The 559450-nt window shown below is 46.0% G+C and overlaps 13 protein-coding genes and 1 long non-coding RNA gene across 18 annotated transcripts; 8 read left to right on the plus strand and 6 right to left on the minus strand.

Annotated features, from left to right (window-relative positions):
* The first annotated feature begins 11263 nt into the window (after window positions 1-11263).
* Window positions 11264-69552, plus strand: LHFPL4 (LHFPL tetraspan subfamily member 4). The gene is made up of 4 exons (XM_063122121.1): window positions 11264-11702; window positions 60150-60386; window positions 65883-65899; window positions 67349-69552. Exons 1-4 carry the CDS (start codon window positions 11297-11299, stop codon window positions 67355-67357), a joined length of 669 nt encoding a protein of 222 aa, XP_062978191.1. The 5' UTR covers window positions 11264-11296; the 3' UTR covers window positions 67358-69552.
* Window positions 69553-80664: 11112 nt separating this feature from the next.
* SETD5 (SET domain containing 5) lies at window positions 80665-148411 on the minus strand. 2 transcript variants are annotated; one of them, XM_063122119.1, is made up of 24 exons: window positions 148250-148411; window positions 122369-122543; window positions 119396-119501; window positions 118168-118379; window positions 116718-116776; window positions 116181-116368; window positions 113897-113935; window positions 112917-113159; window positions 110892-111040; window positions 110506-110623; window positions 109597-109706; window positions 109179-109419; window positions 106561-106641; window positions 104073-104336; window positions 103037-103357; window positions 101373-101615; window positions 99001-99130; window positions 95292-95545; window positions 90676-90732; window positions 86807-87262; window positions 85902-86176; window positions 82381-82514; window positions 81700-81785; window positions 80665-81556 (listed from the first exon to the last, which is right to left on the minus strand). In XM_063122119.1, the coding sequence occupies exons 2-24, from the start codon at window positions 122437-122439 to the stop codon at window positions 80996-80998; spliced, it is 4398 nt and encodes a 1465-aa protein (XP_062978189.1). In that variant the 5' UTR covers window positions 122440-122543; window positions 148250-148411; the 3' UTR covers window positions 80665-80995. The 2 variants fall into 2 exon arrangements, with proteins under 2 accessions (XP_062978189.1, XP_062978190.1); XM_063122120.1 differs by lacking the exon at window positions 90676-90732.
* A 5258-nt stretch (window positions 148412-153669) lies between these two features.
* Window positions 153670-164645, minus strand: LOC134395896 (probable peptidyl-tRNA hydrolase 2). Its single transcript, XM_063122122.1, has 6 exons — window positions 164536-164645; window positions 164326-164400; window positions 162793-162873; window positions 162279-162376; window positions 160132-160246; window positions 153670-158140 (listed from the first exon to the last, which is right to left on the minus strand). The coding sequence occupies exons 1-6, from the start codon at window positions 164629-164631 to the stop codon at window positions 158051-158053; spliced, it is 555 nt and encodes a 184-aa protein (XP_062978192.1). The 5' UTR covers window positions 164632-164645; the 3' UTR covers window positions 153670-158050.
* Window positions 164646-169478: 4833 nt separating this feature from the next.
* Window positions 169479-185433, minus strand: LOC134396861 (SRSF protein kinase 3-like). The gene is made up of 12 exons (XM_063123454.1): window positions 185342-185433; window positions 182073-182189; window positions 179582-179690; window positions 178302-178389; window positions 177679-177766; window positions 176251-176357; window positions 175540-175702; window positions 174311-174396; window positions 172186-172293; window positions 170429-170498; window positions 170242-170334; window positions 169479-169671 (listed from the first exon to the last, which is right to left on the minus strand). The coding sequence occupies exons 2-12, from the start codon at window positions 182119-182121 to the stop codon at window positions 169487-169489; spliced, it is 1146 nt and encodes a 381-aa protein (XP_062979524.1). The 5' UTR covers window positions 182122-182189; window positions 185342-185433; the 3' UTR covers window positions 169479-169486.
* A 7154-nt stretch (window positions 185434-192587) lies between these two features.
* On the minus strand, window positions 192588-202594 carry LOC134396862 (poly [ADP-ribose] polymerase tankyrase-2-like). The gene is made up of 5 exons (XM_063123455.1): window positions 202250-202594; window positions 197727-197999; window positions 195559-195752; window positions 194049-194177; window positions 192588-192856 (listed from the first exon to the last, which is right to left on the minus strand). Exons 2-5 carry the CDS (start codon window positions 197941-197943, stop codon window positions 192635-192637), a joined length of 762 nt encoding a protein of 253 aa, XP_062979525.1. The 5' UTR covers window positions 197944-197999; window positions 202250-202594; the 3' UTR covers window positions 192588-192634.
* Window positions 202595-207327: 4733 nt separating this feature from the next.
* PLXNB1 (plexin B1) lies at window positions 207328-353393 on the minus strand. Its single transcript, XM_063122145.1, has 39 exons — window positions 353342-353393; window positions 325462-325511; window positions 322872-322996; window positions 283944-285069; window positions 275368-275550; window positions 270295-270423; window positions 265333-265433; window positions 263295-263427; window positions 261304-261460; window positions 260176-260284; window positions 259945-260053; window positions 256885-257754; window positions 256237-256362; window positions 254710-254832; window positions 253961-254054; window positions 251143-251309; window positions 248424-248575; window positions 247485-247590; window positions 246263-246399; window positions 244434-244607; window positions 241540-241708; window positions 239851-240093; window positions 238443-238619; window positions 235504-235652; window positions 230539-230639; window positions 228957-229174; window positions 226923-227101; window positions 224858-224924; window positions 223529-223675; window positions 222122-222302; window positions 221624-221727; window positions 219330-219414; window positions 217771-217937; window positions 216238-216398; window positions 214927-215074; window positions 211940-212004; window positions 211762-211837; window positions 211268-211342; window positions 207328-207908 (listed from the first exon to the last, which is right to left on the minus strand). The coding sequence occupies exons 4-39, from the start codon at window positions 285066-285068 to the stop codon at window positions 207804-207806; spliced, it is 6612 nt and encodes a 2203-aa protein (XP_062978215.1). The 5' UTR covers window position 285069; window positions 322872-322996; window positions 325462-325511; window positions 353342-353393; the 3' UTR covers window positions 207328-207803.
* A 34671-nt stretch (window positions 353394-388064) lies between these two features.
* CCDC51 (coiled-coil domain containing 51) lies at window positions 388065-407709 on the minus strand. The gene is made up of 4 exons (XM_063123456.1): window positions 407621-407709; window positions 403586-403921; window positions 402111-402275; window positions 388065-389603 (listed from the first exon to the last, which is right to left on the minus strand). Exons 2-4 carry the CDS (start codon window positions 403865-403867, stop codon window positions 388824-388826), a joined length of 1227 nt encoding a protein of 408 aa, XP_062979526.1. The 5' UTR covers window positions 403868-403921; window positions 407621-407709; the 3' UTR covers window positions 388065-388823.
* A 1142-nt stretch (window positions 407710-408851) lies between these two features.
* LOC134396864 (uncharacterized) lies at window positions 408852-416935 on the plus strand. Its single transcript, XR_010025296.1, has 4 exons — window positions 408852-408979; window positions 409395-409450; window positions 409789-409876; window positions 416747-416935. It is a non-coding gene; the product is annotated as an uncharacterized LOC134396864 (long non-coding RNA).
* A 4208-nt stretch (window positions 416936-421143) lies between these two features.
* LOC134395897 (zinc finger protein 501-like) lies at window positions 421144-431916 on the plus strand. 3 transcript variants are annotated; one of them, XM_063122123.1, is made up of 2 exons: window positions 421144-421366; window positions 430080-431916. In XM_063122123.1, the coding sequence occupies exon 2, from the start codon at window positions 430159-430161 to the stop codon at window positions 431101-431103; it is 945 nt and encodes a 314-aa protein (XP_062978193.1). In that variant the 5' UTR covers window positions 421144-421366; window positions 430080-430158; the 3' UTR covers window positions 431104-431916. The 3 variants fall into 3 exon arrangements, with proteins under 3 accessions (XP_062978193.1, XP_062978194.1, XP_062978195.1); XM_063122124.1 differs by lacking the exon at window positions 421144-421366 and adding an exon at window positions 426460-426714; XM_063122125.1 differs by lacking the exon at window positions 421144-421366 and adding an exon at window positions 426782-426843.
* Window positions 431917-438103: 6187 nt separating this feature from the next.
* LOC134395898 (zinc finger protein 84-like) lies at window positions 438104-445014 on the plus strand. 2 transcript variants are annotated; one of them, XM_063122127.1, is made up of 2 exons: window positions 438104-438500; window positions 440424-445014. In XM_063122127.1, exons 1-2 carry the CDS (start codon window positions 438474-438476, stop codon window positions 441453-441455), a joined length of 1059 nt encoding a protein of 352 aa, XP_062978197.1. In that variant the 5' UTR covers window positions 438104-438473; the 3' UTR covers window positions 441456-445014. The 2 variants fall into 2 exon arrangements, with proteins under 2 accessions (XP_062978197.1, XP_062978198.1); XM_063122128.1 differs by lacking the exon at window positions 438104-438500 and adding an exon at window positions 439025-439041.
* Window positions 445015-456040: 11026 nt separating this feature from the next.
* Window positions 456041-466874, plus strand: LOC134395467 (zinc finger protein 271-like). The gene is made up of 3 exons (XM_063121630.1): window positions 456041-457031; window positions 462684-462697; window positions 465343-466874. Exons 1-3 carry the CDS (start codon window positions 456041-456043, stop codon window positions 466396-466398), a joined length of 2061 nt encoding a protein of 686 aa, XP_062977700.1. The 3' UTR covers window positions 466399-466874.
* Window positions 466875-488353: 21479 nt separating this feature from the next.
* Window positions 488354-515566, plus strand: LOC134395468 (kyphoscoliosis peptidase-like). Its single transcript, XM_063121631.1, has 10 exons — window positions 488354-488420; window positions 490540-490581; window positions 492928-492999; window positions 494251-494307; window positions 501192-501274; window positions 504541-504649; window positions 506390-506507; window positions 509525-509713; window positions 510860-511050; window positions 514662-515566. The coding sequence occupies exons 1-10, from the start codon at window positions 488354-488356 to the stop codon at window positions 515564-515566; spliced, it is 1833 nt and encodes a 610-aa protein (XP_062977701.1).
* Window positions 515567-529298: 13732 nt separating this feature from the next.
* On the plus strand, window positions 529299-539323 carry LOC134395469 (zinc finger protein 11-like). Its single transcript, XM_063121632.1, has 4 exons — window positions 529299-529322; window positions 529965-530046; window positions 534076-534282; window positions 536196-539323. Exons 1-4 carry the CDS (start codon window positions 529299-529301, stop codon window positions 539321-539323), a joined length of 3441 nt encoding a protein of 1146 aa, XP_062977702.1.
* A 7622-nt stretch (window positions 539324-546945) lies between these two features.
* Window positions 546946-558914, plus strand: LOC134395470 (zinc finger protein 528-like). The gene is made up of 6 exons (XM_063121633.1): window positions 546946-546978; window positions 548686-548812; window positions 550415-550618; window positions 554942-557061; window positions 557812-558600; window positions 558909-558914. Exons 1-6 carry the CDS (start codon window positions 546946-546948, stop codon window positions 558912-558914), a joined length of 3279 nt encoding a protein of 1092 aa, XP_062977703.1.
* Window positions 558915-559450: the final 536 nt, after the last annotated feature.

Here is a 559450-nt window from a genome sequence, read left to right on the forward strand (position 1 = left end):
TTAGGGGCTGGAGGTTGAGGCACTGCTCCCTTTTCAAAGCAGCTCCTCAGGGAAACTAGTTCCTGAGCATGGTTGTAAAGGGAATGGAGGCTGGGTTTGCCTGTGGCATGGCGAATGCAAGAGTTCGATTGCAAAGAGACAATGGAAACCTATTCTGTTGGAGATGGGCAAGTTTTGAAGTAGGGTTGCTAACTAGCTGGGGAAATACAACTTGGCTTGCTTCAAACTGCAGCCACCAGATGGTGCTAGAACCCTGCTTTCTTCTCCCTCCATTTGTCTCCCTCAGTCGCCCCAGTTTTGAAAAGGCAGACATGGAGGCAGCTTGCTTTATTACCTGGTGCAGCTCTGTAAATAGTCCATGGAGCACCGGCTATATATGAGAACTGACAAAGCATACAGAATGAGATGGAATATCCCTGGGTCAAACCTCACCGGCAAAGCCACTATTTGGTTGACCTTAGGTTACCGCCGTCTGCAACAGAGGGGTTAGCAACGCCAGCCTCCTTTACAAGGCTGTTACGAGGATTATTGAGGTCATTTACATGAAGTGCGCTAAACGACACTTGAAATGTGCTGTCTAAATGCCAAGTGGTGGTATCATTACTTTCTCCAACTGAAAGGCAAGCACTTGTGCTTAGAGATGGCTAATCAGTGCCATCTGATTGCTACGGATTGTATCCAAGGATGGCTTGGCACTAGCAAAAACATTTCTGCTTGCATAAGGCAAGGCACCCGATTTTCACCAAACTTCGCTACCCACTACAGCCCCATGTGCCTCCCAAAGAGTTGGGGATCTTCTGGAACCGTCTGGGCTATGGCACAGAGAAGGCCGCAGTATGGGTACGGGGGTGGGGATGTTGAATGAAAATCAAATGTTCTGCTTTGCATAAGCATAGCCACTTTCTACTAGTCCACCATGGGATACCACCCAATGAGGCTACTGCAATTCACACATCAACGATGGCTGGAGATAGAAGGTCGTTTAAGGAAATGGTAGGATACTGTACATACATCAGCATTTCCTTTGGTATAACATGCTTACATGTCTTTTGTCCTGCTTTTTACCCTCTGGCCAAACAGGCATTGCAGGTTTTAGAAGCCCCTATAAAACCTGCACAACCTTATTTACTAGAACTGATAGTGCGATGAGAGAGCTTCGGCTATTGGGCGGTATAAAAATGTAATAAATAAATAATAAATAAATAAAATGTGCCTGTGCACAGCATGGAACAGTGAAACTTCCTCCCACCTTCAGTGTTCTGAAAATACTGTGTTATCTGCCTCTCTCACCTGCATAATGCCCAAAATGTGCTAGCCACGGGAATCCTCAGAAGTAGGGGAAATCATCGTGTTTCTGTCTTATTAAAGCAGCAGCACGGATGGAAGCAGGTTAGAAAGAATCACGTGTGTGGGAGCAGCTCAGGAATGCAGGGCAGCAGGCGCCTCCTCCTTTTCCTTCTCCTGCCATTATTCAGCAGCCTCCGGACTCCCCACTCCAGCCCAGCCCCCTCTCGCCTTCCCCTCTTTGCCTGCAGCTCCAGGACCAGCATTTGGCGTCGCAAAGGTGGACTCCCCTCTCTCCTACCTACACCCCCCTCCGAGAGTACCGTGCCACGAGCATCATGACGCAATGGGATTGGCTGCCGAGGATACACCGATACGTCTCCTCTGCGGCGATTGGTTAACGTGCTAGGGAGGTCCTAGCTGGTTCTGTTGCAAAGGCGAATGCCCGGCTGCCTCGCGCAAGCAGGAGACGGGAGAAAGGACGAATTCGCCAGGGAATCGCTCGTGCGGCTTTCCCTGTATAAATAGCTGCCCCGCAAGCCGGCGCTATCAGAACAAAAAGAGTAGGGCCTCGCTCGTATTGGGCCCTGACAGAGCCCAGGGAGAAAGCACGGGGGCAGCCCTTGTAGCCAAAGCCTTGTGTCACCGGCTGCCCTCGGCCGCCAGCAGGGATTTTCCGACTCATACTAAAACGAATGATGGAGAAGAGCTTTTGGAATGCAAATAGACATCTTTCCCCGTGGCTGAAGGAACACACTGAGCTACGGCTAGAATGTGTTGGTTTACCTAAGGGCGAGAGTAATTAAAAACAAGCAAAGACAGATGTTCTGGTCCATGAGATTTTGTTTCTTTTAAAATCTAGGGGAAGAGGGATCCAAAATCAACAGTTAAGCAAGAGCTTTCTTAGGACCAACCGAAATGCCACAAAAGATTGTGCCAGCTTTCTAGATCTGCAGAACTCTTCATCAGGGGAGGTGGCCCAAAAATCAGGGGATGGGGAAAGAAATGGAAGAGTTCAAATATTTAGGTTAGACCTTTGAGCCATGAGGTCTGCCGTACAGTTTCAAAATGGTGATTGCCACCCAAATGAGGTGTTGCAGGCTTCAGCCCAGAGCCTTCTGGGACAAAGATTTGCACAGTGCCATTTTTTAGGGGCCACCGTCAATCAGCCAAACAGAAACATGTTGCCCCTCTAAATGGCTGTTGCAATGCATTGGCCATGGGACAGACATTGATCATGCGGGATGAGGACAGTGGGAGTTGTAGTCCAACACATCTCAGGGTGCAGATTGCTTTTTTTTTTTTTAATTGTATGTATCTGTATCTGATGATGTGGTTACTTTAGAGTCGATGGCAAAGGTGTGTTGGCAAGTTGTGGCTGTGGGGATTTCGGATTGTATTCAAAGCCTGTGGTCTAGTAGAAATATACATAGACTACTAAAGTAACACATCATAAGAACCCAAGAGCCCTGCTGGATCATGTAGTCCAGCACTCTGTTCACACAGTGGCCAACCACCTACTCAAGAGAAACCCACAAGCAGGACATGAGTGTAACAACACCCTTCAGCCCATGTTCCCCAGCAATTGGTGTATCTAGATTTATTGCCTCTGATACTAGAGGTAGCACATAGCCATCAGGACTAGTCACCATTGAAACTGTTAACATCTGCTTATGACTTAAAAGGGTGGTCTAAAGCACTTTGCAAAGCGGGGAGAGAGAGGGAGGTGTATAAGGTTTATCTTAAATTTAAAGATAAAGCCCATTGCATCCTGGCAAGCAATGCAACATCAATTGAGAAGACCATGTCTACCAACTGAGGGATGTGTGTAAGCTTTATCTTTGTGTTTATTATCTGCATCCATTTTCTGTCAATAAATTATCATTCTTTCACTCAACAGGACATAAATCACATGGTACCTTCAAATCTGTTTAGTGTGGGTCCTGGCTGGATTAGGGCCCAGGTTTAAGATGCTCCCCAGAAAGTGATATTCCATGGCATACTGGCTCTCAACATGGGAGATTTCATTTAGCCATCTTGGCTAATAGATGGTGCTAGAACTGTTCTCTATGAGTTTGTCTAATTCCCTTGAGAAGCCATCTAAGCTAATGGCCATTCCCACATATCATGTGGCAGTGAGTTTGTTGTGAGAAGAAGAGGTACTTTCTTTGGTCTGTCCCAAATCTCCTACCAAGCAATTTCATGGGATGACCCCCAGTTCTGGTATTATGAAAGGGATAAGAACTTCTCTTTACACCATGCATAAATTTATCAACCTCTATTGGGTCCCCACCCCAGTCGTATTTTGGGCATTTCCTCAACCAGTGCTGTGTATACTTGGTGCAATAAAAGAATTAACAATCAAAATTATACATCATCAAAATCCGAATTCTGGGTCAAGAAGAGCCAGATGATGATGATGATGATGATGATGATGATGATAATAATTTATTTCTTACTCGCCTCTCCACTTGGATTGAGGCAGGCAACAACAGTAATATAAAACACATTAAAAACTGATTAAAACATAGCATACATGATTAAAACATCCTAAAAACATTCTAAAACTATCTCGTAATCAATATAAACCACACACATTAAAGACATTAGTGTTAAAAGTACTGCAGTTTTCTAACATTTAACTGTTACCCTGGACACTGTATTTGAGTCACCAAACCTTTCTGTTTCTCAAAGAGTATCTCTTTCTGTATTTTTTCATTTTACATAATTTATTCTGCTTCTGCTAGTTAAGGAGACGGGTCATTTGAAGACACTGAAGCACAACCCCCTGAGTTCTGAAAATCTACTCAGCCTGCCTTCTCCTCTGGTTTCTGAGATCTTGCAGTGCAATAATTGCTCTCCTAATTTCAAACCTATCTTTCCAGTCTTAAGAGCTAGAAATGTGGGTTGTTGCTTTTTAACAGAGAGCTGAGATTCTCAGGAGCTGATGCTAACATGGTGCGATTGAGCCACCATTGCACGGCCTTCCTATGCCTGAAAATGCAACATGGAAATGAGTAAAGTGCACATCTATTGCTCATGAAAACACAGCGTGGCCTTCAGACTTGCACACCTCCCTTGCACACCTTTTCTCCATCAAGAACAAATGTGTGTTCGCCTCATCACATTCTGTTTCCTCACATCTTAAGATCCAGGGTATCTCTTCTAAAGATCCTATTTGAAGCAAGCAAAATATAGATACAACTGCTAAGAAAAAGATCCCTGTGCTGCACTATCAAGAGTGGATTCACGCAGCTGTTTACAGTGAATGATCAATTTTGAAGTGCAAGTCTTCATCATGATCTTCCCCATAGCTCCCAAGGAGAGTCCAAAAACTCAGGATTTCACAAACTCATTCTAGCAGTTCTCATCACAACCAGGAGCAGGACTTTCGTAAAGCTAACGGGGTCTTCATTGCCCATTCAAGATCAAGCCGCCCCAACATTTCAGTGTAAGCAAACGTAAAGTGATGCATGTTGGGACAAAAAAAAACTCAACTTCAAGTGCAACCTGATTGGTTCTGAACTGGCAGTGACTGACCAAGAAAGAGAGCTTGGGTTGTGATGGACAGCTCAATGAAAATGTCAGTGTGCGGGCACTGTAAAGAAGATGAACTCCCTGTTAGGCATTATTAGAAAAGGAATTGTGAATAAAATGGCCAGTATCATACTGCCTTTATACAAGGCAGTGCGACCACATTTAGAATACTGTGTACAGTTAAGAACATAAGAGCCATGCTGGATCAGACCATGGGCCCATGTAATCCAGCACTCTGTTCACACAGTGGCCAAGCAGCTGTGGACCAGAAACCTACAAGCAGGACACAAGTGCAACAGCACCTTCCCACTCATGTTCCCTATAACTGGTGTATATAGGGTATATACACTGATGCATATAGGCTCACAGTTCTGGTCACTGCACCTAAAAAAAGATATTGTAGAGCTGGAAAAAGTGCAGAAAAGGGCAACTAAAATGATCAAGGGGTTGGAGCATCTCCCCTATGAGGGAAGGTTACAACAGCTGGGATTGTTCAGCTTGGAAAAAAGGAGGCTAAAGAGGAGACATGAGAGAGGTGTACAAAATAGTGTGGAGAATGTGGATAGGGAGACATTTTTCTCCCTCTCCCGTAATACTAAAGCTTGGGATCATCCCACGAAGCTGATTGGTGGGAGATTCAGGACAGATAAAAGGAAGGACTTCTTCACACAGCAGGTAGTCAAACTACGGAATTCACTTGCACAAGATGGCCACCAATCTCGATGGCTTTAAAAGGGGTTTGGATAAATTCTTGGAGATGACTATCAATGGCTCCTAGTCCTGATGGCTAAGTGCAACCTCCAGTATTAGAGGCAGTAAGCCTATATACATCAGTGGCTGGGGAACATGGGTGGGAGGGTGCTGTGGCACTGTGTCCTGCTTATGGGTTTCTGATCAACAGCTGGTGTGGCCACTGTGTGAACAGAGTGTGGACTAGATGGACCTTTGGACTGGTCCAGCATTTTCTTAACATACTTTGCTTTACAACAGGGAACAATATATCCTTGCTGGGAAAATTCATTTCCCCCCAGTTATTGTGAAGATTGCAGCTAAGCTCAAAGGGGGCAGGGAATTTGGGATTGCAGTGGTGGTGCATCGTGGCTGATCGCCCCGCACCCATGCATGCCACACGCACATTTCTCACTTGCATTATTGCAGCACAGCTTGGCGTATCGTCCAAAACTGGTGGGTGGCATGGTAGAGCTGTGTGTGCGTTGTACCTACCCTACAACCTAGGTGCACTAGACGTTGTAGGGTGGGTACAAACCACCACCACCACCCACCGTCCCATGTGCTGGGATTGCAACTCGCCCTGCTGCATGGAGAATAATGGTGGTCACACGGGAGCGGTGGTCACAATGGCTTCTTCCCCCACTACAATTGTCCAGATGCACCCAGTGATGCTTGGCCCTCATTCAGGTGGATCCAAGTTAGGTTGACCATGTGTCCTACTTTACAGAGGGCAGCTTTCAATTTGATGGGCTGTCAGATCTCTATTTGATTGTGTCTTCTATTTCAAGGGTTGCATAGAGGTAAAAGCAATAGTTCTGAAGCAACAGGCATTTCCCCTTTTATTTACAGACTAGTGCAAAGCCCTTGTCATCATGGACACTAGTAGTCTGTTTGCTTTCTTGCTTCTTTGCTGGCCATGGCTCATGGGAGTTTCAATCCGACAGCATTTGGAGGGTCACACGTTCTCCTCCTCTGCTTTAGGAGAAATGGATCACTGAGTGATTGTGGATCACACAGTCCAGGTTCAGGTCTGTCTGTCTTTCCAACAGATTTCTGGACTCCTGAAAGTCTGGCTTTTTATTGGGTATAGCACTGAAATCGCACTTAGGGTTTTGATCCTTGATCTGTGTGGAGAGATGCAAATGTACCCCATTTATCCTTTCAGAAATGATTGGTAGCCTTCAACACTGTCAATCATTTGCAATCCTAGATGGGCCTATTCAGAAAGATGTTTCATCGAGTTCAATGGGTTTTACTTTCAGATAAGTGTGTATAACTTGGGTGCAGAACCTCCTTTCAGTGAAAGAGCAGAATTCCATTTCAGAAATAAGAGTGCTTTCAGACAGGGGGAAATCGCATTTCCTTACTGTCGCTCTGCTTCCTGCTTCTCTTCCGCATTTGAAACCTGCTGAATTACATGGGAAGAGAGCAATGACCACATGGCCTGTAATTTAAAACCTCCCAACCCATATCGTTCAATGGGACAGCGCCCTCTAGTGGGTAATGTATAGCACAATTTCGTCTGCGCACGGCAGGAAATCCTGAAATATTTCAGAAGAGTCGGGTTTTCCAAGGTTTATTTTTAAACAAATTAACTGGGAAAAGGAATGGTAGATATGTAGGACATGCATGACATCATCAAGATGACCAGTGAACCTGTGTAAGTGGCCAGTTAGGAGCGTTCTATAAATCGCTCATTTAAAGACGCACAAAAACTCTCGCAGGGGATGGAAGCAAAGGCAAAAGGATAAGGGCAAAATACCCAAAATACCAGCATAGTTTATTTTAGGGGGCAATCTGTCTAAATGCATGTTTAGACAGAAAAATGTCTTAAAATTTCCAGCCTGGCTGGGGAATGCTGGGAGTTTTAAGGCTTTTTTTCTGTCTAAACATGCATAGGATTGCACTCTTAAAGCTGTTACTGCTTAGGAGGCAGATTTTTTTTTATTTATTTTTTGTAGAATAGGGGGAAAAACTGCACAAAATCTGGGAAACCACCAAATGATCAGTGGATGGGGGTGGGGAGATGGGGACAGGGGAAGGGGTTGTGGCCATGCCGAGAACCCCAGGGAGCTAGATTGATTCAGATTGGTTCTGGACCCTTGTGTGTGTAGGATTGTAACCTAAAGGTGGTTAACATAAGTCTGGGGTATGGCAGATATTCATAGATATGCTCTCAGGAGGAGTCCTGTGCTGGTGGGTCCAGTTTTGGTGGGTCTGTGATTCCATTCTGGGTTTCAGTCAGACCCAGCCAGAACTCTAATGGAGCTATCCAAGGTGATGAGCCTATTTGGGGGCTAGGGTTTATCACCCTGGATAGCTCCTTTAGTGTTTTGAATGGATTCACAGCCCACCGAAAGTGGAGAAACCAGCATCCACTGCATATAGGAGCCTCCTAACTGGGTGTTGGTTTTGCCCAGGGGCAGGGTGTTGTGCTAAATCAACTTTCCCCAGCACGGTGCCCTCCAGATGTTTTAGGCATCAACTCCCATCAGCCAGAACAGCCAATGCTCAAGAATTCTTTGAGTTGTAGTCCCAAACATCTGGAACGTTCCAGGTTGTAGAAGACTGAGCGAAATAAATAAATGTCAGAATGAGCAATCTGGCCCCATCCACTGACCAGAGAATGAAAGGCTGAAATGGGTTGGCATCCCTGCTCCGTGCCAGAAACAATCTGCTACCACTGCCAGATGTCCAGGGATGGCAGAGGCAAAGGGGAAGACACTCTTGGGTCAGAGGATGAAGGACCACTAGATAGCTGTACTGAAGCAAGATCAGCCTGGCTTCAACTGGGCATGAATAAGCTGTTGGCACTCAACACCAGAATTTGCTATTAGAAGGAGTGACAATAACAATTATTTTTATTTTAAATCCCCACTCAGCTGGGAAGCTCACCGAGTGATCTTAGTCAAGTCACTTTTTCTCCAAACCTCATTCTTTCTCTAATCAACCTCACAAGGTTGTTCTGAGGAGACAATGGTGGTAGAGAACCTTGTAAGTGGGCCTGAGCTCCTTGGTGGAAGGGTGGGGTTAAAAGGTAATAAATACGTTGTAAATGTCAGATGATAACAACTCACCTCTTTATTCTGGCATTGTCAAACTGATCTCTCTCTCTGTCTTTTAATCCCACTCCTCTTTCCTTATGTATCCTGTCATTTAGTTTGTACATCTGAGGGCACGGCCTTTTTCACCCTCAATTATGTACAACATCTGCTGCAAGCATTGTGTATTTTCTTTTATTTTTATTTATTGCATTTATAGCTCACTTCTTTTCCTCCAAGGAACTCAAGGTTTGACATAATTTTCCTCCTCTCCATTTTTATCCTCACAACAACAACAACCCTGTGAGGTGGGTTGGGTTGAGAGTCTGCGACTGGCCAAAGTTATCCAGTGAGCTTCCATGGCCGAGTGGGGACTAGAACCTGGATCTCCTGGCTCCCAGTCCAACACTCTCACCACTGCAACGCACCGGCTCTCAATTATTGAATTTTAATTGCTGTGAGCCACTTTGGGAGGCATTTTTTCCCCTCTGGAAAGCAGGATAAAAACTTACAATTGATTAATAAATTAAATTGTCTTTTGTTCTTTTCCTATGTACATATGTTAATCCCGACCCATCTTATCTTTTCCTCTCAGAATATAAGAAGATGGAAATGGCTAATTTAGAGATTAAAATTGCCTTCTTCTTCTTCTTCTTCTTCTTCTTCTTCTTCTTCTTCTTCTTCTTCTTTAAAGAAAAGAACATTCTACTAAAGCTCAAGAACATGAACTGTATTGAGGGTTCTGGCTGAAGACCCACTGATAGCACAACGCTATGTATGTTCACTCAGAAGTCAGTTCAGTTGCTACCATGTTCAACAAGACTTAGACGGGGCCGTAGCACAGTTTGCATGCAGAAAGTCCCAAGTTCCACCCTTAGCATTACCAGCTGAAAGGATCAGCTAGCATTAATGTGAAAGACATCTTGAGTAGACTTTTGAGTTTGGTGAGCACTTCTAGAATTTTGAGTGTCTTGGGAGGGAGGTTACCTATTCATAAAATGGCTACCATGGTGGGAATAGCTGGATACAAAACATCCCTTTCTCAAATGTCAAACTAGCGAGACTAGAAGAAAAGTAACTTGTTCAAGAACAAACCTGAGGGAGTTGTTGGGAGGGAGGGCACCACACAATTAACTTTGGGTTGTATCCAATGTTAGACAAACTTAAGTCCCATTGATTTCAATGGTTCTACTCTGAGTAGGACTAACATTGGATACAACCCATTGTAAAATGCTTTTGGCATTAGAAGTGCTGCAAATGATGTTGTAGTAGTAGTAGGCCATGGTGGCTATCCACTAAGGAGAGAAAGAGAGCGGCAGCCTATATATCCACCTTCCCCAACCTGGTGCCCTCCAGATGTTTTGGACTGCAACTCCCAGCATTCCTGACAATTGGTCAGGCTGACTAGGGCTGATGGAAACACTTCAAGAAGGATGCAGACAAGTTGGGGCATGTTCAGAGGAGGGCTATGAGGATGATCAGGGGTCTGGAAACAAAGCCCTATGAAGAGAGTCTGAAAGAACTGGGCATGTTTAGTTTGGAGAAGAGAAGGCTGAGGGGAGACATGACAGCACTTTTCAAATACTTGAAAGGTTGTCACACAGTGGAGGGCCAGGGTCTCTTCTCGATCCTTCCAGAGTGCAGGACACGGAATAATGGGTTCAAGTTACAGGAAGCCAGATTCTGGCTGGACATCGGGAAAAGCTTCCTGACTGTTAGAGCAGTATGACAATGGAACCAATGACTTAGGGAGGTCTTGGGCTCTCCCACAGTAGAGGCCTTCAAAGAGGCAGCTCAACAGCTTTCTGTCAGGGATGCTTTTAGGTAGATTCCTGCAATGAGCAGGGGGTTGGACTCGACGGCCTTATAGGCCCCTTCCAACTCTACTCTTCTATGATTCCAAGTCCACCACCCCTGGAGGGCACCAGGTTGGGGAATCCTATTATACCTGGCATGAGAATGATCTTTACCGCAGCTTTGCATCTTGTGGGACTGAACTTCTGGAACAGGTTTGAGCCTCCGCCTCCTCCTCCTCCGCCTCCTCTTGGGGATGATGAGTCGTTAAGCTCCTTCCCGGGGAGGCAAGAGAGGGAGGGGAAGGGAACACACGTGCCTCCTCCGCCTTGCTCCCAGTTCCACCGCTCGGGCGCATGCGGGCAAGCGCTTGCCCCCGCCCCTCCGGTGACCCGCTTGCCTGGGCGCATGTGCGCAGCGAGTCCCGCTCCTCCCTCCCTCCCTCCCTCCGTAGGCTGCTTGGGCGAAGCTTCCTCCTCCTCCTTTTCTTGCCTCCCGCTCCTGCTGCTCGGCATTCGCTCGCGCACGCGCTTTCCGCCGCGAGCGCGAGCTTGGGCCAAGCGAGCAAGGAGGCAGGCGAGCGAGCGAGCGAGCGAGCGGACAGGAGCAAAGAGGCGGCGGCAGCGGCGGCAGCCAAGATGGAGTCGCGGCTGGAGCTGCAGCGAGCGAGCCGGCGCGTCTTCTAGGGCCCCCTGCCCGCCGCCTCCCCCCCCTGCCCGTGTGCCCCATGGCCTGGCCTCCCGCCGGGGCCCCCTTGGGTTTACCCTCGGCCGGCGCCGGCGCCGCGGGGCTCCCGGGGCCCTTCGCCCCGCGCCAGTGAGGAGCAGGCGCCGGTGCCGCCGCCCGCGCCGGGGCGCCGCTCTCCGTGTGTCTCGGCCGGGGCCCCGCGCTCGGAGCCGCCCGGCAGGATGCTCCCGTCGCAGGAGGCCTCCAAGCTGTACCATGACAACTACATGCGGAACTCGCGGGCCATCGGCGTGCTCTGGGCCATCTTCACCATCTGCTTCGCCATCATCAACGTGGTGGTCTTCATCCAGCCCTACTGGATCGGCGACAGCGTCAGCACGCCCAAGCCGGGCTACTTCGGCCTCTTCCACTACTGCGTGGGCAACGAGGGCAACAACCGCGAGCTCACCTGCCACGGCTCCTTCGCCGACTTCCGCAGCATCCCCTCGGGCGCCTTCAAGGCGGCCTCCTTCTTCGTGCTGCTCTCCATGGTGCTGATCCTGGGCTGCATCACTTGCTTCGCCCTCTTCTTCTTTTGCAACACAGCCACGGTCTACAAGATCTGTGCCTGGATGCAGCTACTGGCAGGTAGGAGGACCGGCCAGATTCCTCTGCCCATAACTCTCCCCTCTCCACAAAGCCAAGTATCCCCTCACCTTCCCACCTACCCTCCCCAAAAGCAACTACAGGAAAGGGAGGAGGTAAAATGGGAAAGAGCCGAAATGGGGAGCAAAATGCAGAAGGGTTGCATAGGAGCCAAGAGAGATGGGCTTGGTTAGCCAGGAGTTTGTATTGATCGGGCTATTCGCTAAAGGAGGAAGGTCTTGGGTAACATGGACATTCAGCTGTATGGGGGTGAGGGAGAAGGGAAGGCACTCCCCTACACACAGGGGACTAAACTATTTTGGAGGGTTTGATCATTGCATTTTCATGTAACAGGGGTACCAAATTCTCTGGAGCAGGAGGAGGCCTAACAGGGGAAGCAGGTTCAAAAGCCTTTCTTGACTGGGGCCATGTATATAGTGTGTCTCTCAGGGTACCAAATATGGAAGGTTTAATGGGAGCTCTTAAGGTAACAACCACAAGGAACTGCCCACTGGATTAAATCCTCTAGATATAGATAGACCGTTTCTCTGAAAAAATGAAGAGTGACCGCTCCAGTTTGGCCTGGTCTAAGTAGTAAGTATTGGAGCAAAATTGGCTGACTAGACTGGAGGATGTCTTGGGTAGGGGTGTGTGTGTGCACATGCACACACGATGGGGTGGAACATTACCTACCTTTTGGTGGTTCTCAGTCTGCTATAGGAATTTGAGTGTAGTTTCATCTGAGGATGGGGAGGGGGCAGGGAGTGAGGGAGGAAGGAAGTCAATACCTCTCCCCAGGGCTCAAATAAATTACTGAGAACTGTCTTCAGCTTAAATAGAAAATTCCTTTGACTTTAATTTTAAATGCTTCCAAGATTTAACGATTTAAAATGAGCTCAGAGACCAAATCCTCACCACAAGGGCCCGGACACATAATCCTGGGGACTGGTCAAACAGCCTACTGCCTCTATGTCTCTCTGTCCATGGTGCTGAAGGGGCTAAACTGAACACAGCGGACAGGACTGTGCATAGTGTTGATTGGTTGCAATGCCTGGGAAGGAGAAGCCAGCATCCTAACAAAAAGACATGGACTCACTTTTTCTGGGTGGATAGGGCAGACCTGGGGTTAGGTGTTAGGAGCATGAAAATGGTAGCACTTGAAAATTGCTGTCCTGAACCAGGAGGGATTTTGGTAGGTATAGAATGAAAATGGGGACAAGAAAGGTATCTCCCCTTCAAAATGGAGGTAGGAAGGCTGTCCCCTCCTCATACAAACTCTGGGCTCAGGTCCAGCTGCTGGACCCAGCCTAAGGAGGAAAGACTTGAATCTCAAATGAGCCAAGCTGCCTAGCTCAGCACTGAGGGAAGAGGTGGTGATTTAATGTATGTTTAGCAGAAAGGAGGCTGTTCAAAGAGAGCCATTGAGTCTGTTGGGGTTAAAAATTATGGCTTTGTTAAATCTGGCAATGGGCCAATGGTGGCCAGGGCTTGTCTCCTTATGATGGAGAGAGGCGTTTTCTCCGGCGTCTCCAGCCAAGCACAGTGATCCTGGTGTGTATTCCTTGTACGGTAGACCTTCTATCCCATGAAGGAGTTGTGGACAGGTACAATGCACAGTCAGAGAAGACAGGACCATGAATGTATCAGAGGTTAGCTGCTGCTGCTGCTGCTAGAGTTCCTCAAAGGGCCATAAAGCTAGGCTTAGCCCTGCTTGGATAGGGCACATGTGGAGAAGCAGTTGATCATCTGCCTTCCCATCTGTGCTAAATGTGGGGAGGTGTTGGAGGTATTATAACTTAAAGAGGCTGATGGAACAATTCGACCTCTTCCAGGAACAGAGGGGGGATCCAAGGCTCTTGCACAATGGCCCTTCCTATCTGTACTCCTCTCTGAACTTGGAGTGAACTTGGTTACAGATTCATAAACCAGAATCCCAGCACTACAGCCTCCATGTACCCTACTTAGGGCCAAATTATCTGATGTGATAGGAGGCTTAGGATGGCAGTGAGGTTGGAGGTCCTGTAAGCTCTTAGAAGAAAAATCACCTGGGTTGGTGCTTTCTACATGGCAACACAGCTGAAGTGATTTTTTAAATATTTTTTTTTCAAAAATGGGGGATTAAAGTTTTCTGCCTTTCTTGCTCCCAGCAGTCCTAGGACAACTCCAGGTGAAACCTGAAACCATCACATCACCTTCTAGAGCAGGGGGATTGAACATCTTTCAGCCTGAAAGCCAAATTTCCATTTTGGAAAAGCTCTCTGCAGGGGTGGGGTGAGAGCTGCTGTCCAGTGGTCGGTGGGGCAAAGGCAAAATGGGTGGAAACAAAGGCAAAAACAGCAGGGCCAAAATATCCCAAATATCAACCTGTTTTGCTTAAAGATTTTCCTGCCAGTAACTAAAGGCATTTCAAACTTTTAGAATGGGGAAAAACACACCAAAACCACGAAACCATCAGTGATTGGAGGAAATGGATGGGACTAGAAGAAGGGCCATTTTGGTGTGTGTGTGTGGGGGGGGGGAATCATGGAGGGCTGGACTGGGATCCCATGAGGGCTAGATTTGGTCTCCACACCTGCACCTCTGTGCTACAGCCTAATTTGAATGTCTGCAGACCCCCTCCTTTCCCAATCCATCTTGACACTGGGATCATGCAGACAACATGACTTCAACATCAAGTCAGCCTCTTCCTTATTTCCTCCTCCATCTGCTCCTTCCAATATCTTGCCTGGTGAAGGAATCTGGCAATCTTGAAAGCTTTAGTAAGTCCAATAAAGGTATTACACTGATAAGGACTTTGTAATTTTTCTAATGGCCAATGTGGCTAGCTTTTTTTTTGTAATGATGTTCCAGTTGCCCTTGGTGGGCAAGAAGAAGTCATGGCTGGAATTAGAGCACCGAAAGGCTTCCAGATGAGTGCATTGTACTCAGAAGCAGCTTCTGACATGGCAGATAGAGGTGTAATCTACACCAAGCAGGACATTGTACTATGAAAATGGTCTGAAAGCAGTATATAAAAGGCAGGAGCCACACCAAGCAGGATATTGCACTATGAAAGCGGTATATGGTATGTGTCTTATGGTCTACAACAGTTGTCAGTGCACTTCAATACCGCTATAAAACAGTAGTGTGGCTCCTGCCTCTTATATACTGCTTTCATACCACTTTCATAGTGCAATATCCTGCTTGGTGTAGATTAAGCCAGAATATGTCTCTTGGTGGATTGTTGCCTGATTCCTCTAATAAACTAAACCCCCAAACCAACTCTATTCTTCCAAGCCACTATAGTGCAGAATAAAACTCAGAAATGAAAATTACTCAATTCAGCTGCTAAAGAATTAGCTTAGCAGGGAAGGGGCAAAAGGCTGGAACTTGTTAAGGGCACAGATCAAAGAAGCCCTGAAAAATCCTGGCATGCCAGAAGTAAAATTGTCAGCAGATAAGGGCTCTTTTTAGCCCATTAACTGTCTTGTTCTAACCAATTAAGAGATTAATGAGCCAATGACAGTTAATAAAACAGTTCTACAATGGAGGCGATATTTTCAGGATATTTACCAAAGGTGGCCATTTATCTTGGCTAAATAGCATGGTCACACTATTTGATTTTGATTTTTGATTTTTTTGAGGAAAGAAAATGTCATCTTGAGTGCATTACATGAACTGCGATATGCTTACACAGACAGTTTGCAATTGATGCCACTGGCACCAAAGAATCATTTCACAAAGCTCTGTCTTATTTCGGATAAATTACTCAACTAAACATGCCGATTTAACTGATTTATGAGGTAACTATCCAGCTCATCAGAAGGTAAACACAGCCTGAGCATTTTGGTAGTTGAGAAGCTCTGAAGCCCCTTTTAGCACAGGCATGAATGAAGATAGGGCTGGTGCAGGGCAAAATGACTGTGGAGAACACAGCATGAAGCGAAAGTCCTGGAACAAGTTGAGTCAAACCTGGGATGATCACCAGAGACAAAATGTTCATCCTTTTCATCTTCTGCCTTAGACATCCACATTCTATTCCAAGGCAACACAGACATTATCCTCAAAGTAAAATATACAGATAAAAATGCAGGAAAAATTAGGAATTGGGATCTCCTCACTCTCAAAGGGTGCTACCTCTCTCTCTCTCCCCCCCCCCCAAATTACCTAGAGTCAAAGGAGGAGGGCAAAGGGAGTTAGAGATAAGGGGTCTGAAGTTTTAGCCTGCCATCCTTTGCTTCTTTCCCAAATTGGCCCTCCCAAAAACCCTGGTTGTTCACCACAGACGTCCATTTTTATTCCGGGCTCAGTATTTGAGATACTACAGAATCTAGAATAACTAATTTAAAGGATATGTTGCCATGGGTGCTAGTAGTCCTGCTCCATTCCTGCTTTTTTACTCCTCAGTCCCCTCACCTCAGAGGGGCTTATGGACAATGCAAACGTGGCTCATGATACAGTGAATCTCCCCTCCGAAAGTTGCGTGTAGCATGGGTCCACCACCACCCCATGTGCATCCTGTTTTGCCACCTCTGTCACCTTCACCTTCCCCACTTCAGTATAAAACAAAAATGAGCAAAATCTATCTCGTAGATATCGAGTAATAAGCCCTACACTACTATATTCTTATACAGATTTTCCCTGCGCATAATGCAAAAACAGTTATATGGGTAAATGAAAAATAGCAGACAGAGGGAAGAACAGAGGTCATATCTGATGGGCCAGCTTTACCATTACACATAGACTTGGTTTACATGATAATTTTCAGCCACGGTGGGTTATATAAGCCACTCTATAACCTATTCCATAACCCAACTCTTGCTCGTAGGTTGATGTGTTGTCCAAACGTGGTGATGGTGGGTTGTTGGTGTGGTTAACAAATCACCCACAAACCTAAAATGAGCCATGTCTTCTGGGTGGTTTGTTAACCACACCAACAATCCACCCTTGCCAGGTTTGGACGACTCAACAACCTACAAGCTGGGGCTGGGTTATGAAATGGGTCCTTATGGGTGCTTATTTATTTATTTATTTATTTATTACATGTATATACTGCCCCACAGCTGAAGCTCTCTGGGCGGTTCACAAAAGTTAAAACAGTAAACATTAAAAAGTATACAAAATTTAAAAAACCATCAGAAACATAAAAACAACAGTATAAAAACACAGTATCCATTTATAAAACAACAGTTCTGGGGTCCGTTAAAAAACAAACTTAGCGTTGTTAAATGCTGTTAAATGCCTGGGAGAAGAGAAAAGTCTTGACCTGGCGCCTGAAAGATAACAGTGTTGGTGCCAGGCGAGCTTCATCGGGGAGATAATTCCACAGTCGGGGGGCCATCACTGAAAAGGCCCTCTCCCTTGTTGCCATCCTCCAAGCTTCCCTCGGAGTAGGCACTGGGAGGAGGATTTTAGACGTTGAGCGCAGTGTACGGGTAGGTTCATGTCGAGAGAAGCGTTCCATCAGGTATTGCGGACCCAAGCCATGTGGTGCAAACCACAGTGGCTTATTTAAGCCACCGTGGCTGAAAATGTGCATGTGAACTCACCCAGGGTGAGGTGGCTGCCTCAGACTCATGAAAGAGCAGCAAATCTTTAGTTATTTAATGTATTGTTGTTGTTGTATTTTTGCTGCCATGGGGGGTGCTTGTGGGATTTTTTGCATCAGATCCCAAAATAATGTGACCAATCTTGAATAATGTGTTTCTTTATTTGCGGGTGGGGTCATTTTCTGCCTTACCTCAAGCAGCAAAATGGCTTGGGCTAGTCCTGACTTGTAGGTAATCACTCCAAGAAAATTCTATCCACCCCTCCTAAACACCTGTACTAGGGTGACCATATGAAAAGGAGGACAGGGCTCCTGTATCTTTAACAGTTGCATAGAAAAGGGAATTTCAGCAGGTGTCATTTGTACATATGGAGAACCTGGTGAAATTCCCTGTTCATCACAAAACTTAAAGCTGCAGGCGCTATACAAGAGTGACCAGATTTAAAAGAGGGCAGGGCACCTGCAGCTTTAACTGTTGTGATGAAGAGGGAATTTCACCAGGTGCTGCATGCATACAAATAGCACCTGCTGAAATTCCCTTTTCAATACAACTGTTAAAGATACAGGAGCCCTGTCCTCCTTTCCACATGGTCACCCTAAATATAAGAAATTAAGTGTGTCTGTGCATGATGGGGAGAGGAAAAGGAAGGGTGGCATTTGCAGAACACTTCCAGTTTCACATTCTCACCTCTTGCATTTTGAGTTGCTCTTGCCGTTGCTTCCCTAGTTAGTTGATTCCTCCTGTGCATTTTTAACCAAAGCCAATTGTGGAACCTGTCTTTTTAAAAAGGAAAAAAAGGCTGCAATCAGTATCATGATGTCCGCAGAGAGATGCACAGCTTTGCCTTATTCACCAGTATTAAAGAGGTTTCACCGTATAGCTCAGCAGCAGTTGGTGGCAGAAGCCTAAAAGCTGGGAGTGTCAGTTGCTGGAGGGGAAAGCAAGGGAGCATCTTTATTTACTTATTCAATTTAGATCCCATCTTTCCACCCAAAATGGCACTTGAATAACAATAATCAATACTACAGATTCAAATTATTATTCCTGCAGTTCCCAACTTTGAGTCCCCAAATGTTGTTAGATTACAACTGACATCACCCCTGCTCATGGACTGTGCTGGTTGGGCTGATGGGAGTTGTAATCCAACAACATCTGGGTACACAAGGTTGGGAACCACTAGTTGACTTTACCCTTCTTGCTCTCTAACCTTTCTGCTGCTTAAGTCTGCTGAGCTCTGCAAAATCCCTACCCAATGATAAAGAATTTTGACATGGAAATGCAGCCCAAAAACAACAATCCAAAACTGGGCAACACAGATCCTTGGGAAGGGATCCAGCTGCTGTGAGTAGCAAAAGCATAAAGACCTGTAGCAATTTAGGTTAAAGCAGGGCTTGTGTTACCCTCTGAGGTTTCCAGGGATAGACAAGAAGGATGCTTGTGTTTGAATAACTAATACTTATAGCACTTGCACTTTATAGTACTTTTCTCACTTTAAAGCACTTGGATTTTAAGATCTGGATGGTTTAATTCTTTTTTTCTCATTTAACTATTATTCGTGCCAGCTTTGGAGGTATAGGCAAAGGCTCTGTTGGTTTTTTGGTTGACTGGTTGTGTGTTGATGGTTTTATTGTATTCAATTATATATTCATGATTGAGTCATGTTAGTAATGTCATATATGTGGCGGTGGCTCCAATTTTACTGGGGCTGTGAATCCATTCTGGGTTTTACTCTGAATCAGCGAAAACTCAAAAGCAGCTATCCAAGGTGCTGGTCCTAATTTGGGGCTAGAGTTTGGCACCCTGGATAGCTGTTTTAGAGTTCTGCCTGAAACCCAGAATGGATCCACAGCCCCACTGCAATCGGAGCCTCCTGGTACTATGTTTTATATAGGTTGTTAACCTGCCCCTGGGCTCTTTGTGAGGAAGGTGGGATATAAATCATAGAATCATAGTATCGTAGAGTTGGAAGGGGCCTATAAGGCCATTGAGTCCAACTCCCTGCTCAATACAGGAATCCACTTTAAAGCATCCCTGACAGATGGTTGTGCAGCTGCCTCTGGAATAAATAAAGACTTCTGTCCTTGGATGGCAAAGAGAAAGAAAGGGCCCCATGCCTCCATACATGTCTTTGTTTAGAAACATAGTTCCAGCAGCGGGGTGGGGGGGACATAGCAGCATTTTGAAGGCATGAAATGGGATTCAAGGCTGTTTCACACTGGGGCCGGGAACAGCATTCCAGGCTGGAGAGCAGCTTCAATCCAAGTCCACGCTGTCTCTGTTTGAAAACACTTTAAGTCTTTGATGTCTAATTAGTGGCTAACAAATCAGGGAAGGCTCTAATTAGGGCTTCCCAGAAAACTCCAGCTGAAGAAGCAGTGCCTCCCCCACCCCACCCCCAAAGGAAGCCGGTTCTAATTAAGAGGAAAGAAGCTCCTGCATTCCAGGTCGGGGGCGAAAGGCAGCCAGCTGCCCTCTCCCAAACACTCCGAACGGGGGATTCTTTTCCTTCACAAGATCCTCCCTGTTATGAAACTGGGCCCTGTAACACCCTCATCGTCAGGTGGACGGCCGGATCTCAGGCTTTCTCCCAAACCTGATCCTTCCAGAGCAGGGGTGGGCCTTTCAGCTGCAACCTCCATCAGGCATTGCCAACATGGCCACAGATGGGAGACGGAGTCCAGCGACGTCTGAAGGGCTAGAGACTCCCCACCCCTGTCCCAGAGTGAGCAGATGGGAAATGCGAGGCGAGGGTCCGGCCTTCTTCCTCCGCAGAAGACACTTGTCATTTTTAGTTGTGGGCCAGCAGGGACAAACACACAGAGGCAGAAGTAGCAGCTCGAGGAGATGCAGGAGGAGCAGTGAAGAGACCCCCGGCATATGCGCCTTTCGTATCCTATATCTTGGTGCGTTGATGAAGGGCGGCGGCCGCATTTCTCGCTAAACAGCTGTGAAACTACCTCAGTGCTGCTTGAGGCCCAGCTTGCTCAGGAATCACAGCCTTTGGTCTGCAAGGCATCCTGCCCAATGCCAGGCTGCTTGTTCAGGTCACTGGGGAATGGAGGAAAGGCACATAAGTATACAAAGGTTCTGCCAAGGGCCGCGTTCCCTCAGAGCAGCCTTCCTCAACCTGGGGCGCTCCAGATGTGTTGGACTGCATCTCCCAGAATGCCCCAGCCAGCTGGCTGGGGCATTCTGGGAGTTGTAGTCCAACACATCTGGAGCGCCCCAGGTTGAGGAAGGCTGCCTCAGAGTAATCTGAGGTCTGTGGTGGGAAGTGCCAAGGCCAGTGGTGGGCAGGGCCAGAACCCAAAGTGGGTTTGTCACCCCTTTTCCCTCTCTTTCTCCCACCCCACTGTTTTCGTCTCCCTCTTCCGTCCCACTCAACAGGCTGCCAGGGGAGGGCGGATCGCTCTTATCAGAAATCTGAATTGATTGCACACAGAAGACTTTTGAAATTAGGCAGAGAGCCGTATGCGGCCTTAAGCTTAATTTCATGCAGCCCTAAGGCCACAGGTTGCCCAGCCCTGATACAAATAAATGCATTTAAAAAAAATACATTTGGCAGAAGCTGTAGCCCAGTGTTGGGTCATGTGCTTTGCCTGCCTTGGACTCAGACTTTGGGGAGCCCAATGGCACAATTGGGGGAGACACGTAGACAGCGCAAGACCACAGCCACTCAGAATAAATGCGGACTTGGAGGAGTGAATGATCTGACCCAGTGCAAGGCAGTTTTTGGAAAAGCTATACACTCTGATCCAGAAGGAGCTCAGTGGTCTAGCACATGCCTCTCGCCACGGAGTTAATTATTATTGTTTTATTTATAATAGTATTTATTATTAACACCTTCCCATTTGAGAAGGCTGTGAGAATTTCGATTTACAGGGGTGGGGGAATCTGTGGCTCCTCAGATGTCGTGGGACTCTAACTCCCATCAGCCCAGCTAGCATGGCCAATGAGACAGGATGATGGGAGTTCGAGGGCCACAAACGCCCCACCCGTGCAGTTTAGGGGCTGGATTCAACCTGTCCTGACTATAATCGGTGTGTAAACCTTCTGTCTCTCTGATTTTTTAGTTGCTTTTATTTGCCGGCTGGCTATTCCTGTTCCCCCACCCCACCCCGATCTTGTGTTGCGTTTTTATCGTATTTTATTCTTTCTGTTGTTGTCCCCCTTGAACTGTACAAAGGAAAATGGGGTGTAGCCCTTTTAACAAAGAGAGCAAGCCAACCAATCTGCTTTGCATGCTCAATGTTCCCAGGTTCCGGGGACAGGTATGGTTGGAAAGGACTTCTCAGCCTGAGACTCCAGAGCAGCCTTTTCCCCAACCCGGCGCCCTCTATAGCTGCTGGACTGCAGTCCAGCAGCTATGGAGGACGCTGCGTTGGGAGAAAGGCTGCTCTGGAGTGTGGCTGCCAGTCCGAGCAGATAGCACTGGTTTTGATGGGTAAATAGCCTGACGGTATAAAGCAGCTGCAGAGGAATCCCCTTTTCCCTCTTCTCTGAAGGAAGACCCTTAGGCAGTGTGTCAGCTCAAAGAGCAGAAGAATGACTCCAATACTGTGAGCCAGGCCTCAGGGAGGAAAGCTTAGTTTTGAACATCTGTAGTATGGAAGGCTTGAATGGGACAGCAACCCAGAGGGACTGAGTTTTCTAACTTCTTGATGGAAGCAGGGTATTACGTGGTGCTCCGGCTCTCTGATTTGTGGCATGCTGACTCCTCCTGGGTATTGTGAATTGAGCTGTAGGGGCCTGAGGAAGGTCCTGCTTTGTTCCTTCCCACCCCCCATCCACCCCAATACTCCCATGGCCACCCAGGCTGAATTAAAAGCAATGTACATGTGTGTTCTTATTTTGCATGAAATTGGCTAAATCCTGCTGCTTCCTGCCTCTTGCAAACCCCCCCCCCATTAGCTTTTGATTGAGCTCCCCAAAGAGGTTCACCTGGCTCCACCCACTTTGACATAAGGAAAAGCCTGTTGTGTTCACCCAGAATTTAAAAATAATTCATGTAGTCTTGGCCTCCAACTATTTAAATCTGAATTTTAATTCTGGGGTTGCTGCATGTTTTTAAGTGTGTTTATGCTACCTTTAATTTTAAGGTCATGTTTTATTTTGTATTTGAAATGTTCTAATGTTTTTTTATTGTATGACACCCAGAGATCTGTACATTATGGGGCATATAAATGTTTGTAATGAAAAAACATAAGAACAACACAAATTATTATTGTGGTTGTTAGTTAAGCTACTTTTTAACATGCGGGGCTCTGCATTTTTAACTGCTGCTGTTTTATTGTCATAATGTTGCAATATTTTTAGTTTCAGGCTGTGTTTTTTATTTGGTGTTTTTTTGTTTGATGATCTATTTTCAGCCTTCCCCAACCTGCTACTTCCCAGATCTGTTGGACTACAGCTCCCATAATCCCCAGCAGTGTGCCCCATGGCTGTGCTGTTGTGGACGATGGAAGTTGTAGTCCAATGTGCCTGGAGCGTGCCAGGTTATTTGAGCTATATGTTACGATTTTGATGTGAAATATATTAGCATATATCAGTCTTTGAAATAAAGACAGTAGTTCAGCCAAGAGATCCAAAGGGTGACGCTCTGAAAGTCCTGGGTTGGACCCCAGCCTTTGACCCTCTGTTTATTCTGGGTAATGACGCCCAGTCTGCGTTTTGTGGGGCTCTTTTAGTAAATACATTTGTTTCTTGACAACCCATCCACCCAGTAAAAATAATAATCCATACATCTAAGCACATAGTGTCCCAAAGCCTATGAAACCCTTTCTGCTTGGGGGAAGCCACCTTTGAGTGCATCCAGGTAGAGGGCTCCTAGTGCTACCGGTCAAAAGGCATTGGCTGAGTTTGGATGACATGCTAATCAACGGTTGTTTCCCATTCTGTTCCTATTACACAGACACACACACACCCAGTTGATTAGCGTGTCATCCGAACCCAGCCATTGGGTGCAGCTCTTCCATCTTTCTCTCTTTAACAGATTTTTTCTGGGCAGGATCTACACTACTGCTTTATAATGGTTTTGACAACAGTTCAGACGGAGGACACATTATGAGCTTCAGCCCACATACCTGCTTCCCTCGGATTATCTCCGTAGTGCTAAGCTTTTGCCATTGTTGTTGTTTTTGCTACCTGGTATGCGATCCTTTGCATACCAAGAAGTGAGTTTAAGGGAGGAAATGTAAAAAAAAAAAATCATTAAAAATCAATGGATGACCCAATTCAATTCAAATTTGGTATGCTTAAAGCTCTCCCTAATATCTATTACTGTGCCAATTTTGGTGTCTTTATCTTTAAAGCTTACACAGATGTAAGCATTTCTTTAAAATCCTGCTCCTGTGCCCCAGCGACAGCTCGGAAGATACGCTCAAAAAGTAGGGGCTAAATACGGGGAATCTTTTGGCTTTATTACACAATTAAGGCAGGAGGCCTGGGAGTACTTCACAATCAAAGCAGATTATAAAGTGGAAAACTTCTGAGTCCTTTGCATGCAATTCGCAGTGATTGCACAGTATAACGCTGGTGTGATAAAGCTCTACATATACCATTTTCAAACCGTTTTCAAAGTGTTATATCCTGCTTGGTGTAGATCTGGCCCTGGTAAGAAAAAAGAGGGAAGAAGTGTTGGAAAAATATGGGTTACTGATGGCAGGCGACAACATCTGCCCCCCACCCCCTGTAAAATTTCGTGTTTGAGGCAAGGCGCTTGCATGATGAGAGCGTCATCTGGAAGCACTCTTTCTTGGAGAATTTTTCAGTGGGGGGACATCTCATATTGCTCTGGCGCCCAGAGTAGCATGTGGAGAACATGGTGTCCTTCGATGAATCAGAAGTTGGCCTTCTCCTCCTTAGTCAGAAGCTACTTTTTTCACTAGGACCATCTTTTGAATTGTCCCAAAGCTGTAGGCTCAGCAGTTTGAGCTTTTATTTATTTATTCCTTTATTTTATTTTATTTTACTTCTAGGCTGCCTTTAAGGATGGAACCGTCTCATTTGCATTACATTTCTATCCCCCCCCCTCCAATTACTTATCCCCGTTCAAGCAGAGACAGGCAAAAGGCTCTTTAACCCTTTCTCGTGAGGTTGCTAGAACTGGGCCAGAGGGTTAAAGGCATAAGAACTGTCTTGCTGGAGCAGGCCAAAGGTAGTGTGACCATATGGAAAGGAGGACAGGGCTCCTGTATCTTTAACGGTTGTATTGAAATGGGAATTTCAGCAGGTGTTATTTGTGTGCGTGCTGCACCTGGTGAAATTCCCTCTTCATCACAACACTTAAAGCTGCAGGAGCCCTGCCCTCTTGAGCAGATACAAAAGAAGGCAGGGCTCTTCCAACTTTAACTCCATTTAACTGTTGTGATGAAGAGGGAATTTCACAAGGTGCTGCGTGCATACAAATGCCACCTGCTGAAATCCCCTTCTCTATAAGCTGTTAAAGATACAGGAGCCCTGTCCTCCTTTCCAATATGGTCATCCTAGCCAAAAGTCCACTTAGTTCAGAATGGCCTGACCAGGGTCGCCTGCAAAGCTCTCCAGTGGGACAAGATGGAGGAAGCCATCCATAGGAACATGGGAAGCTGCCATATATCAGCAAACCATGTGTCCCTCTAACTCAGTGCTGTCTACACCAGGAATGCAGAATCTCACACCATCTTGGGTTCACCAAATGGCCACACTCCCTTTTTTGACCCCACCCCTTTTCCCCCAGACATCAATCATTTGATAGTTTCCTGGCTTTTTGTGCAGAACGCAGGTGGTTCCAATGTCAGTGAGACAATGAATCCTTTCCCGGCTTCAGTCAGAACTCCAAAGGAGCTACCCAAGGTGCACCTGGAGTGGATTCACCACCCTACAGACATCAGAGCCATCAGCTTCTCTTGCTTTGGGGCAGTTTCCCCCCATTCTAAAAGGCAGAAATATTGTTCCTAACAGTTACTGGCCGGAAGAGGTTTGAGCTGGTATTTCGGCCCTGTCTATGTCGTTCTTGGTCCAGCCCTTTTTTGCCTTGGCTGGGCAATGTGGCCCTGAAAGCTTCTCTGAAATGGATTTCGGCCCTGGGGCTAAAAGAGATTCAACATCCCTGGAGTAGATGAGGGCAGAAGGCCAGGCAAGATCTTCCGATAGATCTCGGGATGATTTGAAGTGAGGTTTCTGACTCCCAGTTGTTTCACAATAGTAACAACAAAATGACTTCCCCCACCTAAGTTCGGCTGCTGAAATGAAGAGAGGTTGGGATAACCAGGAGTGGACTTTGGTGTGTGAAACATCTGTGAGCTCAGTTCAGTTCTGGCCCTAGAAACAAATTCCGGGGCAGGCTCAGGGTGTGCTGAGAGATACCCTATCCTGTGCTGCTAAATGCAGGCCCTTTTCACCTGGCTCTGCACCAGCCTTTTCCAACCCGGTGCCCTCCAGATGTGTTGGCTGAAGGTAATGGGAGTTGTAGTCCAACACAACCAGAGGGCACCAGGTTGGTGGAGGCTGATTTACATCAATTGGCAGCGGGTCTCTGATTTTGCGTCTTTCCCCATCCAACCTGGAGATGCCGGGGACTGAACCTGGGACGTTTGGCATGCAAACCAGGTGCTCAGCAGCTGAGCTGCAGCCCATTCTTGCTTGTCCCCAGCACTTGGTAATTAGAGAGAATCTGCTGGCTTTAAGCATGTTAGGAACAGCAGGTGAGTCATATCAGCCCCTTTGCTGGAGGCTTCCCTTTGTTGTCCTGTTAGTATTCCCCCCACCCCAGGGCTGCTTCATTGCAGGTATGTAGAGCGGTCAGGCAGCTCTTTCTCCAGCAGCAGCAGCAGAAGCTGAAAAGCCTTGCATGAATACAGCGGGTGACTGAACCTCAGAGGAGGAAACGGGGAGATGCAGGAAAGATGAAGCAAAGATGTTTTAGCCCGGATTTCGAGCGGCTGGTTTTGCTGTCATCCTGCTGCACTCTAAGACCGGCTGTATTTCATGCTGTGGCTGGCTTTGGAGTCAGAGCCCTGCTCCTCAAACTCACATGAGCTCAGACACACACAGTTCCAGAAAATGGATCATCGTAACCTCGCTGGAGAAAGGTTTGGGGTGGGAGGAAGCAGCAACAGCAGCAGTGCGCACAGGAACCAGCCCCACAATCCACTGCCAAACACAATAAAAACTGGATCAGCAAAAAGCCTTCATCAGCCTTTGCTTGTGCTTTAGTCTCAGCAGCCGCTCTGACAAGGAGATGCTGTGTGTGTGTGTGTGTGTGTGTGTGTGTGTGTGTGTACGCACGCGCGCGCACAAGGGGGGGAATAGATACACATGCTCCCTGGGGACCCAGCAGGAGTGCTGGCAGAGCAGGGAAGCTGCAGCAAGAATGGGAGGGGGGGAAGGAGAAAGAAGGCTGGAGTGGGTGTGGGGGGAGAACCATTGCCTGGAAATGTTGTGTTGCAGATTTTTCTCAGATTTCAAAGCTACGGTTTGTTTATGATCCGGTCTCAACTCACCCAGAGAGATCTAATGCCTTTGGTAAGGTAAGGGAGTGCCAAATTCCTCTTCAGATCTCAGACTTCGACATAATGAGCGGTAGCACTAGCAATATTTATTATAGCTATTTATTATTGTTGTTGTAAACTGCCCAGAGAGCTTTGGCTACTGACGATATAGCTATGAAATCATCATCATCATCATCATCCACATCATTGCGACCCCTTGCTTGATTGACAGGCAGAGAGCTCCTCCCCCTCCTCCCCACCTCTGTTGTCTGGGCCAGAGGGAGAGGCAAGTGAATAAGCTGGTTGCCATGGTGAAGAGGAGGAGCAACTCCTGGAGGCTCTTGTTCAGTGGCCCCCTGCTGGGAAGTGGGCCCTCAGCGGGTGCCCAACCCTACCTACCCTAGGTACCAGCCCTTCCTGTCTTGTAGATGAGGGGCTGAAACTGAGAGGAGTCACAAGAAGACTCAGTCAGGTCATAGAGGGGGCGGAATTTCATTGGTTTATGAAAGCTGAACCCTTTCTCAGCTTGTGCCTTTAACCACTCCATTACACCTGCTTTTGGGTAGAATTTTTATTTTTTACCAATGAAGCCCAGAGGCTGAGCAATAGGAGCATGGGTAAAGGAATGCCGTGAGACCATGGCTGGAGTGGAATTCCAGTCCAGGGTGCTGAGATCCAAAGACTCATCTTCAACTGCTGTGTTTTATGAGTACCTCCCCAATAACCCATCAGACTCAACAATCTCAATCTGATAAATCATGTTTTTATTAGACAGAGATACTGGTTTGGAGCAGCCTAGGGCATCAAGTTGGTGAAGGATGCTGTACAAGATCCCCCTAGAAACTCTGTCCAACCCATTTCTGTTCTCTTCAAAAGATTACAATTATTTATACAGTCGGTCGAATGTACAAAAGCCTGATTTTTAGCATTTTAAAAAACGTGTTCCATTTTTATCCCACCCTTTCTCCAGAGAGCATAGAATGATAAATGGTCCCATACATTTTTCATCACAACAAGGTTCTTCTCCAGGTGCCTACTCCGAAGCAAGCTCGGAGGATGGCAACAAGGGAGAGGGCCTTCTCAGTAGTGGCCCCCCAATTATGGAATGATTTCCCTTCTGAGGCCTGCCTGGCGCCAACATTGTTATCTTTTCAGTGCCAGGTCAAGACCTTTCTCTTCTCCCAGGCATTTAACAGCACTAGTTGAGTTTTTAATTGACCCCCTGGTTGAGAGTTCAAAGTTGTTTTTACATGTATATTGTCTTTGTATGGTGTCTGTTTTATGCTTTTATGGTTGTAAATTTTGTATATTGATTTTTAATGTTTAATGTTTTAATCTTTGTAAACTGCCCAGAGAGCTTTGGCTATGGGGCGGTATAGAAATGTAAATATTAATAATAATAATAATAACAACAACAATAACAACAACAACAACAACAACAAGAAGAAGCCTGTGAGGTAGGCTAGGTTGGCAGACAGTGACTGGTTCTCGGTCACCTAGTAAGCTTTGTAGCTGAGTGGGGATTTGAACCTGGGTCTGTCTGGTCATAGCCCAACACTCTAACCATTAGGCCACATGGCTTCTCTTGTGAAGCTTATCATAATTCCAGATTTTGCAGCTAGACCACATAAATTCCGCATATAGGAATGCCAACCGTTTTCTGGCAGGGCTTTTTTTATTATCGTTGGCCTCTGTAGGCCAACACCAGGCTCAGATACAGAAATCAACAAGTGAGGCTTTTCAGACATGGAATGTAACATTCCCACTTGCTCATTGCTGCCGATCAATCTGCACAGCCACAGGGGCTGGTTCAGGAGCCGGCAGCTGTACTCCTGTGCCTTTAACAGTTACCCAGCTGGCAGAAATTGAACAGGTGCAGCATAGATAGGCAGTGCTTCTTTACCTGTTGAATTTCTACCTGGCATGCATCTGTTAAAAGGCAAAGGAGACCTACAAGAGAAAAAGCTGGCAGCCCCATCCATATGGCAGAGCCTTTAGCCTGCTGCATCCCCCAGGTTGTCTCTTAATTATACTAGTAATTATACATGAGGACATGTATGCAACCCTAATACAGGTGCTGTTGACCCTACAATCTTAATTGTGTGTAGGTATCTGTTTGATAGTACTTTCTCCCAGGAGGTTCTAACTGGAGCTTTAAATGACCATGGAATTCATTTCATGCATTACTATTAAACGAACAAAAGCCATACCTTTGAAATGGTTCTGAATACTCATTTGGAGCCTTTTTATCTTCCAGTTTTCTCCTAGTGGTCCATCAGAATAGGTCAGAGGGAGTAGAGAGGGAGAGCAGAAAAAGGGAGATTGGCACCGTAAACTGCCCAGTCTTTAATTCAAACCCATTTTAGCAAAGGCATCCAATGTTCTGAGAAGGTTTCTTTGCACACAGAATCCACAAATCACAGGGGCAAGGGGGTGGGACTCGTGGGAGTCTATTAAAAGCAAGACTCAAGCCCCCTTCAGCATCCCGGCTCTCAGGGCAAGGGAGGAGGAGGAGGAGGAGAAGACAAAGACGAAGTTGTTTTGGCCTGGTGATTTCTTTCTCTTTGGGGACTTGGCATTTGCAGTTTCTGTGTTCTCTGCTTTGTGGAAAAGTAAGTCCTACTCATCTCTTAGAGTTCCTTTAAGGATTTTCAATCCATTTCACAATGTGTTTCCCTAACCTTCCCATTTTCTTGTAGATAATATTAGTTAATAGTTAACTATTAGTTAATATTAGTTAATATTAGTTAATATTAGTTAATAGTCTGATCTCTGTAAGTTTTGCCAGTGTACATTCTTCATTCATTTATATGCAGACTTCCTGGGGGGGGGGGGGGGGAAGCACAGGAAGACTTACTTTTGAGTAATCATAGAATCATAGAAAGCAGAGTTGGAAGGGACCTACAAGGCCATCGAGTCCAACCCCCTGCTCAATGCAGGAATTCACCCTAAAGCATCCCTGACAGATGGCTGTCCAGCTGCCTCTTGAAGGCCTCTAGTGTGGGAGAGCCCACAACCTCACCAGGCAACTGATTCCATTGTCGTACTGCTCTAACAGTCAGGAAGTTCTTCCTGATGTCCAGCTGGAATCTGGCTTCCTTTAACTTGAGCCTGTTATTCCGTGTCCTGCACTCTGGGAGGATCGAGAAGAGATCCTGGCCCTCCTCTGTGTGACAACCTTTTAAGTATTTGAAGAGTGCTATCCTGTCTCCCCTCAATCTTCTCTTCTCCAGGCTAAACATGCCCAGTTCTTTCAGTCTCTCTTCATAGGGCTTTGTTTCCAGACCCCTGATCATCCTGGTGTCCTCCTCTGAACACGCTCCAGCTTGTCTGCGTCCTTCTTGAATTGTGGAGCCCAGAACTGGACGCAATACTCTAGATGAGGCCTAACCAGGGCTGAATAGAGAGGAACCAGTACCTCACGTGATTTGGAAGCTATACTTCTATTAATGCAGCCCAAAATAGCATTGGCCTTTCTTGCAGCCATATCACACTGTTGGCTCATATTCAGCTTGCAATCTACAACAATTCCAAGATCCTTCTCGTTTGTAGTATTGCTGAGCCAAGTATCCCCCATCTTGTAACTGTGCCTTTGGTTTCTATTTCCTAAATGTAGAACTTGGCATTTATCCCTATTAAATTTCATCCTGTTATTTTCAGCCCAGCACTCCAGCCTATCAAGATCACTTTGAAGTTTGTTTCTGTCTTCCAGGGTATTAGCTATCCCACCCAATTTTGTGTCATCTGCAAATTTGATAAGCGTTCCCTGCACCTCTTCGTCCAAAACATTAATAAAAATGTTGAAGAGCACTGGGTCCAGGACTGAGCCCTGCGGTACCCCACTCGTTGAGAAGGTTCCATTGATAAGTACTCTTTGAGTCCGATGCATAGGATTGTGTCCCATGCATAGGATTGTGTTGTTAAATTTATGATCTATCTGTGTGCACGTTTGAATTTGATTGCCTACTTAATCTGCCGACTCAGGGACCCTTTTTCCTATCTGTCTGAAATTTGGCCAGTCTGTTCCTATTGGGGGTTGCAGAATGCCTGGGAATTTTGCACCCATTGGGTAGAAAACACAGATGTTACAGGCAGCAGAAGAGCAGCTGGGTCCCGCCCCCACCCGCCGGCCGTTGAAAGCAGTGGGAAACTGAAATGAATGGGAATAATGAAAATGAATAAAATAATAATGAAAATGACTGTGAATTTAACAAATGAATAATGAAAATGAACGAGGTTTTCAATAATGAAAATGAGTGGAATAATTAACCCACCCACCCATTATTTCTCTCATATCCCTGGAAACAGCTGCTGCTTTCATGATTCCACAGTGAAGTACACAGTGGGGTTTTTGAAGTGGGGAACAGAGCATAAGTCAGTGCTTAAAGGATCTTCAGGCATTAGATCAGTTCTAGTGTAGCTGCATTGTACTGTATACTCACTAGTGTAAAGCCCATGTCGCCATGGGCACTAATAGTCTGAGAATGATTGGATGAAAATATGTTTGGCCGTTGCCCTTATGACTGGAACAACTTTACACAGGATTGATGTATTTTTTAAAAAAATGATTTATTAAACTTAAAACAAATCTACTGAAATACTTCTGGGAAGGGGTAAATGTGAAGCCATTATTACGCTGGCCTTGGTGTTTGGTGTCGATAACTTGAACTACAATATCAGAGAGGCAACAGACAAACGCTTGAGAAAGCGACATATAATTGTCCGTGACTGAAAACAGGAGCTGATAAGGAAAGGCCAATTTTCTCCAAGGTCGGTCCCTTGCCCAGGTCCATCTCCAGACATCCCCCCATTTTCTTGGAGGGACTGCTTGCTCCCCAACCCTTTTGCAAGGTAGGGCAGAGAGGAAACATTCAAATTAACCCTACAAATGTCCACACACACACATACACCCCCCTCCCTGCCAGGTTCACCTCCATTTTCCCCATAACCCTTATTGTGGGGGAGGGGTGCGCCTTCCTCCTCTCATCTCTGCTAGGGTGAGGTGGGGAAGCTGAGGTACAAATCGAGCCCTCCCTCCATTTAAAACTCCCTCAACATACCCCCGTCCTTCTCTCCCCCTATTTTGACCCTTTCTTTTTCTGAGGGGCTCTCCCCACTCCTGCCCCCTTCCTCCCCTGGGGTACACTGCTCCCTTCAAGGCCAAGCCTGGCATTTGCACCACACTTGCTCCCCCTTCTGCAGCCCTCACCACAAGGCAGGAGCTGCTTCCGTGACTGCTGAGGCGGTTGCAGTGACTGGTCCCCAGGTCTAAAGAGATGGAGGAGGCAGAATAGCAGCCTCAGCCAGCACTGCCCCCTGCCGCCGCCGCTGCCTCCCGTGAGGCTCTCCCTGCTGAGGACAATATGGTGCTGTTTGGTGTGGAGCGCATAAACCAGCACTGAACTGTAGAGCAAAAGGAGACTGTCGGGCACTTAGCCAAGAAACATATGGTTTCGCTACTAAAGTTCGAGCTTTTAACTTTTTTGAAGTTTCAGAATTTTCTGCGCGACTATACTGCTCAGGCTTCAGTTTAAAATAAAAATGAGCAAAATCGGTCTGGTCGGTCTCGGGTAATAAGCTTTACATCACCGTGTTCTTATATACAGTAGATATAGATTAGCCAGCCTTTGCTCCAAGGAACTCACAATAGCATACACAGGCTAGGCTGAGAGATGTGTGCGAGACCAGCTAGGGAAGCCGTTGAACCATTGGATGACAATGGAATTAAGGTAGTATTAAAGGAGGACGGAGAAATTGCAGAGAAGCTGAATGAATTCTTTGCATCGGTGTTCACTGCAGAGGATTCAGGACAGATGCCTGTGCCTAAACTGATGTTTTCAGGTAGGGAGTCGGAGGAATGGGGCAAATAGTGGTGACAAAAGATGAAGTTCTCAACCTTATTGACAACTTGAAAGCAAATGAATCACCAGGCCCGGAGAGCATCCATCCTAGAGTTCTCAAAGAACTCAAATATGACACTGAGGACCTCCTCACAAAAATAGGCATCATGTCTACAGAGCTCAGCCTCTGTACCAGAGGACTGGAAGATGGCCAATGTAACATCAATTTTCAAAAATGGGATCCAAGTTGGATCCAGGAAATTACAGACTGGTTAGCTTGACATCTGTTCCAGGTAAATTTTATTTAAAACAAAAATACTAAGCATATAGAAGGGCATGTTCTGCTGAAGAAGAATCAACATGGCTTCTGCAAAGGCAAGTCCTGTCTCACTAATCTACTAGAATTCTTTGAAAGTGTCAACAAACATGTAGAGCTTTATCACACCAGCGTTATACTGTGCAATCACTGCGAATTGCATGCAAAGGACTCAGAAGTTTTCCACCTTCTAATCTGCTTTGATTGTGAAGTACTCCCATGCATCCTGCCTTAATTGTGCAACAAAGCAAAAGGATTCGCTGTATTTAGCCCCTACTTTTTGAGTGTATCTTCCAAGCCGCCGCTGGGGCGCAGCAGCAGGATTTTAAAGAAATGCTTACATCTGCATAAGCTTTAAAGATAAAGACACCAAAATTATCACAGCAATAGATATTAGGGAGAGCTTTAAGCATACCAAATTTGAATTGAATTGGGTCAGCCATTGATTTTTTATGATTTTTTACATTTCCCCCTTTAAACTCCCTTCTTGGTATGCAAAGGATCGCTGTCGCCTGGTAGCAAAAACAACAACAATGGCGAAAGCTTAGCGCTACGGGGATAATCCGAGGGAAGCAGGTACGTGGGATGAAGCTTGTAGACAGGGGTTATCTGGTTTAGTTAGACTTCCAAAAGGCTTTTGATAAAGTCCCCCACCAAAGACTCCTGAACAAACTTAGCAGTCATGGAATGTGAACCACCCAGAGAGCTCTGGCTATGGGGCGGTATAGAAATGTAATAAATAAATAATTAAATAAATAAATGGAATAAGAGGAGAGGTCCTCTTATGGATCAATAACTAGTTAGAGAACAGAAAGCAGAGAGTAGGAATAAATGGTTGATTCTCCCAATGGAAAGAAGTAAATAGTGGGGTCCCACAGGGATCAGTATTGGGACCAATTCTTTTCAACCTGTTCATAAATGATCTGGAATTAGAAGTGAGCAGTGAAGTGGCCAAGTTTGCCGACGACACCAAATTATTTAAGGTTGTTAAAACACAAAAGCATTGTATAGGTCTCCAAAGGGATCTCTCCAAGCTGGGAGACTGGGCATCCAAATGGCAGATGCGGTTCAATGTAAGCAAGTGTAAAGTGATGCACATTGGGGCAAAAAATCCTAACTTCAAGTATATCCTAATGGGATCTGAGTTGGTGGAAGAGATCTTGGGATTGTGGTGGACACAGCTCGTGAAAATGTCCACCCAGTGTGCGGCCGCTGTAAAGAAGGCAAACTCCATGTTAGGCATTATAAGAAAAGTAATTGAGAATAAAACTGCTAGTATCATGCTGCCTTTATACAAATCTATGGTGCGACCACACTTAGAATACTGTGTACAGTTGTGGTCAGCACACCTAAAAAAATATATTGTAGAGCTGGGAAAAGTGCAGAAAAGGGCAACTAAAATGATTAAAGGGCTGGAGCATCATGGAGCATCTCTCCTATGAGAGAAGGTTACATCAACTGGGATTGTTTAGCCTGGAAAAAAGGAGGCTAAGGGGAGACATGATAGAGGTGTACAAAATTATGCATGGTATGGAGAATGTGGACAAGGAGACATTTTTCTCCCTCTCTCAAAATACTAGAATCCGGGGTCACCCCATTGATGCTGATTGGTGGGAGATCCAGCACAAATAAGAGGAAGTACTTCTTCACACACTACCACAAGATGTAGTGATGGCCACCAATCTGGATGGCTTCAAAAGGGGGTTGGATAAATTCCTGGAGGCAAAGGCTATCAATGGCTACTAGCCCTGATGGTTGTGTGTTATCTCCAGTATTCGAGGTAGTAAGCCTGTGTGCACCAATTGCTGGGGAACATGGGTGGGAGGGTGCTGTTGCACCATGTCCTGCTTTGTTGGTCCCTAGCCAATGGCTGGTTGGCCACTGTGTGAACAGAGTGCTGGACTAGATGGGCCCTTGGTCAGATCCAGCAGGGCGCTTCTGATGTTCTTATAGTAATGTGTGTGTGTGTGTTTTAGTATCAATAACTGAGTTGTTAAATTTTCTGTCATTGTAAGAATGACAGAAATGAAAGAGAAGGGTTATAACAAAAGTCGAACAACAACTTTGAAAGACAAAACACAACACAACAGTATGGCTGCTGTCGAATGAAGCCAGGGCCAAAAAACCCGGATGTCTTCCTGCCGTATGGCTACTAATAGCCTGGAAGCCGCTTTGGAATCTGCAACTGGGGACGCTAAACAGAAGGCTGCACACACCTGGCAGCAGTGTGGCCACTTGCTACCTTCTGACGTTCTTTTGGAGAATGTTCCGCATTTGCCCTCTGGGCCCTCGAGGCTTACTGCTTGCTTATTTCTCATTTGTTCAGCATCGGCTCTGACACTCAGCTCTGTGACAGCGCCCTCTCTTTAACAGGCAAACCACATTCCCACCCTCACCCCCCTCTGGTGTCCTCTGTGGCTCAAGGCAAAGTAATCATTTCAAGTGTATACACATCTCCCCTTAATTGGTCCCTTCATGTCCTGGTGACCCAGCGCTGATGGATTGATTCACTTCTAGAAATCCTGCTCTTCTCTCTTTCTCTCTCTCTCTCTCTTTCCTTATGCTGATTTGATGGTCTGTAGTTGAACACCCCATCTTTATTCACTCTGCATCAGCTCTCCACGGTTTGTCAGTGAGGGGATTCCTTGAACCCCTATTGGCCCACTTAACTGCATCCCACCTTTCGTCCAAAGGAACTCAAAGTGGTGTCCATGGGTCTCCCTGCCTTCCCATTTTGTCCTCACAACAACCCTGAGAGGTAGGTTAGCAGAAGAGATAGTGACTGGCCAAAGGTCACCCAGGATGCTTCATAGCAGCATGAGGATTTGAACATGGTTCCTCGCAGTCCTGGCCTGAGGACGCCTCTCTTGGTGCCTGACGGAGTCCCTGCCCCTCCTGATTTTTATTTGAGAGTGCCTACAACACGCTCTCCAAATCCCAAATGTGCCCACTGAACAAAAAAGTTTGGGGACCCAGGCATTAGCCCATCCTTCCCCAACCTGGTACCCTGCAGATGTGTTGGACTGCAATTCCCATCACTCCCAGCCAGCTAGTCCCAGTCCAACTCATCTGGAGGGCACCAGGATGGAGAAGGCTGCTCTAACCACTGGACCAGGCTGTTTGTAGGATTGCTGCATCTGATTGGGGTCCTGTGCCTCCTCCTATCGCAATGAGCACAAGCTTTCACAGATCTGTTGGGACAGTGCGGTTAAAAGCATGAACAATCAGCTGGAAAAATCAATCATTCAAATCTCAGCAATTAACTTTCTGGGCCCAAGCAAGACACTGAGCTCCATTAGATGAGTGTTTTATTGCATGCTCATTACAGGACACTCATAGATTTTTGTGGGTCCTTCTCACGATGATGTCTACCTCCTGTGCACCTCCCACCCCTTCTAGCCTTCCTCACACCACACAAAAAACCTCAGTAAGTCCAACTTATTTTTAAAGGCAGAAGTTACTGCTATCTCCTGCTGTGTGCTGGAGAAGCAGCGTGATCCAAACGCCCACTGAATGGGCGACATGCACGTTATTTACTTTCTCTTTCAAAAGAAGAAGTAATGAGGGACAAACGTGTGAGCGGAGAAGCAACGGTAAGCAAACGCGATTTCCCCCCCTGTGTGATGACACTTAGTATCTCTCTGTCTACCATTTGTAACATGGGGACAATCATGCTGGCCAACCCTACAGGTGAGGCTTTGCTGATAGGTGAGGGGGAAGTCAGGGGGCTTGGGCAGGAGGTAGGGGGATTCAAGGAGGGGGTGGGGGCTTGACAGGCTGAGTTTCTTCCACAGGTGGGTGCCTGGAACAGGGCTTTGGTGTGCAGGCGGGAGGTTCAGCAGCAGCGGCAGTGGCAGTGACTCTATCAGGGAGATGGAGATGGGGCAGGTTTGGTGGTGGCAGCGGCAGCAGGCTTTGGTGGCGGCTAGAGAGTGGCAGGGGGTCACCCATCAGCAGCACTGTGCTGAGGGCACAATGGATTCTGGCACCAGCCCTGCCTCTACAAACCCTGAAGGGAGGGAAAGGGGGGGGACTCTGCTTCCAAAACAGGAGGAATTGGATCCAGGATCTGCCTTCCAGGAGAGAAAGGGATCCACTCACAGAAGGTGTCTCCACCATATTTTTTGGGATCCCCTCCATTTGGTAAGGTTTCCTGTCTATCGGTGTAACATTTTCAGGGGGCTGGAAGGGCCACGTCTGCCAGCACAGTTGATCCAGCTTAGATCTGGATCCAGCCCAAGATGCCTGGGGTGTGTCCTATATGCGTTCTTAGTCCTGATTAGACATGCCTAGGATTGTACTGCCAGTCTAGGTCTGGAGAGTATGTGGCAAGGACAGTTGGCTAGTGATAGCCTTGATTTGATTGGAATTGGAGTTGATTTGGATTAGTAGGGGCTGGGCTAGACCGGATTGCATTTGGTACTGCCTCTGTGCTTATTTCAGCATCCCGATGATATCTGCTCAATCTATACATGAATAGATTGTTAGAGCTTTCTCCAACCCAGTACCCCCAGATGTGTTGGACTACAGCTCCCATCACCCTCAAGCCATTGGCCAACTGGAGGGTGCTGGGATGGGGGAAAGCTGGGTTATTACAGTGACACCCAAAGTAACCAGTTCCCCTGCTCTCCAAAGAAATCCTGTGTCAAAAGGCCACCCTGAACTTCCCACACCTTCTCGGTGGCAGAAGTTAAAGACATGACACAGTAGCAGCAGATGCATTCTTCTTGCCAATGGGTAGGGGTGGCCTTTGGGGATGTCAGGGGGGGAACCCCACTTGTGCTTATTCCTCAAGAGAACCTTCGTCTCCATTTATGCTGACGTCTAAAAAGTAACCATAACATGCTCTTAGAATAGTCGGCATCTTGCCCTTTAATCTTGATGTCGTTCAAAGAACAGGTCTCTGTGGGTCTCTTCTATCTTCCATGAAATCTCTTCTCCCCCCTCACCCCAGGAAAAAACAGCAGTCTTCTTAGACAAAGCATGTGTGAGCTTGAGGAGCAGGCATAAGCCGTTGGGGAGGGGAAAAAAGACATTCCGCGGGAGAAAGTGACTTTTAGATTCCAGATGTTGTTATGTGCAGAATTAAGAGATGTGTCATTAAAAGGTCTAAAACCTCCACGTGACGCATTTTAACCCCATCCTAATAGAGCGAGGATTAAAAGGTCAGTTTGGCAATATGTACAGAGGGCAGAGGAGGGCGGGGGCAGGACGAATATCATGTGAAGAGGAAACAACCCAGCTTGCTAAGATTCTGGAGGTGCTTGGAGAAGGCGCTGACGTGACCTTCCTTTAGTAATAACCACAGCATCTTTCTTCACTGGTGGAGCCCAGGACTGTTGCAAAGCACACTATTCTACCAGCATGAACAGGGCTTGCTTCATAGTACTGGAGCGGGCTCTTTACTGCTGGCTCTCTTATTTTGGGCACAAGTTGCTGATGTGCATTGGAATGTGACCTCAGAAGAGGGTCGGGGAGGACAGAAAGGGATGGCATGGTGGGCAGGAAGGAGAGAGGAGAGAAGTCGATCCACTGGATCCTCAAACCTCTCCATCATTGCCAGTCCCCAAGCACAGCCAGGTAAGCCAGGTGAAAATGCTTTTAAGGTGGAACTGGAGGTGAAAACACCATTCCACCCGCCCTGCTTGGATCATCCAGCAGCACTTCAGAGGACCACAATGTCTAAAGAGTGTCTGTCCTTTAGGTCTGTGCTCTAAGAGATTTTAACTTCAAAGGCAGTAAGGAGACCCCTGCCCCCACCCCACCCCCAGCAATGAGGAATTACTTGAGAGCATAAAGCAAAACCCTAAACAGAATACAAAAAAGGGGTCAATGGAAAGGAACAGAGACACGTTAATTCTTTCTTTCTTTTATTTATTTTATTTGTTGCATTTGCATCCCGCCTTTTTTCCTCCAAGGAACCCCAAGGCAGTGTGCATAATCCTCCTCCTGTCCATTTTATCCTCACAACAACAACCCTGTGAGGTAGGTAGGGCTGAGAGTCTGTGACTGGCCCAAAGTCACCCAGTGAGTTTCCATGGCCAAGTGGGGATTAGAACCCGGATCTCCCAACTCCCAGTCCGACACTTTAGCCACTACACCACACTTTTAATGCACAGATGTATTCCAAAAGCCTAATGTATGTTGTGCAACAAACGGCCCTTCATCAGGGGAACGGAATATATTTAGAATGTTTCTATAGAAGGTTTCTGATGCGATTTTCATAATTCATGGCTTGGAACATGTTTAGTCTTTTTACACTTCAAATAGATCTGCTTTCTTTTCCTTTTCTGCACTTTCTTTCCTTCCTTCTTTCTTTCTTTCTTTCCTTCCTTCCTTCTTCTACATCGCACTCATTTGGGGAGCTTCTGTTTTGTCTACTCAGAGCACAGTGCCACGGACTTTGATGGGATGTACTTCCTGATCAAAGCTATCCTAAACTGCAGTGTGTGACTCCTTTAACCCCTGCCTTATCGTATCGTCGGAGCGGAGGCTGTGCACATCCCTCTTAGCTCTCCTGGGATACCAGGCAGCCACCTCAGTTGCCAGATGCTTTTGTGCCACCCCTGCGGTGCACCCCTGCCAGTTCTGTGCAGCTGCTTCTTGGCTCTGGCATCCTGGTGCGATTCCCCGAACACCACACCAGCAGGCTCCGGAGATATTCCAAATTAGTAAAGTGCACCTTCTGCCACAGGGATTGGCGGCTCGTCACAAAGAACCTCCCCGTTTTAATTTGCAGAAATCCGGCTTCCATTGTTTGCGCCTGACTCATAAAATATGCGATCCCCTCCTATTAATTTATTTTGTGAAGCAGGATAAGAAAAGCCAGAGAGAGAGAGAGAGAGAGAGAGAGAGAGAGAGAGAGAGAGAGAGAGAGAGAGAGAGAGGTGCACTTCTTTCTCATTTGCCAAGATTGCCGGAGAAGGTGGAAGAAAAGGAGCTGGGAAGATGGGAAAGACAGCTAAGAGAGAGCTCTTCCCGCGCTAATGCAGCCTTAAGAGATTCCAAAATAGAAACAGCAGTGCACCGAGTGCGACCTGGAGAAGCCGCTCTCCCTTTGCTCCCCAGATCTCAAAGCCCGCTTCCTCCCCCCTCAAGGCCTGTCTGAGACAGCTGTGGCATCATCACCTTTTCCGCATCCTGCTGGTGGTGGTGTGGAAGCTTGTGAGTTATGGCTGGGAGGGAGAAAAGCCGGGCTCCTAGCCTTGCCATAAATTCTTTCTATACAGCAATTAAAGTTAACAAGAGTTGGACGCTGGGTTCTAGGTTGCACTGGTTGGTCTTGGGGACTGGAGGTAGGGGGTGAGTAATCGGGGCCAGCATCAGTACCTGGTATCCTTAGGCGTTTGCTAGGGCCCTGGTGGGGCCCACTCTTGATGGCTCCCTGTGCCCTCCTTAATTTTTTTCCACCCAGCATTCCTAGCAGGGCTGGGTGGGTGGATCTAGCTACACTTTTAATTTCCCACAATTCCCCGACCTAGACATTTTCTGGATGATGAGTATGGGACATGTGGGATATGATTGCCCTTAGTGGTTCCTTCCCCCTTCGTTACTGCAGCCTGAGGAAGACCCAAAGGTAACGTACTAGCATTTCCTTCTCGTTGTGTTCACGCATGATAGCAGCCGAGGGGCCAAATCACTGCCATTGAAGCAACAGGTGCTGGGGTTTATTTCCTTTGCAATTGCACAGTGCCCGCAATACTGTACTTTTGCCTGAGTGCTCCAAGGAAGGGTTCAAGCCTTCTTGATAAACACAGTTCTGATTTCCTGCATGGAGCAGGGGGTTGGACTCGATGGCCTTATAGGCCCCTTCCAACTCTACTATTCTATGATTCTATGATTGTGGGCAATTTAAAGGATGGAGAGATCCAGCCACCTGGTCCTGCTTTGAGCACCACGGCCAGATAAGCCCATCAAGATCCACTTACAGATAAGGGGACCATCAGAGGAGCCTTTGCCCAGGGAATGCAATGAAACCTGGAACCGCCGCTGGGGTGTGGGCATGACTCTGCCCTCAGCAGGATGAGGCTAGGACCTTGCGTACGCTTCTGTCAAAGATAAAAATCTTCTTTGGTTTTACTGTAACTCTGTTTTATTGAGCGTAATACAGCTGCATGGAGAAAGTCCTACAGACAAAGAACCTCTCAACTGGCAGTGTGAAAAGCAGGTATATTTATACATAGTAGCATCTCAACCAATTAGCAGTTAGCAAAGTTCTAAAGCAAAACAAAGACAGATCAAAGAAAACTTTCTCATTATACTTCATCAACAGATGGCCCATAACTCTTCCGGCAATGTCAGATTGATCTGGATGGTCCGTCCACCTTATCAAGCTAGCTTATTTGTCTTCTACTATATCAAGAGGTCTTGACAGTTAGAAATTGCAATTAAGCATTTCCTTCCAACTGAGCAGTTTCCACATCCAGCGCATTCAGGCACATACATCATTCCAATCCCATCATGCAGTTCACTTGCAAGAACCAAACTACATACAGAGGCCTACATACAGTGCGACACTTCAATCAACATGCTTGATAAATTAGTGGAAAGGGAAATCGTGTGAAGGCGGCATTCACTTTCCCCACATCGCAAATTGCTAGGAACAGCCTTACAACTAGGCAGAGTGAGGCAACCACAGATGCTGGGGGGTGGGCCGTGGTGGCAGCCTCACCGCTGTCCTACTGAGCCCTGGCTGTTCCCTCACACAGGGCATACAAGTTCTCCTAGGCTGCTGCCTCAGATGCAGTGGAGTATACTATTCCATTGCCAGTGTTGAGAGATGGAGTGAGAGATGCCATCTTGTCTTTTTCTTTAGGCAGCAAAAGGCCTTGGGCTAGACATGCATATTACCATTTAGTCCAGGCGGGTGGGTGAGAATATCAGGAGCGTTGTTATGGAGGTTTGGTGGGTGGTGAGCCGAGACAGGGCTTTTTCAGTGGTGGCACCCTGCCTGCAGAATGTCCTCCTGAGAGAGGCTCACTGGTTTCTGACTTTTCTGCTCTAGGGGGAAAGCTTTTTATTTGCCCGTTTCTTTTAGAGCAGCCTTCCTCAACCTGGGGCGCTCCAGATGTGTTGGACTGCATCTCCCAGAATGCCCCAGCCAGCTGCATTCTGGGAGTTGTAGTCCAACACATCTGGAGCGCCCCAGGTTGAGGAAGGCTGTTTTAGATGATGTTAGATATTGTTATTTCATCTTACTGGCTCTGGTTTTATGTAGTTGTAACACCTACCTCAGTTTGTTATGTTCTTCTGTTTTAATCATTCCTTCCATTTCCGATGTGCAGGCAGTGCGTGCTGTTGCTTATGCAGCCAAAATGGCACTACCCATGCACAAGAGAGGCAGGCATCAGCAGGCTTGAGGGACTCCTGAGGGATTCCTAAAGTGCAAAAAATCTTTAGGAGGAAAAAAAAAACCCTCTACGTGGGAAGACCTGAAAAACAGCACAGAGAGGACTGAGAATGCTCATTGTACATGGAATGCTCGTGGTTGGGCTGGAACAGAGCGAGTGCAATCCTAAATAGGAGAATTGCACAGTGCAACCTTTTCTTGCAAATCTCACTTGTATTTGACTGTTGAAGATTGGCCATTTTAAATTGTTTAATTGTTATCTATTTAAATGGTTAGCCACTTGGGGAACCCTGGAATATAAATGTATCTGTAACTTTGGCTATGGGGCGGTATATAAATGATGATGATGATGATGATGATGATGATGATGATGATGATGATGATACATTTAAAAAATCTAGTTTAAAAAAACTTGCTGCAAGTCTAGTAAACAACATACACACACCACTTGCTGTTAGTCTAGCACAAATACTCCACACCTGTCTTCCCCATTCTCATATGCCCCAGATGTGCTGGAGTACAACTCCCATTGTCCATGCTGTTTGGGGGGATGCTGGGAGTTATAGTCCAAGACATCTGGAGGGCATCAGGTTGGGGAAGGCTGCTCCGCACAGTCACGCAGAGATAAACCACAGATAATTTTTTGTGAACTGCCCAGAGAGCTTCGGCTATTTGGCGGTATAAAAATGTAATAAATACATAAACTCCAGAATCCAATACTCGGCAGTACCTTGATTAGGGATCAAGCCCCATGTGGCCTTTGGGGCTTTGAAAGTGGGTTTTGGGGCCAGAAAAGCCGCTGCTGATCCTCAGCGGGAGGGTTTCCCTCTGGATGCTGTGAACTCTATGAAGCCACTGGGGCCTGATGCCGGCTCTTTGTTTTTCCAGCTGCCCAAACCTCATTGTGTGGTTCCTCCCGCGCCTCTTCAGAGGCAGCTGTCACTGTGCTTGGCGGCGTTGGCCCGGAGAGTTGCCATTGTGGGCTGTGGCAGCGAGGCATCGGAGAACCCTAAAGGGTAAGGGGGAGGGTGTCGCCCTACTGGGGCTCAGCTGGCTTTTCTCAGTCCTCGGTCTTTTCTTCTCTCCGAATGGCTGAACTGAGCATCTCGGATTGGACCTCTTGCCTACGCGCAAAGCTGGTTTCTCTCTCTTGGAAAAGGAAACAGCCTCCCGTCTCTTCTCTTTTATGGATGGCAATAAGACGATTTAGGAGAGACCAAAGTCAGGTGACCATATGGAAGGGAGGACAGGGCTCCTGTATGTTTAACAGGTGTACAGAAAAGAGCATTTCAGCAGGTGCCATTTGTATGCATGCAGCACCTGGTGAAATTCCCTCTTCAGCACCACAGTTAAAGCTGCAGAAGCCCTGTCCTCTTGACCAGATTTAAAAGAGGGCAGGGCTCCTGCAGCTTTCACTGCTGTGATGAAGAGGGAATTTCATCAGGTGTTGCATCCATGCAAATGACTCCTGCTGGGATTCCCTTTTCTATGCAACTGTTAAAGATACAGGAGTCCTGTCCTCCTTTCCTAATTGTGTGCAAACCTGGCAAGCGTGCGTTATGCGAAAGTTAAACAACCCTCGCAGAATCCATGGTCTGTCCTAGGCTTATGTGTATGTTATTTAACCCTCAGATAACCCATGCTTGTTGGTTCGTGCAACATGACAACTCAAGTGGGGGTTGGCTATGCAAAATGGTGTCCACACACACGTCAGCGACACTGGGTTAAATAATTTTAAACCATGGACTTCATGGTCTTATGTCCCTCCCTTTAGGTGGCCCCTGTGTAGAACTTTGGTTGTGAAGCCCAGAACTCACATTCCTCTCCTCTCCCCTACCCCCATTCCATACTTTACAACTGTTTCTACATTCATGATACTAAAAGCAATTGCTTTTTGGTTTTTAAAGAGATACTCTGAGCAGATGCAGCTTTGCATTTTAAACACAAGACTGTGAAGGACAGGGGTGCAAATCTCTACCTTTAACTTGCTGTTGCTATGGGGTTGTAAGATCTGCCCCTAGGTATGCTCTATGGTCTGTTGTTCAAACTGGCTGTGCCAGGCTTGCTTTGGTGGCTGCCAGCCAAGGTCATCCCTGCCTCTGGCCAGTCCAACTCCCACCAGCAGTGGACAAACTAACGGGATTCAGCTGGGGGGAAAAGAGGGGGCCTGGCCCCTATGGGAGGGGGGTGGGCTACAGCCCGGGAAGGGCACTGGTTGGTCTACCCAGGTCATGGGACAGGGGGTCCCAAAAAGAGATAAAAGCTCTATGAAGAAGATCCTCCATCTTCCTTGGAGGGTGCATGCGTATGTCAAGTGGGAAGGTCAGGTCCGTGGCAACCACGGAGGTTGTTTTTATGTTTTTTATGTTTTAACGTGTGTGGGTGTTCTGGAGAAGGCCAGCCAGATTTTGGCTGGGTATGGGGTCATATGAATGCTTCTTGGGGGTAACGACTAAGTATTAGAGCTTTCCTTCACTTTCTTTCCTCACTCCTCCTTTTCCACATTCCCTCTTCCTCCCCCTTCCCCCATTCTCCCCCTTCCTATTTTAAAAGGAATTCCTGCATTGAGCAGGGGGTTGGACTCGATGGCCTTGTAGGCCCCTTCCAACTCTGCTATTCTATGATTCTAAAAGGGGCTGTTTTACAAGCAAGGCCTTACGTGTTCGTTTTAGTGATTGCAATAAAGTTGCTTTGGTCCCTAAATGTGTGTCTGTGGTTTATTCCCATGAATATCTGGCTCGTCCCGGTTGTGGACAAGGCAAGGAGGTGGGTTATTTGGGAGTTTAGGACGTTTGGTCCGAGCCTACCTTGCAGGGTTGTCAGGTGGACCCTGACGTCCTTTACAAAGACTACCGGAATAAACGGCACTTGCTTCTTCTGCTGGAATGCTAAACACGTTTACTCGGGAGTAAGCACCAATTTGTTGTTTAAAAAAAGATCCTATATTTTTAAAGTAAAAATAATCAAATGGGCATCTGTAACTCACAGCCTCCATCACCTGCAAATGTCTGGGTGATTGTTTGGGGTGTGGGGGGGGGCTCCTGGGCTGTGAGGCCCTGGACATCAGCCCCATGTCCAGGCCTTGGTGCTTCATTTGGGTCTGACCATGATGCCAGGAGACTGGAGAGCAAGAGAGGGCATAGTAGTACGAGGAAGGGAGGAGCGAGGCTACACCATGCTGAAGCAGTGATGCTGCCTGCATGCCGTTGCCATGGAGAATGGGATGTAGAAGAAGCATTTTGCCGGGAGAGAGGGGGCCTTTCCAGTGACCCAAACTCTTTCTCTCCCCTCCCCTTTTCGGATCAGGATGGCGAGGCCACATTTTGCAAGCAGGGATCACGGGGGAGGGGGAGCGGGCTCTCCTGGGTTTGCACCTGGCTCTGCCCATCCCCCCACTGGTTTTGCCATTGCTGTTTTTTAAACCCAGGCTTTGGAGCTCACTGATTATTTAGCTCAGACAACTCATGCAAATGAATCCAAATAGGCAAACAGGCAGCGTCTCCGTCCCCCGCCCCCCCCCCGCCTGTGGGAGGCAGAGCTCTCCCGTGCTCTCCCAGATGTCACTTCTGAGATCCAATTCTTTCCTTTGGTGCCTCTTACAGGCAGTAACATGCTCACACATCCTGGGTTGTACTGTCCGAAATCTACAAGAACTCACACGGAAGTAAATTAGGCTGATTGGCATTGAGCTTAGGGTAGGACGACCTTTCCATATTGTATAGAAAAGGGCATTTCAGCAGGTGTTATTTATATGCATGCAGCACCTGCTGAAACACCCTCTTCATTACCACAGTTAAAGCTGCAGGAGCCCTGCCCTCTTTTGTATCTGGTTACGCTAGGCAGGGCTCCTGCAGCTTTAACTGTGGTGATGAAGAGGGAATTTCACCAGGTGCTGCAGGCATACAAATGACACCTGCTGAAATGCCCTTTTCTACACAACTGTTAAAGATACAGGAGCCCTGTCCTCCCTTCCTCCCTTCCTACTCTTACAGGCAGTAACAGGCTCACACATCCTGGGTTGTACTGTCTGAAATCTACAAGAACTCACACGGAAGTAAATTAGGCTGATTGGCATTGAGCTTAGGGTAGGACGACCATATGGAAAGGAGGACAGGGCTCCTTTCCATATTGTATAGAAAAGGGCATTTCAGCAGGTGTTATTTATATGCATGCAGCACCTGGTGAAACACCCTCTTCATCACCACAGTTAAAGTTGTAGGAGCCCTGCCTAGCGTAACCAGATACAAAAGAGGGCAGGGCTCCTGCAGATTTAACTGTGGTGATGAAGAGGGAATTTCACCAGGTGCTGCAGGCATACAAATGACACCTGCTGAAATGCCCTTTTCTATACAACTGTTAAAGATACAGGAGCCCTGTCCTCCCTTCCATATGGTCGCCCTACAGTTTCTGATTAAAAAAAATAGTGGAAGTGTGAACAGCACCGACCCAAGACATTTTGCCACCTGAAGCTAAGGACAAGGGAGCAATGCCCCCCAAAAGCTGACAAGAGTAGCACTGGAATCTTCAACAGCGGCAGCACCGGAGGGCTTGCTCAATGGATGCCAGCAGGCTGCGCAGCAGCACACCCAGCTCTCTTGTCCAAGATCTTGCTGCTGCTGCCGCTGCCGCCCTTCTCCTCCCCCCAGCATCTGCTGGACTAGATGGACCCTTGGTGTCATCCTTCAAGGCGCTGCTTATGTAAGTAACACACTCTATATGGAACTGCCTTTAAAGAGTGTTTTGAAACTTCAGCTGGTTCAAAAAGCTGCAGCCAGAGTGTTGACCAGGGCTGGTTACAGGGAGCACACAACTCCCTTGTTAAAACAGCTCCACTGGCTTCCAGCCTGTTTCCGGGCACAATTCAAAGTGCTGGTTATGACCTATAAAGCCCTATATGGCTTGTGTCCAGGTTACCTGAAAGACCGTATTCTCCCTTATGAGCCTGCCCGTGCTTTGAGATCTTCTGGTGAAGCAATTCTTTCAGTCCCACCATCAGCACAGGCACGCCTGGTGGGGACATGGGAGAGGGCCTTCTCGGTGGCTGCTCCGGTGCTCTGGAACTCTCTTCCCCGGGGAAGCTAGGCTGGCTCCTTTCTTGAAGTGCTTTCAGAAGCAGGCAAAAACTTCTTTGTTCCAGCAGGCCTTTGGCAAACAATCTGGGTCTCCATCTATGCTTAAGGACTTTTTAAAATGTCATGTATTTTAAATGTTTAATGTTTTATATTGTGATCTATTTAATATATTTTTAACTTTTGTATATTTCTTTTCATAGCTTTTAAAATGTCTGTTTTTTAAATTTTGTAAGGCCGCCTTGAGGCCCAGTATTGGGCAAAAGGCAGGATAATAATAATAATAATAATAATAATAATAATAATAATAATAATAATAAAAAAAAAAAATAATAGGCTGCCTCACTCTGCCTGATGTAGGGTGACCATATGGAAAAGAGGACAGGGCTCCTGTATCTTTAACAGCTGTTTTGAAGTGTGTATATGTGTGTGTGTGTGAGAGAGAGAATATGAGGAAAGATCCCTCACATTTCATGCCTCCCCTCTCTCCATATCATTAACCATTCCAAACATTCCTGAGCAGAGAGGTCCCCACCTGCATCAGGGACGCCTCAACCTTGGTGTGTCAGGCAATTTGAATGTAAATTAGTTTATGTGTGGGAGTGGGGTTTTTTGCAGCTTCAAGAGCAGAACAAAACCCTGAGAGAGAATGTAAGGCAGACAGGAGGAGGCAAAGAAAGGCTTGTGCTAGGATGGCCATATGGAAAGGAGGACAGGGCTCCTGTATCTTTAACAGCTGTAGTGAAATGGGAATTCCAGCAGGTGTCATTTTATGCATGCAGCACCTGGTGAAATTCCCTCTTCATCACAACAGTTAAAGCTGCAGGAGCTATGCCAGAATGACCAGATACAATAGAGGGCAGGTCTCATGTCCACTCAGAAGAAAACCCCACTGAGTTCAATGGGACTTACTCCCAGGTGTTTCTAGGATTGCAGCCTAAATAAATAATACATGGTTGAGGAATTTGATTGTTATGAATTCCTGTATGAAACAACCTGATCAGCACCTCTCAGACTTATGAGCAAATTCCACTTTTTGGACGAATGGGCAGATGCTTCGGAATGTCATAACTCGGTTCTTCGTTGACTGAATGTACAGAAATATGCATTTGAATGTGTGTTTTGAGAAAAGATACACATCTCTTTTAAACATGTATTCTGTGCGATGTTACACAGAATATACATTCTCTAAATGCTACTTTGAGAGGAATTAGAAATGGCAGATTAATGTGGAAAAAAAACAGAATGATGGGCTAAACTGTTAGAATGCCACATGGACAGGAAATAGATATACTGGGCCTGTTCAGATGACCCTTCAGGCTCTGTGGTTAGCGAAACTGTGGTTCTCTGGGGTTAGCACTAACCACAAGTTGTGCTCTCGCACACACTTTAAGCCACAGTTAGAGCCGCTGACCCTGCTGCAGACAGTCCGACTGTGGTTAGTGAGTGAGCAGCAAAAACACATCGCACATACAGGGCTCCTGTATCTTTAACAATTTTATAGAAAAGGGAATTTCAGCAGGTGTCATTTGTATGCATGCAGCACCTGGTGAAATTCCCTCTTCATCACAAGAGGGCAGGGCTCCTGCAGCTTTAACTGTTGTGATGAAGAGGGAATTTCACCAGGTGCTGCATGCATACAAATGACACCTGCTGAAATTCCCTTTCCTATGCAACTGTTAAAGATACAGGAGCCCTGTCCTCCTTTCCATGTGGTCACCCAAAGCCAGGCTCATCTTGAGACTTGTGTACTGCAAGTCTTTGAGCAAGGGCAACATTTTGGGAAATCTCTTAGGATCACCTGCAGGAAGAAGTGATTGGAAAGGATATACCATGTCTATCAACATAGGATTCTTTCCTGAAGTCCATCTTTTCCCTCAAGGATCCTGGTCACTAATCCCTTTTGTATTTTTGGACCTTATTTATTTATTAATCTACAGCACCTGAAATTCACTAGTTGCTGTGCAAAAATAAACAAAAAGACTATCCCTCTCACAGCATGCAAATCTAAATGAGGCAGACACACACAGGAGAAGACTGGGATGGGTGCATGGAGCAGGAAGGGACTGGAATAACTTGTGATTTAACAGGCGTAACACTTTTAACCAGGACTCGGCAGCCTTTGGGGGCCCATGGGTGCATTTGAGAATTGGGCACCCCCACAAATTGGTTGCCATGGGAGGCATGGCAAAGTAACCTGCCCCAAAGTGCAAGGCAGAGGTGAGGGTCTGAGCCCCAAGACCCTAAGCAACTCCTTTGACCCCACAATTTTCAGCAGCAACAGGAAACTATTTCGCAATTTAACATTAAAAGTGGGAAGGAGAGGGCATCTTAGCAGGCACCCAGAAAGGCATCTGGGGGCACATTGGTGACCATGGGTATCACTTTTGCCTGCCGCTGTTTTAATTTTGAGATGTATTTTTTTTATAAACCTGGTAGCCTTGCACTTTAGGGTTCCACGAAAGATTGCTCTTGTTGAACAGTGATCGGTGGCCATCTCAGCAGCAGCAGCAGCAGCTTCTATAGCTGTTGAATTTTTAGTCTCCCATATGCTCATTGAAGGAGGTGGAGGGGAGGAGGGCGGCCAAGGCACGCGGGCACAGCTCCCTCCCTCCCTCCCTCCCTACACCCCCTCCTGAGCGCAGCTGCCGTCTCCCAGCCACCTATGCCAAGGGCAGCCAATGGCTCCCCATCACTTCTGTTCTTCTCTGTATGTAAATGTCACTCGTTACTGCAGGGAACTGGGAAAGTGTTTTCCAGGACACCATACTGGCTACAGCCAGTCTGGGCGCATAGAATTCATTTTGTCTCTCCCCGCCCCCTCCAACTGAGGACCAAGCTTGAGAAGAAAGAAAATCCAGGGAACTACAAAAGAGAAGCACATTTGGGAGGAAAAATAACCCCCATGTGATGCTTGTAGTGCTGGATTCTAAATTGGCTACCACCATTCAAAGAAAAAGTGTGTGTGTGTGTGTGTGTGTGTGTGTAGTGAGGTGGTGGTGGATCTATTTAGTCACTTGTTAGCAGCTCTCCGCAAACAGCTCATCATCCAGAAGTCAAGCCAAAAGTGTTGATGAGGGCTGTTCAAAAAAAGGATCGCCGCGCCTTGTCATCCAGAGAACTCGCAGGATCAGTAAAACAAATCCTTTGTCACAACGGGCCACAGTTCATAACAACACAATATGTGACCTTTCTCTTTGAAAACGACTGCACCTCGCGCCTGAAGGGAACTCACAGTTGTGTGTTTTGCATGAATGGCCCACGTTTGCCTCCTTCGTGTCTAGTGATGGATGGACAATGGGTGGCGTGGTAACGGGAGAAGAGGCCAGGCTGATGGAGGGTGGGAGGCAGAGCTCCCCGAGGGACCACATGCTTTGCATGCAGAAGGCCCCATGTTCCATCCGTGGTGTCTTCAACTAACATGTGATCTTGGGCAGCGGGGGCTGCTGGGGAAGGACCTTTGCTGCAGAGCCATGACTGGTCAGTGCAGAAAGAACGCTGGGTTAAACTAATGGTCTGACTCAGTCAGTGTAAAACAGGGGTACCCAATCTTTTTGGCCCTGATGACCACTGGTGATGCTGGCTTGGAGCTTGGGGGCTCCATGCATCCTCCCATCCCAGTGACACTAAATCAGATCACTCTTTCCTTGCAGTGGGGAAAGAGCGGTTTGTATGAGGATCACTGGGGGGAGGGAATGTGGCTGTAATTAAGGCCTGGGGGGGGGCACATGCAGCCTGTGAGTTTTGCACCCCTGGCATAAAAGAAGCATCATGTATTCTTTTGAATCAGACAAGTATTCTTTTTCAGGCTGGGCGTTATTAGGTTTTTATTAGAAGGAGGAGGTGGATATGGAAATAGATGGTTTTGAGTGAGGGCACATGGTGTCTGCAGCTTGTTTCTGTTGATGGTTAAGTTCTTGCAGACGACTGCAAAGTCAGCTGTGACTGGGTTGGAGTTTTGCAGGAGCAAGTGAAAGGAGGGAATGGAATTGCTAATGGGACAACTTAACCTGCCTGAGATACAGTACCTGCACATCTATGAGCAGACGGGGAGGGGTGGAATACAGCAACTCGGGCTTAACTTTAGCTGAGATGCATCAGGGCTTGTTTCATTGCTACCGCTCAGCCCTACAACATATGAAATTAAAAAAAATAAAAGGGGGCCTTTGAGCATGAGCAGAGTGCATTTCATTCCCCACTGTGCAAGCCTTAACTTTACTGTACAGTTTTTGTATTAGGAGGCAGCACTTCCAGAGAGAGCTTGAGCTTCAGTCAAGCTTTAGACCTTTAGTAGAAGCCTTGCACTAAGAGAGTGGAGGACTTCATGGGATGTGGGGAGCCAAGGCATAGTCAGAAGGAGAGACAAGCTCTGGTGCTAGTAAAAACAATATTTTCTTTTTTTAAAAAAAAGTCTTCTTTAATTAGCTCGACGCTTTTCGGATAAAATCCTTCATCATGAGCTAAAAACACAGCATAAATATGAATTAGAGGCGACATCTTCTAGTTGGAAGGACCAGGCAACCTTGCTGAAGCTAAGCAGGTCTGGGTTGGGTCAGTGCATAAATGGAAGACCCCATGTACTGCCTCTTGAGTTCCACCATGAAAGGAAGGCATAAATGTAACAAATAAGACACTTTTGGGAGTGTGTGCAAGGACAATGCATGGCTGTATTTTAAAAACTCTGAATGCTTGATATGGGGATGGAGGAAAGAAAGTGAGCATGGAAACCTCAGAAGGCGTCCTTGAAAAGCTGAAAGAGAAGTGAATCCCATACAAAACCAAATGGATTGTCTTTGGTATGACGAGAGGCTGAAAAGACTAAGAGTCCAACTGTTGAATGCTGGTGCAACAGTACAATATATTTGGGCACTGCTACCTGCTCCTGGGATTCTCCCTTCTGTCCTCCTATCCACCCATTCATTAGTTCATCCAAGCACAAAAATCTTCTGAAAGGCAATGTAGGTTAGATTGGCCTTCCCCAACCGGGTGCCCTCCAGGTGTGTTGGAGTACAACTCCCATCGTTCTCATCCAGCATGGCCATTAGAGAAGCACCAGGTCCAGGAATGCTGAGTTAGATTAAGGACCGGCATAGAGAGCTTCGAAAACAGCACAACCAGCAGAACTTCAACAGGTGTCGTTCTCCAATCACTGCAGGCCCATCCATGCCAAGAAAAGATGCACCAGTTGGGTTTCTGCAAATCCTGCAGCTTTGAAAGGTGTGGAAACTCTCTTGAGAAAAGGAAGGGGGACTGGGATAACCCTCCCTGTGCATAGGGATAAGTAGTGCCTTTATTTTTGATATCCTGAATGTCTGTAATCTTGTTGTTTTTATAAATCCTGGAGCCATCTCCAGGCTGGCATGAAAGGCAGAGCCACTGAAAGGTTGCTAATGTTCTGCTATGGCATCGCCTGAAATACACAGTCCGGAACTGGAGGGCTGTAAGAGCCTCTCCGGATAAGCCCTGAGATTGATATTATGGCTCAGCTGAGCTGTACATAATACGATTAGGAGATGAACTCAGGCCGTTGTGCCAACAAGATCAGCACCTGCCGGGACATTGGGTCGGTGGGAGACGGGGCAGCGGCTGACTCTAGCATGTTATAGATCATGTTGGTTCCCTCTGAGGAGCAGCAACTGGCCCTAGAGAAGCAGGGGGCTGTGGGGGAGGTTGAGGGTGGCCATGTGCCCTCTTTTACAGAGGACTGCCCTCTGCTTGAAGGGTTGTCTTGGCCAATCCAGGGTCAAAGCTAAAGAACCCTAAAAATGGCTGCCTATTGTCATTTAGCAGCTGGACAGTGGACTGAATAGGCGGGCACACAACTCTCTCACTCTTCCACACTAGGGTGAGATGTATGGCATTTCTAGGTGAACTATAATTATGTCTAAATTCGTGCTGCCTATATCAATTAGCATATGCTAGCATAATACAAATCGCTGTCCTCTCTTTTTGGGGTTGGGGTGAGGGGCGGACAATGCATTTCCTCTGTTTTGGCAATTCAGAAGTGGCCGCCCTAACTCAGAATCATCCTCATCTATCTAATACAGACCCATGCTGGAGCTGAAATTAATATTTGGATGGGGGTTGGGGAAGAAGAGGAAATTCACAGGTCTGTTCTTCTAAACTTAACGTCCTTACAAAAATTTGGATGTATACTGATTTGGATTTATGTATTTATTAAACAGTCTTTGCCATTTTTAGTCTTTCTTTGGCTTAGAGATGTGTTGTTGTTTTTAACATCAAGAGCCAACAACAAACCAGAGTATATTGAATTTTTCAAGTCCCTGCTTTGTAATGATTGCCTTCAGGTTTATCAACAGGGCATAATCAATTGAAATGTTCAGATCTAAGATCATTACCAACAGGCAAAGATAGAGGTGTGGGCTGCTTACTTTATGTGCATGTGCATGGGGTGAGGAGGGGGATGTACAAGAACTGAACTGAAGTTGTGGGCATATTTGAAATGTGTCCATTTGAATCTGAATCTCTAATGTTGAATTGTTTAAAATGTTTTTTTGTAGGATACTTTTTCCTCTACAGAGCAAGGTATCAGTAATTAGTTACTGTTTCCTGTTTATTGAGGGCTTTCAAATTTCTCTTGTCTTGTTCTGAATAGGGTACATGGATATATGGGGAGGACAGATAGAGCGGTGTGTACTGGCCCCACACCCAATCTTCTTGCTTGCCCCTCACCCCTCAAAGTTCCCAACCTCCCCATTTTGAGCTGGGAACGCTGCAGCTACTTACATTCACTGGAATGTGGGTAGAGCCCTTTGCACAGTCAGCAACCCTGATAAAACAGGGGTTCTGGTTGTGTAAAGTCTTCTTGAGGACACTGAATAATGGGTTCAAATTACAGGAAGCCAGATTCCGGCTGGACATCAGGAAAAACTTCCTGACTGTTAGAGCAATGTGACAATGGAATCAGTTACCTAGGGAGGTTGTGGGCTCTCCCGCACTAGAGGCGTTCAAGAGGCAGCTGGACAACCATCTGTCAATGATGCATTGAGCAGGGGGCTGGACTCAATGGCTTTATAGGCCCCTTCCAACACTGCTATGATTTTATGATTCTAGTTGTGTTCAAACGAACATAAGTCCCCTGCAGACTTCCCCAATCAACACTGGGAAAGTCAAGGGTGTTGAGGGGTAGCATGATATGTAAGAAAACCAGGGTGCACTTAAAAAATGTTTGAGTACATGTATGTATATTTGTTTTCAATCTGTTAATATTTTACATATAAAATAAGGGAAAACAGTTTGAAAGCCTAACTAATAACTGTTTGTTTGCCTATTTTAAAAAAGTCTCCTTCAAAAATCAAATTTTAAAACAATTTAACATTTCAGATTTAAATATCAAACAGGCATGTTTTAATTGCATTTTATGGGCAGATACCCTGCTTTTCAAAATGTAGGGTGACCATATGAGAGGAAAAACCTGGATTTGTTAGGGTTTTTGGTAACAAATCTGGGAAGGGGGGAATTATGAAATTTGAAGAAAAATCCAGATTTCCCCCCATCCTCCCCACCCAAAGGACAGCTCTACTTTAATGGGAATTAACAAAAATGCTTACAGCATTGTTTTTAAAGATAAAGAGATGAAACATGGCACCATGATAGCTCTTAAGTAGGTCTTTAGCCGTGCCAAATTTGAAGCAGATCCATTCATCCGTTGAATTTTAGGATTTTTTAAAATTTGAGGTTTTAAAATTATAATTTTTAAAAAATGTCATTTTGAAAGATAAAAAGATGAAACTTATGATAGCTCTTAACTAGGGCTTTAGCCATGCCAAGTTTGAAGTAAATCTATTCATCCATTGATTTATAGGCTTTTTTTTTAGTTCGAGGTTTTAAAATATATATATTCAAAAACTGCTAGAGCCATTTCCTTCAAACTCAAGTTGTCAAACCTCCTTTCTGGGTTCTTGCACCTTAAGCAGTTTCTGCCCTTGGCATCAAGGGGATCTCCAGTTGTTAGCTAAGATGTGCTGGGTGAGCAGGGCACCTTTCCTGTTGTAGATTTGGTGGGCAGTCAGGCACCTGGAGCTCAACAGAGGCGAGGTATCCACAGATCAAAATGTGGGAAAGGAGAAGTCAGTCAAAGCAGCCCACAGGTCAAAACAGAATGAGCCAGAGGCCTTTTTCTCAGAGTTCGACATTATGGACAATGAAGGGTCATCCTTAGAGAAAAACTCTCTCGACCAAGAGTGAGGTGCGAGAGAGAGAGGCTGTCATCTTTGCGGATGTCCTGTTGCTGTGGATGTTGGAACCTGGCATGTTGTTGCGTTGCTTCGCTACCCTTTCCGTTCCACTTCACTTTATTCACTTGGGAGCTAGGCTCTGTCTGCACTGCTGGCATGCAGTGCAGAATGTCTGAAGGGCGTATCAGAGAAAAATAGATTTGCGGCTTTGGCTGGCTAGCATATTTCTTAAAGATAGAGTTAGACTGAAGACACAACTCAGAGATGGCTGTAGCTGTGCCCTGAGAGGCTGGTGTGCAACACAGAGCCTTTCAAGAGCAATTTAGAATCCAGTGTTGGTGCAGGCATTGGCTGGCTGGAGGCTTTGGCTGGCATCAGTTTCAGACAGAGTCACAACTCAGGGACGGCTGTAGCTGAGCCCTGAGAGGCTGGCATGTCACTCAGAGCCTTTTAAGAGTGTCTCAGAGTCCAGTGTTGGTGCATGAAGAGGCGGCTGGTGGCAGAATTTTTTTAAAGTAAGAGTCACCAGATGCGACCAAGCTATAAGCTGGCACCCTACTACAGGCTACAAGTGCACAGTCTGGCTGGACCATTGGCAGAGTGGGGGGGATTGTTTGAGGCTGGAGATGTTGGTTGGCTGGCTTAAGGCAGAGAGAGGCTGAAGGCAACCTATATGCACCTGTAGCTTGGCCCTGAGAGGCTGGCCTGCCACCCAGAGTGTTTTAAGAGTGCTTTAGAGTCTAGCAGTTGTGCGGGAGGAGAGGACGTGGAGGCAGCTGGCGGTGGAGTTTTTTTTAAGTAGGAGATTGTTTGAGGCTGGAGGCTTTGCTTTGGTTGCAATGACTTAGAGAGACAACAGAGGCTGCACAGACAACCCAGAGACACCAGTTGTAACGTAGCCCCACGGTGCTGCCATGCAATGCAGGGCATTAGAAAGAGAGTCTCAGAGTCCCGTGTTTGTGCAGGAAGTAGACAGGAGTTCAAAGTCTGGATGTGCAAAGTGGTGTGAACACACAAGCCTTGAGAAGCTAATGTATATAAGTGAGAAGTGTGAATGGGCAAAGTAGTGTCCGCCGCCCACAACACCCACCCTAATGTTAAATTAGAGAAACTTGTGACAATCATACACAAGTTTCCAAAACAAATTGAAATTTAAAAATAAAAAAGCCAGCCAGCCAGCCAGCTGGCAGCAAGCCCTGTTAGCAGCAGCAGCTTGCAGCGAACTGAAGATACAGTCAGAAAAGCTATTTGAGGGAAGGGGAGACTGTATCACACAGAGTACAGCAAAAGCTTCAAAGTACAACAAAAACTACAAAAGTAGGAGTAAGTGAAGTTAATTTCAGATACTTTGAATCTCTCACTTGTTCTTTATTTCAGTGATTTTAACATTAAGATGTTATGTAGAACAGATTTGTTTTAACTGTGTGCTGTAAAATCAGATATGTGACCAAGGCTATGTTCGGGTGGGTACACCCCCTTCGTACTGGACACCCCCCCCCCTGGGGCTGGGCATGTCAGTGGCACTCCCCCTTGGGGGCCAGACATGTTGTCCTTCTTTTTGGTTTCCAAAATATGGTCACCTTACAGAACAGAAATCCTTCTCAAAGCAGCTTACAATATCAAACTGGTATGAATACAGTTTAAAACAATAAGAATGAAATATAATATAATGCAATAAAAACAGCTGCAACTTAAAATAGGAGCCTAAAAAAAGGGAAAGAAAGAGTTAAAAGGCCCTGTGAAACAGGAAGGCCTTCAGAGCAGACCAAAAACCATATGGGAGGGGGCTCGACAAGTCTTCATAGGGAGGGAGTTCCCCTAGTGAGGAAACACCACTGAGAAGGCCTTGTCTCTAGCCCTTCAATCAGATGGCATGGCTGAGAGTAAGGCCTCAGATGCTGATATCAAAGTAGGTTCAGGGAGGCTCATAAAGGTATAGTGTCCTGATCCCTAGTTAAATATGCAAATAAAAATAGGCTAGTATAATTAATATTCTGGCGGTTTCCCCATAATTCCATGGCCCCTCAAGCCTCCTCCTCATGACATTTCTGGCAACAATATTTCTGAACAGGTACAAGAGCATGGCAATACTGAGCTTACTGTGTGGCTGGCAGCTATAAAAGACTGCTTTTTCCACATGGTTAGAGCAAACACACACTCATTTGTTAAGGGGCCACGGTGCAGTTAGCAGCCATCTGAATCCACTGAGAGGGCACATGGGGTGCGGCAGGAGGGAAGGGAGGATGCAGGAAGTCCCATTTTGCAAGCGGTAGCTTTCTGCATGCAGGACATTTCTGAATCCGACCCAACAACAAGAAGCAAAGAACAACTGCTGCCTCTTCTTGTATTTTTATTTATTTTACTGAGGTAATTTAGACCCCCACACACGACCCCTATCTTCTACTGCAATTGAAATACGCATTAAAATTACTCCCAAAATACTTACTGTCAGTTAAACACAACAGTAAAGATACAGATATGTGCAGCAGAGAAAAGCATTGTGAATCCCAGGTAGTCCACTTTGCACAAGGAAGAAGTGGAACAGACCATTTGCTGTTGCTGATGTTGTCTGTGGCGGAAAAACTCAGACGATCTAAAAAAGAACCGAGAGCTGCAGCAAAGGATAAAAGAAATCAAACTCTGGCTGTCATCTTGTCTTCAACGCCTCCGCCCAGTCCTCCTTGGCAGAGATTTTAAGAGAGATTTCCCCCCCCTCCCTTCACTGTGTTGTACCTGAGTGTGTGTGTACGCGCATCTGCTCAAGGTAAGAATAGCTGGGATGACTCACAGACCTGTCTGGTTCTAACTAATGAGCATTTCCCCCCCTTAATGCAGATTTAATATGCCCCCAGCCAGCCCTGTTCCTCCTTCCTCATTCAGGTCAGGCAGGGATTCCACAGCTAATGTTGTGTTGCAAACAGAGGGTGGTAGACAGAGCAAGTACGTGGCCAAAACCTCACAATGCATCAGTGATACATATTCCGGTGTTAAAAAGAAGTCATGAGGCAGCAACCTCAGGGGAACACCTACAGAGTCCTCGCTTCTCCATGATGTCGTTGGATTGATGGCTGAGAATGAGCCAGAGGTATGCAAGGAGTCAATCAAGCACCTTGATACTAATGAACGAAAAAGGCCTCTTTCGGATGCTGTCACACAAAGCCTCAGGCTGTAGGATCATGTGCAGTGGGAAAGGGATACAGCGGATCATTAGTCAAAAGCATCGTCCGGACAGAGCCTGATGACAGAATGCCTTGTACCAAACGCAAAGCTGAGGAACCTGGGACCCTCCAGATGTCGCTGGACTCTAACTCCCATCAGCCCCAGCCAGCATGGCCAATGATGAAGGATGGTGGGACTTGTAGAGCAACATCTACAGGGCCCCAAGTTCCCCATCCCTTTTTTAAATATTAGAAAATGGTCAGCATAATGTGACTTGCCTAACAGCTAAATAATAAACAGTGAAACACACCTATTTCTGCCTTTTATCATACATTTTGCCATTTAGATTAAGTATTTGGTTTGTATTCCACAGCACATATAGCATACTGAGAGGCTCAACTTCCATCTTTTCTTTTTTTAAGTTTCTAGACCCTATGCATTTATTTATTTATTTATTTATTTATTTCATTTCATTTCATTTCATTTCATTTCATTTCTATACCTCCCAATAGCTGGAGCTCTCTGGGCGGTTCACAAAATGCAAAGATAAAACCTGAAAACATGAAAGCTATGCCTGAGTACGCAGGATAGGAGCTGAGCAGGGCTCCTAGTGATTAAGAGGTAGTGAGATGGGAATGTTCTGCAAAGTTCCTTGCCTTTCCCTTAGCATGGGCAGAATCAACATGCACGTACACAGCAAATCGATTCCTTGTACATAATTTGGACTTGGGTGGGAGCCCGTCTCTTTTTCAGGATAGAATTTGGGTTACTTTTGGATATTTTGGGTTTTATTTAGAAAAGGGTTTTCCGCATTCTAAAAGGTTAAAATGGCTGCCCTAATGCTTAACTACTAAGCAGTAAGAGCTTTAAACTGAAATATGCTGGGGGGGGGGGGTAGGGGGGTTTCCAGCCCTTTGCCTTTGGCCCTGACCACCACTGGAACGTGAGACAGGGCTGGATTAAGACATGCTAAGATCCCAAGCCATTTTAAGATTCAGAGGTCCCATGCTATAAAAATAAAGAAAAAACGGTGTATTATATAGGAAAGGTAATTAAAGGGTACCACCCAGTTAAGGGGTGCTTGCAGTTAACAGTACTAGATAGCCTTTTCTGAAGATGTGTATAAAAGGATAAAGTAACTTGATTTGAACTTCTTTTAAACTGGTTTTAGCATGTTTATTGCCTCCAATGCTAAAAGCTGTGTTGCTACGCTTTCTCAATATAAGGCAACTCTGCTGTAAGTCACACCAGACCTTCCAACATATTTAAACTAAAGTGATTTCATTTTAGTTATCTTACAACTTCGTTCTCTCCAGCACATTTAGAAGCCCTTCATAGTGTGAAGCCCTAAGCCACGGTTTATTTGGCTTGTTCCTAAATCCGGCACTGCCCTGAGAGCTTCTCCAAACGGAAATTTGGCTTGCAGTCCGAAAAAGGTTCCCCAACCCTGGTGTAGAACAACTGTTCTCAACCCTGCTGTGTTAACCACCTGCCTTCTTCCCCATTTCTCTGTCCGTCCAGCTCTCTGCCTGGTGCTGGGCTGCATGATATTCCCAGATGGTTGGGATTCAGAGACCGTCAGGGACATGTGTGGGGAGAAGACGGGGAAATACTCGCTGGGCGACTGCTCTGTGCGCTGGGCTTACATCCTAGCCATCATCGGCATCTTGAATGCCCTCATCCTCTCCTTCCTGGCCTTTGTCCTCGGCAACCGGCAGAACGACCTGCTTCACGAGGAGCTGAAAACAGAGAACAAAGGTGAGTGCTGCCCCCCCCATCCCCACAAACATTGACGTGACAGAGCCTCCGGCTGCCCTCCCCACATGCTCCTCAGAGGCGGTTAATGAGCTATCAGGGCTCCATAGGTTAGAAAGAGTAGGCTTCCAGAGAAATAACCACTCTAGGCTGCCTTTATGCTCTCCTGAACACAGAATCCATGCTTTGATGTGAGGCGGTCTAGAAAACCGCATGATGCGTTTCAGCATTTAACACACAACTGGGGAGCTGTCATAGAACCCTGGGGAATGGGACTTCCTTGTGGGTAAAAGAATGAGTTTCTAATCCTCATGGTTAGGGGGCTGCCAGCAGTAGCCACCTGGATAAGCAGACACGGCGTTTTTGCTGTGCCGGGGTGGCGGTGGCGAATTTTGATGCAGCAGCAAAAGCACAGGGTTCCCGGCGGCTAGGCCTGCTCCCTGCCCTGTGCCCGGGTGGATGGCGACCAAACAGAGGTCGCCATCCACCTGGCCACGCCTCCGCTGTGGCTCCGGAACTAGGACAGATGGCAGATGCGCCACACTTGCCTCGCTCCGGAGAAAAAGGTCAGGGTAAGTCCCTGACTGTTTTGCTTGGCAGTTTTGTGGGAAAGCCCTGCGATGGCTGCGAGGTGGCTGCTGCTTCATATAATCGATGTGGCGTCACTGTGCAACAACACCCCCCCATGGCTTTCAGTACATATAGACAGCCCCTAGGACTGAGGAGCCTCGTGTGGCGCAGAGCGGTAAAGCAGCAGTTTCTGCAGCTGAAACTCTCCCCACGGCCTGAGTTCGATCCCAGCGGAAGCTGGTTTCAGGCAGCCGGCTCGGGTCGACTCAGCCTTCCATCCTCCCGAGGTCGGTAAAATGTGTACCCAGTTAGCTGGGGGGAAAGGGAATAACGGCCGGGGAAGGCAACGGCAAACCAGCCCGCTATAAGGCCTGCCAAGAAAACGTCAGCGAAAGCTGGCGTCCCTCCAAGAGTCAGTGATGACTCAGTGCTTGCACGAGAGGTTCCTTTCCCTTCCTTTTCTAGGACTGAGGCTTAGGCTGCATTGTTTCAACATAGTTGGAAACTAGAGGGACTTTGGGTGGAGCTTTCCTCCCCATAGGACCCCAGTCGTGAGGCTGCACCTGCTGCCTGAGGCAGTGGCTTCACTCTGCCTAACGCTACAGAAGTTTGTGCTTTTAATTTATTTGTTTTTATATTGTGTCTAATTAAGTATGTTTTTTGTTTTTAATCTGTGTTTTACTCTTAGCTACATTGAGCGGCATTTTCAACCAGAAAGGCAGGATATAAAATAAATATATACATGCATGCAGAAAGGTAGGGCCAGCCCTGCTGTAGGCCTAAGACAGGGATGGGCAAGTCATGGTCCTCCAGATGTTGCTGGAGTGCAGCTCCCTTTATCCCTCACCAGAAGGCTGACTTGACGGCACAGCACTGGTGCCGCGTCCCCTCAAAACCCTGCGCTTTCGCTCCACTGGGGTTGCGCTGGGTAAACCGTGGTATAGAAATGCAATACATACATACATAAATAAATAATAAATAGTCCTCATGGCAAGGAGAGAGCACAGGGCATATGCCCCCCCATCCCTCCCTGGCTTCCCCCCTTATCCCCTGTAAAACACAAAGGGCTCCTCTTCGAAGAGAAACCTTTCTCCCCATGCCGGAGGCAGTACGGGGCATTCTCATGGCCATTCGGCTTGTCAGCCCTCCCCCTCCTCCTCCCCCGGCTTCCGATGATCAATAGGAGGCTGCCTTCCGCCCAGGAACGCCCTCAGAGTGGCTCTGAGTGAGGACAGACCAGCAGAAGAGCCAGGCTGACCCCGCTCTGGCTGGAAAAGTCAGTGTAAGTTCTCGACTTTTCAGCTGCGCATCTTTGCCTCTTTGCCCCGGAGTGGCTTCGATTCTGCGGCTGTGTCATATAACTGACGCAGCACGGATTTGGAGCTGCCTTGGGGCAAAGACAACATCAAGACAGCCCCCAGGATAGCCAATGGTGAGGAATTGTGGGAGTTGCAATCCAACAACCTCTGGAGGGCTACAAATTGGCCACCCCCTGTTCTAAGAGCACCTTCCTCACCCTGTCCATGACCAATCTTGTAAAGATTAGCACTCATCAGGATTACCAATCCACCCCATGAGACTGACAGAAGTTTTTGTGTATGAAAGGTGTTTTGTTAAACTGATTACAAAATGGTAATAGAATCACAGAATAGTAGAGTTGGAAGGGGCCTAGAAGGTTGTATATATTCCACACATCCCAAAGGTTGCTGCACAAGTTGGGAAATTGATATCTGGCACAAAATTCACCATGCTGAGAAATGCTTTCCTTTTTTTTCCTTTTCTTTCCTTTTGTTTTCAAACACAAACTTTTCTGCCTCTTGTGGCTGTAGGGAACCTTGAAAACCTATAGGCAGTGGCTGATGACATCTCAGAAGACTGCAGTGAGTGTGAAGAAGTCCCCCCCCACCTCACTCATACACACACTCACACCCAACATGAAACCATCTACACAGCATTCTACCTATAAAAAGCAGAAGGAGATTGATGCAAAATAAGCAAGCAGAGGCATGTTTGTTTAATCTGTATGCTCTATTCAGATCACAGAACTGGCCTTTTTCTAGTGCGGTGGGGATGTAGACTTTTTATTGTTGGGTGCAGAGCATATACACCTTAGCCTTCAAAAAGTGAAGCACCGAATTCCTCAAATAGAAACAGATTGCATGTCAGTTTCATCAGACACTTCTCCCACCCTGGAGTGGGGGAATATCTCCTGCAAGGAACTTGCGGGGAGGAAGAAGTTGCCCCATTATAGCTTTGTGCCATCCCAGAACTGTAGTGATGAAGGTGCGTGTGTCCTCTTCTCACACACCTGCTGCAGCTAGAAAGACAAATACCGTATTTCTTTGATTGTAAGACACACACTAATTTCAGTACCACCAACAGAAAAAAAAAACCCTAAGACACACCCGCGATTCTAAGATGCACCCCATTTTTAGAGATGTTTATATAGGGGGAAAAGTGTGTCTTAGAATCGAAGAAATAGGGTAGATGCATCTTTCTATGGAGGATAAGGCTGTCAATGGCTACTAGTCATGATGGTTATGCTCTGCTTCCAGGACTCCAGGTAACAGTCCTCTGAACGCCAGTCGTTGGAGAACATGAGCAGAAGGGTGCTGTTGCAGTCATGGGCTGCTTGTGGAACCTGGTTGGCCACAGCGGGAGCAGAATGCTGGGTTAGATTGACCCTTGGTCTGATCTAGCATGGCCCTTCTTATGTTTTCATACATGCAGGAGGACGGTAGGGGGCTGGAACAGCTCTGCATTGGTGCAGGAGCAGGGCCCTCCACAGAGCACGCACACAGCCCAGTGTTGAACCTCTTTCAGCCCAAGGGCTGAGCTCCATTTCGGAAAAGCTCTCAGGGGCCATCTTCCAGTGGTGGGTGTGGCCAAAGGCAAAAGGGGGCGGGCCTAAAATACCAGCATATTGCAGCTTGAAGTTCTTACTGCCAGGAAATAAGCCTCAGAAGGGGGTAGGTCAACCTTTTAGACTGGGGGAGGGGGAACTGCCCCATAGTCCTGGAAATCACCAGACAACCAGCAGTCAGGGGAATGGGGGTGGCATTCTGGGGAATCCCACCGGGAAAGGTGGGGACCCCAAACAGGCCAGATTGGCCCGTGGGCCGAAGGCTCTGCACACCTGCTCTTAAAGGAGAGGAGTTCAAATCTAAACCAGGTGATGGGAAAGTTTGCATCAGCCTGCACATGTATTTATGTATGACATTGCCACAGGGTCTCCCTGACAAGACCAAGAGTGGCTTTCAGCAAGGGTGCGGCCTCTTGTGGCGTAGTGGTGAGCATGTCAGCTTAGGGTCGGGGAGACCCAGGTTCAACTCTCCACACAGGCGTGAAGCTCACTGGGTGACTATCGGTCAGGCATCGTCTCTCAGCCTCAGAGGGGGAAATGGAGCCACGTCCTGCCTTTGCTTATGCTGCTGCCCCTGGCCTTGATGAGACTTGAATAGAAGCCAAGGAAGCCGAAGGTGCCTAATTGGAAATGTAATTAATCAGAATAAATCTCCTGGCCTCTGGGTTTTGTCCATCTGTTTAAATTAAGAAAAGGCAGCCACGCCAGCAAGAACCCAAATGCTGGAGCAGCAGGAAACGATGTTGGGAGAGAACCAAGAGCCAAGCAAATCCCTCCCCCACACCTCTTGTTGAAGTGCAGAGAAAAACACAGATTCCTTTCTCAGCCTATCTGGAGCTGAAGGAACGTGCCTGTCCTCACCTATAACTCACCTATCCTCTTCCCAGGTTGGCTGCAGGAAGAAAGATTTTGGTCGTCATTTGGATAACCTGATAGCCCGTAGAAGTAAGAACCTTACCAGGCCTCATCCAAATCATTAAGCCATACTCAGCCACATGTTAGGTTTTTGAAATTCCCATGAACCCTTTCTCCCCACCCCCAAACAAAATAGCACAAAATCCAGTCTTACTGTTGCCAGTTTTTTTGACCAGTGCCTCCCGCCATGCCTTCAATGGCAGTTCAATTTGCAGTGATTAGTTGGAGATAATGCTTTGCAAAGCTTCAGCTCCCAACTCCTGCAGATCCAGTTGTTATTAAAGTAAGAATTACACAAGCTGGTTGAAGAGTTGGCAGCCTCATCCATTCTACTTGTAACGGATTTTAGGCAGCAGTGGAGAGAGTCGTCTTGCCACTGATAGGGTGAGCATATGGAAAGGAGGACAGGACTCCTGTATCTTTAACGGTTGTATAGAAAAGGGTATTTCAGCAGGTAGGCATGCGGCACCTGGTGGAATTCCCTCTTCGTCACAACAGTTAAAACTACAGGAGCCCTGCCCTCTTTTGTATCTGGTCATGCTAGGCAGGGCTCCTGCAGCTTCAACTGTTGTGATGAAGAGGGAATTCCACCAGGTGCTGCATGCATAGAAATGGCACCTGCTGAAATTCCCTTTTCTGTACAACTGTTAAAGATACAGGAGCCCTGTTCTCCTTACCATATGGTTACCCTAGCCACTGGGCTCCCTTAAAGGCAACCCAGCAGATATGCACTCCAGTGCTAGAAGGAGAGACAGAATTTTTTAAAAAAAACACTAAATAGCATTAAATAAGAGAGAAGAAAATGCATAATGAAACAATGACACACTGCTGAAATGAATGGCAGGGATTGCTTTGCTGCTGTTGCTCCCTTTTTTCAAAGGGCTTGATGCCCACCCCCGTTCTGGAGTTGTAGAACAAAGGAGGTCCTCAACCATAAAGTATTAAAAGGCCCCTAAATGAAAACAAGGATTGCCGTTCATGTCATAGGCAGCATCCAAGGAGTACCTGGAACATGTGCTCAGTCATGTTCCACATGGCCATCAGAATTAGCAAGGAAGCTATTGAGTGGGGGAAGTACATCCACAGCCTCAACACAATGCTAGGGAACCAGAGTTTAATCCTGATTTTTCTCTTTTTTATATTTTCAACAGATTTTGTTGGCACTGCGGTAAGTTCTTTGTGTTTGTGTGGCCTAGTCTGTCCTACCCCTGTTAGTGGAGACCTAGTCTAGTTCTGTCATGTCCCTGTTCACATGTGCATATTGTGTTTGTTAGGAAGACATTCTGTTCCTGTTTGTCTAGTTCTTCTTAGAGAGAAAGAGAGAGAATGTGAGAGTGCGTGTGAGAGAGAGCATGCGAGTGTGATTAGTCCTGTCATGTCCTTATTTACATGTGTGCATTTGTGTTAGGACATAATGCTAGCATTTGTCTAGTCCTGAGAGAGAGAGAGAGAGAGAGAGAGAGAGAGAGAGAGAGAGAGAGAGAGAGAGAGAGAGAGAGAGTACATACCTATATGCATCTATGTCTCAGGCCTTCTCAACTCCTGCCTGCCCATCTCCTCTGTCTGGGGAAATGGCAAGTTTTTTGAACAGTGTTTGAAACCCTTGTTTCCCTTGGTCACTCATGCTCAGCCAACACTAATTAACTAATCTAGCCCAGGGACCATCATCCAACATAGTTGCAGTTTACAGGTCCCAGTGCCTCCTATTCAGACATCCAAGTAATCAGGGGCCAGTCCCTGGCTTTTACAGCATGGAGAAGCTAGACTAGTCCTTCCCCAACCTGGTGCCCCCCAGATGTTCTGGACTGCCCTCAACATCCAGCTGTCCTCTGCCCCCGTCGAAATGTCCATACATTTGGTGGAATGTTGGAAAGGGGATCCTATGCGTATATAGCTGAACACACTTAAGCTCTCCACGTAACCAGAAACATCGTGCATGTTGCATCTCTTTCTGACATTCTACCAAGTGCAATTTGGAGGGGCAGGTCTGGCGGGAATGATCCTGTTCCCACCTCTAGACCTACGGTATGGGGGGATAGGGAGGGCATAGTTGTTTTGTCTTTCAAGAGGGCACGATTAGGGTGAGGATGCAGAACTGGCCCCCGTCAAGGGAATCAGATGGGCTAGCTCAGGATAAGTTAGTCCTCAGCGGGAGGTAACAGGCTGGTAGAATGGCCGATGTGCTTAGGTGGCCAAGCACTGAGGTGGCATCCCATAGGAAAAGGGGACAATCTCACACTCTGAACAGTCCAAACAGGAAAAACCTGACAGGGGCCTTCCTGATGTTTTGGACTTCAGTTCCTATCAGCCCCAGCTGGCACAGCCAATTGTCAGGGATGATGAGAGGAGGGCATTGTATTGGGGAGGCTGCCCTAGCCTCTTCATGTGACTGGCAGAAGATCACATAAAATTAGCAAATATGAACATGCACAAATGTGCTGTCCACAGATTTCAGATTTTCTTGATGCAGAATGGGTTATATGGATGCAGAATTTTCGCTGTTCACCCCACCTCACCCCTGTGCAGTGTATACACAGCACTGCCTATCCCCAACGGTTGTGCAATCTTGTCTAGAGCACTCATACATTGCTGACACTATCCATTTTCTTCTCCACAGAGGATATAATGTAGAAGAGGCAGGTGGGCCCCACTCTAAATTGGTACCTGGACTGGACTCTCTCATCCTGCCCTGCCCACCTCCCTCACTGCCTTTCCTTTTCTGCTGCCAACCGGGGAAAACCACCTGACCCCAAAGTTGCAGAATTTGCGGACCTTACCTGCGCGCCACTTCCGGAGACGCATCCATCCCTCATGATTCGCCGGCTTTGGCTCCTGCCCCCTCTGCTGACTGATGGACAGAAGATTGACGCAGATAATCCTACCCACCTTAAACGTACCGCTATGGGGGAAAGGAAACATGCACACTCCTGTTTTGCGCTGAAAAGGAACGACATCCCTGGAATTTTAAACATGTTCTTTCCAACGGGATTCCAAGCTTTCCAGGAAAAGCTTCCAGTATTCCCCACCTCCCACCCTTCTTCCCAAGAGCTGGTGCCCAAATGCTACTGCTGCCACAGACTATGCCAGGGCCATCTCTTTGCCGCCTCTTTCCCCATTTTTAACCTTTCAGCAACTTTGACCATCCTTCTGCCCATCCAGGGCTACCCAGCACCTGAGACTGGCCCATTTGATACTTTTGTGTGTAAATTAAATCGTCTCTGAACAGGGTACGGTGAGCCCGAATCCCCTTCCCCGTGGGGATTTCAGCCACCAGAACTTTGCATTCTCCACTCATTCTGCCCAGGTAATGGAGCCGTACCTTGAAGCATCCAGAGAAAGGGAAGGGGGAGGGCCCCGGCCATGTGGCTTTTCTCTGCTCGCCGTTGGGGTGCTACACAATCTCAGCCTGCAGGGTGATTCCTCTAACACTGAATGTAAGCCTCGGCCAGGCCCCACGAGTGTGACGAGAGCAAGCAGAGGAAGGAGCCCGGCCTGAGGCAATGGTGGGAGCCAGACCTTCTTCTGGCCTGCTGGCGGGGCTAATGCCGTGCTAGGCCGTGGCCACAGCTCAGTTCCGAGGCTCGTGCCAAAAACCATTTCCCTCAGATGTGTGGTGCTTCTTCTCCTTGAGCGGAAGCAACATTGCAACATGGGGAAACATGGGTGAAGGCAGGAAACAGGACAGAATAGGATTCACCTCCACTTCTTGGGATACAGCCTTCTAGGCAAGCAAGGGGATGTGGGCCTTGTGGGTGCCCTCCCTCCTTCTGCCAGAATTTGCTTTCTTGGTATCCTGAGTTGTGGGCTAAGTGTCATGAGAGACAAATGTCAGCAAAGGACCTATTCCGCCCCCCCCCCGAACTGTCCCTCCACCCCCATTCGCACTCCCACACTCTCAATAAGCCTGAGAACTGGGGCAGAAAGGCGTTGTCCCAAACGTTTGGACAAGTGGGCCCCCTCCAGACAGCACTGCAGCAGCTATGCCAGCCCCCACAGTTTGATCAGATTATGGAGACAGTTCCACAGGGGCAACCATTTTGCCTCGCCCAGTACAACTATCCAAGGCTAGAAATGCGTCGCTGCCACCGCCACTTAAATCAAAACTAGGCTTCAGGCCAGAAGTAGGCTTCAAGCCACCTACCAGTTGAATCGGAAGTAGGCTTTGTACCAGAGAGTTTCAGACTGAACAAAGTGGTGTAACGTGGCACGGTGGATACAGACACCAGTTCAGCCTGTGCAAAGCCAACCCCCTCTTCCTTTCTCACAGCTCCCACCAGCAGCAGCTATTGACATTATAAAGCCAGGGTGACCATAAAGCAAGCAACAGCCCCAGGAACACCTTTCCTCTCAGCTGAAGAGGACCAAGGGCCTGAAAACGCAGAGAGAATCTACTTCAGAGACAGGCGTAGCCAGAAAGGGGTGGTGGAGGAGGAGGAGGAGGAGGAGAAGAAAGGGAGGCCAGATAACAGAAAGAGAAGCCAGAAGGGAAAGCAGAGACAGCCTAAGACATTTTGGTGCCGGAGACAGAAAATCCAAATGGCATCCTGCATGGTAGTAAAAATATAAACTGAATAGTTGACAATTACCTGCCCTTTAACGGGACTCCAAAATCCATTGCTTGAGGGTGCTTGCCCCATCCTTCCTAACGGTAGGGCTGATCTTGAGAACTGGGCCAAAAGCCTGAACCGCCAAATGAGGGGAGTCCATGGGCCAAACCAACAAGGCATACTTTAGCATTAAGGGCCAAAAACCATACTATAGCATTAAGGACTGGGGGTTACAACAGAAGGCAGAGATCACCCACCATATAGTAGTAGCTGAATGGGGTGGGTGGGTGGGGTGGATTTGAATCAGGACTGACTCTGTGGGTGGGTTTACCTGATGAAGGTGCTACTTGCCCCACAACGGGAAATGATCTCCCACAGGGTAAATAGCAAGGAAATGATAGGTGGAATCCTGGCTGGATTCTTTCACATACACACAGCTGCTCTTAAAACTGTTTAAAGATCCAGTTAAGAACACATTTAGTTTGTCCCAGAAGGAAGCCCGTTAAGGATTGATAAAATAGAGTGCTTCATCAGTGTGGGAGGCCTAGCACACCACAGTGATTGTAGCACAGTCACTTCACGATATTTGCCAAACTGAAACACTAAGGGGCCACCCAGAAGTTGCCAATGAGTCTGAGGGTTGCACGACTGTGTCTCTTGAAGTTCAAGTCCACTGACAACCCACTGCCAAGTGCGGTGGTGCAACTCAAAGGTGCCAAGGGAATTTGGTAGTTCACTGAGGTACTGAAAGCCTCTGTGGGGAGGAAACCTCCCACCTCCTTAAAATCGCAGCCAATTTATGAGAAGTGAAGAAAGACCAAAAAATAAATGCAATCTCAACTGCAGAGCCCACTCAGGAGGGCCCTCCAAATGCAGCAGGACTGGGTTACCGCACTTTGAAGTGAAGTAAAATAATACTACCATCTAAAGAGGGGCCCACCCCGCAAGACTGTGAAATCTAGTCTAAAATGATGTGATTGTACCACCGGCCACAGCTTTGATATATTTTCTTGGGAGTCGTTTACATTAAACCTAGTGAGACTAACTTCAGAGTGAACACAGACAGGATTACGCTCTAAAGCTCTGTAACATCAGGGAATCATTATCAAGAGAAAAATAAAAATAAAATTAGCCAAATTAGATCAAAGCTTTCCCACCATGTAGGCCCGGGCACAACCCTGAAGCATTCACAGATCTCAGTGCCACCTTCCTGTCAGTCATTCTAGGAAAGTCCCAAATATCTTGGTAAAGGATTAAGCAGCTTGGAATGAAGGAATAAAACTAGCCTGCAACTCCACCAGCCAACAGGGCTCTTCAATTTACCGTGAGCCACTGGAGCAAGATTACCCTGCATTTGTTGGTAGCCGGGGGACGGGGGGGTGGAGTACGTGTACATGTGAAGCAACATGTTCTGGAGAAATGGCATTGCTCTTGATGGAAATGGCAAGACTGATGGGGAAGGGAATACAGTAGCTGTAATATATATCTGTATTTTAGTACAAAAAAAAAAAAAAGTTTGATACAGTGTTTCACAAAACCTTAACTGGAAAACATAAAATTCAAGATGGATTGGATTGGACCTGAACCCTGTCGCATCAATGGAAAGGAATGGATGTGTTCTGCCTTGGGATTTGGGAATAGGAAGTGTTGGTATTAACTGCTTACTAGCCTTTGCAAGCACCTCTTTAATCCCATGGATTTGGGAGGGGAGGGGGACATTTGGAAATATGTCAAATTCGTGTGTGTGTGTGTGTGCGTGTGGGTCAGAGAGAATATATGCATGTGAGTGAGTGGGAGTGAAAATGAATATATGCTTGATCAGAGCTGGCAGCATAATGCCTCTTGAAGGGGGCTGCATGAGGAAATCCCTCGGCCCCCACAGGGACATTTTAGGAGGATGACACAACTGGTACATTGTGTCCTGATTTAATTGAGTATATCACTGAGCCTACAACTTTAGAGTGCATTTATTAATTGCCACCACTCAACCGGGTTTCACCAATATCGTAGCAACAGTCAAAATGGAATTTGAGATGTAACCACTTCAGAAACTGGTTATTTCACCATGCACATAGATCCACACAGCCTACATTCTTGCTATGGCTATTGACAATAATTGGCATTGTGTAAATTGGCATTTAAGGCAGGGATTGTAAAAACATGCATCTGTAAGTATTTTCAGTTCTCCATAGGTTTTATTGTGATACTGATGAAATTTACATGATGAGTAAGGAGGGGAAATATTGTTAGGAATCCTGGAGGTGCAATATATCTCTGGGCACAGATTACATATTGCTCCTCTCTATAGAGTCTTGTGGATGGAGTACAGGTCCACTATGTTAGCTTAACATCTGTTCTGGATGAATTACTAGAAAGCATCATTAAAGATAAAATTATCAAGCATATAGAGCAGGGGTGGGCAACCTGTAGCCCTCCAGGTGTTTTGACCTACAATTCTCACCATTGGCTATGCCGGCTAGACCTGATGGGAGTTGTAAGCCAAAACATCTGGAGGGCCACAAATTGCCCCATGCCAGATATAGAGGAATAGAGGAACTAAACTGATTAAGCATAGCTTCTGCCTCACCGACAGAGTATTTTTGGGGAAATGTGAACAAACACGGATACGGGTGATCTGGTAAACATTGTATACATGGACATTCAAAAATACTTTGTATAAAGTACCTCAACAAAGAATCTGGAGCCAGCTTAGCAGTCATGGGATAGAAGCAGACATTCTTTTGTACATCAGTACCTGACTAGAACAGGAAGCAGAGAGTGGACACAAAAAATGGACAGTTCTTGCAATGGAGGCATGTAAGAAGTGGCTTCCCACAAGGATCTGTACTGGGATCTCTACTTTTAAACATGTCGACAAATGATCTGGAATTAGGAGTGAGCAGACAGGTGGCCGGAAGTGCAGATGATACTAAATTATTCAGAATGGTTAAAACTGAAGCGGACTGCAAAGATCTTCAAACAGATCTCTCTAAACTGGATAAATGGGCAATGAAATGAAAAACCCACATCAAATACAGGGCCATGGAGGTTTCTATCTAGTCTGTGGAGTCCCAAAGAGCTCCAAGCCCTGTTCAGTGATCACATTTAACAGCAGAAATTCCCCTATAGGCTACCTCTGTCCTCCAGGGGCGAATTGACATCAGGGGCTCTGGCCCTGCCCTCTGATGCCATGTGGAGCGCCTGGTTGGGTGCCGTCCAGCTCCTCACCTATAAACAATTTCCTACCTCTTCAGAAAAGGAATCAGCCATCTGGTTTTGATTCAACAATACTTCCTAGTGTCTACTAGCTTTGCTCAACCTGGTGCTCTCCAGATGTTTTGAATTACAAGTCTCAGCATCACTGGCCATTGACCATGCTGGCTAGAGGTGATAGGAGTTGAAATCTAAAACATTTGGAGAGCAGTGGGTTGGGGAAAGTTGATGTATTCTGTGCTTTTGCCCACCCTTCACTGGTCTACACATGGGAAGAGAAGGCATCAAGTGCAGTCCACACAGGGCTAGGGCAGGAGACAGAATGTGTGCCATTGACAAGATATGAAGGTGTATAGCAGCCATTGCCAACCCAGTGCCCTCCAAATAGTTTGTACTTCAGCTGCCCCAGCCAACATGCTGGGAGTTGTAATCCAAAACATCTGGAGGACATGAAGAATTGGTCACCTACACACACATCCAGTGAATCTTGGTTTCTTATGCTCAAGAGGGAGATGATGCCTTTCTATGTATTTTGCACCTCTCTTTTCTCTCCCTGTTTTGGCTAAAAAATAGTTTTAACTGGGATTTGTCACACCAAATTTCATTCCAGTTCTATTCATCTCTCAGCCTTTAAGAAAGGTACCAAATGAAGGATGCCAAGCAGGCAAAGTGAAACTAAAGGTGCTTTGCACTGGACAGAAACTCTAGCCTGGAAAAAAAAAATCAGATGAGTTGACCATCCGTTTACTTGGGCTTGGCGTGGAATCAAAGCTGCACCTTCCAAACACAGGTAGGTGCTTAAGGGTGGGGGGGGGGACAGTCTTGGGAAGGAATCCGGGGATTGCAGAGTGGTCACCATGCTGCAGGGTGCAATCCTCAAGGCCTGTTTGATGCCACGTTAATCCGTCTGCCACTACATGCCCATTGCGTAGCATTTGGACTCTACTCTCAGTTAAGAAACGAGTTCAGTGCAATGGCTAAAAGGCCAAACTGGGGATCAAAGCCTTTGGTTCAAACACGGCCAGTGTCACGGGTAGGCCTGGTTGGGCACCTGTGAAAGACCCACCCTAGCGGGGGACCACTGACAAGCGTGGATCCTCCTCCTCACCATGGCAACCTGTTTGTTCACCAGCCCCTTGTTCTGGCCCAGGCAATAGTGGTGGTGAGAAAGAGGGGCGGGAGATGCTTGCTCCCTGGCGCTCTGCCTGCCAAGCAAGCAAATGGCGGCAGCGATGAGAAAGTGGATGAGGAGCAAGAGCGGCTGTTGACCATGGCAGCGCAGAGTCAGGCTCACTGAGGAAAGGAGCCCATGCAGGGTGTCTTGCCCAAGGGCCCACAAAAACCTGGAGCCCACACTGGGCTCAAATTGTCCACCATCCATGAACAAATCGAGTGGCCTCAAGCAAGCCTCAGTCTCCACTCCACAGTGGGTAAAATACCAACCTTACTGGTTTGCTGCAAGAATGACAGGATAGTGCGTTGTGGAACATTTTGAGCACCCCAAAGGTCTATGCAGAACTTAAGCATCAGCATCAGAAGCAGCCCTTTATGGGGCGTTCGCATGTGTCATGTCATGTGCGAATCCAACACTTGGAAACCACGCTTGTTAGTTTTTGAGGGGAGGCAGGATTGGGTCATCTCCTATGAAACTGTGTCGATAAATGTAAAAACACAAAGCCACGAGAAGGCATTGTTATAAGCCTTTAGAGCTTCGTCTCCTTAAAGAAAAGTAGTTCCAGAGCTCCCCAACCACGGCTGAAAATGCGTTATGGCAGAAGACGCAGTATTTTTCAGCTACACAAATAGATGTAACAGGGCATCTTCAGATCATCAGTCGTGAGGCATGCATGGAGAGAGAGAGAGAGAGGTTAAATAGCCGTCCCTAACCTGGCACCGTCCCAGTATGTTGACTACAACTCCCATCATCCCCATCCAGCATGGTCATCACATTTCACATGGCCATCAAAACTACCAAGGAAGCTTTTAAGTGGGGAAATACATCCACAGCCCCAAGTCAATGTTTAGGAACCTCTGGAAACCGGAGCTCAATCCAGATTTCCATGTTTTATATTTTCAGGTTTTGTTGGCAGAAAAAGGGGGCTGGGGATGATAGTTGTTGTAGGCTAAGACATCTGGAACCTCTACCGCTGAATGCTACGTTTCATAGTAAACATCTCCCCGCTGCATAGCATAGCTCAACCCATTTTCCTGCCCTTGTTGGGGGAGGATTGCAGCAGCCTTTGCATGCTAGGAATCCGCTCCAGACTGTTTCAGAGGATTCCAGCCTGCACGGGCAGAGCTCACTGCAAGAGCAAGACTCTTGCCCTAGTCGGAGCTGCACACGTGTCCAGTTTCAAAGCCAAGCTGCACCTTCAGCAGCATGGAGTGGTAGTTGGAGCAGGAACGGTATTCTGGACAGTGCCACTTCCGATTGAAAAGGGGGAGGGGGTGCATCATGTTTTTGAAGGTGCCTCTACTAAACAACACTGTCATGAATTAGCATATCAGGGAGAAAGCATTAATATCGCCAGGGCTGGCCAAGAGGCTTTACTGCTCAAAGTGAAGAGTAAGATGGTTTCCCACCCGCCTCTCTGTCTCATGTATGGAAGATGACAGGACTGGTAGTGGAACCTTACTTCAACACAGGGAATAAGGCAGATGTGAGGATGGCAGGCTACCGTGGAGGACACAGGGCACACTGCGTGGCCCACCCAGCTCTATCCCAGGGCCGCACCTCCCCAGCCCTGAGCATCTGCTGCCTGAGATGGCCGCCTCACTCTGCTTCATAGTAGGGCCGGCCCTGAATGCAGCCCTCTTCTTAATGTGCTGATTTAACTATGTGTAGGGAGCTTTTGCATACATAAATGTGCCTCTGAAAAAATGTGAGCCTCCCCTGTCTGTTGTCTGAAGTGATACAACCACCTGTCATGCGCAGAATACATATTCTGGCATCATGGGACGGCCTTTGAATTTGGCTGTCTCTGGCTGTCTGTCCCTGGCCATCAATGCACAGGTAAGGAGAAATCACTGCTCACCAAAGCTCCCTCAAGGGATTTCCTTCTGGGCCCTATGCTTAGAATGAGAGCTGATCAGGTCATGGAACTTCACAGTTGTGTCCCCTTCTGCTCTAAAATGTGAAGAAAACCTTACATTTTAGATCAGCCAGCCTCTATTTCCATCAAGAATCAAACCAGTTTAGCTACCAAACACGTTCCATTTTTCTTCCTCAGGATGCTTCTGCTCACCATGGTGACTCACTGCTACACCTTGAGCTGGTGCCTGCCGCTGGCTTTCTCCAGCTGTCTCCATGGCAACCTTGCCAACGTAACTATGGAGATTGTTGATCACGATGTTGCTGGTGCCAAGGACACACACTAGTAGCAAGCACAGGGCATCAGGTGTAGGATATTCTGGACATGACTTCCAAGGTACAATCAATCAGACACTGTGCTTCCTCGCAGAGTGGTAATAAGCCATCTATCCTCCTGAGCCAAGAGAGACATTTCACTTACAACTAGGAAAGCTGACAGTAAGAACTGGAGGCCGCATGGAGGCTAAAAGCTGGCAGGTATGCACACTGCAACTCAGGTCAAGTGGGAACTGCAACAAAATATTGCAGTGCATCATCCCAAGAGGACTATACTTTTATTCAGGGTTCCACGTCTACCTCTAGAGTAGTCCAATCCTATATAACCCAGCTAGCTATATCACAGAATCATAGAATAGCAGAGTTGGAAGGTGCCTACAAGGCCATCAAGTCCAACCCCCTGCTCAATGCAGGAATCCACCCTAAAGCATCCCTGACAGATGGCTGTCCAGCTGCCTCTTGAATGCCTCTAGTGTGGGAGAGCCCACAACCTCTCTAGGTAACTGATTCCATTGTCACACTGCTCTAACAGTCAGGAATTTTTTCCTGATGTCCAGCCGGAATCTGGCTTCCTTTAACTTGAGCCCGTTATTCCGTGTCCTGCACTCTGGGAGGATTGAGAAGAGATCCTGGCCCTCCTCTGTGTGAAGGCTCTGTGAGAAGGCATCCAGCGTTCTCCCTGTCAATATGTGGGCAGTAACCTCATCCTATGACCGGGAGTTAAGAATGACCTGGGATTCCCTGATCAAACAGGTGCAAGAAAAGCGCAGATGCTTCATCATCATCCTGATGGTCCTTGTCAACTGGGCAAAGGGGAGGTAAGGATGCCAGGCCAGAGGACAGCAAATATTTACTGGGTTTTCCTACAGTTGCAAAGAGGACGCCTGTCTATTTGCACACAGAGAGAACCTGTCCTTCATTATAGCTTTAACATCAGCCACAAGCACATCACTTGATACAACACTTCAGCCTGGACAGTCAACTTACCCATCCACACAGCATTAGTTCAAGCGGCAATGGTCACGGAGGCAACATTTGAAGCTACCTTTTATCAAGCCAGAGTGCTGCTCCATCTAGCCCAGCAATGGATATGCAGCCTGGCAGTGTCTGGCTAAGGTCTCCATCAGGGGCGATCCTTTTAGATGGAAATGCTAGGTTTGAACCTGGGACCACCTACGTTTAAAGCATCTGCTATGGTCCCTTCCAATATTTTATTAAAGCCCAACTTTGCCATTATCGAGCATTGTTGCTGCGTTTACTAGATTTGAGTCCCTCTGTGTTCAACGATGCTTACTCTCAGAAGTGTGCATAGGATTGCAGCTCATATAATAGCTGTTCCTACAGCCCAATTTAAGTATAGAAATTGTCCTTGGGCAATAACCACACACACCCCGCAAAGATAAGGCCATTTTTTTAAGCAAAAGATACAAAGCGATGGTTCCCGCCCCACTCTTTCAGAAATGCAGAACAGCAACTGTTGCTCAGCGAAGAAAGAAATCCTGGCCATTCCCCTCTGGCACCCCCTAGTGCAGCCAAAAAAAGGATCTCCAAATATCAACAGTTGGAACAGATACACACATTTGCCGTTTCAGCGTTAGAATCCCTACTCCAGTCCAAATTCTTCGAAGAGTAAGGCTATCTGAGACAAAGAACCTCCTTTAGGACAATTAGGTGTGGTAAAATTAGCTTCTCAGCTAAAAACAGTGGGGCTCAAAACATGAAAAGCGTTTCACATTTTAAACATTGGATTTTGAGCTTGCCTCTCAAAATTCATGGCATCAAGTATGAACTCAGAGCACTTAAAATTAATCAAAGCAATGCCAGCCCTAATGTGAATTTTGCTGCCTCTTTGTCCACATTCTCCACACCAAGGTCCCAGAGGGTGGTGATGGGTAATTGCTCATCAGCTCCACTGGATGTTTCCAGAGATTCCACGGGGTGCGTCGTCTCCACTCCTGTTCAGTACATATACAAGGCTGCTAAGTGAGGTTGTATGAAGACGGCATCTGATGCCATCTGCTTGCTGACAACATCTAGCTCTCTTGACCCTGTTCATCTGGCAGTTTCAGTGCTCTCCCAATGTCTGGGCATAGATGGAGGCTATTGTAAATATTGTTATACTGCCCTTCAATCATTTGAGAGAGCCAGTGTGGTATAGTGGCTAAGGTGTTGGACTGGGAGTCGGGAGATCCGGGTTCTAGTCCCCCCTCAGCCATGGAAACCCACTGGGTGACTTAGGGCCAGTCACAGACTCTCAGCCCAACCTACCTCACAGGTAGGTTGTTGTGAGGATAAAATGGAGAGGATTATGCATGACAACTCGGGGTCCTTCGAGGAAAAAAGGCAGGATATAAATGCAAAAATAAATGAAAATAAATAAAATAAATTTACCCAGGGTGGCTTACAAACAGAATGATTGAAATGTAAATAAAGAATATAATCAACTAAAAGACGGAAAACAATAAAAACAGCAGTAGTATCTAAAGTAGTACTAATAGCACTGGCACTGCAACAATAAGGGAGGTGGCCAGGCAATCCTCTCTAGGGAGAGCTGCCCACAACTGGGGTGACACCACCAAGAAGGCCCTCTTTGGTTGTCTCTCGAAGTGCCCTAAGCTGTTGTGCGGTAACAAAGGGCCAACCGAGTCACACACAAAAAACCAGTTACCCCTTCCCTCAAGACATTGGAAGCTGCCTTAAATCAATTCAGATCATTGCCCCATCTAGCTCAGTATCGCCTACACTGACTGGCAGTGGCTCTCCAGGGTTTGAAAGAGAAGCCTTTCCCAGTCCTACCTGGAGATGCCAGGGATTGAACTGGGGGCCTTTTGCATGCAAATGCATATGCTCTACAATCCTGCCTCTAAACAACTTCATGCCGAGAGTAAAAATCTGGTCTCTGGGTTTGCAGAGTTGGTGCGGACCCCAAAATTTGCTTTGGGACTCATGTGAACTGTGGGGGATAAGCATGGGACAAAAAATGCCTGCACCTGTTGTGTACAGGGAGAGAACCACCCCCTAAATCTTAGTCCATGCCAGGAAGACCTAAGGCAGGAAAGTCAAAACAGATGAAGGGCTATTGTCTAATGCAGAAAATGGATATGTACGAGTGTGTGTGTACGTATAAAACAAATTCCACATTAAAGGGGGTGGTAAAAGTGCTACACAAGCTAGGTAAAGTATTTCTGCCTAATTCAGAAGAGCAGAATAGTACAAAAGGAAAATGAACAGAATACATGTGATAATGATTAGTATTATGTAGACACAAGAACTATGCAGAAAACCACTGGAAGCCTTTTCAAGCCCCCTTTGGCAAGCCTCAGAGCCTTTGGCATAGACATCCTTCGTTTTAAAAATATTGTCTCCAACGATGGCAGGAATATGACACCTCACGCCCTGCGTGGTTGCGCAGTGCCAGTCCAGTGTTCTTGGAGCTTTCACTTTGATTTTACGCAAAACAAGCTGCATTTCGCCACCCAAGAACTCCGCAAAAGCGTACTTAACATGGTGATTTTTCAAGTTAAGTATTTTATTATCAAAATTATTACATCTCTTGTGAAAGTTCAAATGTTACAGCACAGTGTACAACTCCACTTGAGGACAGTGCTGCAGCCCCCCCACCCCACTTCAGTGGTGGCTCCTTCTCGGCCCCCTGCGCACCCCCACCGCGGAGGGCTTCGTCTTGGCCTGCCGCTCTCCGGAATCATCTCCTGCGATGCTCCCGCCCCCCGCCCCCGCCCCCATGAGGCATGCTCAGCATGACGGAAAGGGAGGCTGCAAAGCCCAGTGAAGCTGACACCCTTTTATACAGTATATAGGGACACCCGCTTTCCGGGTGACAAGTTCCATCCCCAACACTCTCACAGCCAGACACTTTGAGGAAAAGTTTCTTCTTCTTCTCTGCTTTGATAATTTTTAAAAGTCTCCCCTAAGTTGAATGAACACCTGATTTCAGTGAATTAGAGAAACTTGTAACAGTCCTAATTAAAAACCAAAAAAGAAAAAAAGAAAAGGAAAAAAAAAAACCCGAAAAGAGAGACTGTGCATCTGAGAAACGAGGGAAGACATGCTCACAGCATTATCTTGTCCAGGAGGGGTGAGGGAAGGTCCATGGCAGCACTGTGGTTAGACCTGCCTGATATTTGCTAACCTACTATGGTTATAACTGAATATAAAATTAGATAAATAAAAACACACGCTTGATAGTAAACAAGTGAGAAAAGCTGGCAATGGTATGGAATTGGACAGAGCTTCCAGCGGGCCTGGCTGGCACCCGCCGCTCTTGGACCTGGGGGTGGGGGTGGGGCGGTAGCAGGTGTCTCTCCTGCACCCGATGATACTCTTGATGACAACAGCAGCAGCAGCAGCAGCATCGGCGCTTCTTCTCTCATCACCTGCAGACCACACAGACTCCAGGACAGGCGCATCCGTCAAGCCATCCCCTGTGACAAGCCACCGTGTTCCCAAAATCCCAGCGCTGCCCTCTTGAATGCTTTCATCACACCCTCCTTGGCAGCGTCATGGCGTACTGGTTGCTCAAGGGCTTCTTCGGTGACATGGCACAGGGACTGTCTGCAGCCACACCTGCTTGCACACCCTGCCCACGCACGCCGCTACCAGCCCCCATCCTGTGGCTCTCTGCCCAGAGCCTGGACACCATAAATGCTCTTTGCTTGCAACTGGAATGATCAGAATGGACTACACCCCACACCCACCCTCCCTGACCCAGGACATTCTGGGACCCCCAACCCTGCAGAGAGCACTTTGGGATTTAGAGTAATGCCCCCCTCCCCCCCATTTCCCCCGCCCCGATTTTTCTGATTTGCACTGGTTTCATAATCAAGCTTTCCTACCTGCCCAGGTGACTACAGCTAAGGGCACAGATAGGAGACCCAGGCCATGCCGCTCAGCACCATTTGCTTTCTACAACGTACCCAGGCGGTCAGGGAGATGCTTTGCTACAGGCTCTGCAGCCGCCGCCACCTCTTGCTGCCTTCTCTCCCCAAAGCCAGGGGTGGCTGGCAGCGCTCTCACATGCTCGCACATCCCAGAGCCCCGGCCTCTCGCCTTTCGCCGTTCCAGCACCACTCCCCCATGAGCTGCTGCCGGAAGGAACCGTGGGCAATTCTGTCCTGCCCTAAGAAAGGCCTGTCTGAGTCTTTACGCCCGACCCTGGAAGCGGCTGCAGTCTGTACTGGTGGATGCTGCCGCCTCCTCCCCCTCGGTGAGGGTAGTGCTGCGAGTTGGAAAGTGCTGCGGCTCTGGAGCTCTGGTAGGGAGCGGGTTGCCCAGAGGCGGGAGGGTGGGTAGTCCGCAAGTCTGACTGCGAGGGCCTGGAGGAAGAAGACGTGCAGCCGGCGGTCCCCGGGCAGGGATGAGGCCCTGATTCGGAAGAGGGCGCACAGTCTGCGGCTGCTGTCTGGGCAGGACTGGGGGCAGCGGTTGCGGGGCAGCTCTTCTTCAGCACACCACTGCCGTAATACCCAGAGTTCCCTGCAAAGAGAGCGGAGGAGTCCGTGGAGGCCGAGGGGGCGGAGGACACAGAGGATTCCGGGGAACTGAGAGGCGGGCGGTGCCCGGTCCTCTGGGATTGGGGCCGGTAGCTGTATCCCGGTGATGGGATGGGGTGCCCTCGGTATGGGGAGGAACTCTGAAGGAGGGTCTGCGACTCTGCCCTTGGGCTGTCGGACTGCAAGGCCTGAAAAGGAAGGAACAGAAGCAGTCAACGATATATCACGCCCAGCTCTGCCCCAGTTGTCCCACCTCCCTACTTAAGAAAGGCCAGAATGTGTCAGAGCCAGAGAGTTTACCGCACAGAGACCATGACATTGCCTCCTATACCTGGTAGCTGTATCGAGAAGGACTGTAAACGGCTGGTCCCTTGAGGGAAGAGCTGAGGGGGTCTGTCGAGTCTCCTTCCAGAGCATCTAAGAGGCAGAGCAGACAGGGGTCAGTACTAGAAATGCATGTTCCTGGAGCAGGAGAGCAAGTGAGACAAACTCTGTAGCAGAGATCGGGTGAGAAAGGCACCCCAAAGAGCCCCAAACCTAAGAAATCTGAAGCCCCGGCAAACAGAAAAAAAGAGTGAGAAAACCTCAAAAACTGGAAGAGAAAATTTCAGGGGGAAACGGCCTTTCATAGAAACAGAGTTGGAAGGGACCTCGCAGGCCATTTAGTCCAACCTTTCCTTGCGCTAAGCTGGGAATGCAGAGGAAAAGCCTCCTCAACAGCTGGCTGTCCATCCTTCCACTTGAAGGCCTCCTTTTAATGAGAAAAATCATAAGCACTTGTGGAAATTATTCAGAGTAGCAACACTTCGGTCCCTATGCTTAAAACAAACCTAGTAGGAGAGCCTTCGCGTGTCTGAAGGGGTGGTAGCCCGCATGAAGCGGGGTGGAAATCCCGCACGGCCATTGTCCCCGGCCATCACGCCACAAGTGGCGCCGTGCCTGGGGCATCCGCCTTCCCAAAGAGGTTCAGTCCCACTCGCCACAGTGCCAAGGGCGACGCTCGCTCACTCACCTGCTTCTCTCTCCCCTACGCTGTCCCGCGTGGGCGAGGGCTCTCCTCTCTGGCATATTTTAGCGCTGCTGCGCAAAACCTTCTCCAGAATGCCGCAGCCTTCTCGGAGCCGTTCCACCGAGGTGGGCACCATCCTGCAGCAGGACACAAAGGAGCGAGAATGGGAATTCCAACCGTTTGGGACCAAAGTGGGGCTGTTGAGGCTTTGATCACATTTTAAAGATTTCTTGAAGCGCTTGAGGAAAGGCACGAAAAAAGTATTTTAAATATTGAAAAAAGCTAAGCCAGGAAGCTCCTGGGGGGATGGACGGGGGACGGACCTTGCCTTCTCACAACAGTACGCAGTTTGAACAACACACCCCTTAAGGCTTGTGCACATTGTAATGGTTAAATTCACCAAGTTTGCACATTGTTTTAACTGTTTTGTTTTTTATTGCTTTTAAATTATATACTGGTTTTAACTCGATTCATGGTTTAATTTGTTTTTAGCTGTGTGTATCTACTGTTTTATATTGTATATTTTTATCTGTATACCACCCTGAGATCCTAGTGACATAGGGCGGGATACAAATGTTTTAAATAAATAAATAATAAATACTTTATATGCTGAGCCAAGTGCCATTTTTCCTTCTAGGGCTGAGTGAGGCCTGTTTCACAATGGCTAGAGAGTATTCATTAGAGATGAACAAATAATTAATACAGTGGTAACACTGCAGACTACTTCTAGTGTTACTCAAGAAAACAGATGACAACCCTGGTAAGAGTCCCAAGGACATGAATATCTTAACAGTTGCTACTCAGGACTTATATTAGGCCTGTCCAACGAAATCATTCCCTTTTTTCCTGAAAGGATTATGGGTGCAGTGTGAATTAGGCTTGTTTGCTCTGGATCAGCAAATATAAATATAGGCAGTGTATGGAAGTGGGTTTTTTTGTCACTCTAGAATCAGAGAGTTTCCTGTACAAGTTGTGTTGGATTGCAGAAAACAAAAGGGTCTCTTTCACCATGATCTGTTTGCTGTGGTCTTTTAAAATGGGGAAATGTTCATTTCTAACAGAACAGTTACAGATTTTCCCACATAGAAACCTTTTTAAGCCAGTAAGAAGTGGACTCACTGAGATGGCTCCGGGTGGGTCTTTCAGTTTCTTTTCACTATCAGTAAAATGGGACCGTCTGTGACTTGACCTCATTTCACAGGGTGATTACAAGTGGCAGTTTGGAAAGCATTTTATACACTGAAAGTGCAAGATTATTTTTACTCTGTACAGCACCATGTACATTGATGGTGCTATATAAATTAATAATAATAATAATAATAATAATAATAATAATAATAATGACGGCCACAAGTTGATCCCTCTGGAAATTTTAGCACAGTTTCATAATTATGTTTGTAAGCAAATTTTAAAAATGTATTCCTGACTGATACCTCCAAACCCAACATTAGCGTCCTGTGTTATCGGCAACTTTACATACTGCTATTCCTCCCAATGAAGCTGAACTCCCCATGCCTTCTATTTTAGTTCTTAAAAAAAACTAGTAGTTCTTAAAAAACTAAAGTTTAGTTCCCCCAAATCCTATGAAGGGGAAAAAAGCAGAGAAGTTCACACCTCACAGACATCAGGGATGAATTCACACCTTCACTGCTGCTATTGATTGGCTGGATAGTTTCGTCGCAAGGCAGAGTTAACAGAGCAGCAGCAAATCTGCGAAAATTGTACTGGCAGCCATTTTGGCAGCTGAAGGAGGTAGAATTTAAAATGAAAACTGCGTGTAGTTACTGTAGAAGACAGCAAAGGTAGTGCAGGCTTTCGTGTAAATGTGCCAATGTGATCTGAAGTCACCCCCTGTCCCCCACGTACAGTGTCTGAAGCAGAAAGATCAGCTAGTTCAGCCTTCCTCAATCTGTGGCGCTCCAGATGTGTTGGACTACAACTCCCAGAATGCCCCAGCCAGCTCTGCTGGCTGGGGCATTCTGGGAGATGCAGTCCAACACATCTGGAGCGCCCCAGGTTGAGGAAGGCTGAGCTAGTTGTAGGCGAGTGCAGAGGGAGGCCCTCAGGATGAAACCAACAAGCTGGAGTGTTCAGGACTCCAAACCCCCAAAACAGCTCTGCCCCAGGACTGCCCACTAGAGCTGAGAGGGAAATAATAATAAAAAAGCCAACCAACACTGAGCACATAGATGCCAAAACAGTATTTTTTTTAATTTGCAAAGAGCACAGCACCAGGAATCCTTGAACGACGATACTGCTCACACCACTTATGGCAGCAATATCACTATACAGCAACTAAAAACAAAAAAATGTCATTTCACAGCTTGGACAGCCAAGTTCTGCAAGTCCTTTGAAAGTAGGATTATGGCCATTAGCTAGGATAATTAAACAGAACCCCCCACGTTCAATATCCGTTTAACCATGAACACCCAGGGCTTTGGAAACGCAAGAGGGAGGGGCCGTTGCTTTACGCCCCAATTCAGACTTCCCAGAATTTTCTGGCTGGCGCTGCTGGAAACAGAATGCTAAACTAGATGGATTTGATCTAGTCCAGGAGTTGATCTAGCCCAGCAGTATTATTCCAAGCATAATTTGTGGAAGTTGCTTTAGATCAAACTGGGTTAAGACTATTCAGTACCAGAAGTAATCATCAATTAACTTGAGAGCATCACCCACTTAAAGTTATTTAGACACTCTACCACTTGTATGTTTGATAGCATACCGGAAGGTAGTTACGGCATTCATATACGCAAAATGTGGAATGGAGCAAGTAGGGACCCACAGAAACAGAGTTGTAAGAAGTGTTCTCTCTGCCCTCTACGTCCCTTATCAAGATCCCTTGGGTAATCCTTGATATGACTTTCCTCTTTAAACTGCTGTATGCTTAAAAGGGCAACTAAAACGAACAAGGGGCTGGAACAGTGGAACAACTCACTCCAAAGTTGGGGTTCAAATGTGGCAAGAGTCAGCTGCTAGTGAAGGAACTTTCTGCTGGGATGGGATTTCCAGGTAGAAGGCAACCGCTCTGGGTCTAGGACAAGTCTGAGAGTCCTAGACTCTTTGCGTGATCCTCTGGCAATGTTTCCCAAAGCCAGAAGATCACTACTGTAAAATTCCAGTATTTCTACCCCCAAGACTCCCCATTCACCTTTAAAGTTCCCATTACAGCCACAGAGATTAAAAACAACAACACCCTGTTGATAGAAATTAACAGGTTTCTGCCTGAGTAATTTTCTCAAGTGTGAGCACAAAAGAGTAACCTGGAGAGAGAGAGAGAGATGACACTTGTTTACCTAGCATATTTATCTTCCTGCTCTATAAGCAGCCAAGACTGGAAGTTTGGGGCCCAGACCACAAACATTATCTTTTCTCATCTTGTTAGGGTGGTACACTTGGCACAAGTGCTGTGCTCCCCGCCTGCAGGTCAAGAAACCCCAAGGCAGACCTTTCCGGAAACTCCAAGAAAGAGGACGCGACTTTCGCACATTTCCTTTCCTGAGACTCAACAGCAGGCCAACACTCACCACCTACTGCTGATGCTATCCTGGGATTTGCAGTGTGTGGTCCCTCTTGGTTCGGGTGGGCTGACTTCCTCGAGATGAGACAGGGAGGAATGCGAGGGGGAGAAGCCATGTTGTGGGGAGGACAGTGTGCGCCCCCCCGGGCCCGGCACAACACCAGCATCCATATCTGCTCCAGAGCAGCCGCCACTCAGTCGGGTAGGGGTCCCTGTGCATCGAGCAGAATCCCCGCCCTCCTTGGCTTCTTGCTTTCGTTTCCGGTACTCCAGCAGAGAGACCTATGGGAGAAAGACTATGTTCAGCCTAGGTGTGTTTGAGTGAAGAATACAGGGCAAGTCGGGAAACAGGGCAGGAACTCTTTTGACAACACGTCACTCACAGCCAGGGAACAGCCAGTTACTGATAATTGGACTGCGATGTGGCTTTGAGCTCATGCGTGTAAAGATATGCCTAGCAATGCCTTGGGTACAAGGAATCTGCTCTCCAGCCTATGGACAGTTAGCAGCCCCAGAACCAGATCTAGTGTTTGCCTAGCAGCCTATCACTTGCTTTTAGGCTCCAGGTTTGCATGGATCAAAAGTGCACCTGAACCAGCGATGCTCCCTCGGATGACAGGACGCCCAAGAGCCAAGCACCACCCAAAACAGAGCGAAAATATCCCTTTCAGAACAGGCACCGCACACCGTTACTACGTCTCCTCTGAACCTCAAGGCAACAGTCTACCTACTTTCATACAGTCCCCACTTCTGACAGCGGCCTCAAGCTGTTCTTCCTATCCAGTGTGAGAAGCCTGCATTTTTCTCTGCCCCCTTCCTCACCCTCAACCCCCTTCAGGGCTCCCCTTTCCTCGGTAGTGACTGCCTCACCCTCAACCCACCCTGCTTACTTCCTTCCCATCAGGTACTTGCCTTTTTCCTCTGCGGAGGGTTCTGGGGGATGGATTTCACTCCTTCACAAGGCCTCTCGCCACAGAGGGCCAGGGATCCATGGGCAGCTTCTTTCAGAAGTGCCTGCTCATGCCTGCCAAAATATCCCTCCGCAGGAGAACTGCAGCAGCCCCTGTCCGGATTCAGAAGCTTCCCATCGGCCATCTGAGGAGATTCCCGTAACAATCCATCCACTCGAGGCATCGCATTCAGAGGGGAGAAGGCATACATTAAGTTAAACTCTGTCCGAAAAGCCTGCTCAGAGCTTCTTAGCAGCGTCTGCGCTTCCCCGCTCTTTCCTGGAAAGCTGGTCTCCAAGGGCTGGGATGCTGGGTCAGAGTGCCCCAAAGTGAGCAACGCCGGTCTCTCTAGGCAGCTGTTAGCGCTGGCGTCCAGGAAGCCTGCCTTCGGCATGTCAAGGTCCGTCCTGAGGCAGAGCTAGAATAGCCAACGTGCAGGTATGGGAGGGTGAGGAGGGAGAGGATATGGAGCAGGGTAGAGAGCCAGGAGAAAGGGGCAGACAGAGAGGAAGACGTTAAGTCAGGAAAGGCTCCCCCATCCTACGGACTGCACATACCGCTCTCCCAACTCCTCCTTCTCCACCCACTGCGTCCCCTTTCTGTCCTGCTTTGCTCTCCTTTCTGCCTGTTCTTCTAGCTGCACAGTCAACTCTCTTCCTCCAGGCAGATGACTTTCTGGAGGCAAATTAAATTTGCAGGATCCCTCCCCATTCTTGGATGGAGATGCTGGTGCTCAAACGAGCCTTGGTGTATTTTCAAGGCCACCACGTAACATATGAAGTCACCACCATTTCAATGAAAGGTGAAGAATCAACAAAAAAAGTCGAGGCAAGCAGGTACACCACACACAAGGGTTACTCTTATCAATCAGCCTCTTCATAGGAAAGCTATCACAACCACACGTTGCAGGCACACTTCATAACATCCAGAGATCTCCTCTTCTCCAACAGCTGATCTGGTCTTTATGAGTGCAGAATTTGGCCTTTATAGGATGGAATGTAAGCCTTGGGCAGGATCCTGGATTCTTTGGCTGTATTTGGCTATTGTAAGCTGCCTTGTGAGGGCCTCTGCCCTGAAAGGCGGCCAAGAAATGTTTTAAATAAATAAATAAATTTAACTGATTGCTAGCTCTCATTATTGCAAGAGGAAGCTTTCAAAACATGTGACTAGTCACGATTAAACTAAAGAGAGGAGGAGCTGGTCAGGGTTTTCTATTCAACCAAGATGGGCCTTTTGCACCCTGCACTGCTTCCTAACTTTTCAACTGCCCCTAACTCCCGTCTCTTAATCCACACTGCCATTCCTGTCCAAGCTGTCAATTTTACAGAGAACCCAAATTCTCTTATCTGAATGAGACAAGTAGTCAGAAGTTAATTCCACAACCCATTCACACTGTGTAACTTAAAAAACCAAACAAACATTTAAGACTCCAAAACCAATCTTCTCCAACCTGGCGCTCTCCTAATATGTTGAACTACAACCCCCATCATCCCCATCAAGTTGGGGAAGATTGCTCTAAACTGTTGGGAGTGCACTGCAGCATCAAGCTCACCCATCTCCTTTAAAGATAACCCCCATTATTAGGATTTATCTCTAGTAGTCACCTGTAGCTCTGCCCCTTTTGCGCTTACCTAGAAGTTTTGGCACGGTAGCCAACTAAAAAGGCAAGTGTCCCAAATGACCCTGTGTGATATATATCTCAGACACACACAGGTATCTGGTGAAAAGCCTCTCTGTCACACCCTATGTATAAAATAGGGCTGGGGTATTGCAGGAGGCTGCTTGACACCGGCACATTTTATTCTTTCTGCTGAGCCAGAGCGGCGAGGGAAATTAAGGAACTGAGCAAGATTGCGTGCCGTTTTCATATCTGGTTCCTTATTTGGAGCCCTTAGAAAGCGCCGCTTCTATGTGTTGCCTTTCCTCTTGACACAGTGCAGGAGGTGGGTTAAAAACGAAGCTTACTGCCTTGCTCCCCCCAGAGCTGCGGCCGATTATGCCAACGCACAACACGGACAGTGCATGTAGCCCTCCTGATCTGAAATGGGGGCAGGCGTAAGGGCGCTTCCATACTATTCTATGGTAGTTTTTCATCGTATTTAGAGGACCACCCATCAGCATATGATCTCTGGGCGGCTTACATAAGAATAACGTTTAAAATACCGACAGTAAAATGCAGCCAACTACCCCAATCCCATCCCCTTCCTTCTTTGACAGAAGAAAAAAAGGCTAGTCAAAACATACCCCCACCCCCACCCCCACCCAGGCCCGGTGGTTTAAAAGGCCTGAGTGAATAGCAAGGGCTTCACCTAGTACTGGAAAGACCACTGAGAAGGTGTCAGGCAAGCTTCTCTGGGGTTGCTACTCCATAGCTGGGGTGCCATTGCTAAGGCAATCCCCTTCCCAGTAGCCACCTGCCTCTGGACAGGATTTTTAGGTTTGGGTAGGTATATATATGCAAGAAGGCAACCTTTCAGGCAAGCTTTCCCCAAGCCATTAAGGGCTTTAAGATTTAAAAGCAGTGTGTTAAATTGGGCTTGGAAATGGCCTGGGAGCCAGAGAAGATGATGATAAAGCACTGGCATCATAGGATCAAGATGCCCATTCCCACTTAATAATAATAATCCTGCAGCCCTATAATAAATGCCAGTTTCTGGGCCATTTTGAAAGGCAGCCCCACGGACAACACATTGGACCAGTCTAGCCTCTCTAGGCAAAGATGTATGAGTGAGTGAACGAGTGGGGTGTGCGGGTGTGGCCATGTCATGTACAAATTGCAGCACGGGTGCTTTCCCCCACTGTAAATACATACAGGCAAGGTAGGTGTGGCAGCTGCGATTGCACTACTTTCCTGTTTGGTACTTGTTTGACATGTTCAGACTCTGGGCTGTTTGTATTTGCAGTTCCCAACTGAATGTGGTGCCTGGCAAGCTATTTTAACTGAATTTCTGGGAAGCCTGACTTAAGTTTCTAGCCCTCTGGACTAAGAAGCCTCATGATGTTCAAGCAGTTTCTCGGGGTGGGGGGTGGGAATCCCAGTGCTTCAGCACCCTGAATGGCTACTTATCCCTCCCTTCCTCTTGGCCTTTTTGCCCCATTACCTAGATGACTATTTGATAAAACCCTTACGCTGCTTTCCGATGGAGACTGTGACTACCATGATTTACTAGAAAGCAATAAAGAGCCGATGTGCAAAAGCAGACGAATACCCAACGCTATAATAAACTGCCCCCTGCATCTGTAATACATCCCCAACCACTTAGCCCTCTCTTTATCCTCCTATCTAAAGCAATATTGTTCCTTGCCTCAGACTGCAAACTCCAGCAAACATTCCATCACTTGCATTATGTGCTTATTGATTAGCACGATTAATCTGAGCACAGAATTTGTATCTTGAAGACACGGAGCAGAATCAGGACTGCCTATGCTGCAATGGAACAAGGAGATGAGTTTGACAGAATATATAGCATGTGGCAAGGTACCGCCCAGCCACCAGCAATTAAGAGGCTGCACTTTGGTGACTGAGCTCATGCGGCTTCAGTTTCTCCTCTTCCTCCCCTCCCTCCTTCCAGCCGCCAGGGAAATGCTACTTCAGAAGGATTAACTGGCAGGAGCGCCACATTTTCCCTCAATTTCCCATCCAGATCTGTTCAACCTCAGCTACAAAGGAATTTATCTGGGCTAGCCTAGCCCCCTTCCTCCCCATCCATTTGCTGCTCTCCTCCACAGTCCCCCCACCCCCACCCCTCCTCCCTCCAAGCACACACGCTCGCTCACCACAGACAAACTACACACACTCTCCGCCTCCAATTGAGATGGTGTGATAACTACCTCGGGCGACAGGGACTCGGGCCTATGCGCAGGGGAACTCTCAGGGGAGGATACGTTCTAGGAGGGAAAAGCATCTTGTTATTCATCTAATTTTACAAGTCAAGAAGCAAAATAAAATAAAGTAAAAAAAAAAAAAACAAGCATAGAGGTTAGCCACAGCTATTCTGGAAAAACAAAAAACAGAGAGACTACCCTGAGGATGGCCTCAGCAGTTAGGGGAGCTAAATATGTGATATGAATTTTAGAGGCTGACAAAAGTAGAAAGGTAAGATGTGGTTACTACTGCATCTCATGCTACAACTTTAGGATTCAAGTCAGAGGCAGCACAGAAATGAGAGAACAGTCTCTATTTCTTCATGCTCCAGATCAGATGAAAGGCCTGTCTAGTCCGGCATCCTGTTCCCACACTGGCCAATGGGAAGCTCACAAGCAGGACACGGAACAGTATCCTCCCACTTATGTTCCCAAGCGACTGGTATTGGGAGGCATTCTGACACTGGAGGTTAACATCTGTATCCATCACGACTATGCAGAAAACGGTCAGCTAGTAGCTCTTTCAGGTGGGCAACTATAGTGGATATGAAGTTAGGGGTACTCACTTCATGAGGGAAGATGGGCCTGAAGCACAGGAGATGTCTCCCTATCTTAAGCGTGATGCCACAGATGCCGCACTCTTCTCCTCCTCCACAAATATAGGATTTTCCCAGGTACACAGTGCTGGGGACAGTTTTTCTAGCTACCAGATACAGGTGGTGGAAGGGGGCCTTGCCTTCAGAACCAGCAGAAACATGGTGGTCACTGGCTCTGCTTTAGATGTAGCACCTGTCTGTCCGGCAGCCGTGAGAAGATACTGGCTGCTTGAGAGGGGCAAAAGGAGCAGTACAGTGGCACTATACGGCTTGGGACCACAATTCCTGACGGAATGCCTCTCCCGACATGAACCTACTCATATACTGTGCTCAACATCTAAGGTCCTCCTCCGAGGGAAGCTCGGAGGATGGCAACAAGGGAGAGGGCCTTTTTGGTGGTGGCCTCCCAATTATGGATGATCTCCCCGATGAGGCTCGCCTGGCGCCAACATTGTTATCTTTTTGGCGCCAGGTCAAGACCTTTCTCTTCTCCCAGGCATTTAACAGCATTTAACAACGCTAAGTTTGTTTTTTAACGGACCCCCAGAGCTGTTGTTTTAAATGGATACCGTTGTTTTTATACGGTTTTTATGTTTTTGATGGTTTTAAATTTTGTATACTTTTTAATGTTCACTGTTTCTAACTTTTGTAAACCACCCAGAGAGCTTTGGCTATGGGGCAGTATATAAATGTAATAAATAAATAAATATTATTTATTTATTTATTTATTACATTTTTATACCGCCCCAGAGCCGAAGCTCTCTGGGCAGTTCACAAAAATAAATAAATATATCCCTTTGGCCATGCTATAAGGGACATGACTAGCTCCTACTTTCCTTAGAACAAGAACATCCCAACTGATATGCTTGTACCAGCTTACTCATGAGTTCATACATTCTTATGAAGTCCATTCTGTTAGGTAAGAAGAGCCAGGCTGGATCATACCAAAGGCCTTTCTAGTCCAGCATTCTATTGACACAGTGACCAACTAGGTAATCACGAGAAGCCCACAAACAGGACATGAGTGCAATAGCACCCTCCCACTTGTGTTCCCCAGCAATTAGTGTTCAGAGGCATACTGGAGGTAATGTAGAGCCATGATGACTAGTAGCCACTGATAGCCTTATACGTCATGTTCCAACATGTTCCTCCCTCCCCAGGCCTACAACAAAATCCCTAATGGAGCAACATTTCTTTCTGGACACTCATTCTCCAGGATGGCCCAGGTGGCCTACACAAAGACAGGGGTGGTTTGTGTGCAACCACAACTTATCAGTTGTCGTTACGTGTGAACGTTCTTGTCTAAGCGGATGTCACCATGCCCCAATATACTTTTACAAAGAAAGTTACTTTGGAAGTCTCTCTCAAGATCTGGTTAAATAATGAACTAGATTTCTCAGCACCTCCAAGTTAGGATAACTTAAGATCACTAAGTAAAGGAGCTCATGAAACAGGTCTTTCCAAGGGCCACTAGTGCTGAGGCTAAAATATACGGCACAGTGAAATATGTTCTTGAACTTCCAACATGGCAGCTGAACGGGACACTAACTTTGGGCACCAGGCGAAGGCCTTTCCATTCAGCTGATTGGGTCTATATTAGCTAGTTTTGTGGGGTTACTGTTTTTTGTAGATTATTTATAATTTCATAGTGGGGGTGTTGTTTTTTGCTTGGCTTAACAGCTGCTTAAACTGCTTTGGACTGATTTTATCTGCCATTTAGTAATACACTCATATTGTTTTACCTGCTGTTTTATTGATACTGTATTTTTTTTAGACTTGTTTAACAATTCTTTGTTAAGCCACCTTGTCAACCATTTTCTGGTAGAAAGGCAGCAAAGAAATAGTTTAAATAGAATAAAATAAAATAATCATTAATGAGTGGAATGGCATGAACAAGAAAAGCCTCCATGCAGAAGACGGGAAAGGCACAGGGAGAGGGGATTTAATACTTTGTAAGTCTTCTTCCCTGTACACAAAGAAGATGGGGTGGGTGTGGATAGGCAAGAGACTCAGTCACACACAGTAGCAGCATGAGTTCACTTTCTTATAAGGAACAGAAGCCTTTGAAGTCTAATGTTTGTTATGGCAAAACACTCCTTAAATGCTACTTCAAATTAGGAGCACAAATTGGGACCAACAGCCAATTTCAAGATACAAATTCCTAGTAATATCTCATGCCACACCTCTATACGACTGGTGTGGTTAAGGGCACCCGCTTTCCACAGCCTCTGGTGACAATGACCTGACCTTTCCTTGGCCCAATGAATCAGGTCTCTATCTCCACTTGGGTGTTGACTGGAGATGGCAAAGACCGTGAGAGTGGAATCCACAGGCATTGGGGATGTAGTCAAGGATTCTAGCTACCTGGATAGTAAGCCAACATAGAATCATAAGATAGCAGAGTTGGAAGGGCCATCGAGTCTAACCCCCTGCTCAATGCAGGAATCCACCCTAAAGCATATCTGACAGATGGTTGTCCAGCTGCCTCTTGAATGCCTCTAGTGTGGGAGAGCCCACAACCTCCCTAGGTAACTGGTTCCATTGTCATACTGCTCTCAGGAAGTAACTTCAGCCCGTTATTCCATGTCCTGCACTCTGGGATGATCGAGAAGAGATCTTGGCCCTCCTCTGTGTGACAATCTTTTAAGTATTTGAAGAGTACATTGTTGTTCAGAGTTCAACCCACCTGAGCTTAAGCAATAGGTCCTAATAAGGGCAGCGGAAATACAACAATTCTAGAGGAGTGTAGAAAAGGCATGGGATACAATATTGGCTACAGAATTCAGCTTCAGGATTATTTCTCCCACCCCCTTAAACAACAAGGAACAATTTTATCTCTTTCTCTCATGGTTGTGAAGGTTTGCTTGAGATTACGTTGGCAATGCCTAATGGGACCTCAAAAGCCAGAATAACTGGTAAGACCTTCAGTGGCATCCGGTCCCTCCCCATCGCTAGCAGCACTGGCAAAAAACAGTAGAAATTGCAGAATTCTGCGAAGTATGAAAAATCATGAAAATATTTGTAACTTGCATAATTGAAAGATTGCAGAATTTAGATTCGGTTGTCATTTTGGGTTGTTTGGGTGCAGAATTTTTAAGTATACAGAATGCATAGCCCAGGCTTGAATTCCAAACCCCAGCAATGAACAGACCCAACTGGATCATAAGCTGATACAGCTACAGTGAAGATCTCAAACAGGATCAAAACTCCAGAATCCCCAAGCATAGTTGACCTGACTATCTTCAAAATAAGCATTTCTACAGACCACTGCTAAACGCAGCAGCAGATCTAAAGAGTTTAGTGGCCCGTACTTTCCAGTACTGAAACACCAAATTGAAAACTGTCCCACCCGAAGCACACAGATGGGACACAGTAAGGTAATATAATGGGATGCTTCAAAATGTAGGCATTGACATCCATGTGTCTTATGGGAAATTGCAAAAATTGAGACTATCACCACAGCTCACACCTGCCTTGCATTCTAAAGTTTCACAAAAGTTTTGAAGAAGGGAGGCAAAACAGCTGTAAGAGGAACGAGAAACAGTCAAATGAAGCTAGCGTCATGCAGATGGGGAAATTTAGGGATGCACTACGGGTGAAAATCTCCAAAGTTTAGGGTTTGCTAGGAGGTGCATGCAGGGGAGAAGCAGCCCTGAAGTATCTTTGGATGCTACGGAGGCCAGAGGCTGGGGCAGGGCTGGGGGAGTGGAGAAGAGAGTACAAGTCACAGTTAAGACAACAGGAAGGAGCAGTAGTGCCTCCACAATCACCTGTGACCCTTTGTACACGCTAGTATCCATCTACTCTGTACAAGAATAAAGGAGAACGGGGACTTCAATCTATTGGGCGCCTGATTCTCTGAATACTGGACATTCTCTTAAAACAAAACAAAACCATCCACACATCTCTTAAGACTAATTGCTCCCCTCCGAGCAGTTCTGATGCACACGCCTTAGGTCTGCAGGCAGAGCTCCTGCCCCAACTTACCTCAAACTGTAGTGGCGTATTGCAACGACTAGCAGCCAAAGAGGGAATCGGCGAGAAGATCACCCCGCAACCACTGCGGCATTCCTCCTCTCCCGGCACAGATGAGGAGGACGTGGTGAGGTGTGGGCTCAGCGAGTCTGGAATCAAGGGGTCAGGCAGCGGGGGAGTGACCGGAGACAGCGGCCTCAATAACTTGGTAATGCTCTGCTCCATCAAATAGCGAGACTTCCACTTCTTCAGAGGACTCAGTAAGTCTGAAATGTAAGACACAGTCCAGATGGTGACGCTACCATTATAAACCCCTAATCTACACTCAAGGTCTGTTCCTTTTACATTTAGGGGGGCACAATCATTCTGGCCCAAAGGGCTGCATCTGGGGTCAGCTGAGACACCAGGGGCTGTCAATGTGTGCACAGGCGGGCATCCACACACATGAATTCATTCTCATTCACACACACACACACACACACACACACACACACACACACACACACACAACGAAGGGAGGTTTCAACTTCTCCTCCCTGCCCACTGAGATCTGGGGGTTGTGAAGTGAAAGTCTCGCCCATCCCCCAGCAATCAACACCAAGGCAGCTGTTTTCCAAGGTAGCAGCGGGAAAGCAGCAAGCTCAGGAGCGGGACCACTGTCCTGGCGTTGCCAATAGCAGGGCTGGAGCAGTGTGCTCCCCCACCCCCTCCACGCAGTCTGGTGGATCAGCTCAGCTACAAGGAAAAGTGAATGGGAACCCACCAGCTTTGCGGGCCACACTGGAAGTGACCAAGGGCTGTGGGTTGTGCACCCCCACCCTACACGTACCCTCAACATTTCTAACTGTAATGAAAATCTTCTAGAAGTGGGGGCGTGATATCAAAGCAGGGCAAAGTAACAAACATCTTAGCCAGTCTCAAAACAAGGACAATTTCAGGGCTCCAAAGGAGATGCAGGAGCAACAAAAGGGCTCAGACCAAGAAAAAACTCCGGCATGGTTGTAGTTATAAAATAGTCCAAAATCCAGCGCTCTCTGCATCACTTGCACATCTTCACCAATGCAGCAGTAGGAGCTGCGTACACCTTGCCAAAAGACAGGGTTGTGGGCCAAGAGAGCAACACCCCAAGCCTTGCATGACCAGTCTCTCCCTATCCCATACGACTTCATTTTTGTGTGCCATTTGCCTTGGTTTACCTGCCTTCCTGAGCTAGGAGTGCTGCACTTTCCTCGCACTCATTTGGCAGATGGAAAATCTGGCAAGGATACAAATCAAGATTGAAGAACTGACAACTAATCCAGCATGATCCCTCTAGCAGCTCCTGCATTAATGCTCACAAGCTCTCTAATAAGTTTCCTTGCAGCCAAGTTCCTGCTGACAACATCCAGGCCTCCTTTTTGCACTCTTTTCTGCCCCCAATGATTTTGGATAGATCTTCAGTGTTTTTTTTTCCATTTTACTACACTTATATCCTGCCTTTTTTCCTCCTCAAGGAAACCAAGGCAGCATACACAATCCTCCTCCTCTCCATTTTATCCTCACAACAACACCCCTATGAGGTAGGTTGGGCTGAGAGCCTGTGACTGGCCCAAAGTCATCCAGTGGGGGCTTGGTGGGATCTCCCAACTCCCAGTCCAACACCACATTGGCACTCCAGTGTAAAAAGGGCTTTCTTTTTTGCTCTGTCCTGCCCATCCCGAAACTACAAGCACACTTCACTGATGAGCCCCCAGAACTTCCATTATTTCAGATTCCAGGGAACTAGTAAGACTCCTGGCAGAGAAAAGGCCAGTTCTTGATAACAAAATCAAGGACTTAAATGGACTTAGAATTCCCCACTTTCCTTCCACTGAAGGCCTCTGCCTCTGTGCACCCAACAATCTAACCTCTTTCACTAGTCCAAGCCTTCTTAGAACAGTGCACATGTTCACAGTAGTTTTAGGAGTCCCTTTACGATCAAGATACTCTATTCCTTCTGGGATACTTTAGATCCATGCGATCAGCACTCTCCCCCACCCACCTCACATAGGGCTGGATTGTTGGTAACATTTTCTTAGCTCTGCAGGAGGCTGCTCACCAGCTCCCACACTGTCAGGAGAACATCTAAAGGGAAACTCAAATAGCCCACATCCCATGGACAGTCATAATTCCCCATTTGCCAAAGAATACAGCTGTCCTCTGACCAGAGAGCCAGTCATTCCAGTAGAGGTTGCACTGCTCCAGTATTTGCTATCTTTTTACTGGGGGGAAAAAAGGATTCTCACCCCTTTCCCCACAATCCAAACTCTTGGCCAACAGCAGCCGCAGGATAGCTGCGCATGGCTAGTGGGAGGTTATTTGGCATGTCATCACCAGCAGCATATCTCCCAGTCAGATTTTGAAACCCATTACTGCCCATTTCACCCACTGCTGCAAGTACTCTGAGCTGTCCCCCCTAAGATGTCGACTTCGTTCTATGAACTGGACAATGTGCCCTGCACAAGCATCTTGTACAAAGTCACCCACTTCCCCTTTTGTTTTAGACCATGACAGCCTCTTCTCTTCTCTCCCACCACCCTATTAGCGGAAGAGTTGCATATGCTCCCCTTCCCAGCTCTTCAACACACCCTGCAACAGAATTTAATCTGGCGCAAAAGGAAACCCCGAAAGCCAAATTTTTGTAGTCTTTTGAAATGCCACCAGACAACTTTAGTGGACCTCAAAGAACCCGCACCAATTTCACAGAAGCCTCTTAAAAGGAACATCAGAGGGCCTTCTACATTTTTTTTGTGTGTTTGCTCTCACTCACTCAAAATTGTAAATTTGCCCAGAACTAGTGCTTTGTCCGCTTCAGATGCCTCTAACCTTTGTGCAACAAACAGTTATCTGTACACTGCCTAGGGCCTCGTCTGGCGTCCTTGGAAAACTGATCCCTGACTTGGGTAGATCGCCACCCTCTTCCTCTGCAAAGACAGATGCAAAGTTACTATTTTTAAAACTCGGCTTTTTGCTTTGCTCACAGATGTAAGCTCCGGTGCTGCAGAGTGGCTGCTCTGTAACTCTTTAAACAAGTGTTCCCCCAGCATGTTTCAGATGGAAGAAAGCTGCCAAGCGAAAGGCACTGTGTTTCTTGCAGTGCACTTCCGGCTTTGGGGGCAACGTGGACGTTGATTTCCTGAGGAACCCCAAAGAGGGGTCGGTTCTCTGCTTTTTATTCTTGGTGGAAAAGAGGGCCCCTGTCCTCAGGTGTCTTCTTTAACTAAGGCTTGTTAATTTCCCCCTAAGGGAGATGTCAGAAGGAGCAGCCACCCAGCAAAAGGAACGCCACTCATGCAGCTTGTAATTCTGCTGTTTATTTCTCTTGCATTCATCCACAGCAGATGAACAGGTGAACCGAGATATGCAAAGCTGCTACAGCACCGTACCATGAAGGTCAGGATGTATACAATGGGGCTGGTGGCACTCCTAAGCTCTCACCTACCACAAAACCTGTGTCAACAGGTAACAGCACATAGTGCACATCTATGTTCATTAACTGTAGCCATTACCGGCCGTTAACCTCCAATACAGGTGGGCAAGACCCTTTTTTTGAGTTAGCATATGGTGGCCAGAGTTAGATATGGGAGTCTATTTACTATAGGCTACTTTTGTATTCTTTTTTAACATGCCCTTCAAGGCTGAAACTGAAACAACCCGCCGCCCGCCCAATGAATCACTGAGGTGCAAAGGCATCTCCACCAACCTGTGTTCTCCTTGCAGATGCCAGAAGTGCTACTGCTCTCATTGCTTTGGTATAGACACTGGGCTCGGTTCTCTGGAGAAGCAGCTGAGGTCTGAGTCATCCCTTCTTCCAGAGCTTGCTTCATCCAACGCTGTAAAGACAAACGTTGCTCAATGCACAGGCTCCTTTCCAGGGTTTTCACAGACTTGCAACAGACCTTTCCACCTGTATTCGTCAATGGCGACTTAAATTCTGTCAGGCTTTTATGCAAATCATCTGAGTTTGCACGAGGTTCCTCAGTTTACATGCTTTAGGCTGAAGCCATATTCGAATTGGTATGTGATGGTGTGATAGGAGGAAAGTAAAGCAGAAGGCATTGAGGGAAGCAGGGGCTGGTATAGCGCTAGGATGCATGAAAATGGGAGAACCCAGGTAGGGTGCATGGAAAAGGGAAAGGTAAACATGTGTAGGCCAGGAGAGGCTACGTCCCCCTGAACATTGAGCCATTAACATAATATGTTTTCAAATGCATCTAACGTTTTAGCACATGGAAATACAAAAACAAAATAAAATTAAAAGATTATCACCCCTTATCTGAAGCTCACAAGCCAGTTGGCGTGCTGGGTATGCACATGGTAAAAACCAGAACCAGAATTTACCCTTACTAGTTCTTACTAGAATTTACCCTTACTAGATCATTAATGTAAAATGAAACCAGGAAAGCAAAACTGAATTTTGGCCTTTTGTTCAAAACCAACAGGAGCTCATTTGGAGGAGTCTAATTTAGGACCAAATTAGTAGAGGGAATGCTCCAATTACCACTTCCCCTGCTGTGTCAGAGCCAGATATGTGCCAGGCAGCTGCTTACTAGTCTAAAAGGAAATGGCTGGAACTTGTTCAGACTGATATCTGACAAAAAAAAAAATGTTGGTAGTTTGATTTCTCCACTTTTTAAAGGAAGTTTCTAATCCTCATGGATGCTCAGAACATTTCGAAAATACAGTAGTTCTACTGAAGACTGAGAAGTCAATGCAGGCTTTTAACAGGAATTCCAATGGACAAAAGCCGGAACTGCTGCTTATCCCTTCCTTGTAGCTCTTTTTTCGGTCCTAATGCCTGTTCCCCTCTTCCTCCATCTTGCTCTTGTTCCTTGCCAGCATACAAAGGTACACAAATACTAGTTCTATTAAAAAGCTGTTGTCATATCTCAAGAGATCTACTTTCATCACTTAAACATTCCAAATTAGTCACAATCTATAGATCTGCCTAAGGGGTTATGTTCCCACCAGGTGAGTTTTTTTTTCTTTCTTTCTTTCCTTTTTTCTTTTTACAGCCAGGTGACTTTGAAAGCCTACGAAACTGCTTATAAGGCATTCCTGAACCTACAGACAATGCTTTGCAGCTGAAAGCCCTCTGGACACTCAGCTGCCAAACCTGCATATAAAACTCCTTGTAACATATGAAACCAAGCTGCTTTAGGCAGTCTCACCACAGCAGGTATTGTCTCTCAGGGCAAAATACATTTAAATAAATGTTTGAGAGACACAAACAGTCTAGAAAATAAAGAAAAGCATAAAATGAACACCTTAAACATATGTAGTAAGGTCTAGAGAAGTCTGATTTCAATCTAGAACAGAGGTTTTCCTGTCTGTGAGAGATCACAATTTGCACATTGTGGTGAATGTCTGAACATCAAATACTGGGTCATGCAAAGCCCCCCCCTGGAAGAGATTCCCATGGCTTCCCCCATTTCCTTAGTCTACCTGTAGGGGGTGTGGAGAAGGAAAACAGGTGTGAAACACTCTTTCCTTTTCACTCTGTTAACCAGGAGACTTCAAAGGTAGTGGGTATCAGCTTTTAATGATAAAATGTAAGATTTCTAGAGTGCACCCTAACTTAAATCCTTAGCACCAAAAGCCTAGCTTCAACAACTATTTAGATGTGTCTATGATTGCAATTGCATTTAGTCTTTCGGAGATATCCTATTGAGAGCTTGTGTCAATGGGCACACCACAGTTCACATTTAACAATAATACGTTGAATCCATTGTGTATTCACATCTAGGAATGGCAAGTGAACCGATGGATGAAGGGAATGTATTTTTCAGCCAAAAGAAGTTTTTTTTTGTTTGTTTTTCAAAGTGACGTGAGGCAATGTTGAAAGGAGGGATAAATTCTTCACCGTTGTCCACTGAAAACGCAACAAGCAGCAAAACCATTTGAAATTGGAACTCTCTTTTCTTAAAGGTTTTCAAGAAAACAAACCTGGAAAAGAATCAGCCCCCACCCCCTCCAAACTCATTCATCCTGCATTATTTATTCTGAGCGACAATGTGCATTGACAATTTCAAGTTTAAAATTTCATCTGGACCCCAGCAGAGAGAGCAGACATACCTTTTTACATGAGCTGTAGTTCCCATCTGGCTGCAGTGGCCGTCTTCGCCTTTCTGGGGTGAAGGGGGAGCCAAAACGGATGTAGTGTTTGGGCATGGTACAAATGAGCGGGGAGTGGATAAGGCCTGGCAACATATTGAGGGTGGTAGCCAGCACGGTTGGGTCAGTGGTGATACGCAAAGGACACTCGATGGGACACTCCTGCTTCTCTGCCTTGTCATTCAGCCACTCTGTAACTAGATACTAGAAGCAGAAATAACAGGTGCATCTTACTATGCTAGGAGCTGATAAGGATACAAAAATATTATAAGCAAGGGGAAGAGGTAAGAACACAAGCCATTGAACACTGGAAGTTGTTTGACATGAATTAGGCTACTGAGCCATCGAGCTAAGTATTGTCCCCTCCAGGACTACGACTCCTATCAGCCCCAACCAACATGGCCAACAGATTATGGGGATTGTAGGCCAAAAACATCCGGAGGATACCAGGTTGCTTACCCCCTGGTCTACTCTGATAGGAGCATTGGCAAAGACTCAGGCATGGGACTGTTTAAGGCCTGCAAGCCAAGATCCTTTTTTTAAGCTGGAAGTGACAGCGATTAAACCCACGTTATGCTGAATGCAAAGTAAATGCTCTACCTATGGCCCCATCATGTGATGATGACACACTGAGAAGCGTCAAACACATGGAACTGTATCAAAATTAAGGTTCTTTATTGCCTGTGAGAGATCCTGATTACAAAGCAAAACCCAGTCAGAAGAGAAAGAAAATGTTTATTACAGAGAGGAGAGAGAGAAAAAAATGAAAACGTATGGGGAGGTTTCAAGAGGAAAGGAAAGGGGAGGCCTTTTCCCCTTCCCACTCTCCATAGAACAAAATCTCTCTACCTCCCGGGGGGAGGGGGATGAGGTTTAAAAGCTCTCCTTTCTATACTATTTGGGGAGATATTTGGGATCAGGAAAGAAACAATATCTTTCCTTTTTCTCCTGAAATCTCCTTTGTACCCCCATACACTGTATAGTACTAAAGCACTCAGGTTTGTGGTTCCGAGCTACAAGCTTGGATCTTTTTCAGTGTTACATATTTATTTATTACATTTTCATACCGCCCAATAGCTGAAGCTCTCTGGGCGGTTCACAAAAATAGCGCAGCAGGGGAAGATTTCAGGAGGACTGGATTATTTTATTTTAAGTCCTTTCATCCCTTCCTGAAACCACCTCCCTTTGTGAGCCCTGAACAACTCTGTAAGGCCCCTGTTCCAGGCTGGTTGAAACCCTGAACAGGAATGCCCCTGTTAGGGACTGCAAACACACTTGTTTTTATTATTATTATTTTAAAAAACCACCTATTGCTCTTAATCTGTACACAAAAGAACTGTTTGGGGAATTTGGAGAGAAAGCTCCAAAGTTATTAGCATATTGGCTGAGAAAACGTTAAATACACACAAGCGAACTATTGAGAGATTAATGAGGAACTGTTTAAATGAAACAAAGATATATTGTTACAGCTTTTAGGAGATTGGGTTTTACCAGTCTGATAACAGTCAATCCCAGAAAGAAACAGATTCATATTTTTCAAAAGGTAAAAGCCTACTTCTTTTCAGAGAAGGATGTACCTATCTTATCATCTCCCATGAAATGCCCATCCCTCACGCTCCATTTACCTTTTTTGTTTTGGGGTACTTGAGTGTAGCCCGGGTGACCTGTGATCCTGCAACTGCAGCCACTGCTGGGTCAGAACCCATCAACTGCTTCCCTTCTCCTGGACCCTCTATGCTGCTGACTTCTGCTGCCGTTACTGTGCTCGCGCCATTTCCTTCCTCCGGAGTTGCTTGAGAGAGTTCGGCCTGTTGGGAACTCGCTTGCCTTTGCCTTCTCAGTCGCTGCGCTGAACTGCTCCGATAACGGGAAAAGCGGCTTTTGGGCCGCGGTCTAGTTGGTTTTGATGGAGCAGTTTTAGAGGTTGGTTTATCTGCCACTGCCTCCTGCAATGCAAACCCCCAGTGTTAAGTTATGGAATGCTTTTTTTAAACTGCTCCTCTCCTTTACCCTTGGCAAAGAAGAACAACCTGGTGAGAGCTGGCTATGCAGGTTTGGTTCCAGGAATGGAAAAGGAGCGTCTCTAACTCTAGGATCCTGTGGGGGAGAACAAGTTCTACTTGCATCTTAAAGAAATGCTTTTTCCAAAATATTACTCCCCTTTTAAAGCACTTGCAGGCCAACTGGCATATTATGAGTCCAAGGGCACCAGGACACAACTTTGCCTGTGTTGTATGATGATTCCTGGTCTATGCAGGCAGCAATTCAATCTTACAACATGGCACATCTTCTCTGACTGTATCGACATGCCAACTGAAACAAGGAGCCTTTCCTATCCAGCACAGGTCTGGTAACAATGAATATATCTCCATTACTGCAGCACCCAGCTTGGGGGGGTGGGACTCATATCAAATTGCACTGCTGGCTTATGCCAACGGTCTACCTATCTTCCAGTGGACTTCTAATGCAACAGGAAAGCTCACAAGCACGACGTGATAGCGATAGCTACCCATGCCATCTGGTACCCAGAAGTGTTTCCTTTCTGAGCATTTCGCTACACTTCTGGCTGCTAGGGTTAATCGACCATCCGAGCCGCAGCAATCTCCTCTAACTCCCAAAGGGACTGGGATGGAACCTCAGCAGTGCTAGCACTCCCCTTACCCCAGCCTGTGAAGACCGCCGTGTGTTCACTCCAATGCTGCTGGTACTGGTGGGGGCACTTGGCACAGGAGCATTTAAAGCCAAACTACTATCTTCATTTTCAGTTGGCTCAGGCTTTGCTTCCTCCGGTTCGGGAGTCTCTGCAGTAACCACCACTTCAGCCTCGGTGCTGCTCCGATCAGATGGTAGATCTCTCCTCCTCTTTCTTTTTTCCAGGTTCTCGAAGACGTGCATGATGGCTTCTACTTTCCTATCTTCTCGAGTCTGGCACACACAAACAGAAATCAAGGTCAGCATTACAGGCACAAAGGGGCAGAAAATGGGTCCTATTTGCTTAAGGCAGACCCAACAACATGGAGAGAAGGAAGGAAGTCCTAGGATTTTAATGGTAAACTAGCTGATTGCCCAGACTTTCATTCCTTGTTGATCAACCTGTTAGAGCAGTTGATGAATAGTTAACTCTCCAATACACAGATACAAAATTAAAGGTGGCTAAACTAGTATATGCTGCCAGAGGGGGGAGATGGAACTGGTCATGTCACTTAAAATTAATATGACCGTATGAAAATAGTAAGTACTACTGATTAAAATGCTTATGCTACTCATGCACACACATTTAAGGGCACAATCCTACGTACGTTTAGACAGAAAGAAGGGCCTACAACTCCCAGCATGCTCCAGCCAGCATGGCTAGCTGGGGCATGCTGGGAGTTGTAAGACTTTTTTTGTGCCTAAACATGCATAGGATTGTGCCCTTAAGTGAATTCTATCTTGACTATTTAAGGGCCTTTCTCTCACAGCTAAATCATGAAATCATTAGCAGATATCAGCACAATCCTATGTTTACCGAGAACTCACACGGAGTTCAAAGGGCTTACTCCCAGGTAAGTGGGAACAGGATTGCAACTTAAGTCATTAACTACAACTTCTCCCTGTCCCTCTTCAAGTCATCCCCAACTATATCTTTAGTCAGGATATTCTGTTTGGATTTTACCTTTTGAATGTACAAGTCTGGTTATCATCTAACGAATACTCTACACCTCTGTATATTTTAGTTTAAAACAAAAGAGCTGGTTTTAAGATTGACATGAAAACACCCAATTTCCAAGCCCACAAAGGATCCAAAGTGGAAGTGTGCTTTGCACATGTATGTTTCAGAAAGGGTAAAGAGGCAGCAGGTAATTGAATGAGAGTACCTTAAATTTATTTTGTATCAAACATGGAGAGGAAGGAGGAATTTTATCTCCTCTGAGAGAAGCAGGATAAATATAATAGACCAGGAAAAAAGTTCCTGCCAACAGAACCTTTTAGGATAAAGGCAACTGTCAGAAGTGCATTGATAATTATGCGCCATCACAGGCTCTTCATACAAAAAGCTGGCTATCCAGGCATCTTCTCCAATCCAAGAGAGTAGAGTTTTCACATGAATATTCTCAGTGGATATAGACTGATGACACAAGCAAGTGTGCTCATGCGGTTTCTAGGAAAGTTACAAGCTCTTTCTCCCCACCTATCCCGTCCTATATCCGGCACGCATGCATTGATAGGGCCATGCCATTTTCATGTTTGGCACGGATGGAGATGGCTTCAACCTCTTTTCAACGCACTTCAATTTCCTGTACCAGAAAGGTATCCCTTGAAGTTTCTCCTTGTGGTCCCAGCTCCCCCCTTTGCTAGTCTGCCTGTTCTTATAGTCTTAGGTTTAGCATGAAAGGTAGTCGCTGCTATTTAACCTTCCCGCTTTAACTTATTTATTTATTTATTTCATTTTTATGCCGCCCAATAGCCGAAGCTCTCTGGGCGTTGCACACTTCACTTTCAATAGCCATAAGGGAGCTGGACAGCAATGCTATTGGTGACTTTAAAGTCCCTGGTTACTCAACAGTGTTTCAGGTTCAACATACTGAGCCTCTGATTCTTCCCAACCATCATTACCATTGCTTCTGCATCTTTCCATTGCTTCTACTTATCAACAGTTTCCCAATGAGAAGAACAGAGACAGTGGTGGACAAGCTTCGGTGAAAGACAGCATGCTTGCTACTCCTGATCTTCCCTGTAAATGCACAGCCATGTGGAGCATTGGTTGCACACTAGAGCATAATCTCAGTTCAAACAGAACCATGTAAGGCCAAAAAGATCTGGTAAGTGCCCTGATTTGAGCTGGGGGCATACCCTATTCCCCAGACCCCTCTGCTCTGCAATGTGGAGGCATTCTGTGGCACGTCAAAGTTGAAATGCATAGGTTTCCCTGGATGTGGGCAATTTGAAAACCACCACTTAAAACCAAAGAATCAGGCTGTATAGAAAAAACAGCATCTGGGACAGTGAAAACAGCACTGAGCATGAGGAACAGAAAAACAGTGATGGCGTCGGGGTAGCAGATGTGACAAGAACTGAGAAATGCTGTATGAGAAAGTGGCAAAAAATCCACCGCCTAGTGGGATTATCCATCACAAAAACAAGTTGTAAAGGAGGAAAAGATACTTGCCCGTCTGCTATGAGTGAGGCCTCCCTGATCATCTACAGCAGCTTCTTTCTCCTCTTCTTGCTTCTCTTCTTTGTCTGCAGTCTGAAAGATGACAGCACAGATCTCAACAGCAGTTACTAGTACAAGATAATATGCGGGCATTTACTGGAAACATTCAGCATTTCACTGGGGCAGTTGTGGTTCTTTTTGCCTAGAGAAGTCATTGACCTGGTTTGCATGAAAACCCACCACAGGTGATCACCGATGGTGGCTTGCTGTGACGTCTGAACCCAGCACGGATTCTGAAGGGTGGCTTTTTCCCCACTAACAAGCTACAAATGGGTTGTTGTTGGGTTGTTTAGAGAGGATTGTTTTCAAGGTGGCTTGTCGTGAAGTCCAAACCTGGCAGGGTGAGTTCATTGCGGGTTGTTGGGAAAGACTAGAGAGACGCCAACAAGAGCAGTGAAATCCCTGCTGCTCCTTGCAATATTGCTAGTGCTGCCGCCATCCTCCCTCACCCCTTCTCACTGTCCTCTGCCCCATGTTCCTAAAAATTAAAAAGAAAGGACACTGGAGAGTGTCCCAAACGTGTTCACAACCATATGATCTTGCGCAAGTGAGCACATTTGAAAGTCCAGAGCTATGAAATCTGCATCATTTTCTCCTCTGCTTTACTGCTCTGCCATATTTGCATATTTTTTCCGATCCCACTCACTGCTCTGCCTTGAAATATGTGTTTACCAATCTCTCTCACTTGCCTGCCTTAAAACTTGCATATCTTTGCCATTTCCCATCTCTCTCTGCTCTGCCTTGAAACGTGTGTATCTTGACCAATTCACCACCACCACCTCCCTGCTCTGCCTTGAGATTTGCGTATCTTTTCCGACCCCCCCCCACTCCCTGTTCTGCCTTGAAATGTATATCTCTTTACCAATCCTGTCACTGCTCTTTAATCCATATGCATATTTAACAGCTAACAATGGAGAGCAGTGGAGGGAAGCGACAAGCAGCAAGTGGGGGAAGCAGAAAGCAGCTGGTGGCTGCAGGAGAAGGAGCTTTTCGGGTGGTGTAATTGGTAGTACGTGAAGCAGCCTTTTTTAAAAATGGTGTTCACTAGGCAAGGCAAGCATAGAAGTCGAGGATGAAATTGACAAGAGGGGGGATAATAGGTATGCTGGGCTAAATAGTGCACTTGCACAAGACCTATTATTATTATTATAATAATAATAGGAGACCTGAGAGAGCGCCTTCTCCCTTACCAACCTGCCCGGTCACTGAGGTCATCCGAGGGCCTGCTCCTGGTGGTTCCACATAGATCCACCCTCCGATTGGAATCCACCAGGGGAAGAGCCTTCAGCGTGGCGGCGCCCCTCCTGTGGAATTCCCTGCCCCTGGAGGTCAGACAGGCTCCAACCTTGTACTCCTTTCGGTGCCTCCTGAAAACATCTTTATTCCAAGAAGCCTTTCTTTAACATGCAGCCTTGGATTTCTGTTTTTGCTTCTTTTAAATTTTGTTTTAACTGTTTTTATTCTGTTTTTATTTTCATTTTACCTTGTACACCGCTCCGAAATTTTTCAATGGGGAGCGATATATAAGCATTCTAAATAAATAAATAAATAAATTATTATTATTATTATTATTATTATTATTATTATTATTATTATTATTTTAAAGTCTGCAAATGTATTATTGCGTTCATGAAGGCTCAGGAAAATTAATCCCATTTGGTGATCTGATGCGGGAGGGGGAAGTTTCCCTTGTTAGCTGGAAACCCCAATGGGGCAATTGCAGAAAGGGTGCTGACAGAGGCAGTGATGCGGTTGAGGCCGGAGTGGGTTTCATTTTTGGCTTTTGGGGGGGTGTTTCCACGGCCCGCAAAGCCTTGTCCCAGAGAAGTGAGCATAGACGATCTGTGTGATGTTTTCTCGTTTGTCTGGTGAAAGCCATGCAATGGTGGCAGGTGTCCACAATATGGCCTTCACCAAGGCATAAAACACATAAAGAGTGTCCGTCGGAAGGGGGGAGTTTACTCCCGCAACGAACACATTTACGGAAGGGTGCCTTCACGGCCATGCGTGAGGGCACCACGATCCAAGATCGCAAAAAAAAATTTCTGAGTAAACAAAACGCAAATAAAAAGGAAGAAATATAAGAAGATAGAAAGAATAGAATAAAATATTTCAACTCTAAGCGCTGGTAAGCAGAGAAGTTCCTAAGTTGAGTTACCACAATGGCGGTCAACGAAGTACTGAGGGATTAGGGCAGGACCCCGTAGTATATATATAGGAGGGGGAGGGGTTCCCGCCAAAACTCTAGGCTATGGAAGTTTCCCGGTTGGGTCTCCGCGCAGGCGCAGAGACCATCAGTGTGATGCACAGAGACCACGAAGAAGAAACAAGGAGTTTTGCTGTAAAGGTACCTGGCTGGAATACGGGCTAAAGTCAGCAGGCGGACTGAAGGGGGAAACAAGCAAAGAAAAGTGCAGAGTGCACGGCCATCTGCCGGCTTAGTGAGAGAACAACCAGCCCATGGTGGGTTATTCGCAGGATGGTTTAGCGTGACATGGGAACTCGCCCGTTCCCTCGGAGAACAAGTTCCTCTATAATGCACACTTGTTGCTCTAGAATGTGGACGTTACCTCATTATCACTGGTTGCGGCAAGTCCCTCAGGGACTTCCTCTGCCTGTAGATTGCTGTTCTCATCTGATGCAGCGCCCCGCTGTTCCAGCTCCTTCCGACGGGCTTTCCGACGCCTAGTCTCTGCTCCAATCAGAGTGTCTAGAATAGGTGGAGGTAGCTGTTCTACAGTGTTTGGGGTCCGTTTCTGCACAGGGCAATTCCGGTTTCCCTTGTGACAGGCACAATCCACTTTATAGTTGCTGCCCCACCACAAAAGACACAGAATATATAAGTATCATTACTTGATGTTTTGAGAAGCAACATGTATGCATACTTTGGCTAAGTGTCTAGGAAAGAGCACCAATGAAGAAGCAGAAAGGGGCAATACCAAGGGAAGGGCTTGTCTCCAATAAGCAAGTAGCGTAAAGAAGACTCACCAGACATTGTACTCATAGTCAAAGGCAATGGTAACTTCTGCATCCTTGGCAATGGATGTAACAGCATATATGCACAGGTGAATCATCCCATCTGCAATCACGTGACGAACCTTCAACACACAAACAGAATTGCTTATAAAAATCAGGTCACACTGCAAAAGGCGAATGTTTTCCATGAAAGAGGCCAAGCTAGATCCTGAAACAAATGTTGGTTCTCTGATCATGCAATCTTTGGCCCTCGTACATTTGTAAAAGCCTTTGGTATGCAATCAATTCAGACCTCTGGCAAGAGTCACATGATCGTTCCCAGTAGCCAGCTTGTCAGGAAGAAAGAGGTAGAGGCAGAAAAGGGCTTGGCAGAAACAAAGAGAAAAGGACATGGCAGGAACTAAGAGGAAAGGGATGACTTGCCTACTTTGGGCACTGCCCACCCTTTGCTTTGGCCTCACCCATCACTGTCATTCAGCCCCCAGCAGACTATCTGCGAGGGAATGTGGCCTTCAACAGAAAAAAGGTGCCCACCCGTGCTACGGTCTAGATCAAGACCCCCTTGTTACATTGGATGTATACATTTGAGGGTGAAACATTCTGCTTTACATGGAACTTAAGAGTTTTGTTGTTAAGAACTGGGATACTGCTGGCGAACGCAGGGGACACGCTGAGGAATATAACGGGGAGTAGGTTGGCCAAAATTCAACCTATTAATGACCACAAGGTCCTAGTGTTTGTCTTTCTGGGGCTACTGATGGAATTGCTGCAGCTGTTCTATGAAATTAACTTCTTCTGTAGCATGTGCATTAAAAAATTCAAAGGGCCTTGGTCTGAGACCTCTATACTTTCATTTGGAGCACACTCCACAAACTAAACCAAACTGTCGCACACAAAATGCCACATACCACCATCATTTACCTCAGCATTTGGTGTACAGGAGCGCCGGATGAATCTGGCATCATTACCAAAAGTGCGAGCATCCACACACATCTCGACGCTGTTAAACTTGGAGTAGAATAGCACAAAGGGATACGGTCTGAGGAAGCAAGAGCAACACTTGTAATCCTCATGACAAAGCCAACCTGGGGCTGCTTCCATGGGCTACTGGAAGCATCACTGCATAAGTTATCTTCCATTTAAACACAGCTTCCCATGCCAAATACAATGGGCCACCTCAAGAAATAACTCCAGAAAAGCACAAAGCCTTGGGGAGTGCCCCGCATTTGTGTTTTTAAACCAGCAATTGTGGGAACCCCCCACCCACACCAGCAGCATAAAATGCCTCTATCCTGTGGTGTTCTTACTTTTTGAAGAAATGCCCATTGACCTCGAATTGCTGTCGCAACATCACTTTCCCACGATACTCAATTATAAGGGTATCCACAGCCAGATCTCTGGCTGCCCTCAAGATCTTCCGGTGCTTCTGAACCCGTGTTACTCTCCCCAGCTGTAGCTGCAAAGTTGAAAGTGAGAAGTTAGAACCCATTGCATGCAGAACAACCCTGCGAGTTGGGCTGTATTTGAATAAAAGGGCCTGACTTGAATAGAACATGTACTGTAGAACATCAATCCAAGTTTAAAAATAGAAGTATGGTTGCAGCTTTAGTGACTGTTTCCATGGATAAACAGGTTTTAGATTTCTGGATATTGATAAAACATATTCTCATAATTGGCTTGATTATAACATGTTATTATTGAGGAAGGAGCAGGATGGGTTTTTAGAACTGGGTACAGCTAGCCCTAAAGAGTTAAATTCTAACTTTGATTTGGCCTCCTTTCTTTGAGTATGTTTCAAAGACTGCACATTTGTTGATGATTTTGCTCTCCCTCTTTTATTTGTTCCCCTCTGTGAGATTTACAAGTTTGTAAGTTATAGAAACAGTGTTTGGCTGTTTATAAGACATTGTTTGTGTTTATCTCTTTATTGTACAGATGGTCTCCACCTGATGTTAGAGCCAGTGCGTCACTGACCATGCCTCTACGGGACTTACGATGATGTTTCTTAAGGGAGTTTGTACCTTTAAGGGAATAGTTCATAAAAACTGTTCCATTTGCAGGAGAGGCACTCACCCACCAAGGTTAAAGAGAAGCCAGGAGACATCAGTTGGTTATCTACAGGCTTTAAGGTAAGGCTATTTGTTTCATACAAACTTACATGGGTCTCTACCTCAACACACGGCAACACTCATCCTATGACTACTGCCTTATGTTTGGTCTTTAAAGCATTAGTTCCTGGAGAGAACTAAGAGACTTTTGTTAGTTTTTTAGATGGTTGCTGTTATAATATGTGAATCCTACATGGGGGCATGCTTTCATTGTTCATACTTTTATGAATTTGTTTGGGGATTGTTTGAACCCTTATATAGGGATATGTTTTTATGATTTGCAGTATATAAAGAATTTTGGTTATTCCATGACAGCTTCTGATGAAGGTGAACAGAACGGGGGTATTTCATTTCATTTTCACTTGCCTGTATAATGGACAATATCCACTGGGGCACAACACCTAATGTAAATTACACTGTGCACATATAAACTACTCCAGCACAACACCAATAAGCATTAACTGGAGTGCCGATTTCCCAGGGACACTGCTTTCTGCTTCCCTTGTTAAATGAGTAACTTTTTAAAAAAATGTTTAACTATTTAGGAACTTAGAACTTGGTTCTGTTTTCTGCTTCAATGTGTGATTTCCTTAAAAATATACACATCCTGATTTAAAAAATTGGAACTGTTCGCCTTTATTCCAACATTAGCTGTGCATTTCAGTTGCTGGATCTCTCGCTGGGGCTGACTGTTTGCCTTCAGGCATTGCATATTTGGGTTTTATTCCATGCAATTCACATAATTGTAATAAAATGTATATATGACTTGCACATAAACATTAGAGCCTAATGTTTAGGCTCTAAACATCACTTCTGGTTTTTTTTTTTAGTACTTTAGGATTGTTGCATCTGTTTTCTATTATGTATGTATGTATGTTCTATACCACCCCATACCCAAAGGTCTCTGGGTGGTTTAAAAAACATGAACTATCAGAATGCATGAACTGAAGGGGCAAGTAGAACATGCTCAAGGTGGCACTGATAGTCAGACAAGAAAATTTTTATACCCGAAAAGAATTTTATCTAATGAGCCAGGTACGTAGGGTTGGGGGAAGGGCTGTCACTTCATACTTCCCTGAGTTCCACCTTATCTGTTCTCCCCTGTGTATAAGCTTGCTTGCAGCCAGGAGCAACATGGTATCTTTCAAGCCTGGACCTGATCAATCACCCCATCCTAGCACACAGCTGGCTGGGTTACCACTACTTTGGGATCTCCTTCTTTACCTGCATCTGGGATCCAATCACCGTGTTGTTACAGGCCAGCTCTGTCTTATTGATTGTGTCCAGCACAGCAGCCTTGCCCACAAATTCTTTATTGGCATTTAGATGATGTTCCAGGAGATTCTGCACATCAGCACTGTACTGGTTAGTGAAGGCTTCTTCATACTGATCGGTCCAGAGCCTTATGCGGTTTTCCCACCCCTCTGCCGTATTCTCATCCAGGGCGTGGGCTTCTGAAGGAGAGTTCTGTACAAAACACGAATCAACTCAATTGCTAAAGGCTTAGGCCTCTGTGAAAGCTACTGAGACTGCTTGTGATAGAAAAGCCTAGAACTAGAAAAAATAATCCAACATCTTAACCTAAGTGAGCCTTGGCCTCAAACAGCTTCTTGGTTGGCAGCTTCAAGAGAAGTGACAGAACACCTGCTTTGCATGCAGAAGGTACCAGGTTCCATCCCCAGCACCTCTAGGTAAGGCTAAGAAAAAAATCCTGCCTGGAAAGCCTCTGCCAACCGGTGTCAACAATATTGGGCTTAGATGGACAAACAGTCTGACCCAGGAGAAGGCAGCTTCCCATGTTCCTAAGGTCCTCCTACCCCTGATGTCCATTCATCAAGCTTCATGTAACTGGCAATTGTTACACAGTGTCTGTAAGTCCATTTCGAACATATCTTGCAGGAGACTAAATGCCATGTCACCCACCATCTCTGATATGCACATCCATGCTCTTTAAATGTGTCCCTCTCTCAAAAATATTGCCACAACTACAACTGTCTTGGACGAGGTCAAAGAGCAACCATGGGGTGTCATATATGTCAGGGTTTCACACATCGAGCAAGCAGGGCTCATTAGCCCTTGGGAGTGAAAGCTATATATTGCAGGCCAAGTTTTTTAGAATGGCTATACTATTCAGATCGGTGATCCCTCTCTAAAGCATGTTTGGAATGGAGTTGCACCGGGGTTATGTACATAGTTCTACTCACCTTCATCCGCAAAGACTTCCGTGAACCTTCTCTAAAAGCCTGTCAGCAGAGCAAGACAAATGGCCATCAGTATTTATGCCCTACATATTTGAGCTCGTGTTCAATAAAGACTGCAGCTTCAAAACTGCAAAGGGGAAGGACCAAGAAATTTACAACACATAAGGTGAGAAGAGAAACTGAACCCAGTGTACTTTCAATAGCAGACACCCGTGTCCCCCGAAGACCACCTTTTCCAGGACTTCTTCAGCCCACATGCATTGATTGCTTCCATTTCACTTGTACTGAACCTCAGCCAAATAACCCTCATACCAAGCAAAAATCAATCAGGCAAGGAGTGCTTGAAAGAAAAGCAAGGAATCTACAACACAACACAATTATTCCACTCCAATAAAAGCAAGTAGCAGAATGAAATACTCTGAAAAGCTTTTATTTGGGTATCAAAAGCCCCTCCCAAGTCTGGGAAGAACTGTTGCATGAGTAACAAAAATAAGCTACATTGAGCAATTGAGAATCTGTAACATTGCATTAATTTTATAGCAACAACTTCACTAACTTGTGTATGTAACAACAATCTCAGGAGTATATAGACCTACTAGATTTTGCTGTATCTAAGCCCAAGCTATAGGCTGGGTTTGCATGACACATTCATCCATGATGGGTTTTTTTTTTTAATTAACCACAATGGTTTATTATGTCGTCTGTGGATAGTTTTCCCCAACCACAGTGGCTTATTTAGCCAAAATAAGCCACCCTGATAAGCCACGGTCTGCAGTGAGGTTTAGTTTAGCCATCGTGGCTTATCGTGTTGTGTGGCACCCCAGCATGGATAAAGGGCATCCATCAGTCAGCGAGCTGCTTGGCAAGAGCAGTGGAAACTTCTACCCCGTTGCCCAATGGGGTTGCAATTGCCATTCATGATCATGCCCAAACCATTGCCCATGCAAGAGCACTTTGCAAAATGTAATAGGAGGTCTATGAGCAACAAGCTGCACTGACTTCTATTAGATTTTCAAAGTGCTCCTGATGAAAATTAGGGGCGGTGGAATCCCCCTTCCCCCACCACACACTAAGGTCCTTGGAGCAACAGAACACTCAGTGGGGTGGCGGTGGTTCACACACATCCCATACCCCATTTTTTTTAAAAAAAATCCCCAGTCTTGTTATGTGGAAAACAGGGCTAGGGAGAATAAAAGAAAAATCTGAAAATCAGTGCTTGGGGGCAAAATCCAATCCCTCGCCAAGGACTGGGTTGACCCACTGTCCTTGGTGGAGAGATTGGATTTCAGTCCACCTGCTTTCCCAATTTTAACTCCCTAATGCAAGTCAATGGAGGCGATCTCCATAGGCTCGCATGGGGATTCAAAGCATTCCATCTGCAAAAAGATAAAGCTATTTTTATGGCAAGGAGGGGTGGGGTGCTAGGATGGGGAGTAGTGTGCCATATGGGAGAAATGCACAGGGAAGTGGGTAACTGTATCCCTTTCCCCCCTTCGCCACCCACTTTAAAATCACTCACTGCCGTGTCGATTTCCCATTCGTGCAGGAATGGGGATGGCCATTGGGGCTTCCCTGGGTTGTTTGTTTCCTTTCTCCTTCACCCATTTCCCCCCAGTCTCCCAAATGCCTTTGCAGTACTTTAGAGCGGCTCGTGCCAGTCACTTCTGCAGCATGGCAAACAACCAATGAACAACGCATGGTTCTGGTTTCACATGTAATGACAATCCATCATTTTAACAACTCAGAGTTCATAATCCAATAACAAACCATGGGTTCTCTTTCTGGGTTGTTCACGGCTAACAAACCATGGTTTGTTAGTGTGGCTGGGTTTGTACATCATGACAACCCAGAATTCAACAACCCATTGGGTTAAAACTGTTCTTGTGCATATCATCTGTAGAACAGGAGTGGGCAAGCTTCAGGCTTGTAGGAACTACTTTGGTTTTTTACTAGAACTCTGAGATCCATCAGCTGGAACCTGGTGTAAAGGAGAATTAAAGAATTCTGAGCCCAGGATTTTGTTTTGAGTACCAGAACTGAATGGTACTCAACAGGGGAGGGGCTGTAGGTCAGTGATAGCCCACAGAAAGTCCCATGTTTCATCGCAGGCATCTCCAGGAAGATCTGGAAAAACCCTTTCTGGAGAGCCACTGCCAGTCTGTGCTGACAATACTGGGTGGAATGACTTGGTATAAGGCACTTTCCCTGTTCCTATGAGCTTACTGTGCATCCACACAATTATTGGTTACTACTCTTGGGTTGCTGTCAGCCATCTCTGTCCACATACCTTGATTTTTTTTGCCTTTGGTGCAGTACGAGCTCTCTCTGTATTCCTTTTCCTCTTTTTGGGTTTGGTTCTGCAGACCCGATTGACTGTCAGAGTGATGCTTGTAGGGGTGTGCTGTGTAGCAGTGTACAACACCGTGGAGGGAGAGAGCTCCTCGTCCCAGCTCTCAGTTGCGCTGCTGTCTCCACCTACAGTGAGGAACATCACATTGGCAGCTTTTCCTTTGTCCTGAAAAATCTTGTACTTGCCCTCATAGTGAGTTGACACTGCACTCCTCTCCTGGGAAGGAGAGGCCATGCAGACCCAACACCTTTCTCTCATAATGACAGCTTGCTCTACATTTGCTCCCTCAGCATTTCTGATATATCTCCCCTCACCTTTGAGGTGTGAAGCAGACTAGGAAAGAGCAAGTAGTGTTCATCATGGAAATGAGTTATTAGAGGCAATGAGGCATAACAAAGAGTACGTCTGCATCAGGACAAACTGCTCATTCATAAACCCCAGGAGTCTGGTGGCAATTGCCAGTTCTGAACACACCTGACACGTTGTCCTGCTTCCGGCGGTGGAGCCTGATCACTTTCCCCCTGCTGATTCCCCTGCAAAAGAACAATAGAAACCTGAAGCTGGCACTGTTAAGGGCAACGCTGGTTGAAATAAAACTGAGCTATGGGTCTTCAGTGCAATACCAGGTGATCTTGAAGAATGACATGCAACTGAAATTAATTTAATGGTGACTTCAACTTCATCTATCTATATCCATGAGCATTTCTTCAGCAAGTAATGGATTTTGCAACCAGTACAATGTTCATATTCCCCAGGAGTCCTATCTTTCTGTTTTAGAAAGAGCACATTCCTAGCTCTTATAACTGTGCAAAAAAGTTGAAAGAGTGTTGAAATGCAATGTCATTTAAATGCTCGTGTCTAAGGATGGTCTGGAAGGCTCAAGAAACTTTTAGCACATCTGCTCTTCCCTATGAAGCCCAGTCCCATTCTCACTCCTGCTTGGCAATCGCTGACTAGATGCCTTCTCACTTTTGCTATTTTACCACTGCACTAAGAGAGCATACCCAACGCTACAGAGAGGCGCAGTTTCAGATGCTCCTATCTGATGCTCAGAGTGTTAATTGGTAACCACATTTGGCCGATTCAAGTAAGCCACATTTAGACCATTGGTGCAGAGTCGAAGCCTGAGGGCCGAATTCCATTCCAGAGCTTTCGAGGACTGCATTCTCGTGATGGGCAGGGCAAAAGGGGCCGGGCAAAAAACAAACACCCACCCACCCACCCCACCATCAAGCACATCAGCATATTTTAGCTTAAGGTTTTACTGCCAGCAACTAGGCCTTAAGAGAGTCATTTCAACCTTTTAGAATTGGGGAGGGCGGGGAACTGCACAAGAGCTATGAAACCACCAAATTCTAGGTGGCTTGGGGAAAGGAGGAGGGGCCAGGGAAAGGGACCTCCTGGGGACTCTTGGGAGGGCCAGATTTGGCCACCAAGCTTAAGGTTCTGCACTCAATTTAGCAAATCTGATATTTACATAATTTATTGCAGGATTTGGCTTTTGGTGTGAATTTCTCGATGCACTTTCTTTACTACATACCATACTAATAAAACAAAGATTGGGAGCAATAGAAGGTTAAGAGGAAGGTCTACCACAAGATGTAGTGATGGCCACCAATTTGAATGGCTTTAAAAGGGGGTTGGATAAATTCCTGGAGAACGCTATCAATGGCTACTAGCCCTGATGTCTATGTGCTACCTCCAGTATCTGAGGCAGTAAGCCTGTGCGCACCAGTTGCTGGGGAACATGGGTGGGAGGGTGCTGCTGCACCATGTCCTGCTTTGTTGGTTCCTGGTCAACAGAGTGCCGGACCAGTTGGACCCTCGGTCTGATCCAGCGTTGCACTTCTTGTGTTCTTATGTCCACTAAGCAAACAAGAAATCTCTTTCACACACTCTTCCCCACCTATAGGCAAGACCTTACCTGCACTTCTCACATTTGAGGAGGAAGCCATCTTGGGAGAGACTACAGTGACACCAGCTGGGAATAGATTCTGCCTCTGAAGAGCTCTCTGTGTCACCAGAATTCTCCTCATCGTGAGAGTGTAGGCCATTCAGTTCTGCACGAGGGATGATGGTCTGGACAGGGGGAGAAGCAGGAGGGGTCGGAGGAGGAGGGGCTCCATAATTATGATCCTGAAAACAAACATGGGCATCAGTGCGATTTCAAATGTGGGATAAAAAAAGGAAGAGGTATGACTTTCCACAATTTGTGAGCTCAAATACACACTACAAAGCCTATCCAGCACACAGAGATTTGAGGAGTGACCTAAACTCAGGCTAACAGAGCAAGGAACCACAAGATGTACTTAACCTGGGACTCACTCCAGGACTTTGGAGTGATTGTTTTCTCCATCCACTCCTAAGATCTGAATCCAATTGTCTCGCAAAGTATCACAGATACTAATAGTAAATACATTCTTCAAGTGCCTATCCTTACGAAGCGAAAGCATCACCATCCTCCACAAGAGAGGGAGAAGCCAAGGTTTGCAGGAGACAAAAATCTTTAAGGGGAGAACCTAACGAAGCGGGGTGGGTGGGTGGACAAGCACCAAACATAGCCCAATGAAGACTAAGCCTACACTGTGGGCACAGAATGCTATCAGAGGGGGAAGGATGGAAAGCAAAGAAAAAAGAGGAGTTAGAATGGAATAGAATAGCTGAAAACATGACCTGGAGCACTCCACACTGCAACATTTTGTTGCAAGTCCCATTGAGTCTCTTAAGGCAGAATTGTATGTGACTGCAAACATTCAGCACAGGAAGCCTGCAAACAAAGTCAGACGACCCCCTCCACCCCTGGATCCTGAAATCTATTTTTACTTTTTGAATATTGGGGCTCATGATACCTACAAACATCATTAGAAAAATAAAACTGCTATAAGGCAGTTCTACTGAAGAACTTTCCATCAGAAGCACTGCCGACACCAAAAAATGCCCCCTCAACTCCTAGTCCCATGCTACATTTTGCAATGAACTTTCTGAAACACACACAACACCCCCCATCGCAATACTTAGAAACTCATGTGTCACTTGGCAATTCTACCATCTTCCAAGGAAATATGCAGCTGAATCATGCACAAGCCAGGGGGGGAGAAGAGAGGGAATGGGTATAATACAAGTCTACTGCAGATAACAAAGATGGTACTCACTGCATAAGGCAACCCTCGGTAGCTATGCCTCTGAGAGGCCCCGTAGCCATGACTTGCGTAAACATTTTTCTCACCAACAGCTGGGCTAGCTTCCACAGACTCTGGGCTGCAGAAAGGGCCAAAAGCAGAACCAATCAGTAGAGGAAATGGTTCTTTTCAAATACTTAGCCAGGTCTCAACGCTTTCTCTCATGCCATACAGATATCCAGCCAAGAATGGACATATCTTGTGGGGGAAAAGTGAGGTATGGAATCCACGAAGGCCAGATTGTGAAAGAAACAGGGAGAAGAGGCAAGCGACTATCAATTGCCTCCAAACGGGGCACCTTGGGTAAGGAGTGTTAACAACCTTGCTACAGCCAAAAAAAAAAAAAAAAAAAAAAAACAGTAATGAAAAAGCTGCTGACAATGCTGATCTTTAAACTATCTTTCTAGCTACCCATTCATTTCATTCGTTTGTGGATTAAAAACTCTTCATAGATCTGCCCTTCCACCTGACCCCTTTTGTTACCACTACAACTCAGTCTAAGAAGTTTAAGATCTCCCTGTCCACAATCTGATTTCAGATGAAAATACCTTCCAGACCACAATGTCTGCTTACAGCTTCTCCAACTGTTATGAGTTACCTAATACAGGCATGACCCTGGATACAGTTTCCAAGTCACGGAAGCGCTTGAGTTAACTTGGCAAGGATAGGCCATTCATACTTCATGCCATTGAAGAGCTTCAGAAATATCTATGACCTGGGTAGACAGCAACTCTGAGCAAACCACAATATGCAGGGTTTCTTGCTTCCTTAAAGGCCTATAAAGGGAATGGCCCATCTAAGCTGCTACTAACTGAATGAAACTGCATTTTCCCACCACAAGGTGGCAGAAAAAATCAGCTCAAAATGTGGTACAAAATGGGCAATTAGTGAAAGGCTGTGGGAGTCCTCGTTACAGAAAAGGAAACAGGAAAAGCTGTAGGTGATGAAGCCAAAGCCTGGATGCCATAAGGAGAAACTGCTCTCTTTCTGGGGAGCGGGAGGGCAAGACTAAAAGGAGGAGGAACCACCACTGCAGGCACGTATTGGGAATATGTTTCAGGAAATGTCTTTTCCTTTGCTACTGCAGTCAACTTTCAAAGGCTATAGCCGGGAAGAAGACTGACCACACATGCTTACTTGAAATCCTGTCTCTGTAAGATCTTCCACACTTCTCATGCCTAACTATCGCTCTGTTGTAGTAAATTAAGACAGTCAACTCTTCAAAGGCAGTGGGATGGATAAAACCAACACCTTGCTGTACTTATAAAAGTTTTGTCTTGAAACTATCTGTACTTTCCTGCAGTACTTTTGGCAAAAGCAGCTCCCCAACTCTCCAATGCACTGGGGAAATCATATAACTCAAGCAGAAACCCTTCTCTAAACTGTGGCGTTTGTTTGGCTGTGAAAAGTGGGTGGATCATGATAGCAAGGCAAACACTGAGTGGTGGACCGTTTACCTACAGAAATGTTACGTCTACTGCTACAACCCAATATCCTCATAGGTATCATTGGTAGCCTCAGCTGCTCCTACCTCCACGCTCCCAAGGAGGGCAAGGACAGGAGGCACAGCAGCCAACAGCCTTCTCAGGCCTCTCTATGCCAGATGACAAACTGCAAGGCCAGTGCAACCTGACAATATCATAGAATGTGGCCCTGAAGGTTCCTGGGCAGCCCGGGATAAAAACACAGCCAAGTGAAATGAAACACAGTGTAAAGACTCTTATCAAAACCACAAGATCTGACTGGAATAAGCTGCGAAGAGAGATGTATATCCAGGACAGATCTGACATTAGACAGGAAACAGGGTAAAGGACATTGGCTTTGCAGGAAGCTTCTTTGCCAGGCAAACTCCAGCTGCATAGGATGGAAGCAGCGTTGGCTGGGCAGGTGCTTGTGTCTCAATGAAACCTAGCAGGTGTGTGCAATGAATGAAATAAAACCAGAAGCACTATACTACACCAACCTGATCCAACCTGCAGCCCTCCAGATGCTTTGGACTTCAACTCCCTGCAGCCCTAGTCAGCACAGCCAATGGTCAGGAATCCTGAGAAATGTAGTCCACAAAATCTGGAGGGCACCAAGTTGGGGAAGGCTGTTTCTACACCATGTATCCAGATAAGAAAAAGATGCAAGGAAAAGGAATGGCTTATGTATGGCAGAGCTTCATAAAAGCCCAGCAAAGAGAGGCCAGATACACACAGGGATTAGTTCCTCTTGAGTATAGACTGTAAAGCAGGTGACTCAAACAGTGCATCTGGCCCTCTACGTCACAAGTACTTCATTCTTGGGAAAGCTGCTCAAGACCAGAGCAGAAACACAGAACACCAGGAAGGCATGGTCCTCCTTCTATGCCTGACTAAGCTCAATGAGCAATTCAGCTCTGGGAATCTTCCTCTCTGTGGACAGTCCATTTGGGGTGTTGTGCTATGGGTCATAATGTCTCTATCACAGGAAGTTTCTCGCAAGCTACCTCAGGAAAAGAGAGCTATACTAAAGGGGTAAAAATCCACATAACAGTTTGAGATAGGCAAGAGGCCCGATGCCTGAAAGATCCTCCTTACCCACATCACACAGCCATCTGTATCAGCAGCACCATGCAACTTAGGCTACAGGAGAGGAAAAGAAGAGTACTGTCAGGGCTCATATCTTGTGAGACACCTATCAACCAAGGTATTACACAACAGATGTGAATTAAAGATCTTTGGGAAAGCAGTATTCTAGTCAAAGTGCTTCTTCTTGGATGCAGTTTAGGGGAAAGGGGCAAAGCTTCTCTTTGGTGTTGCATCTTGATCTAACAAGTACCAGATACAGCCTCACAGAATTCTGGCTCATCTGCTGCAAAGCTAGCTACTCTCTTCTACCCCAGGCTCACCAGGATAGCTGAGGTCTGAAGACCGAGGTCTGAGTCCATGCCCTCCACACACTAACAAGCCAGGCAGCACTTACTCAGATCCAGCAGCCATATCTGAATAAGATGTATCTGGTGTGGTGACTCCCAGAGGGATTGCAATGCTCATGACGTTTGTCAGGGATCACGGAGTCCAAAGGGTAGCGACTGGCAGCTCCAAGGGCGGGGAGCAGCCGCAAAGCCTCGGCCAACACGTCACGGACATGGGGAAACCTGCCAAGGGGAAAGAAACAATGCATTGCCTTTTTTATTTATTATTGCCACAGATATACTGTTCACCTGCAAACCATGAGAGCTCAAGAAGGGAATGAGTAACTTCACATAATGCATGTTGTCTCTTGCCTGTGTGTTACTTCTACATAATCTTCTCTCAAATATGGCCACCCGGCTCACATGCAGAGATTTTCTTGTGTCACAGAAGAGACTGGTGAGCACAGGTAAGAGGTCTGCAGGACTGTCTTGCAAGAGACAGTTAAGTGGGCAGAAATACCATTAGGGGAGGCAAGAGCTCAGAACTGCTGGGGGGTGAGGAAAGAAGTAGGGGAGACCAAGTATGGAATTTGGGGGGGGAGCAGAGGGGGGAGGCAGACAATCCCAGAGCAGCCAATGAGAGAAGACATAAGAAACAGCACAGAAGGTATTTAATATACAGCATTTTATATAAGAATTATCCTTTGACAATCGTGTTGGCCATAGTCAGTCACTGAGCTTCACTGCTATACAGAAGACTGCAATTCATTTTCCAAATTCTACACACTCACTTGGGACAAGGGGAACGAGGAACAAAAAAAGAGTATATGAGAGTGGTGAGAGCAAATTGAAGGGACCAGTAAGAGAAAACAAAGGTGGCACCGCCATGAACGTTTTGTACTCTGGTACCAGAATGCAACATGCATGTGTCTCATGCTAGTTCCGAATACAAAATAAACGTTTAAACCACTGCTATACTTGAAAAAATTCAAGAGCAGTGATCAGGGAAGGAGTGGACCCCCACTTCCATACATTTTGCTAAGAAAAGCAGTGCCTTAAACACACGTGCACCATTCAAATCTGACACTGTTTACTGGTATCTACAGCTAAGTACAGAATGTCAAGTGAGAAGCATGGACACAGAGGCCAACTGAGAAACAGAAGCACAGGTAAAAAGGGGGCATGAAGTAAATATGCTGTCGATGGTGTGGCTTGAATTCAATGCTGCTCATGCCCGCCTCTACAGAACTTAGAGGCCTTCTGCTAAAGGAGGGCTATCCTGTTTGTGCCTTGCAGGTGCATCCAAGGATGGGCAAGGAGACTCTGTCCTATTGGAACAGCTTTGCGACTGAAGACTTGTGGGAGGGGCTTGCCCCCAAGCTGTGAGGGGGCAGCAGGAGCTTGTGGATTAAAGCAGATGGGGAACTCTCACCGGTTAAGCCATGCTGGCTCCACAAACTGTTTTGCCGAACCAATGGTTCTTTTCCCGAGCTGAACATACTACTAATTAACAATCCGCTCCAACTGCATAGAATTTGGAACAGCTGCTGCCCACCTCAATAGCCTTTCAAGAACGTCCCTACCTCCACAAATTACCCATATGCAAGGGTGAGATTTGTGCCGTAACTGTGGGGAAAGGGAGAGCAAACAGATGTTGCCCTTTCATTCTGGCTAGACCCTTGAATTTTCTTCCAGTTCTTCAGGTGAGCCATGCCACCAGTACAACTCTTTGTGTAAGAAACAAGCCTTCAGAAGTCTGTAGTAATTACTAGCACAGCTTAGAATAAACGGCAAAGGGCTGCAACTTCAACTCCCATCTCTCAGCAAGCAAGACACGTCAGAGATCACATCGCTTCTCTGATAGGTCAGCCTAGAAAAGGCTGTTACTTGTTCTGCTCTGAAAGAGGGCGGAGAAAGGGGGATCACATCATCCTGCTGGGAGGGGCTGGGAATTCTCTTCAGGATGTTCCTGCACGGTCAAGAGAGCTGTCTGCAGCCATAAAAGGCACACTCATGCTCAGAGGCAGCATTTCATGCACTGAACATTTCTGGAAATGAGGAAGTTAACAGGGATGTTAGAGGTGTGTGTGTGTGTGTGTATATATATATATATATATATATATATATATATGTGTGTGTGTGTGTGTGTGTGTGTGTGTATATATGTATATGAAAATATACAACTGCAGATTCTCTTTGAAGGCTCCCATTCTCTACTGAAATTCTCACTACTGTGTTCAGCTGTGAATGTGAGCTGCACTAGCACTCTGAGAAAAATTGTGCTTTATATATTCATAGGCAAGGGCATGGCAATCCTAAGGATTCCTTTCAAGTTTGCAAAACAGTCCAAATATGGGTTTGCCTTGATTGAATGGCAGCTTAGAAATGCTACCACAGAGAATGGTTAGCACCCTTCCAGTTCCTTCCGAGGGCTGTCCACACAGTGAAAGGCCTGCTGTTTTAGCCCAACAGCCCCAAGCTTGATTCAAAGGGAATTAGGAAGGAAATGGGGAGGGGCGAAGGAGAAAAGAAATCTATTTAATTATGGACAGTATCTTGTAGAACACACTTCAGTAATGGAAAGAGATAGGAGTAAGATACCAGAACTAGGTAACTTTCATCCCCAGCACTACTCCTACTACTTAACATTGGTACACCAACAGTGTACTAGACACTGAATCGAACACCAAGGTAATGTGACCCATGAACCGAGAGCTCACAAAATAGGAATGACAGAAAGGACAAAGGTGAAAGGAGCAAAGAGTACTCAATAAACGAATAGCAGTGGCGTTTTCTGTGCCTTGCAGGTAGAATTCTGCAGAGCTCTTATTTGAAGCAGCCAATGTTAGGCTGGGTGATGTCGCCTTGCTCACATTCAGCAGAAAGCCTCACCCCTGCAGCAAAATCAAGTTTCAAATAGTGTGGGCAGGGGTACAGCCAGGCTGCCATTGTACAGGAAATTGAGACGATTTGACGGCTAGATCTGGAGATACAGCTCCAGGCAGGGAGGGGCGCGTAACTATTTTCCCAAGTGGTGTTATATGGTAGTTGACCAAATAGACTAAGAAAGCAAATATGCCATCTGTAAAGCAAGTCTGCCACTATCAAATCTGAATCTACCTCAACATTCAAGATACAAGAGCAACAGAATAGTGTGATCTTTGTTTCAACCATCTCCTTGTATTCCCCACTCCCATCTGACTGATGCGGCTGAGACTTTGGGAGCAAGACGAAGAGCCGGCTGGAACGTTTTGTCTATAAAAACAATAAGACAATGAGGCTGGGTGCCCCCTCCCCTGGACTAGGCTGGGTTCAAACCAAAAGGGCTGCTCTGTGGGGGCTTAATCCTTTTCTGCTGAATCTCACGAGCTGTGTCTCTGAATTCTCAAAAAGAAGGGGGCAGGGTTTCCAGCTTAGTTTGAGCCCCAGACAGGGCAACAGAAGGATGCCCAGTCATTAGAATTCTCTCTGGCCTACATAATGCATCAAATACAAAGCACCAAACATTCTTGGAAATGTTTAATGCCCAACAATGGTGATAACCTCCATCTTTCTTTTAAAGACCGAAAAGGGCATCTGTCCTTCGAAAACTGCACTGCCAATCAAAAAAGGGAGAGCTGAGTAGGAATCAAGATAGACCTCTCCCCCAAGTAACAAAATGATTTGGAAAAAGTAAGTTTTCATCAGCTTATATAAGGTCTCCTGTACTGATCTCTCTGCCTTATTGGACCTGGCGTAGGGTAGATTCAGAGGACTTCAAGAGTCATGTAATGATGGGGTAAAATTATCTCACAGTGAGATTCAAATTGAGGGAAACCTTGAGAAATCCATGTGTAGCACTTGTATTGTCATCCTCAAAACACAGATCTCACCACAAAGCAATTACTAACTTTCTTTCATGGCAGGAAGAACAGAACCGAGTCCACTCAAGATTTCTGGTCAAGGAAAATGCATTCTGATACCTGATGTATTGGATGAACTAAGAAAACAGCAGAAGCCAACTGAGGGTGCATTCACATATCAGACTTTAGTTAGTAAGTTATTCACCCACGTGCTGTACAGACAACACTGTAAATCATGAACCAGAAATCTTATCTAGTCCCTATGCAGTGAATATCGTTCCGAACAACAAACATTCCCCCAAATTATCTGCAGCTTTAACTATGTGCTCGAAGACAATACATGAAATGTAGACATTTTATTTAGGTATTTATACCCTTCCCTTCTATGATAAAATCAAACTTAAGTCAGCTTACCAATAAAAACTCATATTATTTGAAAATAATTACAAACCTAAGATGTCTGCCAGCCAATATCAACTTGTCACCTAGGAAGAGGCACATAGCATTCAATTTCAGCAGTCAAGAATAAAACTAGTGACCTTAAATGCAAACTTGGAAAAAGGGAAATATTTCATTACAGTAGCAATGGCTCTGGTGTCCTTCAAAGGCAATATGGAAATTGGAACAAAAGAATGGCTTGGAGTTCAATGAGTCTGACTTTATGGTACAATGTGACCAACAGTGATCTGCTGGTCATCCTTCTATCATATTCTGAAAATAAGAAAGCATAGTGTTGAGACCCTGTATATCTGGCTTCAGATTCCAATTTTCTTTATTCGGCCACGCCTTTCAGGTCATCAGCATCCAGCTCATCTTTATGCCTTATGAAAGTATCCCAACCCAGGTCTTCATCCTTAGTTTCTTTCCCCCTCAGGCTTCTGCCATCCATAGTTTCCTTGATGTTCTTGCTGTCCAGTCCACTATGTCCCTTTCTTCAACTATTCTTATTTCCTCTACTTCCTGACCCCCTTTCCCATTTAGCTTCGCAAAAGCTCTCCTTGCTTCTTGTCAATCCTACATAGTTCCTCCTCCTTCCTTGGTTCTGTGTGAAGTTTTACTGCCATCCAACCTGACCTTCAACTCCAAAAATTTAGTCCTACAGGTATTTCGCTGACAAGACGTCAAGGAAAAACTGGGTGGAGCAAACCCTTAAAGTGGGATTATTCAGGGGCCAAGTTGGCCAGAAAAGATAGTTTCACCAATTCTACTTTCTGTAAGGAAACCTAGGGAAAGTAGAAGCCTTGTTTTGTACCAACACAAGCTGAATGCAGTCTAAATAATGAAAATGTTTCAGAACATCCAGCTAGCAATTTATAGCTGAAATTCTCAGTTATACAACAAACCAGATCAAGTGACAGGGGAAAAACAATTAAACAGACAAATGCCAGTATTTAAGCATGCAGGTTCATTAATTTCAGCTTAAACAAAACAGTAAAATATACTGTAACACCCTTGGTTTATTCATGAAATTTGGTCTTAAGTTTAAGTTAGGAGGCTGTGGCCCTCCAGATGCTGCTGGACTGTAACTCCTATCACGACTGACCATGCTAACAAGGGCCACAGGTTCACCATCCCTGAATAAACACTGAAGAAAACTAAGGAAGACCACTGCTCCTACCAGAAGGACTGGATTCATGCACAATCCCCTATATTACTTGATGACTCTCAAAGCAGGAAGCCTTCTCCTATAGTCCAAAGAAAAATCGACATTGTAGGGTCTTTATGACTTCAAATTTCTCAACATGTTAACAGGGATAAAGATCTTTAAGTCTGAAGAACTACATCAATGCTACTATTTTAACACATCTTCACTGGATTACCTAACCACACTGGCTAAACACTAAGAACTGCAGGGTTCAATATAAGATAAACTCCTCTGAATTTTTAACAGAACAAATGATTTGCTCAGTCAAATTGTCAATATTCTTGAAGACACGTATTTTCAATTATTTAGAATTTGAGAATGCAGTGCTCCCCAGGACAGTCCCAAACAGCACAGATACTTAGTTGGAATTTACTAAAATTAAGATATTGAGCCCCACCCAGTCTACTCACATCAAATGTTCACGTTAGAGAATATTTACCATGTAGAGACAAATACACACACTTCATATATACTAGCATAACAAAAATGTATTTCAAATCATTTTGAACTTAAGAGCCAGAAATATCTTGGCTCCACTTCAGAATGCAGGTCTAGAATCCCAACTGAATGTTCCTTCATGTTATCTTTCCCTTCAAGGCTTCTTCCCATGCACCTAGTGAACTGGGTATCCAACTTTGGGAGACAAGATTGGATCCAACACTTCAATCCATGAATTCATTTCTCCAGCTCTGACTAAACATTTTTCAGACATGTGGGATTTTTCAAGTCCTACAACTGTACTGAAGTTTAATGAACTCAAAAAGAGTCACCTCCAGACAAAATCTCCATTAGTACCAATTTATTTATTTATTACATTTTTATACTGCCCAATAGCCAAAGCTCTCTGGGCGGTTCACAAAGACTACCTTCTTTTAAACTAAATTTTAAATTATATTTTGAAGGCACATTCATTTATAGGTTTAATCCATTTTGGCAAATTACTGAAATTAAAAAATCAAACCCTTTCCCATTTTGCCCCAAGAGCTCAATGTCATAGAATAGAATCATAAAATAGCAGAGTTGGAAGGGGCCTAGAAGGTCATCGAGTCCAACCCCCTGCTCAATGCAGGAATCCACCCTAAAGTATACCTGACAGCCTCTTGAAGGCCTCTAGTGTGGGAGAGCCCACAACCTCCCTAGGTAACTGGTTCCACTGTCGTACTGCTCTAACAGTCAGGAAGTTTTTCCTGATGTCCAGCTGGCTTCTTGTAACTTGAGCCCGTTATTCCGTGTCCTGCACTCTGGGAGGATCGAGAAGAGATCCTGGCCCTCCTCTGTGTGACAACCTTTCAAGGATTTATTTATTTATTACACTTATATGCCGCTCCCATAGCCAGGGCTCTCTGGGCAGTTTACAGAAATTCTAAAATTGAGGTAAAAACAAGTATACAAAATTTAAAACTCTAAAACACAGAACATACACACATAAAGCATTAAAAACCGATTAAAAACTAAACATGTGGGTAATTAGGATGTGCCGCCATATGCCCGGGCAAAGAGGAAAGTCTTAACCTGGCGCCGGAAAGATAGCAGCGTTGGTGCCAGGCGAGCCTCATCTGGGAGATCATTCCACAGTCTGGGGGCCACCACCGAAAAGGCCCTATCCCTTGTTGCCACACTCCGAGCCTCTCTCGGAGTAGGCACCCGGAAGAGGACCTTAGATGTTGAACGTAGTGACCGGGTATAATTGAAGAGTGCTATCATGTTTCCCCTCAATCTTCTCTTCTCCAGGCTAAACATGCCCAGTTGTTTCAATCTCTCTTCATAGCGCTTTGTTTCCATACCCCTGATCATCCTGGTCAATATCCTCTTACATTTTTACCCTATGAAGTAAATTTGAGCAAGTCCGCTCTGAGCCTAAGTCACCAACTAGTGCCATGGCTAAACAGGGATTTGAACCTGACTCTCCCACTGCCAAACTCAATTATCAACCATGATCACTTACAGTACTGGGGTAATGACTATAAAAGATAGGTGGAAGTATTACTAATCATATGCATTGTCCTTCCTAAACGGCATATCTTGCAAAATGCTCTTGCAGTTTTGATAGCTCTGCAAAATCAACAGGAAAAGCAGCAGCCACAGAGTTTTTAAAGTGTATGATTCTTCATCCAGCTAGCTCTGAAAATGAGGTTCTGATGGCCCTAGAAACTGGCTGAAGGCACACAAAATTGCACTGAAATTGACAAAGAGGAAAATAGTGGAGATCAGAAGAACTAGTATTGGGTCAATGACCCAAACAGAAGGAAAATACATATGCAGCTGATACTGAAGTAGAATTAATGAGAATGAAATCAGAGGGATCCAGCAATTTTACACACACACACAAACACCAAACAAGAAAATGCAGCCAACACTTCTGGATTCATTTTCCCAGACCACACTCAGAGGGAAAACAGCTGAGGCGGAGGCCAGCACAAGGCACATTAGATCTTAGCTTGATATCAACTATAGCAACAAAGCAGCTGGGGTGGTTTTGGAACAGCACGAAGACAGGCATTATGTCACATAAGAGGCCCTTGTATTCACTTACAGCATGTGAACATACGGAACAGTACATCTGACAAGCACTCAATAGCAGGAAGGAGATGCAGAGAACAGCCCCATATCTAATGCTACATTATTTCTGGTACCTTTGACACTACTAAATTCTTTTACCTCCAATCATTAAGCTAGTCTTATGCTGCTTCTCATATCCAGTTTCTTACTCACAGGCGTGCACTTGATGCATGAGGACACAAGTCTTTTGTAATGAAGAAAAGACTCCCCAAGTGGCTTTTCCGTGTAATGCTTACACCTAGACTGGCTTTTAGACACAGGTAACAGGTCAAATGTTGGCACTGGTACAAAACATACATGCTGATATATGCAACTTGGCTTATATACAGAAAAAATATATGATAAGCCATTCAAATTTTAAAAATGCTTTGTAGTTATGGTGCTTGAAATGAGGGACACACCAGACAGTGATATTGTGAAGTCTGCCATAGATAAAAACCTTTATCTCGAAACTCTGGCCTTGCATCCTGTGCCCTATGCTTCACAAAGAAAAATCTTATAAAAACACAATCCAGCCTTCTTTAAGGCAACAAGCATAAATAATTAAAATAGGAAGAAAGGATTCAAGCTGGCTACAATCTGGAGGAGCTGACCAATAAGTATACAATAAGCTGAATGAATTAGAAGTTCAGATGAAGCATATAAAAGGTGGGTGAACAACTTCAGCATTGAAGGCTGGGCTGGAAATAGATTACAAGCTAGAGGACTGCAGCTGATTTGCATATTTTAGTTGCACATTGCCAAATGTACTGCATTTATCCTACAGGATCCTCAGCACTGTAATCGGCTGTCTTGAAATGTAAAACCAACAAACTATCCCTTTAAAATTGTCGACATCTGAGAATTCTGATAGGTAAATCAATTTCTGCTGCTTTGCTTCCTCATTCCTAATAAAACAGCATCTGCATACTTTTGTAGCCACAAGAGCAAACTCTACATTTACAAAAATGAGATTAGGATTCTCTAAATTGCAAAAGCCCTCACCTCTCCAACAAAAACACAAGTCAGGGACCAGTATAAAGCACTTTCATAACAAATGTGACTAATGGACCATCTAGCCTAGTAGTTAACTCTTACTGGCAGCAGGTTTCAATGCATCTGTCTGACAGCCTTGGGATCAGAGATTTAATTGGGGACATAACAGTAAGGAAAACTAGAACCCTCACAAACAAGGTCCATGCACTGAGCTTTGTCCATCTGTGTTTTCATGAAATGTTTTTCATGGTAACTCATGAAGTAATAACTCAGTAGATAGATTAATAAGCAGTAACACTCAAGTCTTTTGAGGTTCACTGTTAAAAGGGACCAAAACAGCAAGCCAAGCAAAGTACTCCTAATAATCTGCTTCTCCATATACTATTGAAATCCAAATAGGAAAAGAAACATAACAAGCTGAAAATAAAATACTGTACTGGGAAAAGTTATTGCAGTTCTTTGCTTTTCAAAATATTTAAACAAATGTGAATCCCTACAAAACCCTATCAGTAAAATATTACTCCCACTGTATATAGAAAATGTTTGAGAGAAATATCGTACAATCCACTGGGTCATAGCAAAAAGATGTAGTAAAGCAGCTGGACTGGAATTCAAGTTCATTTCAACACCACAAAAATTCCCAGGACAATTCACAGAGGCCACAACAAATTACTGGTTACAAATGCCAGCAATTGTAGTGTGCACATACTATATGTCTGCTACCAACAGAAGGGAGGCCCCAGAATTTTTATTTATTTATTTTTTGCCAGGAACTGATTGCTAAATTGGAAAGGAGAAATCTCTGTATCTGCAAGTCTGGCTGTACTTTTCTTATATTCAAGGACACCATGTGACAGGCACACTCTGCTTGCTTGGCCACTCCCAGAAAAGGCAAACAAAACAGTTCCAGAGTGAATTCCAGCAGGGATTTCAAAGGCAGACATTGCATCAGCCAGGTGTACAGGAAGCAGCTGGGATTCAGAGTCCAAAGGGCAGCTGACCTACTGAGAGGCTCTCAGAGCAAGCTCTCTTTCTGGAATCCTGTGGGAAGGATGAACAGGAAGGAGGAGGAATGCTTCAGAGACAGAACAGGCCGCATCTGCTTCACAAAGTCTTTGTACTAATGCTCCGGACCTGGCTGCTCTCCCAGAGATGATGCAATCCCGAGGAACAAGGTCTGCGCCAGAGAGAAGTATTCACAGCCTATGCAGATGGCAAGTCAGCCAAGGATCTCTGATGAAAACATGCCTGAGCCAATCCAAAGGCAGCAGCCTCCCTTCCCCACAGCTACCCCACCCCACCATTTGGTAGAGGAAGGAATCCCACATTTCATGTCATCATCCTGTGACTGAGGGACGACAGAGAGGGAAGAAGTAAAATTTACTCTGTCTTATAATGTTCCCCACCTCAGTTTGTTGGAGAAAGAGGGGAAGGAACAGAAACATATGCAGTTTGAGGTGGGAAATACCCAACTCCTGTCCCAACACCCTAACCACAGGCCCTCTTTAATCACTTCCTTGCCAGTACAAGTCTAAACTCTCCAGACACGTACACAGCAGCTCTGCTGTGACTGGCTGCTTTGGCCCCACTCTCAGAAACCATGCAGAGACACAGGCACTGGGAACCATGGCAACACGACACAGTGCAGCAATTATGGAGCAGTGGCAGCTACTCCATACTTAAAGTTCAGCCCCTGCTTCCATTATAAACCTGATTTTTAACAATCCCTCCTCTTAAAAGTTAGCAGTAAATGATACTTCAAACTGACCCTGTATGTTTTGCAGACTGTTGACAAATTGATATGGGGGGAGGGGTGGAAACTCTAGGAGAGAAAGAAAAGTCTAACTAAACACACCCCTCTACCTTTCTCCCTCCCTGGGTCTCACATGCTTTTTTGAAGTCTTCAAAATGGAATTTAAACTGGATGATGTTGGTATGTTTCAGGATATACAGACTGGACAACAAAAAAGCAACAGCTGGAGGACTGTTCCATAAATTTCTGACAGATAATTAAGGTGCCAGATATGCATTTTACTCCAGATCCTTCTAAATATGCATTTATAAAACCATCTTGAATGAAGCTGAGTTCAATGTAGGCCTCTTAAGGAGTCCTCTTTATACCATCAATGTGGAAAACACAAGGCAATGGCACAAATGGGCTGTGAATGGTCAGCCACATTCACTACAGGCAAATTTGGAATTAATGTTGCCATGCTACTTGGCTGCTAAACTGTGCTTATTGCAAATACATGCAGTCATTTATGTTCCTCACAGACAACGCGGTGCTGCACCCTCCCTTCCTTGGAAATGAATGTAATAGTTTCTGGGAGCAATTTAAACCTAAATGGGCACCATTTTAAGTTGCTTAGTTTATACTTGAATACTAAGTAACACTAATGTGATGTGTTCCAAACCCTGCTTAACTGGACCCCAGGATTTTCACCCATAAGCTACAGGATCTGTTTGACCATCCATGCACAGGTAAGCCAAATTCTAAAACTCCAGGGAGTGGTGCATGCCACGTGTGGGAAAAACAGAAGGATGAGTCCTTAAACTGGTTTAATGTAAAGTAGTAACAAGCTGAGACCTGCCCAAAAGTTATGTCTCCAGACACAGCTCCCCTTAAACAGAGCTGTGCAAACTACTGAATTTTCCCAAGGCTTTGAAAGCACTGACGTCCTGGCCATTTACTGCATTCAAAAACAAGAGGCTTAATGAAAACAAAAACTTTACTAGCCAAAGCAGAGATGGACATCAAAGGAGGAAGACGTGTAAGTGCCCTTGAAAACACAGTGTATGTTCTACAACTAAGTGACCCGCTGACTACAGATGAGCTTGCTATGGTGCCACTTTTGTGGCCTGGCTTAGAGTCGACCTTAGCCAACTTACATCCCCTCTCTCACATTACCAGCCTCTTAGGCTGTGTATAGATGTCAGCGTTTCAGGGAGTTGGAGACTATGTGGTCAATGGATGCACCCTCCACTTTGGTCAAACCATATTTGAAGGGTTCATAGAGCTCTGCCCTTCACCTCTCCACCGTGCCTGGGTCCAGGTCCAGCTCCAGCTGAGAGCCCCCTCCCTCCTGCTGTCAACTGTAACTGCTGAACTTTCCAACTAAGATTGTAGTGCCTGAATTTGCTTTCCTTTCCCCCCCTCCTCCCTCCCAATCCCCTTTCCTTTTGTGTCATGTCTTTTAGATTGTAAGCCTGTGGGCAGGGACTGTCAAGAAATACTTTTGTAAGCCGCCATGAGAGCCTTTTTTGGCTGAATGGCGGCATAAAAATCCTTAAATAAATAAATAAATAAAAAAGCCAGAACACATTCTAAGTACAACTAAAGCTGTGAAAGTTGTTCACTGTTTAGTGCAACTGTTGCAAACACCTATTGTATAGTGACCATGACAAATCAACATTCTCAACCAGTACAGCTGCCAGTGGCTGAGGCAATTCTGGAACTATTTTTCAAATATCTTTTAAACTTGAAAATGCAATTTGGAGCACATAAAATGATGGGTTCCTATCTAGATGTACACATTAGAATACCCGTTCAAAAGGTGCAAAGCTTCCTGCTCCTCTCAGCAACGCTCTCATCCAAGATGATACCCTGAAGGAATCACAAAAAGGACTTTAAATGCCAAGAATTCACAAGATTGAGGCTAGAATCTAACTTGTTAGGGATTAAGCTTCACTGAAGATTGTGGGATTTACTTCTGAGTAAACTGCATAGGATTGTGCTGCACACATGAAGCACCAAGCTCGATTCATGTAAACAGGAAGGAAGGCAGGTACAGCATAAGGGGACCCAAAGGCATCATTTTAAAGGGAAACTTTGGTAATTTACCACCTCTCCGTCTCAGTACTCTCTAAAATGCGAACACCTACAGACTAACCTGCAGTGCAGATTAAGTGCACATACAGAAACTGCTTAAAGGACAATTCTTGACATGACTATTGCAGCCTCTCATCACAACAGTGATCCACGTAGAGAATTTACCTTAACATAATGTAAAAGCAATCTTGCTTGATCAGACCAAAGGCCTATATAACCCAGCTAGCTATATCACAGAATCATAGAACAGCAGAGTTGGAAGGGGCCTACAAGGCCATTGAGTCCAACCCCTGCTCAATGCAGGAATCCACCCTAAAGCATCCCTGACAGATGGTTGTCCAGCTGCCTCTTGAAGGCCTCTAGTGTGGGAGAGCCCACAACCTCCCTGGGTAACTGGTTCCATTGTCATACTGCTCTAACAGTCAGGAAGTTTTTCCTGATGTCCAGCCGGAATCTGGCTTCCTGTAACTTCAGCCCGTTATTCTGTGTCCTGCACTCTGGGAGGATCGAGAAGAGATCCTGGCCCTCCTCTGTGTGACAACCTTTTAAGTATTTGAAGAGTGCTATCATGTCTCCCCTCAGTCTTCTCTTCTCCAGGCTAAACATGCCCAGCTGCTTCACCCTCTCTTCATAGGGCTGTTTCCTCCATCAAGCCCAGTACTGTTGACATTAACAGGCACCAGATCTCCAGGATTCTTTCCTAGCCCTATCCAGAGATGCCAGGAATTAAACTAGAAGGCTTCTGCATGCAAAGCATGTGTTCTACCACTGATCTAGACCCCTCTCCTCTCCAAATAAATAGCACCAATCAATTAACCCTCCCGCCCACTTCAGCAACAGACTAGCTCATATGCCAAAGGCCTGCCTGCTGTTGAATGGACAAGAGTGGTGGGGGGAGCAACCTAGCCCCCTTGACACAGACTTCCAGAGCCTTGGAGTGGTCACTGAGAAAACGCTCTCCACATCCCCACCAAACCTGTTTCTGATGTTGGCCGTGCTGAGAGAAGGGCCTCCCCCTTCTAACCCTGACATAACTGTATGGGAGAACGTGGCCTTTCATGTAGCCTGGTTGCAAGCTACATGGGGTTTTTAAGGTCATAAGCACCACTTTGAATTGTGCCCCGAAACAGTAATAACCAGTGAAACTGTTGTAACAAGAGTCATGTGCTCCCTGATCAGTCACCTATGGAAGCCCATAAGAAGGATGCAAGGGCAATAGCCCTTTCCCACTGTTGTTTACCAGTGACTGGTATTCAGAGACATGCTTCCTCAGATCCTGGAGGTAGCATATAACCATTATGACTTTCAGCCATTGATGGAATTATCCTCCATTAATTTTTCTAATCTCCTTTTAAAATCATCTAAGTTTGTGGCCATCGCCACATCTTGAGAAAGCAAATGCCATAGTTTAAGTATGCACCGCGTGAAGGACTTCCTTTTGTCTGTCCTGAATGTCCCATCATTCAGCTTTACAGGAGGACCCTCGGTCCTAATATTATTAGAGAGGAAGAATTTAAAGCTCGTATTTTAAAGTGCACAGACATATATTTCTGACAGTCCCTGTTCTTTACACCTTTAAGAGGGATATGTGCCTTATTAAACATTGAAGATCAGGAATTTCAGACATCCAGAATCTAAATGTTGAATTGCATTTGACTTCAGCCCCCATGCTTATCCTATCTTGGAGAGCCACAGCAACATCATGAAACTCCTCCAGCAAACTAGAGCATTCACTTTACAACTGACTTCACAGGTCATGGACTTGACAGACTGAAGTTCTTGTTCTGCATGCTAAACTTTATTCTTGGTGTTAATCCTTGTAATGACTTACTATTTTAAAAATGACCAACCCATGATGACCATAAATATCATAATGAAGAATTGGAGTAGTGATGCACCTTCTCTGTAGACTCCATTCAGAAAAGGGTAGATTTACATTCTTTAGCTTTCAGTTAGTGAGGATCTTGTCCAAATACTTATACTTCACCAATGATTAATTCTGGAGTATGGGAAGATTTATCCCATGCATTGCCTTACTTTCTGAAAAGCAATTTCTTACATCTATGTATTCCCATATGTGGTTTAAGGAAGGCACTCTCCCAAGTATTTTTAATTAGCTCTGTTCTTTCTAAATTGCAAATGAAACAGCTCAATTGTGAACAAACAAACTGAAGAAAAGCTAAGCCAGAAAAAACGGTTTTTGAATTTGCATTCATTCTTAACTATATTTGGTATTAGGAAACTACAGCCATCACATTAGTAACTGCTCCCTTTCTGCCAACTTCTTCTGCACCTGACATCTCGAACACAATGCATTCACTTGCATGTCCTACAACACATACACCCAAATCCCTACATAAAACATTATCTTTGAGCATTTTAATGCTGATTTAGCTGTTTCCCTGTCTTGCTTTAAAGCTTTAGGAAGGAGGTAGAATAATTCAGAGTATTCAGCATCACTTTCTACATTGCACTAGCAACAGACTCTCTTATCCATGTTACTAGCCCAGCTGACCAACAGCTAGTAGGATTAGGAACCCAGATCTTGTGAGTGATGTCATATGATTAATTAGGTAATGATGAAAGCAAAAGGCTGAACTCACTTCCTAAGAAGAAAAGCTAACTTCTACAAGCTTAGGTAAAAAAAACCCAGCAAAGAGTCTTGAAGCACCTTATAGGCTAACAAATTAATTATAGCATAAGCTTTTGTGGACCCAGTCAACTTCGTTAGATGCATATTTTATCATAACAGGTCTTTGCTGCATTCTAAAGGGAGACATTTTGCTGGTGAGAATTAGTGCTTTCTTCCTAGAGAGAAAGAGAACTGCAACACTGCCAGACAGAGTTCAGCTGCTGCAACACAACTGCAGCTTGTAGAAAAGGCAATAAATATTTTCCTAAGGCTCCCAAACCAGCACTTCTTAATCTGTTTCCCCACCTTCTCAGGCACGGCCTTATTAACTATTTCCTCATCTAGCCACAATACTCAAGAGAATTTCTGAACTTTCAATAACTGAAGTTTTTAGCCTGCACAGAAGGCAAGCATCCCAGTTCAGTATAGCCACTGCAGAAAACTGAAGGATTCAGAGCACAATTTTTACCAGGAGCAAGGTTTTATGCAAGGTTGGGAGAGCCAAAGAGGGCCTCAATGTTGACCTCCAGGACAATATGTAACAGACATTCCAATAGCTTTGTGCTAATAATTATCTGCTCTGTTCTAAGGGTCTGTGACATCATCAATATAGTAAGCAAAAAGCGTAGCTATTTGGTTCACTAATTATAACCATATCAATCCACATGCACTTTCAAAATCCTCACGAAAATATCATGATGTTTTTTTGACAAAGATTTCAGCATTTATGGGGTTGAAAGGAAACAGACCCAAGAGATATAAATGAAGCAAGCATATGCAGCACTTTTAAATGCAATTCCTAAAAGCAAATGGATAACAGACGTAGCTCAGAGATTCATACTGACAAGGCTGTCTATACTGGATGTAAGTAATAAAACTCCCTAGGCCAGGTCAACATGACACCTTAATACCAACATACACTGCTGTGCAACAACCAGAAAACCTACTTTAAGACATTAGATAGTGGCAGTTGTGCTCACATTGTAAATTTCTAACTTTTTAAAATAAGACCTGGGCACAGAGAGTTATACAGCTTGCACCCAGCATAGACATATTATCAGTTTTAACTACAAATAAAAGTGATGTACTGTAAAATATAAATTTGTTTGTAAAATTGGTTTTCCCTTCCCGGGAATGTTTGTGTATAGATAGATGTCCCCATCCTACAGCTCCACAATCCAAACGTTGATAGCGAAATAGACCCTTGTGCACAAAAGCCTTTGTTGGACCAAATTAGTTGGTCTTTAAGGCACCACAGGATAACCTTCTTTGCTATAACAGATACTGCTCAAAAGACAAGTTATGTCTCACACTAGCTTTTGAAAGAGAGCACGTTTAAGATTTTACAGGTTACAACTAAAGCCTAGAAATGGCTTGATTGCGGTACAGTGCTATTAATCAAGTTGTTAGTTTTACTTGGGAACAGTGAAGCCTACAAGTCCCAGCATGCAAAAAGCTTTAAGGTGGAGTGCAGCATGTTGGGATTTGTAGTGTACACTAGCCAGAAATGCACTGCAAACAAGCTGCAACAGATCTGCCTCTGACAGGTTTCCAGTGCAACTACCTATTTGATTGGACTTTGCTAAAATTGATCCAGCATTAGAAATATTTCATTTTCTTTTTAAAATCTCTTACTATAGAGCAATCACTGTTGGAACCTCAAGCTCTCCCCACTTTTGTAAAGTGTTGTTTCCTCCATGCATTTATGTACAGACAAATCAGCCATTGTATGACTGATCTACAGAATTTGTTAGTAAGCAACTGAAACAGTACACCACATAATTAAATTCTTTTCGTAATATTCACTTTAGTGTTGTATTTTTTTTTGCAGTGAACAGATTCCAAATCATATTTTAATTTTACTTTAATGGTTTTGCACACATATAGCAAGAGAAAGACTGAGCCCAGCCAAAGTGGATAAGGAGAGACTATTAAGTAAGTGAAGGAAGGGAAAATATAATTTGCGTTTTACAGAAACAAAGAAGTCTTGTTCACCCAGAGAGTCAAAGAGGACAAAGTTCAACATTCACCCAGGTTTACTAAAAGTTTAACAGGAAGACCTCACCTTTAAATAAGTTTTGGGTGCTGAAATGTTGCAGTTTCATAGCTATTTTGGTTTAAAAACTGTTGACTATCAACTAATGTAGCTCAACTAATATGAACCTTTGCGTGAAGGCTTATTTATGTTTTATCAAACCTATTTCAGTCGTAACGTAAGTCAATTAGGAACAGATTTAGGCTAATCTGAAATAAGCTGTCCTTAAGACAAAAGTAAGTGTCCAGACAAGTGTCCAGGCATCAGCTAAAACCAGTTCACTAAACCAATACAAATCACAATACTAAGAGCCTAAGATGCGAAGTTCAGTGTCAGGGACTGAGACCCATCATTGCTGCCCAGTCCCTGATAGTCTTCTAACAATCATAACTGTTGCTGTAATGCAACTGTCATGAAAGTATCAGAAGCATGAAGATGGCAATTCTTATGGGAACCCAATTTACAGGTTTTCAACATATATAAATGTTTGTCTTCAGGTTGTAACCTGTGTAACCCTGACCTGGATTGCAACATATAAATGGCAAAAGTGTGAAAGTGCCCTAGGAGTCACAAATTCTTTTAAGACACATTCTGCCTACTGGTGGGTTCCTATAATCTTCCACTTTGCTCCATTCAATATTTTAAAAAATGAACAAATGAACTGTAAAATTAAGCATGGAAGCAATCAGTTTGAGTTCATTCTATAGAATGTATTAAATGCCAACAATTGTATAAGTAGTGCAGTCCAGTTTATGACTTCAGATCTACACACTTTGGTCCAAATCCTGTATCAGTCACAGGTCCTCAAGTAACCTTCAGTATCACTTTTCCCCTACTTTATATTCCAATTTTAGCATGAGAATTATTAATTATACCACAGGGTTGGAGGGGCAACCTAAAACCTGGCAGTGTACATAGGGGTCATTCAAGAAATATATTTAAACTTCTAGGGAAGCCTTCCCCAACCTGAAGCCCTCCAGCTGTTTTGGACAACAACTCCCAGCATTCCTGACCATTGGGGCTGATGACCTTCCATTTAACTTACAAATAATAAACAAAGATATAATACACATACACTACGTTCAACATCCAAGGCCCTTCTCCGGATGCCTACTCCAAGGGAAGCTCAGAGGATGGCAACAAGGGAGAGGGACTTTTCTGTAGTGGCCCCCAATTATGGAATGACCTCAACGAGGCCCACCTGGCACCAACATTGATATCTTTTCGGCACCAGGTTAAAACATTTCTCTTTTCCCAGGCATTTAGCAATATGTGATGAGCTTTACTGATCCTAGATTTGTTTTTAAAGCTGTTTATTTAAATGTATGTTTCCGTGTATGTTATGTTTTTGTAGTTTTAAATTTTGTATATTGTTTTTAAGTTTTAACCTTATGTAAACCACCCAGAGCACTTCGGCTATGGGGCAGTATACAAATGTAAATCATCATAATCCAAAATCTACTTTGTAAGAGTAAAACTTTGACAATGGAGGGGGTCTTAATGGTGTCTGGAATTTTTTTTAAGGATTACTTGCTTTCTGTATAGTCTCATGGCCTATCCTACCACCACAGCATAGGTACAAATCTAATAAAATATGGTTTCCTAAATGTTATCAAATTAGGTCAACTAGAATATAAATGAGTGAATAATATTGATCCCATAAATCATGAACCCATTATCCAATTTCACATATTCTTTTGACCTGCATCTCAGGGTTGATCAGCATGGCAGGGAGGATTGTTCATGCCAAAGTGAGTGTGTGATCTATGCCTGGAAACAGCCCTATTCTAGCCTGAGTTTTGCTGACAATTTTGTCAAGACACAGGATGCAACAGAATCTAGCTCACACACCTTGAGGTTCATGAGCCCTGAAGGACTAACAGGAGTAAACTTGTTTGCATCAAACAGCAGTTACAGCTTAAATGAAGTGTCATTCTTGTACAATTCCTTGCAATCATATTCAGCTAGTAAGTTTTCAGTGCTTTGGTTAGTTTCTTTCTTTCAATCCATAGTTTTAAAAAAAGTTAGATTAACTTTCTCAGATCTTGGCTCATTTAAGCTATAAAGTTTCTAATTTTTAAAAAGCTTTCACAGTAAGAAATGGTAGAGCAGAAAGCTATGCTCTTCTGAAAATTTCATTTCTGGAGCTATAGCCTCAATGCACAAAACCCCTCCAGTACAATTATGCAATACTTGCAAAAGGAAGACAATCCCTTTTAATCTTAAACAAGTTCATTTGAGTATTAGGAACTGTTTGAGCATACTCTAAAAGCATATGCTAAGATTCCTAGCAACTTACACAAGTCCTACCCTAGGGGGAGTCTAGTAGGACAAAAATTACTGCTAAATGTTGTCAATGGGGAAAGAGAAGGGAATCCTTCACAGCAGAATAGTGTCAAGCTTTCACTTTATTTCTATAACCTGAAGCTTATTCATCTATTAATAGGCTTAGAAAACCTTAAAAGGTGTGATCATGTGCAGTTGAGCACAAATAAGTCCTTCTGCTTTTGATCCACTTCTATGTACAAGAATCAACTCTCCAGCCTCTGCAGATAAAGAAGATCAGATTTAGTGAAGCGGCATTAAGTTATTTCCAAATTTTCCTCACCGTGATGTCTTGTAAGCGCTCACTAACCATATTCTATCCATATGGTAGAAGCAACTGCTACAGAACACAGAATAAAAGATTGTTATTCCTTTGGGAGATTGAAATATCTTGGGAACAGACAGAGGAAGTCCTGCTCTATTAAGGTTCTTATGAACAAGCACTAAAGCAGAAGGATATACATTTTTTCTCTGAGGACACCCTTGCTTCCTCACCACTGCAGAACACCAATTCTGTTCTCTCCTAATGCATTTACTAAGTCATAGTTGTCAACAAATATCAAGTATTTGAGGTTGGGTTTTTAATTTAAAGATGTTAAGATGTATCCGACTTTTTAAAAAGATACAAAGTTAGGCAGTATAAGTTTTTATATTTCCACTACACTCATCCATCTTTTGTGTGAACCTGGGTTACCAAAGGTGTTGCCAGTTATTTATGCCAAATAAATGATATGGGGTGAAAAAAAGAAAGTGCAGTCCTCCTTTATTAATGGTTTGGGGGCAACACTGGGAACATTCACATTTAGCCAAAGTCTTTAATAGATACCAGAGATTTTCCTTTACAATATCCTGAATTATATTTTTAATTTGTATAAACATGGTGTTTCCCTAGCATATTATTTAAATTAAATGTACAGACATGAGGCTATAAGCAAGTCTCCAGAACTGCCATGGTGGTCAACAGAGATACTCCAAAAATAAATGAATTCCAGAACTGCAGCCTAAGGAATTCATTCAAGCACCTCTTTTACACTAGTATAATCCCACTGCCTTCAACTGGATATCAGAGAAAATTGTTCCAGAATTGTCTCTAACACGAATAAAATGTGCCAGGGCAGTGAAGCAGAACTAACTTTTCTATTTCCCAAACCCTGTGCATTTATTTTCAATGGTCTTTTAGACCCTATGGTGCTAAAGGCAACAGTATCAGAACAAAAATACTTCAAAGCCAGTTCCTTATCATTTCTGTTAGCCATTATTCAAACTGAGAATTTAGAAGCTACTCAGTCTTTATCAATTTAATTCAGTTCCTCATTCTTCTATATTTGAAGAGAAGCTCATTGTTATTATCATTCTATTGAAAGTCATTTGTTCAACGTTGATTTCTACCATTCTTATGTTTTCTAGATACATATGTATAAAGATCAGCCAACTCCCCACAACATTGTGAGGATCATTGCATTATGATGCAGGTATTTCAATTTGGCTTCAAAAACCATGGGGTACTCAAAACATGTGTACTACAGGGGCAGCAAACTCAAGAGGGCTGAAGCCCTAAATTCGGTATCTAGCAGACACTCAGTAACCACATCCATAATCCCACCCCCAATCCACCTGAACTGAACAGTCACCATTACATCCATTCATACATCAGCCATATTTTTTGAAACCTGCCTTCTAATTTAGAGGGAATGGGGCATGGGGGAGGGGGGAGCAGACTGATTATAAGGCATTCTAGCTGACCTGTTCTGTGGAATGCAGAATAGGTGTTGCAGGCCAAGTTGAAGATGCCTAAAGGCCAGGCCCTTGCTTTTGACACCTCTCATTTACAGTAATCATTGAACATTATTAGATATTTTAAGTGTGCTAAAATCAAGATGCTAGCTGTGATGGCAGAACTAAATATTAAGTTATGCTACAATTAATTCTGTTAACACCTTGAATAGAATGTGAAGCTATTCACTCCATTTCAGTGGTATTCAGAAATAAAACACGAGTGCCAAAATACATGGCACTGCATAGTGTCACGCTGGAGGGCCTATACCAGTTCTAGCTAAATTTAACAGAAAAACATTATAAAGATATATATATATATATATGGCACTAAGCCAAACCAACCTTGGTAAAAGAAAACAGTAGTCATTTTCTTAAAACTTACTAGTACCCTTAAAATCCAAAATGCAGATATATCAAGCAACATTATCCAGGCTTCCTGTACTGTGCAATCATAAGAACTGGAAAAACCCAGGTGTCTGGTTGCTAGGGCTGCTTTGATGCTGGTTTCTAAAAATGTAATTTTGGAGCTTAGGAATTGCAACTACTTTCCAGTCTTACAATCCGTATTTCTAAGTTCAGATACACAAAAAATGTTCCTTCAAAATACAGCGTAAGGTACATTTGTATCCAGCTACTCCAATACAATGTCTAGTAAAGCAATACAAATGCCTTTCCTCATAGCCAAAGAGAAAACTGCTAAAACTAGTTAAAATCCACTCCAATGTTTCTGTGAACAGTACTGCAGAGGTAAAAAGAGCATTTTTATCTGGAATCCTGCAGATTGTTGTTGCACTAGTGCCATATTAGGGAAACCAATTAAAAGTGTCAATTATCAGTGTAAACCACCACCACCCTTAATGTAGGTAGATGTCAGGTTCTTCTGGAATATTTATCAAACGTTTTCATGGGGGTATAACGACATTTACTTTAGGGGTTGTCAAATCCACTCTTATGAACCTTCCACAAGATCAACAGTGCAATCCTGTTTATCCACCCAGAAATAAGACTCACTGTGTTCCATAGGGCTTACTCCCAGGAAACTGCGTAGGATTGCAGCTTAGCTAACAGATTGGGCAAGCAGCAGCATTCCAGCTGAGGAAAGGTAGACCAAAGGGTGGTTTGGGGGGAGGTGAGGTGCACATGAATTTGAAAACATGCCTAAAGGTGCCTGCACAAAAAGCACCAATTCCTTCACTCTACCCCAATATTATCAGTGATGGACATCAAGAAACTGCTAGTGCTTTTTCAAACAGAAGAAGGTACCTCAGCACTCTGCCTCCTAACATCAAGCACATAAGAGTGTGTCAAGAATGGCTCGGACCTCCCCTAGAAACTCATGGTACCTCCTTAGGAAAGTCTGCATTACAGAGTTTAACTACAGGCTTAGACTAGGGTAACTATCAGGTTTCAAGAACTATGAGTAGAAAAGCCCTACAAGATTTGGGCAGGGGACAGTCATTTATAAGCATTAGAAAGATTACCACTGTACTGTATTTATAGAATGAGGGAGTGTGTATTTGGTATAAACCTGCCCTACTCAATTCAATGTACACTCTGCCAAGGTATCTAGCTAGAAGGGGCAATTCCTTAAAATGTACTCTGCTGCCACTTGTAATAGCAAAATGTGCCATATTTTGACTGCACTATAGTCCATGACTGGAAAATCCTCTCAGCGCTAGGAGACTGGTGTCTGCTGTACACACCCATTGCACAAAGCAGAAATTCCTGTCAATAAGGCAAGTGGGGCCCAGGCAATGGAAGGGGAGGAAAGAGACCTACAAACAATAAGGAAAGCATCTGGCTCTCTGATTTACTGGAAGAGAGGCTGAAGTCAGACAGAGACTGCAGTCACAAATCCGAGGTTACATCTCTCCCACTTCAGAAACATTTGATCAATTCTCAGTGTATTGGATTTGCAAAGGCTGCATACAAGACAAACGTCACATCTCTGGATTTTCAGGCTACATCCTAATGCATGCCCAAAGAGTGAAGGGGGTGGGGGTGGAGAAAAAGAACAGACTGCAGTTTTAACTAGCTGGGCTAAATTCACATCCTTCTGGTTCAAGGCTTTCATGCCCCAGAAAGAAGAGTCCTTTCTTAGTGTGTGAACCAGCCATCTCCTAAGTGCAGCACTAATGGAGGTTGTGCTGCTGTCCTTCCCTGGAGACAGCAGCCAACACTACTGAAGCTTCTCACGTAGCAACCAGAGCTCCAGAGCCAACATTAGCTGCTTGTCACCGCCTTGAACGCTCACCCACAGGATCTAAGGCAAAGCAACACCCTCAGTCACCTCTGTGCTGCAGCTAGCAAAACCGACTTCCTGGGCCAGCTGTAAGGGGGGAAAGTGTCTGATGTCACCTTCATAGGTGAAAAGGGAGAGTCCTGTACGCCATTAAGGAAGTAGAATGTCTTTGTCTTGCCTGTAACCCATATTCCAAGTCTCCACAGAAAGCTCATTTGGAAAATATTTTTGCAATCCAGGATATGTATCTGCTGCCAAAAACCATGGTTTTTGAGGCCATGGCCCCATCCCCCTACAAGACAAAATCAATTCATTCTGCTGCCCACAGCCTCTGCCTCTGAACCTTAAATACTCCAATTACATAATGGGCCACGGAGGGAAACTGCAGGAGGCCACCCTGCAAGAGCCATTATCTCCTTAAAGTAACACCAGTATCAGCAAAAGGAATCTCAATAGAATATTTTGTTACATTCTACAAAGATCTCCATAAACATGGGGGCTGCTGCTTGAAGCAAAGCAATCTCCCAGTTAACTGCAAAACCTAAAGCCTCTCAAAACTACATTATTCCCAAGGAAGCAACTACTGACATTCTTTGTGGGGGTCACAAAGCTTCCACCCTATCCCCACCCTGATTACCAAACAAACCACTCCTCTAAAATTATAAAAATGACACGTTTCACAACACAAGAGAGCTCTGTTTCAAGAAGCAGGCCACTAGAACCCCAAGGACAAACTGTTGGAGACAGGGTTTGACAATCCTGCCACAGCACTATTGTTGTGTTTACAAGAAACTGTGTTGCCAGTTAAGGTGCTGGGACCAAGACAGGGAAACTAAAATGCACCCTGATAAAACACACACACACACACACACACATCAGACAATAAAAAGGAGAGGAAAATCCATGCTGCAGCCTCCAACAGCAGGCAGGCAGAAGAGGATGATTAAAGTGCACCACCAACGCCATACAAGCACCATGAGAAAGCAGAAAATGCAGGTCAAACACCTCCTCCCCCATTGCCTGAAGGAGCCAGCAAGTCAGAAGCAGACAGCCGAGGAAAGGGAGGGGGCAGGAAGGAAAGGAGCAGCCCAGGGGAAGCTGCTTCAGCACATGGAGGAGGAGGAGGGATGGAAAGAGAAGAGAGGCAATGGTGAACTCACACAGAAGCACAGACGCTCTCTCTCCCTCCTGGCAAACAGTTGCTTTGAAGTGGAAGCCATCGTCCCAGAAAGGGGTTTTCCCACATTCCCACTGTAGGTCTTCCAGAAAGGACGTAACTGGCTCTTTACCACCCCCACCTCACACTGCATGGAGAGAACCCTGCCTGAGAACCCGAATGCAATGAAATAATAAGGTTCTCTTAAAATCCGCTTTCCTTTTTCCTCTCCTCCCCACAACACACACACCCTCCCACCACCCCTGGCTAACCCCATCCCCCAAGATCAGGAGAAGGATCACCATGACGCCCCCGCTCCCTTCCAGCGCCTGGCACTGGCCAGGCTGATCCCCACCCCCACCCCAAGCAGGGTGGGGGATGGGTGGGAGCGAAACGAAAAGCGGCCCCACCGCCCCCTCCCCACCCCCTCCCCGGCTTCCCTATGAGCACAACTCGACGGGAATTCCCCAGTCTTGTAACACCCCCACACACCCCAATCCCTTTCCTTACACACACACACACACACACCTCTCTTTACAGCCAGACGCCTTCAAGGCTGCAGAGAAACCGAGGATGTCAGACACAGGGAAGAGGAGAGTATGACCTCTTTCTTTCTCCACAAAATGCGAGAGGCTCCATCACCATCACCCCTCCGGAAGAACCAGTCCCAGCACTTCTCTCCCCGTCTTGCCATGCACATAACCCCCCAAGCAGAACGGATATACGGAGAGAGTTCCAGAGTTGGGGGCCAGCTGGATAACTGAGGAGGACGTGGAAGCTCAGGAGAAGGTGACGGGGAGCCGAAGCAGAGGAAAGGCCCCAGAGAAAACCCCTCTAAGTTTCCCACCCCTCCCCCTCCATAGGCGCCCTTCTCAAAGAGGGGCCCCTTCGCCCCACACACCCCCTTCCTCTTCCTTATTTGCCTTGGCTGACCTTTCCGGCCCGCTGCCCGGGCCCCCGGCACTAGGCCCTGCTCGACGCCACGGCGTTTCCTAGACGGCAGGCGGGACCGAGCGCCCAGCTCCACAGAGCAGCAGCCACGGCCCCTCCCCCTCCGCGGCAACAGTGAGCGGCCAACAGCTCCTCCTCAGCAGGCCGGGCGGAAACGGCACTGAGCGTACGGGGATTCCCAGCGCTGGCGCCAGGGGCGCCCCAGCCACGCCCACCGACCCTAGGCATTGGCTGGGCTGTCCGCGCGATCTCCACCCTCTTCCTTCGCTCCGCGATACCTCCTGACTCTTCCCCGCCTCCTATTGGCCGCGCTTGGCTCCCTTACTCTAAGAGAGCAGTCACACCCACCCCTCTGCCTGTAACCTGAGCGCCACAACTTCTATCCCCCCTCCCCGCCTACAGGGCCTGCCGTTTTATTGGTTACTGAGGATGCCACTCTAGCTGCGTCACGCACAGCCGGGCTATAAAACTAAAGCGCGGCACCCCGGTAGCTCAGAGTGATCGAGGGGAGCGCATAGTTTGTTAGAGGAGGAGGTGGCGGCTCTCTGAGCGGAGTTTGGGTGTCTGTCCGCGCCTTTGCGCACGTGGGTCTGCTGTTCTACGTGCTCAAGGGCGAGGCTACCTTCTGATTGGCTGGTCTTGGCCAGTCCCACGTGGGGATAAGTGCTGCTTTGGGACACGTGGCATCGGAAAAAGAAGGGGCGGGGGGTTGGGTTTAGTGTTGGCGCTGGAAAGTCCTCCGGGGTCTGGAAGGATGGGCAGGGCGCACGCGGCGCATGCGCCAGTTTGGGTGGCTATGCTGGAGGCGGCGAAAGGGAGGGTGTTTGTCGGGGGAGCTGGCTGCGGGGGAGTTTCGCGCCAGGAGAGGGTGTGCGTGCTTGGCTGGGAGCGTTTTCGCTCCTTGGGACAGGTTAGAGCTCGTACGGCTGCTGGATATAATGCGGGCTTTTCCAAGAACGCTGTAGTCCCCACCCCTCGCTCGGCTCTTGCGCCTGCCGCGAATCGCACCGCCCTCCCCGGGCGCGCAGCCTTTGCAGCCCGTTCTAGCCATAAACATGTTGACTGGGAGCCCAGCCCCACGGAATTCACTGGGACTTGTTCCCGTCTGCCTGCCCAGGGCGGCAGGCCGCCCTCGTGATCTGTTCTTCCCCTGCTTGTGCCTGCCTCGCTGTCCTTCTGTTGTCCCCCCGGTGATTCGGTGTAAGCTCCTTTGGGGGGCGGCGGCGGTGGGTGGGGGAGGGCGACCAGCTTGCTCTTGGGGTGCTTCCCAAGGGAGGCCTCCTAGTGCTACTCATCAAAAGGCACTATGCAGCTATTGCTTAAGGGACTTTTTGGGGTGGTGGGGGAAAAAACAGCGATAGGAAAAGGTAAGATGGTCAGAAAGGACGACGACGACGTCTGAATGCTTCCCCCCCCCAAAAAAAAAATCCCGTGAATGAGATTGCACAATAAATAAACCCTCGTCGGGAAGTACCCCAGCAAAAGCGGCTCACACATGTCCTCGTAGGGTCTATTTGGGCGTACACCTCTACTTTCTCTCTCCACCTCCCCCCCCCCCCGTCTGCACAAAGCTTTCGATCTCTATGCATTAAAATGAAGAGCGACACCTTGAAAGAAATGGACGGCGGAGAAAGGAGATTTAATCCAGTCTCGTATGAAAAATGGAAGAAAGTGGGAGAGCCTCTCCACTCATGGTGCAATGACCTTGGGGTAATAGTTGCTCACTGCGAGCTTTGAATACAATGCTGAACTTGGTTACTACTTCCCAATGAAAGAAAACTCAGTAAATTGAATAAGGATGTACTGTTTAAATAACCCTGCAACCCAACCTAAGGTTACGGCTACCTCAAGTCATAGATGTGTTCGGGAGACTGACCCCTTCAAGATAAACAGCAATGATCTCCAATCAAAACAATTGTTTTGTGTTATTACTCCAGATAACAATGAGAAATTCAAGGAAGTCCAATACAAGAAGGGCAGGTGCCAATGCATAAGAACAGCATAGATGGATGTCGGCCTGCCTGTGAGAGCCCCTGAGCTGTATACCTTGTGTGTGTCAGTTTCCACCATCTCTTCTTAATCAAGGTGGCCTGTTTCAGGAGGATCTTGAATGCAGGCATTTGGGGTTTCAGCCAAGAGTCAGAGCCTGTTCTGTATCTGCTTGGCTTCGAAATAAACTTTGTCCTAAACACAGACCTGTGTCTGCTGCAGTGGGGGAGGGAGGAGGCTGTGCCTAAGCCCACTGAAATTAAGCATAAGCACACCTAACTGCAGTTATATTTTCATCCCCCTTAGACAAGGATTGCCTCCCCCAAAACGTCTCAGAACCATTTACAATACTGGTGGTGGGCCCTATACATAAATGAAATGTAAGACAGCTTTGCAAATTGAAAGTTAAAACATGGGAATGGTGGTAGTGGAGAACAGGCATCACTTGGCCAGAACAAAGGGCCATGTGTATCCATCTGGGGCTATGCTGATCCCCTCTTGTTTGTGTTCGTGCTGGGATGGAGGTGGTGTAACTGCCCAGTGGCCTTTGATTGGCTGGGCCTTACCCTTGTTTCTGCAGACACAGGGAAACAAGTCACAGAGCAGACTTTTGCAGTTTAAAGTTTCCAAAGGCAAGGAATCAAGAATAAGTCCCAACCCATAGTTATAGACCACTCTTGATGGCCACTCAGTCATCCCCCAGCAACTAGTCTTTCCCCTTTCAGATGTCCCAAAGCAATATTGGTAGTGCAGCCTTCCCAACCTGGTACCCTCTAGAGGTTTTAGGCTTCAACTCCCATGGTCAAGAATTTATTTGTTACATTTATATCTCGGGTTTCCTCCAAGGGGTCCAATGTACATGATCCTCCATTTTCTCCTTATAACAACCCTGTGAGGTAAGTTAGACTGAGTCAGTGACTGGCTCCAGTCTAGTGACTAGCTCCAATCAACCAGTGAGCTTCATGGTGGGTGGAGACTAGAACCCAGGTCTCCTGCATCCTTGTCCAATACTCTAAACACACCACCACACTGGCTTTCCACTGAAATCCTGCTGGCAGTAGTCCAAGACATCAGGGGGGGGGGGGGTCGGAGGGTTACCAGGTTGGGAAAAGCTGAAGTATTGTCATAGTGTAGTGTTAGCCTAGGCAAACAACAGACAGTGCACAAGACATTTCAGTTGCTTTTAATTGTTCATATAGCTTAAAACTGAAACTTCCTGGATAGCTCACTTGAGCGCATGCGAGTGAATGCATTTACGGCTTGACCACATTTACATCTTTGCTTGGAAGTAAATTCCACAGAAGTCAATGGGATTAAAACAAGTAGGGCTGGGCTGCAATCCTAAACAGACATATTATGTAGCAAGAGTAATTGAACCCACTGGAATTTATTTCCACATACACACAAACAGAATTGTAAGCTTATATGCAGGGGACTTGCTTCTGGATAGAAGGACCCACAGTAATTAGAACTGTGGCTTTTACAGGAAGCCCAGAACAGAATCAAGCAACTGTTTTCATACAAACATATTTTGAAATCTTAAACTTTGGAAACAAATGTAACACAGAAAACATTTTGTTTTGTTCTTAGAAACAGATAGAGAAATTCTAAATTAGTGCCAGCAAGTTTACAAAAACATGGAGAAACAAGTGGGACGAGCATAAAATGTTGCAGTGTATAATGCTCCTCTTCAGGGTGCCAGCCATGTTCTTTTCCAGGGCACTCCATTTCTCCTCCCTCCTGCCCCTCTCGTCTGCATTCTTCACCCACTGAGCATGCTCAGTTTGACCCCCCTTCTTTTCCCCAACGGTTTTTTTTTTTTTTTTGGAGGGGGAGGGGGGGCTTCTGCAAACCTTGGGTTTTCCCCGAGCATATTAAATATCTCCTCGTCATTCCAGCTGCAGAAGCCCTGCCAACCTTACCTGTAAGCCACATGAAAGTACAGCAAGCCTTATTTTTAATACCTTATTGAGGCCTCTCAAAACAGCAGCTCCCTTCCAGGCTTAGCATTCACTGTGCAAGCTGGAGGATGTACTGCTCTGAATGTCAGCGGAGGCAACATAATGCTGCCTTCCGGTAGGGTGAGATTCTGGAGTCCCATCCCCCTTCGCTCGCTCTCTCATCTTTCCCTTTAAAAAAAAACCAACAAGCCACCGCAGCCCTGTTCCTATCCTATCAGGCCCACAATGCAACAGTCCAGCCTCGCTCCTCCACCAGGATGTGGAGAACAGGAAACTGGCACAGCTGTTACCCATGGCTGCGGTGAAGCAGGCGCGGGAGACCTCTGGTGGCAGCAATGCCACAGTACACCAGGGGAGACAAACAGCTTTTGAAGTCATTTTGGAAGTGCCTTGGACAAGGCGTCTGTGTGAGCAGAAAACGCTCCTCCACCCTCCTTTCATTAAATCGGTTTCCTGCATCTGTCAGTGTTTACATTCATGAATAGGGGCCCTTCTGGTCACAGGGACATCAAGGGAAGCTGCCTCATGTACCAGGTCATCATATTATCTTAACCCAATCTTCCCCAACCTTGGGCTACACGTCTCATAATCCCCTGCCAGGTTGGCCATGCTAGATGGGAGTTGTAGGCCAGCACGCCTGGAGGGCACCAAGTTGAGGAAGGCTGGTCTACTTTGGCACGCCTAAACGTTTGGGGGTGGGGTTGCTGCCAAAAATGTAGAGGGGGCAGATCACCTGGTTTGCAGGCCTTTTAAGGGCAAAATTTTAAACGGTTTTTAAATTTGTAAAAAAAAAAAAAGGGGGGGGGGGACAGCAGAGAAAATTTAAGGGGGCCTGCCCTCCTAAAGCAAGGTCTTTCACAGATTTTTTTAAAAAACTGCAGATGCCAGGGACTGAAAATGTGCTCTACCACCAGAGCTATGGATCCCTCCCCTCCCACATAGCATAGGGACTGCCTCACTCCAACATACACAGTTCCCAATCTGTTTTTTAAATGTTAAATTGGTCCCATAGTGTGCTATAAGGGCACACGATGCAGCTACCTGATACCAAGCAGATCTGTGTCTGCTCAGTGCGTGGATAGGAGACCACATGGGCACCTCACGTAAGCCACCTTAAGCTCCATCATGGACGGAAGGATCCTTCATCCTGCCCATCACTGGTGGTGAGTCTATTGGTTCTCAGTGCTGCTGTGAAAAAGGTTGTGGCCTGTTTTATCTCACGGTGGATCTTCTTGCAAAACCTTGATCCTAAAACTATTTCCTCTGAAGTCCCCCTGGTTTCAGAAAAACATCTGCACTTAATTGTATGCCTAGGGCTGTGGCCTAAATGTCCTTGATCCCAAGTCTGTTGCATGGCTTTCTAGAAACCATGTCACGACCTATCAGCTCCAATGGCCTTTAATTTTTTGTTTCATTTTTCTAGCACTCGTGGTTATAAAACAGTAACTCCTGGAAGCTTGCATACATTTTAATTATTATTTATACAGCACTATCAATGTACAAGGACCCCTTACAGAGTTTGGTAAGAAAAAAAAATACAGGTTGTTGCCCTCCATCCCATGAAGCTGCAGTCTAAATTTTGACAGTGTGAGAGCATCAGCAGATGTGAGATGAAGGTAAAAACACGGAGGGGAAGAGTGGGAGAGGCAAGGATAAGGAGGGGTGGGCGGGCAAATGTAACTAAACACACTTAGGCCTCCCCCCTTTTTTTGCAATTGTGGGTATAGAATAAATCAGGAGTGGGGAACTTCTTTCTGCCCAAGGGCCAACTTCCATTTGAAGAGGCTTGGGGGTGACATTCCAGAAGTGGGTGAGGCAAGAGGCAAAAGGGGCATCGCCAAAATGCCAGCACATTGTAGCTTAAAGTTCTTACTGCCAGCCATTAAGCCTTAGGAGAGGTAAGAACATCAGAAGTGCCCTGCTGGATCAGACCAAGGGCCCATCTAGTCCAGCACTCTGTTCACCCAGTGGCCAACCAGCCATCGGCCAGGGATCAACAAGCAGGACATGGTGCAACAGCACCCTCCCACCCATGTTCCCCAGGAACTGGTGCACACAGGCTTACTGTCTCGAATACTGGAGATAGCACACAACCATCAGGGTTAGTAGCCATTGATAGCCTTCGCCTCCAGGAATTTATCCAACCCCGCCTTTAAAGCCATCCAAATGGGTGGCCATCACTACATCTTGTGGTAGTGAGTTCCATAATTTAACTATGCGCTGTGTGAAGAAGTCCTTCCTTTTATTTGTCCTGGTATTTGACCTTTTAGAATGGGGAAGGGGTATGTCCATCTGGGGAACCCCAGAGGGCTGGACTGGGACCCCAGGAGGTCCTGAGGCTCCCGACCCCCAGACTAAACAGTTAGGCCAAGGACTTCAACAAGAAAAGTCAAGCAAACATTGGGGAAAATACATGGTCCCATGGCCCAAATTCACACTGACTTACGAGTCAGACCACAATCCACAGTGCCAGCCACCTGATCTACGACTTGCTTGCACCCACAGGCATCGCAAGGTCATGATAACATCAACATCCCCCTTAGTGAACCCCAAATTGATATCATCAGGCCAAATCTATCCCCCAATTACCAATCTAGTGCCGAAACAGAGACAGGCAAGGAGCAGCGGTGGTGGTTGTGGCAATACAACCACTGTTACATGCCACAGAGGGGTTAAAGGCACAGGAGCTGTGCAAAAAAAAACAAAAAAGCCTAGCTGAGTGGAAAGTTGAACTACCCTGGTAGGAAGAGACTGGACAAAGGTGCCCAGAGAGGGCACGGGGAGGGGTGGTCCTAAACACTGGATTAAGGGGACAATCCTGTTTACACTTATATGGGAGTATGTCCCATGTAGCTGAATGGGACATACTTCCACGTAAGGAGGAATAGGATCAGGCTGCACAATGCTCGAACCCTGCTCCGCAACGGGAGCTGTAGCACAACTGGGAAAACAACCCCCAAAGAGCTGCAAAGTCTCATCTTAACACTACCACACTTTCCCCATGCTCCTTGGCACAACTCTTGCCCTCTCCTGCCTGCCAGCTCGCTTTCACACACCATTAATGCTTGATAACCTGTAGCGGCTTTCCCCAACCCAGGGCCCTCCAGAGGTCCTGGACTACAACAACTATCATCCCCAGCCAACAGGCACTGTAAACCGTGGGAGACGGTAACGGCCCATTCTGTGACTGCTCAAGGTCCACTAGCTCTAAATACCCAAAGGCAATTTGTTTCTTTGCTTTGCTGCTACATAAAACTTCACAAATTGTACACCGACCAGCAGGACCCTGTATTACAAGTCACTCCAAACCATCAGGGGGTTTATGACTCAGCTGTAAACATCATGTTGCCTTTTATTCCAAGAGGCTCTTAAACCCAGTTGAAAGGTGGAGCGGGGGGGATTTCACATCCATCGGCAAGAAGGGCTTCTGCCAGCAATTTGTCTCATTGTGTGGTGAAATACTTTGCCTAACTGGCAGGGTTAGAGGGAGTCTAACAAAGGCTTTTATTGGATGACAAAAAAGAAGGCCCAGAGGCTCTGCTCATGACCTGCTAAACAGGGCCAGGATTTTGGGCCAAGTCAGAGTTCTGTGCCATGTATTGCTGGAGGGAGTTTGATGGCAGCAGAGATAGGCCTTATCTGCACTGGGATATTGTGTAGCTCCCTGAATGCCGGTTTGCAACACCTGTAAGCTGCAGGTAGCCTTTCCTGAAAAAATTATCTGATCTTAAAGGTACACACCACATTTATTGATACAGAATAATCAAAATCCCATGTATATGGGCACAGGTTGGCAAGCTGGTGCCCGCCGGATGTTTTGGACTACAGCTCCCTTATGCCCCAGCCAGCATGGCCCATGTTCATGGATGATGGAGGTTGTAATCCAAAACGTCTGGAGAGCACTAGGTTGCCTATACTTACATTTGGGATTCTACCACCAGTCCACAGGGGAATTTCAGATACTGACTGAAGCTATGCCTATTCAAACAGAGCTCGGTCTGAAATTCAAAGGGATCACACCACATTTTCTGTACCACTTTTGCAGTAAGACTTTGCAGAGTTATCAGTGTGCACTGAAAACTGAAGTGAGACAAGATTTTATCACAAAATAGGACAGGGTGTGTGTTGCAGGTGGCATCTAGAGCTGCCTGTGTTTTTAATAATTGCATTAAAAGAACATGGGAAAGCAAACGCTTTTTCTCATCACTGCATCTGCATGCTGGGAAAAACTGCACCTAGTGCATCTCTGGCAGTTGTTAGAAGGTGCAGGAGCCCTGCCCCCACCCACCCCAAAAGTTGAGAACTTTGTTGAATCCATCATATCAGGATCACCAGCTTTGCTCATTTTCACTTGCAAACAAAGATGAACCTTATACAAACTAGTCAGAGTGTCCAGTGACCCACTTTACACCCTAAGCCTTGATCAACCAAGCCTTTTTAATCTGGACGACGTAGTCCTAGGATTTTTGCAAGACTACAGGCTGGCCCAAATTTAGGCCATCAGAAGAAATTGAAAATGGCTGCCATTGGGAGCCTTTGCAACAACTACCACTAAGGAAGCAGAGAAGATGGGTTGCAATTTGGATTAAAGGCAAGTCTTAGAAACCCCGATGGCTACCAGTTGAGTGGATACAAAGATAGGTCCAACAAGAGACCCAGATGAACATCAGTGGAGGCTGGTGGCTCCAATGTCAATGGGGCGGTGAATCCGCTCTGGGTTTCAGTCAAAACTCTAAAAGAGCTATCTGCACCTTAGATAGTTCCTTTAGCATTCTGACGGAAACCCAGAGCGGATCCACCATGCCAGTGACATCAGAGCCACCGGCCACCGCTGTGTGCATGTGTGTGCGGCTGAAGGAACAGCCGTGGACATGTAATGGCTAGTAACAGTGAAACAGAGATCATAAGCAAACTCCCCCCAACCCTTTCCCTTTTCGTGCCTTTTCTTAAGAGGCATTGTCTCATTTATTTAAGGAGTTGAATCCGTGGCCGAATGCTCCCATTTGTCCCTCCGTCGCTTGAAGTTCTCCCCACCCAGCCCGCCAGCTCCCAATCTCTGCTAACAGCACATCATTGGCTGGAGTTAGCACAGCAACTTTCTAGTTCAACCCCCGCCCCATCCACAGGCTGGAGACGGGACAGTACGGTGCTAGTGCAGCTTTAAAAATCCAGCTCCTTAGAGCCATTTGGAACGGATAACTAAAAGGATGTCTTAAGAAGGGAAACAATCCACCGGCAGGGAAAGATATGAGGGGTTCCAACTACTACAAGGCAGACTTTGGGCTAAACAGGGAAGTTACAGCTTCCTATAGCAGACACGGCAGTTCAGCGGTAGAATAAGCTGTCTAGAGAGGCTACAGCCTTCTTTCCCTCCCCTTAAAATACCCCCAACACAAGACAGACAATTTTGGGGGAAGCTTTAGGTACAAGATATCCTCCTGCAGGGAGGGGTTACAATAGATTACATACACCCCCGACAGTGCTCCTTCCATGGCTTCCCCATGGTGCAAAACGGAAGCCCCCGGCAACACCTGCCCAGAATCCCCCCTCGTTCGGACATGGTGCAGAGAATACAGACCCCGTCTTCTTACCGAGCCCACCTGGGAGCACCCTAAAAATCCAACCGCCACAGATCTGTACAGCCTCCACTTTATAAAAAAGAAAAGAAAAGAAAGAGCGCTCCTCTTTTAAACGAGAGCTGCCCTGTTGTTTTCCATGCTGCCCAGACGGGCCTTGAGTTGCTCTCTCTTCTCCCCACCCGCTGAGAAGGGCACGCGCACCCAAGGGTCACCCGGAAACGCCAAGGCGGGCGAGCCAAGCTGCGAAGGACTTCTCAGTTCAGCAGTTTGAGCTGCCCCGTCACCTGATTCACCATCTCTTCTTCCCCCATAATGGCAAGGACTGTGTGCGACCCAGCTGGAATCTGAAACAGGAAGGACACGGCACAGTTGGGACAAGCACCACCGCCAGGGAGAGCAGGCGGAGGGGTTCCGGTTGCGCCCGGAAGCTCTCTGCTCTAGCTCAGTGCTCATGAGCTCGGCACTGTGGATCCGCCAGTACAGCCTTCCCCCAGCCGGGTGCCCTCTTCGTGTCTGCGGGTACGACTCCCAGCATTCCTGGTCACTGGCCAGGCTGGTTGGGGATGATGGGAGTCAGAGTCCAAAACATCAGAAGGGGGCAAGGCTGGGGAAAGCCGCCTTGGTACATGCTACTGGCCGTGTTCAGAAGACACCTTAAACCATTGTGAATAAGGCTTTTTTGCTTTATTCACCATAGTTAAAGCCATGGAATAATAATAATAACAACAACAACAACCCGCCTCTCCCTCTGGATCAAGGCAGGATACAACACAAATGCAAACACCATAAAATACATATAATTGATTAAAACATTTTAAACTAATACATTATTTAAAAGCAGCACATTATTAAAAGGCATCTAAAAATTCAACTGGGTAAGGTGTCTTCTGAACAGGGCCTGGCTTTCTGGCTTAACCACCATGGTTAAAGCCATGGTTTAAGGGGCCTTCTGAACGAGCCTCCTGTTTTCAAGTTCTCCCTAGCTACCAGGAGATTATTATTTTCCTGAGCTATCGGTATGCACTATTGCAGGGGTGCTGAAGCTCAGGCCCTCAGGTGGCCCCTTCCCCTTCCCCTTCCCCTTGGCCACCAATCATTTGGTAGCTTCCCACTTTTGTGCAGTTCCCCTTAAGAACATAAGAAGAGCCCTGCTGGATCAGGCCAAGGGTCCATCTAGTCCAGCACTCTCCCAGCCCCGGTATTCTAAAAGGTCAAAATGCCTCTCCTAAGGCTGCATGACTGGCAGCAAGATTTAACCCATAAATATGCAAGTATTTTTTGATATTTTGGCCCCGCCCCTTTTACCTTTGGCCTGGCCTCTCCCTGGAATGTGGTCCCCAGAACAGCCTCTGAAATGGAATTCAGCCTTCAAGCTGAAAAAGGTTCAACACTCCTGTACGAGAGCGTAATCAATAAACACGATTCTATAGCTGCTGAAATAGTCTTGCAAAAAGCCTGAACCACATTTTCCATTTTTCCTTCCCCCCCAACCCTCTTTTTTTAAAAACATTCCCGTTATGAGAATGCTGAATGCTGAAGCCAGTAAGAGAATTCTCATCATGACCACCTTAAGCATTTGCCTCCATAGACTTGACAGGTCAACAGCCTCTCCAGTTAAACTCGGAAATCAAAATTCGAAATGTAGTAAAACCGGGTTTGAATTTGGAAGACCTGATCAAATTGTAAACTGTCCTCATTCGTAGCTTGGCCCTCGGGGGCTTAGGATTTGCAAGGTTGAAAACATGTAGCTAGTTGAAAGACACAGCATTCCATATCCACTGGCAGAAACCTTTCAGAAAAATTAAAATGTGGTTGGCTGGATATGAGGGGGTTTCAATCCAACACATCTGGAGGATACCAGGTTGGGGAAGGCTGAACTATAGTCTATGGAAATCACTATACTGCTAGAATCCTTTTTATCCTAGCTCCATATTTCCTAAAAAGGGAGATCTTTAAACACACTCACACACCCTTACAATACTTTCTAGAAGTAACATTCTGAGACTCAAATGACAGAACCTCCACATACAGTACAAATCTTCAGCAATTGTACATCTATTGTCCTGATCTATGAATCCTCTCACAATACAGGACCTTATAAGAAAGCAAACAGAATATCCCATGTTTTGTTCCCCCATAAGTTCTGAAACTAGAAGTAGACATGTATCAGCCAACATACTCAATTTCCAAAATTCATGCCCACTGGAGAATTCACCACCACCACCACCACCCTCTGTCCTTGCATACCTACCAGTTGTTGTTCCCTCAGCAAGAACCAGATTCATAAACTCGGTTCAAAGTGGCCCACCTAGGGAAGGAGTATCTGGCCGTTTACCTGGGTCCGCCCTGCATCTTGCACTAGGTATGTTGGCAGTTCCAGGCTCAGGGCTAAGGCATGCAGCTCCAGCAACTGGTCCGTGTTGGATCCCTGAAGGACAACTTTCTTGGCCCTGAAAAAGGCAAAACAAACTTGGATGCAAGACCAGCACCTGCCCCCAACACAGCACTTTTCCCCTGCGGCCAAGATTCTGCCAGAAGCAAAGGACAGAGACCGCTGGACACAAGGTTCAAGGGCCTGCAGGCCTATTTCACAGGTGAGCAAAAAGAAGCTTAAATAAGAGGAGCACAGCAGTGGAGGCTGGGTTTCTAACTAGGCTTCTGCAACTGGGAGATCTCCTTCCATTCACAGATGGAACCAAGACCCAGCAGAAGATCTCGCCAGCGGAAAGTAGGGGAGGCTATTTTTACCGATTCCCCTCACCTCTCCAGCATCCCCACCGCCCCTTGTTCTACAGGGTTCCCCAGGGTTCGGGAGCAGAATTTTAGAGGGGGTGGGCACACGGGGCTGTAGGGGGAATCTGTGAAAGGCGCCTGACCTCACATCTGCTGGCAGGAGCACCCCATCAGCAGAACTCCACTCAAGATGCTTCTATTAGCATCAGAATCCAGCCACAGAACTGAAAAATACTTGACAATGTTCCTGAAGACCGAGTTTGAGGCTGGACACCTGGAAAGCCGGATGCCTAGAGCAAGGGTACAGAACCTCTTTCAGCCCTGAGGGCCAAATTCCATTTCAGAGAAGCTTTTGGGGGGGCCGCATTCCAACGGTGGGTGGGACTGAAGGCAAAAGGGGTGGGGTCAACATCAAAGGCGGGGGGCCAGACCCAAATACCCAAAAATGCCAGCACAATTTAGCTTAAAGCTCTTACAGCCAGTAACTAAGCCTTAGGAGAAGGATTTCAATCTTTTAGAATGGGAGAAAATTTGCACAAAAGCGGGAGACAACCAAACCACCGATGGCTGGGATGGGTGGGGGGAGAACAGAGGGCTGGACTTGGACCCCAAGAAGGCCGGATTTGGCCTCTGGTCCTGCAGTTCTGCACCCCTGGCCTAGTGCTCTGGTACTGTTGATTAAAAATCTGAAAATATTCTCAGAGTAGGACTGGCACTCCAAGCTGATATTGACACTTAGGATCCATGGTCATGCAAGCCCGGCCACCGCAGTCTGGCCTTGTGACTCCAAAAAATCAGTGCATGCTAGATTGAAGTGTCACCAGCATGTCTGGTGGCATGCAGATGCTGTTGTCCAGCACCACGTTAAGAAGGGCTGGTGCTGCCGTGGAGGCAGGTTCATCATGGGCACAGCTAGCTAGGATCAGAATAGCAGAGCCACTTCGCCATGCCATCAGTCGGCTCCAAGGGGGAGCCAGAAGAACGATCTATGCTCCTGGCTTAGACCGAGAGGCTAAAAAGCAGAGTGGTTTCCTGCTTGCCTTTTCCAGCAAGCTAAGCTGAGAATGGATGGTGAACCCAAGCTGGTGAACTTGAAGCCTTCATATAATTGCCGTGGTGGAATTTAAAGGTTATATCCAAAGCTAGGCTGACACTAGTCAGCATAGATCCACTGAAATAAATGGGACTTTGGGTTGTTATCCAATGTTAATATAAAGGGGTCTCTTGTTCATCTCCATGATCATGACAAGATACTTTGGGGAAGGTTTATTTATTTATTTTGATAGGCTTTATATACCACTTTGAATCGAATAAGATTCCCAAGTGGTGAACAATAAAAAGAACGGAAGGATTAAAAATGCAGAATTAAATTATTTAAAATCAAATAACGCCAATAAAAAAAAAACATGGCTGGTCAAATCAGGAAAGTCTTCTTTAAATAAAATTGTCTTTAGCAGGAAGATGTTGAAGTTGTACCCCAAACTGTACGCAGTGAAGACTAGTGGCTCTGATGTCAGTGGAGCGGTGAATCTACTCTGGGTTTCAGTCAGAACTCTGGCTTCGCACCTTGGAGAGCTCCGTCAGAGTTCTGATTGAAACCCAGAGCGGATCCACCGCCGTACTGACATTGGAGCCACCAGCTTCCACCGACTGTACTCATCCAGTGGTTGAACAGCCTTTCCAGTCCACCCCATCCAGTTTCAAGAGCAGGATGCCTGCCCGTGGCCTAATCCCCTCTTGCTTTCTTACCCATGTTCATCCCATTGGTTAATGATGTCCCTGTGAGTAGGCCGCTCCTGCATCAGCTGGAACAGGCCAATTGCTGCATGCCCCACCTGGGCGGCAATCTGCAATGAGACAGCAAATCAAGAAAACTCGTTTCCCCTACATGGCTTCTGCCAAAAGAAACATGCAGTTCTGCAGCAACAGAGGTGCAGCTACAGGAGGAAGCAGCCATCTTGCCATCACCAGCCAGGGTAGAGGTTAACAACCAGTTAGAAATCATAATCAAATTATTATCAAATTCAGCTTGTATGGATGGACCAGCAAGAGTAGGAGGCCGTTTTTCAGTAACAGCTGAGTCTGTATTGTTACTGTACCACAATCAAGAGCCCCTGATTATTCAAAGGCTGACTAGCTCACCTTCATTTCCCTTCAGCCTCAGATAAGCCGTTCAATTATGTAAGCAGATCAGCAACTGAAGCCACTTTAAAAGGTTTACTCCCTATGGGAAACAAAGATAACAACCCTTGAGGAGTTTTACCTTTCCAGCTCCCATAGAGAGCTCCATATTCACCACGAAGACCATTTTATAGTAACCACTGCCTTGAGCATCCTCTTCCTCCTGGAAAGAAAGTTTGACAGTAAGTCCCTTCCATTGTAGCGTGTTCAGTTTTATGAACCAGTGTGGTATAGCAGTTAAAGTGTCGGACTAGGACTGAGGAGACCTGGGTTCAAATCCCCACTCATTCAGGAAGCTCAGTGGGTGAGCTTGGGCCAACCACCAATTCTTGGGCTGAGCTTACATCTGGATATGTATGAGTGATGATACACTCTGTTAGTGAAAAAGCCTAAAATGTGTTGCATTCTTACCCCAGGCTTTTAAAAGCAGGGACAAAATTTGAGTCTATAAGGATAAGGGTGGGAGTGGAAATGTACATTTCGCACCATTTGCTGCTAACATCCAAGAAACATACACATTTCCATTTATGGGAAATAGAACTTTTGCCCATATAAAGAACAAAAGAAAATCAGTTTCTCCCTTCATTCCCAACTGAAACTTTCGCTATTGCACTTGCTAACATTCTTCCATTTAATTCTTGCCCCTCCCTCTATTATCTTCCGGCACTGAGTTAGCAAAACATCCTGAGGGCAGGATCCTGTCTTTTGGGCTTACGAAACACTGTAAACCACCAGATAAACATTAGCTTGTGCATATTACAAATGCATGCCATAGATCAGCTGCTCAGGGAGCTTCTTGTATACACCAGCCTTCCCCAACCTGACACCTTCCAAATGAAGTTGTAGTCCAACACATGGAAGCACCTCTCTCTTCTGCTTAGTTCCAGCATCATGTCCTCCGTGCTCACTACACATGCCTAGTTACTAAATGCTCTTAGGTTTTCTGGTTATCTATAACATTTAGTATAAACCAGTGAAGCTGCAGATGCGGAGGCTGAGAATACTATTGTAGGTACACATTGTGTGCATGTGCGCGTGTCACATGGGTTGGAATAGTACAACCTTTCACAATGTGATCCCCTTCAGCATCACCCAATTATAGTGCAAAAGATCTGGAGGGCACTAGGTTGGCCAAAGTTGGAGCATCATAATGGAGAATCAAGAGTGAAGTTTCAGCAGCATGCTTTTATGCATTTTTAGCACGTCTTATATTTTGGTTATTTCAGGCGTGGCTATTCACAGCCCCTGCAAAAGATCAGGCGCAGGTTACAGAAACATGCCTATGAAGAGGCCCTGGTGGCCAGTTTCTAATAATAATAAGTTAGAGCTGCTCGGACTGGAGATCCTCTCAGAAAGCCACACCCTCTAACATGGACGCTCTGCTCCCGAATTTCAGAATGTGTGAGGTGGGGAGAGAACTCTGTACATGCCCCAAAACACTCTCAACGGCAGAAGGGTTTGCAAAATCGCCATCCCAAGCCGCAGCTAGCTAGAAGGTTTTGTAGGCTATGAGACGCGAGGATGAGAAACGGGGGGCAGCAGGGAGAGGATTAGGCCACAAACTGAGTCCTGACAGGCTCGGAAGGGAGCCGAGCTCAGGGAGCCGGGAAGGTACCTGAGAATCGAGGCCGCTACTGAAGTACAGCTGCGCCGCCGCCTCAGCAGAGCGGCCCCCGGTGAGCGCCAGAGCCTGTGGGGGGAAAGAGGACGGCAAGGGATGAGCGCCAGCGGGTGGGATCCCGACCCAGACCCAGAACCAGACCCAGGCGTCCCTTCCTCCACCCGCCCCCCGGTCCCCGGAACCCCGTGCGCAACCCCGGCCCACCCGCCGCGCCGCGGCCTCCGGGATGCCCAGCTCCAGCAGCGGCGCAACGAGGGACTCGTCCACGCCCGAGTCCGAATCGAGAGGTTGCGACTCCATTCTTTCCAGCTGCCGGCGCTCTGCCCTCCGATTGGCTTCTGCTGCCGCCTCCCGGCTAATCAGAGCTTACCCGCCCACCTCGTCATTGCGCGGCGTGGCCAATCCCTCTGCCCGCGTCGGGTGAGGGCAACCAGTCATCTGCGGCCGCCGAGGCTGAGATCCGCCCTTCGCAGCGTTCTGCTTCCACGTCCATCGCCGGGTGCAGGGATGCGGCGGCTTGGTTTGGGCGGGCGCGTCCCCGCGTCGTCGCGCGCCTGGCAGGCTGAGCGCGCTCGTGCCTCTGCCCGGGTCTGCTGGCGGGCCTGGCATGGGGGCGCTGCGGCGGCGGCGGCGGCCCAGGCGGCTTCAAGCGGGCCTTGCTTGGGTGGCATCGCGGGCGGCGCACAAACTCAAGGGTGGGCTGGAGTGGCTGTTTGACGTACAAAGGCCGCTCTTCCTGGGCAGCAGCCGACTGGGTCATTCCCTTCGCGCGAGTGACGGTGCGATAGCGGAAAGTCGGTTCTGAACTCTGCGCAAGGGAGGAATCCCGCTGAAGTTGCGTTTGCCTAAGCGGTTGCGCAACCCCTTGTGTAGACAATTGTGTATAACTCTTGAGCAACCCATGCACATTCCGTTTACGCAGTCGGTTGCACAATTCCTTGCACAAGTGTAATGGGCAACCTCTGCCACAACGGAAAGGGTGCATGTACATTGATGGTGCTATATAAATAAATAAAAAATAATAATAACGGAAAGGTTCAACAGATTTCTGCTACCGCTACTTATTTTATTACATTTATATTCTGCCTTTTGTCCTCCAGGGAACCCAAGGCAGCATACATAATCCTCCTCCTTTCCATGTTATCCTCACAACAACAACCCTGTGAAGTATGATGGGCTGAGAGTCTGTGACTGGCCCAAAGTCACCCAATGGGTTTCCATGGCCGAGTGGAGACTAGAACCTAGATCTCTCAACTCCCGGTCCAACACCTTTGCCACTACACCACACTGGCTCTCTTGAGTTTGTGGAATGACACCATTGGGATCCTGCCCTCTGCCTTTTATTCAAACATCACACAATGGGTTAGATCAAGATTTAAGCTGGATCCACTGCGCTGGCAGAAGTGGGACTTCCCCACCCCTCCTTCCCACATCAACCTCTCCACCCCTCTGAAAATGCTGCACAGAGAGCCAGGACACACTTCTGAATAGGATGAGTTGTGATGTGTGTGGGGGTGGGTGGCAGGGTACCCCAAAATCAGGCAGAGGGACGTTCTGCAAGTGAAGCTCTTCCTCTCTCAAAGGTCCTTTCTTCCCAAAAGTAAATCCATCCCTGTAGCATTAGGGATGTGGCAGAAGACAGCCATTTGTAGAATGTGCATTCTAGCTAGAGATGGCGGTTTGAAAATCCAAATGGCCATCACCAACATAATATTCAAGGAACTGGTTAGTCCCTTGCAGGCTTACTCACAAGTAAGTCCTACAGAGTTTAATACAGCTGCCACCCTGTCCCTTGACCAGGTTATTCTGCACCCTTCCTAAAAACCCCAAATGCTTTCCAATTGAGCCTCTATTGACTTTTTACCTAGTGCACCACCATCTAAAAATTAATCTCAAGCTTAATTTTTGAACATTGATGTTCCTACTTGGAGGAGCCAGTGGGGTTTTTTTTCTGCTGTAGGCCACGCTCGGTTTGCCTCAATTTCCCTCCTTTTGCCAGTCAAATATATCTGTCTCGAAAACTAGTATTTATTTCGACCCACGCCCAAGCCCCCATTTCAGGCAAAGTGTCAGTTTTAAAAAACAGAAGCCACCTGACATTGTCTGGTTAACTGCTTGTTTATTTAATTTCTACACCGCCCAACAGCCAAAGCTTTCTGGGCAGTTCATAAGCACTTAAAATACAAGAACTGTCCATCAGCGTGTGGTTGTTGTTCCTTTTAAGCTTGTAACATAACCCTGGCAGTGGTGGGAAAGTGGCTCTGTGATTTTCATATGGGCCAGCCAATCAGCCTGCACAGCCGGCTTTTGTAGAAAACAGGAAGTCCTGGTTGCTTGCTCCTGAGCTCAGTTTCCTGAGAAGCTTGGATGCCCAGCCAAGAAGGGGGCTGAGCGCAGATCCACAATGGCCTCAAAATTATGTACATCTGTACACAGCCTCATAATAAGCTACAATGCTGCTCCTTAGATCCTTTTTCCTTAACCTGCTATCTTCTAGATATGTCAGACAGCAATTCCTATAATTCCCAGTGTACATGGCCATACTTGCTGAGAATTATGGGAGCTGCAGTCTGACACATCTGGAAGGCACCATCTTGGGGAAGGCCACCTTAGGGCTTCCCAGGCAATTCAAGCAAAGTGCTTGCCCAGGCTGTGAACCAGGACACGCAAGGGCTCAGCCCTGTAACCTGGATTTAGCACCACAGTCTAGTTCTGGCACGGGATGCCTTTACTTCAAGCACCAAATAACCAACTTCCCTTCGTTTGCCTTCAAATACACACACACGCACACACATCTGTAAGGTGGGAAGAGGATGTCCAAGGGACCTTGAATTTTGTCACCTCTCATTTTAAGAATTAAATACCAGGCTTGTCTTTCCAATCACCTCCGTGACACATGCTGGTTTGAAAGGTTGGGCACAGATAGATCAACCTGCAAAGGGCCCGGGGTATGCTTGTACCCCTTAGTACTCAAGGGATGATTGGGGATGGAGAGGGAAGTGAGCAGAGCCGTGGGAGGCTAGTGGGAGAGAGAAGGGATATAGGGAATTGCTAGTAGTAGCAAGAACTTTGTCTCTCCACCACAGGGAGATTTTTGCATGTAACTCCAGTTTAAGAACTTCGGCCAATTTTGCTAAAGAGAAAGGGCGTGGAACAAGATTTATGTCTATACCAATACATCTTTTCTTACAGTTCATTACATTTTATTTTGCTTCAGCTGCCATCATCTTCCTATGTCCACATGCTGTTCATTTCTTGTCACCTGTACATCTTGTGTACACACAGAGAGACTTTTCCCTCTTCTGTGGATTAGTGGAGTATTCTTTGTGGTTGTAGTCTCTCTTTTTCTCTCTTTTAAAAAAGATATAATCAAGTTAGATGTATGCCCCTACAGCTGTTTTCCCCATCCTGATGCCGTTGTTTTTGGACTTCACCTCCCATGGAATGCTGGGAGTTGTAGTCCAAAACATCTGGAAGGTACCAGGTTGGGGAAGGCTGCCCTACAGACACTGACAAAATATCTTCGCTGAGGAGGTCTGTCAAAATCACAGTTAAGTTAAGGGTTCTTAAGACATCTTTGTGGGATTGTGAAAGAAACCAAGGATTCTATAAGGGCAGAAACAAATGAATGTATCTATTGGGGAGGTGTGTTGATGAATCTAGAGGGACATACTCACAAAAATATACCCAAAAAACGTAAAGGCGGCGGCGAAAGAGCTTTGAATGTAGCATGGGAAAATGACTCGGATGAAACATTTGTCCGGACAAATGTAAGGAACATCAAGGTAAGTTTAGTACCTTTTTCATGAGATATTATCACATGCAGAAAGCTGGAACGGGAGCGCTTGTTGGGTCAGGGCGTTTGATGAGGTATGAAGTGTGCAAAGCTATCAGAATTTATGGTGGAAATCATGCAAAAATGATCGGGTACAGAAGTGCCCTAGGAGGATTGTGGGTGAAGACAGCTGTAACATTTCTAGAAGAGTGGGGGCCGCTCTGCAAGCATCCTCACGGTGTTCCACACAAAAGTATTCCCTCCAGGGTGGAGCTCTGGGGGGGGGGGGAATGGCTCTGAAAGTTTGAAGCAGAAGGCCCCTCTGCATGGTGGTAATTGGCTGCCCGCTCCCCATGATGTCATAAGATGCCTTCTGGCATTGTGCAGAGCAATTCTGCATTTTTAAAAACAACTGGCAACAAATGAATGCATAAATGCCCAAACATTCCTGCATCATTTTTTTTAATTTCCTGAAAGATGTGGGAAGGGTCAAGCTAATAGCAGAGCCAGCTTTCGGTCTTCTAGTATGCACATTGGTTATTTCAGTTGGGAAGCCAGGAACTACACTCTATGGCTGAGGTATGTGCATTCTTCTTATGTTACACCTGTCTTCACTCCACGTGGGGTTAGTGGAGAGAAACCCCACGGAACTGTGTTGCAGGGCACGGGGAGAAGAGGTAGAGTCAGTATTAAAGCACCACTCTGGCTCGTGTGAAGAGAAGTCCCAACAGTCTGCTGTAGCCCCATCCCTCACGGATGAAGGCCCAAACTAGCCATGAGGTTTATTACATGAATGCATTTAACGGTGCATGTTTGGTTATATAAATAGCAGCCAGGGGGAGCCTGAGTTTCTAAGGGTATTGTGCAGGATAGGAAGGGGGGGAGTTTAACTCTCTCTCTGCCATTGCTCCAACAAAAATCGCCTCTCCAGAATTGATGTATGCATTTCAAGGGAAGCTGCCATTAGTTCCAATGGGAGCTTCCTCTGAAATAAAGTGCCAGGAGCAGTTTTGGAGAGGTAACTTCTCTCGAGACCTGGGCTGGGCAACCCAGCACCCTCCATTTGTTTTTGACTACAATTGCTATCATTCCTGATCACTGCTTATGCTGGCTTAGGCTGATGGGGGTTGTATTCAAACACATCCAGAGGACACCAAGTTGCCATCCCCTACTTAAGAGAGAAAAGTTATTTTCCCCATGGTCCTGGGCTGCTCAGACTTCACTGTGGCAGCAATACCCATTAAGAAAAAATGTGTACATGTTAACCAAATTCAATGTCACAGCTAGTTTGGCCCTAAGAAATTTCTTTCGTGAGCACGGTCTACTTCTGGTTCCCCACTGGGGCTGGCAGAGAACAGGAGAATCAAGCCAAGCTGGTTCCTAGGTACTGAGCCAGGGATGCTGAAGGCATTTCTCAGCCGCTGCCCTTCTTTCTGGGGCATACTCCAGCATTGGCAGGAGAAAACTGGCCATAGGGGCTGCCTGATGCTTTGGCCAGCTGTATTTATCCGTGAGGACATGGTAGAGGTCATAGGAGGAGATCCAGGACATCCTCAGGAGAGCACCTGCCAAAGAAGAGCAGAAAAGCACAGCTGCCACATGAGCTGGAAACTTAAGAACATCAGAAGTGCCCTGCTGGATCAGACCAAGGGTCCATCTAGTCCAGCACTCGGTTCACACAGTGGCCAACCAGCCATCGGCCAGGGATCAACAAGCAGGGCATGGTGCAACAGCACCCTCCCACCCATGTTCCCCAGCAACTGGCGCACACAGGCTTACTGCCTCGAATACTGGAGATGGCACACAACCGTCAGGGCTAGTAGCCATTGATGGCCTTCGCCTCCAGGGATTGATCCAACCCCCTTTTAAAGCCATCCAGATTGGTGGCCATCACCACATCCTGTGGTAATGAATTCCATTACTTAACTACGCGCTGTGTGAACTTCATAAATTCTTCCCATTTACAAGGTTTGACATATGGGTGCTTCCACCATTGCACCAGGCAGTATAATATTGCCTCGAATGCAGTACCCAGGGCACATTGTGTGGCCCTCTCCATTTGCCAATGCCGGGGGCGGGGGATTAGCAGGATGGATTAGCAGCACTGCCTCCTCCCTCCACCCTCACATTCTCACCTTTCCTGCTGAAGAAACATGATGCCTGCTTCCAGTGCAAAGCAATTTTGGGTGGAATTCTGCCCAGGAGTTCGATTATACGAGCCACATGATCTGAAATGGGTGGAAAGCAAGGTTAGGGGTTTAAATTGCAAACATTTCTCCTATAAAATGGACTCAGAGGAGTCAATGCCTATTCCAACATTACCGTCATCTCTGGAAAAGTACTGTCCAGCCTGGGGATCAAAGAGACGCTCTCCAGTTGCCAGTTCAAAAGCCTATGACACGGAAGAGCCCTGAGTCAGTCAGTCAACCGTGGGGCAGTTCAGATATTACATCCAACACAGCATGCGGAAATAGAAGTGTCATCTGAACCGCAAGAAAAGTATTGCCTGAGAAGTGGGGAATAGAATGCATGAGGCCCTTGAGTTCCCCCAAGTCCAGGGTGTGTGTGTGTGTGTGTGTGTGTGTGTGTGTGTGTGTGGAGAGTCTTAAAACTGGCCCTCTTGGACTGCATACCCAAGTTTTGTGTCAGCTAGGGTTGTTTCATACATTTTATGGACAAGGATCTCAAGACCTGTGATTTAGTACTATGCCATAGGAGGGAGGCCTCTAGCTCATGGAGATTCCACCCAGCCTCCTTATTACTCCAGGGGGCGGGGCTTGGAATCCCCACTGTTATCTCTGATCTCAGATTGGAGATAACAGCAAGGATGTGGACAGGAGACCTAGCCAGCACTGGGAGGAGCAGCTGCTTGGAAGTCTGTAAGGGAGCACTCCTAGGCATGCTTAGACAGAAAAAAAAGTCCTACAACACTCAGCATGCTGGCTTGGGAATACTAGGTGATGCAGGACTTATTTCTGCCTAAACATGCATAGGACTACACCCTAAGACAGGCTGGCTGGGGTATGCTGGGGATTGTTGGACATTTCCTTGTCTAAACATGAGTAGAATTGTGCCCTTGTTTTACGGTTCAGCCTTAAAATGTGGCAACATGATGGATTACAGTAAACGTTTTTGCTTTTAACATACATTTAGCAATCGATATTGGTTCGATGGAGGTGATTGTGGCCGTCCAAATATGCCTAACTTTGTTACACTAAAGAGTGGAACTCTGAATGTGCTATATAAATAAATAATAATAATAATAATAATAATAATAATAATAATAATAATAACTATCCTGTTGGGACTATTCTGCAATACCGTTGCATCCCAGGGTATGAAAATATACCGGGAACAACTCCTTCTATTCGATGTCTTGATGATTCAACATGGTCAGAAGTTCCTACATTTTGTCGAGGAAGGAAATGCTGTCCTCCATCTCTAGAAAATGGCAGAATAATATCCACAGGTGACCTGGAGCTTGGTGAGGAAATAATCTTCGCCTGTGATAATGGGTACAGATTGATAGGCCAAAACAAAACTCGTTGTATTGTGTCAGACAACGTGGTTAACTGGAATAGAGATCCTCCATATTGCCAACAAATCCTTTGTTTTCCGCCACCTCCAGTTGACAATGGCGGACATACTGGTGATGATAGAGATGAATATACGCATGGCACTGCAGTAACATACAAGTGTGATGCTGGTTTCTCCCTTATTGGAAGTGCAAGTATTGCATGTACATTTAGCAATCTGGTAAGAATGAATATAGATACAAAAATATCTGCTCTGCTTTTCTTGTATGTTTCATGATGCATAAAGTAACAGGGACAAAATGGTGGGGACATCAAAATCAAGGCAGGTGAAATGCTTCAACCTCCCGGCAAGTATTTGTGTCCAGGGTCAAAGCTCCGTTGGGCAACTATGGTGAGGCTAAGAGAGCACAATCAGGTGACAGGCAGTCAATTCATAACTTTGGCAGAGCCATATCTTTCAGGTTCTACAGTAAACAGATGGTTGAAATTCCAAAGTGGCATCGTCACATTTACACTGCAGTTGCTGGCAGACCATGTCCCTACCAAGCACGCTGCGCTCCAGATGTCAGCTGGGGTGCTGTAGTCTAACCCGAGAAGGACCTCCAGAGCTCTGTAGGGCTGAGTCTGGATCTTTTTTGAGAAAGGCTTGTACTGGAAGAGAAGAAAGTAAGAAACGATAAGACCGAGGGTGGAGTCCTGCATGTGTTTTAGGCGTGGGGATGCACAGATGGCCAAGCTGTGGCATCTATTGGGGGCGCATGGAAAAGGATCAGCTCAGCTAAGGGATATTCAAAGGGCAACCAAAATGAGAACCTTCCAGATGAGGAAAGGCTAAAGTGGGGCCTGGGGAATCTGTGTCTCTCCAGATGTTGTTGGACTTTAACTCCGAAGACTGCGGAACGGCCTGCCAGAGGAGACTCGTCAGTTTAACAGTCTTTTAGCATTTAAGAAAGCTATAAAGACTGATCTCTTCCGGCAGGCCTATCCAGTGGAATTTTAGCATGTTTTTAGGCTGTTTTAATAATGTATACTATGCTTTTAATTCAGTTTTATGTATTTTATACTTGTTGTTGTTCCCCGCCTCGATCCAGATGGAGAGGCGGGTAAGAAATAAAATTATTATTATTATTATTATTATTATTATTATTGTTGTTGTTGTTGTTGTTCCTTGGATGGGACTGATGGGAGTTGAGAGGTCAACCTCATCTGGAGGGCTGGAGGTTCTCCATTCCTGGGCTAAAGTGTTTGGGGCATCTTAGTTCAGAAGAAAAGATGATCAAGGCTCAAACCCTAAACACACTTACTAGGAAGAAAACCCATGGAACCCAATGGGTCTTCCTTCCGAGTAAACATGCCCGGTGGTGCATAATGGGACTGGCGGGGTAGTGGTCAGGCCAAGTAATGGTAGACAGAACCAACAAGTTGCAGTAGGCGGAGTCAAGGGGTCACCTTTATCCACAGCAGCAGCCAGCTGTACAGAAAAGGAAAACTGAGGTACTGTAGATTAGCTTTGAGATCATGCCTGCAAAGCGGAGGAATGCATAGGGGGAGACCCACACAGCAACAGAGAAGCACTTCTTTAGACCCACCATCTCTCTGTTTTAGCAAAAACACTTGTTGCTCAACAAAAAGAAACAAGACAAGTAACATCAAGACTACCTGTGCAAAGTGTATGTGTGTGTGTGATCCCTCCTTTACACACAAACAAGATATATAATTTTATACTCCGTTTCTTACTTTTAGCAGACGTGGCCCAATCCAGATTGGGGCTGCCCACCTGCACAAAACAATGAGCTGTGCCTAAACATGTCTAAGATTGCGCTGTAAGCAGGGACATGACAGAGGTTTTTAAAATTAAGTAAAGGGTGGTGAAAGTGGATAGAAAGAAATCCAGGCCCTTTCTACACCTAAGGATTATCCCAGGAAAATGAAGGGATTGTCCATACCTGCTCCCGGGATCCCCTGTGTGTCATTTGGACATACAGGGATGATCCCGGGGGGGAAAGGCAGGTGTAGAAACAGCCCCACTCTCCTAGTAATACTAGAACTCATGGCTGTTCAATGAAATTGATAAGTAGTAGACTTAGGACAGAAAAAAGGAAGTACTTCTTCACACACTGGAGTTGTTACAGAATTAGAAGTGACATTATGGAACTCAGTGACCCAAATATGTTGGCTGATGCCCAACTTAGATGGCTTTATTAGACCAATTCGTGGAGGATAGGCTATCAGTGGTTTTAGTCAGGATGGCTATACATGACCTCCTATGATTCCTTGCCACTGGCTACACTGTCTAGGGCTGACGGAAGTTGCTGGTCAAAACATGTGGAGCGCCACAATTTGCCTCCCCTGCAAAAGGGCTTTGCTTATGTTCTGAACGATGAACGCCTGCTTATCTTTCAAGAAGCACATCGCTGCTCCCTCGGCACAATAGTCTAGATGTAGAACTATACCGAAATATGGGCTCCTTGCACAGGTTCTGTGCCCTTCAATGGAAGGCCACACTCTCCGTTTGGATTTGGTCCGTTGGGCTCTTGCCTGAACAGTCAGCCCCCTCTCTATGGCGCACTTCCCTGGAGAGCTCTGTACTAACAGATTGGCAGTGCAGGAGCAGGAAAGGAGAATCAGGAAAGCTGCTCAAAAGGGCAAAAAGTTGGCATAGACTCACAGTCCAGCATGCGCTTCCCAGGTCTGCGATTTTCACTCCCATTTTCATTAGGTTGCAACAATCCAAGAGAGCAGACATGTCAGCCCCTGGATGGGACAAAGATGAGGAAATCAGCTCTGGACCTTTCCCCAGCGGTAGAAAACGAATCCCGAAAGAAAAGCTGTAGCGTGAGATCCCATCCTGATGTAAACCAGTTCAAAATCAGCTTAGGGGTGTAGTGTGAATGTTGCCTGTTGTAGTTGTGATCTACTGAGAGCAAAAATATGTGTCTTGCAGAATTTAGCCATTCAAGAGTGGGTTCCTAGATGATTTTCCATCACTTATAGATGGGAATTTCCTTTTGACAGTTAAATTCCTTCCAGCCATTAGGTAATGCTATTCAATTTGGCTTGTATCAACTTTCTTTTTAACCTAGCGCATCACCTAAGCTTCAGCTCTGATAATATATCAAAAATGATAATATATGTCTTCTCTTCTGTCCTCTGTCTTGCAAGGAACATGCATGTTTCCTTTCAGGCTGGAAACAGATCCCGTAATTGGTGGATTTTACAACTTTAAAAAGGGCATTAGTATTATTTGTTTCTTCGTCACAGCATTCGTAGGCGCAACATGAAATCTGCATAGCCCCTAGTAAATCCAATTAAGGCCACAATCTTATGTGTGTTAGAGAGGGGAAAAAGTCCTACAACTCCTGGAAGTTGTAGGACATTTTTCTGTCTCAACATGCATAGGACTGAACCCTAAATGTGCTATTTCTTCCAGCACTTCTTAAAACAATGTCTACATGCACAGCTTGTGGCTTCACCTGAACTCATCTTTTCCTGTCCAAGCCTCCTCATTTTACTTATCATCCAGCATGATGAAGAGTTCTGCAGAACACGAAAACTTGCTCATTACTTTGATTGGTCCTAATAAAAGTAATGCTTAACTAATTGTAGATTCCACAATATGTGGGAGCCCCCTTCCTAGCATAATGGATCCTGGGATCCCCACATCTGGTCACCACAGCAGACTGGATCTTACTGCCTAAAGCACTGGTGGGGAAACCTATGACCCTCCAACTCCCATCAGCCCCAGCCAGCATAGCCAGTGGTCAGGGATTATGGGAACTGGAGTCCAAAACCCGTGGCTTAAAGGGACTGAACAGAGAATCCATGGAGCTCCTGGGTAAACATGCTCTCATTTCAAACAAACCAAAATTCCGCCAGCTTTTCTCCTGAGAAGTGTACCTGGTCTCTTTGGCTTGACTCCTGCACTTTGCTCCAAGGAAACCATGTTGTGAAGAAGGGTCTGCAGACTCTCTTCTGTGACATAAAGCAGGATGTTCTCCGGTTTGATGTCTGCATGGATGATGCGACATCCCTTGTGCAGGAAATGCAGGCCTTGGAGTACCTGCGTGAAGGACAAATGCCAAGGTCTGAGTCTTAAAAAATCTATTACGGACCCAGGATTTTGGTGCTAGTGGTAGGCACATTTAGAATTTTGGGAGAGCGTAATGGACATTCTCACCAGATAGCTGCCATGGGGATGGGGGCTTCCCCATTTATAAAATGGCTGCCATGGTGAGCATGGGTGGACATAATGCAGTCATTTCTCAGAAGTCAAACTACTGCAGCCACCAGGCTCCCCACTCACTCACAGGCTTAACAGCAGCAGTGCTGCAATGGACCAGGAGCCAAGAGGGAGTGTGAGGCTAACAGTAGCAGCAGTGCCACTGCTGAGGGGCCAAGTGATGGTGGGTCCTGGGTGTAGGGCAGGCAAGGCAAGGCACCAGCACTAGTGGGCCCTACCAGAGCGCATGGTCCCCAACAAATGCCCCTGATAACATTGAACAGATGGTTGGATTCGATGGCCTTATAGGCCCCTTCCAACTCAACTGTTCTATGATTCTATGAACCCTGGTGCCCTCTGGCTCAGCTCTCCTGAATTATTATACTCACCTGCTGTGTAGCTTTCTTCACAAAGGGTAATGGAAGGCCCTGGGCACCCTGGCTGTTCAGCAAGGACTGCAGTGAGGGTCCAAGCAGCTCAGACACTAAGCACACATGTGGGATTGAGTCAGGGAGCCATTAATGGAGATAATTCCTGATCTCAGAGCTTCTCTACATGAGTGATTTATTGCATGCTCATGACTGGCCACTCAGGGAAGTTTGAGGCTCTTTTACAGGATATTGTCAACCTCCAGGACATCTCCCGTGCTTTCCCCCAGTAATCGTGCTTTTTTTAAAAATGGAGATAAAGCAGTATTTAAATTATGCAAGATTTCCTCAGTGTGTAAAGCCGTCATAGTGCTATAATTCTGCCACTAGATGGTGCTGTTCCATTTAACAGAATAGCATTGCCGAGAGGGGAAGTTTTCAATTCGAAATCACATGGTCACTGTCTAAAGGAGCCAGTCACAAGCACTGAAAGTTTCCAGAAGAAGAAACCCCAGTAAGATTGTGATTCCCCACCCCCATTAATGTAGAGGCATCCTCATTCTTTCTCTGGCGGCGGCAGCGGCAACAACAGGAAGGCTCTTTCCCAGTCTTGGTCACCATAAAAAGTGAACAGAAGAAGTCAAGGACTGGACCCAAGATCCAATCAGTGCAAGTCATGTGCTCTTCTACTGCGCCATGCCTCTCCCCAGTCCAGATGCACATGGGACCTCATGGGTTCCCCGGCTGTCTACACAGCAGACAGTGACAATCAGTAAACCAAGGTCAGCCTGGGCTCCACTGTTGGGAATGTACCATCCTTCTGCAGGGACCTTGTCTCAAACCTCTGATGCGGCATTAAAGAGAAACTGCAGCCGCGCCCTCAGAGAGCAATGGCTACTGATGCTCCTTTCCCACATCCTCTTCCTTCTTTTTGCTGCCAGCTGCTAACTTGATGCCCCAGGATGATCCATGTCCTAGCCTCCAGCTTGGCTATGCTCAGCCTTCCCCAGCCTGGGCCAGATCTACACTTCATGTCCTATCAACACGATCCCATCATGGTGACGCTACATCCCTCTTGCTCATCGATACCTTGTAGCACGCACATCTGTTGCGGTATTTTGGATAATACGGAATAAAAAGTGGGAAGTAATGCTAGAAAAGCAGAAGACGGAACGTCCCCCAACAGTGAGCAGTGCACTTCAATCCCGATAAAAAGCGGTAGTGTAGATACAGCCCTGGTTCCCATCAGCCCATGACAGGATGGTCAGGAATGCTGGGAGTTGTGGTTCAAAGCATCGGGAGGGCATCAGGTTGGGGAAGGCTGCCTTAGCTGTTCCCACTGCTGTCCTGGGGTAGCACATTTTCAGTGGTAACAGTCTGCCTGAAGGCAGTGGCCCACGTCCAGCTCCTGTGCCTTGGTGGCCCATTTTCTACCCAACCAAAGGATATGGAAGCCGTTCTCTCCAATCATTTTGAAATCATCCAGGAATCGGATGACGTGATCACCGGCACGATCTTTCCTCCTCTTGCTGTTCACCTACAACAACAACATGAAGAACTCCTTCTACAAGTTCCTTACTTTTACGTGGCCTTGAAAAAACAAACCCAGATGCTTTGCAGTTAGGGGAGATTTAGCCAACTGTATCAGGATGGAATTGGAGGAGAGCCAGTTTGCTCTTTGCAAAGTGTGTGTGTGTGTGTGTGTGTGTGTGTGTGTGTGTGTGCATGCGACCTTTCTTCTGTTCCCTTGTGGGGTTGCACTCTTGGTGGTGGGCAGGGCCAGAGACAAAGGGCACCCCTTTTCTCTCCCTGCCATCCCCTTTTTCTCTCCCTGCCGCCCCTTTTTTCTCTCCCTGCCACCCCCTTTTCTCTTTCCCCCTTTTCCTTCCCACCCAATGGGCTGCCAACGAAGAGACAGATTGCTCTTCCCAGAGGGCTGATCTGATTGCATGCAGAGTAGGTTGGGAATTAGGTCGAGGGCTGCCTGCAGCTCTTGGGCCGCATGCTGCCCACCCCTGTAAAGTCCCAGGGATGCAGTGGGAGGTGGAGGGGATCCTTTCAGAGTTACATACATAGCGAAGGAGCGTGACTTCGTCCAGGGCTGCCTCGGCAAAATCCTCCCCTCCCTTGGGCACCTTCACTGCCACACACCTCTTCTTCCTGAAAGAAGAATCCTTCCATGGATTGATAGCACAAGCAAAGCAGAAGCTTTCCTGGGCCATGCAAAGGTCTGCATTCCCTGTAACAGCTATTTCAGAGATGAGTTCGAATCTTCCCTCCCAGCCGTGGAAACTCAGTGGGTGATCTTGGGCCAGACACTGTATTACAGGGTAGCCTACCACACAAGGTTGTTGTGAGGATAAAATGGCCATGGTGGTGATGGGACCAATGGCTGCTGCCCTGAGCTTCTTTGATGGTCAAGTTACTGTGTGTGTGTGTGTGTGTGTGTGTGTGTGTGTGTGTGTGTGTGTGTGTGTAATATATTAATACGCACACATATAAACAAAGTTGGCTGACAGGTTGTGCTTCCATTTGAAGGGGACTCCATATCATTTGTGATGGGATCTGTCTGCCCATCTCAAGAAGCAGCTACTAATGCACCCCTCTTGCAGAGAGTTCTGTGGGAGAAGAGGAGGAAGTAGTACAGCCCCTGTACTTCCCCTGTTCTCTGCTCCCAAGAAGATTTCCTCAGCAGCATCCTCAGATGACTGCTTCCCACAAACCTCCTCAGTGGTGGGCAGAGACAGCAGGAGATGTAAACTCCTCAAAAACACAGTGCCAGTCCTGCTCTCTTGCATGGAGGTTAGGCCTGGATCACAAAGTTCACTGAAGCCTTAGTTTACCCCCCAGGCCAGCGCTAGAGAAACTACTCCTGGTTACCTGCTCTCTGGCCTAGACCTCTGCTGGTTAGAGGTCTAGGCCAGAGAGCAGCTCCCACCATCCTGGGGTCTGATGCTGGATTCACAGTGTACATGTGCCTCAGTGATGTGTGTCTGCCAAGTTTCCATTGCAACCCAAGGAAGGCCAGGCCTGCAGGTCCTCTGAAGGCTTTCAGATGAGAACAGGAGGCCCATTCAAGTCTGTCATAGCAAGATAGGATGCTACCTTACACTGAGTCAAACCATTGGTCCTTGTGGCTCGGTATTGTCTGCACAACGACTGGCAGTGGCTCTTCACAGTCTCAGCCTTTCCCAGCCCTCCCTGGAGATGCCCGGGATCGAACCTGGGACCTTCTGCATGCAAAGCAGGTGCTCAGCTCTACCGCTGAGCTACGGCCCTCCCCCCACCCGCCACGAGTAACAGGATGCATTTCTGTTGTACCACTTCACAGCCCCAGTGTGAGTTCACTCACTCCACATCTTGACAAAGCCAGACTGTTGAAAAGTAGCCACGCCCCAGATTCTGCACCACGTGGTATCGTCCGTTGAATGTCTCTCCTTTCCTCACTGGGTAGTAGCCTTCTGCATTAAGGGCGAGCGGGGAGATCGATAGACATTAATAAGAGACAATGAAGTTAAAGTATTTTTTGGCAGGTCTTCTCAATGCTATAAGCCTTCCAGGACTAAACAGTTGAAACTGCTGCTGCTGTGAGATTAGCATCGTGATGATGATGATGATGATGATGATGATGATGATGATACCAGTAATAATTGGATAGAACCGTACAGTTCTGTTGACAGATGCATAGTTTGACCTACTTCTCATGTAACAAGCAACCACTACGGGAGCATTTCTAGGGTGACCATATTGGAAAAGAGGATAGGGCTCCTGTATTTTTAACAGTTGTACAGAACAGGGAATTTCCGCAGGTGTCCATTGTATGCATGCAGCACCTGGTGAAATTCCCTCTTCATCGCAACAGTTAAAGCTGCAGGAGCCCTGCCCTCTTTTGTATCTGGTCAATTTCACCAGGCGCTGAATGCATACAAAGGACACTTGCTGACATTCCCTTTTCTATACAACTGTTAAAAATACAGGAGCCCTGTCCTCCTTCCCAATATGGTCACCCTATTCCCCCGTGGGTTTTTCCATTGCGCTAGCACAGCCGTTTTGAATATTTAAGTTGCTGCTGGGGCATGCTGTAGCTTGTTCTTTCATGTGAATCCAGCAAGGGTGGATTGATGGGTAGAGTGGCCGTAAGAAAGGAGGACAGGGCTCCTGTATCTTTAACAGTTGCATAGAAAAGGAAATTTCAGCAGGTGTCATTTGTATGCAAGCAGCACATGGTGAAATGCCCTCTTCATCACAACAGTTCAAGCTGCAGTTGTTATACTAGAGTGACCAGATGCAAAAGAGGGCAGGGCTCCTGCAGCTTGAACTGTTGTGATGCAGAGGGAATTTCAATAGGTGCTGCATGCATACAAATGACACATACTGAAGTTTGCTTTTCTATGCAACTGTTAAAGATACAGGAGCCCTGTCCTCCTTTCCATATGGTCACCCTATGTTGGGGGGCTTGACAAGCCACCCACAACCCGGCTTGTTACCTATAGCAACAAGCCACCCTGGCTAGGTTTGCACTACACAACAAAATGTACAGCTGAGGGTAAATCCTCCAAGCAAGAGACCGGCACATGCACAGGGGTGAGGGAATAAGCCACCATGGCTTATTTCCCCCTCTGTGATTGCGCAAACCCGGTCAAAGGAACAGCCATTTTTTTGTCTGCTCCCACCCACTGCCCCAACATTGGGACGAGGCCACGGATGGCCAGCAGCCCTGGTAATGCAACGTGTAAAATGCCTGCACTGGAAATTGCTTTCCTGACAGCTGCTTGGTTTTAATTAATAGTTCAACTGGGGTGTGTGGGTAGGGGAATTGTCTCTCTGACTCTGACTCTGGCCTGGTTTACATGTAGCGAGAAGCCGCCATGGGGGAATTTCCCCACTGGGCTTTTCATTGCAGTGGGGGCTGCCATTTTGAATGTCTGGAGCATGCCATAGTTCGCTGTTAGATGTGAGCCTGTCAAGGGTTAGGGCTGGTGGGATGCTTGACAAGTCACCCACAACCCTAAAACAGCTCAGGGGCTTTGGGTGGCTTATCAAGCACCCTGCCTCAATCCCCACTGGCCGGGTTCAGAAGCCGCCATGGCGCAGGCTTGGATTGGCAACCTGGTGCCCTCAGGCACTACAACCTACTGTGGCTAATAAGCCATGGTGGGCTACGGTCGTCTTACGAATCAGATCAGAATGTGTTTGACAAGAAAACCCCCCACCACAAGTTAGTTCGGTGGAACAGCTGACTTTCTAAAATTGTAACTGGTTGATGTTTCTGCTAGGAGAGTTGACTGGCGCGGTGTTTTGTAGCCGTTCTCAACACCACCAGCCAGGGCTTACAATACTTAAAATACTTTTTTGGTGTTTATTTTTTAAAATAAAATGAAAGCCAAAGCTAAATTCTACACACCCTGACTTCTCTTGGCCCATTTGCCAACTTGACCAGCAGCTAGAAATCCCCACACAGCCCAAAGCTTAATGGGGAACACTAATGGGGTGGCCACCACCTCTCAGCCTAACCTACCTCACAAGTTATTCCCAGGATAGAAGCGGAGAGGGGTGGGGCTGAAGCTCCGTTTGAGGGATAATACATGCAGTGAAGGCTGATGGCTCCCATGCCAGTGGGGTGGTGAATCCACTCCGGGTTTTAGTCAGGACTCTAAAGGAGCTATCCAAGGTTCATTAGTACCTTGGATAGCTCCTTTAGAGTTCTGACTGAAACCCAGAGTGGATTTACTGCACACACACCCGACATCGGAGCCGCCAGCTTCCACAGAACAAATGTCGTAAAGAAACAAAGGAATAAGGAAGGTGGTTCCACCCATGCCTGCAACTCGCCCGCAACGCACCTGCACAGGATGCCGAGGGAGTCTCCTCCTGACACCCGCACTCGTCCATGGCAGGGATGCAGCTCTCTGCAGATGGCCAGATACTTGGAATGGTCCAAATTGTGGAGACTTTTACATCTAAGGTCAGAAACATTTTATGCCCATCAGTTGCAGGTTAGCCATGTACGAATTGCCGAAAAAGAGGATGAATTTGCATAAAAGTTGCATGCGTTAGCATATGCCGAGATGCACATTTGGAAAGAATGGCTACAATTTAAATAGAAAGGCAAGAGAGCTCCCCATCGTGGGGAAGACTCTGGCCAGCTGACCTGTGTGCCTGTCTGCTCAGCCTGATGTCCAGGTGCTCACGGCTTAGGGCTTACTTCAAGGCTCCGGCTGCTCTTACTTCTTTTATGGTTCTTTGACTCTGTTCAGACAATGCACTAAGCTATGGTGGTTAAGCATTTAGAGCTAAACATTATGTCATGTGAACCATTCCTAACCATGGTGGCTACATAACCACGGTTTAAACATGTTCACTAAGTATTTGCTGCAAAAGGGTTAGAGGCCTAACCATGGCTTAGTGTGACATGTGAAGCATTGCTAACCATGGTGGCTACATAACCATGGTTTAAACATGCTCATTAAGCATTTGCTGCAAAGGGGTTAGTGGCCTAACCATGGCTTAGCATGACATGTGAAGCATTGCTAACCATGGTGGCTACATAACCATGGTTTAAACATGCTCATTAAGCATTTGCTACAAAAGTGTTAGTGGCCTAACCATGGCTTAGCGTGACATGTGAAGCATTGCTAACCATGGTGGCTACATAACCATGGCTTAAACATGCTCATTAAGCATTTGCTGCAAAGGGGTTAGCAGCCTAGCCATGGCTTAGCATGTCATGTGAACCATTCCTAACCATGGTGGCTACATAACCACAGTTTAAACATGCTCACTAAGCATTTGCTACAAAGCGGCCTAACCATGGCTTAGCGTGTCGTCTGAACAGGGTCAGTATGCTTGACCCATGCTCAGACTGGACAGCCCTTCAAATAGAGGTCACCTTCAAATTGAAGATTGAGCCTTGCCCAACTCAGTGCCCTCCAGATGTGTTGGGCCAGAAATGATGGGTGTTGTAGTCCACCACATCTAGAAGGTGCCAGGGCGAGGAAAGCTGGAATGTATCACAGTTATTTATTATTGTTAGCCTGAAGACTGTCATGTCTGCCTGTCCTTTGACACCAGGATGCTCTCCCAGTAATGACTTCCCTTCTGGGCTGCCTCAATGCTCCCCACCCCCTGTTTCCTTGAATTCTGCAGCTAGGCTGGCAGGAGGATTCCTAGCATTTCCGAAGGGGTCACGGCAGAGATTATTTCAGGGGTTTATGTGGGTGGGGGCTTTTCAAACAACAGCAGTCCGGCCAGTGCCGCTCCGTGCTGCAAAGGGCTGGAAAGACGCCAGGCTGAACTCTCAGGTTCCTTCCTGGCTGCCCTTGCTTGGGTTTTCAGATGGATTAGAAAGGATTGCAAGGAAAGGCCCCCGGCATCCCTGTGAGAAGGCGAGGCTCGCCTGGCCTTCCACAGAGAGAGCTCAGATGGCTCAACCTTCGCCCAGCAGGCAGAAAGAAGGGACTGGGCTCCCACGTGCCCTGTTTTGACACGTTCCAGGCACACAGTTCAAGTATTTCAGGGTCTTTAGAGGGTGGGCCAGGGTGGGCCCATTCGGCTAGAAAACCCTGCAACTCTTTTATGTAGAAAACCCCAAAGAAACATCTGAAAAGGGACATAGTTCTGGCTAAATTTGTGTGTTGAAATTATCGTAAAAGGGTGCAATTATTATTATTATTATTATTATTATTATTATTATTATTATTATCATTTTTATACCGCCCAATAGCCGAAGCTCGCTGGGCAGTTCACAAAATAGTTATGTGAAAATCCAGACTTCGTAATACTCACTCTACTAGGAGAATTGGGGTGGGGGGGCAGCAATTCAGAAGATGCAGAGGGCTGGATCTAGGATCTGCTTTGCGCAAGAGGAAGGGCTCTGCTTGTAGAAGGTCCCCCCCACATATTTTGGAGGGCTTCCCCTCCCCCAATAAGCCTCCTGCTTTCAGTAGAGTCTCCAGGGTCTCTGTGCGGCATTTTCAGGGGTTTGTAGGAGCTGCCATGGGAAGGAGAGGGCAGGGAAGTCCACTTCCACTGGAGCAGTTGATCCAGCTTACATCTGGAGCTAACCCAGAGTATTTCCCCCCAATGCAGGTCACTAAATGCAACGATCAAATCAGCCACATAACTGCCTTTGTGATGAGCTCAGGTCCAGGGGTGGGCAATCTGGATGTCTTGTACAACAACCCCCATCAACCCTAGCCAACATGGCCATTAAGGATTATGGAAGGTGTAGTCCAAAACACTTGGAGGGCAGCAGCTGTCCCCAAATGGGACCGGCCCACCAGCCTTGCGAGATGCAAAAAACATGTTTCTGTCCTGATCTGCCTCAAAATTCTATAGTTTATTAAAAACAAATGACAGCTTTTGAGCCAATAACGTGAAAGTAGGCATCCATGATCTACCCTATGAGGCCTATAATTGTGCAAAAAGTAACATCGATCCGCTAAAACTTGCCCCAAGAACAAGTGCTGAAAATGAATTCACCCTATTTACTCCACTTTGAAGCATGGCATATCATGCATTTGCTTCAAATTTTGCTGACGTGCTTTGCTGTTGCTTGCCGAGGAGGGCTGAAGTTCTGGGCAGCGGTTCAAAATATTCTTTTATGGAAAGACATCCACGTATCTCATCATTTTATTACCTAGCAGTAGAAGAAAATGTCTAGGAATCTAAAAGCACCCCCCCACCCCAAGTTACTTTAAAACCGACTAGATAGTGACCTAGGAGTTGCTTTGGGTCTCCACCTTGAAGGCACCTCCCCCCCCCCCACATTTCTTCCTGGCACTTCATGAGAGGTATGGAGCCAAGTAACATTTTATTTATTTATTATTGCATTTGTATCCCGCCTTTTTTCCTGCAAGGAACCCAAGGCGGCGTACATAATCCTCCTCCTCTCCGTTTTATCCTCACAACAACCACCCTGTGAGGTGGGTTGGGCTGAGAGTCTGTGACTAGCCCGAAGTCACCCAGTGGGTTTCCATGACCGAGTGGGGACAAGAACCCGGATCTCCCAACTCCCAGCCCAACACTTTAGCCACTACACCACACTGGCTCTCCTGGCCACAACATCCAGGTGTGCTATTCCTATAAAATGTAGTAAATGCTTGATACTCACCTTGACTATGTCTCGCGCCTTTAAGCAGCCCAGCTCATTCTGGACTCTCACTATAAGCAGCCTGGGGCTTGTAGACCTGCCAGGCTGCTGAACTCTGGGGAGTGTTGTCCAAGGAGCGCCCACTGCTTCCCTTTTTAGTCCTTGTTGGCTGGAAAGGGGGCGGAGGGAGGGGGCGTCCCGAGTCCCCCAGCATAGCTGTGGTCAGGAGAGCGGCTAGGGATTGGGTTTCCCTGGAAACACGGCACCAACTTCGGAACAGTTCAGGGACCCCAGACAGCTGGGGAGGTCTCATTTCACCATCCCCTTTCACCCTGCACCTGTTGGAACAGCTTCCTGCCTTTACTCTCTAATACTTTCCTGGCTCCATCTCTGTCCTGCTACCAAAGCAAAATCTGGAAACTCCAGGGAGGGCATTTATTTATAGATCAGCATTTGCAGATTGCCAAGATGGAAATGCAAACTTTGGCATTGTACAGTCGGCTTCCTCTGCTGCTTCTCGCACGAAGGCTGCATTCCTGCCCTGCAGACTTACCTGGGAGGAACTTCCATAGAACCCAGCGGGACTGGCTTCTGATTTGACAGGCACAGGAGCGTGCTGTAAGCCGCTTAGCATCGTGCAATCTCTGTAGCAAGTTTTAAACCAAAAAGATTTACTTTCTCATGTTTGGATTACATTAAAAAAATCCTTTTGATATTTCAAGCACCAGAGCTTCTTACTCACAGAGTTTTAGTGGTGCTTCCCCCGCCCTTTTTTCGCCCCTACAAGTTAAGAACTGAGACAACCATTCACTTTGATGACAAAATTGGGTTGCCAAGCCAAGGTAGATTTAAAAAGAAAAAGAAAAAAAGGCGTCAATGACTACACTTGTAAACACGCAGGGTGCATTCACACATACCTATCAACTTCAGACATATCTAGCACTCTTCAAATACTTAAAAAGTTGTCAACACAGAGGAGGGCCAGGATCTCTTCTCGATCCTCCCAGAGTGCAGGACACGGAATAACGGACTCAAGTTAAAGGAAGCCAGATTCCGGCTGGACATCAGGAAAAACTTCCTGACTGTTAGAGCAGTGCGACAATGGAATCAGTTACCCAGGGAGGTTGTGGGCTCTCCCACACTAGAGGCCTTCAAGAGGCAGCTGGACAAGCATCTGTCAGGGATGCTTTAGGGTGGATTCCTGCATTGAGCAGGGGGTTGGACTTGATGGCCTTGTAGGCCCCTTCCAACTCTGCTATTCTATGATTCTATGAACAGCAGCCACTTCAGTTTTTGTCTGCTGGGGGGAGATCTTTGCTTCATAGGAACACCGGGAGGAGCTGCCTTATATTGAATCAGACCATTGGTCCATCTAGCCCAGTATAATTGACACTGATATGGCTTGCATTATGCGACAACTCACCCATGGGTAATCACCCATGGTGGGCTGTTGTGACCTCTAAAGCCGGCAGTTTCTGCAAAGTAGCTTATTTTTCATGAACAAGCCACCCTGAGAACCCATGGCTTGTTGTTGGGTTGTTCAGGATGGCTTCTCATGACATCTGAACAAGGCACAGTGCCTTTTACATAGCTTGTTGGCAAGGGCTACTGAGGTGCTTGGCAGAAGTGGCAAAAAATCCTCATGATCTCTGTAGTGTTGCTGCCCTCTACCCGGTACTCCTAGACGTTGAAAAGAAATGACGCCAGTGTCCCGAATGCACTCACAACTTCTCCCCTCAGACTTGTGCACGTGCGTAGATGCAAAAACCCACCGCTTTGAAATTTACTTAATTTCCCCCTTAGCTTTACTGCTCTACCACGAAATGTACAGATTTTTAGTGATCTCCCTCACTGCTCCGCCATGAAATTGGTCCCAGAGTGCAGGACACGGAGAAGGATCTTGGAATTGTTGTAGATCGCAAGCTGAATATGAGCCAACAGTGCGATATGGCTGCAAGAAAGGCCAATGCTATTTTGGGCTGCATTAATAGAAGTATAGCTTCCAAATCATGTGAGGTACTGGTTCCTTTCTATTCGGCCCTGGTTAGGCCTCATCTAGAGTATTGTGTCCAGTTCTGGGCTCCACAATTCAAGAAGGATGCAGACAAGCTGGAGCGTGTTCAGAGGAGGGCAACCAGGATGATCAGGGGTCTGGAAACAAAGCCCTATGAAGAGAGACTGAAAGAACTGGGCACGTTTAGCCTGGAGAAAAGAAGATTGAGGGGAGACAGGATAGCACTCTTCAAATACTTAAAAGATTGTCACACAGAGGAGGCCCAGGATCTCTTCTCGATCCTCCCAGAGTGCAGGACACGGAATAACAGGCTCAAGTTACAGGAAGCCAGATTCCGGCTGGACATCAGGAAAAACTTCCTGACTGTTAGAGCAGTATGACAATGGAATCAGTTACCTAGGGAGGTGGTGGGCTCTCCCACACTAGAGGCCTTCAAGAGGCAGCTGGACAAGCATCTGTCAGGGATGCTTTAGGGTGGATTCCTGCATTGAGCAGGGGGTTGGACTCGATGGCCTTATAGGCCCCTTCCAACTCTATGATTCTGTGATTCTAATTTCCCCGTCAGCTTTACTGCTCTACCATGAAATTTGCGTACTTTTCTTCTCAGCTTTACTGCTCTGCCACAAAAATTGCATACTTTTTAGCAATGGGGCTCACTGCTCTGTAACCCACCTGCATATGTGACAGCTAACAACGGAGAGAAAGGGGTTGGGGGGAGCCAAAAGCAGCCAGTGGCTTCACAAGGTTTTTTTTGGGGTGTGTGTATAATTACTGCAGGAGTATTTGAAGCACCCTTTGGGGGGGAAAGGATGTTTGCTAGCAAGGGAGGTGACGAAGTAGAGGATGATCCCCGTCCTCTAACAACACATGAACCTGGCTCAAAATCCAGAGCTGTTCTTTGCCCCCGCCTCATACAATGGCCTCCAACTTGGATTAGATAAATCCATGGATAAGGCTATTATTCCAAAGTAAATTCAGTGGGGATTAGTCTCAGGTAAATGGGTAAAGGTGCAAAAGAAAAACAAGCAATCACTGTAGTCTTTTGAAGCCTATGGCATCAACATTGTAAAATTGTATTTTCAGTAGTTTACAGCAGTAAAGGAAACATGGACCACATTTTCTTTTTCTTTGAACTGATTGTGACGTTGCCCTGACCCAGAGATGGCATTTCATCTGGTCCCTGGAGGCCCTACCAAATTTTAATGTAGGCGTGGTAAAAAGACTGATAGCAATTTCATTCGTAAGGAAGAGACAAAATGCGTCCTAGCTGCAAGGCATCAATAGTCCCTATTTTAATAAAGCCTCTCTCTTTGAGGTTTTGTATGAAAATGGGCATGTATGTACTGTGGAAATGGTCAGCATGAGCTCCGTAACGCTGAAGCGTTGACTGCTGGATGTCAAATACTTTATTATTGTCGAGTTTGAACACCTCCAACCTCAGATCACTATCTGGAGAACCAATCCCCCACCCCCCAAGAATTCAGAAGCTAGGAGACCCTATCCTCAGCCATTCCCCCATTCATTCCTCTGTTCTTTGTATGGGTGGAGCAGGTGGCGAGAACGCAAAGAACAAGGAGGGGTAAAAAGGTGATGGCATCCCCTCTTTTTCTAATTCAGAAAAGCAAATACACCTCTCAGAAATCAGTGGTAGCTAATGGGACGTCCTCCTTCTAGGCCAGCCCTCCAGATGTCTTGGACTTCGACTCTCATTGAGCCCAGCAAGCCTGGTCAATGGCCAAAATTGCTGGAAGCTGTAGTACCAAACATCTGGAGAAGACCAGGTTGATGCAGGCTGGCCTAGGAGAGAATCCTGTTGGAAAGGGCTGTGCTGAATCTTGACCCCACCATGTTGTTTCCATATGTTCTCAGCCTTCCTGGAGACGCCGTTGGCTCCAGAAGGTGATGAGTTTGGGGTTTATTTTTGCCAGCCCTGTCCAAAGGGCTCACTACTCCAACAGTGCTGCCCTTCTTGTTTTTTCACAGGGAAGAAGTTGGACATTGCTTGGAGGATGGAGCTACGGTCTCCTTGATTGATTGATTGATTGATTGATTGCATTTATACCCCGCCCTTTTTCCTCCAAGGAACTCAAGGCGGCATTCAAAACCCTCTTCGGCCACAGCTAGACCCAAGGTTTATCCTGGGATCATCCAGGGTTCGCCCCTGCCTGAGCACTGGATCCCCTGTGTGTCACCTAGATGAACAGGTTTGACCCCTGGACGATCCAGGGATAAACCTTAGGTCTAGCTATGGCCTTCCTCTCCATTTCTATCCCCACAACAACCCTGTGAGGTGAGTTGGGCTGAGAGTTTGTAACTGGCCCAAAGTCACCCAGTGGGTTTCCATGGCTGAGTGGGGACTAGAACCCGGATCTCCTGACTCCCGGTTCAACACTCTAGCCACTACACTACACTGGCTCTTCCCTTCTGCTCTATAAATTAAGGATAGCCAAAGACGAAGACCAGCATGTGATGGTGGCTGTTTCTCATACTGGGCGGTGGTGGCTGGGAACTCTGTATGGAGCACATGTAACCTCCTCAGGAGCCAGTCAGCCAGCCAGGGCTCAAAGGCTAGGGCCAAGCATGCAGCGGCCAAGAAAGCGGGCTGACCACTGGGGCGGGTTGTGAGGTTTTGGACATGGTGGAACACAAAGAGTTGCACACTGTTTGCCATCCTCAGTGCTCAAGGTTACAGTGTGTTGCTGTCACTTCATTTTCACCCCCCTCCTTGCTGTACATCAAGGACGAGGACCACAACTCCCATCATTGACCATGCTTGCTAGGGCTGATGGGGGTTGCAGTCCATCTGGAGAAACTCATGTCCCCTGCCCCTGCTGTACATCTAGAAGCATGGACATTCCTTGACATACACAAGGAATTTGTGCCACCCACCCTGCTGTCTCTCCCAGTTTCACCACCTGTTCTAAGGTGTCTGTGTAATCCTCATGCCCCACCCCACCCTAGGATGTCTAGCAGTCCGTCACCGCACAAACGAATTCTGTTACTCACCACTTCCTTAAACTTGAAAGCTGACAGTCCTGTCCTTCTCAAACACCAGTTTGGTTCCCTCCCACCATCTCCAATGGGCTTCCTAAGCCCTTTTCCCAGTGTCAAGGAACATAGGAAGCTGCTTTATACAGACCACGGGTCCATCTAGCCCAGGATTGTCAACACTGACTGGCAGCAGCAGCTCTTCAGGGTTTCAGGCAGGATTCCATCCCAGCTCTACCTGGAGATGCCAGGGATTGAACCTGGGACCTCCTGCGTACACAGCAGGCCCTCTACCAACTGAGCTACGGCCCCTTCCCGTTTGCCACTGGACGTATGCTATGTACTTGTGCATCCATTCCATTGCCCTCCAAGTTGGAGGGCCCCCAAGTTGGAGCATAGGGGTCTCTAGTGGAAACCCACCTCCTATGGCAGCAGGAAGCCTCTCTTAGCCTACTTATTTCCAGCTGGATGTGAGGGAGGGTGGATTAGCCTTGCCACTGGAGGAGGACTGAGGCAGGAGTCTTCCTTTAATGCAGGGGTGCGCAGCATGTGGCCTGCATGCCCCGCCCTGCCCACCTTTTCTGTGCCCCACCCCCCCGTTGAATTTGCCACTAGAATTTGATGGCACAGCAGCAAAAAAGGGGGAAAAGGGCACTAACTTCCCCATTTGACATCTTTTGGAGAAAAATCTGGTATAGGTAAGGACCTATGGATTACAGCTCAAAATCCCTAAAATTCTAAAAATGCAAATTAGCTTACGAAATGTTTTTTGTAGATTCAACGATGTATGCTTTACAAATGTGCGCTTTCACGAACAGTCATAGTGACAAATCAACAATTACACTATCAGAAGTACAAAATCAAAGTTCCAGCTGCGCTAACAAATCAAGCAATAACAAATCAAGAGGGTAATTCCGGATTATACATTCCGTTTCCAGAATGTATAATTCCGTATAATCCGGAATAACCGTCTTGATTTGTTATTGCTTGATTTGTTAGCGCAGTTGGAACTTTGATTTTGTACTTCTGATAGTGTAATTGTTGATTTGTCACTATGACTGTTTGTGAAAGCGCACATTTGTAAAGCGTACATCGTTGAATCTATAAAAAACGTTTCGTGAGATAATTTGCGTTTTTAGAATTTCAGGGATTTTGAGCTGTATTCCAAAGGTCCTTTCCTATACCTGCTTATCGCGAGGGCCACTCTTTTCTTCTTTCTTAGGGAAAAATCTGGCATTTCCCCCCTGCCGTGTCGCAGGTGGTGGCAGGGATTTGCGCCCCTCCCCAGTGGGTTCCAGGGAAGGGTAACTGCCCCCTGGACTCCCAGAATTTGTCTACCCCCATGCTAATGAATGCTGGTTGCCAACATGAGCAATTATAGTGGCGGCTTCCCAGGACTGATGGAAAATATTCCAGAAAAAGGGGGCCGGGGCAGCAGCAGCAGCAGCATCTGCAAGGGTGGCCCCTCGGCTTTTGCCCCAGCATGCCATGCGCTGGCGCCAGGCTCGTCCTGTCATAGAAGCCAGTCAACTGTCTTGCTGTTTCGGTCCATCACTGGCACTTTGTTCTGAAGGCTCGTCTTCGTGGAGGAAAACACAGACATGGTGGAACGGGAGGAGGGAAGGGCGTCCTCGAACACAGGCTGCACTTCCCGTGCGGAGCCATCTCCCTTCCTGTTCCCGGTTACAGAGAAGCCTTGGGACCCTCCAGCTGGGATGACAACTTCTCCCCAAAGAACGAAATCAGGGGTGGGTGCCTTGTAAGCTGAAACTTCTGGAGGCCACAACTCCCACCAGCCCTTACTACTGGTTATGCTGGCTGGGGCTGAAGGGAGTTGTAGGCTAAAACATCTGGAAGGCCACACGTTGTCCACCCCTACGCTGAATAAAACCTCCATAGCCAAAGGCAGTATATCTCCAAGAACAGGATACTGGGGCAAACACTGGGCGTAGCCTCTTTGCCCTGCCCGTACGTTTCCAAGCAGTGTCAGGCTGGCTGATGTTAGGAACAGAATTCGGGACACACGATCACCCCCTAGTCGGATCCAGGCAGGACACTCTTCCGTCCATCCAAACACCCCAGAGGCAGGCAGAAGCCACGGACTGTTGCCGACAGGGACGCACGAGGGCTGCATCTTCGGCCTGAAGAACTCAACTCTCCCCGCCGTGTGGGATGGCGCTGCCGCCCCCATCGGAAGGCACAGGCCGGCTGCCGACCAGGAACAAGGCCGCACAGGCGTAGCACCCTTCCAGCTGCAGCGGGAGATGGCCAATAGAAACGTCCGGCCGCCGCCCCGGCTGCGCAGCTCCAGGCTACGGCCAGTCTGCCAGAGTCAGGTCCTCAAACATCAGGTACTGCTTCAGCAGCGGGGGAAGGTCGAAGTCCGCGATGGCTCGGAGCCGCCGGTGGCCGAGAGCCCTCCGGACAGACAGGCGGCTGAGGTGCTTGAGGGACGGGGGCTGCCGACGGCACGCCTCCATCCAGGAGATCAGGGCCGGCTGCGAGACGAGGCGCTTGGGCGGGGCTCCGGTTCTCTGTGGCAGGAAGACAGAAACAGGCTTTCCTCTGGAGGCTGGAGGGAGCGGAGGCGGAAGTTGGGCTGCCCCCCCAACACACACACACACACACACACACACACACACACACGGGGCGGGGGGGGCCCATCCGCCTTGACACGGGGATGGGGCACAGCGGGGGCAGGGAACCCATGTCGCCTTGAGGGCTGAATTCCATTACAGAGAAGCTCTGGGGTGGGGTGAGGCTCCTGAGGAGGGCGGGGCTAAAGGCCAATGTGGGCGGGGCCAAAGGACCACCATAGTTTAGCTGAACACTCTTCATGCCAATAACGAACTATGGAGAGGTGGAGAACCTCTTTCACCCCGAGGGCCAACCCATTCCAGAGAAGCTCTGGGGGGTGGGGGTGGGAATGCTGTTCAGTCGTGGGAGGGGCCAAAGGCAAAAGGGGCGGGGCTGAAATGCCAAAAAAGCTAAGCTTTAAGTGTATGGTAGCTTAAAGCTCTTACCGCCAGTAACTAAAGCCTCAGGAGCAGTTTTTCAACCTTTGAGAATGGGGGGGGGGGGGGGGGGGGGAAATGGCACAAATGCTGGGAAAACACTAAAAAGATCGTGGTCAGGGGGAAAAGGGGAGGGGCCACCTGGGGAAGCCCGCAGGGTCGTACTGATATCCCAGGTGGGGCAGATCTGTTTCCTGGGCCTGAGAAACAGAACCCCGGGTGGGCTGAGCTAGAACCAAATATGGGCAGGATTTGCAACACTGCAGGGTTGTGTAGCGCTCTGTGTGTGTGACCCTATTCCTCTCTCTCTCTGCCACGCCATCTCTCTGCAGGACACATGAATCTAGGCTGAGGGCCACATGTGGGCCTTGAGCTACAGGTTCCTCTCCCTGAGTCATAAGGAAGGATTTGTGAAAGATGGATTAGCAGATGGGAGGTCAGTGGAGAGGAAAAGTTCATTACATTTATAGCCTGCCCTCAAAACAACAACCCTGTGAGATAGGTTGGGCTGAGAGTCAGTGACTGGCCCAAAGTCACCCAGTGAGCTTCCCTGGCTGAGTAGGGACTAGAACCTGGATCTCCAGACTCCCAGTCCAACACTCTAGCCACTACACTATTGGGAATGCACTACTGTGGATGATGGAGCTTGTAGTCCGATATGACTGGAGGACAGCAGTTGGGGAAGGCCAGCGGGCTTTCGCAAAGGGGTTACCTTGTTTCTGTAGCAGATGCAGGCCCCTGCCTGTACCAGCAAACGGATACACTCTGTCTGTCCACTGCACGCGGCCAGGTACATGGGGGTCACTCCCCAGTTGTCCTGCAGGTTCACATCTGCACCGTGCTGAGGAGGAAAGTGACTCATTAGCCCAGAGGTGATGAACCACTTTCAGGCCGAGGACCGGACTGCACTTCGGAGACACTCTCAGCGGCCATGATCCAGTGTCAGGTGAAGCCAAAGGCAAAAGGGGCGGGGCCAAATATACCAGCATACTGTGGCCCCGTTCAGAAGACACGTTAAACCACGGTGGTTAAGCTAGAAAGCCGGGCTGTGGTCAGAAGACACCTTAAACCAAGGCTTTAACCATGGTGAATAAAGCAAAAAGGCTCATTCACCGTGGTTCAAGCCGTGGTTTAAGGTGTCTTCTGAATGGGCCTTCTAGCTCAACGGTCTTCAACCTAAATGGTTCATAGCAAAGGTGTTGCTGCCATTTTGGGCAGTCGTGAAAGTGGGCCCCATGTTGCAGGTTGGCGGTCCGAGATGGGTCTTGGGTCTGGACCAATTGAGGACCCCTGCTGTAGCTGAAAGCTCTTATTGCCAGTAATTCAGCCTTTGGAGAGGCATTTCATCCTTTCTGAACAGGGCGGAGGGGGCTGGGAACTGCACAAATGCTGGGAAACCACCGAATCATTGGTGGCTGAGTGAAAGGGGGTGGGGCCAAGGGAAGAGGTGGGGCTATTTGTGGAACCACCCATGTCGTAGTGCCTCAGGACTGCGGGCCTCAAGTCCCCTCCCCACAATCCCAGCTGGCTGAAGTGCTATCATGCGAACCAAGTCCATGAGTCAACACCGGATGTCTTCAGGGCTACAATCTATAGGACAGGCGCCTGGTCCCAGTCCTCCACGCCCTCCCACTCCACTCCACCCCACCTCACGATAAAAGAGCAGCTGTGTGTATTTGTGAGAGCAATTTGCATTGGGAAAAGTCATGGTTTAAGCCTTCCCCACCCCCCAATGCCACAATCCCGGTCAGATTTGCCCTCCCCTCCTGCAGCAGCTTATTATATGCCGCTCCCAGTTTGTGGAATGGCTTGCCGGGAGAGATTCGTCAACTTAACAGTCTTCCGGAATTTAAGAAAGCCACAAAGACTGATCTCTTCCGGCAGGCCTACCCAGTTGAATTTTAAGATGCCTTTTTCATCATGTGCTGCTTTTAATAATGTATTCGTTTAAAATGTTTTAATCAGTTATATGCATTTTATGGTGTTTGCATTTGTGTTGAACCCTGCCTTGATCCAGAGGGAGAGGCAGGTAACAAATAAATAAATTATTTTATTTATTGCATTTCTATACCGCCCAATAGCCGAAGCTCTCTGGGCGGTTTACTATTATTATTAGAAACATTTCACTATCTAGCTACAGGCCCTTGGGAAGACGGCCACGGCTTGCGAGGCGGGAAGCCGGCACAGCCAGCAACAGAACAAGGAGGCCGGAAGGGCAATACCTGGATCAGCAGCAGGGTGCAGTCTGGGAAGAGGCCGATGGCGGCGTGGAGAGGGGTCCCTCCGTGTTTACAGCAGGAGTTGACGTCGGCGCCGTGCTGCAGCAGCAGCTCCACCGAGCGCCTCTGCCCCTTGTAGGCGGCCCAGTAGAGCGGCGTCTTGCCGTAATAATCTTTCCTGTCCACCAACTCCCTGCCTGAAACCAAAAGGCAGTGAGCAGCACGGAAACCAGCCGTTCATAATGGATTACGTATTTTTAATTATTTATATTTTAATTATGATATTTTTAATTATTCATATTTTAAATGTTTTTAAATGTTTTAATATTGTAGCTTGTTTAATTATTTTTTTAAATTATTGTATCTCTCTCTTTGCTTTAACTGTACATGTTTTAATTTGTAAAGCCGCCTTGAGTTCCAGTTTGGGAAAAAGGAAGGATATAAATTATAGGGTGACCCTATGAAAAGGAGGACAGGGCTCCTGTACCTTTAACAGTTGTATTGAAGAGGGAATTTCAGCAGGTGTCATTTGTATATATGGAGAACCTGGTGAAATTCCCTCTTCATCACAACAGTTAAAGCTGCAGGTGCCCTGCCCTCTTTTGTATCTGGTCACTCTAGTATAGCTCCTGCAGCTTTAACTGTTGTGATGAAGAGGGAATTTCACCAGGTTCTCCATATATACAAATGTCACCTGTTGAAATTCCCACTTCTATGCAAATATTAAAGATACAGGAGCCCTGTCCTCCTTTTCATATGGTCACCCTACATATAAATAAATATAACAACAACAGCAGCATGTTTGCTGGAAGCTGGAGGCCTGGTCTGCAGCACATACAGTAATGCAGAAGTGTGGAACCTCTTTCAGCCCGAGGGCCACATTCCATTCAAAGAAGTTCTTGGGGGGCTGCATTCCAGTGGTGGGCGTGGCAAAAGGGGCGGGGCCAAAATACTTGCATATTGTAGCTGAGGTAAGCCTCAGGAGAGGCATGTCAACTTTTCCGAATGAGAAAAATAATGAGCCATGGCTGGGGGAAAGGAAGTGTGGGCAGGGGCTGTGGGCGTGGCTGTATGTGGAACCCCGGAGGGCCAGGTTGGAACTGCGCCAGGCTGGGGAAGGCTGCCATAAGGTATGGGAAGAAGGGGATTGTGGGAAAAGCTGGATTTTGAGGAGGGATGTGAAAGAAGTCAATGAGGTGGCATCACACATATGTTCTGAGAGGCAACACCTCTGCAAGCATACAGGGCAGCAAGGGAAGGGAGGAGACCTTTGGGCAGTGGTGCTAGATCATGGGCAGGTATGCCATGTGAAGAGAGATGGGAATGGGGGTGGGGAGGCTATGGGGGGATAAGAGCAAGGCGCTTGTGCTGGATCCAGGCATGGCCATGAAGCCAGGGGAGGGATTTTCAGAGGGGCATCCCAGGACCAGAGGAACAAGAGAGGTGAATGGTTGGGCAGCAGAGTGCTGGGCGGGAGGGGGCAAAGGAGACTGCACTAGTCCAGGAGAGAGATGGCCAGTTTTTGCTGAGAGGGCCAGAGAGGAAGGGCCATATTTTGGCCCCTGGGGGGCCAACTGTTTGGGCCTGCAACTCCTTCCAGGTGTTTGGGCCTACAACTCCCATTAGCCCTAGCCAGTATAGCCAATGGTGAGGCATGATGGGACTTATAGTTCAAAAGAGCTGGAGGGCCACAAGTTGCCCACCTTTGTTGCAAACAGGGCAGCAACACCATAGCTACAGTCTGAGTGCGGAGAAGGAAGGGAGACGTCAAAGAGAAACCCAAGGCTACCCGCAGCCTGTTCGACAGGGTGCTAGGAAGAGGGGTGGAAATGTCTGCTGTATTTTCAAAAGCTGGAGGCAGGGCTGAAAAGGTGACTGGGGCAGAGCCTGGCTGGATCTGACCAAAGGCCCACCGAGCTAAGTGTCTTGTTCCCAATAATAGTCAGCCAGGTGTCTTCATTGTCCCTCTCTGTGTTTTGCAAAACCCAAATTAGGCAACATAAGAGAGTTCAAATCAACATGCTCAATTTGCATACTCAATACAGGTTTCAAAATTCAGCTACACACTCACACACACTGGTTTTCTGGGACGCGACATTTCGATTGCCTGGGCACAGGACTGTACTGGTTCCTGATTAAAGTGGTTCAGCGGTCCTACGTGCAACACCCACCTGAGGTCACCAGGAGTTGCTTCAACTTCTCCACGTTGCCGCGGCTGGCCTCGTAGTGCAACTCCGTCCACCTGTAGTTGTAGCTGGGCGCTGCCTGGTAACGCTTGGCCGGGGGGCGCGAGGACTCTGGGGCGGCCTGGTTGCCGTAGGGCGCTCTGGAGAGGGAACTGATGTAGAAGCCCATCTTGCCAATGGAACAGACTCCCTCCGTCCACATGGATCGGCCGGCACAGGAGGGGCGTGGGCAGCATAGGGCTCTGGGCTGACGCAACGCTGAGAAAGAAACAGGGATAAGGTTCAGAGGTTAGGACCCCTGGCAGGGCACGGCAGCAGGGTGAGCCCCGCTTTCCTCTGGGTTTGTTCCACAGCACACCTCCATGGTTGTGGGCTGCTAAATCAGGGCTGGGCCAATGGATGTGGAGCACCATGGCCATTTTTGTGCTCCCCTCTGCCCCCCACCCAGTATCGTACTGCCCTTATACAAATCTATGGTGCAACCACATTAGAATACCGTGTACAGTGCTTGTCACCACACCTAAAAAAGGATATGATAGAGCTGGAAAAAGTGCAGAAAAGGGCAACTAAAATGATCAAGGGGCTGGAGCATCTCCCCTGTGAGGGAAGGTTACGTCAACTGGGATTGTTTAGCTTGGAAAAAAGGAGGCTAAGAGGAGACCTGATAAGAGGTATGGTATGGAGAATGTGGACAGGGAGACATTTTTCTCCCTCTCTCAAAATACTAGAACCCGGGATCATCCCATGAAGCTGATTGGTGGGAGATCCAGGACAAATTATTATTATTATTATTATTATTATTATTATTATTATTATTAATTTATTTATATAGCACCATCAATGTACATGGTGCTGTACAGAGTAAAATAGTAAATAGCAAGACCCTGCCGCATAGGCTTACTATCTAATAAAACCACAATAAAACAATAAGGAGGGGAAGAGAAAGCAAACAGGCACTGGGTAGGGTAAACAGGCACAGGGTAGGGTAAAACTAACAGTATAAACTCAGAACAAAATCAAGTTTTAAAAGCTTTAGGAAAAAGAAAAGTTTTTAGCTGAGCTTTAAAAGCTGCGGTTGAACTTGTAGTTCTCAAATGTTCTGGAAGAGCATTCCAGGCATAAGGGGCTGCAGAAGAAAATGGACGAAGTACTTCTTCACACAGTGCATAGTTAAATTATGGAATTCACAACCACAATATGTGGTGATGGCCACCAGCTTGGATGGCTTTAAAAGGGGGTTGGATAAATTCCTGGAGGCAAAGGTTATCAATGGCTACTAGCCCTGATAGTTGTGTGCTACCTCCAGTATTCGAGGCAGTAAGCCTGTGTGCACCAGTTGCTGGGGAACATGGGCGGGAGGGTGCTGTTGCACCATGTCCTGCTTCTTCAACCTTGGCTGATGGCTGGTTGGCCACTGTGTGAACAGAGTGCTGGACTAGATGGACCCTTGGTCTGATCCAGCAGGGCGCTTCTGACGTTTTTATCCGTGTTCCCCTGCCGCCACTGAATTTGCTGTCATGGTGGCTGTAGCACAAAAATTAGCAGGGGAAGCGCCTGCCTTGTTTCCAAACAGGATTCTGGGAGGTTTCCGGGAGTGCAATTCCAGTTGGAAACAAGGAGCACGCTCACAACACGCCTCATTTCCCTGCTGTGGCAAACTCAGCAGCACGTTTGGTGATGGCAGGAGCAAAGTACGCCCTATGGTGGGTTCCAGTGGGGCCACTGCAGCCTCTGCGACCCACAGAGTCACTGTACCTGCAACAGGAGGAGGAAACAACAGCTCGTCATCAATGGGAATTGAAGTAGGGGTTCGGATGGGGACCATCAGCTGCAGTCACACCAGTTGCCTATGAGCTTCTCTACATTAAGCAAAAATCCCGCATCCTTACCAGACTTTCTTCCGGAGTCTTTCCAGGTTTACAACTGGCTCCTTTAGATGGCAACCATGTGATTTAGAATTGAAAACTTCCCTTCTTGGCAGTGCCCTATATATCCAATGAAACATCACCATGTAGTGGCAGAATTATGTGCTAGGTTGGCATTGCACAGTGCCGATATCTGGGTCAGTTTTTATTTCAGCTTATCTCCAAACTTTTTGAAAGCGGGATAAAGGGGAAAGCACGGGAGAAGTCCTGGAGGTTGATGACATCATGTAGTGGACTCGCAAACTTCCTTGAGTGATCAATCACGAGCACACAATAATCACTTGTGCAAAGAAGCTCTATGACATGCCAAACATTCACACAACCATCATGGCAACTTCACCACTGTTTCACACTCCTGAGCAATGGGGTGTTCCTGGGCAGCCTTTCACAGGCTCAGCGTCCTTTCAAAGACAGGGACAGCACTGGCAACTAACCATGGAACGGGCCTTTGGACCCTGCCTGTGTGCTTCCAGGAAGCATCTGGATGGGCCGTTGGTCTGATCTGGTCAGCAGGGTTCTCCTTCAATCTTATGGAGCTTTATTGTAGTATCTATTTGTTTACAAATGTACATGTTGATCAAGAAAGTGGGGAGCGGGCATGAACTCAAACAGCACTAGTCCCCAAAAGTCGCATTCATCCCCCATGACTACTTTTTGCCAGCAAGCTGGGGTGGTGGTGGAAGAGCTCTCTTTTGTAATCTCTGTCTACTTTCAAACCTATCTGTCCCCCCCACATTTCCTTTCACACACATTCAGGAAAACAGTTTTAGCCCCTCTCTGGCAGGTTGATGCAACCAACATTCTTAGCTGACCTAGACTGCCTGTCTTCAATTAGTGCCTTTTCACACACGATGAAGGCAAACCAGAATTGTCACTAAAGGTATGCGAGACAGAGAGACTCAGCCCCACTTTACTCTCTCCTGAACTGCTGTGGCACACGTTTGCAAACACAAATGGATCTCCACTTCTTGTTTGGTCACCCTTTTATACGTTCAAGTTTACACAAAATGCCTTAGATGTACACCTAAAAAAAAGGAATGGGTGAGATCAGGCCTCCTTTTGCAATGCTGCTTGCAGGATAGTTCTACAGCTCATCCTAACACTAGCTAAATCTTGTCGTTTTTTCCTGTATAATATTGCCAGGATTCGATCATTTTTGTCTGTCTCTTCTGCCAAGACGCTTGTTCATGCGCTGGTCATTTCACGGTTGGACTACTGCAACCTTCTTTTCTCTGGCCTTCCTTCTTCTCACATCAGTCCGTTGGTTTCTGTTCACCACTCTGCCTCAAAGATCATCTTCTTGGCTCACCACTCTGACCATGTTACTCCGCTTCTGAAATCTCTTCATTGGCTTCCAATTCACTTCAGAATCCAATATAAACTTCTCCTGTTAACCATCAAAGCTTTTCACTATCTAGCTCCTTCCTATCTCTCCTCTCTCATCTCACACTATTGCCCCGCTCGTGCTCTTTGCTCCTCTGATGCCATGTTTCTCGCCTGCCCAAGGGCCTCTACTTCCCTTGCTCGGCTTCGTCCATTTTCTTCTGCTGCCCCTTACGCCTGGAACACTCTTCCAGAACATTTGAGAACTACAAGTTCAATCGCAGCTTTTAAAGCTCAACTAAAAACTTTTCTTTTTCCTAAAGCTTTTAAAACTTGATGTTGTGCGGACTTTATACTGTTAGTTTTACCCTACCCTGTGCCTGCTTACCCTACCCTGTGCCTGTTTGCATTCTCTTCCCCTCCTTATTGTTTTACTATGATTTTATTAGATTGTAAGCCTATGCGGCAGGGTCTTGCTATTTACTGTTTTACTCTGTACAGCACCATGTACATTGATGGTGCTATATAAATAAATAAATAATAATAATAATAATAATAATAATAATAATAATAATAATAGCTTGGTGCAGTTGCAACACAGCTCCATTGGATATCCCCCACCCCTTTCAGTTTCTGAGCCAATCTAACTGTTCCAATCCACACCTTTCAGCATTTTTGCTAACCATGGTTAGCTCAAACAACAGACAAACCAATTTTTATCTCTCCCACCTCCCCACCCCAACACACACAGAAGTTAGCAGGCTTACAACCTGCCAGGGCTTGGAACTCGAAATATGTGATGCATCATGAAATTTCATGAAATCTCTGGTGAATCTCTCTGAGTCACTATTGTTCCGCTTAAGTAGCACTAGGACTCAGCCTTGACGCATGCAAAGTAATAATCAAGAAGTGCTCTTAAGCATGCACAGAGTGCATCTTCCTCCCAACTAAATACACTCTCGCTCCTGCAAAAATAAATCTGGAGTAAGAGGATTTGGTTTCAAGGCAAGTCTTGAGCCACACCCCACCTGGCTTCTCAAGGGGTCTGCTAGCCCAGGACCACTTGGAGCCCTAGCCTACAAACGCCATCAGATCCACCACCTTGCTTTCACCACCTGCAGCAGAAGCAGAGAATGACCCCAAGGGTGCAGGAGTTTAATACCCAGGCAGCACAGCCCTGGACATCTGTCGGGTGCACTTCTACACTTGATATTAGCCAAAAGGCCGGAACACATGCAGAGTGCAGTTGTCCCAACTCACCGTTATTAATGGTTGACGCTTGACCACACGTCCATCTGAACTCAGGCAGGTGTGGAATAGAGGCTTTCAAACCAGATGAACCCCGACCACTCTCCTTGAGAAAAATCTGGGGTGGGGGGAACCCATGGCGACAGCAATCGGTAAAGAGCACGTCTGTCCTATTCTAGTGGAGAGAAACAGCTGTCCTAGGCAGCCATCATCGAGGATCCCCTGGGGCGTAAAGCTGGGCCTCGCGCCCTGAATCGATTCAGAGTTCGTGCACCGCCACACGTCCTCTCCCTTCCTCGCAATCCGGAGCGGTGCAGGGCGCGCGGATCCGAATTAACTCCCGCTCTGACCTCGTCGCCATTGTTTTTGCAAATCGTGCCAGGACGGATCGTGGTGGGAGTAGCCGGATCCTCCCTCCGCGGCTTTGGACGCCCGCGGGCCTCCCCTTCCTATTCGATGCTCGCCGCCAGTCCCACCCGCCGCCGGACACCTGCCATCCGCATGCAGGCGCTTACCTCCGGCCTGAGCTGCGCCGTCCCAAGCCTGCTCCTTCCTCAGTGAGAGGCGGCGGCCATCTCCGAAGGATCCGCGGGCTGGCAGGGCTGCTGGGAGTTGTAGTCCCTTGTCAGCACAAGTGATGGCGTGGGAAACCTACGCCACGTCTCGCCTCCTCCTCCCTCCGAAGCACCCCCGAGTGGATCGCAGGCCCGGAGGATGAGGGAGCCCCTTCCTCTCTCTCTCTTTCTCTCTCTCTCGCTCTGTGTGTGTGTGTGTGTGTGTCACAGGATGGCGCTGATTATGGAGGTGCCACCGTTTTTCCGATGTTTGTGGGGCCCCGTTAATGTGCCTTTAATGGCGACGTCATGGCAAACAGAAATTCAACAGCTGCTAAGTTTCCCCTCTCCCCCGCCCCCAGCAGGTAGGGAGCGCACTAATCCTAAATAACAGCCGCATTGCGTGAAAATCAGCCCCCAAATGCCAACATCTTATCTGGAGGCATCTCCATCTAGGGTTATCGTCTTCCTGGCTGGTTTTGCTCCAGTGCCGAGAATCATACAGCTGGAAGGAACCCCTAAAACTCATCTAGTTCAACCCCTCTGCCAATGCAGAAAATCCACTACTGCAGCATCCAAGATAGAAGTTTTTCAGCAGAGGCCACCTAAGGAGTCCGCCCCCTTCTAAGGCAGTCTGTTCACTGTCAAAACAAGTCATAAAGTCAGGAAGTTCGTCCTTATGTTTTGTCTAAATCCCTTTTCTTGTAATTTGAAGCTCTGGTTTGGGTCATACCCTGTGAAGCAACTGAAAACAAATTTGCTCCATCATCCATGCAATAACCCTTCAAATATTTGTAGATGGCTTTCGTATCACCGTCTCTTCTTCAGGACAAACATACCAGTCCCTTCAACCTTTCGTCTTAAAACCTGGTGTCCCCAGGCCTCTCCCAACTTTGTTGTCTTTCTCTACACACATTCCAGTTTATGAATATCCTTCAGCTGCGGTGGCCAGCTTCTTAACAGCAGACTCACACAAAGAAATTAAGCGGGTGAAACTTTCCCTGGCATGGAGAGAATTTCTATGAAAAGCTTCACCTGCTAACTCTGTATCAGTTTGCGCTGTTAAACACAAAAGTAGAGGCGGGGTGGATGGAGGGGAATGAACAACCAAGCTTCCCACATATCTCGCTGATGGCTCTTAATTCATCATTAAGGAAGCCACTGACATAAGAAACCAGGAGCCGGAGCCCTGTTCTGTGTTGTATATTAAAGTTTATTGAATTACCGTGTAAGAATTTTGCTCTGTAATAAAGTCATCTGGGATCTAAACTGATTATTTACAGACAAAACTTCTCATTTCATGATAAAATTCCTACTTTGCTGAGAACAATATCTACAATAACATTATTACACTACAGAACAAAACGAAACGGGCTGGTTTGTTTGTCAAGCTTTCCAGATTAATAATAATTGATTCTCCAGTCGGTTGAGAGAGCACATTTGGGCAACTGGACCGGAATGCAAAAAGGGAAAGTGGGATAGTGACTTGGGATGCAAGAAACCAGAAAAGAAACACACACACCCCCCACAAAGTCCAGTAAGGGGCTGCAGCCCATCCCCAATAGCGGTCATGAGCAGATTCTTTCAACAAAATTAAGCCCCCCTTCGAGGATGTTCCTTCCAGCATTTATGGTGAACTGAAAGATCTATTGAGCATATAAGGCAGACTCCCCCAACCTGGTGCCCTCCAGATGTTGTTGCACTTCAGCTCCCATCAGCCCCTACCAGCATGGCCAATAGGCAGAAATGCTGGGAGTTGTTCAAAACACCCGGGAGGGAAGGACCAGGTTGTGGGGAAGCTGATATAGGATTACTGAGATGTTAGCAGGACAAGTATCCTCTCTTTAACAGTCTCATAACTCTGGTAGTGGAAGTAGCCACAGCCTTGCCATAAGGTTGCCAGCTGACCAGAACAAAAGCCCTGTTCTGCTCAAGTGTATTTCAACAGCATATTTGATCTGTAGAAATCAGAAGAGGCTTATTTTCACAGCATGGCAACACACGCATTATCCACCTGTTGGTGTCTGGAGATCTTCTCAGGCCTCTAAATGCCAAGAACCAATTTGCTAGAGACTGGTGAGATTGGGGGGCAACTGCAATGTACCTCTAGCATAAATATGAGGGCAGCTGCCATCCTGTTCTGTAAAACATACCGTGTGTCCAAGAGCCATCCATGCAGGACTTTCACAGTACAAGAAGGACAATCATCCAGCTGTACAGAACTCAAGACTAAAGTTCTCCTCAGAGGCAAGACTTAACTTAAACCAGGACTTTTGACTTGCAATCAGGTTTTCAATTATAAAGCCAGTCTTGGAATGGGGGAATAGTAAAGGCAAGAGGCGTCCCGATCTTGTACAAAGTGACTTTCCTTCAGCACTAAGCAGGGAAGAACTTCCAGGTCAAAGGGCATGGCTTCCAAGCTGGCTCAATATAACAGGCAGAAGAAATATATGAAGGCAGGATTGAGAGCTTCAAGGATTATACCAAAGGGATAAGCAGTTGTGTTACCATGAGAGTTGTGTTCCAGAGCACAAGAGACACAAAATAGGTTAAGGCGACATTATACTATTGTAGGTGAGGCTCCACATAGGAGGGGTTGGATGAGGCATGTGGCTAGGGGAGTTTTAGGATTTCCATAGCCCTCCCCTGAGAGTCTCACATGCGTAATCTCAGTAATCTTTACAACTACTACGTAACTAGTACCCTTATCAGCATTCCCCAAATGATAAACTGGAGGTTGTGGCTGAAGGCACCGAGGGAGGTTATGGCTAGGCTGAGATCTGACCCAGGAACTTTCAAGTGGATGATGGATGCTCGTCCTAAGCAGCAGACACCAGCATTTGAATTTCTTTGGCAAACTAGGCATGGCCCAGGAGATTCATGAAAAGGGTCTCTTGCATTATTGTTAAAAGACAGCACGATTTGAATTGGAACTGTGATCTTGGGGAGTGGGATAAATCTTTCTCCACTGGTGCCATTTTCTTGATTTAAGTCCCTCTGAAGCTGGTGTTTGCCCCAGAGGGGAAAACATGCAAGAAGCCACATGGTAGCTGTAGGTTCTACCGCACAAGAAAAGTAGTTTCAGGGAGTTTTAATTCAGGAAAATGGCACAGAGAAATCCCCCAACACCATGACAGCTCCTAACAGCTGCAGTTAAATAAATAAGCAAAAGAAAAACTTGCAGATATCCTTCGCACGGATTTGCCACATCATATCTAGTTTGGGCCTTACCTGATCAACCTATTTTGGTCCATAAATGTGTAGATTGTTAAGTTACACAAAACTCTTCATAGGAACGAGTGAAGAGTTCTGAGGAACTTGAAAGCTTGCATGTGCTTATCACAACAGAGACGGTCCAATAAAAACTTCTCATCTCTTCTGTTTTGCAGTCTGGGGGTACACCAATGAGAAAACCTGCCAGTCAGGCAAAACCCTGACAAAAAAGATGGCATTACTACCGGAGGGCTTGCAAAAAAAGAGCGATCCCTGCTACTGGATCTATTTGCGAAGAAGGGTCCCAATCTGCCACTTGATATAGCTGACCGGAGCACAAGTGCTGCTTTGGGTTTGGACTGGAAATATACCAAGAGCAGCACTGAAGCCTCCTGGGTCAAGAAGGGGCAAAGGGACAAGGTATTGGGAGTGCTGGTGTGGACACACCTCATCTGGGTTTATCGTAACAGAAAAGAATGGGGAACACATTTCAGCTGAGCTACAAGATAGGGTTGCTGACGGACCAGAAATGAACACCATCTGGTTGTTCCTGAGCCTTTTAAGCCGGAACTAAGAAACCGGCAAGTGATGCTTTTCATGACAGGGACAGAAATATTATCACCTGCTAATAAGGCCTGCAGATCAAGCTGCTCCCGAAGGCACAGGGGGATGGCAACCCCAGCCCGAGAAGCAACGAAAGCTGCCGCTTGGGGACTTCGGCCTCAGACCTCAGAAGGCGTCAGAGATGCAAGCGATGGCTTCTGTAAAGAAGCTGAGCAGCCCCCTGGCAGAGCTAAGAAAGCCTCATGGAGCTCAGGGCAAAAGGAGGCGTGGGAGGAAGAGGCTGTCCACTCAAGGAGGAAGCGCTAAGACAAAGGGGGAAGGAGTTAACGTCTTGAAAGCTCTGAAAATATTCCCACCACCACCACCAACTACCGTGCGATCTACGGATCCTACTCAAAAACAGCGGCAAGCGGGAGTGCAAGGCAGCCGGAGGGAAGCAGGACTTCCTTTGTGCTTTCTGGAGAGCGTGGCGAGGCGTGGGGGGGTCTTGCGCCTGAAGAAGCGGCTGCGGAAACGCTTCGTGGACCGCCTCGACTGGCCGTGGCTAAGCAAGACGGAGGTGGCTCCTCCACGCTCCAGGGATCTGGGCAGGCTTCCAGCTACCTGCGAGCCCCGGCGCTTCCAAGTCCTAGGCCTCTGGCGCGCCCTTCCTCAGCCAGTTCCTCTGTGCTTGTCCTAGCCTGCTTCGGAAAGGAAGTGCCGCTGGATGAAACAGGAGAGACCCGGAGGGCGGGGCAGGGCGGCTCTCCCCTTGCTTAGCCAGGAGGATGTCCTCTCTCGGGGCCCAAGGGAGTCTGTAGACGCTCACGCAGCTTCAGGGCCCCTGCCTGAGCTGTCCTTTGCAGTGTCTTCAGGCTGCAGAGGGGAGAGGCAAAGATCCGGCGTCCCCCCGCCCCGGCGTCCCACACCTAGTCTCTCACCCCCTTGGCACATTCACGACAACAGGCCTCCTGGCCGCTTGGCTCAGCCCATCTGGAGGAACCCAGGTTCTGTTTAGGGAGGATTTCCCTAGCGTTCATTATTATCATCACCATCATCATTATTTTTATTATTATTATTTTTAAAAAGTCTGTATAAAAAACAAAGTCCGCTGGCACCCTCGGCCCCTCTCGCTGGGCCTTTCCTGATCTGCGGCTGCTTCCTCTGTCCACCTCCACGTGGAGTGTCTGGTCCTGACTGCAACGGGTGCCGCCTGCTCCCCCCCCCGTCTCGGCCTGACTGTCCCTCTGTGCACGTCACAAGTCTGTGACTTTGTTCTCCACTGCTGCGGCGATCTGCTGCAGGCGGTATCCCAGCTGCATCTTCTGTGCCGTCGGGTCCTCCTCCAAGGCAGTGATGATCTGCAGGGAGACTCAGAGCCGTTAGCCAAGGGTGGCGGGGGTGGGGTACGGATGGACCTTCAGCCTCAAGGCTGGGCTTTTGAAGAGGATGCTGCGAATGCTGTTAGCCAAAGGCTCCAATCCCCAGTGATAGCTAATGTAGACACCCCCATCCCCCAGGCCTTAAGGTATTTGGAAGGGGCCCTGCTCAGGGTGCCTTCCTTGCTGGAATAGGGCTGGTATCCATTAGAAGCAGGGCCTTTTTGATAGTGGCGCCCCAACTGCAGAATGCTCTTTCCCCGGAAGTCTGCAGAACTCAATTCCTTTCTTCCTCCAATTGAATTCCTATTTCTTTTCTCCCTGCAATCCTTTCAATGGCCAAGGGGTGAGTGCTAAAACAATCCTTTGGTAGGGGTCACGGGGGGGGGGGGGGAGTAGGAGGGAGGAGAATTGGTCTGGGAGGATACTTGTGCCCTCCCAGTAGCCATATCCCTTCCCTGAGATCCTCAGTCTGCCCAGGCACACCTTTAAGCTCAGGCTGATGGAAAGCAAGTGGCAAGCTTCCCTTCAGCCATCCATGCTCCCAGTGGCCAGGGGAGCTCACACCTGGCTACACTGCTCTCTGCTGCTAGGGGCATTTCCGTAGCACTATACAGGCTCAATCCGCCAATTTGTGGAGTTTGGGGAAAGGCACAGGGTTGTTTTGACTCTCCACAATTTTTCTGCAAGGGAAGGCACTGGAGCATGGGTTCTCAACAAGGGGGGAATTCCCCCCCCCGGGGGGGGATTTTAGGGTTCCAGGGGGGGAATTGGGGCCACTATTCAGCAAAGTATGATGTCCTGTAGATTATGTCTTCCTACACATGTTATTCAAAACGTCCCAGAAAAGTGTCATGTTGTCCGCAAAAGCCAGGCCTTTGCTCTCTTTTCTCTCCCTCCCTCGCAATCCTAGAAGTTTCAAGCTTCCTTTTAAAGGGGCAACGCAAAGCATGTGAGCTGAGAATGTAAAAGGGGCCATGCTTTGCGTTGCCCCTTTAAGTGGGACTAATCTAGAAAAATAAATAAAAGATTTTCAATATTATATGCATATTATTTGGAATGCACCTTTTGAGTTAGACTGTCTTGGGAAGGGGGTAACTATATTCTGAACAATGGTGAAAGGAGGGAATGGAGCAAAAATGGTTGAGAACCACTGCACTAGAGACCATCTCGCCTCTTGCCTTCTCCCATCCCTTCCCATTCAGACTTCCCCTTGCAGCCATTTGAAAGGGCCCATCCTGCTCCAGCTGCTTCGGCCACCAGGCCAGAAGAGAGCGAGAGAGAACTTTTGCCCTTTGCCGCCCAGGCCAGCAAATGCCCCCGCCCCCCTGCAACCCACAGATATTGAACCTTTTCCAGCTGAGGGGCTGAATCTGGCTCTCAGGGCCGCATTCCAGTGGCATGTTTTAGCTGAAAGTCCGTATCGACAGTAGCTAAGCCTCTAGAGGGGCATTTTAACCTTTCAGAATGGGCCTGGGGGAAATATACAAAAGCTGGGAAACTCTGTATTGGATCTGGTTTTGGAAGGATGGAGAGGAGTCAGATGTGAACTTACCCAGAGTCATATGCAGTGTTTAGTAGCATATGCGTACTTATTTAGTAGAGTAAGTTGGCAATAATTACGAAGTTCTCATAGCTGTATAGTGACGGTCAGGTTTTTTTGCTGCTTAACACCAAGCAGACAGCCATTCATTGCACTTCATACTTTATGAAGATAAGATTTGTTTTTCCTTCTTTCCTGCCAAGAAATTAAACCCCGCCTTCTTTCTACTTCTTCATGAAGAGAGGTGTGTGTGTGTGTGTGTGTGTGTGTGTGTGTGTGTGTGTGGGCTGACCATTTCTGGAACTTAGGAGTGACACTTATAAAATCCAAACACACTGGCTTGGCTCTTGGTTCTGACTTCGGGAGGAGGAAGGGTGCCTGCCTGCCCGGAGACCCGAGGCCTGTGGGATGACACCCCGTTGCATCCAAGGAACCAATGCAACACCTAGTAAAGGGATCGTGATCTGCCAGTTGAGGGTGCGTATAAGGTTTCCTTTGTCTTTATTATCTGAATCCATTTTCTATCAACAAACCAGATCATTCTTTCATACAAGTGAACTTGAGTCATATTGGTACCCTCAAATCTGTTTAATGGGGGTCCTTGGCTGGATCAGGATTAAGATCAACACCAAACCACCAAAGAACAGCGGAAGGTGTGTGGGGGGGGGCAGATTTGGCCCACAGGGCTGAGGTTCCCCACCCCTGCTGTAACCCATTGGGATGGCGGGAGGGCCCTGCCTCCCCTGGCAGCCTTTTCAGAGGGCTCCTTCAGCCTATTGACACTTCCTAGGTCAGAGGGTGTCTTACACTCTTCCTATGAGTAAGGAATTATGACCGAATCATTTTAGTACTGAGGAGGTTTTATTAGGTATCTATTCTGAAGCTCTTTTGAACTATCTTGTTAGCAGAGGTCTCTCCATTTTTAACAGGAAACTGTAAAGTAGCCATCATATTGCAGGCAAAATGTCATCATGTCCTGTATGCGAGAATGTCTCCTTGAGTGCATCCTTCTTATCTAACATAAACAAGAGCTCCGGCTCCAGTGCTGCTGTGTCAAAGTTAACCTTTTGTAACTTATTGTAAGGCCAAAGGTATTGTTTATAGAACAGAGAGGATTGTTTAGCATAATTAGCTATGCCCCAGTGTTATGCTCTGATTGGTTTATGCTGCTACTGGGCCCTGCCCCTTGCAAGCTCAAATACTGTACTGTATTCCCTATGTCTTTTGTCTGATTGCTCCCTTTGAAGAGGCCAGGCCTTGATTACTAATCAATAAAGCGCTTTCGAACCCTCTGTCACTGGAATGGTGGAGTCGTGCTTAAGGGCTGTTTGGATTTCGTCCCTGGGTGAAAAGAACATTGATCTAACAATCTTTTATAGAGAAAAGCTACGGATAATGTATTCATATTTTGGTTCATTGTTTTTTTCTCACTTTGAGTAACGGGTGACACCCACACCCCGCCCCCAATGCGCACAAATTCTTATGAATTATTTTGAATCATCCCCCTTAAGGAAGGTTGGGGATCATATTGTAATGCAGTTAGGACACAATGCAGCCCCAGATGTGGTTCAGACGTTCTTGCGGTAAGTCGGGGTGTGTGGGAGGGGGTTGGAATTAAATTATACATTTAAGGAGGGTTTTGGAAGACAGCAGTCTATGATATTGCCACCCATGTTTTATACACAGCATTCATTGGGAAAGGAGGTAGGGTGGAACTACTAGATAAACCACTGTTTCCCCAAGGCTAATGGGGTTCCTCAGTCGCCCTGCTGGAACAGTGCCTGTGAACCGCCCTCACCTGGTCATAGTACTTGTTGATGTACTTGTAGAGTTCGTGCAGCGCCACCAAGGAATTGAGTTCACCTGAGTAATTCTGCAAGCAAGAGATAACTGCTGTCAGTGACCGAGGGAGCCAAAGCTCCCCTTTATTCATCCCACTTCAACAGCTCTGGGGTGTGTGTGTGTCAGGGGTCGAGTTGCAAATTAGGCAGGCAACATGGTGAAGGAACCACAGGGGCTTAAGTGTCATAAAGATTTATGAAGCTCCGGCACCCAGGCTGCTGTTTTATACCAGGCCAGAGGATTTGTCCATCGGCAGCGTCTCAGGCCTCATCATCTTTTCCATCACTACCATCCAACCCTTTTAACTCACATGGACTTATACAAAACACCCGCAGAAGTCTGGGGATCCCCTTGCCTGGCAGTAGCAGGGGAATCCCTCGTTTATCTCTCATCAGACAGGAAGGGGATCCTGTCCTTATCAGAGGTAAGGGAGGGACAGGCGCTACTTACCCGTGATAGTTCAGCCAGGGCGGAATTCATCTCCTGGTCGCTGGCAGAGATGGTCTGGCGAATATCTGCATAGTACCTGCAAAGGTCGAAATACTTAGGATCCATTTCTCCACTCGAGTCGTTTGCCTTTCTTCCTCCCTCCACGTACCCAGCTTGCCCCTCCGATCCCCTTTCTTACCTTTCCACCATCTGCTTATAGCGTGGAATGTCACGGGCGTAGAGCAGCTTGTTAATGGGGGAATCCTGGAAAGGCCACAATGGGAGCAAGAATTTAGTGACAAGGCCCAGAAAACGGCAAATGTAAGGATTACAAAAACACCCTACCAAGGGGATGGGGAGGAAAGAAAGGAGAGGAATCACTGCAGAGAGATGTGAAGGGTACAAACCTCCCGCATCCCTTAATCCAAGGAATCCAGTCCTCAGCCTTGTCTGGTAATTGGCCACACGGGTCAGAGTTGTACTGCATGATAATGAGGTTGAGCAACTTGCTATGTTCAGTGCCAGTTTTTGGGAAACTGATAGATGTGTGCAGTACGCAACCCCAGCCCTAGCACTAACATAGCTGAACCATTTTGCCCCCTTTGAGATGTATTATTAGCCCCCAGCAGCTTAGAATCATAGAATAGTAGAGTTGGAAGGGGCCTACAAGGCCATCTAGTCCAACCCCCTGCCCATTGCAGGAATCTACCTTAAACCATTCCTGACAGATGGTTGTCCAGCTTCACAGGGGCCACATCACAACTCAGTTGCGAAACAACGGCAGCAACTAGACCATAAGAACCCACCTGCTGGATCAGACCAAAGGTCCATCTAGTCCCGCCTCCTGCTTCCCACTATGGCTAACAAGATACCTGCGTCATATAACCAACCCAATGTGGATTTGGAGCCACCCCAGAGCAAATACGACATCAAGATAGCCCCTTGTTGCCATGATGCATGTACAGCTCACTGGACAGAGACAACCATCTGTCAGGGATGCTTTAGGGTGGATTCCTGCATTGAGCAGGGAATTGGGCTCAATGGCCTTGTAGGCCCCTTCCAACTCTGCTCTTCTGATTCTATGAAACTCTGGCTGGGGCACATGGTGGCTGACAGGTCCCCTGCTGAATATGCACTAGAACAGGGGTGTTGAACCTCTGTCCCGTGGGCCAAATCTGCTCCTCTGGGGGTTCCCCAAATGGCCATTCCCCCCCACATCACCAAGTGGTTCCTATTTCCCACCCCCAACTCCACACAGTGCATAGTTAAATTATGGAACTCACTACCACAATATGTAGTGATGGCCACCAATCTGGATTTATTTCTTTATTTTATGTATTTAAGGATTTTTATGCCGCCATTCAGCCAAAAAAGGCTCTCATGGCAGCTTACAAAAGTATTTCTTGACAGTCCCTGCCCACAGGCTTACAATCTAAAAGACATGACACAAAAGGAAAGGGGATTGGGAGGGAGGAGGAGGAGGAGGGGGGAAAGGAAAGCAAATTCAGACACTACAATCTTAGTTGGAAAGTTCAGCAGTTACAGTTGACAGCAGGAGGGAGGGGGCTCTCAGCTGGAGCTGGACCCAGGCACGGTGGAGAGGTGCCTGGCTGCTGCTTCCTCCCTCACTGGTGGCCTCCGCAGAGACATGGATGGCTTCAAAAGGGGGTTGGATAAATTCCTGGAGGCAAAGGTTATCAATGGCTACCAGCCCCGATGGTTGTGTGCTATCTCCAGTATTTGAGGCAATAAGCCTGTGTGCACCAGTTGCTGGGGAACATGGGCGGGAGGGTGCTGTTGCACCATGTCCTGCTTGTTCATCCCTGGCTGATGGCTGGTTGGCCACTGGGTGAACAGAGTGCTGGACTAGATGGACCCTTGGTCTGATCCAGCAGGGCTCTTCTGATGTTCTGATGTTCTAATTGTTTGGTGGTTTCCTGGGATCCCCCCACCAAACACCCATTCGAAAAGGTTGAAATGCCTCTCCTAAGGCTTAGTTACTGGCAGGAAGAACTGTAAGCTAAAATGTGCTGGTATTTTGGGTATTTTGATCCTTCCTTCCTTTGCTTTTGGCCTCACCCACCCCCATCGGCATGCGCAGCACATTCCATTAGGGTGTGCACGCAAGGAATTTTTTTTTTTAAAGGCAAACATTTACTGAATACTCAATCATAAAGGACATTATTTTCATTCGTTTATTTATTAAGCACTGTAGACACTGATGCCCTACTCTGTGTTCAGCTTGCTTGACTGGGGAGGGCTGTTGCAGGTGGGGCATTGGTGGGGCTTTGTGGTGACACTGGCCAGAGGAGGGGCTTTCGAGGTGATATAAGCCTTCGAGGCCCCTCCTCCTGGCCTCTTGGAAGTGTGGCTCCCAGCAGAGCGATTCCTTTTCACTCCTGCTGCTGGGAGCAATAGCGCACTGGCTGGTGGTAGCGGCAGCGAAGCAGCCAGAGGGCAGCCAGAGAACTGTTCCCCCTCTGGATCCCTACTCAATGGCCTCCTCAATTCGGTGCTTATTGCTTGAGGCATTAGGGTGTGCCTGGGGACACCCAGCACACCCCTTGTGCACGCCTATGCCCACCCTTGAATGGGATCCCCCCCCAAAGAGCTTCCCCGAAATTGAGTTGAGGTTCAACACCCTTGCACTAGAAGGTGAACAGTTGATCTGGGCAGCCCCACTGGCTCCAAAGGGCAAGGGGGAACCACCATACGAGAGCAGAGAGGAACAGCCAGAGGTTGAGAACAACCAGAGTGCGGCTCAGATTTCAACCAAGGGTTCAAAAAAACGTTCTGGATGAGAGCTCTGCACTTAACGCCGTAGTGAATTATGGCAAAGACAATACAACAAAAATGGCTTGGATGTCCCTTGCTGTCTGTCACATCTCCGGTACTAGCGTCCACGATAGTTGTGCAACTGCGTCCCACATGACAAGTCACATTCGTGCTGACAGAACAGCATTTTCCCAGTGAGAAAACATCACGGGCCGTGCATAAGGGAAAGGGACCCACAGTGGCAGGTGCAACCTTGAGAAAAATGCCTGGATGCCCTGCAACGAATGGGAACATCTGCCGGACATTTATTGCTTTAGGAAATGCTGGTCTAGAAAGCAGACGGCTTCTGGATTTGTCGACCGGCGGCTGAACATAAATGGGAGGCTTCTGCCCAGGCCTTCCCTGACTTACCCGACCCAGCTTGTGGTCGGCGAGTGTGCAGGAGTCCATGAAGGTCTGAGCAATGACCAGGAGCACGGCTTCCACGTTATCCGACGTCTGCACGTCAAAGACGAACTCGGGGTTCTTGATAATGTTGATCCAGAACCTCAGGGGCAGGCTGTAGTGAGAAGAAGAAATATTCAACAGACCTGCACTTGCTGGGAGCTCCCAGATAAGGTAAGGCCCAGCACTGGACAACAGGTGGGACATAATTGTATTTATTTATTTATTTATTTATTTATTTATTACATTTCTATACCACCCAATAGCCGAAGCTCTCTGGGCGGTTCACAAAAATTAAAATCATAGTAAGACAATCAACAGGTTAAAGGCACAAATACACAACACAATATAAAAAGCACAACCAGAATAAAAACCACGTAGCAAAATTGATATAAAATTAAAATACAGAGTTAAAACAGTAAAATTTAAATTTAAGTTAAAATTAAGTGTTAAAATACTGGGAGAATAAAAAGGTCTTCAGCTGGTGATGAAAGGAGTACAGTGTAGGCGCCAGGCGGACCTCTCTGGGGAGCTCGTTCCACAACCGGGGTGCCACAGCAGAGAAAGCCCTCCTAGTAGCCACCTGCCTCACTTCCTTCGGCAGGGGCTCACAGAGAAGGGCCCCTGTAGATGATCTTAAGGTCCGGGCAGGTACATATGGGAGGAGGCGTTCCTTCAAATAACCTGGCCCCAAACCGTTTAGGGCTTTAAATGTCAATACCAGCATATATAATAATAATAATAATAATAATAATAATAATAATAATAATAATAATGCTGCTGCAAAAACTACAGCAGGTTAGTCCAGTGAATTAGAACCAAACCAGATAACGTGATACCAAATATGTCATTAGAAAGCAAATTCAAGATTCATATCTATATCACTGTAGGCCCGGGGGTGTGGGTTGATTTTTGTTGGGACTGCAACACACAGGGAGGGGAGGTTTGACAAACTGGGGCAGCATTTCGCGCTACTTCTGGTTTGGCCCTTAGATCGTTTGGTTTGGATCTAGGAAACCTGCACAGCCATCAATGTATCAGAATGCTTTGGGCAGGTTACATTCCCTGTGCCTCAATCACCCAAGCTGTAAAATGGGGATACTAAGAGCCTAGCCCACACGGCTGGTGTGACAATGAGGACTAGATAACACAGGAGGGGCAGCAGGAATGGGCGTGGCCCATTTCTGCCAGAGTATTGTCTTCTGTTGGGCAAAGGAGAACACGGCGTCTGAAGATTTCATTGGGATATTCTGCTAGGCATCAGCTCCGGCTGCATACCTGTTTGTCTTCCAGATGTGGATGGTCTCTGGGTCTGTGATCCCGTGATTCAGTGCTTGCTCATCCAGCAGATCAAAGAAATACTTCACAGCCATCGGGACGGGGCGGCTGGTACTGAGGATCACTTGGAACAAGTCGTCCACAAACTTTTGCAGTGTCCCCTGCAGGCAGAAATCAGGACAATGGGCATTTGCCCAGCTCAGTTTGGGGGCAAGTGAATGGAAGAATGATGATGGCTATGAAGAAAAAACTACATCCGTCTTCCAGTGCCAAGGCAGCCACAGCCTGACGGCAGAATGACATATTACCCGGGGTTCCATAATTGTTTTTTGGGGGGGACTTTCTCCCCTTTACACCAGATGTGGGGAATCTTTTTTGGCCTTAGGATCACATTTCCTATGGGAAATCTTTTGGGGGCTGCATGCCAGCAGTGAGTGGGGATGGACGCACCCCACACTCTCTCTCAAACATACTCCCCATCCATCTATTCAATTCTATTACTCTGCTCCCTTCTTTCTCTCCCTCCACCCCACCCCACCCCACCCCACCCCACCATACCCCTGCTTTACACAACAAGGCTGCCAAGGCTCTTTCCCCACTGTGTATCCTCCAAAGTCCTTTCCCCAAAACTTAGAAGAAAAGAAGAGCCATGTTGGATCAGGCCAAAGGCCTATCTAGTTCAGCATTTGTTCTTGCAGTGGCCAACCAGACGACCCAACAGGAAGTCCACAAATAGGACAATGTGCAACAGCACCCTCCTTCCCATGTTCCCCAGCAACTGGTGTACATAGGCATATTGCCTCCGATATTGGAGGTAGCACATAGCCATCAGGGCTAGTAGCCTTCGATAGCCTTCTCCTCCAGGAACTCGTCCAATCCTCTTTTAAAGCCATCCAAACTGGAGGCCATCACTCCATCTTGTGGTAGTGAATTCCATAATTTAACTATACGCTGTGTGAAGAAGGACTCTCTTTGATCCGTCTTGAATCTCCCAGTCAGCTTCAAGGGATGACTCCAGGTTCCACTGTTATGAGAGATCTCCACTTTCTTCACCCCATACATAATTTTGTACACCTCTATAATGTTTGCCTTCACTCGTCTTTTCTCTAAGCCAAGCAGTGCCAGGGATGTTAGAACCTTTCCTCACATAGGGGCCTCGCTCCAGCCTCTTGATCATTTCAGTTGTCCATCTTTTCTTCGCTTCTTCCAGCTCTACAACATCTTTTTAAAGGTGCGGTGACCTGAACTGTACAAATCCATGAAGTAGTCACGCCATAGATTTGTATAAGGGAAGTACGATACTGGCAGTTATATTTTTGATTCTCATGACGTAACTTTGCGGATGAGATGAAGTCACAAAACCTAGACTGACAGTGCAGTTCTATGCATGTTTACTCAGAAGTAACCCTTGCTGTTTCCAGTGGGGCCTGTTCCCGGGGAAATGTCCATAGAATTGAAGCCTGAGAAGATATGGGGAAAGAAAAAAGAAAAGAAAATGAGGACACCAGGGCTGGGGGGGTGCTCCTTCTTCACCTTCATGGAGAGGAGGCGGGTGAGATAGATCTCAGGAATGGCCTTGGCTCTCTCTCGCTCCCGCAGGCTCCCTCGACGATGTTTCGGCAGCTCAGGCTCCTCGGTCGGTTTCACCAGGTGCCATGGCTTCATCCCGCCCTCATCGGCATCCTCTAGCATTGGGGTCTCTACAACACAGAAAGCAATACGTGCCAAAAACAGTTTTGGAACTAGTGGAGGCTGGTGGCTCCGATGTCAATGGGGCGGTGAATCCACCCTGGGTTTCAGTCAGAACTATAGAAAGGAGCTATCCAAGGTTCTATGGAGAGCTCCTTCGGCGTTCTGAGTGGTTCTGACTGAAACCCAGAGCAGATTCACCGCCCCATTGACATCGGAGTCACCAGCCTCCATGGTTTGGAACTTGCTTCTGGATCAGCCTTCTCTTCCTTGATTACATTTGCATCCCCCATCTTTTCTCCAAAGAGTTCAAGAAGGCATTTATGGGCTCCCTCCACGTATTTACTTTCACAACAATTCTGTGAGGACCAAACTAAACATTCTCCTAATCACACACAGTGTTGGCTATGCATCATTGTCTCCCCTACTCTCGTGTACGTGTGTGTGGTCCACGGCACTTCTGGATGCTCCCTGGTTGGCCTCAGGCCTGTCTACTGTTCTCACCCTCCCTCCCTAACCAACTCAGGGACAAACGAAACGTTTTCCTAGTCACACCTAGTATAGCTATGCCTGGTTGTTTTCCATACTCTCGTGTAAGCGTGCATGGCCTTGATTCAGATCAGGGCCATGCCACTTTGTGAGGGGGTTAAGCCTTCTGCCCTCCACCACCCATTTTTCCTTGAAATTCCATCCAGCCTTTTTCTTTTTTTTTAACCCACTCCCTTCCCCACTCCCACTCCCCCGATAGGAAGATGGAATTGTGTGGGGAAAGGGTGAGTGGGTTGAACATCCCCCTTTCCCCACACAATTCCATCTTCCTATAGGGGGGGAGTGGGTAAGGGAGGTTTTTTTTAAAAAAAAGGCTGGATGGAATTTCAAGGAAAAATGGGTGGTGGAGGGCAGAAGGGTTAACCCCCTCACAAAGTGGCATGGCCCTGATCTGAATCAAGGCCATGCACGCTTACACGAGAGTATGGAAAACAACCAGGCATAGCTATACTACGTGTGACTAGGAAAATGTTTCGTTTGTCCCTGAGTTGGTTAGGGAGGGAGGGTGAGAACAGTAGACAGGCCTGAGGCCAACCAGGGAGTTTTAAGGGAGAGTGGGGATTTGAACCTGTGTCTTTCAGTTCTAGTCTGACACTCTTAACCAGTACATCACTAAAAGCCCTGACCTTCTCCCCCTGGAGTGCTGTAATCCACCCAAACTGGCACTGATATCTCCCCCTGCCCCCCCCCCCCACATTTATCTCCAACAATCAGTTCAGTCCCAGCTTTAACAAGAGTTGAGAACCGCCCAGAGAGCTCCCGCTATTGGGCGGTATAGAAATGTAATAAATAAATAAAATAAATAAATAAATAAATAAATAAATAAATAAATAAATAAATTGAGAGTGACTCACTCTCTCCAGCGATGTAATCCTGATTCTCCCTGGGGAGGTGCTTGGTCATACGAGGAACAAGAGCAACCGTGGCTCCATCAGGGACCTGAGCATGAACAAAAAAAACCACCTTTGGGTTAGACCGTATCCTCTGCTCCTCGTTTCAACACTACCTTGTTTTTACGTGTGACTGGAAAAACACGGGCGCATGCATTTTGGACCACTCTCACATACAGTCCAAGACATGTCCAACTCCACACATGCCAACACCCCTGGCTTTTGACCCAGTACAAGCCAGTTTGAAGCCCCCCCTCCCCCAAGTCATTGTCCTAAAGGTTAAGGCTTTTTAGCAAAGCCTTTGATAGCTAAATCCACCAGCCTGCACACTGCCTTGTTTTCATTGGATTTTACTGTTTTAAAATTTCATACTGGTTTTAACATGTTAATGGATTAATTTGTTTTAGAATTGTATATTTATTGTTCTATTTTATATATATATATGGTTTTATCTGTACGCCAACCTGAGATCCTTGTGATATAGGGCGGGATGTAAATGTTTTAATTAATAAATAAATAAATTATAAATGTGTGGGGATGCTCAAAAGAGATGATACTCAAAGGCAGCCTCCTCCAACCTGGCGACCTCTGGATGTGTTGGGGTTGATGGGAGTTGTAATCTGACATGTCTGGAGGTCATGAGGTTGGGGGAGGCGCATCTGCACATTATAAGCTTGAGGCAGCCTATGGCACATGCTCATTGCCATGTGCCTGTGTGTTTATTGTCTATGAAAAGTCACAGACAAATTTTTGTAACTTGACTTTTTATCTGGTGCTGGTCTATTTTTTGTTGTTGTCGTAAAAGCAGTGTTGGAGGTGGCTGACATCATTTTAAAAACAAAACCAACAATATTCAATGGAACAACTTAAAACCAACAGTAAAAAACAAAAGCAAACAGAACCAGGCAAGTGGAAGGCTTGTCTGAACAGAAAAAGTCTTTACCAGGTGGCAGAAAGATAGAGAAAGGGCTACATGCTGTATCCCAGATGGGTAAATATCTAGGGAATAGCCGTAGCTCAGTGTGATAGAGCACCAGCTTTGCGTACAGAAGGTCCCAGGTTCAATCCTTGCCATCTCCATTCTCTGCTGTGGCACCCCGGCTGTGGAATGAGCTCCTAAGGAGGTTCGCTTGGCACCTACATTATATGCTTTTAGACGCCAGGTGAAGACCTTTTTATTCTCCCAGTATTTTAACAATCTATAAATACATTTTAACATGGTGTTTTAAATTTGTAATTTTGCATTGCTGCTGTTTTTATCTGGTTGAGCTTTTTAATTGTATTTTATATTATGGTTTTATACTGTTGTTTTATATTATGAATGGTTTTAATTTCTGTGAACCGCCCAGAGAGCTCCGGCTATTGGGTGGTATAGAAATGTAATAAATAAATAAATAAATAAATAAATAAATCTCCAGGCAGGGCTGGAAAAATTCCTGCCTGAAACCCTGTGGGGAGCCATTGCTGCTACTCAGTGTCGACCATACTGACTTAGATGAACCAAGAGTCTGACCCAGCAGAAGGCAGGGAGCTTCCGATGTAACTTCACTTATATCCCAAATGAGTATATTTTTTTCCTTAGAATCCTGAATCAGAAACACCAAAAGGCTCTCTGCTCCAACTCCCTTGCCACAAAATAGGGCCTTCCCTTCACTGGAGCCCATGGGTCGGGAAGAGACCACAAGATGTGGTATCCAGAGAATCAGGAGCCCAGCAACGTGTTCCTTCCTGAGAAAATCGCTTCAGACAACTTGTGCATTGAGCCGAGTCATCCAGGGCAGGGGAAGGCCAAAAGCAAGCGAGCAGAACAAACCCCTCCCTTGTTAAGTATATGAAAAGAAATACTTGCTTAGTCATTAAAATTGTGTGTGTATGGCTATCTCAGGGTTAAACAGAGAAAGTCTATCTGTGGGCAATTACCTTGAGATAGAGGCTGTTCTGGGAACCTTGCCAAGATTCTAAGTTAGCCTCATCACAGCTGTATGTAATGTAGATAAGAATTGTGTAGATGTGTATATAGTTTCTCACTTGTGTAAAATGGAACTGATCACTGCTTGATGATCACTGCTCTATGATCACTGCTCTCTGTGTATGCCTCAGTGTGCTGATCTGAACTGATCTGAATTGAACTGCACAGAAGCCTGAAGGAAATAAACCAGCTCTGCTGTGTAAGACCTGCGTGATGTGTGTTTGTTTCTGAGCACAAACAGAGTTCCAGAGAGAGAAAAGTTCTGGCACAATAACCCAACATCCCTCACCTTGTAGTGTTGCAGTGTGTTGAGACGCTTCCAGTTGCCCTGGACGACAGAAGTCACGTCCTCGTCAGAGAGGATGAGGTGCCCAGCCAGCCCTGATCTCCATTCTAGCACCACCAGACATGGAAAAACAAAACGAAAACAACCAGGTCTGACAACAGCACGGAGCAGAGGCCAGCGCCTTCAAGCCTTTTAGGGAGGAGAGGAAGTCACTTGCGCTGTGCATCGTGGCCTCCAACGTTATGCCACTGCCCTCTCGCCATTGTTTCCCCCGTGGCCTAACTTGGGTTGACCTGGCAGTGGACGGGGGAAGCATGGCTTGCAGTTGCCTAGCAACTGTGCTGGCTCAGGGTTTGGTAGGAGATGGCCCGGACGTAGGAGCACAGTGAGGGGCAGTGGCACAGAGCTAGAGAGGTGGGTTTCCATTTAGGGTCCCATATTGCACCATATTCCACTGTAACAGCTGCCTCTTGCATTGGCTGGGCCTGGTATTCCACTCACCCAAGTCAAGCGAGTCTGGGTCTGGTCGGTGGCAGTAAGGTGTCCCTTTGTAGATCTGGTCAAGGATCTTCTCCTTCACCTGGGTGATGGTGTCACAGTCCAGTCCCTTCACCACGACGCCCTGGGCGCCCTCTGTTCCTCCTCCCACGGTGCTCCCGGCTTGAGCCAAGGCAGTTAAAGTCTGGAAAAACAAAACACCAAGCCAAGCTGCACTCTGCTTGTCCATCTGCTCCATGCAGCCACATGCTAAGGGCTAAAGATGCTCCCCGGTGCTACTGTCACCCAAGGGAACAGGCCACAGCTGGTGCAAAGGGCCTCAGGCCACTGGGCAGCACTAGACAGGATTCCCAAGACTGCGTTACCCTCGTAGCACTATTGCAGGAGTTGGCGGGAGTCATTTGAAATGAAGACAGTGGGTAGAGGGGGGGTACTTAACCCTTCCGCTGTTCCCTTACTTTCCCCTGAAAATGCTTCCACCCCCACCCCTCCCTTCTTTGGTCATCTTTACTTATCACATGTACTGGGCCATCCCTGCAAAGACGGAATGCCTAGGGTGACCGCATGAAAAAGGAGGACAGGGCTCCCGTATCTTTAACAGTTGCATAGAAAAGGGAATTTCAGCAGGTGTCATTTGTATATATGGAGAACCTGGTGAAATTCCCTCTTCATCGCAACAGTTAAACCTTCAGGAGCTATCCTAGAGTGACCAGATTCAAAAGAGGGCAGGGCACCTGCAGCTTTAACTATTGTGATGAAGAGGGAATTTCCCCAGGTCCTCCATATATACAAATGACACCTGCTGAAATCCCCTTTTCAATACAACTGTTAAAGGTACAGGAGCCCTGTCCTCTTTTTCATATGGTCACCCTATTGCTGCCCCTGTAATAACATAGAGGCGAAGTCCATCTTGCATGTTCTATTCTACTGCAGTTACTACCAAGAGGCCAGGAAAGACCTAATATTCCCAGTGATTCCCAGGTTGCTCTCCTGAGTCTCTTATGATTATTTTACTTCAGGGCACCAATAAGCCTATTACTGAGCAAGTGGCCAAATTTTGGAATCTGGATATTCTCATTAGACCACTCACAGATGTCTGATCATTATTTTAAACCTACTGATTAGCATTTTTACAGATTTTGTATCCTTTCTTTTGTACATCATGTATTTTTTTTTATTAACATCTGTGTACTTATATGCTATAATAATGGTCTGTTGTCTGTAAATAAAGATTGATTGATACTTCACACATGTCCATCCAATAGTGCAGTTAGGGCAATGCTACTAGGGATAGGACGGAAAGCTGGGAGATGCGGCCTGGACCCCGTGGGGGGCTAGGAGCCTGCAGCTGAGGGTGAGGCCCAAGACTGGCTCTATCTCTTTCCCAACAAGACCTTCAGCAGCTCTCACCAGTGTGCGATATTCCAGGTCCTCTCGGAGAAGGCGGTTGTCATTCAGGGTATACTTAGCTTTCCCGGTCACCCCGTCTACTGGCCCCTTATCTACTTGGTGCTTGATCCCTCGGAAGAGCATGTAGAGAGGCTCCCCAATAGAGTCCTAGAGGAGAAACAGAGAAGGCCTCATCAACCACCTGACATTCTGGCCCATCCCAGCTGCATCCACAGAAATGGTGGCATCTGAGCCACATCAGACCCCTGATCTTCAACTGGTGGGTTGGTCTCAGCTCGACCTCAGCTGGGTCGCACCAACAGCACGACCACCGTACGACCAGATGGTACAAATTTAAGAAGCGGCTCCCATAATGCACGACTGGGCTCAAGGTGGGTGCCAGGTCTGAAAAAGGGTGGAAGGCTAGTGATCAGACTTGGATCCTTTCATCCTGAATAAAAGCTGATTTAACCAGCAGCTGGTGTGCAAGTGTCAGTACCAAAAATGTCTTGGACTCAGCCTAGGTGCTGCTGCTCCCCAAATGAGGAATTGTATGGATCTATATTTCACAGTTCTGAAGGACAACTGCTCCCAGTGTGTCTTGATGTCCAACTCTTAACACGCTAGCAGCATGTTCCAGATCCAAGACCAACTCGGAGTCCAGTTCCCCTGCTCTTGTCACCCTTTATCACCTCGGAGGACACCAAGATCCCTGGAAGTCTCGCTGTGCCTCCCACGTGCCTCCATGAAGAGGCTCTGACAAGGGGGTTCCACCCTCACCGGAACTGGTGTAATGCCTGTCTCTAGGGGAAAGTGGGAGGGGCATGGGATGGAGTGAGGAGAGAGCAAAACCTCCGGTTGAAGAGAGGAGAGCGGAAGGGAAAGAGGGAGCTGAGGAGGCAGAAGGAGGGAGTTGACGGCGAAAAGGGGAGGAAGGAAAGAGAAATCAGCAGCATTGTGAGGAGGAGGAGGAGGAGGTGGAAGAGACCGTCTGCAGTTTTGTGAAGAGCGCACCTCCACATGGAGAGAGACAAGCAACCAGGGAACTAAAGAACTGGAATAAACAACCGTTGTTGGACCGGTGAACCTAACACTGTGCTTCACAGAGAACTGTGGGTTAAAAAATAGTTGATTCATATTGTTTACTTCACGCTGATATTCTCTAAGCCTTCTTAAGCGAAGTAAATTCTGTTAAATATTTATTTGGTTTGGGCTCTGGAGTGATTGCAGTCTATAGAAACCGGAAATGTCACATTGGCATTAGGAGCAATGTGGGGAAAGTAGATGTTGCAGGACATGGCAGGCTGCCTTGGCTTCCCCTCCCCATGCCTGGCGAGGTGGAGGTCTTACCCTTACAAATGCGTAGAGGCAGATGGACATCCAGTTGGTCAGCAACTTCTCAACCACTGTTTCTGTCCTAAAAGAGATCACAGGCTTGTTAGGGTCTTGCCTCTTCTGAAGGCAACCTGTATCCCAGGGATGGAGAAAGTGTGGGACTGCCACCCCCCATCATCCCTCACCATTGGCTATGCTGGCTAGGGTTGATGGGAGTTGCAGTCCAACGACATCTAGAGGGTCCTATGTTCCTTACCCCAGCTGTATCCCCCAAATGGTTGTGTAATGCCTCTACACTCTTTTTTTTAAACACACACACGCATTCTGAAGTTGGGTGATGGGGATCCTAACACTGTCTTCCGAATGCTGCTGCTGTTCTATCCGGTTTGCGATTGCCCTCATGTCCTGCTGGTGGGCTTCCCATTGGGGCATGTGGCTGGCCATGGTGCAAACAGAAACCTGGACTAGATAGGGCTTTTGTCTGACCCAGCAGGTCTCTTCTTAGGTTAAGTATGTATTAATGATGGGAATTGCTGCTTTGAGGTGTGGTGATGCCCACTGGCTTAGGGGGCTTTAAGAAGGGGGATTAGGCATAAAAACACAGGAAGGGCCGGGCTGGATCAGACCGAAAGGTCCATCTAGTCCAGCACTCTGTTCACACAGTGGCCAACCAGCTGTCAACGGGAGACCCACCAGCAGGACACGGGTGCAACAACACCCTCCTGCCCATATTCCCCAGCAACTGGGGTATTTTATTTATTTATTTATTTATTTATTTATTTATTTATTTATTTATTGCATTTTTATACCGCCCTGGGCGGCTCACAAAAATTAGGTTTTTAGGTATATAGGTTTACTTCCTCTGATACTGGAGGTAGATAAATTCATGGAAGATCAATGGCTATTGTTTGATTGATTGATTTCAAAAAGGTTTTTTTCAACCCTAAGAAGAGCCCCTAAAGCATTTACGTAAAAACCAACCAACCAACCAACAAGCACAAAGCACGATAAGTAATAAGAAATAAAATGAAATCCTTTAAATCAAAAGGAGCAGAATTCAGTTATATATATATATATATTTTAAGAGCCACTAAAAGCCAGATCGAATCAAAATGTCTTAACTGCCTGCCTAAATGCCACCAGGGATGGAAACAGTCTCACCTCCTTAGGGAGGGAATTCCACCGTGGCTGCTGCCACAGAAAACGCCCTGGGGCTGCTTGGATGACACAACAGCCTGTGACTGGCCGCAGCGTGAGCGGGGTGTATGCAGCCGCCATTTTGAAAATGCAACCCACACTTGGTTGTTTAACTCTCACGTAACCCGTGCTTGCCAGCTTTGCAGGATGCCACAACCCCCACGTGGGAGTTGCATATGCAACGTGGTGCCTGCGGGGAACATGGCTCATCATGGGTTAAATAACCCACGATGAGCTGCAGCGTGTTGTCTGAACTTGTCTTCCCAGCTTCAAAGGCAATACGTCTTGCCTTCTCTTGTCTTGCCATCCCAGGTTCGAAGGCAATATGGCCCTAAATGCCAATTTTGTGGCAGGCAAACACTGGGGGCGGGGGGGGGGGGTGAGGGCCAGGCTGTTGCCTTCAGGTCCTGCTTGTGGGCTTCCTACAGGCATCCAGTTGGCCCCGGTGAGAAGCAGGCTGCTGGACTAGATGGGCTTTTGGTCTGATCCAGCAGGGCTCTTCTGAAGCTCTTGTGCACAGCCAGCATTCACGCCAGGTTCTCCCATGTTCATCCCCTGCTCCTGGGTTTGTGCAAACAGCCAGATCCACCAAAATCTCCCTCTGCTACAGAAAAAGTGGTTCCACTTGAAAAACAGAAGACGATCCCTGCTGATCAGACCCAAGGCCTTTCTACTCCCGCATCGTGCTTCGCACAGTGGCCAACCAGATGGCCGCAGGAAGCCCACGAGCAGCAGGCCGTGAGTGCCGTCTCCTGGCCTCCCGCTGTTGCTCCCCAGCCTCATCCCGCCTCCTCATCCCAGAAGTAGCACAGAGCCATCAGGACTGGGAGCCCCGTCCTCCATGAACCTCCCTCACCTGTGCCCTCGCGCCCGGCTCGCTCACCTGCGCAGCATCAGCTTGGGGTTCTTGGCCACGTATTGCTCCACCAAGTCGTTCAGGAGCGTCTTGAGGATGTCTGTGAAGTACTCGAGCTTCCCGTGCAACGAGACCGTGAGCAGCGAGGCGACGTAGGCCCGGTCCCTCGGAGAGAAGGTGCGCTGGATTTCCAGGGTATGGATAAACTGGGCGGAGGGAGGCAACTGCGTTAGGCCATCCTCTCTCGGCTGGGAGCAGCAGGGCAATTTCTACTGGCCGGCGGGGTCACCCCTCCGAACGCACGTGCAGGACGGCCCCTCGCTTTCCCCATAAAACACATCAAAAGCAGGGTGGGGCCAAACCGAGAAGGTGCCCACGAGGGAATGGCAAGGAAGTGGATGAAGAAATGGGACAGGAACACAACTGAATCCGAGGCTCTGGAAGGACCAGGTGGTTTCAGAGATCCTGCGAGTGTCGATAAACTCATGACGAAGGGGCAGCAGAAATGCACTTGCAGCCCAGCAGCCAGGAATAAACGAGAAAGGGGCTCCATGTGCGTATAGCTGCATGTGCACAGGGCCCCTTTCTCACTCAGGCCAAATGCCAGGGCGCATCAGCGTGCCATGGGAGCCGCTCTTTGGGCATTTCCCCATGACTACCTCGCACATTCATTGATGGCGTGAATGGGGTTGTTTGAACAGCATGGTTGTAGCTATGCTGTGGCACTGATAGATCTCAGTAGGGAAGCCGTAGGCACGCCTTTGCACTTGCATGAACGGGGCCTTTACGGCCGCCACTGATGCAACGGGAGAAATAAGCAAGTTCCAGAGCCTCCGTTATTGCACAAAATGGAGGCTTGGGCTGAGGGTGGGTGAGCTCTTGACGTCGCTGAACGCTTGCCAAGCCTCAAAAGAAGCTCGTGAGGCACCACAAGAAGGGGCGGATGGCAGCAGGGCCAGCATCTGGCAAATTGGATGCGGGTGAGTCTGTCTACCCCCAGCTATCACCTAACTCAGGGGTGGACAAACCCAGGCCCAGGGGGGCAAACCCACCCCTCTAGGGATCTCAATTTGGCCCTCTGGGGTTTCCCAGAGGACCACGCCATCTTCCATTGGACACACCCCTTTCCCCACGACCACTGATGATTTATTTATTTATTTATTTATTATTTCATTTATTTATTTATTTTTGCATTTATATCCCACCTTTTTTCTTCCAAGGAACCCAAGGTGGCGTACATAATCCTCCTCCTCTCCATTTTATCCTCACAACAACAACAACCCTGTGAGGTAGGGTGGGCTGAGAGTCTGTGACTGGCCCAAAGTCACCCAGTGGGTTTCCATGGCCGAGTGGGGACTAGAACCCGAATCTCCCGACTCCCAGTCCAACACTTTAGCCACTACACCACACTGGCTGGTTTCCACACTGGCAATCCCTCCCCCCCATTCTAAAAGATTGAAATGCCTCCCCTAAGGCTTAGTTAGTGGCAGCAATAGCTTTCCGCTCAAATCTGCTGGCGTTTTTGGTATCTTGGCCCCGCCCCTTCTGCCTTTGGCCCCACCCACCCCTGGAATGGGGCCATTGAGAGCTTCTCCAAAACTGAATTCCCACCCCCCAGGCAGAAAAAGGTTCCCCATTCATGACTTGCCAGCAGGAATTTGGATAAAATGGCCTCCGCTCTGCTGCCATTTTACCTCAAAGTAAGACTACACAGAACAGCCTCCTTTGCTCTGTTGAAAAAACAACCCTAGGTGGCAAGTCCGACGGCACAGGCCCCCCGCCACACTTTTAACACTGTTCTCATTTAATCCAACACGATTAAATGCTGCTCCAGAGGTGTAGCAAAAGTTATTAGACAAACAGCCCCTGAACTTTCCGATTTTTTAATCTGCAATAGTGAGGGCTAGAAACTTGCCTCAATGCGTCACATCATGGATGTTGCTCTCATTCTGTGCTCATGACTTTACCCTCCTGAGCCCTTCCTGGCGGAACTGTAATATGTGTGATTTGCCTGATTCTATTATTTATTGAAGACTTTGAAAAAAAATATCTAAAACAGACCTTGGTGAGAAAGAGCTTGCTGTTGAGGAGATTGGAGAGCTGAACCAAGCCCTGTTCGACGGTCTGCCTCCGGCATTCTGGCACATCCAGATCCCTTTGTAATGGTGACTCGCGGTGACCCGGGAAGAAGATGCGTTCTGCATAGGTCTTGTAATCCAAGAAGGGAATCCCAGTGCCAACCAAGTCACTGGTGAGATCCATCATCTCTGTCATGAGGTCTGGAAAGAAAGAAGTGCTCATGTTACGGGGAAAGGGCTTGAGAGGCCTCCCCTCCAAAAGAAGGAAAGACATGCTGGGAACACAGGAAACCAGTGGAAGCTGCCTTGTAGACCCTGTCTATACAAGGCTGTTAATCTGCTCTATCTACTTTTGGTTTCACGGCAGAATTGAGATCCGAGCACCACACAAGAAGCATTTCCTTTCCTGCTACATAACCTCTAGAAGGCATGGTGGTGAAGCAAAAGAGCACAAATTCACAAGAGGAAACCACGCTTTCTTTCGCTTTTACAGTTAAATGCCGCATTTTCTCTGCTCTAAAAAAAAAAAAAAAACTCATGGAAAGTGCTATTTACAAACAGAAGCAAAATGTTATCCAAAGAACCTGTAAACAACCATGAGTAGGGGAGGATGAGTGCACAATAAATGCCTCATGTCGAAAAGCCCTAATTTTCCATTTGGTCCAGGGCTGTCTATTACTCAGACTGGCAGCACCTACCCAAGTCTCAGGCAGGGAAGGATCTTTTCAATCATCACCTGCTACCTGATGTTTTTCTAACTGTAGACACCGGGGATTGAACCGGGTACCTTCTGCGTGCAAAACACGTGCTCTGTCAGTGAGCTATGGCTCCTCCCCTGCTGTCTTCCTAAGTACACCTCAGGAAGGTTGAACTAATTTTTCTTGCCTTAGGGAGGGCTCCCCCGATGTTCCCCTCCAGCCTTACAGTTCAAAACGGAGAGCAGGCCAGCCAGAACAGATGCTGCTCAACTCCAGGGGTCAGGGTTGGGCAGAGGCCGGGGGCAGTGGGGCCAGTTGGCACGAGCCTACGATTTTGAGGGGTCCTACTCCAAGTCCCCCTGGGCAAAGTTGCTTGTTTTTTTTCTGTTGTTGATGATGAACTTGCCCAAAGAAAAGCACGTAAAGCATTTGTGAATGTGAAGAAGTGATGTCTTATATACATCTTGAATAAAAGTGCTAGCCATTACCTTTTTTTATAAATCGTTCTAGTTCATATGTATTTAGAACTGATTAAAATGAGCAGTTTGAAATGGGGCCTACATTTCCCATCTGGCTGGGCCTACTACCAGCTTTGCCCGGCCCTGCTAGGGGTCCACTTGCTTAACACAGCAGCTTTAAATGGAACAGATCCTGATGCAGGGAAGGAAGTGGCTCCTTAAAGCAGCTTTCCCCAACCTGGGGTCCTCCACATCTGTTGGACTACAACCTACACTGTCCCCGTCAGCTAGTTGGGGGTGATGGGAGGTGTGATTCAACACATCGGGAGGGCGCCGGGTTGGGAAAGGCTTGAGCCTTGAAAGGATTTTACATCAGCAGAGGCCAGGCTGTGTCTACCACTCCTCGTACCTGTGAATTCTTTTTTGCACCGGTCCCGCACACTGGTTTCCAGATTTTCAAGCTGGATCTGAACTTTTTTGTAATCTCTCAGGGCCTGTTTGCTCTTTCTCCTAGAAAGAAAGGAAATATTTTTATTGATTGGTTTTAGCAAAGTTGTTCCTTTTGCTCTTGATTTCTATGCTAGAGAATCACCGCAATTTTTGCAACCACAAAACCAAAATTGGGTAGCTGGAGTAAATCGTGTAAAACGTGCACGGTGCTGATTTAGGGGAACGTTGAAGGGTTTGGTTTTGCCAGAATTTGCAAGGGAAAGGGGTGGGGAGGGAAGAAGTTTGAGGAAAAGTGCAATTAGTCAACAAGGAAATGCAGGAAATTATAGATGGCAAAACATTAGAATTCTCAGTTGGAACGGGGTTTAAAAAATGCAGAGTTCTGATGCAAAATATTTCTCTGGGACATTGGGTTGGATCCAACTCTCGCGTGACTGGACTTCCCTGTCCTCTCCTCTGCTCCTTCTCAGGCTCAGAGTTCAACAACCCTCTGGAGTAGATGGGGCAGGGGCACAGCAGGGGGAAGGGGAAATCCATTCCACCAGGGTTTCCTTCCAACACCATTGGATGCTATTATTATTATTATTATTATTATTATTATTATTATTATTATTATTATTATTACATTTCCATACTGCCCAAGAGCTGAAGTTCTCAAAACAAACCTTGAAACCATAAAATACAACACAATATAAGACATTAAGAAACTTGCATTTAAGACAGAATAAAACCGAAGCAATACAACGAAATGATCTGCTTCCGGATCATAGAGCAGAACACTCGAGGGACAGACTCTGCAAGGAGGTTCAGAATAGGGGTGGGGTGGGTGGGAGAATGTCAGTCCCCAGCCCACAGCAACCATAGTCCACCCAGAGGCTTGAGCTGTCAGCATAGGAAACGGGGTCAGGATATGCACAGGCCCACAGGCAGCCACTGTGCATATTTATTGGTGTGCGAGCTATCCGGAATCCTATTATACACGTGGCTGTTGTGCCATCCTTTCAACGCGTCTAACTTGGAAAGTTCCCGATTTGAACTCTGCATAGGCACAGAGCCCATATGTGATGCACAGAGACCACGAAGAAGAACATATCTTTTCACACAGGCTTTCCCCAAACTTTAACTTAACGGACTTTATATGGCATTTTAAAAAACTTTTTAACTTTTAAATTTATTCAGATAATACTTGTTGTATTTTATGGTTTTAATTGTGCACTGCCCAGAGAGCCTCACCCATATCAGCCTGCCTGCCCTTTAGGATCAGAAAGGGAGGCCCTCCCTATTTGCCCGCTTGTGAGATCAATTAGGTGGGTGTCCATATGGGAGAGGGTCTTCACTGCAGTGGCCCCAAACCTCTGGAACAAACTCCCATCGAAGGTCCGCCATGCACCATCCTTGCAGGCTTTTTAAGAAGGCCTTAAAAACATTTTATTTTACCATGGCCTTTCCATGATTATTGTTCCTGCTGGTTTCATTGTCGGTTTTATTGTTTTAATAGCTATTTTATTGTGATCGTGTTTTTATTGCTTTTAATATTTTAACTGTTTTTATGTATTTTATTGTTGTAAGCTGCCTTGTGAGGGCTTCTGTTGTAAAAGGCAGCCAAAAAATATTTTAAATAAATTAATAAATACATCTTACATAGGTGTGAGCAGTGGTGTCAGAAGGTGCCCTTATATTTGGTCAGAGCAGTGGAGGCTCGTACCCAGTAGAGATGGAGGGGAGGGCAGATGGAAGCGTCACCAGGGGGCAGAGTCAAGGGATCAGTAGAGGCAGAGCAATCTTTTGAGTCCCCAGCAGCCAGCAACCCATTCCACAGAAAGGGGAAAGTGAGGCACAGGCACATTAAAATGGTGATTGTAAAACAGGAGAGAATTCACACAGCTACACAAAAGCCCCACTTTGGACCCACATTCTCCTGTTCCAACAACAACTCCCATTGAGCAGAGAATGAATTGACTTTCAAATCATGAGAACAAAACAGGGGTGGGGGGTGGGAGAATTCACACAGCCAAACAAGGTGATGATAATGATGATGATGATGATGATGATGATGATGATGATGATGATGATGATATCCTCTGAGCCACACAGAAAAGCGCCCTTTGGAACTCCGCAGCGAGTTCTGAAATCATCCAAAACCCACCCGCCCCACTTTGGCATGTTGCTGTAATAATAAAAACAACAACAAAATAATAATAATAATATCCTCAAGAAAAGCATCTAAAATCTACCTCTTCCACTGGACATCCCCACCCTTCCCTATAACACAGCCTTCCTCAACCTGGAGCGCCCCAGGTTGAGGAAGGCTGTTATAACACTTCAAAAGTAAGAAGCAGCACAAAAATCCACCTTGTAAATTTCGTTTCACAATTACTCATGAGTAATCATAGCTGACAACTTCTGAGCCTCCAAACACCCCCCCCTTCCCACATCCGCAGAGCAGCTCAAAGTGGGGGAAATGCTTAAAAATCTAGGGGCCCGTTATAATTGGGGTAAAGCAGAGATCTATGGAGCTGCTGTTTACTGACTCAGACGGGAGAATGAAAGAAGTCCTTTTGAACCCACATTAGTCTGCACAGAACTCAAAATCGAGGCGTAAGGCGGGGGGGGGGGACCCTGAGGGATATGCAAAGCATAGGTACACACTAGAAAAACAGAACTGAAGTGCCACAGCGTGGCCCTAAAAAAAAGAGCAGTGCCCAAACCCCAAAGAAAACAGATTATTTTTTTTTTAAAAAAAAAGCTTAAAAATAAAACAATCAAAAGGAGATTAAAATACCAAATCCCCAGCCAATTTTTTATTTTAAATTTTTTTAAATATACCTTCCAGCTGACGGTGATGATGGTCCGGAGCAAGTAACAGGAGTGTGCCCCCCACCTCACTAAGCAAGGCAGCTGAGTTCTATGCATGTTTTTTCAGAAGCAAACAGGCACAGGGAACTCCGCACTCTTTTTTTGCATGCTGTCCAGGAGCAAGCAACGGGAGTGCATCCACCCTGCCCCAAGCAAGCTGAGTTCTAGGCATGTTTTCTCAGAAGCAAAGAGGCACACAGGACTCAACACTGTTTTTTGCTGAACTAAAATTTACAGCAATGAACAGGCTGAGTTCGGACGACATGCTAATCAATGGGGGTGGGGGTGGTAATAGGAGCAAAATGGAAATCAACCGTTGATTACTGTGTCGTCCGAACTCATCCACAGACAACTGATAGAAGCTCAGTCACAAATACATTGGCTGGGTTCAGACAACACCAACAGTCGTTTTAAGCAGTCAATCGTCAGTTGAGTGGTCAACAGTTGGTTATTGTGTGGTCTGTCGGGCAAAAACTACCCCATGGTTGACTATTTCCCCAAAATAACCAAGATAACAAATGTTCTGCAGAGTTGACTACCTGCAGAACCGTTGGTTAGCATGTTGTCTGTCGGGCTCAGTGGACTATTTTACAGGGTTGAGTTGACTATTTTGGCGGGCTACAGAGTCCCCACGCAAGAGTGGCCAAAACCGCAACAGCCGCTCTGCTACAGCCAGCACAACTCGCAGAGGGATTGGGTGGGAAAGTTTACACCTCTTCTACCCATGTGCGGGGGTCCTGGTCCAGATTAGGGTCCTGGTCCAGATTAGGGTCCTGGTCCAGATTAGGGTCCTGGTCCAGATTAGGGTCCTGATCCAGATTAGGCCCCTGCACATTTTCGCTAAGGTAAAAAAAAAATAGCTTACACCTACTAAATTGTGGGACACTTGTTTCTCTTCCCACTATGATAGGTGCTGCCTCTGCCCTGCTGCACTCACGTGGTTCTAACTAGCCCATGTGGCCTTGCCACCGTCCACTCCGCACCCCTCCCTCCAACTTTGTTTGGATTGGCTAGGGGCTGCTGGGACATGCAAATTATCTATTCCCCCCCCCCAACCTCCTGCCATATGGGGAGAAACACCCTGTTAAATTCACCCTCCAGCCCAGGTGAACCCTTAAACAAACAACTCTCTCTCTTTCTCAGGCCTGGTTCGGATGACACGTTAATCAACCTGGGGGGCGGGGTGGGGCGGGGTGGGGAGAGGCAACCGTCTGTTGTGCTGATTATTGTGTCGTGTGGTGGTGGCAACACACAACGGACACACAACTCGCAGTATGTTATTTTGTCGATTTAAACAATGGGGAAAAACAACGGGCTGCTCCGTTGCTTATCCAGAGACCTGTTGATTAAAATGTTGTGTGGCGGGCTCCATTGTGTAATCTTCCCCTATTCCAGAAGGTCATAGAGTTCTCCAGCAGGAGCGGCCGAAAGCATCCCAGTTGCTCCTGTACATCTGGCAGAACTTTCAATGCATCGTGGGATAGGGCTGGGAGGACTGAGGGAGGGAGGAAGGAGCACCAGCAGCCCAGAAGGACACATTTCAGCCATGTGATGGGGGGAAGGGGCAACATGTCATGTGGGGAGTACCGGAAAAATAAGGAAAGGTCAGTTGCCTCTTCCCTCCTCTGTTGCCTAATATGTCGTCCGAACCAGGCCTCAGCCCCACTTCCTCCCTGCCGCCCCACCAGCCATCGGCAGTATGGCGGATAATAACACTAGCCTACCTAACTGGGTGGTTGTGAAGGATTATAGCTAGATAATGCACATGAAGCACTTTGAACACGTGAAAGTGCTTTATAAATGCCAAATGCTATCTAGTTTGGAAGCCAAAGAAAAGGCGCTACAAAGCGAATTGCTGCTCTACACGTGCTGTAAAGGTCCCCTGAAGAAATGGCTGCTGTTCAACTACAAATTCCCGTGTTCCCCAAATACAGAGTTCCTCCCCTTTTTGCTCAACAGAACAGGCTACCACCAAACTGGCTTCCCTGAAATTCAGGGGGCTCCACCTGACTGGGCCAATGCAATAGTCTTGCGGTCAAATCACTCACCCCCTCCGCCCACCTCTCACCTGTAGATGAAGACAATGATGAGCACGATCAGAGCAACGAAGGAGGCCCCGACGCCCAAGCCAATCTGGGCCTCCAGGGGAAAGGTGAGCTGACTCTCAGTGTCGTATTGCACACGGCCCAGCCAGAAGTTCTTGTTCCCCATTTGCACCTGCAGAGGACGGGAAGATGGAGAAGTGAACTCAAGGAAAGGTGAGAAGGAGGAGGAGCCTCTATCTTGGAAGACCAGGGATCTCTGGAACTTGCTGCTACAAGCAATGGACAACATGTGTGTGTGTGTGTGTGTGTGTGTGTGTGTGTGTGTGTTTTACGTTGACTTGGACTAATTTGTGCCCAAGGGTTGTTGCTGAGGACATAGTTCTCTTGCTGAGAATGTTCCAAAAGGACCTTTTGGTAGGGAGAAACAGATCCGTCGATTTCAAGTCCATGCCATTTCCACGTTTGTTTCTACAGAGGTCTGTCCTGTTCCATTTCCACATTAATTGACTTTTTCCTTTGAAATGGTTTTGTTCATATATTTATACCAAAATATGCATTTGAAATACGTCTTTTACAATCACAGTATGGATCTTGGAATGTGTTTCTTCTCAAAACGTGCATTTAAAAAGAGCTTGTTGATACAGTTTTGAAGCAAAGAACGGTGCTGACAGATTCAGAGAAGTGCGAAATCCAACGGGATTGCCGTATTCCCCCCACACCCACCCAGGTTAGTTAGTCTGGGACGGGGTAGACAACCTTTTTGAACAATGGGCATATCTGGCCATTTGAGAAGGTGTCCTGGGCTCCCATGGGAGACACGGCAAAGGACAAGTAACTTGCCCCAAAGTACAAGGTAGAGTTGGTGCCTGAGCCCCCAACATACTAAGGAAAGGAAAGGAACCTCTCATGCAAGCACTGAGTCATTACTGACTCTTGGAGGGACACCAGCTTTCGCTGACGTTTTCTTGGCAGGCCTTATAGCGGGGTGGTTTGCCGTTGCCTTCCCCGGACGTTATTCCCTTTCCCCCAGCTAACTGGGTACTCATTTTACCGACCTCGGGAGGATGTAAGGCTGAGTCGACCCGAGCTGGCTGCCTGAAACCAGCTTCCGCTGGGATCGAACTCAGGCCGTGGGGAGAGTTTCAGCTGCAGAAACTGCTGCTTTACCGCTCTGCGCCACACGAGGCTCTTCAACATACTAAACAACTCACAGAATCAGAATAGTAGAGTTGGAAAGAGCCTATAAGGCCATCGAGTCCAACCCAGTAGAGTTGAAAAGGGCCTAGAAGGCCATCGAGAACACTCCTTTGAACCTAGTTTTCAGCTTCGACATAAACCCATTTCACAGCAATTCCAGCTGCCAGTAAGAAAACGTGTTATTTTTTTTTCTTTAAGTGGGAGGGGGGCAGGGCACCACGTTGTCTACCCTTGGTCTGGGAGGTGCCAATGAAGTCAGTCCATATCAGCATTTGCAAAGATGTAATTCCTCAAACATCTTGCCTTCCAGCGTAATAACCCCAAATGGGCTCCAGCCCCATTTTTGTGATTTGATGCAAGTACATTGCATCCATTCCTGTAAGTCCCTTTACACTGATCATAGTTTAAGACTCTCCTCCGCACCCCCTGTCTACATGGGTGGTGGATAAAAACAGTTTGCTGCTGGGGTGGGTGAGGAGCTGTGCTGCTTTTTACCCTCTTTAAAAACTGAAAATTCTCATTTTGGGGTGGGGTAATTCTGACGGTACTGCTGGTGGGGTATGGTGGGCTACTGCTGTAGGGCACGGATATAGGAGAAGGATATCCTTGCTAGTGTTTATCACTAAATATTGGGCTTCTCTACATTAAAACAAAAATCCTGCACCCTTACCAGGCTTTCTTCTTGTGGAGTCTTTCCGGGATTACGATGGGCACGCTATATGTGCCTCCCCCTTTCCTCCACCCACTTTTTTGGGGGGGCTTTCCTTTGTGGGGAAGTCTCATATGTTCCATTTATACAGACAGCAGATGGTACTGCAACACTGCAGCAATACTGCACTATCCTGGAAATACACCAGCTGTTTGATGGTGATATCTATCTATCTATCTATCTATCTATCTATCTATCTATCTATCTATCTGCATTTTTGGTGACTTAAATCATGGCAGAATAAAGCTAAAAAAAATGGTGGGAGAAGAAACGGAGGATGACAACATCGTGAAAAGGACCCACAAACTTCGGCGAGTAACCAATCTTGATCACGCTACCTAAGCTCTGTGTGAAGAATCCCCAATGCAACTAAGTGTGTACCACACGAGTTGCGAAGCAAGTGATACCAGATCTCCCTTGCTTTGTGTGTGTGAGCATGTCGCTTTTGGGAGAGAGTATTTAACTCTTTCCTCCTTTGCTCTCCACCAGATGTTCCCTGCTCCAAATCTGCTGCTATTATTGTTATTTTAACAATGTATTAGTTTTTATATGATTTAATCAGTTTTATGTATTTTATATTTTTTTGTATTCTATGTTGTTCCCCGCCTCGATCCAGAGGGATCCAGAGGGAAAATTATTATTATTCCCATTGTTTATTTGTTTGATTTGTACCCTGCCTTTCTACCCCAAATATGGCACTCGAAGTGGCTTACAGAATTAAAAAGTATTAAAACAAATTGTCAGTTCCATGGAGGGATCAAATGAACAGCATCTATACCTGTCTTTCCCCTCTCTTCCCACAACATAGAATGGATTGATAACTGCAATTTTTAAAGCCAAAATAACAACAACATTCTTTTTAAAATGCACCCTTCTTTTACGCTGGCAAGAGGTCCCTGATGAACTATAAAGAAATCAACATTCCCTCTTTCGCCCACCCCATTGCAGTTGCTTCTCCTCATCTTAATATTCCTTTCCACATGCCGTTATCCCAATACACCCCCCCAAACCACTCCACCTGAATCCAGTTCCTCTATGCCAATATCCACCCCTTACTGTGAACTCTGGCAGCGTTTCTGTCCCCTCCCGCTTGGCCCGGTGTTGAGGCGCTGGTTGCTCAGTGGGGGGTTCGCAGTAGAGGTGGTTCTTCGTGAGGGTCTTGACCGAGCAAACCCCGACTCCAATCATGGCTTTCACCTCTTCTTTGCTAATGGCCAGGTCCAGATTCTCTCCCTAGAGGAAGGGACACAAGGGCTCAGTTCAGACAACATGTTAGTTAGGGTGACCATATGGAAAGGAGGACAGGGCTCCTGTATCTTTAACAGTTGTATTGAAAAGGAAATGTCAGCAGGTGTCATTTGTATGCATGCAGCACCTGATGAAATTCCCTCTTCATCACAGCAGTTAAAGCTGCAGGTGCCCTGCCCTCTTTCAAATCTGATCAGTCTAGTATAGCTCCTGCAGCTTTAACTGTAGTGATGAAGAGGAAATTTCACCTTATATACAAATGACACCTGCTGAAATTCCCTTTTCTATGCAACTGTTAAAGATATAGGAGCCCTGTCCTCCTTTTCATATGGTCACCCTAACGTTAGTTAATGCAGTGTGAAAACTCCACTCAGTGGTTAATTTTTTAAGGAGCACCCCACACAACATGTTCTAACTCCACCGTTTTGTGACTGTGGGCTACTGTGGAGCTGAGCAAAATCAAGGAGCAAGCATTTCTGCAAACTGAAAAGACTGATTTCTGTGATCAGAATATGTAATGTGGATGAAAGCAATGGGGGAATGAGTGGTTAATTTGCATTGTTCTACATGAGACTGTTAATCCGCTGTTAATCCACTGCATCTGCTTCGGGTTTCATTGAGAATGGAGGCCCGAGCACTACATGAGGAGAGTTTCCTTTCCTGCTTTTCTGCTACGTAACCTCTAGGTGGCATTATGGTGTAGCAAAATAGCACAAACACACAGAAGGAAATTGAGCTTTCTTTCACAATTAAACGCCGCATTTTCCCCGCCCTAAAAAAAAAACTTGCTAAAAGCGCCCGTTGCAGCAGCAAAAATGGAGGGTCATTGTCTAAACAACCATGAGTAGGGAATGACATTTAAAAGGAACCTTAAGGATTGGAGGAAGTATAACTAGGAATATCAGTTGCTTATGGTCAAGCAAAGAGGGAGAGCTATTCTGTATTCATCTTCTACTTATGTGTTTCCTAGAAGCATTTAGCTGGTCATAGTTGGAAATGTGGATGTTGGACTTTATCAGGAAGAGGGAACCTCTGACTGGGGGCGGGGGTTGGTTGTCGCCATCTAGCCCACTGGCTTCTCCCCCGGGCCCCACCCCTACCACCCCCTCTCCCCCTAGACCTGAAGTCTCATCTTCAGTTAGTAGCTGCCCTATAACCAATAAGCAAGGGCACAGGTGTCACCTCCTGCTGATGAGGAACTGGTTGTTCCATTTACCTCCACAGAGATGACGCTTCCGGGCTTGTGGCGGTAGGGTTTGGTATGGTCCTCTGTGTTGAGGGGTTTCAGGAAGGGATCAACCTCGTAAGAGAAGCCAATCGGATGCAATGCGTTGAAGTCAAAACTGAGATTATCCAGGACGAACTCCAGTTTTACTTGGATGGAGTGGGACAATGACTTAATGGCCGGTGTTCTGCACAGTATGAGGTTGGAGGAGTTGACCTCGCATGGCTCTTCAAACTAGGATCAGAAATGAAGAGAAGTGAGCGTCTCTGCTCAGCTGGCTTGTCTTCCAGAGATACTACATTCCCAGGACCCTCTGGAGCACATCCCTGGGGTGGGGCTCCTGGTGAATGGGGGAGATTCAAGACAAATAAAAGGAAATATTTCTTCACATAACACAGAGTTAAACTATGGAATAAGCCACCTCAAGGTGTGGTGATGGCCACCAACTTGGATGGCTTTGAAAGGGGATTAGGTAAATTCATGGAGGACATCAACAGCAGCTACTCATGATAGCTGTATATTACCTCCAGTACCAGAGGCCGGCAGGATGCCTCTCATCTGCATTTACTGGGGAACATGAGCAGAAGGCTGATATGGCACTCATGTCCTGTTTGCGGGCTTCCCAAGGGGCATCTGGCTGGCCACGGTGGAAACAGAATGCTGGACTAGATAGGCCTTTAGTGTGACCTTGGATGGCTTTTCTCATGTTTTTAGCAAACCCTTTGCAGGACACTCTCTAGAAGGGGTTTACCAAGAACTTGGGTATATTTCTTTTCCTTGTCCAATTCCAATTCTAATTCCCAGTGCAGTGCAGTGTTTAGAGAGCTGGACTGCAATTAGGCAGTTGCTGTTGTTTATTCGTTAGGCAGACTCAGGTTCAAATCCTTACTCAGCCATGAAATTCCTCAGGTGAGCGTGGGCCAGTCACTCTCTCTCATCATATTAGAACCCACTGGGTTCATCCCAAGAAGCTGATTGGTGGGAGATTCAGGACAGATGAGAGGAAGTACTTCTTCACACGGCACATAGTTAAGCTAAGGAATTCAGTACCACATGATGTCATGATGGCCACCAATTTGAATGGCTTTAAAACCATCTGTCAGGGATGCTTTAGGGTGGACTCCTGCATTGAGCAGGGGGTTGGACTCGATGGCCTTGTAGGCCCCTTCCAACTCTGCTATTCTATGGTTCTATGGTTAAAGAACCTCCTGAAAGAGAAGGCTATCAATGGCTACTAGTCCTGATGGCTATACGCTACCTCCAGTATCAGATGCAGTAAGCCACTATACACCAGCTGCTGAGGAACATGGGCGGGAGGATGCTGTTGCACTCATGTCCTGGCTTGTGGGTTTCCCTTGGGCAGCTGGTTGGCCACTGGACTAGATGGTATGATCCGGCATGGCTCTTTTTATGTTTTTATGTTTTCTCAGCCCAGCCTAACTCACGTGGTTGTTGTGAGGATAATAACTGGGGAGGGCTGGTGGTGGAATCATGTTCATCACCAGAGATCCTTAGAGGAAGGATGGGATGCACACTGAATAAAATGAATAAAGAAGACAGCGCCGGCAATGACTAGGGCTGTCCCCAAAAAGTTTGAGCTTGAGAAGGGGAACATCCAAAATCACACCAGCAGGGCAGCAGTTAAGAAAAACACAGTACAGTAATATGTGGCCAACCTACTCGCTCGACGCTGCAGAGAGCATTCTCTGAGCATTCAGTTTCCGGGATAATCCGACGCCACCTCCCCAGGCCTCGGCGTCGGCGCTCCGATGGTGAAATGGTGACACGGATTTTTGGCCCCTGCACGACGTCGAGATTATGCCCACAAACTCGGATCTCTCTCCCGCCACTGAAATACACACGCACACGCATCAATGCTAGGAAGCGATAAAATAAATAAAACTGCCAATACAACAATGCCGTTATACTTGCGATACTGTGTACAGGTCAAAAAGGGTATTGCAGAGGTAGAGAAAGTGCAGAAAAGGGGAACCAAAAATGATCGTGGGGATGCGGGAAGGGTTCTGATGTCAGCGGCTCGTTAGTTTAGATGAAGGGGTGAGTAAGAGATGATACAGGTGAGTAAAAATATGCATGGTTTGAAGAACTTCTCTGATAATACTAGAACCTGGGATCATCCACAGAAGTTGAATGGTGGGAGATTCCAGACAGATTCAAGGAAATATTTCTTCACATAGCACACACATTAAACTATGGAATTCACTTCCACAAGATGTAGGGATGGCCACCATTTTGGATAACTCTAGGAGAAGTTTAGGCAAATTCATGCCAATTCTGTCTAAACAGGCACGGGACGGCACCTTAACCAAATGTCTACAACCCTTGCACCTTTGGGAACTGCACCTTCTAGGTTTTCCCTTTAAGGGAAGGGTCTTGGTTCAGTAGTCGAGCATACGCTTTGGATTCAGTCTATCCCAAGTTCAATTCCTATCATCTCCAAGCAGGCCTATGAAAGACTCCTCCCTGAAATTCTGGAGAGCTGTAGCCAAACAGTGTGGACAATACTGGGTTAAATATCCTAATAGCCTGAGTGGGTATAAGGCAGCTTCTTATGTTCCCATCAAAAGCCCATCAGCTCCCATTTCACTTTCCTGATCACACTGAGCCTTACAGGTAGGGATGGGGAACCTCCAGCTCATGGGCTGAATCCAGTCCAGGACGGTTCCTCATCAGGTTGTCACACAGAGGAGGGCCAGGATCTCCAGGATCATCCCAGAGTGCAGGACACGGAATAACGGGCTGAAGTTACAGGAAGTCAGATTCCGGCTGGACATAGGAAAAACTTCCTGACTGTTAGAGTAGTACGACAATGGAACCAGTTACCTAGGGAGGTTGTGGGCTCTCCCACACTAAAGGCCTTCAAGAGACAGCTGGACAACCATCTGTCAGGGATGCTTTAGGGTGGATTCCTGCATTTAGCAGGGAGTTGGACTCGATGGCCTTGCAGGCCCCTTCCAACTCTACTATTCTATGATCTAGTATGCCAGCCTGTCCCAGGCCCAGCTTCATGCTCAGCACTACAGAAGGGCTATCTTTAGCGCTGAGAAGCAAAACCCTGCTCTTATCCCCAGTTGGCTGGAGTTAAGAGCAGCCTTTCTCTAGTGCTGAGCAGGGAAAGGCTTCCCCTTTCCCTATATACGGAGAAAGGAATCAGATGATGTCAGGGGGTGAGGATTTGGGGAAGCAGGTGGGGCTTCAGGAGGGACATCATCCAGCCCCTACCAGGTGTCCCAGGAAGCCATCCAACCCCCAAGGACAGAACAGTTCCCACCCTGCCTTAGGGAAAGTCTCCTGAAACCACCAAAGGTCCAAGAAAAAGCAGAAAAGAACAACAGCAGATGCTCCCAAGAACATTTGCAAGTCCGCCTGCCTGTGCAACTGCCAGTGTTTTGTAGAGGGATGGTTTAGGGTTCATGTGGTTAGACTATTGTATGTACTAAGCTGAAGCAGAAATTCCCATGAGATTACAACTAGTTGGGAGAAAGAGGCCCATCCTGTTGGTGGCAGGGCACAGCCCTGGCATCTCCAGGTAGAAGGGCTGGAGGGAAACCCTCCACCGGAGTCCTCCGAGAGCTTGTTCCAGTCAGATACATGGTCTAATGCAGGGCATTGGAATGGGGATGTGAATCCTACATTGGCTCATTCGCTTCTCTCCCCTTCTGGCAGGAATACCGATCAATCTTTTAACATAAATAGCATGAGGGAAATCTGTGAAAATGCTCTCGGTATTAAACAGGGATCTTCTAGTAACTGCAAGGTTACTGAGTTCAGAGGGAAGAAGCAGGCTTGTATTAAGACAGATGGAGGGAATTGGGGCAGCTCTAAAAATCCAGGCCACAACTCAGAAGACTCAGGGCCCAGGCCCAGGCGGGCATACAACACACCACTTATGCTCATGTATGAAAATGCCCTCAGTGTTAAGGCAAGGGTGGGGAATCCATGGCCCTCCAGATGGAGCGTGTTCAGAGGAGGGCAACCAGGATGATCAGGGGTCTGGAAACAAAGCCCTATGAAGAGAGACTGAAAGAACTGGGCATGTTTAGCCTGGAGAAGAGAAGATTGAGGGTAGGAGACATGATAACACTCCTCAAATACTTGAAAGGTTGTTGCACAGGGGAGGGCCAGGATCTCTTCTCGATCCTCCCAGAGTGCAGGACACGGAATAACGGGCTCAAGTTACAGGAAGCCGGCTGGACATCAGGAAAAGCTTCCTGATTGTTAGAGTAGTACGGCAATGGAACCAATGACCTAGGGAGGTCATGGGCTCTCCCACACTAGAGGCATTCAAGAGGCAGCTGGACAACCATCTGTCAGGGATGCTTTAGGGTGGATTTCTGCATGAGCAGGGGGTTGGACTCGATGGCCTTAAAGGCCCCTTCTAACTCTACTATTCTATGATTCTATGTTCCTGGACTCCAATGCCCATCAGGCCCAGACAGAATACACAGTGGTCAGGGGTGACAGGCGCTGTAGCTGACAATATTTGGAGGGCCACACGTTCCATATCGCTGGTGTAAGGCAACGCTTTACATTTATCACATTGGTTTCAATACCTCTGGAAACTCTTGGCTGGTTCTGCATATGTGATGTTGGGGTTTAAGGTGTATTTGAAGAGGGAATCCCCCAGCCGTTCCTGATCCCCATACTTGATTGTGACCGGGAGCTCCATGGATGTGTTACTGGGACTCGTGAGGCATTGCAGCTTATCCTCTTGCATCTCAGAACGACTGTGGAGGAAAGGGCGGGAGGGAAAGAGAAAAGGGATTGAATATATATATATATATATATATATATATATATATATATATAGGACTTGCTTGTATAGACAATACACTCTCAACACTCTGGCTGTGGAATGAGCTCTCTAGAGAGGTTCGTGGTACTCCTTTCGGCATCAGGTGAAAACCTTTTTATTTTCCCAGTACTTTAGCATTTTAGCATCTGAATCTTTTAGAACTACTGTTTTAAATCTATATTTTCAATCTCTGCATTGCTGCTAGGTTTTATTCTGGTACTTTTATATTGAGGTTTTAAGCTTCCATGAGCCTCGTGTGGCGCAGAGCGGTAAAGCAGCAGTTTCTGCAGCTGAAACTCTCCCCACGGCCTGAGTTCGATCCCAGCGGAAGCTGGTTTCAGGCAGCCGTCTCAGGTCGACTCAGCCTTCCATCCTCCCGAGGTTGGTAAAATGAGTACCCAGCTAGCTGGGGGAAAGGGAATAACGTCCGGGGAAGGCAACGGCAAACCACCCCGCTATAAGGCCTGTCAAGAAAACGTCAGCGAAAGCTGGCGTCCCTCCAAGACTCAGTGATGACTCAGTGCTTGCCCGAGAGGTTCCTTTCCTTTCCTTAAGGTTCCTTATTTTTAATATTTTATGCTGTACCTTACGGTTTAAATTTTTGTGACCCACCCAGTGAGCTTCGGGCAATGAGTGGTATAGAAATGAAATGAAGTAAGTAAATAATAAAATAAAAAAACTTTGCAAACAACAACTCTGAAAAATACAGCCTAATAAGCAACTTGTGGCTTGTTGGGCAAACCCCTGAGACCTCAAAGAGTCTTGTGGCTGGTTTGGGCCTAAACTTTTGCGGACTACAGGCGACTTCATCAGATGCAATCAGATCTGATCTGATGAAGCACTTCTGATGAAGTGAGCTATAAGCCACAAAAGTTAATGCCAGAATAAATTTGTTACTCTTTAAGGTGCTACAAGACTCCTTGTTTTTGCTACCCTCTAAAAACTGCTACTCACTTGAAACTGTTATCCTGAGACTTGCTCTCCAAATTGCTAAGGCCCACCCAAAAAAGGCGAAGAGATGCATGTTCATGAGCATGCGATCCCTCCCAGAGCCTATCAAGGGACAGGTGGGGAATTCATTCCTGGATTCCATCTGTCCAAAGGGTGACCACGTGCGCCTAGGTGCAAAGGCCAGTACTTACTTATAAAAGTATTAATTTATTTATTTGATTTTTATACCGCCCAATAGCCAAAGCTCTCTGGATGGTTCATGGAAAGCATAATAAAACAACCAACAGTCTAAAAACACAATTACAAAATACGATATAAAAACCGCACCCAGGATAAAACCGCACAGCAGAAATTGATATCGGTTAAAATATGGAATTAAAACAGCAAAGTTTAAATTTAAGTTAAATTAGGTGTTAAAATACTGAGAAAATAAAAAGGTCTCCAGCCGGTGACGGAAGGAGTACAGTGTAGGTGCCAGGCAAACCTCTCTGGGGAGCTCGTTCCACAGCTGGGGTGCCACAGCAGAGAAAGCGTGTAGAAGGGGGCTGAGGTGGGGTGGGAAAGCAACATACCCTCGACCATTGGCCTGTGGGCAAATCTGAAAAAAACCAGCTGCTACCGAACATTGTTTCTTACATGTAGCAAGGGAAGTGTCCAATCAGAATGCTGATTGTGCTGGGGTTGCCGGTCAGTAGCTTGGAGCCCGTCAGTGTGAGGAGCGTCCCGCCAGCCTTGGGGCCTCGCAATGGAGAAATAGATTTCAGCTCCGGGTTCTGTATGTAAAGGCAGGGAAGGTATTATTATCATCATCATCACCATCACCACCCCCACCACCATCATCATCATCATCTAAAATTATACATTCTCATGACCAAAAGCAGTCCTAAAGCAACTTGAGAGAAGAGCCTGGAGAAGAGAAGATTGAGGGGAGACATGAGAGCACTCTTCAAATACTTAAAAGGTTGTCGCACAGAGGAGGGCCAGGATCTCTTCTCGATCCTCCCAGAGTGCAGGACACGGAACAACGGGCTCAAGTTAAAGGAAGCCAGAAAAACTTCCTGACTCTTAGAGCAGTCCGACAATGGAACCAGTTACCTAGGGAGGTTGTGGGCTCTCCCACACTAGAGGCCTTCAAGAAGGACAACCATCTGTCAGGCATGCTTTAGGGTGGATTCCTGCATTGAGCAGGGGGTTGGACTCGATGGCCTTGTAGGCCCCTTCCAACTCTGCTATTCTATGATTCTACCCACACAGATACAGAAATCCAGAATTAATGTAATGAGAAAAAAACCCAAATCAATATAAATTAAGTTCAGTTCATCCTGAACTTTGATGAGATTCCCCCCCCCCCGGCCAAGTTCGCATGAAATTTCATATACCTTTTTGGGCATATTGCTTCTAATGCATGCATTTATGCCAAATATACTCATTTTCCCAAGCAATTTGCTAATAAAATGCATTTGTGAACATTATATTTCCATAATATACATGTTTTTGTGTACATTTTCAACTGGACAACTCTATTGCAAAATTCGGCCAAGTGCTAATTTCGAAGGATAGCTGAGTTTTGATTCGCATAATGGTTTGAAAGTGCCAAATCCTGAACAGATTTCTAGTCCATCCCTAGCAGGGTCACAGGAAAAGACAGGCTCCTGGTTGGAGGTCTTCGCAGGTTGGAAGTTCCCCATGGCTGCAATTGCGTGGGTAGTGGGGGAAATTGCAATGCCTGGACTTCACAACATGTATTCTCCGGTACTGGATAGTATGGGGAGGGATGCCTGCCTTTGCCGGCAGTCATGCATGTTCCACAATATCAGGTTTCAGCCCAAGAGTTACTGACAACAGGTGGCCACGTTACCTGGTAAGTGAACACATGACCAGAGATGCCCTGTCCTCCTCCGGGAACCTCCACGACCACATGCCCGGACCTCTCTGTGCTGCTTACGCCCGTGGTGCACACGATACTGCAGGACAAGGGCAGAAGAGAGGATGGAGAAGAATCCCCCACCAAGGTGCACCACATGGGCTGCTCTAAACCTGAGTTAATGAGAGGGGGGGCACTTTTAGCTCTTGGCCCGGCTGCAGAGGAGACTCCACCCACCTGAACAATGGGGCTGCTACGCCATTTTCCTGCCGCATGCGGTTGGCTCGCCAGTATGGCCTATGGACAGGAGCTGCAGCCCAACAACATCTGGAGGGCCAAAGGTTCCCCACCCATGCTCTAAACTGCCCAGCCTCTTTGTCCCAGTAGGAGTCACCAGCAGAGACTGTCAAAGGCTTCTTTCCAGGACTCAACCTTGCCCTGCTCACTTGGAACAAGGCAGTGCTGGGAATAATTTGGTTGTCTTGCTCTCACTGGCTCAAGACTCCCAGCAGCCCTTGGACAGGAGGCAGGAAAAGGCAGCTGGGTTTGCCAAGGACTTTGGACTGGGTTTCCTTTGTTGTTTAGCGTTGACTGACTTGAACCTGCCAGTTCCTGTTTCACTCGCAGGCTCTGGTGAACATTTTCCTTCGGCCTGATGTCCGTCCCATAAGATTTTTGTCTGTCCCTGCTTGAACACATCCCCTCCCTGGGCCTGATCCTATGAGCACCACTTGAGGACCTCAGCTAGCCTGTGACAAAAACACAGCGGTGCCAGAAGCAGCTGGCAGGAAGTGTAATGGCAAAGCCGACAGAGAGAAAGACATCCGTTTAAAGGGGGAAGACAGACAGAAATCTCCATCTGCCACTAAGGCGGGCCGTGCTGGAGCACCCAATATCCCCTTGCTCCTATGAACCCAAAGGAAAAGCACTGACCTGCTAGAGATCTCGTACACCAGAGCATCAACCTTGCAAGGGATTCCTGCCACACTGACCGTCTCTGCAATATCTTGATGTTTCTGCCCAAGGTTTGACCCGGTGATGGTGATTCTGGTGCTGCCTTCGACCAGTCCGTTTAAGGGATAAACCTGAGAAGGATGCCCAAACAAGTGTAAGCATTACATCTGAGCACTGAGCAACACCACCACCACCACCACACACACACACACACACAGGGCCCCCCTCTGAACAGCCTGTCCCCTCCGCCAGCTCACAAGGCTGAGGCCAAAACAGCCCAGGAGTTTGGTTCTCCATCCCTGCAGCAACCAGTTCCCAAAACAGGAATGATATCATCACCAAGGCCCTTGCTTAACTCCATGTCTGAGCTAGTTCTCCAGTAGAGCTGTTTTCCTTATTCTTATACCCTAACCCCCACCCCTCACTTTGCATGGCCTGGAAACACACAGTGAAAACATGACGCCCACCTCCACAATTCGGCTCAGCATCAACACACAATTCAACGGAGTGGGCATTCCTGTGCGCAGCCACACCCCTTCCCCCCCTCACACACAGAGGTATCCAGCCTGTCTAGTTATGTTTTCCAAAGAGGTTAGTCTTGCACCAAAACGACAAGGAGTCTCGTGGCACCTTAAAGTCTAGCAAATTCATTGCCGCATCAGCTTTTGTTGTTTAGAGCCCACTTCTGAAGAGAAAACCTCCGTCCATCTGACCAAGTGGATTCTAGTGTACCAAAGCCGCGTCTTTTTAAGGTGCTGCAAAAGTTTCTGTTGTCCTTCTCTACCGTTCGGATATGTATTTCCACTTTATCAGGTCTCCAGGTCCTTCAGTGTCGTGCTTCCGTCTAAAGCCCTGGCTGCAACACCTTCCTCACCTTCCCCCATTATCTTCCCTGCTCTCTCTGCTCTTCGTAAGCTCACCTCTCCTACACAGACCTCCATGTTTGGTCTTCTCCTCTGGCTCTTGGCTCTTTTGTCTTTGCCTCCGTGCTGCTCTGTGGAGTAACCACCCCCCACTCTGCCCTCGCTCCATTACGCCCTTTCTCTCCCCCTCCCCAAGTTCATCTTCAAGATGCGCATCTTCAGGCAAGTCCTTCCCTCCTTCTAAAATGCAAACGGGTATTGATTTCTCCCTTTCAAGGTTACTACTGCCAGAACTGTCTTGCAAACACACAGGGGACCAATCAAAACCATTCCCTGATTAATTGTCTCGGAGATGCTTCTCATGATAGAGCTATGTAAGCAGGGCCCGATCCTTTCCTGCATGCATTTGCAGGCAAAAAGCCACAACTGGCACATGTTAGCTACTCTTCTTCGGCGATATACCACGATGGGCAGGGACAGAGTTGGGCCGAAATCAAAAGTAAGCAGGACCAGAACCATTCCCCTCTCCCCAATATAACACACAAGCTCCACATTGGACCGAAGCCTAGGAAAAAAGCATCTCTTGGCACCAAAGCAAGCTTTTTTTCTAAACCTAATTGCCACGTAGATTGAGGATTTTCTGGGGGATTGCAACACACAGGCAGGGTAGGGTTAACCCTTCCCTTTCCATAACCCCCCCCCACACACACACAAACATGGCAATTCAGGTTCTACTTTTATTTATTTTTAGTGTAAGTGCCGCAGAGGAGGGGTTGGGGCCAGGAGGGGGGGCCGCCAACTGGAACAAAAGGCATTGCAGACGATCCTTGGACTAGATGAAATCGGAGGCTGATGGCTCCAATTTCAGTGGGGCTGTAAATCCATTCTGGGTTTCACTCAGAACCCGAAAGGAACTAAACTCAAAACAGGTTCAGCACCTCGGATAGCTCCTTCAGAGGGGAGGGGCCAAGAGGGCGACATGAATGCTGCTTCTGTTTTGAGCTCCACAGCTTATTTATTTATTTTTAGCATTTTAACTGCTTGGAGAGCTCCTTTAGAGTACTGGCTGGTTCTGAATGAAACCCAGAATGGATTCACAGCCCCACTGAAATCGGAGCCACCAGCCTCCATTGGCCTGTGGACTAAACTGCGCACTAAGTTAAATATGCAGCATGCAGCTGATCCTCACCATTTTGTTTACCTTAGTGTAAATCTGGATCTGTACTGGGACGACTGTGCACGGGCCGATGGTTAAACCTTCCCCCAAGCCAGTTCCCCCCTCCATCAATATCACACACACGCAAGCACACACACACACACACACACACACACACAGAGCGGGTATTTAAAAAAGGGAAGAAAACTCAATTGGTGCCACTGAATTTCCCCTCTCTTTTTTTAGCCCCCAAAAGACAGGATGAATTGTGGGGAATGGGGGGGGAGAGTGGATAGCTGCAAAGGTTAAACCTCCCCTGCCTGGGCATGGTAGTCCAGATCTGGGTTAGGGCCCTGCGGGCTCACATTAAAGTAAACAAAATATTGAGGGTCAGCTGCACGATACATATTTAAACGCAGCGTGTAGTTCAGCCCTGTAAGGCCGCTTCCTAAATGCCAGGCTTCGGGACACAGGTAGGGGGTTTGTGCTGTTCCATCTCCGAAGGAGGCAGCTTCATCTCAAGAAAGGAAGCAATTAAGCTGCCCTGTCAAAACTAGCCACCCCTTTGACCATAACCTTGGCAGGTCCGACGTCTCATTGGGCATTTTGCAAGCCTCCCGGATTCCTGCGGGTTTCTTCGCTAGACATCTGGCTCCCGCTGTGCTACGCTGTTACTCACAGCATGAATCTGCGGGTCCGGACACGTGTCTGTGACCTCTTCTTTACAGGAATCCCGGAACAGGCAGCTGGGCTGCTTCCCACCGCACCACACGCAGTTGTACTTGATGTCGGCGGTCTGGCAGCGGCTGCAGTCCAAGTGTCCCACGGAGCAATTGTACAGGGTGACTGCAGAGGAGCAGACATATGGGGACAGGCACTGGTGAGGCAGTCCTTTGGATGCAGGAATCAGGCCAAGGGAGACAAAGAGACCTTGGAAGGGGGACCCCAGAGGGATGCCGTGTTCTCTCCTACCCTCTTCGCCTGCTCCAAGGCAGGATCTTGTCAGATTGGCCCCAACTGCAGCGCTTTTTTAAAATGTAGGACAGCTGAAGGGGGTGCGGGAGAGACGCCCAGCTCCAGGGAAGGATAGGATCCTCAGGCGCGTGGAGCTTTCCTCCTTCCTCTGGCCCCAGGTGGTCTGAAAAAACCCTGGTTGAGGATCTTCAATCACCCTTTCTCAACTCAGCCTGGTCTAGAAATCCAGGCACACACCGGTTGCTTTCTTCTAAGGATAGTTCCTGGTGTGCAGTTTTAAAATCTCTTCACTGGCTGCCAATTAGTTTCCGGGCAAAGTACAAAGTGTTGGTTATCATCTTTAAAGCCCTACATGGTTTGGATCCAGGCTACCTGTGGGATCGCCTTCTCCCGTACAATCTGCCCTGCACACTCAGGTCTTCTGGGAAGAATCTACTTCAGCTAGCAAAAACTAGATTAACAACTGTTACCCAGAGGACCTTCTCTTCTGCTGCTCCCAGACTGTGAGATGGCCTGTCAGAGGAGACTCATCAACTTAACAGCCTTTTAGCATTTAAAAAAGCAATAAAGACTGCTGTATTCCGGAAGGCCTATCCAGTGAAATTTTAGAATGTTTTTAGGATGTTTTTAGGATGTTTTAATCATGTATGCTATGTTTTTAATCAGTTTTAATGTGTTTTATATTCACTGTTGTTCCCTGCCTCGATCTAAGTGGAGAGGCGGGTAAGAAATAAATTATTATTGCCGTATTTCTTCGATTCTAAGACGCCATCGATTGTAAGACGCACACTAATTTCAGAACCACCAACAGAAAAAAAGCTTTGATTCTAAGAAATAATAAACGCACCTGCGATTCTAAGACACACCCTGTTTTTAGAGATGTTTATATGGGGGGAAAAGTGCATCTTAGAATCGAAGAAATACGGTATTATTTATTTATTTATTTATTTATTTATTTATTTATTTATCATATTTCTATACCGCCTTTCTGAGGCCAACCAAAGGGGGCTTCCAAAAAGTTCAAGACAGAAAAGACATCTTCACATAAAAGCACAGTCAAGCATTAAGAACATTAACAATGATAACCATTTAAAAAGCCAGGTCTAAAGATGTGCCTGGGCCCCCTTCTAGCATGCAGGGGTGGGGGGATGGAGCGAGTCACAACTCCATAGGGTGGGGTGGGTGGAGGATGGGTTCCCAGAAGTCTCCTCTTCCATTCCCTCTCTAATGCGGGTGTTGGATGAGCGCTCCAGACCAGAGAGGAACCTCTGGAACAGATTATTGGTGTGCTGACTTAGGAGGAGGGACGCAAGATAGGGTAAGTTCAGAAGCAGGGGGTCTGTGTACATCACATCTGGGCAAGCTGTGGCTCTTGGGTTGCTTTAGTCACCTCCATGGAGCCCATGGAGCCCAACCCATTCCCTGCCCCCCCACTGCCCAGCAGAGCAGCCAGAGAACAGGGAACAGATCATTATTAGCTGCAAGGAAACAGATCTCGCTGGGGACGGGAGAGACTTTAACCTCACCCCTTTCCAGTGATGCAGAGGCTTTAAACCCGTCCACCACAGCAATACCCGTTCCCCGCCTGCCAAAATCCCTTCATCAGCACCACTGTTGACTCCCAGTTCAGTGCTGTGTGGGTAGGAATAGGTGAATCTGTCAATTTCGGTTTCTCTCAATTTCCCGTCTTAAGTTTGGTTCGTCTCAAACTTTTGAGAATTTCTCCAGGCTTAAGTTCAGTTTGTCCCAAACTTTGAGGTATTTTTTTTTAAGTTTGCATGAACATTCATAAGCATTTTTGTGTGCATTTGTGGCAATACATACATTTCTGTACGTATTTTTGCCTAATGCGGCACGTTTTTTGCAAGCAATTTCCCGAATATACTGCATTTTTAATATTATTTCCCCTAATATACCTAGGGAGGTTGTGGCCTCTCCCACACTAGAGGCATTCAAGAGGCAGCTGGACAACCATCTGTCAGGGATGCTTTAAGGTGGATGGCCTTGTAGGTCCCTTCCAACAATGCTATTCTATGATTCTAATATACACATTTTGTGTAGGAGTATATTACACCTTTTGTATGTGTGTATATTACACTTTTAAAAAAATGGAGAGCTCCAATGCAAAATTCAGCTAAGTGCAAATTTTGAAGGATAGCTTGAGGTTTGGTTTGCATAGCGATCCAGATGTTTGAAATTAGGTAAGTTTGCATTGAAATTCAATCTGAACCTATTTCTCCTCCATCCCTTGATCATCCGTCGGGAGTTGGACTCGATGGCCTTGTAGGCCCCTTCCAACTCTGCTATTCTATGATTCTAAATGTGACTAACGGCTCAACCCTACAAATACTTAGACAGTAAAAAGTCCTACAACTCCCAGCATGCCCCAGCCAGCCCTAATGATTGCATGTAAAAACCACGGAGAACTTCCGCTTCACAAAATGGAGACCATTTTGCCTCGAGCTCCCCTGACTTCATTACCAGCTCCCAGCCCACGATTTCCCCACACTCTTTCCCTGTACCATGAAGATCTTCTATGCTGTCCACACGGAGCCCTCGCTTTCTCTGCACGAAAACCACTGCGTTGAATTCAAGTTGTGGGGCTGAATAGCTGTACTGAAAGAGAGACCAAGACATCTGTCTTCAAAAGGAATTAAGTATTTCTTAACACAAAGGACTGGGGGTGGGGAGGGGGCAGGATTGTGAAAAATAAAAATAGTTTTGCTACCCGAATCTCAAGATTGCCTTCAAAATGTTTTAAATGTTAGCTGTTTTTACGCTTCTGTTTTTAAATTTTGTATATTGACTTTTAATGTTCAGTCTTTTTAATCTAATCTTTTTCATCTTTGTAAACCGCCCAGAGAGCTTCGGCTATGGGGTGGTATATAAGTGTAAATAATAATAATAATAATAATAATAATAATAATAATAATAATAATTTTTTTTATAAAGAGAACTTTTTTTTTCTTTGCCCCTCACTTAAACAGCCAGAGCTCCAAAACACAAAACCACTCTTTGAACCCCAATGAAGATGGCGCTGGAGGGCAGCACTTTGCTACGCAGGATCCAGCTTAAAATTAATCAATTCAAGCGTCTTAAGAAATGAAATAAAAATCGGGAGGGACAGGGAGCCATTAGATGGTAAACAGGTAAGGTTGACACACAGCCCCCCCTCCCCCGGTGACAGTTCCCCACTTTATGATCAGCCCCCCTCTTTAGCCACATCTTGAGACTGGAGCTAGTGGGAGCTTGAGGACCGGCTCCTCCTTACCTGGTGCAGCTGGCAGGTGATATAGCAAAGGGATGGATTGGTTTCGTCCTGCTCAATATAAGCCTCCATCACCAAGGTCTTCCCTTCCAAAACCAACGCGCATTCGTAGTCCTGGAGCCGGTCCTTGAAGGAGGAAGACATGCAGGGCTGAATCCTACAGATGGACATTCCTCCTCCCCAGCCTCCTGCTAGCAGGGGTTCCCAACGCCATGTCATGGCCCGCGAGGAGAGTCCAAAAATGCAGGCAGCTGTGTTGATCCGTGTGTGTGTGTGTGTGTGTGTGTGTGTGTGTGTGTGTATTATATGTGTCCTTTTTAAAAAGTAAGTCTTAATTACCCATTCAAAGCTAAGTTCCCCATCCCTCAAAGGCTCTGCATTAAAACAGGAATAGCTCACAACAATATATTCTTGCTGGGAAAACCAATTCCTCCTCCCCACCCCACCCCCGGTGAGGATTGCAGCTAAACTCAGAGGGAAGAGGGAACCCTGAGAAGGCTGGCAAATGATGCCAGAGTCCCTCCAAATCAAGAAGTCCTGTTGCTTCGACCCTGAGAGCCTTGGGGCATGGCTAGACCTACCGACGGAGGGGGGGAGGATCTCGTGATGTGATGATAGCAAGGTCCTCCCCCTCGGTCTACACACCATTTTTTTAAAAAGATGAGCGCTTGAGCGCTCCTGCGAAAAGGTATGTTTTAAAAAAACAAAACACCTCCTGCTCCCCCCACCCCATCCCCAATGGTCATGGAGCTCCTGAGCAGCTCGGTGCCCCGTGCCTGGTTCCCAGCTTCTTGTGGTTACTTGTGAAGAGCCAGGATGAAACCAGGATGGCTGCCCACACGTCCCGCGGTCTCAGGATGATCCCAAGACCGTGGGAAAAGTCGGGATTAAAGCCATCCCAGTTATCCCGGGGAAAGAGAGGGATCATCCCTCCCTGCTCCCAGGATCCCCTGTGTGTCATGTGGATGCACAGGGATGATCCCATGGCGATCAACAGGATATTGCCCCGCCTAGACATGCCCTTGGTGTCACTACACCACCGGTGTGGGCCAGATTAGGATGGATGGGAGCCCACCCGTCCCTTTAAATATGCACCTATGCTAATCATATCTAAAAGTTGGGGTGGGGGGGCAGTTTAACGAACAAGTGGGTGAGGGTGGCCCCTGCTGCTTCCTTCCAGTCGAGAGGAAGGTGGCACCAAGAGACAGACGAAGGGAGGAAAGTCGAGGGTTTGGCGCCCACACTTCAAACACACACTGTGCTCTTCAAATTGCCTCTCATCTTGTTCATTAGAGGGGGCAGACCCACATTTAAAGAGATAGGGCTGCCAGTTTCCCTGCCGCGGTTCGCCCAACCCGCCCACGCAGTACGGAGGGTAAAAATCCCAGGGCTAAGATCAGATGAGGTGGCAGTCAGGCAGCTCTCCCGGTGCCTCGTAACGCATTCGCTGGAGCGCATCCACTCAAAGGAGGTTTTCACCCAGTCCGTCCGTTGCCCTGCCTGGTCCGCCAGCAGGGCCGAAGCCTTTACCTCGTAGAGGTGGAAGTTCCTCCCTATCAGCGTGATCTTTCGCTGCACGTTGACCGGCAACAGAGAGGGCCCCTGAATGCCTCTCACACAGGGGCAGGCGGCCGGGCCCCAGTTGAACTCCTCGTTCTGAAAGCACACAAACCAAGCCAGGGATAGTCAAGTCTTTCTGCATAGCTTGCTGCTCCCCCACCCAAAACATTCTGCCATCATCATCATCATGCCATCCTCCTCCTCCTCCTCCTCCTCCTCCTCCTCCTCCATTCATCCACAGGATCTCAAGGTGAGAAGTGGCACTTGGCAGCAGAGAGCAAAGGGGATGTTTAACCCTTCCTGTCCCAGCCACTTTTCTCTTGAAGCTCCTCCTTCACCAGCAGTTTCTCCCCCAACCATCTCCCAGTAACATTTTGGACTTGCGTTTAAACCACGCTGTGTTAGCGGGGTGGGGGTGGGGGGGATGGGGGGGAGCAGTGGAGGAGGGGTTTAGGTAGAAAGGGACTGGCAGAGAAGGGTTAAGCACACACCCCCTTTCTCTTTGGCTCTTCTCAGGAGCAAAGCCCCGCTCTCCCAGAGGGAAGGGATCGCTGGACTGCCGTTAGGTGCGGCAGCGGCAGTGTGGACTTTGGCTCTCAGGTGCAGATCGGGACTCACCAAGTCCAGAAATCCAGGTGCATCATACTGGTAGTCCAGCCCTGGGTTCAGGATTCTGGGAAAATCAGAAATGTCACTCTCTGAGGAGTCTCCGTCGCCTGAGAGAAGGATGGAGGCAGAGAAGGAGGACGTGTCATTCTCAGAGGGCAGCGAGCCCAGCCATTCCTCGCTGTCCGTGGATTCCGTGCTGTCCCCAGGAGGAAGCCAGTCTGGAAGGCCTGTAGGAGGGGGCATCTCAGAGACAGGCAGCTCGGTCTCCAGGTCTTCAGGTGGCAAGTCAGTGGAAGAGGTGGAGGCATTTGCTGTTAGGTTGGAGGTGACAGGAGTTGGGACGGGAGATGTCGGGGCGTCTGGGACCGGAGGCAGAGCGGTGGAGTTTTCAGCATCTGGGGAAGGCGTTTGGGCCTCCACAGTAGGCCGCAGAGTGCTGAGGAGGGCAGTGGAGGACGAATCGGTGGGCCACTCTTGGGGAACAACAACCGGTTCTGAGGTAGGGTGTGTTGTGGGGCCAGCTGTCTCCGGTTGGCTGCCAGAGACGGGCTCAGAGGTAGGGCTAGCAGTAGTAGGCACTTCAGTTGGGGGCAGCGTCAGAGAGTCTGCGGTTGTCTCCGGTGAGGTGAGCGCATCTGCGGTTGTGGGTGATGGTGCGTGTGTGGGACTGAGGGTTTCTGGCTGCAGAGTCGTCATGACCGACGTTGCGGGTGGGGTGGTGGGGAGAACGGGTATGGTGGTGGGGCTGGGGGTGGAGGTAGCCACAGGCGCAACTGAGAGAACAGTGGGTTCAGGAGCCACGGTGGGCGAAGACGAGGGGGACACGGCTGCGGCTGGCATGGCCGAGGATGGCAGCAGGGTAAAGTGTGGTATCTGAGCCTGGGGGAGTGAAAAGAGGCAGAGAAGAGACAGCCAGTCAGAGCCAGAATGAGGCAGCGGCAGGAGACCGCGCTCCATTTATCGCTGTTATGAGAGAATCTTGCACAGGATGGGTTGGGGGTGGGTTGAGCACAGAAATGAAAATGAACACATTCCTCCCTTTAGAAAGCGATCCGGGAGGGGGGGGGTGCTTAGCAGAGGCACCACCACCTCTGACCAAATTGTCCTCAGAGGGCTTCACAAGCCTTCAGGCCCCTAGGAAGGGGCCTTATATCGAGTCGGACCATTGGCCCATCTAGCTCAGGATTGTCTGCACCTCGGGTGGAGAAACTGTTTTGGACTACAGCTCCCATCATCCCTGACCACTGGCCATCCTGGCTGGGCATGATGGGAGTCCAACATCATCTGGAGAGCCACATGTTCGCCAGCCCTGGCCTACATGGATGGGTGGCTCTCCAGGGACTCGGGGTCTTCCCAGCCCTTCTTGGAGAAGGTACTTGGAACTTCCTGCTTACAGTGCAGGCGCTCTTACCGCTGAGCGACGGATCGTCCCCTAATAAGCATCTTTCCACGCTTGTGTTTTTTCTCTAACTTTGTCAAACTGCACATTATTCTCCCTGCGCTGCAAGCCTCCTCTCATTTTTTTCTTTCATGAAAGAGATACGGCATGGCTAGACCTACCGGCGGAGGGGGGAGGATCTCGCGATATGCTGATGGCAAAATCCTCCCCCTCAGTCCACATGCACCGCGCCACGTCCCGGGAAGAAGAGGACGTTGTGCCCACCATTTTTTTTTTAATCGAAAATGAGCACTCGAGCGCTCCATCGAAAAGGTAGGCTTTCTTTAAAAAAAAAAACACCCACCCCTGATGGGCACAGAGCTCCTGAGGAGCTCAGTGCCCCATGCCTGGTTCCCAGCTCCTCGTATTTACACGTGCGGAGTCGAGAAGAAACCGGGACAGCTGCCCAGAGACCGAGACCACGGGAAAAGTCGGGATTAAAGCCGTTTTGCTTATCCTGGGGAAAGGGAGGGATCATCCTTCCCTGCCCCCGGGATCCCTTGTGCGTCATGTGGACACACAAGGATGATCCCGGGGCGAACCCCAGGATAAGCCCTCATTTAGACATTGCCCATGAGAAGTCTGGGTTTGGCCAAAAGGCTCCCAAAGGGGTGAACAGCGTATTAGTAAACGCAAAAAATAATAGAAATTCAATAAAACACACAGTCCTGAAGCCCTCTGAAGACTCACCAAAGTATTATGACCTACGCTTTTATGGACGAGAATGCATCTAGTGCACAAGAGCATGTATAGCATTAAAAAATGTGTTAAGTCTCTACTAGGAACGGCTGAATCGTTCAAGCCAAATTTTGCTCAGGTTCTCGTTTTTCCAATGCTAAGTTCATTCCACCCCAATCCCGTATCGGATTTTGGATTTTGTTGTTGCTGTTGTTGCTTTTAGTCATTTTTGTGTGCATTAAAAAACATATGTGTACATTTTTGTGTACTTTTTATTTTTTAAGTGTGCATTTTTTATTATTATTTTTTTGGAAAACTGCACTACGAACTTTAGAAATGTGCAGATTTCAATGGCAAACAACATTCTGCTTCTTGTTCAGGTTGAAGTAGTGCAAATGCAGTAAGCTTGCTTTGAAATTTAAACAAATGTCTTGATCACCCAGTCCTAGTCCCCACAGGTCTTTCTGTTGTCTCTTGCGTAAGACTGACTGATTAATACCGAACATGACTGTTGCCATCAGCTGTGCTGCAGAATGAATTTTAGCACGTGCAGCTTCTCCTATCACAAATATGCAACTTTCTCTCCAAAACCCCATGCTTTCCTGTATATATTCCAACTTTCTGAGGAATTCAAAATGGGAGCTAATGCAGGGTTCCATAAAAAAAATGCAGGGTTCTATCAAAACACACGCAATGATCCTATGAACAAAGAAGACTTGGATATTCATCTTCATGGTACCTGGCTGGATGACAAACTTTACGCCAAATAAGCACTCTCCCTTAGAGCCGTTCAAACACTCTCTAAACCAAGTCATTTCCCAGAAAGTTCTAAAGACCCACTCTACTGGGGCACTGAATTCCATGGCAACAAAATGGCCGCCCTCAGGTTCCTGAACCTTATCTGTCAGGAATTCAACAGACTGATGAGCAGATCGGAGCTATGAAAGACACACCCTCTCATTGTAGATAATGGTTCCTTCTTCACAGTTGGATTTATGAGTGCAGCGGTATTGATGGACACACCAATTGCACCCCCAGTGGCTGCTCACACATCCCTGGCACCTGAAAATAAGGACACAAGAGTAGCCGTTGAGGAGGCCCAATGGATCAAAGAGGAGCTACTGTTCATTGCAATGCTGGGGGAAATGGGCGTAGGGAGAGAGAGAGCACCCTTCTGGACTTACGGTGCCGACTTCCTCAGAGAAGCCACCGCCATGCAGTCATAGAAGGAGAAAGCGGTTGAAGCAATGAAGACACTGTGGAAGCGCACCACCAGCTGGATGGTTATGTGGTCTGAAAATGGGAATAAAAGGCATCCCTCATGCACAGTTCAACAGCAAAGAGCGTCCAGTTCAGACATTGACCCCGTTCAGAAGACACCTTAAACCATGGCTTTAACCATGGTGAATAAAGCAAAAAGCCTTATTCGTTGTGGTTAAAGCCATGGTTTAAGGTGTCTTCTGAACGGGCCCATTGAGGGCTAAACACTTAGTACGTAGCTTGCAGCTGATCCTCACCATTTAGTTTACCTTAATGTATGTGCGTGAGGGCTTGATCTGGATCGGGACCACCATGCACAGGTAAGGGAAATTTAAACCTTTATGAGTGGAGAGGTGTTGATAGACACACTACCAATCACACACACACACACACACACCTAAATTCACCACACACACACAAGGGGGCTAAATAAAGAGACAGGAAAAAAATCTATCGGTACCAATGGAGTTGTGTGTCCATCCCCCCCCCCCCAATTTTTAGTCCCTGCAATGGAGGGGGTAATTTGGGAGGGGAAAGTGACTTGGTGGGAAGATTTAAATGTACCTGTGGACAGTGACCTGAATCTGGATCAGGGTCCTATGCACCTATACTAAGGTAAACAAAATGGTGAGGACCAGCTACATGCCAAGTATTTAATGTAGCCTGTAGTTTACTCTTGAGAATGAGAGACAGAAATGGATATGTACTGTAATGGAACATATTCAAGAGTCAGCTAAAACTCATTTTTTTATGAACAGGAAAGCCAAATTCTACAAATTCACTGCTAGCAGGATATATTTTGCAAAGTTTACTTGTTAAATAATAAAATCATGTGTACTGTTTACATAAGAACATATGATTTTTAGACTGCAGAACTGAATGTCACTTAGCATCACCTGATGTAATGGGAGTTTGTGATAAGACCCACGCTGGGGCAGGCTAATTGGAAAACAGTGCTTTGGTAGAATCCAAAACAACTGGGGTGGGGGGACACGAAGTTAGGGAAGGCTAGTGCCAGGACCTGTGGTTCAGTCTTTGATGCCGTCACTTACCGGTTCCTGCTTTCAAGCTTGGGGCTTGGCTGGGATCTGGTGAAGGGCACATGAGGCCTGACCCTATCAGCACCGCTGGGCTCTCATACTCTTCAAAGAAGCACGAATAGGACTCTCCGTCCCGCAGGGCAGGCAAATCCGAAAGAGTCAGGAATATCTGCCAATCACAGAGCAGACAGATCAATAAACTTGTCCTCCTAAGAACGATTCTCTTCTAATTAACATCATTTCAGCTTATGAAACTGGAAGAGAACGGAGGAATAGAAATGTGGCGGGAAGGGGGGAGGGATGATAGGAAAAACCAGGGGGCACCATCAAGTAAATGAGCAGAACGCCCAAGCCCAGATGCCTGGAAGCTGATAAACCCCTTTGAATCCCTACCTAGAAGATGCTCAAAGCTATTCATTCTATTCTTTATCAGCATGAGGACTAGTAACTTGACTTGTTTTGTTGTAAATAAAATCAGAGATGCCTAGGCTTCTGCAACCATTCTTACAGACTGCCTAGTACACAACCAGATTCTATGTTGCTTCTCCAGATTATTTCCAGCCCCTCATTTATACGTGGGCATTTGGTCAAACCAGAAGGACATAAACTGGGCTTTGTATACACCCGTTGTTTTAAAAAACAAACTATACTTTTACATATAGAATCAATTACGTAAATTAATTACAGTTTTTAATTTTAAATTTTGTAAGGGTTGAGGGGATGGAGGTTAAAGATGGAATTGAACAGGGAAGGGGAAAGGAACGGAAGTCGATAGGGTGGGGAGAAAGGAAAGGAAAAATACGGACCAGATACCGGTGGTGGTGATGGAGACGCTGAATCCCCCATGCCCTGAAGCCTGAAGCCCCAAGCACTGGGGCCTGAAGAGGAAGACTGGCACATGGAAAACATAGGAAGCACCCTTGTGCTGCTCCGTGTAGCCCTGGAGAATTGCTACTCTGGATGGCAGCGACTCTCCAGGGTCTTGCGGTGTGTGTGTGTGCTTTGTTCTCCATTACGTGCTGCCTCATTATTTTAAGTGGAGAGGCCAGAAATTGAACCTGGGACCTTCTGCATGCAAAACATGTGTTCTACCACTGTGAGCTGGGGTCCTTCCCCTAGAGCACAGTGGCCACCCGTGGCCTTTTTTCCAGCCCCATTTCTGCTGAATTTGCTACTACGGCAGCAGCAATACCTGCCCCCAGTGTTTTTGCAAGGAAACAAGGTGCAAAACCTTATTCATAAGCAGAATGGTGCTCCCACAAGCCTCCCGGAAACCCTGATTCTGCTTGTAAATAAGGGACGTGCGCTCCTACTGCACCTTGTTTCCTTGCAAAATCACCGTTGTTGTTGTTGTTGTTTTGCCACTGCTGACAATTTCAGCACTGCCGGGAGTGGGGCAATGGGGGCAATGTGCCCCCCCCCAGCAAACCCCTGGATGCTGCACATCCCTGCCCAGGTGAGAGGAGCTTCCCAATTCTTTTGCCAATACTGTCCCCCAGAAGGGATAAACGCAACTGTTGTAGCTAAGGGAAAGGACTGTAGCTGGACCAATAGAGCATCTGCTTTGCATGTGGACGGTTCGGTCCTCAGCCTCTCCAGGCGGTGCTGGGAAAGAGGCCTGCCTGAAGCCCCAGAGAGCCACGGCCATCACTGTGTAAACAATACCGGGCCAGATGGACCAATAATCAGCATGAGGCGGCTTCCACCTCTGTGCATTCCACCTCTTCTCTCTATGACACCCATCTTAACTTGGGTCTCCTCAGCCTGTTCCAAGGATTTTCTGTTTCCAAGGTTATTCTGTTCGGCTTTGGGAAGCTTCACATTACATGAAAGCCTGGACAGCATGTGTGTGAAGGTCTCCCAAGCTCTCCCTTCACAAAGGAAGCGTGAAAAGGGGACGGGCAAGTCACCCACGCTTCCGATGTCCCCAGGAGGCGAGAAACTGCTCCTGGCAAGGCGGTTTCACAGCCTTCAAAAGGGCAACGCGACGCTTCACAGCTCACATTTTTCTGTTCTTCTCGGCTGATGCTGGCTGGGCTCAGGGAGTGGATGGACAGACACTGCTGGCTGGAATTAAAGCCCCAGAGCCACTGCTCACTCACTTTGAACCGGGAGCATTCGGAACGACGGCTGCACCTGGAATGGACACACATACACACACACACGCACAAATAGCTGAAGACAGGGGGAGAAAAAGACCTTCACTCGCCCTCGAGAGGAGATGAACTTCTTTTTAACTTAGTCAATTGCATATCCATCATCCACAAATGTATGTCAGGCTCTCGGCTGACCGGAGGAGGAGGAGGATTTTTGATCCCTCAGTACTCCCACAGATGCATCCTGAGGGGTTTTGTGGCAGGGATGCCTCATCTGAGGTCCCAAGGAATCCCTTCAAACCTGGCCCAGCCACGTTTCCTGACTCTCCTCCCTCATCCTGCAGCTTTCCAAAGCAATGGACCAAGAGGAACACTCAGTTGGAGCAACCATCAGAAGACTCTTTCACTCAGGGTTTACTCAGGAGGAAGGGCCTACCCGTGACCAAGAGGAGGAAGACCCAGCTGCAACTGGTGAATCAAGGCTGTCAAATATATAAGTCCCCTCCCAGACCTGGGGTGGGCAACTTGTGGCCCTCCAGCTGTTTTGGCCTACAACTCCCATAATCCCTCTCTTTAAAGAGCACAGCCAGGTCCTCCAGGGAGGCAGGGCCAGCTGCACAGCAGGACACACCACCCTTCATAAGGCTTCATCTCTCTACTGAGGCAACACCTGCTTGCTCAAGCTGACCCCATGTTTTCAATTTGAATTTTATTACATTTTTTCAGGTAAACTAGCAGCATATTGAAGAACATATAGAGGGGGAAAGCAGGGTAGTACTTTTTAATATAAACATTTAAAACAAAGTCAGTACATAAACAAGAATACACTACAGGAAAAAAGGTATCTACCAAGTGTGCAGGTCATTATACGTTTCTGGACTTTTGTCAAAAGCTTACAGGATTTTCCTCCTGTTCCCAACTTCTCCCATTTTGTGACTCACTCATTCATTTATTGTTTGTAGCCAATGGCCATCACAACATCATAAAACATTAAAACATTAATCTGATTAAAACCCTTGAAACAGTAAAACAAGTTAACACTTTAAGCAAAATAGAACAGCAATAAAACACGTTATCTTGAATCAATGCCATACTCTTTGTGTTATTCCAGCCTTCCTCAACCTGGGGCGCTCCAGATGTGTTGGACTGCACCTCCCAGAATGCCCCAGCCAGCTGGCTGGGGCATTCTGGGAGTTGTAGTCCAACACATCTGGAGCGCCCCAGGTTGAGGAAGGCTGTGTTATTATCTACCTTACACAAGGTCAGAATCCAGACCCGCCACAAAAGCTCTCCTTAACTTTAATGCTGCTAGGGCAAATAGGGCCACCCTGTAGCTTACAAAGTTGTCCGTATCTGCCAGCAACCACCTGATTTTGAACTCTTCTGTGTGGCTCTAAGGTTTCCGTTCATGGTTAACAGCAGCTTTGGGGTTTTGAAAAAGAAAAAGAAATCCTGCTGCTGCCTTTTTTTAAATAGCTTTTGTTTTGTTGCCATTCCAAGCAACGATGGTGGAAGCCATTTCCCCACCCCACCCCTTGACCATCAACAATGCCCCATTGGAGCAATTCTACGTCATGATACAGAATTATTCTAGTGGCATTGTTATAATAAAATATTGTGCCCCCCCCACCTCAGGGCATTATGGGGGTGACGGTGGAAATGGTGCATAGGCGCACTGCTACTTACACCAACAGCAAAATTAGGTTGCTGCTTTTTTTAAAGGTGTAACTGCTGCCACTCCCAGTGAAGCCCCACTTCCAAAAGTCACTCAGAATCCATCCCCCCTCCCACAGCCCATCGCTTCCCCCTTTATGAATCTCCATTTACAATTTAGAGAAAGATTCTCTGAAAAACGTCTTACTAGTTTGGCCCTCCAAATACCCTGTGTTGACCTTTGGACCCAGTGAAGATACCAACCCAGATCTACACCATCATGAGATCTTACCTTCCTTGGAGAACGCACCAACCGCAATATGGGTCCTTCTGGGCCAAACACGATTCACAATCCAAGTACTGTGAGCATTCAAATATGGGGATCTTGGCCACCTGCAAGAGAGAGATGCAGAACTAGAGATGGACAAATCTGCCAACTTTTGAGTCCATTTTGCTGTTTCTCATTTTTCCAATCTTAATTTCGATTCGGCCCATTCTTTTTTTTTAACGTTCAGTGAAAGTTCGTACACTTTTTTGTGCATGTTTCTCCTAATGCATGCATTTTTGGTATGCAGTTTTGCCTAATATACACATCATTTGTAAGCACGTTTCCTAATGTAACGCATTTTTGAAGGTTATTTCATTGACGTGCATTTTTCTGTGCCTTTTCCCCTAATATACACATTTTGTACGCATTTTTTTATTGGAGAATTCTATTTCAAAATTCAGAGGGGGGCGAATTTCGAAGGATAACTTGAGTTTTGGTTCATGCATTATTGTGAAAGTGCTAAATAATATAAGTTTGCATTAACTCGCGAAATGAACGAATTTCTCCCCCCAATCTCTATGCAGTCAAGCCAGTCAGTTGGCATCCACAGAAAATCAAACACCTTCTGATTGAGGACTCCATTACATCTCTCTTGTTCTTCCCCAATGAATCTCACCAAATTCTCCACTAGTCCACGGAGCAGGGGTACCACTCATTGCCCGAAGCTCACTGGGTGGGTCACAAAAATTTAAACAGTAAGGTACAGCATAAAATATTAAAAATAAGGAACCTTAAGGAAAGGAAAGGAACCTCTTGGGCAAGCACTAAGTCATTACTGAGTCTTGGAGGGATGCCAGCTTTTGCTGACGTTTTCTTGGCAGGCCTTATAGCGGGGTGGTTTGCCGTTGCCTTCCCCGGCCGTTATTACCTTTCCCCCCGCTAGCTGGGTACTCATTTTTCCGACCTCAGGAGGATGGAAGGCTGAGTTAACCCGAGACGGTTGCCTGAAACCAGCTTCCGTTGGGATGGAACTCAGGCCGTGGGGAGAGTTTCAGCTGCAGAAACTGCTGCTTTACCGCTCTGCGCCACATGAGGCGTAGGAAACATGAAAATGTAAGGAAACATGAAAATATAGGCTTACACGGCCCAGAATTCAGTTTTACTTGGTACAGTGTTTATGTTGACATTAGGGGTATCACCTGACTAAAGAAACTGTAGTTGATTTGCTGTATGGGTCTGAAGTGATTAACTGATAAATTAAATGTGCACTCATTTGCATGCAAGAAAAATAACAGTTCTAAATGAGTACAAAAACAGACTTCTTTTGTTTCAGGATGGTGCATACATGTGTCACCCCAGGCATCATTCTCTTTTCTGACGTTCAGATGCAAGAGTTGTTGCTTGCATAGCTGAGATGGGAGGGGGGAAACTAAGGGCAAGGGGGGGGAAACCCTCAAAACAGGCTGAGGACTGAGCCTGCTCAGAGGCCACACAATGCTGACTGTTGGGTGCATTGAGAGGGAGAAACAAAAATAACTGGGTGGAAGGTGAATGGAGTATTGTGGTGGAGGGAACAGGAACACTCCATACTGTTAACATTTTGCGGCAGGTCCGATTTGTCATCTTAGAACAGGCAGTCCTCTTTCTCTCACACATACAAACATGGGGGAATGCCTCTTCCATGACAGTGCCTGCCAGCTACATTTTTTTTTTAGTAAGTACTAATATTAAAGAATTGGGGTTTTGGTTTTTACATAGAGAACACCTTTTCAGTTCAGGGGTGGCCAAACCTTCTTGGGGCCCAGGGCCATGTTGGCCCCTGTGAAAACCATTTAGGGGGGCGCATGAGTGGGTGGAGGTGGTGATGAGTGTGATGGTGGTGGGTGAGGCCAGGACACACACACATCTATAGTCTCTCTCTCTCTCTCTCTCTCTCTCTCACACACACACACACACACAGACACACACTCATATATACATCTATAGTCTCTCTCATACACACACACGCACACACACTCTCTCTCATATATACATCTATAGTCTCTTTCTCTCTCACACACACATACACACACACACACACTCTCTCTCTCATATATATACATCTATAGTCTCTCTCTCTCTCTCTTTCACACACACTCATATATACATCTATAGTCTCTCTCTCACGCACACACATACACACACACGCACACACACTCTCTCTCATATATACATCTATAGTCTCTCTCTCACACACACACACTCTCATATATACATTTATAGTCTCTCTCTCTCTCTCTCTCTCTCTCACACACACACACACACACACACACACTCTCATATATACATCTATAGTCTCTCTCTCACACACACTCTCTCTCATATATACATCTATAGTCTCTCTCTCTCTCTCTCTCTCTCTCTCTCTCACACACACACACACACACACACACACACACACACACTTCCCCCCTGAAATCCCCCCCTTGATCTTGATGTGGATTGCTGGGGGACGAAGACATTAGAGCCTCCCCCAATTCCACTCAAGATCACTGTACGTCCACTGCTATTAGCAGCAGAGAAACAACAGCATGTTCCCCACCACCCAGCTGATGGCTGATCCAACGGGGGCAAAGCAGGCGGGACACCTCAGGGTTCTGCAGGCTGCAGACCAAAGGCCAGATGTAGCCCGAGGGCCATGGGTTGCCCACATGTGTTTCAGTTTATCAAACTGTTTTGATTTATTAAACCAATGAATTAGCTTAACCCCACAGCCCTTGTTTAAATGGTCCCTGCACAATTTGGCTGTTTCTCCCCTCTGATGAGAAAACTACCAAAAGAGTGGAAGAGAAAAGCACCAAAAGGGAAGATCAATGCCTGCGGAGGGCTGGGGGCGGGGGGAGGCTGGCGGGGGGCCGGGAGTGGGGAGAACCTCTGGCAATAATAATAATAATAATAATAATAATAATAATAATAATAATAATAAAGCCGATGGAGCCACTCAGGGTTTGAAATTCCCAATGGGCTTGGACAGAGCACTGTCACGTGGGTGGAAGCCTGGTGGAGAGCTCATAAAAATCGGACAGTGATAAATGACATCAGGCTGGAGGAGACGGGGAGGCAAAGCACAGGGCCAGGCTCTTTGTCTTAATGGACACTTCCCATCTGCTGGATTCCCCCCGCCCCCACCCTCCTGGTCCGTCGTCTGCTTTTCATCAGGAAGTCCCTCTTAATTGTCTGGACCATTTTTATGATTAAAAAGCTATCTAGTAATTTAAACACACACACGCACACACACACACACTCTCTCTCTCTCTCTGTCTCTCTCTCTAAAGCAACAGAGGCCCCACACAGTTTGCATTCATGCTGGTGAAATTTACTTTGAAGGGGTCGCTGATATGCCTGTGTGGTGTAGGGGCTAAAGCGTTGGACTGGGAGTCGGGAGATCCGGGTTCTAATCCCCACTCGGCCACGGAAATGCACCAGGTAACTTTGAGCCAGTCAAAGACTCTCAGCCAAAACCTACCTCACAGGGTTGTTGTTGTGAGGTTAAAATGGAAAGAAGGAGGATTATGTGCCTTGGGTTTCTTGGTGGAAAAAAGGCAGGATATAAATGCAATAATAAATAAATAAATAAATAAATAAATAAATAAAAAAAGATGGATGGATGGATGATATTCTGGAGGTGACAGACTTGACCTTGGGGGAGCTGAGGATGGCGACAGCCGACAGAAAGCTCTGGCGTGGGCTGGGCCATGAAGTCACAAAGAGTCGGAAGCGACTGAACGAATAAACAACAACAAACTGCGTTTCCTATTTTAATGCTTATGCCAATCAGGGTCAGTACTTAAACCTGAGCAAGCCCCTCGCATGGGCTTCTTGCTGCCCCCGAGGCCTTGGGAAATGACGGGTTAGGGATCAAACCAGATAAAAGCAATGAAATGAAAGGAGGCCTGAGAATCAGGCCTCCTTTCCAACTCTCATAACCAGCTTCACAACTAAAGCTATTCTTCCTCATCTTTTCAAACCTAACGGCCCAAGATTCCTGCAAAAAAGAAAAGAAAAAGACCTTCTTTGCAGCAATTGCCACAAAGTCATGCATTGCACCTAATCAGAAGTCTCCCAAGCAACGCTCTAAAACAGTAGCGGATTGATAAAAGTTGGGTTACTACGATTATGTAAAAGCTTACTCAGCAAGTGCAGCAAGCAAGGAATCCTAATTAAAGAGGGTATTTGTGGCACCACGGTTTGGGTTTCTTTTCTCTTTGGGAACCCTTCAAACCTCTGATCAAATTAGTCAAGTTCAGATACCTGTTTTTTTCTGAATATGATTTTACACACACACACACACACACACACACACACGATAGATAAATAAAGTTAGATATACAAAGTGGGAGGCTCTTCCCCATCTCTGCCATGAGTGCGGTTACGAAAAAGGGACTTCCTTGGGCTACACTGTGCTCCTTTCGTCGCCAGCTAAAGACCTTTTTATTCTCTCAATATTTTTAACACTTAATTTTAACTTAAATTTAAATTTTACTGTTCTAACTCTGTATTGTATTTCTTTATTTACAGTCAACAGACCAATATAAAACAAGAAGATACGCCATTATATAAAACAGTACAAAGTAGGGATAAAGAAAGAAGAGGGAGTGTTACAAAAACCACTGAAGATACTAGATTGTTATTTGTTGGTTTCTGAAAAGGGAACGGATTTGGGTTATTGGGGCCTAGCATAGTGAAAAAGGGAGGGATAGATAGATAATAAAATCGCTAATCTGTGGATTTAAGCGCTAACTCTGTATTTTAATCTTATATCAATTTTTGCTGCGTGGTTTTATCCTGGTTGTGCTTTTGATACTGTATTTTGTATTTGTGTTTTTAACCTGTTGGTTGTTTTATGATGGTTTTAATTTTTGTGAACCGCCCAGAGAGCTTCGGCTATTGGGCAGTATAAAAATGTAATGAATGAATGAATAAATAAATAGATTCATTTGCGCTCACCACAGACTGAGTCATGACATACAGGTGCTTCTTGGGCTGGTCGAAAAAGAGGTCTCTGCTCACTGCGTTGTTGGGCTGGATCACTAGAGAAGCATACAGGTTGGTGGTTCCCATTGCTCCCAAGTAGACCTGCAAATCAAAACAAGCGAAGAGGTGAGATTCAAGGGGAAATGGAGGCTCTGCGGCCCTCATCAGCCCTAAGCTCCTTGTCGCATTCGGGAATAAAGAGGTTCTTAAACTTCAAACTCTATGATTAGAGCCCTCCTCCACTCCAGAAAATAATAAACTGCACAAAAGTAATACCCTTGCTTTCTCGTAAGCCGAGGGCTTTTTAAAAAGCCTCACTGCAGCAGCGGAGGGGTGATTTTACAACGGGGGGGGGGGGGTCACAGCGTGGAGGAGGAGGAGAGCTTCCAAAGAATTTTCACAAAGAAATAAAAGAGAATAAATGTGGTTTGCAAACCAGGGGGGCACTAGAGTGGGGAGGGAAGAGAGGGGTAGTTTTATTTATTATTATTTATTTATTTAGAATATTTATATACCGCTCCCCATTGAAAAATTTCGGAGCAGTGTACAAGGTAAAATGAAAATAAAAACAGAATAAAAACAGTTAAAGCAAAATTTAAAAGAAGCAAAAACAGTAATCCAAGGCTGCATGTTAAAGAAAGGCTTCTTGGAATAAAGATGTTTTCAGCAGGCGCCGAAAGGAGAACAAGGTCGCAGCCTGCCTGACCTCCAGAGGCAGGGAATTCCACAGGAGGGGCGCCACCACGCTGAAGGCTCTTCCCCTGGTGGATTCCAGTCGGAGGATGGATCTAGGTGGAACCACCAGGAGCAGGCCCTCGGATGACCTCAGTGACCGGGCAGGTTGGTAAGGGAGAAGGCGCTCTCTCAGGTATCCTGGTCCCAAGTTGTTTAGTTTTGCTGGCAGTGGCTGCGTTAAGTAAATGGGGTGAGTGCTCTCATTTCATTTATTGTTGCATTTATATCCGACCCTTTTTCCTCCAAGGAACCCGAGGCGGCGTACATAATCCTCCTCCTCTCCATTTTAGCCTCACAACAACAACCCTGTGAGGTAGGTTGGGCTGAGAGTCTGTGACTCTGTACAGCACCATGTACATTAATGGTGTTATATAAAATAATAATAATAATAATAATAATAATAATAATAATAATAATGTCACCCAGTGGGTTTCCATGGCTGAGTAAGGACTAGAACCCAGATTTCTTGACTCCCAGTCCAACACTTTAGCCACTACACCACACTGGCTCCCATGCTGGCACTGCGCCACAAGAGAGACCTCAGACTCCGAAGTCTGCTGAAAATGTTAACTAAAAAACAGGCAGGCAGCTAGATCTATTCACAAATAAAATGTACATGTGGGAACACTGTGTCCCTCAGCATATCTATACCGTTGTTTTTATACTGTTGTTTTTATGTTTTTGATGGTTTTAGATTTTGTCTGCTTTTTAATGTTCATTGTTTTTAACTTTTGTAAACCGCCCAGAGAGCTTCGGCTATGGGGCAGTATATAAATGTAATAAAATAAATCAATAAATATTCAGCGTTGCAGCTAGGCAATTTTAGACTCCGGTTGTAATTGTCTTAGGGGGCCATCCTTTAGACAGCCATGTGCATTACTTCAGTTGGGACACACATTAAAATTTGTCTTCTCCCCCTACCAGCTGTCATTCCATACTTTACAACTTAGTGGGTGACGAGAGGTTTGCCAATGCCGATTTTAAAAAAGAGAGAGTTTCTGAGCATGTGCAGAGTTTTGTGTTTCAAACTCACTTACAAGGCAATCTTATACATATTTATTTATTGCATTTCTATACCGCCCAATAGCCAAAGCTCTCTGGGCAGTTCACAATATCTATTCAGGCGTAAGGCCTACTCCGTCCAGTAGAATTTACTCCCAGGTAAATGTGTACAGTATTGCAGCCTCCGCTCATCATGACTCTGGGGGATAACATTGTGTTCGCTTCTGCTGCCCTGAATCTAAAAACACTCAGCTGGGAGTAGAACCATTTTATGGCAGAAAGGAATCACACATTTTTAAAGTAAGAACAACCAAATGAGCATCTGTAACCATGTACATGCCCATCCTGCTATGGTGACCCCATGCCGGCCCTGGTGCTGATGGTGTCTGCCACTGTCCAGAACATCTACCATTCTCTGGGTGATCATTTGGCGGGTGGTGGTGGCTGGACTTCAAACCCAAGGTGTTAGCTGCACCACTGTATCTGTTCATAGAATAGTAGAGTCGGAAGGGGCCTATAAAGCCATTGAATCTAACCCCCTGCTGAATGCAGGAATCCACCTTAAAGCATCCCTGACAGATGGCTGTCCAGCTGCCTCTTGAAAGCCTCTAGTGTGGGAGAGCCCACAACCACCCTAGGTCATTGGTTCCATTGTCGTACTGCTCTAACAGTTTTTCCTGATATCCGAACAGAATCTGGCTTCCTGTAACTTGGTCCCATTAGTCCGTGCCCTGCACTCTGGGATGATCAAGTGCCGGACAAGGAATAATGAGCTAAAGTTACAGGAAGCCAGATTCCGGCTGGACATCAGGAAAAACTTCCTGACTGTGCACACACTGGAAGGAACATTGTAAGAAAGTTAGTACCTCTTGAATGCGGTGACTGTCGCAAAACCCACCCAGGGAGCCCAATCCATAAAAGATCAAATTGCAACAATGCGCTGGGCTATATCATGGGGATGGCTGCCGCCCGTGTTCCCTTTGGAAGAAAGCCGCTAGGTGGCGCCAAGGCCCAATGGATGAAGAAAGGGATGCTTCTTGTTAGCATGGGATTGATCGATGCCGGGGAGTGACAAACACTGCAGTGGGACAGCGAAGCTCCCAAACGTCCTTTTGGTTGACAGGACAATCAGGCTGAGTGAGTGTAGGAGGAGCTCATCTCTAGGTAACGCCAGTGTCAATGATGGGGAGAGACTGCTCTAGCGGCTAGAGAGCTGGATGAAGACTTCAGCTACAAATTCCCTAGGAAGGCTTGGGCAGATCATGACCTCTGCAGCCTCAGTTTTCAAATCTGCAAAATGGGAATTTTACAGTGCCATCTCCCGCAGCTTCCCCGTGACAGTGAACACCTGCCCCTCCCCCAACACCCCCAAAATTATCATTCTGGATTGTAGAATGCTGGTCTTAAGGAATACAGCACTTTTCAATGACATACTCTAGAGATAAATGACATTCCTCTACCCTAACATTTAACAGGTTGTGCTAAATGCTGCTGCCAGTAATTCAAGCACACATAAAATCAGCCTTCATGCCTCAGATTACTTGCACATGGAGGAAAGTGAGGCCGAGTAAGAAACGAAGAGAGCAATGCTACGGCCCCTAGACAGTGTCTGGGGAGAGTGAAGGATTGTTAAGCTTCCTGGTTCCAAGGACTGGGACAGCACTCCAACCGTGGACCCACGAAACCACGCTCCCCACCCCAGGAGTCGGCTAAGAGAGAACCACGCCAACTGTCTCTCCATGCTCAGAAAATGGAGCACGGAGACAGGGAAAAGGGGGGCGTTCCCAGGGCAGGGAGGGGAGGAGACCAGGGCGACAGTGGTACGATGTATCCAAGGGTGGCCCCGGCCTCCTTCCCTCCCCCTCCAAGGCACCACTGCTAGACAGGCAAAATCGTCCGTCTAGCACAGCCTTCCTCAACCTGGGGTGCTCCAGATGTGTTGGACTGCACCTCCCAGAATGCCCCAGCCAGCCGGCTGGGGCATTCTGGGAGTTGTAGTCCAACACATCTGGAGCACCCCAGGTTGAGGACGGCTGGCTAGCAGAAATGCCTGGCGGCTGAACTGCGGAGGCAAAGATCACCTCCACTCTCCTCCTGCCCTGCGTTGGATATTCAGCCGACTATCCACGTAGGACTGCATCTGAAGTCATTTTTCCCAGCGCAGAAATTTGCGTCCAAATTGGCCTATCAAAAATGGAGAGGAGGAAGATTATGTACGCCTTGGGTTCCTTGGAGGAAAAAAAGTGGGACATAAATGCAATAATAAATAAATAATAATAAAAACGTGTATATTCTTTTACAATGTGTATATTCTAGAGAGGAACGTCCCCCTGGCTCCACATACTGACTTCCTGTTCTGTGTTCATGACCAAACAGAAAAAGATTCTCATACTCTGGGCTGCGTGCATATCAACTGGAAGCTCTCTGGGCGGTTCACTTAATTTTTGTGAACCGCCCAAAGAGCTTCGGCTATTGGGCGGTATAAAAATGTAATAAATAAATAAATAAATAAACTGGACGCCAAAATCTCAGGCAGGAGCCACACTACTGCTTTATAGCGGTATTGGAAGTGCACTGACAACTGTTGGGGCCCATTGACACATCGATACCAAGCGGGATATAATAACACTATGAAAGTGGTTTGAAAGAGGTATATGGAATGTGTCAATGGGCCCCAACAGTTGTCAGTGCACTTCAATTCTGCTATAAAGCAGTAGTGTAGATCCTGCCTCCATATACCGCTTTCATACCACTTTCATAGTGTTATATCCTGCTTGGTGTAGATCTGGCCTATGTTTATTCTTTTTTCCTTTCTTTCACAAGCAAGTTCCTAGCCCTTAGTGCTGCAAATGTAGGTTACAAAGTATATAGGCCTAGTGAAATCTCAGAAGCCAAAAGAGGTTGCTCAATAGGATTTCCGGGGATCAGTGTATGTGTGTGTGTGTGAGCCTTACTTAGTTTTTCCTCTTACCTGCCACAAATAGTAGAATAAATGATGTAAAATAGCCAAACATATGCACATTTGTTTATTTTTCGTAATTTGCACAGGTTTGTGATTTACTTATTTTTGGCTCAGAATTTTTATTTCTTTTAATGCATCCTAGCACGCACTTAGAGCCCTGCACACATTACGTAATAAAACACTTTCCCTGATACAGAGATTAATCCATGCTGGGACAGGCAATATGCAAAGCTATCCTCACATGCTCTTGCAAGCAGCAAAGAAAACAAGACTCAGAGTCATAATGCAACTGGGATCCGTAGGGGAGCCCATTTCTCTCTTCTTTGCCAGACCCAACTAACACATACCTTGTGCAGTCGACCTTTGCTGTCCCCCAGGAAAATGACAGTGGGTCCGTCTTCAGTGCTGACAGCTACAGCGGTTAGACGGGCATCTGGCTTTTCCAGGATCGGAGTTGCTTCAAGCGGCAGCCGGCTGGCCATAGGACTGGGGGTGTGGTCTGAGCCACAGGGGTAGGCGTCCAAAGTGTCCTGCAGGGGGTGAGGGAAAGAAAAGAGAAAAAGGTCTTTGGGGGGATTGGTTCTATTGCTCAACTATATACCATTAATACACTGCTATAGTAGCAGAATTTAGGATGATCAGGGGTCTGGAAACAAAGCCCTATGAAGAGAGACTGAAAGAACTGGGCATGTTTAGCCTGGAGAAGAGAAGATTGAGGGGAGACATGATAGCACTCTTCAAATACTTAAAAGGTTGTCACACAGAGGAGGGCCAGGATCTCTTCTCGATCCTCCCAGAGTGCAGGACACGGAATAAAGGGCTCAAGATAAAGGAAGCCAGATTCCAGCTGGACATCAGGAAAAACTTCCTGACTGTTAGAGCAGTACGACAATGGAACCAGTTACCTAGGGAGGTTGTGGGCTCTTCCACACTAGAGGCCTTCAAGAGGCAGCTGGACAACCATCTGTCAGGGATGCTTTAGGGTGGATTCCTGCATTGAGCAGGGGGTTGGACTCAATGGCCTTGTAGGCCCCTTCCAACTCTGCTATTCTATGATTCTATGATTCATTACAGCAGGAGCAGGCAGAAAGCTGCCAAGTGTTTTCTGGGCTCAATTCAAGCTGTTGGTTTAACTATTAAAAAGCTCTAGGGTGACCATATGAAAAGGAGGACAGGGCTCCTGTATCTTTAACAGTTGCATAGAAAAGGGAATTTCAGCAGGTGTCATTTGTACGCATATTGCACCTGGTGAAATTATCTCTTCATCACAACAGTTAAAGCTGCAGGAGCTATACTGCAGCTATACTGTGACCAGATTTAAAAGAGGGCAGGACACCTGCAGCTTTATCTGTTGTGATGAAGAGGAAATTTCCCCAGGTTTCCCATATATACAAATGACACTTGCTGAAATTCCCTTTTCAATACAACTGTTAAAGATACAGGAGCCCTGTCCTCCTTTTCATATGGTCACCCTATCTAAACACCTTTGGGCTTGGCTGTCTCAGGGATCGCCTCTGTCAGTATGAACTAGGGAGGTTGGATGAATTCATTTTGAAGGTGGAGCTCAGCAGGGGTTTGCCAGCTCAGCCCCCTGGATGCCAGCTCACAGATTCCTGAGCTGGTTCGACTTGCCACACACCAAGTTGGGCAAGCTGGTGGTTCTCTGTGGGTTGTTGTTGTTGTTATTATTATTTCTGCAAATACAATGGTCCTTTGCACCTGCATTTTTATGCAAATTGTGCTCTTTAAGGCCGTGATTTAGCACAAATTGCTATTTCTGTAAATATTCCCAGTCGTGAATTTGCGCAAATCGCAGCTTGTGGACAAAAACAGAAGAAGATGCAAGCTGTCGCCAAATGCCCGTGAACCATCCGGTGTCTTGCTCTGCACGCACGCTGGCATCTTGCAACAGGTGGGAGCCCGGCGAGCAGAGCATAAACAGGACACAGGGGAATTTGCCCATCGCTAGTATGAAGCTGAAGAAAGCCTTGCTTGCAGCGGGTTTCTTGCTTGCAGAGGGTAGTCAAGCACAGGGGAAAGGGCTTCCTCCTGTGTTGCTTCCAAACTCTATAAAGCACATTCGGGAAAAGGGATCGAGGCACATTTTTAAAACTTGGCTAGCCTCTGCAAGCCCTAGAATTTAGGAACCAGCATGGTCTTGACATCATCAATGAGGGTGGTGGGAAAAGAGCTTCAATGCAAGGAGAGGATGTGTTCCACCTACTTTTAGTTTCTGAGTCACGCTCTTTTTATCATTTCTGTCTCCTTAGTAAGATATCCTGCAGTGCAGGTATCAGCCGGCACTCCAGGCCTGAGGGCAGGGCCGGCATCACCTATGCATAACTTTATGTGCACAGCCTTTTTTTAAAAAAGTGGGTGCACCAATTTGGATTGGGACCACAACATGTGGGGAGGTGAGGTTTAACCCTTCCCTTCCCTGCCATGATCCTGACCCCCCCAACCCACCAAGTACAGCAAATAGCAATAGTAAAAAAAATCCCATGTGCACCAATGGGAACTGGGGGTTTTACTATGTAGGGAGCAGCGCTGTTTTCAGGATTGTCCTCTGTGCGGTCGTCCCAAACCAGATCCCTGTGCTGCCGGTGCTTGGTTTAATTTTTTTAAAAAAAAACCAGATAATGTTTTATTTTATTTATTTTTTATTTATTAGATTTATATACTGCCCCATAGCCGAAGCTCTCTGGGCGGTTTACAAAGATCCATTCAAGTGATCCATTTAAGATAACATGTAGTTAGTGCCTTGGAGATATTCTCTTAAAACTTTTCAGATTTCCCATATCCCAGCAAATACAAATAGATAGATAGATAGATAGACAGACAGACAGACAGACAGACATGGAGGGTACCTCTGGTTATAAGCAGTTTTGACACTACTGAAAAACGAAATGTTACACCTGCTGCCCTTCTCCCTCAAATGCAAAGCACAGCCCAGTTATCATTGAAAATTTATTTATTTATTTATTTATTTATTTATTGCACTTATATACCGCTCCCATAGCCAGGGCTCTCTGGGCGGTTTACAGAAATTCTAATGTACTGCAGAGAGGATATTGAAAAGTTCTTGAAACATGATGCATAGGGGTCAAAAAGACGTATAAAGATGCAAAATGCTATTCAGTCTCATAGAGCTTAGGGCCATGCTGGATCTGGGATCTGCAGTCCAAATCATATGGCGAGTACTACATTGCCTCAAGCAACTGAGAACAGGCCTGTGATGGTGGTGGTGGTAGTGGCGAGATCTAACCCTGTCCTCTGTGTTCCAGTTTCCTGCCAAAATCTGCCCCACAGCTGCTAATTCTCCCCACCTCGAGGTGTGTTTTGCTACAAACAACCCTGGATGCAGAGGGCTGGTGGGAAAAGGCTGGAACAGTGCATGGTCCCAATCCTGATCGGGGCTCTGCAAGGGTGTGTTTTCTAGTGAGGAAAAGTAGTCCGCGCTAATATTCAGAATATACCATGCCTTCATAAGGTAAATAGCAGCTGTAGAGGAGATTTTAGGCAGGAGACTGACATGCGGTCTCCTGCCAAAACAAAACTTCATAGAACAGCAGAGTTGGAAGGGGCCTACAAGGCCATCTAGTCCAACCCTCTGCTCAATGCAGGAATCCACCCTAAAGCATCCCTGACAGATGGTTTTCCAGGTGCCTCTTGAAGGCCTCTAGTGTGGGAGAGCCCACAACCTCCCTAGGTAACTGGTCCCATTGTTGTACTGCTCTAACAGTCAGGAAGTTTTTCCTGATGTCCAGCTGGAATCTGGCTTCCTTTAACTTGAGCCCATTATTCCGTGTCCTGCACTCTGGGAGGATCGAGAAGAGATCCTGGCCCTCCTCTGTGTGACAACCTTTTAAGTATTTGAAGACTGCTATCCTGTCTCCCCTCAATCTTCTCTTCTCCAGGCTAAACATGCCCAGTTCTTTCAGTCTCTCTTCATAGGGCTTTGTTTCTAGACTCCTGATCATCCTGGTTGCCCTCCTCTGAACACGCTCCAGCTTGTCTGCATCCTTCTTGAATTGTGGAGCCCAGAACTGGACTTCTCACCCCAACCATATTCGTGATCCGGATTGGGGCTCCATACAGCTACTTTTTACTGGAAAAAGGAAACACCATGCACTGAGTTTGTTTTTTAAAAGCTTGTTTAATATCACATGTAGTTTTACCCGGGAAGACATAAGCATTGTTAAGGATCCCCTGTCACCCAAATCTTAATTAGAAACACACACACACACACACACACACACACACACACAAAACAATGTTTGCAGAACTCTCAGGAAGCCCAGCCAATGATTTTACAGCGGAAACAACCCAGCTGAACTTTTGTCTAGTGTCTGGTGTTTCTGGCTGTCCCCTATATGTTGAAAATAGATTCAAAAAGCTAGCTTGAGAATTCATTGGGGAAGTAGTTTCCGGAGCAAACCTGTGCAGAAGGGCTGGCTTGCAAAGCCAAGAGAGACAGACAGACAGAGAGACAGAGGGACTGAAAGAGAGAGAAATATCATTATGCATTAATTCAAAGTAAGGAGAGAGAGAAAAGAATCAAACCAGTTTGAAATAAGCTCGGGGGGGGGGGAGTTTGACTCTAGAAACCTCTGGGAGGAGGGGGGGCATTGTGAAAGCTGACTATTTGGCAACGCTTGCCATTCTCCTTCCCCCAGTGGCCAACCTACAAGACCCTCCTCACAATACATTCTGTGCTCCATCGCAATGGCAAACTGAGAGGCATTCTTCCTGCTTGCCCTCCAGACAGGGCTGGACCAGGATGATGATGATGATGATGGTGATGATGATGATGATGATGATGATGGTGATTGTTTTTGCTCTCCCAGACAAATTAAAATATTGCTGCTCCCCCTCCCTTCTTTCTGTCTTATAACCAGAGAACACACACACAATATCAGGAATTTGACTGGGATGCCCATTTCCCTCCTTTCTAAATGTCTCTCGCTTCTTCCCTTCCCTTCACCGCTGTGCCTCTGCCCCTGGTGGCCGATGGAGATCACAAGGCTCTTGGTCGTGTTCCAGGCAATAAGGCTTGCCAACTTTTCCGCTGGCCCCTGTAGCCAGGCCGTGAACACCTGTTTAATCTGCAGCAATTAGCAGGTGATCACATTTCTCTTGCTCCCTCTGCCCTTCACCGGCTACTACTTGTTACGTAACTGCTGCCTGAGTCACAAGAGCAGGTCAGGCCGTTTTGTGTGCGTGCCTGCGCAGGCACGAGTCTGCCTGCGTTCCTGGCCAGTTGACAACCCTACCTGGATTGGAGGGGATGCCCTCCAATCCAGGCTTACGGCTTGTCAGATCGGCTTCGTGTTTTTCTCTAGAAACCCAAGATGCACCAACCAGAGCCCGGTGCAAAAGGCATCCTCTAAGCAAAAGAGAATTGGTCCTCTCTGAGCACATTCTGAACCCAGGGATTTGTTTTCAGTAGTGCACGGCACTCCCAGTACACTTGCACAAAAGTCTACTTCTGGTTACACCAAGATTTCTTCATTTCAGCAGTCCAACTTCCATGGGTGGGTGGGAACCCCATCCTTTTGTTGCCATTACTGTAGAAACAATTGGGAAGCAGAGACTCTTGTCGACCTACTGAAAATCACCCAGAGAACTACCAGTAGATCCCAATCTACTTTCTCCACACTCACGCACACACTCTATGTGACAAGACATTAAGCAGCCCACCTGTGTGCCTCTCCCAAACAGCAGGCATTGCCTCCCTGTCAAAGACATTGTGACATACTATGGAAGGAAGGAAGGAAGGCAGGAAGGAAGGCAGGAAGGCAGGAAGGGAGGGAGGGAGGGTCTTCAGTGAGACTTACTCCATACTAAGTATGCTTTAGTTGGGAGTGTAGCTTCTGCTCGGCTCCTCACCCTCGCACTCTGACGACTGGCTCCTGCTAATCCTGGCTTTGCTATGAATCAGCATTCCTCAACCTGGTATCCTCCACATATCTTGGATTCCGACTCCCATCAGCCCCAGCCAGCAGGGCCAACGGACAGGAGCGCTGGGATTTGTAGCCCACCCACAACTTCTGAAGGGCACCAGGTTGGGGAAGGCGGCTATAAATACTCCCAAGTCACCTCCACCTCTTGCTTAAGGGCAGAACTCGTCTGTCTGGTGGAGCCTGAGGCCTAGCAAGCTGGGTGTCTGCCAAAGAGCCGCAAGGTGGCGGGATGGGTGCGGGTGGGGAGGGAGACATTTGAATCAGGAGTGGCAGAAACGCAGGGGGCTTGGCTGCTGCTCCTTCCCCCAGCTAATTCCTGCTGCCACCCCCACCCACCCAGACAGAGCTCCTGATTAATGATTGTCCCATTGCAGGGAGAAAAGGTAGGGGTGGGGATTGTTGGGGGAAAGTGACAGATGTGTGTGTGGGGGGGGGGGGGGGAGTTTAGGAACCTGCCTGCTGCTTCTCCACTTCAAGTTCTGCCCCCTCACACCGTTTTGCAAAAGTTTGCCAAGTTCCCAAACCTTCTCCGCCAAACGACTAGTCCTCCCATGAGTATCAGATTAACTCTGTACTTGTCAGTCTTGATTTTTGCTCCTGCCAGCTCTCCGTGCCGTGGCCCAGACCTCCTGCCCAATTGCTTCCTTGTTCCTGTTTGGGTGGTTCCTTCAACCCAGTTCTTCTGGCCTTCCAGCCACCACTGAGATAATTGTCTAAGGAACATAGAAATCTGCCTTATACCAGGTCAGACAGCGTCTCCATCTAACCCAATGCAGTCTACTCCAGGGCCGGCCCTATTATTAGGTAGATTGAGGCAACTGCCTCGGGCAGCAGATGCTAAGAGGAAGCATTGGCACCACACCCACACCCACACCCACACCCAGAGTTGTTCTTCCTGAGTGCCCCAGTCCAGCCCAGTCCCTTGGAGGACAACGCTATGCGTGCCCCACCACCTGTCCTGCACCTCCTAAACTTGCCTGCTGTCTCCAGGTATAAACGGGGCCCTGTCTTGTTGCTAGTGTTGAAGTAAGATTCAATTGCCAGTCTAGTCAGTCTCTGTATGTGGCATGGAGGGGGGCATCTTATCCTTTACCTGAAGGTGTAGAAAGTCTTGGGCTGGCCTTGGTCTAATCTGAGTCTCGAGCAGAGTTCTTGCACATCATCTGCTGCCTTATCTTTTTAAATAGAGATGCCCAGAAACGAATTTGAGACATGCCTGAATTCAGAGTAGAGAATCAACAGAAAGCGCTTTTCTCACCGGCTGTTTTCCTGCTTCAACTTGCCCTGACCCAGAGGCTCCCCCCTCAAAGGTGGATTTGCCCTCCGAGACAAATGTGTGCAGTCAGCACTTCTGTGAACTGCACTATTGTAATAAATGATATTCCACGGTCCATTTTATTCCATCCATTTCGTCATAGATGAATGAATGAAAGATTCCCCCACACACACACACACAAATGCATATTTAATTTATGGAACTTACTGTCACAAGATGTGTTGATGGCTGCTGGTTTATATGGCTCTTGAAGGGAATTAGACAAAATCATGGAGGACAAGGTATATCAGCAGGTCTCAGCCATGATGGCTAAGAGGTCCCTTGCTGTTCAGAGGCAGTATGCCATACGAACATAGAATCATAGAATAGCAGAGTTGGAAGGGGCCTACAAGGCCATCGAGTCCAACCCCCTGCTCAATGCAGGAATCCACCCTAAAGCATCCCTGACAGATGGTTGTCCAGCTGCCTCTTGAAGGCCTCTAGTGTGGGAGAGCCCACAACCTCCCTAGGTAACTGCTCTCCCTAGGTAACATAAGGAGAGCCCTGCTGCAACAGGCCCAAGGCCTCCTAGTCCAGCACGCTTGCCAGTCAGATGTCTGTGGGAATCCACAAGTCGAACATGAGTGCAAAAGCACCTTCCACTTATGTATCCTTACAACTGGTATACAGATGACTGTGTGAAGGAACAACGAGAGAGGGCTGCTGCCTTTTTGCCCTGCTTATAGGCTTCCTGGAGATACTTAATTGGCCATTATCTGAAACAGAATACTGGACTAGATGGACCTTCTATCTGATCCAAAAGGACTTTCATTATGGCTTTTTTTAAGTACTTCTAGGCTATGGGTTGGTCAGACTTGAAAAAACAGCATCAGCACACAGGAGACTGCATATGTAAGTTATTTTAGTCAGTTTAAATCCCCACCTTTCCATTGAAAATAATCCTGTCCCACAACCCAAAGTAAACAATGCAGAGCATTTCCACAGAAGGTACCGCTTTTGGTGTACCTGAAACAATGCACCAAGTGTCCTAATGTTAAATGAAATATTCCACATTGGCCACTCTGTAAATAGAACGCTGCACTAGATGGGCCTTTGGTCTGGTTCAGCATGGCTCTCTTTACGTTCTTATGATAATATATACTTCTGGTCTTACTACAACAACAACTACTATTATTATAACGAAACACTTTTTTTGAGATGCAAAAAGGTGTCAAGATGTGGACAATATCTAAGTTAGAAGGACTTGCATTAGTAATTAACCTCCTTCCATCCCTGGCTGAGAACTGAATCGCTTTTCCTTTCTGTCACGAGAAAGCGGTCTAGGGAACGTGAAGAAGAGTCCCTCCCATGTATGAACTATTATGGCAAAATGCACCACATTACCCATTTAGTATCTCTTTGCGACTTCCAAGGAAACAACAGTCAAAACCAACCAACTGCCTGGGTCAGGGATGGCCAAATCAGAGATAAATGGCCCCAGGGCAGTATGAAGGCACTTGATGAAACCACCTTGCTAAAGCTAAACCGGTCTGGATCTGGTCAGACTACCTGGGAACCCTATGGATTCTGTCGTGAGTTCAATGATGGGAGAATGGCCGGATATAAATGTACTAAATAAATAAGTTGGCCAACCCAGTTTTTTAGACTATAGGTCCAAATTCGCAGATGTGTGCCGTGAACTTACCGAGGACAGCTGGACGCAGTTAGAGTTGACGTCATATTCTATATAAGCCACCTGTTCGCCATTCTTCAATTCCCCATCATTTGTGTAGCAAAGGTCCCTGGTCTGGGTGGCGAGGCGATCCACCTCGTCCATTGTATAAGTACAGAGTGCAGATTCTTCTCTCAGCTTCCCCGAAGAAGCCTGCCAGGCAGAGAAGGCGGCAAAAAGCACCCCTCCTTGAGCTGCACCAGCATCTCCCTCTCCAACATCGGCAGCCTGCAGGAGACTGTAACTCTTCTCCCCGCTCCGGCAGACCAAAGGTAGCTCCACATAGGAGTAATAGTGCGAGTCGTCCAGGCAGATCCTCGAAATGTAGGTCCTGTACTCGCGGGAGTGCGACTTAATATCACGCCGGTAGAATAAGAAGTAAACGCTGGAGCCGTGAGTGAAAGATTTGATAAAATGGTGGTTATATTCCGAGAGTCGGCCCACAGCCAGCTTTGCCGTTTCCTCGTACGAGAAGATGGAGTGAAGGTCTGGTCCGGCCACCTCTCCTGGGTGTGGCCGGAGATTGCGAGTTGTAATGGGAGGAATGCTACCTCCCACCCCGCGACTGGTGTACCCTCGGCCCACAAACAGAACTGGCACGTTGTCTTTGGAGTATCCTATTAGCCCCACGGTGGAAATATTTGGGTCATTTGCTGCCACATATTGCGTGTCTCCTGGAGTTCGGGGTTGGAAAAGGACGTGGTTAATGAAGTCGAGGCTTCTCTTCTCACAGATTCCCTGCCACACACTACCGCATACGATGAGCTCCTTCTCCAGCGAGTTGACCAGCAAGAGCTTGTTGTAGTTGTCCGTTTCCTGAGCCTGGGGACACTCCTGCTTGGTGACAGGCGGAAGGCAGTCCTTGCTGTCCAAGGAAGGCCCCGTGGAAACGGCCTCCTCCACCACCAGGCTGGATGTCAGCTGGAAAAGGTAATTTGTGGCCCCCAGATAGAGTCTTCCAGAGTCAGGATCCATAATCAAATGAAGAAATTTGGTGGCATTGTGTGAAAAGGTGGCATACGGTAGTCCCTGTGGAATGACTGCCCCCAGGAAACACAGAGCAAAGAGAAGGAATGCCCCCAAAGGCATCATACTCATTCTGCAAAAGAGGACACAGACAGAACACAGGGTTAATTTCTCTGCTGATTCCAAATATCGGCTATTGTCGTCTCTCTCTCTTCTCTTGTACTTACAAATACAGACACTTTACATCACATGAAGAGTTCCTCTTAGTATAAAAAATGTCTTAAAAATAGTAACAGTGCAATTGTACTCTTATATAGACAATAAACGGAGGACACATTCTTTGAGAAGTTTCTGTATGTTATCTGACGTCTCTCCTTGGATGTGATTTGCCTCAAACCCCTTGGAGGGAAGGCAGGATGTTAAGTGCAATAAATACAATCTCTCAGATGGCTATATTCAGGCAATCTGATGGCCATTCTGACTACACTGCATGCCCTAGAAAAGCATTCTTTCAATGCTAGTGTGTGTGTTTCTATGCACTTGCTGCAGTAATCAAGTTCTAAAACAGATCGTAACATTCATAGCCGTACCACCCCATCCTTCAAATACCTGAGTAATAGGACCAACAGATTTAAGTGGGAGAAAGCAATGATCAAACCAATTACAATAATAATTCTTCCCCTCCCACCAAAAAATGTCATAATTAACACTGTTCCACCAGCCCTTCTCAATTCTTAAACCAAGTGTGCGCCCAATAATAAGTGCAGCACGGAGTCATAGAAACCTATATCAAGAGCTGCAGCAAATTCGCATGCCATTAACCTAGTTTGCATATCTCCCATTGAAATCACAGCTGGTGGATGTATTTCAGTTATTCTACAAAAGCGGTGTAATCTCCTTCACGCTAAAGAAAATCCTCATTCTGCGCTAAGGGAATTCAAATTCTGCATGTGGGGAGCTGAATTATGGAACATAGGAAGCTGCCTTAGACTATGGATCCGTCCAGCCCAATATTGTTGCCACTGAGTGGCAGCAACGGCTCTCCAGGGTTTAATGCAGGAATAGTTCAAATACTTGAAACGTTGTCACACAGAAGAGGGCCGGGATCTCTTCTCCATCATCGCAGAGTGCAGGACACGGAATAATGGGCTCAAGTTAAAGGAAGCCAGATTCCGGCTGGACATCAGGAAAAACTTCCTGACTCTTAGAGCAGTACGACAATGGAACCAGTTACCTAGGGAGGTTGTGGGCTCTCCCACACTAGAGGCCTTCAAGAGGCAGCTGGACAGCCATCTGTCAGGGATGCTTTAGGGTGGATTCCTGCATTGAGCAGGGGGTTGGACTTGATGGGCTTATTAGGCCCCTTCCCAATCTACTATTCTTTGATTCTATGATTCTAGTTCCAGCCCAACCCAGAGATGCCGGGGATTGAACCTGGGACCTTCTGCATGCAAAGTAGCTGCTCTGCCGCTGAGCTGCAGCCCCACCTTATGCATACTTGCATGATTGTCCATTTGCTTTGGTTGGCAATATGGAAGGAAAGGGAACTCCTAATGCCAGAACCTGATGGCCCTCCCTCCAGGCCCTGAGATTTTACTGCACAGTGCCTACACCTCTCCTCACAGGAGCAGCAGCAGATGAGCCCTGCTGGATCAGACCAATTCAGAATCCTTCTCTCCACAATAGACAACCAGATGCCTCCAGGAAAAAGCGGGGCACCAGGCCTCCCCCACTTTTCCTCCCCAGCAAATGGCATCTGGAGCAAAACTGCCTGTGAACAGGGGGAGGCTCCATACATAATGGCTGCTGGAAGACCTACCCTCCATGAATTTCTGTAGACGCATTTAAAGCCAGCTAAGCTAACAGGCTACATCTGCACAGCTACGAGGGCTAGAATGAATGCTGAAATTCCCAGAGAATCCCACAGCTGAATGCTGTGCTGAGTTCCAGATGTCATGCTTGTGCAGAATGCAGGCCACCTTGGTAATACGATCTTCTCCGCTGTCCCTACCATTAGCCAGAGTGAGGTGGCTGCCCCAGGCAATGGATGCTGGGGGACAGCAGTGAGGTGTTGGGGGGATGGAGCCATGTGGCCTACATGGCCTGTCCTGTACCTTCTAGGCTGCAATGTGTGGTGGAAGATACTGTCCCATCACCAGTGTTGAAGTAAGATTGAGAGCAGTGTGGTGTAGTGATTAGAGTGTTGGACTGAGACTCAGGAAATCAGGGTTCCAGTCCCCATTCAGCAATGAAGCTTACTGGGAGACTTTGGGCCAGTCACTGACTCTCAGCCTAGCCTACCTCACAAGGCATCTCAGAAAATTAATGCAAAATAATTTTAAAATATATCATGATAAATCACCAGAATATAAAGGACATAGCACTAATCCACTGAATGAAATATAAATATGACACAAATTATAATTAAAATAAATCATTGAAGGGTTTCAGTGCAGGTCAACAGAATGGATTTGGCCTGATGCCTAAAAATGGCAGTGAGGGTGGGGCTGCCCATTCAGGGGCACTAGCGGGTGCTCCAGAAACCCCCCTTGGCCCCACTCTCTTGACAGGATTGGCGCACAACCTCCCGCTGCCTGAGGAAGGAGGACACAGTGGGGGAGGAGTGGAAGGCGCTACCCCTATTAGGGGGAAGGGTGTGAGCTGCCACTGCTTCTGGGGTGGGGGGGAGCGCGAGCTGCTGGAGCTGCCACCGCCTGCCTCTTCCCCCAGGAGGTGGCCCTGGAGAACACCTGTGCTGCAGCCCCGCTCAAGAAGGACCCCTCAGAGCAGGTCAGTTGGATTGAGGGGAGACATGATAGCACTTTTCAAATACTTGAAAGGCTGTCACACAGAGGTGGGCCAGGATCTCTTCTTGATCCTTCCAGAGTGCAGGACACGGAATAATGGGCTCAAGTTACAAGAAGCCAGATTCCAGCTGGACATCAGGAAAAACTTCCTGACTGTTAGAGCAGTACGACAATGGGACCAGTTACCTAGGGAGGTCATGGGCTCTCCCACGCTAGAGGCGTTCAAGAGGCATGCTTTAGGGTGGATTCCTGCATTGAGCAGGGGGTTGGACTCGCTGGCCCTGTAGGCCCGTTCCAACTCAGCTATTCTATGATTGGTGGGCTCTATGGGGAGCCGTACCGGCAGCAGAGATCCCATCTGCATACATGGATGATCTCAAAATTATATTGTAAAAACATGACCTGTTAGAACAGCCTTTCTCAACCTGGGGCGCTCCAGATGTGTTGGACTACAACTCCCAGAATGCCCCAGCCAGCTCTGCTGGCTGGGGCATTCTGGGAGATGCAGTCCAACACATCTGGAGCGCCCCAGGTTGAGAAAGGCTGTGTTAGAAGATGGAGGAGGGAGAATCCATATAATTCAAACTTAGCACTGTGGCTAAGGTATATTACCGATGACATTTTTTAACATTTGGAGAGGGCCTCAAAACAGTTTACAATCGTTTTTTTTCGGTGAGTCAATAGCAAAGAATCACATCCAGGCTTCGATACCACTTTCAATACGCATCAGATCACTTTTTTAGATGTTGTTGTCTCCAGTGAAGCCATTGTCATGGTCGCAATAACATCTAAGAAACCCACTGATAGGAGCAATTCTCTTAGGAATGAAAGCTATCAACTTGCCCATCTGAGGAATAATCTTCTGTACAGTAAAATTCTTAGAGCTAAACACAACTGTTCGTGTAAGGATGGTGTACAAGAAGGAACCTCGCTTCCTAGTTCAACATCTCTGTGACAGAGGTAATCATTTTCCAGTAGTAAAATCTATCAGACACAGGACTAATGCCTGAGGCCAAGAATCTCCATTAACACCTCTTGAGAAAATGACATGCAATAAAGCTATGTGTGTTCCTCCTTTCAATTCCATCCCCAAAGAAATCCAAAATAGCCTCCGTAGCCAGCGGCACTTGGTGCATGATTTACCTGGTCCATCAGAAAAATCTCTTATATCATTCAAAAGAACGTACAACCTTACATAGAGATTTCACATACACTAGAACCACTGGTGGTCAGTCAATACTTTTTCAAATTTGTAAACCGAAAGGACACCATCCATGTGGACAGTGTTCCTATTGTAAATTCATTCAGAAGGTAATACATTTCCCTCGCTCTGTCAATTAACAACACGTGTCCTTCACTACCTTTACAACGTGTAATAGTTCAGGAGTTATTTATATCAGCAAGACTTCCAGACCCCTTAAGGTAAGAAGAGGAGAACATCAGTCCAATTTGCACCACAGGAGGAAAGCGGCTCCTTTCGTAAAAACACTTGGTCTTGATGCATACTGCTTTGGGGCGTAGAGAATGGTGCAGGTAATGACAGACTGCTAACAAGAAATAACTTTATTGGATGATGCCATCAGAAACTTTGGCTCCATTGGGTCTTAGTGAAGGCTTTGATTTTCCAGCCAGTTTGTGATTACCATTTTTAAAAAAGAAAGCTAGATAGAACTGCCTTTCAGTTATATAAGTACAAGCAGACTCAGTAGCAGTGTGTTAGCAGAAATGCACAATGACACAACCCACCACAAGCAATGGATGAGCTGTACTCAACCAGGGCATATAAACAACCTAAGGCTAAAATACTCCCACAGTTGGTCAACTTTTGAGTGTTTTGGTAACACTTCTCAGAGAACAAAGGAGAGTTAACAGTACTAGGTAACTTTTGTAGAATTTGTAATCTTCGTGTTTGGTTTTTTTTTTTTTAAGTCATTTTGTGTGGAGTAGTGATTAAATTCTTGTAGGAATGCAAGTAGAGGATTCTTGCAGCTAATGGAGAGTTTTAACGTTTTAGGTATGTTTTAAATCTGTGTAACTAAAATTCACTGAAGTTCCAAACTTAGTCAACAGAGACCTTTTGTACATGTGGTTCTATTGCAACTCCCTCAAGCAAGTCAGTACATTTCTGTTATGAGATATGCAGGCATTTAGAGAGAGAGAGAGAGAAAAATCCATGGAAAATATGAGTGTTTGTCCCTATATGAATGTATAATTTTTTTTAAAAAAAAGAATTACATGTATTTATTCTAATTTATCTTGTTTTATCGTTATTATTGCTCCTGACGAAGGAGAAAAATGCTCTTTAAAATGCATTGAGCTTTTATATCAAATAAAACACTTCTTCCTCTGGCACTTGAGAGGCATTCTCTGTTTTTTTCCTTCGAAGACATGACCTGGTCAGGTGAGTGGCAACATGCTGAAGCAGTCCATGTAGGATTGACAAAGGGTTCAAGTGCAATACGGTCCAGGACGATTCAGGAATGTTCTGCCTTTAGCTATCTTCTACTCACAGAACAGGATCAAGGGAGATTAACTGGAGAAGGTGGGTGGCCATTGCATTATCTACAGTGGCTAAAGGTCAGGCGTTTTGAAACTGGATTCTGGGAGTTCCCAGAAACTTATCAGCCATCCCTCAATGGGATGATATTATAATATACACATGAAGCTGCCTTATACTAAGTCAGAGCAGCTAGCCCAACAGTGTCTCCTCTGCAGGGTTTTTTTCAGTGTGCAGTTGGACACAAAATGTGCAGTTAGGGAAAATGTTAGAAATCTGATAATGTGCAGTTGAAAAAAGTGGTGAAAAAAATAAGACACATGTTATGTGTATGTGTTTATTAAGAACTTAACAACAGACAAAGTCAGGGACGGCATGTAACACAAATTATATAAGGGTGCAGGTGAAAGAGCCCTTGATGGTGTGACTGATGTTGTTGGGTCCTATGACAGTATTGCCTGAATAGATGTGGGGGAAAAGTCAGCACTTGGGTCTATTGCATGGTCTGGTTCCTCTGTCTGTGTCTCTGTCCTGTGTACTATTGCTGGTTAGCATCTGCTTCAGGCTGGGAAGTTGTCTGTAGGCCAGGACTGGTCTGCCTCCCAAGGCTTGTGAGAGAGAAGTGTCTGTGCTGATGATGGGTTGGTGTTCACTGACGATCCATTGCAGTGGTTAAATTGGGGGCTGTAGGTGACCAGTGTACTTCTCTTGGTCTGTCATCCTTCCTGGGTAACTTTATGGCCCTGTCAATCTGTCTTAAAATTCAAGGTGCTACTAGTGTTGGTGATAATCTGTCCAGTTATGAAAGAGAAATAATGTGTTTGGCTTGGGCGGCGACAAGGGCGGGGGGGAGCAGCGTCCGACAGGGCATTTATGCAGTTGGAAAATTTGCTTTAAAAAAACCCCCTACTCCTCTGACTGGCAGTGGCTCTTCAAAGTTTCTTTCAGTCCTGCTTCCAAAGAACTTTTTAAATGAAGATTCTGGGGACTGAATCTGAGACCTCATGCACATGGCTGGCATGGTTGGGCTTCTGCCCAGGTACCACATACCAGCAGGTGCCCACTGACGGAAGTCCCTGGACCTGCTCCTCATCTTTGTCATTACAAGCTGCTTGTTTACCTGCCTCTCGGTCTGGCCCAGACAACAACTGTGGTCAGAAGGAGGAGCAGTAGATGCCATCACCTGCTTGCTCGTTGGCTCTCTGCCTGGCAAGTCTGGAGTTGGTAGCAATGATGAGGAAGAGAAGTAGCAGCAGGTGGCACTGTGGGCGATCAGGTAGACTCACTGAAGGAGAGGGGACCATTGAGGATGTGTTGGCCAAGGGCCATCCAAAACCTGGAGCCGGCACTGCTTACCCATGCAAGATACGTGTGGTCTATTACATAACTATGACCCCCCCCCCCCGTGCACTGTGCAAGACACACACTTTGACATGTTGGTGACAGGACTGAGCAGGGAAATGTTTCTGTGGGTTTTCAGCAGAGCTTGCTTGCACAGCACGGACTGGCAGACAGCTGCTGTATTCCTGTTTGTAGGATTCCTGGAGGCATCTGGTTGGCCAATGTGGGAGACAGAAAGCTGGACTAGACAGGCTTCAGTACATAATCTGGATTGGTTGAAAGTTGCTGCCCTTCATCCCTTTTACAAATGAATTGTATTTTTGTTAAGGGTGCTGAATGAATAGATAAATGCATGAATGTTTTTTTAAAGCATGATCCAGCTGTAAAATGTAAACTGTCTCAGGAAGGAAGGAAGGGATCAAAGCCACTAGCCAATCAGTGTTGTGCACAGCCAGCCACCAGCCAATCAGTGCTGTGCACAGCCAGCCACTAGCCAATCACTGCTGCGCACAGCCAGCTCTGTAGCAAACCTTGCAGAACCAATGAAGGCAGGAACCTGGGTTTGTCTCGCCAAGTGGAAACACACCATGGCAGCTGGTATTTACAGATACATCTGTACATACCTCAAGAGTAGTGAAAGATTATGACACCAAACCTTACTGCCTTCCATAGGGCCATAAGAAACTATCTCCTAGTGTCAACTCTAGGAGAGCCGGTGTGGTAGTGCTTAAGCCATTGGACTGGAACTCAGCAGATCTTGGTTCTAGTCCCCACACGGTGATGAAGCTCACTGAATGACTTTAGACCAGTCACTGCCTTGCAGCCAACCTGCCTCACAGTATGCTGTGAGTATGAAATAGAGAGGAGGAGGAGGAGGAGGAGGAGGAGGAGGAGGAGGAGGAGGAATGCTACCTTGAATTCCTTGAAGGAAAGGAAAGATATAAATGTAACAAATAAGTAAATAAATAAATAAATACTGTAAGACAGGACTTATGTTAGTGACAAAAAAACAAAATCACAGATCATTGCCTAAGCAAGGTGAAAAAACAGACTCTGCTGAGTTATAGAAAGTAATATTAAACCAGAGAAAGTGATGCACAGGAGATGCTTCCCAGGAAGAAGGGAATTTGTGGGCACTAGCTGTCCAACTTGCAAAAATGAGCCCGGCAGACAATAACACTAGTAAGCCAGTGCAGGGGAACAAAACCAGCCAGGACTTATTGACAAAACCCCAGATCCTCCCTGTTCTTAATCCGTCACCATAGAAACTGCCCATGAAGGCATGAAAGGTCAAAGTTGCCTTGGTGGGGAGAGGAAAGCCCAAGGCAACAGTTTCCCAATGAAATCCTCTTGTTTCCCAGAGGGCCGAGTGCTCTTTGCCCCATCACACTCCCAATTTGCTTGGCAGGACAAGCGTTATCGAGGTGTGACTGTCCGCGACTTTCACAGCATAGTGAAGGAACAGGCTGTCCAGGCCAAAGTCTCCCTTTTTGTTGTTGTTGTTGTTGTTTTGTGTGATTCTGCGTCCACTGGCAATTAAAGGCTTCCAGTCCAGAAGCTTTTCAGAGCTGTTTCCGACAGTGTTTTTTGTTTTTAAAAGTTGACATGGATGTCAAGAACCAAGTCTTTGAGATCTGTGTCAATATCACTTTAAAATTGCTGGCAGTTTTATATTGATCTAACTCCATAACAAAGGGACAAGAATCTTAACTATTCTCAAAGGGCTTGAGGCTAGGGATGGGCAAGAAATTTGCTTTGTCTGGATTTTTATGTGATTGGGGTGGGGGGGAAACTACTCTGCTTCTGGTGGCTCCTTGGCAAGTGGACACCAGCTGCCACCGGTCTGGCTCCACATATAGAATTGTATGCGCTGGTAGTCTACAGGGGGAAACAATCTAGAGCAATTTCTGCATTACAAAAAGCATCATCGGACAGGTGGAATTTCACGTTTTCCTACTGTCACGATGGCCTCTTGCCGCTGTCTCACAACAGCGATGGTCTCTTTACACAGGGAGAGAAAGACGAAGCAGCAACAACCACATGGCCCATTCAGTGGCCATTTATATCATGGCGCTTTTCCTGCACACAGCAGGAAATGGCGGCACATTCCATTTAAAAAAAAAGTCGGATTAAAAGGGGTCTATTTTGTGATGGAAAAACGAGTGGAAGGAATGGGAGGCGCTTAGGAGGCAGATGTTGTCTAAAGGACTCTCAAACATCCATAAGTACGCAGTAGTGAGCGTGAGATAAAACGCTCGTCTGATGACGCCCAAGAAATGCTACAGCAATAGTGGAAATAACAAGAACTGCTGAGGTTCATAGTGGAACAGTTAACTTTTTCACACACTCACACACACACACACACACACACACACACACACACACACAGATGTACAACTAACCACCAAGTATTTAAACAAATTCCCTTCACTTTCAAAAGCAGTTTGCCCTGAGCATGAAGGGCTGTTCTTTGAGAAAAATCAAGTCAAAAGTCCCCTGGGGCTCAGAGAATTGTTCTTATTCATCCTGGCCAATGTATCCAGATAGTGATGCCTTACTGCTGCAATTCATGGAAACTGCTGACAATTATATTGTAATTTGGCCAAACTCAAAAGCTTAATTTCTACAAAGACTGTGTTGAAATTTCTCCCAAGGAGGAGGAATTGCTCTCTTTGCAAAAATCATTCAGGCTGCACAATCCTACTGTCCTGGGGCAGATTTCTGATCATATCAGTGTAGAATTCAGACAGAGTAAAAGGGAACAGGTTATTCCAATATTATTCCCATACACTTGCATTCTTCCTTTGCAGCAGCCAAGTATGCCCACGGTTGGATATGGGATCGTGCCCACTGTAGGACTTTGGTCTAATCTGCTACCGTTGCTCAAATATCCTTATGAGGTTTTAGAATCAGTGAACTACGTAAATATGCCCCAGAAAAGATAGCTCAAATCCTGTCATTCCCAGATCTGAGAGTTGGGCCAAAACTCTGGAAAGTGGCCTAGAGAAAACATGTATTTCTCTGGGAAATAAGGTATGTAGGGTATCCTCATAGTACTTTTGTGTATGTTATCCTCATAGTACCTTTGAATATAGGCAATTTGGCAGATGTGTGTATGTCAGAAATGAGAAGACAACGGAGCGCACTGAATATTATTACTGTAACAGACAGCATTTTGTTAAGCTCTAAAATCCAGCTCCGCGTGCTTATTTTAGGTAAGCAAGCAAGACGGCCGGGACACTCGCCCTCACTGATGCTGCTTTGGCACACTGCCCTGGAAGCTCACATATGGCGATTCACATCACACCAGCTCTGGCTGCTGTTTAGGTGGCATAGACAGAGGGGCTTTTGTTCCTGGGGGATAATGGGGCACTCACCATTCCCTCTTCCCAAAGCCACTGGAGGCACCAGGCTCCCTCACATTCCCAAGCAACTCTGCACTGGGCTTTGGCGAGATCTCTTCCCTCCCTCCCTCCCTCCCTCGCCCGCTACCCCTTCCCAGGCTTCAAGGGGAAAGGAAAAAAAAGAGAAATTGAGGTGCATTTATTATAGCCAGATAGACAGTCCTTTGTGGGACTTTGGGGTAGGGGTGGTTACAGTATGCTAATGTTCAAATGATAACGCCTTAACCTCAAACGCACTGGACCTTCACACTATAGCAAGGTAGGAAATAAATAATGTTCCTACAGCAAAATGTAGCTCCATCCAGAAGCCCTTAATCTGTGGGAAAGAGAAGAAAGCAGTGGTATAGTGGTGCCAGGGCTTGCAGGGTAAAGGCACCAGGACATTTTGACTAGCAGGGCCAATGACATCATCAGCTGCTACCCCCCTCTCTCCCCTCGCCCACACACCCTGCTCAGACTTCCCTGTTCCCTCTGAGTTTAGCTGCAATTCCTCACAAGTAGCTAGAGAGGGGAAGATGGATTTTTGCAGCAACATACATACATACAAACACACAAACAGATTTGGCTCAATACAGCTCCCTGTATTTTTGGAGCATCTGCTCTTCAACATTTTACCATTACACCACTGGGAGAGAGGGCTTTTCTACATGAGACATTAATTGCACTCTTATCATTCCCTACTCACAGTTGTTTAAGGGTTCTTTAGATGATGACACCACCCTCCAGTTTTACTTCCGTGTCTAAAGAGCATTCTCGGTGAGTTGTGGGTTTGTTTTTGTTTTTTTACGCAGTGAAAGTATTGTATTTAATTGTAAAAGCAAAAGAAAACACTTCTTCACTTGTGTATTTGCACAATTCCACTATTCCACAGTGCCATCTAGAGGTTATGTAGCAGAAAAGCAGAAACGGAAACACTTTTTATAGTGCTTGGATCTCACCCTAAAGTAGATACAGCTGATTAACCGCCTCGTGCAGAAAAGCTCTGAGAGACAGTAATGGGGTTTACATAAGAATGTAGGAAGAGTGCTGATGATCAAACCAAAGGCTCATCTTGCCCAATGTCCCAGAGTGGCCAACCGGTTGCCTCTGGGAAGCCCTCAAGCAGCACAAGAAGGCAATAGGACTCAGAGCCGGTGCGCATGTAACAAGAAGCCACCATGGGTGAATTTTCTCACAGGGCTTTCCAGTGTGGCAGCAGTTGCCATTTTGAATATTCCGGAATTTATGCCGTTGCTTGTCATTACATGCAAACTTGAAGATGGTGGATTGTTGGGGTGGTTATTATTATTATTATTATTATTATTATTATTTATATAGCACCATCAATGTACATGGTGCTGCACAGCGTAAAACAGTAAATAGCAAGACCCTGCCGCATAGGCTTACATTCTATTAAAATCATAGTAAAGCGATAAGGAGGGGAAGAGAATGCAAACAGGCACTGGGTAGGGTAAACAGGCACAGGGTAGGGTAAAACTAACAGTATAAAGTCCAAACAGCATCAAGTTTTAAAAGCTTTAGGAAAAAGAAAAGTTTTTAGCTGAGCTTTAAAAGCTGCGATTGAACTTGTGGATCTCAGATGTTCTGGAAGAGCGTTCCAGGCGTAAGGGGCAGCAGAAGAGAATGGACGAAGCCGAGCAAGGGAAGTAGAGACCCTTGGGCAGGCGAGAAACATGGCGTCAGAGGAGCGAAGAGCACGAGCGGGGCAATAGTGTGAGATGAGAGAGGAGAGATAGGAAGGAGCTAGACCGTGAAAAGCTTTGAAGGTCAACAGGAGAAGTTTATATTGGATTCTGAAGTGAATTGGAAGCCAGTGAAGAGATTTCAGAAGTGGAGTAACATGGTCAGAGCAGCGAGCCAAGAAGATGATCTTAGCGGCAGAGTGGTGAACAGAAACCAACGGACTGATGTGAGAAGAAGGAAGGCCAGTGAGAAGAAGGTTGCAGTAGTCCAACCGAGAAATAACTAGTGCATGAACAAGCATCTTGGCAGAAGAGACAGACAAAAATGATCAAATCCTGGCAATATTATACAGGAAAAAACGACAGGATTTAGCTACTGCCTCAATATGAGGAATAAAGGAGAGCGAGGAATCAAATATAAAGCCAAGACTACGAGCTTCCTTGACCGGAGTGAGTGTAACATCATTGACAGTAAGAGAGATGAGGAGAAGGTTTAGGAGGAAAAACAAGCAGTTCAGTCTTTGCCATATTAAGTTTCAAACACCCCATGAGTTCTGGGTGGCTTGTCAATCACCCCAACAGCCCACCTTTGCCAGGTTCACATGTAAGAAAAAGCTACAGTGGAGGGCACTTGGATCACCAATCTGGCACCCACGTGTGCCACAATCCACCACGGCTAATAAACCAGGTTGAGTGACTGTGTGAACCTGGGCTGTGCTGTTTGTGCAAAGCAAGTCCGATTCTCTTCATGTTGTTATACAGCAGATAGTTTTATTATGGAGCAGCATACAACGAACTGACCCTGGAGCTTCCGTTTAGTTATCCTCCTTCAAGCATGCCTGGAAGCCATGCTTTCCTGCCTGCCACAAAGCCATGTTGGAGAAGGCTATTCTAAAGTAACTAGAGACACAACACCAAATCAAATTAAATTTTATTTGCACCAAGCCATTGACCATTGCAATTTAGAACAATTAACTGAACATAAGGCATAAAACAGACAATAAATGTCCAGAGTTCAAGAAAAAACACAGTCATTAACATATAAAACTCAGTGTCTCCAAGCAAATAAAACATTAAATACAGTTAAGGCTAAAATTATATAATATAAAACTCAGGGTGCAATTGCAGCCCTCATTTTAATAGCAATGGAGACACAACAGCATAAGACTACAGTGGCCTTCGAATAGCTTAACCATCGGATGTGGCAAGAACACTCTTAGATGTCTTGTTTGCATAGAGAAGGGTTGAAATAATCCGAGAACTGTACAACTGAATTGTACAAGCCAAAGGAGAAGTCAGGCCAACGCTTAAAATGGGACCCAGTTGTTATAATTTCAAGCAGCCTTGGGAGGGTATCATTTCAGACAGAAGAGTGATGGGGGAAGTGTTTAACCCTTTCCTTCCTCTAGCATTTAAATTCTGCAAGTGGGATCTTTAAACAGCCCCCATCCCACCCTTCCAGGATTCCAGATGGATAATGTAGAACCCGGTAGAGTATCTAGAACCCGGTAGAGCAAAAAAAATATGTCAAGGGAATCTTGATTTTTAAAAATGGCCATCCTAAACTCTTCTCACCCATTACTCCTCTGCTCATTACTGCAGTCCCTGGAGGCTGCTTTTCACTTATGCCTGGGGTTTGTTACATGCATTTGTGTATAATGTGCATTTTGTTCCAAAGGGTAAAATGAAAATCTAGACAATTCCAGACAAATATTTGACAACTGTACCTGAGCTGTTGAATACCAAACTGTGTAACTTGCCATTAAAAAAAACCTAAATAATAACTTTTTTAAAAATTGACTTGCTAATAAATTTTAAAGCAATAATACCAGGTTTCTAAATCCATCCTTTTATAACTTGTTTTTCTAAAACCCTTGAATCCAGCAGCATCATAGTGAATCATGATATACAACATGGTTACTTTTGAGCAATTATTTATAGAACAGTATTAACAGGCTCAGGCAGCCCAAGGTGGGAAATGTGCCATACCTATAAAAAAAGAAATTACCTTCTATAATTCTACAGTATTTATAGTTACAAGTTAAGACTGAAAAGAAACTGCTTTGCAAATGTTTAAACAACCAACAAAAGATAAAAGTTAAATAAACACCATCATCAGTATTTGTCAGTATGGAAGATCCTTCTTTAAGTGTGTTGCCTTTGTAGAGGCCAAAACAGAACAGAGTTGAAGGCATGACATGTAGTATAAATCGTTGCCAAGAAGGAAGTACAAGAAGAGAAGACAACAAAGACCAGGAAAGAAAATGGAAAAGAAGAGGATATGGGAGAAGATATAAAACACCAAAGGTCACCCCGCCACTGTTCATTCCAACAGGAAGCTTATTTTTCCATGGAATCTGCAGAATATATTACAATAAGACATTGGACAAATCGCCAAAAGCTCACAGAACTGCTTTAAACGGAGTCATCAGACGAAGAGGGACATCAACCTCATCAGTGCTATGACTGGTCTGGTCAACAAAACAGCAAATCATATGGAAAAACCTTGCCTGGATTCATATTGGGGGTGGGGTGGGGGGAGTCATGTGATTTCAATTCTCCCTGCATACAGAAAACTAGAAATTAGGAGAGAAAAACTCTAGCTTTAGCTACACCCTGATGGGCTAGTTTTGTGTAGGATGTTTTTTTTAAAAGGGGAAGCATTAAAGCAGAGATAAGCAACCTTTTTGTCACCAAGGACCACATGTGGTAATGAGCGGTGTGTCAGGGCTCGTAAACTGGTGGTGGACAAGTTTGGGGGTGACCATGAGTGAGGCCAGGGCCAGTGTCCCACTACCCCACATACAGCCTCCTAAACTGTCTCCCCTCTCAAAACGCACACACACGGCCTTCCTCTCACCCTGCACTCTGAGGTGGTACAGTCCGGGGACAGTATTGCCATAGCGATATGCTATTTGCACAGGATGGGCCTTTGATGAAAACCTGGGGCCTCGGACATGTGACGGATGTGCTTGCTCACTGAACTTTCATCGTTCCCCAAAAGCACATCCTTACTCCAAAACATTTAGTGAGTTTTGTACGACTGAACTCTAGAGCACAGAACGTTGATGTCTAATGTGGAATCCACTGCAGAGATTTAAATTTCGGTGCTTCCTTTTGCCTCCTTCATAGATGGTGATTTCTCAACCAGGACGTTTCTTATTTGCACCATTGGACTGGTGCAAAATAGAGCAAGGACCCCCAACTCCTATGAGAAAGTAACCCCGGGTGCACCAATATGCAAACACTGGCTTTCCACACTTGTCTTTACACCATGCTGCTTATACTTGATTGCTTAACAGCCTTCCTCAACCTGGAGCGCTCCAGATGTGTTGGACTACAACTCCCAGAATGCCCCAGCCAGCTGGCTGGGGCATTCTGGGAGGTGCAGTGCAACACATCTGGAGTGCCCTAGGTTGAGGAAGCCTGGTTTACAAGAAGCATTAGGTTCAAATTACCACAAAGCAGATTAAGACTGGATATCAGGAAACACCATAAGAATTCAGGGGAAATATTAGGAAGGAATTTTGATTAAATTCCTCAGGCATGTTTCCCAAACTATTAAGAATACCATGGCAAGCAAAAAGGATTTTATTTTATTTTTGAGCTAGGCTCAGGGCATCTGGGTGCCTTGGACTAAACAGAAAACTGTGGTGTATTCCCCTTCCTCCTGTATCCTCAACCGGCAGGCCCTTTTCAACTACCCCACACACTACACCCTGTGCCTTAGCAGTTGTTTGCTGCTGCTTTTTCTATATAACAATTACTATTTCCATAAAATAAAAAAAGAAAACATACAACTAATCTTACCAGAAAAAAGGATTACAACTTTTTTAAAAAGCAGACAATATTCAGTATTTCCTGATGCACTCCTTTGTGTGTTTAATTCTGTTCTTGTACTACCGTACACAAAAGCTCTCCAATTATCCATAAGCATGGATTATCTATCAGGCTTCTTTCATACCCCTGGGGAAGAACACAGGAAGCTGACTTTATACCAGGTCAGTCTATTGGTCCATCTAGCTCAGTATTGTCGACATAGTCTGGCAGCAATGCCTCTCCAGGGTTTCAGGCAGGGTCTTTCCCAGCCCTTCTTGGGTACACTAGGAAATTAACCTGGGACTTTCCGCATGTCAAGCATTGCTTAGCCCAGCCAGCCCATCTCCTACTGGGATCCCTGATTTCCCTCCTCCCTCCCCGGTTCTATGTCTCTTGATGGGAGCAACTTTCAACAGAGCAACTTCCTGCTCGTCCCCACACCTCATCCAAGGTGCACTAGACTCCTTTCTACCAGCTAGAAAGAAGAATTCTGCTGCCCTGCACAGCTCCTTGCCGTATCCCATGATTAGCTGTCCTGTGGGTAGGAAGCCAGAGCGGAGGGCAGGAGGAGGGGCAAGGCTGGCAAAGATAAGGCCAGGCTCCTGCTGGGCTAGTTTTGTTTGGAGGCAGGAGTGGGCAAGTTATGTCTCTCCAGATGTTTTGGCCTACAACTCTCATCAGGCCAAGACAGCGCAGCCAAAGTTGTGGTATGATGGGAGTTGTAGACTAAAACATCTGGAGGGACACAAGTTATCCACCCCTGTTTTACGTGTGTCGCTTAATGTACACACTGCATTCTATAACTATTGTGAGAGATGCTTTGAGGACTCCAGTTGAAAAGTGGGGATATAAAAACAATCAATTTCCATAATTTGATCAGAGAATCCAGCTTTTCTTGGCACATATTTTTCCCTACACAAAGAGCACGAACGTCCTTGTCTATAGCATTAGGACTTCCAGTTTTCCTTTGCCCCAACTATTTCTGAAAAACAGAGCACCGCTCCTTCCTTCCTGCCTTCTACAGCTGCAATAGCAAAAAAGAAAAGAAAATTGCAGTTTGCCATGTGCTGTTCTACGCCACTTCCCAGTAGTGCTCTGACTAATCCCAGCATCATAATCCTTAGCAGAAGGGAAGAGAGAAGGATAATCTATGTGTACATCTGCAGATTGTGTTGGAATTGGCCAAATTGAATGCTAGTTCTACCACAGCAGTTCAAGCCACAGGCTTTCTCCTGCGAGACAATCACCAACATGCCTATTTAGAAAGCAGCAGTTTCCCCTTTGAAATACTCATATATTCTTCTCCATCAGGAAGATAACACTGCATTATTATGGTGTAGTGGCTAAAGTGTCAGACTGGGAGTCGGGAGATCCAGGTTCTAGTCTCCACTCGGCCATGGAAACGCAGTGGGTGACTTTGAGCCAGTCACAGACTCTCAGCCCAACCTACTTCACAGGGTTGTTGTGAAGATAAAATGGAGAGAAGGAGGATTATGTACGCAGCCTTGGTTTCTTTGGAGGAAAAAAGGCGGGATATAAATGCAATAATAAAATAAATACATCATCATCATCATCATTATTATTATTCCCTTCCCTAAGGAAATTTCCCACTCCTCACTGCTAAAATACCACTCCCACGTTCAATGTATTTAATTTGGAGTGCAACAGAAGGCGATGAAGGATTAATTGCTTTGGCTTCTGTCAGAGAAGCCTGTATCTCCTGTTAGTGAGCACATGAGCGTCACAGGAAACTGGTTGAGCTACTTTTGATGACTTTTGTTTTACAACTGAAACAAATGTTGATTGGTACCGGACCACCCTTCTTGCCTTGGGGTATGTCTTTGAGCTCCCCCAAAAGGCAAAAAGAAGAGAGACAGAGATCACACTTTGTGATTCCCTCCCACAAGCAGAGAGACTTTCTAATATCATATCTGCACTCAAGAGATTGATTTCAATCCTCTTCAATTAACTGCCTAAATGACAAATCCTGTTCCCTCTTGGAAACATGAAGTGATAGAGAATAATGCCTCTACTTTCAGGCTAGATTTCATATTATTAGTTAATAATCCCGCTGGAATTCTGTAAACAGAGCGAGTTGATGCAAAGTCATTAGCAGATGCTGCTTTCTCTAGAGTGTGAGCAGTAAGCCGACTCCAGGAGAACCCTTTAGCAGTTGTTTTTAAATACTTTCAAATTGACCTTGTTCCTAAGTCTGAAAGTGGTGCAGACTCAGGGGCAGTTCTTGATCCAAGTAATTTTGGATCTAAGTGTTTCCAACAGAACAGAACATGGATCAGCCGTACCCAACCGGCGGCCCTCCAAAGGTGTTCAACTACAACTCCCAGCATGGCTGGCTGGGAGATGCTGGGAACTGTGGTCCAACATTTTTGGACAGCACCAGGTTGGGGAAGGCTGCCATAGATCTTCCCAATAAGACCATTTTCCCCCCAACACAAGGCGTAATATCTATTTTAGACTTTTCTCTAGCTAGTTTTCTAATTGTTGTGAACCCCCCAGAGAGCTTTGGCAATTGAGTGGTATAGAAATGTAATAAATAAATAACTTTCTTTTTCCATTTGAGACTAATTTATTCGCTTTCAGCTCAGTCATAGTCCAAAACATATTTTTCTCTTTCCTTTTTCAATAATTCAATTCTCCTAATTCAAACAAATGCAGGGACTACTTAGCTCTGCTCTCTGTATTTACCATTATCCACTTTTCCTTATAATATAAAGACACGCCAGCTGCTTTTCTCCACTAACATTGAATCGCTCTGGTTTTCAGCACACCTGCCTAAAAATATAAAGCCCTTTCATCTTCTCTGTATAACAGAAGGTAAGTCAGCCAATACAAGAATTACAGAACCATTGAGCACCGCAGAACCCCCTGCTCAAAAGGTACTTATTAACTGAGCTCTCACAGAGGACTTATGGGGCTATATCTCTTAGGAGATTTTCTTCCTTTGCACATCGCGATGGAACCTTATGCAGTGGCTATTTTAGTAGGACCCGCAAGATCGGCCCATGTTAAAGATTTCCCCAGTATCACTTCTACTTGTGTTGTGAAAGGCCAGGAGGTGGAGTCAGGGATAAATGAAGGGGTGTTTCACACAGACTTCTCAAACCTGGCACCTTCCAGATGTGTCAGATCAGACCAAGGGTCCAACTGGTCTAGCATACTGTTCAAACAGTGGCCAACCACTTGCCCACAGGAAACCAACAACCAGGACATTAAGGAAACAGCACCATCCCACCCATGTTCCCCAGCCACTGGTGTCCGTAGGCATACTGCCTCTGATACTGGAGGTAGCACAGAGCCATCAGGACTAGCAGCTATTGATAGGTTTTTTCTCCAGGAATTTGTTTAACCTAGGGTGACCAACTGTCAGGATTTCCCCAGATTTGTCCTGGTTTTTGTTCTTTCCATGGTGTCAGGGGGGATTTTCTATAATTTTCAATAATGTCCTGGAATGACACACCTTCCCCTTTAAGGCTGCCATTAGCATGGCAGGAGGGAATGACATGCTTTCTTGAGGCACATCATTCCCCCACCCCGAGCTCCAATTGAGGTCTTAAAGGGGAAAGTGGGTCATTCGTGGACATTATAGAAAAGGCCCCAATTGGAGTGGATGGTGGTGGTGCAGAATGAAATCCTTTCCCTTCCTCCACTCCAATCGGGTTCTTTAAGGTGGCGGGGGAATAAAGTACTTTCTGCAGGACTCAGAAAGCTGCTTCCCCACACACACACTAGGTGTCCTCTTTTTTGGTTTCTCAAATATGGTCACCCTATTTAACCCCCTTTTAAAGCCATCACTACATCTTGTCAAAGTGAATGCCATAGTTTAATTACAACTCTTATCATTGGCCCATCATCCTCAATGACCATGCTGGCTGGGGATGATGGGAGTTGCAGCCCAACACATCTGGAGGTCACCAGATTGGGGAAAGTAATATTGGTATAATGCACCCTTTTACTTTTAATTTTCTTGCTCAAAACCGAGGCAGGGGCTCAACAAAAGCATACAGGACAGCCATACCATTTCAGAAGGCATCAGGGGGGGCTGTGTTTTGAACGTGTCTCTTCTTCGAAAAGTCTCCTGCACATATAAAACTAGCCCGTGGGAGAGAACATTAGACAAGAATCCTTCTCCCCAACATGCTAGCTTTTTGATATGGAGAAGCAATCAATCCTGAATTTACTCCCCATTCACTCTGCAGAGCTACAGTCCTTGTAGCCCATCAAGGAGAACAGTACAGGAGGGTGCCTTTTCAGTTTAGGTGTAGGCTAAACAGAAGTAGCTGCTCACATGAATATGAATTAAATCAGGGAGAACAGCTGCATATTTTCATGTGTGCGTGCGTGCGTGCGAGAGAGTGGCAAAATTGGTTTCCATTCATGAAGTATGCATCATCTAGGCGTGAGTGAATCTGTCAGGTTTGATTTCACTTCTGCAACAAATTCCACTTTCTTTTAGTCTGCATAAAAATGTGTCCATATTTTCATGCACATTTTAAAAACACACTTTTTTTTAAAAAAAAAAGTACGCATTTGTGTGTGAACATTTACGAATGTGTGCATTTTTCCAAGCAATTTTTTCATTGAGTAAAGCATTTTTGTGCACTTCCCCCGTCAAATATACACTTTTCAAATAGATATTCTGTGCATTTATTTATGTACAGATTTTTGTGCACACAGTTTCAAATGTATGCATTTTTGTACGCATTTTTTGTTGTTGTTAACTGTATCGCAAAGCTTGGAAATGTATGGATTTCAGCGGCAAATAGCATTCCAATTCATATTAAACTTCGGGAAGTATGAATCTGTTATGTGAAATGGGAACAAAACAAATTTCTCACCCACGCTTAGAATCGTCATAGGGACAATCAGTGGGTCAGGGCTATAGTCTGAAAGTACATGATGCAGCAACACTGCTGGGATTCTAGCTCTGTTCAGACAACACATTAACCACTGGTGGTTTTAGTCATCAACCATGAGTCGAAGGGTCAACGGCTGGTATTTCTGTTATCTGTCAGGCAAAAACCACCCCACAGTTGACTTTTCTGCAAAAAACACACACAAAAAAATCACTGGAGAAGCACAAGCAGCTGCAGAGTTGACTAGTCACACAACCGGTGGTTACTGTTTTGTCTGAACTGAGCCAATGGCGTTTTTTGACATGTTGAGTGGACTATTTTGGCTGGCTACAGAGTTTATTTATTTATTTATTTATTTATTTATTACATTTTTATACCACCCAATAGCTGAAGCTCTCTGGGTGGTTTTGGCAAGAGCAGCCAAAACTGAGCCGTCCGCTCTGCTACAGCTTGCACAACTCACAGAGGCTGCTGGGATAGCACCAGGAGGACTGAGAGAGGAGGGAGGGAGGGAGGGAGGGTGGGGCCGTGTCTGTGTCAGTCTATTTATTTATTTATTACATTTTTATACCGCCCAATAGCCGAAGCTCTCTGGGCGGTTCACAAAAATTAAAACTACGAAGAGCATAAAAACAACCAACAATTGAAAAACACGAATACAAAATACAATATAAAAAGCACAACCAAGTGCTAGGTTGGCTATTAGTCCGCTCAACACCAATCCCAACCACTCCACAGTTGTGTAGGAACATGTTGTGTGGGGAGTATCCGCAAAATAACCGACTGTGAGTTGACTACTCCACCCACCATTGACTAAAGTGTGGTCCGAACACAGCCTCTGAGTCTGGTCAGTGTGAGAACGGAAGACCACCTGAAAATCCCCAAAAGCACATCATCTTGAACTCCCTGGGAGGAAGGCAGGACAATGACCTGCCCACCACTTATGATCAGCATCAGATCTTCTATTCCCATGTAAGTGCTAGAGTGAGATTAGATGAGCGGGTACTCAGAGAAAGAGCCTTTTAGTACCACTATTGTGAAATCCTCTGTGTGGAGATCCATCAGAGTTCCCTCTTCTTGCAGTGTTTCAGGCAGCTGCTGAAGGCCATTTTATATGTTGGCTCCAAATTATGTTCTCTGCATTCTGTTTGGCTGCTGGCTTTATAAAATCTGCTTTCGTAGTTAATTTATGATGATTTTGTATTGCGTATTTTATTGTGTTTTGCTGCATATTTTTATAATTACTTAAGCTGTCTGGTGCATTTTTGACAAAACAGCAGCAATTAAAACACAGTGACTGTGGGCAAAACGGGGAACGGGCCCAGGGTATGGGGTGTGGGTGGGGATTAGAGAGGCCTTGTTCTTCATATCCCATCAGCTTCATAGGCTGCAGCTGCCACATGCACCAACCCTGGAATGCCCAAACATGCAGGCATCTGTTAAAATCCTAAAACTCTCACCCACTTTGAAAACAACTCTTGAGATGAGTAACTATTTCCCATTTATCATCTTGGAGACCTATTAATAGAAGGCAAATTAAAAAGCTTCCTGCCAGTTTGGTGCCTAACAATACATTTCTGAGAGATGTCAGAGAGCATAGCTTTTTATTGCTCAATGGAGCAAATATTTATTATAACTGCTAATTATAGAAAAGGTGGATGAAAGCAACAGAGGCGCGGCACTTAAGATTCTCTGGTTTGGTTTAACAAGGAGATATGAAAGAGTCACTTGGGGAACTTTGCAGGGGTCTCCGGCCCATCATAATCACTAGTCCCAAGGAAGGGCTCAAGGTAGTTCACCGACTGATCACATAAAATGAAAAAGACTGGAGGTGAGGGAAGCATTTACTATCCTTACATTTTCTCCAGTATGCATATCTACATGTTTTCACAGGCACTTAGAATCAATGTTGGTTTCACTGAGCGGGATGTATGGTGGGATAGGAGCTGCTAGACTTTTAAACTACTGCCTTTTGTGAGTAGTGATGCAGAGAGCTGGGCCTCTGAATTAGGGTGACCATATGGAAAGGAGGACAGGGCTCCTGTATCTTTAAAAGTTGTATAGAAAAGGGAATTTCAGCAGCTGTCATTTGTATGCACCCAGCGCCTGGTGAAAGTCCTTCTTCATCACAATAGTTAGAGCTTCAGACGCCCTGCCCTCTTTTGTAGAGTGACCAGATACAAAAGAGGGCAGGGCTCCTGCAGCCTTAACTGTTGTATAGAAAAGGGAATTTCAGCAGGTGTCATTTGTATGCATACAGCACCTGGTGAAATTTCCTCTTCGTCACAAAGCTGCAGGAGTTCTGCCCTCTTTTGTATCTGGACACTCTAGTATAGCTCCTGCAACTTTAACTGTTGTGAAGAAGAAGGAATTTCACCAGGTGCTGCATGCATATAAATGGCACCTGCTGAAATTCCCTGTTTTATACAGCTGTTAGATACAGGAGTCCTGTCTAGGAGGTCACCCTACAGTCTGAATGTCATTTACTTCTGAGTAAACATGCATGGCGCATATGTGCCGGATTTGTAAAGCACTTTTAAACCTGCTTTTTTCTATGCATGGATGTATAGTAACATTGCCTACATTGTGCCTTTGGCCAAGGCCACTTTGGCCCCACAAACCACTGAAATTCAGCCCCCAAGACCTTCTACAAGACTGAATTCATCCTTCAAGCTGAAAAATGTTCAACACCCCTGTACCACAGCAACCCATAGTGCTCCATCCCTCACCCAAGTAAAACAAGTTACCATTCTGCAGTTGGGTGCATTATATTATTAAATATTATTTGTATCCTTTATTATTATTGCTATTACTTAAGAGTAAGAGAGGTTTGACACTGGAAGCAATTGCCTATTGGGATGGTGGATTCTCCCCCTGCTGGACGTTTTCAACCAGAGACTAGAAAGCCATCTGTAGGGGATGCTCTAGTGTCAAGCAGGATTTGGGGCTCAGTATCTCTGAAGCCTGAGATGAGGAACATCAGAAGCTGCCTTATACTGAGTCAGACTATTGGACCATCTAGCTTCATATTGTCTATACCAGCCAAAACTATCTGCTCCCCTCCAGAAGTTTTGGACCTCAACTCTCATCATCCCCAAGCAGCATAGCCAATGGTTGGAAACGCTTGGAACTGTAGTCCAAAATACCTGGAAAGCATAACAGGTTACACAAGGGTGGTCTACGCTGACTGGTAGGGGCTCTTGAAGGTTTCAGAAAGGGGTCTTTCCCAGTCCTACCTGGAAATGCCGAGGACTAAACCTGAGACTTTCTGCATGCAAGTGAGGTGCTCTACCACTGAGCTAAGGCCCTTCAAACGATCATGTAGCAGGTGATGGGAACAGCTGTTCCTTGCCCTGAGACCCTGGAGGACAGCTGACAGTCAGAGCAGGCAAGACTGGGCGAGACAGACTGATATTGTGACCTGATATAAGGCAGGTTCCTATCAACAAAGAGGCTTCTTTTAAATCCAGTTCTTATTCAGTTTCTCCAGGTGCCCAGGGATGTCACCCAAAGTGCCGCCTGTAGCTCTTGATTCATGCGCCACAGTCTGCCACCCTTGGAACACGTGGCGCTTCCTCATCCTTCACTCTTGGGTAGAATTTGGAGGCGGGGCAGACATGAGAGAAATCAGCAGGATTGTGTTCTACAACGTGGGCGACTCTTTCGCAGGGCAGCAGCTCGTACGTGAATCCAGTTAGCTGCTTCTGGGATGCCTGTGCAATTTCGCCCTTGTTTAAACAGCTTTCATAACAGACAAAGCCTTAAATTATTTCTTTCCCCCCGCAAGGCCACTGAGAAGCAGCCAAGATTTTATAAGATACTTTAAAAAAAGGAAAGAAAAACAAACAAACCCTCTCTCTAGTACGCACATGCCCTAGATAGCTAAATATAGAAAAGTGGCTATTTTTCATTAAAAGCGCAATTCACAACTCAGGTCCACCTAAAGCCCAAACAACGGGTCGCATGGTAAAACTGCTCCTGGACTGTACCACCAGATGGCGAGTGGATGGTCACATGACTGAACAGTACCATATACATTAAAAACAAAAACCTCCCAGCACACGGAAAAAGATGTCAGGGAGAAGAGTTTTAGCCTAGTTTTCTCCCCAGCATGCGAATTCGTTATGTGTAGGGATTATTGCCATGTGGGTGAATTTAATAATAATAATAATAAAATAATAATAATAAATCCATTTCTCGCCTGCCTCTCCATCCTGATCGAGGCGGGGAACAACAATAAACGATCAAATACATAAAATACATTTATTTCATTTCATTTCTATACTGCCCAACAGTTGACGCTCTCTGGGTGATCCACAAAATCACTCACCACGATACAAAATAAAAGCATAACAGAAAATCTGTAACATGCAACATTTAAAACAACTTAAAAAGCTAAACCAGTTACAATAAGGTACTGGAGCTGATAGAAATAGCTGACGTAAATGCCGCATCATATTCCATCAAATGCCTGGGAGTAGAGGGCAGTCTTAACCTGACGTCGAAACAGGGACAGTGTTGGTGCCAAGCAGACCTCTGTGGAGAAAGCATTCCATAACTGGGGGACGGGACGGGGGACAAACCACTGAAAAGGCCTTTATCCCTTGTTGCCATCTTCTGAGCCTCCCTTGGGGAGACACTCAGAAGAATAATGGGCATCATCAGACGAGCGTTTTATTGCATGCTTGTTACTGGGGTCCCACGGATTTTGCGGGTCCTTCTCATGATGTCGTCTGCCTCCCACATGCCTCTATTATTATTGCTATTACTTAAGAGTAAGAGAGGTTTGACACTGGAAGCAATTGCCTATTGGGATGGTGGATTCTCCCCTGCTGGACGTTTTCAACCAGAGACCAGAAAGCCATCTGTACGGGATGCTCTAGTGTCAAGCAGGATTTGGGGCTCAGTATCTCTGAAGCCTGAGATGAGGAACATCAGAAGCTGCCTTATACTGAGTCAGACTATTGGACCATCTAGCTTCATATTGTCTATACCAGCCAAAACTATCTGCTCCCCTCCAGAAGTTTTGGACCTCAACTCTCATCATCCCTACATCTCCCCCACTGCAGTAGCAGTGAAATATATGGGGTTCCTTCAATGCTCTTTAAAATTGTTTTAGTTTTAAAACAATGTAAAGACGTTACATTATTTTAAGTTTTAATCGTAAAGCACTTTGAGGACTCTGTACATGCCTCCCGCCTCTTCTAGCCTTCTTCATGGGACAAAAAAAAAAGCCCCCAGGAAGTCTGTGTTGTTTTTAAAGCTGTATGCAGGAGAAGTGGCGCAATAAAGACGGCCCCTGCAGCCCTCCCCAACTCCCATCATCCCTAAATCCCATCATCCCCAGCCATCATGGGCAATGGGGCACCCTGCTTTAATGTATTTATTATTTACTGAATTAATGAATTCATGTCCTGTCTTTCCACTAAAAACAGTCTCTATATAACATGTGTTACTTTTAATATTTTAATTGTTTTTATGTATTTTATTATTGTTGTAAGCCGCTTTGTGAGGGCTTCTACCCTGAAAGGCAGCCAAGAAATGTTTTAAATAAATAAATGTGCAACTTTTGATATGATTTTTGACTCTTTGGAATTTTTGGGTGAAAGGGTCAACAGTAAACGAACAAGAAGGACATCAAATGGGGAATATACGAAGGAAGGCGAACTGGATAGAAGAGGGCACAAAGTCAACTGAAGAGCATGTGCTTTTCATACAGAAGGTCCCAGGTTCAACCCCTGCCATCTCCATTTAAAATTATATCAAGTAGTAGGTTGAGAAAGCCCTCGGTCTGTGGTCTTAGACTAGGGTGACCATATTTTGGAAACCAAAAAGGAGGACAACATGGTCGCCCCCAAGGGGGCGTGTCCAGTACCAAGGGGGCGTGCCCACCCGAACATAGCCTTGGTCACATGTCTGATTTTACAGCACACATTTAAGACAAATCTGTTCTACATAACATCTTAATGTTAAAATCACTGAAATAAAGAACAAGAGAGAGATTCAATGTATCTGAAATTAACTTCACTCACTCCTACTTTTGTAGGTTTTGCTGTACTTTGAAGCTTTCGCTATACTCTGTGTGTTACATTCTCCCCTTCCCTCAAATATCTTTTCTGACTCTATCTTCACTCATTGCAAGCTGCTGTTGTTGTTAACAGGGTTTGCTACTGGCCCCAGATCTGTTCCAAATTTGGTATGGCTAAAGCTCTACCTAAATCCTATCATGGTGCAAAGTTTCATCTCTTTATATTTAAAAATGACAGTTTAAAAATATTAATTTTAAAACCTCAATTTTAAAAAAAATCCTAAAAAATCAATGGATGAATGGATCTGTTTCAAATTTGGTGTGGCTAAAGCTCTACCTAAATCCTTTCATGGTGCAAAGTTTCATCTCTTTATCTTTAAAAATGATGATTTAAAAAGTAATAATTTTAAAACCTCAATTTTTAAAAAAATTCCTAAAAAACCAATGGATGAACGGATCTGTTTCAAATTTGGTATGACTAAAGCCCTTCCTAAGAGCTACTATTGTGCCAAGTTTCATGTCTTTACCTTAAAAAATGACAGAGTTATTTTTTGTTAATTCCCATTAGAGCTGCTCTTTGCAAAAAAAATCCGGATTTCCCCTCCCCCTCCCAGATTTGCCAACAAAAAACCCGGACAAATCCGGGTAAATCCGGTCATATGGTCACCCTATCTTGGACAGCCAGTGAAAGTCAGTGGCCAGTGATTCCCAAATGATTCCCAGCAAGTCAAGTGATTCCCAAATGAGTCACAGTATAAATCCTCAAGTACATTTACAATGAGACTACAGAAGCTGAAGTATGCCTTAAACAATTAAGCCACCACTTTGGCTGAATGAACCTTAGAGTGAGCAGGCCACATACAGGATTAATCCATTCCCCCCTTACCCCCACCCCACAAACAATGGGCTGGTTTGAATGAAAATAATCCTAAACTCCCCCCGCCCCCGGCTCTCATATGCTCTTCCTCCTCCAGTGCTACTGCAAGGAGTTTGGAAGCTTTCACTTCTGTTTTTTTATTAACTGCAGCTTGTCATGTCATCCAAACCCTCACAAACTGTGGTTAGCCTTAACTATGTTTAGCATAAACAAGCCCACATCAAACCATGGTTTACACTATAGTTATCGAACGCAATCCTCTGTCTAAGCCAACATACAGGCAGTAAATGATATTGAGGGTGGTCAAAGGACCCCTTGGAATTCCCTGATACAGTCAGCAACACAGCAGTAAAGGCTGGGGGAAAGCCCTGAAGCATCACAATTGCCTAGTATATATCCCCGAACCTGTCTGACTAGTCAAAAAAGAGGGCAGGATGCCAAGAGACATATTAATTGGTCTATCCTTCAGTTACTAGGAGGATGCCTGTCGCATTGTTCTGGGAGGCTGACTGAGAAAATACGTATTTCTTTGAGAAAAGTGTGCCTGATATTTTTTTAAAAAAACAACACCTGTGAATATAACAAGGAAACTTTGGAATAGACATGGGAAAGAGAACTTCCGCATTTGGCCCACTAGGCCAAAGCCTCGACTTGAAGGCTAGGAGGGAGAGGATTCCCTGCTGTAATGTCCGATCAGTGAGCTACAATGTGCGATAATAACAGCAGAGATTCTCCACAGCATGCCGCCCGCCATTCCAATTGGGAGGACAAGTGTGCTGGGTTTGGTTCTGCCAGGTCCAAGTCATCAATCAGGTTCTTTTGGTTATCAAGATGAAAACAAGCCACTTGTGCAAAAAGATGACAGTTTACTGATGGAAATAAATATCTGCTAGGTTCCTGCCTCTTTCTTAAGAGCTGACAGGCTACATCCCTCCCCACCCTCAGAAGAGGCGGAGGGGGGGGGTCCCTCTCACAGGTTCTCAAACCATCTCATCTCAGCTTGGGAAAATAATTGGCCTGGTTAGGAGTGAAAACATCCCAGCTCATCCCAAGATAAGACTCTAGGAGAAAAGGCAGACATAACTATGAGAGGCCCATCCAGGGAATGAGGCCTGCTCTTGTCAACAAAAGCCTGCAAAAATCCTACTCGCTGTGTTAGGCTGTAAAGGTCTCTTGGCAGCATTTTGGAACTCGGTGAAGTCCATATTTCTGCTCACTAACAAACTCACTACAACAACCTATTTTCTAAGTGCTTTGCCATCCTCAAGGAAGTCATGGGACAGGCGAGCCCACCCCAACCAGCCCCGTTCGCACAACACTCCATGCTCCCCGAGTTTAACCCCAATGAGACCGCCAGCCTGTATTTTAGGAGGACACCCCGCACGCATTTCCAAACATTTCACTACACCCTTCCATCATGAAGGCTAGAAACTTTTTAGCTTGCAAATTAAGGGCTGTGGTTCTCAAGCCATAGGTGCCAATGGTGAAAGGGCAGATTCCACATCGCCTGCCTCAGTCACAGCCACTCAGACCTCTGGCTCCTCCTCGCCTCTAACCAACACACAATAACTGTCATAACGAAACCACAAAAAGCTCTAGGCCAGACAGTGCTGTTATGTGAGAGGGATATAAATTGACAAGAAAATGACAGTGATCAATTGTCCGGTGTCACACTGGGAGGAGGCTTTGAGTGGAGCTGGCAGGCATCCCATACTATTCAATATTTTAATTAGATATTTGAAGGGCTGTGTGGTAAATACACTAGCTGGATTCATGAATGATCCAAAACTGAGGAGGGAGAGAGGGAAGGCCGTGGACAGGATCATAAAGAAAAAAGGTCTGACCTCAATAACATGGAGAAGTAGGCTGAGTTGCTGGCCTGGTGCCACGCAAAAGCTTACACTCCACAGGCTCCAGCAAAGCTTTTCTCATGCACTTTTTTTTAATATTAAAAAGTTTTAATGGATTTGAATTCTACCAGTCTTAGAAGATTTAGGCCAGGAAACAGAGAGCATCTGCTTGGTCCTGGGACAAATCCTCTACCAATGTACAAAGTTCAGCTTCAAGAAAGAAGAATATTTATGGGGCAAAAAAAATATTTTAAAAAAAGACTTGGAGAAATGTTAATAATGAGGAAGATCACTGGACCTGTGACTGTGTGCCTTTCTTGCCTGTATTGTAACCAAGCACCCTTCCCCTAGAATTCCCACTATCAATTAACACCATCCCCCCTCCCCACGGCCACCTAAAAAAAAAACCCACCTCTGGACGGCAAAGTCCCTGCTTGGGCTTGAAACTTTAAGCAAGGAAGAAAAAACACACAGCTGTCATCATAATTATTGCTGTTAGACATGCACAATGAGAATCCTTGCACATGCACAAGAATCAAGGGCCTCCATTAGAGTGGCCAGGTGTCCTATTTTACAGAGGACAGTCCTCTCTTTGAAAGCAGCCTCACTTTAAAGGTCTGTCCAGTCTAAGTCAGATTTAAAGATCAAAACCTGTAAGAAGGGAGAGCAGGGAGGAGTCTTGGAATTTCCTACGAGCAGTGAGCAGACAGAGCAGGTACATAGGACACCTGGTCAATCTTCCCCACAAAGGAGAGATATACTGTATTTCTCTTCGAATTACAGTTATTATTTCTAAATATCCATATATATAAGTTCCCTCTTTTGTCCTCCTTTTTGGCAATGCATTTCCTCTTTTTTGGAGATTCATAAGTGGACACCACTGCCTCCATACAAGACCCAGTAAGTGTCTAGCAAGAAAGCAAGATAGAAGCCTGATTCACATGTAACAGCAATCCAGACTATGGCTTGAGTATGGGTTGTTGTTGAATTGTGAGCTATTGTTGAATTGTGGGTTGTCATTATGTGTGAAACTTGCATTCAGGTTTAACTATGGGTTGTTAACTATGAACATCCCAGGAAGAGAGCCCCTGGTTTGTTGGTAGGTTGTAAACTCTGGGTTGTTCATGGTTAACAACTCATAGTTAAAACATAGTGCAGGGTTCACACATAATGACAACCCACAATTTAACAACCCATGTTCAACCTGTCAGAGAATGGGCAGGGTCAGAGAATGGGCAGGGTGGCTGGGGAGGTGGTGGGTTTAAAAACAAATAATTTTTAAACTTTTTTTTTATCCCACCCTCCTTTTGAGAGCCCAGGACAATGTACATGATTATACCCCCTCCATTTATCCTCACAATACCATCATGAAGTAGGCTAGGCTAAAAGATCACCCAGTGCACTTTGTGGCTGACTGGGGATTTGAACTCAGGTCTCCCTGATCCTAGTCTGGCAGTTTTTGATTCACAGTGCAAAGGAGAGTTCTTTTTATGTGTCCCATCCCTACATCTCCCCCACTGCAGTAGCAGTGAAGTATATGGGGTTCCTTTAATGCCCTTTAAAATTGTTTTAAAGTTTTAAAACAATGTAAAGACTTTACATTGTTTTAAGTTTTAATCGTAAAGCACTTTGGGGACTCTATTTAGCCCAAAAGATGACTCATACATTTATCAATAAAAACAATTTAAAAAAACACCTCTTCTCACTTGGTCTGTGCTGTGGCCTGTTGGTCCTCTCTGAAAGATATTTGGCAAGAGAGAGGATGGGATGGGGAGTCAGAGACAGTAGAGAAAGGGGAAATAATTCTACTCCGACAAAATTTTTAAACATAACAAGTACTGAGAATACTGCAGCATTGTCTGCAAGTTACTGGAAGGGAGCAGTGTTGCAGTAAGTTAATGCATGGGAATTTTTATTATAGCTAACCTTAGGATCTCTGTAGCCTACAATGTGGTTTCCTGTGATTTCTTCTTTTTGCTCCTCCCTGACATCCACCATTGCTGGGAAGACAAGTGTTTACTTTTGTGACTGCCTATGTAACGGAACACAAATTGAACTGAACAAACTCCTTTTAAAACTCTATGCTGTACCTGCATTGTAAATGCAAGAAGATTTGTGAGTAAACTGTTTTTCTCTCTTTCACTGAATGAGAGTGTGCTCTCTCCTTTACTAAAGCTGAGACAGCCTGTGGGGCTGGTAAACACTCATTCTGTTTTGCTGTTTGTTTTTACTCTGCTAATTACCTTTCTAACAGGAGGCATCAATACTAAGTAATCCCATCAAGGAGAAAAGTATAAAGAGTACGGTGGCCGTGGGAAAGAGGGCTGAGGGTGGAGTTTCTCCCCAGCATCCCACGCTTGTACGAGAGGTCTGAGCGAACAAAGAAAAATGAGGATTTTGATTGGTGCCCCATGATCATTTGATTCCCTTGCTTGAAGGGTTCCGCTGCCCAATGGTTTCTGCTACAGCTGTCCTGAAACAGTTAAAACTCCTTCCTCTAACCATGAGGGACAGCAAACGCTGTGACAATGGCATTTCCCTGCAATAGTAGCAGCATTTCTGGGAAAGATGCCTGCGCCCCCTGCAACAACGACTAAGAATAGCTGTGCAGTTTATATTGTACAATAAAGAGTCTGACTTCAACTTCAACTCTGGACTTGAACTCCCTACCTTCCCATGTTTTGCAACCACATCTGGCTTGGGGGACATAATGACAGTGTTGCTGCGTTTTCTCTCCCTACTTCTGTGCTAAAACAAGAGCCGTGTGAAGCTCCGACAGGGCAGGGCAAAAAAAGAAAAGAAAATGAAGAACTGCCTAATTTAACAGGATTATAGTCCCTCATAAATGCAAACAGCAGAAGGTTTCTTCTTCTAACCCTCTCATCAAACTGTCTTTTGCTGGGTGTTTTCCTTTTGGTCTCAGGGCTTTTGATGAACTAATTAGCCCACCCAGCCTGAGACAGCCCTTCCTTGTCTTCTATTTTGCCCCGTACCATTTTTAGTCTTTAGAAGAACTGTAAGAAGCACAAAATCTTTGGGCTAACACTACATTAAATCCAGAGCGTAGAGCTGATCTTTTTTTCTTTTTTTTACTTTAGTGTACACGTGCAGGACCCTGATCAACATTAGGACAACCGTGCATGGGGAGTGGGCGGTGTAAACCTTCCCAACCAGCCATTCCCCACGTCACCAAAAGGGCTCTTTAGACATAGAAACAAAATTGGAGGGTCACGAGTCATGTCGTCGTCTAAAGAACCCATAAACAATCGTGAGTAGGCAATAACGAGCACACAACAAATGCCTCATGTAGAAAAGCTCATAGTATCCTTGCAACAGAAGTACTGAGGGGAGGCACATAAATGCCCACCCATAACAAACAAGTAACAACTACAATAAATATTGCCCAGAGAAGCTCTTACCCATATCAAAGGGCTATATGCCATGTTAAATGTATGGCACGTAGTTGATCTAAACTTTTTTTAAAAAATATTGTAAGCGTGTGAGTGTTCGATCCGTATCGAATCATAGAATCATAGAGGTTGTGGGCTCTCCCACACTACAGGCATTCAAGAGGCAGCTGGACAACCATCTGTCAGGGATGCTTTAGGGTGGATTCCTGCATTGAGCAGGGGGTTGGACTAGATGGCCTTGTAGGCCCCTTCCAACTCTGCTGTTCTATGATTCTATGAATAGTAGAGTTGGAAGAGGCCTATAAGGCCATCGAGTCCAACCCCCTGAGTGCAGGTAAGGAGGTTAACCTTTCCCAAACACCTGCTGCCCCCACAAAAAATTGCCCCCTAAAGAAAGGGAAAAAACACTAAAGTAAAAAAGAAGAAGAAGAAGAAGAAGAAATTAGGATTAGCTACATACTACGCATTTAATGTAGCATGTAGTTTTGCCCAAAGTCTAACTCTAGCTGGGAAAGCTACTCTTGCTTCCATGCTCTGTAGCAGGGGTGTGCACAGACTTCAGACCTATGAATCTACTTTTTGGTTTTTTCCTAGAACTAGAGATCCAACCATAGCGTGGTGCAATAAGCATACACTTAGAATTAAAGAATTCTGGACCAAGGAATTCGTTTTAAGTACCAGAACTGAAAGGAGTTCACAGAGTCTTCCTGTACAAAAATCCAGGTTACCCCAAGCTTTCTTCATTTCAGCTGTATAATTTAGGCTGGAGTGACATTTTGTTGCTATTGTCAAGCAACTGAGAATCAGAAATTCTTGCTGATCTACAGCAAATCACAATGAGATCTAGGACTATTTTTTGCCCCCTCCTGCTTTATACTCTGATTAAGAGCTTATGTGTGTAGCTCTGTGAGTCTTTGCAGGAAGGTTTTCTTTTATCATGTCAAAGAAGTGCAAATGGTTTCAGGTTGAGGAGAGAGAAGCATTCACAGGGTTCTTCAAGCCTTTCCTTCCCAGTTGTATGCTCAAAATCATCACCTCACCTCTCCCCACCCCCACTGATGCTTCTCTCACCAAGGGGTAAAATAAAATGCAGGGTCCCATCCTGTAGCTAGAAAAACAAAAAAACAGCGGTGCTACTCCATCTCATCCTCTACTGCTTTGCAGACTAAACAGTCCTGATGCTTTTACTTCCCCTTTGTACAGACACCCACTCAGATGCTTTCCATCAAGTTTTCTTGACCTCTCTGTAAGCTAAGCTCCCCCCATCTCCTGCTTTGGCAGAAGGTTTGTGTTGTAACAGCTGGTGGCATCCTGTCCCAGGCAAGGGTGGAAAAGCCTTGCATCTCCCCTCTCCACTTGTCATGTAAAATGCCTTAAGGTTCTCCCCGTTCCACTACTGGAACATAGGTAGGGTGGCCCTATGGAAAGGAGGACAGGGCTCCTGTATCTGTAACAGTTGAATAGAAAAGGGAATTTCAGCAGGTGTCATTTGTATGCATGCGGCACCTGGTGAAAGTCCCTCTTCATCACACCAGTTAAAGCTGCAGGAGCCCTACTGTTAAACATTCAGGAGCCCTCATCTCCTTTCCTTATGGCCACCCTAAACATAGGAAGCTAACTGGCAGCAATGGCTCTCCAGGGTTTCAGGCAGGAGTATTTCCAGCCATACCTGGAGATGCCAGGGATCGAACCCGGGACCTTCTGAATGGAAAACAGATGCTCTACTAACTGAGCTATATAGTCCCTCCCTAAAGCATGTCTGGTAACCTGCAGCCTTTGATTTCATTTAATGTGGCTCTCAGGCCTAATTTCAAAAGTCCTCTGCAAGCAATGTAGCTCAGACCTCCAGCAAGAGCTATCTGTCCCTTCCTCCAGCAGCCGACTGAGCAGGAAGGAAAAGAGAGGAAGAAAAAGAAAAGGGGGTGGCAGAAATAAAGAAAATGAGTGCCCCCTCCATTTTGGCTCTGGCCCTGGCCCCAGCTGGCTCCTCCCTCACCCACCACTAACATTCACCCTGTCTCCAATAGATGGCTGTTTTCACGGCACTGAGTTGTGCACAGCTCTTCCACCAAACCCCACGGTATCGCTGGTGCAGGGTGGCAGCAAGTAATCTAGATGAAGGGAGGCCATGTGGGCTTTCTGGTGGCCATTAGACTTCCTGGGCCCACCCCCTACCCTCTGCCTGGGTGGACACTGACCAATCAGGGGTCACCATCCACCTGATCATGCCTCCGCTGTAACTCTGGAGAGAGAATAGACGGCATATGTGCCATACTTGCCTCACTCTGGAGAAAGAGTCGGAGTAGATTTCTGAATTTTTTTATCTGTAGCTTCGCCGGAAATTGACGCAGTGCCACCGCACACCCATCCCGGGGCTTTTTGTGCGTTTAGACAGCCCCCCTCCCCCTTGAGAGAATACAGCCCTGAACAGGGAGGGAGAAGTTCCATACTCCTGGCCTAAAGGGAATATTGTTGGTGGCACAAAATTTAAAGTTGCGTGGTCATTGTATGACGTTCCAAACCAGAGAAATGCCAAGGCAAAAAGATTTAATTAAAACTGTGTTCCAAAAGCACTCAGCAGCCCAATTCAAAGCACGTTTAAACAGAAGGAAGCTCCTTTGACTTCAGTAAACGTTACACAGCAAGCCTATGTAACATTTACTCAGAAGTAAGTCTCAGTGTGTTCAACGCATCTTACTTCCAGCTTGAATCCTGACTAATTGTCCTTTTCTTATTGCATTTATGTTTAGTTCACTTTATTCACATCTATCCCAAAGTACATTTGAGGCAACGTATAATCAAACCAATATCAAAACAAGAATCTACCTGGAAAAAGACAAGAGCTTGAAAGAGGCATTCGCTTTAAATAAGACTGAAAGCTTATCAGTGGGATTCACAGCAGCACACATCGGGCTCCCAGAAAGCCTCCCATTCAGGCACTGGCCAGGCCGAAACCTGCTTAGCTTGAGCAAGGGAGCCCTTCAGACAACAGCCCTGAAAAGAGTTCAGCTTTGCTCTTATTCCGTTATCAAGCTGGATACTGCAGAGCATCAAGGCCAGAGCAAACCTTCCGGTGTGGATTGCAGCCTGCGCTGGGAGAGCATCAGGGCTACTAGACCCAGCTGCATCCTGCCCAGCTTCCCATAAGCACTCCTTAAGGAAGCAGCAAGAGGCTGCTGGTCAGCAGCTGTTTCCGCTCTGTGTTCACGTCTGTTTCTTAGACCTGAAATAGACCTGGACTTAGGGTGGCCAGATGCAAGAGAGGACAGGGCTCCTGAACTTAATAGATTTGTAGACGAGAGCATTTCACTGACACTTGCTGAATTCCCTTCTTCTATACAACTGTTATAGGTGCAGGAGCCCTGACCTCTCTTGCACCTGGCCACCCTATCTGGATTATTGATTACCCTTTTATAGCAATCAATAATCCAGGCAGGCAGGCCTATCATCTGGGGTTTACCCAGCCCCTAACCCAGCCTTCCCCAAGCTGGGAGTCCTCCAGATGCTTTGGGTTTCACCCATCAACCCCAGCCAAGATGGACAATGAATAGGAATGGGGAAGGCTGCCCTAACCAGCCCTTGTGTAATTCAAGTCCTATGGGGAGGGGCCACAGCTCCGTGGCACCTGCTTTGCATGAAGAAGATCCCCCGTTCAATTCCCAGTTTCTCCAGGTAGGGCTGAAAATCCCTGCCTGAAACCTTGGAGAGCTGCTGCCAGTCAGTTTCTACAATACTGGGCTAGATGGGCCCATGGTCTGACCTAGTATAAGGCAGCTTCTTATGTTCCTATGTATCAGTACTTTCCTCCATCTCAAGTGAGGCCTCAGTACTGCAAGGACTACTAACCTACCCAAGCCTCTAATGGCATCTTACACATTAGCCATCTAATAGCATTTTACACAACCGTGCATTAGCCCATGTATTATTTGTTGGTTGTTTAAACTCCCAACAAGACATGACACTCAGGTTCGGACAACACAACAAGCCATGGCCAGGCACTGATTATGCAAATTGTGTCCAACATGGGCCACAGCTCACAATGAGCCACCATGACTTGTGTAAGCCATGTAGAAGAGGAAATCTCAAGAAGTAATGCAGCTTTTCTTTCCCCTATGGGATAAGCTGCTTCTGCTCAAATTCTCTCTTTCGAGCATTTACATCAGCTTACCCCATCGGGGTGCCCTCCAGATGTGTTAGACCGCAACTCCCATCATTTCCATGCAGGCTGGGAATGATGGGAGTTATAATCCAACATATCTGGAGAGCACTCGGTTGGGGCAGGCTGCCTTAAATTAAACAATACACACACAGTCTTGAGTGCAGGCCAATGGCCTATTTAACATTGGCAATGCAGCTCCTACGCAGAAAACTTTCCTATTCCCCCACCCCTTGTTTTATGCTCCATTTCTCTCATTAGCCACTCAGAGGGCTTGTTCAGAATGGCTGCATTGATGTGATCCTCCAATCTGAACAATACTTGTCCCTGTGCACTCTCTTCTCCCTTCACATGTGTGCTATAACACATTACTTCTGCTTTTGCCCAAGCCATTGGTTTCCAGGAAACCTGGATTGCAACATTTGATCCTTGTTTGCAGGCAAAACATGGTTTGATCAAACCAAAGTTTGCCATATTCAGACTTTGGGCCTATTCAAATGACACGCTAAACCATGGTTAGGCTGCTAAGACTTTTGCAGCAAATGGTTAGTGAGCATGTTTAAACTGCAGTTATGTAGCCACCATGGTTAGGAATGATTCACATGACATGCGAAGTCATGGTTCACATGACACGCTAAGCCATAATGTTTAGCTTGACCACCATGGCTTAGCGTGTCATCTGAACAAGGTCACAGTGGCAAACCATAGACTGATCAAAACAGGAAGTCATGTATTGAGCCCCTTGTGTTGGGGTTCTAAGAAGGGTGCAGGCATGAGCCTCATTTTCGATCGGTTGGGAGGATTGTCTGAACGCAGTCACTATAGCTTCTTCTTTTTTAAACTATCCTATCTGCACCCATTGAACGATCATGTCACAAACAGAAGTCACAAACGATCTCAATAGCAATGGTAGCAACAGCAAAAGGAACAGTCACATTTAAACAGCAACATTGCCATTTGAAAGCTGGGTTCTTTGCCATCGAACTGCAAGAAGGAGTGAAGACATCAGATTACCCCGTAGCCAAAAGCTTATGAAGGTGTGGTCATTTGCCAAAAACATTTTAGCATCTTGACACTGAAACTTTCCTCATCTACAAAAACTCAATGTAACTACATTTGCTTGTTTGTTTTCCTTTTAATAAGGGGAAAATGGAAGATGCTGAATCTTACATGACTCAGAACAAACTTACCTGACTGCTATAGGCTCGGTCTGGTAGTACTCCACAATCTATGCAATGGCAGCAGTAGAATGTCTGCTGGTGAACTGTTTAGAGCTGCAGCCAGAAATCTGTGGAATACCTGGAGATCAGGCAACCTTAAAAAAAAATGGGGTAGAGGAATAAAGTTAATCTCCTACTGCCTGGAAGTAGTCAGTATATGTTGTACATAAATGTCCCTATAATGCATAAAGACCTCTAGGATTGTGGGCTGCAACCCCAAGATGTTGCATTTCCTTTTAAATATGATGAGGCCATGGGATGTGGTCATGACTAGAGATGTAAAGGTCTGAAAAAAAACCAGAAAAATTTGGGGGGAGGGGACGGTTTTTTCTGTGTGTTTTTCCAAAATAATTGGGAAAATTGGGAAAAAATGAAGAAAAAATGGATTACGGGATGTTTTATTTTAGCATGATGAGTAAAATGTTTAAGACAAGGTGTTCAGTTATTTACTTCTCCAAATAATTTCTAAAAACTATGTGCAATATTAGATTATTACAATTTCTGTGCACCGAGGACAAGCAAGTCCTAGGTTGCAAGCTCTCAAATGCAAGAGCAAGATGCATTTCTGCCTCTAGGGGGCACTGCCACTGAAGCAGAGACTGAAACTGATAGTGATAGCTATAGCTCAGGAAATGAGTCTGATTAAATTTCATGCATATTCATTGGATCTTGGTCCCCCCTTTTTCTCAGTTCTTTTTATGGGAATGGGTACTTTATGTCCGCTTGACACTGTGGAGGACTAGTGGAGACATAAATAATTTTCTTTGTTACTAATGTTGATGGTTTCCTCTGTTGTTGTTTTAAATTATTTTTTGCCCGCTCCTCATAAACTGGCAAAACCAAAGAGGTTCCTTACAGTTCAGGTGTTCCTAACAGTTCAGGAGCTGTACATTCAGTTTGTAATAATTGTTTGAATACACTGTACTTTTAATATACCAAATGTAATAATTTTATGCCAAACCAACTTGGACATAATTACATTTTATGTTCCTAATTACATTTTTACTTTCAATCTGTAAAAAGTGCTAATACTGCATTATTTCAATTTTTCTGAAAAATTCTGTTTTTTTCTGAAACCCCCCAGGAAAAGAAGCATGTGCTATAACACATTACTTATGCTTTTGCCCAAGCCATTGGTTTCCAGGAAACCTGGATTGCAACATTTGATCCTGGTTTGCGGGCAAAACATGGTATGATCAAACCACGATCAAACCAAAGTTTGCCATATTCAGACATTGGGCCTATTCAAACGACACGCCAAGCCATGGTTAGGCTGCTAAGCCTTTTGCAGCAAATGGTTAGTGAGCAAGTTTAAACTACACTTTCCAAACACAGATGCAGAATTCAGAGCATCACAGAATTCTAAGTGACAGGCTGGTGTTTGGTCAAAGATGCTCACTAAGGTCAGATCTAGACTAGAGATGGGCTGGAAATTCTCCTTTGGGAACTTATGGTCAAACAGGGTGGGGTGGTGGTGAAGAGAGGTCGGAGGCAAAATGGAGGCTGGGAGGATTCCAAGAGGTATCGTGCACTCCTCCCCCAAGTATTTCTGACCACCCCATTTGGGACCGCAATACCTGATGGAACGCCTCTCCCGACATGAAGCTACTTGTACACTGCGCTCAACATCTAAGGTCCTCCTCTGAGTGCCTACTCCGAGGGAAGCTTGGAGGATGGCAACAAGGGAGAGGGCCTTTTCGGTGGTGGCCCCCTGACGGTGGAATGATCTCCCCGATAAGGCTCGCCTGGCGCCAACATTGTTATCTTTTAGGTGCCATTTAACAACGCTAAGTTTGTTTTTTAACGGACCCCAGAACTATTGTTTTTAAATGGATATTGTTGTTTTTATACTGTTGTTTTTTATGTTTTTAAATTTTGTATACTTTTTAAATGTTTACTGTTTTTAACTTTTGTAAACCGCCCAGAGAGCTTCGGCTATAGGCGGTATATAAATGTAACAAACAAATAAATAAATATAAAATAAATTTTCCACTTTATCAGCTTTCAGTCACAGTATATTAAGATCCTATATTACACAGATTCAGTACTTGCTCCCCTAAAAATGTGCTTTGCCTCCTCCACTTCTATACCTTTCAATTTTCAGGGGTAAAGGCAGAACTCACCAAACTGGTGTGGTGCTCCTCCTGGTGGCTGCCATATCCCGCCCCCCCCCCCCGAAAAAAGCCCCCAGAACAATACTGCATGATGACATATAAAGGCTCAGACCAGGACTCATGGACAGGAAAAAAAAAAGAGTGGGGGCCTCCATTTTTCCACTCACGGCAACACAGGCGTTTGGGGCGGGGGAATAGTAGCAGCCAAATGAAAGGAAGACAACACAGGAAACTGGGTTTTGCCCTCACCACACCTCGAATATCACTGCCTCCCCTGAAAATCCCAAGGCACGCCCTCCATATTCCAATGGGGCCTCAAAAGTAGGAAGCCATTTTCGGCCTACTTTAATCTAGACCCTGCCCTCCCTGGCTTCTGACCTATGCAGCAGTACAGCAATGAATTGTGACTTTTTATCTTTTCTTTTCTTTTCTTTTCTTTTGCTTACCATCTGGACTGCCTGGGCTTCATTTCTCTTCTCAGTCAATGAACCTCAAGCTGTAAAAACACAATACGCAGAATGTAAAGAGAACGTATTTTCTTAGGCAACGCAAACGCAATTCACTCTGAGCCTACAATCAGGACTTGCCTGTTCCAGCTCCGCACAGGAGGCCTGCCGCTTTGATATGTGTGGCTGGGGCATGGTAGGCGGAAATGACATCACTTATCACAACATGATGAGTTCCTCGGAGGAAGGGTGAAGGGGGGATGTAAGAAATGAATGGACCAAGGGACCCTCTTGCTCACACACAGGGAGACAGCTTCCCTCAGTGCAACCAGGGCCAGCGTCAGAAGCAGGCATTGTGGGGCACATGCCAAGGCCCATTTTCCTACAAGGGGGCCACTGTCCATCCCCGGAGCCTCCTAGCCCTGCTGCTCCCTCCTCCTTGCTGTCACTACCTGTTCCTTCCCTTCTCTGAGCATGCAAGCAGGGACCATGGGGGCTGTCTTCAAGGCGCCGGATTGGCTCCGCCTCCCTCCTTAACCCTGTGCTTTCCCTCTCCTGGGGTGGCATCAGGTAATCCCAACATGGAGGAGAGAGAGCGGGCTTTCTGGGTGGCCATCTGGGTCCCAGAGCCTCCCCTGCCCCCTCCTGGTGGAAGGCGACCAACCACTGGTTGCTGTCCACCAGGCTCCTTCCCTGGGTTGGCCTTGGATTAGCCATGGAGAAATGTTACATGGCAGAAGTGCCATGTTGATATTGCTCCTTTGGGGGGAAAAACACGGGGTAAATCCCCGACTTTTTCAAAACGCAGCATCGTGGGGAAGCCCAGTGGTGGCTGTGAAGCTGTGCCTGTGTTGTCTGATCGGGCGCAGATCCCCAGCCACCCTGGGGCTTTCCCCGCATGTAGACAGCCCCTGCCTTGTGCTCTCCCGCTGCGTGGCTTTTACAGATTGGGTCCAGAGCGAAATTGCGCACAAGTGGGCAGCAGAGGCAGAAGTAGGAGGGGGCAATGTGAACATTTTGCCCAAGGATCCCCAAAATCCAGAGCTGACCCCGAGTCATCATTGTGGCCCAGAACATTATGAACTCTAAAACGCGAGTATTGGCAGATGAGACTGAGCAGGCAAATTCACAGGAGATAGACCTACCAAATGGATGCAAGCCATGATCAATCAAAAGGTGCATCCATGACTAAAAAGTAAAGGCACTTCTGACTGATGGATGTTGGAAGCATCAGGAAGCATCACCCTGGCTGTGAACCTCCCGAAGTGTCTAGCTGGCTTTTGCTGGGAGACTGAATTCCGGAACTAAATAGGCCTTTGGTCTGAAGTGACATGTTAGGAATGGTTAAGTCCTTTATATAAATCAATGCATCAGCCCAGATTGGGAATACTGTGCCCAGCTCTAGCCACTCTGTCTGATTTATAGAGCAGAAAAAGGTGCAGAAAAAGCAACAAAAAGGATCAAGGATTTTGAGCATATTCTCTGTGAGCGAAGTTTAAAGCATTTGTGAGTTTTCAGTTTAGAAAAAATATTACTGTGCAGGGGGAGGCATTACAAAGGTTTACAAAGTTATGTGGAGAGGGAATAAATACACAGAAATACAGATTGATTGGGAGGTGAATTTTAAAAAAAAATGTAATAATGAATGCATGAATGACCAAAGACTACACACACACACACACACACACACACACACACACACACACCTTACATCAGAGCAATGTTGTAAACCCAGAATGTGAATATTAATTTTTTTAAAAACCGTGAGCACAACATATAATTAACTTCTAGAATTCACGGCAACAGCATATTGTGATGACCACAAGCTGAGAGCGCTTTAAACAGAACCTTTGATGTTTAAATTCACTAAGATGGCACTTTGTTTTAACTGTTTTTACATTATATATTGTTTTAACTTGATTCAAGGTTTAATTTGTTTTTAACTGTGCATATTTATTGTTTTATACTGTATGCTTTTATCTGTACGCCGCTCTGAGATCTTAATGATAAAGGGCGGGATATAAATGTTTTAAATAAATAAATAGAGTGCTTTAAACTATGACCCAGTTCATGGTTCCAAACTGCCAGCCATGCCTCTTCTCAGTTATTTTATTCCATTCCCCCACCCCCCTTAACCTTCCGCCTCCACACTCAGACAATATTCAGTGGCCACTGTGCTGTTTGGGGGTTTTCTCCCCTTTATACACTTTTTTGGTACTTCTACAAACCTTGGCGTTCCCTCACGCCCTCTGACATCTCCCCTCTTGTGTGTGGATGGTGCCATTCGGCTGCATAAGCGACAGCATTCGCACCCTGAACATCTGAAATAGAGGGGATGGTTGCCAGCAAAACCTTCCTTATTCCTCTGAATATCAGACACTAGAGGACAAAGGAAAGGAAAGGGCTGCCTTCATACCTTCCTCCTAAGTTTCCCAGAAGCATCTGGTGGGCCACTGGGGGGAAACAGGGTGATGGACTAGAAGGACCTTTGGCTTAATCTAGGGTTCTTCTTACATCTTCATGTCCCAGGAAGGGAATTCTTATGTTCAAAAACAACACAGCCTTCTGGCACCTTAAAGACTAACAAATTTATTCTGGCACCAGCTTCCGTGGAAATGCTCCACTTCATCAGATGCATCAGTGTCCACAAAAGCTTGTGATAGAATAAATGCGTTGGCCTTTCAGATGTGGCAAGGCTCTTCCTTGTTTTGGCTGAAACAGACTAGCACGGCTACCCCTCTGGAAATGTTCTCATCTTCAAGTCTCATAACCCAAGCCAGCCTTCTGGTGCCCTCCAGATGTGCTGGACTGCAATTACCATAATTCCCAGCTAGCTGGCTGGGAATGATGGGGGTTGTAGTCCAACACAACTAGACGGCACTAGGATGGGGAAGGCACATAGTCCAAACAGACCGACGGATCGCTGACTAGAGCATCGTAGCCGCCTTCTTGCGAGTCAGACCATGGGTCCATCTAGCCCAGTATTATTGCCACTGACTGGCTGCAGCGGCTGTCCCGTGTTTCAGGCAGGTTTTTTCCTAACCCTGCCAGGGGAGGCCGGGGATTGAACCAGAGACCTTCTGTCTGCAAAGCAGGTGCTCTACCCGAGCTGCGGCCCCTCCCATAAAATCACACCAAAGGCGGGTAAGCTGAGCCCAGCTGCACAAAGGCTAGGCCAGGCCTGTGAAACAATACAGGGAGCGTCTCCGTTGCCAGAGTCAAGTTTTGGCTAGTCTTCTGCTTCACCTTTCCAAAGGAGGAGAAGAGAGAGACAGAAAAGATTCTCTGCTCCCTCAGCCCCAGGGGAGAGGATTCTGTTGGCATGGTGACAGTCGGCCCTCGCTTCCTTTTAACTAACAGGAATAAAAATGTTTTGTTCTCATTAAGGAAAAATAGAGCTGCATTCCTGATTGGTGAGTAATGTCTCTGCCCCTGAGTTAATCTCCCAAAACATTGTGGCAGCCTGGAACTGCTTCCAGCTCAACCCACTCCACCACTTTCTCCTGAGCCTCTCCAGATATTCTGAAGAGGACAGTCTTCCTATCCACCCCGCACCTCCACCTCCAGCCAGGGTCAGGCCCACAGCCTCCCACCCCACTTCATGCCAGGTATTTCCTCAGAGTGTCCAAGTGGGCATGCGATCATCAAGCTGGTTGGGGTAGTTGGTTGCATGCAATTCATCAACTCTCACTTGTGCTAGGCCAGCCTTCCTCAACCTGGGGCGCTCCAGATGTGTTGGACTGCATCTCCCAGAATGCCCCAGCCAGCTGGCTGGGGCATTCTGGGAGTTGTAGTCCAACACATCTGGAGCGCCCCAGGTTGAGGAAGGCTGTGCTAGGCGAATATATTAGCAAGACTCGTTGTTTTCAGCAGGTTTTGGGGTTGCTGTTGTTTTAATTATAGGCCTATAAGCCAGTCATTTTCAAACATTTTACCTTCAGGGAAAGCTTTCTACATTCCCCTTGCATACTGAAGCACCAACCACAAACTCTTGCATGTTGCAAAGGATTCTGGGGCCATGTTCTAGGACGCATATGAATTCAAAGTACACCCTAGAATACACACAACGCACAACACTCTTCTGCGACTGCATTAGTGTTGACCTGGACAGTCTCAGGTGACAAGCTTTGGCTCAAAATCGGAGTGGTTGTCAGTTTTGCAGCAGTGGCTGCGAGGAGAGCTCATCCTGAAAGCCCCTCAGAGTTAGGGTGACCATATGACCAGATTTGCCCTGATTTGCCCGGGTTTTTGATGGCAAATCTGGGAGGGGGGAGGGGAAATCCAGATTTCCCCCCCTAAAGAGCAGCTCTAATGGGAATTAACAAAAATGTTTATAACTCCGCCATTTTTAAAGATAAAGACATGAAACTTGGCACAATGGTAGCTCTTAGGAAGGGCTTTAGTCATACCAAATTTGAAACAGATCCGTTCATCCATTGATTTTTTAGGATTTTTTTTAAAATTGAGGTTTTAAAATTATTATTTTTTAAACTGTCATTTTTAAAGATAAAGAGCTGAAAGTTGGCACCATGATAGCTTTTAGGTAGAGCTTTAGCCATACCAAATTTGAAACAGATCTGGGGCCAGTAGCAAACCCTGTTAACAACAACAGCAGCTTGCAATGAGTGAAGATAGAGTCAGAAAAGATATTTGAGGGAAGGGGAGAATGTAACACACAGAGTATAGCGAAAGCTTCAAAGTACAGCAAAACCTACAAAAGTAGGAGTGAGTGAAGTTAATTTCAGATACATTGAATCTCTCACTTGTTCTTTATTTCAGTGATTTTAACATTAAGATGTTATGTAGAACAGATTTGTCTTAAATGTGTGCTGTAAAATCAGACATGTGACCAAGGCTATGTTCGGGTGGGCACGCCCCCTTGGTACTGGACACGCCCCCTTGGGGGCGACCATGTTGTCCTCCTTTTTGGTTTCCAAAATATGGTCACCCTACTCAGAGTTGCACATTGCAGGGGAAAGATCAGTAGTGCTGAGCAAGCAATCTTTCAGGGAAGCTTATTTGCCATTACAGACCTTCCCACTGCCATTACTCCCCACCACCACCTCTACCAAAATATGTCCCCTAGGAACCCCCAGTTAAAAATCGACTGACGATCAGATTCTGCAAATCTTAGTTTTCCGGGGAGCTAAGTTGTGTTGTGATGCCCTTTGCGAATCCAAGGCTGGTGTTAAAATCGCAGGAAGAAACATTAACAATCTCAGATATGCAGATGACACCACTTTGATGGCTGAAAGCGAGGAGGAGCTGAGGAGCCTTATGACAAAGGTGAAAGAAGAAAGTGCAAAAGCTGGGTTGCAGTTAAACCTCAAAAAAACCAAGATTATGGCAACCAGCTTGATTGATAACTGGCAAATAGAGGGAGAAAACGTGGAGGCAGTGACAGACTTTGTATTTCTGGCAGCAAAGATTACTGCAGACGCTGACTGCAGCCAGGAAATCAGAAGACGTTTACTTCTTGGGAGGAGAGCAATGACAAATCTGGATAAAATAGTTAAGAGCAGAGACACCACACTGACAACAAAGGTCCGCATAGTTAAAGCAATGATATTCCCTGTAGTAACCTATGGCTGCGAGAGCTGGACCATAAGGAAAGCTGAGCGAAGGAAGATAGATGCTTTTGAACTGTGGTGTTGGAGAAAAATTCTGAGAGTGCCTTGGACTGCAAGAAGATCAAACCAGTCCATACTCCAGGAAATAAAGCCAGACTGTTCACTTGAGGGAATGGTATTAAAGGCAAAACTGAAGAACTTTGGCCACATAATGAGAAGACCGGATACCCTGGAGAAGAGGCTGATGCTAGGGAAAGTGGAAGGCAAAAGGAAGAGGGGCCGACCAAGGGCAAGATGGATGGATGATATTCTGGAGGTGACAGACTTGACCTTGGGGGAGCTAGGGGTGGCAACGGCCGACAGAAAGCTCTGGCGTGGGCTGGTCCATGAAGTCACGAAGAGTCGGAAACGACTCAACGAATAAACAACAAAGCAAGCTCAATGCAAGCAAAGCTTACCTCACTGCCAGTGGCACTGTGCAGTAAACGTCAACAAATAGCAGTAATAGCCACATTATTACTAGGTATGCCTGTATAATAGGTTTGTCACGAATCATGTCTTGCCCTCCTGTGTTTATTCCGGAGATCAGCCAGCCCCAACCTAGTCCCCAGATGTTCTGGGGATGATGAGGGTTGTCTGCACAGCTGGAGGACACCAGGTTGGGAAAGGGTACCCTAGATTTTCTCAGCTTTGAATTTGATAGGTGGTTCTTTGATTTCCCCACCTGACGCTACAACAATCTTTGTCGTCCCTAGTCAACAAACTCAGAACATTATTACACTAGTTTAACTGTAACTGATGGAGAATTGCTTTCCCCAAAGAATCCTGGGAATTGTAGTTTGGCAAGGTCGCTGAGCATTCTGTTAGTAGAAATCGTCAATACCCTCCACAGAGCTTCTGGAACAGGGAATGAATGCTGGCTTAATGTTTATCTGTAGTGTAGAAAAGCTGCAAGAATCATTGGATTGGATTGGACTGCACTAAACTAACTTCTTCTTCTTCTGCAACCTCGAAATCAGCCAAAAGTATCTCTGCTGCCTGAATTTCCCCTTCTCTTTTTATGCCCACAAGAACGTGCCTTGTGTATTCTGCTAGCAAACAGTTACTACTCTTACAATGCCGATTCCCTGGCAGGCAGCAGATGGGCCCTCGAAGCCATCTGTGATAGGAGCAATTAGCGCAAATGCCAGGAGGAGATAGTTTCCCAACTGACAACATGGGCAAGTTATTTCCAGCGGAGAAGGAGTTGAGTTCCAATAGGCCCAGGCAGGCATTTCACACCCTGGCAGCCAGCTTGCTCTCCGCCTCCGGGTAGGAAGTTCTTCTGTGCAGCTTATCCTCCGCTAGACAAAGGGCCTTCTCACAAAACACCTCGCTGGGAGGAGGCAGCTGAATGAACAATGCTGCAAACCAACCTTGGCTAACAAGCGCTGCCCAATGTCCATTAGCTCCAATTTCTCCCAGTCCACTGAGCAAAGCTGAAGAGGCTGCAGCACTGGCTTCTACCTCCAAAGCAATGTAGGATATAGGTGGGAATGCTTGCACACACACACACACACAGAGAGGCACGCACGCACAGTCACAAGCACTGGCCAGAAAACGGGGCCATGAGAACGGAGCACAGCTGGAGAAGTCGGTACACCCGGAAGTAGCTGACGAGTGCTTAATCATACTAGAACTCAGAGTCATTCAATGAAATGGATCGACAGTGGATTCTGAACATGAAAAAGCCATGCATAACTAGCTTATGACCCTGTTCAGACAACACACTAAACCACGGTGGTTCAGCATTTTGAGCTAAACGTTATGGCTTACCATGTCGTGTGAACTATTCCTAACATGGTGGCTACATAACCATGGTTTAAACAGGCTCACTAACCATTTGCTGCAAAAGGGTTAGCAGCCTAACCATGGCTTAGCATGTTGTCTAAACAGGCCCTATCAGAAAGGTGGTCAATCTGATACCCTCCACATGTTTTGGACTAAAACTCCCATAACTCCCTGAACATTAACCATGCTGAGAGTTGCGGTCCAAAGCATCTGGGGAACACCGGGTTGTTTACCCCTGTTGTTAACATTCTGCAGGTTGGTAGGAAGCACTCAGCATCCAGAGGCAAGATAACTTTACTTAGGACTCTCTGAGTCAGATCTGTTGTCTGTCCAAGGCTTTTGTAGGGGTCAAAACAGGAGGCGGCAAATAATCCATCCAACTAACCCAAGCAAGTATTGCAATTTACACAAGAATATCTTGTCAATAGGCAAACTGGAAAGATAACTTCCTTGCAGAGTTATCGAACCATTTTGCACACAGTTCCTGTTACTTTAGATACATAGGATGTTGTGGCACCTAAGAAACTAAGGGCACAATCCTGTGCATGTTTAGACAGGAAAAAGTCCTACAGCATGGCTGGCTGGGGCTTGCTGGGAGTTGTCGGACTTTTTTTCTGCCTAAACATGTATAGGATTGTGCCCTAAATGTCTTTCAAAGGGACAAACCAATGTTTTTCGCACTTTACCGGCACTAGCTGCATTCAGTGCCACATAAGGGAAAGGAGAACAGAAAGATAAGTGCCAAGGAGATGGCTTTGCTGCAATACATAATCTGTCATAAAAAAACACCCTTAAGGGATGAGCACTTCATGCTGCAGAGAGAGATGGGCTAGAAAGGGAAACACTGTCATTTTTTAAATCTGATGTAAGCTGCCTTGAGCTCTCTGTATTTGACAGGATAAAAATCTTACAATAAATTAACAAGAGATCAAGTGTGTCTGGATCCCCTGCAACTGATTAGTAACCAATGTGTTTTTTGTTATCTGGAAAGAAAACAACTGTTCCATTTCATCATAAGAGAATAAGAGGAGTCATGTGGGTGAAACGAAAAGGTCTGTCTAGTCCAGCATTCTGTTTTTTAAAGTGATCAAAGAGATCATAGAATCGCAGAGTTGGAGGACGTTGTGTAGGCCACCCAGTCCAATCCTCTACTTGATGCAGGAAAGCTAGAGAATCCCCAACAGTCAGCCCCGCATGAAAATCTCCAGAGAGAGAGAGAGAGAGAGAGAGAGAGAGCATGCACTGGTGTAGTGGTAACTGTTGAAGTGCAGACGCTCATGACATTCCCCATAGCCACACGCTCCAAGGAGAGTCCAAATTTGCAGACAGCTGAGCCCGATCCATATCAACTAACCAGGCATTTTCATCTGCTAGGATCAGGTCCTTTGTAACTGCCCACTGAAGGCCAAGCCAAGCCAAAATGCTTTTCATTGCAACTAGGAACTATATATTGTTGCTGGGAAAATTAATTTCCCTCCCAGCTACTGTGGGGATTGCACTAAACTCAGAGAGGACAAGGAAGTCTGAGTGGGGTAGCAGATGACATCAGCGTCCCTGCTAAGAAAAAAGTGCTGACGCTGCGTCCCCTGCAAGTCCTGGCTCCACTGCATCACTGCATTTGGGAACTATTAAACAGGAAATGAAGACAACCACTGTGTATTACACACCCAGCTTTGACCCCAGCAGCTGATATGCAAGAGATCCTGTAGCCCTCTAGTTGTCATTGAACAAAAATCCCATAATTCCAGACCATTGGTTATGTTGGCTGGGGCTTATGGGAGCTGGAGTCCAACAACACCTGGAGGCCCCCACATCCCCTTCCCCATCAGATATTCAGAGATATGCTGCCTCTGAGCATGAACTTTTCCGCTTGAAGTTGCCACAACTAATTGATCTATTGTCAATGCATTTGTCTTAGCCTTTAAAAAAATTATCAAATGTGGAACTACATAAGAGGCATGCATGGATGCCACTGAAAGCAGCAGACCCACGTCTCTTCCTCCTCCTCTCTCCAAGTAAAACAAAATATGTGACATGTTATTGTGCTATGAATTTCCCCACCTCCATTTCACTGGCTGTGACCAGTGAGGTTGGGGAAATCTGAGATGCAATGACATCATATCATTTGTTTTTCTTCCTGGTACCAGAGGTACAAAGAGACATGCTGTTGCTGTCTCTCCCCCAGCAGTGGCAGGATAGAAGATGAAGGGTGGGAGAAAAAGGGGGTGCTTGAAAGAGAGAGAGAGAAAAGGAGTGGTCCCTCCCACTTTTGTTTCTGGCCCTACCCATCACTGGCTTCCGATGCACCCACTGCTGGCATGAGATGCCCAGCAGGTTACTCCCCCAGGGGGATGTGCCCTTCAATGAAAAAAAAAATGGTTTCCAACTCAATTTAAAGATCACCCAGAAGGGAAATTTCACCATGTGCTGCTTTTCTCCTCACCACTGTGCACTGATTGGAGAAGCTGCACCCAATGAAATTCTCCTCTCCATGCTATTCTTAATGAGTCTGGATATAAAAGAGTCTGGATATAAAACGCCGCCCTAGGGCAGCATATTTATGCCTTGCTTGATTTTGGCATCATGAAAATCAATGAAAATGAATTGCCACAGCATGCTATGATGGCCACCAGCAGTATAAATGGCTACTGAAAATAATTTGGATATGTTTTGGTGGCTACTAGCCACAAGAGGAAAAGGTGCAATATCCATGTTCAGAGGTAGTGTACCTAGAGACGGCAACCTGCATTTTCTTATTTTCCTCTTTGTTCCTCATACCTTTTCCCTTTTGTATCATGCCTTTTTTATTGTAAGCCTGAGTGCAGGGACTGTGTTGTTTTTCAGCCTTTGTACAGTGCCCAGAATTTTGTAGGAATAATACAACAGCAGCAACAATAGGCTCAATTTGACTTTCCTTAAAGTATTTGGCTACCCACAGTCCGACAGAATGCTGGGTCAGAGATGGACCATTTTTCGTGCCCTGTATGGCAAATATGGGTGTATCTGTCAGCTGCAATTTCTCATGCCCTTGAATGTTTTAAATCTCAAGTTCTTTCTGTCTCACAAAATTTGGCAAATTCTTATAAAAAATTAACCGAAACAAAATTCTCATTCACCTGCACTGGCCAAATTCAGTAGGTACATGGAGAGGACCATCTTGTACCTGCCTGTACCATGGCTGTTACAGATGAGGAGCCTGTCAGAAAGAAGAGGTGGCAACCCTAATTCGGCACTAATATGGTTGAATGCACAAGGATTCAAACCCAGACGTTTAAGAACTAAGAACTCAAAGCCCTGGTTGGATGAATCTATTTTTGGTTTCTCCCACATCTGAATTTAAAAAAAAACTCACGTTCTTTTCATCTTAAATATGGGGAAATTTGCAAAATTTCAGTAAGTTCTTAGAACAAACGAACTGAAACAAAATTTTCACCCATCTTTAATGGCAAACCCATTGGGCCTGTTCAGATAGGGTGACCATATAAAAAGGAGGACAGGGCTCCAGTATCTTTAACAGTTGTGTAGAAAAGGGAATTTCAGCAGGTATTTGTATGCATGCAGCACCTGGTAAAATTCCCTCTTCACCACAACAGTTAAAGCTATTATTATTATTTATTTATTTATATAACACCATCAATGTACATGGTGCTGTACAGAGTAAAACAGTAAATAGCAAGGCCCTGGGCCCTGCCCTCTTGACCAGATATAAAAGAGGGCAGCCCCTCCGCAGTTTTAACTGCATTTAACTGTTGTGATGAAGAGGGAATTTCGCCAGGTGCTGCATGCATACCAATGACACCTGCAGAAATTCCCTTTTTTATACAATCGTTAAAGATACTGGAGCCCTGTCCTCCTTTTCATACGGCCACCCTAGTTCAGACAACACGCTAAACCATGGTTAGGCTGCAACAAATGGTTAGTGAGAATGTTTAAACTGTGGTCATGTAGCCACCATAGTTAGCAATGCTTCACACGACACACTAAGCCATAATGTTTAGCTGACAATGCTTAACCACCGTGGCTTAGCGTGTCGTCTGAACAGAGTCATTAGGTGCTGAGCCCTCCCAGCCCCACAGCTCCCAAAGGCCTGTCTGGCCATTTCCTCCTCCTCTTCCTCTATGAGTTGCTAGCTGGCACGGCATGGGTTAACGTCAACATTCCTCCTCTCCTGACCTGACCGGTGCAGCTTGAGTTGGAGGCTATTCTTTGCACTCTTGATAAAGCATGTGAAAGCTGAAGGTCTCACACATTCCTCCATTCAGAGCTTGGCCGGCTGCCTGTAAACTGTCACTCCCTGGCACCCAGGGCAGAGAGGGAGAGAACTCCAGGGAACTTAAGCCAAACTCCCACCCCAAGCCAGCTGCACTTAAATCCCCCCTCCCCTTTCCCCACCAGGGAGATCGGATCCCTTCTTCCGGTGAGAGAATAGAAATGCCCGTTTTGGCTCCGGCCCTGCTTTTCAGAGGACAACCCCCCCCTTCCACCCCCTCTCAAAGCCAATGCGAGGGCAGGAAAGGCAGGAGCCTACTTCCAGCAGGAGCAATGCTGCATGTACATTACCCATCCCTCTGGAACTATCCTAGGCAGTTCAGAACAAGCCCTGTTAATAGCAGGGTTGTGCCATGTTTATACAGAGCTTTGAGGAAGGCAGGAGACAAGCCTAAGAAAGGAGGCCATGATATTTAATTACCCCTGCTGTACCTGTCCCAGAACGGCTGCAACCACAGCCTTGAGTGGCGTACTGGAGCTACACCATCACAGTTAAACCACACTTTACCCCGCTGCAGGATTTCTCTCTCTCTCTCTCTCTTGTTAACCCAACACATCTATTGCCAGAGCAAAACTTTAGAGTAAGAATAAAAATTCCTGGTTTTATTTTATTTTCCTTTTTAAAAGGTAGCTACATAAAGAGGACTATATATATAAAAAGGCAGCATATCAGGGACAATGGAAATATTTTTAGATATTGTGAAAAACAAAAACAAAAGCCTCAGTAAATTTGGAAACATGAAGGAAGGAGGATGGGCAAGCAAAGGAGACCCTTACCCCACCCATAGAATTTGCAATTATAAACTGAAGTGTGCTGTGCTCTGGGCTGTTTGCGTATTCTATGCCCCACTTTAAAAAATAGTAATCAAAATTTTGCACAGAGGGAGGGAGGGAGGGAGGATTGAACAAATCAGGGAACAAATTAAAGGAAAAGAAAAGGGCTTAGAAAAAGAAAGAAAGAAAACGGCCAGCTACTGGAACCTCCAGAAACGCAAACACACAGCCAAGATGATGATCAGTCGCAAATTTAATTCTACACTAGCAGGGTGCATTTGACAGATAATTTGCTGTTACAAGTATACCTCCTGCCCGTTATTTTTACAATACGCACAGCAGGCCTCATTGATAGTACATCTTGACAGTTAACAGATGAGGCAGGTGTTTCCATTCACCATTATCGCAGGAGAGTTTATCCATTTTATGCATTGAGGCTTCCTTCCAATATCAGAGGGGCTCACAGTATAGACACCTTTCCGGTCTCCCTCATATGGAAACCCCACCCCCCTCAGTGCCCACCACCATTTCTGACAAGGCTCCATCTGTTCTGGTTGGAAACTGAGATGAATCAGGAGGTGGAGCAAAAAGGGACAATTTGAGAAGGAAAGCAAATTCAGGTGCCCTGCATAGAGAAGGGAACTTGGGCTTCCTTGAGCGGTGCCAGTCCAATTGTTTTCATTCATGTTAATAAAAGAACAAACATCAGGTCAAGAACACTGTAAAGCAGAACTTCAGGATTGGGCCCCCAATCTGGCCCACTGGGGTTTCCCAGATGCCCACACCCGCCTTCCCTAAGCTACACCCCCTTCCCCCCATCATTTGTTGGGTGTTTTCCTTGCTTCTGTAGAGCGTTTCCACATTCTAAATGGTTGAAATTCCTCTCCTAAAGATTTACTACTGGCAGGAAGAGCTTTAAGCTACAATATGCTAGTATTTTTTTCGGCTCCACCTCTTTTCCTTCAGCCCCACCCCTCACTGGGGTACAGACCCCGAGAGCTTCACCGAATTTGGCTTTGGATCAAACAGGTGCTATATAAATAAATAATAATAATAATAAACAGGCTTTGAATCTGAGCTATGAAAAGATATGTTAATCATTATACAAGGCCAGGCACTTTCTGACGTGTAACAACATAGACATTGGTTGCATTTGGACTTCCTGATAAACCATGGTTTTATCATGGAGGGAACAACCCTATGTAAGCCTCACATACTCAGGCCTCCCCTGGACACAGCTGCAAGGAGATTGGAAACTTCTGCTTTTGATTAATCACAGTTTAGTGTTACGTCGAAGCCCAAAGCTGTAGTTAATGTTAACAATGGCTTGTTTCAACAATAAAACAAAAGTAAAACATAGCAAAACAATAAAACAGCCGCTCCCTGCCACATAGGCTAACATTCTAATAAAATCATAATAAAACAATAAGAAAGAGAAGGGAATGCACCAAACAGGCACAGGGAACAATAAATCCAACAGTGTAAAAGTAAGATCAAAATCAAGTTCTAAAAGCTTTAGAAAAAAGAAAAAATTTCAACTGAGCTTTTAAAACTGTAACTGAACTTGTGGTCCGCAAAAGTTCTGGAAGGGGGCAGTGAGAGAAAACGGGCGAAGCCAAGCAAATGAAGTAGAGACCCTTGGACGGGTAAGAAACATAACATTCGATGAGCAAAGAGCACGAACGGGGCAATAATGTGAAATAAGAGAAGAAAGATAGGAAGGAGCTAGTCTGTGACAAGCTTTGAAAGTCAACAGGAGAAACTTACATTAGATTCAGAGGTGAATTGGAAGCCAATGAAGGGATTTCAGGAGTGGAGTGACATACTAGTAGGCCCTATTAATGTGTCGGGGTGTGTGTGTGTGTGTGTTACAGGAACTACAGAGAGGGGCGGGGTAACAAAACCATGACAAGCTAGGAACCACATGGTTCCACTACCCAACCATCCTCCGTAGTTACCTGTAACTCCTCAGTACAGTTTAGCCTCTCAGAATGAATGGGCCCCAGCAGCCGCTCCATTGTGAAAAACAAAACAAAAAATGGCCACGTGACCACAGAGAAAATCCTCAGTGGCTGCTCTTGCCGGAAGACTCTATGGTCACCGCCATTTCCCCCCCCTCCCAGGAATAGAGCAATCTAACCACAGAGATCCTGTCAGATGACACAGAAACCACTGTGGAAGTCCACTAATCCTACTGCAGCAGGTGGCTAGCATACATGGGTAGTTAAGCCATCACTGGGGGAGGAACACCCGCCACATGACATGATAAGTCACCATGGATTGCATTTTTCAGCTATCCACGGTGGCTTAGTGTGACCACTGAGCAGGCCCAAAGTAAGATTAACCACAGTTTGTTGAGTTCATAGGATAAGATGCTGCCGTTAATCTTAAACAGAAGCTTTTCAGCTTCCCCTCATGACTGTAGCAGAGCAAGAGAAGCGGAGGGGTGAGCATGCGAGCCCAAGGTTCGTACAGGCTCATTCCCATCAGGACAAGCTGTAGTTTAGCATGATGTCTGAACACATTGATATTGGGTGACCATATGAAAAGGAGGACAGGGCTCCTGTATCTTTAACAGTTGCATAGAAAAGGGAATTTCAGCAGGTGTCATTTGTATATATGGAGAACCTTTTGAAATTCCCTCTTCATCACAACAGTTAAAGCTGCAGGAGCTATCCTAGAGTGACCAGATTTAAGTCACGAAGAGTCGGAAGCGACTGAACGAATAAACAACAACAAGGGCACCTGCAGCTTTAACTGTTGTGATGAAGAGGAAATTTCACCAGGTTCTCCATATATACAAATGACACCTGCTGAAATTTCCTTTTCAGTACAATTGTTAAAGACACAGGAGCCCTGTCCTCCTTTTCATATGGTCACCCTAATTGAGTTCAAGCTACACCAGGAAATCTAGGGTTCAGATCGCCACACAGCCATGAAACTCAATGGGTACGGACTCACCTACCTCACAAGGTTGTTGTGAGGGTAAAATGGGGTGGGAAAGGGCTATGCAAGCTACCCTGAGCTCCTCTCAGGAAGGGTGGGATATAAATGCAAAGGCCTATTCCCAACCCACTAGGTGGCTAGGAAGCTGCATCATTATCAGCCAGGAACAAAATGGTTGATTAGAATCTGAATGCCCAATTTCAGGATTCCATCTTAAACCCTATCTGTAGGTTTCAATTACACAGTGAAGATAATCTACTTAGTAACACTTCCATCCTACAGTTCCTTCCAAAACGGCTCTTCAGGGAGCTCAAAGGACCCTACCTGAGGCTTCCCTTCCAAGCTCTGGCCAAGCTGAAACTTGCTTAGCTTTAACAATGTAACAGCCTCAGTGCCCCCATGCCATTCCCAAGGATTATCCGACTGCGGCTTCCCCTGTGGGCCCCGAGGCACCAATTTCCCGCATGAAACACCCTGTGCTTTTTCCACCTCAGCAGCTGCTCCTCCCACATTAACATTGGGGCATATGTGCTGAAACGAACTAGCCCCTAGCTGTAAATGTCTCCAATCGCTGGAATCAGGTGATGAACTGGTGCTCCCAGCAGGCGGCCAAACTGTGCACTGTGCGCTGCCTTCCACCCCCCACCCCACCCGCATAATTTTCACCTGCTTTTGTATTTGCAGCCACAAGAGTGATAGCATTCATTCTTTGGTTTTAAAGGAAAAGTGCAAGCACACAAAGGGACGCAACCTATGCTCCACAAAGACAAGTAAGTGTGTAAGTGTGTGTGTGTTTTAAAGGATTAATCAGATTAATAGAGAATAGGACTATCAATGGCTCTTAAGCCCCGATAGCTTAAAGGGGAAACTCTGAAGCACTATAATCATTACCAGCTGATGCTGGGCGCAAACAACAGAGAACTGCTGTGAACATCATGCGCTGCTTAGGATCTTCCCTCATAGAAGCCCAGAGTTCAGCCAGGACTTCTGGACCATCTGCTCCAGGGGTGAACAACCTTTCTGGCCCAAAAGACCGCATAAAATTCTGCCTTAGAATATAAGGGCCACATGCATGCACACACATAACATATGCACACAAGCACGAGGGAGATCCTGCTACAAGATGATTCTTTCTTTGCTGCTAGCAATCTATGTCTATCTTTATCACCCCTGTCCTTGCTACTGCTACAAGCAAGGAGGGGGTGATCTGTAGCAGGATCGCTGGGGGAGGGGTTTCAGCAGTGGGGGCGGCAGGTCACAATTCAGCTCTTGGCCGTTACATGTGGTACCCCAGGTCATGGCTTGTGCACCCCTGATCTAGTACAACCTCCTGCTCAATCAAGTGGTAGGTGACAATTTCACCTGCTATATTTCAGCTTGCCACGTAACTATTAAAAGCACAGGAGCCTTGCCATGCATACACACACACACACACACAAAACTGGCAACACTACCAGCAAAAAGAATATTCCAACGCTTTCCTGCGAGGTTCCCACTAAACCCCTCTCTCCATTTCTGATTGGCTCATCCGATGTAGCATGTATGTTAAATGGATGCAGGTATTCAGAATTATGACAGGGAAGCTGTGCAGCTTCTTGCTTTGTTAACTCCTCAACCCTAAATAAACTGGGATTCTACAGCTGACGCGTCACATAGTTTCAAGGAGAGAGGGGCTTGGGAGAGAATGTGTGTGTCCATTTCTCCCACTGATAATGACGGGAATCAATGAAGGCTGTAATCCTACCCACATTTCCCTGGGAATATTCCCTTGGAGCCACTAGGATTTACTTCTGAGTAAACATGCACAGGATTGGGCTGCATAAGCACTTGGTTTTGGGTAGGTTACGCCAATCATGTGTGGATGACTGTTCTGCTGAAATCCATGAGTGCTTTTTTCTGCATAGCCCTTTTAGGATTGGAATATAAAGATGTGTTTTATCTGGCCTTGAGTTTGCCTTTTATTCTTTGCCTTTAATTCTGCATGAACTGCGGTTAGAACCCTTATGCGCAGGAAGGTGCTATTTTAAAGCTGCATCAAATCCATCTACAAGCTAAAATATATATAGCTCTTTTGGAGGTGGGAGAAGCAATAACAAAATTGATGGTGGGAGGTATTTGCTGTGGCTAATTCTTGGCAGAATCAAGGCACTGGGGCAGTCTTTCCTAACATTGGGCTCTCCAGATGTTTTTGGACAACTACCGGTATTCCTGTGCACTGACCATGCTGGCTGTGAACGATGGACATTTAAATCCAAATTATCTGGAGGGCACCAGGGGCAGTATTCAATAGTATGTACACTAGGCCCATTCATTTCAATGGGTATAATTTGTGTAGGGATACCATTGATATTGCCCCAGGAGTCAGCTCTCTGCCCTACAGTCATATCTGGTTAAAGAGGCAACAGGGGACTCTACAGATGTTATTGGACTCCAACTTCCAACAGCCCCAGTTGGCATTTATTTATTTATTTATTTAAGGATTTTTATGCCGCCATTCAGCCAAAAAAGGCTCTCACGGCGGCTTACAAAAGTATTTCTTGACAGTCCCTGCCCACAGGCTTACAATCTAAAAGACATGACACAAAAGGAAAGGGGATTGGGAGGGAGGAGGAGGAGGGGGAAAAGGAAAGCAAATTCAGGCACTACAATCTTAGTTGGAAAGTTCAGCAGTTACAGTTGACAGCAGGAGGGAGGGGGCTCTCAGCTGGAGCTGGACCCAGGCACGGTGGAGAGGTGCCTGGCTGCTGCTTCCTCCCTCACTGGTGGCCTCTGCAGAGACAGTTGACAGCAGGAGGGAGGGGGCTCTCAGCTGGAGCTGGACCCAGGCACGGTGGAGAGGTGCCTGGCTGCTGCTTCCTCCCTCACTGGTGGCCTCTGCAGAGACAGTTGACAGCAGGAGGGAGGGGGCTCTCAGCTGGAGCTGGACCCAGGCACGGTGGAGAGGTGCCTGGCTGCTGCTTCCTCCCTCACTGGTGGCCTCTGCAGAGCTAATGGTCAGGGAGGGCCTCCGGACCTCTAACCCTGGGTTAAAGGAACTTTGGTAGAAGGCCTGGAAAACACCTCTACCTGAGTCCTTAGAGCTGCCTTCTGCAGTCTGGTGCCCTCCAGGTATTTTGAACTATGATTCCCATCAACCCAACCCATCATGGCCAATTGTCATGAATGATGGGATTCATTCCAGGGGTGGATATAAAGTAGATCTCCAGATGTTTTGAACTTCAACTCCCAGGAGCCCCTGCCAGCATGGCCAATAGGTTATGAATGCTTAGAGTTGATGTCTAAAACATCTGGAGATCTACGTTCTGCCCACGCCTCCTGTAGACAAAGCCTCTAGCAGGTACCAGGTTAGAGAAGACTGCCTTATAATAAGGGTGGGGAAGCCATGGACCGTCAGATGTGGTTGGATTCCAACTCCCAGCAGCCCCAACCAGCATGATGAATGGCCAAGGATCATGGGAGTTGTAGTCCAAAACATCAGGAGGGCCATATGTTCCCCACCCCTGCATTAGGCAGCTGCTGCTAATCAGAGAAGATAGTATTGGACTAGATAGACCAAAGGCAACTTCTTAGGGCCATCTAGGTTTCACCTGTTCTTACATTGCAAACGTAAGGGTGCAATCCTATGCATGTTTAGACTATAAAAAGTCCTACAATTTCCAGTTACGCTGGCTGGGGAATGCTGGGACCTTTTCTCTTTAAATGTGCATAGGATTCCACCTTAAACCCCGTTTTAAAAAATCCATTCTCATGGCTTCCCACAAGGAACTCTGGGAAGTGTCCGTGTTTTTTTGTCGGGCAGAAAAGATGGGCGGAGGGCTCTCTGTCAGTGTAGGTTAAAAACAATGAACATTAAAACAGATATACAAAAATTTAAACCACCAAAAGTATAAAAACAACAGTATCCATTTAAAACAACTATTCTCAGGTCAGTTATAAAATTAGCATATGCTGTTAAATGCCTGGGAACAGAGTGCTGAATAGAAACCAACGAACGGATGTGAGAAGAAGGAAGACCAGTCAGAAGAAGGTTACAACAGTCCAGCCGAGAAAAGGGAATTTCAGTAGGTGTCACTTCTATGCATGCAGCACCATGGTGAAACTCCCTCTTCCTCACAAAAGTTAAAGCTGCAGGAGCCCTGCCCTCTGGTCACTAGTATAGCTCCTGCAGCTTTAACTGTTGTGATGAAGAGGGACTTTCACCAGGTGCTGCATACATACAAATGACACCTGCTGAAATTCCCTTTTTATTACAACTGTTAAAGATACAGGAGCCCTGTCCTCCTTTCCATTTAGGAAATCTTGCATCCATCTTTCCAGCTCCAATTTCCTCACTCTGTCTCTAGAATATGGCACCCTCGGCATTGTTAGAAAAATAGGGAGGGAGGGACTCTGCCCAGAGTCAAAGTGAGCAGAATAAAGGAGTCTGGAAAGATTTCTTTGCCAGCACATTCTCCCAGGAGATTAAACCCTGTGTTGTGGGGAAGAGGGCAGCGAGTTCTTGAACAAAGCTGTTTCCTAAATGAGATTTTACAAACCTACAGCAGATGTGGGAGAGGAGGCAGAGGGTGACTGGTTAATTAATAACCTGTTCAGCTAATTTGTAGAAAGTGCAAGAGAGAGCATCACGCAGGGGACCAGAACATTTTAATACAGACTTCTCACAGAGCTCAAAACCAATTTTCCTAATCAAGTCCTAGTGACAACAAGAACATGTAGATAACACTCCTTCAATTGAATATCATTGGGAAGACACATTGGAGGTAATTCAGTAGCTGAGAGGTGGGGGTTACCTTACTGGGACTGTTTGTTTCAAACATATTAGTCTAGTGCTGAATCAGCTGCACCCATTGCTTGTCAGTTTCTGGGGCTAATTCCAGCTTTTGGTGCTGACCTTTAAAGCCCTAAACAGCTTAGGACCACTCTCCCTCAAGGCGTCCTTCCTCCCATATGTTCCTGCCCAATTGCTATGATCATCTTCACAGGCTCTTCTCTGTGTGTCTCTGCCCACAGTGGTGAGACGGGGCAGCTACCAGGGAAAAATCCCTCTCTGTAGTGGCCCCTTCCATCTTGAAAATTCCCTTCCCAGGAAAATTCACACCTCATCTTCTCAGACTCCTGGGTCCAAGATCTGTCATGGGGGGCATAAGGTTGTTCTCTTAATGTTCTAATATTCTGATATTTTTATATTTATTGTTTCAGTTGTTGTTGTTGTATTATTGTTTGGGGGGGTTATGCTTGTAAACTATCCTGAGGACATTGGATGGTATATAAATTTAATAAATTAATAAATACTGGAGACCAAAAAATAAGTACTGGATGACAAACATTCCTCTGAAGCATTCAGTTTGTTCGACATGTTTCATTCACCTGGAATTAGTTCTGCAGACCCCTTACTGCTGGGCATTTTGTTGTTGCTGCTGCTAGGAGCTTGAGGCTAATGTAGAAAATGAAAGAGCCAGCATAGTGGCTTATAGTGCAATCCTATATGGGTCAACTCATCAGTAAGTCTCACTGAGTTAACTGGACGTGCTCCCAGGTAAGCGGGTATTTCTTCAAGATTGCAGCTTGAAGGAATTGAAGGATCACTGTAACAGGTCAGAATGGTGTGATTTTAGCAAAATTGTCACAAACTGCACAACACACTCCTTCTGTCCCATATCTTGCTACGGCGGAGTTCCATCTGCAGCCCTCTCTGGCTCCTCTCCCTGCTCCCTGACTAGCACATATCAGACACCCACTTAAAGTTAAAGGAGGCTTAAATTCTGCAAGCCTAGGTGCTTTGCTGGCTGATACAGAAAAACCTCTGCTCCAGAAAAGGGAATTTCAGCAGATGTCATTTGTATGCATGCAGCACCTAGTGAAATTCCCTCTTCATCACAACAGTTAAAGCTGCGGCAGCCCTATCTTCTTTTGTATCTGGTCAAGAGGACAGGGCTCCTGCAGCTTTAACTGTTGTGATGAAGAGGGAATTTCACCAGGTGCTGCATGCATGCAAATGATACCTGCTGAAATTCCCTTTTCTTATACAACTATTAAAGATACCAGAACCCTGTCCTCCTTTCCATATGGTTACCCTATCCAAGGGCTGCTGGCATGTGTGAATGGCACACCCTGGCATTCAATCAGACATGTGGCTTGCTTTGCTAACTGCTGCAGTGCTGTCAGCAAAGCAAGTGACCAGGTAGAGACAGCTTAATCCTTTCCCCTGACACCTTTATATTTGCTTTTCTATTCAAATAGGGCAGAGGTGTGAATGAAGTCCATGTGGCAGACTCATCACTTCTATTTGGGCCTGCCCTGCTAGGGCTGGTTCAGACTCAGTCCTGATGCAGTCAATGGGGCAAATCCACCTCATATGGATAAGGACACGCAGAGATCAAAAGTGCAGGCAAGCGGTCCAATACGAGCACAATCCAAGAAACAGGGCTTTATTGAGAATCCAAAGGTCAGCAGCCTGAGAGATCAGCCTAAGGAGAAGCAAAGTCTCAAAGGAAGAGGAGCTGAAATAAGATGCTATTCCAGTAGCCCTTCCTGCCTAGGACTGAGATGTGTAAGACGGATCTTTTGGAAAGCCCATTCAGCTGCAGAACATCAGAGGCTTCAGGACAAAGTCCTCCTCATGAGGGCCCTACTCACAAGGAGTCCTTTAGTCATGAGGAGCCTTCCTTTGTAAACGGGTATTCCTTCTCACATGGGTTCCTCTGGCCTGTCTCTTGGGATGCTGACACTCTCAGGGGCTAGGTGGTCACTCTGACCTTTTCGAAGGACGGACCTGCGGCCATCTCCCCCAAGGACCCGGGCTCCTCCTGGTCTTCTGGCATGGGCTGATCCTTTGTTGTTCTTTGGCTCTGGGTACTCTAGCTCCTGCTCTGAAGAGGATTCCTCTAGAAAGGCCACTGCAGGGCTCTCCATGATGGCCTAACTGTCTTGATGTTATTTCTGTACTCCCTGGCCTGGGAGGTCTCCTGCACACTCAAAGCTTGCTGTTTCTATTGCCAGCAGCTGAGGTCTCCACATGCAGATGGGGCTTTGGGCTGCCATACTTTGTCTCCAGCATAGCTATGGATCTTTAATAGGGTGACCATACGGCAAGGAGGACAGGGCTCCTGCATCTTTAACAGCTGCATAGAAAAGGCAATTTCAGCAGCTGCCGTTTGTATGCATGCAGCACCTGGTGAAATTTCCTCTTCATCACAACAGTTAAAGCTGCAAGAGCGCTGCCCAAGTGACCTGATACAAAAGAGGGCAGGGCTCCTGCAGCTTTAACTGTTGTGATGAAGAGGGAATTTCACCAGGTGCTGCATGCATACAAATGACACCTGCTGAAATTGCCTTTTCTGTACAACAGTTAAAGATACAGGAGCCCTGTCCTCCTTTTCATACGGTCACCCTATCTTTAATATTCACACATATTTTTAAAGGATGTTACATAATTTTCTTTTTAGAATAAGAACTGGAGATGTCACCCTTGCAGACACGAACATACACACACATACTTCAATATCTCCAATGTCTCTCCACTATCGTTCATTTTGCTTCAATTATCCCCAAATGCTTAAACAGCAAAGAGCCCTGTGGCGCCTTAAAGTCTAACAAAGTTATAGCAGCATAAACTTTTGCGGGCTTATGCTACAATAACTCATCTGGGCTCTTTCATGTGTATCTCTGCTTTCTGGATGGGTTCTTCATTCACCTTTGAATTTCACCTCTGAAAACAGTTTTTTCTCCACAATGGTCCCCTTGTGCGCGCACACACACCGGGAATAGGCAGGAGGTAGACAGGAATCTACTCATAGATCCCCTGGTAGATCAGCAAGAGGTTCCAATTCCCAATAGAGAAACAACAAAAAGCCTTTCCTGCCTTCTAAATCAGGCTTCTGAAATCAAGAAAGCTTGGGGGGGAAACAGGAATCAGTTTTTGGGCAAGAGGACGTGTGTGTAAACTTCCTTTCTGGAACTGTAGACAAATTCCTGGGCTGAGCATGTGCTCAGAGGCATCTTCTTCTAAAATTCTATTCTCACCTTCTTGAGCTACCCTTTTGCACCTGGGTTAGTGGATCTCAGCATTCTAGTGAAAAACAAAGTAGTTCCCTTAAACCAGCCTTCCCCAATGTGGTGCTCTCCAGATGTGTTGGACTACAACTCCCATTATCCCCAACCATCATAGCCAATGGTCAAGAAATGCCTGCTCACCCTGACATACATGCGTACTTGTATAACGGCATCATTGCTAAGAGATGCCTGAAGGAGAACATGATAACACTCTCCAAATATTTATGTATTATATTTATTTGTATCCTGCCTTTTGCCCAATGCTGGGCCTGGTTGGCTGTCACAAAGAAGAAGGCAAAGGCTTGTTCTCTGCTACCCCAAATGGACTTAAGTTACACAAGGTCAGCGGAGCTATAGGAGAAATGCCTTGATGGAGGCCAGAGCAGTTCAACAATGGAATCAGCAGTGGCTGGACAGCGATCTGTTGAGGACGGAGGCACTAGCTCTGGATTCCCTGCATCAAGGGGGGTGGGTGGGGTGGACTAGATGGCCTTCAAAGACCCTTCCACATATGGGGAAGGGTCTCTCCTCACCCCCCAGACACCCGCGCTAGTGCTTTGGCCTAAGCTGAATTAATTAAACCAGATTTCACCCAACTTGACCCCAGTAAATCGAGGACCTAATAACCAGCAGTGGAATTGCCAGATGTCCTTCATTTAAAGGAATGCTCCCTCCTCTCCCCATCACTCCAGCATAGCATCCCATGGCCTTGGCCCATTATCTGGGGACTTTTGACCTAGCAGTGTTGTCAGCTTGATTGGAAATGCAGTAAGTGGCTTGAGGCACAGATGCCTCAAAGACCTCAACAGATGACAACAATAGGTTTCCATTAAAGAAAGGCAGTGGCTAACAATGTTCCCGTACCAAGCCCAGCTTCTGCCACTAAGAGAGAGCCCTGCCCCCTCTTCCCTCCTCCTAAAATCTTCAGGGCCGATTCCCCTTGCTCTCGAACGCAGGGGGTGACATCTGCTGGCAAACTGTCACACCACAATGTGTTACGTTCGCTCCTCTGCAGTTAAAGGTGATGAAAGTGTCTGTCTGCTCCAGCTGTTAGCGATGCTGCATTTGCACTTGGCACAGCTGCAAGGCAATCCATGCAAAGGCAAACCTGGGGGAATGTTGCCCTTCCTTTAATGGATCAACTTGGTTACTTTACCAAGGAAATTCAATGCTATGTCTTATACATCACAGGTACTGGAAAGAGAGTAAAACTCTGGTGTTCGATGAAGTAAATAAGCGATTTTAATAGTTTTCTTTCAAAAAGAATCCAATGATTAAAATAATAGTAAAAATCGTGTATTGGAAAGAAAACTATTAAAACCATTTATTTACTTCATCGAACACCAGAGTTTTACTCTCTTTCCAGTACCAGTGTTTTGGTGTTTTTCCCCCTCTTTCTACTCCTTTATACATCACAGGACCATAACTAGTCATTTCTATGATCAGAGTACAGGGTTCCCAAGCTCAAGAGGAGGAGTTAAGCCTGGACTGGGCCTTTTGGAAAGCAATTAGTAAAATCGGTGGGAGCTGCATATTATTATTATTATTATTATTATTATTATTATTATTATTATTTTATTGCATTTGTATACAGCCCCATAGCCGAAGCTTTCTGGGTGGTTCACATATGTTGAATTCTTTGTTCCCCTTAATGAAGCTGATTGGGGGGAGATTCAGGACAGATAAAAGGAAGTACTTCTTCACACAGCGCATAGTTAAACTATGGAACTCACTACCACAAGATGTAGTGATGGCCACCAATTTGGATGGCTTTAAAAGGGGGTTGGATAAATTCTTGGAGGAGAAGGCTATCAATGGCTACTAGCTCTGATGGTTGTGTGCTACCTCCAGTATCCGAGGCAGTAAGCCTATATACACCAGTTGCTTGGGAACATGGGCGGGTGGGTGCTGTTGCACCATGTCCTGCTTGTGGGTCCGTGGTTGACAGCTGCTGCGAACAGAGTGCTGGACTAGATGGACACTTGGTCTGATCCAGCGGGGCTCTTCTTATGTTCTTATGGTTGGATTGTGCCCTATGTGGGGGGCAAACTACCAGTGGCTCAGCTATGCATACATCTTTTTTAAAACTATAGATAGCATCTACTGGGAGCAGGCTGATCAGGATTGGAACCCCAGCCAGCACACAGGGAGAGGTAGTTTAAACTTTCCCTTCCATGCCACAATCCCAGTGGAAATCACCCCTCCGGAAGCTGCTGTTTGACACCAACGTGCGCATATGAAGGTGCTTCCAGATGGAGGCTTTTATCGTGTAATTGCCCTGCCTCATTCACAGAATTTCCCACTGCTTCTATCATCTTTTTTTCTTCCCACAAAAAAATAATTTAAAAAACCTGTTAAGGAGGTAAAGATGGAATAGCTGCACATTGTCTTTTGCTTGGTAGCTTTAGAAGCACACTCTGTTAAAGTGTGCCAATAATATCTGTCTTGAATGAACAGCTAATAGACTGTGTGAACACGTGTACACACATATGCACAAGCTTAATTCTGGATTAATTATTATGGAATAATTGTTACTTTGTTTTCATCATGCATTGAAGCGGAAGGGGAGGCATGAGAATCCACATATTTGCCTTCTTGATTGTGATGAGCACAAAGGGATGATTAAGTGAACAACTATGCTACACTAAGTGATTTTAAGTATTTTCCCCAGGTGGTTTTGTGTGTGTGTGTGTGTGTGTGTGTGTATTTTAACCAGAATCCTCCCAATTATTAAGTACTGTAGGCAATCTAGTACCCTCCAAATGTTTTAGGCTACAACGCCCACAAGCCTTGACCACTGGTCTTGCTGTCTGGGGCTGACTGAAGTTATAGTCCAAAACATCTGGAAGGCACCTAGTTTCTTTTCCCTGGTTGGATCTGAATGTGTGCTTAGCCCAAAACTGGAGGTAGAATCCAAAAGTAAAGCATCCTAGGATGGTATGGGCAGGCATGAATAACCGCCCAGAGAGCTCCGGCTATTGGGCGGTATAGAAATGTAATAAATAAATAAATACTTTCCTTTCAGGATCTTCTTTACTTGAATTGAGCATTTCTTTCCTGGGCACCCCCCCACCCCCAGCGCTTACCACTCACAAGGCAAGAGTGTGCGTAATGTACACAGAGGGACGCTCCCTGTTGAAACAACACAGCCGGCGCATGGCCGATTGCTGGAACCCTTTGCGCGGCTATCGTCAAGATCCCCTTCACCATGACCTTCCCACATTCAGTCTTTCGCCCTGGCGAAAAGTCCACCAGCCACCACCACCCAACTCCCCTCACCATATAGACAGGTTCAAAGGACGCGCATGAAACACTCCCACCACCCTGCACCGCTCTGTTCTGCCTTCCTCTGGGTAAGCAGGTCTCATGTTTCTTCTAAGCACCACCAGCTCCCTGCGGGACAAGCCAGCACCTCCATCTGAACAAAGGAGGCAGAGGGGCGTGGGACCAAGCCCAGCCCTCTACCACTCCAAGGGGAAGGGTCTCTACTGCTGCTGCTGCTGGATGGTTCTCCCCCCCTTCCTCCTCCTCCTCCCCAGACAAATGGGACAGAGAGATGGGGCCACTTTTGAGGGGGATGGTAGAAAAGCAGAAGGTTCCACCCTCCATGGGCGCCCCTGGTTTCTTTGGAAAGGTGGAGAGGGCCAGCCCGTCTTCCCTTGGCAAGGTTTAAAAGTGGCAGCAATGTGCCTTTTCCCTCCAACGACACACGCACATACTGCCCCCCCCCCCGGATGGCAGGCAGTGTGGTGGCGGTGTGAGGGCCGTAAGCAAATGGGGGTGGGGTGGGAGGCCAGTGGACAGGCTGTTTCAAGAGCAGACAAGAAGAAAAGGGTCCATTCTAAGGACTGTGGAGAAACCTCCTTCTACACACACCTCTCTGGGACTCAGCGGCCGGCCAGCCAACACACACACACAAACACACACACACGCCTCCTGGGTGTCTTGCCAGGGAAGCGACGCTGCCCAGCCCGCCAGCCCGAACCCACAGTGGGTTTCTTCTGGCGACGGCCTGGCCGTAGAAGTTCTGAGCAGCCGAGGCAAAAGCGGCGCAAACCCGATGCTCTGATGGAAGAAAAGTTCCATTCAGAGAGCGCTGCGTCTCCGCCGCCTCGGTCGCAGAAAGAATAGGACGGAGGGAGGGAAACGGAGAATGAATGAGAGGGGCTGAAAGAAAAACTTGGGAGGATGAGGGCTGGAAGAGGAGATGGGGCGGGCGGGGGGGGGGAGAGAAGCTGCCTTGATCCGTCTCTCTCCTTCCCTCTTCTCAACGCGAAAAGCCTCCGATCGCCTCACTTCTAAAGATCCCACTTTATTTCTCTCCTCCATCTCCGCAAGCCGGGGCAAAAGCCACCAAGGCGTGGAGAAAGCGCATGAAACAAAAGAGAGGCAAAAGCAAACGCAGCCCAGGGAGGGAGGGAAGCACGCAGCAAACTCACCCAAAATGCCATCTCCGGACAAATTGCACAGGGGAGGAGGAGGAGGAGGAGGGGCGATCAAGACCCCTTCGGTTGCAGGACAATACTAGGACTGCTGCTGGGAGAAGCGCTGGATCTGCCGCCCCGCCGCCCCGTGCGCGCACACAGCCCTCCGCACCAGCCGCCGCCGTCACCTTCGCGGCGGGGGAATTCCAACTCGCCGAATCTGCCTGTGTAAACAAGCCCACGATGAGCCCGCCGCCCTCGAGGCGCTCCGGCAGGCAAGCGGGCTCGCGTGGCACAGGCAGGGGCGGCTCTGCTCCAAACGCGCCTTGCCTGCGCCCGGGTCGATCCGTGAGGGCACCGAGCCCGCGGCACCCGCTCCGCCTCGCCAAAACAGAGGAAAGGGGGACGCCGGAGAGGAGGACGGCGACGCCGCTGCCGCTGCGTGTGCGCGAAAGTAGTTGTGCGGCCGGCCCGCGGCTCAAGCAAACAAGGCAAGGCAAGGGAGCCCCTGCTGAGAGTGAGCGGCTACTGCAGAGAGCGGGGGGGGGGGGCGGAGGGGGCAGCAGGCAGTGGAGGCAGGCGGCTCCGAGGTCAGTGGGGCTGAGAATCCGCTCTGGGTTTCAATCCGAACCAGCCAGAACTTTAAACGAGCCATCCAAGGAGAGGAGCCCATTTTGGGGATTGGCTTCGGCACCTTAGATAGCTTCTTTACCGTTCTGGCTGGTTCGGATTGACATCCAGAGGCGGATGTGCAGCCCCACTGACCTTGGAGCCACCAGCCACCACTGGCCGGAGGAATCCAACCGACAAAAGCCAAGCCCCAGAGCAGTTCCTTCTCACACACTGCCCCCACCCCACACACACCCTGCAAAGGCACATAGCGATAAACCTAACCTGGAGATCCCTTCGGGTTCAGAGCGACGGCAAGCGAGGAGGCTCTTAGGCGCGCCTCTGCCTGCAACTTTGATCCCGGGCCTGTGTAGAATCAGACTCCATTCATTCATTCATCTGGTTCGCCAGCCAAGCCTGGCTTATGGTTGTGTTCAGAGGTGCATGAAGAGGGGCCCTGCTGCCTGCCGCCCAAGAAAATGCCACGTTCTCGACCAATGGTTAGAACAGAGGCGGCTCTACATTTGGGGCAAATGAAATGGGGCAGTGACACACACACACACCGCCTGTCCCCTACCCACGTGTGCCAGAGAGGTTCCCCCAACAACCAGGTACATTTGCCCCACTGCTTCCAAGTGCTACACGTGGTCTTCTGTACCCCTTCCACAAACTCAGTAGAATATTGCGCATCTGCCCTGTCCTCTGCCCCAACAGGCACCAGCCGGCACTGGGTTAGAGTTGTGTCTCCCAGCTGACCAGTGGTGCTATCAGGGTGGGACTTTGGGGCAGAGGTCCTAGGGAGAATAGGCAGGAAGGCTCCCAAATGTGGCAGGCTTGGCTTGCTGCATTTTGAACTAAGTGAAATAATACTGACTGACATCTAAAGAGCCTTTCCCTCCCCCTCCCCCTCCCCCCCTCATAAGACCATTAAGTCCAGAGAGCTTCAGCTATTGGGCGGTATAAAAATGTAATAAATAAATAAATAAAAATCTCTCATCTAACAGGCCATGGATTCAAATTATGCTGTTGTGCGTTATGCTCGCCTCAGCATTTGGTTGCTTGGGATGGCACTGTGGGATTCAGCGCTCTGCAATGGCCTGTCCGCGGTGAGGAAAATTGCATCTTTGACAAAATTACTGGTATATATGAATATATAGAATTATATTCATATCAGCCCCCATAGAGCTGCGATGGGCACTGACACTGCAATCTCTCCGTTGCCAGGTGAAAACGTACTTTGTTTGCCTGGCCATTTTAAGCTGGGCTAGTCTGTCTTGTTTTATTGTTATTTTATTGTTTTAATTGTATTTTGTAACTATATGAGTATGTATGACCAGACTCATTGTAGACTGCCTTGGTAGCAGTAAGGATGAAGGGTGGTTTAAAAATACTTTTAATAATTTAATTTCATAACAATAAATGTAGAAGAGAGGGAGCTCATAAGGCCTACCCAGTTGAATTTTAAGATGCCTTTTAATAATGTAGCAGTTTTATATGTTTTAATCAATTATATGTATTTTATGGAGTTTGCATTTGTGTTGTACCCCGCCTCCATCCAGAGGGAGAGGCGGGTAACAAATAAATTATTATTATTATTTGAATGAGGCTGAGGTTAATCATGCGTAACTTAAATACCATTCATTTCAATGGGTCTACTCTAAATAGAACTTACATTGGATTTTCACCCCATGTGCCCAGGCCATGCTGAAAAGGTTTGACAGCTAGCTGAACTGGCACATTTGCCTCAACAAATGTTCAAACATGCAACCCTCCACACCTGCAACCTGAATGCTGCTGTGCTAACCAACTAGCTCACTTTCTTACACAATGTTGTCTTAGCTCTACACCTTTGTTCCCAATGGAAATGTAATAGCTCAAAAACCCCACTTGACTTATAATTAGCTAAGTACTTATTCATAAAAGTAGGCACATTTCTCTTGTTAATCCGTTTGGATTCCAGCATACCAGATATGGGAGAAAGGAACTTCCTCTGTTCTCTAACAAAAACAAAACAAAAAACTTCCCTTTTCCCCCTTTTATGTTTGAGTGTATATCTTGTTTTCCCTAAATAAACCTTTTCCCCCTTTATTGAATTCTGCTCTGGATTATTAAGAAATTCTGCCCTAAATCCACATATGCAAGAATCTGCATATACTACAGAATGGTAGTCTTTTTGAGGTCAGTCTGGGAAGCTTCCCTGTGTTATGTAGGAAAGGGTTAGGCCTTGGTCGTTGGCGTTCTTATATTTGTGTTAACCATGTATTTTTACCTATCTGAATATATATGTGGTAAAATGCCCATGGCATCTCTTCTTAGTGACATGCTGGTGTGAAAGCTGACTATTCCTGGGTGTTAAAAAGGTGTGAAAAGTGTACTCAGTTTGGTTCAGTCCATGCCAATACTGAACTTAAAATTCAGAATATTTGGGAATGAAATTTAAACGTGACACCAACACGATGGAAGGGGGCAGTAAGCCAAGGTGTTCCTCTGGCTAAGTCTCCAAGAGACGACAAAGGACACGCCGTGTGTTTCTCTTCTCTCTGCTCCTGTGACTTCTAGAGGTATTGCTCTCTGCAACAGAAGCCCTGGGTTCTAGTCTTAGTTCCCCTCCCTTTCCCTTCCAAAGTTATTGCTGCTAGCAAAATATGCTTCTTCATGTATGAACTACATTGATATCTAGAAGCATAGAGTTGGAAGGGGCCTTTAAGGCCACCGAGTCCAACTCTCTGCTCAGTGCAAGAATCCACCTTAAAGCACACCTGACAGATGGTTGTCCAGCTGCCTCTTGAAGGCCTCTAGTGTGGGAGAGCCCACAACCTCCCTAGGTAACTGATTCCATTGTCGTACTGCTCTAACAGTCAGGAAGTTTTTCCTGATTTCCAGCTGGAATCTGGCTTCCTGTAACTTGAGCCCGTTATTCTGTGACCTGCACTCTGGGAGGATCGAGAAGAGATCCTGGCCCTCCTCTGTGGGACAACCTTTTAAGTATTTGAAGAGTGCTATCATGTCTCCCCTCAACCTTCTCTTCTCCAGACATCTCTTGCATTCCATTGCACGGCTTTTCCCCACTGAGCTACCAGCTGGGTCACAATGCTGTTTCCTTGCACTTACATCAGTGGGGGAAAGAACCTGCAGCCCTCCAAATACTGTTGTAATACAACTCCCATCAGCACTCACCATTGACCATGCTGGCTGGGACTTATGTGAACTGGAGTCCAACAACAGCTGGAGGGCCACAGATTTAGGGTGGATTCCTGTATTGAGCAGGGGGTTGGACTCGATGGCCTTATAGGCCCCTTCCAACTCTACTATTCTATGATTCCTCACCCCTGCTTTTACCCCGGGCACTCTGGCTTGCCCTGTCCACACCACTCCCACATCACCCTCCTTGCAAAATAGCTTTTCACCTAGCTCAGCATATTTTAAACATGGTCTGGGGGATTCCTCCTTACTCCAGCCAAAGTCAAATTCTTGTGCTGGGGGCCAGGACAATTGCCTATGAGGTTTATATGGATGCTCCCATGGGAGGCATTGACAGATGAAGCACAGTGGGCTGTTCCTGGCAGACCATTTGGACATTTTATATGGGAAGGGTCCTGGGACATCATACCGGCATCGTGATGATTGGTGTTTTCCATGCATGGTTAAGGTGAGATGGCTGTCAGTGCACAATGTCATGATGGGTGAGGGATGGTGGAGTTGCCAGGGATACTGTGGCAGTAGCTGTCAGTGTTGTCATGCTTCAGTGTCTTCTGCTAGACTTGGACTTCTTTTACTTTTGTTACAGGATCATATCAGTGGGGGCCCAAGAACTTTTCCTGCCTGAGGCGAAGGATAAGATGGCGCCCACTCCCATTCCATGTACAAAAGTCAACTGGGCTGACAGATGGATCTGTCTTCAAACTGGTAATGGGACAGTATCCCCCACAGCCCCTGAAGGCTGCAGGCTAACTTAGGGGGTGCAGAGCAGGGTGCCTGGCCCACAGCTCTCTCCTCCAACACCTTGCTGCCGCCTCCCAGTCTCTGCTGCCTGAGGCAACTGCTTCATTTTGGATAATGATAGGGCCGGCCCTGCATATTATTCATGTGTACTGCTGACATCGCAGCCACTCAGCATAGCAGGAGCATAGAATTATCCTCCCCACTTCCATTAGGAATAGGCAGGGCTTACATCAGAGGCAGACACTGCTGGGCACTTGGTGAGGGCTTACGCCCCAGTAGGGGCCCACTGACAAAAGCCCCCTGGATTTGCTCCTCCTCTTCATCATTGCAACCTGTTTCTTCACCTGCCTCTTGCTCTATCCCAGACTATGGGGGTGGTGAGGAGGAGCAGTAGGGGATCCGGCCTACTTGCTCACTGGCTCTCTGCCTGTCAAGCAAGCAAGTGGTAGTGAGTGAGAGCCAGTGTGGTGTAGTGGCTAAGATGTCGGACTGGGAGTCGGGAGATCCGGGTTCTAGGCCCCACTCGGCCATGGAAACCCACTGGGTGACTTTGGGCCAGTCACAGATTCTCAGCCCAACCTACCTCACAGGGTTGTCGTTGTGCGGATAACATGGAGAGGAGGAGGATTATGTACACGGCCTTGGGTTCCTTGGAGGAAAAAAGGCAGGATATAAATGTAATAAATAAATAATAAATAATAATAGCAGCGATGAGAAAGAGGAGGAGCAATAGCAGCTGGTGACAATGGCAGAGAGAAGGTAGACTCACTAAAGGGGGGGGGCACTGCGGATGTCTTGTCCGGGGCCCTCCAAAACATGGAGCCAGTGCTGGGGCTGGGTAAGACATTTGCCTGGTTTGCATTTCAATGCTGGGGAAAGTTGCAGTTCCTGAACCCAAATGTGAACCAGACAACAGTTTGTCTCACCAAAATCCATACATTTCCAAAGTTTGCGATGCAATTGGAAGGGCGGGGATGTGTACAAAAATGAATACATTTTTTTAAAAAAATGTGGACAAAACTGCATAGCATTGGTAAAAATGAGAACCTGAACAGCATCGAGCTTGACAGACACACCCCATCCCTTACGCCCCACACAATGAGCTCCTTTCTCCCATAATGGAGAGCAAGTGTATGGGTGCCCATCTGACACAAAGTAACTGCTGAGGGGCTTGCTAATTCCCAAACATGAGAGAGCGCCTTCTCCCCTATCAACCTGCCCGGTCACTGAGGTCATCCGAGGGCATGCTCCTGGTGGTTCCACATAGACCCATTCTCCAATTGGGAGTCCACCAGGGGAAGAGCCTTCAGTGTGGTGGCCCCCCTCCTATGGAATTCCCTGCCTCTGGAGGTCAGGCAGGTGCCAACTTTGTATTCCTTTCAGCGCCTCCTGAAAACATCGTTGTTCCAGGACGCTTTCCTTTCATGACCAGCCACGGTTCACTTTGCATTTTGCATTTTTTAAAAAATATCTATATATATCTATTTTAATGTGTATTTGTTTTGCTTTAGTTTTATTTTATCTTGTACACCACTCTGAAATTTTGAATGGGGAGTGGTATATAAATATTGTAAATAAATTAATAAAAATAAATAAATATGGCACAGTTTCAGAGAACAGGAGTGAGCCAGCCATATGATCCACACTCCTGCCACAGTGCTGGCAGTGTCAACAGAAGAGCCTCTTACAAAAGCAGACTTCATAATCCAGACCATAGCTGCTCTCAGTTCTTGGGGCTTTTAAAGCCACACTTTAACCTTCATTACTTTATGTATTCCCCCCCCCCCCATTTAGTGCAAGGGAAGTCCATGTCAGAAGACTAAGGAAGAGCATCAGGAAAGGGCTGCCGTTCAAAGCTGTAGGAACCCTGGATACCTATAAACCTGCTGGTGTTGCCAACTGACTTTGCAGTTAACCAAACATGGCATCTAGCTAGTTTTTAATAAGTACTGGTAAGTGCAGGTGGCAGAGACTTCGTGAGGATTTAATGCAGCTTATATTAGCAAACGTAATCCAACCCAGAACTAGCACTGCCATTAGGCAGAGGTAACATATTCTCGGGATATAAAGTGGACAGAACTGTGTGATCCCCAAAACTTTGGCCCCAAAACTAGACTACTGCTCTCAGGTGCAGTAGAGGATGCTGTCCCTGAGTTTGCTGGTTTTCCTCTTCCCTCCTCATCCCCTTTTCCTTTTGTGTTATGTCTTTTAGATTACAAGACTGCAGACAGGGACTGTTTTGATCTTATATAAGCCACTCTGAGAGCCTTTTCGGCATGGTATTTCCCATATATCATTTCTGATTCTACCACTGGAAAGTATTGCTCCCTGTTCAGTGAAAAACACAGATGCCATATCTGTCTGTTTGTTTTGTAGATCTGCATGTGTGCATATTTATTTATTTATTTATTTATTTATTTATTTATTTTTATACTGCCCAATAGCCGAAGCTCTCTGCTATTTCCTTTGCATTTGTTAAAAATAAGTGTTCCAGAGGTGGGAAGAGGAGTAGCTCAACAGCAAATAGTTTCCCATTTAAATTGCTGACTTGCTTGCTATTGCATAGGGTGTGGTGTGGGCTATTGCAAGTCCTCATTCCCTATTGCAAACACCACCCGGCATATTATTATACAGGGTACCATGATATACCATGATCTTTGTTCCTTATTCAAAACACTGGCTTGGCTGGCTTGCTACTGTGCAGACTGTACAATATTTTGTGCAAGAAGTGATTGTTTATTTCAAGTTTTGTTTTAACCAGTTCCACTGTCGCTTTGCGAAAACCTGCTGCCATATTCCATTCAGGCTGAGAAATCGTGAATATTTGTCGTGCCCCCTAATAAGCTCTTGACGTAGTCAGGTTACTTTTTCATAGCTGCAAGAAGATGGGGTTTATTTTGCTCCCAGAAACTGAGAAACCACGGATATCCGTCACGTCCCTAATTTATCCACCGTAACTGGAAGCACCCACCTAAGGAAAGGGAAAGTTCTGCAGTGAGGGCTGCCCATCAGCTCTCTTGCCTGAGAAATAGCCAGCCCAGTTTTATGCACGACTGCCCCAGTCAACTGCATGATTGCCTCTTTCGAACCGTGTTGGCAGCAATCTATTCTCTCAATGGGGGTGGGGGTGGTTTGGAAGCAGGAGGGAGCTGCCTTGCGATTGGGCAGGAAAGATCCTCCGCAGAAAAGGGGGAGGGGGGAAAAGCTTTGCTTATAAGAATTCTGAAAGTTTCTCTCTGCAGCACAGCACGTGTGCCCTTTGCACACGCCCCTGGGTTGCAGGCTGACCTTTCTCCAGGTGTTTCCAAGCATTCCTGCTCTGTAACAAAGCATCCATAAGAGCCAAACACACTTTAGAAATGGGGGTTAGGCAGATATTGATTTTTTAAGAGAGAGACACGCATACACAAAGGTGACCTTTTACAGGCCCTTCAAGGAAGCAGCTTTTATTTCACAAAAAGGCAATTATCCCGACTGGTAGTCATGCAAGTCTTGGGAGATCTGAGCTTCGTTTATTGCCTGCCCCGGCATCTATTTGCCAAGAGGGAAGGCTTTCAGGAGCATGCAACAAAGATGGCTGACCTGGAAAGGTAACAGCAATGCCAGGGTGCGCATCACTGTCTTCCCCGGGTGACTGAGGGTGTAATGGCACCATTTCTGCTTTGCCAAGAAGGGCAGCTGCAGGACTGGGGAAAAGGATCCAGTGGCAGTGAAGGAAGTTGTCAATCCATCCGTGTCAATCAGCCGGCCACGAAGGCCAAAGCACAGTCAACTCTGTTGGAATTCAAAGAAGCAACACGTCCTCTGGACCCTGAAGAAAGCCAAAGTAACTCTGCCTGTTTCTGTATGCTTTCCTAAATAAGGATGAAGGAATCCAGTCTCATTTGTGGATTTTTTTAAAAAAAATCTATACTGCTTTTCTTTCCAAAGCTAGGGAGTCCATGTGACCTACTTTGCAGAGGACAGTCCTCTGTTTGAAGGCACCCTTGATCTGAAAGGCTGTTCACTAGTCTCAGGTCTGCTTTAAAAATACAGACCCGTATGCAGGGAGCACATAGGCAGCTCATTGATTGCCCACGAACACACCCCACGTGCTCACAATCTTCCCTACCATGGGAAGTAAGAGTATTTCCACTTAAATCACAGGATTTGATTTCTGAATTTGAATATATATGACCACATGTCCATTTTATGCCAACTGGTGCCCTCTTTTTCACTGGCTGCTGTAGACAAAACCCGAACTGGCTAACAAAACGTAGAGTTGGAAAACAATTTTAAAATACAAGAGAACAACCATGACAATAACTGGGAGAATAAACCCAATCCCCAAGGAGTGGAAAACAAACAGAACCTGGCCAACAGTGGCAGAAGCAATCACCAAAAATCAAAAACAGCAACTACCTGCCAACAAGGCGGCCCCTACCCCAAAGGGCTCATTGAAATACCATAATGAAATAACACTCCAGTGCTCTTTGGATTTAGCCCAAAGTTATCCGTGGAACACAGAATTCATAATCAGAGGTTTCCCCACTAGCCCACAGCACTGAAGTCAGCTGCCTAAAGCTTGCATGACCACCCTGTGACATCAGAGTAGCTAAGCCAAAGGCAGACAGGACACATTCCTGCATCAGCTAACATGTATTTACTGTATTTTGTATTTGTGTTTTTAGACTGTTGGTTGGTTGTTTTGTTATGGTTTTAATTTTTGTGAACCGCCCAGAGAGCTTCGGCTATTAGGCGGTATAAAAATGTAATAAATAAATAAATAAATCAGACCTGGGCCAGGGGGCAAATGACCCAGCAGCCATGAATAACCGAGGCCCATTGTGACATCAGATCAGCTGAGCCAATGGCATCAAGAGCAGTATGCAAGAAGAATGATTACACCAGGAAAAAAAGCAGGGTCATCAGGAAGGCAGTTCAGTGATGTGCATGTCCCATTGCACTGAGTCACTCCCAGAATCATAGAAAATAGAGTTGGAAGGAGCCTATAAGGCCATCTGGTCCAGCAGCCAGCAGCTATTTTCAACCTAGGTTGATACAGGATGATAAGTTAGGGTGACCATATGGAAAGGAGGACAGGGCTCCTGTATCTTTAACAGTTGTATAGAAAAGGGAATTTCAGCAAGTGCCATTCGTATATATGGAGAACCTGGTGAAATTCCCTCTTCATCACAAATGTTAAAGCTGCAGGAGCTATACTTGGGTGACCAGATTTAAAAGAGGGCAGGGCACCTGCAGCTTTAACTGTTGTGATGAAGAGGGAATTTCACCAGGTTCCCCATATATACAAATGATACCTGCTGAAATTTCCTTTTCAATGCAACTGTTAAAGATACAGGAGCCCTGTCCTCCTTTCCATAGGGTCACCCTAGAAAAGTGTTCTTAACCATTACCACTATCAAATGTGCTTGCAAAATGGGATGATCCTGGAAATCTGCTTGCAGTTTCAAACCATCCATTTACTTGTTGATTGCTGCTATCATGCTAGGTCAGCCTTCCTCAACCTGGGGCGCTCCAGATGTGTTGGACTGCATCTCCCAGAATGCCCCAGCCAGCGGCTGGGGCATTCTGGGAGTTGTAGTCCAACACATCTGGAGCGCTCCAGGTTGAGGAAGGCTGTAATAGGTGTACATCAGTGTAATCAGCTTTCTTTCTTTCTTTGCAATAAACACACACATCACCACCACCTTCTCTTATACACACAACACCTACGAAAAGAGTGCCTCCTTTGAAGGTTAATCAAGGAGACGTGTCAGTGCAGAGCTGTCCATTTCCCAAAGGAAGAAGTGAAAGGAGGAAAAAAAATGGGAAACTCCCAAAGAAATGAGACAATATGTCAAATTCTGACAGATTCACAACTTCAATACTAGGCTCCAGTTCATAACAATTAATGAACTCTCTGTGCCCATCCAAGGTCACACCGCATATAATTTTTAAAAACCAACAGATTTAGATATAGTACATAGAACTAAAAAGGCTTTACAAAGAACTTTCAGTGCAATCCTATGTCTACTCAGAAGTAAGTCCTATTGAGTTCAATAGGACTTACTCCCAGGTAAGCAGGTATAGGATTGCAGCTTCAAGAAATGCAAAACCGTAGCTGTTCCTTGTCTGTTCAACATGCTTGGTTAACAGCCAAAACGATGGCGCCTTTCTTTCCCCCCCTGCTTCCATATCACAACAGAGCAGTAATTCCTAAAGGGAGAGAATGACTACTGTGCTAACAGAAATATGTGAATTAAATAATGTAAGGCCCTTGTGTTGTGAATCCAATGCACAGGGGCTGCTCACTGTAACTCTGTATGGTCAACTGCTCTGGCCTCCTCTCTTGTCAGCCTCCACAGATCTGAGCTGGTAATTCTTCTACATGTTAGCTGCACTAAGTGTGATTTGATCATGTTGGGAATATTGCAACCTAGGGTGACCATATGGAAAGGGGGGACAGGGCTCCTTTATCTTTAACAGCTGTATAGAAAAGGGAATTTCAGCAGGTATCATTTGTATGCATGCAGCACCTGGTGAACTTTCCTCTTCATCACAACAGTTAAAGCTGCAGGAGCCCTGCCCTCTTGACCAGATACAAAAGACTAGATACCCTTGGTCTGATCCAGCATGACACTTCTTATGTCCTGATGATGATGATGATGATGTTGATGATGATGATGATGACGACGGTGATTTCAGAATCCAATAAAAACTTCTCCTGTTGACCTACAAAGCTTTTCACTGTCTAGCTCCTTCCTATCTCTCCTCTCTCATCTCACACTATTGCCCCGCTCATGCTCTTCGCTCCTCTAATGCCATGTTTCTCGCCTGCCCAAGGGTCTCTACTTCCCTTGCTCGGCTTCGTCCATTTTCTTCGGCTGCCCCTTACGCCTGGAACGCTCTTCCAGAACATTTGAGAACTACAAGTTCAACCGCAGCTTTTAAAGCTCAGCTTTTTCCTAAAGCTTTTAAAACTTGATTTTGCTCTGACTTTTATACTCCCTGTTTGGTGCATTCTCTTCCCCTCCTTATTGTTTTATTATGATTTTATTAGAATGTAAGCCTATGCGGCAGGGTCTTGCTATTTATTGTTTTACTCTGTACAGCACCATGTACATTGATGGTGCTATATAAATAAATAATAATAATATTTATTTATTTATTTATTTATTACCTTTCTATACCGCCCAATAGCCGGAGCTCTCTGGGCGGTTCACAAAAATTAAATGATGGTGATGATGATGAATGTCTTACAGACCAAAGAGAGGGGGGCACAGAGAGGTCAAGTACCCATTAGGGTTCACTGGTGGACTACGAGGAAAGATTCCATTAAAAAAACCCACCATGATTATTATGGTTATAATTGGAGAACAAAATATACAGAGATGACAGGCTCTGACATAATGCATGGTGAAATATCAATTTAGCTCATGGAAATCAGAATCCAATTTAAAAAAAAGATTATGATGGAGGAAACAGCCTGGGGAAGGACCATAGATTCCCTTTTATTTCCAGTTACATGGGGGTGGGGGCAATGGGAAGTCAAGAGCCCAATCTGTGGCACCCACACATTATTCTAGTAACTTTAATCCTATTAGTTCATTGCTATGTTAATCACATAATTAACCTAATTCTTTTCACATGTTTGAAGAAATGGAAATGAAGACCTGGAATCATGTTTGAAGACCTGGAATCACACACAGTCACAATAGATTACATGCTTTTTAGTTGCATTCTGACTCTGAGCTAACGACATGTGAAGCACAATCCTATGCAAGTTTTTTCAGAAGTACGACCCGCTGTGTCCAATGGGACTTACTCTCAGGCATCGCCCTGCCTCGTTCCCAGAACTTTATGGGGGTTCCAGACATTGCCGTCTTCCACTCGTAAGTCCCGTGTTTCCCTCCCGCTTCTTCCGTCTTTTTTCTTACCACGGAAAACCTGTTAAAGGAGCAATAGCTGCATTCTCCATCTGGAAGTACTCCCAGCGGTGTAGTGGAGCCAGGAGTCACAGTTGAGTCAATCATTCAATTGCAGTTGAAATGCCCTGGCATTTTAATTATTAGCCCTTTTAAAAGTGCATTCGAAGTAATGCTACTTGAGCAAAAGAAGAAAACCAAACCCTGTTGATGAGGTGGTAAACCTGTGTTTGAGCTATACTGTTTTGAGATCACAAGTGGATGCTCACAGACTGAATGCTCCTTCATGCCATCCAACTCCCCGCATAGAGAAATGTTGCCTTTCAGGAAGAAGGCTAGGTTAGAACCCTTGTAATCTCCTAGTGCAGGGGTGGAGAACCTTTTTTTCTGGCCACATTCCCTTGGGGATAAACTATCAGGGGACACCCTTTTGGTTTCCCTTTCTGCCCCTCTCCCCCCCACTTCTCTATCTCTTTCCCCCTGTCCACAACACTTTGGAGGAGGGACAGATCACTCTTGCCAGCAGTCTAAACTGATCACTTTCAGGAGCATTCCCTCCTTTCATTGCTCCATCCATTTAGCTTTCCCCCACCTCCATGTTTTCCCCTCCCACCTTCCTTCTCTCTCTAGGCTCCCCAAATCCACATCAACTTAGTCCAAGGGCCTCTTGCAGCCTATGAGCCTCAGGTTCCCCACCCTGTCCTAGTACATCCTAATGTCTTTAAACCTTTCTGTATCTCTTAATTTCCCTGACCCCAACATCCTTTGCAGGTTAAATATATCAGTGCCTGGCTCCTTACATCTCTGACAATGATCATTTAACTTCTGGCGCATCGTCCCACATTTAGGGAAGTGTCATATTCTATTCACAAATTATATTGCAGCATTTTTCTCTTACGGTAGAAATACTGTGCTTTATTCCAAATCTAGAAATATATTTCCACCAGTGACACACAACTGCTGTTCCCATTTGTTCGTGGAACCCGAAGTGCAATTCACGTCTGGTTTGGGAAAGGCAGCCACCAACATAGAATGCCTTCGCCAACACCTGAATTTAAGCATCTCTCAGAAGCATTTGGCAGCTGGGGCTAAGCGTCTAGCTAAGGAGATCCCTTTGGATTGGGGGAAAATGATGGTAAATGTTTATTTCTGTTATTTCCGACCCAAATCTGGTCTGGGGGCACGCAGGGGGAATGTAGGACAGCCACACTGGGATGCAACAGTGTGATAGCAATGTTATCTGGATTCGTGGTAGAATCAGAGTTAAAGAATGATGGAGAAAACAGCTATTATGGAAGCAAATTTTATTAAGTGTGAAGGAAGCTGACATGTTTCAGGTGCTAGAGAAAAAGAGCAGGCATGCAGAAGGAGGTTCAGGTCAGAGTTTCTCTCCTCTTTCCTTCCTGGTACGAGGCTTCTGAACAAAATATGTGAATTTTGGGGCTGTGAGATAAAGACGGCCTTACAGGAAGTCCTGGGTTCAGTCCCCAGTTTCTCCAGTCCAAAAGCTCCTCTGGTAGCAGGGACAGGAAGGACTCTCCCTGAGGCCTTGGACAAATGATAGACCAATGGCCTCTCTCAGTACTAAACGAAATCAGCCAATGGTCTCACTAAGTTACTGGACATTAATAGACCAATGGGCTAATTCAGTGCTGGATGCAGTAGCCTGACTAATTCAGTACTGGACGAAATGGTTTCACTCAGTAGTGAACGAAACAAACCAATGGGCTAACTCAGTGCTGGAAGGAATAGACGAATGATCTCACTCAGTATTGGATGAAATAGACCAATGGACTAACTCAGTGCTGGACAAAATGGACCAATGCGCTAACACAGTAGGGAGGTTTCAGATGACCCCCTCTACATGTTCCAAGGAACATGTGGGAGGATAAGAAGCATCATGGTCTAGTCATCCTCACTGCTGCACCTAGCTCATTCCTATTGCCTAAACATTCAGCACACACGAACAGGGGCTCAACGCGTGTACTGACGTATGTATGTAGTCATTCTCCATGTGAGGGGTAGGATCTAGGCCCCATCAGAATCCCCCCTCGTGTAAGGATCTCTACATGCGTGAACTGGCACACACCTAGAGCCCCTTCTCATGCATGCTGGATGGTGGAGGTGCGGCTGCCGAGTATATCAGAATACCACATCTGAACCCCCTCCTTAATATGCAGTTTCATATGTCCCTATGCACAATTGAGTAATTACAAACTCTGTCAGAAGCTTTCTGTCTTTTTTCTAAACAATCTGCAGCATACAATGGGGATTATGTTATAGAGAGAGAGAGAGAAAGAGCATCAATAATATCCAGGGATACCCTCCTTTATGAAGCAAAGGCGAACTGTATGAAAGATAATCGCATCCCATTTGTTGTGGACTACCATCCCGCTGCCCCTAATTACCACAAGATAATTAAACATAGTTACCCCGTTATATCCTATTGTGCTCATTTAGCGGAAGCCATTAATTCTCCACCACGTATCACATTCAGAAAACCACCCAATTTGCATCAATTGTTAGTTAAAGCTGCACTTAAGCAAGATATTTGCAACCCAGGCTCACATCAATGTAAACCAGCACGTTGCATCACCTGCAGTTACCTCCGAGAAACCACTTCTTTCAGGACCACAGTTACCAACAAAACTTATTTCATTATGCAATCCGTAACATGCATTTCCATGAAGGTGGTTTATTTAATTGAATGTTTAAAAAAAAGAAAGATATAGTATGTAATTTGTAAGGGAAACTACCACGGTCCTAAGAACAAGATTCTGTAACCGCAAATCTGCAATTCTTACCAAACAACTGGTGCAGCCTGTTGCAAGACATTTGAACTCACCTTCATATAATCTCTTGGATTTACAATTGCTACCAACAGAACAAACTAGACACTAACATGCTTGACAAAAGGGGAAACCTCTGGATCTCTTAGGCCTTAGCTAGACAGGGCTTTATCCCGGGGTGAACCTCGGGATTGTCCCTGTGTGTCTACATGACACACACGGGATCCCAGGACTAGGGAAGGATGATCCCTCTCTTGTCCTGGGATCTTGCCCTACACTTTAGGCTGGAAAGTGTGGCCGGGCGCTGCGGTTTGTCCTGGCTCCTCGTGGTTCTTCGCAAGGAGCTGGGACACACGCACGGAGCGCAGACCTCCTCAGGAGCTCTGTGCTCATCAGGGGAGGGGTGGGGAGCGGGGAAATATTTTTTTTTAAAAAAAAAATACTTACCTTCTGTGCACGAGCACTCGTGTGCTCTCTTTAAAAATAACAAAATGGAGTAATGAGATTTTGGAAGCAGGAATAGATCCCAAAGGGTGAAGGGGAGCAACTGTATTGTATTGTATTGTTTGATTATGAATATTGACAAATTACAAATGTTAACAGTTGAGCTTTGTTTTTTTTCTTTCTTTGATTGATTGTTTATGTATTTTAATTTGTGTTAATAAAAAATTATAAAAAACAAATAAATAACAAATTGGCAGGCGCTATGCCTGTCCCTCTGAGGTCCTCGCTTGTAAACAGAGGGGGGATCTCGCAATTAAAAACATGTACCTGCCCAGACCTTAAGATCATCTACAGGGGCCCTTCTCCGTGAGCCCCTGCCAAAGGAAGTGAGGCAGGTGCTACTAGGAGGAGGGCCTTCTCCGCTGTGGCACCCCGGCTGTGGAATGAGCTCCCCAGAGAGGTCTGCCTGGCGCCTACACTGTACTCCTTTTGTCACCAGCTGAAGACCTTTTTATTCTCTCAGTATTTTAACACTTAATTTTATCTTAAATTTAAATTTTAAACTGTTCTAACTCTATATTTTAATCTTATATCAAATTCTGCTGTGTGGTTTTATCCTGGTTGTGCTTTTTATACTGTATTTTGCATTTGTGATTTTAGACTGTTGGTCGTTTTATTATGGTTTTAATTTTTGTGAACCACCCAGAGAGCTTCGGCTATTGGGCGGTATAGAAATGTAATAAATAAATAAATAAATAAATAAATAAATAAAATCTTCACCCCTCCATTGCGCAATAATAGGTAGGTCTAGCTAAGGCCCCAGTCCAAACAGCCTCAACCTGGAGGACAACTCATAAGTATCATACCAATCATTGAACGCTAAGCATTGAACGCTAAGTTTGTTTTTTAATGGACCCCAGAATTGTTGTTTTAAATGGATGCTGCTGTTTTTATACTGTTTTCACGTCTCTGATGGTTTTTAAATTTTGTATATCTTTAATGTTTACTGTTTTTAGCTTTTGTGAACCGCCCAGAGAGCTTCGGCTGTGGGGTGGTATATAAATGTAATTAAATAAATAAAATCTGTTTTTCCTCCTAAGGAACTTTCATCTCCAGCATTACAAACTGCCACTCCTGGTATCAATTGAACAGCAGAGCGACTGATGAGGGCAGAAGAGGAAATGTTTAGCTTAAAATATATTTTTAAAATACTCTGTTGTTAGTCGCTCTCTCTCTCTCTCTCTCTCACACACACACACACATCATTATCACACCAATATCACGAGCTTTATTTGTTTTGTTTTTTAAAACAATCAACTGGCATATGACATTGAATGATTTTACATTTTTACAAAACAACAACAACAGCAGCCATGAATGACTATTAAACAAGATCTATTTGGGCAGAAAGAAAGCCGACAGAAAGCTCTGGCGTGGGCTGGTCCACGAAGTCACAAAGAGTCGGAAGCGACCGAACAAATAAACAACAATTTTGGGCAGGGGAAGCTGGCCGCCACAATCTCAGCGGCTTGCCCTGCGTATGACACACTTGATGCCTTCAGTGATATGAATGCGCTATCTCCAGAGCAGGCCTGGCGGCTCCCAAGACAGAAAACAGGCTGTGTGGCTGATTGCTAAGAATAGATGCTGGTAAGTTTTTATTATGCTTATCTTTATTTTTCTTCAACAATGCTGCCCAAAAGCAGCCCTGCAAATGAACTGGCTCTGACTAGCATATGCTTTTTTGCACTGTTTGTGGATTTTAAAAGCAGGACCAAATTTGGTCTCAGCTGCTCTTAATTTTTTAAAAATCTTTAAAAAAAATAAAAAAAGAGTACTGTGTAATATGAATGCATCTGAATATCAGTGCTAGGCATTCCTACATATCTCTACATGTCTTTTACAAGATTAGAGAGGAACATAGAACAGATTTAGAATGCAATAGTACCTATCGTGACGATCAGGTCCCCTCCTCTCCTTAGAGCACAGCTTAAGGTTTTAAAGGGATATTGTTGCTTTTATGCTTTTGATGGTTTTAAATTTTGTATATTTGTTTTTAATGTTCACTGTTTTTAACTTTTGTAAACCACCCAGAGAGCTTCAGCTATGGGGCGGTACATAAATGTAAATAAATAAATAAATAAATAAATAAATAAATAAGGTTTATGTGGCAGCCCACTTGTAGAGCTGTTTTATTCCTGGGGGCTATCCATAGATGAACATAGTTCTGGACACTGAATAAGAGTGCAACCCTATCTGGATAGTGGCCAGCCTCCAAAATTGGAGGTTGCTGAATATCCTATGCAGGATGGCTGGAGTACAAAGGGGATCCTCTTCTCTTTGCTCTGGCTGCCCTGCATTTTTGCCAAGAAAGCAATTTTGCCTGCCTAGTCATGGCTTCGGGGAAGGAAGTGGCCTGGAGACTCAAAAGGAAGCTGCTTAAAGCAACTTCTACAGTCTCCTCCCCTTCCTGCTCCAGGACCCCCCACTTTTTGCCCTCTCTGTGCTCTGTTTCTGAGCAGAGAGATGGTGCAGGGAGAACCATGCTGGTTATGAAGGGAAGGGGGAGGTACTGGGGAGAGCAATTTCTGGGCTCTGAAGTCAGAGCCCTTGTTTCAGACTCGGTTCCTAGAAACTCAAGAATCCTATGGCCTGTAGACAGTGTCTAGTGGCCATAGGATTGCTCACTTAGCCTTCTAACAGCATCCAGTGGAGTTGGTGGCTCCGATGTCAGGGAGGCTGTGAATCCACTCTGGGTTCCAGATGGAACTCTAAAGGAGCTATCCAACGTGCTGAACCTGATTTGATGCTTGAGTTCAGCACCTTGGATAGCTCCTTTAGAGATCTGACTGGTTCCAACTGAAATCCAGATCTGGTGGCCACAGCCCCACTGACATCGGAGCCACCAGCCTCTACTGACAGCATCAACATAGGAAGCTGGCTCATACCAGGTCAGACTCTCTGTCCATCAATCCCAATAATGTCTACTTTGACTGGCAGTTTCCCATGGTCTCAGGCAGAGTGAGCTCCTTCCCACCACCTGCTAGTTGATCTTTTCAAGTGGAGATGCCAGGATTTAATCTGAAACCATCCTCATGCAAAGCACGTGATCTTCCACTGAACTATGACCTCTCCTATAATATGAGGACTTTTGGCAGCAAACTGCTATGGAGTCTTAAAAGGACAGATTTGAAAATAGACAAAATTTGTCACTTTTAAGCCTCCATAGCAACCATGGCCATTTTGATGGAAAAATTTGCCAGAGTCAACATGAGTTTGTCAGGAATAAGTCATGGCTGACCAACTTTATCTCCTTTTTTGATAGAGTTACTACTTTAGTAGATTATGGGAATGAGGCAGACATAGTATATCTTGATTTCAACAAAGCATTTGACAAGGTTTCCCATGATATCCCTCCTGACAAGATGGTAAAATGTGCGTTGGACAATACTACAGTTAGGTGGATCCATAGCTGGTTGAGCAACTGTACTCAATGAATGATAATTAATTAGGGTGACCATATGAAATGGAGGATAGGGCTCCTGTATCTTTAACAGTTGTATTGAAAAGGGAATTTCAGCAGGTGTCATTTATAGACATGCAACACCTGGCAAAATTCCCTCTTTATCACAACAGTTAAATGCAGTTAAAGCTGCAAGAGCCCTGCCCTCTTTTGTATCTGGTCAAGACGGCAGGGCTCCTGCTGAAATTCCCTTTTCTACACAACTGTTAAAGATACAGGAACCCTGTCCTCCTTTTCATATGGTCACCCTAAATTAATGGCTCAGCATCCTCCTGCAGGCAGGTCTCAGGACTGTGTCCTAGGCCCTGTGATGTTCAACATTTTTATAAATGACTTAGATGCAGGTATAGAGGGGTAGCTTATCAAATTTGCAGATAACACAAAGCTAGGAGGAACAGCCAACATATCTGGAGGACTACAGGTTGGGGAAGGCTGTATTAGAACTTTGTGTGGCCCTGCCTCCTGTCAACCTTGGTCTGAAGAACTCCAACCTCACAGCATGCAAATCCAGGTGTGCCTGCTTTGCTCTGAGAAATAATAGAGGGCTGTCAGCTGTTTTCTAAAAACGCTGGAGGGCTCTCCGAATTAACAAGGGCCAAAAGGCCAGAGATGCTGCCTTCTCCCGGGCTTTCACCCTAGACACACAGAAAAAGAGCCAAGGATACTTGCATTGCATCGACTCCGGCTTCCCCTCAGTCTGCAAACATTTCTGCTGACTGCTGCATTCTACCCAAAGCAGGAACGACCACCATCCACACAAACCAAGAGAAGAGGCCACCAGCTTCCTGGGAAAGGCCAGGCAACAATCACGTTGTTGTGTGCCTTTCAACACATCTTCTGGGGGAGCTGTTCTCATCAGCTGGCTCAAATCTCTACCCTCCGCCCGCCTGCCCAGTCTCCTGCACTCTCCTCCACCCCACCCTGGCCCCTCCGCACCGTGAGGCTGCATTTAAGCAGCAGCTGTTACCATGAGACCTAGAGGAATACACTCATGCCCAACCCCCCTCCTTCTCAGCTCATTCACCTCCTGTCCGCAAATGAAACAAAGCCGGAGGTCCTTCCTACTCTTCCCCCCTCCTTTCGGCTGGTAGAAGTGTAGCATTGGCTCCCCTCAAAGTATAACGATCAAAGGCCACCCCCCACCCCTCAGCCTTGGCAAGGACAGACCGAGAGCTCAAGGTAAAAAAACAAACGTTACATCTATGCCAGGGACGCAGAAATTAATTTAGGGTTCCAAGTCAGGGTTGCCAAGCAGCCAGGAGGAAAACCGTTTTCTGGCAGGTTACCAGCAGTGAGCCAGGTCCGGCTCCAAAGGGCACAGTGGTTGGGCATTTGCCAGGAGTAGAGATGTGAAGAAGGGCTGGGGGCAGGGGCAGAAAATGCCCAGAAAAATGTGGGGGAAACCCATATTTCCCTGGTTTTCTCCCTAGGGTTTTTTTTTGGGAAAGGGGGGTATTTTCCTTTTTTTGTTCTACTTCCCCCTGCAAAACCTAAGATTGGCAGAGCCGAAACCCCTAATATTGCTGCCAATTTCACTTTGCAGAGAGCACCCAAGGTCAGAGGCTCTGTAAGAAAATTCTTGTTTCTTCTAGGTTCAGCCTGCAGGTGGGAGTTAAGATGACTGAATGCTCCTTCATACAAAGAAAATTCCTTGCACATAGAAAACTAGCATGTCAGGGAGCAGAGGTCTGGTCTAGGCTTCTCCCTGATGCACTGCTTTTCCATGTGCAGGGTTTGTTTGTTTGCTTTGTACAAAAGAGAATACATCTGTATCCTTCTTCAGTTTGAAGTGGTACAGTCTAGAAACAAGTTAACCATCTCATCTGCTGTTTGTGAGATGTAGTGCCTAGCCCCTACCTCTTTAAACAAGCATTTTACCCTGTTGCATAATTTATTGATTGTTAGTTTGGGCTCTTTGTGTCTGACTTTGTGGAAGTTTTGAACCTCAAGCTTGTTGTAAATGCGTTTAAGTGATTGGTTACTGTTTTTATATCCCACAAGCTGCATTGAGCGACATCTTTTTGGGAGGAGAAAAGCACAGTATAATTCCTTAAATAAATGAATTAAATACTTGTGACCTAGACAGTTCTGCCAGCGGTTTGTTGGTTAATAGTCTTCAGCAGAATCTCACAAGCTAAATCCACTTTTTCCCCACCCAGATGTAAACAAGATTTCTCTTTAAGCAGAAGTTTCTGTGGTTAAGAGGACAATCCATGCTAAGACATGTCAATTACGATAAATGATACAAGCACTGATATGAACAACCATGCAGGCCGCTGTCAATTGAGTCTCATCGCCTCCGGTCCCAGCTGAGAGTATCCATGGAAACTATCCTCACTGATCAGCCAGTTCGCAGTATAATAATAGTCCACATCCCATTCAGGATCCCCTCCTGACCTCTCTAGGATATTGGTATTGCAGCCTGGCTGCAGCATCATTCTTTGGCTGGCTTTTTTCCCCTATTCTCACAAGGCTCACCAGGGCATTACATGTTCAAGAAAGACATGATGCCTTCTGCGCTACCAACATAGGAGTTTAATTTTCACAGCTTCCTTACAAAGAATTCTGGGAATTGTAGTTTGGGGGAGAGTGCTAAGAGAATGATCTGTTCTAGATTCCTAGCTCTGCTCACAACAGCACCACAGTTCCGGTCAGGGATACGGATGCATGAGCCAGAATCATAGAATCATAGAATAGCAGAGTTGGAAGGGGCCTACAAGGCCATCGAGTCCAACCCTCTGCTCCATGCAGGAATCCACCCTAAAGAATCCCTGACAGATGGTTGTCCAGCTGCCTCTTGAAGGCCTCTAGTGTGGGAGAACCCACAACCTCACCAGGCAACTGATTCCATTGTTGTACTGCTCTAACAGTCAGGAAGTTTTTCCTGATGTCCAGCTGGAATCTGGCTTCCTTCAACTTGAGCCCGTTATTCTGTGTCCTGCACTCTGGGAGGATCGAGAAGAGATCCTGGCCCTCCTCTGTGGGACAACCTTTTAAGTATTTGAAGAGTGCTCTCATGTCTCCCCTCAATCTTCTCTTCTCCAGGCTAAACATGCCCAGTTCTTTCAGATTCTCTTCATAGGGCTTTGTTTCCAGACCCCTGATCATCCTGGCTGCCCTCCTCTGAACACGCTCCAGCTTGTCTGCGTCCTTCTTGAATTGTGGAGCCCAGAACTAGACGCAATACTCTAGATGAGGCCTAACCAGGGCTGAATAGAGAGGAACCAGTACCTCATGTGATCTGGAAGCTATACTTCTATTAATGCAGCCCAAGATAGCATTTGCCTTTCTTGCAGCCATATCGCACTGTTGGCTCATATTCAGCTTGCGATCTACAACAATTCCAAGATCCTTCTCGTTTGTAGTATTGCTGAGCCAAGTATCCCCCATCTTGTAACTGTGCCTTTGATTTCTATTTCCTAAATGTAGAACTTGGCATTTATCCTTATTAAATTTCATTCTGTTGTTTTCAGCCCAGCACTCCAGCCTATCAAGATCACTTTGAAGTTTGTTTCTGTCTTCCAGCTATCCCACCCAATTTTGTGTCATCTGCAAATTTGATAAGCGTTCCCTGCACCTCCTCATCCAAATCATTAATAAAAATGTTGAAGAGCACTGGGCCCAGGACTGAGCCCTGCTGTACCCCACTCGTTGCCTCTCCCCAGTTTGAGAAGGTTCCATTGATAAGTACTCTTTGAGTCCGATTCTGTAGCCAACTGTGAATCCACCTAATAGTTGTTCCATCTAGCCCACTTTTAGCTAGTTTGTTAATCAGAATGTCATGGGGCACTTTGTCAAAAGCTTTGCTGAAGTCAAGATATATGACATCCACAGCATTCCCACAGTCCACAAGGGAGGTTACCCGATCAAAAAATGAGATCAAATTAGTCTGACAGGACTTGTTCCTGACAAATCCATGTTGGCTTCTAGTGATCACCACATTGATTTCAAGGTGTTTACAGATTGACTTCTTTATAATCTGCTCCAGAATTTCCCCAGGGATGGATGTCAGACTGACTGGTCTGTAGTTCCCAGGTTCCTCCTTTTTGCCCTTTTTGAAGATAGGGACAATGTTAGCCCTCCTCCAGTCGTCCGGCACCTCACCCATCTTTCATGATTTTGCAAAGATAATAGACAAAGGTTCTGAGAGTTCTTCCGCTAGCTCCTTCATTGCTCTAGGATGCAGTTCATCGGGCCCTGGAGATTTGAACTCATTCAAGAAAATTAGGTGTTGTTTGACCATTTGTTTATCAATCTCTAACTGCAATCCTGCCCCCTCAACTTCTGCTTCACTTTCTCTGGGGGTGGTTGGGTCATAGACCTGCTTTTGGGAGAAGACTGAAGCAAAGTAGGAATTGAGCACTTCAGCCTTTTCTTTGTCATCTGTTATCAATTTGCCATCCTCATTAAGCAGTTGAACCACCATTTCTTTCCTCTGTCCTTTACTACTCACGTATCTGAAGAAAGCCTTTTTATTACTTTTAGCATCTTGAGCTGGACAGGGCCTGACCTAGCGCATGTGCTAGGGGTGTGCAGCACCAACACCTGCAATGGACGATCCATATGAAGCCTCTGGATTGGACAGCTCTGGTATAAATATTAGGATCTTGGCCTTCTGTCTTTCCATACTCAACAGAGCAGTTTGTCCTTCTTGATGCACTCCAGTTTGCAGCCAGACCACTGACTCCAAGGAGAACATCCCCTAGGGTGGCCATTTATGAATTTCCTCCCCACCACCACCAAAAAAAAGAGTAGCAAAGAGGGCCATAATTTGCATGAAATTTATGTGTATATGGAAATTTAGAAATTCTTATTATAATCTCACCATAATGTGGAAAATGGCCAGGTGACCAGTTTGCCTGCCTGGTCAGTCTGCTGTCCAGAGGTTAACTGTTGAAGGGCAACCGCTCATATGGTTCTTTAAGCGTCATCAAACGAGCGTTTTATTGCATGCTCATTACTAGGCACTCACAGATTTCCGTGTGTCCTATTCATGGTGGCGTCTGCCTCCCGTGCATCTCCCACCCCTTCGAGACTTCTTCCCGTGACAAAAAAAGACCCCGGTAAGTCTGATTTATTTTTAGACAAGGAAGTGCAGGAGAAATGGCACAACAAAAATGGCCCACTGAATGGGCCATATGGATGTTGTTTACTTCCTCTTTCTTCTCCGTGAGAAAGAAGAAGTATTATGCAACAGAAGCGGGGGCAGAGAAGCGACGGTAGGCAACCATGATTCCGCCCCCCCCACCGCCTCGTCTGATGGAGCTCTTTATCTGTAAATCAGAACTGGACAGGGCAGCCGTTCAAACAGAGAACTGCCCTCCTTAAAATAAAAAATAAAAAAGGACATATGGCCACCCTATGTGCAATACGGCTGCCCATGGTCCCAGTTTTACCCTGACAGTTCCCCCCTAGGAGAGGAGATACCTTCTTGGCAATCTCACACCAAGATTTTTCTTTGATCAGATGTGCCTGTTTTGAATTAGCAACTTCTCTTTTAACAGCTCAGCAAAAGGTAATTTCCAATTAAATAATTCCGGGAGGCTCCAAGGCTTGCCTGCTCCTATCTCAATCAAGGTTGGTCCAATAAAATTTGCCATTTCCTACTTTTTGAGATCTTCAAACCGGACTTTCTGTATTCCGTGAGACATTTGTTATTTCCTCCGGTAATTCCTCTATCAAGCCCATTATGTTGTGCTTGGCTAAAAGATGCAACCTTGCTTCCAAGGCCGTAAGGGTTGGAAAATCCATCACTCTCTTGGAAATCTGTTGCTGCGGTTCATCCTCATTGATAAACAAAGGGCCCTTATTTCTAGGCTGCATTTGTCTTGTTGTAACAGGCCCTTTTGTCCAGTTGAAGTCTTTTAGGAACCACAAATATTCCTATGCGCCTTTATCATGCTGCTTCTTGGACTTCTGTTCAATAAACGACAAAACTACAAGTACTTGTCCATCCAGACATAGCACTTGTCTATACATACCGTACCAACCTGTTGGCTCCCTAAGACAGGGGTGGGCCAAACTACTTACAGCATGGCGGCAGAATTCCACTTTGAAGAAGCTATTGGAGGCCACTTTGTAGTGGGAGGGGCGTGAAAGGCAAAATCTTTGTAGCCACATTTTCTTTCTTTTTCTTCCTTCCATTTAAATTTTATAATAAAAATATTTTTTTAAAAAAGGGGCAGGACCAAAAATAGCAGCATATTTTAGTTTTAAGGCTCTTCCTGATGGTATCTAAGCCTTAGGAGTGGCATTTTTATATTTTAAAATGGGGGGGTGAGGTGAGGAATGACACAAAAGCCAGGAAGCCACTGAACAATTGGTGGTTGGAGGAAACGGGAGGGGGAATGTGGTGTTCTGGGGAATCCCAGAGAGCCAGATTGGGAGCCCTGGGCCCGAGGTTCTGCCCCCCTGCCCTAAGATGAGAAGGAAAGGCCCTTCTTTGTGTCCCACTTAGAGCAGAGGCATAGGTGATGGTGATGAGAGACAGGGCCTTCTCAGTGGTAGTACCAATATCGTGGAACATCTTTCCCATAAAAGTGTTCCCCTCTCTCTTGGTGTTTTTGGCCTGTCAGTGAAGACTGTTCTATTTCAGACTGTCAGAAGGCTTTTGCCTGCCAAGTGTTTGTTTCGTTTAAAGGCTGTTTTACCTCAGACTACTGGTGTAAAGCCCATGTCACTATGAACACAAATAGTCCTGCTCCTTTCCTGCTTTTTTGCCCCTCAATCCCATCACCACAAAGGGGCTCATGAATAATACAAATGTGACTCATGCATAGTGAATCCTCCCTCTGAAATTTGCATATGGTTTTGCCCTGCCTCCTCCCTCATGCACAGCAATTGACCTCCTCTATACCCTTTCCCTGCTCTGCTGGTGGTGACAGCCTAACCATGCAGCTGCACTTGGGGCTCGCCTTTATGCCACCCTGATTGGCCGAGCAAGGCTGTCTGTCATCCCGCTGGTGGAGGAGCTGCCCTGCCTGTTTGGCACAGAGGAAATTAACTGCTATTAAAGCTCAAACTTTCAACTTCTTCAAACTTTAAAAAATTTCTGCATGTCTACACTGTTCAAGCTTTAGTTTAAAACAAAAATGAGAAAAATCGATCTGGTAGAACTCAAGTAATAAGCCTTACACTAGCACATTCTTATACAAGATGATCTGGTGGAATTATAGACTGACGTAAGCATAGGCAATTTTGTCCCCTCTACTTTTTCTGTTTACCAAGCTAAAAGTAAGTATGTGTGCACATGATGCTGCTTTTTCCTAATGTAAGTTACCATGCCCTGCTACTCACACACAGCAATGTCACACTGTCATACTGAAGGCATTGTGAAGAGTAAAAAAATAAATAAAATCTGATCCAAAACTTGTTCCCACACACTTGCTGGCATTTCAGAGAGCAGAAACGTTCTTCTCTTCCCTGATCCCTTTTATTTATTTATTACATTTATATACTGCCCCATAGCTGAAGCTCTCTGGGCGGTATACAAAGGTTAAAAACAGTGAACATTAAAAACAAATACACAAAAATTTGTTATTACTCTAATCACCCATGTGTGTGATGAATAACTATTCCGAGAGGTTTCCATCCACGAGACATTTGTTCTGGTATCCCAGTGTATATTTATTTAATGAAAACCTACTTATATTCTACACATTTAAATGATTGCTCTTCCATGCAAACAATCTTATTTGTACAAAGGTTTCTGTGCCGCAGGGCTGACTCTTCTGTTTTGAAGTGATGTGGAATCTAGTGTTGGGCTCCCTGGCATCTATTGTTGGGCTGCTGTATGCTACAAATTCTGCTCCTGGTCAAATCCACACCATCCTATTCTCAACTCCATCAGGGCAGGGAAGGAGAGGCAGACGTTTGTGGTTGCCTACCAGCCAAAGGATATACGTCTCAGTCTGTCATTTGGGACACAATTGCCTAAAGCAGTGTGGTTTTCAAACTGCGTTCCAGAGAACCTTGGCTTATGCAACTGTTGTCCTGTGAGACGATGGATTCTGTGGGATGGCGCAACGTTGGTCTGAGTTGAGATTCGGGAGAGGGGAAGGGTGCCTGCCAGTTGGCAGTAGCTGATAAGCGTGTCGGGGCTGCTGGTGGTAAAGCCCCCGGCATCATACATGTACCCTGCAAAATAGTTGAAATGAGAGCCAGTGTGGTGTAGTGGCAAGAGTGTTGGACTGGGAGTCTGGAGATTGAGGTTCTAGTCCCCACTCAGCCATGGAAGCTCACTGGGTAACTTTGTAACTGGTTCTCAGCCTAACCTACGTCATAGGTTTGTTGAGAGGATAAAATGAAGAGGACCACGGTGTAAGCTGCCTAGGGTTCATCGTGAGACTAAAAAAGGACATAAATACAATATAATGCCTTTTTAAAATGACCCCTTCCAATTTCACCAAACGATTGCCAGTGTATGTTTGAATCGATTTAGTTCAGCCTCACTCAACAGACTTGGCAAGTGCCCTGTATAAACTGAAGGTGTGCCATAGAACTTGTCTTAGAACGCTTTTTAACATGCAGAGATCTTTCAGGAAACAAGCCTGAAGAAAAAGTGTCTAGACAGAGGACACAGCTTGATTCTGAATAAGGGCACAGGTACCTTCCAGACGAGCCTTTTATTGTGCAATTACCCCCAATTCATGGAATTTTCTGCATGGTCCAGACTTCATTGTCTTCCATATGTAACCCTCCCATCGCTTCCTCGGTCTTTTTTCTTACTACAAAAAGTCCATTAGGGAGGAAAAGACAGAATATGCTGCACAATGCCTTTTGATTGGTAGCACTAGGAATTCTGTGTGTGGAATCACCTCACATCTCAGCGAAATGTATTTGGGGTGGGTGAATGGGGTGGGACACAAGAGTTGACCATTCGGTGGTGCCCATTCCGAAGTGCATATTCGTGTAATACCTTAATTAGGCCAACTCAAAAGATCACACAATGTGTGCAAGCTTTTGAAATCTCCAGGTCTCTTCATCAGGCAAAATATAGGGGAATAGGGGAAGAAGAGAAACTTGATGGTAAAGTCACAGTGACCCTGTTCAGACAACATGCTAAGCCACAGTGGTTAAGCATTTTGAGCTAAACATTACAGCTTAACATTATTATTATTATTATTATTATTATTATTATTATTATTTATATAGCACCATCAATGTACATGGTGCTGTACAGAGTAAAACAGTAAATAGCAAGACCCTGCCGCATAGGCTTACATTCTAATAAAACCATAATAAAACAATGAGGGGAAGAGAAAGCAAACAGGCACAGGGTAGGGTAAACAGGCACTGGGTAGGGTAAAACTAACAGTATAAAGTCAGAACAAAATCAAGTTTTAAAAGCTTTAGGAAAAAGAAAAGTTTTTAGCTGAGCTTTAAAAGCTGCGGTTGAACTTGTAGTTCTCAAATGTTGTGTGAACTATCCCTAGCCATGGTGGCTACAACCTTTGCTGCCAATGGGTTAGTGGCCTAACCATAGCTTAGCATGTCGTCTGAACAAGACCAGTGTCTGCATGTTCAGAATCCCAAAATTATGTTTGGGAGCAGGAAACTGTGGACATTTAAATTAGGCTCTGTGGGTCATGTGATGGTTACAGCTTGGACCTGCATCTGCCACTAAGATTGCTGGGAACCAGAACACAGCCTAATTTGAAAGTCGTAGACCCCTCCTCCCTCACTTTACCTTGGGACTCTGAACATGCAGAGCCTGTGACTTCACCATCAAGTTAGTTCCACACCCAACCTGCTTTTTATAACATCTTGGCTGATGAAGAGACCTGGAGTTCTTGAAAGTTTGCAGATTTTTTTGTGAACCTTTGGTTGGCCTAAGAAAGATATTGCACTAATATGGATTTGGGGATTTTTCTTATGTCTAACATAGCTACCTTTGTGAGTTTTTCCCTTTTCCCATTCAGTATGCCAAACACCGACTGATGGGGAAGGCTCACAAGTCCTTTCCTGACTTTCCATCCTCTCAGAGGCAAAAGAGGATCCAAGTTATACATAACTGATCTCACAGCAAAGGACGTTTCTGCCTGCCACGGTCACACAAACATTTTCTCTGCTCCCAGACGCTCTAAAACTCCAGCAGAGTTTCTCCCACCCAAATCCCAAACTAGTAACTAGGAGACGGAGCCAAAAACACACTTTTGCCTTGCTCTGATCCATTCATGACTTTTAAACACTAATCCCCTTTGTACCTCTCCTCCGGAGCCAATCCTTGCCTGCAGCCCATTCAGCCTGCGACAGAGTTTTCTTGCAAGCTTCATTTAAAGAACGAGGAAGGGAGGGGAGGGGAGGAGGGGAATAAACATTAAAAAGAAAGGTTGGAAAAAAGTAGTCTTTTCTTTCCTGTCCCAATCTCGGTCTGGAGTGGAGAACTGTGTTTGTATGTTCCGTGCCTTTGGAGCAGGGCAAAGACAGGGCTTTCACTGAGAGCGAGTGCCTGTCTGTCACAGCCCAGAGCATTCATTCCCAAACAGTGTGCGCCATTCACAGGCTGCCAGGCCTGGATGCAGAAGGCAGCTATGCCCAAGAGAAGACGGCGGCCAGAGACTGGGAAGAGCAGCGGAGGTGGGAGAGGAGAAAATGCCGAGGGGACAAGAGAGACAGGCAGGGCTAGGAAAATGGTGTGTGTAGGGGGTGACCACCTACAGATCACAGAAAAAGAAGACGAAGACGAAGAAGAGCATCAAGGAAAAAGAAAAGGAACAAAAAAGTTGACTCTAGCATAGCATTTGCATATGCCATTTTATGTGTGTAGATGTACATTTAAAAATAAAAATGATAATTTAAATCAAAATACAAGACATCTCACAATAGCGGGAGAGACTATGTCCAGGTGACCTGTCTGTTGTCCAGGCCTAACTGCTGATGAACATTTTCAAGGCCCTGGCTGCTGTTATAGCTCTTTATTTTTAGCTGGACTTGGATTGGACAAGCCCTTTAAATAAAGCACCCCCTCAGCTCTTTGAATAGAGGGCTGTCCTTTGTAAAGTAGGACACATAGCCACCCAAGTTGTGACATTGCTGGCTGAGATAGCCAGCATGGCCTAGTGGTTAGACTGAGTCATGAAGCTCCCAGAGCTGATTTTGAGCCAGTCACACCGTCACAGCCTAACTTACCTCACAAGGTTGTTGTGAGGATTAAGAACCTTGCAAGTCACCTTGAGCCCCTTGGATATGAATGTAATGAATAAGTAAACAAATAAATACAACTAAATAGCGATAAAACACAACTTGGCCTGCTTGTCTGCATCATGTTGGGGATATGAGAGAAGAGAAGGCCTCCTTGGTAGCTGCCCCCAGGCTGTGGAACTCCCTGCTGAGGGAGCCTAGGTTGGTTTGCTCCTGCTCTGGTTTCTTTCTGCTGGCAGGCAAAGATGTTTTTTTACTCAATCAGGCCTTTGGCATGTGTGTGGGTCTGCTGGATTGGGTGCTGTTTTTATTCTTTTACTGGTATGCATTTTAATTGTATTTTTAATGTATTTGTTTTATGATAGTTTTACCTGTATCTTTATTTTAAATGTTGATTTGTATTTTTGTAAGCTGCCTTGAGCAACATGTCCTGCTAGAAAGGTGAGGTATAAATTCATTAAATACATGCATGCATTTACAAGCAGAAGCTTTTACAGCACAGACATACTGTAAATATATTCATGTGATAATCCAGCCATCCCCAACCTGGTGTCCTGCAGATGTGTTGGACTACAACTCCTATTCTCCTCAGACAGCATGATGCCTGCTGGCTGGCAGTGGCGGGCATTGTCACCCAACACGCCTGGAGGGCTACCAGGTGTGTCTGCAGAAAGGCCTGCTCTTGAAGGCTCAGGAGCAGTGTTCTGTTGAAAAGTTGGCAACCCTAGAGTAGGGAGAAAAACCCAAAAGATATAAGAGATAATGTTTTTATTCACAGGATCACATGTGTTTAATTTCAGCAATGACGCAGCCCTAGAACTTGTTTTAAATAGCAGGGCTTCACTCTAAAACATGTGAAACGGTACTCCAGCAGCGTGGTCCTAGTCATGTCCCAGGGTGCTTTGCCTTTGCCACTGAGGTAGCCAGAGGCAAACTGCATGGAGCACTTGCTGATATCCCCTGTTCTACACATCAATTAAAAGTACAGGAATCCTGTCCCCTTTTATATCTGGCCACCCTCATTCAGAGAAAGTAGGTGGTACAGCCCCCACAGGACTGTACCACTTCAGAATGTGGGTGGAGCCAATCTGCATATTCAAACGCCCCTTCAATTTCTTTGTAACTGCTGTCAGTTTCTACACAACTGGGAAAGCTTCAAACTGGTTTCCTGCATCCCCCCCCCACACACACCTGACAGAGGCTTTTGACAACTGCTTGATAGGCAGAGATTCTACAGGTGTAGCTTTTCCTGGCATGGGGATGCCGTGATGAACAAAGCTGCAACTGTGGGATTTCTCTCATGCACCTTTTAAATCACAGAACCTCTATCAGGGGTAGAAAGTGACACCCCCTACCTACTAGGTCAAACACCATAACCTCCAGACACAAAGTACCAGTTGTGGTTCCAATGGTCACCATTCTCCTTCGCCCACCTATATCCGTAACAGCTGCATGAAAGACGACGATGATGACAGCAAAATATCCCCCATCATGGGGAAAGCTTCATTTGTTGAATGTTTGCTTGCTACGCAGAGAGCTATTAAAACTGCAGAAACCCCTGCCAAGAGGGGGCTGTGAGGGGTGGGCAGTGCGCTCTAATTTCAGAAATGCAGCATCCGTTTCCGTGCCAGCGATTCCCCCTGCTGGTTCACAAGATAAATGTGAGCTGCTGGTGGTGAAGACTTTCGGCTAGCAACTCCTGGCCACCACAGGAAGATTGGTTTCTATGAGGAGGCAAGGAGGGGAACGGCTGAATATCTTCCAGGGCCAGGCAGCCTTCCAGAAGCCACAAAACGCTCCCCCAGCTTGCGCTCCCAAATTAAACATGGAAATTAGTCAGTTCCCTCATTACAGGCACCTGGGAACTGGAGAGCGCTTTAATGGCTTCTATAGTGCTTTTGCAAAAGCCGCTGCACTAAACAAGAAGCGAACCCACAGCTCTTTTCCAGGACTCGCTAGGGATTCTTTTTTTTAGGGAGGGTGGTTGCTGGAAGACCAGAACAAGGTCTCTGTAGAGTGCCGGCATCCAGCCCTCTGGAGAGCTAAATGCTAACAAGAAAGCCATTCTTTGGCTTTGGCTAACAGTGGTTTCAGTCACAAGGCAATTACGACCTTACTAGCCTAAAGAAACAGCTCAGTAACCCAGACCCCCACCCCAAAAAGAGCTTTTAAAGAACCCCCCACAATTCCGGCAAGTTTTACGGGGCAATTGTTTCCAGTTTCCTCAGAGACCAAAGTGTTGCAAAGATCGAAAGAAAGCCGCTGTTAAATTCATAATTAGAGCCCTTGAGGGGATAGCAAATTTCTTTCTAGGAAGCGTTCAGGAAATTGGCGGATACAATGCTAATAAAGCCCAACCTTAAAAACTTTTGTAGGCCTGTCTGCTTTGTAATAGTGACCTTGGACGTCTTAAATAGGGTTCTTTGTAACCTGAGTTTCTTCATGGTTATGACTGAGGGGTTTCGCAAAACCAACCTCTTTTTCTTCGGCGTGGGAGAGGCATTAAAAAAAACCCATGTCTGTAGAGGATGAAAAGGGATAATGAAAGGAGCAAGATGGCCAAGTTTATTTCTTTATTTCCAGCTGAAGGAGGAGGGTTTGCCAAAGACAGATTGAAAACTCACCCTGCACATTCTCCTGGCACAATGCTGCTAGTGTGGGGGAAAGCATCACCATTTGAATGTCTGCCTGTCATGTTGTGGTTAAAACAAGTGCAGGAGGCCAGCTAACTAGTGGGGGAAAGTGGAAACCCTAAAAGAACACTGGAAATTAGAAGTGTTACGTAAGTAATTTAAGTGTAATCTCTTTTAATATATGAATATTCAGAATGGTGTTGCTCTGCAGCCCGAAGTCCTACATCTGCTGTAGCAGCCTTCCCCAATTGGTGCCCTTCAGATGTGATGGACTACAACTTCCATAATTCTTAATTAGCTACACTGACTGGGCCTTATGGGAATTGTAGACCGAAACATCTTGAGGGCCACAAATTGCCCCCCTCCCTTTTGTAAGCACTTTGGGGCAGGGACCTATACTTGGTATAGCACCATGCAGGCTGATGGTACTATAGAAGTAAGAATGTGGGGTGGGTGCAGAATTCAGCTGCCTGAGAATCTCAGCTCCCCTCACCCACTTTTTGATTGTTTGTACAAAAGAACAAGTTTCTAGCCCTTCTGGCTGAGGAGATAACAGATTTAAGCAGGGATGCCTAATTAAGATTTACAGCAATTGAGGACAAGGTTTCAGTGCCTTGCACATTTTCTCACTTCTTCCTGTTATTGTGCAAGGTAAGAATTGCAAGGACAAGCTGAGTGCGTGATCTCGGGCCAGTCACTTCCCCTCGGTTTATGCCAGTTTACAGGTCACAACAATGAGCAAACTTTTTGGGATCTCTGAATTGGCCTAATTTTATTTATTACATTTATATCCCACCTTTTTTCTTCCAAGGAACCCAAGGTAGCGTACATAATCTTCCTCCTCTCCATGTTATCCTCACAACAACAACCCTGTAAGGTAGGATGGGCTGAGAGTCTGTGACTGGCCCAAAGTCACCCAGTGGGTTTCCATGGCCGAGTGGGGCCTAGAACCCGGATTTCCCAACTCCCAGTCCATCACCTTAACCACTACACCACACTGGCTCTAATGAAGGTATTACAGTAATATGGACTCTAGCATATTCCTTTTGGCCAAAACCTTTGCCTTTTGTCTAACTTGCAGGGTTGTTGTGAGGTGGGGAACCCATCTAGTACACCACTCTATTCATGCATTGACAGGGCCACATAATAGTAGCCTTTGAGATCAAGGACTGCACTTTCAATACATGAGGAAATGGTAATAAAGGCAAGAGTACCATAAGAGTAAGTATGGGAAGTTTACAGACTATAGGCTGCATCTTAACCCTCTCTCCCCTCATGCAGCTCAACTACTCACACCCATGTCCTGTGTGCAACGCAGGAGAAGCTATAAGGAGAAGCCAACGCTTTTACTGCTGGCTGCGCTGGGGAGAGAGAGTTTTAAAGAGCTCTTAGCTCATTTGGGAGAAAAATGGCTGAGCTGCCCAGTTGGAGTCCTTGGGATTTAGGGTGAGTGTGAGGGCAGTTGGAAACCCATGTGGGTTGGATTAAGCTGTAAATTTCCTAGCCCTAGGGTAAGGCTTGGCACAGGAGCAAGGCCTAGCGTGAGCGGGCGTATAAGAACACCCTCTGAGAAGAATTCCTAGGTGACTTAATGCAGAAGTATAACTCTTCACATGTTATTCTATGACACAGCCAAGAGATGTGTGAAGTGCAAGGAGAACTTGTGTGTTTCTGATGGTAAGGAAGATTTAAAAAGTCAAGAGTCTCTGTCTGCCTGTCTCATACACAAACGTACACCAAATTCCCAAGTTAATAGCTGGTATGTTTAATTTTCCAAAGTACCCACATTACAATTTCATAGGAACTGTGAGACAGAGCCGTCTAACTCACTGAAAAATTGAAACTCCTCTTAATTTGTTCTTCAAAAGTACACAAGGTAAAACCCTATTCAGGCATTCAGGCAAACCCACGACGAGGGAGCATTTTTGCCCCATCCTTTTGTCACATCCCTCACTCTCTACTTGTGAAGGGAACTGCCTCAAAAGGAGAGCCTCCTCTATCTGTGGCGAGTCTCCACGGAAGCAAGAACACTGATTTTCAGGTACAGAACACCTGAATAGGGCTTATGATTTTACTACCAGTAGCTGAGCTTCTCCCAAACTGGCACGCTCCAGGTGTGTTGGTCTGGGGAATGCTGAGAGTTGTAGTCCAATACATCTGGAGGGTGCCAGGTTGGGGGTGGCTGCAGTAGCCCCTAAAACTGCTTCTCCCATTATGATCAACCTGGGGGGACATGAAGGCAATCCACCTGGTTCCAAGGCAATGCGCTCCAATGGGGTAAAAAAAAAAAAGGAAGCTACGAAGGGTCAAATTCCACAAGCAGCTCTGGAGTGAACACAAGAAGGACATGTAGATGGTATTTTTAATGCAACACATTTGCATGCACCTCCAGCCGCTGGTGCGATTTCACAAAATCGCTTTTGAAAAGTCATCTGAAGAGGAGAGTCGTCAATGCTCAAGGAACGTCATTTTATTACCCTAGGAAATTATTTCCTGCTGAGCTGTAGGCTAATTCCCCTTGAGCAGCACATAGAGCACGGGAAGCGTGATGGCGAACAGAGTACATGTGAAGGCCGTGCTGTAGATAGAGTTCCTCTTCATGTGCGCTTCCAGCCTCCTCTCTGTGTTGCACAGTTCTAGGACCACATCGTCCGCCTCAAAGGCCTGGCTGCTTCCCTCTGTTGGAGAGCTAAGTATTAGTTTCTCCCTGGGTGCGGGAAGAGGTGCACTCTTGACATTCTGTACCTCAGCGGCCATTTGCCCTAAACCTTTTTCCAGGTTGCTAAGCTGCTGTTGCAAGCTTCCAAGGAATGAGCTTATTTGTTTAGAGTAGGTCAGCTGCTCCTTAACGGACACTAAGAGAGGGTCTATTTTTAGTGATGCGCTCGCGTTGCCTTTGGCCGAGGAAGCCCCCTCCACTTCCTGTGATGTCACAGTCACAACTTGTAGGATGTTCCTCAGGTTGGCAATGAGGTCACTTAGGTCCCTCTGCTGGGAGTTATAGGTGGACGCCTGTTCTCGGATAGCTTCCTGAAGGCTTATCGGTCCCTTTTGCGCTTCAAAAACCAAGGCTTTTAACTCCTGCAGCCTCACGCGGTTGACATAGGTGGAACCCAGGACCCCAATTACGGCCCCCAACACTGAGCCAATAATGGACCAGTTCTTTGTTTTCTCAGCTCTTGTTCGTTCTTTTTCGTGGCTTTCCCTCACCGCAGCTGAGAAGAGAGAGAAAGTCTCCCGCTCGGATTCCTCAGCAGTTAGATAGGTGGTGCGGTATCTCTTCTCTTCCTGCAAGAAAGCCAAGAGGAGTTGCTTAAAAGGGCAGCATGTTAAAAACTAGAAGAAACTTGGATGGTTCATATAACCATTATCAATGTCAACCTCTATCATCATCATCATCAATAATAATAAAAATAGTAGTAATAATAATTCATAATAATAGCATTTCAATCCCAATTGTCATCTAAATAGGCTCTCCAAATATCAGTAGAAAGACAGCCCTTGCAATCCTTCAGGTTTGCAATCTACAAAACTCAGCACACGACGAAAAATGGATGGGGAGGGAAGAGGAGGAAAACCAGAGCCTCGGGTACCAGTTCTTCAAGTTACAGTTCTTATCACAAATGTAAACAGTTTAGGTAGCCCAATGGAATGGGTGCTAGCTAGGTGACCACTTAGGGGAACCGTAGCAGGTGGTGTCTCAGCAGAGGAGATGGCATAGCCCCGCTTCTCTTCTGAAGAGAGGGGCAAGATGACCACCAGGACAGGATGATATTAAGGTTGCAAACTTTTTACTATTCCCCTGCTCCTACGCCTTTAACAGCAGTTTGATGTGCAGACATTAGCAGATGAGGATGATTATCTTCATATCATGAAATGATTTCTGCAGCACAGGCTGCTGTTAACAGCACAAGAGCAGGCCTGCTGTTTTTGTTGGTCAGTTGGCAAGCCTGGCTGATATGGCCAAAGATCTGCTGCTGAGGTCATCAGCATGGCACACTTGCCTCAGTCCGTTCAGCAGTGGATGCATGACGCCAGCCGATGCCAATTCTGCTGGAAATGTGGCATATGGGATTAACAAACATGCACCAGCTGAATTTCAAGGACTTGGGGTGGAGGGAGCAAAAAATACGTAGATATGTAGGCCAATGACTATCAGACAATTCTGTTTATGGCACAGGTCCCTGAAAAAACTAATGCCACAAGGCATTAGAATAAGGCAAGAAATAAATCCAATGAATGATTAAACAAACAAATAGGAACCAGACACAGGAATGCTCACTGGGACTGTTCAAAACACAGTGAGGAGACAAGATTGGGATGCATGCAGCCTGTACTAGGTTCAATTCCCAGCATCTCCATTTCCAAGAACTTCAGGTTAAGGCTGCCTCAGCCTGCCCTGTTGGAAAAATGCTGTCAGTCAGAGTAACAGGGCTGGCGCTGCTAAGAAACTACCACAGGCAGCAGTTATTAGAAAGCAGTGGCAGCAAACTCTTCTCCATTCCTCCTGAAGCCCCTGGGCCTTCCTTTCTCTTGGAAGGCAGAGCTGTGTGTGCGACAAGGCCTGTCATGCACCCCCTAATTAGCCTGTTGCCCTCAGGTACGACGCAGGATGCTATCCCATTGCCGGTGCTGAAGGCTTCCTGTTGGCTTCCGTACATGGAATGAAGGGTATCATTTTTGCCTCAGGCTGCAAAATGTCTTGGTCCAGCCCTGCAGAGTAAAGTAGGCTAGACAGATAAATGGTTTGACTGAGCATAAATCAGGCCCTTATGCTCTTTCATTCTGGCTGGGGAAACGTTGCTTTCCACAAGAACATACGGAGAGCCTTGCTGGACCAGGCCAAAGGCCTATGTAGCCCAGCATTCTGTTCCCACAGTGGCCAACCAGATGCCCACAGGGAGTCCACAAGCAGGCCATGAAAACAACAGCACCCTCCCACCCATGTTCCCCAGCCACTGGTGTACATAGGCATATTGCCTCTGATACTGGAGGTAATATATAGCCAACCACACCAGTAGCTATTAATAGGTGTATCCTTCATGAATTTGTCTCATCCCCTTTTATTATTATTATTATTTATTACATTTATATCACACCTTTTCCCCTCCAAGGAACCCAAGGCAGTATACATAATCCTCCTCCTCTCCATGTTATCCTCACAACAACAACCCTGTGAGGTAGGTTGGGCTGAGAGTCTGTGACTGGCCCAAAGTCACCCAGTGGGTTTCCATGGCCGAGTGGGGACTAGAACTGGGATCTCCCGACTCCCAGTCCAACACCTTAGCCACTACACCACACTGGCTTTTAAAGCCCTCCATGGCCATTGCTACCCACCCCAGGTGCCAAGCTCACCAGGCCTTGTGGAGAGAAAGAATCACCAATCTAGAGCGACCGCTGTAGGAAACCTGCCTGGAATGCTCCTGCCCAGCTCCATCTCAGAAGCACTGAGCCACTGCTACAAGAGGCCGGCGGCATGTGTAGGCCCAGGAGGCAGCCGGCTGCTGCCTTCGTGCTTTCAGCCTGGCAGCAAACAAGCTAATAAGATCATTACCTCATGAAATACTGGGGCTCTTGGGGGAACACAAAAACTTGGTCATCCCAGAGAAGACAAGAGATACTGCTTGTACTCTGCCTCTTCTCCCCAATCCCTGAGTCCTGTTTGCACAAGCATTAACACGGCTTAGCACCACTCATTTCACACTGGAAGAGCGTGTTCTCAAAGAGACGTCTGTATTAAGTTAACATGCCCAGCGGCAGCTTCAGTTAAAACGTGGTTAAATGGAGGTTTTCTTCCCTCTCTTTTGACACATTTGGGGGGGAGCATTGTCACAATCTCATGCTCATCCATGTAACCACATATGTATCTATGTATCCTATTAAGTAACTGGAAATATTCTCACCATCATTAGTACCCTAATTAAGTATTCCTCTACCTGCTAAAGAAGAAATAACTGGTAGAGCCGAAAGGATGAATCACCCCTATTAAACTCACCCAACCAACCACGAGTTTGGTCTAGAGCCAAATCCTGCTAACAGGGAGAAGCACTTACAGCCTGCTCCTAAACATGTTTGCTCTAGAGTAAATTTCATAGAAATTTATAATTTATAATTATCGCTCATGATTGCAACCTCATTTTGACAGGATGCCTAGATGTAGCTTTGACAGAGCACTGGACTAGATGGCTCTTGGCCTGATCCAGCATGGCTGTTTTGTAGACAGATTCCTTTTCCTTCAAGCACTGCTCCGCAGCAAAATGGGCACCGCTACATGAAAATGAACACCAACCCACCCCATCTTCCTGTGGGCTTTTATTGCATATACCTCTGGCTCATTCATTCCTGAGAAACAGCATGAGATCTCATTTCCTTTCCAACTTAAAGCCCGCAAATCCACCCTCCTCTTTAAAATGTACACGTTAAGCTTCTCTGTGCAGGGATTTGTCTCGGGTACGTGACTCATAAGCACTAGGTGCCCACGCTCTGAAGAGAGCTTTGCAGACAGTTGACCATTTGCAGTGACTGGCCGACACATCACAAAGGGCCGACCAGGTTTTCATTCGCGGCATGGAGTTTTGGAAGAGGCCTTCATGGGGGCATCACAGCAGTTCAATACGTAACAAGGCAGCAGTTCCAAGACGAGGCTTGCTTAAACCCATTCCACATCAAAAGAGTCAGGGGAGAACCAACATCTTCCAACATCTACCCTTTTTTGATGCTGGTTATCCTCTAACCTGAGGCAGGGGAGGGCATGTTCTCTAATCCATAGATCCATCTGGCTGCCAAATTTGGTTCTTGAATCACATCCTAGAAGGGGTGGAGCACAGGCAGGGTCCTGTAGCTCAGAGCTAGAAAAGTCCAACTTTGAAAGTCCTGGGGAGAAATAGGCCTCCTGTTGTCTTTTCTCCCCTGGTCTCCAACCCTCCAATCCTTCCTTCCAGTCTTTCTTCTTTTGCCATAACTTGTATTTTATTGTTAATTGTTTTTAACCATTTTAAATTGTCTTAATTTGGGGGGGGGGAGGTATGTTTTCATTCCTGTTGTAAGCTGCCTTGAGTCTTTTGTTGAGAAAGGTGTCTAATATATTTCACCACCACCACCACAACAGAGATGCTGAATTGCCTTGGGGATGTTCTGGCTGATACGTTTCTCCTGCACAGCCATGAAACATTTCCGGTGAGCAAGCTTAAAGGTGCCATAAACCCAGTACAAGAGTATGGACAATCTGTGAAAATCAATGCCTATTCAGAGCCAGGACCACTCTCCTCCAACATGGCACCCACCAGATGTTCAGCTACAACTCCCATCAACCTTGACCATTGGTTATGCTAGACAGGGGGTGATGCGAGTTGCAGTCCAAAACATCTGGAGGGCATCAGATTGGGGCAGACTGACCAGAGCTGTCAAAGCATTTCAGTATGCAACACTGGCTTTTTAATACTTGGTTTAGCCCAGAGGTAGACAACTTCCCGGGGGGTCTGGGAACTGATTGCTCTGCTCCCTGGAACCCAGCAGGGGCTGCACCCTTGCCCTGCAGCTGAATTTGTCATTAAATTTCAGTGGCACAGCAGGAAAAAAAGGTTCCCCCCCCCTTTTTTTTTAAGGTCAAACCAACTTTTTTTTTTTTTTTGCTACCACACTGCCAAATTTTGACAACAGGCCGTGGGTCGTTTTCTTGGGGATGTCGGACCTTTGCTCCGGCTCTGCCATATTTGGGCAGGGAGGGGTGCATGTGGCCCAATGGCCATGTCTTGCCTGCCCCTGGTTTAGCCCACGGTGGCCGCATTGGCTTTTGGCACTGGAAACCACTGTATGCAGCTCCATCTGTGTCGGTACTTCCATAGGCTCCATTTGGAACAGATGCAGAGTTCCTGAGCAAACACATCTGCACTGCCTGGGAGGGACTCCATCTGCCTGCCGACAGAGAAATGTCAACAGGACTACCAGGATCACAGCTCTTCCCTCTTTTTCTCATGACCGCTCTCTCCCAAGGGAGTATAGCACAGCCCAGTGCTTTTTTTAACCCAACGTGAAGTACATAACAAGGGAAACAGAGAAAAAGATGGAACAGCTCTGCCGTGACTGCAAACATTGCAGAAGCTACAGAAGCTGTGCGATCCTGGGTGCGCATGGGATCCGTGCCCGTTGGCAGCTTTCTCCATAGTGTTCTCTTACACCTTCAGGGGCACCATTTATTAAACCAATAGCCTAGTGTTTTAATCTTGTAAACCCCCTTGAGTCCCAGAACTGGGGAAAAGGCGGAATATTATAATAATAATAACAACAACAACAACAACAACAACAACGCAGCTTTACCTAATCATGCTGGTGGAGGATGATGGGACTTGTAGTCCATTCTGGAGGTTGCCAGGTTTGGGGAAGGCTGCACTAGCGGTTTGTGAATGCACCTAATGGGGTCACGTTGTAAAATGCTGATCGGTAGGGAGGTTGATGAGGGCGTTTGGTGGTGCAGCAGCAAAGCCACATAAATAAATAAAAAATTCACGGCCACAAAAGGTGCTGATGGCTACTGGCCGAGATGGCTTTAATAGGGCAATCCTATTCACGTTTATTAGGGATGGATGGGCCACAGCACAGTGGTATTTCAAACGCTTTACATGCAAAAGGTCCCAGATTCAATTCCCAGTATGTTAAGGGAAGGCTGGAAAAGACCCCCCGCTTTGGAAACCCTGGAAGGCTGTTGCTAGTCAGCACAAAAAGGAGGAGAGGCTGGCTCTGGTGAGAAGATTTTTTATTTTTCTTGTTAAAAAAGTTTTCAAAACTTCACGGATAGCCCAACGTTTCAGTTGGTAACAATCCTTCTTCAGGGGCTGTTTTTAACACAGATATACATATATATATATTACAAACTACTAAATATGCATAAATACACCAGGGACATTACCATTACATAGGAGTTGTTAATATTAGAGCCAGCCTCTCTTCCTTTTTGCACATACTTTTGGTGTTTCTCCCTCCAACCTATCTACCGTTGCTAGTCAGTGTCCACCAGGGTTGTTGACCCCTTTTCAACCTAAGGCCGAAATCTATTTTGGAGAAGTTCTGAGGGGCCACATTTCAGTGGAGGGCGGGACCAAAAGCAAAAGGGGCGGGATCAAGAATACCTGCCTATTGTATCTGAAAGGTCTTACTGCCATTGGTTAAGCCTTAGTTAAGCCTTCTAGAACGGGAGTGGGGAGGGAACTACATAAACACTGGGAGACCACCAAAAGGTCAGCAGTCAGGGGAAAGTGGGTGGAGCCATGTGGAAAACATGGGAGGGCTGGAGGGAGACCCCAGGAGGGCCAGATCTGGTCCATCGGGATGAGCTTCAGCACCCCTGGTGTCGACAAGACTGAACAAAATAGACCAATGGTCTGACTTGGTCAAAGGCCTAATATACACCAAGAAGGATATTGCACTATGAAAGCAGTATATAAGAGGCAGGAGCCACACTACTGCTTTATAGAGGTATTGAAATGCAATGACAACTGTTGGGGTTAACTGACACATACCATATACTGCTTTCATAGTGCTATATCTTGCTTGGTGTAGCTCCTGCCTTTTATATACCGCTTCCATACTGCTTTCATAGTGTAATATTCTGCCTGGTGTAGATTAGGCAGTAATTAGACAGTATCTAGTAGAGGTTGGTGGCTCCCATTTCAGTGGGGCTGTGAATCCATTCCAGGTTTCAGAAAGAACCAGCCAGAACTCTAAAGGAGCACCTTGGATAGCTCCTTTAGCATTCTGGCTGGTTCTGAATGAAACCCAGAATGGATTCACAGCCCCACCAACATTGGAGCCACCAGCCTTCACTGGCAGCATCACATGTTTCTTTCCGAATGGGACTGACCCCCTCCCAGTAAGTGTGTTTAGGTTTGCAGCCTAAAAAGGGATTGGGCAGACTGACAGACGATAGGTCGACTAGTGGCTCTTGGCCAGGATGGCAAAATGGAACCTCCAGCTGCAGAAGTAGTATATCTCTGAACGCTGATCGCTGGGCGGGCAAAAGTTGCCTACATGTCCCTGCTTATGGGCTTCCCCAGAAGTGCCTGGCTGGCCAGTGTAAAAATCAGAAGGCCGGACTAGACAGAGCCCTTCGTCTGCTCCAGCAGGGCCATTCTTAGGTTAAGTAAGAAAACTATTTCAGAGAGACGGAGAGACAGACACACACTGCTCAGGCTCTTTCAGAGGGAGAGATTAAATTTCCTGATCATTATTGTGGTAGGTGTGTATTTATAGTGAAAGTTGTTATGCGACCCAACCTGTACAGCAAGTCCTGGCCAGTCATCAAATATGATGTAAAGAGCAGCTCATCCCGGAATTATGCGTGCATAAAAGAAGAAAGAGAAGTTAACAGTATTGCATTCTTTCGCCCTGCTGCAGGGCATAAATGGATGAAAAGATCTTGTTCAAGCCTCTTCTCTGTGCAGCCCCCCCTCCCCAAAACCACCCCCACATCAACAAAACTAAAGCAAACATACTTTAGGAATAGAAGGAATGTCAGGCCCACTGAAATGTTCTTCCAAAAGAAAAGTTCTGTTCTGGAGGAATGGCAAGTTGGCATTGGAAACAGAAAAATAATCATAATCAAGATGATAATTCAAGGAGCATATTGCTAAAAATATTAAGACAAAGAATAACAAACTCTTTAAATAGATCAAAAGCAGGAAACCAGCCAGGAGAGATGGTTAGATGACAAAGGATTTGCTACAGGAAGATTGCAGAGAAATGTAATGAATTCTTTGTGTTGGTCTTCAGTGTGGAAAATGTTATACAGCTACCCATGCCAGAACTAGGGTTTTTTCCGCCCCCTAGGGAATCCCATTGCACCAACCAACACCATTGGTGTTTCATTAGAGGTTGATTCCGATAGTGCAGCATAATTTACACTAGCAGTAAGGTCAAATTGGATACTGCCCAGAACTTTTTCACTATCAACTGCTGAATTTGCTACCATACCATGCGGTAATGGCCCCCGTCTTAATTGGCTTTAAAAGTGGGTTAGACAAATTCATGGATGGTAAGGCTGCTAGCCTTGATGGCTATATGGTACCTCCAGGATCAGAGAGGCAGCTACAGAACAACCGGGGGGGGGGGGGGCATGGCCATCTAGAGACAGGCCAATGAGCAATTTTCGAGATCGATAGGATTTTCCACGCACTGTCTTGCTGTTCGTCTTGTGGCCGATTTCCATTTGCGATCACTGCTCATTTTGCCTGAACAGAATGGGAGATTTGAGCCAAATTATTTGTGCAAACTTCCTAATTTGCACATGTTCTCTACAAAGACTAAAGGCTGATTCAGTCTACAGAGGAAATTTGCGCAAATCGGACTGGGAATTGGGAGCAAGACAAACGCAAGCACGTAGTCCACAATTTACGAATGTTTTCGGCAGACACATGCTCACGCTCACATTTCGAGCTTTGAACAGGGCAGGCTTGCATGCTTTACGAAAAAACCCGACATTCTCATACATTCCCGTGGCTCTCCTCTAAGCTTTTCAGTGGCATCTCTTTGGCAACTATTGGAAACAGGATGGTGGTGAAACAATTAGGCTTTTGGTCTGATCCGGCATGGCTCTCCTCATGTAAAGCAGATAGGAGGGCTTTTTGAGTATCAACCAGAAGGAAGAATGTGGGAGACTGAGGCCTTTGCTAGACCTACCTGAAAATCCGGGGGAGAGGAGGAGAAACCTCGCGTTGTGAATAATGCGAGATTTCACCCTCTTTTACACGCAAGGTGTGATGAGCTCAAAAGGAGAAGCGTCGCGCCTGCCTTTTTTAAAAAAAATCTTAAAGGGCCAGTTGCACACGATCGCTGGAGCAAAAAGGTAAGGTGGGTTCTTTTTTAAAAAAAAAATTCCCTGCTCCCCCCACCCTAGCCCCGATGTAATCACGTGGAGCCAGGAAAAGCCGCGAAAACGGACCACACGCTCGCGGTCTTGGGCTCAGCCCGAGACCACATGAAAAACCGGGCCCAAAGTGTAGGGCTTTATCCCAGGGCCAGAGAGGGATGATCCCTTCCTGAGCCCAGGATCCCCTGTGCGTCATCTGGACGCACAGGGGCGATCTCGGGTATCAGCCTGGGATAACCGCTGGTCTAGCTAAGGCCTGAGAGCCACTGTGGCATAGCAGTTAGAATGTTGGACTCAGAAGACCCAGGTTCAAGTTTCACTTGGCCATGAAGTTCACTGGGTGACTTTGAGCTAATCTCAGTCTAACCTGCCTCACAGGGTGGTTGTGAATATATAACGGAGAGGAGATGATGTATGCCATCTTGGACTCCTTGGATAAAAAAGCAGGATATAAATGTAATCAGTAAATAAATTCCTGCAGGACAGTCAAAAGGAAATAATTCTTCACACAATGGATAATTAACTTATGGAATTCATTGCTGAAAGATGTGGCAACAGCTACAGCCTTAGCTTTAAAAAGAGGATTAGATGAATACCTGGAAGACAGGGGCTATCAGCGTCCATGATGGCTAAATGGAACTTCAGATACAAAGTCAGCTTGGCATTAAACATCAGCAAAAACAAAACTGAAGAATGTCCAAAATGTCCCATGGAAGAAATGGATGAAATCTCAGAATGTTTTAAAAATATGTAGTTTTATTCCGAGGAGTTGGACTCCTCCTCAGAATAAAACTACAGATTTTTTAACATCCTGAGCCTTTGTCACTTTATTCCATTCAATATCATTATGTCATATGCGTTATAGTTCGAAGCGATTCCTTACTGTTTGAGTTTAAACACATGTTATTCTAACTGCTTGTTACCAGAAAAACCCAGCAGACATGGATAGAGATGATGTCTGTATTAAGGCTTTGCAGAGGCCAGGTGGATGAGGACCAATAAAGAGAAACACATGGGTTTATGGCACACTGGATTACTGGATTTGTTTAAAAAAATCCAAAGATCAATATGAAATCCATTTAGAGTCCATTGGAATTCTTATTGTGATTATATAAGGTTGGAAAGGAAGATTTTTCCTGCAATGTTAGGGTTTAAAATTAAATTGAATTTCAAAAATCCAAAGCCTGCCTAGCGTTAACTTATTCCCCCCCCCCTATTTTTCACTCTATCTCACTTTTTTTTTCTATTGTGTTTTAGATTATCCTGTGTTTGCCCCCAAAAGCATGTCTTCATGAGATACAGAATTGGTGCATGAAAATCATGATGATTGATAACATTATGCAAAATTCTAGTATGTGTTTTTTTTTGAAGCACAGAATATATACAGCCTTAAATTGACGCTAGCAGATTTCTGCAATCTGGTGTCCTCGAGATGTATTGGACTACAACTCCCAGCATCCCTGACCATTGGTCATGCTGGCTGAACGTTTTTCCTGTAATGCTAGGGTTTAAAATTAAATTGAATTTCCAAAATCCAAAGACTGCCTAGTATTAACTTTTTTTCTTAGTATTATTTTCACTCTTTCTCACTTCTTTCGTTCTATTGTGTTTGAGATTGTCCTGTGTTTGCCCTAAAAAGCACGTTTTCATTAGAGATACAGAATTGGGTTTGCAGCAATAAGGGGTTCACTGCACTCCTAATTTCAAGGGTGAGTGCTTGACAGCTCCACTAGGTGTTCTCCATTGTGAACATCGTACGGCTAGCTGGGTTCTCTGAGCAGGAAACAGATTGTGCTCCAGAGCACCCTTCCCCAACCTGGTGCCCTCCAGATGTCTCGGGCTACAACTCCATAGGAAGCTGCCTTATACCAAGTCAGGCCATAGATCCATCTAGCCCAGTATTGTTGACACTGACTGGCAGTAGTGGTTCTCCAGGGTTTCCAGCAGGATTCATTCCTAGCCCTACATGGAGATGCCAGGGATTGAACCTGGGACCTTTTGCATGCAAAGCAGGAGCTCTGCCACTGAGCTACAGCCCCTCCCCTCAACCCCAGGGCTAGATGGGTACACAGCCACGTTTTATAAACATTTTCAAGAAATACTAAACCCCTATCTGGTAAGGGTATTCAATGATATGTTGAAAGGAATGCCTCTTCCAGGGACTTGGACACATGCAAAGATAATAGTGACGCCGAAACCCTTCAAAGATCCAGCTGGTGTTGAATCTTACAGACCAATAACTCTGCTTAATTTGGACTATAAAACCTTTACAACTGTCATGGCAAATCGCCTGAAGAAAATTATTAATAAATATATTCATCCAGACCAGACAGGTTTTGTCCCTCGATGCCAAATCTCTGATCCTATTCGAAAATTACTGAATATATTATACCATTCTAAGTCAAATAAGCTCCCCTTCGCAGTAATATCACTAGACTATTTTCAAGGCCTTTGATTGCTTGGAATGGCCATTTCTGAAAGAGGCCTTACATAAGATGAAATTTGAACAAAATTTCCTGGATATAATAGGTAAGATATATAATGACTCCATAGCAATGGTCAGGGTAAATAATGTTAACTCAGATAAAATTGATCTCTTACCACTGTTATTTATGTCAGCACTGGAACCCCTGATACAAAATCTTCGGAACAATCCAAACATCAAGGAAGTTAATATAGAAAATGAGGGATAGCTCTTAGGTCTTTATGCAGATGACATGGTACTGACTACAAATCAACCAATCAATATAGCTCCATACTTGAAAAAAGAATTAGAGGAGTTTCATTCTGTGGCCCACACAACATGATCATAATCAACCTAGGTGTAGATTAAGGCCAGCGTCGATTTGACTATTAGCCAACAGTGTGTTTGATTGACACATCCACCCCTCTCTCCCCATCTCAGTCCTCCTGCTGGTATCCCATCAGCCATTGTGAGTTCTGCCAGCTGGACTAGAGCAGCCGCCACCGCTTCGGTCAGTCTTGCCAGGGGACTCTGTAATCGGCGAAAATATTCAACTGCGTGCAACGAAATAGTTAACAGTGCCCGACACAGAACACAATAACCAATGGTTGTTCAAATAATCAATTCTGCACAGCGTTGGTTATTTGTGTTGGTTATTTCAGCAGAATAACCAAATGTGGTGCGAATAAAGTCCCGACAGACAACACAATAACCAACCGTCAATTATTTAACGCGGCGTTGGTTACTGTGTTGTCCGAACCCAGCCTCCGAGTCAGTTCCTATGCCTTTTCAAGATGCTTCTGCAGAAGTCCTGGCCCAATCCTTACACCCTGGGACTGCAAAACCGAAGGGAAGCATGTTCTGGCCCCATGCATCAGCCAGAGGACTAAGGACTGATGGGCTCTGCATGCGTGTTTTGGGGTGGGGTGTTGTACGTTTACAATGTGTTGTAAGCTGCCTTGAAAATTTTTCAACTGTAAGGTGAGCTACCCATACTCAAAACAAATAAATAAATAAATAATATATTGCCACCAGAATAACTTTCACAAACCCAATCCTTAGAATGTGTATATAAACAATATGCCTTGTTAGTCTTTTATAAAGACCAGAAGAAAACGATCTTTCATTGGAACACGCCTTCTGAACATAAAATTTCAATGCATTGTTGGTGCTTTGCTGCCCACCCAAACACTTTTAAATTCTTTTAAGGACAGCCCCATTATGGAAGGATGTGGCCCAGTGTTCTCATTAAAAGTGACAGCAACATGCAACTCCATCAGAAATCAACAGAATTATTGTGGATTTTGAATCTGCAGTTTTATTTGCTGTTAATGTTTTTAGGTGTTCGCGTAAACTTCCTTGAGGCAATTCCAAAAGGTGGGGTTAAAAAGTTCCTCCAACAAAAGAGAATAAATACAATTCAAAGGAGAGAGCAGATTCACGCTACTCTAGAGTTCTGGGCTAGTCCTACCTGCAGTAACTTGTGCTCTGACGTTGCCAGTTCCAGGTACTGAATGTCATCGCGAGAGACTCGGTCCAAACGATCCCGAATTTCCTTCAGTTTCAGCTGCTGGGCCTCCCAGTTTTCACGAGCTTCTCGTACGATCCCGCGAGCCACCATAAACCTTTTTTCAGCCTGGAATAGGATGGGTAGGAAAATAAGAGTTTACCATTGCCATATCTGACAGTCTAATCCCACTGAAGTTGTGAGTGTTTGTGCTAACAGCAGCTGTAACTCACTTTGAGCCTGAGAGCGAAAGAGAGAAAGGGTAGGATAAAAATTAACAGATAAATGAATTTATTTAAAACATTTTTGTCCCATCTTTCCGGCCATCTTTTCTCTGAACGACAACCAATTAAAACCACCCCTACAAAAATTAAGAGTGGCAGCGGTTAAAATAGTAAGCAAAAGGCACCCAACAAAATAAAACTGCTTCCAGCAGAATTAAAACTCTTAATCCTGGGGTCCCCAATGTGGTGATCACAGACATCTGTCTTGCTAACTCCTCCTGATTTTTATTTGATTTCTTAAAACAACAACAACTAGGAGTCAGGCTTGTTGCAAAGTGAAGTGCTGCCGTCCTTCACCATCTTTATTTGGGTTCAAAAGAGTGGCTTTATATTTTGGAGCTCAGCCCCCACCTCTGCCTTGTATTTAGCTTCTTGGGCAAAATACTTTTCTTTTAACCTCACCAGTCTGGCTTCTGGGAAACTAGTGGCCATGCTCATCATGGCAGCTATTTTATGAATGGGCAAGTCCCCCTGTGGCAGCCATATTGTAAGAGCACCCATGACCCTCTCTTGGAAGTCCAAATGTGCCCACTGATCCCAAAAGGTTGGGAAACTCAACCATAAACCTTCCTAGAATGGAAGGTCTTCCCAATGTAGTGAAAAGCTGTTAAGACGGAATGAGACAGGATTCCTTTGAGATTAGGGTGACCATATGAAAAGGAGGACAGGGCTCCTGTATCTTTAACAGTTGCATAGAAAAGGGAATTTCAGCAGGTGTCATTTGTATATATAGAGAACCTTGGGAAATTCCCACTTCATCACAGTTAAAGCTGCAGGAGCTATACTAGAGTGACAAGATTTAAAAGAGGGTAGGGCACCTGCACCTTTAACTGTTGTGATGAAGAGGAAATTTCACCAGTTTTTCCAGATATACAAATGACACCTACTGAAATTTCCTTTTCTATGCAACTGTTAAAGATACAGGAGCCCTGTCCTCCTTTTCATATGGTCACCCTATTTGAGAGGGAATTCCAAAGCCTAGGAACATCATATTAAAAAGGCCCTCTCCTTGGTCCCACCCAGCTGTAGTTTGGGGGTCTCTGGAACATGCAAAAGAGCTTCTGTTGACAATCTTAATAAGAGGCCCGGTTCATATGAGAAAAGACAGTCCTTCAGATAGATTTTTTCCAAATGTGCCAGTCATTCCATCCTTACCTCAGTCACATTTCCTTGGGCCTCTCGGACTTCATTGAGTCCAACGAATTCCTCATATTTGTCCCACCAGCTTCTGGCGACTGCAGAGACTCGCTGAAGCGAGTTTCTTCCCAAAACCTTCCCAGATTCTGACAGGCGGTAAAGAACATTTGTAGCCATTTCCATTGTTGTAGTTGCTTCAGGCCTCTTGGAGGCTGGAGAACAGTACATCCGCACTACGCACAAGCGCATTTTGTGACTCGTCAGAGCTAACCAACTGTGATGTTGCATATTGTGGTACATAGATATGACACTTCATCGACCCCGAACATAAACTCCAGCAATTGTGAAAAACACCTGCAAGCACACAGAAGCAAAGACTGAAATCTCAATGCAGGTTAAAAGGCTACAAAAAGAAAACTCTTAAAGAAGGTCTTTTAAATGCAGGATGCAAATTTAGGTGATTATTCCAAAATAACCTTGCAGTGTATAATGGTCATTCTCAGATCCAGGGTTTACAAACAGGAAGAGAGGTTATGTGGATTCACAGCATGCTAAAGCTTTGGCTTTGGCTATGGGGCAGTATATAATTTTACTTTTATTTATTTTATTTTATTTATTACATTTCTATACTGCCCAATAGCCGAAGCTCTCTGGGCGGTTCACAAAATTCAATAAATAAATAAATAAAGCAAAGAACATTTTGTTAAAAAATGTACGAACACCTGAAGCAAGGGTGGGCAACTTCGAAGGGTCCAGGGACCACTTTTGACACCCCCAGACCTCTCCGGTGACTATCCCTGCCATGTCACTGAATGCATCGGCAGCAAAAAAATAAAATAAATGGCACTTTGCCAACGAATGTCAGTGGCATACCACCAGGGAGGAGTAAAAAGGGCAACTTTAGCTTGTTTTCAAGCTAAATGTATCCTTTATTTTTACCCCTCCATGGGGGTTTGCCACCACCACAAATTTTAGCAGTGCAGAAATGGCAGCACATACTGCAGCCTGTATGTTGTCTAGTCTTGTCCTAATGTCCGATACTCCACATTTCGGGAGAGGCTGTTGGAGGAGCTTAAAACTGCATAGATACTTGTAATGTACTGGGAGTGAATTTCATTTAACTCAGTGGGGCTTACTCCTGAATAGCCACGTGTAGGATTGCACTGTAAGACTCTGTTGGCCAACAGCCACATCTCCTTAAGGAAATTCACCTCATCCTCTATAACGAGAGCCTTTTTTGGCTGAGGAGCGGGGTATAAGTATGATAAATAAAATAAATAATAAAATAAAAATAACTGCTAGTTCAAAGAATGAGGACCACATGTCTGCCTACATGTTTGCCTTAACAAAAACAACTCCTGTGAACTCCCTTTGCCCTGTACCATATCATTCCCAACTATTATTATTATTATTTATTTATTTATTTATTTATATAGCACCATCAATGTACATGGTGCTGTACAGAGTAAAACAATAAAATAGCAAAACCCTGCCGCATAGGCTTACATTCTAATAAAATCATAATAAAACAATAAGGAAGGGAAGAGAATGCACCAAACAGGCAGTATAAAAGTCAGAGCAAAATCAAGTTTTAAAAGCTTTAGGAAAAAGAAAAGTTTTTAGCTGAGCTTTAAAAGCTGCGATGGAACTTGTAGTTCTCAAATGTTCTGGAAGAGCGTTCCAGGCGTAAGGGGCAGCCGAAGAAAATGGACGAAGCCGAGCAAGGGAAGGCCCGTGATATATATTTTTTACCCTTACTAAAGCCATAGAGTTTTCTAAGGGCTCAATCCTATGCATGTTTAGAAAGAAAAAAGTCCTACAAATCCCAGCATTTTTCTGCCTAAACATACATAGGATTACGCCCTAAATCTCTGTGCTTTTACCAGTTGCGGGACGAACAGACCGACAGACAGGAAGAGATTCAACAAATACATTTTTTTCCAGTAGAGAAACACAGTAATGGGAGGGTTGGAGAGGAAGAAAGAGCACCCCAACTTTTGAAGACCCTTGCTGCTCTTGACTTATAACATGTAGCAAAAGAGGGATGACTGGCTGGGCCCAGGTGAGTAATGCTTCTTTAAGAGAAGAAGTGACCATCTAGAAAGAGGCAATTGTGAAGCTACTCCTAAATACCAGGGGACCCTGAAGGATGTTCCAGCTATTAGCCAGTTGTTAATCTTCTCTTTAGGGGAAAGGTGCTTCAGCAACAGTGGCAGCAATTCAATTCCAGACAGTCTTGGATGACATGGATTATCTAGATCAGGGGTATTCCAGACGTTATGGCCTGGAACTCCCATCAGCCCTTGCTAGCATTGCCAATGGTGAGGGATGATGGGAGATATACGCCAACACACCCGGAAGGCCACAAGTTGCCCACCTATTTCCAACCTGTTGCGACCCTGCCAATTCTCCTGGATCTCTCGGCTTCTTTTCATTAGACTGACTGTGGGATGCTTCAGGATTGGTTGTCGGAAATGTTGATTGTGAGACATGGCGCTCCAGTGGATCCATTCCTACTTGGCTGCCCCGTTTCAGATGGTACAGGGGAATTATTTAGGGTGACCCTATGGAAAGGAGGACAGGGCTCCTGTATCTTTTAACAGTTGCATAGAAAAGGGAATTTCAACAGGTGTCATTTGTATGCATGCAGCACCTGGTGAAATTCCCTCTTCATCACCACAGTTAAGGCTGCAGGAGCCCTGCCCTCTTTTGAATCTGGTCACTCTATTATTATTATTATTATTATTATTATTATTATTATTATTTATTTATATAGCACCATCAATGTACATGGTGCTGTACAGATTACACAGTAAATAGCAAGACCCTGCCGCATAGGCTTACAATCTAATAAAGTTGTAGTAAACAATAAGGAGGGAAAGAGAATGCAAACAGGCACAGGGAAGTGTAAACAGGCACCGGGTAGGGTGAAGCTGACAGTATAGGGTCAGAACAAACTCAATATTTAAAAGCTATAGGGAACAGAACAGTTTTTAGCTGAGTTTTAAAAGCTGTGATTGAGTTTGTAGTTCTCAAGTGTTCTGGAAGAGCGTTCCAGGCGTAAGGGGCAGCAGAAGAAAAAGGACGAAGCCGAGTAAGGGAAGTAGAGGTCCTTGGGCAGGCGAGAAGCATGGCATCAGAGGAGCGGAGAGCACGAGCGGGGCAATAGTGTGAGATGAGAGAGGAGAGATAGGCAGGAGCTAGACCGTGAAAAGCTTTGAAGGTCAACAGGAGAAGTTTATATTGGATTCTGGAGTGAATTGGAAGCCAATGAAGAGATTTCAGAAGTGGAGTGACATGGTCAGAGCAGCGGGCCAAGAAGATGATCTTAGCGGCAGAGTGGTGGACAGAGACCAGCGGACTGATGTGAGACGAAGGAAGGCCAGAGAGAAGAAGGTTGCAGTAGTCCAACCGAGAGATAACCAGTGCGTGAACGAGAGTACTCTAATATAGCTTAGTGACCAGACTACATTTTTAATCAGTATTTTTTGTATTTTATGCTTGCTATTATGCAATCGGAGAGGCGGGTAAGAAATATATTATTATTATTATTATTATTATTATTATTATTATTATTATATCTATAACTGTCTTTAATGCACAGTTAAGGACAGAAAATGCGGTTCCCACGTGTGAAAGCATGGAGGCTTTTGGCTGATTAGTGGACCCCAATACAACCCATTAAGTCGTTTCCCCCAACCTAGTGCCCTCCAGATATGTTGAGTGCAAGCCAGGTAGGCTGGGATTTGTAGTCCCACACATCTATAGGACACCAGACTATGGGAGGCTGCTTGATGGGATCCATTAATCAGGCAAAAGTCTCCAGGCTGCCAGCAAACGGGAACAGCATTTTCCACCCTTCATAACTGTGCATTCCGGCTGGTATTAAGAATCATTGCTGCCCACCAGCAGTTCCCTCTTCTGCTGCACCCATTGCCTTGCTATGCCCCGCCTCGCCCCTTTCTCGGCTGCCCACCTACCCTCAGCGCCTCCTTATATGCATTGCCGCTGCCCCCTTTCACTACATCCAGCGACTCAGAATTGCACTCCTACCTGCCAGACCACCTTTCACTCACTTCTTCTTCAGTCTGGTCTCAATCCCGCGCTGCAAAACCGAGCTGGAAAGCGTACCGAAGTCCGGGCGGAAGAAATGTCGGGATGGGTATAGACGAGAGTGACCCGCGACCGTAGAGATAGGAAAACTTTAGAGTGTTACTTTGCCTGAATTACGGGTAAAAACGATAAAGTCCTCATTGGCCACTGAAGTAGTATATGGGTACAGAGTGATGGGGCTCCAGCTAGCCCTTGGGGGTCTCCGTTTCCGAGCCCTAGGCTAGCTTTATTTGCGCTACCTGCAAGAAAAATAAGAGCAGCCTTTCTAAACCATACCACTGTCAAATCCTAAGAGGGTTAAAAAGAAGGAATGTTTTAAATCCTGATCATTTTATTGTATTCTCGTTTTATTGTATCAAATGTTTTTCTGTTTTATACTTGTGCGCTTTGTGTTTGTATTGTGATGGCCATTGGCTATAAACGATAAAATCTTGGGTGACTAGATTTTATCCTTACATGGCTGAGGACCACAATACCTGATGGAACGCCTCTCTCAACCTGAACCTTACTATTTATTGTTTTACTATGTACAGCACCATGTACACTGATGGTGATAAATAAATTAATCATCATCATCTACATAGACACTTGGATTGGCATCTGGGGCCTTCCCCCGAGGGCCTCCTCTGACAGAGGCTTGGGGAGTAGTGACAAGATAGAGGGCCTTCTCAGTGGTGGCCCCCCAGCTCTTGAATGGAGCCTTCTACTCAGGCCCACCTGACCTCCTTTCAGCTCCAGGTTAAGACTGCCCTTTATTTACAGGCATTTAATAGCATATGATGGGGCATTTATGCCTATAGGTCTAATATTTTATTGAGACTGTGTTTAGCTAAATTGTTTTAAATTTTGGATATTTAATTTTTTTATGTTGTATGTTACACTGTGTTTTTAATGCTGCATTTTATTATTGTCTTCTTATGAATTGTTACCTCTCAGAGAGCTTCGGCTATTGGGCGGTATAGAAATGAAGTAGATAAATAAATAAAAGGTATTGCTGGGAACGTCCATCCGACACTCCACCCACCCCAGGCTACTGTGAAGACTGCTGATAAACTAGACCACTGGATCAGAGTCTTTTCGTTGTGCGTGTCTCTAGAATTTTCTCTCTCTGTGTCTCTACGGTCACCTTCCCTCCTCCGTGGGGTCATATCCGGGCGGAAGTGATTCCGTGGGACCTCTGGCGGGTGGGCAGGTGTGGTCCCGCTTTCCTTTTCCTCTCCCGGTTCAGACGCGTTTGGTGCAAGAACGAGCTACAGTGGGGAGAAACGCGTGGTAGTAGCGCCATGGCGAGCCGAGAGGGTAAAGAGCTTGGCCGAATGGGTCGTAATAGCGGGCGGGGGAGGATTGCAGGAGGTGATGTCGGGGGGTGGCATAAGGAGGGGCCCTTCTGGTCTTTGATTATGGGGGGGGGGGAGTGAAAGGACCAATTGGGGTGATAATATATTGGGGAGGGGAAAGTGAAGAAGCAGCAATTGTGATTTGCTGCTTGTGTGGTATTTCTTTACTAGGGACGAGAAGGCCTGGGGAAAAAAACCTCAGAAAAAATGGCGGTAGGGGTGAGAAAAGAAAGGGGGGCTGTTTTCTTCCAGGGATTTTGGGAAAATTTGGAGGGGTGAATTTTTCTGTTGTTGTCCCCCGCAGTACGTACACACATGTCTTTACATCTCTGTGCGTTACCCCACAGTCTAACCTCCTGTCATCCTTTCTGATGCAGGTGGGAAGAAGAAACCCTTGAAGCAGCCCAAGAAGATGTCGAAAGAAATGGATGAGGTGGGGAACGAGCAACGTGTTGATGAAGGGTGGGGTTTGCTGCCCGACCTGTGTAACTTGGGAAGGGGAGACTGCAACTTAATGGTGGTTTCACAGGCCTAAGATAACTGCTGCTTCTATTGCTAATGTGGGATGGTGCATTATGTGTGATGTCACCAGACACTGCAGATTTCCTTGACTATACTGTTGTGTGTTTGTGCTGACAGCTGCTTTATAAAAACGGGGGTGGTCCTTCCTTAAAAAGGGAAAGAAAAATGTGTATTTTGACAGAATGTGTTTCTTATAGTATATTTGCATTTCTAGTTTGATCACACTGTTGCTAATAAATGTCCAAATAGGAAGACAAAGCTTTCAAGCAAAAGCAGAAGGAGGAGCAGAAGAAATTGGACGAGTTGAAGGCAAAAGCTGCTGGAAAGGGCCCGCTTAGTAAGTGGCTTTCTCTCAAGCCTCATGTAAATGAGCAATAGAACATGATGACTGCAGGGCATACACAGATGAAGAGCTCAAGTTTGGATTAAGGACAGGAGCAAGGTTTGGGCTAGGGGTTCATGCTGCAACAAAGGACCAAACTGCACGTCACAATATTCACTGCTTTTAAAAACTTGTGTTTAAATTAACGACTTTTATTTTGAAGCAAAAGCAACTATTGGTCTTGGAACTGGAACATGGTGCAGATCCATCTATGGCCCTGCACCAGTTTCCTGCTGAAAATGTCTGTTTCTGCAGCAGCACCCTGAAGGTGCTGATTACAGTGAATAATGTAATATGTAGTTTGGCTTATATCCTGGGCCTTGGGTATTTCCATTAACAATGTACTTTTCCTGACAGTATTCAGACAGAGAGATGACCATGTGCATATAAAATGTGTCCCACAGCTACTCACCTTCTTGCCCCTGTAGCATGCTTGTGCTGAATAAATGTGTGAATTTATTGTGGGATCCCCGCTAAATGCACTTAATGCCTCTCCCTTCTCTATTAATATGCTGCTCCTAACACTGGCACATTCTGTTTTAGGGGACTGGCTCAACTCTATTTTTGTGTGTACTACTTCCTGTGATAGTTCAAAATAGCTTAAAACTCCAGTGGTAATAAATACGATGAAAGTGATACGCAGAACAGTGTGCAGGCCATTCATATAATTGCAAAAATGTCTTAACTTTCTGAAACAGGAATGTGCATTCATTAGTGGGGGAAGAGTTCCGAAGAACTGGAGCTGTATTGGTCCTCCTTGCCTCATGGCCAATACCTCCCTTGTAATGGTGTTTTGAAAACTGGCTCTTCTGCACCTGTCAGTTGGCAAGTGGGGAAAAGCCCTTCCCAAATTGTGCCAGTTTATGCACACTTACTTGGGACTAGGTTGCACTCACTTACGTTACATTACAGTCAATAGACCTTGCCAGTAAATAAAAATAAGATAGAACAATAATGTAGGCTAGCCCCGGTTCAATAGGGCTTCAAAATCAGCACCTTGAATTATGCTTTGAACTTGAAAAATTTTTTTGCATATATTTTACATGCTTTATTCCAGTTGGGCCACTGGAACTTGAGGGAAGAAAGATCTAGGAACCTTCCTGGTTTATTCTGACAGAATGTGGTAGCTTCTAAAGAACTTTCAAGAATCTCAGGGTTAGTGTTCTTTTAAATCCTTCAAATATTAAGATTCCAATCCTGTACTCACTTAGTGAGGAGTAAGTCCCAACACAGTCAGCCTGTTCAGATGACACGCTAAGTCGTAGCTGGGCCACTAGCCCTTTTGCAGCAAATGGTTAGTGAGCATGTTTAAACCATGGTTATGTAGCCACCATGGTTAAGAATGGTTCATACAACACACTAAGCCATAATGTTTAGCTCAAAATGCCTAACCATCGTAGCTTAGCATGTCATCTGATCAGGTTCAAATGGGACTTCTGAGTAAACATTTATAGGGATTGCACCGTTGCCTGATATTCTTTAGACCAAGGGTGGGCCACCTGTTGGCCAAAACATCTGGAGGGCCACAACTCCCATCATTCCTCACCATTAGCTGTGCTGGCTAGGGCTATTTGGGGTTGTGCCAAAACATCTGGAGGGCTACAAGTTGTCCACCCTGCTTTAAAAGCTAGCGAATGCTGTCTAAATATAATCAGGAAGGTTCCTACACCACTCGGCTCTTTCCTCCAGGAATTCTACCAACTGTAAGGTAGAATTTTAAGGTATAACACCTTTTATTATTATTTATTTATATAGCACCATCAATGTACATGGTGCTGTACAGAGTAAAACAGTAAATAGCAAGACCCTGCCGCATAGGCTTACATTCTAATACCTTACCTTAAAATAGTCATAAAATAAAGGTGAGAGACAGAAAAGGGCTCTGTTTCATTCCTAGAAATCCGAAGGATCTGATATGAATTTGGCTCATAGAACTGAACAGAAATGAGTCTTCTTACAAAAATAGCACCGTGCTGAGCATACACCTAAAACGAATATCTAGCTTAATATAAGGACTGTCAAGTTTCTCTGTACTTCTGTTCTATGCTGCCTCGGGAAACTGTGCTTCAGCCAAGGCAAAAAACTAATTAGAGTTACAGCTGGCCTTTGTGGTTTCAGGAAGGGAGATTAGTCATTGCTTCTCTTTCCCCAAATCCATTACTAGGTGAAAACTGATACCTGCAATACTTACTACTAACTCATCCATCCAAACTGCAAATCTCCATTTTGAGACTGGGTCTGTCCTGAACTGCAAACCTCATGGGCAGATTTTTGGATTTTCTGATTTTTCCTTCATCTCTTACTTTTTGTACTATCTAGTATATTGAGTTCTGGAGAACTCGAAAGCTTGCATAATTTTGGTTGGGCTTTTGTCCAACTGTAAATTTTGGATTAGTATTAGTATTATTTATTGCATTTGTATACCACCCCATAGCCGAAGCTCTCTGGGCAGTTTACATAAGATTAAAACACTTAAAAACAATATACAAAAATTAAAACCACAAAAACATACAATATACACACACATTTAAAGCCACTATAACAACTTTAAAAAAACGATGAGCCTAAAAAACAGACCTAGGCTCCTCGCATATTGCTAAATGCCTGGGAGAAGAGAAAAGTCTTGACCTGGTGCTGAAAAGATAACTATGTTGGTGCTAAGCAGGCCTCATCATGGAGATCGTTCCTCAGTTCAGGGGCCACCACAGAGAAGGTCCTCTCCCTTGTTGCCGTCCTCCAAGCTTCCCTTGGAGTAGGCACCCAGAAGAGGACCTTAGATGTTGAATGTAGTGTTTGGGTAGGTTCATGTCGGGAAAGGCGTTCTGTCAGGTATTGTGGTCCCAAGCTGTGTAAGGCTTTATAGGTTAAAACCAGCACCTTGAATTGGGCTCGGAAACATACAGGCAGCCAACGCAAGCGGGCCAGAGTGGGTCTTATACATTCAAACTTTCTGGTCCCTGTTATCAATCTGGCTGCTGCATTTTGCACAAGCTGCAGCTTCCGACCCTTCTTCAAAGGCAGCCCCATATACAGTGCATTGCAGTAATCTAACTTGGAGGTTACCAGAGTGTAGACAACTGAATATGAGCCAACAGTGCGATATGGCTGCAAGAAAGGCAAATGTTATTTTGGGCTGCATTCATAGGAATATAGCTTCCAAATCACGTGAGGTACTGGTTCCTCTCTATTCGGCCCTGGTTAGGCCTCATCTAGAGTATTGCGTCCAGTTCTGGGCTCCACAATTCAAGAAGGATGCAGACAAGTTGGAGCGTGTTCAGAGGAGGGCAACCAAGATGATCAGGGGTCTGGAAACAAAGCCCTATGAAGAGAGACTGAAAGAACTGGGCATGTTTAGCCTGGAGAAGAGAAGATTGAGGGGAGATAGGATAGCACTCTTCAAATACTTAAAAGGTTGTCACACAGAGGAGGGCCAGGATCTCTTCTCGATCCTCCCAGAGTGCAAGACACGGAATAACGGGCTCAAGTTAAAGGAAGCCAGATTCCAGCTGGACATCAGGAAAAACTTCCTGACTGTTAGAGCAGTGCGACAATGGAACCAGTTACCTAGGGAGGTTGTGGGCTCTCCCACACTAGAGGCCTTCAAGAGGCAGCTGGACAAGCATCTGTCGGGGATGCTTTAGGGTGGATTCCTGCATTGAGCAGGGAGTTGGACTCGATGGCCTTGTAGGCCCCTTCCAACTCTGCTATTCTATGATTCTATGAAGCCAGGTTATCCCTGTCCAGATAGGGGTGCCGCTGGGCCACCAACCTTGGTTGGTAGAAGGCACTCCATGGCACTGATGCATTCTTTTGTAACTTCTTTGCTAATCTCTAGATGGCAGCATGGTAAAAGAAGCAGGATGATTTCATTGTTGAAAAAATCAATAGTCTTATAGCACCTTAAGGATTAGCAAATGTACTATGCCATACATTTTATAAACTAGTCAGATTCCTCAGATGCATTGTTGGACATTATCCAATACCTATTTAATCCTGGCCCTCTAATGCCAGCCTAAAGTTGAAAGTTTTGCCATTTTGGCAAGTATGCAGACTTGTATTTAAAGGACCTGTAGGAAAAGGGAAGTTCTGCAACTGGAGGGCAACTACTGAGAGAGTCTTGCTATTTACTGTTTTACTCTGTACAGCACCATGTACATTGATGGTGCTATATAAATAAATAATAATAATAATAATAATAATAATAATCATCATCTTTATATTCCCTTGATATTTCCCCTGATACAGACAAGAAGGTGCTCTCAGTTGATCTTAACATTTGTGTTGAGTTTGGGTTCTGGTTCTGCCAGATCCAAGTCATCAATCAGTTTCTTTTGGTTATCAAGATGAAAACAAGCCACTAGTGCAAAACGATGACAGTTTACTGATGGAAAATGGATGCAGAATAGTTTCATGCGAAGAAAGTTAGCACCTCCTATCAGTGCCCCCACAATAGACGGAAGCCATCCCTTTGAGCCAAAACAGGTTCTCCAGGACAGTTGAGCAGTTCTTCCTGGAGCGAAGCCAGAGCAAGAAGCTTGCGCAGTGGATATTATTGTCGAGTTTTCAAGCCCTCCCACTGCCGTGCAAAACAATAAAGAGGTCTGCCAATTAATTCACAAAGTTTTATTCAGCAAATAAGCATCTCTTCACACCTGAAGAGAGTTTAAACACTAGGAACTTCCCTCTAGGATAAAACTTGGCTAACTAAGTGAGACAATTGTCCTTTCAACAAAAGGGAGGGTCTTTTTCCTGAGTCCCTTTGTCTTCAGGGGGGATTCCTCTGAAGAAGCCTTTGGCGGGAAGCTAGCCAAGCGGATTGTCTCTAGCCTTCTTTTCACTCCGCCCGTTTGAACCTGCATCTGGCTTTGGGATCGGCCAACTCTGAAGTCCCTTCCCCCTCTGAGGATTGCTGAGTTCCCACAGACTCTGAGTTGTTAACGTTTTCACTGATCAGATCCGGTGAAGATTCATCCCTGGCAGGTGAAGAGCCTGGGAAAATCTCCTCCCCTGCTTCCTGTGTAGGCTGGTACATTTCTAGTCATGTTCCTTCTGCTTCCGATTGATAGCCTGAAACTCCTTCCCTCAGGCTAAGGGAAACAATTACAGCAATTATAGGCTCTCCTGCTAGTTGCCTGCCTCTCTCTCAGGAGCTGACAGGCTGCATCCCTCCCCACTCTCAGAAGAAGCAGGGTCGCTCTTTCTCGCAGGTTCCGAAAGCATCTAAGCTGGGAAATTTTGTTTGCAATCCTTCTGAGAGAAGCAACTCACCAAGCTGTATTTTGTTTTTATGTCACTTTTTATCTATCTCGTGTATGTTTTGGTGTTGATTTTGCTGGTCTGTGACCGTAATAAATAACAATGATCTAAGCTGGGAAACTAATTGCCTTGGTCAGGAGTGAAAACCTCCCAGCTCATCCTGAGATAAGACTCTAGGAGAAAAGGGTGACACAACTATGAGAGGCCCATCCAGGGAATGAGATCTGTCTTTGTTAGCTAAAGCCTGCTAAAATCCTACTCACTGTGTTAGGCTACACAGGTCTCTTAGCATTTTGGAACTCTGTGAAGTCCATATTTCTGCTCACTAACAAATTCACTACAACAGCTTTGATAATACAAATGCTGTCTCAGACTTTTAGGGCTCAAGTTATTGAGGATGTTATAAGGCAAACTCTTGAATTGTACCTGGAAGGCAATAAAGACCACTGCATATGCTGGAGTACTAGTGTAATACAGATGCTGGGATGTTTCATCTGAAATTTCCGGAGTCATCAAGGGATGCCCAATATAGAGCGTGGTGTAGTCTAGGCTGGATGTGATCAGTATGTGAATAGCAATTGTTCAAACCTGGTTAGGTAGGAAGGGCTGTGAATTAATGTCAGTGAGACACGTGATCTGCAGAGCTTCCAGCACCTATGCTGAAGTTCATCTATACTGTATCTGGTTTCTTAGACTTTAGACCAGCCTTTTTCAGCCTGGATCATAGAATAGTAGAGTTGGAAGGGGCCTACAAGGCCATCGAGTCCAACCCCCCTGCTCAATGCAGGAATCCACCCTAAAGCGTACCTGACAGATGGTTGTCCAGCTGCCTCTTGCATGCCTCTAGTGTGGGAGAGCCCACAACCTCTCTAGGTAACTGGTTCCATTGTCATACAGCTCTAACAGTAAGGAAGTTTTTCCTGATATCCAGCCGGAATCTAGCTTCTTGTAACTTGAGCCCGTTATTCTGTGTCCTGCACTCTGGGAGGATTGAGAAGAGATCCTGGCCCTCCTCTGTGTGACAACCTTTTAAGTATTTGAAGAGTGCTGTCATGTCTCCCCTCAATCTTCTCTTCTCCAAGCTAAACATGCCAGTTGTTTCAGTCCCTCCAGGGTTTTTGAACTACAACTCCCATTATCCTTGATAGCTGTGCTATCTGAAGCTGTTCGATGTTATAGTCTGGAGGTACCCAGGCTAGGGAAGGCTGCTTTAGACTTTACACAGTCTTGCTTTAGACTGTTTTATGACTATTTCCTGCCATGTGTATAGATTGGGTGGGGAGAATAGTATGGGGTTAACACCTTTGTAGCAAATGGTTAGTGAGCATGTTTAAACTGTGTTTATGTAGCCGCCATGGTTAGGAATGGTTCACACAACACGCTAAGCCATAATGTGTAGCTCAAAATGTTTAACCACCATGGCTTAGCGTGTCTTCTGAACAGGGTCATTGACATCAGATGTAGCACTTAATAAGCTCAGGCTGAGAGATGGAATGGCAGTTTTACTTTCACTACCACATATTAACTGTTCCTTTCCTAAGGCTGATAGTGATTTCTTTCCTCTTGCAGCTGGAGGTGGGATTAAGAAGTCTGGTAAGAAGTAGCAGCTTTCATAAGACTACGTGCCAAGTGAAGAATTTTACTCCCCCTGGGATGCTTAGCAGTGAGATGGATTTCCAGGCTGAAGTTGCGGGAAACATTAATTTGAGCACCTTTGTACATTTTGTTCAAATAAAATAAATGGGGTTTTTTGGTTAATGCCTTCTAAGTCTTTTCACCTGTGTCCTTTGGTTTTCAGTATTACCGAGAAGATGCAATGTATCAGAGGTTACACTTAAAGCTGGTTCAGAGCCAGGGGTGTCCTAGAATTCAGCAGTTCTCCAAACATTTTTTCAGTGGCAGTAACCATTGCCTCAGTATTGACCACTGCATTAGACTGCATGTTGCCCATCCCTGTTAGACTATGATGTACCCACTCCAAGTAAAATCCTTCCTTCTAGGGGGAAAGTTGATTCTGTTCAAGCTGTGGTGGTCAGGAGCACATCCCAAAAAGTGAGCCATGAACAAGGTCTAGGACAAGTGACCACACATGCATGTTTGGGCCTTGCTTAATAAACTCTTTAAACAACAGTTGTTTCACCGTTTCTACTTCTTGGTTTTAAACATGTAGAGAACAGGAGGAAACAGCTTCAGAATTGTGAGTGGTAACTTTACAGGAACAGGACATGCTTAATCCGTGAGCTCCTGCCAAAGGAAGTAAGGCAGGTGGCTACCAGGAGGAGGGCCTTCTCTGCTGTGGCACCCTGCCTGTGGAATGAGCTCCCTAAAGAGGTTCGCCTGGCATCTACACTATATTCTTTCAGACGCCAGCTGAAGACCTTTTTATTCTCTCAGCATTTTAACAGTCTATATAATTTTAACTTTGCTGTTTTAAATTTGTATTTCTGCACTGCTGCTGATTTTATCCTGGTTGTTCTTTTATACTGTATTTTATATCATGTTTTTATACTGTTCGTTTTATACTTTGAATGGTTTTAATTTTTGTGAACCGCCTAGGGGGCTTCGGCTATTGGGCGGTATAGAAATGCAATAAATAAATAATCCTTCACAGGGATTCAGTTTGAACGACATAGTCAACGGTGGAATATTTAATCATCCATTGATTAAATAGTCCCCCGTTGACTAACGTGTCTGTCGGGCAAAAAACCCACCACGGTTGGTTATTTACAAAAAAGTAACCAATGGAGATAACCAGCGGTTTGCAGAGTTGTTTTTCTGCATAACACCATCATTTTAAGAGCAATAGGGCAGTGGGCAGCATGGTTGTAGTTGCCCCCTTCCCTGTTGCTATGGAGATTAGGGTGAAGGATCATCAGTTCTCCCTGCTCTCTGCCTCAAAATTAGATGGGGACAGAAGAGGCACCACCAAGTCAAATTATGCCCTCTCAGTGAAGAAATTCTCCACGCCTATGTACCCTTCCCTGTCAGGGCATGGCAACAGGGAAGGCAGCAGCATTGCTAGAGCCAACCCCTTCTCTGTTGCCATGGCCCCGCTGGGAAAGGATGCATCTGTGCTGAACTATGTGGTCCCCTGTGAGGGATGACGTTGCTTGGTGCTGACGCATCCTTCAGTAGAGGCTGGATCACACACCCTTCACATGAGACGATTGCAAAGCTTCTTGCTTCTGTGGCAGGGGTGGGACTTGTTTCTCCAAGAGGCTTTGCAACAGCCTCCTTGTGTGTCAGGGTGTGCAATCCAGAAAGCATCCGTTGTGTTCCTAATCTGGGCCACTGTCATCTCTGAAAAATAATTTGTCTGGCTGAGCTGCTAGAATAGGCTAAAAAGCTACAAAACAATATTTTGTAACGATGAAGGCTGGTCATACAAAGAACGAACAATTATAAACAAGAATGCTACTTTGTGTTCCAAAGCATGATCGCAATCCAGCTGAGTCCTCTCTGGATGTTGTTCTATGGAATCAGGGACTTTTGGCTGCCACACTTTAAAAAGGCTATATGCTATTCAGAGCTGCTTCAGAGGAGGGCAACAAAATGGCCAGAGACATGGAAAATAAGTCCCTTAGTGTCTTGTTGCTGCTGAATACATTTAACTGTAGAGGAAAAGAAGGAGATGCAAAACTCCTGACATGGAAATGAAAGTCAAAAAACAATAGTGGCGAGTTCATCTGAACCTCAACATTATAATCCTTTATTCTTGGGACATCACATATCAGGAAGATTATCCAACAACACCCCCACCCAAATCCTGTACACAGGATAGCCATGTGATCTTCTTTACAGAGGACAGTCCTCCATTTGAAGGGCTGTCCAGGCCAAGCATGGTGTAAAGATAAACACCCATAAGAAGGGACAGCAGAGACCTTTCAATTGCCTATCAGCTGTTAACATCTGGCTCACCTGGTCTCACTTTTCACCACTGTATTTCTACTTACATTGTACAGGTAAATCATTTCTTCTGTTGCTAGGTCAGTCATGGACACCTGGCACCCTACAGTTGTCGGTGGTTAATTCTAAAGGAGCTATCCAAGGTGTGAGCCCTAACCCCCACAAACAGTTTCAGCACCTTGGATAGCTCCTTTAGAGCTCTGGATGGTTCTGACGGAAACCTGGAATGGTTTCACAGCCCCCATCAAAATGGAAGCCACTAGTCTTCACTGCTTGATGCTCTTTCCTACTGAGTTCATGGCTACCTTAGATCCCATCCACCCCATAATTATTCAGACAGTCATTAGACAAATGATGGAGAAAGCTGTTGCACGGCATGGGTAGGAAGTAGGCGTGTGTTTCTGATTTGGCTGAATCAGGCTGATTCAGATTCAGGAGATGGCTGAATCAAAGCAGAACTCCTCTGAAGTGGACTGAATCTGAACACTTCTGAAGATACGGGTTTTGGAGGTACACAGACAGTCTGTCTCCAAATATTGATACATTTCTTCCCAAGTTCTCCGTATCAGGGAAGGAACTCGACTACCTCCATGTCATCTAGGACCTCACACACCTCAGGTAGCTGAGCAGCGGATGGTGATGCTAAAAGTGTTCAAATAGAGGAGAGAGAGAATTGTTATGGGCCAAAACAATCCTCTGTGTGTACACTAAGTCATATTTATATTCAGCACCTATGCCATCAAAGTTCCAAGTAGGAACATTTCAAAAGATGCATAGCTGACCTCACATCCAGCACTGCTCGCAGTACTCCCACATTTTAAAAGAAAAGGGGTGCCTCATGCAAGGTCAACAGCACACCACTTGCTGACACTTCAACGGCTGAGAACAGATTTGCAATACAGACAGTACAATCTAGTTTAAGGACTAGCCAGTATGATGTAGTGGTTAAAGTGTTGAACTGGGACTTCGGAGATCTGAGTTTTAGTCCCCACTCGGCCATGAAGCTCACTGAATGAGTTTGGACCAGTCACTGACTCTCAGCCTAACCTACCTCACAGGGTTGTTGTGAGGATAAAATGGAAAGGAGGAGGACCATGTAAGCTGCTGGGTTCCTTACAAAAAGAAAAAAAAGTAGGATATAAGTTTGTAGTATAATGGAGTAATATAAGCAGGAAAAGAAGCCCAGAGAACTCAATGAGAATGTATATTCTTAGTTTTAAGTGTTGATGTATAAAAGTATAAAGAAGAATGTATAATGGTATACTAAGTGGTGATATGGTTTGGAAAGAGTTAATATGGGTTAATTGAGAGTTAATGTTAACCCTGACCAAGTGTGCATTTATGCCAAAGCACTGATGCAGAGAAGAAAGGGGGGCAGGGGACAAGCAGATTGTAATGGTGAAGAGGAGAAGCAATTCCAGAGGACTCTTGCCAGGGGGGCCCTGCATGTGCCCAGCCATGCCATCAGTCCTATGCATAGGATTGCACTGTGAAGTCCTTTAGGCTAGGCCCATCTCATTTCTAAGTAACATGTAGCAAGAATGAGAAGGACATTACTTGTGATCCAACACCAGTCAACGCAGTACTGACTTCATTCCTGCCCAAGGGCATGTCTACACCAGCCCTATATCCCGGGATCATCCCGGGTTTGTTCCTGTGCATCCAAATGCCATACAGGGGATCCCAGGAGCAGGCAGGGACAATCCCTCCATTTTCCTGGGATAACCCTTAGGTGTAGAAAGGGCCTAAAATGCAGTTCTCGGTCAAGAGAAACAAGCAAAGATACAATTTAGGTATACTTTCGATAGAACCACCGTTTTCTGTACTAAGGAGCTCTAGCGTTCCCATCCCCACCGTCTTCATTCCAGACGGTGGGGCTAAGGCAACACCATAACACCGCTCACCAGACGGGGTTAGTGCGAGTTCAAGAGAAGCGATTCCGCGCCGCGGCCACCGGGGGGGTCTCTGTGCATGTCAAACGGGAAGGAGCTGCCTTTTCCTGCGGCCGTCAGCTACTCCGCAGCCGTGGTTTGCAGGGCCTGGAGGTTGAGCTTCCTGGGTCATCCGCCCCTGCTTCTGTATGCGCGCTCCGTTGTGAGTTGGGATCCTGCGCTGAGCATCTCCGGCTGCTTCCCCACCAAGAGAAGGAAAGCGGGGAGAGGGAAGGCCTGATGTCCGGCTGGGCCCGACCAATGCGGGGACTAATTCCCGCTGGCGCCAGACCCGTGGAGCGAGCCCGGCCTTTGCAGCAGATCTTAGCACCTGAGCAAGAGGAGATCCCAGGTAAAGAGGGCAATTGGGATGGGAGGTGGAATGATTGTACAAAAGGCGGGGGGGGGGGCTCTTCCTGACACCCCTTATCCTTATGGGGAGGGGGTAAACACTTTCCACTCCCAAGCAGAGCAGCTGCTGGCTCTTTTATTGACCCACGTGGACTTCGGCTGATGCGTTATAAGCGGAAGAAGGGATGTGGCTGAGGAGATGCTTGGCCCGGTAGTCCTAATACAATAGGGATGAGCAGAAGGTAGATCTTGATCTACTGGAGGATCTCTGCGTGATTTGCAGTAGATCGGCAAGGATTTTTTGACTCCCAGTTATTTCACAACAGCAGCAACGTGATGACTCCCCTCCCTCCCTAAACTGTACTGTTGAAATGAAGAAAGCGTGGGGTAACCGGGGAGTGGGGTTTTGTGTGGAAGGACAGGGTGCTGCGATCAGTTCTGGCACTCAGAGCAAATTTCTGGGCTCAGAATGCTGTAATCATAAGTGTATGTCTTTTGCACCAGGCTCCAGTTGGCAGATCTCTGGGGCAGGGTGTTGCTAGTAAAAAATAAATAAAACAGATCCTTCAAGCCTGGAGTTTGCCCGCTCCTACAGGCCCCTCTAGCCACGGCTTTGGATTAGCACTGGGCTACCAATGAGGTCCTTGGCTCCTGCCGTATCATTTGCCATGGCAAAAACAATCAGGAACTTTGTTGTACCCTTCCTATGAAATGGTCCTGCATTGTATTTCTATTTTTTAAATGTAATTAAGTCCCTCCTCCAATTGTGTTTAACTACAGCTCCCATCATCTTCAGCCAATGAGGTCATGTTTTGGGGGATGGTGGGTGTTGCAGTCCAATGAACCTGGAAGGCAACAGGTTGGGGAAGGCTGCTTGCTTTAAAGTATGGGAGCTGCCCATAAGAATTTGTTTTGCAACCATCCTTCTAGTCCTGAACTGTATTTCCATGGCTGTTAATAAAATTAAGCCTGCAGTCCTACCCACAGGTACTAGAGAGTAAGTCCTATAAAACACAGAGGGACTTACCAATGTGTTTAGAATTGTGCTACACAGAAATTCACGGTGATGGGGCCACCAATGTCTATGTGCCACATTAGCCAAGGAAGTAAATGCCATATTCAGAGGCAGCATACTTGGAGGTATGCTTGCAGGGGCAGGGTGGGGGATGCAAGGGATTAGCTTGTTTTCCTTGTGGACTCCCTAGAAGCATCTGGCTGACCACTGTTGGAGACAGGAGACTAGAGCAAATGGATCTTTGTCAAGTTATGTCTTATGTTCAGTTATATCCAGATAGTGCTTAACACCGAACTGGAATCTGAAGGATTGTATCTAGCACTGAGTAAAATCCATGTGTCAGTGATTCATATGTTGCATTATTAGTGGGACAAGCAGGAGCAGGAGCATCTGCTGTTCTTGCAAAGAATGTATTGGTCCTAAAATAGCAGTTGTGGGTGGAAGAGGTTATATTAGGAGCAATCCTGCTATCTTACCTCCCCTGCCAGTGCTTAAGGTAGGAGTTAATCCTATTGATATCCCCAACTATCTTATCAAAGAACCAGATAGCCTCAGCATTTTATGGGTAAGCCATTACCCCCAGGTGACTGGAGAAACTTTGAAAATGTCTTTATTCCAAATCGTAATTTCTTTCCCCTTCCGAATCCCAGCATACTGTTTCGAGCTTTGTCAAGCTGAGAAAAGAAGGCTGCAGAAATGGTTTCTTGGTCTTTTTTTGTGATTTCCTTTGCGTCAAAAAAAATATTGTTTTTCAGATTTTTTTTATTTGTATTCTCAGGTGACAATATTTGGAAAGAAAACTTTAGATTTCTTCAGCTGTTTTGATTTTCATATCAAGTTGCTGAAAAACTAAAGAAAAAATGAGATTAAGTCATTACAAATGAACAATAAAGGTTTTTTTTAAAAAAATGCTTTGCCAAAATTGAGAAGGAACAACAATGGAAGAAGGGGATTCCCTTCTTCAAGTGTGTGTGTGTCTGTCTGTCTGTCTGTGAGAGAGAGATGTGAATACATACATGTAAGGATACATAGATGTGGGGTCATGGGGAGAAAAGTGAAGAATGTGGGAATGTGTATACTGTATATGTGAGGTGGGGTGAGGAGGGATTGGAAAGAAGAAGGAGATGTTGGATCATGGGAGATTGGAACAGGGCGGAGCATCTCGTCTGCCTAGTTTTGTACACATGCAAAAGTGTAAGGGAATGTATATGTGAGTATTTGTGTGGAGACCAAAAGGATGTGTGTGCAGAGGTGGCTCAGTGACCCCCTGCCTGTTCTCCCACCCACTTGTGGCAGAGAGAACCCCAGCAAACAAGTACATTTGCACATTTGCTCCAATGTGGAGCTGATGAATGCCACGCATGGTCTTCTGATGTCCTCCAATGGCCCCACCAATCTTAGTGGGCACCAGCTTCAAGGGGTGTGTGGGTGGGTGTGGGTATGAGGGAGTGAACTAGGAGAACAGGAGTGGGAAGATATTCCTCCCTCTCTTTTCCCACTCCATCACAATTTTATATATATAATATTTAAAAATTGTGATATATATATAGATATATATATATATAGATATATATATATGATGCTCTCACACTGGATTCCTTGTGGTCTCTCATTCAGAGGGCTAATTCAGTGCCAGCTCCAGGTTTCTGAGGCCCCATGGGCAAGGTCTCCTCCCTGTGACCCCTCCCTCAGCAAGTAGCTGCTGTTGCTCCTCCTCCTCTTTCTCATCATTGCTACCACTTGCTTGCTTGATTGGCAGGGACCCAGGGAGCAAGTAGGCCGGGGCGTCTGCTGCTCCTCCTCCTCCTCCTCCTCCTCCTCCTCCTCCTCCTCCCCACCACCACTGCGTGGGCCAGAGCCAGGGGCATGTGAACAAACAGGTTGCAATGAGGAAGAGGAGGAGCAAGTCTAGGGGGCTGTTGCCAGTGGGCCCCTACTGGGCTATGGGCCTACCCTTAGTGCTGGTCCTGGCCTACTCGGCAGCAGCAGACCCCATGTGCTTATTACTCCTTTGTAACTTTATCTCTGACCAGTTCATTGTTGTTCTTGTTCTAGGAAAACTGATTGAGTGGGCTGACATGTAACTAAAAACAACAAAGAGCTTTGCGGCACATCTGATTAATTAAGATTATCATCCACAGAAGCTTATATGCCATAAAAGTGGGCTGTTGTCCATGAAAGCTCATTTATTAATTACATTTCTATACCACCCAATCGCCAGAGTTCTTTGGCTATAAATAAATAACATAAATTTCTCTGCCATAATAAATGTAGCCTTTAAGGTGCAGCAAGACTCTAGTTTTGCCACCACAGACAAAGTACTGGGTTAGATGGACCCATGGTCCAACCTCAGTATAAGGCAGCCTTCCTATGTTCCTAATGTGGTGGCGTAGTGGGTAGAGTGTTGGACTGGGAGTTGGGAGATCTGGGTTTATTATTTATTTATTTATTTATTTATTTATTTATTTATTTATTTATTACATTTTTATACCACCCAATAGCTGAAGCTCTCTGGGCGGTTCACAAAAATTAAAATCATGAAGAGCATAAAAACAACCAACAATCTAAAAACACAAATACAAAATACAATATAAAAAGTACAACCAGGCTAAAACCACACAGCAAAAATTGATATAGGTTAAAATATGGAATTAAAACAGCAAAGTTTAGATTTAAGTTAATAGGTATTAAAATACTGAGAAAATAAAAAGGTCTTCAGCTGGCGATAGAAGGAATACAGTGTAGGCGCCAGCCAAACCTCTCCGGGGAGCTCGTTCCACAGAGGAGAAAGCCCTCCTCCTAGTAGCCAACTGCCTCACTTCCTTTGTCAGGGGCTCACAGAGAGGACCCCTGTGGATGATCTTATTTCTAGTCCCCACTTGGCCATGAAGCTCCCTGGGTGACTCTAGGTCTGTCCCTGACTCTCAGCCTCACCTACCTCAGGTTGTTCTGAGGATAAAGTATAGAATCATAGAATCAGAGAATAGTAGATTTGGAAGGGGCCTATAAGACCATCAAGTCAAACCCCCTGCTCAATGCCTCTTGAATGCCTGTAGTGTGGGAGAGCCCACAACCTCCCTAGGTAACTGGTTCCATTGTCGTACTGCTCTAACAGTCAGGAAGTTTTTCCTGATGTCCAGCCGGAATCTGGCTTCCTGTAACTTGAGCCCATTATTCCATGTCCTGCACTCTGGGAGGATCAAGAAGAGATCCTGGCCCTCCTCTGTGTGACAACCTTTTAAGTATTTGAAGAGTGCTTTCAAGTATTTGAGAGTCTCCCCTCAGTTATCTCTTCTCCAGGCTAAACATGCCCAGGATCATGGTTTCTTGGAGAAGAAAAGGTGGGATATAAATGTAATAATAAAATCAAAATCAGTGTATTCAAGAATGGGCCTTTGGCCATTGCTTAATCCTCTTCTCTCCCAGTTCTCACATTCAACTGAAATGGACTGCTAACCTTGAAACCTTCTGGTTAGAAATGAGGGTGGATATGAGACTCAAGATTTATATAAGGCAGACGGTGGATTGCATCAGTGTTAGCCCTACGTAGAGCAGACCCATTGAAATGAATGAACTTCAGTTAGAATAATACTTGACCCAAGCCCGAAAGTAATATGAGTGATGAGCAGCTCGACTTGTGTTTAAGGAATGCTAGGGTTCCACTCTGGAATGTCTGAAATAATAACGCGTTGAATGAGTTCCCCTGAGCGCCTGCAGAGCGCTTTCCCTAAACATCCCTGAGGAGCCACGCACAGCAGCCAGAACTCTCCCCGGGATCACGACTAAGCGTTCCCAACAGGGCGAACCCCATCGCGGGCACGTCTCACTTCAGACTCGGCGGCGCTGGATGCTTGGGCTGCGGCCGCCAGAGGGCCCTTGTGGCGATTGCTGCTCTCTTTGTCAGTTCGGGATTGGGGTTGAGCTTCCTAGGTCAGGGTCTGTGGCGGCGGCGGCTTCTTCCTCCATCGGAAAGCCGGAGAAGTCCGGGCGCAGCTTGGGCAGGAAGGGCGTGCAGCGCGCTGGTCCCCGCGGCTCTCCATCTGGCTGCGCCCCTGGAAGACGCGCAGCGGACCCTGGAGCGGCTGGTGACTCCGCGAGGGAGCGAGCAGGCCGGCAGGGTCTCTAAGGCACCTCCGATCCCCGAGGGAGGCCCCGCACGGGCTGCGAGCCGGAATCTCCTCTTCTTAAGCACCAATGAGAGACGGCCGGGTGGGCAGCAGCAGCAACCATGCGGTGAAAGGCGAGCGGGGTTGGGAAGAGGAGCGGGGAGACAAAGCGCCCCGATGGGTCAAGGCGTGATCACGGACTGGAATTCATTTCCACAGGATGCCAAAGTTAGAAAATTTAAAGGCGCATTTCTTTTTATTTATTTGAAATTATTTTTAGGCTGCTTGTCAGGGTAGAATTCTATGCATGTTGGCTCAGACATAAATCCTATTAAATTCAGTGGGATTTACTCCCAGGTAAATTAAGACTGCAACCTTACAGGATGATCCTCTGCTGCATGGCTATTCCGAAGTCTCGCTGAAGTCCCAAGTAAATGCGCTTAGAACTGCAGGCTTCAGGAGAAGAGGAGACGGGGGAGAATTTCAGGCTTCATTTCTCAGGCTGCTTCCAGATGAGACTTTTATTGTGCAATTGCACTGCCTCGTTCACGGAGTTTTACGGGATAGAGGTGGCAGGGTGGGTGTGTCCAGAACCGGTCATCTTCCACTTGTAACTTTCCCAGGTTTTCTTACCACTTCTGTTGTCGTTTTCTTACCCCAGGTAAGAAAGAAATTAAAAATGGAATAGCTGCATACTGCCTTGGCATTGTGAGTGCTAGGAGCCCTCCGTCTGGAAGCTCCTCATGTTTATTGGCCATGGGTTGGATCTAGGATCTGCCTTCTTCAAGAGGACAGGCTCTGTTCGCAGAAGACCCCTCTGCCTGATTTGGGGGGATCTCCCCACACACACACACACACACCAGAGCTCCTCCCATTCCGCAGGGTCTCCAGACTCTCTGTGTAGCATTTTCTGGGGGCTGGAGAGGCTACCGTGGGAAGGAGGTCTTGTCCATGTCTACCAGAGCAGTTGATCCAGCATAAATCTGGATCCAATCCCATGTTAGGAAACAAAACATCCATGTTCAGAAGCTGGGGGGTGGGGAAGTCCTTCCTTACCTTTTACTTCCCTTTCTCTCCGTAATGCATCCTGCCATTTACTTTATTATTATATATAAAATATAAAATAATATAATATACTTTAGATTTAAAGTGTTTTCTTGTTTTAATCTTTGTACAGAGCTTAGTAACTTTTGGTGCTTTGTAAATAATAATAAGCAGCAGGCAAGAGCGGTCCCTATTATTGCAGTTGTGTATTATTTCCTGTTTACACTACCTCTGCGAATGCATGGCTCTTTAAAAAGAAGGAGAGCGCAGGTCCCTATGCTGAACTAAACCTAGGCACAAGGCAGAGGGAGATGGAGATGAGGAAAACATGCAACCCCCTTAGGGCCTAGTCTCAGTATTCTAATTAAGCCTATGGTGCTATTCTTATGCAAAGCTTTTGAGCTTCTCAGGGGCATGTGGCTTGCCACTGAAGGCAATCACAGGACTAGAGTTAAAATACCTGTTAGGTTGAGCTATCTTTACACCTCTTCCTCCCAAGTTTGCTGTCATCTTGGGCCCCGCACCAACTTTGGAAAGACTTGCGTCAGGGAAATGACCTCTCTGCCTCCACCCCTATATTGTAGACGGCAGGCATTGGCTGAGGCTGATTGAGAGCAGCTTGCTTAAGGTAGGGTGACCATATGAAAAGGAGGACAGGGCTCCTGTATCTTTAACAGTTGTATTGAAAAGGAAATTTCAGCAGGTGTCATTTGTATATATGGGGAACCTGGTGAAATTCCCTCTTCATCACAACAGTTAAAGCTGCAGGTGCCCTGCCCTCTCTTAAATCTGGTCACTCTAGTATAGCTCCTGCACCTTTAACTGTTGTGATGAAGAGGGAATTTCACCAGGTTCTCCATATGTACAAATGACACCTGCTGAAATTCCCTTTTCTGCGCAACTGTTAAAGATACAGGAGCCCTGTCCTCCTTTTCATAGGGTCACCCTACGTAAGGCCAGCTAGTTTGTTTTTGGCAGTCTCATAGCCACTAAGCTACTCCACCCCCATCTCCACTCCAGTTCTTGATTAAACTAAGGCCGTTTTTACACCTGTCTTTTTTCCAGGGATTGTCCCGGGATCATCCCTGTGTATGCAAATGACACACAGGGGATCCCAGGAGCAGGCAGGGACTATCCCTCCATTTTCCTGGGATAATCCTTAGCTGTAGAAAGGGCCTAAGGCACACTCCAATGCATGGACAATGCTGGGAGTTGTAGGACTTTTTTCTTTCTAAACATGCATAGGTTTGTGCCCTTAGCCAGCGTAATTATCACCCTAGTTCTATATTCACAACTGCCAACAACTTAGTTCTATACTCATCACTAACACAGATCCAAATTGCCACTCAGCACTTAAGCGTACATGGAAAAGAGTAGAAGCCCTCTTTTTATTTGATCACAGTCATACTGAAGCATGCCACAAAAGCGATGTAGTGAGAGGGATTTCAATGTGTTAAAAGTAAGCTTTTAAAACAAAATTCTTTCAGATAGGATTTGGATTTCCACTAGCATGTTTTCAGGATACAATGCTGATTCTAGTACTCCCATAACAGAGGCACTGTCCTTAGAATGTTTTGTTGTTGTTGTCATTCTTGGACAACTTGATGTTCCCAGAGATGTATACAGCTGTGGAACAATTTCTGACACGTCAATTTCCATTTTTATCTCTGATCTCCAGAGAAAATTGTTATCACACTTGCTTTTTAAATAATACTGAGAATTTACAGTTGGTTTTGCATATTGCCTCCAGTGTCAGACGCAATATGTCTCTGAAAATCAGTTGCTAGAGAACACAAGCGGGAGAGTGTTGTTGCAATGCTGTCCTGTGGTTGCCTTCCTGAGGAACATCTAGTTGGCCACCATGGAACAGAATACTGGACTAGATCAGTTCTTTGGTCTGATCCAGAAGGACTTTTCTGATGTTCTTATAATATATATTTAAATAATATCCTGCTGTTTCTTCAGTTCACTCAAAAGTAGCTTACAACAAATCATTAAAACAATACATATCAAACCACAAACCAATAAACTAAAAGACAGACAACAGAAAAAACAGAATAATTGAATAAATAACCCCAGCAGGATAGAAACAGCAGTAATACATTTTAAAAAAAGGATTAACTCCTATTCATCTGGAATCCAAAGTTGTTGTGCATGTGACATCGTTGGAGTGAACTTGAATATGCATCTCTGGCTGCATTTACTTGGAAGTGACGTAGTCCCTCTTCTCATATATCCACCACAGGGGGAATTGTGTCTTCATGGTTCACTAGGGCATTCGGTTGAGTGATGCTAAGAAGAGGGGGTGATGATCAGGTGGAAAAAAACCCACCTGATTGACTCTGCCAACCTGGTTGCTTTATTCACACACAAGTGACAGCAACAAAGGATCACATCTCTCTCAGGTAACTGGCTTCCCATGCCACTGTGGGCACATGTAGAGGGCCTGAGGAAGCAGGGTTACATTCTTATTAGTTTTGGCCGTGGTGGATAGATATGTATAAAGTGGGTGCCACAGCATCTGATGTTTGAAAATTATGCTTCCTCAGATATAGCGGACAACACAGAAGAGGACGCCGTGCCATGGAAGACCGATGGCAGAGTCCCTCCCATTGAAAACCTGGGAAGATGCTAACCACCACTCCTGAGTGCAGCCAGTCCCGCGAAAGCAACTGCAAGGCGAAAGCCGGAGAAGAGGGGATGCCGCGGACCCGGCCAGCGAAAGCCGTTCAAGGCATCAGGAAGCGCAAAGACTTTGTGGTGTATCAGGGCACTCAGGCGGAAGAGAAACCAAACATCTGCATTGAGTGTGGGAAAACCTTCAGCCAGAACTCCAGCCTGGTCAACCACCGGAGGACGCACTCGGATGAAAAGCCATACAAATGCCCCGACTGCGGGAAGAGCTTTGGGGTCAGCTCCAGCCTGAACAGACATCAGAGAATCCACACGGGCGAGAAGCCCTATAAATGCAGTGAGTGTGGCAAAAGGTTCAATGACAAATCCAACCTCACCCAGCACCAGCGCATCCACACGGGCGAAAAGCCCTACAAGTGCATTGACTGTGGCAAATGCTTCAGCCGCAGCTCCCACAAGAAACACCACCTGCGGCACCCACTGGGGAAGAAGCTGAGCAAAGGGGGGCAGGCGGAGGGGGCTTGCGCAGCAGCCAGCACCAAGCCCAAGGCCAAACGGAACGTGGAGGTGCTGAACACGTGCACGGAGTGCTGGCAGAGCTTCAGCCAGAACGCCGACCTCATCAAGCACATGCGCATCCACACTGGGGAGAAGCCCTACCAGTGCAACGTCTGCGAAAAGAGCTTCAGTGTCAGCTCCAACCTCTTCAGGCACCAGAGGATCCACACGGGGGAGAAGCCGTACGTGTGCTCCGACTGTGGCAAGAGATTCACCGACAAGTCCACCTTGGTTCAGCACCAGAGAATCCACACCGGGGAGAAGCCCTACGCCTGCCGATTTTGTGGCAAGAGCTTTAGCCACAGCTCCCACCACAAGAGACATGAAAAGATCCACAAGGGGGAGTACCCTTTATTGTCTTACCCTGCCCCACTGAGCTAGCGGATCACTGGTTGCCAGAGAGATCAGAGGGGATCTGTTTTCAGGAGCCTACAACCCACTTTGAAAGCTAGCGGCAAGAGCTCAGGGCTGGGCTGGGAGGGTGCTGTGGTGACGCCATATGACTGCCAGCACACTCAACATCAGCTCATTGATTCTTGGATCAAGGGCATCTGCTCAAAATGGGACAGGCTGGGCTAATCCGCAAAGTTACATGGTAAATGTTTTCCTGGACTGTACCACTTGAGACTTCACGCGGGGAGGCAACACATATGTTCATGCTCCTCACATTAATCAAACTCCTTGCACTTTAAAAAGTAGCACGTTAGGCTGAAAGGTATCATTTTGAACATTTCTCCTTGATGTGCTAGTTTTCAGTATACAGGGAGTGGTGGGTTTCTTTTTAACCCCAAATGTAGGAGAGTATTAAACAATGTGATCCTCTGGCCTGCAGTTTGAAGTGGTCTTGTCCAAGAAGGACCCATTGGTATGATTTTGCTGAATACAGATCAGCCCTTGGTGTCTATACAGAGATTCTGTCCTTTTCCTGCAGAGGCTGTTCTGGTGGTTCCTTATTCTAACTGTTCAAAAAAACCAACCTCCTACTTCCACAGTGAACTCCTCTGTTGAACGCTATTTGCTGCTTTCTGCTAACCTCAAAAAGCTTCCTGCTATCAAACAAAAACCAACCAACCAAACAAAACCCTTCTTTTCAGAGTTACACAGAGACTGCGGTTGCTGCACCTTGTCAAGCATTTCCTCAATGAGCTAAAGAGTTTTGAGTAATGCTTGTTATTTCTAAACCTTGAAACTGTTGTGCAGGTGTTTCCTCCAGTTTTTTTCAAGCGGGGAGGGGGCACGCAAACTGGGCCCAGTGATACCACTAACCTAAGATGTGTGCCTGCCCTGTCTTCAGATGGAGACTGAAACCACCCTGAAAACTCACAAAATGAGCAGGCCTTGGAGAAGGTTGTTGGTTATATCAGGACGCTACTTACCCTTTCCATAAAACATCCTTCATAAATGTTTGTCATTCATAGAATGTCAAATATGAAACCGACCCCGTTGACCTCCACAAAATGTAGCAGAACAGTTTTCCTCTCGTTCTTCTGGAACGGAGGCCAAAAGAGCACCGTCTCTTCCACATAATATGCTCCGTTTCATCATCTCAAGCACTTGCCACATCTCAGTTATTTTCCTCTCCCTTTCTTTAAAACCATAGTTGGACAGGTTTGGTCATTTCCAATGGACACACTGGCAAGGCATCATAAACAGGAGCATCTTTGGCCTCTCTCTGTGCATATTTAATTTGCATGCAATTAACATAATCTGCATAGAAATAACAAAGCAGAGGATTGCCAGTTCATAGATTTGGGCTGTATTGTACTTCTTCCCTTGTGCTGTTCATGCAGTTTCTGATCTTGGACTGCCTGGGCTACCAGTTATTCGTTGAGATCTGTCTTTTACATTGTCATTGGGTGCACTGGTGGAAGAGAGGAGATAGTCAAAATGCATATTGCGTACATAGAATAACAGAATAGCAGAGTTGGAAGGGGCCTACAAGGCCATCGAGTCCAACCCCCTGCTTAATGGAGGAATCCACCCTAAAGCATCCCTGACTTTTCCCTATTTTAGCTTGACTGAAGCTGTAAGTATTCCAACGCTGAGGATTCTCTGTTCAGCGCTTGCAAGCAGAGCAAATCCGCTTCATCTTCAGCTGTGGTTCATGGTTCAGCAACTTCAAAGGACAAGCGGCCAGTAAGAAATGTTGCCTGTCTTCTTTAAACTTGAATAATCTTTTTGCTGTTGTTAAATTATTCGACTGCACTCCCTCCAGATCTACTTTGCTTCTTTGGGCTGCTCCTCTTGGCATGTTATGTACATGGGTTGGACAATCTGAGTACAAAATACACATGTTGCCATCAAGTACGAAGGCTGGTTGAGTGAGTGGTGTTTATGGCATGAGCAGAAGAACCACTAGGTGGCACTGTGCAGGGAGGCTTAACCGTTTTTGTGCTGGAAAACAGTCCAGTTCATCTTATCATAGAATCACAGCTCTTGGTTAACTCTTATGGAAGTATCCTTGTGTGCATTCCTCTGGCCTTGCCTGTAGCTACTTTAAAGTGGACTGCAATGAAAAAGTTATACATGTTCCCTATGTACTTGACACTTAGCCAGTATTTGTATTTTGTACTCAGGAATTCATAGTCATATATATGGAAAATCCCATGAAAAATTCCCATATGTGGCATGTTGTCTTCAGGAAATCACCTTTGATCTTTTGAGTTATCTTCAGTCTCTTGCATCCATATGAGCGACCAAGACACGGGTCAACTAGGGTCAAGGATCTGATTGGTTTTGGATCAGTTGCCCAAGAAACAAACACAAGTCCATTCTTCCCACTTAAGTTTTTTTTTTTTTAGCTGTACACTTTAGATCAATATGCTATTTGGCTGGACTGTGCTCCTGGACCCATTATAAATCATCATGCGCTATTCCCAGACCTGCCAAAACCTATTTGCTTCACCTCCGGGATTATTTGAACTTGCCCCCAAGCCTTACCCAGTGCCCAGATATTTTTTTAATTACAAGAGTTGACAAACCTAAGATCAGCACCTTGAGACAAAGAGCAATCCTAAGAGGTGTGATAGATCACCCATCATTCCCAAGGTACTCCTGGCTCATGCTGGCCAGGGTAGGAGAGTAGGGGATAGGAGAGTAGCTTTACCAAGTTTTTTTTTTAGGCCTGTAGATCTTTTCTTTTTAATCCTCCCTCCAATTGAAAGCAATGGGAATAGGAAATAAGCCACAGTGATCCAAACTGAGGAACCTCAGGGAACAGAGGGTCTATAGATCCTGCCCCCAAAACACCACATTTTGGGCATACCCCTCACAACAGATGTACTAGGTCAGACATGGTCCTCTCCCCCCCCCCCTTCCCATCAGACATCCTTGCCTACCCTACCCTAACTCCTGTTTGTGGGTTAGGATTGCTTTGCCTGTGATTTTAAAATTAAATAAAATTGGCAGTGATCCAGTAGCTGTGGAATGGCCTTGTGCAGTAACCAACAGTATTCGTGTAGGCTGTTTTTTCTATGAATATTTTTTAAAGGTTAAACTACAAACCATCATAAGTTTAGGGTTTTGTTTTGTTTTCCAGTTTGGCTCAGATATCCCAGAGACTGATGCAAGGCACTTAGTCTGCAATCCTATACATGTTTACTTGGTAGTAAGTCCCACTGAACCCAGTGACACTTCTGAGTATGACACATTTAGGATTGCGCTGTTACATTTCATCCAGAATCAAATGGATATTTAAAAATAAATTGGGAATGACACCTTGATCCTTGGAACACGCCCTCGTCATATTGCTTACTATTTGTTGAACCACATTCAACTTTTGCTCTGTACATATAGAAGAGTCATCGTCAGACCTCAGTACCAAAGTCCAGATTGCAACAAATGAGACATTAAGATGTTTCCAAAACTATTTTAGCTTCTTTCTTGTGCTTCCTGTTTTGCTTATCTATAAGCATTATACAACGAGGGATTTTTTTTAGCAAGCTCTTTATCCAGAAAAAGGTTTTCTTTCTTTCTTTCTTTCTTTCTTTCTTTCTTTCTTTCTTTTTCATTACTGTAGGAACCCAGCATAGCATATGTGTACTTCCCGATAGGCTGTGTGGTGCCCGGAAATTCCAACCTGCTGCTGTTACTTTTACGGAGTCATGAGGCATTTTACGGCACTCACCTTCATGACTTCTAAGCATTTCCCAGCTGAATGAAGTCTTCATCACAAAATAAAGTAAGATTTACTACTAGTCACTCTGGGTGGCCTTTTCTATCATTTATTTAGTTATTTTAATCATTTATATCCTGCTTTTTTAAAATAAAAACACACCAAGTTTGTAGTTACAAAACTACAAGAAAAATAAAATCAATCAGACAGTATAATGTGCACAAACACAGCAACATAAAAATCTAAGCAAATGGCATGAAACAAGAGAAAATATTTAAAAGCCTTCTGGAATCATACAGATTATTAGAGCCTGCCTATAAAATGAATGCTGAAAATATGTAAGAACATTGGAAGAGTCATGCTGGATCTGACCAAAGACCTATCTTGTCCAGCATTCTGCTCCCATGGGAAATCCACAAACACCACATGGGTGCCATCGCATCCTCCTCCTTGTGTTCCCCAGGAACTGGCATACAAAGACACACTGCCTTTGATCGTGGGTGTAATATGTAGCCATCACAACTAGTAGCCTTTGATCACATCCTCCATGACTTGGTCTAATTCCCTTTTCAAACTCCAACTTGGCGGTCATCACTAAAGCTTTCATGGTACACTATACCTGCTGGAATTCCCCCTTCTACATGAGTATTAAAGGTGTGGGAGCCCTACCTCGGTTTGCATCTGGCCACCCTAGTTGAAGCTAGCAAGCCATGCTGCACAGTCTACCCTCAGGTAGAGGCCTTCTCAGGCCTCATGGGTGAACTGTGGAGACTGAACCCTCTTCTATCCATCACTCTTTCCTCTGTAATTTGCCCCTCCACATGATATTAGAAATGAGCCCAACTGGAGAAAAGTGATGCGAGGGGGGGCCAGGCTTGTAGGTGAAAATGCTGCAGGGTTTGGCAGGCCTACACTTCTTTGGTCGTTCAAATCATTCACCCGCACACTCCACTTGACACATGGACGAGGCAACTTTCTGCTTAAAGAACAGAGCTGTGACTGGTTTGGGCTTCAGTGTGAGTTGCTTGGAGAGTGAAAGCCATGTGAGCTGTGGCTATCAAACAACAAATAAGGTGGAATGGGATAGGCTGCAGCCTTCCCCAACCTGATGCTGGGAGTTGTAGTCCAACTGATTTGGACTACAACTCCCAGTATTCCTGACCATTGGCCATGGTAGCTGGGGCTGCTGGGAGTTGTAGTCCAACACATCTGGAAGGCACCAGGTTGGGGAAGGCTAGGGATGAAGAACAGAAACAGAGCAAAAAAAAAATAGGAATGGTGGAAGGAAAGACTGGTGCAGAGAGGGAGAAATCCCACTGTTGGTTGGGCACAGATATTGCCAGAAAGAGATGGGAAAGAGTCACAGGTAAGAGACTAGGAGGGGAGTACAACTGGTCCCAATTCTTACATTTTTGGAGATACTAGCCAAATGTCCCCGGAAGCTTACTGACAAGCCGTGTTGGTGATAAGTCATCTTTTCTTTCGTTTTTTTGCCTCGGCGCCTGATAATCAGAAGTATCCTGTCTCTAAACATGAAGTCAGAGTCAAACACTGTATTGTATGACTAACAGCCGTTAAAAAAAAAAAAGAAACTAAAAATATCTAAGAACAGAACACAAAACTGCCGAGTTAACATAGCTATGCTTGCACAGTCCACTGCAATAGTGTTCAGAGTGACTACACGGATACGTTTCGCTGCTTTAGTAGACAAAGCTGCTTTATATGTAACATGAAGATTACAATCGGACAGTAGCCAGTAAATCTTCACATAGATTCTTTTACTCTGCGAAGATGCCAAAATCTGCCCCAAGAACCTCTCTCCCATGAGATTTGATATAAAGAGCAGCACAATAAATCATATCCTCTACCAGACCACAGATGCAAAGCCATCAGTTTCTTAAAACCTGCCTATTTCTTCTGTCCAAGAACGCTGTAGGCATGGTCGAAAAACGTAATTCTATAAATGCAATTCTCAGTGAAGCAAAACGTAAGGGTTTGTAGACGCTGGGTTCTTTCATGATTCATTTATCAAACAGTACCACTGAGGAAAAATGGCAGAACTTGATAAGCTCTAAATCCTGATTATTATCCAGCCATATATCCAATCTCTCAATTTATTTTTGCCTCCGGGAAGACTTGGTATCAGGTGTTGATTTTGGCAAACTAACTGCTCTTGACATGACTTGGCACAGCCTCCTTTCATTTGTTCTCTCAAGCAAAGTTTGGGGAAGTGATTCTCAGCAGGTCAGTAGTGGGGAGGGGGGCTGCCCCCCTAAATTTTCTCTGCCCCCCCAAATGTTGTTTTTTTTTACAAATTATTTAAAAACAGCGTACAATTTTGTCTTTAAAAGGCCTGTAAACCAAATGAGTTGCCCCCTCTACTTTTTGGGTGCCCCCCAACTTTTAGGCTGGCTACAAGCCTGATTCTCAGGCATATGCAAGACTCTCTTACAGTTCAAGAGGGTTGCTGCCTTCTGAGATCTAGCTTCTATTGACAACAAACCTCTGCCCTAAGGAAAGGAGCTGAGATCCCGCAGGTGGGTGGGTGCGAGGGGGCTGCCAATATATATCTCAGGAACTTGTTTTGACAAATCTCCAACTCTTTGAAACCATTATGCCTTTGCTCCTAAGGCTGCCATCCTATACCTACTTACCTGAGTGGAAGTAAGTCCGATTGGACGCAATGGGATTTACTTCTGAGTAGACATGCATAGGATTACCGTGCCAAACTCAATGCCATACTGGATTTGAGCAACAGTTTCTCCAGGAAACGCTTTCAACATTGGGGCCGTTGACCTCCCCTCTCTGAACATAGAGATTTCACCCTCAGCCCTTCATATTTTACTAACCCAGCTAAGCATTTTATCCTTCTTCTGCCACACTAGAAGAAGGTAACGCCAGAAAAGACTGTTGGGGGGGGGGGACTTCTGCGGTCCTTACTACTTAAATCTATATCAGAGCGCCTTTCCCAAGCGCCACCAAACTGCACAAGTTCCCAAGGCCTTGTGCCAGAACTGAAAAAAGCACTCTGCCCAAGCTCAGAGGCACTCCGCCTGAGGTGCCAGAACTCATTTTTTTGTTGTTTTAAAGGCGGCGAGCGCAAACATTTGGTCAGCGGTTTTGAAGGCGAAGCGGAGTGGCCTCACCCCCCACCCCGGCCCATTTTCGCCGTTATCCAGCAGGGGGCTCTGGCACGGCTAGCAGGCTGCTTCCTTTGTCTGCTTCGGGTCGGCCTTTTCGGATTGAGTTTCCTGGGTCAGAGGTAGCTCCTTGGTGGTGGTGCTGCTGCTGCTACTACTGCTACTACAAGCGGCGGCCGCCTCCTCCTCCTCCTCCCTTCCCATCCCCTCCTCCTGTTCTTCCATTGTGGAAAGCGAAGCCCGCGCTCGACAGCAGCTGCTCCCTCCATGGAGGCGGGGAGGTCTCGGCTCCTGCTGCTCCTCGAGGAGCCTTAAGTGAAGCGGGGAGGGTGCTGGGGAGGGGGCGGCTGATGCAGGCAGGAGCCAGACCTTTCAGCCATTGAATTAGCCGCACAAAAGGGCTCCCTCCTTCCCCTTCTCCGCTCACCCACCCTCCTACCCATTCGTGGCCGCCACCGGACAGGGGGATCCCGTCGCCGCTGCCTTTACTGACCCGCATGAACTCTGGCTTCCTTGATCACAAGGTAGGGACGATCGAAGCCCCCCACTCGCCCACCCCACGACCACCACCAGGAATGGAAGCGGCCGGCCCGGGGGGAGCGAGGCGCCAGATTTCTCTTGCATGCCTCGGTCGGCTTGCTCCTTGCATCACGCTACCTGGGCGGAACCAACGGCGGATCGGGGACGGGGTTTGCTCCGGATGGCTGAGTTGCAAACCCGTCTCCTCCTTGCCCGCAGCCGACGCCTGTGGCCTTGCGCACAGCGTTGGTTTTCGCTCCCTGCCTGCGTTTCAGCTGTAATCCGCATGGGGTGGGGGGCTGATCTCCAGTGGGCTGGGGTAGATTTGAAGCAGAGTTTGGATTTACTACATGGGGAGCGAGCGAAAGAGTGACTCTGAGCATGTGCAGAGTACGTTTTTACGTTGCCTTCCCGCATTGATCGTTGTGCTTGGGGACCCTCTTCCCACCCTTCCCACCCCACGGCACAAAATACACGCAAACAGTGTCACTTATGGATGGCAGGCATGTGATATAAACTGCGGCTTTTCGCTGGTGACATCCACACGTGAGTAGCAGCCTGTGCATTTTATAAACCTTTCAAAACCAATAATACTGTTTGCATGTGTTTTGTGATAAGGAATCTGCTCCACAGAGCGGAAAGTAGCATATGGAAGAGACCTGTGTAACTGCAGCTCCCCTCATGTGTTTGGGATTTACTAGTGTGTTTGGGTTGCTTGCAGGGTGTGATGCCCAGCATTTCTTTCTTTTTTTTTAGTCATTAACAGTTTGGGGAAAAGTTGAGATACAATGTAGTGCTATAGTGGGGTAATCTAGAACAGGGTAGGCTTAGGTTTGCTAGTCTACTCACATTTTAAGGGCCATTAAAAGTTGTAAAATCAAAATTTAACAAAATAAGGATAGCTCAAACTACAGGGCTTAGTCTGTAGCAGCAGTCAGAAGCTGGAGTCTGGGGAGCCAAATCTGTCTCCTTAGGGTGCCACATGGCTGCCCAGGTTGCCTTTGCTACTGCTCTCCTCCTCAAAGATCAGTGTGGAGGCAGGAGGGAGCAGAGCATGCTACATACAACTGTGCCCTGAGTCCTGGGCTGGCAATGCCAAATGGTTTTGGCATGCGCCACTTTTGGCCTGTGCAGCTGCCCTATGTGAAGTTGGAGTGCACCCAATTCTCTGTGCCATTTCCAGGAGTCTCCTGAGCCTTGTTAGTGGTGCAAAGGATTCTAGGAAGCATTCCAACTTGGCATGGCCCTTCTTCCTGGCCATAAGGTCTAGAAACTTGCTTCTTGAAAGAAAGAAAGAAAGAAAGAAAGAAAGAAAGAAAGAAAGGTTGAAATTTGTAGGAGCTGAATGGTGAGGCTGATATTTATTTTTTATTTATTTATTACATTTTTATACTGCCCAATAGCCAAAGCTCTCTGGGCGGTTCACCACGTTCTGCAGGTTTTCTGTACTTCTGTGGAACTGTGGCATATGCACAGCCCTGAACAGAGAACAACTCTACTCGAAGGAGTTAGACTACATGACCTTCAGAGACTTTTTAGCTCTATTATTATTTTGCTAAATTCCTTTGCCTAGTAACTATAGCCAGAAATAGTTGGTCTGTGCTCCCCATGAAGCCAGGAACTTTTGGCCAAGATGAGTTTTGTCTGTGGTTGAGGGACAATTCTTGCATTAACCTTATTTTCTTGCATCTCTTAACACTTAAGTAGAGGAGCAGATAGAAAGTGATGGAACATGGAAACCAGAAGGCAGCTATGGCTATTAGGAAGTGCCTTGGGAATGCCACATTTTCTGGGTGTGAGAATCTCATCTGATCATGGATATTACGGGTTTACATTTGGATCATGGGGTGGGATTTAAAATGTTGATGCTTTTGCTATTTTGAGAGTTGTCCTCCCTTAAAAGAGCAACACATTTGATTTCCTGTTAGGTAAGAGGAAGTAACAAAATGAGCCACATGGAGGAGAACTTTAGCCCTGAGGAGGCTAGATCACAGCTTGTGACCAAAAGGAAACTCCTTAAGATGCTGAGCTTAAGTCCTGGGCACAGCCAAGCACGTGGAACTGAAGTGAGGGAGAAGAAAATACCTTCAATGACATGGCCAGTGAAACCAGTACATACCATCAAGAAACGCAAAGCCTTTTTGGTCCACCGGGGTACCCAGACAGAAGAGATCCCAGACATCTGTATTGAGTGTGGGAAAGTCTTCATTCAGAACTCGAGCCTGATCAACCCGTGGCCAGTCCAGCCCGACGATAAGCCGCACAAGTGCTCTGAATGCGGGAAAAGCTTTACTGTGCGTTCCAGTCTGAATAGACACCAGAGAATCCACACAGGGGAGAAGCCTTACATATGCCTTGATTGTGGCAAGCGGTTCAATGACAAGTCTAACCTCACTCAGCACCAGCGAATCCATACGGGAGAGAAGCCCTACGAGTGCATTGATTGTGGCAAGAGCTACAGCCGCAGCTCGCACAAGAAGAAGCACCTGAAGGACTCGGCGGAAGATCAGCAAGAGGCTTGCATCCAGGGGGATGTTGCCGACGCCAGCAGCATCGGTGAGAAGCCCAAACCAAAACAGAAGGCGGAGGTGCTGAACACCTGTACAGAATGCCTGCGGAGCTTCAGCCACAACGCTGACCTCATCAAACACATGCGCATCCACACCGGGGAGAAACCCTACAAGTGCAACATCTGCGAGAAAAGCTTCAACGTCAGCTCCAACCTGTTTAGACATCAGAGAATCCACACGGGGGAGAAGCCGTATGTGTGCTCCGAGTGTGGGAATTGCTTCACTGACAAATCAACCCTGGTCCAGCACCACCGGATCCACACCGGGGAGAAGCCTTACGCCTGCCGGTTCTGCGGCAAATGTTTCAGCCACAGCTCCCACCATAAGAGACATGAGAAGATTCACAACAGAGAGAACCCCTTATTTGCCTACCCTATTCCATTGTTTTAACAGGTTGCTCTCAGAGGAGGGGAGGAGGAAGAGGGGGAGGATAGAGAACTGTGTGCCTCGGGTAACCTACTTTTTTGAAGAGTGCAGGAACCAACTTGAAGGATTTTGCCAGTATGATTTCAGACACCACCAGAAAAAGTCACTTCTGACAGAATACAACTACAGGATACCAATGTACAATATAGTACCTTTAATAAGATCCAAATGTTATGTAGCTTACAGTGAATGCTCAAAATCTGGTGAATCTGAGTGTGAATGTTGATAATCCCAGATGAATTCTCTGAATGTCTGAAAGTGTTTCTCTTGGTTTTGGACATACACTCCTGAAGTGCCATCAGATTTAGGTAGCTGTCAACTGCTACAAGCCTGGGGATGGGAACATTCCCAAAATTTGTCAGATTGTCAACATTCAACATTACCGTATATCTCCCTTACAGGAATATTGGGAGTATTGGAGGATATTGTATATTGGATGTTATTAAAGGTACTGTGGAATTATGCATTGATATCCACTAATCATAATGAATTGTGAGCGAACTTTGTAGTTGTACCATTCATTATCTTTATTCACTGGGACTCCTTTTTGTTTCTGGCTCTTCTAACTACCTACACAAACCGGGCCACAGGTCTCTTTGGGGAAGAAAAAAAGAGACTCCCAATCTCTATGCAAACAAAGACTCTTGAGTGAGAGAGAATCTGCCCTTAGGAGATAGTGCTAGTAGTCAATTAACCTCAGTAGCCTTTTGCTTCAGGGCTCAACTTTTTTTGGATGGTAGCTCCCAGCCACTGGATGCTCTCTATTATGGTCTGCTGAATTAGAAGGCCCTGATTGGCAGAAATCTCTTTGCCACTTACGTTTCTACAGATTGAGGTTAATCCATTTTACAAATGCCTCATCGGTAGATAGGTTGAGGCCTCTGTAAAAGGCATGCTTCCCAGACCCTGGAACACTGTTTTTATTTTTCCTTACTTTCTACTCTTTGCTGCACTTTCTCAGCGGTGTGGCTATTAGAACTGGATATCCAGTGGCAGAAGAGCCGTGTTATTCTATAGCAACAGGAAGATAAATTGTGCTCTGGCACTTTAAGAGATTGGGTGGTTTATTGGGGCTTTAGGCTTTCCTAGGCAACAGACTCCATCAGATGCTCACACAATGGACTGAGACGGTGGAGGGGTGCGTGTGCGCGCGTATGTAATACATACGCGTGCACACACAAATACACGTGTGCACAGGTTGAAAACCAAATTAACCAAGGTGAGAATAGAGAAACCCAGTACGCCTGGGTTAGTGGACCACTGAACATAGAAACACAATGATTAATGAAATGGAGGACAGTTTCCCTTTTGTAGTGAGCAAACCACCTGTAATCCTTATTCAAGCCCTGAGAAATCTTATCAAATTTGTTAATGGATTCCTGTTTGTGTTGGTTTTCTTTTTGAAAAATAATAATAATCGCAGCCCTAAGGACCGAGGTGGAGGATCCAAGTTGGCTGTAACCGGTTCACCCCATTGGTTTCTATATGTTCCCATTTGTCAAATCGGGTTTATGTTCAGAAGCGTGTTCTAATCCAATCTAGTGGTCCCTCCTAGCCAGGTTGGAGAAAATGCTAATTGAAACTTGGCTCAGCCACAGATCCAGTGGGCAGAGTCATAACCTCTGTGTCTCTGCTCGTCCTCTGTGTTTAAAAGAAAGAAAGAAAGAAAAAGGAAATGGGGGGTGGGTAAAAAAAGAAACCCCCCCACCCCCAGGAATATTTAGTGATCTACTTAACTGGGTAGTTGCGAGAATTAATTATTGAAAAGAAGGCAAATAATGTTGTGGTCCACCCTCAGCTTTAGCCTTTGGGTGAGACTGTGAATCTAGAGCTAAGAGAGGTAGCCTGAAATGAAACTGTAAAAGTAACACAATGGGGAAAGTTTGGAATTAGCTGTCCATAGAAGACTGTTGTTTGCTATATCTAAGTAATTTTGTGGTTAGCTTTTATCCTTTCGGTAGGCATCCTTTATGAAAATGTTTGTCATTTAATAGAGTGTCTGATAGGAAACCTAACCTTTGACCTATTGTAGCAGTTGATTCTACAGGTTAATTAAACACTTTATACCATTGGCTTTTTGCCATCTTGAATGAGATTGAGGGGGGCAGGCAACTATGTCCCCTAATTCTACAGATACAGGGGGGGGGGGAGAACAAAAACAAACAAACAGCATTTCTAGATCATCCACATGTGCTGTATTGTCTGAATCCATTTTTTTTTTGTTTCTGCTGTATGCATTTTTGTATCCCAGAGGGCAAACTCTTGGTTAAGATAGAGGCATTTAGAGTATTTCCATTATTATTTGTAGATTATTATTTTGGTGCATTTGTCTGTGTGTGTATGTTTTATTTTAAAAAAAATTAAGTTGGCCTTGCACAACACCCTTATTGCAAATATTTATGCGCCTTTGTCTGCTGGCATCTCTGAAATATCCTTGCAGTACTGTCATGGCATCATGGTTTTGTTACATTTTGAGTAGAGCACTTGATACAACCCCGTCCTCTTAAAGTATTTTGGGGCTGGCAGAGCCTGTCTTGCGATCGATCCATAGCGATCCGTTTCCCCTTTTTTGGGACGGCCAAGGGTATGATCCTGTGTGCATCGAGAAGCTCGTTACAAACAAACAAAAAGCTTTACACATCAGCAACTGTGCAAGATTCCATTGCCAGCATCCAGACTTCAGCAATTTTTTTCAGGCTGATGATGGCCGCTGGCAGAGCTGGCTTTAGGAGAGAAAAAAAAAGACTTTAGATAAATTAATGGAGGATAGGCCTATTGAGGGCTGTTATCCATTATAACTAAATGGAACCGCCATGTACTGAGCACATGTATACCTCTGAGCACCAGATGCTGGAGACAAAACGGAGATGGCCCTCTCCCATCATGGCCTACTAATGAATTTCCTGGGAGCTGTTGGAGGAAGAGTGTTGGATTAGATGAACTTTCAGCCTGAACCAGTGAGGCAATCCTTATGCTCTTATGTTCACCCAGTGATGAATGTGGATTATTTGTGTTGTTTTTCCCCCAAGAACTCCCACAATGTTATTTATACCTGGTACTTTAAGCTTAGTGATAAACATGGGTGGAATATTTTGTCAGACTTCCACAGTGTTTTGCTGGTACTCCATACACCCTTCTGTTTCCCAATGCAAGGATTCCCTTGTTAACTTCAGTGATAGACCCAGCTCCGCATACCAAAAAACTCCCCTTCTAATGAATTAAGTGGGAATGCTGGCTATACAGGATCTCAAAAGTACACTTTGTGGAGGATTCTGAATAGGGAGAGGGGATTCCTCTTCCCTTGAGTTACAGCAATTAATTTAGAGCACATCAATGTGTGTGTGTCTGTGTAATTCACATTTTTCCTTTAAAAAAAAGGTGATGTGGTGTAATGAACTTAAAGCAAGCCTTGCTGTTGAAGTGAATGGAGAATTATAATTAACTTAATTGACATAGTATCTAAGCATTTCCCTGGTGAATGAAATCTGAATTAAAAAATAAACTACGGTTTACTATTGTGCAATCTGCCTTCTTGTGCCCTTTTATTTAGCTGGTAAATTTTTTCATGGTTAGTCAGGCTCTTAATTGCCCACCTATTTTAAAATAATGGTCTACTATTTTAAATATGGTTGAAATAAGAAATATGAGATCCTCTTTGAAGAGAAGTATGACATCCCATTCTTGACCTGGTGGATCATCCTGAGTATTACCAAGGTAGCCCCCACTTTGTCTTTTTCCAGGTTAGAATCTGGAGATTTTGCTTTAGCTTTAATTCTGCCACAACGAGAAATGGGACCACTCCCCCAATTTCTTGCTAGGCCCTCTAGCTCATCCCTTACCTGATCTGCTGTGGGGCGTGGTAGAAGCCCTAATTGCTTTAGTACAAGGGTGGGCAGCTTGTAGGCCAAAACATCTAGAGGGTCACAACTGCCATCAGCCCTCACTATTGGCTATGCTGGCTAAGGCTGATAGGAGTTGTTGGCTAAAACATCTGAAAGGTCACAAGTTTCCCACTCTTGCTTTACTAGAGGGACAGTTAGCAAAAGGACCTAGCAAGAAATCACACAAGGTGTGTTTTGGTATTACCAGTGCTTGCTGCAGCAGGACAAAGGTTAAAAGCAGAAGTGTTTTTAGGTCTGGAGTCATGGGGGGCCTAGTCCCCAATTTATTTCTCAGGGCCCTGGATCTATTTCCTGGAGCCCTGAGTATCCATTGGTGCCAATGGAAGTTTTCCCCCTCATCTTAAAAATGTCTGTGTTCGCCTATCACTTTAAGCCAGGAATCTTGGCTTATTGCACTAGGTTGGAAAAGTCTAGTTTAGTATGGTACCTAAACCTGGAATTATGGCTTACCGTGCCCAAACCATGGTTTAAAACTCCGGTTTAAAGTTTGCCTACAATCTTGGCTTATTTGGGACAATAAACCATAATGCCAGGTTTGAAAATTGTGCCAAGCTATCTGTGCTTGTTTTGGTAACTCAGTCATGTGAGTGAGAAGAGCAAAGCAGGAGAAATGGGCTGCAGGCACTAGCATCCGTCTCATTCACATTGTGGTGCAAAGCCAATGTCTGTATTGCCAGAAGGACCAAAATCACGAGGAAATATTGTTCTGTACATATGTTCCTATGTATGTGCAGTTCATATACAGTCAAAATTAATCCTAACTTCCTTCCATGCAACGCTTGGAAGTAACAGCTGACTTGGCATTTTGCAAACAAAATCTCACAAGGGGAGGGACAAAAAATACTGACAGGTACTGTTGGAACCAGCTCATATTTCTCCAAAGCAAATATAAGTGATTTGTGATCTACCAAACAGCCACCAGCTATGTGTTCCAGCCTGCCGGGAGCTTAATAATGCTCCTCTTTTTGCCTTTCCAAGCAAACGGCAAGAACAGATTTATTTGAGTCCCTGGTGGGCCTCATATGTGGCTGCTAGACTGTGTGGGCCCCAAGTTTGGCCGGTCTCTTGTGCCTCCATCTGAGCAAGAAGTTGTCAGGAAGATTGGCTTTAGGATGCCAGGCCTTGTCAGTCTGAAAATTTGGATTAGGTGAGCCAAAACCTTTCTGGTTTTGGTCACATACAGTAGAGCTTAAGGATGCAATTCTATGCATGTTTAGACAGTCCAAATTTCTACAACAACCAGCATACTCCAGCTATACTGGGGGTAGGACTTTTTGCTGTCTAAACATGCATAGGATTGCTCCCTAAAATATATTTATTTATTAAATTTATATACCGCCCCTCTCTGGGTGGTTTACAAAGTGTTGACGGAACTATCATCTGGCTTTCCAAAGATCTGTTGGAGGTCAATTCGGCAGAAACTTTGCTTTGTTTTGAGTTGACTTTCAAATAAAAGATCATTTCCATTGAAGAGACACGACGGCTGCGGTTACGTCCAAAGTATGTTGGATGATCAGAAGAGGTCATGAGCCAAAGTAGCTCTCGTGAGGTGAGGGCATGGTGAAATTCTTTTGATTTCCTTGGGTATATATACAAAGCCACCCATTTTTATGTGGGATCAATGCAGAATAGTCATTGTCAGCCACTTCCATACTCAAAATCCATTGTGTGGATTAAAATGATCTCGGAAGGTGCAGATGTGTGTGTGCTGTACTTTAACCAGCTTGATAACCTCCTCCAATCCCTTCCACACAGGGGTCTTGCTGCCACTGCTGTCTCCTACACCTGCAATTGCTTGGAAATAAAGCACCCCACAGATGGAACTAGCTATGAGGTGCTTCATTCCCCAAAAGGAAGAAAGCGTTTCTGCCCAAGGGGCACTAGCATAGCAGCTTTAGATCCGCTGCTGCAGTGCTACCTTGAAGAAGTGATCTCAGTGTGAATTAATTCACAGCTTTGAGCCTCTTTGCTATATGTCTGGTCTTGGCCCTGGGTTGCCTTGGGCAGCCCCACTTCCTCAGTGTAAAGGCTGTGTTGAGCTTTGAACTTTAGAAGGGCAAACAGGTGATTTACAAGAGCACCTGAAAACTTACGGCCAAAAAAACTAGTTGTGACAATGGGCAGCTGCATTGGTTGTTCACGTATAACGTAAGGATGGGTCTTGATTTTTACAACAAGGCCCTATTTAATTTTTATCCCGCCTTTCCACTAAAATAGTGCTAACAATAATAAGATACAAATATAATACAAAATTACAAGCTACCGTATTTCTTCGATTCTAAGACGCCATCGATTGTAAGGCTCACACTAATTTCAGTACCATCAACAGAAAAAAAGCTTTGATTCTAAGAAATAATAAACGCACCCGCGATTCTAAGACGCACCCCATTTTTAGAGATGTTTATATGGGGAAAAAAGTGCGTCTTAGAATCGAAGAAATACAGTAGTAATGAATGAGACAAGGTTGTAATGTCCAGTGTGGTAATAAAAGGTTTTTCAGTTAGCATATCAGTATTAGCTTTCTACAAGCATCTTGAGTACCTCCAAGGAGGTATTCAGCTCCCTCCCACCAAATAAAGTTGTCTGTGTAGTCTTAGATGATATGTACATGGGTGAAGGGGAATGAGCCATCACACCACCTTTCTTTTCCACACTCCATGATGCCAAGTACTTGTATTCTAGTCTAGTCTACCTCTAATATCCATGTGATGTAGAGATTAGAAAGACCTGTTTCACACCCAACAACAACCCATGGGTTGCTGGGGCCGTGTGAGAATGAGCGCACTGCATCCCACCCACTTGTGGCTTCCACCTTTCTGGCTTACAAAACAGAGTGAAAAACAGGTTTTTCAGAGTGATGTGCGAATCCAGCACTCTCGGTTGTTGAGGGAGAAACAACACCGTTTTAACCCAGCAACAAACTCTGGCTTCAAACTCTGGGTTGTTTCTCCTTCAATAACCCAGAGTGTCATGTTCACATGTTATTTTGTAAGCCAGAAAGAAAGAGGCAGCATACTCTTTGGACTGGTTCAATATCTGACTGGGATAGGGGAAGACCTGTTTGTGAGGATAAAATGAGGGGAGGGCGGCAGAAAACCATGTCTAAATTTGGAGGGGAAGGCATGGTATAAATGTAAGAAACTAAAGAATAATCTTCCATCTTAAAATAAGATCCCACTCACTTTATATTCAAACACGGCAGGCATGTGAATAAGCCAACATGACTACCCCTCTCTGATCTAATCTGACAATGAAGCATGCATGTTTATTTCTAATATGTATACCCCACTTGTTTACTATTATAAATCAAGGCAATTAAACAATAGCATTAGAATACAGTGGCCCCATTCAGAAGACACCCTAAACCATGGTGGTTAAGCCAGAAAGCTGGGCTGTGTTCAGAAGACACCTTAAACCATGACTTAACCATGGTGAATAAAGCAAAAAGCCTTATTCACCATGGTTAAAGCCATGGTTTAAGGTGCCTTCTGAACACGGCCTGGCTTCTGGCTTAACCAGTATGGTTAAAGCCATGGTTTAAGGTGTTTTCTGAATGGGCCCAATCAGTCATTGGCTTTCTTTAGGAAGTAGCAAGTAGGGGTGACCCTCTTTTTTCTTTGCAGGCAACGCTCTTGCTCTATAACTGCTGAATGACAGGCAGAAATTCAGTAGTTAATGCTACTCCCATCCACCACCATTGCTTCTCTCTGCTGGTTGGGGAGATATGCTGATTTTCTGTCCGCAGCTATTAAAGCAAAGCCACTAAGCCAAACAGAGTGCAGTAGCTGTGTATTGTGCCCTCCTAGGGGTTCACACTCCTCACTTTTGTGGTCTTGAGCAAGCCGGAAAAGCAGGAATTTTATATCAGACTTCTGGCTAACCAGCATATATGGCTGGTGGGGTTGTATTTGGCTTAGTGGGTTACCAGTTGTGTGAGCGTGTATTAAAAACATCAGCACACATGAAAAAAAATCCTCTTGGGGAATATTTGCACAGAGTAAAAATGACTGAAGTGTATCATCTATGCCAAATTTTTAGATTAGCCCCAGCAACAAGGAAGCATCAGGGACATAAACTGAAATTAGCTTGGCTGGTGGGATATAAGTGGAACAGGCCATTTTGGAGATTGAGTTCATCACTCAGCTCCTTTAGAGTTCTGGCTGGTTCTGACTAAAACCCAGAATGGATCCACAGCTCCACCAAAATTTGAGCCACCAGCCTCCCCTGGGCCACATGCTTTGCATTCGTAAAATCCTTGGATCAGTCGTCTCCCACACTATCGGCATTCAAGGGTATGCTGTAGGGTGGATTCCTGCATTGAGCAGGGGGTTGGACTCGATGGCCTTTAGGCCCCCTTCCAACTCTACTGTTCTATGATTCTATGACTTGAAAGATCTTGGGCTGCAAACACGAATGACTTGAGGCGTAGGATTGTTGCCCTGTAAACATGATTGGACTAGATGAAGCAATCCTCTGATTCGGCATAAGACAGGACTTTGAACAAGGACTGGTTGGTTTCTTGGCTAGCAGTGCTGCTTGCAATTCAGTAGATTGCCTGTTCTTGTCTACTTGTGGGTAGGAGTCAGAGAGGGCTGTTGCCTTGTGAGAGGGGACACAAGTGAGCAGCAGAGAGCGTGCCAGTTGAGGAAGGTTCATGGAGCATAGACCTCCCGGTCTGGCCGGCAGTGACAACTCAGGAGATCAGCTGTTTATTAAAGAACCTATTAACAGGTAAAGCCCCAGAGGAAGATATGTTCCTTCCTGAACTATTCAAATTCAACTCTGCTTGGTGGGCCCCAATTTTGGCTAAATTGTTTTTGCACATTAATTGGACAGGCATGATCCCTGCTGGGTGGCAGGCTAGTAGTATTGTTCCCCTGTCCAAAAAAGGTGAGAGAACTGACCCTAAAAATTATAGGCCAATAAGCGTTTTGGCCATGACGTCAAAAAGTATGTCAAAGGTTCCAAATCCAGTCTTCAGCATCTCTGGAGAAGATGCTGAAGAAAAGGCTCTCCTTTTCTCCAAGAAAAGGAGAGCCCAGCAAGATCAGACCAAAGGTCCATCTATAGTCCAGCATCCTGTTTCACAGATGGCTCAGGGAATCTTAAAAACATCTGGTTAATCTTCTAAGATTATCATCTGTTAATCTTATGTTAAATAGGGATGGGAAACACACCTTCTCTGAGACATAGGGTACTTTCAGACAGAGGATTCCTAGTGTTACCAATCCAGAGGCAATGTGAGCTACCAATTCTGTCTTTTCCTCAATGGATTTTTTTCTGGTGGGGGGGGGGGAGATGGAAGAAGTGATGGGAAAGCACAGGGTGGTGATCAATTGAAATAACCCAGCCACCCAATACAATTCTGTGAATGAGGGTGGGCAGTTGCACAATAAAAACCTTATCCAGAAACATCTATTGAAAATCTGGGTTAGAGCAGCAGTGGGCAGAAGGTAGATCAAGATCTGATAGTAGATTTTTTGATTTGTAGAAAACCAACAAAGATTTCTGATTTCCAATAAGCGACAACAAAAAGTTTCCCCACTCCCAAAGTAGGCTGCTAAAATCAAGAAAGCTGATGGGGGAAAGGGAAGGATAGCAGTAGATTTGTGGGGGTGGATTTATGTGCAAGCTCTAGTTCTGGTACTGAAAACAAATTCCTGGGCTGAGCTTGTGCTCAGAAGCACCTTGTCCTGCAATTCTATGTCCAGCTTCCTGAGCCACTCCTTTGCACCTGGTCTAATGAAAAACGAAATAGATCCCATCAATCTAAACCCTCCCCACCCCTGAACTAGAAGGATAAATGGTCTGAGTCAGGTTGAAGTGGCTCCTTAGAGCGAAGGCCTGCTGTGTGACCCCAGGCATGTTTAAAAACAACCGTTACCTTCCATAAATTTGAGCTTCAACCAAGTCACTATGGCTGCCGTGCAAGGGCAGCACACTTCTAGCCTTTTAGATTTATTGTGGTATTTTTTCAGTAGACTCATATCCAACTTTTTGACTAGAGTCCTCAAAGTGGCATACGATATTTCTAAATTTGAACAGATACAGTGAGCATCACGTGCACAAAAGACAATGCAAAAAGTTCCTTTTGAGCAATAGCAAGCATCTGATATTTCTTCCCATGGGGCAGTTGATGTCAGATAGTGGGGACAGTCAAATCGGAGCAGGCCCTGATATTCCCTTTGCCTGCTCCTATCTCCCTTGCTTGTTCTTCCTTCTCACAAGACTAATATTCTCACAGAACTGAGAACCAGTGTAGTGTAGAATAGTGGTTAGAGTGTTAGACTAGGACTGGGGAGACCCAGATTTTAGTCTCAACTCCGCCACGAAGCTCACTGGGTGACTTTGGGCCAGTCACTGGCTGAGTTCGGACAACATGCTAATCAAGTGTGTGTGTGGGTTATAGGAACAAAATGGGAAACAACTGTTGATTAGCGTGTCATCTGAAGTCAGCCACAGACTCTCAGCCTGCTCTACCTGACAGGGTTGTTGTGAGGAGAAAATGGAGAGGAGAACCGTGTAAGCTACCCTGAGTTCTTTGCAAGAGGGAAAAATGCGGGATATGAATGTCATCATCATCACCATCATCATCACACAAGCAGCAGTGACCCAGTTTGAATGTGATGCTAGGCACATGGAACCCTGCATAGCGACCTTTAAAAACCACCAGACACCTCACACACGAAGCATGCCCGGATGCCATGCTTAAACCAGGCCTGTCTCTTGTTTTCGGTCTGTTAAGCAGTCCAGCCTCCATTCCATAACCTCCAGCGGCTCTCGCCACATCGGTTCCTATGATAGCGCACAGTTCTAAGTGATTCCGCCACGGCTGCTCTCGCCTCACCCCCGGGCTGAATCTGCTTTGGGGAGAGGCGCTTGCGAAGAAGGGGGGAGGAAGGGACCGCGTCTTGTTGCCGCCAGAGGGCCCTGGCTCTTGCTGAGGGAGGGCTTTCTCCCTCTCTTTCCTTCACCTTCTCGGCTCAGCCGGTTCCCAAGATTGAGCTTCCTGGGTCAGGAGCTGCTGTGGATACTGCCTCCATTGTGAGCAGCCCCGGTGCCTTCCCTTATGTAGTTGCGTCCCTCAGCCTGTGGGGCCAGGGTTGTCTGCGAGGGAGCACGGGGGGGTGGGGGGTGCGGGGAGGCCTTGATCCAAGCAACACTGCTTGTGTCCCTCGGGGTGCCCTCAGCTGGAACAACCAGCCTGTCTCCAGGCAGCCAGTAATTCCTGAGCAGGAGAATCCAGGTAATCCACAAGCAAAGGATACGGAATGGCTGGGGGTTAGGTGAGGATGGAAGAAGCTGCCTGCTCTGAGGGGAGGGGCCGTGGCTCAGTGGTACAGCCCCTGCTTAGGCTCCATCCCCAACAAAGGGCTGGGAAGGTTCCTGGAGAGGCTGTTGCCAGTTGGAGCCCTGGTCTCGTTCATCTAAAGCAGCTTCATATGGCTAAGTGGTGACGGGGAGGCTTTTCCCCTGCCTCTCAGTGCCAGCGTTTTGCCTCTCCCTCCTGCCGCCACAGAAGGAATCAACACAGGACAACCAGCAACGCAGGAGATGAGAAAAGTGGGATAAGCCAGGGATAAAAGGGAATATTGTGATTAGCTTTGCCTTAGCTTGTGTAGAATGCTTGCCATAGGACGGTGGGCCACGGCTGCTTGGCATGCGTGCTTGTCCTGGGAGTGCGGGTCCGTCCCTTTCAATTAGAGCAGGCTTGAGAAAGGCCTCTCTCTCTCCCTACGAACCTGGACAACCGCTGGTAGCAATGGGTGTCTTTAGGATGCACTTGTAAGGTCAGCTCCTTCCTTTTTGTATATAGCAGGGGGTCCTTCCAATGGCACCCAGGTAGCTCTCCCCTCTGTGCCCTTTAAAAAAAAGTTGTTTTAAGAAAAACTTGGGAAGGGTAGTCTTCTTTCTCTCCCTTTCTAGCCTTGCTCTTTCTCTCCCTTCTACCCCTTTTACCTTGCTATCTCCCCCTCCCTCCCAGCCTCTAGCCTCACTAATTCTCTCCCCCACTCCCGGCAAACCTTTGGCTTACTTTTGACTAGCTACCACCCCCCAATGCCCACAGCAGCTGTGATGTGAAGTCTATTTTGTGCTGATGCCCACATCAGTTTCTCAAATGTGCCCTCAAGTCTGAAAATGTTGGGGAGCCCTGGTATATAGCTGAAAAGCCTCTTCAATTACCTTTTCTTAACCAACCCATTGAATTACCTCATGTATGACCTTTTGCACATGACAGAGTTGTATGCCTGCCCTGCTAACAATTCATGGCTATTCTCTTCATCAACAGTAGTCATGGTTGGGTCTCTGCTGAGGGCCCACACCCCGGTATGGACCACCGACAATACCCCCTGCCCCAGGAGTTGCTCCTCTTCTTCACCATGTCAAGCTCCTTGTTCACCTGCCTCCCGCTCTGGCCCATACAACGGGTGTGGTGAGGAGCAGTGGATTCCATGGCCTACTTCCTCACTGCTTCTCTTGTCTGTCAAGCAAGCAAGCAACTGGAAGCAGTGGGGAGAAAGAAGGAGCAGCAAGAGCAGCTGGTGACCATGGCGGTGAGAAGGCAGACTTACTGAGGGCCCATTGAGGAAATTTTGTCCCAGGGCAATCAGAAGCCTGAAGCCGGCACTGAAGCCTACACACATTTTGGAAGAATAGGAAAAACAAAGTGGGGAAGTTGAGATTAATCTAGATTTTCTTCATAGAATTGTAGAGTTGGAAGGGGCCTATAAGGCCATTGAGTCCAACCCCCTGCTCAATTCAGGATCCATTTCAAAGCATACCCGACAGATGGTTGTCCATCTGCCTCTTGAAGGCCTCTAGTGTGGGAGAACCCACAACCTCCCTAGGTAACTGGTTCCATTGTCATACTGCTTTAACAGTTAGGAAGTTTTTCCTGATGTCCAGCCGGAATCTGGCTTCCTGTAACCTCAGCCCGTTATTCCATGTCCTGCACTCTGGGAGGATCGGGAAGAGATCCTGGCCCTCCTCTTTGTGACAACCTTTTAGGTATTCGAAGAGTGTTATCATGTCTCCCCTCAATTTTCTCTTCTCCAGGTTAAACATGCCCAATTCTTTCAGTCTCTTCTTTTCACAGACTGTAGGCTGCTTCCAAGGTTAAATTGTTCATAAATGCATCTTAAGATCCTTGTGTTTAAATGCATGCAGATGTCACTTAAGGAGGGTTACCTACAATCACCCAACCAGCACCAGGAGTTTTCACAAACACACATCATTCCCATAAAATAGACATAAAGTGTAACTACGTGTATGTGTAATTCTGAAGCAACGTTAGGTATTTGGTTTTCGGATAATGTGTTAGAGATGTCTTTCTCAAACTGGACAACGGTTCCTGGGTTAGGGTATGCCAGTGTGCAGGGAGCACAAAAATGTTGCATGCCAAATGTGGGTTAAATAGGCCTCTATTCTTACTATTGTTGATGCATTTGTTTGTTTATTTATAGAATTTATAGTGTGCCATCAATGTGCATGGTAGACACTTATATATCACTTCAAGATGTTTTTAAATATGCTCAGCACTATATAAATCTATAAATAAATAGGAAAGATAAACAAAAAGATGCCACTCTCCCAAGGAGCTTCCATTCTAAATATTGCTGAGTTGGAGGCAATAGAGTTAGTAAAGCCAAGGGCTTCTATTCAGTCAGTTGGTTTGAGCAGGGAGGTGTATGGAAGAGGGGAATGGTGGGGAGAGGTGGCACCATGGAGAGAGCATTGAGAGTTGGGCAGGGGGTGAAGGGATGGATGGGGGTGGAGCTAGGAGCCAAGAGGGTATAGCTAGGGTGACCATATGAAAAGGAGGACTGGGCTCCTGTATCTTTAACAGTTGCATAGAAAAGGGAATTTCAGCAGATGTGATTTGTATATATGGAGAACCTGTTGAAATTCTGTCTTCATCACAACAGTAAAAGGTGCAGGAGCTATACTAGAGTGACCAGATTTAAAAGAGGTCAGGGCACCTGCAGCTTTAACTGGTATGATGAAGAGGAAATTTCACCAGTTTCCCCATATATACATATGACACCTGCTGAAATTGCCTTTTCAATACAACTGTTAAAGATACAGGAGCCCTTTTCGTATGGTCACCCTAGTATAGCCAATTAGCTTCCAAGGGGAAAGGGGAAATAAAGATCTAGCAACATTTTAAACGAGACTTGGATGAAAAGTGTAACCATGTACAGGTGCCCTCAGAGTGGAAAATGGAATCTAGGGCAGGATCTACACTACTGCTTTAAAATGGTTTATAACAGTAGTGACAGAGGCCCAGGACACACTGCCTATACAGTTTTCAAACTATTTTCAAAGTGTTCTATCTTGCTTGGTGTAGATCGAGCCCCTATCTTCCTCTAACTTTCTAGTTCCAAATCCCCTCACAAATCTTTATTACCTGCTAATTTAACCAGTCAACTGACCCATCCTCCCCAGATTTCCCTTTGACTCTCCTTATGGGCATGTAACTGTCCGTCTGTCCACCACCAGATCTCTCTGTGGGAGTGTGGAATCTCTCTGTCTGTCTGGCTCTCTGGGTGAGCGTTTCCCATCTGGATTCTCTCTGTCTTCCTCCCCCCTTTGTGGCAGGCACAGTGTTGGTAAGGGGGAGGTGAGTCTTTGGTGGCGACTGCTGGGATGCCCCCCAAGAAGAGCAAAAACATTGCCAATGTAAAGAACCCAGTGGGCAAGAGCACAGGAGGGGAGAGGAAGAAAAAGAACAAGCGCAAGGCAGAGCGGCCGTGCCGCAGCCCTCCAGAGGAGGAGCAGGTGGTGGCGGTGGAGAAAAAGGAGGTGTCATGCCCAGGGCAGGCCGCTTCAGCCAAGGGGATGCGCCCCAACCTCTGTTCGGAGTGTGGGAAGAGCTTCCTACACAGCTCAGATCTGGTGAACCACCAGCGTATTCACAGTGGGGACAAGCCCTTTGTGTGCACAGAGTGTGGACACAGCTTCAGACAGAGCTCTACGCTGATCACGCACCGACGCATCCACACCGGCGAAGCGCCTTACGCGTGCGGCTACTGTGGCAAGCGCTTCCGCGTCAGCTCTAACTTTGTGCGGCATCGGCGCATCCACACCGGGGAGAAGCCCTATTCGTGCCCCATTTGTGCCAAGAGCTTCACCGACAAGTCGACGCTGACCCAGCACCAGCGCACGCACACCGGGGAGAAACCGTACCGTTGTGCCGACTGTGGCAAAAGCTTCAGCCGCAGCTCCCATCGCAAGCGCCACCTGCGCCACCCACCGAGCCGTGGCCATTCCCGCTGTGCCCACCGGCCACGGCCCCCTCCTGACAGCAGGAATGGCAAGATCACGACTGCCAAGGAAACAAAGCCCCCCAAGCGGACATTAGTGGCTGCTGCAGCTGAGCTGGCCGTGGACATCCCCAACACATGCGCTGATTGCTGGCAGAGCTTCAGTCAGAACTCGGACCTGGTGAAGCACATGCGCATCCATACAGGAGAGAAGCCGTTCCGCTGCAGCGACTGCGGCAAGCGCTTCAGCGTCAGCTCCAACCTCACGCGGCACCAGCGCATCCACACCGGGGAGAAGCCCTACGCCTGTGACGCTTGTGGCAAGTGCTTCACGGACAAGTCCACGCTGACCCAGCACCAGCGCACGCACACAGGCGAGAAGCCCTACGCATGCCTCTACTGTGGGAAGAGCTTCAGCCGCAGCTCCCATCACAAGAGGCATGAACGCACTCACGCCTCCGGGGACAGCCCTCAGCCCTTCCTTCCCCTCTGGCACTACGCCCCATCACAGGCTTTCTAGCACATGCAAAGGGACATTCAGCCAGCAAAGGCGGGTAACTACGGTGGTGAAGATGGGCATGAACACACCAGCTACGAAGTACTGGAAACAACATTGCACCTACCATCATCACTTAGCTTAGAAGACTGGCAGAGCATCATGGAAGTTCTGGCAGCAGGACATGCCATCAACTTCTGTCATTGGGCCATTAAGTGTAGGGACAAAAGATGCCCTCCCCTCCCACCTTTCCCCTTTCTTAACTTATTCATTTTTTAAAATTGTGTACATGAAAGCAAGCTTCTAATCTTCATACTTGTGACACTGATCTTGTCCATGGGAAATGGAATGTAAAATGCTGCAAGGACTGTTTCGCCTGGTGTGCAGATATATTGAGTCCTAGCTAACAGAAGGCATTGTGCAGCTGCTCCGTCTTTTCTTCCTTAGTGGATTTTCTGCTGCAGGAAAGAAGATGGAAGAAGTGGTAGGAAAACATGGGAGGACTATGAGGGGAAGATGACATTGTCTGCTCCCCGCCCTGCCCTGCAAGACTCGGTGCACGAGGCAGGACAATTGCACCATGAAAGCCTCCTCCAGAAGTGTTACAAACTTCTTGAAATAGCATCTCTTGAGATGTGATCGCAATCCCCCTGTGGGGGAACTATGGCGTGTCTTTCTATAGAACCACTGCTCATGGTGATTTGTGACCCGCAAGTACAGAGGAACGGCAATTGCTCCAATTCATGTATTGTGGAAACAGGGATTTTTGTTCTCTTGGTTTCAGAGTATAAGGAAAGATGATTCTTATTACCTGAAATGTTTGAACAGTTTTATTCAAAAGGTCTATTTTGGTGATTTTATGGCACTTCATGTCAGTTTCTGGGGAGGGTGGGTTTTTCATTTTATGTTCAAAACGAAGAACATAAGAAGAGCCCTGCTGGATCAGACCAAAGGTCCTTCTAGTCCAACATTTCTGTTCACACAGTGGCCGACCAGCTGTCAACAGGAAACCCACAAGCAGGACACGAGTACAACAGCACCCTCCCATCCATGTTCCCCAGCAACTCATGTACCGTATTTCTTCGATTCTAAGACGCCATCGATTGTAAGGCGCACACTAATTTCAGTACCATCAACAGAAAAAAAGCTTTGATTCTAAGAAATAATAAACGCACCCGCGATTCTAAGACGCACCCTGTTTTTAGAGATGTTTATATGGGGGGGAAAGTGCGTCTTAGAATCGAAGAAATACAGTACATAGGCATACTGCCTGTAGCACATAGCCTCAAGGACTGGTAGCCATTGATAGCCTTCTCCAGGAATATAATAATAATAATAATAATAATAATAATAATAATAATAATAATAATAATATTTCTTACCCGCCTCTCGTTTGGATTGAGGCAGGAAGCAACAATAAGTATAAAATACATAAAACTGAATTAAAAACATAGTGTACATTATTAAAACATCCTAAAAACATCCTAAAATTCCACTGGATAGGCCTGCCAGAATATATCAGTCTTTATAGCTTTCCTAAATGCTAAAAGACTATTAAGTTGACGAGTCTCCTCCGGCAGGCCATTCCACAGTCTGGGAGCAGCAGAAGAGAAGGTCCTCTGGGTAATACTTGTCAGCCTAATTTTGGCAAACTAAAGTAGATTCTTCCCAGAGGACCTGAGTGTGCGGGGCGGATTGTATGGGAGAAGGCAATACCACAGGTAGCCTGGACCCAAACCATGTAGGACTTTAAAGGTAATAACCATCACTTTATACTTTGCCTGAAAACTAATTAGCAGCCAGTGAAGAATGTGGTCCCCACTAGGTGTACCAGTGACCAACCTGGCTGCCATATTTTGAACTAATTGAAGTTTCTGGACTAGGCACAAAGGTAGCCCTACGTAGAGCGCATTGCAGAAGTCGAGCCTCGATGTTACCAGCGTGTGCACTACCGTCTTTATCCATTCCCTTTTTAAAGCCATCCAAATTGGTGGCTGTCACTACAACCTGTGGTAGTGAATTCCATAGCTTAACTATGTGCTGTGTGAAGAAGTACTTCCTTTTATCTGTCCTGAATCTCCCACCAATCAGCTTCATGATTGGGTTCTAGTATTATGAGAGAGGGGGGAAAATGCCTCCCTATCCACATTCTCTACACCAAGCCTGATTTTGTGCATCTCTATCATGTCTCCCCTTACCCTCTTCCCCCCCCTAATCTCACCTGTCCCAGCTGTTGTAATCTTCCCTCATAGGGGAGATGCTCCAGCCCCTTGATCATTTTAGTTGCCCTTTTCTGCAGTATAGAGTTGCTCCTTCCAACACTGTAGTGTAGCGTTGATCCATGACATTTTGGTTCTTGCAGCAGAATATCTCAAGGGCTCCCTCTTCCCTACCATTAAGTCACAAGAGACATAATCCATGAGGAAGTTCTACTTTGCAAGCCAAATAAAATGATTGGGAGCTATGCAAGAACCTTGGGCAAGAGAGCTTCGTGCTAGATTATATCCCATGGTTAGGTCAGGCAGCCATTTCAGGTAAGAGAGGTTAAAGCCACTGCAGCAATGGCAGATCCTCTGCTGTTCCCCTTGAGCTCCCTGGCCAATCCCCTCTGTTGAAAGACTGTGTGTGCCCTATAGCCTGCCCTGCACTCCTAAACTGTCCTGTTACCCTCAGGTGTGATGGACTGCCAGTCTGGTCAACTTCAGTATATGGAATGGTGGAAGGGCATCTTGTCTTTTGCCTCAGGCAACAAAACATCTTGGGATGGTCCTATGCCTGAGAACTTATCTACACACAGGAAAAAATAGGAAAAATCCCACAGCCTTACCGGGGCTTTTGTTCTTGCAGTATTCCCACCATCGCAGTGTGCTCCCTCACAAATGATCATGTGATTTGGAATTTAAAACTTCCCTTCTTTGAAAGGCCCCATTGTGTTTTAATGAGACAGCAGCATTCAGTGGCGGAGAGATCCCACGATATCCTGGATAATACCACCTTATCTTGGTTTTTTTAAATGCACAATTTCTAGAGGATAGCGCAGGAGACATCCTGGCCATTGACGACGTTGTGTAATGGACCCACAAACTTCCATGAGTGGCCAATCACGAGTGTGCAATAAATCACTCGTTCATAGAAGCTCTGATTCCCACTTTGATGCCCTTAATGGTGTCCAAAATCCATTGCCTGAGGGAGTCACCTCATCTCAACTTGCCTCAACTTGCCACCTCCTATTGTGGTCTCCACTTCAGCCTTTTGCTTTCCAGGATCTGAGGCAGAACTCCAGGTGGTGTTTATATTATGGAAAGTGCACAAATTATGAAAAAAAGTTGGTCTTATTAAATAGGGGTGTCACTTCATGTTTTCAGGGGCAGAGAAGGAGAAGAGATTTCAACAGGCAGGGGTAGCTTCTCATAGTTTGGAATATCCTTTAGTATGATAGAAGACTTCAAGTTTTTGATTGATTATTTCAAAATGTTGTATCTCCCTCCCCCTTAGCACCTGAACACAGGCTTTGAAGGCTGTTTCAGTAAGATTAAATGACAAAAAGTCATATTTTAAACATTTAAGATGAACTAAAACAACAACAAAGTGCAAACCAATCCACACCAGCAATAATCTTGGCAGCCATTTTTTACTGAAGAGGTCTGTCTAAACGAAAAGGAAATTTGCAAGCAAGTGGGCTTGGTAGCCTAAGAAAGCAAATAGAGAAATAACCTGGGGGGTGGAGTGGGGGATGTAGCCATCTACCTACACCTGTTGATCTTGAAGCAGGTTGGGTGTAAATGGGAGCCTGTCTATTCCATCTCTTGTATTGATTATCACATGCTGGAGGATCTATAGGGAGACTATAAGGGGTGTGTGTGTGTGAGAGAGAGAGAGAGAGTGTGTGAGTGAGAGAGAGAGAGAGAGAGAGGGAGGGAGATGATGGCCTCTGCTAGAACTTTAAAGTATGCTGTGGTGTCATGCAAGCTCCCTCACTCATTTTTTCAGTGGTATGTCCCCAGGCTGAGAACAAGAATTGGGTACTCCAAGTGAATATGCTTTATCTTTTATACTAAGGAAGATTTGGATACATTTCATGGTTTAAGAAGAAGTTCACTATGACAGCTTGAAACTCCTTGGTGCAGAACCTGTGGGCTGTAAAATTGGATAAATGGATAGTGTTCAGAAATCGGCCCTGATATAAATGTTTTCTAAGGGATTTTCTACACAAAGCTTACGACTCACCACTTCACCAAGGCACCAACTTCCATATTCTTTACAGGTGTTCTATATTCTTTACAGCATGCAATGCAGGTACTGTACATTGAGCTATGGCTTATATGGGATGCAGTAAGTCATTTTCTCTTCCCCCTGAGCCACCATTTCCTTCCATCCATCCCAGCACTATTTTGCACCTGGCTCTGATGAGGGGTCCCTGCAGTTACAGCAAACAAAATAGATCCCACATGTCTAAAGTCAGCTGGTGCCTGACACACAACACTCCTCTATGGGTAGGTTGGGGGTTTCAAGGGAAGATTAATAGCAGTGGGGAAGCTGTATCTCTCATCATCATCATCATCATCATCATCTCTATACCATCCAATAGCCAAAGCTCTCTGGGTAGTTCACAAAAATTACAAGCCATAAATACAAAATCGTAAAAACATTAGCTAAAATCTTTACCTAGAAAATTTAAAAACAATTTAAAACAGCTGAAAACAATTATAATACGGATAAAAGCAACTGACATAAATGCCCCATCATATGTTAGCAAATGCCTGGGAGTAGAGGACCGCTTCAACCCAGCACTAGAATGATGACAGTGTTGTCACCAGGCAGACCTCAATGGGTAAAGCATTCCAAGATTGGGGAGCCACCACTGAGAAGGCTCTCTCTCTTGTTGCCCTCCTCCAAACCTCTCTCAGAGGCAGGCCTCAGATGTTGATCATAGGGAAACTATCACTGAACTGCTAACTGAAGAACCCTGATGAGCAGTGTTTGAGGTGAATAACAAGATGGCACCCCCCACCCATTGACCCTATTTCATGTACAGAAATTGACTGGACCGGCACTTGAATCTTACTTCAGTCCTGATAACACCATATCCCAGAGCAGCTGACTAATTTAGGCGGCTCAGGAGAATGGGGAGAGGGCTACTACCACTGCCCCAGCTGACTAAGGTGACTGCCTTACTACCTAATAGTAGAGCTGGCAATGTTTCCCCTAAACATGTAACAGGTTGAAAGCCTCTGAGGGCCAAAACAGACATTACTTTAAATCAGACTTGTAACGGGAGGGGGAGAGCTAGGGGGCTCGCCCCCACTCAATTTTCTTTGCCCCTTATTTTAAAAAAATGTTTACAAACAATTTAAAAAGTTTATAAATTTGTTTTTGCCCCCCTCCCCAATATTTAGGCTGGCTACAGGCCTGCTTTCAACATATGTTCAGAACCAATGTCTTCTTTTCATTTTTTTTTTTTTCTCTAGAGTGGGCACAAAGACCTGATCCGGATCTTAAAAGCCCCCCTCCCTCTCCTTCCGCATGCTAGGCTCCCATTCGCGAGTAAAATAGAAGAGAGAAAAGACACGCATTTGGGGGGTGGGGGGCAATCTTATGCATGTTTATACTGAAAAGAAGTCCTACAACTCCCAGCTTTCCGCAGCCAGCCATGGTGGCTGGGGGTTGCTGGGAGTTGTAGGAGTTTCCATTATTATTATTCTGGTTCAACATGCATAGGATCGCGTCGTTAAAGTAACGTCTGTTTTGGCCCTGAGGAGCTTAGTCGAGACAAGCTGGATTTCTGCAGCCACCAGAGGGCTCTACGTGTAGGAAGCCGCTCTTCCTCCCTCCCTCCCTCGTCCTCCTCCCTCCATATTGAGGTTGGGCTTCCCAGGTTAGACGGTTATGCTGCTTCCTGTCACTCCTCCATTGCGACCCCCAAACCCGAACGGACCCCCGCTGCTGCTGCTCCCCCACTCCGATCCGTGCAAGGGGAGGAACCCGGGCCGCAGTTCCCGCTCCCTGAGCCAGCCGCAGCGCAGGCGACACTCCTGGACTTCAGGCCAGAAAGGGGACAAGCCGCCTTGTCTCCCACCCAAGCCCCCAGGACGGATGCCTGTCTCGCTTCTGCACGGCCCTTGCCCGGCGATTTCCCTTTAAGATGCCCAGGAGGAGCTGATCCGCTTAGGTCGCAAGAGAAAGGCGCGCCCGCAATCCTTAGAGGAAAGGAGAGCGAACTTTTCCATCCAAGGAAGGCAGTCTTGTCCTTTAACATCCCTCTCCCTTCACGGAAACTATCGAAGTAAGCGTGGCCTTCTTTGTGCCTTGTCAGGCTGCGGTCTCACACACAAAAAAGAAAAGAAAGCAAAATGCGAATAAGGACAAGAAATGGCACCAGTGCTCTTGTTTAGATGTATGTAGAGCTAGGCTGGGCCAGGTACAGAGCCAGGGAGGGGTACTGTGCCTTTAAGGGCTGCGCAGAAGGCAGAATTCTATGAAGTGCAGCTTCTCCCATCACAGTGGGGCAGTAGCGGGAGAAGCTTCATCTGTTAGAATAACCTTGCCTGTGCCACTCTTAAAGGGAAAGGAGCATTCTCCGGACATGGTCTCAGTTCCCTATACAGAAGCGGCAGCCCCGGACTGCACATCTGACATGGACAACACAAGAGAGAGGGTGGAAGAGGCCAGTTTCTGAAAAGTCAGATTGCGAGATTGTTAACGGGGACTGGCCAATATTACGCCTGTGCTCTGTGATTTGCACTGGCTGCCAGCCCATTTCTGCACTCAGTTCAAAGTGCTGGTTTTAACCTACATGGAGTAGAACTGCCACCATTCTCCTCCCAGGGCTCCTCTGTTTTTAATCGCTCTAATGACGGACAGGCATAAAAACAGGCAAATTTTCATTTCTAGAACTGGAGCTCAGTGACTCAGTGTTGCATGCGGAAGATCTGAGTTTGAATCCTTGACAGCTCCAGGATAGGGCTAAGTCAAGCTTTTTTCTGAGGATCAGGACCACTGCTGCCAGTCAGTGTAGAGTAGACAGTACTGACCCAGGTGGATCAAGAGTCTGACTTGATATAAGGTGCTTCCAGCTATGGAGAGAAGCTTGGCCTGTGCTGGGGAAAGTTGTTCCTGTTGGATTTCCACCTGTCATGTAAAATGCACAGGAATGGTGTGTTCGTTTTCTTAAGTAGCAACCTTCCCCTGGGTGTTCCATAAGGTACCAACAGTGATCCTATCTGGACAAAGACAGCCTAGTTAGTTACCAAGCTCTTTAACCTTTCATTTGGATTACTACTATACGTTATACGTGGGGCCATCTTTGAAAATGGTCCAAAATAGGGAAGCAAGGTAGTTAACAGGGATTGGCCAATATGATTGTATGATGCCAGTGCTTTATGATCTGCACTGGCTGCCAGTCCATTGCTGGCTCAAATTCAAAGTGCTGACATTAACCTGCAAAGCCCTAAAAGGGGTGGGGCCAGGTTACCTGAAGGATCATCTTCTTTCATAGATACTTGCCAGGTCTGTAAGATCATCCTCAAATGCCCTTTTCCAGGAGCCCCTGCCAAAGAAAGTGAGGCAAATGGCTACTAGGGAGGGGGCCTTTTCAGTGTTAGCACCCCTCTGCAAGAGGCTTGCCTGGTGCCTACATGTGGTCTTTTCAGTGCCAAGTGAAGACTGTTTTCTTTTCCCAGGCTTTTTAGCCCTTTACTTAAACCCCCCCCCCCCAACCATGTTAGTGCATTTTATATCTTTGCACTGCTGCTGGCTTTTTATCTTGGTTATCACTTTGTTCTTAATTCTGTTTTAAACATAGTTTTTATATTATCCTTTATTATGTTATTATGTTTTATAGTTTAAACCACCCAGAGAACTTCGGCTAATAGTATAGAAATGTAATCAGTCAATAAATGTAGGAAAGGCTTTTTCTTGTCTTTTTTTTTTTTTTTTTTGAAGAAATGGGTCTTGACAAAAGGACTTGGAAACACTCATTCTAAGTTGCAGCACTCTGAATGTAAGTGGGATGCAAAGGGGAAACGATACTAATTTGTAGTTTCCCCCTTGCATCGCCAAATGATCAAACCCCATGCACACGGTTGTACACCATGACAGATTGCCATAAAAACGGATGAATCCTCTCGTTTGATGTGAACTTTGTGCCTCTGTTTCTCTGAACAGGTTATGGAACTGCACGTGTGACCTAGGGAGAGAGTGTTCAACTTCACCAGAACCCACACAAGATGCCTCCAAAAAGAACCAAAGGGAAATTTCCTCAGCTGTCAGGTCAGAAAAGACCAGTGAAGGGTCGGAGGACCTCGGTAGAACAGCAAAAGAAACTCCTAGTAGAGGGGCCAAGGAAAGTTGGCAGCCTGGATAAAAAAGCAAGAAAACGCAAAGGCACTACTGCTCCCCAGAGAACCTGTTCAGGTGAGAACCCAAACATCTGCACGGAGTGTGGGCAAACCTTTTCGCAGAGCTCAGACCTGATTAACCACCAGAGAATCCACACGGGAGAGAAGCCCTATAAATGCTCTGAGTGCGGAAAAACGTTCAGCGTCAGCTCTAACCTGAGCAGGCACCAGAGAATCCATACGGGCGAGAAGCCGTACCTTTGCTCCGAGTGTGGGAAAAGTTTCACTGACAAGTCGACCTTGGTTCAGCATGTTCGAACCCACACCGGAGAGAAGCCCTACCAGTGTATTGACTGTGGGAAAACCTTCAGCCGTAGCTCCCATCACAAGCGCCACCTGAAGAGCCCGCCGGAGAAAAGGCAGGGCAAATGCAGTCACCAGGAGAACCCCGCTGCCAACGCCGTGGCTCCTGGCAAAGCCAAGAAGGCCAGAGCCTCGAAGAAGCAAAACTCTCCCTTCGAAATCCCCCACACGTGCGCAGAGTGTTGGCAGAGCTTCAACCAGACCTCAGACCTCGTCAAGCACATGCGCATCCACACCGGCGAAAAGCCCTTTGAGTGCAACCACTGCGGGAAGTGCTTCAACGTCAGCTCCAACCTTATCAGACACAAGAGAATCCACACGGGGGAGAAGCCCTACACCTGCTCCGACTGCGGGAAGAGCTTCACCGACAAGTCCACCCTCACCCAGCACAACCGCATCCACACGGGAGAGAAGCCCTACACCTGCACTTACTGCGGGAAAAGCTTCAGCCGCAGTTCTCACCACAAGAGACACCAACGGATCCATGCGGGAGAAAACCCAGTCTCTTTCCTGCCCCTGTGGCCTTACCCTAACCAAATGTACTGAGAGTCGCCCCCATGTGCCATTTGGTGCGACGGAATTTGCAGTGGGGCTCTGTCCGGTTGAAGCCCCGGCCATCCCCTCACAGCACCAGGCACTTCCCAAATCTGAATAGATTTATGACATTCACATGCCCCTGCAGTGGCTAAGACATCAGCACCCTAAATCACAAGCATTCTGTGACGGAACAAAAAGCAGATTTGGAAGCCCCAGCCAAAGCCCACCTTGAGTCATTTGGTGAATGTGATTGGAGCTCTCTCTACGGGGCTTTTCCTACTTCCCTTTTTTGCAAGGATCCCTGCCCCCTATCCAGACCTGCCCTTAAGCACTCTGTTTTATTTAATGCCACCTATGATGTGCGGCCTTTAAAAAAAAACTCCATTAATAGAAATATTATTGCAATGTAATAAAGACTCATGATGTATGATGTTTTCACGTATTATTGCCACTGCTCTCCTGAGCATACAGCGTAGTATCTTCTGTGGGTGAGCATGGTAAGTGTGTGGGCCCCTCCTACTTTCCTGAACACCTCCCACCAGGTTCGAAAGGCCTTGTTTGTCCACTCTTAGGAAGGGCATGGGCATTTCCTATAAAGTAGTTCGCTTAATGATTTTTTTACAGTGGCTCTGAGTCGCATTTCTGAAACTACCTTCTTCCTGGGCTTGGCTTATATGTGAGGTCGTGGCCAACAGTCCAGCTACCAGCAAAGGCAGGTCTGATCCCTTGATGTGGGAATGGGGTGGGGGTGGTGAGGCTGTAACAGTACATAAAAAGCTGTTTGTAGCCCGAAAAAGAGCTACAATCGTTTTTTTGCAAAGCTGGACCTAGTCCTTCTGGGGAGTGAGAATGGCCTTTCTGCTCCTTCTCACTGTGGTCCTTCCTCTTTGGTCTTGTGGAGCAGGTTAGGCCATCAAGGGCCCAGTAACTCTCACACTTTATCACTGCAAGCAAAGTCTCTAGAAATATTTCTTAAATCTCAGAGCTTACATTTGCTTACAGCAAGCGACTCCCCGATGGTTCCTCCTTCCCCCTCATAGGTGGAGAATTTCTTCCCAACAAAGTTATCCCATGGGGCTGATTGGTGGGAGATTCAGGACAGATAAGTACTTCTTCATACAGTTCTTAGTAATTCACTTCCAAAAGATGTAGTGATGGCTACCAATTTGGATGGCTTTGATCCATGGACAACAGGGGGCTACCGATGGCTACTAATGCTGGTGGCTGTATGCTATCTCCACTATTAGAGTCAGTATGTTCATATACACCAGGTGCTGAGGGTAGTATTGCACTCAAGCTGGTTTGGAGGTTTCCCACAGATAGTGGGTTGGCCATTGAACAGAATGCTGGACTACATGGACTTTTGGCCTGATCCAGCAGGGCTCTTATCTTCTTAAGGTATCCCTGGTCTGGGCCTACAGTCTCTGATGTTTCTGATGCATCTTGTATGCTTGGAGTTGTCCCCTGTTCTTATTAGGACATGCAGTTTGCTCCTGACCTCATCCGGATAGGGCTGTTTGCTATCATATTGCTTACTTTATTCTTGAAATGAAAAGCAGTGACGCTGTGCTTGTGGACTGGGTTTCTGGCACCACACTCTGTCCTCCCAAAGGCTGCTGGGAGTCAGTTTGGGAGACATGGGATCATACTTCTTTCTGGCCATGTGTCAGCATCTGAGAGATTTTGGGTGGAATGCACACACCATTGCCCCTTAGTGTCTTAGCAGAGGATCTCAACCATGACCCTTACATGCAGAGTGCCTTTGGTGTCTTCCCATGGCAGCAGAATCAGACACTTAGTCTGATTCTTGCATTAAAAATATCCCTGCAAATAGAAAACTAGCGCCACAAGGAGTGAACTAAGCTGGAACATATGTCCTTGAGGTGCAAGGGTTCTACTTGTGGGTTTGTTTTAATACAAAGAGCATTGAAAAATGGCACCTCCTAGCTATAGCCTGCAGTTCACTCTGCTCCCTCAACATTCCCTCACATTTCTTGTAAACTCCTGATCTATTTAATCTCATGTACAGTGCTTTGTTAGAAAGCGCTATATAATAAATGTTATTTTATTATTATTTTTACTTCATTCAGCTGCGGGTGTAGCCTGAATGAGCCAGAGATGTCCAAGCCATGTACATCCTATGGAGGTAAATTGCGTAAATATTCCAAAGAGCAAATCAGAGTCCTGGATCAAAATCCTCTGAATCAGTCGTCTGTGGTTGTGATCCAGAGCCACTCTAAAACTGGCAGCCCATACCATTCCACTGGGAAGACCTGAAGTGCTCTAAATTTGAGGCTTGGCCTGAACACCGTGATGCAGACCTGTGGCCAAACGACTTGTGGAACCATCATGCAATTCAGCTACATCATCAGCCAATGCTGAAGCATCATGTAGGCTGACTTTGGGAGTAATCCAGAGGAAGGAAATAGAAGTGGGAAGTGTCTTGCCCCAAGGAGAAGATCCAGGCCTGGCTGCTTCCGGTCAGGCTAGGATGGAGATGGCAGTGTGGTGAATAGATGGATTCTGAAGCATCTGAGGAGGTGAAACTGCTTTGCAAGATTTCCTAGAGAAGTACCACAATGACCTAGAATTAACAGGGAATGCACTGGAGGTCTCAGTTGTCCTCTGGACCTGAATGTTGAGTGCTGGGGTGTGATATCTTTTTATTTATACCTCTGTTGCTAGATCAGTAACTCTTAAGAGTCTGCAAACCCACACTGACCATCTGTCAGGGATGCTTTAGGGTAGATTCCTGCATTGAGCAGGGGGTTGGACTCGATGGCCTTGTAGGTCCCTTCCAACTCTGCTGTTCTATGATTCTATGATCCCATGGTTAATTTTATTGAAGGGTTTGCCTGGCCACTGTCCAGCTCTCACTGACAGGGCTTTGGAAATGCAGGTTGTCCCTCAATGCCCTATACCAGCAGCCGGGCCACAAGTGCTTTGTTAGCCAAACACATGGTCATACAGCGTCTGGACATCAGACTGCTCTGCTCTGCACCGAAGGTGGAATTCAGCCTGGTTTGGGCCACACATTCATTACTGCAGTGGCATGGGGATGCAAGAAACATCTGGGTGGTGTCAAGGACATGCTTCCTTCCTGCGCCGCCACAAACGGTAGGTATGGTTGGGCACTTGCTGAGGGCCTGCACTCCAGCAGGGACTCACTGACAAAAAAAAAAAAAACCACCCTCAAATTGCTCCTCCTGTTCACCATTGCAATGTGCTAGAGCTGCCCAAGGGACCACATATGAATCGTTCTCTAGCTCAACTGCAGGTTCGTGATTGCTCTTAAAAAACTCAAAAGAATGTAGAATTGCCAGATGTTTCAGACCACAATTCCCAGCATTCCTGACCACTAGCCATGATGGCTTTGGCTGATAGGAATTGGTCCAAAATATCTGGAAGACACCATGGCCTTAGCTAGGCCTAAGATTTATCCCGGGGTCGTCCCTGCCTGCTCCCGGGATCCCGTGTGTCATTTACATGAACAGGGATGACCCCGGGACGATCCCGGGATAAACCTTAGGTCTAGCTAAGGCCTACGTTGGGGAATGTTGTATGAGTCTCCCTTTTGTTGCAATGCTTTGAAATCTTCTGAGAAGATTGTTGCTTTCAACTTAACAGGAAGGACTTGACTTAAAAATAAAATCAGGGACCACGCAATGCCGATATTTAAAGGATTGTTTTGCTTTATTTCAAGTAGTCAAGAGGAGCAGACAATGCTGAGAAGAACTTGTGCAGTAGCCAATGAGATTACCAGGGACAGGAAATTGATCAAGAAGTCCTGTGGGAGTCCAGCTTTGGAGCCAAAAGCAGGCCAGATTTTAACAGTACCATGAGGCAGTGGTTTTAAATTTTATTTTTAGCTTGAAGGAACCCTTTCCCATATGGCCTTGTTTTGAAATAACGCAATGTGACTCTGTAATGGAACCCCCTGTATGCAGTAGAGAATTCTGTGAAATGTGCTACCTGGGCCACACAATTCATGAGCAAGGCAAGCAGAAAGCAAGCAGCTGCGATGTTTTTAATCAATTTTATGTATTTATACTTATTGTTGTTCCCTGCCTCGAGCCAAACGGAGAGGTGAGTAAGAAATAATGATGATGATGATGATGATGATAATAATAATAATAATAATTAATAGCAGGCGTGGCTGAAAGACTATATATACATATAGGGCAGAGAAGGCCCTATATGTATATATAGTATTGTAACTTTCTGTAATTAGAGAGAAAACCAAGTGCCACAGAGGAGAAGGAATAGGTTTTGAGCAGTACTTGCTAAATACTTCCTCCACTGTCTCAGTTGCTGCTTCTTTTACAGGTCTCCGGCCAGCCCCTGCAGATTCCCAGGACTACTACAGCCAGGGAGCAAACCAATGCATCGGGAGAGAAATACTCCACCAGGAAAATTCATGCAGATTCAGTTCCCCGCCTGTCCTCAGATCCCTTGCAGACTTTCTTTGCAGTTTCTGGCACTTTTTCTAAATTGAGATTTGCAGATCAAGGAATCCCCCTCCTGCACCTCACATCCACCAATGCTGAGCACAGGGGGGAAGCTGGACGCAGGGTCTCTCCGGCACAGGGCGGACCTAGAAATGGAGATTTCATAGCGGGGGTGGGGGGTGGGGGGTAGGGTACTTCTTGACCCAGGAAGTTCAACTCCTGATATCGAAGGAAAAACAGGGAGAGGGACGCCTAGTTATCCCTTCTTCTTCCCTTCCATTAGGAATAACTAGAGCCCTCTGGTGGTCAAGTCATCAGACACGCCCCCCACTTTTCACATCCCACATCTCCTACCTGCACATACCAGAGATTGTATAATCCACCCTTCTCCAGCCTGGCACCCTCAAGGTAAATTGGGCTACAACTCCCATCATCCCCAGCCAGAGGAGTTATAGCCCAACACATCTGGAGGGCACCAGGCTGAGGAAGAACTGGTTTAATCTAATCTCTCTGGCAGCAGCAAGGAAAAGTTCTAGATAGAATTTGGTGCGTAAATTCAGCCAGGTCTCCACCCTCTTTCAGCGCTGCTATTCAATCCTGCAAGATGTGAAGTGTGCCTCTGAGCATGTGCTGATGCTGTCTGGTATCCAAAAGCAGGGATTTGGGTCAGAAAGGCATAGCTTCCAAGCAGGTTTGAGCCCGAACACCATCCCCCCTCCACCAAAAGTAACCAATTAGGACACGATCCTATGAGTGTTTAGGGGATGCTGGGAGATTTGGGACTTTCCCCCCCTGTCTAGCCATGCATAGGACTGTGCCTTAAATGAATTACCTTCACCCCCTCATGCCATCTTCTGAAGAGAGGTCTCTGTAACAGAACCGTTGTCTGGATGCCAATTTAAATGTCACACTCGGTTTTATCTTTGTGTGTGCGCGTGTGCTCTTGTTTCTCAGCTGATAGTTGTTTATTTAATTTATATCCTGCCTTTTTGACAAAAATGGCTCGTTGTGATATATTTGCTTTTATTTTGTTTCATCTAAGTTGTCCATCAATTTGATCGCCCATAGGGTAAAAGGGCAATTCATACATATATAAAATAAATTAAACTATTAAGGATAACAAGTGGGACTGCAACAAAATGTTGTGATGTGGAGCTTTGCTGTTCAGAATTGCAGGGATTCCGTTCCAAATCAGTGTCCTCTTTTCTGGTGATGCAGGCCCTCTTTTTTGACAGTAAGTAGCCACCTTACCTCTCTTAGACTGTTTTCTCCTTAGGGTTATTTCCCTAAAGTGTTGTTGTTGTCGTTGTTGTTGTTGTGCAAAGCTTGAGGTTTCCATGACTGAAGGATTGTTGGCCCACATTCCTGCTGCTGCTGGTCTCACACAGACTTGAGGGACTCCAGTATGAACACTGTTTATTTCTTGTAGTCTTTCTTCCCTTATATTCCACAGTGAGGCTGTATATAAGTGCTAACAGGCCCTGATTTTCTCCCCTCTAGATCAGCATGGCTTGAGACGACCAATGGTTTTTCAGAAAGCTTGAGGAAGATTGCATTACTGCTTCCAGTAAAACAATACAAATGCCTTCCAGAGGAAAAAAGTAGGGTGACTCTTCCCAGCATGAGCCTCACTCGGGAGCCGGCCACCCCTAGCCTTCTCAAAACTGCTTACATGACACTCGCCTATTCCCCCCTGCCCCCAAGAGCACCTTTATGATGGCGCACGCTTCTGTGACAATGGCTTTTGAGGTCTTTTTATAAACTTTAAATTGAAGGCTATTATATTAGAATACCCCCTTCATTCCATTAAGGCAAGCAATTGCATTGCTGTTAAGACCATGAAAATTGTCTTGATGATGGCTCATTGATGCCACAAGCCCCCCAAACCACATGGTTTCGCTCCTGCGGGGTTGCGCCATGTTATCCCCACAGGCAGGAGCAAGCACAGGGTTTATATGGACCATCATCGGGGGGGGGGGGAGCGATTGCCACCACTGCTGCCTGTGCCTTCTAGGCTTTGACGAGAACTTTCCAAAAGGGAGACTTTTCTCCCTACTCCAGAGGCAGTGCAGGGGCGTTCTGGCGGCCATTCAGATCGCCGGCCCACCAGCCCACCCCCTCCTCCCTGCCGGAGCGGACTGTGACCATTCGTCTAGCCACACCTTCGCCACAACCCTGGAGCGCAGAGACAGATGCCGATGCGCCATCCTTGCCACACTTCAGACAAAATTTGGGTAAGTCCACAACTCTTTTGTTTCAGCGCTTCAAGGGGAAGCCCCGGGGTGGGTGCGCAGCGGCCTCTGCATGGTATAATTGACACCGCGCCACTGCACACCCACCTTGGGCCTTTCATCATGTATAGACACCCCCAAACTAGCCTCCTTTGGTTCCTGCATTGGCGTTCCTTCCCAGCATCTGCATGGGAAGGAGCGCCAATGTGGAGTTGCCGCTGCCACCACCGGCAGACCAAGCACCCAGGAAGGGGGAGGAAGGGGGAAGCCAACTCTTCTCCCTCTGGCTGCCCCATTCCTCTCCCCCCCCACCTGTTTTTGTTTTTGTTTTAATCTGTAGATGCGAAGCTTTGCATCTACAAAAATTTTAAAAAAATAAAATCTGGGGGAAAAGAACGGGGCAGCCAGAGGGAGGTCAGATGGAGGCGAGATAGCTGCCCCATTCCTCTCCTCCCCCCGCCAGGTGTTTATTTATTTATTTATTTATTTATTTATTTACAGAGACCTGTGGCACCTGACTTGGAGCTCCCAGCCTGCCCTCTTCCCTGTCCAGCCTAGCCGATGGCAACCAAGCGGGGGCGCCATCAGCTGACACGCCTCCGCAGACAAAAAAGTTGGGGTAAGTGCCCAATTTTTTTTTCAGCGTAGTTTCTGGGGTTTGCCCCAGGATGGCTTTGCAATGGCGGCTGCGTCATGTAGATAACCTGCTGCCACTCCGAATCCACCCCGGGGCAAACTCTTCATCAAGTATTCTGTTTTTCATACTGGCCAGTAACAGGTGCCTGAAGAGCCAGAGACCTCCAGTATCAGAGGCAGTATTTTATTTATTTATTGCATTTTTATACCGCCCAATAGCCGAAGCTCCCTGGGCGGTTCACAAAAACTAAAACCATTCCAAGTATAAAACAAACAGTATAAAAACATGATATAAAATACACATTAAAAACTGATTAAAAACATACCATACATGATTAAAACATCTTTAAAACATCCTAAAAACATTCTAAAATTTCACTGGATAGGCCTGCCGGAATATAGGATCAGTAAGCCTATATACACCAGTTGCTGGGGAACATTGGCGTTGCACTTCTGTCCTGCTTGTGGATTCGTGGTGGATAGCTAGTTGGTCACTGTGTGAACAGAGTGCTGGACTAGATGGAACGTTGGTGTGATCCAGCAGGGCTCTTCTGATGTTCTTATGATATACAACCTTAGGAGTGCTCCTGAATGTGGCACAGGTGCTAGATGTTTGCAGAAGGGGATTCCTCAGGGACAGGTGCCCATCTGATCTATATGATTTTGCTGAAAGCTTTGAAGTCTGTGGGGATCTCGCCCCAGGAGATGTGATAACTGGGGATGAGGAGGAGTCTTAACATGCACGTTCTTGAATGCGTACATTCTCCCGGTATCTGTGGTACAGGGATTAAAGCTGCTCTAGGAATGACACTGGAATGTGGGACCTAAGGTGGACAGTCCTCTATTTGAAGGGCTGTCTGAGGACTGTCCTCTACTTGAAGGCATCCTCTCTTCGAAGGGCTGTCCAGCTCATGTCTGGTATAAAGATATAGGACCATTAGAAGGAAGAGATGGCCTTGAAGTTCCCTACCAAAAGCACCTTAACAGCAGACTAAACGGGCAGATACCACCGGTGAACTGGTCAGAGTCTCCACACAATGGTGAGATGAACTGTATTTCTATTTCGTTAATAATAATAACTTCTGAATTTGCATCTATGCATAGGAGATGTGATAACATTTTATGGAAATTGGTGCTCTCTTTGATCTTTTTGGTTGTTCTGTATGTGCCTGGGTCACAGAGGGTGCAGCAGTGTTGGCACAAGAACACTTCCCAACCAAAACATCCCTCTTATTGACAGCTGATTCTCATGCTGCAGCCCCATGAGGGATCGCCCTGCATGCCGTGACATAGCAGCTCCAGGGTGTACGTATGTGTGGTCCAAAAAAGAGGATAAAGGGAGACCTGATAGAGGCATACAGAATTATGTATGGTGTGGAGAATGACATTTTTCTCCCTTCCTCATAATACTAGAACCTTGGGTTAACCCGTGAAGCTGATTGGTGGGAGATTGAGGACAGATAAAAGGAAGTACTTCTTCACACAGTGCATAGTTAAACTGTGGAATTCACTACCACAAGATGTAGTGATGGCTGCCAACTTGCATGGTTTAAAGGGGGGTTAGATAACTTTCTGGAGGAGAAGGCAATGGCTTCAAGTCCTGATAGCTATGTTCTACTTCCAGTAGCAGAGACACTAAGCCTATGTACACCAGTTGCTGGGGAACATGGGTGTGAGGGTGCTGTTGCACTTGTGTCCTGCTTGTGGATTCTTGGCCAACAGATGGTTGGCCACAGCGTGAACAAAGTGCTGGACTATATGGACCCCTGGTCTGTTCCAGAATGGCTCATCTAATGTTCTTATCTGAAGGTCATAGGAAGAGTTTTTCCAGGCCGGGATTGCACAATTCCTGACTGGCATTTCTATGGAGGAGCCTTTCGAAACCAGTTGTATTGAAGTGCAACTCCCAGCCATTTTGGGGATGGTAGGAGGTGAATCCCAACATAACTAGAGGGTGTCAGATTGGGAAAGGCTGCTTCAGAGAAACAAGCCCACATTGGCAGGAAGTCTGTTTTGCAGACAACAATGTGTAGAGGAATACAGCTGACCGGAATGGAGAACAAACAAAACTAGGCAAACAATTCTTTCTCAGTCTCCCTCTTCCCCACCCTAAGGCATAATAATACTGACTTCCCTTACAGGGCTGTTGTAAAGCAGGGATGGGCAATCTGTGGTCCCCCGGATATTGGACTACAACTCCCATCATTCATCACCCTTGACTATGCTGGCCAGGGCTGATGGGAGTTGCAATCCAATAACATCAGAAGGGCCAAAAGTTGCCCACCCCTGTTCTAAGCAGTGAAAACTTCCAGGGGCAGCAATGCAGGGCGAAAGAGCGCCGGGGAGATAGAACGGCGCACAACAGGCTCCTCTCTCTCTGCCCTTCTCTCCCTCTCTGTGGCAAAATATGCATTCTAGTGTGTAGAACTGATAAGAATTTATTGTATCTTGTAGGTGTGACCAGTTCTGTGTCTGTATGTGTTGTGAAATATCTATGAGTAATGGAATGTCTTCTTAGAAATGGAGGCAGGCGGCCACGAATGGGTCAGCCAAGTACTGGAAGCAGCACACTGCTGAGCAGGGATACCTTCATCTGGGTGCTGCTGGTGTCAGTGGCAGACGTGGCTACATTGAGAAAAACGGGAAAGGTGGTATGACCAGGTCCAAAACAAAGGATGAGGTCATCGGCATCCTAGGGGTTATAAAAGGCCAGGATTTGATCAGTTCGGGAGAGAGATCCTGGGAGAACCGGAAATCCGCCATCCGTGCGCAGGCTGGCTTCACCCACCCTGCCTGCCATTTAGGTAAATAATATGACACTTTGGCATTGACTGTTGGATTGAGAGGAAATGAAGTTTTATGATGCTTGCAATATGCTTGCTATCCTTTCAGTGATTATAACTTGTGTGTGTTTAGGAATGTTTGTGATCTGCGTCATCTGAGCTAAAGCTTGTTTTTCTCTTAGACTGTTGGAGAGATAAAAACGTGTCCTTTAATAACAGAATTTGTATTGTCTAGCTTGAGAGAAGTTTCAGGGACCATTACCCGTCCATTAATTCTTGAAGCCCAAAACACTCGGTAAAGACTTGTAAATCTGTCATTGGGTGGGGTCTGTGCTTAGAACTGTTGCATTCTCTCTTGATCTGGTGAATCAAGTGATACACCTGTTCAAGTCCGATAAACAAGCTAGTTGGATGGAGTGAGAAGTAGAATCATAGAATAGTAGAGTTGGAAGGGGCTTATAAGGCCACTGAGTCCATCTCCCTGCTCAATGCAGGAATCCACCTGACAGATGGCTGTCCAGCTGCCTCTTGAATGCCTCTAGTGTGGGAGAGCCCACAACCTCCCTAGGTAACTGGTTCCATTGTTGTACTGCTCTAACAGTTAGGAAGTTTTTCCTGTTGTCTAGCTGGAATCTGGCTTCCTGTAACTTGAGCCCATTATTCTGTGTCCTGTACTCTGGGATAATGGAGAAGAGAGCCTGGCCCTCTTCTGTGTGACAACCTTTCAAGTATTTGAAGAGTGCTATCATGTCTTCCCTCAAACTTCTCTTCTCCAGGCTAAACATGCCCAGTTCTTTCAGTCTCTCCTCATAGGGCTTTGTTTCCAGACCCCTGATCATCCTCGTCGCCCTCCTCTGAACCCCCTCCGCCTTGTCTGCATCCTTCTTGAAGTTTGGTGCCCAGAACTGGCACAGTACTCAAGATGAGGCTTAACCACGGCTGAATAGGGGTGAACCAGTACCCTGCGCGATTTGAAAGCTATACTTCTATTAATGCAGCCCAAAATAGCATTGGCTTTTTTTGCAGCCACATCACACTGTTGACTCATATTCCACTTGTGATCTACAACAACTCCAAGATCCTTCTCATTTGAAGTATTGCTGAGCCAAGTAGTTGGGTCCTGAGATCCAGGACAAATAAAAGGAAGTACTTCTTCACACAGCGCATGGTTAAATTATAGAACACTACCACAACATGTAGTGATGGCCACCCATTTGGATGGCTTTAAAAGGGAGTTGGATAAATTCCTGGAGGCGAAGGCTATCAATAGCTGCTAACCTTGATGGTCGTGTGCTATCTCCAGTATCCGAAGCAGTAAGCCTGTGTGCACCAGTTGCTGGGGAACATGGGTGGGAGGGTGCTGTTGTATCATGTCCTGCCTTGTTGGTCCCTGGCCGATGGCTGGTTGGCCACTGTGTGAACAGAGTGCTGGACTAGAGGGACCCTGGGTCTGATCCAGCAGGGCGCTTCTCTTACGTTCTTAGTTACTCTTCTCAGCCCCTCCCCTGCCCCTTCTCTCCCCTAGCATGCCAGCTTTGGCAACTCATTCCTGGCTTGTAATAAGACACGGCTCCCACCCTTCCCCAATTAGATTAAGGGTTTCCCCCATATAAAGCTTGGTGATTTGCACAGCTGGCTGTGTACATCTATTTCTCTTTTGCTTTCTGTTGCTTACATATGCATTGCATAGATACAAAGTTCAGCCTTTCCCCAACAAGGAAATAAAGCACTTGCCTCTTCCTCCAAGGTGATCTCTCAGAAATAACTTTTCGCTCACAAACCTCTTTTTCTCCAGCTGGAAGAATCACTCAGGTGTCTTCAGCATCTACGCAAAACAAGGTAACCAGAGCATCCTAACTTATCTGGGTCTTTTACAAAACAGGGCATTTACGAAATGAAACAGATGTTTGGGGCCATGGGGTGGTGTGTGCTTAGCAACCAGCAAGCTTTGCGGACTGGAAGCCCAAGAGAGTTAGCAGGCAGAAGCTCTTTCGAGGTAGACCCTGGGGGCACTTTCCAGGAGGCCCCACGAAGAATAACACTTCAGCGCTTTTCTCTGGATGCCAGAGCAATCCAGAGCCTCTCCAGTTTGTCTTTATTTTTTTTAATAAAGTAACGTTTGGGTGAGAAATGGATGGAAAAGACAAGAAACACAGCTGCTGTATGGACCTGAACTTGCCGATTACGAGTATTGTCTGGGAAAAGATTAGTGATCTTTTTTACACATTAAGGGGAAATGGGCATGCTTTTAAAGATATGGAAATGCACCAGACTAAATTGCCAACTCCTTGGGGTGCCTACAACAAAGGTGGGGTGCCTGTGCCTTCCAGATGTTGTCAAACTCCAACTCCCATCAGCCCCAGCCAACACAGGCAATGGTGAGGGATAATGGAAATTGTAATTTTACAACATCTGGCAACATGTTCCACATCACTGGTGTACATGGATGTATTTTACGAAGTAGCATGGCTCATGGAGTTGCCCACTCTGACTTGGAAGGGTTTGGGGTCCTTTTTTTTTTTTGCCAGCTTCATCTTCTCCCAGATATGTGAGATCTGATGGTAAATATTTATTTCACTACTGAGGGAGGGCAGCATTCTGCACAGGCTCAGAAGCACACTTCTTCATTAAATTAACCTCTGTGTACAGAGGCAGGATAAATATAAACGTGTTCAGAGGAGGGCAACCAGGATGATCAGGGGTCTGGAAACAAAGCCCTATGAAGAGAGACGGGAAGAACTGGGCATGTTTAGCCTGGAGAAGAGAAGATTGAGGGGAGACATGATAGCACTCTTCAAATACTTAAAAGGTTGTCACACAGAGGAGGGCCAGGATCTCTTCTAGATCATCTCTGAGTGTAGGACTCGGAATAACGGGCTCAAGTTAAAGGAAGCCAGATTCCGGCTGGACATCAGGAAAAACTTCCTGACTGTTAGAGCAGTACGACAATGGAACCAGTTACCTAGGGAGGTTGTGGGCTCTCCCACACTAGAGGCCTTCAAGAGGCAGCTGGACAACCATCTGTCAGGGATGCTTTAGGGTGGATTCCTGCACTGAGCACCCTTCCAACTCCACTATTCTATGATTCTATAAACACCTACACTAGTTGTGTAGGCTCCCCACCATGGGCAGTGTTCAAGTCAGCCTGCCTGGGCATGGCCCCCAGGTCTTCTGAGCTGTGCTCTGGGTCTTCAGAGCTGCTCCAATTGCCATCACATGCCTTAATACAAGCCTGTTTCATCCCTCTGCACTCACTAGCCTTACAGTTTCTAGGAGACCATGGGTCTCACTGAAGGCACCAGCCTGTTAAACTAGAGGTAAGACTGCCACCTTTTCTTCCACAGTCTGCTCATTGTTTTTATTAAGTCCAGAGTCCAAAATTGCCTAACAGCATCACTGTCATCTGGCTTTCTCAGGGTGTGTGCTTGACTTTGCAAAGTCCAACCCCCTGCTCAATGCAGGAATCCACCCTAACGCATACCTGACAACCATCTGTCAGGGATGCTTTAGGGTGGATTCCTGCATTGAGCAGGGGGGTGGATTCGTTGGCCTTGTAGGCCCCTTCCAACTCTACTATTCTGTGATTCTATGATTCTATTGGGCAATTGCACTTGGCCCTTGGCAGCGTAGCCCTGGCAAAAGGAATAGCAGGTGTATTGGCTGTTCACAGTCTTCCTTGTGTGTTTCTTCCTCCAAGCTGGCCCAGGTACCTTACCTTGGGGGGAGAATAGAAGTGGATTTGCTTGCAAAAAGGGGTTGAATAAGCAACAGGGTCTGAATATGGGGCAAGGTAACATATGAATATATGGCTTGCTACTGCTTTAAAGCGCTTTATAACAGTTTTGACAACTGTATATGGAGTGTGTCCTGGGCCCCAACAGTTATTATTATTATTATTATTATTATTATTATTATTATTATTATTATTAGTATCCCGCCTTTTGCCCAATGCTGGGCCTCAAGGCGCCCTTACAAAGTTTAAAATATACATGGGGGGGAGGGAAACAAAACCATAAACAATTAAAAATACACAACAAAATTATAAGACATTAACATAGATAGAGGGCTGGATTATTCTCCAAAGGCCTGCTTGAACAAAAAAGTTTTAGCCTGCTTCCGAAAACCCATCAAGGAGTAAGCCAGCCTAGCTTCCCCGGGAAGAGAGTTCCAGAGCACCGGAGCAGCCACCGAGAAGGCCCAAAACAGTTGTCAAAACTGTTATAAAATGCTTTAAGCAGTAGTGTAGTTCCTGCCCTGGAGTGTGTCTGCAGCTCCTTGGCTCTGCGGTCATCTTTCTGGAGTGTACGAGCTTTTTTAATGATCCATGTGGCTAGATTCCAGGGGCTGCATAGAATCATAGAATAGTAGAGTTGGAAGGGGCCTATAAGGCCATCAAGTCCAACCCCCTGGATGATCCTGCTTGGCCTCAGGAGTTTGCACTAAGCTAGAGAAAGGTGAATAGATATGGGAGGAGGAAAGGGGCTTCTTGCTCTTTGATGTTCAAAAGCCACAATGTGCCCTGTGGCACCTTAAAGTCTTGCAAATTTACTGTGTCATAATAAACCTTCATTAATGTGACCCTATGGAAAGGAGGACAGGGCTCCTGTATCTTTAACAGCTGTACCGAAAAGGGAATTTCAACAGGTGCCATTTGTATGCATGAAGTACCGGCTGAAATGCCCTTTTCATCACAAAGCTGCAGGACCCCTGCCCTATTGTATCTGGTGACATTAGGCAGGGCTCCTGCAGCTTTAACTGTTGTGGTGAAGAGGGAATTTAACCAGGTGCTGCATGCATACAAATAACACCTTCTGATATTCTCTTTTTCTATATTATTATTATTATTTATTTATATAGCACCATCAATGTACATGGTGCTGTACAGAGTAAAACAGTAAATAGCAAGGCCCTGCCGCATAGGCTTACAATCTAATAAAATCATAGTAAAACAATAAGGAGGGGAAGAGAATGCCAACAGGCACAGGGTAGGGTAAGCAGGCACAGGGTAGGGTAAAACTAACAGTATAAAGTCCGCACAACATCAAGTTTTAAAAGCTTTAGGAAAAAGAAAAGTTTTTAGTTGAGCTTTAAAAGCTGCGATTGAACTTGAATCTGTAACAACTGTTACAGATACGGAAGCCTTGTCCTCCTTTTCATACGGTTGCCCTAGAATGTATGTTTATAAATTATCTGCCTCTCTATCCATACATCCACAACGCAGGCCTTTCTGCTGCAAAAGTTTTTTCAAAAAAATGTGTCTAATCAGAGGGCCTTTTTAGCAGTGGCACCCCGGTTGTGGAATTCTCTCCCCCTGATTCCACTTAGCTCCTACATTAGGTGCCTTTCAGTGCCAAATGCAGGCTTTTCTTTTTCAGCAGGCCTTTTGATGACTCTTGTTTGTTGAATATTTCTGATTTAAATTGTTAGTTGTTGTTATGACCTGCTCCAAGATCACACGTGCTGAGGGGTGTGGTAGACATTTTTATAAATACAAAAAACAAAACAAAACCCTCGTTTTTTAAAATGCCATGGGGTGAGGTACTGGTTCCTCTCTATTCGGCCCTGGTTAGGCCTCATCTAGAATATTGCGTCCAGTTCTGGGCTCCACAATTCAAGAAGGACGCAGAGAAGCTGGAGCGTGTTCAGAAGAGGGCAACGAGGATGATCAGAGGTCTAGAAACAAAGCCCTATGAAGAGAGACTGAAAGAACTGGGCATGTTTAGCCTGGAGAAGAGAAGATTGAGGGGAGACATGATAGCACTCTTCAAATACTTAAAAGGTTGTCACACAGAGGAGGGCCAGGATCTCTTCTCGATTCTCCCAGAGTGCAGGACACGGAATAACGGGCTCAAGTTAAAGGAAGCCAGATTCCGGCTGGACATCAGGAAAAACTTCCTGACTGTTAGAGCAGTGCGACAGTGGAATCAGCTACCTAGGGAGGTTGTGGGCTCTCCCACACTAGAGGCATTCAAGAGGCAGCTGGACAACCATCTGTCAGGGATGCTTTAGGGTGGATTCCTGCATTGAGCAGGGGGTTGGACTCGATGGCCTTGTAGGCCCCTTCCAACTCTGCTATTCTATGATTCTATGATTCTATGAACAGTCGATTACCTCTGTTCCTTTCAGCCGAACATCCAGGGGAGAAATGGCCTTTCACGAGCGTCTCTCTCGCACTCAGCAGATACTGCTGGCAATCTTCTGCTTCCCGCTCCTGCCCTTCTATCTCTGCTACTTATGTAAGTAGGAAATGGACATTATCTGGATTATTTTGCACACATGCCACATGCTTCACTTCAATCTCAGTGGAGTTGATGTTACGGATGTTTATTAATTTATGTCTATGCTGCAGACTACCCCATGGCAAACAGGCACGGGCATAGGATACCACAAAGTTTTTTGCTTTAGGGAGCAATCCTATGGCCTCTCCCAACATGAACCTACCCCTACACTACGCTCAACATCCAAGGTCCTCCTCCCAGTGCCTACTCCGAGGGAAGCTCGGAGGATGGCAACAAGGGAGAGGGCCTTTTCGGTGGTGGCCTCCCAATTATGGATGATCTCCCCGATGAGGCTCGCCTGGAGCCAACACTGATATCTTTCAGGCGCCAGGTCAAGACTTTTCTCTTCTCCCAGGCATTTAACAGCATATGTTGAGCTTTTTAACTGACTCCTGGATAGTTGGCATGTAGTCTGTTTTTATGGTTTTAAATTTTTGTAGATTGGTTTTTAAATGTTCAGTGTTTTTAATCTTTGTAAACTGCCCAGGGAGCTTTGGCTATGGGGCAGTATATAGATGATGATGATGATGATGATGATGACGACGATGATAATAATAATAATAGAAGAAGAAGAAAGCTGATGAATAAAATCACAAAAGCGACCTCAGAGGGAAAAGCAGCGGTTTTGTGGCTGAAGCAGGGAGGGGAGGATCCTTCCCCAACTCCACTCCAGAGCTCCAGCTAGGTTATTAAAGCAGCAGAGGTGGCATTGTGAGTCCCATTGCAATAAAGCAAGGCAAAAGGTTCTGTTAAGGCCAGGTAAGTGACATTGCTGAGAGAGAATAAGGAGGAAAGACGGAAGAGAGAGATGTAGCCTTGGAGAAGAGAGGAATTTTATTCACATTAGAACACCTATCAGAACTGTTCCTTGTATATGGATTTGTAATAGCTATGATATCTCTGTAGGCTGTGCAAGCAGTGACGACGATAAGGAGACGCCTGACACCACTGGTAAGTATTTCTCAGGTGAGAAATACTTTTCCTGAATTGTAAACGTTTCCATGGGGCCAGAGAGGTCTATTTTTGCCTGTGGTTCACTGTGATGCCACAGTGAGTTGCTTGTTATGGCTGGGCCTGTCTAACGGCCTGAATCTGTTGACCAGATACAAAAGAGGGCAAGGGTCCTGCAGCTTTAAGTCTTGGGATGTAGAGGGAATTTCATTAGGTGCTGCATGCATACACATGACACCTCCTGAAATCCTCTTTTCGCTACAACTGTTAATATTTTGGAAACCAAAAAGGAGGACAACATGGTCGGCTCCCAAGGGGGCATGCACACCAACATGTCCAGCCCCTGGGGGCATGTCCAGCACCAACGGGGCGTGCCCACCTGAACATAGCCTTGGTCACATACCTGATTTTACAGCACACCATTAAGACAAATCTATTCTACATAACATCTTAATGTTAAAATCACTGAAATAAAGAACAAGTGAAACATTCAATGTATCTGAAATTAACTTCACTCACGCCTACTTTTGTAGCTTTTGCTGTACTTTGAAGCTTTGGCTATACTCTGTGTGATACAGTCTCCCCTTCCCTCAAATATATTTTCTGACTGTATCCTTATTCCGCTGCAATGTGCTGCTGCTGTTAATGGGGCTCACGGCTGGCTGGCTGGCTTTTTTTATTTTTAAATTTCATTTTTTTTAAAAAAAACCTTGTGTATGATAAGATCGTCACAAGTTTCTCTACTCTAACAATAGGGTTGGTGTTGTGGGCGGTGGACACTACTTCACCCATTCACACTTCTCACTTATAGCTTCTCAAGGCTTGTGCATTGGCACCACTTCACACATCCAGACTCTGAACTCCTGTCTACTTCCTGCACAAACATGCAACTCTGAGACTCCCTTTCTAATGCCCTGCATTGCTTGCCAGCACCGTGGAGCTAAGTTACTACAGGTGTCTCTGGGTTGTCTGTGCAGCCTCTGTTGTCTCTCTCTCTCTTAAGTCATTGCAGCCAAACCAAAGCCTCCAGCCTCAAACAATCTCCCCCTCTCTCTCGCTCAGCACTTCTTAGCTAACAATGGGAGATCCCCTTGATGCCAAGGGCTGAAACTTTTCAAGGTGCAAGACCCCAAAGAGGAGGTTTGACAACCTGAGTTTGAAGGATATGGCTCCAGTGATTTTTTAAAAATAATAATTTTAAAACCTCAAACTAAAAAAAAATCCTAAAAATCAACAGATGAACAGATCTGATTTAACCTTGCCATGGCTAAAGCCCTACATAAGAACTATCATGGTGTCAAGTTTCATCTCTTTATCTTTAAAAATGACAGAGATGTAAGCATTTTTGTTAATTCCCATAAAAGTAGAGCTGCCCTTTGGGTGGGGAGGATGGGGAAAATCTCGATTTTTCTTCAAATTTCATAATTCCCCCGCTTCCTGGATTTGTTACCAAAATTCTTAACAAATCCAGTTTTTTCCTGTCATATGTTCACCCTACAAAGAGCCCTGTCTTCCTTTTCATATGGTCACCCTACTATTGTTCTCATTTTACAAATGAAGGTGAACACTTTTAAGCCATTCAAGCAGAGCACAGTGGAGGTGACAATATTAATTTATTTGTTTACCTTCCGAACTGTCCAATAGCTGAAGCTCTATGGGCAATATAAAACAACAATCTCAGTCTGTGTCTCCCAAGTCCAGGTCTTTAAGCATGCACTAACTTTTAAATGATTTGGAAATTTGGTTCTGCCTCAAGTTAGAGAGTTTGGAGAAACAACTCATGGGTTCCTTTCTGCCCATGCAATTTTAAATCCTCTCTTTTCCCAGCCTTTGAGATACTCTTTTCTTTGTTTAAACAGGCCAGACAGCTGAAACGTTCAATGATGGGCAGCAGCCGGCTGTTACCTCTGAGTCCAACCTAAGTATGTAATGTGTAAACCAATGAATGTTAAAAAAATATAAAATACAAATGCTGTAAGCATGACCTTGGTAAGAAAAGCTGCTCAATATCAAAAGCTTGTTCAGAAGGTTTCTAGAAATCAAATTGTCGTAAAAAATAAATTAGAGATATTGCGACACCACCACCTCACACACAAGGCTTTGACCCGCACACCTCCCTCAGGCTAAGCACCACCACTTAAATACCTGAGGAAGGGGTAAAAAGAAAAGTATAACCTTTCGTTTATAGCACAGGGAAGAGGTAAGGAGATTTGGAAAAGGCTTTTCTGTGAATATAGCAGGCTGAAGGTTTAATGTAATGTGCTTATTTATGAACCAAAAGAGCAGGAGACACGGCCAAACTGACATGTGGTTTTATCGTAGCAAAATAAATAAAATGTTTATTGTAGTTTACAGTTCTTAGTTCCTTCAAATTCTATTCCAATCCTGCCTATTCTTAATAATACTGGTAGTAACCAATCTAATAATAACAATCCTTAGTCCCTATGACTAGTCCCTTTCACTCACTCCTCACACAACTCCTGACAAGAAATCACACAGCTAAACACATCTACCCTCCAAACCCAATCCCCAACCGAACCCCTCAAACCACTCAGCTCCCCCATATATATGCTCCTCCCCCTTTCCACAGCATCACCAGCCACACCCACTCATTCCAACATTCCGCACTCTCTAAACATACTCATGCAGACATACCTAAGGGAATAGAAATGTGGGTAACACCACAGATATATTCAGTGTTTTCAGCGTTTGCGCTTCAGTCATGTTTGGGCCCATTGTTTCACATGAGTGTTGCTTCTTCAGTGCAATTTTCTCCGCCGGCCTTTTCCCCTCACCCCCACTTTCCAGGTTAGTCATAGGTGTGATCCAACCCAATCAGAGATCATATAGCAGCTGGAATAATGTCTCAGGCAGTCTGTATGCTGACATTACTAATTTAAAATTTAAAAGGCATTTTAAATTGAAAAAGAAAAACAAATTGCACAGTATACACCCCCACAAACCCCCACAAAAACCCTGAAAGGGGAAAACAAATTGGCAGTATGAAAAATATTTTGCAAAAGAAAGTGGCGAATAGTTTTGGCTCGCCCCATGGAGGATATTCAATAAGTATCTCCATGAATAAAATGAAAGCATTGAATTATTTTTTCTTATCACCACCTGTGGTGCGAAGTTGAACTAACACGCACAACAAGACATTTCCAACCACTGCACCACACTTGCAGTGTATATATGTCCCAAACCCAGATGTTTAACCACCGCACCACACTTGTTTTGTGACTTACAAAGATACATATTGAGATATTTTCAAAAGGCAGTAGCCAATGCTGCCCATTTATGAGTGGGGCCAAACGTCACTACCGTTCCCTTTGTGAGCTCCGCCGACATGCCCCGATGCAAAAGTGAGTGTTTATGCTCATTTCGGGTTTCTCTCCAGAAGCACTAAATCTCTGTTGTGCAAGTGCTGGTCATGACTTGTGGAACAGAATTAGTGGCGCTGGCCACTCAGGGACAGTCACGGTTGGATTTTGCCCAGAGCCACGCATTGAAGCAGACCGTTTGCTGCGGCAGAAATCTTTTTCTCTTTTCAAAGCATCAAGGCTGTGACATGTAATTGTTTTCTACTACTTTTGTATCTTTCTACAATGTATTTATTTATTTCTGAATTCTGTTTGCTTTATTTGTTTGTTTGTCTGCTCCAGAATATGTCACTGTAGAAATACATCCTAGACAAAACACACCACAGATAAAAAAGAAAGGTAGGTTCTATATATGTGTGTATGTGTGTGTGTGTGTGTGTGGCTGCGCTTGTGTATCTACTTATACACACATTATATAAAGCACTTTTACAGGAACAATGGAGTTATCACACACAGTTATAGCAAGTAGTGTATTTGTATGTGTATTTAGTGTGCTTCATGTTGGCTATGAGCCAGTGCAAACATAATGTCATTCCATTTTGTTTTGATGAGCCTAAAGATGCAGGTGAATTCTTCTGTACCTCTTAACCAATTCTTTGTTGTTGTTTTCTGTGGTTGTTACAGAAAATCTGGTGTTTCCCAAACAGACAGGGCAGGATAACCAAGGTAAGGCCTTCATGTGGACATAGATTTGGGCAAAGGAAAGCTGTTGCAGTTTTGTATCAGAAGTGTAGCCAGAACATCTTTCCAAGGCTGAGAGCGCTTGAGAAGACAGATTTGAGTGCAGTCACTGAGACCCAGACTGTGCATAGAATCATAGAATAGCAGAGTTGGAAGGGGCCTGTAAGGCCATCGAGTCCAACCCCCTGCTCCATGCAGGAATCCACCCTAAAGCATACCTGACAGATGGCTATCCAGCTGTTTCCCTCACCATTTCCTTTTTTTTATACCTACAACTCCCATCGGCCCTAGCCAACATAGGCAATGTTGAAGGATGATGAAAATTTTAGGCCAAAACATCTGGAGGCCACAACTTGCCCACACCTGGTCTAAAGGTTGAAAAGTATTTGGGGGTGCTTCTGAGTGGAATTATTGCCAGTGGAGAAATGGTTAAGAAGCCCAGCAGTTCCCAGAAGCCAGGCTTCTGTTGTAGGTAGCATTCACTCCCCGCAGGTAAGAAAAGGGAACTTCAGAGAGCAATATATATGCAACTGAGCATGATGTCTAGTATGGCCCTGATCTACTTCAAATGGAGGAATGCCTCTTTGGAGGCGCTGCTTGCATAAAGGCCGGTTCCTGGTTCTCAAGCTGCTGAGGTCAGCAGGTATTTGACCTAACCTGTTGTGGTCATTAATGGAACACAACAGCCCACAAATCGACAACCCACATTCAACGTTTTATTGTGTGAACCCAGCATTTGTATGTGCTATAAAGTTTGAGACATAGTTTGGGTTCACACATCACACTAACCCATGGTATTTGGCAAGCTATGCTGGATAGGAGATTATGCAAACAGCCTACTGTGCTCCCGTCAAGATGATCAGGCAAACAAGCTACACGGAGCAGTTTATTCCACACACCCCTCACCCCTCCTCCTCCTGTAGTCCTCCCATCCAGCCAGGCAGGTATCCCAGCTTCCTTTGCAGCAGGAATAGAGATCGCTTCAGAGGAGCAGAGCTGTAGGCCAGCATTTTTGGCTGCTCTTGCTGAACATGATCTCCGTAACCTATGTTGTGTGACATACAACACGCTAACCCACTGTAGGTAAAATAACCCTTACTGTGGACTGTGGGTTCTCAGGGTGGCTATCTGGGGAAATAACCCTTGTGCATATAAATGGGGGACACACCACAGCCAACACACCAACCAATCATTCATGGGTTGTTGCAGTTAGCATGTTGTGTGAACCCTGTCATAAGGTTTTATGTTGCCATCTGGTGGTTAAAAGGAGGGAAAATAATATTTCAAACAATCAGATTTGTCTGTATGATAACATTAGTGATTGTATAGACACAACTTGCAAGTGGATAAATACACAGATATCTGGTCTGCTTTTCTTGAAACCTTTGTATAACTCTCTCCCTTTTTTTTTTAATGAACGCTGGAAATCGACGATAATCCTATATACGTCATGTATGGTTTTCCCCATTTTCACAATGTATTTTCTGTTCTATTTTGTTAATATTCACAATAAAAACAAAGAAAAGGTAATTAAAATTGATAAGCAAACCAAATGTCGACCAGGGACCACAAGCAGAACAGGAGTGCAACAACACCCTCCTAAACCATGTTCCCCAGCCACTGGTGTATATAGGCTTACTGCCTCTGATACTGGCAATTTAAAGTAAAGGGAATTTAAATTGATAAGCAAACATGTTGTTTGCAAGAAACACCTTCCCCCCCTCCCCCCCCCCCAAAAAAAATACTGAAAAAAGAAGTGGGTTTTTTTGCAGTGCAAAAAAGATTTGCAAAAGGAAGTGGTGAGTAGTTTTGGCTCACCCCTATGCAAAATGTTCACTAAGCATCTCCATGGATAAAATTAAAGCACTGGATTAATTTTACTTATATCACCTGCGTTATGGGGTTGAACTAGTATGCACAAGGCCTTCTTTATATCAAACCCAGATGTTTAACCACCGTACCACCCTTGCGTTCCCCCTTACAAAGGTAAGTATTGAATAAGTTTCAAAGGGCAGTATTCAATGCTGCCCATCCATGAGTGGGGCCCACCACCGCTTCCGTTCTACATGCCCTGTTCCAAAAATGAGTGTTACACTCAATTCGGGTTATCCCCAGAAGCACTCAATCTCCATTGCGCAAGCGCTGGTCACTGCTTACAGAATGGAATTGGTGGCACTGGCCACTCACGGGTGGTGACTGCTAGATTCTGCCCAGAGCCACACATTGAAGCAGGATATTGGCATTGGCAGAAAGCTTTTTCTCTTTTCAAAGCATCAAGGCTGGGACGCGTTATTGTTTTCTGCTACTTTTGTATCTTTCTACAATGGAGGTGACTTGATTTATTTCTGAATTCTGTTTGCTTTATTTGTTTGTTTGTCTGCTCCAGAACATGTCACTGTAGAAATACATCCTAGACAAAAGACACCACAGATAAAAAAGAAGTTCTCCTTTGGAAAAGGTAGGTTCTACATATGTGTGTGCGCGCGCTTGCGTGTGTGTGTATATGTGTGTGCTTGTTATCTAAATGCACGCACATGATATGTAGCACCTTTGCAGGATCAATGGAGTCATCAAACAATTATAGCAAGTAGTGAATTTGTATCTGCATTGGGTGTGCTTCAGGAGGCTGTATTTGCACCTGCATAATTGTGGATGTTGGTTGTGAGCAGGGCACACATGATACCGTTCCATTTTGTGTTTATGAGCCTAAAGATTTGGATGGATTGGTAATTCTTAATTGTTGCTTTCTGTGGTTCTTCCAGGAATCCACGTGCTTCCAAAACAGACAGGACAGGATAACCAAGGTAAGGACTCCATATCGATATAGATTTGGGCAAGAGTAGGGTGATCATATGGAAAGGAGGACAGGGCTCCTGTATCTTTAATAGATGTATTGAAAAGGGAATTTCAGCAGGTGTCATTTGTATCCATGCAGCACCTGGTGAAATTCCCTCTTCACAACAGTTAAAGCTGCAGCAGCCCTGCCCTCTTTTGTATCTGGTCACTCTAGTATAGCTCCTGCAGCTTTAACTGTTGTGATGAAGAGGGGATTTCACCAGGTGCTGCATGCATACAAATGACACCTGCTGAAATTCCATTTCCTATGCAACTGTTAAAGATACAGGAGCCCTGTCCTCCTTTCCATAGGGTCACCTTAGGCAAGGGTAAGCTGTTGCAGTTTTGTATCAGAGGTGCATTCAGAACATCTTTCCAAGTCTGAGGACACTTGAGAAGACAGATTTGAGTGCAGTCACTGAGACTCAAACTGTGCCCGATGCTTAGTCAATTGCAAGAATGAGGTCCTAATGATTATTTTTGTCCTCTTGTCGGTAATACGCTCTCGTTTTAATGTGATTTTCGACTAGCGGCTTTTATGCAATTGGCTTTTGAAAGAAGGCGCAGGACACGAGGCCTGATACTTGCAGGCTGCCGTGAGCACTGTGTTAAGGTAGGGCTTTAAAATTAAATAATGAATCCTACCTGACTACTGAGAAACTACCAGTTTGGGACTGGACTTGACCACTGTTGCATGCAGGGAGAGCAGTCTGCAGCAGGCTTCTCCAACGTGGTACCCATCAGTTGTGTTGGACTACAATTCCCGTCATGCCCAGCCAGCACCGCCAATCGTAATAGGATTTTCTCTTGGATTCTATAAACTTATTCTCTGCTTTCTTTTGGTCTTGCCCGAACAATGGCGATTCCGCAGGCTTTCAAGGTGACGGGGGGCAAGGATCAACATTGCCGGGGGGACGAGATCTCTATGGTAAATAAATGTCTGTTCTGCTTTGCTGTAGTTATGTATGGCTGTTGGCTGAATCCTGTACATCTTAGTAGAGTGCGTTTCTCACCAAACTTGATGAGATGTTCTTGGAATAAGACTGTTATGGTAACTATAAACTGTACGGTACCTTTGTTATGCTACCAGTATAGATCTCAGAATGAGCCTCCTGTTTAAGTCCCAGTGAAGCAGTGGAGGCTGATGGCTCTGATGTCAGTGGGGCAATTAATTTGCTCTGGGTTTCAGTCAGAACCCTAAAGGCGTTCTGACTGAAACCTGGAGTGGATTCACTGCCATACAACTTTAGTGATTGTATAGACACAACTTGCAAGTGGATAAATACACAGATATCTGGTCTGCTTTTCTTGAAACCTTTGTATAACTCTCTCCCTTTTTTTTTTAATGAACGCTGGAAATCGACGATAATCCTATATACGTCATGTATGGTTTTCCCCATTTTCACAATGTATTTTCTGTTCTATTTTGTTAATATTCACAATAAAAACAAAGAAAAGGTAATTAAAATTGATAAGCAAACCAAATGTCGACCAGGGACCACAAGCAGAACAGGAGTGCAACAACACCCTCCTAAACCATGTTCCCCAGCCACTGGTGTATATAGGCTTACTGCCTCTGATACTGGCAATTTAAAGTAAAGGGAATTTAAATTGATAAGCAAACATGTTGTTTGCAAGAAACACCTTCCCCCCCTCCCCCCCCAAAAAAAATACTGAAAAAAGAAGTGGGTTTTTTTGCAGTGCAAAAAAGATTTGCAAAAGGAAGTGGTGAGTAGTTTTGGCTCACCCCTATGCAAAATGTTCACTAAGCATCTCCATGGATAAAATTAAAGCACTGGATTAATTTTACTTATATCACCTGCGTTATGGGGTTGAACTAGTATGCACAAGGCCTTCTTTATATCAAACCCAGATGTTTAACCACCGTACCACCCTTGCGTTCCCCCTTACAAAGGTAAGTATTGAATAAGTTTCAAAGGGCAGTATTCAATGCTGCCCATCCATGAGTGGGGCCCACCACCGCTTCCGTTCTACATGCCCTGTTCCAAAAATGAGTGTTACACTCAATTCGGGTTATCCCCAGAAGCACTCAATCTCCATTGCGCAAGCGCTGGTCACTGCTTACAGAATGGAATTGGTGGCACTGGCCACTCACGGGTGGTGACTGCTAGATTCTGCCCAGAGCCACACATTGAAGCAGGATATTGGCATTGGCAGAAAGCTTTTTCTCTTTTCAAAGCATCAAGGCTGGGACGCGTTATTGTTTTCTGCTACTTTTGTATCTTTCTACAATGGAGGTGACTTGATTTATTTCTGAATTCTGTTTGCTTTATTTGTTTGTTTGTCTGCTCCAGAACATGTCACTGTAGAAATACATCCTAGACAAAAGACACCACAGATAAAAAAGAAGTTCTCCTTTGGAAAAGGTAGGTTCTACATATGTGTGTGCGCGCGCTTGCGTGTGTGTGTATATGTGTGTGCTTGTTATCTAAATGCACGCACATGATATGTAGCACCTTTGCAGGATCAATGGAGTCATCAAACAATTATAGCAAGTAGTGAATTTGTATCTGCATTGGGTGTGCTTCAGGAGGCTGTATTTGCACCTGCATAATTGTGGATGTTGGTTGTGAGCAGGGCACACATGATACCGTTCCATTTTGTGTTTATGAGCCTAAAGATTTGGATGGATTGGTAATTCTTAATTGTTGCTTTCTGTGGTTCTTCCAGGAATCCACGTGCTTCCAAAACAGACAGGACAGGATAACCAAGGTAAGGACTCCATATCGATATAGATTTGGGCAAGAGTAGGGTGATCATATGGAAAGGAGGACAGGGCTCCTGTATCTTTAATAGATGTATTGAAAAGGGAATTTCAGCAGGTGTCATTTGTATCCATGCAGCACCTGGTGAAATTCCCTCTTCTTCACAACAGTTAAAGCTGCAGCAGCCCTGCCCTCTTTTGTATCTGGTCACTCTAGTATAGCTCCTGCAGCTTTAACTGTTGTGATGAAGAGGGGATTTCACCAGGTGCTGCATGCATACAAATGACACCTGCTGAAATTCCATTTCCTATGCAACTGTTAAAGATACAGGAGCCCTGTCCTCCTTTCCATAGGGTCACCTTAGGCAAGGGTAAGCTGTTGCAGTTTTGTATCAGAGGTGCATTCAGAACATCTTTCCAAGTCTGAGGACACTTGAGAAGACAGATTTGAGTGCAGTCACTGAGACTCAAACTGTGCCCGATGCTTAGTCAATTGCAAGAATGAGGTCCTAATGATTATTTTTGTCCTCTTGTCGGTAATACGCTCTCGTTTTAATGTGATTTTCGACTAGCGGCTTTTATGCAATTGGCTTTTGAAAGAAGGCGCAGGACACGAGGCCTGATACTTGCAGGCTGCCGTGAGCACTGTGTTAAGGTAGGGCTTTAAAATTAAATAATGAATCCTACCTGACTACTGAGAAACTACCAGTTTGGGACTGGACTTGACCACTGTTGCATGCAGGGAGAGCAGTCTGCAGCAGGCTTCTCCAACGTGGTACCCATCAGTTGTGTTGGACTACAATTCCCGTCATGCCCAGCCAGCACCGCCAATCGTAATAGGATTTTCTCTTGGATTCTATAAACTTATTCTCTGCTTTCTTTTGGTCTTGCCCGAACAATGGCGATTCCGCAGGCTTTCAAGGTGACGGGGGGCAAGGATCAACATTGCCGGGGGGACGAGATCTCTATGGTAAATAAATATCTCTTCTGCTTTGCTGTAGTTATGTATGGCTGTTGGCTGAATCCTGTGCATTTTAGTAGAGTGCGTTTCTCACCAAACTTGATGAGATGTTCTTGGAATAAGACTGTTATGGTAACTATAAACTGTACGGTACCTCTGTTATGCTACCCGTATAGATCTCAGAATGAGCCTCCTGTTTAAGTCCCAGTGAAGCAGTGGAGGCTGATGGCTCTGATGTCAGTGGGGCAATTAATTTGCTCTGGGTTTCAGTCAGAACCCTAAAGGAGTTCTGACTGAAACCTGGAGCGGATTCACTGCCACACTAACATCGGAGCCACCAGCCTCCACTGCAGTGAAGGGCATGGGTATCGTGCCCTCTGGCAGAAAGAGGGGGACGTGGGGATGTTTTGACGGAAGGCTTTGCTGCCGGGGGTTGAGATGCCAGGCTGCTGCTATGCTAAAGCCCGTGTGAAGAGTGCTTCCCTAAGGAGACAAGGATCCTTCCAATGGGAGGTGCCAGCTCTCGTCTCCTCCCATCACGGGATTGTCTACTTTGGTTCAAGGAATGGAATGATGGGAAATTACTAGATCAGATCTAAGGTCCCTCCTGTCAGGCATTGTTTCTCTTCCTCTGGCCATCAACCCTTTTGCCATCACCGCAAGACTGGTGGCTGCATCAGTGCAGTATCCCCAATCTGCCTTTCTTGGCCCTCATCTTCACAACCTCGATAATGCTGCGCACGGCAGCGTGAGGCACGGCACCGTCACATTGATGCTCCTTCCAACCATGTAGATCAGAAGGAGCGCAGTTGTGGGCTTTCCGTGCTGCTGTGCCTGCTCACCCGAGCACTCACGTAGCAGGTCTGGGGCGCCTGGGAGCATCTGAGCCCCAGGATAGAGCTTCATCCAACGAGCGTTTTATTGCATGCTCATTACTGGGCACTCCTGGAGTTCGCTCAGGTCCCTCACATGATGCCGTCTGCCTACTGCGCCCCTTCCGCCCCTTCTGGCCTTCCTTTCGCAACAACAACAAAAACCTGGTCAAGTCCGATGTATTTTTAAACACGGAATCGCTGCTCTCTCCTGCTTTGTGTGGGAGAAGCAGCGCCATTAGAGCAGCGAACTCAATGGGCCTCGTTCTCGTTGTGTAGTTCCTCTTTTGAAAGAGGAAGTAACTGAGGAATGAAAACGCGAGCGGAGAAGCGACGGTAGGGAGCATGTTTCCCCCTGGTGTGATGGAGCTTTTAGAGTGCGTGTTTTTAAAAGAAATCGGACTGAGGTGTGTGTGTTTGTGTGTTTTTAAAGCTGTAAATGGATCACATTTATGTTGGGTTATTGTGCCAGAACTTTTCTCTCTCTGGAACTCTGTTTGTGCTCAGAAACAAACACACATCACACAGGTCTTACACAGCAGAGCTGGTTTATTTCCTTCAGGCTTCTGTGCAGTTCAATTCAGATCAGTTCAGATCAGCACACTGAGGCATACACAGAGAGCAGTGATCATAGAGCAGTGATCAGTTCCATTTTACACAAGTGAGAAACTATATACAGATCTACACAATTCTTATCTACATTACATACAGCTGTGATGAGGCTAACTTAGAATCTTGGCAAGGTTCCCAGAACAGCCTCTATCTCAAGGTAATTGCCCACAGATAGACTTTCTCTGTTTAACCCTGAGATAGCCATACACACACAATTTTAATGACTAAGCAAGTATTTCTTTTCATATACTTAACAGTCCTCCTCTTGCGCATGTTGTTTAAATTGTGTTACAATCTGAGACCCAGCTTTAAAAGCATCTCTTTGTGTTTTACCATTGATACTGGTTTTGTGAATAAATCAGCCAACATCATTTCAGATGGACAATATTCAAGCTTAATCCAGCCCTTCTGAATTATATCTTTCACATGAGAATAACGAACATCCACATGTTTAGTTCTTGGTTTACACTTTTCAGATGTAGCCATACTAATACATGCCTGATTATCCTCAAATATGGTTACTGGTGTCTCAATTTCCAACCTTAGATCAGCAAATAATTGTTTATACCACTCAATCTCATTACAAGCCAGAGATAAGCTGATATATTCTGCTTCTGCACTAGAGGTTGCTACACAATTTTGTTTTCTTGTATACCAATCAATCAAGGATTGATTGTAAAAGAATGCTGCTCCACTGGTAGACTTTCTATCAATTGCGTTAGCCCAGTCAGCATCTGCATAAACACAGAAATTTCCATCTTTGTGTGTAGATATTTCCAATTTGTGATTGATTGTACCTTTTAGATATCTCAATACACGTTTTACAGCTGTCCAATCAGTTACAGAAGGTTTTGTCATTTTTCTGCTTAAAAGATTTACAGCAAATGTAATATCTGGTCTACTTAGGTTTGCTAGATAAAGTAAACTTCCAATCACACTCTGATATTTCTGTATGTCTTCCATTTCAGTACTGTCTGTCTGATTTTGAAAATCAGTGACCATAGGAGTGGCAACAATTTTACAATTCTCCATGCTGTGTTCTTCCAGCAATTTTTTAATTTTGCCACTTTGTTCAATCAGAAATGACCCTGTGTTAGAATCTTTTGAAATTTGCATTCCCAAATAACTTTTCACTGAACCAAGGTCTTTTAACTCAAAATGTCTTTGCAGCTGGTTTACAAATGTGTTTTTCTGTTCTTCTTCATTAAAAACCAGTAACAAATCATCTACATAAATCAGCAAATACACTACATTTGAACCATCCTGTTTTGTGTACAAACAATGATCAGCTTTGCTTTGTTTAAAACCCATTTTGATCAATACATTGTCCAGTTTCTTATTCCAACACCTTGCTGCTTGCCTCAAACCATATATGGATTTTTTCAATTTACAAACTAACCCTGGATTTTTAACAAAACCTTTTGGTTGAGTCATGTAAATTTCTTCTGTTAAATCTCCATATAAGAAAGCTGTTTTGATGTCAAAATGAAATACATTCAATTGTTTTTTCTGCTGCAATTTTTAACAAAAGTTTTACACTTGAGTATTTTGTTGTAGGTGCATAAACTTCTTCAAAATCTATTAGATATTTTTGAGCAAATCCTCTTGCTACCAATCTTGCTCTGTAACGTTCCACCTGTCCTTTCTCATTTTGTTTTACTTTGAATACCCATTTACAGGTAATGGCTTTACGACCTTCAGGTAAAGGTACTAGCTCCCACGTTTCATTTTTTTCCATTGCTCTGATTTCCTCTGACATTGCTTCATGCCAGCCCTGAGCTTCTGTAGGTTCCATTTCCTGAATTTCCTCAAATGAAGTAGGTTCATAGGCTATTAGTAAAGCTCTATGAGAAACCTGTTTACTTTGGTATTCATCTGAATAACGAATTGGAGCTTTGCGTTCCCTTTCTGGTCGTTTTGGCATAGTTACAGGCATAGTTTCCTCCTCTACAGTTTCTTCCCCCTCCCTCTCTTGCTGAGATTGTTCAGGAATTTCTTCTGTTTCTACAGCTTTCTGTTCTACAGGCAAACTTACATACTGTTTTGTTTCCTGCATTTGTTCATGAAAAACTACATCTCTGCTCACAATTACACTTTTGTGATATGGAGACCACAAACGATAGCCTTTTGTTTGTGTATCATATCCCAACAGTTTACATTCCAAACCTCTTTGAGCTAGCTTTCCTGGTCTGTTTTCTTTCTGAACATGAGCAAAACATTTACTTCCAAAAACCCTTATATGTGACACTCTAGGTTTTCTTTTGTAAAACATTTCATATGGAGTTTTTTCATGTACAGAGTGGTAAAGCCTGTTTAACAAATAATTTGAGGTGGACAAAGCTTCTGCCCAGAACAGGTTAGACAATCCTGACTCTTTCAATAGAGCTCTTAACATGTTCTGCAAGGTTCTGTTTTTCCTTTCTGCAACTCCATTTTGAAATGGTGAATATGGAGCAGTAAGGTCATGTTGTATACCTTCATCACTGAGGAATTTTTTTAATTGGTTGCTAAGAAATTCACCTCCCCGGTCCGTTCTTAGATTAGCTATAGGTTCTTTAAATCTATTTTTACTCCACTTAACAAAGGCTTTAAACTTTCCAAAAGTTTCACTCTTCTGTTTTAACACATACACAAATCCAAATCTACTGTAATCATCAACAATAGACAAGAAAAATCTGTTTCCTCCTTGACTTGTCTCAAAAGGACCTGCAAGATCTGCATGAATTAATTCAAAAATTCTTTTTGTTGTTCTCTCACTATGTTTTGGAATGTTTGACTTATGACACTTGGTTTCACTGCATACATTACATTCTACATAGTTAGAACATGGTTTGATTTTCACCCCTTCACACAATTCTGGAATCTTAGAAATTGTTTTATAGTTAGCATGACCAAACCTTTTATGAGTTAAATGGATACACTCTTGGTGTGGTTTGCAATTGGCTATTGTTTTTGTTGTGACTTTGCTGGCTACAACTTCATTTTCTGTACAAGTATTAATTACATACAAAGAATCTTTCATTATTCCCTGCACACACACCTTGTTTCCCTGTTTTATAGTACAATTTTCTTCGGTAAAACAAATCTCATACCCCAGTTCTGTTAACTGAAACACACTTAGAAGGTTTGTTTCCAATTCTGGTACATATAAAACACTTTGTAGTTCAACTCCCAGACAATCAAAATATACATTACCCACACCACAAATCTGGATTTTTGTTCCATTTGCAAGGGTAACACACTTTTGCTCTGAAGTAGAAGTTTCCAAGGTTACAAATGAAAGTTTGTCTTTTGCCATACTTATTGAAGCCCCAGAGTCCAAAAACCAAGGATTCATTGTCTCTTTGACTCTTGCTAGAAGACACTTCTTTGTTGATTCAGCTTCATTCATGTTGTTTTCTTCTCTCCACTTTGCTGTCGACTGCTTTTTCTTCTTGTTGTTGCAATCCCGCCTTAAGTGTCCTGTGGAACCACAGTTAAAGCATTTCCTTGCCTTTAATGCAGCCACCACATCAGAAGATTTATGGCTTTGTTGAAATTCAGCCACAGGATGTTTAAAACTCTGTTGTTTTGAAGCTTGTCTTCTTTCATAGGTTTCCAGTAGTTTTCCAGCTACATACTCGAGGGTTAAATTTTTCTCCTCTTGACTTTCCATCATGGTGACAACCGCGTCGTACGATGAATCAAGACTTGACAAAATCACATAGACTTGGTGTATAGTTGTAAACTCCATCCCTCGTGCCCTGAGTTGATTGAAGATTTCTCTCATGCTTTTCAAATGGTTTGACATAGACTCCCCTGGTTTCAGCTTCATTCCATACAGCTTCCGGGTTAGAATTACTTTACTGCCCGCTGTTTCTCTTTGATATACAGCTTGTAGCGCATTCCAGCACTCTTTTGATGTATTCAAAAACTGAATGAAGGAAATTTGAGAGTCTTCCACAGCTAACGCAATAACTGCCATTGCTTTTGCATCGTCCTTAAACCATTTAGCATTCTGTGGATCTGCTCTATCTGGTGGATCCTCTGTGACTACATACCACAGTTCAGCCTGAATCAGATACATTTGCATTTTGTAAGACCATAATGCATAGTTAGAGTCATTCAGCTTTTCTAACAATTGATGCAAACCAGACATATTAGCTCCTGCCATTCCCTCTGCTTTAGGAATTGGTATCTCACCGTCCTCCTGCTCAGAGTCCTCCTCAGAGTCAGCCGACTGAGATTTTTCCTCACTTTGCAGCACTGGCTTTAGCTTGATGTCTTCCTTCATCAACAGTTTTCTGTTTTAGCAGACTCCTGGTTCTGATACTGCACCGTTCCCATCAAGTTCTGGTTCTTCTGCCTGGATTAGGCTGGCGTAGGCTGGTCTAGGCTAGACTGGGCCCATAACCTTTGTTGGGTTATTGTGCCAGAACTTTTCTCTCTCTGGAACTCTGTTTGTGCTCAGAAACAAACACACATCACACAGGTCTTACACAGCAGAGCTGGTTTATTTCCTTCAGGCTTCTGTGCAGTTCAATTCAGATCAGTTCAGATCAGCACACTGAGGCATACACAGAGAGCAGTGATCATAGAGCAGTGATCAGTTCCATTTTACACAAGTGAGAAACTATATACAGATCTACACAATTCTTATCTACATTACATACAGCTGTGATGAGGCTAACTTAGAATCTTGGCAAGGTTCCCAGAACAGCCTCTATCTCAAGGTAATTGCCCACAGATAGACTTTCTCTGTTTAACCCTGAGATAGCCATACACACACAATTTTAATGACTAAGCAAGTATTTCTTTTCATATACTTAACAATTTACAGCTAAATGGGGGAGGGGAGCAAGTGGGGAGGAATGGGGTGCTCCCTCCCTGGCAGAATTTCCATCACCCCCATTTTTATTTATTTTTCCTTTTCTTTATAAGGCTCCGCAGAGGTGCGGAGCCTCGGTCCAAGCTGAAAAAGTCGGGGTAAGTACCCGACTTTTTTAGAGCGGAGCTCTGGGGCTTTGCCCCTGGATTGCTTTGGAGTGGCAACTGCGTCATGTAGATCATCTGCTGCCACTCTGAAGGTACTGCAGGGAAAAGCGCCCATGTAGACGAGCCCTTGGTTTTACTTGGGGAACCACTGAACAACTCCCTGTTTTCATGATCTTTTTGTTTTCCTGCAGTCCTTGGCCAGATCTACACCAAGCAGGATATGACACTTCGAAAACAGTTTGAAACCTGTACATGCAGTGTGTCCTGGGCCCGAACAGTTGTCACTACGGTTACAAACCATTTTAAAGTGGTAGTGTAGATCCTGCCCTTGACTCCCGCATTTTTTATCACATTATGCGATGGGCCATTTCCCTTTTCTCCTCTGACACTAGATTTCCTCTGTTTATAGAGTGATTTTTCCATGCTTGTTTCTAGCTTATCCATGGGATAAATCCAGTCTGAAATCACTGCCAATAGATTTGAAACAGTTTAAGGAACTGGATGCCTATGCATCAAAGGTAAGTTGTTATTTATTGTGGGTTATTCCCAGGTGTAGATAGTCTGTGGCACTTTAGACCCAAACCACATGTGACGTGGGATACCCATGACTGGTTTTCCAGCTCTTTCTTTCTTTCTTTCTTTCTCTCTCCCTCTCTCCCTCCCCCCTCCTGGGAAGCCAGTTCTTTTCAACTTGTTCATAAATGATCTGGAATTAGGAGTGAGCAGTGAATTGGCCAAGTTTGCCGATGACACCAAATTATTTAAGGTTGTGAAAACACAAAGGGATTGTGAGGAGCTCCAAAGGGATCTCTCCAAGCTGAGAGAGTGGGCATCCAAATGGCAGATGCGATTCAGTTGTAAGCAAGTGTAAGGTGATGCACGTTGGGGCAAAAAAACAAACCCCCAACCTCAAGTATAACCTAATGGGATCTGAGCTGGCGGTGACCAAACAAGAAAGAGATCTTGGGACTGTGGTGGACAGCTCGGTGAAAATGTCCACCCAGTGTGCAGCCGCTGTAAAGAAGGCAAACTCCATGTTAGGCATGATAAGAAAAGGAATTGAGAATAAAATGGCCAGTATCATACTGCCCTTATACAAATCTATGGTGCAACCACACTAAAAGCCTCATCACATCTAGGTAGAAATGCACGGCTCTCGTCACTTCTCTGTCGTCGCTCCGACGTCGCTTCCTGAAAACAGGAAGTAACAAGGTCCATTCAGTCTGGCAGGAGAAAGCAGCAACCAGACTTTTTCTGGTTATTCTTGTGGCGCAAGGAAAGCCAGAAGGGGCGGAAGGCATGCGAGAGGCAGATGACGTCATGTGAGCAATCCATGAGTGCCCAGGCAGTAACGAGCGTGCAGTAGAACGCTTGTCGGATGGAGCTTTCAGAATACTGTGTACAGTCCAGGTCACCACACCTAAAAAAAGATATTGTAGAGCTGGAAAAAGTGCAGAAAAGGGCAACTAAAACAATCAATGAGGGAAGGTTACAACAGCTGGGATTGGATAGCTTGGAAAATAGGAGGCTAAGAGGAAACCTGATAGAGGTGTACAAAATTATGCATGGTGTGGAGAATGAGGACAAGGAGACATTTTTCTCCCTCTCTCAAAATACTAGAACCCGGGGTCATCCCATGAAGCTGATTGGTGGGAGACTCAGGATAAATAAAAGGAAGTCCTTCTTCACACAGCGCATAGTTAAATTATGGAACTCACTACCACAAGATGTAGTGATGGCCACCAATTTGGATGGCTTTAAAAGGGGGTTAGATAATTTCTTGGAGGTGAAGGCTATCAATGGCTAATAGACTTGTGGTTATGTGCTACCTCCAGTATCTGAGGCAGTAAGCCTGTGTGCACCAGAACATGGATGGAAAGGTGTTGTTGCACCATGTCCTGCTTGTGGGTTCCTAGTCAACAGCTGATCCAGCACGGCACTTAATCATAGAATCATAGAATAGCAGAGTTGGAAGGGGCCTACAAGGCCATCGAGTCCAACCCCCTGCTCAATGCAGGAATCCACCCTAAAGCATCTCTGACAGATGGTTGTCCAGCTGCCTCTTGAAGGCCTCTAGTGTAGGAGAGCCCACAACCTCCCTAGGTCACTGATTCCATAGTCGTACTGCTCTAACAGTCAGTTAGAGTTATGTTCTTCTCCTTCTTTGTCTTCTTTTTACTTTAAAGTAGGCATGGTTGACTCAGATTAGATCAGTTGCACTGGGCGAGGTGTTCTTTAAACCTTTGCCTCCCATGGCATTTTCTGAATCTAAGTTGCACCTTCACACTCATGGTGATATTAACCTTGCGGTGAAAAATAAATAAAGGTACCTCTGGGGTGACCATATGGAAAGGAGGACAGGGCTCCTGTATCTTTAACAGCTGCATAGAAAAGGGAATTTCAGCAGGCGTCATTTGTATATATGGTGAACCTGATGAAATTCCATCTTCATCACAACAGTTAAAGCTGCAGGAGCTATACTAGAGTGACCAGATTTAAAAGAGGGCAGGGCACCTGCAGCTTTAACTGTTGTGATGAAGAGGGAATTTCACCAGGTTCTCCATATATACAAATGACACCTGCTGAAATTCCTTTTTCAATACAACTGTTAAAGATATAGGAGCCCTGTCCTCCTTTCCATATGGTCACCCTAGGTACCTCTACCGTGCTTTGTTGTTGTTGTTGCTGTGGAGCTAATAGCAACTTTGGAGAGCAGATGATTTAGTTGGTGAACGATTGCTTCAGAACTATTGTTTATATTTAAGCACAAATTTATGCAAATAGAATAAACAAATACATTTGATTGACTAAAACTTATACAGTTTCAGTGCAATCCTAGACGTATCTACTCAGAAGTAAGTCCCACTAAGTTTAAATGGGGCTTGCTCCCAGGTATTATTATTATTATTTATTATTATTTATTTATATAGCACCATCAGTGTACATGGTGCTGTACAGAGTAAAACAGTAAATAGCAAGACCCTGCCGCATAGGCTTACAATCTAATAAAATCATAGTAAAGCAATAAGGAGGGGAAGAGAATGCAAACAGGTACAGGGTAGGGTAAGCAGGCACAGGGTAGGGTAAAACTAACAGTAGAAAGTAACAGTAGAATTCTGCACAACATCAAGTTTTAAAAGCTTTAGGAAAAAGAAAAGTTTTTAGTTGAGCTTTAAAAGCTGCGGTTAGTACATATTATGTACTAATATGTGGAAAGTACATATCCATCAGGGATGCTTTAGGGTGGATTCCTGCATTGAGCAGGGGGTTGGACTCGATGGCCTTATAGGCCCCTTCCAACTCTACTATTCTATGATTCTATGAAAGCTATATGGACTACATAAACAGTTTTGGTTTGGTTTGAATGGGGCTTATTACTCCTAGGAAAGTGCAGATAGGATTATTGATTCAATCAATAAAAAGAGCAATCGTAGGTATGCTTACTCAGAGGTAAGTGCCCCTGGGGCTTAACTTCTTATAAGTATGTTTAGGATTGGTGCCTAACTTTCCTTTAATTAGGGTGACCATATGGAAAAGAGGACAGGGCTCCTGTATCTTTTAAGCGTTGCATAGAAAAGGGAATTTCAGCAGGTGTCTTTTGTATGCGTGCAGCACCTGGTGAAATTCCCTCTTCATCACAACAGTTAAAGCTGTAGGAGCCCTGCCCTCTTTTGTAGCTGGTCACTCTACCTTAATCAAATGGCAGCCCTAGATAGAAGGTAGGACCTGTGCCGCTCTCTTCCGCATTCACTTCTGCTTAATCCATTTCCTTTTTATAATACAGGTGGATGTCAGGGACAGTATGAAGAATCTGGTGAATGTCTTGCTCCAAAAAGCCCGCAGCGATCTGGAGAAACTCCGAGCCATTTGGATATGGACTTGCTATCATATCGGTAAGGAGCGTCACATGGGGCCCAGTGTTGTTCATAGAAAATGACCTTGGCAAGCAGCTGGAGGAAACACTTCATGCTGAAGCGCTCTGGGCCGCTTGGGGGGGAAAGAGGGCAGGAAAGTTCCCCACCCTCCCAGCTGCTGCTGAGGTGTGGCTGAAGGTGGGACCAGGCCCGGTGCTGCCATAGAGGCAACTCAGGCGGCTGCCTAGAGCGCCAAGCAAACGAGGGCGCCGAACAGCGTACCCGGAAGCTGCTCTCCTAGAGCGGCTTCCGGGTGTGCTGTTTCAAAGCCTCCGCCCCAGCCTCCGCCCAACCCTAGCGTCCTGGCTCCTTCGAAGCCAGGACGCTGGGGTTGGAGGCGGAGGCTTCAGTACGGTGTGCCAGGAAGCCACTTCCAGGCGCGCTGCTTCAAAGCCTCTGCCCCGCCCCCCAACCCCAGCGTCCTGGCTTCAAAGCCGGGAGCGAGAGGGAGTGGGTGGTGAGTGGGCGAGCAAGGGGGGAGCTGTAGCGGTGAGTGAGCGAGCGGGGGGGGGGGCGAGCGGGCGGGGGGAGCAGTGAGCGAGCGAGTGGGTGGGCAGGCGAGTGAGGGAGCGGTGAGTGAGCGAGTGGGGGGCGGTGGCTTCAGAACGCGCCTGCCTAGGGCTCAATATAGTCTGGCGCTGGCCCTGGGTGGGACAGTATGTAGGGAAGGCGTAGGGAGCCATTACGGGGATTGGAAAAGGGCCTGTGGGGCTTGAGGAGGACAACAGGGACAGGGATATGTTTTTGTATGTGTGTGTTCCTGCTTCTCTGTGAGCACAAATGTTTCAAAATATCTCTCCACCTGGGCTACACTATTCCAACTCTTTACCTGAATTATTGACCTGCTGTGGCGACAGAACTGACTGGTGTCTCAGTGCTGGATGTGAGTTCTCTGGTCTTGCAGATATCCAGGCTTATTTGGGAATATACATCTACTGCCTTCTTCACCTTTCCATAGCAAGCCATGAGAACTCCTTTTGCACCACGTTTGCTGGATTGCAGCTGTTGTGGACCAGTGGCGAGGAAGGGGTCTGGGGTTTGCTCACTGGGGTGAGAAGGAGCTCTTCTCGGAGCCCCGTCTCTGCAATTTGGGGAGTGGGGAAACCTGTGCAGCTGTCTGTATGTTGTTGGACTACAACTCCCATAATCCTTGACTACTGGCCATGCTAGCTGGGACCGATGTGAGTTGGGATCCAACACTGCAGGAGTGCAGACGGCTCTATCAATAGGTGGCATTGATGGAGAGAGGCCGGTGGGGGCTCTTTGAGAAGCACCTTCTCCCTGTGCCCCCAAACCATGTGGCTCCTGCCACTCTTTGGCACTGAATGGATGGTAAACCCTGGAGGTGGTGGTGACACTCTCTTGATCAGGTAGCCGATTAAACTACCCATGGGAGTTATCATTTTTTATTATTTTTTTAGAAAAAATAACTATTTTCTTCACTAAATAAGGCACTTTATTGTATAGCAAATCACCTTCACAGGGTTTGTTTTAACCAAGCAGTGTGTAGAAAGGTGCTTTCCTATAAAACACCACTAGCTTGGAACAGATTGACTAAAGATCATTCTTTTCTCATCCTCTGTAATTAATTAATTAATCGGTTAATTGCTCTGGTTTACTGCTACAAGGTTGCAATCCAAGTGAGACAGTTGCAGCCCCTTGGTGCTCAGATACTCCATGTTTCGGTGTGACGTTTCACAAATGGCTTTCTTTTTCCAGCATATGATGTGGAAGGCTACCATAATTTAGCAAACTCCTCTTGTGAGCCGGCAGATGTCTTTCAATCAAGAAAAAGCGTTTGTGGTGGCTACGCGAATCTCTTTGAACAAATGTGCAGGTACAATATGCAGTGTGACAGACTGAGTAGTCCTAGAAACGTCCAAGCAAATTTCCAGATCCATCACAACGTTTGCCCTGAATTTTGGTCATTTGTTGATGCATTCGTGGGCTGTTTATAGGTTTCCTGTCAACAGCTGGTCGGCCACTGCGTGAACCGAACACTGGAAAGATGGAGCCTTGGTCTGATCCAGCAGGGCTCTTCTTGTGTTCTCATGTTTATTTATTTATTTATTTATTTATTTATTTATTTATTACATTTCTATACCGCCCAATAGCCGAAGCTCTCTGGGCGGTTCACAAAAATTCTATTTGCGGCATAGTCACGCCTGCTCTGATTTGCCTGTAATGCCTACACCAGGGGCCTGTCTTCATGGTGCTGCTCCACCGCTCCTTCCCCCTGACACCCCGTGATATCGCTGCTGCTGTGGAGTGCGCGGGTGGGAAATCCCCACATCAGGAGGGAGTGCAGAGTTTTCCAGCAGTCATCCGGATACCAGAGCTCACCCCCCAGCTTCCGGCAACCAATCACTGTACACTGATGGTGCTATATAAATAAATAAATAATGATAATGATAATCATGTATTTATTTATTTATTTATTTATTACATTTTTATACCGCCCAATAGCTGAAGCTCTCTGAGCTGCTCACCAAAAATTAAAACCGTGCAAAGCATAATAAAACAACCAATTACAAAAACGCAATTACAAAATACAATATGAAAAGCACAACTAGGATAAAACCACACAGCAGAATTTGACATAGATTAAAATACGGAATTAAAACAGCAAAGTTTAAATTTAAGCTAAATTAGGTGTTAAAATACTGAGAAAATAAAAAGGTCTTCAGCTGGCGACGGAAGGAACACAGTGTAGGTGCCAGGCGAACCACTCTGGGGAGCTCATTCCACAACCAGGGTGCCACAGCAGAGAAAGCCCTCCTGCTAGTAGCCACCTGCCTCACTTCCTTTGGCACGGGCTCATGGAGAGGGGACCCTGTGGATGATCTTAAGGTCTGGGCAGGTACATAGGGGAGGAGGCGTTCCTTCAAATAACCTGGCCCCAAGCTGTTTAGGGCTTTGAATGTTAGTACGTCCGTCGCCATCCCCCTCAGAATGACCCCCGTATCGACAACGGAGCAAGGTCATGCTGCGGAAGGGCCGTGGTGACCTTTCAGTGAAGAAAAAAGTCCCCAACTTTTTAAAAATGCAGCGGCCCATAGTGGTTGCGAATCACAGCCATCACGGCTGTCTACATCACAGACATATAGACAGCCCCCAAGCAAAGAGCAATCCACAACAGCCTTCCCCGGTCGCTGGAAATGCTGCTTAGCCCTGTTCCCCAGTGCTTCCTTTACACCCTTCTTTGATACTTCTTAGGACCTGAAAACATGTTTGTTTGTTTTTGTTTGAATGTAATCTCAGATTCTTGGACTGGCTGATTCTGTTCCTAACAACAGTGTATGTCCCTGTGTGGCAAATAACCATGCTAAGTACAAATAAATAAGGCAGGTTGATTCTACAACATTGCTTTTCTGTATTATACCAGAACCAGAAATAGAATTCTATTTTCCCATAACAATTCTGCAGTGCCCGTCTTCATGGGCAAGATCCCACTATGTGTTTGCTAAGAAGTAAGTCCCTCTCATCCAACAAAGGGCCTGCTTCTTCCTACAGTTGTTCTTGTAGTAATTTTAATTAGTTTAGTTAAATATTAATTAGTAGCTTCCTCTTTTGAGGCCTTTCTCCTTACTAATATTAATTAGTAGCTTCCTCCTTTGAGCCTGTTAATTAGTTGCTTTCTGTTCAATCACTATTGTTGCATTCTTGTATGGCCATAATTAGTTTTATTCCCTGTGGCGGGAGGTAAAGTTAATGGTTTCCTATTTGCAGCCAGAAAAACTTTTCACATTTTTTTTAATGATTGCAGTGCAACATTGTTAAGCGGCACTTACAGAAATACAATTTAAATATATTAAGGTGCAATTGTATGCATGTATACATGCATGTATAAACATGTATATACATACATGTATAATTTCTTTCTGTATAAACAGAAAAAAATCTCTAGTGCAAAAGTAGGACTTTTTCTGTCCAAGGATGCATAGGATTGCACCTTTAATGAGAAATTCTTCTGCCTGTTTATTGGAATCCTGCAGGAACTACGAGGGAATCTACACGTCGTTGTGAGGGCGCTTACATGCGCCCCCAGTGCGCCCCCACACGACTGTGTAGACCGAGAAAGAAGAGACAGAGGAAGAGGCGGAGGAGGAGGCGGCTGGGGAACCGGCCGCGTCCTTGCCGCCGCCACCGCCTCCCCGCCGGCCTCCTGCTGCCGGGCTAAGAGCCACTCAGGTCGGAGAGCCACCCCGGCGGGGAGGTGGCGGTGGCCTCCTGCTGCTGGGGTAAGAGCCACCCGGGTCAGAGAGCTTGGCTTCCGCTTCCGCCGAGCTCTCCGACCTGGGTGGCTCTTAGCCCGGCAGCAGGAGGCCGGCGGGGAGCCGGCGTCGGCGGCAAGGACGCAGCCGGTTCCCCAGCCGCCGCCTCCTCCACCTCTTCCTCCGTCTCTTCTTTCTTGGTCTACACAGTCGTTGTGGGGGCGCACTGGGGGCGCATATAAGCGCCCTCCCAACGACGTGTAGATTCCCTCTTGAGCTATTCAGGAATGCTGTGGCCACTGTAAAACATTTTTGTAAGGAAATGAAGCTTTTAACTGAAAAGAGAAGAGCCCTGAAAGACTCAGTAGCACTTTGCTAGCCTACACTGGCAGGCTGGTGCTAAGACTGTGTCTGAGATGAAAAATCACGACAATTCAATCCTGAAAAAAGGTGTGAGAATGATATAGAAAACAATATGGAAAACTCTGAAATGCAGCTGGTGGACAAGAAATGTGTTGTGTTTAGTTTTTTTGGCTTCTCTATAAAAACTGATAATGAAGGATATCTATTCCAGCCTAAAGAGTTAGTATAAAAGCAATTACAGCCCCCTGGTGCTTCTGAATAATTTTCTTCCTCTCAGCCTTGCAGGGATACAGTGCAAGTGTCTGTCAGGATTCTCCAAAGGCTATTCATACAAGCCAGGAAAGGTCTTTAAGGGGGACAGTGATCATGCCTGGAATGCTGTTTACCTAGATGGAAGGTGGCACCTTTTGGACAGTACGTGGGGAAGTGGCCACGTGGATGACTCTTGTCGCAAGTTCACTTTCAAGTAAGTTCTTAGGCATTAGCAGGACCAATCACAATATGGGACACAAAGAGGGCAGATTTTAATTCCATAGCTTGCTTGTTTCAGTTTTTATGCGGAGTTCACTTGCCAGAATTGGAGCTTTTCTACACAAGACACGTGTGTCGTGCGCTCATCATTCCCCTACTCACAGCTGTTTACAGGATTTTAGGCTACAACATGAGCCTCCAGTTTTGCTTCTATTTGCAAACAGCACTTTCTGCAAGCAGGGAAAACAGGGAATTATTATTTTTTAGAGCAGGGAAAATGGGGAATTATTTCTGATGGCGAAAAAAAGCACGATTTCCTCTTGTGTCTTTGCACTGCTCCATTACACCACAGTGCTACCTAGTGGTTATGTAGCAGAAAACAGGAAAGGAAACAATCCCCCGTGTAGTGCTGAGATCTCAGTACTGCAACAAAACCGAAAGTAGATGCAAGTGTCTGTCTATCCCGTGCTACATCGTTACAGGTTTTGTTTTCTTTGTTTGAGAGGTTGAGCTGTCTGTAGGGGACATGGATGTCCCCTACATGGTGGAATGTCACTAGCCAATTTCATTACAAAAGAGACCATGGGAGTGTAAATACTTTAACACATGTAAACACTTAATAGATTGGAAATCAGTTTGGCACAGGTTGGCCCCAGTTGGAATGAATGGGAACTGAGCTGTACCATGCTCTTGAGCAGCTGAAGGTAGCTCAGGATCTACTGACAGATCTCTGGTTGATTTGAAGTAGATCAGCAAGGTTTTCCAACTCCTAGTGGTTTAAACATAGCAAAAGCCTTCCCCCCACCCCTCCTAAACTAGGCTACTAAAATCAATATTTTTTTTCAGGGAATAGGGGTAGATTTCTACATGAAAGATTTTCTGTACAACAAAATGCTGGACTAAGTCTATATTCAGAGGGACCCTTTTCTGCAGCTCTATGAGTGTGTTTCTGAGCCATTACTTTGCACCTAAGGGTTCTGGTGAAAAACAACATAGATTCCATAAGCCTAAAATTCATCCACCCTTGCTTTAGATTATAAATATTCCACACTTATTCTCAGATAGCTGTACCTGTTTGTCCCTGGTGTTCATTTAAGAAATATTCTGCAGCGCAACAATATTTCACTTCCTCCTTTTGCAGATACGATGAGTTTTACTTCCTTACCCATCCTGCTCTGTTCATTAATGCTCACTTCCCAGAAGACGAGAAGTGGCAGCTTCTGAAACCGACGCTGACGCTGCAGCAGTATGAACGTAATGTGAAGTGTGCGTCTGCTTTTTATTCATCAGGGCTTGTTGCAACATCTGAAGAAACATCAGTCATTGAAACAGGTAAAGTCAGTAAGAAGCATTTATCCTGTTCCCTTTTTCTAACACAGTTGCACTGATAGTAACTCTCATGTTTTCAAGAGGGTCATGAGGAGAAAATGATGGCATCTAGAAACACCCCCCCCCACACACCTGCAAATTTCCAAGAATGAGATGTAAAAGCCTTGTCTGGAAGCACCTTTAGAGCAGCAAGCATTTGTCCCGTTCCCTTTTACTAACACAGTTGCATTGACAATAACTCTTACATTTTTCAAGAGAGGTAAAGATTCATTCATTCATTTATTACATTTGCTTACCACTCAATAGCCAAAGATCTCTGGATGCGTTGGCAAAGATTAAAAACCTTAAAAATACAATACTGCACATAATAATAATAATAATAATAATAATAATAATAATAATAATAATAATAATAATAATAAAGCCATTTACATGGAAACTTATAAACAGACAGCATGCATACGCACATCTATATACAATTTTAACAATCAACAATAAGAAATCCCACGAGCCGATTAAAAACCTTATCAGAGCAGAGGAAAAGAGAACCATGTTGGTGCCAGGCAGGCCTTGCTGAGGAGATGGTTCCATAAATGGGGGGCCACCACCAAGATGGTGCTCTTATTTCTTTTTCTAGTGCAAGCAAGGATCTTTCCATTCTTTTCTGCTTTATGGATTTTCTGCATTAAGGAAAAAGATGGAAAAGGTTTAAAGAAAAACACAGGCGGGATCATGAGTAGAAAATGATGATGACTGGAAACACACACACACACACACACACCTGGCCCCCGTCTTTATGGCGGCGCTTTGGCGCCACGAGATACCTTGCTCCCGCACTTGCATTCCTTCCTCGCATCTGCACGGGAAAGAAGGCAAGTGTGGATTTTCCAGCGCTGCACCTCTGGAAAACTAAAAAAAAAAAAATTAAAACGGGGCAGGGGAGGAGAGCAACAGGGCCATTCCTCCCCCCCCCCGTTTTTTAATTTTTTTATAATCTGTATCTGCGGAGCTCAGTAGATACAAATAATACAAATAAAAACAGTGCGGAGGTAAAGAATGAGGCAGCCAGAGGAGGACGTGAGAGGGACTGGGCGAACCATGTCTCCTCCCTCTGGCTGCCTGTTCCTCCCCACCCACCCCCATTTCTTTTTATTTTTATTACCGTATTTCTTCGATTGTAAGGCGCACACTAATTTCAGTACCACCAACAGAAAAAAAGCTTTGATTCTAAGAAATAATAATCGCACCCGCGATTCTAAGACACACCCCGTTTTTAGAGATGTTTATATGGGGGGGGAAGTGTGTCTTAGAATTGAAGAAATACGGTATCTGTATCTGTGGAGCTCCGCAGATATAGATAATATTTTTTGGGGGGTGGAATTGGGTAGGAACGGCCCATTCCTCTCCTCCCCCTCCCCCTCCCATTTTTGTTTTACTTTTCCAGAAGCGACCAATCGGGGGGCCATAGGCTCCGCTGCCAAAAAAGTTGGGTTAAGTGCCAGGGTTTGCCCCTGGATGGCTTCACAATGGCGGCTGTGTCAAATAATAATAATATAATATAATATAATATAATATAATATAATATAATATAACAATTTTTTTCTTACCCGCCTCTCCATTTGATCGAGGCGGGGAACAACAGTAAATATAAAATCCATAAAACTGAATTTTATATTTACTGTATGTAGATGACGTGCCACTACTGTGAAGCTACCCCAGGGCAAACCCTTCGTGTAGACATGCCCCTGTAAACATCCATGAACCCCTCCCAAACCATTTTTACACTTTTGGGGTGGGCATGGGAGATCATGTATAAACATACTTGGGTCAAGCTGAAAGCCTGCTCTTTCAAGTAGCTACAACACAAGTTCCTTTGCAACTCTTTCTTGAGGATGCTGGGGAGAAGTTAATCAACCTACAGACATCAAGCAGGAGGGGTTGGTGACCCCAGAAAGTGCTGCTTCTGACGGCTCTGCTGTTGCCTCAGGTTGTCTGGCAAGGGAGGAGCAGAGCAAGGGGCTAACGGGCAAATGCTGGTGGAGGACGCTGCAGAGGGCCGAGTGTGAAGTGACACACAGAGCAGGCAGCTGCATTCGATAGTTAAAGCCCACATGGGCAGATACTCTTGTTAGGGTCAAGGAGAGATCCCTAGACAACCTCTTTGGGTCTTCTCCCAGGGTTTCCGTGGGGAGGGAATGACTGTTACACAAATATTAAGTCTGCAATGTAGATAGATGCTCCATGCATGAGTCTAACTCAGTGGGAGTTCTGCTGCAAGTAGGCAGAGTGGGACACATTTCAGAAAACTGTAACATTACAATAAATCTAATATAAAGCCCATTGTTTTTTTCCTAGTGTAGCCATGCCCAAGTTCTTATAGGGGAGGATTACCTGCCTTCAGTCCCTCCACCTGCCTCTCCCAATCTGGGGCTCTCCAGATGTGTTGGACTGCGATTCCAACATGTGTTGGCTGGGCGAGTGGGAGTTGTAGTCCAACACATCAGCCTAGGGAAGGCTGCCCTACACCTACATCATCATGGCCACAGATGGTACCCCTCTGCTCACCCACTAGATGCCTCTGTTCCCTGTAGCGAGACTGACCGGTTCCTCTCTAGGAGAACTTGATTTATGTGCCAGGTGGAGTAGTAGTGGGAGGCAGTCAGCTTTCACAGGCCCAGGAACACTTGGAGTAAGCTCAGGGTAACTTCCTGTGACATCTTTCTCTGTAGCACTAGGTACAGACAATTATGAGCTCCATCACACCTACTTTTTAATCCGGTTTTTATCCACGGTTTCCCCCTCCATTTCCTTAATAATAATAATACATTTATTTCTTACCCGCCTCTCCATTTTGATTGAGGTGTGGAAAGTCAACCCCTTGCATGTCCAGGGACTGGTCTATCTATCCTCGTTTTAACAAAGTATATAAAACTTAGGAGAAAGGGCAAGGGGGAGAGAAAACACACAATGCTTTCCCTAGGAGCCTTATAAACCGAGTTGGAGGACCGAAAGTACGATTGACCAACTCAGCGAACTATAAGGGAGGAGGACCGAGTGTGCACTGCCTCACTCCATTTCTAAAAAAACAAGTCTTTAACTGCGAAGCTTCGCAAGGTGAACCACCTCCACCCCTGTCTCGGTGCATTTTCCACATTTCTCTAAAGGGGAAAATGTACCCCTGGCCAAGCCTACTCAGGTGAAAGAACATAGAGTTAAATGGGACCTCTCTCCCTCCCCCTTCACGGTTGAGCAGAGAACTGCCCCACCCTCTTTTGTTAGCGAGGCCACCCTTAGACACACACGCCCCCAACAAAGATAGAACGCAATGGCAGCAATATACGGGAGGGAGGAGGGGAAAAAACCGACTTTCCCCGCTCCGAAAAGTTACGAAACACGGAAAGGAAGAGGCGAAATGAGTGCCGGACAGGGACAACGTCATGTGAGTACCGGGCTGCAAAACCGCATACCAGGCATGGCAAGTGTGCGATAAATCACTGATGCGAGGGAGCTCCAGGAGGCAGCAGGGCTTCCCCTGGCCTGGCTTAACAAACTCTGCTCCTTAAATACATTCCCTTATGGGTGCTATTAACTAGACCTTTATTTTTGATTCACAGAAAATGGCAAAGCCACCGTTTTGATTGAGAGCCGTTCTCCAACACTCTTCATGGCTGACCTTAATCAAGTAAAAGACTACTGTTTAATAAAACTGCTGAGGAATGGGATGATGTTGGAAGTGTATCCTCCACAGACGGGAACTCATCGTTTGGTTATCTACGCCAGACTGGCCAAGGACACGAAGGACGAATACAATCATGTGTTAGAATACATCCTGAAGTGTAGTTCTGTGGACAAAAGCATCTGCTTGCCCAAAGCACTCATCCAGCCTGTGGGGCCCAGCTGGCTGTCTGAGGAGAAGGGGATCCTGGAGGCCTTGCCCCACGGCCCCGTTATCCACACTGACGATGGCCGCTGCACGGTCACTTTCACGCAGAGTCAATATCTGGATTTCTTCGCCACCCTGGATATCGACTCCAGCAGTGTGACGGAAGCGATGAGGAGGCGTCACATCTGGAAAACCTGCCGAGGCAGCCAGGTGGAGTTGAAGATTCACCTCCCCCATGCAGGAGAGTTTGCGCTTCACATCTGGGCAAAGAAAACGTCCGATCCGGGAAGCCATCACTGCGCCCTCAGCTACCTCCTCTCCTGTCCAAACAAGAGCGTGAAGTGGCCGGTTTTCCCCGTGTGTTATGACAACTGGCAAGAAGGCTGTGAGCTCGTTGCACCTCTTGCTGGCATACTGCCTGCCAACCGTGAGGTGCAATTTAAGCTCAAGATACCTGGTATAGCTAAGGTAACTGTTGAATGCGGAAAGACTCACGAACTGACTCTCAGTAGAGATGGCTTCTGGGAAGGGACCTGTAACACCTTGCATGGCGCAAAGGTACAAGTCAGAATATTCAAAATTGCCAATGATAATACCTACTGGAGTTTCTTGGAATACAAAGTGGAAAAGCAATAGCTCAGAAATGAGCAGTTGGTAGAACCAGCTCCTGAATCAAGACTTCCGGACTAGCTACTGAGTTCTATGGGGAATGCAATTTCAGGTGCTCTAAATAAACAAAAATAAAAGAAATGAAAAATCTCTTCCCTTCTCTCTGAGTGCTTCCAAATTGGAGCTTTTATGGTCCAATCAGCCTCTCTTTATTCATAGGATTTTACAGGGGTTCCAGGGGGGATTCTACACGTCGTACTGAGGGCGCCCCCAGTGCGACCCCAAAGCGATCGTGTAACTTGCCTGGCGAAGAGACGAGGAAGAGGCGTCCTTGCCGCCGCCGCCGCCACCCACCTCCCTCCTCGCCGGCCAGGGTCGGAGAGCTCGGCCGAAGAAGGCGGGGTGGAGAGCTCTCCACCCCGCCTTCTTCTGCCGAGCTCTCTGACCCGGCCGGCGAGGAGGGAGGTGGGTGGTGGCAGCGGCAAGGACGCCTCTTCCTCGTCTCTTCGCCAGGCAAGTTACACGATCGCTTTGGGGTCGCACTGTGGGCGCATGGAAGCGCCCTCAGTACGACGTGTAGAATCCCCCCAGATGCCACCATCTTCCATTTAAGAACGTAAGAGGAGCCCTGCTGGATTACACCAAGGGTCCATCTAGTCCAGCATTCTGTTCACAGATGGTCAATCAGCTGCCTGGGAGAAACCCACAAGCAGGACATGAGCGCAACAGCACCCTCCCACCCATGTTTCCCTGCAACTTCATGGAATGACCCCAAGTTCTAGTATTATGGGAGAGGGAGAAAAATGCCTTCCTATCCACTTCCTCCACACAATGTATCATTTTTTACACCTCTATCATGTCTCCTTTTACTCACGCCTATTCTAAGCTAAACAGTTCCAGATGTTGTAGCCTTTCGTCATAGAGGAATTGCTCCAGCCCCTTGATCATTTTAGTTGCCCTTTTCTGCACCTTTTTTTTTACAGTATCTTTTTTTAGGTGTAGTGATCCTTTGTAACCATCCTGTGTTCTTTCCACTGCTTCTTCATTATGTATTTCATTTTTATTTATTATTACTTTTATATCCCAGATTTTTCTGCTCTTGCACAATAAATCTGTTAAGGAGGGAAAGACATTTACACCTCCCAATGCCCATGCCAACATCACATGTGGCCCTTGAGACTGAAAAGGTTGTGCAATCCTGGTGCAGATTAACAGATAAATCCTGTGCTTAAAGAAATGGTTCAGAATCTATTGATTGCTGCTTGGATTTTTGTTGCCAGGAAATGGAGAAGTAATGCTGTCTTCACTTTTAAAGACTAGTTGTGTAAAGTTTGGAAGCTTGTGAAGACTAAATTAGCAGAGTATGTCCTTATAAGAGATGGTAGACAAAAGACTGCATATTTTTCTAATGTTTGGAACCTTTTTATTGAGTTCATGAAGGCTAAATACAACTCAAACAAGTTTTTCCTTTCAGTAATTCAGTTAAGATGTAAAATTTGTACCCTGGGTTATATCATCTGCATTCCCTTTTTAAAACTTTGTGGTTTAGGTCTATGAAACTCCTTGCCATAATTTTTAACAAAGTTCAAAAATTAGACTTCACACATAGGGAATGCTGCTTCAATTTAAAAAGCGATTTCTTCCCGGTCAAGGTGCTCAAGAAAGTGGTGCCTGATCAAATCCAGAGGTTGTCTTGACAGGGGAAAACCCTGGGGTGGCCCCAGGTCATTTATGTGATGCAGCAGTCATTACAGAGCCAACCCGGGGGACTTACCCCAACTTTTCCCTCTTTCAGGGAGGCGATGATGTCATCAGCCGTCTGGCGCCTTGCTCTGGGGTTGCTTTGGAGGCGTGTCCAGCCAATGGCGACCCCTGATTGGTCACCATCGCTGCACAAGGAGGAGGAGGTGGGCCAGCAAGCCAAATGGCCGCTGGAATGTCTCCACGCTTCTCCAGCATGGGCAGAAGGACGCCACACTGGAGAAGCGTGTCAATCCAGTTCAATTGGGGTTTAGGCCTGGGTTGGGCATGAAAATTGCCTTGGTCACCTCATGAGGTGGAGAGAGACGGAGGGGGCGCAGCCCTGTTAATTCTCCTCGACCTCTCAGTGACTTGCAATACCATCGGCCATGGTAGCCTTCTGAGGAGGTTGTCTTCAAAAGCATATTATTACGCAATTGTATTTTTGTCCTGGGAACTGTCCAGAGGGCTTCGACTATTTGGCATAATAAAATGTGATAAATAAAAATTATGAACTGGATGAGGGCCAACAAATTGAAGGTCAATCCAGGCAAGATGGGTGGTTAGTGGGTGGTTCCTCTCTCTGGGTGAGCGGTGTTATTTCCACTTGTTATGGAAAACACTGTACTCCTCCTAAAGTTTGGTGACTGTGTTAGATCAATGTTCTTTTCACCCAAGGACGAAATCCAAACAGCCCTTAAGCACGACTCCACCATTCCAGCGACAGAGGGTTCAAAAGCGCTTTATTGATTAGTAATCAAGGCCTGGTCTCTTCAAAGGGAGCAATCGGACAAAAGACATAGGGAATACAGTACAGTATTTGAGCCTGCAAGGGGCAGGGCCCAGTAGCAGCATTAACCAATCAGAGCATAACACTGGGGCATAGCTAATTATGCTAAACAATTCTCTCTGTTCTGTAAACAATACCTTTGGCCTTACAATAAGTTACAGAAGTTAACTCTGACACAGCAGCACTGGAGCCGGTGCTCTTGTTTATGTTAGATAAGAAGGATGCACTCAAGGAGACATTCTCGCATACAGGACATCATGACATTTTGCCTGCAATTTGATGGCTACTTTACAGTTTCCTGTTAAAAATGGAGAGACTTCAGCTAACAACTGAATGAGTCATGGACAGAAGGAAGGAAAGATGGGCCTGGCTGTGATCAGCAGGGACCAGGGGCTCGGCTGCCTGACTACCTACTCTTGAGCAACACACCTTGACAGCTTGAAGAAACCTGCTTACCTCAGTTGAAAGGGGGAGTAGGAGCAGGTGGTGGCAGATACTAGTGAATGACTGTTTTAAATTTGTATTTCTGCACTGCTGCTGATTTTATCCTGGTTGTGCATTTATATTGTATTTTATATTATGGTTTTATACTGTTGTTTTATACTTTGAAAGGTTTTAATTTTTCTGAACTGCCCAGAGAGCTTCGGCTATTGGGCGGTATAGAAATGCAATAAATAAATAAACGGACAGAAGCCTGTGCAACTGCAGCCAGTAGCACCATCAGGACTGGACCAGAGGGCCCAGGCTTGGGGCCTTGCTGTCTGTGAGGGACCCCAAACTACCCCTTGAGAAGCAGCAGTTTCTCCTTCAAGCTGACTTGATTGTAAAATGAACTGCCGCAGCAGCAGGCCAGTTGTGAATGAAAGGGGTTTTATTCTTCCTCAATTTAGAGTAGCAACAATTTGAACCAATCAGTCTCTGCCTTTGAGTTCACATGATCAACGTGGTTAGTGGAGCAGTGTAAAAGACCTGAGGTAAGGCTCAGCCTAATCTACAAGCTTTTTTACACGAGGCTATTAATCCACTGTATCTACTTTTGGTTTCATCACAGAATTGAGATTTGAGCACTACACAGGAGGGTTTCCTTTCCTGCTATGTAAACTTTACATGGACCCTGCCCGGACCCTAAGGTCATCCTCAGGGGCCCTTCTCCGTGAGTCCCTGCCAAAGGAAGTGAGGCAGGTGGCTACCAGGAGGAGGGCCTTCTCTGCTGTGGCACCCCGGCTGTGGAATGAGCTCCCTAAGGAGGTTCGCCTGGCATCTACACTCTATTCTTTCAGACGCCAGGTGAAGACCTTTTTATTCTCCCAGCATTTTAACAGTCTATATAATTTTAACTTTGCTGTTTTAAATTTGTATTTCTGCACCGCTGCTGATTTTATCCTGGTTGTGCTTTTATATTGTATTTTATATCATGTTTTTATACTGTGTTTTATACTTTGAATGGTTTTAATTTTTGTGAAACGCCCAGAGAGCTCCGGCTATTGGGCGGTATAGAAATGTAATAAATAAATAAATAAACAGTATAGTGGAATAGTGCAAACACACAAGAGGAAATAATACTTTCTTTCGCTTTCACAATTAAATACTGCATTTCCCCTGCTCTAAAAAAACTCACTGTATGGGCTGGCTAGATACAGAAGCAAACCTAGAGGGTCACAACAATGTCTAAAGAACCCATAAACAACTGTGAGTAGGGAATGATGAGTGCACAATAAATGCCTTGTGTAGAAAAGCACTATGTCTCATCCAGATGTCTTATTCCATCATAATTATGTTCCCTAAGGGATGGAAACACCTTGACAAACAAGTATTAGTTGGCAGTTGAGACTACAGCCTAAGTCAAAAGGAAGATACAATCAGTTAGTCCTCATCTCTTTATAAACCATTGTCACGTTTTAATTTAGTTTAGGCAGTCAAAGATTATAAGAATTGTTCAGTGATTGATCATATTATTTTCACCAAATAATTGATTAAATTTTGAAATTTTAATATATTTTAGATTTCAAAACATTTCCATCAGTAAAACATAGGAGTGCAATTCATTCAACGCAGGGGTAACTCCCCCTCCTGTCTGCACATCCACAAAACCTCCAGAGAGTTGAGGGGACCTTCTGGAACAGATTTTTGGGAGGCTACAGGAGGGCGAAAGTGGGAGAAAGTCCTGTTGCCCGAGCAATGTTTGGGCTTGTGTGATGTTGGCTTCTGCCCTAAGGTGCACTCGTGCACACTTAGTTGGGAGCTAATCCCATTAGATTCAGTGAGATTGCTGCAGTGAGTAAACACACAAAGGATGATGACCCCCCCCACACACACACACAACATACTTTTTAGCATAATATTTCCATAAGAAGCTGACTCATACCAAGTCAAAACATTGTCCCATCTAGCTCAGGGGTGCAGAACCTCAGAACCAGGGGGCAAATTTGAACCTTCTGGGGTCCCAATCTAGTACTCTGACGGCTGCCCCTTTCTTCCTACCACTGATCACTGGGTGGCTTCCCAGCTTCTGTTCAGTTTTGCCCTAGAAGCTTGTACTGCCTCTCATAAGGCTTGGTTACTGGCAGTAAGATGTTTAAGCTAAAATATGCTGGTATTTGGGGCATGCCTGTGGCGTTACACCCCACAAGTCAATTCCAAATGTATGTCTGCTGTTTGTAAGTCTGTGGTTTTTAGAATGTTGGCCTAAGTGGGCGGAGTTAGAATGTCTTGGGAGTGGGGAGGAGTGATATATAAGGGAAGGACTGAGGGGATGGAGAGTTCTTTTCAGGAGTTCTTGTTCTTTTCAGGGAACCTTTTCAGGGAGACTTGTTAGGTACTCTTAGAGTCTGTAGTGCTCTCTGTATTTATGGTACTTAAGTTCTGGGAAATTTGAGAGTCAGTGTAGTGAGTAGTGTCTTTAGAGTGTGGTGTGCATGTAGTGGAAGTATATTAATCAATACTGATAATAAAGAAAGTTCAAGAGTGATTGTGTGAGAAAAAGGAAAGTGCGAATGTGAATGAGTGACCGGATTGTATGAAAGGTTTCAAAAAGGTTTTTAAATGTTGTTATTTGAAACAAAGCTTATGAACTTTTAAAAATAAATTTTGATTGTTTTGTTTTTAAACTACCACAAAAGTCCCACGTGTCTGTTTGGCATTTATCATCTTAAGTTTACACATTCAGCACCCACTCGGACAATCATTCACCTAAGCAGATATAACTCACAGCGCATTATTATATAAATTAAAACCCATTCTCCATTTTAACCCCTTTCTCCACATAGTTTGGAGGAAGATGGGCTTTATCCCTTGCCGCAGGCGTATCAAGCGGTGGTGCTTAGCTTGAGCAGGGAGTAGCTGCGACCGGGTCTGGTGTTCAGAGCCTGTGTCGCCCCGTAAGAAGTGGTGGCAGACGTGAGGTCTGGTGTTCAGAGCCTGTGTCGTGGCAATGCCCCCTTTTGCCTTTAGCTCCAACCACCACAGAAATGCAGCCCCTGAAAGCTTCTCCAGAATGGAATGCAGCCCTCAGGCTGGAAGAGGTTCTGCACCCACAGGGGCTACCTGGACAGCACTGGGTTGCTGCCGCATTTAAAGAAACCTCATACTTTCTCTGTTGTGGGGTGGTGGCGGCTAATCCTGACGCAGAGAAAGCATGGAGTTTTGGGTGGCTGTTTGGCCTGCTGCTTGGGAGGATGGCAACCAATCAGGGATTGCCATCCACCCAGGAACGCCTCCATTGTGACACTGGAGTGAGGTTAGATGCTGGATGCACTGTATTCATCTCGCTCTGGCGAAAAAGTCAGGGTAAGTCCCCGACTTTTTAAACTCGCAGCTTCATGGAAAAGCCCCGTGATGGCTGCGAGGTGGCTGCTGCGTCGTATAACTGCACCCACTGTGGGGTTTTCAGAGCGTCTGGGCAGCCCCCTGGTCTGCCTCATATTGTCTAACTTTACACTCAATGGTAGTGGCTCTCCAGGATTTCAGACAATGGTATTTCCTAGCTCTACCTGGAGGTGCCAAGCTTGATTTGAAGCCAAGATTTGCATGTAAAGCATTGTGTACTCTGTCATTTAGCTATAATCCTTCCCCAGTTTCACAGTTTATGAATGATGCTAACACTCACACACATTTGAAGGTGCAGGAATCCAGGTTTGAAAGAAACTGTACTGGAAGTGAACCATTTTGGCAGTGAAGGTTTGGAGATGTGGCAAAGGGAGCCAACAGAAGGAGAAGGAGAAGCAGAAGGAGAAGGAGACAAGGTTGTAGCACCAGGGATGGAATTTTGCTGCATTGTGTAGAAAGACTTTGGCATATGGATGAGCAAAGGAGAGGGGGGAATCAAAGATAAAACCAAGGCTGCATGCCAGGTTAGCAGGGTGGAGGGGGATATTCCTTTATTTACAGTCAATAGACCAGAAAAAGAAAGATACAGTTATTTCAAGCAAAAGGTCAATAAGATAACCTAAGCATATAAAACATATCATTAGTAATACATTTTAATACATAAAAATCAAGGGTAAAAGGGAGTAAGATCAGAGCAAGGATGGGACATGTGTTAACATTAGATCTTGAACAGAACATAGGAGGAAAATTTAAGCAATCATATGTGGTCTCGGCCCACCTCTGGAGGGGGATATTGTTGTCAATTGATACAGGCAGTAATTGAGGAGAGCAGGGGCAGCCCATCCATATCAGTGAACAAAGCGGTTCCTAGAGCGCCAAGTTAAGCAGACTGCCAAATTCAAGGGGGGAAATACAATTTAAACACACACACACATAAAATACCGAAGATGTCATTATTTCAATGTGTGTGCACCTACAGAGGCAATGGCTGAGTTCAGACAACATGCTAATCAATGCATGATTTCCATTGTGCTCCTGTTATACACACACACCGTTGATTAGCGTGTCGTCTGAACTCAGCCAATATGAATGAGGTTATGGAGGTGACAAGGGACTGACTGGGGATGGAGGGGCTGCTCGGCTGCCCACCCATGGGACCCGGTCCTCCCTCAGGTGACATGGGCTATCCTCCTGTTCCACTTCTGCTCCCGTTTGAAGGCAGGGAGTGAGAGGCCCCCCCCCCCGCCCCCGAGGGCAGCTGGAGGACTGAGCCTAGCTGGAGAGCTGGTGGCGCCTTGATTTATTTATTTATTTATTTATTTATTACATTTTTATACTGCCCAATAGCCGAAGCTCTCTGGGCGGTTCACAAAAATTAAAATCATGAAGAACATAAAAACAACCAACAATCTAAAAACACAAATACAAAATACAATATAAAAAGCACAACCAGGATAAAACCACACAGCAAAAATTGATATAGGTTAAAATATGGACAAAGTTTAAATTTAATTAAATTTAATATTAACTATTTAATAGTTAATAGGTGTTAAAATACTGAGAAAATAAAAAGGTCTTCAGCTGGTGATGGAAGGAGTACAGTGCAAATGCCAGCTGAACCTCTCTGGGGAGCTTGTTCCACAGCCGGGGTGCCACAGCAGAGAAAGCCCTCCTGCTGGTAGACACGTCCGTCCATCCCCAGGATGCAACCGGGACCCTTCTCCCAGGAACCTCCCTTGGGCATTGTGGATGGGATTTCTTGTTCCTTCGCAGAGTGGATCTCTTTTGTTGTTTTTATCAGACCCTCTGTGCTGATTCAGTGCTTACTAAAACAAAATAATAATAATTTTGTATTATTATAAAAGATATTTCTGTTTCCAAAGAGGCGGGGGCGGGGGGGTGCTCTTCATTAAATGGAAAACGGGGCAAAATGTATCCCAGTTTACCAAAAGCCTCAGCCCAGATCTACCCTTTGGGGTGGGGCTGCTGATTGTGTGGTTCTCCTAGGGTGCCAGTTGCTGGCAGAGAGCTTCGGCTACTGGGTGCTATAGAAATGCAATCAATCAATCAATCAATCAATCAATCAGGGCTGCTCCTGAATGAGAGGAAGGTTTGAGTGGAAAGGCGACCTGCTCTTTCTTGGCTCTTTTGTCTTGGTTCCTACATTCATTGGGACCAGCATTGAATGTGTGTGGTGGTGGTGGTGGTGGTGGGGTGAGTCTTCGCCACCACTACAGAGATACACCTTGTATGAACTGGCTGCTCCGCATTCATGAAGCATAGTCTGGAAGTTAAACAAGGTTGTTTCCGCCTGGCTGGTGGGAAGGAGCTCTTACTCCACACCTCCTCTGTCCCACAAACTGAGCAGGTACTGCCCAGTGAATGATGAAGCAGGACATTCAGGTTGAGTCAGCAGTGAAACAATCAGGTAGAACTGCTGGCTGGGGGATGATGGGAGTTGTAGTCCAACGCATCTTGGGGAAGGCTGAGTTGGAAATAGCAGATAGGCAGTCGGAAGTGCAGGACTGAATGGAGAGGAAGGGGTCTGGGTGTTATCAATGAACAGGTGTTACTATAAACCATCAGATTTCTTGTCTTTCTTTGCCATTACATTCCTGCTTTTGCCCATCCCATTTTTCCACCCTCAGTCACGGAAAAGCGTCCTCCAGGGTGACAGCAGAGGTTAAGGTAGCTGCTGAAGCCTCAACACTCCAGGAAAACCTCCTGTCAAGCCCTGATCTTCCTCTGCTTGCCATCATTGCAACTCGCCCAGCTGCTCAGATTGGTTGCAATGGCCAGGAGCAGCACCAATGAAATCTAGAGCCTGAGCATGTGGGCAGGAGTGTGGCAGCAGTTGCTGCACTTTGCCTGCAATCATTCACTTGCGCACCTGGCCAGGTGAGGTGCTAAGTGAGAAACAGAAAGCAGCAGTCACCATTTGCATACCTGATTCCCTTCTCTTGGACAGCAGTGAGGGTTAGGCCCACCTCTTTGCTCACTCAACCCACAGCAGTCAGGGTGAGTGGGCAGACAGAGTGGTGGAGGAGGACATGGATGCACACTGAAGGGTCCCACTGTCTTGCCAATGCACCCCCAAACTCTGGAGCAGGCCCTGGATGACTTGGACTGTTAAATGATCCGGCCCATTCTCCCATGCCATGCCCAGTGCTTAGAACTACCGTATTTCTTCGATTGTAAGACCCCATAAATTGTAAGACGCACACTAATTTCAGTACCACCAACAGAAAAAAAAACCTTAAGACACACCCACAATTCTAAGACGCACCCCATTTTTTGAGATGTTTGTATGGGGAAAAAAGTGCGTCTTAGAATCGAAGAAATAGGGTATCACTGTTTTGCTCTGTCTCTTTTCCTTCAAACCCTCCTCGAAAACTCATTTTTGTTGTCGTTGCTGCTGCTTAGGGTGCTATCTGATGTGTGTTTAGACAGAAAAAAGTTCTCCAACTTCCAGCATGCCCCAGCCATGTTGGGAGTTTTAGGACTTTTTTCTGTCTAAACATGCATAGGATTGTGCCCTTAATAACTTAGCCCTCATTCCTAAATGAAACATGCAGCTGCATCTTCTGCTCACATTCATATTACCTTCCCTTTTCTTTCTTTGTTATCTTCTCCACTATTAAAATTCAGATTGTAAGCTCCTTGGGGCAAAGGATCTGCCGTTCTGTTCACTAAAAACACAACCCTATGCAAACTTACTTGGACGTTTACTTCTGGACGGAGATGTATAAGATTACACTATAACTTTTGATGTCCAAGTTAAAAAAAACTTGCATAGAAAATAGTTCCATGAAGGAATTAATATGTATTATTATTATTATTATTATTATTATTATTATTATTATTATTATTATTATTATTATAGGATGGCTGATTGTGAGAATAAAGTGTGTGCTGGGTATGGAGTGAAGGGACCATATATATAATGCCATGAGGTCATTGGAGGAAAGGCAGGATATAAATCAAATAAATGACCTAACGGGGGCACACATCTGATGAACTAGGCTCTAGCCCATAAAAGCTTATGCCACAATAAATCTGTTAATCTTGAATGTGCCACAAGACTTTGTTGGTTTTGCTGCAACTACGAGTGCAATCTTATTCATGTTTAGACTGGGGGGGGGGAATCCTACAACTCCCAGCATTCCCCAGCCTGCCATGTTGGGATTTATGGGATCTTTTTCTGTAAAAACTTGCATAGGATTGCACCCTAACATGGTCGCTCCTTTGGAAGCCCTCAGCATGAGTCCATGTGCTAGGAAAACATAAGGGACCACAAGTACATTATGAGTTCCCATCATGTGTGATTCAAACCAAAACATTAAAAAAACCAAAAACCTAAGACTGGGCAACACCTTTAAAATTCCACAGATACATGTGTAAGTTTTCGAGTTCTCCAGAGCTCTTCACCAGGCTAAATGATGATGCGGGGCGAGGTAGAAAAGTGGGAGGGGGGAGAGTACATCACGTACGACGCATAGGTTGTATGTTATTTCTCACATGGAAGTGAGTGGGGCTGAGTGGTTGTTTCATTATCTTTTGCCACCAGAGGTCCCTGGTTACCTCCGAGGGAGGGGCTCCTGCCTCTGCTAGACGTCTCTTCCTCGCCATCCGCATGCTGGGGGGCTGAGCGTATAGGGTCAGCGGCTGCTGACTCCATTGTGATCTGGGATCCAGCTGCTGCTGCTGCTGCTGCTTCTCCTCCTCCTCGCTGGATTTCTTTTTCTTTTACAGGGCAAGAAGAGAAAGCCGCTTTCTTTGTCTTTACCTGCTGCAATGGTAGTTTTAAAGGTTGGAACTCGACTCCGCTGCCATTAATTTTTGAACGGGAGACCCCAGGTGAAATGAATGAAGAGACTCGGGGTGGGGGGTTGAAGAAGGAAAGGGGGTCTTTCTTCCGAATATGGAGGCGGGAGGGATCCTCTTAGGGGGCCGCGGGCAAAGTTCCACAGCACCGGTGAGGAGGAGAGGAGGGATAGGTTTGTTTATTTATCCATTTATTTATTTTTTAAAAAGAGGTTTTGTAAAGGGGGGCAGCGAGGCAAGGGGCAATCTAATGCCACCTCGAGGTACTCAGCGTCTTTCGGCAGGCACCCCAGGGCGGTGCAACCTTTTTGGGATTTGCCATTAATTTCTAAAAGTGAACCATATCAGTGGATCATGCCCAGGGACTGAGCCATAGAAGGAGAGGTGCTGCCTGAAAATCTGGCCTTTTAATCTCACGGATTGTGGGCGTCGTGGGGTGGGTGGGAGATACCCCTTGTTACCCGGTGGAGATTTTTTTGCAGGGGCGGGGGCATTTTAAAAATGACTTCGTTACTTTCATCTCTTGCTCTAAAGAGGCTTCGATGAAGGCCTTGGCCTCTCATTTTGAAACTTTGCCTTCTCCTCCCCCGAAACCCAGATCCGTGAGGGCGGGCTGTGGTTGCTTTGCACATGCTCAGAGGAACTCCTCTAATGTTCCAAGCAAAGCGTCCTAATCCAAACGAAAAATGTTCGACGAGGCTCCTTATTGTCAGATGTGTGATCCTTTGTTTTTAAATTATCATCTGCATGCATGCGTTTTACAGAGCTACATAAGCACAATGCAGGTTCTTTCCCCATAGACCTTCCACTTTAAAACAAAAGAGGGGTGGTAGAAAAACGAGAGCAGGAAACATCTACGCATAATCTAAAGTCCATAGTGTGGTAATACCTTTATTAGGATCAACCAAAAAGTTGTAATATAGTGAGCAAGCTTTCAGGTTCTCCAGAACTCTTCATCAGGCCGGATGTTAAGCAAAGTAGGGTGGGGGTGGGTGGGTAGGAGGGAGAAGAAGCTGGGTTGAAGCCACAAGGTTGCATTTAATCACAATCTTAAAATGGAGTGTGGAAGGAGATAGCAGTTTTGATTGGATTAGGCTCTACTTAGGTGCTTTGAGGTTTCAGGTTGCACCTAGGAATGCTGGGACAAAGAAAGAATAACTGATCTTCCTGGTTTTGAAACTACAAACCCAGATCTGTCTCCAGACTTAAGTGAAACACGCAGTGGAACCCTGTGTAGCACCTAGTAGATAAGAGCCTTATTTATTCATTATTTATTCACCACATTTGTATCCATCATTCTTTCAAGGAGCTCACGGAAGTGCATATGGTTCTTTCCCCCTCCCTGCTTTTATCATCTCAACAACCCTGTGAGGTAGGTTAGGCTAAGAGTGAGTGACAATGACCTAAAGTCACCCAGTGAACTTTGTGGCTAACTGGCAGGATTTGAATCTGGGGTCTCCCCAGGCCTAGTGCAATACTCTTAGTGCAAGAGTGAGAAGAATGTGGCTCTCCAGATATTGCTGAAATCTAGTTCCCATCAGCCCCAGCTAGCATAGACAATGGTCAGGGGTAATGGGAGTTGTAGTCTAACAACATCTGGAGGACCACAGGTTACTCACCCCAGTCTAACTCCAACACCAGATTCGTTCTTCAAATAAGAGGTCCAATCATAAACATGCACATAACTGGGAATAAGTTCCATTAACTATAGTAGGATTTACTTCTGAGTAGATGCATAGGATTGCATATCAAATCTGCTATTACACTGTGACTAAATGAAGACTTTGTCCTACAACTACAATCCAAATTTTTCACTCTCCCCTCCTTTGATTATCATCCAACTTGAAAGCTTGCTCATTTTGGTTGCACCTCACAAAGATATTGCTTGACTATGGATTTGAGATCTCTCTCTCTCTCTCTCTCCCTCCCTCCCTCGCTCTCCATCCCTCCCTCTAATGCAGCACAACTTCCTTTGCTTTTTATTTACACATATGTAGGAGAAAATGAAAACTAAGGGGTGAAAGCAATAGTTTTTTATCAAAGAGATGGGTTTTGAGGAGGGATTTGAAGGAAGACAGAGTTAGTAGGTCCTTTGAATGAGAAAGATGATCCCTCTGAGAAACTGCTGTACATCAGAAGATTCATATATAGATTGAATCTTCAGAGGAAGTGGGTGGAGTAAAGGCTGTGATGAACATATGAAGTGCCCTGCTGGATCAGACTGAGGGTCCAGCTAGTCCAGCACTCTGTTCACAAAGTGGCCAACCAGCTGTCGACCAGGGACCAACAAAGCAGGACATGGTGCAACAGCACCCTCCCAACCATGTTCCCCAGCAACTGGTGCACACAGGCTTACTGCCTTGGGTACTGGAAGTAGCACATAACCATCAGGTCTAGTAGCCACTGATAGCCTCCCCCACCCCATAGATGATCTACGGGGCAGGGAGAGACCAAACCTATAGAAAGGAGGCAGGAGTTCGGCCCTAAATAGTAGTGTTTTTCTGAAATCTTTGCACTGTTTTCTTCTCAATCTTCATCCAGAGGTTCTCCATGTGAAGGACAGCCACTTTTGGGGGGGAAATGGCTAAAGCGGAGTCAGCACAGGTAAATACGTGACTTAAAGCTTCATCCCACGTACCTGCTTCCCTCGGATTATCCCCGTAGCGCTAAGCTTTCGCAGTTGTTGTTTTTGCTACCAGGCGACAGCGATCCTTTGCATACCAGGAAGTGAGTTTAAGGGGGGAAATGTAAAAAAATCATTAAAAAATCAACGGATGACCCAATTCAATTCAAATTTGGTATGCTTTAAGCTCTCCCTAATATCTATTACTGTGCCAATTTTGGTGTCTTTATCTTTAAAGCTTACGCAGATGTAAGCATTTCTTTAAAATCCTGCTCCTGCGCCCCAGCGGCGGCTCGGAAGATACGCTCAAAAAGTAGGGGCTAAATACGGTGAATCTTTTGGCTTTATTGCACAATTAAGGCAGGATGCCTGGGAGTACTTCACAATCAAAGCAGATTATCAGGTGGAAAACTTCTGAGTCCTTTGCATGCAATTCGCAGTGATTGCACAGTATAACAGCTGGTGTGATAAAGCTTTTATTTGCCCCACCCCCACCACACACACTTAACATGCCCTGGGGTTGTGTTGAATGGCTGGGAGTGGGGGGAGTGAAATTCCTGCATACAGCTTCTAGGTCTGAGGCCTTCTGTGAGTGAATGGGTGGGGTTTTCTATTTGTTTCAGATCCAGCAAGATTTCCTGCCCCCTGATCAAGAAACCCTCTACAGGGAAGTGTTGCAACAGAGCTACAACACCATCTTCATGGGTGAGATGGCTGTTACCTATTCTTTTCCTTTAAGGTTTAAGGGTACATTTTTTCAAGTGCTGTAATGTTAAACTGGCCTTGTCCTGGGCCAGATCTACACCAAGCAGGATATAACAGTTTGAAAACGGTGTATGGAATGTGTCCTGGGGACTGAACAGTTGTCAAAACCGTTACAAAGCAGTGGTGTAGATCCTGCCCAAGTCTGAGTTTAACAGCATCTCAAGAAAACAATGGGAGCTATATGGGAGAGTAGCAGAGCTAAGGATTTGCCGGGTATAGCTACACCATGGACTTGCAGTGCAGTCCTGTGCATGTTTACTCAGAAGTAAGCCCCATTGTGTTCAGTAAGGCTTACTCCAAGGTAAATGTATAGGATTGCAGCCTTAGAGTGGTTAATAGTCATTCTTTCTTCCCAGGGAAGGAATTGTACTTCTCTGGAAATTGTATGTTGGCAAAAAAACCCGAAAACTAGATTAAATATATACAAGGCAAAATATACCTCCTCTGTGAGAGAGAAAGAAGAAGGAACTCTCCTAAGGCTGAATTGCTTTGTTTGGGGGATGAAAACCGCCCTAATAATACGTTTATATTAAAAGTTACATTTATTTATTTATATGCTGCCTTTCCAATAAATGCCACCAAGACATGGGGCAATTCACATAAAAACAGTAATACGTAAAAACTTAAAAGCAATAAAACCATATTAAAACAACATAAAAAGTGCTACTCGCAATTTAAAAGTCACGCTTATTAAATCATAAATAAATAATGTGTAAAATGATTTAACTGAAATAGCAGTCTGCTGCCTGATTATTCAAGGAATGACACCTTTTTAATGAAACCAAATATTTTTAAGGGCACAATGCTATGCATGTTTAGACAGAAAAATGTCCTAGAACACCCAGCGTTTCCCAGACAGCCATGCTGACTGAGGAATGCTGAAAATTGTAGGACTTTTTTCTGTCTAAACATGCATAGGATTGCGCCCTAAATTGATTGTGGCTGATGTCCTATATTCGTCTGGGAGCAAGTCTCATTGCACTCAGTGGAGATTACTTTTGAGCAGACATGTATAGGACTGCACTGAAATCTAGGCAGAGGAGGGCAACCAGGATGATCAGGGGTCTGGAAACAAAGCCCTATGAAGAGAGACTGAAAGAACTGGGCATGTTTAGCCTGGAGAAGAGAAGATTGACGGGTTGTCACACAGAGCCAAGATCTCTTCTCGATCATTCCAGAGTGCAGGACATGGAATAATGGGCTCAAGTTAAAGGAAGCCAGATTCCAGCTGGACATCAGGAAAAACTTCCTGACTGTTAGAGCAGTATGACAATGGAATCAGTTACCTAGGGAGGTTGTGGGCTCTCCCACACTAGAGGCATTCAAGAGGCAGCTGGACAACCATCTGTCAGGGATGCTTTAGGGTGGATTCCTGCATTGAGCAGGGGGTTGGACTCGATGGCCTTGTAGGCCCCTTCCAACTCTGCTATTCTATGACTCCTGGTAGCCTTAAAGCAAGTATGTTTAATTTGCATGACACATACAAATCACAAAATTCAGCTTTTTGGGGCACATAATTTGTGTGTATTGAGTAATTAACTCCCAATAAACTTAATAGGACTTGCTTCTGAGTAGACATGTTTAGGTTTGCACTGTTAATTTACCTTTTAGTTTGTTCTTATTGAACTATGGGTTGTTTTTAGATTGTAACCTGAGCCCTTGGTAGATGGGATAGGAGAGAGGTTCTAAATCAATAATGTATACATGAATATTGGGGTTGTCACCAATTAGAAAATTAGTTGCATATGTAATACAATCCTATGAATATATACATGGAAGTAAGGCCCTCTGTGTTCAATGGGACTTATTCCTAAGATTGTTTGCATAGGACTACAGCCTTAGTTGGTTGATTAAGCATTTAAATATGTAAATATTCACATATAAAATAAAACAATAGCTCCAAAGGGGGAAAAAACATTCTTTGTTTTCTGATGATACATTCACATGTCACAATAGGCAACATGTTTGAAGTGGCATTCTCTCCTTAATAGGACAAAATGCCTCTTTTATGATGGTGATTGCCAGCGGCAGCAAATGCTTGCATTTTAGAAAACCAAAATCTGCTGCTCGATAAATAAGAAACATCTCAGTGAAATTGTTTTTTTATTCATTCATCTAACTGATGAACACTGGTGGTTTGGATGTTCATTTTCATCAACTGATGCTCATTTACAAGAAATGGGCCCGTTGCATTTATGCTATAAGATTTTTTTCTGAAATGCTTAGCTCAAGACTGAAAAACGTGCCTTGCATTTGAAACAAAAACCCATACCCATATTTCAGTGATACATTCGAAATTGAAACAGTAGAAAAAACGAGAGCCAGTGTGGTGTAGTGGCTAGAGTGTTGGACTGGGAGTTGGGAGATCCAGGTTCTAGTCCCCACTCAGCCACAGAAGCTCACTGGGTGACTTTAGGCCAGTCACAGACTCTCAGCCCAACCTACCTCACAGGGTTGTTGTTGGGAGGATAAAATGGAGAGGAGGAGGATTATGTATGCTCCCTTGGGTTCCTTGGAGGAAAAATTGCGGGATATAAATTTAATCAATAAATAAATGACCCAAGTGATAGGGCTTTACAATCCAACACTCTTTCTTTGGATAACATTGAGGTCATCTTGGCAATTGTTTTCATAACTTAACCCAGAATTCACTGTTAACCTGTTTGTGTATTCCCTTTAAAACAGTCACTACTTTTTATTTATTTACATTTTCAAATTTAAGAGTAAGTATCTTCAGTTGCGCATCACTTGGCATTTCATAATAAAGCATTCTATATTGCTTTGAGAGAGGAGAATTAACCATTTCTCAACAGTTTTTCTGGTAACTCCAAGAAAGCTATTCTTTTCAGATCCTTGGCAGGTTATTCCTCAACCCGAACTGTCTTTACAGCAGGGGTGGGGAATGTGTGGTCCTCCAGATGTTGTCGGCCCTAGTCAGCGTAGCCAGTGGTAAGGCCTTAAGAGGAGTTGCGATCCAGTGACATTGGGAGAGTCACACATTCCCCATGCCTGCTTTACAAGGCTCAGGAAGAAGTTTTTTGCCATTTATTTTATTTAGAAATGCATTTTAGAAATTTGCGGGTGGTTTTTGTGAATGTGCACAGCCGAAAGCTCTAACGGCATTAAACCGATAACGAAATCACTTTAAAACAGCAGTGGAAGCACATCTGTTTGTCAAACTACCACACTATTTAAAATAATAAATTTTGCTTTATGCTGTTGCCTAAGGGCCACTTTACAGGGTTGATCATGTCTTTTGCACAACATTCAAAGGGCTCTGAGCATACACCTGAGAGCCTTGACCAATTCTTGATGTCCCAGGTCCTTTCCCCCAGCTGCTACCTGAGGCCTGTATTTAACTGGAGATGCTGGGGATTGGACATGGGACCTTTTAAACTGTGAAAACACTGGTCTACCACTGGGCTATGGATCCGTGAAGAGGCACTGCGTATCACTTATGTGGCAGGTCCAAAGCAGCCCCCAGCCTTGAAAAGTAATAGTATTTAGGTCAGGCTTGTAACTTTTGTGAGCTTATTTATTAGCCTGCTTTTTGGTGTGTGTGTTTTTAAACTAGTCTGCTAAAAGGGCGTTTTATGCCCGTGCTTCCTTGCTGGTCAAAGAAGCAGCTCTCCAGTATGGAGGCTTCCTTCTCTCTGCAGCCAACACAGACATGCTGGTGGAAGAGGGATAGAGAGATCTGTCAGCCCCCTCACTTGCCTGCAGGGAATTCCTGGTTGCCTAGGGCTGCCAGGCTAGTCCTTAAATACAAAGCTGATTTAGGTGGCCCAAAGCTAGCGAGTGATTGCTTGCAGAACAGCCTTTTCTGAAAAGGAAATGTTGGAAACCAAGTTGCCAGTTGGCCAGGCTTGATTTTCTTTCCTCTTTCCATTTTTGTTGTTGTTTTGTTATATTTATTTGTACCCCATCTTTTCCCCAATACTCACCTGGATTTTCCTCTCCCTCTCTCAGCCTCCCCTCTTCAGCTTCAAGGACCCGAACTGCTTGTCCACCTGGAACAAATACAAGAACCCTGGGCCCCAGATAACCAGTGCCCTGCCAACGATGCCAGCGAAGGTCTGGTTAACCAAGCAGTGAAAGAATGGCCAGAGACAAGAATTGGGTGGAATTCCTACCGGAGCCCTGTGAGCGTGCCCTCTTCAGATTCATCTAGTTCAGGTCAGGGTTGCCTCTGAAATGCTTTGCCTCCTAAAACCAGGCCTTTGCTTGTCACTGCCTATGTATCTCGTCTTCAGGACTAGCCTCCCCGCTGGATAGGTAGAATATTGGTTCGGTGTATCAAGGCTGTCAGAGGAGTTGTGCACTTAATTGTTGGGACCAAGACCCACTTCTAACACACTTGCGTAAGAGATGTGGCCCATCTCACATGGCTCCAGTGTTTGTGAATAGTGGAACTACGTGGGCAAGGCTGATCTTGCAGAGTCAGCTTCCTTAGTGCAGAACCTCTTTCAGCCAGAGGGCTGAATTCCATCTCAAGGAATCCCTCAGGGGCTGCATTACAGGGATGGGCGGGGCCTAATGAAAAAGGGGCGGGGCCAAAATATCAGCATATCGTACCTTAAAGCTGTTACTGCCAGCAACTAAACCTTAGGAGAGGCCTTCCAACCTTTTAGAATGGGGGGGGGGGAAACCTGCACAAAATCTGGGAAACCTCTAAATGATCAGCGGTGGTGGTGGGAACAGGGATGGGGACGGGGGCGCATGGCCATCTGCAGAACCCCCAGAAGGGCCAGTTTGGGACCCCAGGCTTGAGGTTCTGCACTCTTGCCCTAGGCAGACCTTTTAATTCCTGATTCCTTTACTGAGTTCCCTGTGAACATAAGTGCTCTGATGAATCAGACTGAAGGCTTGTCCTTGTCTAACAATAGATTCCCACAGTGGCCAACCAAATACCACCAGGGAGCCCACAAACAGGACACGTGCGATAGTATCCTGCCGCTTTGTTACAATTGGGATTAAGTATGTGGTGGTTCCATATAGCCATTGAAAGACCTCATTTCCTCCATTAATTTGTCTAACCCCCATTTAAAGCCCTCTCTATTTGGGGCCATCATCACTTTATTCTGATTTGTTATTAACATTTATATATCGCCTTATCTGCTAAAAAGCTGTGAAGGTGATGTACAATTTAAATCAATAACACCCTGCAACGATAGAAACGAGAGCTTTTAAAACATTAAAAATGACACATTTTAAAAGTCTAAGTTGAAGAAGTTGCATCTTTGCACCCTTTCTAAAAGCCAAGCGAGAGTGGGGGCCAATTGTAAAAGGGCCTCTCTGGGAGATCTTAATACTCAAGCAGATTCATAGTGAATCAGGCGGTCCCTTAGACAGCCAGGTCTTACGCCATGGAGGGAAGAATCCTATGCACCCCCAGATAGCACACCGACTGCAGATCCAGGAATCCGTGCTCCCTGCCCACTCCTCGCATCCGGCAGCTAGGGAATCACGCTGGCTGCCTTTCCGAGGTCACAGAGTGGGCATGCGGCTGCGAGGGGAGGGGGCTGCAGAAGCTGGGATACGATATATCCCGAGGCTTCCCCATCCTCCTTGCCTTCCACTCTAACATACCCCAGCTAGATGGGAAAAAGCCCATCTAGCCAAAATGCAGAGCGAGAGGAAGCTGCTCCTCCCACCCTGCATAGGACGCTTGTAAGCTTCCACATTTCGAGGCTTCCAGGCAGCACCCTTACGATGCTGAAGGTTAAAACCAGTGCCTTGTATCGAGCCTAGAATGCAATTAGCAACCAGTGTATACCTTTCAGGACAGGTATAATAGGTTCTCAGTACTGTGCTTCTTGTGGCAATGAAGTCCATAAGCTAATTATATGTTGTGGGAGGAAGTGTTTTTGTTTACCTGTCCTGAATCTATTGTTGATCAGTTTCTTTGGGTGACCCTGAATTCGAGTGGTATGAGAGAGGGCGAAAACCTTTTTCTCCTCAACACGCATAATGTTACAAATCTTGATCATGTCCTCCTTACCTCTTTTTTTCTAAACTAAAAACCCCCAAATGATGGCCTCTATCCAGCCTGCTTATAAAATCATTCTTTTCTCTCTTCATCCCAGCAGATGATGAATCAACAAGTGAGAAAGAAGAGAGAAATGTTAAGCAGGAAGGTTTCAGGGTCACAAAGCCACGTGCAGGTTTGCTAGGTAAATGTGTTGTCAATCACTGGAAGGAAGAAGCCAGTGAGAGTTGGCGCAGTCAACCGCAAGGCATTATTGGTTACGCCAACGAAAATGATGGAGATAGTAGTAACAGCCCGCAAGGAATAAACGTCCAAGAGAGCCACAACGTATGCTGTGAGTGTGGGAAAAGCTTTGGCAGGAGATCGTCCCTCAATAGACATCTCAAAATCCACAGTAATGAGAAACCCTATAAATGTTCCACCTGTGACAAATGTTTCATTGAGAAATCAAATCTCAATGCGCATATAAGAAAAAAACATAAGAGAAAATCCCATTCAAGAAGGGAACACTATGAATGCTCTGAGTGTGGTGAGAACTTTGTTACAAGAGCCTCTCTTACTGAGCATCAGAGAGCACACACCAATGAGACAACCTATCCATGCCCTATCTGTAAGAAAAACTACATGGAGGAGAGATATCTTGTTAGGCATCTAATGGTGGACCACTCAGGAGCAAATCTCTTTAAATGCTCTGTCTGTGGAAAAGGCTTCATGAAAGAGAAAGACCTTGTTAGGCATCGAATCATGAGCCATATCGAAGACCATGGGACTTCGTATTCTGGCAGTGGGGAAAACTACAGGGAGAAATCATTCCTAATCAAACCTCAGAGGCTCCACTTGAGTGAATTTACTTTTAAATGGCCAGAGTGCAAGAAGAATTCAAGAGACAACAGAAGCGTTGACAATCAGAAAATGCATGAAAAAGAGACACACACTCCTTATCAGGGAAGCGTCATGGAAGGATATGACAAATTGTGCCCTGTTTGTGGGAAATATTTCAAGAATGAGAGATGTTTTGCTAACCATCAGAGAATGCACCTGAGAGAGCAACAACATGAACAGACAGGTGAAGGAAATGTTGTCAAGGAAGAAGTGCAGCTCACTAGAAATCAGATAATCCAAGTAAATATGAAACACAGTACATGCTTTGACTGTGGAAAACCCCTCTGCACCAATGCAATGCTAGCTAGGCAGCCAAAGAGTAAAATGGAAGATAATTTCAATGAGTGCCATGATTGTGGGAAAATTTTCAGCAACACCCAGTGTTTTTCTAATCATCAGAGAATTCACACAGAAGAACAATCTAAAAACGCCTCCCTTCAGAGTGAAAGCATGCTGTCCGCTGGCCAACAGGAAACTCCCCTGAAAGAAAGAAGTTATAAATGCTCTAATTGTGGGAGAGCATACACAACCGAATATAATCTCAAGAGGCATCAGCACACCCACTCAGAATGCAGACCCAAAAATGGTTCCAGCCAAGGGAAGGAGTCTGCCTGTAGATGGCCCTTCACTAAGGTTCAGAAGGATCAGGCCAAAGAACAACTCCCGCAGCACAAATGCTCCTACTGCGGGAAAGTGTTCCAAGCTAAAAGTGTCCTCAATAGGCATCAGCAAATCCACATAAAAGGTAAGCCCTATAAATGCAATGTCTGTGGGAAAGGCTTTGCGCACAGGTACACTCTTGCGCATCACCAAGAAGCCCACGAGGAAGAAAAGGTCTATCAGCACAAGTGCTCCCTCTGCGGAAAAGCCTTCAGAACCCATTCATCCCTCCGTAGACATCAGCAACTGCACATGGGGAGCAAGCCCTATTCGTGCGACATCTGCGGGAAAGCCTTTACCTACAGATATGCCCTCACTAATCACCGGGAGATACATGTGGAAGGGCGGTCCTATAAATGCTCTTTCTGTTGGAAAGCCTTCCGAACCAATTACTCTCTCAGTAGACACAAGCGCATCCACATGGAAATAAGGTCCTATCAGTGCTCCATCTGTGGGAAAGCATTTGGAACAAAATACTCCCTCTCTAGGCATCAGGACATGCATATGCAAGACAATCCAGATAACTTGTCCAGTACTGGGAAAGATCCAGCTGACAGATCAGTCTTGGCTAAAAATCAAGCTAGTGACACGGAAGAAAATTCTAATAATTGGTCTGGCATTTCAACCCTCTCTGGGCATCAGGAACTACACATGGAAGGGAAAAACCTTGAATGCTCTGAGCGTGGGGGTGGCTCCACCTGCACTAAACATCACTTCGAAGAAAATTCTTCTAAAGGCTTAGAGTGTGAGAGAGCATTCATTGGCAACTTGATGCTTCCTAAAGCTCAAATTAGCCTTGCCAAGGGACATAACAATGAATGGTTTGAAAATTCAGTCTATTCTAGGCATCAGGGAGTCTGCACGGAAGGGAAAAAACCCGAGTGTTCTGGGAATGTGGGCAGCTCAGATCTTGCTAGACATCAGAGCAGCCACTTAGAGGAAAATTCTGCTGAAGGGTTTGATGGTGGCAAACGTTTTAGGGATTGTGCAGCATTCACTAAAGATCAAGCCGGCCAACCTGAAGGAAATGTCAACAAATGGACTGACCGTTCAGTCTCCTCTGAATATCAGGGGCTTCACAAGGAAGAAAATCCTCCAGAGTGCCCCAAGAATGAGGGAACCTTCATGGGTAAAATAGCTCTCTCTAAACATCAGAGCACCCGTGGAGAAGAAAATTCCATTGGAGGGTTTGAGGGTAAGGAACCCTTCAAGGACAGCTCAAGCCACAGTAGTCATCAAGGAATCATCACAGACAAGCAAAGTTATACATGCTCTAACTGTGGGAAATCCTGGAAGAACAAATATTCCCTCATGAGGCATCAAAAAACCCACTCAGAAGAGAGACCATATCAGTGCCAAATGTGTAAGAAAAGCTTCCACCACCCCAAAGACCTTACAAGGCATCAGATAACTCATTCAGACCTCAGGCCTTACCAGTGTAGTGAATGTGAGAAACAGTTTAAGTCAAAAGCCTCCCTTCTCAAACATCAGAAAGCCCACAAAGGAGAGAAACCTTATTGCTGTTCTTACTGTGGCAAGAGAGTCACAACAAAATCAATTCTTCAGTGTCACTTGAGAATCCACACGGGAGAGAGGCCATATAAATGTACAGAGTGTGGCAAAGGGTATATAACAAACTGGTTCCTTAAAAAACATTTGAAGTCACATTTGAAAACAAATTCATAAGAGGCCCCTCATGATGATGATCAGATTTCCTAATACATCTTTCTATAATTTCGGGAGTTGAAATGGGACAATTGTTGATGTTCTAAGAGTGCCGCCATGGGGTTCTAGCTAGGATCTGTCTGGACTGAAACACACATGCATCTTTAGATGGCCCAGGTTCTTTATATAAGCAAAAGTCATAAACTACCTCAGAAACTGAAGCTTGAATCCACTTTATCTGTTCAGACTCAAATCACTCAGATGTCTCAGCATAAGAAATGGACCTCCATGATGCCTGTGATATAGAGGTCTTCTCATTTTGAATTCCTGAAAGAAATGGGTACTGGATAGTGAAGGAAGATAATGATGATAGTAACAGCAAAGTGACCAGTTTACCTTGCCAAAGGAAAAGGTGGGTATAGGGGATGGGGGAACCATCCCATAATACCCCCTAAAACATCCACTGCCCAATCAAAAAAACAAGTGTTGTAAAATATCTGACCAACTTGATTTGACGTTGAAATGGTCTGAATTCTAATTCAGAGTTCCTCTTTCATCTTCTGCAATATGTTTATGCCCAAAAAAATCTAGAAATGAAACATTTTACTGAGGATGTTAATAAAAGATGGTGGCAGGAATCAATCCAGTTGTTTGGTAATAAATTGGTGCTAAATGAACTCAAGAGAGAGAGTTTTCTTTCCATTTCAAATTGCATTGGGAATTAAAATCAGATGGAGAGTATTTCAAATCACTGGCCTGGTTCAGACAACACGCTAAACCATGCTGCTTAACCACAAAATGGTTAATGGAATGCATTAAGGTTAATGCATTCCCTTAACCATTTTGTGGTTAAGCAGCATGGTTTAGCGTGTTGTCTGAACCAGGCCACTGTCCTATTTTGGAACTGGCAGGGAAAATGCACACCAGCTTTCTGTAACCTGATTCCCTCCAAATATGTTGGATGGCTACTCCAATCATTCCTAGCTAGCCTGGCCGGAAACGATGGGCACTGTAGTCCCAACACATCTGGAGGTTGCAGGTTGTTGAAAGCATATGCTCAGCTTCCGTAGCAAGGCCCTTTATTAAATAGGGCATTGGCAAGGTTGTTGCTTGTGCACCTTTTTCTCAATCTCTCTTTTCTTTCTCTCCCCCCACCCCCTTCTCTTGGAAAATGTTTTATAGGCAAAAAAAGGGAAGTTGTCTTATAATAACTGAAGGCACAAAAAGTAAGGGATAATGAAGCAAGTAAGTGATGAAATTAGAACTGAGAGGTTTTTACATTACACAAGGACCAAATACACAGGATTGTTAAGAATAATTGTATGGAGTCCATCTTTGGCATGAATCCAATGAACCCAAATTTCTCATATAGACACCTTGTGACTACGGCTATTTTATAGGAACAGTTGTCATTAATCACTGGGTTAATCCGAAACCCTGAGGTTGAATTCTTTACAGTGTGTGGCTTTTTAAAAATAAAACTTTTGTTAGCATCTGTTTTTCTGGATTTTATTTGGGAGTGGGAGGAGGGAGACACGGCTGTAGATATGCCTGGCCCCGTGTCAATATGAGATTATCTAGCCGAAATTAGAAGAGAAAAACATGGCACAAATGGTCATTACACAGCAGATACTACTAAACTTGACTCCTTACATACCAGAGGGTTGAAAAATATGCCAGGAAAAGGTGAGCCATTTCAGTATATAGCCAGGCAAACTGGAAGCAGCAGCACATCTAATAAAACTGAATGGATCAAGAGAAGCATATATTTGAACTTTTTAAGCTGATTGAAAAGTATGTATTTCATTTTCTTTAGGTCTTTACCTGTACAAATGCACTTGGGCAAAGGTTAACATAGTTACAGTCTATGCATGTTTAGTCAGAAAAAATGTTGTAGGACTCCCACCCACCCCTGTCTAAACATGTATAGGATTGCTCTCTTAAATTTACTTGGAACCAAACTGTATTCAAACAAGTGGGACTTTCTTCTGAGCAAACATGCTTGGGATTGGGTTGGGAGTTTTTCAAGTTCCTGTCCTATTTTAAAAAGACAAGACACAGGAAATGTAGCATCTCAGGAAAAGTGAGGAGTTGGTAGAGTTGTGGTTAAAGTGATAGACTAGGCTAGAGAGATCCAGGTTCTAATCCCCAGATAACCTTGGGCCTGTCACCAATCACTAGGTTATGAGACTATGATGGGAGGGAGAAGAGCCATGCATTGCTGACCTGAGATCTCCATTGAGGTGCATTAGGGGAAAGCCAGACGAAGACCACCCTATAGTCACTGCTGATTTAACTAGGGTGCTTTTCCTCTTGTCAGGGCCTTGCTGCCAACACACACAAACCATCATGTCTTAAATAAGCCACGCTGGGTTGTGGCGATTGTGTGAACTGGCCCAATGTGTTCCTTATTTTAGAACTCTTAGGATTGGAGTTGCTCTTTAACACCCAGCTGTTATAGCCCTGGAAGTCAGGACTCCTGAAAGACAGAGAGAGAAAGAAAAAAGAGAGCAATTCTACATCCAGGGTATTATTTATTGCTCTGAGGATGAAATACAGCAAGGGCTTTATTTACTTCAGTTATACAAATGGAAGCCAGTATGGCACATTGGCACAGAGATTAGGTTACTGGATGTTGCTGGACCAGTCATTTTGTTATGGCCAAAATGTTTCTTGTAGGGTTGTGAGAATAAAACATGAGGAGGGGAGTGATGTACACCACCTGAGTTCTAGGAAAGGGAGGCTGTCATGGCTCCTGCACTGTTAATAGCCTGGCATATGCATGTGTTTACAGGTGAAGCTAATTTATTATGGGTTGGATCCAGACTTAGTTATATTTGGAGTAGACCTGTTGAGTCATGACTAATTTAAGTCCGACTGATTTCAATGGGTGTACTCTAAGTATAGCCATGTCTGGATCCAAACATGGTTATACTTGTACATTTAGTACATTTATATCCTTCCTTTCCTCCAAGAAGCTCAAGGTGGCATGTATGGTTCTCTCTTTCCCCCACCCCTCCATTTTTATTCTTGCAATAATCCTCTAAGATAGGCTAGGCTGAGAGATACATCCACATATTGTAGCTATATGTTGGGTTTAAATTATAAATTTTGGCTGAAAAGTGTGGGGTCTGGGTAAAACAAGGATCCATAAAATCAGAGCAACACCCCCAAACCACCATCCAATTACAGAGCCCATCTGCTGCCGTGGACTGAACCACCAAAATCAAGGATCCACCACTCGTGGGTGTAGCCACGGTTCAAAAATATGGATCTGAGGCAAGGATCCTCATGATTATAAGACAAATACACCGAAACACCATCATATCACAGATTGTATCTGCTTCCACGGACTGAACCATATAAACCATGGATCCATCATTCATGGGTGTGACTATGACACAAAAACATGGATCTGAATCTTATATGAGATCCACATGACGAAATCGTAATCAATGGCTCTTCTTATGTTCTTATGATGTGCCCTGTGATGTAACAGTGCATTTGTGGGGACACTATATTAAAATCCAGTGGCCCCCCAAAGAATTGCATCTTGAATCCACCCCGCACCCTGGCTCTGAGAAGTATAGGATCCATACGAGTGGTGGATCCCTGATTATGGTGGTTCTGACCATGGAGGCTGATCGGCTCACTGATTGGATTGTGGTTTGGGTGGGGGGTTGCTCTGTAAAAATCATATGAAATCATGAGGATCCCTTCCTGTTTTCTATGTTTTTGCACCATGGCCACACCCATGAGTGGTGGATCCCTGCTTTTTGTGGTTCAGTCCGTGGCAGCAGATGTACTATGTGATTAGATGGTGGTTTTGTGGGTGTCCTCTTTAAACGTCATATGAAAACATGACAACCATCTGTCAGGGATGCTATAGGGTGGATTCCTGCATTGAGCAGGGGGTTGGACTCGATGGCCTTGCAACCCTTCCAACTCTGCTATTTTATGATTCTATGAGGATCCTCATAATTTCATGGATCCTTATTTTACTACCTTCCAAAAGTGTGTGTGTGTGTGTGTGTGTATGTATGAGGGAGTAATGAAGGTAACGAATGAAACAGTCGTATGCATGGGCTCCATAATGCAGGGGAAATTTGCACCTGTTCCTTTTCAGCCTGCTGGTGCACACGCAACTATCGAAAGCGCAGGAGCCCCACCAGGAAAAAAGGTGGCAACCTTAGGCGGCCACCAGAGGGCTCTGGCTGCGGCTGAAGGCGGCTTTCTTTTTCCTCGCTGCCCTCGGGCGTTTGGATGCTTAAGCGGCTACCTGCTGGGTCAGATGGTGATTTTCCCTGGAAATGGCTGGCTGGGGCCACTCCAGGCTCCGTAGAACATCGTGGGTCTAGTGGAAAGGCCTTCGGACGCTGCAACCACTTCCAGCCCACCAGTGACCCTGGGGAGTGGAATCAGCCCTCCGTTTCCCTGCAGCCGTTGCGCCTTGGGTTTGGAGACCCAGGTGAGTGAGCTAGCAAGCGAGGTAAGAACCATGACCGAGACCTCCTGTCTCCATGGGAGGCGCAGGGAAAGACGGGCTGGCCCACGGGGAGAGAGCGGAGGGATGGCCCGCCAACTTTGCCCAAATCGAACATGCCCAAATGCGGGTGGCTACTATGGCCTTCTGAGTGGAAGCAGGGTGGGTGGGTGGCGTGGGATTTGGGTGTGTTTGTGATATTGGGGTCCTGCAGCTGTGCTCGCTTTTGTTTAAAACTGTTCAAAAAGCATCAAGGGCAATTCACTTCGTTTAGGTGGGTGGGGTAGCGTTTGTTTTACATTGCAACGTATCCCCAAAACTTCAGGATCTGGGGTGTGTGGGAACGAACTTTCCGGCTCGGGACTAAGAGCTCAAAGAAGCCCTTTCTGAAATGTGCCTTTCTTGCTCCTCAACAGGTTGCGGGACCGTATGTCTCTTGTTTGACTCAGGACCTTCCTAAACTTCTGGTGGAAGGGAGATGGCTGTTGTAGACATGGCTCAAGTAAGGGAGATTCAGGGAAAAGGGAGAGGGGGGGAAAGTGGGGAAAGAGATTAGCTTGCTGTGGGAGCAGGTGTGGTGGTGGAAAAGGCCTCCAGAATTAGGGGAGGGAAGGGGATGTTCACATCTTAAGGGAAACCGTGACACAAAGTGCCACCCGCGGTTCTTGTTTCAAGTGAAATGTCCACATGCCTTCCAATATCTGCTTCATGTTTTCTGATTCCCAGGAGGCTAGCAGTGTTACTCTATTGCAGGAAAAAACAGCAAAGAGCCTTGTGGCACCTTAAATACGAACGCATTTATTCTGGTATATGTTTTTGTGGCCCACATCCTACTTCTTCAGAGACATGGGAGTCTTATGGAGTGTTTCAAATTTATATATAAGACCTATAGGGGTGGAATTGTAAACAGCAATGTCAGAAGAAAATTAATTGCAAAAAGCGACAATTACATTCTTAACTGCGGCCATTCACGGTGCAGTTGCTGCTGCTAACGCAAGGAGCTTGACCATGGGTGGTGTTACGAATAGGCCCACCTAGGCATGGGCCCTGGAATCTTTTTTGAGCAGTGTCCTGGATCTTTAGAGCTGCCCCAGTTGCCATCACCTGCCTTAGTACAAGCCTGCTTATTCCCTCTGAACTCCGTAGCCTTGCTGTTACTAGGAGACCTTTGGATTCACCCCCTTAGCAGACTAATAAGGAGTGTAGAATGAAAGCACCAGGTTTTTAAACTAGAGGTGAGACTGCCACCTCTCCAAGCACAGTCCGCTCATTTTTTTCATTAAGTCTAAAATTGCCTAACAGCACCACTGCCATCCTGTTTTCTTGGACTGTGCCTGACTCTGCAAAGACTTGCCCAGCCAGTTGCTACTGAGCAACTGCACTAGTGCCCCGGGCCATTGTTGGCAGTAAGACCCTGACAAAAGGAAAAACAGGCGCATTGGCTGCTCGCATATCAAATGGAGTGCCAGAGCCCATCCTCATCCCTTGCTTCCTCCAAGCTTCCTCATCTGTTGCTTCCTCTCTTATCTTGAGGTGCTTGTAAAAAGAGTTTGAATAATGAGCAGCAGTGTCTGAATTTGGGGCAAGGTACCGCATGTACGGCTGGCTGGCTTGAGTGTCTGGAGCTCCTTGGCTTTGCAGTCATCTTTCTGGAGGGCACGTCATCCATGTGGCCAGATTCTGGAGGCTGAATGGTCCTCCTTGGCATCAGGGGTTTGCACTAGGCTAGAGAAAGATGAATAGATATGGGGGGAGGATTGCTCGTTTATGTTCAAAAGCATTATGTTGTGGCACTTTAAAGACTCACAAATTTAATATGCTTTCATGGACTGGAGTCCACTGTACAGAAAGTATTTTATTTATTTATTTATTTATTTATTATTGCCTTTTTTCCTGCAAGGAACCCAAGGTGGCATACATGATCCTCCTCCTCTCCACTTTATCCTCACAACAACCCTGTGAGGTGGGTTGGGCTGAGAGTCTGTGACTGGCCCAAAGTCACCCGGTGGGTTTCCATGGCCAAGTGGGGACTAGAACTTGGATCTCCCGACTCCCAGTCTGACACTCTAGCCACTACACCACACTGCTTTTCATGTAACTGGAAAAATGTTACTTGCAGAAATATACGTACAGGAGCCCTGATGGTCTTTGTTGCATCTTGATCTCCCTGGGCTAGCTGGCTTTTTGCCACATGTGCTTCCCCTCCTGCTGCCTCCCGTGAATCTTTCTGCTTGAGTTCCCCACCCCCCTCTGAAATCAAATGCCCTCATACATCCCTCTTTACACATAGGAGTGTCCTTAGGTGACAAGATCCTTTAAAGAGAGCTTCGGTTATTGGGCGGTATAGAAATGCAATAAATAAAATAAAATAAAATAAATAAATAAAGACAGATGGGCACAAACACACACTTTACAGCCTGGGGCAGCTGCCTCAGACAGCTGATCTGGGAAGTTGTGAAAAAAAACAGCACATTATTCATTATTTAATTTATTAATTATTGTATTTTCACTACTGGGGAAGGGAAGAGAGGTGTAGGATTTTCTGCTTCAGGGGCAAAAATAACATGACTGGCTCTGAGCACCTTAACTGGGATGGGGGTTGGGGTTGGGGAAGGCGCCATTTGCTGCTCTGCCTCAGGCAACAAAATATCTGGGCGCCAGCCCTGGACATGGCTATAGAGACCTTTGAGGTGAATAAAGGCAGCTGAGATGGTAGAGGAAATAGGAAGGTAACAAAACAACTGGAGATACAGAGAGATTTGTGGATGGGAAAACATGTTCAGGATTACATGAACGTAATCCTAAACATGTTTACTCAGAAGTAAGTCATACTGAGTTAAGTGGGATTTACTCCCAGGTAAGTATGTAGGATTGGAGTCTTACTTCTGTCTGGTGCTGTTGTACTTGTTGGTGATGGGGTGAGATGGGGAGAGCGCAAGTGAGGGTTTTCTCAGAAATAAATCCTACTATGTTTTATAGGGGTTACTCCCTAGTAATTGTGTACGGTTGCAGCCTAAGAGCACAAGTTATTATAGTCTACAATACATTCCCATACTCCTTTGCCAGTGTGGCATGTTCAGTTTGCAATTTATCAGTAAATGTATAAGGTGCCATACAGTTCTTTGCTGGTCTCCAGCACTCCATCCAATTTTGAGCCTGAATGACCAAGGAAAAGTGTGGGTCCCTGGAGAGGGTAAGTTTTAAGCAAGCACAATTTGGGACATTGCACAGTTCTGTCCTGAAAGCAAGCAAGGGGTTAATTAGCTTGCCTTCTATAAAATTTTAATTAGAGTAATTATTTTAATAGTGCACATATATTTGCATGTAGTGCGATAAAAAAAATCCTTTATCCCAATTTTTTAGCTTTGAACTGGGATGAAGGATTTTATCGCACTATATGTGTTAATTGGCTTACCTAATATCAGCGTGTTTGTATTATGAGAACCACCTGCACTCTGAAAGACTGCTGTTAACAGTGTGTCACTTTTAGCCTTCTGACCTCATTGTTTTACAATTCTTCTCACCGCCGCTATGACACACCCTGAATAAAAACCTCAACCTCTGTGTTTTCTAATATAAGAACACCTACCCTGGAGGAAGATGATGATGGTGGTGATGATGACGATGATAAATAAATAAAAATAGCAGTTGCATTTCAAATGGTCAAAACATTGCATGTAATGTAATATTTTTATGTAGCACCCTTGTGTTATTTGCTGTGTATTGAAAATAAGGGGTTGAGGCTGAGGAAATAATCATTTGCCTATGGCCACCTAAGTGGTGGAAAAAACCAAGGTACAGTGGAGTCAAGTTCTCACTATGTCTGGTTAAAATTCTATAAGCGGACTCAGATCTTTCTGCGAGAAAGATTTCCTAATTTCAAGTTAATGCGTAAGGCAACAGTCGGATAATGTAGTATCAGGAATATAAGTGCAGTCAAGTTCTCTAGACTAGGAAGAAAGCCCTAGGCCAGTGTGGTATAGCAGCTACACTGCTGAAGTATGGCTATGGAGACCTATTTTCAAAACCCCACACAGCCATGAAGCTCCCTTCTCTCCACCTAAATTACCTCACAAGGTTGCTGCAATGGTAAAAGGGGGGCAGGGAACCCCATACAGTGCCCCAAGCTCCTTGGAGGAAGGGCAGTATTAAAATGTAATGTATAAATACCAGTTAGTTAGGCCCAATCCCTTTTGTGGAGATGAGTCAGTTGATATTTAAGTATCCAAGCGCTCAAAGCTTCTTCCAACATTATGAAGGAACCATAAAAGTACTTGCCCAGACGACTCTCTTGCACACTTTCTGCGCTTCTGACCTTAATGGTCAAAGGAGAAACTTGTATGTGAAATTTAGAGTAATGGCTAAGAGCCCATTCAGTCATGCGTGCTCCTCATCCCTTGGCTTGCTCGAACCGACACAGGCACATAAGACTTTCCAAGTGGAGTTGCCTCTTGTAATCACCAGTCAACAAGCAGACAGTCCCTTAAAACCCCTTCACCATTCCGTCATGTTTAAATCCTGGTGCTTTAAAAATGGCAAAGGGGTATCCTTTCTCCATCCTGGCTAGGATGATCACCAGGAGATGATGCCTATCCTTTCTGAAAGTCCAAAGCAATAAGAAAGGACACAACATCTGCCCCTCTTTCCCCTCAGCCTCCCTGAGAAGGAACAACTCCGGGGTGTTCTTGTCAGTGGCTGGTGTTCCTATGCTTGATGCCAGGCCCGTATCTCATGGTTACCCAGTGAATTTCACAGCTGGGTGAGGATTTGAACCCTTGTTTCCCTGGTCCTAGACCAACATTGTAACAGCTACGCTTCACTGTCTCTCCTCAACCACCTGGTGGCTAGCATGGCAGATTCCAAATGAGGGATCTCTTTTCTGTTGTTGCTGTTTTTCTAGGTTCCAGAAGCCTTTGTGGAGGTGACTGTGTATTCAAACGAAGGGCCGTGTTCATTTGTGGGCCGTCGTCAGAGAGCCTTATACAGGAACGTCATGCAGGAGAACTATGGGACCATGGCCTCGTTTGGTATGGATTCCTTAACAATCAATATATGGCCGCTTAAATCTGCCCCCCTTTTTGGCTTCATGGTGATCAAGCAGTGGCAGCCACCGGCATCCTCCTCAGACATCAGGGAGCATAATGGGACTGCCAGGCAGCCCTGCCCACACCCTTAGGACAAAGAGCAGTGCTAAGGCACCGGCTTTGAGGTCCCAGGTTCAATCCTCGGCATCTCCACGTGGGGCTGGGAAAGACCCCTGCCTAAAATCCTGGAGAGCTCCTTCCAGTTGGTGTAGAGTAGGAGATACTGAGCTAGATGGTCCAATGGTCTGGCTTGAAGTACGGCAACTTCCTGTGTTCCTTGCTAGCCACCCGAAACACACAATGCCACAGACCGAAGCAAACACACACAGAGCAATGCAGAGCTGCATGCTTTCATCCCGCTTCAGGATATGGCTTTAATCAGCACTTTCTTGTCTGAGGTGGGCAACATGTTTGGTCTACAAGTCCCATCATCCCTCATCATTTGCTATAGAGGTTAAGACTGATGGAAGTTGTAGGCCAAAACATCTGGAGGGCCACAAGTTGCCCATATCTGTTCTAACTCTGGGAAACATGAGACAAAAATCCTCCTTAATCTTTCCTATCCAATGCCTTTCAAATCCCAATAAACATGCGCCTTTCATTTCCTGGACTTTATCTACAACACCATAAGTATCTGAAAGCCAGAGTTTCATAGTGTCATAGAATAGTAGAGTTGGAGGGGGTCTATAAGGCCATTGAGTCCAACCCCCTGCTCAATGCAGGAACCCACATTAAAGCAGACTTAACAGATGGCTGTCCAGCTGCATCTTAAATGCCTCTAGTGTGAGAGAGCCCATGACCTCCCTAGGTAATTGGCTCCATTGTCATACTGATGTTCAGCTTGAATATGGCTTCCTGTAACTTGAGCCCATTTCCCTTACATTTATCTCCCCTCTCACATATCTTCTAAGGTAAAGTTACTGATATAATTTCATGTGATTCTGCTCATGTGATGATACCATCCCACCCACCACCGGTCCAAAGTATTCTGCTGAAAATGTTCATTTGGTATCATGAATACTAGAAACGTGTTTTAGAAAAGACATCTCCTGTGGCAGCTGCAGTGTTTGGCAACTGTAAGCGCTGTGGCACAGTCAAGGCCAATTCTTACTTTACAATGCTCTAAAGACCTTTCTTGCATAGTTTGCTTTGTTACAGTGAAATGGGTGGATGTGTGTTCTGTAGGTGAAATATTTATATCATACTCAGTAAGTCAGATAATAATAATAATAATAAAATAATTTATTGTGCTTTCAAGTGTTCAAAGTGCTTCATATGCATTGTTTAGTTGTAATCTTTACATCAGCTCTGTAAGTTAGGTTAGTATTATTTGCCATATAGCAGATGGAGGTTAAAAAAGGGTGGCTTGCCTAAGGCCATCTAGTAAGTTCAAGGCAAAGATGAGATTTGAACCAAGGGCTTTGTGATTCATAGCTCAGTCTCTTAGCTACTATGCTAGACCATCTCTCTCTCTCTCTCTCTCTCTCTCTCTCTCTCTCTCATATTCTCTTTTAATCTGTAACTTTATCTTTCTTTCCTCTGTAGGAGGGTTCCCTATTCACTCCTCTGAGCTGCTCTCCCGCCTGGATCGAGGGGAAGAGGCCTGGGTCCCGGATCTCCAGAGCTCTGATGAAAGTGCAGACGAGGGCCCAGTTAAGCCGACGTTGAAGCGATTGCCAAAGGGAAGGACTTGGTGGGATCGGTACCAAAGTCCTGTGTCCTACCCCAGTTCAGACTCCACAAATTCAGGTCAGAATTCTCTGCAAAAGGCTTTGGTTTAAAAGGCTTCAGTGAAGGTGGCCCTTAAGTTCCATCAAAATCCGACCATTTCAAGAAAGTGTATGGGCAACATTCATCTAACAAGATAGCTCCATGAAGGATCTGGTCCAATTCAGTATGATGGCATCCTGATTCTATTGCACAATGGAAAGCGAAAAGTTAATGTGAAGCAAGGGGGAAGGCTGGTTCATTAGCCTGTATTGTCCTTCAGTACGATGTCAATAATGCTTCACAGTTTGCAGATACTTCCAGTGCAGGCTTTCACTTCCTAATGTGACGGATGCCTTTTGTGCTTCTTTATTTGATTTATGCCCTGCCTTTCTACCAAAGAAGTTGCTCTCAAGGCACCTGATAACAATAAAAACCAAAATTTAAAATAAAATGTTAAAACAATCATAAAACAAATACTTCCAAAAACAATTAAGAACACAACAATAAAAAAATAAATAGAAACAGCACCCGATCCAACAAACCAGCTTATACACCAAAGGCCTGCATAAATATTTTTTTAAAAAAGGTCCTTGTGTGCTGGCGGTAACCAACCTAAGGTCCCTCAACAGGGAGTTTCCAAAGCCAGGGAGCAGTCACCACCTTCACCTCTACCCGCCCCCAACATTCAGAGGTGAGGCAAGTGGGTACCATGAACAGGGCCTCTTCTGTGCCTGGACTCATCAGAACATAAGAAGAGCCGTGGTGAATTGGCCTTTCCAGACCAACATTCTGTTTTCAGAATTATTATTATTATTATTATTATTATTATTATTATTATTATTATTTCTTACCTGCCTCTCCCTTTTGATCGAGGCGGGGAACAACATGTGTGCAGGAAACAACACATTTTTTAAAATTCTTGATTTTACATTAATCTGGGTAGGCCTGCCGGAAAAGGCTAGTCTTCAAAGCTGTCTTAAAATCACAGAGGGAGTTAATTTTACGAATCTCCTCCAGCAGGCCGTTCCTAATCCAGGGGCGACAGAAGAAAAGGTCCTCTGGGAAACTGATGTCAGCCTAGTCTTGGCTGACTGAAGTAAGTTCTCCCCAAAGGACCTGAGTGTGTGGGGCGGACTGTATGAGTAGCCAACCAAATGCCTCAGTGGGAACCTCGCAAGCTCTGTGAAACCTTCCTCAAGCATGTTCATTACGCAATTGTGTTACTAGGGGTGTGCACGGAATCCCCGCTCCGCCCCGCGGGCCGATCCGAAAATTTCGGATCGACCCGCTCCGCTCCGCGCCGCTCCGCCTATACTCCGCTCCTCTTCGCCGCGGAGCTCCGGCTCCGAATCGGAGCTCCGCAGTGGAGGGGAGTGGCGCCAGGTAAGGCCGGGAGAGGAGGGCGGGGGGTTTACCGGGCCCTGCCGCCATCGCCGCCCGTGCGGCGACGGCAGCAGAGCCCGGTAAGGGACCAAGGGAGAGGGGGGCCTTACCTGCCTCCGTCCGTGGTTCGTCGCCGTCTTCAATTGAGCCCGCGGTTCAACCAGGAAGTCTGGGCCGCAAGCGGCCCAGACTTCCTGTTTGAACCGCGGGCTCAATTGAAGAAGCCGACGGACCATGGACGGAGGCAGGTAAGGGAGAGGAGGGTGTGGGTAGGGTTACCGGGCCCTGCCGCCGTCGCCGCATGGGCGACAGCGGCAGGGCCCGGTAAACCCCACTTACCTTTCCGGTGGAGCTCCGGATCGAGGCGAAGGATCCGCCTTCACCTCGATCCTCTTCGCCACGCTCCGCCGGCCCCCCAATCCTCTTTGCCTCCGCCTTAAGGGCAGGCGAAGCCCCCCACTCCGCTCCGATTAGAAGCGGAGCACATCCCTAGTTTTAGGTAATAATTTAAAACATCTTTCATTTACCCAAGCTTTTAGTGATATTTAATGTCTGATTTTTTAAAAATGTATAGTTGATCAGCTATTCTGTTAGCTGCTGTTACGTTTTATTGAACTGGATTATGTCTGGGGTTTTTTAAAAAAAATCTGTTATGAGCCATCTAGGGGGCTACTTTTTGGTGGAAAGGCAGGGTAGACGTGAGTTGCTTTTGGCCTAGGCAGGGCCTCTACCTCTGGGCCGTCGCTAAGGAAATGGTGTTGCGTGTCTGGGAAGTCTCATGAAGCTTGTTACCCGGCAAGTGCCTCTTCCACTAGGAAATCAGAGCTCACCTCAGAGGCCTATGCGGGGTTGTTGAGCCTAGGTTTAACCAGGAAGATTCATGCTTTACATAGCTTCATTACCATTAAATAAATGCTGAGGAGGAATTTTTTTGACAGCCGTGTTCCAGACTCTGAATCGAATTCCTCATGTTTGACCTCGGAAAAGTTTTATAAGTCTGCCTGTGTTTCACTCTCCTGCATAGTTCATTTTGAATCAGATCACAGATTTGAATGAGCACAGTACAGTGGGGCCACATTTGGAATAGTATGTGAAGGTTTCAGTTGCTTCCTTTTGGAAAAAAAGATATAGTAGAACTGGAAAAAGATTCTGGGCAACCAAAATTACCAACAGATTGGAGTATATTTCTACAAGTAAAAGCTAAAGCATTTGGGGCTTTTAGAAGTTTAGATGACTTCTAAGCTGCAATCCTGTAACATGTTCCTAGGAATAAGCTCCATTGATTTTAGTGGGGCTTACTTCTGAGTAGACATGCATTAGAATTGCACTATAAGTGGGCAGGAATGATAAAGGTTTATAAAATTATGCATACCATAGAAAAAGTGGATAGAGAATTCTCTCTGTCTCTCTCCTTTTATTAGAACTTAAGGGTCAACCAGTGAAACTGATTGGCAAAAGATTCAGGCTAAGACAAAGGATTATGTAAATGCTAAGTAATTGTGCATTATTCTTCACATAATGCATAATTTACTGCCACAAGATGTGATGATGGTCATTGATTTAGATGGCTTTAAAATTGGGTTGAATCAGGAACAGATTTAAGAAATGGCAAATGAATGAACACTGTACAGTTTGAACAGAATTTTGGACTAGATGGCCCCTCCAGGAGGGTTTTTCGTATGTTCTTATTTGTAAAAACATTGAAACCAAGCCCTCACAGTACCATAATTAACTAATTAACTAATAGACTGGACAGCACAATCCCCCAAGGAAAGCCTGGGAAAAGCGTAACATAAAATAATAGTTACATATCTAATACTGTACATATATAATACCTTATAAAATAATGTAACTATTGGGTTATGTAAAAAAAAAAAAGGATCCTTAACAGTTTTCACTCCAGCAAAGGATATCGTTACCTTGGGAAGAGAGCAATGACAAATCTTGATAAAATAGTTAAGAGCAGAGACACCACACTGACAACAAAGGTCCGCATAGTTAAAGCAATGGTATTCCCCATAGTAACCTATGGCTGCGAGAGCTGGACCATAAGGAAAGCTGAGCGAAGGAAGGTAGATGCTTTTGAACTGTGGTGTTGGAGGAAAATTCTGAGAGTGCCGTGGACTGCAAGAAGATCAAACCAGTCCATACTCCAGGAAATAAAGCCAGACTGCTCACTTGAGGGAATGGTATTAAAGGCAAAACTGAAGTACTTTGGCCACATAATGAGAAGACCGGAGACCCTGGAGAAGAGGCTGATGCTAGGGAAAGTGGAAGGCAAAAGGAAGAGGGGCCGACCAAGGGCAAGATGGATGGATGATATTCTGGAGGTGACAGACTTGACCTTGGGGGAGCTAGGGGTGGCAACGGCCGACAGAAAGCTCTGGCGTGGGCTGGTCCATGAAGTCACGAAGAGTCGGAAACGACTGAAAAAATAAACAACAAAACAAAATACATGTTTTCATGTATTTGTTTTTCTTAACGCTATTTTTGGTTTAATAGGTTTATGTTTTGGAATATGTTGAGACTTTTGTTCTTTGTATATTTAAAATATGGTTAAGGGAAATTGATGGGGGATAGGTTTATCGATGCCTTATTATTTTATTTATTGATTGATTGATTTATTACATTTTTATACCGCCCAATAGCCGAAGCTCTCTGGGCAGTTCACAAGGCATGACTGTAAGTGAATTCTCCCATTTCAGAGGTAGTGTACCTCTGAAAACTAGTTGCCAGAGTGCAACATCAGGAGAGGGGGCTATTGCCTACATGACCCTGCTTGTATCTGCTTGACAACTGTGGGAAACAGCTGCTGGACAGGATGGGCTCTGGCTTGATCCTTTAGGGCTCTTGTTGTGGATGGTTAACCCCCTTTCCTTATCCCTCTTCTCCCCTCCTCTGCTGAGTTCCCTCCCCTTTCTTTCGCTGCTCTGATAACAACCTACATTTGAATATTTTCCTCCCCGTTTTTGCCTGTAGGTAGTGAACAGGAGAGTGAAGGTGAACAAGAGAAATCTCAGCGTGCAGGTCACAGGCTGACAATACTTCACAGAAACCTATTGGACAATTCTAGAGGGAATGGATCCTACAGCCTGAAGCCAAGAGAGATCTGTAAGATTGGGCCTCAGTTGAAGAAACCTCCACGAAGCCAGCTGGGAAAAGTAAAGAGCAATTTGACAGAATTTGGTGACGTCAATGAGAGCACAGCCAAAGAGAAGGCTGCAGGAGAGGAGCATGAGTACCCTTGCCCTCACTGTGTCCAGGCCTTCAAGTCAAAATTATCCCTTTCAAATCACAAGAGAATACACTCTAGAGAGGGGGCCTATAAATGCTCTTCCTGTGGAGAAAGGTTCACTGCCTTAAAAGCTCTTGCTAGTCATCAGAGAAGTCATGCCGGAGAGCGGGGTTATAAACATCCCAGCGATGGTATGAAGCATCAAAGAGTGGATCCAAGAAAGGGGCCTTATCAATGCCCTGACTGTAAGAAATGTTTTAAGGTGAAGGACCACCTATTACTCCATCAAAAGAGCCACACAGCAGAGCGACCGCATAAATGCCCTGAGTGTGGGAAAAGCTTCATTCGAAAGGAACATCTTAGCAGACACCAAAAAAGCCACCTAAAGCTGCCATCCAATGAACATCCTAAGAATGAGAAGGATGCAAGAGTGGAAAGTTCACCAAAAGTTCTTGATGAAAAGAAACCTTCTAGAACCCCTGTCTCTGAGCAAACCATCTCATTGGACACCATGAGCATCGGACACCAGGGAATCGACATCAGCCTCTACAAATGCCAGTTCTGTGGGAAATGTATGCGGTCTAAGTGTTTGCTCATTGATCATGAGAGAATCCACAGGGAACAGAGGCGCTATAAATGTTCCCAATGTAAGAAAAGCTTCTGTTATAATTACCTGTTGCTGGCACACACGAGCCAGTCAACCTGCAAACCTCCTAAGAAGATGAAAAGATCGAGTGCAAAGAGGTCTCCCTCCAATTCCAGAACCTTCCGCAAGGCAAAACATTCCTCTAAAGTTCAAACGGGTCAGAAAATCGTCACTCACAACAGTCGCCTCACTCAACGCCGAAGAAGCAGGATGGCGGAAAAGCTCTATGAATGCCAATATTGTGGGAAATTCTTGAGTACAAGTGGTATTCTTGCTGATCATGAGAAGCTCCACACAGGACAGAGACCCTATAAATGTCATGAGTGTGAAGAAAGTTTCATTAGAAAACACCATCTTATTCGACACCAGGAGACCCACACAAGACAAAAACCCATTAAGTGTAGCAAGCATGTCAGAAGATTGATGAGGCGTCACCTCACTGCACCTGAAACAATCCACACAGGGTTGAAGCCTTATGGAGGCCTAAGCCGTGCATGCACCATCACTCGCAAGTCATACCTTGACAAGCAAGAGGAATTAAACGCAGAGGACAAGCTCTTTAAATGTCAGTATTGTGGGAAGCGCACGACAACAAAGAGCGCATTTGTCAATCATGGTAAAATCCATCGGAGGGGAAAGAAGCCTTATAAGTGTTTGAAGTGTGGGAAAGCCTTCTTTTGGAAGAACGAACTTACTTCCCATGAGAAAAGCCATCTGAGAAAAAAGCTCCCTAAATGTTCAGACTCTGACAAAAAAATTACCCCCCAAAATCGCTCCTCCTCCCTCCAGCATGGGCACAAAAGAAAGCTACCATGTTTATGTCTTAAATGTGGGAAAAGCTTTGATAGTAACTATTCCTTCACCAGGCACCAGCGAATCCATACACCACAAAAGCGCTTCAAATGTGCTGTGTGTGGAAAAGGTTTCGTTCAGACATGGCATTTGAAGAGGCATGAGGGAATCCATGTGAAAGAAAAATCCCATAAACAGCCTATTGTGGTTGAGGTAAACCATCAAAGGACCCGCTGGAAGAAAAAACCCTTCAAATGCACTGTGTGTGGAAAACGTTGCAGTCACATGTGGCATTTCGACAAACATAAGAAAACCCACCTGAAAGAAGAATGCGAGAAAGAGTCCATTGTGGCTGAGCTAAACCATGTGTTTTCCAGTTTCACAAATGGCATCTCGTCTGAGGAGAAAGATCAGGAGGATCCTGTTGTAAATGTCAAGACACAAACAGCCACCGCTAATAATATTTTTGTGGAAGTAGAATCTCCGGGAGAGCAATCTGAGAGGGGAATTCCTGAGGGCTCTCAGCAGGGAGAAATGCATATTAAGGTTAAACGAGAACTAGTCAGAAAATCCAAAGGAAATGCTGTGCCAAAACCCAGGGGAGTAGAAGGCTCTGTTGACCAGGGAGTGAAACTAGAGAGGAAGCTAAGAAAAAAGGACAGTATTTTTCCACATCATGGGCAAGACAAGCAGTGTATTGATGAGAAGATTCAGCCAAGGAAGTGTTCCAGGAAGAGCCGACTCCAGAGTCATGAGAAGGAAAACACCTGTGTCGTTTGGAAGTTGAGATCACAGGCCAAGTCAAGAAGAAAATCTAAGCGAGAGATGCAGCTGGCTGGTAAGCAGGCCAAATCTTGTTTCTGTCAGCAGGAGGGACCAGAAAGGACACCGAAAAAGAAATCACAAAACTCTAAGGCCTGCAGGAAGGTAAAAGCTTCTGTTGGTCCCCAAAGGGACCCACGTGCAACAGTTTCCTCCAGGGTGTTTAAAAGTGCCCCAAAGAGTTGTAAGCCGGGAAGGCCTTGCCTCGATTTGCCATCCCAGAGAAGGTTTTCCAGAGCATCTAAAATGGAGGCTACTGAAGGTGCTGCACAAGGGACCTCAGGTTGCGTTGAACAGCAAAGGGACTCACAGAAAGCCCTGGCGAGGGAACTGAAAGGGACTTCCGCCTTTCAGATCTGCAAAACAGAAGAATGCGGAGCTCTTGACGTCCGTGAGAAAACGAAGCCTCTCACTTCGCCATCGACGCCTGAAAGTAACACTCAGCAGGGCTGCAGAAGAATTCAAGTCGCAAATGAACTCCAAAACGCAGCTCTGCAGAATTTGGGGACGGCAGCCATTGGTCAGCAACCAGAGGCGCAACTAACGCCGTCGGGAACAGCAGGAAAACCCATTCTCCAGAGTTGCAGGGAGGAAAGTGGCTGCGTTGAACCACATACAACACATTCCCCGAAGAAAAAGGTTGTTGCTAGTCAGCATCGATCAGTAAAAACACAGGCTAAATATGGGTGCAAGCAGTGTAAGAAATCCTTCATCAATAAAAGAAATCTTTTGGTTCACAAGAAAAGCCATGTGGGGAACAGATCCTTTCCGTGCACTCAGTGTGAGAAAAGCTTCTGTGCTGTTCAATCCCTTAATGTTCACATGCGAATCCACATGGGGAAAAAGTCATTCAAATGCTCTGAGTGCGAGTTCTCCTGCAATGTGAGTTCTAATCTCACCAGGCACAAGAGAACCCACAGCCAAGGGAGACCCCATCCATGCCTACAGTGTGGGAAAAGTTTCTGGTTCAGCCATAGCCTTGCCGCCCATTTGGGGACCCACAGCAAAAACGAGACTTACCTGTGCTCAGACTGTGGGCGAACGTTTAAGCACAAAAACTTGCTCAAGCTGCACAGGAGGTACAAACATGATTCAGAAGCTGCCGAATTAGCTCATTCAAATGAAGAACCTTCTTCTGGGGAGGTAAGCATGTGCAAGGATCCCTAGTGCCTGTGCTTTATGCAACAGAGAAGCATCAGAGCAATTCCATCGCCCTAATAAACTGAGACTGGTAATGGCACAGGGATGCACAAGACTAACTTGACTCTTTTCCACCCAAGTGGAGCATTATTGGTGTGTGTGTGGGGGGGCTTACAGTCCAGCCAGAGCCCTCCTTGATGCTGTGCAATGGCTCATCCCCTTGTCTTGCTCCCAATCACAGTCCTTGTCACATCCACAGGCTGGGTCAGAATTGTGCTTGATGCTTCCCCCTCTTGTGTCCCTCCCAACAGCACTAGGAATCCAGGTTGGACCACCTTAAACATCCTCCTCCCCAACCCCTTGGTAACAAACGAACAACAGTAGTGGCAAGCAAATGGCGCCCAAGCCCCTTGGCAAGATGGTCAGGATATTGCCCTTCTGAGCTCTTGACTGTATCTCCCCTTGCCATGTGTGCTTTCATCCCTTCGGACTATGTGCAAAAATGTCAGGCTGGTTTGGTGGGTCCCCCGGAAGGGGGTGTATATTGATCCTCAGCTCTTCCATTGATGGTCTTTTTTACTTTGTCCCTCTCCCAAAGTATAAAAGCACCTTCCTGTTTTTCATCACAACCCTGTCTGCCTCCTCCTTTTGCCTGTATATGACATATCAGTCTGGCCACGCTGTCAAGTGGCTTCCAGTTCTTGAAAATCACTTTATCCCATTATTACTTTTTAAAAACTACCTTTCTTTATATGTCCCCTTCTCTTTCCACCTTGGTATCTACAGATGGAAGATGCACAATCTATTAATCGCTGAAATAAGTCAGAGTGGGGGGCTTGGGGAGGAATCTGCA

The sequence above is a fragment of the Elgaria multicarinata genome, chromosome 3 (genome assembly GCF_023053635.1).
Source record: "Elgaria multicarinata webbii isolate HBS135686 ecotype San Diego chromosome 3, rElgMul1.1.pri, whole genome shotgun sequence".
NCBI lineage: Eukaryota > Metazoa > Chordata > Lepidosauria > Squamata > Anguidae > Elgaria > Elgaria multicarinata.

What these genes read in the sequence shown, in the direction of transcription:
- LHFPL4 (XM_063122121.1), top strand. Translation starts at nt 11,297, where the DNA reads ATGCTCCCGTCGCAGGAGGCCTCCAAGCTGTACCATGACAACTACATG. An exon ending in CTGGATGCAGCTACTGGCAG is followed by an intron (nt 11,703 to 60,149) that starts GTAGGAGGACCG and finishes CTGTCCGTCCAG; the next exon opens with CTCTCTGCCTGGTGCTGGGC.
- SETD5 (XM_063122119.1), bottom strand. Translation starts at nt 122,439, where the DNA reads ATGAGCATTGCAATCCCTCTGGGAGTCACCACACCAGATACATCTTAT. An exon ending in CTCAAATGTGAGAAGTGCAG is followed by an intron (nt 116,777 to 118,167) that starts GTAAGGTCTTGC and finishes GTTCTTTTGCAG; the next exon opens with GGGAATCAGCAGGGGGAAAG. An exon ending in ACTACAGCTCATGTAAAAAG is followed by an intron (nt 99,131 to 101,372) that starts GTATGTCTGCTC and finishes TTGTCTTTACAG; the next exon opens with CGTTGGATGAAGCAAGCTCT.
- LOC134395896 (XM_063122122.1), bottom strand. Translation starts at nt 164,631, where the DNA reads ATGGAGTCGCAACCTCTCGATTCGGACTCGGGCGTGGACGAGTCCCTC. An exon ending in GTAGCGGCCTCGATTCTCAG is followed by an intron (nt 162,874 to 164,325) that starts GTACCTTCCCGG and finishes CTTTCTTTCCAG; the next exon opens with GAGGAAGAGGATGCTCAAGG. An exon ending in AACCAATGGGATGAACATGG is followed by an intron (nt 160,247 to 162,278) that starts GTAAGAAAGCAA and finishes TGCCTTTTTCAG; the next exon opens with GGCCAAGAAAGTTGTCCTTC.
- LOC134396861 (XM_063123454.1), bottom strand. Translation starts at nt 182,121, where the DNA reads ATGGACGAGTGCGGGTGTCAGGAGGAGACTCCCTCGGCATCCTGTGCA. An exon ending in TCCCTCGGCATCCTGTGCAG is followed by an intron (nt 179,691 to 182,072) that starts GTGCGTTGCGGG and finishes CCCTTAATGCAG; the next exon opens with AAGGCTACTACCCAGTGAGG. An exon ending in AGTCAAGCCAAAGAGACCAG is followed by an intron (nt 174,397 to 175,539) that starts GTACACTTCTCA and finishes TGTCCCATCCAG; the next exon opens with GGGCTGACATGTCTGCTCTC.
- LOC134396862 (XM_063123455.1), bottom strand. Translation starts at nt 197,943, where the DNA reads ATGTGGACGGAGGGAGTCTGTTCCATTGGCAAGATGGGCTTCTACATC. An exon ending in GCAACTCCTGGTGACCTCAG is followed by an intron (nt 195,753 to 197,726) that starts GTGGGTGTTGCA and finishes TTTTGGTTTCAG; the next exon opens with GCAGGGAGTTGGTGGACAGG. An exon ending in GCATCTGCTACAGAAACAAG is followed by an intron (nt 192,857 to 194,048) that starts GTAACCCCTTTG and finishes TTCCTGCCACAG; the next exon opens with AGAACCGGAGCCCCGCCCAA.
- PLXNB1 (XM_063122145.1), bottom strand. Translation starts at nt 285,068, where the DNA reads ATGAGTATGATGCCTTTGGGGGCATTCCTTCTCTTTGCTCTGTGTTTC. An exon ending in GCCGAGAAGAACAGAAAAAT is followed by an intron (nt 261,461 to 263,294) that starts GTGAGCTGTGAA and finishes TGTGATTGGCAG; the next exon opens with ATATTCCTGACTCTTTCGGA. An exon ending in GGAACTTCCACCTCTACGAG is followed by an intron (nt 254,833 to 256,236) that starts GTAAAGGCTTCG and finishes TCCTCCTTCAAG; the next exon opens with GACCGGCTCCAGGACTACGA.
- CCDC51 (XM_063123456.1), bottom strand. Translation starts at nt 403,867, where the DNA reads ATGTACCACAATATGCAACATCACAGTTGGTTAGCTCTGACGAGTCAC. An exon ending in CCCAAGGAAATGTGACTGAG is followed by an intron (nt 402,276 to 403,585) that starts GTAAGGATGGAA and finishes ATCCTATTCCAG; the next exon opens with GCTGAAAAAAGGTTTATGGT. An exon ending in CAGAGCACAAGTTACTGCAG is followed by an intron (nt 389,604 to 402,110) that starts GTAGGACTAGCC and finishes GCTTTCTTGCAG; the next exon opens with GAAGAGAAGAGATACCGCAC.
- LOC134395897 (XM_063122123.1), top strand. Translation starts at nt 430,159, where the DNA reads ATGCTAACCACCACTCCTGAGTGCAGCCAGTCCCGCGAAAGCAACTGC.
- LOC134395898 (XM_063122127.1), top strand. Translation starts at nt 438,474, where the DNA reads ATGAACTCTGGCTTCCTTGATCACAAG. An exon ending in CTGGCTTCCTTGATCACAAG is followed by an intron (nt 438,501 to 440,423) that starts GTAGGGACGATC and finishes ATTTCCTGTTAG; the next exon opens with GTAAGAGGAAGTAACAAAAT.
- LOC134395467 (XM_063121630.1), top strand. Translation starts at nt 456,041, where the DNA reads ATGCCCCCCAAGAAGAGCAAAAACATTGCCAATGTAAAGAACCCAGTG.
- LOC134395468 (XM_063121631.1), top strand. Translation starts at nt 488,354, where the DNA reads ATGCCTCTTTGGAGGCGCTGCTTGCATAAAGGCCGGTTCCTGGTTCTC. An exon ending in CAAGCTGCTGAGGTCAGCAG is followed by an intron (nt 488,421 to 490,539) that starts GTATTTGACCTA and finishes TGGTTCTTCCAG; the next exon opens with GAATCCACGTGCTTCCAAAA. An exon ending in AACATCAGTCATTGAAACAG is followed by an intron (nt 511,051 to 514,661) that starts GTAAAGTCAGTA and finishes TTTGATTCACAG; the next exon opens with AAAATGGCAAAGCCACCGTT.
- LOC134395469 (XM_063121632.1), top strand. Translation starts at nt 529,299, where the DNA reads ATGGCTAAAGCGGAGTCAGCACAG. An exon ending in CTACAACACCATCTTCATGG is followed by an intron (nt 530,047 to 534,075) that starts GTGAGATGGCTG and finishes TCCCTCTCTCAG; the next exon opens with CCTCCCCTCTTCAGCTTCAA. An exon ending in TTCAGATTCATCTAGTTCAG is followed by an intron (nt 534,283 to 536,195) that starts GTCAGGGTTGCC and finishes TCATCCCAGCAG; the next exon opens with ATGATGAATCAACAAGTGAG.
- LOC134395470 (XM_063121633.1), top strand. Translation starts at nt 546,946, where the DNA reads ATGACCAAGGAAAAGTGTGGGTCCCTGGAGAGG. An exon ending in TGGGACCATGGCCTCGTTTG is followed by an intron (nt 548,813 to 550,414) that starts GTATGGATTCCT and finishes TTTCCTCTGTAG; the next exon opens with GAGGGTTCCCTATTCACTCC. An exon ending in TTCAGACTCCACAAATTCAG is followed by an intron (nt 550,619 to 554,941) that starts GTCAGAATTCTC and finishes TTTTGCCTGTAG; the next exon opens with GTAGTGAACAGGAGAGTGAA.